At 49.1% G+C, this 527,368-nt stretch overlaps 11 protein-coding genes, 2 long non-coding RNA genes, 1 other non-coding gene and 3 pseudogenes across 35 annotated transcripts; 9 read left to right on the plus strand and 8 right to left on the minus strand.

The window, feature by feature from the left end:
* Positions 1 to 13,886: 13,886 nt before the first annotated feature.
* On the minus strand, positions 13,887 to 15,446 carry LOC100990774 (rho GTPase-activating protein 21-like; annotated as a pseudogene).
* Positions 15,447 to 40,743: 25,297 nt separating this feature from the next.
* On the plus strand, positions 40,744 to 51,518 carry LOC117976363 (MHC class II transactivator-like). The gene is made up of 2 exons (XM_034941059.2): positions 40,744 to 41,090; positions 51,355 to 51,518. The coding sequence occupies exons 1-2, from the start codon at positions 40,745 to 40,747 to the stop codon at positions 51,516 to 51,518; spliced, it is 510 nt and encodes a 169-aa protein (XP_034796950.2). The 5' UTR covers position 40,744.
* Positions 51,519 to 51,678: 160 nt separating this feature from the next.
* On the plus strand, positions 51,679 to 117,184 carry CIITA (class II major histocompatibility complex transactivator). 12 transcript variants are annotated; one of them, XM_057300009.2, is made up of 20 exons: positions 51,679 to 51,882; positions 70,774 to 70,920; positions 71,161 to 71,256; positions 74,162 to 74,224; positions 74,414 to 74,494; positions 77,012 to 77,056; positions 77,536 to 77,682; positions 78,156 to 78,299; positions 79,228 to 79,392; positions 80,241 to 80,309; positions 81,989 to 83,639; positions 84,519 to 84,677; positions 85,678 to 85,749; positions 91,115 to 91,195; positions 91,913 to 92,005; positions 93,987 to 94,073; positions 97,729 to 97,812; positions 97,969 to 98,052; positions 98,795 to 98,892; positions 110,731 to 111,896. In XM_057300009.2, exons 1-19 carry the CDS (start codon positions 51,831 to 51,833, stop codon positions 98,868 to 98,870), a joined length of 3,396 nt encoding a protein of 1,131 aa, XP_057155992.1. In that variant the 5' UTR covers positions 51,679 to 51,830; the 3' UTR covers positions 98,871 to 98,892; positions 110,731 to 111,896. The 12 variants fall into 12 exon arrangements, with proteins under 12 accessions (XP_057155992.1, XP_057155993.1, XP_008958621.2 ...); XM_057300010.2 differs by having other exon boundaries at positions 74,417 to 74,494; XM_008960373.5 differs by lacking the exon at positions 110,731 to 111,896 and adding an exon at positions 99,445 to 100,435.
* DEXI (Dexi homolog) lies at positions 104,480 to 118,104 on the minus strand. 4 transcript variants are annotated; one of them, XM_055099546.2, is made up of 3 exons: positions 117,195 to 118,089; positions 109,459 to 109,619; positions 104,480 to 105,140 (listed from the first exon to the last, which is right to left on the minus strand). In XM_055099546.2, exon 1 carries the CDS (start codon positions 117,629 to 117,631, stop codon positions 117,344 to 117,346), a length of 288 nt encoding a protein of 95 aa, XP_054955521.1. In that variant the 5' UTR covers positions 117,632 to 118,089; the 3' UTR covers positions 104,480 to 105,140; positions 109,459 to 109,619; positions 117,195 to 117,343. The 4 variants fall into 4 exon arrangements, with proteins under 4 accessions (XP_054955521.1, XP_034795680.1, XP_008958620.2 ...); XM_034939789.3 differs by having other exon boundaries at positions 117,195 to 117,347; XM_008960372.6 differs by lacking the exon at positions 109,459 to 109,619 and having other exon boundaries at positions 117,195 to 118,104.
* A 1,967-nt stretch (positions 118,105 to 120,071) lies between these two features.
* CLEC16A (C-type lectin domain containing 16A) lies at positions 120,072 to 356,711 on the plus strand. Of its 7 annotated transcripts, XM_055099550.2 has the most exons (24): positions 120,128 to 120,397; positions 133,413 to 133,541; positions 138,082 to 138,215; positions 144,791 to 144,939; positions 146,751 to 146,856; positions 148,563 to 148,686; positions 152,839 to 153,013; positions 154,943 to 154,996; positions 158,495 to 158,608; positions 177,753 to 177,984; positions 194,913 to 195,045; positions 199,415 to 199,515; positions 214,319 to 214,441; positions 216,822 to 216,931; positions 218,600 to 218,644; positions 221,857 to 221,907; positions 226,068 to 226,196; positions 235,431 to 235,551; positions 295,170 to 295,321; positions 298,293 to 298,497; positions 300,528 to 300,695; positions 340,950 to 341,114; positions 348,718 to 348,841; positions 352,889 to 352,913. In XM_055099550.2, the coding sequence occupies exons 1-23, from the start codon at positions 120,318 to 120,320 to the stop codon at positions 348,792 to 348,794; spliced, it is 2,877 nt and encodes a 958-aa protein (XP_054955525.1). In that variant the 5' UTR covers positions 120,128 to 120,317; the 3' UTR covers positions 348,795 to 348,841; positions 352,889 to 352,913. The 7 variants fall into 7 exon arrangements, with proteins under 7 accessions (XP_054955522.2, XP_054955527.1, XP_008958614.4 ...); XM_055099547.2 differs by lacking the exon at positions 348,718 to 348,841 and having other exon boundaries at positions 120,072 to 120,397; positions 177,753 to 177,936; positions 352,889 to 356,711; XM_055099552.2 differs by lacking the exons at positions 340,950 to 341,114; positions 348,718 to 348,841; positions 352,889 to 352,913 and adding exons at positions 331,121 to 331,229; positions 331,634 to 335,970 and having other exon boundaries at positions 120,092 to 120,397; positions 177,753 to 177,936.
* Positions 199,787 to 205,509, plus strand: LOC100972891 (ribosomal protein uL30-like). Its single transcript, XM_055099553.2, has one exon. The coding sequence runs from the start codon at positions 201,597 to 201,599 to the stop codon at positions 202,362 to 202,364; it is 768 nt and encodes a 255-aa protein (XP_054955528.1). The 5' UTR covers positions 199,787 to 201,596; the 3' UTR covers positions 202,365 to 205,509.
* A 4,198-nt stretch (positions 356,712 to 360,909) lies between the features above and the next one.
* Positions 360,910 to 372,922, plus strand: LOC129394182 (uncharacterized). The gene is made up of 5 exons (XR_008621349.2): positions 360,910 to 361,745; positions 363,620 to 363,945; positions 368,900 to 368,995; positions 370,682 to 370,786; positions 371,098 to 372,922. It is a non-coding gene; the product is annotated as an uncharacterized LOC129394182 (long non-coding RNA).
* A 115-nt stretch (positions 372,923 to 373,037) lies between these two features.
* On the plus strand, positions 373,038 to 386,687 carry LOC134729402 (uncharacterized). Its single transcript, XR_010110474.1, has 3 exons — positions 373,038 to 380,035; positions 380,446 to 380,657; positions 381,073 to 386,687. It is a non-coding gene; the product is annotated as an uncharacterized LOC134729402 (long non-coding RNA).
* A 30,045-nt stretch (positions 386,688 to 416,732) lies between these two features.
* LOC100972209 (heterogeneous nuclear ribonucleoproteins C1/C2-like) lies at positions 416,733 to 418,086 on the plus strand (annotated as a pseudogene).
* An 8,715-nt stretch (positions 418,087 to 426,801) lies between these two features.
* SOCS1 (suppressor of cytokine signaling 1) lies at positions 426,802 to 431,354 on the minus strand. The gene is made up of 2 exons (XM_034939792.3): positions 430,315 to 431,354; positions 426,802 to 429,764 (listed from the first exon to the last, which is right to left on the minus strand). Exon 2 carries the CDS (start codon positions 429,712 to 429,714, stop codon positions 429,079 to 429,081), a length of 636 nt encoding a protein of 211 aa, XP_034795683.2. The 5' UTR covers positions 429,715 to 429,764; positions 430,315 to 431,354; the 3' UTR covers positions 426,802 to 429,078.
* Positions 431,355 to 442,025: 10,671 nt separating this feature from the next.
* Positions 442,026 to 444,373, minus strand: TNP2 (transition protein 2). The gene is made up of 2 exons (XM_003808282.6): positions 443,082 to 444,373; positions 442,026 to 442,231 (listed from the first exon to the last, which is right to left on the minus strand). The coding sequence occupies exons 1-2, from the start codon at positions 443,479 to 443,481 to the stop codon at positions 442,215 to 442,217; spliced, it is 417 nt and encodes a 138-aa protein (XP_003808330.2). The 5' UTR covers positions 443,482 to 444,373; the 3' UTR covers positions 442,026 to 442,214.
* A 729-nt stretch (positions 444,374 to 445,102) lies between these two features.
* On the minus strand, positions 445,103 to 449,490 carry PRM3 (protamine 3). Its single transcript, XM_055100116.3, has one exon. The coding sequence runs from the start codon at positions 447,798 to 447,800 to the stop codon at positions 447,477 to 447,479; it is 324 nt and encodes a 107-aa protein (XP_054956091.1). The 5' UTR covers positions 447,801 to 449,490; the 3' UTR covers positions 445,103 to 447,476.
* On the minus strand, positions 448,318 to 448,441 carry LOC112437465 (small nucleolar RNA SNORA48; annotated as a pseudogene).
* A 327-nt stretch (positions 449,491 to 449,817) lies between the features above and the next one.
* PRM2 (protamine 2) lies at positions 449,818 to 450,717 on the minus strand. 2 transcript variants are annotated; one of them, XM_008960362.5, is made up of 2 exons: positions 450,286 to 450,717; positions 449,818 to 450,123 (listed from the first exon to the last, which is right to left on the minus strand). In XM_008960362.5, exons 1-2 carry the CDS (start codon positions 450,554 to 450,556, stop codon positions 450,086 to 450,088), a joined length of 309 nt encoding a protein of 102 aa, XP_008958610.1. In that variant the 5' UTR covers positions 450,557 to 450,717; the 3' UTR covers positions 449,818 to 450,085. The 2 variants fall into 2 exon arrangements, with proteins under 2 accessions (XP_008958610.1, XP_034795684.1); XM_034939793.4 differs by having other exon boundaries at positions 450,016 to 450,167.
* A 3,409-nt stretch (positions 450,718 to 454,126) lies between these two features.
* PRM1 (protamine 1) lies at positions 454,127 to 456,315 on the minus strand. The gene is made up of 2 exons (XM_057300031.2): positions 455,304 to 456,315; positions 454,127 to 455,212 (listed from the first exon to the last, which is right to left on the minus strand). Exons 1-2 carry the CDS (start codon positions 455,410 to 455,412, stop codon positions 455,169 to 455,171), a joined length of 153 nt encoding a protein of 50 aa, XP_057156014.1. The 5' UTR covers positions 455,413 to 456,315; the 3' UTR covers positions 454,127 to 455,168.
* An 11,080-nt stretch (positions 456,316 to 467,395) lies between these two features.
* Positions 467,396 to 467,499, plus strand: LOC112437481 (small nucleolar RNA U13). Its single transcript, XR_003026083.1, has one exon. It is a non-coding gene; the product is annotated as a small nucleolar RNA U13 (small nucleolar RNA).
* A 50,827-nt stretch (positions 467,500 to 518,326) lies between these two features.
* On the plus strand, positions 518,327 to 524,585 carry RMI2 (RecQ mediated genome instability 2). The gene is made up of 2 exons (XM_003808323.6): positions 518,327 to 518,655; positions 523,468 to 524,585. The coding sequence occupies exons 1-2, from the start codon at positions 518,361 to 518,363 to the stop codon at positions 523,614 to 523,616; spliced, it is 444 nt and encodes a 147-aa protein (XP_003808371.2). The 5' UTR covers positions 518,327 to 518,360; the 3' UTR covers positions 523,617 to 524,585.
* The last annotated feature ends 2,783 nt before the right edge of the window (positions 524,586 to 527,368 follow it).

Genomic DNA, 527,368 nt, shown 5'->3' on the forward strand with positions numbered 1-527,368 from the left:
CAATGGCTGGCTGCCTGCCCTAGCAGGTCTGCGAGCCAGCAGGCAGGCTGCCACCACTTACGGGAAATGCTCCATTGAGGAGAAAGAGTGGTAGGTTGTTTAGCCCAGCCCTGGCCCCTGTCCAGACTGGGTCAGGAAGCTTTGCCCTGTGCCAGCGTCGCCCACGCAGGCTCAGTTCCTCCCCAGACGGCTTGTCCAGAGACCCACAAGGCAAGCCGGGGAGTCACTGCCCATCTCTCTCCTTCCTGTGTATCCAAAGCAACAACAACAAAAACCAAAACAGCAGTTTGTGGACTCAGACACTTTGCAGTCAGCGTGCTTTGAAGCTCAGCTCTGCCTCTTATCAGCCGGGAAATAAATAGCTTGGACAAGTTACTAAACCTCTCTGAACCTCAGTTTCCTTCAGTGTGAAATGAGAATCATGACCTGTTTTAAGGGCTGTGAAGGGGTGGCCTGCCCCTCCACACCTGTGGGTATTTCTAGTCGGATGGGACAAGAGACTGAGAAAAGAAATAAGACACAGAGACAAAGTATAGAGAAACAACAGTGGGCCCAGGGGACCCGCGCTCAGCATACCAAGGACCTGCACTGGGCACCGGCACCGGTCTCTGAGTTTCCTCAGTTTTTATTGATTATTATCTTCATTATTTCAGCAAAAAGGAATGCAGTAGGAGGGCAGGGTGATAATAAGGAGAAGGTCAGCAATAAACATGTGAGCAATAGAATCTATGTCATAATTAAGTTCAAGGGAAGGTACTAAGACTGGACGTGCACGTAAGCCAGATTTATGTTTCTCTCCACCCAAACATCTCAGTGGAGTAAAGAATAGCAAGGCAGCATTGCTGCAAACATGTCTCGCCTCCCACCATAGGGCGGTATTTCTCTCATCTCAGAATTGAACAAATGTACGATCAGGTTTTATACCGAGACATTCGGTTCCCAGGGGCAGGCAGGAGACAGTGGCCTTCCTCTATCTCAACTGCTAGAGGCTTTCCTCTTTTACTAGTCCACCTCAGCACAGACCCTTTACGGGTGTCGGGCTGGGGGACGGTCAGGTCTTTCTCATCCCACGAGACCATATTTCAGACTATCACATGGGGAGAAACCTTGGACAATACCCAGCTTTCAAGGGCAGAGGTCCCTGTGGCTTTCCATAGTGCATTGTGCCCCTGGTTTATTGAGACTAGAGAATGGCAACAACTTTTACCAAGTATACTGCTTGTAAACATTTTGTTAACAAGGCAGGTCCTGCACAGCCCTAGATCCCTTAAACCTTGATTTCATACAACACATGTTTTTGTGAGCTCCAGGTTGGGTCAAAGTGGCTGGGGCAAAGTGGCTGGGGCAAAGCTACAAATTAACAACATCTCAGCAAAGCAATTGTTTAAAGTACAGGTCTTTTTCAAAATGGAGTCTCTTATGTCTTTCCTTTCTACATAGACACAGTAACAGTCTGATCTCTCTTTCTTTTCCCTACAGGGCTGTTGGATAGAATGCAGGAGCTAATTTGTTTTTTTTCTTTTTTTTTTAAATGGGGGTCTCACTGTCACCCAGGCTGGAGTGCAGTGCTGCAATCATAGGTCTCTACAGCCTCCAATTCCTGGGCTCAGGCAATCCTCCTGCCTTAGCCTCCCTAGTAGCTGGGACTACAGGTGCACACCCCACACCCAGCTAATTTTTTATTTCTCATAGAGACAAAGTCTTGCTATGCAGCCCAGGGTGGTCTGGAATAGACTCAAGTGATCCTCCTGCCTCAGCCTCCCAAAGTGCTAGGAGTACAGGCATGAGCCCCTGTGTCTGGCTAGGAGTTAATGTTTTATCACATACTCAGCACATTGCATGCACATAGTAAGTGTTTGCTAAATAAATTATGTCAAGCCACCTTTAGTTTCACTCCAGGAGGTAAAGTGCATGGCATGATACCCATTTTACAGATCAGGTGGTTGAGGCTCAGAGAGGTTTTGAAGCAGGTGCATACAGCAAACCAGTGGTAGACCCATGAGTAGATATCAGGTCTCCACCTGCTCCCTGCTCATAGCTTTTCCCATCACACAAAACTGGGGTGCACAGTCCCTGCCAAACCTTTAACCCAAGGTTGCAAAGTGCCTGCCCAAGGGTCAACTCTGGGCTCCAGACATGTTTGGGTTGGACCTGCATAGTTTAAAAAAAAAAAATAGGCAGCATTCATGGAGTTAATGGCCAGTATTGGAAAATTGGGGCCAAGTGTGGTAGCTCACGCCAGTAATTCCAGCACTTTGGGAGGCCAAGGCAGGAGGATCTCTTGAAGCCAGTTCAAGACCAGCCTGGGCAACAAAGCGAGACCTCATACCTATTTATAAAAAATAAAAATACTAACCAGGCGGGGCATGGTGGCCTGTGCCTGCAGTCCCTGCTACTTGGGAGGCTGTGGTGGGATCGCTTGAGCCCTGGAGTTCAAGCCTGCAGTGAGCTGTGATCACATCACTGCTCTCCAGCCTGGGTGATAGAGTGAGACCCTGTCTCTTAAAAAAAAAAAGGAAAGAAAAGAAAAGAAAAATCAGATGTCACTTTTTTTTGAAGTCTGTATTTCTGTTTTTTCTTAAGGAAGCTCAGGTGACATGGAGCCTGAATTCCCTGTGGTGGGAGCTGAGTGGTGCTATCCCCCCTTAGATGGGGTTGCAGAGTCGAGCTCACCACCCCCAGACACCAGTGTGCTCACTTCATTCTCTGCTGCTGGCGAGTTTGCCATTGCTCCTGAAAACCTACTGTTGTAACCTGGGCATGGTGGCTCATGCCTGTAATCCCAGCACTTTGGGAGGCCAAGACACACAGATTATCTGAGGTCAGGAGTTTGAGACCAGCCTGGCCAACATGGTAAAACCCTGTCTCTACTAAAAATATAAAAATTAGCTGGTTGTGGCGGCACATGCCTGTAATCCCAGCTACTGGGGAGGCTGAGGCAGCAGAATCACTTGAACTTGGGAGGCAGAGGTTGCAGTGAGCTGAGATTGTGCCATTGCCCTCCAGCTTGGGCGACAAAGCGAGACTCTGTTTCAAAAACAAACAACAACAACAAAAAAAAAAACCCGCTGTCAGGTGGGATTCCCCAGAAGCAGACCATACCCACATGAGGGTTCATGAGCACCTTAGGGATTAGGCAGGGCCCTGGGGAGGGTCGGAGAGATGGGCTGAGAGGCAGGGAGGCCACACAGGGGTGTGACAGCAGACAAAGGCCCTCAAAGGTGTATCAAAAAGTACGAAAAACTGAGTGGCTTAAAAATCAGAAATTCATTGTCTCCCAGTTCTGGAGCCTGGAAGTCTGAGATTAATGTGTCTACAGAGCCCTGCTCCCTCTGCAGGCGCTAGGGAAGGATCTGTCCCCAGCATCTCTCCTAGTTTCTGGTATTTTCTAGGCTGTGGCTGCGTAATCCAATCTTCACATGATGTTCTCTCTGTATGCGTGTCTGTGTCCAAATTTCCCCTTTTTATAAAGACACCGGTCATATTGGATTAGGGATCCAGCCTACTCCAGTGTGACCTCATCTTTCTAATGATGTCTGCAATGACTCTATCCCCAAGTAGGGTCACATTTTAAGGTACAGGAAGTTAGGACTTCAATATAGGAATTTTGAGATGAAGGACATAGTCAACCCTTAACAGAAGGTAACTGTGGCTCACCCCACAGGGGGTTCTCAGAGTCTCCAGTGGGAGGGGGGAGCTGGGGTATTTATACTCTCCTGTCCATCTTGCCCTTGCCCCATTGGCTCTAGGAAAACACACAGGCAAAGCAGGTTCCAACATCATGAGGAGTGTCTCTAGCTAAGAGGTGCAGGGGCTGCTGTTGGAAGTGAAAGCTCACCAGGACCTGGTGGGAATGAAGATGGTGACAGGATCCGAGGGACTGTGGGCTCCTGCCAACCACCATCATGGAGACACAGAGGAAAGAGTCTTTACTCCACCTCTGTCATCCACTACCTTGGTGGGAATTGACCAGTAGGGTGGCCCTAAATGAGTCACTGGCCTCTCTGCCTTACTTTCTCCACATACAGTCCACACCAGCTGGGACCAGAGCTGCTAGGAAAAAGAATGGATGACGCCCACTCACCCCCATCCATGTGCACCCCAACCCAGCTGGCGCTTGGGGAGTGTCAGCAGGTGGAGGTGGTAGAGCCCTCATACCTATCAGCATCAACTCACTTACAGAGGGACTGAGGAGCCCCTGGGAGAAACAGGACCCCCAAATCAGATAGCCCTCCCCATGAGTGAGCTCAGGATATTCAAACACAGGTCTTGAAATGCGGCACCTGGGCCAGGTGCAGTGGCTCATTTCTGTAATCCCAGCACTTTGGGAGGCCAAGGCGAGTGGATCACTTGAGGTCAGGAGTTCAAGATCAGCCTGACCAACATGGTGAAACCCCATCTCTACTAAAATTACAAAAATTAGCTGGACATGGTGGCACACATCTCTAATCCCAGCTACTTGGGAGGCTGAGGCAGGAGAATCGCTTGAACCTGGGAGGTGGAGGTTGCAGTGAGCCGAGATCGTGCCACTGCACTCCAGCCTGGGCAACCGAACGAGACTCTGTCTCACAAAAAAAAAAAAAAAAGGAAAAAAAAAGAAAAGAAAAAAGAAATGTGGCTTCTGTGTGCAGCAATGGGTGCCAGAAATGAGGCCACCTAGGAGGGGAAGAGGGTCCTAGTCTGGTAGGTTATACTCAGCTACGAAGCCTGGGACCAGGAAGGAGTGAGGGCTCCAGGCTCGGCATTTAGCAGTGCTAACACCAGTCCCCGCTCCAGCTGCCTGGCACTTCAGTGCTGTGTGCACTGAACCTGGGGACTCAGGCAGCCCTGCTGGGAGGCCCTGCTAGTAGCATCACACAAACAGGGAGGTGGCAAGGCTGCCCAGGAGAGCACGCAGACTTCTTCCCCAGGAGAGGGAACCGGTGGCCTGGAGGTGATGACAGCCTCATCCTGCAAGAGCTAGAAGTCCCAGCTTGTCCAGCAATAACAGCAGGGACATCTGTGTCCTGTCTAGAGGCATAGATTGTAGCATCAGTGGGATGGCCCGGGCTGCACTCTTTGCAGCAGCAATGGTGGCTCTGAACCCTTCACAATAGAGCCACCAGAAGTTTAGGGAGGCTGAAGCCAGCAGAAGTTGGGGAGTGGGCTGGGCACAGTGGCTCACACCTGTAATCCCAGCACTTTGGGAGGCCAAGGTGAGCGGATCACCTGAGTTCAGGAGTTCGAGACCAGCCTGGCCAACATGGTGAACCTGGCCAACATGGTGAAAACCTGCCTGTAATAAAAATACAAAATTAACTGGGCATGGTGGCACATACCTGTAGTCCAGCTACTCGGGAGGCTGAGGCAGAAGAATCACTTGAATCCCGGAGGTGGAGGTTGCAGTGAGCCAAGATCGTGCCAGTACACTCCAGCCTGGGCGATAGAGCAAGACTCTGTCTCAAAAAAAGAAGAAGTAGGGGAATGGAGGTGCTGGGGGCGTTGGTGCTCGTGGAACAGTAGCCTCAGGCGGCACTCATGCTTCTAGGCCTGCTGCAAGAGAGAACCCCCAGGCCATACACACAGCACCCCAGAGTTGAGACTCCCAGAGCCCAAAAAACTGGGTGTACGTCCTGGCTCTGCCCCAACTCTGGGCATCATGAATTAGCCTAGGCTAGGCCCTGTTGCAAACACACCTTGCCTTTTCAAACATAATGGAAACTTGTTTATTGCAACAGTCCTGGGTTGGCGTTCCAGGTGGCAGGGCGGTTGTTCTCCACTTGGAAAAGCCCGACTTTTTCTAGCTTGGGAATCCACTCTACCCCAGGACCCACTGACCTCCATATCCAGAAGGTAGAATAGAAAAGACCATGGAGGAGGTAGATCACTCGCTTAAAGGACCAGGAGAGGCACAGATGCCACTGGAGAGAACGTAGTCACCTGCCCACACCAAATTCAAGGGGTGCTGGGAAATGTAGTCCACTTATGTGCTTGACTACAATCCTTTTTTTTTTCTTTTTTTCTAGAGACAGGGTTTCTGTCTGTCATCCAAGTTGGAGTACAGTGGCACCATCATAGCTTACTGAAGCCTTGACCTCCCGGGCTCAAGCGATCCTCCCACCTCAGCCTCCCGAGTAGCTGGGACTACAGGTGCACACCACCACACCCAGATAATTAAAAAAAATTTTTTTTGTAGAGACAGGGTCTCAGTTTGTTGCTCAGACTGGTCTCCAACTCCTGGCCTCAAGCAATCCTCCCACCTTGGCCTCCCAAAGTGCTGGGATTACAGGCATGAACCACCATGCCCGGCCCTTATTCTTATTTATTCTTTTTTATTTTTTTTGAGACAGGATCTCACTCTGTCACCCAGGCTGGAGTGCAGTGGCACCATCATAGCTCACTGCAGCCTCAAACTCCTGGACTCAAGCAGTCCTCCCACCTTAGCCTCCTAAGTAGCTGGGATTACAGACAAGCACCACCATGCCCTGAATTCTATTTTTACAGAGGATGGAGAAAATTGATTTCAATGACTACCTACTAGTGGCTCCCATGAGGTGAATTCATGTTGCTGGATTTCCATCGCTTTGACTCTCAAATGGGAATGGTACCAGTCCTTCCTCATATTAAGTGCTTAGCACAGTGCCTGGCAGGCAGTGAACCTGTGATAAATGGATATTCAGTGTTAGTAAATCTCCGTGGCCACCGTTGAGGTTCTAGAATATACATATGGAGGGGAACTGTGAATGGGGCTGAGCTTCTTGGCAGCCAAATAGAAAAGATCTGAATACACTAAGATTTGGGACCTTCACTTAGATGTAATTACTCTTGGATTCTGTCTGGGGAAATCCAAGCGTCTGCAACTCTGCCCTTCTCTCAGAATTCAGTCCAGCTCCCTTCGTGTTCAGCATGAATGTGGAGTTGGTGCTATGCCGCCAGGAATTGTCAGCCACACTTCCTGCGTCCCAGAGTCCAGAGTGAGATGACCAGCCAGCCCCAGGGCTGCTTGGCCAAGGTACCTCGAGGACTGGATTTTCATTTCTCAGCCTCACTTGGCCATTATACCTCCGAGACGCTGCATTCACCATTCATAATTTTAGCTCAGTTCACTTGGAAAAACCCAACCACAAAGCAGAGAACTTGAGAAAGGCCCCAGTCTGCATTTGGTGGGTCCAGGCATGGCCACTTCTACCCAAAGGGTGGTGTCAAGCCCCCTCCCTGTGTTCTGCCACAGCCAGGAGACTTTCATCCAACTGTAGCCAGGGGACTTCCGCTCATGGGAGTCACCAAACACCCTTCTTTTATTTTTTATTTTTTTAGAGACAGAGCCTCACTCTGTTATCCAGGCTGGAGTGCAGTGGCACAATCAAAGCTCACTGCAGCCTCGACCTCCTGGGCTCATGCGATCCTCCTGCCTTAGCCTCTCAAGTAGCTGGGACTACACAGGTGTACGCCACCAAGCCCAGCTAATTAAAAAAAATTTCTTTTTTTAGAAACAGGGTCTTGCTATGCTGCCCAAGCTGGTCTCAAACTCCTGGACTCAAATGATCCTCCCACCTTGGCCTCCCAAAATGCTGAGACTATAGGCATGAGCCACTGTGCACAGCTGAAATGCCCCTCTGAAGCACATGGGGCGGGGCTTCTTGGCCTCGTTTTCCAGATAAGTGGCTGAATCTCAGAGAAGAAAAGGGACTGGCCAAGGCCACCCAGGGGGGTGAGACCATCTCTCCTCTTTCCTCTTGTGCCCTTCCCTACAATCCCGTCTCCAGACCACATGCAAAGTGACCTTGTTGCCCAGCAGTAACTGGATCCCGTAGACGCCTGCTCAAAACTTTCTTGAGGCTTCCCTGCCTACACAGTTGAATCTCAGCGCCACATGGCCTGGCCCTGTTGACTTCTCCCCCACTCTCAGCCCCTGCCACTCTGTCTTCCTCTCCAGCCCGGGCCACACTGCCCACCGTCCTTGGTAGCTGCTCTTGAAATGCACCAAACTTGACTTGGGGACTATGCCCTCGCCGTCTCCCTTGCCTGGCACACCCTCCACACGCCTTGGGGACTATGCCCTTGCCATCTCCCTTACCTGGCACACTCTCCACACGCTTTGGGGACTATGCCCTCGCCATCCCCCTTGCCTGGCATGCCCTCCACATGCCCTGGCATGCTCATCACACGGCCAGCTCTTCCATGTCCTTCAGGTGGCAGCTCAGAGGTCACTTTCTGGAGGAGCCACGGTTGGTGCCACACTAGGACCTTATGACACTCACTCTCTGGCAAACACCTGGGACTCTGCCTGGGGGCTGTCTCTGTCTTCTAGAAGCCTCAGGACCCAACAGTCAAGGCCAAAGATCTGGAGTGGTGAAGCCCCCAGATGCTGCACCCAACCATTGACTTTCAGGAGCTGATGTACCCCCATTCGTCCAACACATCACTCCATCAAGTTCCTTCCCACCTTCATCTGGAAGTATCCAGGTGACTTGTTTGTTGACTATGTGTTTCCCCAACTCGAATGTGAGCTTCTTGAAAACAGGTTCATGATCACCCTCTTCCCCCAGTCCATGTCCCCAGCCCCAGGACAGCTCCTGACTGATAGCAGGTCCCCTGTACATAATTGATGAATGAATGAATGAATGAATGAATGAGTGGGTGATGGAATGAGTCAATGAACCCCAATCCAGTGCTCCTTCTCCACTGTTCCTCAGCTCTCACTGGAGCTAGAAAACAAAAATCTACCTTCAACCATCTCCTGGCTCAGCCCCATCCCCAAGGAGGGGCTCACACCCTGGCTCCACCTTGAATCCCCTGGGAGATTTTTTTGTTTTTGTTTTTGTTTTTACAAGATCTACACCCAGCCTCAACCCTGAACTCTGAATGAATTCGTCTGGCAGGGGGACCCAGGCAGCAGCGTTCTTAAAAAACTGCCCAGGAGGTGCCAATGTGCAGCCAGGGTGGAGAACCACTGGTTTAGAAGGTGGGGAGTAGGGGAGGACCCAGACAGAATGCAAGGTTCTAGGGTGGCCAACTCTCCTAGTTTCCCCAGACCAAGGGGATTCTCAGGAGGCAGGCTCTGCAGTGCTAAAACTGGGATAGTCCAAGCAAACCAGGATGAGTGTTTCCCCATGCCACCTGGATAACAGACCAGCCAGCCACACCCCTGCCGTGGCCACTTCTAGAGGTCCAAGTCTCTTGAGATCCCCGCTGCCTTGAGGAGAGGGCCATGAATCCTGCTCTAGACCTTGAACATCAGAGGAGGGGAAAGGGCCACAGACGGACAGCATGGGGGTGAGATTGGAACCACGGCTCAGGCAACTGATGCTGATGAAGATCAGGCCATCCTTCCTCCTTTCCTCACCCCCACCCCACCCCAGGCAGGTGTGATTCTAACAGAGGGAGCTGGGCTTTCCCAAGTGGCTTGTGGGCAGTGCCTATTCATTGTGAGAGTCTTTTGGGGTCAGGCTGGATTTGTTTCTGCTTCATTATCCCCTAGTCAGGCCTGGCACATATTAGGTGCTCAGTAAACAGAGGCACAATACTAAAGGCATGCAAGAAACTGATCACCATGTCAGCTGGGAACGACCTAGCTTTTTCACCCACTTTCCTCACTGCACACACCCAGTGTCTGCTATAGTGTCAGACACAATGGAGATGCTCAATGCCTGTTTGTTGACTGAACAAAAGAAAACATTGACAGCTTTTCCAAACAGGCTTCTGTCTCACTCCAGCCTCTTGCCCATTACTCTGTTGGGGATTTGGGGGCCTTTTCCTCACACCCCTTGGTCTGAGTATTCATCCAACCACATGAATAAAATTAAACTTTTATCTGTTCTGTTATGTAGGGCAAAACTACCAGCTGACCCTAATATCTTCTTACATCAGATGAGGATTTTTGGCTGGCTCATGGTCCTATCAGCTAAAGATCACCCTTCTTGGCCTCCCCTGCAAGGAGTATGGTCATGTAAAGTAAAGCTAATAAAGTAAGTTGTGCCACTTTGGGATTATATTTTCCCTCTGATAGAATGCAGTTGTGATGGTAGGAGCTGGAGCAGCCATGTTGAATCATGAGGTGGGAGCCATGAATAAAGATTGGGAAACGAAGAAAGAGAGGGAAGCTGAGACCCTGCCCTATAGAGCCTCCTTATCTGTTCTGAATAGCTGATACTTGGACTGTTACCCAAGAAAGAAATACATTTGTCTCTGATTGGCCTTTGTCACAGCAGCCATACCTATATCTTACCTTATTTTGAATCATGCAAAAAATGGGTAGATGGATATTTGTCCACTGTGGTGTCGTGTTTGAGATCTTTTGGCTTAAGACACTGGCTCCATGACTCATGCATGGGGAAGCCCCCTAAAGAGATAAGCACTTACCCAGGGTACAGAGGAGTAGAAACTAAGCATGAAGAGAGGCTCTCAGGACTGCCAGTGGGAAAAGGGTGCTATGGCTTGGATATTTGTTCCCTACAAACCTCATGTTGAAATTTGATCCCCAATGTTGGAGGTGGGGCCAAATGGGAGGTGTTTAGGGCATGGGGCATGGGGATGGATCTCTCCCTCCCATGGGGTGAGTTCTTGTTCTGTTAGTTTCCAAGAGAGCTGGTTGTTAAAAAGAGCCTGGCACCTGCCCCTACTCTTGCTTCTTCTCTGTCCATGTGATCTCTGCACACGTGGACTTGTCTTCACCTCCTACCACAAGTGGAAGCAGTCTGAGGCCCTCACTGGATGCCCAGTCTTGAACTTCCAGCCAGCAGAATCATGAGCCAAATAAACCTCTTTTCTTTGTAAATTACCCAGCATCAGTTATTCCTTTATAGCAACATGAAATGGACCAAGACAAAGGGACTTCAGTATTAAGATACTAAGCATAAAAAATGGCAGTTTCCATAGGTGCCCCAGTGTAAGAGCTACATGGGCAGACACCCCAAAACACAAGTGCTACTTTGCACTGTGCTGCTTCTCCCAGGGCCCAGAGAGGTTAAGCAACTTGACCAAGGTCCCACTGGTAAGTGGCAGAGCTAGGACTTAAGTCCAGCTGTGATATGATTTGGATTTGTGTCCCACCCAAATTTCATGTTGAACTGTAATCCCCAATGTTGGAGGTGGGGCTTGGTGGGAGGTGATTGGATCAGGGGGGCAGTTTCTCATGAATGGGTGCTCATGAACAGCATCCCCTGGGTGCTGTCCTTCTGATAGTGAGTGAGTGAGTTATTGCAAGATCTGTTTGTTTAAAAGTGTGTAGTACCTCCCCCCTTTGGAGCAACAGGAATTCTCATTCATTGTTGGTAGGGATGCAATAATGGTGAAGCCACTCTGGAAGACAGCTTGGCAGTTTTTAACAAAATAAACATACTCCTACCATACAACCCAGGAATCAGGCCCATTGGCATTTACCCAAATGAGCTAGAAACTCATGTCTACACAAAAAACTACACATGGATGTTTATAGCAGCTTTATGCATGATTGTCAGATCTTGGAAGCAACCAAGATGTCCCTCAGCAGGTGAATGGATAAAAACCGAGGTACATCCAGAGAATGGAATATTATTCACTGCTAAAAAGAAATGAGCTATCAAGCCACAAAAATACATGGAGGAAACTTACATGCATGTTAGTAAGTGAAAGAAGCCAATCTGAAAAAGCTATACTCTGTATGATTCCAACTCTATGACATTCTGGAAAATCTATGGAGACAGCAAAAAGATCAGTGGTTGCCAGGGGTTGAGGGGAGACAGGAATAAATGGGTGGAGCACAGGGGATTTTTAGAGCAGTGCAAACTCTGTATGGCACAGTAATGGTGGATTCATGTCATTACCCATTGGCCCAGCCTCACAGAATGTACCTCGAGCACATTCATCCACCCTAATGTAAACCATGGACTTGGGGTGATGATGTGTCAATATAGATTCATCAGTTGTAACAAATGTTCCACTCTGGAGAGGGATGTTGAGAATGGGACAAGCTGTGCATGTTTGGGGGGAGGGCGTACAAGGGAAACCTCTATCTTCTGTTCAATTTTGCTGTGAACCTAAAACTACTCTAAAAAGTAGAATCTATTTTTAAAAATCTGAGGGTTTGGGTTGAGGACTGAGGACTTATAGGGCTGTCTCCAGGCCTTTAGGATGGTCCTGGCTTCTGCTCCCAGAGCTCATGAGGGGTATCCCAGTGTTGTACAGGAGAACCAGGAGAGGCTTACAGCAGATTTGGAGCCAGGGAGCCCAGGCTCGTCTGCTTCCGAGGGGCAGCCTGGGGCCCTCAGTGGTACAGGAGCAGTGGCCCCTGACTGGCATGAGGTTGGCATAAGCCTTCCCTGGGATATACTCAGAGCTTGGCATGTTCAAGTTGAAAATCATTCTTAGAATTTCTCGGCCGGGCGCGGTAGCTCACACCTGTAATCCCAGCACTTTGGGAGGCTGCGGTGGGTGGATCCTAGCCCAGGTTTCTCAGCTGAGGCACTGCTGACATTTTGGGTTGGATAACTCTATGTTGTGAAATTCTGTCCTGTGCACTGTAGGATTCAGCATCTGTGGTCTCCACCCACTAGATACCAGACACACCTTCCCTCCCTGTTGTAACAATGCAGAATGTCTCCAGACATGGCCAAATGCCCCATTGAGAACACTGCTCTCATCACCTTCACTTTCCAGATAGGGAAAACTGAGGCCTGTGGGGGCCAGGACTTACCCAGGGTTTCACAGCACCTGAGAGCTGCTCAGACAAGGTGGATTTGGAGCTGCCCTGCCCAATTCCTTGGCACTCGAAAATCCAGCACATGCCCAATGTCCCAGGCAAGCTGTGGCTCTGCACCTGTGGGCTCCATCCACCGGGGCCAGGGTGAGAAGGAGGCAGTGAATGCCCCAGGAGCAGCCCCCCGTAGTGATGGTCTGGGTGGAGGGTAAATGCCCCATCTCCCTCACCCCAAAGTGGAATTGAGCCTCAGTTGCTCATCACCTATTCTGACTTCGTTTCCTTCCTGGATCCCTCCCCAAATAAACTATTCCCACCCGCATCCTTATCTCAGGTCTGTTTCTAGGGAACCCAAGGATTGCATTGTATCTTGCCTGTACTTCCTGCCTTCAAGATTCTCTGCACCAGGTTATGATCTGGAGTATTCCTGAGCCTGGGAAGCCAACAGACTGTCTATGTTTGTCCGGTGGCTGGAGCCCAGCTGGTAGGCAACGGTGCAGCCCTGTGGGTGGGGCCATCTGTCCAGCATTCATTCGGCTTGGTCTGGTATTCTTTCTAATGCTGATGCCCTGCTGAATTTCTTTCTTTCTTTCTTTTTGTTGTTTTTTTCACCAAAATGATTTTTATTTCCATTGTTTAATTGGGTATGCACACAGGCTTGACACAGGTTTGGATTCATTAGGTCCTTATGCAGAATTATATTCTTCTTGATAAAGAAGCCCGTTCCATCCAGGATCCACTATCTACACACCTATGTTACAACATTTCTATCAAATCTGGTATCTGCAGAAAAGATACACATTTAATATGTTCATTTAAGTTAAGTATTTTGCAGAAAGATTAAAAATTCAAGTCACGCAAAACTCAAAAACTGTATCAAAAGTTTGAATATAAAACTCAGATCCACCTGGAATGACTAAAGAATTGAAGTTCTGTATCCACCTGTGTTAAAACTGGTAAATGTAATGAAATTTGTTACCGATAAAACACATTCAGTTATTCAACGTAAGTTATCTAATTTTAACAATAGGGCACCTTGAAAACCAAACGTATTTTTATGATGAGGCACTTCTGTTTGTGATGAAACCAAAAGAACAAATTTGCTGCACACTAATGCCGGCGATTTTCTTCAGTGACTTGGGGTATATGCTATGTAGTAAGTTGCAACAAATGCCTCGCTCATTTGTATATGACTATCCGATATATTTTTAAATATATATATGTTCTTCTGGCTGTAGCAATGCACTGTAAAGCTATTTTACAGTGCAAAATGATGAAACCAGCCCAAATGAAGGCTGCATAATAACAATTCTGGTACAAGAAAATATTGACAGAGTTGCTGGAATGTGTAACAGTAGCTTTTTACTTGCTAGAGTAGACATACCCCCAGTTTAAAGACAGGGATGAAATTGTGATTGATTGCCTGAGGTTTCAGACAGTTTATGAGGTTGGGCATTTGCTGCAGAACTAGCATTTTTGCTCACGTTCTGGAAGCTTTCTCCGTTTATTTGGTCAGGTGACTGCGGTGGTATGGAAAGAAGGGGACTGTTCGTTGAAGCCAAGGTGCTGGAAGAACTGCCTGTGTCGTACTGACAAGCCAAAGGTGTGTCGGTCGTGGCTATTTCTCGTGTCCTTGGGTTCTCTGCCTGGGGATCTCCGCTTTCTCCGCTGCTAAGGTCAGAGGTACTAGTGTGTAGGCAATTCCTGGCCAGCCAGTCTGAGATGGAAACGTCCTGGGCTGAGCATTTTGGTTTTAACCGGTTTACAGCTGAAAGTTGAGATTCTCTCTCCCAACTCCGCTCATGTGCTTTCCAAAAATTCCAAACGCTGATTTCGGTAGCATCCCTGGCCCTCCTAGCGTATGTCTGCGCCGGGTGCTTTTCCTTTTAGCAGTCGCGGCATTCGCTTTGTGATTCCCTACTCCAAACAAGTCATCCGCAGGGGCTCTGGGTCTCAGTTTTAGCTGATCTGCTTTTTTCGTTTTCCACGTGGGTTCCTGTTTTTCGGATTCACCTCTGGTGGGTGTCAGTAAACTCACAGTTGACTTTCCTTTTTTCATAACATCAAACACTTTAGTTAATGAAGGTGTTTCTTTCTCGTTCTTGGCATCTCCTAGACTTCCACTGTCTGACTTGAATCTCGCTGATTTTTTCCTGGAGAGAATATCACATTCGATGAGTTTATGGGAACTGAAGAGCTGTCTCTGGCTATCTAAACTTGATGTTAAACTTCCCTCGGTGCAACTTACTTCACTTCATTCAGAATTTCTCCGGCTGCTCTTAGTCACTTTTGGCAGTTTTCCTCGGAAAAGCCTCTCTGAAGTCAAAGCTGTGGGGAAAATGGGAAACTCGTTCTCGCTGTCGGTTTCCACAGGCTGCCCTTCAAGGATCAGTTCGCTTTTCTCGTCGTCTGCCTCGTCCCCCTTGCTCTCTGCCACGACTGCACCTCAGGGCTCAGTCTACTGGAGTCCAGGCTAGTCAAGTATGTAGCAGACGATGTGGTGGAATAATCTGAGGTGATGGTGCTGACGTTGGCCAAAAACTCACTATGTTTCGTTTCTATGCCCTGCTGAATTTCTTATAACAGTTTTATTGAGGTATAATTCCCATACCATACAACTCATCCATTAAGAGTGTACAATTCAATGGCTTTTTTTCTTTTCTTTCTTTTTTTGGAGACAGTCTCACTCTATCACCCAGGCTGGAGTGCAGCAGCACGATCTCGGCTCACTGCAACCTCCGCCTCCTGGGTTCAAGCAGTTCTCCCACCTCACCTCCGAGTAGACCACCATGTCTGCTAACTTTTCGAATTTGTTTATAGCAATGAGGTCTCCCTGTGTTGCCCAGACTGGTCTCGAACTCCTGGGCTCAAGTCATCATTTCACCTCAGCCTCCCAAAGTGCTGGGATTACAGGTGTGAGCCACTGTGCACAGCCATTGGCTTTTAGTATACAAACAAAGTTGTCCAAGCTTCACCACAGTCAATTTTAGAACACCTTTCTTTTTTACTTTTTCTTTTTAGAGAGAGAGGGTCTCACTTTGTGGCCCAGGCTAGAGTACAGTGGTGGGATCACAGCTCACTGCAGCCTCCAACTCCTGGGCTCCTGCCTCAGCCTCCTGAGTAGCTGGGACTGCAGGAATGCGCTACCATGCTCAGCTAATTTTATATTTGTAGAGATGGGGGTCTCATTATGTTGCCCAGGCTGATCTCCAACTCCTGGTCTCAAGTGATCCTCCTGCCTCAGCCTCCCAAAGCACTGAGATTACAGGTGTGAGTCACCATGCCCAGCTCCCTTTGTAACTTTTGAGAAACTGGCAGGCTATTTTCCAAAGCTTCACTCTATCAAAAAATATATATTTTTTTTTAAACAATAGCATAACATATATAAAGTGCAAAATCATAAATGTACAACTTAATGCATTTTCAGAAACTGAACACTCCCGGAGATCCAGCATCCAGACCAAGAAACAGGATGTTTGCAGCCCCCAGAAGCCCCTGTGGGGGTCAGTCGCTTCCAGCCACTCCCCTGCCAGAGGAACCATTGTCCTGCCTCCTAATAGCACAGTTTCTGTTTCCTTTCTGGATTTTAAATATTCTCCAGTTTAGGCATGGTGCCTCACACCTGTAATCCCAGCATGTTGGGAGGCCAAATTGGGAAGATTGCTTGAGCCCATGAGTTTGAAACCAGCCTGGGCAACAGAGTGAGACCTCGTCTCTAAAAAAAATTAAAAAATTAGCTGAGCTTGGTGGTACATGTCTATAGTCCCAGCTACTTGGGAGGCTGAGACAGGAGGCTCATTTGAGCCCAGGAGTTCGAGGCTATAGTGAGCTATGATTATGTCACTACACTCCAGCCTGGGTGACAAAGTGAGATGCTGTCTGTAAAAATAAATAATATAATAAATATATAAATATAATAAATAAATAAATATAATATAATAAATGAGTATTCTGCATTCCTGGTGAGGGGTGGAGGCTGGCAGGAGGGCCAGGCTGAGGATGTCAGAAGAGAAACCTTACTCCCAGATCCTAGAAGGAGAGAGGCACCCCAGCGAGGCGTGGGGACTGGGGCCTTTGAGGCTTCCTCCTCACAGCCCCTTGCACCTTCCCACCTGCTGGGAGTTTTAGGGGGTTTCCAGAGGCTGCAGAACCAGGAAAATATTTTCTAGAGTCCTTGAGTTTGGTGTGACCACAGGCAGCCTGAAACCGAAAGCCAGGCCTTGGGACTGGGCGGCTGCTTCCCTTGGCTGGGATTTAAGCACAGGCCAGACACACAAGAGGCCTTCAGAGCCATCCTGCCAGCCATGTGACCCAACAGGCAGGGTCATGCATGTCTTTATCTGACATCAGAACCCACCTGGAGAGCCCCTGTGTCTTAGGTGTGTCCTGAGACCAAAGCTGGAAGTTCAGAGCACATTGCCCAGAAGAAGTGAGACATTTTCAATTTTTTTTTTTAAATTTGGACACAGGGTCTTGCTGTGTCACCCAGGCTGGAGTGCAGTGGCGCAATCTTGGCTCACTGCAGCCTTGACCTCCTGGGCTCAAGCGATCCTTCCACTTCTCAGTCCCGCGAGTAGCTGGGACTACGGTGTACACCACCACATCCAGCTAATTTTTTGTATTTTTTGTAGAGATGGGATTTTGCCAAGTTTCCCAGGGTGGTCTCAAACTCCTGGGCTCAAGTGATCCGCCCACCTCAGCCTCCTAAAGTGCTGGGATTATAGGCATCAGCCATCGCACCTGGCCTTGGAATGTTTTAAGGGACAGTCATGATAAGACTGTTGCTGATGCCACGAGAAGCGCCCAGGAAGCAGGGTGTGCTGGCTAGCTTCTGTTGCCTCCAGAGGGATTCCCCTCCCTTCTCTTCCCTTCCCCACCTGCCGTCTGCACAGGTGCTGACCATAAGAGCCCCAATCAGCAGGCAGCTGTGGTGCCCACCACCCACAGGCTCCCATTGGCCAATGCGGGGCCCAGACAGGAGATTGGAAGGTGGAGGAGAATGAGCACACTGTTTTTATACCTCTGGCTCTGTCCATCAAAGATAAACAGAGCCCACCACTAGCTAATGCACTGAAGAAGATTTCATTCAGTAAAACCATTGCAACAGGGAAGAGGGACCAGCATGAACCAAACCCAATTTCCCCAAAATAAAATGCTGGAGACTTGTTATTTTTTTTGAAACAGGGTCTCTCTGTCACCCATGCTGAAGTGTAGTGGCATGATCATAGCCCACTGCAGCCTCCACCTCTCAGGCTCAAGTGATCCGCAGCCACCAGAGTAGCTGGGACTACAGACGCAGACCACCATGTCTGCTAATTTTTAGAACTTTTTTTGTAGAGACAAGGTCTCTCTGTGTTGCCCAGGCTGGTATGGAACTCCTAGACTCAAGCCATCCTCTCCCCTCGGCCTCCCAAAGTGCTGGGGCTGCAGGTGTGAGCCACCACCCCTGGGCGTCCCTGCTTCCATCTTCACCTGGCCTTCTCCTCTCTCTCCTGTGTCTCAAATCTCCCTCTACTTTCTTTATAGGGACACAAGTCTTTGGATTTTGACCTGTGTCAAACCTATATCAAGGATGATCTCATCTTGAGATTCTTAATGAAATCTGCAAAGATCCTATTTCGAATTAAGTTTGCTCATGTATGAAGAGTTAGGACTTGAACTTTTTTTTTTTTTTTTTAAGGTAGAAATCAGGGCTCTTTATGTTGCCCAGGTGGGTCTTGAACTCCTGGGCTCAAGCCATCCTCCCACCTCCGCCTTTCAAAGTGCTGGGATTACAGGCGTGAGCCACTGTACCTGGCCACGGACATTTTTTTTCTTTTCTTTTCTTTTCTTTTCTTTTCTTTCCTTTCCTTTCCTTTCCTTTCCTTTCTTTTCCTTTCTTTTCTTTTCTTTTCTTCTTTCCTTTTTTGGAGATGGAGTCTCGCTCTGTCTTCCAGGCTGGAGTGCAGTGGTGCCATCTCAGCTTACTGCAACCTCTGCCTCCCAGGTTCAAGTGATTCTTCTGCCTCAGCCTCAGTAGCTGGGATTACAGGCTTGCACTACCGTGTCCAGTTAATTTTTGTACTTTTGTATTTCAGTATTTTTGCATTTTGTAATTTTGTCTTTTAGTAGAGACGGGGTTTCACCATGTTGGCCAGGCTGGTCTGGAACTCCTAACCTCAAGTGATCCGCCCCCTCAGCCTCCCAAAGTGCTGGGATTACAGGCATGAGCCACTGTACCTGGCCACGGACATATATTTTTTAGGGACACAATTTAACTCACTGCATTCTACCTGCCTCCATCTTTTCCCATCATTCTGCTTTCTATACAGGGCAACAGAAGGCTGGGTCGGTACGGAAGACAGGTGAGGCCTCTATGAATGAGTATCCAGACAACTGACTAAAAGAGTTTAGGGATTCTCTAAAAAGAGAAGTGAGAAGACAGAAGGGAAGAAGGCATCAAAGAAATAAAGCCAGAAATTTTCCTGGAACGGAAGAATACGGAGCGGTAGATGAATGGTGGTTCTTTCAATATCTTGTTCCAATGAATGGATGGGAAGGCACCCTGATGATAACAGGTTTAGCAGTCAGGTGGGGTGGAAGATGGAAAGTAGTTCTTAGCCTTTCCACAAGTAGCCTTTTAGTAGGTATAAACTCACACACCGTCAGGAGAATTGAGGCAATGTTGATGAGTAAAGCAGGCATGTGCAAGGCGATAAGGAGGAGTGGAAATTGTGTCCAACAATGGACACAATCCGTGATGTAAAAGGACGTTCCCTTTGCATCAGTCTGCTCAGCCTGCCATATTAAAGAACCATGGACTGGGTGGCTTCGGCAATAAAAAGGTTTATTTTCTGGCTGGGCGCAGCGGCTCATGCCTGTAATCCAAGAGTTTGGAAGGCTGAAGCGGGAGGATCACTTGAGGCCAGGAGTTCAAGACTAGCCTGGGCAACATAGCATGACCTCCATCTTTATTTTACTTCTTTTGAGACAGAGTCTAACTGTGTTGCCCACGCTGAAGTACAGTGGCGTGATCTCACCTCACCGCAACCTCCGCCTCCCCGATTGAAGAGATTCTCCTGCCTCAGCCTCCCGAGTAGCTGGGACTACAGACGCCTGCCACCACACCCGGCTAATTTTTGTATTTTTAGTAGAGACGGGGTTTTACCATGTGGCCAGGATGGACTCTGTCTCTTGACCTCATGATCTGCCTGCGTCGGCCTCCCAAAGTGCTGGGATAACAGGCGTGAGCTACCGCGCCTGGCCCCTAATGACTTCATTTTAACCCGATGTCCTTGTTGAAGAGTTGGTCTCCAATTACAGTCACATTCTGAGGCGCTAGGTTTTAGGACTTCACCATATGAATAGGGGTGGGGGACTCAATTCAGCCCCTAACACCTTCTGTGAAGACATTTCCCTTCACATTAAGAATAATTCATGTTGAGCCTGGGCAACATAGCAAGACCCTATCTCTACGAAAATTTTTTTAAAAATTAGCTGGGTGTGGTGGTACATGCCTGTAGTCCCAGCTACTCAGGAAGCGGCAGGATCGATCGAGCCCAGGAGTTCAAGACTGCAGTGAGCTATAATCATGCCACTGCACTCCAGCCTAGTTGACAGAGTGAGACCCTGTTCCGAATAAATAAATAAATAAAAATACTTCATTTTGCATGCCAACCACTCTTGTCCACCCTCCCACCCCACCACTCACACACACACACACACACACACACACACACACACACACAGAGAATGGCAGTTTGTAGGCTCTTAGCAACACGTTCGTTGATTGAAGAATGGTGGACATTGGTTGAAGTTGGTTCCCGCATGGGCGGAATCTGGCTTTGCAGGAGTTCGGGGAATCTGTCCCCTGCACAGTTCAAATTTGGAGAAGCAGATTAGTGTACTTAATTGGAAAAGAGAACTTACCCCTGTGGTTTCTCTGTCTTGGGAGGAAGTTCCATGAATAAACAACCAACTTGTTTTTGAAATACTTTCTACCCAAGTACTTTGAATACTTAGAATGATCCCCTAGGTGATGCTTGAGCTGGGGACACAATTTCCAGAGCTGGGTCAGCCTAAGGCAGCCGCTCAACCCACTCGCCTTTCTTGGGTCTTCCTTGGGGTCTGCAGATGATCATGGTGCACACTCTTACCCTCTCTGGAGGGGGCAGCTCCCTATAAGCATTCATTGAGTGTCTGCTGAATGCAGAATCTTTTGGTGGTAGGAGAGAGGGGGAAAGAGAAGGCATATGAGTTTGTGGTAGGCTGGAAGGTGAACCCTGGCTTAGCCCTTGAATTGTAACAATGGTTTTTGCCATTTTGTGCTGTGAGATCATGAACAAGTGACTTTGCCACTCTGATTCTCAGTTTTCCTGTCTGCAAAATGAGGATGTGCCTGCCCACATTGTGGGACGTGCCTTCCCCATATTGCAGGATTACTGGGTGATTCAAGTGTGAAATCCTACATGAGCATGCTTGCAAAAGTCACAAAGGCCTGGGAAGCAGAGTATTGTCATTGCTGTTGGGTGAAACCAGAAATCGGAGAATGATTCAAAATTCACATGTAAGATCAATGCCATTGGCTGTAAAGTGGAATATTAGAAAAGGAATCTCTAAAAGATGTGGGGAAGTAAAACAGAAAGGGAGGAAATGTGGCTTGATTTCCTGCTGGCTACTGTGAGCTGCACAAATTGTTCTAGTCTTGTGCACTTTGGGCTCCTCATAGTAAGATGGAGATCAAAACGTCTACCTTGCCAGGTCATTTCCAGATAATAATAGTAATAAATTGGCCAGGTGCAGTGGCTCTCACCTGTAATCCCAGCATTTTGGGAGGCTGAGGCGGGTGAATCCCTTGAGCCCAGGGGCTTAAGACCAGACCAGACAACATAGCAAGACCTCATGTGTACCAAAAATGCAAAAATTATCCAGGTATGGTGGCACGTGCCTGTAGTCCCAGCTACTTGGGAGGCTGAGGTGGTAGGATCACTTGAGCCCAGGAGGCGGAGGCTGCAGTAAGGGGAGATCACACTACTGTACTCCAGCCTGGGTGACACAGTGAGACTCTGCCTCAAAAAATATATATATAGTAATAAATACTAATATGTAGTGGACACTTACTGTGTACTGGGCACTGGTGTTTCATAGACCATGTCTGCTTTGGGTGCCACAGAAACCCTAAGAAGTAGGAGTTTATTTCTACTTCCATTTCACAGATATGGGCTCAGAGAAGTCAACTAACTTGCCCAAGGTAACGCAATTTTTGAGAGGCTCCCCAATATGTGCTATTTGATCTGTGAAAACTCTTGCAAGATGTCAAGCTTCCAGTGAAGCTTCAACGTTGTCAGCAACTGCAAATGCTGGGGACAAGGAGAATACAAAACTGGTGAGCAGTGGGTGGATTAATCTGAGAAGCCTTCCCGGAAGAAGCAGATGTAAAGTTGGGTTGTGAAGTGGATTAGGATTATTGAGTTCCTGGAGGAGGTCTAGAACGGTGACTGGCGTGTGTAAGTCAAGGGCATACAGATGGTATTTAAAGATGTGGGGCTGGATGGATTGCCCAAGAAGTGAATGTGGCTAGAAAAGAGAAGAGAAGCCTGGGTGAAGTGGCTCACGCCTGTAATCCCAGCACTTTGGGAGGCCGAGGTGAGAGGATCGCTTGAGCCCAGGAGTTTGAGACCAGCCTGGCCAACACAGTGAAACCCCGTCTCTACTAAAGATACAAAAATTAGCCAGGTGTGGTGGCACATGCCTGTAAGCCCAGCTACTCGGGAGGCTGACACAGGAGAATCGCTTGAACCCAGGAGACAGTTTGCTCGAAATACTCATTTGCTTGATATTGGGCCACTGCAGACCAGCGTAACCAACATGGAGAAACCCCATCTGTACTAAAAATACAAAATTAGCTGGGCTTGGTGGCACATGCCTGTAATCCCAGCTACTCAGGAGGCTGCGGCAGGAGAATCGCTTGAATCCAGGAGGCGGAGGTTGCAGTGAGCTGAGATCGTGCCATTGTACTCCAGCCTGGGCAACAAGAGCAAAAATCCAGCTCAAAGAAAAAGAGAGAGAAGAGGTTGAGAATAGAGCTTTGGTGTGCTCTAATTTGAGAAGTGGAGGTGATGAGGGGGAAATACAGGAGGAGAAGCAACCCCAAATTGGAAAAACATTTCAAGCAGCGAGTGGTAGACCATGGCAAATGCTGATGGTTTTTCATGTTAGATGTGGCAACAGCAACCTTGACGAGAGCTATTTGGGAGAGAGGCAGGAGTAAAAGCCTGATTGGAGGAGGTTTAACAGAATGGGACTAAGCACAGTGGCTCATGCCTGTAATCCCAGCATTTTGAGAGGCTGAGGCAGAAGGATCACTTCAGCCCAGGAGTTTAAGACCAGCCTGAGCAACATAGGGAGACCTTATCTCTAAAAAATAAAAATAAATTAGCCAGGCAAGACCTTACCTCTAAATAGGGAGACCTAAATAAATAGATGTGTGCCACTGTGCCTGGCTAATTTATTTTTATTTTTTTAGAGATAAGGTCTCCCTATTTATTTAGGTCTCCAGTGAGACCTTATGGCTAAAAAATAAAAATAAATTAGCCAGGCATGGTGGCACATACCTGTGGTCCCAGTTACATGGGAGACTGAAGTGAGACTGCTTGAATGTGGGAGGTCAAGGTTGCAGTGAGCCATAATTGTGCCAGTGTACTCCAGCCTGGGCAACAGAACAAGACACTGTTTCAGGAAAAAAAAAAAAAAAAAAAAAAAAAGGAAGGAAGGAAAGAAAGAAAGAAAGAGAAAAGAGAAGAATCCGAGACAGAGGAGTATAGGTAATGCTTTCAAGGAGTCTGGCTCTAAAGGTAGCAAAAAACTGGAGCTGGGCTGGAGAAGAATGTGCAGGAACCTAATCCCCCAGAGAGGTGCCTTCTCCTGTTGGCCGTCTCTAGCACCCTGGCCTACCCTCTACATGGTATCCTGCATGGGCTTGACACCAAATATTTGCATAATGAGTAGTGATTATAATAGCCATATCACTCATCATTCTCCTCATCCCTGCAAGGTTGCTAGGAGGCTGAAAGTAAAACAAAAAATAGCTAAGAAAGCTCCCTGTAAAGTGAGGTTCATTCTTCCTTTGCACGCTAATCATCATCCTCATTGCTAATGCGATTTCTTTTTGTTTCAAGAGATTTGGCTTCATGGTCACATGCTATAGCTGGGAGTGTGAAAGAAGCTACAACCTTTTGGGTGGATGTGTTAGCCCGTTTTGTGCTACTCTAACAGAATACCCAAGATTGGGAAATTTACAAAGAAAAGAAGTTCATTTAGCTTGTGGTTCTGCAGGCTGGGATGTTCAAGGGCATGACACTAGCTTCTGGCAAGAGTTTTTATGCTGCATCATATCATGGCAGAGAAGGTCAAATGGGAAACAGACACATGCAAAGAGGCAAAACCCAGAGGTGTCCTGGCTTTATAACAACCCACTTTTAAAGGAACTAATCCATTCCCATGAGAATTAAACCCAGAATACCTGATACTGGGTAATTAACAAAGAAAAAAACTTTATTTAGCTTGGGGTTCTGCAGGCTGGGAAGTCCAAGGGCACAACACCAGCTTCTGGCGAGGGCTTTCATTCTGCATCATATCATGGCAGAGAAGGTCAAATGGGAAACAGACCCACACAAAGAGGCAAAACCCAGAGGTGTCCTGGCTTTATAACAACCCACTCTCAAAGGAACTAATTCATTCCCACGAGAATTAATCCAGTCTCGCAGAGCCCACTCATTACTGCATTACTAGCACCAAGCCATTCGTGGGGGATCCATCCCCATGACCCAAACACCTCCCACTAGGCCCCACCTCCCAACAACGCCACATTGGAGGTCAAATTTCAACATGAGTTCTGGTGAAGACAAACACACCATATCCAAACCATAGCAGTGGGCAAGTTGGCAAGCGATGTCAACAGCTAGGAAGTCAAATGTATATGACCATTGCAACATTCTTTGTAACAAAACAGATCAATGTCAACGTCCACCATTAAAAGGACTTGGTTAGATAAGCAATGATATATTCATTCTGTACAATATTGTAGAGCCATTAAAAGGAATGAAGCAAGTAAATACACAAAACAAAAAAAGGAATGAAGCAGATTTGCATGCACTGACATAGAAAGGGGTCCAAAATACATTACACGAAACATTTGAGAGTCAAGTTGCATAACAGCATTATTACAGAATGATATTTAAAGATTTCCATAGATTGCCTCTAGAAAGAGAGACTATGTATGGACAGCTGGATTTATTTCTTATAAGTTTCAGGGAGAAGAAAGGAGGAAAGGACAGTGTAGGGAATAATATTCTCACTTTGAAGATGGAGTTGTTCTTTTCCAGGGGAACAAAGCCAACTCTGAAACCCCCTCCTAGAATCTGAGGCTGAGCAGCATGGGGAAGAGTTTATTCTTTTTTTTTTTCTGAGACAGAGTCTCTCTCTGTTGCCCAGGCTGGAGTGCAAGGGCATGATCTCGGCTCACTGCAACCTCTGCCTCCTGGGTTCAAGCAATTCTCCTACCTCAGCCTCCCAAGTAGCTGGGATTACAGGCATGTGCCACCATGCCCAGCTAACTTTTTGTATTTTTAGTAGAGACAGGGTTTCACCATGTTGGCCAGCCTGGTCTCGAACTCCTGACCTCAGGTGATCTGCCCTGGCCTCCCAAAGGGCTGGGATTACAGGCAGGAGCCACCGCATCCAGCCTCTACAGGAAGAATTGATTCTTATCTACAGGTCACTTTCCAGGTGCCCATGGAGGTGATCTCACCCAAAACTGTGTTTTCCCAAACATACCACTCCTGAAATTCCCCAAGCCCTCCTCGATGATTCAGGGGGTAGGAGAGGTAGGTGGACAAACACCATCTGCTTAGAGAAGGCAGAATCATAGCAGGTAAATCCTTCCAGCGGGGTTTCCATAACCTGTAGCAACTGTTGTTACCATGGAAACCCAAACAATAGCCACCATTACAGGAGAAGCCATAGGCACTGTTTTTCCCAGGGTTTAACTAGGCCAAGACCAAATCAGAGGCTTCGTTCATTCATTCATTCATTACTAGGGGTTTAAATCTAATGCCAGCCCCTATGATGGGCATTGGGAACATGAAGGTCAATAAGACCCATTCCCACCTATTAAGAAGCTCACAGTCCCAAGAGGCGAAGACAGGCAGTCAAATAAGTAATTATAATTCCATGAAAGGACTTAGTGAAAATCCAAGTATTCATTATCTAGCCCCCACCCTTCATCCATAATAAATTTTAATAATGTTCTAATAAAGTATCTGGTCATAGGTAAGTTTAATTTCCAAGTTTAGGTCTTATGCATTTCATTTCCACCTTTCCTTAGGCCCTTCTTGACTGTGAGTTATTGTTATAATATTTTTAACTTTTTGTTTTGAAATAACTATAGACTCACGTGACCTTGCAAAAAGAGTGTCAAGTGATATTGTGTATCTTTCACCCAGCTCTTCCCAACTGGAACATCTCCCATAACTACATTGCATTACTAGCACCAGGAAATTGACATCAGTCCAATAGAATTAACTAGACTCCAGACCAGCAGAACCTTCCTTTTTGAACCCTAGTCTGGCTCTGACCATCGTATCAACACCCTCTTTTAGTCTGTCTGTCTCTGAGTGTATGCAATCATTTGCAAAATGAAGCTGCCATCCTTGCCAAGTTACAGAATTTCCTGAAGTCAATGTAAATGATGCACCCACAAAGATATCAACAAATGAGCATCTGGTAGACTTAGGCTAAGAAACAACTGAGGAAGAGGAAATTGACAAGAAGACTGGACAGGCGCTTAAAACAGATAATTTCATTATGAAAAGACAAAGAAAGACCGTTGGGAAACTAGTGGTACTTTCTAACGTTTTTGCAAAAATGACTTCCTTTCTGTGTGATCATGGCATGAAACATGCAGAAAACGGTCATATCATGTGTTCCAACAAATTTTTTATCAGAAAATTATGCCTAAAAGAAAAAATATACATCACTCCTGGCTTCATACTCTGTTCGTTCTAAAAATTTGTACAGTTTTGCAATTATAATTTCATTAGCTAAAGACAGAATAATGTCTACAAATTTTAGTTTCATTTTTAAGGTAGAGTCTCAATAAAATAATCAAATCCTTTTTCCCCTCAATATTTACTATGAAATTTTAGTCCCATTCTGACTAGATTTGCTTTTACCTGTCTTTCTCTGGCACTAATGATCCTCGAAGATAAAAAAATCCCCTGCCAAGGTATTATAGGGCAAAGGACACAATAACCAGTTCTGCAGGAAGGTGAGCGAAGCCTTCCACTAAGTAACATTTGGGCTGGGTATTGAAAGATGTGTAGGAGTTCACCAAGGGAAAATGAAGGAGAAATCTGTGCAGTTAGAGAATAGTGTGTCAGAGTCTGAGAAGGACAGGAGAACATGGCTTCCTTTCTGATGTCATGTTTGGGCTGTGGTGAGGTTGCAGGCAGAGTGAATGGAATGAAGTAGGAACAATTTCCTGTGATAGGGGATGAGCCTGTGTGGGTGAAAAGAGCCGTCCTGAAGAGCTGACGCTTCATCCAAGGCAGTGGGAAGCGTTGCTGGAGGGTTTTGCGATAAGGAGGGACATGACCAGTGGTGCAGTTTAGAAAGATCCCTGTAGCTGCCACGGAGGATGATGGTGAAGGCAGGAAAACAAATATTATTATTATTATTATTACTATTACTATTATTTGAGACAGAGTCTTGCTCTGTCACCCAGGCTGGAGTGCAGTGGTGTGATCTTGGCTCACTGCAACCTCCACCTCCCAGGTTCAAGCAATTCTTGTACCTCAGCCTTCTGAGTAGCTGGGACTACAGGCACGCCCCACCACACCCAGCTAATTCTTGTATTTTCAGTAGAGACAGGGTTTCGCCATGTTGGCCAGGCTGGTCTGGAACTCTTGACCTCAAGTGATCCGCCCACCTTGGCCTCCCAAAGTGCTGGGATTACAGGTGTGAGCCACCATGCCCAGCCAAACTTTCAAGAGTGGTGGTTATGATAGAGACTCTAGATGAGACCACTGTGTGGAGTCAGGCTCCACCACTGACTAGCCTGGGACCCTCACTTAAGCTTGATGAGCCTCAGCTTCTTCATCTGTAAAATGGGAATGATGATTGTACCTACCACATAGGATTGCTGGGAGGACTAACTGTGAAGTCATGTGCTTAGACCATGTAGGGAGCCAGGTTCAGATGAGAAGTGATGAAGAGAATTTAAATTACAGATGATAGGCCGGGCACCGTGGCTCATGCCTATAATCCCAGCACTTTGGGAGGCCGAAGGGGGCAGATCACCTGAGGTCAGGAGTTCCAGACCAGCCTGGACAACACGATGAAACCCCGTCTCTACTAAAAATACAAAAATTGGCTGGGCGCAGTGGCTCACGCCTGTAATCCCAGCACTTTGGGAGGCCGAGGCGGGCGGATCACGAAATCAGGAGATCGAGACCATCCTGGCTAACACAGTGAAACCCCATCTCTACTAAAAAATACAAAACAATGAGCCGGGCGTGGTGGCGGGCGCCTGTAGTCCCAGCTACTCGGGAGGCTGAGGCAGGAGAATGGCGTGAACCCGGGAGGCGGAGGTTGCAGTGAGCCGAGATCGCACCACTGCACTCCAGCCCAGGTGACAGAGCAAGACTCCGTCTCAAAAAAAAAAAAAAAAAAAAAAATTAGCTGGGTTTGGTGGTGCACACCTGTAATCCCAGCTTCTTGGGAGGCCGAGGCAGGAGAATCTCTTGAATGCAGGAGACAGAGGCTGCAGTGAGCTGAGACAGCACCACTGCACTCCAGCTTGGGCAACAGAGTGAGACTTCGTCTCAAACAAAACAAAACAAAACAAAAATTACAGATGATAATTAAAGCTGGGTGAGGATGAAGGATGGAGGTGAACAAGAGACTCCAGAAATCCCAAGAACACACCACCGAGTGACCTGGGAACAGATTGCATGGTGTGGGAGGTCATGGTAAAGGTGGAAGATGATTCCGGGTCTCCCGCCTGGCTGTCCCGGGAGCGGGCGGGAAGGAATATCATTCACTGACTGAGGGAACAAAGGCAGATGAGCAGGTCTTGAGTTCAGAGCCAGTGGATTTGTTTTGGAGCATGTGTAGAAGGACAGAAGCCACATCGCCACATCATAGTTAATTCGCTTTATCTTTATGTGAGAAGTGTTTCTTTTTTGAGATGAGTTTCACTCTGTTACCCAGGCTACAGTGCAATGGTGCAGTCTCTGCTCACTGCAACCTCCATCTCCCAGGTTAAAGCGATTCTCCTGCCTCAGCCTCCCAAGTAGCTGGGATTACAGGTGCAGGCCACCACACCCAACTAATTTTTCGTATTTTTAGTAGAGACTGGGTTTCACCATGTTGGCCAGGCTGGTCTCGAACTCCTGACCTCAGGCGATCCACCCGCCTCAGTCTCCCAAAGTGCTGGGATTACAAGCATTAGCCACCATGCCGGGCCGAGAAGTCCTTTTATTTAATGCATGTTTATCATAAACAGTTTCAGAAGGACCTATGGCAACTATAGCAGCTATCTCAACTCCTAGAAATTATGCCTTTTAGAGTGTGAGGACAATAGAGGGCTCGAGGAGGAAAAGGACTGAGAAAATAGTGTAGTAAATTTCATGCACCTTGACGTCATTTATATATTAAAGGTAATGGACTTCTAGTTCTGCCACTGTGGAGGATTAGATACTTTCATGACTCTCTCTGCCCACTGAAACAACTAAACTGCTGGATAAAATATTTTAAAACATCCTTTTAGGCCAGGTGCAGGGGCTCATGCCTGTAATCCCACCACTTTGGGAGTCCAAGGTAAGAGGATTGCTTGAGCCCAGGAGTTGGAGGCTGCAGTGAGCTATGATCACATCACTGCACCCAAGCATGGGCAATAGAGCAAGACTCTATCTTAAAACAAAGACAAAAACAAAACCATTTTAAAACACATTGGTGGGCCAGGCATGGTGGTTCATGCCTGTAATCCCAGCACTTTGGGAGGCCAAAGCAGGCAGATCACTTGAGGCCGAAAGTTTGAGACCAGCCAGGCCAACATAGCAAAATCCCACCACTACTAAAAATACAAAAAAATTAGCTGGGTGTGATGGCGCATGCCTGTAGTACCAGCTACTCGGGAGGCTAAGGCAGGAGAATTGCTTGAACCGGGGAGTCAGAGGTTGCAGTGAGCCGAGATTGTGCCACTGCACTCCAGCCTGGGCAACACAGCAAGACTCTGTCTCAAAAAATATATACATAAATATATAAAAATAAAACACATTGCTGGTCTGGCACAAAGATAAGGCTCCTTAGATCCCACAAATGGCATGAAGTTAAGAATGCTGGTGAGCACTCAGTAAAGGTGTTTTTTTTTTTTTTCCTGAAGGTTCCTATCAAACTCCAGAGAACCTGAGCTTCCTCCTTTGAAAGCTGTAGAGCATACTAGGAGAACTCAGGTGAGAATTTTTGTTTTGCTTCTGTTTTTTTGAGACAGGGTCTCACTCTATCACCCAGGCTGGAGTGCAGTGGTGCATTCACATTCACTGCAGCCTCACCCTGCTGGGCTCAAGTGATCCTCCCTCCTCAGCCTCCCAAGTAGCTGGGACTACAGGCACCACCAAGCCTCGCTAACTTTTTTGTATTTTTTGTAGAGACAGGGTTTCGCCATGTTACCCAGGCTGGTCTCCATCTCCTGAGATCAAGCGATCTGCCTGCCTGCCTCGGTGTCCCAAAGTGCTGGGATTATAGTCATGAGCCACCGCACCTGGCCACAGGTAGATTTAATGGTAGATTTCTGCATACAGCAGAACCCTAATGGAGTACACTGTCACTGTAAGAATGAGCAAGAGCTAAACCCTACCAGAGAAACAGCTTTGAAATTTGCCTGTCCCAATCTTAGGGTTGAATGTAGGAAAAGAAAAATATCTTACCTGAGAACTTGTCATTACAAAGGGGTCCTTACTCAGGTTTGTGACCTGAATTCATGCTATCTAGTAATAATAATAATAATAACCTAAAGATGTTATGAACTGGAAGTAGGGTGCTTTAAGATTAGCAGAGGTGGAGTCAACTCCTCTCTAATGGAATTTAACTTTATTCCAGGATTCAAAGGTCACCTACAATAAAGTTCTAAAGAAATGAAGAGCTCACATTAAAAAAAAAAAAAAATTACACACACAGGCAAAGAAGCATAGCATCTTGAGTGGAAGTAAATAGAAACCATAGACAGTAAACACAGAGGCCAGGCCCGGTGGCTCCCTCCCACTTTGGGAGGTCAAGGTGGAAGGATCACTTTAGGCCAGCAGTTCAAGACCAGCCTGGGCAAAATAGTGAGGCCCCATCTTTACAAAAAAGTTTAAAAATTAGCCGAGCATGGTTGCACGCGCCTATAATCCTAGCTACTTTGGAGGCTGAGGCAGGAGGATTACTTGAGCTCAGGAATTCAAGGATTCGAATTGAGGAATTCATTGAGCAGTGGTCACACCAGCCTGAGCAGCAGAGTCTCTAAAAGACAAATAAACAAACCCAGAGACTTCGGATACCCGAATAGAGATACAAATGTGTAAAATCAAAGGTGTGCTTAAGCCAGCTGGCGGAGCTCGGGAGAGCTGATTGTGGGCATCTCTTCCCAACTCCACGTGCAGCAATATCACATTGGTAGCCTGACATTGTCCATGGTGGGAATATTTACACCACGGAGGTTGGCAAACTCTAAATTAGGGCTTCTATTTTTTTTTTTTAAAAGAGACAGTGATACAGTTGTTTAACATTTACTAGAAGACTGCTGAATATATTTATTTTATTTATTTATTTATTTTCAAATACCAACTCAAATCAGATGCTGAATTTATTTGAAGATTAACAGAGAAGCTTTAAAAAAAATCAGGGAACAGGGACTATAAAGAACAACTGGGCAGGACACATTGGTTCACGCCTGTAATTCCAACACTTTGGGAGGCCGCCCAAGAGTTTGAGACCAGCCTGGGCAACATAGGGAGACCCCATGTTTACAGAAAAATTTTAAAAATTAGCCAGACATGGTGGTGCATGCTTGTAGTCCAGCTACTTGGGAGGCTGAGGTGGGAGAATTGCTCGAGCCCAGGAGGTTGAGGCTGCAGTGAGCTATGATTGCGCCACTGCACTCCAGCCTGGGCAACAGCGCAAGACTTTGTCAAAAAATAAAAATTAAATGACTAAATTTTACAAAGAACAAAATAAGACTTCTAGATATGAAAAATATAACTAAAAATGAAAACTTAGTACACAAATTAAATGGTAAATTAGTAGATTTTCTGATTCACTAATTCTGAAGAAGAAAGATGTAAGAGATATGTTAAAAGACATAGAAGACAGGTGGAACAAAAAACAAATTGGAGTTTCAGAAGTAAATAACAGAGAAAATGGGAAAGGTAATACTTAATGATAGGTGTATGTCTTTGTATATATGCATCTCTATTCAAGAGAACATTTATCTTGAATGTGCTCTTGATAAGACTTCAAAGGAAAGAAAAAATGCACTCTGACTTGGAAATTTTGATCTTAGTTTACTAAATGTAATTTGTCTGCATTGACTATTTAGTCTACGTCTTCTAAAACTTCAGAGCAGGCCAGGCGTGGTGGCTCACGCCCATAATCCCAGGACTTTGGAAGGCCGAGGAAGGAGGATCACTGAGATGTTAGGATTACAGGTGTGAGTCACCACACCTGGCCCAGATTTACCTTTAACTAATAAGACTGTAAGCTGCATAAGACTGGCAATTTTCTTTTTTTTTCTTTGATTTTTTGTTCATGATTGTTTTCCCTGTTTCTGTTAGTGCCCCACTGGGGTTGATTCATTTATTCAATAAATGAATGAGTTTGTTAGATGGCTACTACACGCCAGGCCTAGTCTAACATATGACGAACATCATTTCCCAGTTGAGGAAACTAAGACATAGCGCTATAAGGGGGCATGTTCAAGCTTATATGTAATAAAGCAGGGATTCAAATCCACTTATACTAACAACATGGCCAGGCGCGGTGGCCGACACCTGTAATTGCAGCACTTTGGGAGGTCGAGGCGGGTGGATTACATGAGGCCAGGAGTTTGAAACCAGCCTGGCCAACATGGTGAAACCCTGTCTCTACTAAAAATACAAAAATTAGCAGAGTGTGATGGCGCACGCCTGTAATCCCAGCTACTCAGAAGGCTAAGGCAGGAGAATCGCTTGAACCGGGAGGCAGAGGTTGCAGTGAGCTGAGATCATGCCACTGCACTCCAGCCTGGGTGACAGACCAAGACTCTGTCTCAGAAAAATAGAAGAATACTGATGGAGGTGGCAGGAATGGTGGTGGTGATGATGGTGGTGATGACAGTGGTGGTGATGATGATGGTGGTGATGATGGTGGTGGTGGTGGTGGTGGTGATGGTGGTGGTGATGGTGGTGGTGGTGGTGATGGTGGTGGTGGTGATGGTGTTGGTGATGATGATGGTCATGATGGTGGTACTGATGGTGGTGATGGCGGTGATGGTGGTGGTGATAATGATGGTGGTGATGGTGGTGATGATGGTGGTGGTGATGGTAGTGATGTTGGTGGTGATGTTGATGGTGGTGGTGTTGGTGGTGGAGATGGTGGTGGTGGTGATGGTGGTGGTGGTGATGGTGGTGGTGGTGGTGGTGGTAGTGTTGGTGGTGGTGATGATGATGGTGGTGCTGATGGTGGTGGTGATGATGGTGATGATGGTGGTGATGGTGGTGATGATGGTGATGATGATGGTGGTGTTGGTGGTGGTGGTGGTGATGGTGGTGGTGGTGGTGATGGTGGTGATGGTGGTGGTGTTCATGATGGTGATGGTGGTGACGATAGCGGTGGTGATGGTGGTGGTGATGATGATGGTGGTGATGATGGTGGTGGTGGTGATGATGGTGATGGTGGTGGTGGTGGTGATGGTGGTGGTGGTGATGGTGGTGGTGGTGATGGTGGTGGTGGTGGTGGTGGTAGTGTTGGTGGTGGTGATGATGATGGTGGTGCTGATGGTGGTGGTGATGATGGTAATGATGGTGGTGATGGTGGTGATGATGGTGATGATGATGGTGGTGTTGGTGGTGGTGGTGGTGATGGTGGTGGTGGTGGTGATGGTGGTGATGGTGGTGGTGTTCATGATGGTGATGGTGGTGATGATAGCGGTGGTGATGGTGGTGGTGATGATGATGGTGGTGATGATGGTGGTGGTGGTGATGATGGTGATGGTGGTGGTGACGATAGTGGTGGTGATGATGGTGACAGTGATGATGGTGGTGGTGATGATGGAGGTGCTGATGACGGAGGTGGTGATGTCATCCTGTAGACGACACGCCACCCACTCTCCCCACTGCTTTCAGTCATAAGCCAGGAGTGAACTCCATATGTCTTGCAGGGAAACCCAAAAAGCAAAGGTAGCAGTCCACAGCCCTGAGCAGCGGCCAAGGTGACTCAGGCTGAGATGCAACAACCTGGTCTGTGGGCAGACAGGCAGCAGCCACAGGGGCCAGCCTGGACATGCCCATAGATCCAGGGAGCTGATCTCCTCTGCCTCTCAAGGGGAAGTAGCCACTCCAGCAGATGCTGTGTTCTCAGCCCTCTTCTCCTTTTCAAAATCTGCAGCCCAGTGTTCCTCCCAGGAACGCAGGGTCTGGCCCAGGTTCTGTAACTTACACCTTAGCTGCATCCATAGAGTAAGATGATTGATGCTTTCCTTGAATTATTTTTGGTGATGAGAAGACCATATACAGAAAGCATCTAACTCCCCAATATTCTCACTTAAGAAATCATATCTGAATTTTAAAAATTGTTATCATCATTGATTTCCAGCTGGAGGAGCAGGAGCTAGAGAAGCCAGTTGCCCCCCACCCAACAGGTAGGTGACGTCAAGGACCACCTAAGCCCCAAGCCTTGAACTGGGGAAATAGAGCCTGAGCATTTTACATGTAACCAACTTCACTGCCCCTCTCAACAGATCCCTCAGCACCCTCTCTTTTCCCTGCTTTCAGCCTCAGGCCCCAAGCTTCTCATCCCCAGGATGTCTTGAGAATCAAGACCCAGATCTTGATTGGTAACAGAACCATGACACCAAGCACTAAACTGGTGTTTCCCAAAGTGTGGTTTCTGTGTCACCCTTCTGGCAGGCAAATACCTAAGGGAAAAGGGGTTCACCCATAGGTGTTAAATAACAACCAATCACTTAGTAAGAAAGCCCCCTCTCCATCATCATCATCTTCATCCTTATATTAGGTTACACCATATGAAACAGCAATTTTTATGAATCTAAAACAAACAAATATCAGCAGTTTTATATGACTCAATCTAATAGGATACTTTAGACATATAAAAACTTATAAAGAATAAAGGCCAGATGCAGTGGCTCACGCCTGTAATCCCCGTACTTTGGGAGACCGAGGCAGGCGGATCAGGAGTTTGAGATCAGCCTGGCTAAAATGGTGAAACCCTGTCTCTACTAAAAATACAAAATTAGCTAGGCATGGTGGCACGTGCCTGTAATCCCAGCTACTCCAGAGGCTGAGACAGGATAATCACTTGAACCCAGGAGGCGGAGGTTGCAGCGAGCCGAGATCATGCCATTGCACTCCAGCCTGGGCAAAAAGAGCGAAACTCCGTCTCAACAACAACAACAAAAAACTTATAAAGAATAATGGCTAGGCTGAGTGCGGTGGCTCTCACCTGTAATCCCAGTCCTTTGGGAGGCTGAGGCAGGAGAATCGCTTGAAGCCAGGAATTCGAGACCAACCTGGGCAACGTTGTGAGACCCTATTTCTACACAAAATTTAAAAATTACCCAAGCATGGTGGCACACTCCCAGCTACACGGGAAGAGGCTGAGGTGGGAGGATCACTTGAGCTCAGAAGGTTGAGGTTACAATGAACCATGATCGCACCACTGCATTCCAGCCTGGACAACGGAGTGAGATCCTGAATCAGAAAGAAAGAAAAAAAAAGATGAACAGTATTTTCTTTAAAATGACCGGTTTTTTGTGGAAGAGCAGTCACAGAGAGCCCTGATGGCAAATAACTTATGATGATTCTGGAAGGAATTACAGGTTGGTAATCATAGATGACCAGTGCTACCATTGGTATGGAGATTGTACTAGCAGCTGAGCTCATGAGGAGAAGACTCTAGAATACCTATATCTGAATGTTGTACCTTTAGCAACCTGTGTTAAGGGTCTCTTCTTAGAAATGTAGCAGTCCCAGGTCATAGCTTATGGATTCACTTTTACATGTAACACTATACTATGATGAAACAGAAGGAGAGAAGATGATAAAAGATTTGACTATTAAACCTTTAAAACTCACTCACTGTCCCAATGTGTAATTTATTTGAATAACTTTATTTTTAACAAACATCAACTTCCTACACTTTGATTAAGTCTATTAAGTTTAATTGGTTAAAGGCATACGAACTCCAGAATGTTTATAAGACATTTCTATCTATTCTTACGGTGATTTTTATTTCTTTCTCTTTTTTTTCTAGCACAAACAAACCTGCTTTGTGTGTCATAACGCCCATGTGTAAGAATTTTTCTGGCATATATACTGAAGAGTGGAAATCCTGAGTATTATTTAATGATTTTGTAGGCATTACCAAATTACTACCCTAAGCAATTACACCATTCTACATGCTCTCCAACAAAGCAGAATTCCCATTTTTCTATACCCTTAACATTTTTACTTATCTGCCAATGCAAGAGAGCTTTAGCTTGGTGCTACTCTATCTTTAATACCTTTCTAACACTTGCTAACTACCTTTTGTCACAAAAGGAGATAGGTCCCCAGGATCAGAAACTCGAGGAAACTGAAATCTAAACTTTCATATTATCATTTTCCATTCTGCGTGGGTTTTTTTGTTACAGTTGCCTACTATTCTTGCACAAGGGATACTGGCTTTCCAATTGTGATAAAGATAGGAAATTTCCTTTTAAAAGAAATTAAATCAGTAAGACAGAGTAAAACAAAATATTAGGTAAATAATAGTACAGATTGCATGTGATTTGGAGGAGAAAAAAATTATGCAGGGAGCTCTGAATAAGTAAAGATGGGAGAAGTAATACACTGGTGATTAATTGCAGGGGAATATTGTTGAGCTCAAGACCAGTGGGTTCTGCAAGTAGGTAACACCTCCCTGGAAACTGTAGTATTTCAGAAGTGAAAAATCCTGGGGATCATGTAATCCAACCTGTGTGTTTCATGGGTGACGACATTGTGGTCCAGAGAGAGGAAGTTTCTTGCCAGGCACAGTGAGTCAGTGGCCAAGTGGAGGCTGGCACCCAGGTTTTCTTGACTAAGCACATGGCAAGTGGCCACTGGATTGATAGGAACAATCAAAGCAGACTTATTAAGTGATTACGACAGCAGATCCTTATCCCTGGCTCTGTGCACCCACTGTTGGTTGTTTCGTCATCTTGTAATGCAGATCTCCTGCAACCTATCCTTTTAGTTTTCTTTTATCTGAAAATGTCTGTTTCTGTCTGCGTTCTTGAGGGATATTTGCACTGAATGTAGAACTCAGGATGAACATATTTTAAAATCTTATCTCTTCTAAGATATTCTTCCACAGTCTTCCAGCCGCCATGGTTTCAAACAAGAAGTCGGTCATCATTCAGGTGTTCTCCTATATGTACTGTGTTATTTTGAACTGGCTGCTTTCACGAGTATCTTTTTAGCTTTGATTTTCAACAGTTTGGCTATTATGTGCCTAGGTGTGGTTTTCTTGTATTTATCCTACTTAGATTTGCTAAGCTTCTCAAATCTGTATTCCTTGGCTATTTTTCTTTTTTCTTTTCTTTTCTTTTTTTTTTTTTTTTTTTTTTTTTTTTGCTTAAAACAACACTAATTTATTTTCTTACCATTACTGTATAAGTCTTACATGGGTATCAATGGGCTAAAATCAAGGTGAATTTGATTCCCTTCCAAAGGTTGTAGGAGAGAATCTATTTCTGCGGTTTTTCAAGCTTCTAGAAGCTACTCACATACCTTGGCTTGTGACTTCCTTCCTTCATCTCTGAAGCCAGTAACATTGTATCTCTTTGACTAGTCTTCCACAGTCACACCATATCTTTTGTCCCCATTTTCTACTTTTTAAAATTTCAATAGTTTTGGGGGAAACAGGTGGTTTTTAATTACATGGGTAAGTTCTTTAGTGGTGACTTCTGAGATTTTGGTGCACCCACCACCCGAGCAGTGTACACTGTACCCAATGTGTAATCTTTTATCCCTCCCCCACCCCAACCCTTCCCCCAGTCCGCTAAGTCCATTATATCATTCTTATGCCTTTGCATCCTCATAATTTAGCTCCCACTTACAAGTGAGAACATACGATATTTGGTTTTGATGAGCATATTTTCCTTTACATCTTAGATGTCTTTTTCCTCCGTGGTTATAATCACAGCTTTAAAAATCATTGTCTGCTAATTTCAACATCAGCATCATCTTGAGGCCAGTTTTCATTGATTGTCTTTTTCTCTTGAAAATGTTACCTTTTTCCTGTTCCTTTATATGTCAACTAATTTTGTTTTTATTTATTTATTTATTTATTTATTTTTGAGATGGAGTCTTGCTCTGTCACCCAGGCTGGAGTGCAGTGGTGCAATCTCGGCTCACTGCAACTTCTGCCCCCTGGGTTCAAGCAATTCTCTGCCTCAGCCTCCCGAGTAGCTGGGATTACAGGCACCTGCAACCATGCCTGTCTAATTTTTGTATTTTTAGTAGAGATGGGGTTTCACCATGTTGACCAGGCTGGTCCTGAACTCCTGACCTCGTGATCCACCCGCCTTGGCCTCCCAAAGTGCTGGGATTACAGGCATGAGCCACCGCGCCCGGCCTATGTCAAGTAATTTTGTATTGAACACAGGACATTAGGGATAAGTTGTAAACACTCTGGATTCTGTTATAATCTGAACAGCATTAATATTTTTGGGTTTTATTTCAGTAGGGATATAACTTGGCTGGAATCAAAAGCAAAATCTCCTACCCCTACACCCATTGCAGCTCAAATCTTAGTTCAGCTTATTTAGCCTTAGCTGAGCTGCTTGGAGTCTGACCTACAAATATATACATGGTCCAGAAGCCAGCCAGATATTTAGACAATTATATGCAGAATTTGGGCTACTCCTTTCTCCTTCTCTGTCTGGGATTTCTACTTTCCAGTAGGTATTTTTGCCCCCAAATTCTATCCTCTGATTATAAAGGGCAGTAAACCTTTCTCTTTTTTTTTTTTTTTTTTTTTTTTTTTTGAGATAGAGTCTGACTCTGTTGCCCAGGCTAAAGTGCAGTGGCACTATCACAGCCTACTGCAACCTCAACCTCTCCAGGCTCAAGCGCTCCTCCCACCTCACCCTTCCAAGTAGCTGGGACCACAGGCATGTGCCACCACACCCAGTTAACTCTTGTAATAGCAGAGATGGGGTTTCTCCATGTTGCCCAGGCTGGTCACAAATTCCTAGGCTCAAACAATCTTCCCGCCTTGGCCTCCCAAAGTTCTGAGATTATAGGCGTGAGCCACCATGCCCAGCCTTTTTTTTTTTTCTTTATTAAATAAAAGTCTTAACTGCCCTGCACAGCACTGATTGGAACTTGCCTTCAGACTAAACTCATGAACTGGGAAATTCACCTGTGAAGTTCTCATTTTCCATATATTGACTCCCTTCCAGTATCTGCCTGGCCTGTCACTCTCCAGTGCCTTCGGATAGTTGTTTTTTATATTCTCCCCCGGGTTTATAGTTGTTACCTGTGGTAGCGTTGATTGTATGGGAGCTGGTCAGCCACACTGGAAATGGAAATCCTTTGTCTCATTTAAATGAATAATGCAAATGGCCCCATCTGAGAGATGGTAATCCTGAGTCTGGAAGGAAACAAAGTCACGGCATGTTACAGAATGGGCAGGAGAACAGTCGCCTATGGTTCTTTAAAACTGGGTTGGGGATTTTTAGAATCATAAACCAGACTGGCTTCTATGCAAATCCTCTGTTTTGTGCATTAGTAAGTTGGGGATAGTATTAACAAATAGTCAGTGTTCGTTAAGTGCTTACTAGGTCCAGTGTTGAGACCCTCAAATGCATATGAGCTCGGATTGCTTTTAGCGGGAAATTTTGCAGAGGAGGAGACTGAGGATTTGTGAGGTTAAACTCAAGCTGATAGTAGTTTGCATGATTAATCAATAATAATGATGGCTCATATTTATTGTATTATTATCATGTTGTAGATAATGCACTAGGGACTCTATTTATGTTATCTCATTTAATCCTCCCAACAACCCTATAATGTAAGTACTGTTAACAAACAGAGACTAAAAATGCTAAGTAAGGCAGGCGTGGTGGCTCACACTTGTAATCCCAGTACTTTGGGAGACTGAGGCAAGAGGATCACTTGAGCCCAGGAATTCAAGACCAGCCTGGGAAACAGATTGAGACCCTGTCTCTACTAAAAATAAAAAAATAAAAAATTAGCGGGGCATGATGGTGTGAGTCTGTAGTCCCAGCTACTGGGAAACAGAGATGGGAGGTTTGTTTGAGCCTGGGAAGTTGAGGCTGCAGTGAGTTATGATCACGCCACTGCACATCAGCCTGGGCAACAGAGCAAGACCCCGTCAAAAAAAAAAAAAGGCTACGTAACATGCCCAAAGTCACATAATTGGCAAGGAGCAGCAGATCTGGGACTTGAACATAGGCAGATTAACTCCAAGCCTATTTGCTTAACCTCTATACCGCAATGCCTTCTTGCTATGGTAAAACATCTGAAAAGACCTATTACCCTATAGGTCCTCCAAGGAGGCATGTCGCCTTCCTCTTAGTAATACTAGATTGGCTCCAACAGAAGGCTGTGGGCTTCTCTGGCACATGCACCTGGGTAGGACCCAGAGAATATCTGTGGAGTCTGAATCAACCCAAAAGCCAATATCCATCCGTTCATCAGGAACCCCAGCCTACAACGCAAAAGAGGAAATCTTCCTAAGTAGAAATAAACTGTAATAAATTGCAGAGGTTCCCTCGTCCTGGTTTTCACTTCATGTTTTGGATGCTGCATGCTGGGTGAGCGGAGATTCCAGGCACTGGCCAGGGCAGCTGCCCTGACTCCAAGGGCTGCCATGAACAACTTCCAGGCCATCCTGACTCAGGTGAGAATGCTGCTCTCCAGCCATCAGCCCAGCCTGGTGCAGGCCCTCTTGGACAACCTGCTGAAAGAGGAGCTCCTCTCCAGGGAATACCACTGCACTCTGCTCCATGAGCCTGATAGTGAGGCTCTGGCCAGGAAGATCTCTTTGACCCTACTAGAGAAAGGAGACCTGGACTTGGCCCTCCTGGGGTGGGCCCGGAGTGGGCTGCAGCCCCCAGCAGCCGAGAGGGGCCCCGGCCACAGTGACCATGGTGGTAAGTTGGCATCACTTTTAATCAAGGAGAAATGACAGACTGTAGACAGCTCAAGGATTTTCCCTCCTCTCTGAAAGGGAAGTCAATGGGAAGGCAGACTGGTGAGAAATCCAAGTGTCTAGTGAGCTGGCAGGAGCAGTGAAAACTTGGAGCACTGTCTCTGTTGCTGGGTGTGCTGGAGCGAACGGCGTGCTTCCCACTCTGCTGGAAGGAACCATCCCAGGGGCATGCAGCCAAATGCCTGCTTGGGTTCACTCCCTGAGCCCTGATGATACACCAACATTAACGGGGCATGGATGGACAGATCAGCTCCTGCCTTCAAAGGGGTCTGCTCTCTAGTGGGGAAGATGGATGCAGGCACAATCAGTGTGAGTCACAATGAGAAAAATGGGGCCGGGCGCACTGGCTCATGCCTGTAATCCCAGCATTTTGGGAGGCCAAGGCAGGTGGATCACCTGAGATCAGTTCGACACCAGCCTGGCCAACATGGCAAAACCCTGTCTCTACTAAAAAATACAAAAAACAGCCAGACATCCTGGTGGGTGCCTGTAGTCCCAGCTATTCAGGAGGCTGAGGCAGGAGAATTGCTTGAACTCGGAAGGCAGAGGTTGCAATGAGCCGAGATCACGCTACTGCACTCCAGTCTGGGCAACAGAGCAAGACTCCATCTCAAAAAAAAAAATAGAGAAATGGGGTGCAGAGAAAGGAGGAGCCAGAGAAAAAGCTGAAAGCAGAGCCCACTGTATGTGTGTGGGGGGGGGCATGTGTGCGTTTGCATGCATTTGCTTATGTGTGCATGTGTGTGTCTGTGTGACACACAGAGACAGAAACCAAAAGACAGAGGGAGAGCGAGAAAGGAAGGGAGAGAAAGACAGACATAGAGACAGAGAGACAGGCAGAGACAGGGAGAAAAGGGAGGGAGAGGAAGGAAGGGGGAGGCTGATGGAGGAAGAGAAAAAGGGAGAAGGTGGGGGAAAGAAAGAGAGAATAAGAACTCGCTTACGGGAGAGAGAATGAAGGCCTTATTTTTAAGAGCGTTGGTGGCACACAATCATCTCAAACCAGAAAGACAAGCCTGCACTGTACTCTTTCCACACACATCCTTGGCTCCTCCAACTGTTTACGTCTCCTACCCAGTTACAAAGAAGTTCTCCCTTCATTGTAATGTCACAACTTTCTTTCTTTTTTTGAGACGGTGTCTGTTCTCTTGCCCAGGCTGGAGTGTAGTCGCATGATCACAGCTCACTGCAGCCTCCATTTGCGGTGCTTAAATGATCCTCCCACCTCAGCCTCCCAACTAGCTGGGACCACAGGCATGCACCACTATGCCTGGCTAATTTTTTTTTAATTATTTTTTGTAGAGCTGAGGTTTCACTATGTTGACCAGGCTGCTCGCAAACCCCTGAGCTCAAGCGATCCTCCCACCTTGGCCTCCCAAAGTGCTGGGCTTACAGGTATCAGCCACCACACCCAACCTGGTCATAACTTTCTAAAGACGGTGTTTGTTCCATCTCCTTCTGCAATACAAGTCTTGAGAGAATAACAGTGATTGACATTGATTGAGTATTTAGTGTGCCAGAAACAGCCTAAGCACAATCTAGAACCCTCTTACTTCTCCCTTGACCTTGAGCCCTTTGATCCCCATCCTTATTTAACACTTAAAGAAGAAAACAGACTCTGCCCAGGGGTGACGCAACTTGCCCAGGTCCCCCAGGTGGGAAGCGGTGAAGACTGGATTTGAAGACAGACAAGCTTGGATCTTCAACTTAGCCTTCAGGGCATCAAATGCATTTTGGTGGCCTTATCTTGGGCACCAGGGCAGTGTTGTTTACCAGCTTTCCTGCCAAGACATACATTTCTACAGGGCTGGCTCTTCTTGTCGTCAAATTCTCACCCAAGTGGTTTCCATCGTCTATTGGACTCCTCTTTAATTCTCTTCCTCCTAACAGACACCTAGGCAAAGGGGCATCTTTACCCCCCAAACATTCTCCCTTGGCTTCTCAACAGGGGCGCAGAGAACCAGTGTGGTCTTGATGGTGGCACAGATGCCAACTGGGGGAGAAGCCAGAACCTTCCTCTCTCCCTGGCTGCAGCCCCTCCTGCCCCAGCCACATGTGCCTTCACTGCCGGACACTTCAGCCCCTCCCACCCCCTCTTTCCGAGAGTGCTGGTTCCTGTTATTTAACTCTGTTTCCTCCCTCGGGAGGTAATATATTTATTTCTGATCCCACGTGACTCCAGAAAGTGGAACTGCACTCGGGGCCCAGTGTGGTCTTCGGGGAGCTGGGAGGGGTGCAGGGCAAGTTGCTCTTTTCCTGCTTTCTCTTTCTGCCCTCCAGCCAGCTTCCCTCCAGGGCTGCCACGCTTGACCTGCGACAGTGGGCAGGTGTGCTGCTGCTGGGCAGCTCTCAGAGGGGAAGAAAGAGGACAGGGCAAGAGAATTGCATGGTTTGTAAACAAAGGGCACTGACTTTCATTTTGATGGGGGTTTGGAAAAGGAAATCATCCATGTGGGGTTTTTGTGACCCTCCCTCTCAACCACTCTATAATGACCTTGGCCCTCTGCTGTGCTAAACGCTGCACTGGCTCCCACGTTACTCAGAGAAAAAGCTAAATCTGGACAATGGCCCACAAGGCCTTTCCTACCTCATCAGCTCCCTGCTCTCATCCCCTACTCCTGTCTGCCTTGTTCATCTACTCCAGCCATGTTGGCACCCTCGCTGTTCCTAAGACACGCTCAGCACACTGTCTGCCTCAGAACCTTTGCACATGCCGTTCCCTCTGCCTGGAGCACTGTTCTCTAAGCATTCTCTTGGTCAACCTCCTAAATTCCTTCTATTCTTTGCACCTTATCAATGAGGCCTGCCCTGACCAAGCCATTTAGAATTGCAACTCCTCCCTCCACACTCTGAGCCCCCTCCCCAGGTTGATTTTTTCCCCACTTTTTTTTTTTTTTTTTTTTTTTTTTTGATACAGAGTCTTGCTCTATCGCCCAGCCTGGAGTGCAGTGGTGAGATCTCAGCTCACTGCAACTTCCATCTCCCGGGTTCAAGCAGTTCTCATGCCTCAGCTTCCCAAATAGCTGGGATTACAGGTGTGTGCCACTATGCTTGGCTAATTTTTGTATTTTTAGAGACAGGGTTTCTCCAAGTTGGCCAGGCTGGTCTTGAACTCCTGACATCAAGTGATCCGCCCACCCCACAAAGTACTGGGATTACAGGCATGAGCCACTGCGCCTGGCCCCCCACCTTCTGTATATCTTACTTTTGTATTGCGTGTGTGTTGTTTATTGTTTGATCCTCCCACTGGAAAATAAACTCCACATGGACATGGATCTATGTTTTGATCACAATATGTCCCAAATACCTAGCACAGGGCCTGAGCACAGGGTAGGTATGCAATATATATTTGTTGAATGTTCAGTGGATGGATGGGTTGATGAGTGGGTAGATGGATGAATGGATAGTTCATGTAATGCCATTATTCCTACTTTACCAATGAGTAAACTGAGGCACAGAGAAGTTAAGTGATTTGCCTCTGGTCATGACCTGAGGAGGGAGACTATGGGGTCTCATGAGTCCTGGCCAATTGCAGTACTTCCTGCAAAAAAAAAAAAAAGTACTGCTTTAGCTTCCTCTTCTAAACAACCCAAGGGGCTACCGTAAATCTACCCCAAATAGGTTCGCAGTCTTCAAACTGAAACCAGCCTGATGATTCAGAAGTCCCCTTCAGATATTGCAGTGCCTTAGGTGCAATTGTGCAGAAAGCCCAGTTCTGGAGATGGGAGCTTAGGGGTTTCGCTCTGTGCTACACTGAGCAACCTGTGTGCATCCAGCCCCAGGAAAGTTCCAGTGAGTCCCAAGAGTCAAAGTCCTTGCCCTGGAGGAACTCAGGTGCCTCAGTGGGAAGTTAAAGCAAACATTTAGGCAGTCCCTGGTCAACAGTGGGTCATGACATCTGAACAACATCTATCAGAGGCCAAAGAAGGGGGAGCTAGGATGGGTGATGATGGAAAAAGAACCAGGCTGGAGGCTGGACAGCTGGACAGCTCTGGATCTGAAGCCATGTTCTGCTCCTTACGTACCATGTGACCTTGGCCACATGACTAGACCACTCGGAATCTCAGTTTCTTCATCTCTGAAATGGGAGCAATGATACGAATCTCCCAGGGCTCTAGTGAGGGTTAAATGAGATGGTAGGTAGAAACCTTCCAAGGCAGTGCTTGGCATTAGGTCGCACTGTATAAATATCAGACCACTCTGAGTCTAACAGCAAGGAGAATGGAACAGGAAGAAGATAAACCAGGGGTTTGAGGCACCAAGAAAAATAATTACTGCAGTCTGGGGGCCCCAGACAATATCTAGACACCTACCCCATGCAAAATGCAGTGCTGAGTGCTTGGGTACTGTGCATATTTGAGAAACAAATCAATGTGGCCCCTGCCCTCGAGTTGAACTGGCACATGGGCCATGTCCTCAGACAGCCTGAGTGCCTGTCCTGCCTTCCCAATTCCAAGAGGTATGACTTTGAGCACTTCCCGGGCACCCCGCCTCAGTTTCCCCATCTATAAAGTGGAGATGATAATAGCATTCAGAGTCATTGATCTAAGGGCTCAGGGACACCATTCCGTGTAAGCCCCATACACTCCCTGCAAGAGGAAGCTGGTTCTGACTCAGCCCTGAGGCTGGCGTCTGAGGCAACCACAAGCCCAACGTGGATGGTGGAAAGATGACTCTAAGTGGGGGCAACCTCAGCTGGCCTTGGGTTTGACCATGGAATGCGAGGCACAAAGGGGCCCATTTTGCATACTTTCTCAGAGGCTGTAGGGCACCTGCCAGGGTCTTACATTTTATTGATTCCTCTGACTCTACTTTGTTGGTTGTTTTTGTTGTTCTGATTTCATTGTGTGATATTTTTGCCCATGAGGTCTCAGTTCTAGGAATGACAGAACAAAGTCTCCCTCTGGGAAGTCGCCTGATTTATTGGAAAGGGAGGAACACCCCACAGATCGCTAAGCTCCCTTCCTCCAGCTTCCTTCCCCATCTGGCCCTTAGGATGTGAGAAACCAGAGCTGTGACACACCAGAGAGGAGAGAGGCTGTGCCCTCCCACCTTCCGGGCTTACTTTCCTGAGAACCAGCCCCTGTTCTGATCTTGGGAGTCTCCTTTGCCTCAGGGAAAGGGATGTGTTGGCGAGGAAGACTCGTGCCTTTCATCTTGGACTGCTTCTCTGGCCCTCTACCCCAGGAACCACAGAAGGAGACACACCTGCACCCGGAAGCTGGCATTTCCCCATGGGTTTTCCCAGGCCAGCCTGTTCCAAACACAGCTTGCCCCCAAGCCTGGCACTTCTCCAACCAGGCACGGTTTCTGTTCTCTGTTGCTATGACCTTGAGCGGTTCACCTGCATTCCTTACTGTCTACTTTCCCATCCACCTACCTGCCTGCCCTCCAACTTTCCTGATCTGTCTACCTACCTTCCTATATCTACTTCTTTTTATTATTATTATCATTATTCTCACCCTGTCTTTTTTTAATTTAATTTTTTTGGGGGGGGGCACACAGTCTTGCTTTGTAGCCCAGGCTGGAATGCAGTGGCGTGATCTCAGCTCATTATAACCTCTGCCTCCCAGATTCAAGCAATTCTCCTGCCTCAGCCTCCCGAGTAGCTAGGATTACAGGCGCCTGCCACCATGCCGAGCTAATTTTTATATTTTTAGTAGAGACAGGGTTTCATCATGTTGGCCAGGCTGGTCTCAAACTCCTGACCTCAAGCAATCCACCCATCTCAGCTTCCCAAAATGCTGGGATTATAGGCGTGAGCCACCGTGCCCAGCCTCTCGCCCTGTCTTATGGTGGTAATCTACTTCTCAATTTATCTATTTATATCTACTGTCTACATACTTATACACTTATTTACTCATGTCTACTTATCAGTTAATCCATTTCTCTACCTACCTAATCACCCATATATTTCCCATATATTTACATGTCAAAGTATTTCCCTGCGTTCCTACCAGCTAAGCCCCCTATACAACAATCCATCAGCAGGTCCAGGTTCTCATACACCCTCCCATGTCCCTCCCTAATTTGGATACATAGCAGTTGTATTCTGCTCACCTATCTCCCTATTCACCGATCTCTTTCTCTCCCTTTCTTGCCTCCTTTCTTTCCTTCTCCTGAATCATTTATTTAGCACCTGCTAGAAATTATGGTGGACTCCCCACCCAGTGCTCTTTCACCAAAAAAGCATGAGATGAAGAAGCACTTTTAACCTAGTAGGGGAGGAATCTTCATCCATTTGGAACTGCCTTGATCATTCAAATCTAAAACTCCATTCATTCCTTCAAATGGTCTTAGAATAGTGTATCTTTTATTTTATTATTTTATTTTATTTTTTGAGACAGGGTCTTGCTCTGTCACCAAGGCTGGAGTGCAGTGGCACAATCACAGCTCACTACAGCCTCAATCTCCTGGGCTCAAGCCATCCTCCCATCTCAGCCTCCCAAGTAGCTGGGACTACAGGCAGGCACCACTATGCCCGGCTAATTTTTTTATTTGTTGTAGAGATGAGGTCTCGCTGTGTTGCCCATGGCTGGTCTCAAACTTCTGGGCTCAAGCGACATACCTGCCTTAGCCTCCCAAAGTGCAGTGTGCCACTGCACCTCGCCTGATAATGTGTCTTTCAAATGCTCAGTTCTGTGTAGGTATTGGGGTAAGTGTAGAAAATTAAAGACCTGATCGTAGACATTAACAGATGTATGATCTAATCAGAGGTAGCAGGGATGATGCTTATGAACTTGAAAGTTAAAGTTGTATTGCCAAATAATGTTGCAGCAAGTTTTGTAAAACACAGCAAAGCAAGAAAATTATAGTTAGCTGGAAGCGTGATGAAGGTGGGAACTCGAGCTTTGCAGGATGGCTAAAATATAGACCAAAAGGGAGAAGGCAGGAGAGCAGCACCGGGAGGGAGCAAGCTCCCAGCATTCTTCCTTGGCTTGCAGGGAACCAAGGTGCGAAGGTAGGACTGAGCAGAATCTGTTTTGGGAGACTGCAGCAAGGACCGGCAATTTTTCCAGAACAACTGTTCTTTACTTGGAAGACCTAGTTAACTCCCCATCTCTCCCTGGGACTTGCCAGGGGACCCCAGCATGGCAACCTTAATGATGGTTCTGCTGGGTGCTAGTGGTTGCTGGCATGCTAGTTTCTGACTCGAGACAAATAAATTCAGATCCCTAGGGTAAGACCGGCTTCAGCAGCACCTCTCCTGACAGGGTTCCCGTCTCAGGAGAGAACTGACTTTGTCCCAAGCAGACCTGGGCTCGGGGAATCCTCATCACCTCTGCAAGAGTTTTTTGTTGTTGCTGTTGTTGTGTTTTGTTTTGTTTTGTTTTTGTTTTTGATTTTTTGAGATAGAGTCTCACTCTGAAGCCCAGGCTGGAGTGCAGTGGTGTGATTTCGGCTCACTTGCAACCTCCACCTCCCAGGTTCAAGCAATTCTCCTGCCTCAGCCTCCCAAGTAACTGGGATTACAGGCGTGCACCACCACACCTGGATAATTTTTCTATTTTTAGTAGAGACAGGGTTTCACCATGTTGGCCAGGCTGGTTTCGAATTCCTGACCTCAGGTGATCCGCCCGCCTCAGTCTCCTAAAGTGTTGAGATTACAGGCGTGAGCCACCACGCCCGGCCTGCAGGAGTCTTTAAGAGGCAGGAACAAGGATGCAGGTGTTTCAACAGAGAGGAAGCCTGGGGTGGGCTTCATTCCTCCTCGTGCTCTTTGCCCCCATTCACTTAGTGCTAGAGGTTGTCATTCTGCCTCTGAGACATCCGGCCCCCTCCCTCTCCATCCCCACACCCTCACCTGCCACTGCTGAAATCCAGGTGCGCCTCAGCTCCTGGCTGGGTACCACTGCCACTCATCTGTAGACTCTCTACCCTGGTGCCTTCAGGTGCCAAAGTGCATCCTCTGCCATCAGTCAAACACACAGGTTGACGGATGTCACTTGCTCTGCTCAGAGACCTGCACCGACACAGGCATGGTCAGGTTCAGGTCTTGTGGACAAGAACTGGGTCTGGAGGAGTCAGGGAAGATGTAGATGAGGAAGGGGTACTGAAACGAACCTCTGGTACAGGGAAGATGTACCAGGCAGCTGCAGTCACCCAGGTGAGAGATGGTAGTCCTGGCTGGCCCATTCTAAGTTCCAAAGCTGCCTTGGCCATCGGTCTGAGGGTGGGATGGGGGGACATCAGAACCAGCTGTCTCTGAGAACATAAAGGGACCCCCGTATGGGACCTCAAGACAGCTGAGCAGTCAGAGGCGCCTCTCCCATGGCACCAGGTCATAGGATAATGAGACTTCTTAGAATTTCTTTCTTTTTTTTTCTTTTTTTTGAGACTGAGTCTCACTCTGCCACCCAGGCTTGAGTGCAGTGGCACGATCTAAGCTCACTGCAACCTCCACCTCCCGGGTTCATGTGATTCTCATCCCTCAGCCTCCCGAGTAGCACACGCACCATCACGCCCAGGCTAATTTTTGTATTTTTAGTAGAGACAGGATTTTGCCACGTTGGCCAGGCTGGTCTTCAACTCCTGACCTCAAATGATCTGCCCACCTCAGCCTCCCAAAGGACTAGGATTACAGGCATGAGCCACTGTGCCTGGTCCTTCTTAGAATTTCTGACATTCACCATGTCCGTTTGTTAGCCCCACTAAGCAAGGCTGTTTCAAATTGACTCAGCATTTCTTATTTGTCAATTTCTACCCCACTCCTCACCCGGGGACTTCTGAAAACAATGAAGGCTTCAAAGTAATCACCTTACAAAGAAGGGCATCATCCTCATTTCACACATGGGGAAACTGAGGACCACAGAGAGGAAGTAAAGAGGCCAAGGTCACACACCTGCTACTAAGTTCCCCATCCAGTGCTCTTTCAGCAAAAATGCATGAGGCACACAAGTCATGTTTCCAAACCTTCATTTCAGTACCACCTTCATCATTTTTGTGTTTTCTACATAACACTTTACTATTATTTATGACAGGGTTTTTTTTAACCACTCACCTTTTTTACTTATCTTTCTTTTCTTTTTCTTTAGGAGAGGCAGGATCTCACTCTGTTGCCCAGGCTGGAGTGTATGTCATGATCATAGCTCACTGCAGCCTCCAACTCCTGGGCACACTCGATCCTCCCACTTCAGCCTCCAGAGTAGCTGGGACTATAGTTGTGCACCATCATACATGGCTAATTTTTAAAAAATCATTTGTAGAAAAATTAGCTGGATGTAGGAGAATGGCGTGAACCCAAGAGGCGGAGCTTGCAGTGAGCCAAGATAGCGCCACTGCAGTCCAGCCTGGGCGAAAGAGCGCGACTCCGTCTCAAAAAAAGAAAAAAAGAAAAGAAAAGAAAAATTAGCTGGACATAGTGGCAGGTGCCTGTAATCCCAGCTGCTTGGGAGGCTGAGGCAGGAGAATCAGTTGAACCCAGAACCCGGGAGGCGGAGGTTGCAGCGAGCCAAGATCATGCCATTGCACTCTAGCCTGGCAATAAGAGTGAAACTCCCGTCTAAAAAAAAACAAAAACAAACAAAAAAACCCCCAACAATTTGTAGACATAGGGTGTCACTATGTTGCCCAGGCTAGCCTCCAACTCCCGGCTTCAAGCAATCCTCCTGCTTCGGCCTCCCAAAATGTTGGAATTACAGGCACAAGCCACCTGGCCCAGCCATCTACTTTATATTCAAATAAAACTTTACGTCCCATTATAAAGGGGAAAAAATGGCAAAAACAGGAGGTAACCATTTAACAAGAAAGCAGAGTGATGTTAGATTATAGCAAGATACTGTTGACTGTAGAAGGCTCTGAGGCTAGAGAGCTGCTTTCTATAAAACGGAGTGATCATATATTAGAAGAGGTGTTAAAGACATGTTCACACCAAGCTGAGACTTCCTCCTTGATACCACCAGGAGGATGGGCAGAGACTGGAAAAGACACTAACTTTCTCCCTATGGGAGTCAGTATTATTTAGCATCACTTTGGCGGGTCACCCCAAACCATCTGACTACAAGGGTACCATATTTGGGTTAACACTCTTTTAGGTATAATTTATGTTTTAGTCCAATGTCTTGGGATGAAAATGATAGGTGGGCCACTTATGATCTCCAGAGAAATTCAGGGCAATTTGGTGTGGGAGTAGGCATGGTAGAGGAGAGCAGCATCTAAGAAGTCCCCAGCAGAGGCTCTCAGCTTGTCTTGAGGCATCTGGGCAGAGGGCTATGATACTGGCCCCATCCTGCAGAAGGTGGCAGATATTGGCAGCTGGCACCAGTGCGGTTCCATTGCGATCATCATTTCTGAATGTCAGACTGTTGAAGGTTCCCCCAACAGACTTTCTGTGCAACTTTCTGTCTTCACCAAATTCAATCCACAGTAAGGAAGTGAAATTAATTTCAGAGGTGTGGGGAGGGCTTAAGGGAGTGTGGTAAAATTAGAGGGTGTTCAGAAACAGAAATCTGACCGCTTGGGGCCACCTTGCAGGGAGAGTTTTTTTGATGATCCCTCACTTGTTTCTTTGCATGTTGGCTTAGCTTGGCGGGCTCCCAACTGGTGACTGGTTAGTGATGAGGCTAGTGATGAGGCTGTGTGCTTCTGAGCTGGGCATCCGAAGGCATCCTTGGGGAAGCTGAGGGCACGAGGAGGGGCTGCCAGACTCCGGGAGCTGCTGCCTGGCTGGGATTCCTACACAATGCGTTGCCTGGCTCCACGCCCTGCTGGGTCCTACCTGTCAGAGCCCCAAGGTAAAAAGGCCGGGAAAGCATCTTAATTTAGCGTGCAGTCTCAGCTGGTCCTGCCATTCCAGATAAACAGAGAAACCATTCTGAATTGGGGATGGGGGTGAGGATGGGAAGAGGAGTCTGTGTCCTGCTGGGGCAGGCCATTGGAAGATGTGAAAGAGTTGTCTATTTCCTTCCACCGGAGGGAAACTTCAGGTCAGCCAGGTGTCTGGAGTATGAACCATGTATCAGCACCGAAAGGTTCTAGAAGTCAGACTTTCAGGCAGTGTGTCACTAACTCTCAGCATGCTGGCCTGGCTTGGCCCACAGCAAGGTCTTCTCGCCTCCCTTTGGGTAAATACTGAGGGGTGCCTCTGCAGGACGGGACCTCTGCCAGACTCTACTCCATACCCAGAGAAGCAGGGAAACCAAAATTGGAGTCAGCCTTGAGGTGTAGCTGTTGAGCCCTCAGCAGCTGGGGAGAGCTGGCGGATGCCGCCCTCCCCCCAGTTTCCAAATGGTGTTGTTTAAAAAGGGTCAGGGGACGGGGGAACAGATGGTGGGAAGAGCACAGTGCAGACACCTGGCACCGGCTCTGAAGGCAGCATGGCAGCTACACCGTTGGCTGGGAAGGGTGTGCCCCTGAAGAAGTCGTTTACATTCTCGAGTCACTTTTCCTGGAGTGTACAATGGACCTGTGGGAAAGCCTGTATGAAAGGGTAATGATAAGGGACCTAGCACAGTGTCCAGTATTTTATAGGAACTGGAATTGAGCTCATAGGAGCTCAATTTTATTGGCATTGCTGTTGTTGGATGGTTAAAGGGGTGGTATCCCTTTTCTCAGACTCCCCTGAAATGTATGGTTTGCTTTGAACCCAGAGACTGATGACAGGTCTGCCGGTGTGGTTGGGTGCAGCCTTAAGTTGCTACGGGAAAGTGTTGGAGGGGGAGAAGTCAGAGGTAACCTTGCCCCCTCCCTCAATTCCAGATGAGGAAATTCAGGCCTGAAAAGGGAAAGTGACCACCTCAAGGTCTCCTGCCCTGGAGGACCCAGCAGGAATCCAAGACCTCTGAAAAGGACGGGCAGGGCTCTTGCCACGGCTGGGGGTGTGGTCATGGGAACACAGGTTTTCCATCCATGGAAGGTACCTGAGGGATTTTCTCTTCCTCCCTAGGGCCAGCATCAGAGGAGTGAATAGCTCAGTTAGCTCATCTCAGGGGCCATGTGCCCTCAGAGGTGGTTTGCCACTTTCACGGTTGGACTGAGTTGGAGAGAAACAGAGACCCACCCAGGGGTGGGGACAAGCTCCCTGCAAATCAGGACTTGCAGATCACTTGCCCAAGTGGCTCCCTAGCTCCTGGCTCCTGGCCCGGGGCCTGGGACTCTCCCCGAAGTGGGGCTGGCCACTGTGAAGAACCGACTGGAGGCAGGGACCTCTTGGATGGCCCAGGCAGTTGGGATGCCACTTCTGATAAAGCACGTGGTGGCCACAGTAGGTGCTTGGTTGCTCCACAGCCTGGCCCGAGCTCAGCGCTGTAGAAAGAAAGTGAAAGGGAAAAAGAACTGCGGGGAGGCGGGGAGGTAGGATGACCAGCGGACGAGCTGCCACAGACTTGCCGCGGCCCCAGAGCTGGCGGGAGGGAGAGGCCACCAGCAGCGCGCGCGGGAGCCCGGGGAACAGCGGTAGGTGACCAAAGTCTCCTCTGTAACCCCTAAGGTCGGGCTGAGAATCGAGGCTCCGAGACTGTCAGCTACTTGCTCAAGGTCACACAGCAAGTCTGGGAGGATGGGGGGATGGAATATGCAAAATGTAGGGCCGGGAAACACCTCGTTTCCAGCATCCCTGCAACGACTCTGCGCGGGAACCAGGAGCCGGGAACCCGGAGCTTGGCTTGCTGTGCCCAGAGCTCCGGGGCCGTGGGCGGGTGGCAGGAAAGCCTGGCGGCAGCTTCTGCAGAGAAGCCGGAGCGCAGACTGGGAGCGCGGAGCAGACACACTCCCCCGGCCACCCTTGGCCGACTCCGCGCGCCCGGGATCCTGCAGAGGTGCGCGCCCTTCTTGTACGCCAGACTTTGGACCAGGGCCGCCGTTCCCTGAGCTTCACTTTCCCTGTTGGGTCATATTCCATCTCTAACTCTGGAATCTTGGGTATTGGGCTCTCCAGGCGGGGGGCCCTGCGCAGGGAGGCAGTAGGGAGCCAAACCTTTAACCAGAGGATGGGAGAAGTCCTCAACTCTCGTTGAACATCTTGGCGAAGGTGTGTGTTGTTGGGAGGGGTGGGGGAGGGATCCCCCGGACTGAACCGATCTCTTGATCTCTCACTTCTCTACCTCGCTTTGGGGCCCTGAGTCACACCCTCTAAGGAGAGAGGCTAAAGCGCCCCGGAAAGCCAGCGTGCGAATGCCGGGGTGGGAGTGGGAGATTGGATCTCCCTGGGGTCCAGGAAAGCCGGAATCGGAGCCACCATGCTTAGCTTAGTCTGGAACTCTTAAAAGCCGCGGTCCTCCTGAGTCCCACAGCCCCTCTCCACCCTAGGTGGCACAGGAGAGGTGGCAAAAGCCTAGAAGTTCAAGGCATGGCTCCCTCCCCAGCCGCAGCCTGGAGTGTCTAACTTTGGCAGGAAGTCTTCCGTTTCTGCTCCCCATTCCAAAGAAAAAATAAATAAATACTTCTCCGGAGTGAGATTAAGGAAACAGGTACTACTTCCTCTTGGAGAAAGAGGAGCCAAAGGAACTTGACTCCAACAAATGATCACCTTGCAAACCCCCGGCTCCCTTAGGGGATGACCTGGTCTCCAACAATCTCAGAACGTTTGGAGGCAGGGTCTTTGGAGATGACTGAGTGGGGAATCCCAGGCTCCCCACACATGAACATCACCTGGGATGATCAACCTGTTCAGGATGTAGGTTCCCGGGCTCACCCCCAGGCCCGGTTGGCTAGGCCTGGGGTGAGGCTGAGATCCTGCAGGTTAAACCTTCTATCCCAGGTGACTCCAATGTTCGTTTGTGGGGCAAAAGTCCCTCAAGTCAGAGACACTGGGAGGCGCTGATGTGGTCTCATCTCTTTACTCTCCCTGTTACAAAACCTCTATCAGAAAAGGAGTACCAGGAGGTGTTTTGTTTTGTTTTGCTTAACGCCACATAGCAAGCAGTTTGCAGACGCAGGATTTGAACCCTGGTCTACTGAGAGCCCAGCCCAGTGCAGCAAGCAGATGTGAACCTCCACAAATGCAGGGCAGGACCCAGGCAGTCAGAGAGAAACCTGTTGATACCCAGTCTGTCTGATGGCTGGGGCTTGGTTTCATGTCCTAAGACCCAGCCTCAGATACCTTGAGAAGAGCAGAATCAGAAATTAACCCAAGGAAACTCTGGATCAGTTCCAGGCAATCAGGGAAGTGGCTGGAGGGAGGTAGGAAGCTTCTGGACTTAGCCTCAGATTTGCCTTGAGTCACACTGACAAGTGACTTCCCCTCTCTGAGGTTCATCTGTAAAATGGATAAAACATGAGAGCTTGCTTGATGACGTCTGATGTGTACAGAAAAAGCACTTTAGAAAACCACCAAAGAATATTCATGCATTGGGAATAATTATTATAGATCCTAAAGGGATTGTTTAGAAAGATCAGAGAGGGGCCGGGAGCAGTGGTTCACACCTGTAATCCTAGCACTTTGGGAGGCTGAGGCGGGTGGATTGCTTAAGGCCAGGAGTTCAAGACCAGCCTGGGCAACCTGGAGAAACCCCAACTCTACTAAAACACTTTTTTTGTGTTTTAGCCAGGCATGGTGGTGCACACCTGTAATCTCAACTACTTGGGAGGCTGAGGCACGAGAATCACTTGAACCCAAGAGGCGGAGGTTACCCGAGAGGTGGAGGTTACCCGAGAGCTGAGATTGCACCACTGCATGCCAGCCTGGGCAACAGAGCAAGACTGTCTCAGGAAAAAAAAAAGAGAGAGAGAAAAGTCAGAGAGGAAAGCATAGGCAGATGGGAGGTTTCCAAAGACCAAGACACACACAGTCAAAAGACAGTTCAGAAAGGGGCATTAGTTACCATCGATTCTCATAGGAAGGACATAGATAGTTTTCAGATTCCTTCAATCCTTCTGACATCAAGGACAAAGTCTCTGATTTTCCCTGATGTTTGACAGTGCCCTAATGCTTGCTAAGATTTCTTTTTAACAAAGTGGTAAAGAAGCTGAGATTATTTTAGTAACATTGTTTCTTTTTCAACCACAAGTGATACTGTTGGTTTGGTTTTGCTTTTCCGTTTATACATGGAAAAAAAAGTTTTCTTTTTGTAAAATCATGGTAAAATACATATAACATAAAACTTACCATTTTAACCACTTTCAAATGTACATTTCAGTGGCATTAAATATTTCAAACTGTTGTGCAACCTCCGCTACCATCCATCTCCAGAACTTTTTCATCCTCCCAAACTGAAACTCTACCCAATAAGCAATAACTTCCCACTGCCCCTTCCACCCAGCTCGTGGTAACTCCAACTTCCTGTCTCTATGTTTTGGGCTACTCTAGACACCGCCTATAAATAGAATTACGCGATATTTGTCTTTTCGTGCCTGGCTTCTTTCACTTAGCATAATGTCTTCCAGGTTCATCCATGTCGTGCCATGTGTAATTCCTTTCTATGGCGGAATAGTATTCTAATATGTGGATATCCCATATTTTGTTCATCCATTCATTTGTTGATAGACATTTGGGTTGTTCCTACCTCTTGACTATTGTGAATAATCTTGCTAGGTACATGGGTGGACAAATATCTGTCTGACTCCCTGCTTTCAACTCTAGAAAGCTTTCTTTTAAAATCGGTCTATTTAAGTTTCTTTAAAAAGTTAATTTAAGAAAAATACTAAGGTAAATTGTAGAACAGGTGATATGTCAATATGACCCCAAAAATTGTAAAGATGGAAGACGAATGCCTGCAGTTTGGGAAACCGGATGAGAGGAAAGACCTGGAAGCTATTGTAAAATCTATGCTGAGGGTCTGGTAACTACTAGACCAAGGGCATGGCAGCAGAGGGCAGCTGAAAGACTTCAGGAAGGAAAGATATAAGAATTAAGAAAGGGGCCTGGTGCAGTGGCTCATGCCTGTAATTCCATCACCTTGGGAGGTCAAGGCAGGATGATGGCTTGAGACCAGGAGTTCAAGACCAGCCTGGGCAACAGAGCAAGACCTTTTTTTAGGAAAAAAATACATAAATTAATAAAAATAAATTTTTGAAAATACAGATTCCAGGCCGGGCATGGTGGCTCACACCTGTAACCCCAGCACTTTGGGAGGCTGAGGCCGGTGGATCACCTGGGATCAGGAGTTCGAGACCAGCCTGGGCAACATGGTGAAACCCCGTCTCTCCTAAAAATACAAAATTAGCCGGGTGTAGTGGTGCATGCCTGTAATCCCAGCTACTCGGTAGGCTGGTGGAGGAGAATCGCCTGAACCCGGGAGGCGGAGATTGCAGTGAGCCGAGATCACACCATTGCACTCCAGCCTGGACAACAAGAGTGAAACTCCGTCTCAAAAAAAATGAAAGAAAATACAGATTCCTGGGCCCGGCTGCAGACTCCCTGAATAGAATCACCGGGGGTGAGGCCCAGGACGCTGTGTTTTTAACACCCTTCCCAGGTAATTCTCACTCACAGCCAAGCCTGCCAATGGCTGGACTCCGTAGTCAGATCTCAGCAAGCAGGACTGGCTCGTGGTTCATCTTGGGGTCTCCAGCACCCAGCAGAGTGCTGGCGGGGGGACTGTGTTAAGTAGAGCCGGATGGGTCAGGACTGGAGTGTGGGGCCTGGCTTTGCTAACTGCAGTCACAAGATCCTCATCACTCCACCCCCTACCCCAGCACCAGGGTCAGGTTCCCTTCCAGGAAAAACTTGTTGGACTCCTTTCCAGGTCATTGACTGCAGTTAGGAGTGGCATGCAGAAGGGAGGCTATCTGGAGCTGGGACAGACCAGGCAAGCGGGGAAGGGAACTCTTATCCCAACCCTGCATTCTGGACAGGGACTGAAGGTCTCCTGGCTGCAGCTCATACAACTCATCTTCATTCTCATCCTGGGACCACCAGGCCCCTCACCCACAATAAGTTTACCCTTTACTGGCAAATGCACAAGCTGGAGATGATGGCTCGTTTGAGTTTTAAGATTTTCCAACTTGTTATGAGGTCAGTGTCCTCAATCGGGACCCAGAGAAGATAGGTGGCTTGCCTGAACTTTCAGAGGGGGCATCTGTGGTGTCTTTTGTGGGGTCCTGTAGGATTTCCAGGCCCCTCTTGGAGGAAAAATAGAAGTAAGTTGTCTCAGGTCAGATTGTCTGGGAAGCCAAGTAGGAGATGGAGATTTGCATATAGGAGGTTTACTGGGGACATTCACAGGAGGGAACACCCGAAGGAAAAGGGAAGAAAGCAGGGTTGGGAAGCAGCAGGAGTTGAGGTGCAATGCAGTCACAGCAGAGGTCTTAGCCAATCCCATAGGGAGCACTCAAGCTGGGACAGCAAGGAAGCTAGACCTTCACATCCCTCATCTACCTCCGTCCTCCCATACAGGCATAGCCTCCCCCATGATGAACACTCAGCACCAGACTGATACATTTGTTATAATCAATGAACCTACATTGATGCATCATTATTACCCAAGGTCCATGGTTTGTTTACATGAGGGTTTACTCTTGGTGGTGTAGATTCTGTGGGTTTGGACAGATACATGATGTAATGTATATGACATTATAGTATCACACAGACTCATTTCACTCCCCTAAAGATCCCCATGCTCTGTCTATTCATCCCTCCCTCTCTCCCATAACCCTGGGCAACCCCCGACCTTTTTATCTCCATCATTTTGCCTTTTTCAGAGAAATAGCTGGAGACATACGGTATGTAGCCTCTTCAGATTGGCTTCTTTCACTTGGTGGAGTTGTGTTTTTATTTTTTTAAATTATTTTCATGTATTTATTTATTTTTGAGACAGGGTCTCACTCTGTCACCCAGGCTGGAGTGCAGTGGCACAACCACAGCTCACTGCAGCCTTGACGACCTCTCCAGGCTCAAGTGATCCTCCCGCCTCAGCCTTCTGAGTAGCTGGGATTACAGATGCACACCACCATGCCCAGCTAATTTTTGTATTTTTTGTAGAGACGGGGTTTTGCCATTATGACCATGCTGCTCTCGAACTCCTGGGCTCAAGTGATCTGATCCACCCACCTCGGCCTCCCAAAGTCCTAGGATTACAGGCATGAGCCACCACGCCCAGGCTGAGCTGTGCTTTTAAATTGTACTCTGTACAGCTTATTTTAGGCAAGAGAGGTTTCAAGGACAGAAATGAATCCTGCCTCTCCTTGCCCCAATAACCCATCCCTTCCAAGCCATCATCTTTCCAGAAGTCAGAGCTAGAAGGGACCTGAAAAGGGCCTCTAAGCCACAGATGTCAAACCCAAGAACCAAAAAGGCCATAATGGTGAGAAATGTGTCCCAGCAGAAGGCAATAGGAAGTAATGGAGCCTCTGGCAATCCTATTTAACCACAGCGCTCTCTCTTCACCTGTTCAGGAAGTTAGGATCCATGTAAAAGTTCATCTGAAAACCACTGCTCTTGTGTGACCCTCTTATTTAACAGATGAGGGCCCTGGGGACCAGAGAGGGGAACGGGCTTGCACAAAGTCACACAGCCTCTCAGAAGCAGAGCAGTGCCCAGATCTCAGGTCTCATGACTCCTGGGTCAATTCCATCCCACCAGGCTATTGTAAACACCGCCATTTCCATGACTGAGCTTGTCCTTCTTTCTTTAACCTGCCTCCAACTGCTGAGAAGCCCTTTGGCTAGGGATTGCAGCCAGTTTTGCTTTGTTTTTCACTTTCCTGCTCTGAAGTTACTTTGTTTGCCAGAGGCTGGTTAGTTCAAACCCAAAGGGCAGGGAGCTGCAATGGAAATCCATTCAAGGGTACTGGAATTGGGATGGCAAAAAGGAGCAGCAGGCAGGTGTCAGCAGGGAGCAGCTCTTTGCATCCCACAGTTCCCAGGGAGCTTACCATTCTTTCATTCATTCATTCATCCTTTCATTTATGAGACAAGGTCTCACTCTGTTGCCCAGGTTGGAGTGCAGTGGCACAGTCATTGCTCACTGCAGCCTCAAGCTCCTGAGCTCAAGCCATCCTCCTGCCTCAGCCTCCAAAGTAGCCGAGACTACAAGGGCACTCCACCACACCCAGCTAATTTTTGTATCTTTTATTTCTGAAGAGATGGGGTTTCACTATGTTGCCCAGGCTGGTCTCAAACTCCTGGCCTCAAGTCATCCTCCCTCCTCAGCCTCCCAAAGTGCTGGGATTACAGGTGTGATCTCAGACAGCTTACCTCTTAATCACCTTTCCATCTGAGCTGGCAGCAGAGCTGGGAAAGTGCACCCAACACCCCAGATGCTGCAACTTTAGTGCTTCCTGCTCCTTCTCTGTGTGGAACTGGCCTGTTTGGGTACCCAGGGCCAGTCCCCTCCAAGACCCTCTGTAGAAAAAGACCCTACTGTACACCTCAATTCCATTGCAGGACAGGACACAATTGAATCCTGCCTCTCCCTGCCCCAGTCACCCATCCCTCCCAAGCCATTATCTTGGGACCTGCAAGGGCCTCCAAGCCAAGGGTGGCAAATCCAAATACCAAAGGGGCCATAATGATGTAAAATGTGTCCAGGCAGAAGGCAATAGGGAGTAGTGGGGCCTCTGGTAACAATTGTGTGTACTCTATATAGAGACATTGTGATGGTGATTTACACACACACACACACTTATATTGGCTTGGGAAACAAAACAAATAGGCCTATCGACTGGATTCAACTTTTGATTTTGCAGCCAAGCCCCTGTGGCACAGCTGAGGAGCTTGCAGGTCAGAAAGGGGATTTAGAGCCAACCAATAGCAATATTTCCAGACCTCTCCTGACATGAAGCTCATCTGACCTCCTGCCCCCATTACACACATATACATGCACACCCATGCATGTAGGCACATGCGCGCACGTCTTCTAGTCTCCCTGCCTTGAGGACAAATGATCAGATCCTGCAACTGTTTCCAGGCCCATAAGCCCCTGAGCATTGCAGTGTTGCTACATGCCTTAGTTTCCTCTCCATCTCCTGTGACCTCCTCGTGCCACTCCAGGAAGTGAAAGTCTTGAGTGAGACCAGTAGTTTCTCTTAAGTCCTCTCTCTGTCTCATTCTCCTGGGATATCTACACTTGGTTTGCAAACAGCAGGCTGGAGAGTGAGGGGCTTCTTCCTCTACATCCAGCTCCTCCCCCATCCTGCTCCAAGTCCAGCATGTTCCTATCTCTTCCCCAGGATCCTGGGCTCTTGGGCACAAATCAAGCCATCCCCAGACAGCCTATGGGGTGGCAAGAGCAGAGGTTTGTTTCTTTGTGAACATCTATAGGTACCAGGCTCTGTGCAGGCCCTATTGTTGGTGAGCCATAGAGGTACCAACCTCACCCCATGAATCCTCCTTTGTTTCTTTTCTTTTCAACCCTTGGGCCTTTAAACCTTTGATTAACTGCCCAGTGCAGCCCAGGTCATGGTACACTATGATCTTTGGTTCACATGAGGGTTTTCTCTTCATTAATGTCCCTATTTCCCATACTGGGTGCCCATTCTAATGCATTTCAGGTGTATCTTTCTGTTTGTATGTGCTCTTATAAAACATGTTTTGCCTTTTTTTTTTTTTTTTTAGATGGAGTCTCACTCTGTCACCCAGGCTGATTTTTCTATTTTTAGTAGAGATGGGGTTTTACCATCTTGGCCAGGCTGGTCTCAAACTCCTGACCTCAGGTGATCCACCCGCCTCGGCCTCCCAAAGTGCTGGAATTACAGGTGTGAGTCACCATGCCTGGCCACAGTTTCTTACTTTTGCATTCTGTACTATGTTTTAAGGATCTACTTGCCTTGCTTCTGATGCATTTGATCTTTGCTTCTAATCACGGACATTGTTCTCTATGGAGTGCAGTGGTTACTTTTCACCTGTCCATACCCCCAGTGATGGACACCTAGGTGACCTCCAACTCTCTGTCACCACAAATAACACAGCAGTAACCATCCTCAGATGGGTTCTCCTGGGGAGTTGTGGGAACATTTCTTCAGGATATATAGACCCAAGAGCTGAATTGCCAGGTGGTAGGATCTACATATCCTTAGATATTCTACATGATGCCAGGTCGTTCTCCAGAGCGGCCCCATCCATCTACATTCCCACAAACCCGTGTAACCAACACTTGGCATTTCCCAGATGTCTAACTTTTGCCAGTTGTACAGTATCAAGTGTCACCTTACTGTTTTATTTTTGGAGTTTACATCTTAGTACCACTTACTCGCTAAGTCACTTTAGGCAAATCACAACAACCCAGTGAGGTAAGCACTGTGCCAACAAAATGCAGTCGATTCTGTGACTCAGAGAGGTTGAGTAACGTTTGCAAAGTCACACAGCAAGTGTGGAACTGAGATTTGAACCCAGAGCCTGCACCCTTAACCACTATGCTATTATTATGTTTTGTCTCTCTCCTAAAATATCATCTGGGTCTACATTGCAAGCCTCTTTGGCAGGGACTGTGTGGTAAACCTCTTTGGGGCCCGTAAGGAACTGAGCTCGGTGACTTTCTTACGGGGTGCTCAGTAAATCATTGTTTTACAGCTTTAGAGGGGAAAAGTGAGAGATGTTTCTTAAAGTTTATCTGGAGGACTACAGGGTGCATGAGCAAAAGCGGAACTCATTTGAGCTACTACCCCCACAAAGAAGCTGTTTGGGGTCTGGTCGTGGTAGATAGGCATTCCTAGGACCCTGGCTTCCCAACACCATTTGGCCCCCGGAAGCAGCTTGTCATGAGGTTGGGGAGCAGGTTGGTGTTGGGGGGGGGCCTTGGGGGAAAGGAAAAGGAGAAGACTGCCAGGCAACGAGGAATCAGAATCTCAAAAAGACTCAATTGAAGGGGCTCCAACACTCGTTGAAACGGAGGCTCAGAGGGCTAAGGTAATGTACTCAGGATCAAAGGCAGAGCAGAAACTCAAACCATGTCTCTAGGCACACAGTTCAGAGGTCTTCCCATTATTCCTCAGGAGGAGAAGTTCATGGTCAAGAGTAGGGAAGTATTCCTTCTCAAGCTTTTTTTTTTTTTGTCTGAGACAGAGTCTTGCTCTGTCACCAAGGCTGGAGTGCAGTGGCGTGACCTCGGCTCACCGCAACCTCCGCCTCCCAGGTTCAAGCAATTTTCCTGCCTCAGCCTCCCAAGTAGCTGGCATTATAGGCACCCACCACCACGCCCAGCTAATTTTTGTATTTTTGTAGAGACGGGGTTTCACCATGTTGGTCAGGCTGGTCTTGAACTCCTGACCTCAAGTAATCCGCCAGCCTCGGCCTCTCAAAGTGCTAGGATTATAGGCGTGAGGCACCACCCCTGGCCTCCTTCTCATGCTCTTTAATCACAGTTCAGAGCAGTGCTGGAGGCTTTTAGGGGTAGCAAAAGAGCCTCCTTCTCCCTTGCAGTGCCTCCTTAGACCCTCAAAGATAGACTCCTCACCTCTGGGAAGAAAACATCTAATGAACTGGACGTAATCTCAGCGCCTGCGTCTGTAAAATGGCTATAATAACACCAATCTCCCAGAGTTGCCGTTAACAGTTGAAACAGAATAGTAAATGCAAGGCATCTAGCACAGCCCCAGACACAAAGAAATCTCCCCTGGTCACTCTCACAGAGGTAAGAAGCACATTAATAATAAAAATGGTCATCACACATATTGTACTCACCATGCAGAAGTTGTGCTGCCTTAAGCTACTGTTCATTGAGCACTTCCTGGTCGCCAGTCCCCTTTCTAAGGGCTCCATGCAACTTAACTCCCCTAATCCTATGAGTTGCCAATTATTATCTCCCACTTTACAGATAAGGAAACTGAGGCTCCAAGTGGTTTAAAAAACGAACTTACCCAGATTGTAGTGCGTTGGTAGGTAGGGATAACCTGAAAGTTGGGAAATTTCACCCCAAAGCTCACCATCTGAGCTCCCATTCATCTCCCACCAGCTGAGATGGAACGTTATGCTGTGCACAGAAGAGATGCACGCACTGATCTTCAGATAGTTTAAGTCTGAGTTAGAACATTCTGGCAACACCTGATTTCCCTCGGGGGAGAGAGAGGTGAATTGTTATTTCAGACACCTGTTTAGCGTCTACACTTAGCCTTTCAAATCCTGCATGCAGTGTGAAGTGGGGAGAAAATAAACCCCAAAAAGGACTTTTGATGGCAAAAAGATCAGGAATATTTTCTCGAGTTGGATGTGGAAGGTGGTGGCCCAGGGGGAAGCACAGTTTCAAAGAGGACCTTCTAAAAATACTGCCCATTTACCAAAAAGACACAGACCGCGCCTCTGCCCTGCCCCCACATGGCTCCTCAAAAGGAGAAATTGTCTTGCCACCCACGCCTTCCCTCGTCGGGGTGGTGGGGGGCCAAGAGCAATTCAAAAAGGCTATAGAGGGGGCTGAGGCCTTGGAGATGGGTAGTTTGGTTCAAATCTCAGCCCACTAATCTCTCTGAGCCTGTCTCTTCATCTGAAAAACAGGAATACAAATAGCTGATGTGTAAGTTAGACCAAATGGGGTAATGCCTACGAGTCATGTCATTTGGTACCTGGCACTTGCTGGACACTGTGAATTCTAGTTCTATATCATTGCCACGAATGAAGAGAGGCTGCCATACGCAGAAACATGCTGAGAGCTGGGAGAAGGTGAGCTAGAGGGATTCGGTCCCTGCCCTCAGGGAGAGCTGAAGGGCTCTCTCTGCTGCCACAGGATGATCAGGGCCATCTTTTCCCTCCATCCCGCTCTGGCAATGTGGGTTGGAGAAACAGTCCAATGAAGGGACCTTTGAAGCACTTCCTAAGCATCTATAGACATAGGAAACTTGGCTCTGGGGATAGAGGAGGGTCCCATGCCAAGATTCAAGTAGATCTTGGTGTGACTGGGAGGCAGCTGTGGCGTTGTGGGGAAATCTAGAGTCTTGGGCCTGAATTTCAGCTTTGACACCCTCTAATGTAATGGGCTTCCTTTGACTGTAGGCTTCCCACGTAGCTGGCACCCCACACAGACCTCCCCTTGGCCTTCTGATGATCCCGCAGGACAATCTTTTTTGTTTTTTGTTTTTTTGTTTTTTTTTTTTGAGATGGTATCTCACTTTGTCGCCCAGGCTGGAGTGCAGTGGCGCAGTCTTGGTTCACTGCAGCCTCTGCCTCCCAGGTTCAAGCGATTCTCCTGCCTCAGCCTCCCAAGTAGCTGGGATTACAGAAGCACACCACCATGCCCGGCTAATTTTGTATTTTTAGTAGAGACGGGATTTCACCACGTTGCCCGGGCTGGTCTCAAACTCCTGACCTCAAGTGATCTGCCTGCCTCGGCCTCCCAAAGTGGTGGGCTGCAAGGCAATCTTCATTCTCCGGATCTATATTGGGAAAACTGATGTTCAGAGAGGTCAAGTGACTTGGCTAAGGCATCACAGCCAGAATTCAGATGCAAGCTCCTAAACCACGTGACCTTGGACAAGCCATTTCACTGAGGCGTGTGAACCTCCTCTAAGCTCAAATGGGCATAACACTCTACCCTGCCTTTTCCCCAGAGCTTTTTGGGAACTCAGATGGTGTGGAGGATGGAGGCAGAAGTCCACTGTGAGCTGCAAATCCTTGATCACCCAAGAGGAAGTGCTTAAGGTGCAGGCTTCGGTCTTAGGGAAGCAGGAAGTGGGGCGCTGAAATGTGTATTGGGGGCTTCTGGGAGGGGGTTTCTTCTTGTCCAGATTGAGCCAATGACGCAGATCTTAGGCCCTCTGGTGACTTTTTCCCTAGGCAACTTCTCAGTGGTGGTGATGGGGGGCGTGGCCAGACCATCCAAGCTGCCCTGCTGGCTGTGGGGGCCTTTTTTTTTTTTCTGAGACAGTCTGGCTCTATCACCCAGGCTGGAGTGCAGTGGTGCAATGTCAGTTCACTGCAGCCTTGACCTCCCCAGGCTTAAGCGATCCTCCCACCTCAGCCTCCTGAGTAGCTGGTTCTACAGATGCACATCACCACGCCCGGCTAAGTTTTGTGTTATTTGTAGAGATAGGGCTTCGCCATGTCGCCCAGGCTGGTCTCAAACTCCTGGACTGAGGTGATACTCCTGCCTTGGACTCCCAAAGTGCTGGAATTTCTACAGATGTGAGCCACCATGCCCAGCCTATGGGGCCCTTCTTGTTCCTATGAAGTCTGCAGGGTCCCCTTATGTAAAAGAACAGAAAGCTCGGCTTCACAAAGTTTGACCTCGGAAGAAATGGAAGGAAAAGGGTCCCTTTGTCACTCTCACGAACGTAAGAAGCAAACTAATAATGATGGCCATCACACATATTATACTCACCATGTAGAAGCTGTGCTGCCTTAAACTTCTGTTCATTCAGCACTTACTGATTGCCAGTCCCATTGCTAAGGGCTCCGCATGACTTAGCTCCCCTAATCCTTGTGAGTTGCCAATTATTACTCGCATTTTATAGATATGGAAACTGAGACTCCAAGTGGTTTAAAAGATGAACTTGCCCAGGTTACAGTGTGTTGGTAGGTAGGGGTAGTCTCAAAGTTGGTAAATTTTACCCCAAAGCTCACGATACTTGCCTTCTTTCCCTTCTCAATTTATTTCTCTGACTGTGTGCTTAACCACACAGCAGTGTCATCCAGAGTTTGAAGCAGAGCTCATCAATAAGTGGGGGTGGGCTAAATGTCTCCAGGCTCCTCCCTGCGGTCCCTCCCACCATCCCCCATCTGTGATACCACCTGTGTCTCTATGCTTGAGCCCAGAAAGGACAAGGGTGATCATTTCATTGGGAACATTTTGACTGGGGGGAAAGAGCACCAGCCTGGGAGTCTTGGTGGGGGGAGTGGGGGAGAAGGGGCAGGGGCAGCCACCGACAGGCTATGAGGTCTTGTGCAAGTCACGTCCTTCCCGGGGTCTCAGTCTTGTCATCTGCAGAGTGAAGGAAAGAGGTCAAGCTTGAAGGTCCCTGGCAGACCCAATGCCCTGTGAGAAAACTGAGTTTGGGTAACTTATTATTTTATAGATATGGAATTATCTTATAGAAATGTTATAGATATGGAATCATTTTATAGATATGGGCCAAAGTCCAAAGTCACACAACTCATTCATGGAGTTGCTAGGATCAGTCTGGAGCTCTTGTCACGAGATCACACTGCCTCAAAGAGGAGGCAGATTGCTGCAAGGTAGGTTCTTAATAAAGAGCATGGGTGGAATGGGAGGCGGGCATCAGGCAGGAGCTGGGGCAAAGGTGTCTTTTCTCACTGCTCTGAGAGAACAGATTTCGTGCCTGTGTCCCTGACCAAGGGGCTGGGAGAGGTGGAGCATCTCACCCCCAACCATCTCCCAGCTTTGGCCCTGCTCCAGGAAAAGGGCGGTGGCCCCATCTTTCAGTTCTGCTTCCTCTAGTCATGGTTGGCTGGGATCTCGCTGCAAGCCGGTTATGTTTGGGTTCCTGCAGCCCCCGCTCAACCGTCATGAACAAGTGGCCCCAGCCAGTGCCCCAGCTTGGACTGGAAAGATCATTCTCTGTGACATCCGGGGGTCTGTGCTGAGCCTCTACACAGGCAGTGAAAGCTGTGGATGTGTGAAAGAAAATGGGTCTCTGGGCCGGGTGTGGTGGCTCACACCTGTAATCCCAGCACTTTGGGAAGCCAAGGCGAGTGGATCACCTGAGGTCGGGAGTTCTAAACCAGCCTGACCAACATGGTGAAACCCCATCTTTACTAAAAATAAAAAAATTAGCCAGGCATGGTGGCGGGTGCCTGTAATGCCAGCTACTTGGGAGGTTGAAGCAGGAGAATTGCTTGACTCCGGGAGGCAGAGGTTGCAGTGAGCCAAGATTGCGCCACTGCACTCCAGCCTGGGCGACAGAGTGAGACTCTGTCTCAAAAAAAAAAAGAAAAAGAAAAAGAAAATGAGTCTCAGGAATGGGGTGGCAAGTTGAGTGTGTGTTTTCTCATGAGCTTACTCTTCAATGTATTCTCTTCTGGGCCCAGAACAGGGCAGTAGGAGGCTCCCTCTGGTCTTCCAGCTTCAGGGCCAGCTCTCCTCTTACCTCCTCCAGGAAGCTCCCTCTGTTTCTTTCCAGCCTGCATGTCATGTGTGGTGGGTTGAAAGGTGGCCCCCCAAAAGATATGTCCATATCAAATCCCTGGAACCTGTCAGTGTGACTTTATTTGGGAAAAGGGTCTTTGCAGATAGAATTAAGTTAAGGGGCTGGGTGCAGAGGCTCATGCCTGTAATCCCAGCACTTTGGGAAGCTGAGATTGGAGGATCACCTGAGGTCAGGAGTTCAAGGCCAGCGTGGCCAACATGGCAAAACCCCATTTCTACTAAAAATACAAAAATTAGCTGGTCATGGTGGTGAGCACCTGTAATCCCAGCTACTCAGGAGACTGGGGCAGGAGAATCGCTTGAACTGGGAGGTGGAGGTTGCAGTGAGCCGATATAGCGCCTCTGCATTCCAGCCTGGGCAACAGAGCAAGCCTCTGTCTCAAAAGAAGGGAAAAAAAGAATTAAAGATCTTGAAATGACATCATCCTGGATTATCTAGGTGGGTCCTAAATCCAATGACAAGTGTCTTTATAAGAGAAAGAGACTTGCTACATGAGGAGTAGGTGATGTGGCCACTAAAGCTGAGTTTAGAGTGATGCAGCCACAAGACCACAAGTCAAGGATCACCAGTAGTTCCCAGCAGCTAGAGGAGGCAAGGAAGCATTCTCCCCTCGAGCCTCCAGAGGGAGCGTGGCCCTGCTGACACCTTGGCTTCAACTTCTGGCCTCCAGAACCTTGAGAGAATAAACTGCTGTTGTTCTGAGCTACCTGGATGCTGGTACCTTGTTTCAGCAGCCCTGGGAAATGAATATACCATGGAAAGATGGACCTGAACCACAGATCCTGGCAGAGGCCTTAGAGCCACACAGATGAGCCTTCAGCTTGGCTTTCCCCAGCAAGAGCTACATGATCTTGAGGAAGCTGCTTGTCTTCTCTGGGTCTCAAGTTCTTCATCTGCCAATGGAGACAATAATGCTTACTTCCTAGGTTTTAACAGCTTTATTGAGATGTAATTCACATATACAATTTGCCCACTTAAAAAGTACAGTTCATGCCTGTAATCCCAGCACTTTGGGAGGCCGAGGAGACAGGCGGATCACTTGAGGTCAGGAGTTTGAGAACAGCCTGGCCAAAATGGTGAAACACTGTCTCTACTAAAAATGCAAAAATTAGCTGGGTGTGGTGGTGGGCGCCTGTAATCCCAGCTGCTCAGGAGGCTGAGGCAGAAGAATGGCTTGAACCTGGGAGGCAGAGGTTGCAGTGAGCCAAGATTGCACCCTGCACTCCAGCCTGGGTGACAGAGACTCCATCTTAAAAAAAAAAAAAAAAAAAGTACAGTTCAGTGTTCTTTTGGGAATACTCAGAGAGTTGTGTGACCATCTCCCATCCCCACAGTCAATTTTAGCACATTTCATCACCCCCTAAAGAAACTCCAGACCCATCAGCAGTTGTTCCCCATTTCCTTCCAAAATCCCTCTCCGCCAAGCCCTAGGCAACCACTAATATGCTTTCTTTCTTAAAAAAAAATTAATAGAGATAGGCTTTTGCTATGTTGCCCAGGCTGGTCTTGAACACCTGGGCTCAAGCGATTCTCCTGTCTCAGCCTCCCAAAGTGCTGGGATTTCAGGCATGAGCCACCATGCCCCGCCCCTTATACTTTATGTCTCCATGGATTTGCCTGTTTTGGTCATTTCAAATAAATAGAATCATACAATATGTGACCCTTTGTGTCCGGTTTCTTCACTTAGCATTTTTTTTAAGGTTCATCCATGTTCCAGCATGTATCAGTGCTTTCTCCCTTTAATGGTAGAATACTTTATTGTACAGATAAGCAACATTTTGTTTATCCATTTATTTTTTGGTGGATATTTGGGCTGTTTTTATATTTTGGCTATTTTGAATTATCCTTCTGTGAACATTCGTGTATAGGTTTTTGTGTGGATATATCTGGTTTTTCTTGTTTTCTTTTGTTTTATTAATACATAATATGATACATATTTATGGGGTACATGTGAATATTTATTACATGCATAGAAGGTATAATGATCATGTCAGGATATTTGAGGTATCCACATCTGGAATTGTTTAAAGATTAAATGAAATAGTGTTAAAAGTATTTAATATGCCCTTCAACAAATGATGAGGGAATCTTAGAATCTGCTCAGACTCCTTCAGTTTACATATTAGGAAACTGAGGCACAGAAAGGAGCAGAGACTTGCTCAAGTCCACCCAAAGCAGTAGAGCAATGTGGTTAAATGCAGGGCTTCAGTCAGACTGTCTGGGTTCAAATCCTGCTTCCACTTGGACATGGTTTCCTTACATAAATCACTTCACCTCTCTGAGCCTCGGTTTTCTCATATGCAAAGTGAGGATAATAATAATACCTTCCTTACATGGTTGCTGATATGAGTATTAAATGTGCCAGCTCATGTGCCTGGCATATAGGAGGTGCTTTATAAATCTTAGCTGTTACCACTCATGGCATTGCCAAATGTGGGACGGGTCTCCTGACTCTCTGGTGTGAGATTGATGGAATCCACACTTTCCAGTTCCCTTTTCTACCTCCTGGGTATCTTCTCATATGGTTGTAAGTTCCTTGGAGGAAGGGAATGTGGCTTCCTCTCTCCACCACCCTGAGCATATAAGAGGTGCTGAATGAGCGCTTTTATTCACTCCCTCTCATCCCCAGCCCTCACCAGCTGGGAGTTGTTGTAGGTGTCAATTTTCTGCCTCTTTCCAACACCCTGTGAGGTGACTGAGCATTGTCTTCCCTCCCAGGCAGCTCACAGTGTGCCACCATGGAGTTGGGGCCCCTAGAAGGTGGCTACCTGGAGCTTCTTAACAGCGATGCTGACCCCGTGTGCCTCTACCACTTCTATGACCAGATGGACCTCGCTGGAGAAGAAGAGATTGAGCTCTACTCAGGTGGGCCCTCCTCCCTCTGGTCTCTTCCGGTATCCCCCACCACTCAGCTTGCTGTAGAGACGGCAATCAGGGGAAATTCTGGTCCCTGTGCTCCCGTCAGCACCACGGACAGCTCCCACGTCTGTGGGACGCTCTCTGCAGATGGGGATGATCTCCCAGCCCTGCCCCGCCTCTCCCTCGTTCCCCACCAGCCCTCTTTCCAGAAATTTCCTTCTTCATCCAAGGGACTTTTCCTCCCAGAACCCGACACAGACACCATCAACTGTGACCAGTTCAGCAGGCTGTTGTGTGACATGGAAGGTGATGAAGAGACCAGGGAGGCTTATGCCAATATCGGTGAGGAAGCACCTGAGCCCAGAAAAGGACAATCAAGGGCAAGAGTTCTTTGCTGCCACTTGTCAATATCACCCATTCATCATGAGCCACGTCAGGCCCCTCCCACAGAAATCATTGCAAGGGGGATGCGGAGCAATGGCTGGAGGAACGGAGACTCCAGGGAAGAGAGGGGAGATGGAGGCCAGTGGGGGAAATAGGCCCCTTCACTAATGACGACCAAGAAAACAAAATCTCATGTTTACATCCTCCACCTCCATTTCTATATGCATTTCTGCTTCTTGCTCTTCTGTCCATCCTTTCTACAAAGCCCATACCATACACTTCTTTCCCTTTTCCTCCCAGCTCCTTAGCCAAGCTACTCTAGTATTTGTAATAACTAGCATTTACTGGATACTCATAGTATGCTCATTGCTGTCCATACATTATCATCTGGAATCCTTACAACAACAAAGGAAATACATATTATTAGTTTCTGTCTTTTACAAATGAGGAAATTGAGGTTTAGAGAGGTGAAACGACCTACCCAAGTTTGCATTAGAGATAGTAATGTGCAGATCTGAAATTCTAATCTAGGTCTTTCTCATTTCAAAGTCTCCATTTTTAACCACAAAAAAAGAAAGTGTCTGGGGTTGGAAGATTTGCTAAGGCTTAAGCAGAGAAGCTAATTTGTAGCCTTAAGAAGAGCTACAGCTTTCAGACAAGGGCAGGACTCTTGGAGAGAGGTGGTGGTGGTGTTGCTGCTAGTGGTTTGTTTTTTGGGGGAGAGACGTGGGATAGAGAATCCCTTCTCACCAGCATCACCACCACCTCATACAGAGCCTATGTTGAAATAGAAAAAAGTGGCCTTTTTCTGGAGGATGCAGCCCCTACCAGGAAGTAACTGCTTGGCCATCAAAGTACAAGCCGGAGTCCTGCCCCCATTTTCTTTGTTGGCTTGGGCACCTGTGTGCAGTGAACAACCTGCAAAACTCTTCTTAGTGGTCTTTTTCCTGGCAACCCAGGAACAGCAGCATTCAGCAGTTCTGTGCTTGATCCAAATGTGGCCAATTTTTCCCCAGAGCACAGTTTATTGAAAATCATACCAAGGAAGAAAATGGAGGAGACTAGTAATTGTTCATGTTTCAGAAATTACAGAACTGAGGGCTTGACTGCTTCCTTCCCTTCCTGGGGATTTACATGGGGGAAGCAGAAGTGATTGGGGCTGAGGACATTCACATTTCCTCACAACTGGAGGCAGTCATTAAGGATTTGGGCATGTCATAGGATTTGGGTGTTTTTTTCCCCCCTTAGTGGCATCTCCACAGGCAGTGAAAGCTGTCTAAGCAAATAGGTGAGGCAGTGCGTTAGTCCATTTTTTGTTGCTTAAAACAACATACCTGACACTGAGTAATTTATAAAGAAAAAAATTATTTCTTACAATTGTGGAGGCTGAGAAGTCCAAGGTTAGGGGCTGCATCTGGTGAGGGCCTTCTTACTGGTGAGGACTCTCTGCAGAGTCCCAAGGCAGTGTGGGGCATCACGAGGCAAGAGGTTTCGGTGTGATAGTCTCTCTTCCTCTTCTCATAAAACCACTAGTCTTACTCCCATGACAACCCATTAATTTATTAACCTGTTTATCCACTAATCCATGAACGGATTAACCCATTCGTCAAGGAAAAGCCCCAGTCACCTCTTAAAGGCCCCACCTCTCAATACTGCCACATAGGGGATTACATTTATACATGAGTTTTGGAGAAGACAAACATTCACGTCATAACAGGCAGCTTCACCCAAGTCTGCTCCTCAAGTCTGTGGGTTTTCTCTCTGCTTCTGGAAGGTGAAGCCCAGGCCTGGGCAAGTATTCTTTTGCAGCATCCTGAAATATGACCTTAGCTTCTAAATATGTACAATGGAGATAATAATCACACCCACCATCATGGGATGGTTGTAAGACTGAATAAGTTACAATGTGTAAAGCATTTAGAAAAGGAATTTGCACAGAGTAAGCATTCAGTAGATGTTAGGTACTACCCCACAACCACCATTATCATTATTATCACCATCATTATTATCATCTTCATTTTCATCACCTTCATTATGGCCATCATTCCATTCCTCAGCTCAGAAGCCTTCTATGGCTCCCCATTGCTTATAAAATCAAGTCCTAAATTTCCCCAGCATGAAACTTCTACCACCGTCACCTATCTCTCAGGGTTTCCTAAACATACTCTGAACATCTTTCCTCACTCTGCCACTGTGACCCAGAAAGCTATCTGTTCTCCTTCTCCCAGACTCTGCCTCATCTTTCAAGGCCTGGTTCCAGGATCCCTTCCTCCAGGAAGCCTTCCCTGATTGCCCTATTCCACTATAAACTTTTTTTCTCGGACCTCATGTCATGGTGCCTATATTCCAAGGGCTCTGAGCCATGTACCCCTTTATATAGTTACCACTATTTATTGAGTGCCTACTGTATACCAGCTACTGTGTTGGATGCTCTAGATGTAGAACCTCTAATTATCACCATCGATTCCTGGGTAGTAGGCATTATTTATTCATCTTTCACAGATGAGAAAATGGAGGCCCAGAGTGGTTAACTAACTAGCCCAAGATTGCACAGCTAGTAGGGCTAGTGGAAAGTAGAGGTGGAATTTGAACTCAAATCCTGCAGTAACTCTACCATTCTGCCTTGCTCTTCTTTGTAGCAGTAGATAAGTTTTCATGGATACATACCTCACCCTTTTGATTAGATTAAGGGCCCCTGGAGTGTCAGTGTTCATTCATTTGTTTGATCATTCATTCATTCAACAAACATTTCTTGAGTCCCCACTGTGTGCCAGGCCCAGAGGGTCCCCAGCCCAAGGCCTGGCACACAGTAGGCCTTCAGTTAGACCTTGTTGATTGACTGCGCTTTTCCTTGTCTGGGCAGCGGAACTGGACCAGTATGTCTTCCAGGACTCCCAGCTGGAGGGCCTGAGCAAAGACATTTTCAGTAAGTTTGTGGTGGGTGGGGAGGTCTTGGCTCAGCCTGTATTTCCTGCCTTGTTCCCTGGGGGGTGCCCTAATACCTGATGACCATTCATTGATGGGCAGTCAGACCCCTCTCCCCAAGGTGGGGACAATAGAGACTCACCTTGGGCTTTCATTGATTGTGTGAGTTGGTCTCTGGTTTTTCTCAAAGTAGAGCACATAGGACCAGATGAAGTGATCGGTGAGAGTATGGAGATGCCAGCAGAAGTTGGGCAGAAAAGTCAGAAAAGACGTGAGTGAGCCCCTCCCTGAACCAACCTAGCCTTGCTTGAGACCTGGCCTTTCCTTGACTCCAAAGCCTGCTGTGGGTCCAACTTCCTTCCCTAGCTAAGTCCTGTCTGGTTGGGAGGCCCTTTAAAAGCCAACAGGAGCCTTAAAATGTACATCTGATTATTTCATGGCCCTGATAACCCTCCAATGGCTACAAAATACATGCCACAAGGCCTGTATGGCCCTTCCACCCTCTCCAAACCCACTATGAGACACCACACTTCAGCCACCACCAGCTTCTCCACTCCTGTAACCCATGTGCCCTTTCAAGCCTCGGGGCCTTTGCAGTTGCTGTAGTCTCTATCTGGAATGCCCTTCCCCCAGTTCTTCCCATGGCTGACTCCTTTGAATCTTTCTGGTCTTGGCTAAACTGTCACCTCTTCCTGGAACCCTTCTCTGACCATCCTTCCATGTAGATTAGCCCAGTTATTCTCACCTTGTGTGTCTTTTTCCTTGCAGTTTAGCACTCATTACCATCTGGACATATTTTACGCCTTGCTCTCCCACTGTGAGGACAGGGACCTTGTCTTTCTTGCTCATGACTGTTTCCCCAGCATCTAGTGCAGTGCCTGGTATGCAGTAGCACCTCAATAGATATCTGTTGAATGAAAACATCTGTAAAATGGGTGTAACAGTTAACTGCGTACTTATTATGGGTCTGACCATGTGTAAGCCCTGTATCTATTTATTCAGTTCTTAAACAGGTGAATCGCACACAGGGTATGAGATTTTAAAAGTGCAAAGAATATTCAGTGAAGGCTGGGCACAGTGGCTCACACCTGTAATCCCAGCAGTTTGGGAGGCCAAGGGGAACGGATCACTTGAGGTCAGGAGTTTGATACCTGCCTGGCCAACATGGTGAAACCGCATCTCTACCAAAAAATACAAAAATTAGCCGGGTGTGGTGGTGCACACCTGTAATCCCAGCTACTCGGGAGGCTGAGGCAGGAGAATCGCTTGAACCCAGGAGGTGGAGATTGCAGTGAGCTAAGATCACGCCACTGCACTCCAGCCTGGGTGGCAGAGTAAGAGTCTGTCTCAAACAACAACAACCAAAAGAATATTCAGTGAAAAAAAAAATCTCCCTCCCACTCCTGTTCTGTAGTCCCTCAGTTTTGCTCCTGTCTTAGTCAACCTATGTGACCAGCTTCCTTTTTGCCTTGTCAGAAATAAAGCGAGCTCCTGTATTTGCTTTAATTTTCCATGCAAATGACCACATTTTATTTACACTATTCTGCACTTTGCTTTCTTCATTTACTTCATTACTCCCTGTCTGGGAGGTCATATTCCATATTATTGAGGGAGAGGACATGGTCCTATCTTCAGCAGCTTCTTTATTTTCTTTCTTTTCTTGTTTTTCTTCTTTATGTTTTCATTTGATAAATATTTCCCCCCAAGATTTTATTGTGAAAGTTTTCGGCCAGGCGTGGTGGCTCACATCTGTAATCCCAGCACTTTGGGAGGCCAAGGCTGGCAGATCACCTGAGGTCAAGAGTTTGAGACCAGCCTGGTCAACATGGTGAAACCCCATCTCTACTAAAAATACAAAAATTAGCCGGGCATGGTGGCGAACACCTGTAATCCCAGCTACCAGGGAGGCTAGGGCGGGAGAATCGCTTGAACCTAAGAAGCAGAGGTTGCAGTGAGCCAAGATTGTGCCAGTGCACTCCAGCCTGGGCAACAGAGCTAGACTCTGTTTCAAAAAAAAAAAAATGTTTTCAAGATACAATAAAGGTGAAAGAATGGTACTATGAAGGTCCATATACCCACCATGTACCATTTTGATTCTACAATTAATGTTGGGTTTTATTCATCTTACCACATCTCTATTCATCTGTCCATCCCTCTATCCATCCACACACCCATTCATTATATTTTTGGTACATTTCAATGTACATTTCAAATGTAAATTGCAGTTTTACACTTCCCCTCGTGTACTTCAGCATCCTTTCTTTTAAGGCCATGCGGTGTTTCGTTGGGTAGATGAACTATAATTTGTTTAAGCAGTCCCTTGCTAAGGGACACGTGGGTTTTTAATCTGTTGCTGTGAGTGCGTGATACTCACTCACTGATTTCTGGCATACTCCTGCAATGTAGGAACCACCACCCCCATTTCATAGATGTGAGATCAAAGGTTCAGAGAAGCTGCATTGCAAAGGCACACAGCTAGCAAGCGGTTCAAAAGCAGGTTCCTTTGTTTTGTTTTGTTTTGTTTTGTTTTTTGGCTCAAACCCATGTTGTGTCCGTATTTGTGACTCGGCCTCTTCTGCTGCTACACTGCCTGGTATGGTTTGAGATGGGGTTTGGGTTCAAGCCAAGGATCTGGGGTTGGAATGGTTAGAGGAAGCGGAGGAAAATGGACCCCCAAGACCACTTCCCAGCCTTGAAGTTAAGGCCATATAGCCTCCTAGAGTCCTGAGCCCCTTCTGGCTTGGGACATCCTCTCCCTGGGGCAGCTGATCACATGTTTTCTCTGCAGCCTTCCCAGAGGAGCTTCCGGCAGACCTGAAGCACTGGAAGCCAGGTGTGCGGGGCAGGTGGGCTGGGGTTGGGAAGGGTGGATGCCTTGGGGAGGGGATGGAAGAGATTGAACTCCTGGCCCAAGTCTGATGGGGACGGTGCATGGTGCAGCCCCTGCCCTTCTTTGGGTAGAGCCTGAGAGCTTGGGGCCCCTTAGAGTCCTCTAAGGGGCTCACGACTGTTTGTGGAAGGTGGTAGGGGCTTGGAGCTAACAGATTGTTCATAGGTTCTATTCTGCCCCAGCTCTCCGTGTGGAGGCCCTAGTGTCCTTCTCAGCATAGCTCTCAGAGCCAAGTCACAAGGAGAGGACTGGGGGACTGCCTGGCACAGAGCAGTTGCTGATCAACACAGCTGCAGCCAGGGCTGAGAAGATGACAAGCATTTCCTCTGTCAGGAGAGACATCCATGCCACTCCAGGGCCCTCCCCATCCCAGGAAGGCCCCTCCAAGCACCCAGCCTCTAACACAGCCCACTTCCTCACAGCTGAACCCCCCACTGTGGTGACTGGCAGTCTCCTAGTGGGACCAGTGAGCGACTGCTCCACCCTGCCCTGCCTGCCACTGCCTGCGCTGTTCAACCAGGAGCCAGCCTCCGGCCAGATGCGCCTGGAGAAAACCGACCAGATTCCCAGTATGTTAGGGGGCTTGGAGAGGGTGGGCTTTGTCCCTCTTGGGAGGTGGATAAGGAGTTGACACTAAGGCAAGGACTGTCAGGAACTGGACCTCACCTCTCCCCAACCCTATCAGTGTCACTCACCTCTGCCCCAGCCAGTTTTATCCTTGGGGCCCCCGTCAGCTCAATCCCTGGCAGAGAACATGCCTCAGAAGGAAACACATCCGTGCGAGCATCAGGAGGGAATCTCCACCAATTAGAGCATTCATCTGCCAGCCTTATTCATTCATCAGCTCTTCATGGAGCCCCTTCTCTGTGCCAACTGCTCTGCTAGGTGCTAAGAATTCCATCAGGGCAGGACAGAAACAGCTACTGCTCTTAGGGAAATTAGGGCCTTTTAGGGGGGTCAGACATTAATCAAATAAGCAAAAGCAGAATCGCAAACACAGGTGCTATGCAAGATCCCACCTCACTGCCTTTGTCTCTTGCAGTGCCTTCCTCCAGTTCCTCGTTGAGCTGCCTGAATCTCCCTGAGGGACCCATCCAGTTTGTCCCCACCATCTCCACTCTGCCCCATGGGCTCTGGCAAATCTCTGAGGCTGGAACAGGGGTCTCCAGTATATTCATCTACCATGGTGAGTGCAGGGCCTGGCTCCCCGACCACCTCTCCCTCCTACCTGACTACTCCCTGACCTCATCCTCCCCATACTCCATGCACTTGGCAGTGGTGCCCTAGCACCTTCTCATGATCCTCCCTCCCCAGCACAACTTTCTCTGTCCCTATTTCCCAAAAATCAAAGCAGAGGAGCAGAGATTCCTGAGGTGGTCTGGATGCATGACCAAGAGTGGTTGTGTGGCCTTCCATATGTTGCTTTCCCCTTCTGACCCTTAGTTTTTCCTTATTTTTTTAAATGTTTTTGTTTTTAAATTGCAACATCAATACATGCTCATTAATAAGCTAATGATAAGTGATGTTTACAAGAATTCACTGTCTCTCTCACTCTTTTAGTATACTGATGTGAATAGTTTGGTGTGCATCCTTGCATAGCTTTCTCTGATTTGTCTTGTTTCCTAATCAGTAAAATGGTCCCTACTGACCCACCACACTGAGGGGTTGTGACTTGTCTCAGGGAAGGTGTGTTTGGGCTGTCAGGGATGAGACCAGGAGGATGCTTCCACTCAAGTCCAGAGCATCCATTCATGGTTGCATGACAGTTTCAGTATAACGCACTGGTATCTCAGAAGCAGAGAAGCAGTTCCTGATATCTAGGAAAATGAGCATTGACCACACAGCAGGAAGAGTGCAATAGTAGTACCTGCCCTAAGCTCCTTATGAGCTAATTGCACCCATTTCACAGATTGGAAAAGCAAGGTTCCAGGAGTTAGACGTAACTCCAGAGCTCTTTCTTCAGCTCTGTCCTGAAATATCTTCCTTTGGAAGTTCTACTCTCTTCTCTCCAGACTTCCTGAGCTCCACAGCCCAGTTTGGAGTAGGGGTGACCCAAGTGCATTTCTGGAATCAATACCTGGTTATTCTCACACCCCTCTCCACCCCCAATGTAGGTGAGGTGCCCCAGGCCAGCCAAGTACCCCCTCCCAGTGGATTCACTGTCCATGGCCTCCCAACATCTCCAGACCGGCCAGGCTCCACCAGCCCCTTCGCTCCATCAGCCACTGACCTGCCCAGCATGCCTGAACCTGCCCTGACTTCCCGAGCAAACATGACAGGTAAGGACCCTTAGGGCTTGTGAGAGATACTAGAAGCAGGATCGAGGCCCTGGGGAAGGAATTGTCTCAAATAAGATCCACAAGCAAAGCTGCCTGTAGGGACAACAGGTCATGTTTAGGGGTCAGTCAGGACAGGGAGGGTCTCCAGGGAGTGGAGGCATGGTTGTGGGGGAATGGACAGCTAGAGAATCCACATCCCATCCAAATACAGCCATCAGCCTTCAGCTGCTTGTTACCCAGCAGAAAAGCCAGACAATGTGGTCAGATCTTCTGAAGTTGAAAACCCTGATTTTTACATAGATATTGTGATTTTTTAATTTTTATTTTATTATTTATTTATTGTTGAGATGGAGTCTCACTCTGTTGCCCAGGCTAGAGTGCAGTGGTGCGATCTCAGCTCACTGCAACCTCCACCCTACAGGTTCAAGTGATTCTCCTGCCTCAGCCTCCGGAGCAGCTGGAATTACAGGTGTGTACCATCACACCCAGCCAATTTTTGTAATTTCAGTAGAGACAAGTTTAACCATGTTGGCCAGGCTGGTCTCGAACTCCTGATCTCAAGTGATCCACCTGCCTCGACCTCCCAAAGTGCTGGGATTACAGGCGTGAGCCACTGCACCCAGCCTGATATTGTGATTTTCTTTTTTAAACCTGAGTGAAATTTTTAAAAGTACAGTTGGCCAAAGAAAGACATATTTGAGTTAGATACAGCCTCAGGATGCTATCTTATAACCTCCGTCTTGGGAAACTCAGCCCATGAAGGCTGTAAGGACTAAGTGGCCCAGAGGGAGGGGGGTCCCCAGGGGTAACCCTCACCCTAAATCTGGCACCTGCTTCTCCATCTCCAGAGCACAAGACGTCCCCCACCCAATGCCAGGCAGCTGGAGAGGTCTCCAACAAGCTTCCAAAATGGCCTGGTGAGTGGTGCGGGATCTCTCTGCCCTGGGTGCTGGAGATGGAAGACCATATCTGGCTTCACATTGCTCATTCACTTGACGCTTATTCAATCCCTTCTTTGTTGGCTCACACACTCATTTATTTATTTATTCATTCATTCATTCACTTATTTGATTATGCCATCATTTCACCATTCACTCCACCACTCCCTCAAATAATATTTATTGCCCTTCAATAAGCCTGCACTGGGTGTTAACATTTCATTTTCAGGCTGAGAGAATGAATGAGGGGCAAGCGAATGATGAAGTGAGTGAGTGGATGAAGTGAGAAGTTGATGAGGATGGGAGCAATGGAAAGTGGGAATAAACCAGTGAATAAGAGAATTACTAAATTACTAAATGCTTACTCTCACATACTGGTCTAAGCATGTTAGGTATGTTAAATCATTAACGTCTCACACAATCCCAATATTATCCCCAATTTTCAGATGACGTTACTGAGGCATGGTGGGATGTATAGCATGCTCAGAATTGCTCCAGCAAGTGGTAGAACCGGGATTTGAACCCAGACACGTGGGCTCCACTGTCTTAACTCTTAACACTCCCTCCCATGACCTCCCCATGGTGAGTGAGTAGTGATCAAGCGAAGAAAAAGCTTAGTGAGTAAATGAAGGAATGAGAAAAGATGGCCATGCATGGTGCCTTATGCCTGTAATCCCAGCACTTTGGGAGGCCAAGGCAGGTGGATCACCTGAGGTCAGGAGTTCGAGACCAGCCTGGCCAACATAGTGAAACCCCGTCTCCATTAAAAATAGAAAAATTAGCCGGACGTGGTAGTGGGTGCCTGTAATCCCAGATACTTGGCAGGCCGAGGCAGGAGAATCGCCTAAACCCAGGAGGTGGAGGTTGCCGTGAGCTGAGATTGTGCCAGTGCACTCCAGCCTGGGGCACAGGGCAGGATCCATCTCAAAAAAAAAAAAGAGAGAAAAGGTCTAAAAGGAGTGGACACTTAAACAAGAGAGAGGATGAGTGAAGGAATGGGTGTGGAAATGAGTGAACTAATGAATGAGTGGGTGACTGAATGAAGCAGTTGATGAAGACGGTATGGGGGCCAGATGTGGTGGCTCACACCTGTAATCCCAGCACTTTGGGAGGCCAAGGCAGAACGACTGCTTGAGCCCAGGAGCTCAAGACCAGCCTGCGCAAAATAGTGAGAACTTATCTCCAAAAAAAAAACAAAAAAGAAAAATTAGCCAGGCATGGCAGTGGGCGCCTGTAGTCCCAGCTACTCAGGAGGCTGAGGTGGGAGGATTGCTTGAGCCTGTGAGGTTGAAGCTGTGGTGGGCCATGATTGTGCCATTACACGCCAGCCTGGGCGACATAGTGAGACCCCATCTCTACAAAAAAATCGAAAAATTATCTGGGCTTGGTGTCACATGTCTGTGGTCCCAGCTTCTTGGGAGGTGGAGTCAGGAGGATCGCATGAGCCCAGGAGGTTGAGGTTGCAGCGAGCTGTGATCACACCACTGCATTCCAGCCTGGGCAAAAAAGCCAGACCCTGTCTCAAAACAAAACAAAACAAACAAAAAAACTGTGTGGGGAACAGATGTAAATGATGGTGGCAGTGCTGGCCTTGTGGTGGCTGGCCCTGGCCCTGCCTCTCGCATACCCCCACCCTGACACGCCCCTGGCCTTTGCAGAGCCGGTGGAGCAGTTCTACCGCTCACTGCAGGACACGTATTGTGCCGAGCCCGCAGGCCCCGATGGCATCCTAGTGGAGGTGGATCTGGTGCAGGCCAGGCTGGAGAGGAGCAGCAGCAAGAGCCTGGAGCGGGAACTGGCCACCCCGGACTGGGCAGAACGGCAGCTGGCCCAAGGAGGCCTGGCTGAGGTGCTGTTGGCTGCCAAGGAGCACCGGCGGCCGCGTGAGACACGAGTGATTGCTGTGCTGGGCAAAGCTGGTCAGGGCAAGAGCTATTGGGCTGGGGCAGTGAGCCGGGCCTGGGCTTGTGGCCGGCTTCCCCAGTACGACTTTGTCTTCTCTGTCCCCTGCCATTGCTTGAACCGTCCGGGGGATGCCTATGGCCTGCAGGATCTGCTCTTCTCCCTGGGCCCACAGCCACTCGTGGCGGCCGATGAGGTTTTCAGCCACATCTTGAAGAGACCTGACCGCGTTCTGCTCATCCTAGACGCCTTCGAGGAGCTGGAAGCGCAAGATGGCTTCCTGCACAGCACGTGCGGACCGGCACCGGCGGAGCCCTGCTCCCTCCGGGGGCTGCTGGCCGGCCTTTTCCAGAAGAAGCTGCTCCGAGGTTGCACCCTCCTCCTCACAGCCCGGCCCCGGGGCCGCCTGGTCCAGAGCCTGAGCAAGGCTGACGCCCTATTTGAGCTGTCCGGCTTCTCCATGGAGCAGGCCCAGGCCTACGTGATGCGCTACTTTGAGAGCTCAGGGATGACAGAGCACCAAGACAGAGCCCTGACGCTCCTCCGGGACCGGCCACTTCTTCTCAGTCACAGCCACAGCCCTACTTTGTGCCGGGCAGTGTGCCAGCTCTCAGAGGCCCTGCTGGAGCTTGGGGAGGACGCCAAGCTTCCCTCCACGCTCACGGGACTCTATGTCGGCCTGCTGGGCCGTGCAGCCCTCGACAGCCCCCCCGGGGCCCTGGCAGAGCTGGCCAAGCTGGCCTGGGAGCTGGGCCGCAGACATCAAAGTACCCTACAGCAGGACCAGTTCCCATCCGCAGACGTGAGGACCTGGGCGATGGCCAAAGGCTTAGTCCAACACCCACCGGGGGCCGCAGAGTCCGAGCTGGCCTTCCCCAGCTTCCTCCTGCAATGCTTCCTGGGGGCCCTGTGGCTGGCTCTGAGTGGCGAAATCAAGGACAAGGAGCTCCCGCAGTACCTAGCATTGACCCCAAGGAAGAAGAGGCCCTATGACAACTGGCTGGAGGGCGTGCCACGCTTTCTGGCTGGGCTGATCTTCCAGCCTCGCGCCCGCTGCCTGGGAGCCCTAGTCGGGCCATCGGCGGCTGCCTTGGCGGACAGGAAGCAGAAGGTGCTTGCCAGGTACCTGAAGCGGCTGCAGCCGGGGACACTGCGGGCGCGGCAGCTGCTGGAGCTGCTGCACTGCGCCCACGAGGCCGAGGAGGCTGGAATTTGGCAGCACGTGGTACAGGAGCTCCCCGGCCGCCTCTCTTTTCTGGGCACCCGTCTCACGCCTCCTGATGCACATGTACTGGGCAAGGCCTTGGAGGCGGCGGGCCAAGACTTCTCCCTGGACCTCCGCAGCACTGGCATTTGCCCCTCTGGATTGGGGAGCCTCGTGGGACTCAGCTGTGTCACCCGTTTCAGGTGGGGCGAGGGCCTTGGGGAAGAGGCATCCTTGTGTTGGGCATTAACTGCGGTCTTGGTGCCAAGCCCAGTGCTCTGTGGGGTCTCTTTTAGTATGCAGAGCAGCCGGGTGGGGCAGAATGGATTCTCTCCATTTTTAAGATGAGGATGTTGAGGCTCAGAGAGGGGCAGCCACTTGCCACACAGCAAGTGAGAGGCAATGGCATTCTCCCAATCAATATTTGAAGGCCCGCCATGTGCCAGTCACTGGGGTATGTCTAGAATCTGAGACTGACCTGGGCTCAAATTTGTTTTATTCTTTCCACCCCCTGAGCAAGCCACCGTTTTCTTATGCTAAGAGTAAAGCCATGGTCTCCCCTTGGACTCTCTGCCTCCATTCTCTCCTCTTCCACTCCATTTTGTATTCAGCAACCAGACCAATCTTCTCAGAACTTGAATCTGATTGTATCCCATTCCTGCTTACAGTCCTTCAGGGACACTCCACCACCGTCAGGATGAAGGCTAAATTCCTTAATTTGGTTTCATTAAGTCGGTCTGCAATCTGCTTGAGCATTTCAGCTTAATCTCCAGAGGATTGCTTCCATATTTCCCCCTAAACATACTTTACCCAAGCTGTAAGGTCCTACATAATTGTGCCAATAATTTAGCAGTGAGCTTCCTGGTAGCCGAAGCAAAAAGGGAAAGAAAACCACTGTGTGAGTTGTGAGAAAGTAGGAATCAATAAAGGCTGGAGTGGTCATGGAAGGCTTTCTGGGAAAGGTAGAGGTTGAGCTAAGGAAAGAAAGTATTTTAATAGGTAGGAGGACCCTTCATGGAGCTGCCCTTCCATTAAGGTATAGCCTGGTCACCGTGCCTGGGTCTGAGGCCCTCCCTCCACAGGGCTGCCTTGAGTGACACAGTGGCGCTGTGGGAGTCCCTGCGGCAGCATGGGGAGACCAAGCTACTTCAGGCAGCAGAGGAGAAGTTCACCATCGAGCCTTTCAAAGCCAAGTCCCTGAAGGATGTGGAAGACCTGGGAAAGCTTGTGCAGACTCAGAGGTGAGGGGAGAGGCGGATGGGAGGTGGTTCACGCCATGCAGGTTGAGGACATGTAGGACCCATTCTCAAGTTTGTCATGGGCATTTCCAGTGCCCCCTGTCCTCTGGGACACCCCATGCCCTCTTTCTGGGCAATGGCTAACCAGAGTCTCTCACTGCACTCGCTGCCCAGGCAGAGCCTCCAGAATTGAAAACTTTGCTGCATTCAAAACCTGCCATCATGTGCGCAAGTCTTAGCTAAAGCCATGGAGAACCTCTCCCCTTCTAGGAGTTAACAAGGATGTCTTGTGCACCTAGTAACAGAAGTGACACCTACTGCCACCCTTTGAGGCATTTAGGACAACTGTTGTCCCACATTTATAGATGGCAGAGCTAAGGTCCAGAAGGCAGACAAAACTTGATTACAGAACAAGTTAACCGTCTTTCATTCATTCCTTCATCACACATTGTTTGAGCACCTCTTAGGTGCTGTCTGGGATAGGTACTGGTAAGTGCCTAATCTGAGACTCATTTCCATGAAAGATACAGTCCTGAGACCTTTTATTTTTATTTTTATTATTTCTTAAAGACAGGGTCTCGCTGTGTCTACCAGGCTAGAATACAGTAGTGCGATCATAGCTTACTGTAGCTTCGGAACTCCTGAGCTCAAGCGATCCTCCTGCCTCAGCCTCCCAAGTAGCTGGGATTATAGGTGCACGTCATCACACCAGATGATTTTTTAAGTTTTTGTAGACACAGGGATCTTGCTATGTTGCCCAGGCTGGTCTTGAACTCCTGGCCTCAAGCAATCCTCCTGCCTCAGCCTCCCAAAGTGCTGGGACTACAGTCACGAGGCACCACACCCAGACAGATCTTTTTTTTTAAGAGGGGGACAACAATTGCCCTAAGGAAAGCAATCCCCCTGGGGAATTTGGGGCACTGGGGCAGCCACCATGGAACCCATGGGTAAGGGCTCAGTGACAGCAGTGCCTGCTCCCCCTAACATTGCCTGTTCTTTCCAGGACGAGAAGTTCCTCGGAAGACACAGCTGGGGAGCTCCCTGCTGTTCGGGACCTAAAGAAACTGGAGTTTGCGTAAGCAAAGGGGTGGATTGTTTTGTGGGTCAGCGCAAGGTTTCCCCTGCAACATTAGCTGGGCTTGTACCACCTGAATGGAGATGGATCTCCAGAATCATTCTTACCCTCTTGCCCACCACTTTGGAAATAGCTTCCAGCAGCTGGAAAGTGACCAGTGTGGGCAAATGCTGGAGGTTCTCAGATTTGAAGCTAATGGACCCGTTTGCTGGTTAACATGGTCATTCCCATCACTCATTCAACAGACGTATTGAGCACTTGAATGACTGAGGCTGCTGTCCTCATGAGCTGACAGTCTAATCAACTCCCCTCTGGAGGAGGTCAGGGGGCTTCCTGGAGGAGGTGATATATGCATTGAAGCTTCAGTGAGGATAAGGAATGAGCTGAGTGGGGAGAGGGGAGTAAGAAAGGCTTTCCAGAAATTGTAATTTGGCCAGGGATCAGAAAAGGCCCAATGTGTCCCCAACCTTCCATAGGAGGATGCCACTATGACTATGGAGTCCTTTTCCCTCCTGTGGCCAGGAACTGCACAACGTCCCTTGTGCCTGAGCTTGTTTACTTCCACAGCCAAGGGATGGCCTCCCCGGGGAGAATCTTTCCCCCATTTTGAAGGATTCCCAGGAGCTTTTGACGTGCAGCTAGGATGAAAAAGCAACCCTACTTGCCTGGGACTATCCTGGTTTGAAAACTGAAAGTCTTGCATCCCAAGAAGCCCCTCAGTCCCAGGCAAACTGGGACAGTTGGTCGCTCTATGTGTGGCCAGGGCTGGGGGCCAACACCCTAGGCAGTGCTGCTGGGGTGACAGAAATGGAGACCTAGGCAAGGCTCTAGGGAGTCCAGTTGTGTCTGGGTCACTGAGGAGGGGCAGCCCACCATACATGGGCCCCAAGAAAGCACAATAATTATTATATTTAGATCTGTCAGAATATAGCTTTTCTTTCTTTCTTTCCTTTCTTTCTCTCTTTCTTTCTTTCTTTTTCTTTCTTTCTTCTTTCTTTCTTTCTTTCTTTCTTTCCTTTCCCTTCCTTTTCTTTCCTTCCCTCCCTCCCTCCTTCCTTCCTTCCCTCCCTCCCTTCTTCCCCCCCTTTTTCTTCTTTTTCTTTCTTTCTCTGTTTCTTTCTCTCTCTCTCTCTTCCTTCCTCCCTCCCTATCTCTTTCTTTCTTTCCTTCTTTCCTTCTTTTCTTTCTTTCCTTTCTCTCCTTTCTCTTTCTTTCCATTCTCTTTCTTTCTCTTTCCTTCCTTCCCTTCCTTCCCTTCCTCCCTTCTTTTTCTTTTCCTTTCCTTTCCTTTTCTTTTCTCTTTTCTTTTCTTTTCTTTTCTTTTCTTTTCTTTTCTTTTCTTTTCTTTCTTGAGGCAGAGTCTTACTCTGTCCCTCAGGCTGGAGTTCAGTGGCACAATCACAGCTCACCACAGCCTCAACCTCCCTAGGCTCAAGTGATCCTCCCACCTCAGCCTCCCTAGTAGCTGGGACTACAGGCATGCCCCACCTGACTAATTTTTGTATTTTTTGTAGAGACAGGATTTCACCATGTTGCCCAGTCTGGTCTCGAGCTCCTGGGCTCAAGCAATCCTTCCACCTCAGCCTCCCAAAGTGCTAGGATTACAGGTGTGAGCTCCCGCACCTGGCCAGAACAGGCTTTTAAATTTGCAACTCACCTTCCATCTCAATTATCTCAGGCCACCCTCCTCTACAGGCATTGTCATCATCTCCCCATTGTACAAATGGCAATGCTGAGAACAAGAGACTTTAAATTGTTTATCCAAAGTCATAAAAGTCAGGTCAGCCTGGCCCTAAGCTCCTTCCACAGAAAAAGCTAAATGAATGTTTGTTCCTTGGTAGGGATCTAGATCATCTAATGATTAGGAAGGAGTTGTTATGCCTATGGTATATTCGGTGCTGGTTTTTTTTTTTTTTTTTTTTTTTTTTTTTTGGAGATGGGGTCTTGCTCTGTCGCCCAGGCTAGAATGCAGTGGTACGATCTTGGCTCACTGCAATCTCCACCTCCCGGTTCAAGCAATTTTCCTGCCTCAGCCTCCCGAGTAGCTGGGATTACAGGTGTACACCACTACACCTGGCTAATTTTTGTATTTTTAGTAGAGACGGGCTTTCCCCATGTTGGCCAGGCTGGTCTTGAACTCCTGGCCTCAGATGTTCCTCCCACCTCAGCCTCCCAAAGTGCTGGGATTACAGGCATAAGCCACCACGCCCAGCCTATAATTCAGTGCATTTTATATATAATCTCATTAATCTCAAGAGCTACTGTGGAAGACAGACAGTCATCATCTTCCCCATTTTACAGATGAGGAGACTGAGGCCTGGTGAGGTTAAGTGACTTGCCCGTGGTCCCCCAGCTGGTCACCCACAAGCTATCAGCTCTCCCTGATCACTGATCCCCTGTGCCCCAGAAAAAAGCCAGTGTCTCTTGTTTTGAACAGAGACAAGGTGCTAAATTTGTCCAGAGGTAAAAATGATGCTGAAAAGGGGAAATGTCTGAAAACAATAACTGAGGGCCCTTTCTGGCCTTAAATTATTTTCAGCTGAAAAAGCCCCTAGTTTAAGATCGGAACTGCGCTCTGGGGAACAGCGGCCACGGGGTGGAACAGCCTAGAGCCGGGTGATCAGCCACCTGGAGACCGGAAGCCCCCGAGGAGGTTCTGAGGAAGGAAGGAAGGAAGGAAAAGACTATTTCTGGCATTTTCTCAGGCTTCTACTGTGCCAGGCACCCTGTAGACCTCATCTGTCTGTCAAATCAGGGTTCTTAGCCACTCACAACCCTACAGGGACTTCGTTTGTACACAGAGTCCTTCCCCAGTTCAGTCCCCACTCACCTGTTCACCCTTATCTCCTACACTCGCTGGGTGCTCTCTCCATTCCAGCCACAGGGCCTCCTTGCTGGCTTTCAACCTCCTAGGCATGCTTCTGCCTCCAGGCCTTTGCACCGGCTGTGCCCTCTGCCTGGAATACTTCTCCCCAGATATATGCATGGCTCATGCCTTCACCTCCTCTGGTCTTTACTCAGTGAGGCCTTTTCTTTTCTTTCTTTCCCTGTTTCTTTCTTTCTTTCTTTCCCTTTCTTTCTTTCTTTTTCCTTTTTTCTTTTTTCTTTTTCTTTTTTTGAGATGGAGTCTCGCTCTGTCACCCAGGCTGGAGTGCAGTGGCACAATCTCGACTCACTGCAACCTCCTCCTCCCAAGTCCAAGTGATTCTCTTGCCTCAGCCTCCCGAGTAGCTGGGACTACAGGCACATGTCACCACACCTGGCTAATTTTTTGTATTTTTAGTAGAGACGGGGTTTCACCGTGTTAGCCAGGATGGTCTCAATCTTCTGACCTCGTGATCCCCCCACCTCGGCCTCCCAAAGTGCTGGGATTACAGGCGTGAGCCACCACACCTGGCCTCAGTGAGGTCTTTTCTGACCCTCACAGTTAAAAATAAAACTCTGGCCAGGCGCAATGGCTTATGCCTGTAATCCCAGCACTTTGGGAGGCCGAGGTGGGTGGATCACAAGGCCAGGATTTTGAGACCAGCCTGGCCAACATAGTGAAACCCCATCTCTACTAAATATACAAAACAAATTAGCTGGGCATGGTGGCAGGTGCCTGTAGTCACAGCTACTTGGGAGGCTGAGGCAGGAGAATAATTTGAAACCGGGAGGCGGAGGTTGCAGTGAGCTGAGATCGCGCCACTGCAGTCCAGCTTGGATGACAGAGTGAGACCCCATCTCAAAAATAAATAAATAAATAAATAAATAAATAAATAAATAAAACTCCATTCCCCTCATGGTTAAAAAAAAAAACTCCATCCCCCTCACCACTGTATATTTCCATATGATTCATTGTCTCAGACATCAGCTTGCTTTCCGATTTCTTTGATTATCTGTCTATCTTCCCCCCTGGAATGTCAGCACCCAGAAGGCAGGGATTTTCGTCTGTTTGGCCCACAACTTTCCTCCCTGGGCCTGGCACATAGTAGGCAAGCGGTCAATATTTAACAACGAATGCCTTAATCCAAGAACCCCCATAAGATTGGGGTGAAATATTTGAGGAGATCAAGACTTAAGGGTGAAGGGATTTGCCAAGGCCTTTAGCAGGGAGCCAAATGCCAGATCCTGGAGTCAAACTCTGATCCTGTGGCCTTTTGCTGAGGCCAGTGTTCTCAGACTTCAGGATTTCAGAGGCCGAGAACATTTCAGAATGAATTCGAGTGACCGTGCGCGGTTACTGTTTTTTAATGTTTATCAAGGATGCTCATTCAAACAAACGAATAACAACAAAATACCCACTGCTGGCACCATAATTTTACCAAAGAATGATCATTCTAATATTGAAAAAGTTCAAAGGACATAATTGCAGAATAAAAGACAGCTCTTTATATGGAATGCATTTAACCATATTTTTAAACTAAACGGCCCTTCGTTGTCCTTATTTTTCTCATCCCCTTGAAGTCTGGTCTAAATGTTGATCCAGGCTGTGTGACCCTGTGTGAGCTATTTGATCGCCTAGTGCCTCAGTTTCCCTATATGTAAAATGGAGATAAGAGCCCATAGCTCAGAGTCTTGAGGAGTAAATGAGATCTAGGCTGAGGGAAGGGCCTAGCATGCCCCTGGCTTATAATAAATGCTCAACAAATGGTTCCTTTTGTTATTAACATGCAAAGGCATATTAGTCAACCACCTGGTTTACCACTGGCAGTGGTCGTCAGCTGGCATTTCAGGACCCCTTCCCCAGGCTGCGGCGGGAGAAGGGTATCTGTGGATGTTGGGAAGAGTAAGAACTGGCTCCCTACTTAGAGACAAAAGCTGGGGAGCCCCAAGCTGGGAGCCCAACTTACCTCTTTTTCTTTTCTTTTTTTGTTTGTTTTGTTTTTTGAGACAGGGTCTCGCTCTTACCCAGGCTGGAGTGCAGTGGTGTGATCATGGCTCACTGCATCCTCCACCTCCTGGGCTCAAGCGATGCTTCCACCTCAGCCTCCTAAGAAGCTGAGACCACAGGACACACCACACTCGGCTAATTATTGTGTTTTTTGTAGAGACTGAGTCTCACTATGTTGCCCAAGCTGGTCTTGAACTCCTGGGCTCAAGCAGTCCTCTTACCTTGGCCTCCCAAAATGCTGGAATTACAGACATGAGCCACTGTTCCCAGCCTCAACTGGCCTCTTATGGGGGGCTATGAAATCTACCCCAAGCAGAAAAGATTGGGGTCCTACGTGGAAGGGTTGCAGGGACCTAAGAGGCTGGGGTGGAAGGGAAGAGGAGGGGCCTCAGACAGGACCTGACTTCTGTGCCTTGTCTCTGCCCCACCCTGGGGCTGAATGAGGGGCTGTGACTGTGACTGGAGGTCTTACCCTTGCTCTTTGCCTCCTAGGCTGGGCCCTGTCTCAGGCCCCCAGGCTTTCCCCAAACTGGTGCGGATCCTCACGGCCTTTTCCTCCCTGCAGCATCTGGAGTGAGTATAGACTCTGGGACCCCTTCCTCTCAACATCTGGGTGCAGTGCTATGATCATAGCTCACTGCAGCCTCGAATTCCTGGCCTCAAGTGGTCCTCCTGCCTCAGCCTCCTGAGTAGCTGGGACCACGGGTGCATGCTACAGTGCCCAGCAACCTCTGGGTTTTGACAACCCCAAATCCTGCCCCCAAGGCCCATGCAGAAAGAAAAGCCCTCACTTTGTCCCTTTTTTTCTCCCTTCCGCCTACTGCATCCTCAATGTGGCTGGCACATGAGTGATGAGATGACGCCACATCAGATGGGAATCCCCAATGACAAAAAAAAGTTGTAGATCCTTTCGTGACCTTTGAAACTCCTTTCCTCACAACCTCATTTGCTGCTCTCAGCAATTCAGCTGGGGAGGGATTGGGGAGCATAGTCCTACTTTACAGTGGAGGTTAAGGAAGTTGCCAAGCCTCAGGGGCTTAGTTCCTAAGAAGCTAAACAGGGATTCAAGTCCATCATGAGTTAGACTTTGCCCTCTGGCTGCCTGGTTGGAGCCCCCAGGTGATGAAGTCCTCGTCTGAAAAGCTTAGGAATGTGCCGGCTGCCTATGGTGTATTAGAGCTGGGGGGTGGGAAGGGCAGGTGCCAGGGCTGAGGAGGCCCTCACTGGGATGGGAAGGGTCAGATGGCCCCAGGACGCTAGCTGATGGCCCCCATCTGATTCCACCTGCAGCCTGGATGCGCTGAGTGAGAACAAGATCGGGGACGAGGGTGTCTCGCAGCTCTCAGCCACCTTCCCCCAGCTGAAGTCCTTGGAAACCCTCAAGTGAGTGAGCTGGGCCTGCCCTTCCTGCTGAATCGGGCCCCCAAAGTCCAGCTGACTTTTTCAAAATTAATTTAAATTTGTTTTTTTAGACAAGGGCTCGCTGTGTCACCCAGGCTAGAATATAGTGCTATGATCATATCTCTGCAGCCTTGAACTCCTGGCCTCAAGGAATCTCCTCACCTCCGCTTCCCAAAGTGCTGGGATTATACCATGCCCAGCCCCAGTGGATTCATCCATTCACTCATTCACCTATTCAATCAGCCATTCATCCTTCCATTCAATGATTCATCCATTCACTCATGCAGTCATTTCTTTACTCCCTCATCCAACCACTCACTCAATCATTTCTTTATTTAATTATCCAACCATTTATTAATTTAATCAACAAATATTTAAGGAGGACCTACTATGTGCAGGCACCTTTCTAGGCCCTGGAGACCCAGCTTTAAACAAAACAAATAAATCCCCTGACCTCAGGAATCTTAAATTCTAATGAGGAGACACAATGAACAAGTAAACAAGTCGGTAATTATAAAGTATACAGTAATGAAAATAATGTTTGGTGACAGAAAATTATACTGGGGGGTGAAATAGGAGAGATAGATTAGGATTTATCAATAAAGCATTATTATCAAAATAGTAAAACTTTTTAAAAACTGTTCTGGTCTCTGGGAAGTTGGAGATGGATAAGATACAGGAGGATCAATGTGATTTTTTTTCTTTTTTTCAGACAAGGTCTCGCTCTGTCACCCAGGGTGGAGTGTGGTGGTGTAATCATGGCTCACTGCAGCCTCAATCTCCTAGGCTCAAGCAATCCTCCCATCTCAACCTTCTGAGTAGCTGGGACAGGTGCATGCCACCACGTCCCGCTAATTTTTGTATTTTTTTGTAGAGACGTGGTTTCACCACGTTGCCCAGGCTGGTCTTGAACTTCTGAGCTCAAGCCATCCTCCTGCCTCTGCCTCCCAAAGTACTGGGATTACAGGCATGAGTCACTGTGCCTGGTTCAATGGGATTTTTTTTTTTTTTTTTTTTTTTTTTTGACACGGAGTCTCGCTCTGTAGCCCAGGCTGGAGTGCAGTGGTACGATCTATTTATTGCAAACTTCACCTCCTGGGTTCAAGCAATTCTCACACCTCAGCCTCCCAAGTAGCTGGAATTACAGGCATGCACCACCACACCCAACTAATTTTTGTATTTTTAGTAGAGACGGGGTTTCACCAGGTTGGCCAGGCTGGTCTTGAACTCCTGACCTCAAGTGATCCGCCCACCTCAGCCTCCCAAAGTGCTGGGATTACCGGCATGAGCCACCACGCCCAGTTCAACATGATTTTTTACTGAACCTACAGGATATCAAAATCTTCCCACACTCCCCCTCACAACCAAGGTCTTAGGATGGCCAAATAATTTACCGGAATTTACTTAGCAATTTCCTTAATTGTAGGACCGTGGGACTTCTCCAGTAATTTCTAGTGTCCTAGGTAACACTATAAGCTAGATTTCTTCTCTTAGTCCTTCCCTCCCCCTCTTTCTTACCCGCCACCCCACTTAAGTATTTATTGAGCACCTACTATGTGCCTGGCAGTGCTCTAGGCACAGGGATACAGTAATGAGCAAAACAGACACAGCCCTGCTCCATGTGAAGCCCACAACCCGGCAGAAAGGATTACACAGCCATTAAACAAATAATGCCAACACTTATTTCATTATAGTGCTGAAAAGTGGCGCAGAGGGAAAAGAGGGGATGTTGTAAAATCATGGGACAGGTGGGGGCAGGAGGGTGCACTCTCCCTCCCATCCACCTCCTCATCCCTGCCCTCCCACTTGGCCACAGGACCTAACAGTATCCTCCTATTTACCGAGAGGTAGCTTAAGTCTGTCGACAGCGCCATTCACAGCCTATGACCCAGAACTCTCCTTGAGGTCAAAGTGAGGCATGCAAGTTTGGTTCTGAGCCCTCCCCCTCACTGTGTCCCCGCAGTCTGTCCCAGAACAACATCACTGACCTGGGTGCCTACAAACTCGCCGAGGCCCTGCCTTCACTCGCTGCATCCCTGCTCAGGCTAAGGTGAGTGGGGCCCCGGATACTGGTCAGGTGCTGAGCTGGGGGGCTGCAGAGCGCAGGGAACCCACATCGTGCTGGCTGCAGGGGACACTGAGACCCTAGAAGCAATCACCACAGCCCTGAACAAAAGGATTAGCGGGACGTGGTGGAAGAAACTGAGCAAGTCACTTATTCATTCCTAGCCCCTGTTTTCTTACCTGGAAAATGGGAACCATCCTAATGGTCTATGTAAGCACTTCTCACAATGCCAGGTTCTGTTATGCAATAAATATTGGTCCTTTTCCCCCAGGGATGGTGGGACCAGGCTTTTTCTGGAACCTAGGGGTGGTGGCTTCTGGAAGGCTAACCACGCACGTCAGCTTTTGCTGGCCTAGTCACTTACATGCCGGTCAGTGTTTCACTGCCACCTTCTGGTAGGCCTTGGCATAGCACCTCTTGCTTTTGAGTGACTTCCATCCAGGCCCTGGTGTGGTCCCAGAGGTAATGAGAGGACTGAGCTTGGACCAGAGCCCCAGTCATCCAACTCAGCATTACCAGCTCTTCTCACTCACCAGACTGAGAGAAACTGCTCTCCTCTTCGCCAGAGCTCTTCACTTACTGAGGACAACCAGAGTCAGATTCCCAGGAAAGATGGCATTTGGTCCCTTATTATTTATTTTTAATTTTTTTCATTTCTGTTTTTGAGATGGAGTCTCGCTCTGTCACCCAGGCTGGAGTGAAGTGGTGTGATCTCAGCTCACTGCAACTTCTGCCCCCCAGGTTCAAGCGATTCGCCTGCCTCAGTGTTCCTAGTAGCTGGGATTATAGGCGCCCACCAACACGTCCAGCTAGTTTTTATATTTTTAGTAGAGACAGGGTTTCGCCATGTTGGCCAGGCTGGTCTCAAACTCCTGATCTCAGGTGATCCACCTGCCTCGGCCTCCCAAAGTGAGTACTAGGATTACAGGCGTGAGCCGCCATGCCCAGCCAACTTATTTATTTATTTATTTATTTATTTATTTATTTATTTATTTATTTGGATATGGGGTCTCACCCAGGTTGTAGAGCAGGGGTGCAATGATGGCTCACTACAGCCTCGACTACCTGGACTGAAGCGAACCTCCCACCTCAGCCTTCCAAGTAGCTGGGTCCTATACCCTCCTGAGCCTTGTTAATTTCTTCCCAGCATGATCACTGTTTTACAATATTTTATTTATGTAGGTGCTTACTTCTTGCTATGCAAAGAAACTCAGAAGCAAAAATAGAATCTATCTGGTTCATAATTGTGCTAAAAACTAGAGATACAAGTATGAACTAGAGAGATGTCGTTCTTGCTTTTGAGTTTCTTTGCGTAGTAGGAATTAGGCACATACATAAATAAAATATTGTAAAACAGTGATTCATGCTGGGAAGGAAACTAACAAGCCCCAGCAGGGTACAGGACCTCTGGGGAGATGATTCTTCCGTGGGAAGCTCTAGGGGAAAAGGACTCTAGGAAGAAAGAACAGCAGGTGCAAAGGCCCTAAGTGGGAAAAGGGGCTGTGTTTTGAGGGTCAGAAGGGCCACTGTGGCTGTGTGTAGTGAATGAGGGACAGAGGCTGGGCAATGGTGGAAGTAGGGGAGGTCAGGGGAATCCAGATCACACAGGGAGGCCCTTGTGGGTCACAAGAGGTATTTGCAGTTTTTCAGTGTGAATGGAAAAGTAGGTGGGCCTGGGAAGGCGACACTTGATCTGATTTACACTTTTCTTTTTTCTTTTCTTTTCTTTTTGAGACCAAGTCTCGCTTTATTGCCCAGGCTAAGGTGCAGTGGCATGATCTCAGCTCACTGCAAGCACTGCCTCCTGGGTTCAAGTGATTCTCATGCCTCAGTCTCCCAAGTAGCTGGGATTACAGATGCCCGCCACCACACCAGGCTATTTTTGTGTTTTCAGTAGAGACAGGGCTTCGCCATGTGGCCCAGACTGGTCTTGAAATCCTGGGCCCAAGCGATCCACCCACCTCAGCCTTCCAAAGTGCTGGGATTACGGGTGTGAGCCACCATGCCCAGCCTGATTTACCCTTTAAGAAACATCATATTTCATGGAATCTAAGATGCCATCCATTGTAAGACCCCAATACGAGGCCAAAATGCAAACTGTGACACGCTATTGGTTATAAGACACATCCTGATCTCAATGATATTCAAATGGTGACATATATGTCTTGGCATCGATGAAATATGGTCAGATTACTCTCCCTGTGGGGTGGAGGAAGGGTCTCCAGGGTTCAGAGATTGCAAAACCCCCATCTAGTTTCTGCACTGGTACCGGCCGACCCGTGATGTGAGTTGATTTAGCCTGAATCCACTTGGCAGCAGTGTAAACCTGCTGCTTTTATTTTTTTTTTTTTTTCTTTTTTTTCGAGATAGAGTTTCGCTCTTGTTGCCAAGGCTGGAGTGCATGCAGTCTCAGTTCACTGCAACTCCACCTCCTGAGTTCAAGCAATTCTCCTGCCTCAGCCTCCCAAGTAGCTGGGAGTATAGGCATGTGCCATCACACCCGGCTAATTTTGTATTTTTAGTAGAGACAGGGTTTCTCCATGTTGGTCAGGCTGGTCTCAAACTCCCGACCTTAGGTGATCCACCCGCCTCGGCCTCCCAAAGTGTTAGGATTACAGGCGTGAGCCACTGCACCTGCTGCTTTTATATGCAGCCCTGCAAGGGAGTTCTGAGGCTGAATCATGGCAAAGTCATGGCCCTGAAATCATACCCGCAGCAGCACCTGACCTGTTAAAAGGCTGCTTGGTGTCGAGTAAACAGCTGAAGTTGGCATCAGTGACACTCATCATGCTATTTTCACTGCTACTGATGCTGGTTGTGAATACGCTGCAGAAACTGGAGCTGGTCCAGTGACTGGCTTTTTCTCTTCCTGCCCCCAGTGCTGGTCACACCCTCTATGTTAACTCATGCGACCCTCACCAATGTTCCTGTGAGGTAGTCAGAACCATAGCTAACGTTTAGTTCATTCTAGGCACCAAGGCATATTCTAAATGTTATACCAGCATTGATTCATTTACTCCTCCCCACAATGACTCTATCATGCCCATTTTACAGATGGGTAAACTGAGTCTCAGAAGAGTTGAGTAGCTTGCCCAAGGTCACATAGGCAGTAAGAGGCATAGCTGGGATTTGAACTTGGGAAGTTGTTCTGACAGTTTCCACACAGTAAGGCAAGAAATGACTTCCTTTTAGTCCTGCTGTTTTCCTGGGCTCACTGTTTGACCACAGAGAAGTGGTCTCAACTCTCTGGGTCTTGGTTTGCCTGTCTTTAAAATGGGGCAGTAATCCCAGTAGGTGGTGACTCCCACGGGGCTGACCACCAGGCTGCAGGGGACACTGAGACCCTAGAAGCAATCACCACAGCCCTGAACAAGAGAACTAGTGGGACCTGGGGAAAGAAACTCTGAGCAAGTCACTTATTCATTCCTAGCCTCTATTTTCATATCTAGAAAATGGGAACAATCCCAATGGCCTATGTAAGTACTTGGCACAATGCCAGGCTCTGTTGTGCAATAAATATTGGTTCCTTCCCCCAGGGATAGTGGGACCAGGCTTTTTCTGGAATCTAGGGATGGTGGCTTCTGGAAGGCTGACCATGCACGGGCCTCCAATCCCTCCCCCTGGCCTCTGTTTCCGACAGCTTGTACAATAACTGCATCTGCGACGTGGGAGCCGAGAGCTTGGCTCGTGTGCTTCCAGACATGGTGTCCCTCCGGGTGATGGAGTGAGTGTGGGAGTCTGGGCGGTGGGTGGCTCAGCCCGGGGTGGGAGACACTGAAGTCTCTCCCTGGTGTCCTGGAAGAGCTGGATGTGGGGGTGGCCTTGGTCTGGAGCTGGAGAGTCCCAAGGGCCAGGCCCCAAGGTGAGTTTCTCTTGCCAGCGTCCAGTACAACAAGTTCACGGCTGCCGGAGCCCAGCAGCTCGCTGCCAGCCTTCGGAGGTGTCCTCATGTGGAGACGCTGGCGTAAGTCCAGGCAACCCTGGTGGGTGGAGAACAACTCACTCCCCAGGCGTGTGGCCCAGTGTGACCCCAGAGCTCAAATCATGCTCTTCCCTTCACCAACCTGCAACCCTGGGTGAGCAGACACTTCCCCCTCTGGCTTCAGCTTCTTCATCTGTAAAGTGGGGATGGTAATAATATCCACCCAAGAGGTTTTGTGAGGCTTAAACTAATCAAGCCCTACAAAGCTCTTATAACAACAGTAGCTGGCACACAAAAATGCCAATAAATGCTATATTAGGCTGAACCATATGAAATTGCTGACATCCACCCATTTTTGACCTGTAAAATTGGCAATTTCATATGGTTCAGGTTTATCTTTTATTAAGTCACCATGATGTCCAATACTGGTTACTTTATATTCTTTCAAAGCGCTTTTATCTCCACAATCACTCACCTCTTCTCTTCTAAGATGCACAGGGTGGGTCTTACAAGACCCATTTTACAGATGAGGAAAATAAAGCACAGAGCAGTTAACTAACCTTTCTGGGGTCACACAGCAAGTCAGCTGCAGAACCATAAAGGAATCTCGGGCCTCCTAGGCTTCTCCTTTTCCCCATGACCCACACCGGTCGGTATCTTGCCAGGGGAAAAGTCCCCAACGTTCTAGGCTGGGTGGAAGGAGGGATTTGGGGGCAGCTGTCACTGGGGCCCCAGGCCGCCCTCTCTCCTCTAACCTGGCTCTGAGTCCCATCCCCCCTTGCAGGATGTGGACGCCCACCATCCCATTCAGTGTCCAGGAACACCTGCAACAACAGGATTCACGGATCAGCCTGAGATGATCCCAGCTGTGCTCTGGACAGGGTAACCAGGGTGGGCTTGGGAGGGGAGAGCCGCAGTGGGTTGGGGGCAGTGTCCTTGTGAAGGTGGCATTCATAAAATGTGGGCGGGACACAGGTGGGGCTAGGCCACCACCCTTGGACGCATGCGTCATCAGAGACATCCCCTCATCTCCACCCTGGGCTCGGTGGAGCTGTCCTCCAGGCTTTGCGAGCTTGGTCCCTGTGGTCAGGCTTAGAGATCAGGGGACAGGAAAGTTGGCCATCCACATCCCACAGCCTCAGTGCTTGGAAGAGCTTCCTTTGGGGACTCCAAGCCTTCCCAGCTGCTGTTTCGGCTTGGTGGCTGCCCTGATGCTCCGGGTTTGTCTCAGATGAACTTGCTTGACAAGTCTCCTGCCCCTCATTATGAAGATCACTGTCCCCCAGCCCTGTGCTCCCCTCCCTGTGCTGCATGTCCACCTCCATTCCACTGCCCCTCCCATCCCCTCATCTTGATAGCACCCTTCCCAGGTGTCAAGCTGCCCCTCCTACAGTGTCCTGCCTAAACCCCCTCTCCTGGCTCCTCCCCCTACAGCATGTTCTCTGAGGACACTAACCACGCTGGACCTTGAACTGGGTACTTGTGGACACAGCTCTTCTCCAGGCTGTATCCCATGAGCCTCAGCATCCTGGCACCTGGCCCCTGCTGGTTCAGGGTTGGCCCCTGCCCGGCTGCGGAATGAACCACATCTTGCTCTGCTGACAGACACAGGCCCGGCTCCAGGCTCCTTTAGCGCCCAGTTGGGTGGATGCCTGGTGGCAGCTGCGGTCCACCCAGGAGCCCTGAGGCCTTCTCTGAAGGACATTGCGGACAGCCACGGCCAGGCCAGAGGGAGTGACAGAGGCAGCCCCATTCTGCCTGCCCAGGCCCCTGCCACCCTGGGGAGAAAGTACTTCTTTTTTTTTATTTTTAGACAGAGTCTCACTGTTGCCCAGGCTGGCGTGCAGTGGTGCGATCTGGGTTCACTGCAACCTCCGCCTCTTGGGTTCAAGAGATTCTTCTGCTTCAGCCTCCCGAGTAGCTGGGACTACAGGCACCCACCATCATGTCTGGCTAATTTTTTATTTTTAGTAGAGACAGAGTTTTGCCATGTTGGCCAGGCTGGTCTCAAACTCTTGACCTCAGGTGATCCACCCACCTCAGCCTCCCAAAGTGGTGGGATTACAAGCGTGAGCCACTGCACCGGGCCACAGAGAAAGTACTTCTCCACCCTGCTCTCCGACCAGACACCTTGACAGGGCACACCGGGCACTCAGAAGACACTGATGGGCAACCCCCAGCCTGCTAATTCCCCAGATTGCAACAGGCTGGGCTTCAGTGGCAGCTGCTTTTGTCTATGGGACTCAATGCACTGACTTTGTTGGCCAAAGCCAAAGCTAGGCCTGGCCAGATGCACCAGCCCTTAGCAGGGAAACAGCTAATGGGACACTAATGGGGCGGTGAGAGGGGAATAGACTGGAAGCACAGCTTCATTTCCTGTGTCTTTTTTCACTACATTATAAATGTCTCTTTTATGTCACAGGCAGGACCAGGGTTTGAGTTCATACCCTGTTACCATTTTGGGGTACCCACTGCTCTGGTTATCTAATACGTAACAACCCACCCCAAATCATAGTGGCTTAAAACAACACTCACATTTATTCTGCTCACATATCTGTCATTTGAGCAGGGCTCAGCGGGGACGGCTCCTTCTGTCCTACTCTGTGTCAGGTGGGGCAGCTTGAGGGTTGGGCTGGGGTCACCTGAAGACTCATTCTTCTGTACGTCTGACAGGAAATGCTGGCTGTTGGCTGGGGGCCTCAGTGCCACTACGGAATAGTTGGCTAGGACCCCTCCATGTGGGCTAGTTGGGCTTCCTCATAGTATGGTGGCTGGGTTGGAGGGTGTCCCAAAAAGAGAGGAGGGGATAGAGAGAGACCGCTTTTCATAACCTAGCCTTAGAAGTCACACAGTATTACTTCTGCTACATATATATGTTTTAAGAGGCAGGGTCTCGCTCTGTCGCCCAGTCTGGAATGCAGTGGTATGATCACGGCTCACTGCAGCCTCAACCTCCTGGGCTAAGTGATCCTCCCACCTCAGCCTCCCGAATAGCTGGGACTACAGGTGTGAGTCACCAAGCCCAGTTAATCTTTAGTTTCATTTTTGTAGAGCCAGGGTCTCACTATGTTGCCCAGGCAGGTCTTGAACTCCTGGCCTCAAGTGATTCTCCTGCCTCAGCCTCCCAAAGTGCTGGGATTACAGGTGTGAACCACCACACCCAGCCCACTTCTGCCATATTCTGTTGGCCAGTGTGACAAGGATTGCTACTGTCCTACCCACCCTCCTTTCACCACATGTGCACATGCACGTGTGTTCACGTACACACACATACACACACACGCGTGCACACACCAGAGCCCACCTTGGCTCAAGTCCTCTTTTCTGAGAGGACTTTTCTTTGTGGCTTCCTAAAATTCAGTGGAAAATTCATTGTTTGGGGGATGAGAAAGGTTGAAGCACCAAAAGCTTACCAAGGAGAATGTTTGCCTCTGCCTCTGACACACAGCTCTGTCCTGGGAGTGAGCTGGTTTTTAGCGGAGATGGAGTCCCACCTTGGCTGCAGTGAGTCCAAAAGGGACTTGGCAGCTCCGCTTTCTACCCAGCGAGCTGCCGGCACGACTGTTGCTTTTCACTCGGGCATAGTCTGCTCAGAAGCCCCAATTCAAGACATCTTAGCTTACTCCTGGTGGCAGTGGGAGCTGACTGTTCAGCTCCAGCTCACCAGCCCCAGTGCCCACAGGATCAGCCTGATTCCCAAGCTCTGCTCCTCTCCCCAGCAAGTGAGAGCTGGGTGTCAAGAGGGTCTGAGGAATCCAGACCCGGCTGCGTGGTTGATGATCTTTGCAGACAGGCAAGCACCTCCTGCCTCGAACTGGCTGCAAAGGGTATCAGGTGCTGCCATCCAGGTTCAGCTTGTAAATAGCTCAGGTGTCACCCTGCAAGGACTCCCTGCACTTGCAGACTGTACAGGGGCCATGGGCCTCCTGTGTGTGCAGCTACAGGAGTGAGCACTGAGGTGTGCTCTGATCATCCACTGTGCCATGTGCCAGGTTTTTGGTCTGACCCACGCTTTTGGTCTGTGTGATGATGAAATGAGGTCAGAGCCTGCAGTGATTCACACTAACGATTTGTTAATGATAGCTACTGTTTATTATTTTATTTAATTTTTTTGAGACAGAGTTTTCACTCTTATTGCCCACGCTGGAGTGCAGTGGCATGATCTCGGCTCACTGCAACCTCTGCCTCCAGGGTTCAAGCAATTCTCCCACCTCAGCCTCCCAAGTAGCTGGGATTACAGGCATGCACCACCACGCCTGGCTAATTTTTGTATTTTTAGTAGAGATGGAGTTTCACCATGTTGGCCAGGCTGGTAATCTGCCTGCCTTGGCCTCCCAAAGTGCTGGGATTACAGGGGTGAGCCACCGCACCCGGCCACTACTGTTTATTTAATGAGCAGATACATGCAAAGCCCTTATCTCAGTGCAAGGGAAATTCAAAGCGCTCAGAAAGTATTAGCTCAATAAGTGATGACTGTGTGCCAGACACTGTGCTAAACTCCTACTCAAGAGGGATAAGAGTCTAGGGGCGAGTGGCAGAGACTCTAGAATGAGATTGCCTGGGCTCAACGCCCACCTCACCACTTACTTATGCAAGCTAGTTCTCTGTGCCTCAGTCTCCTCATTTGTAAAATGGGCATAACCACAGCACCTTCTTTATAGGATTATGTGAAGGTGTGGTGAGCTAATACGTTAAGAATTGGAGCTCAATAACATGTTGGCTGTCATTATTACATATATCTGTGTTTCATTCTTGCCTCTGGCTGGAAGGTTCTTCCCAGCTCTCCATATGGCTGATTTCTCATCCTTCAGGACTTGCCCCATTCTCCAACTCCATCACTAGTTTTATCTTTTTCACTTATTTATGCAGTCTGCTCTTGTCCTAGGACATGAGCTCCAGGAGGGCGGGAAACATCTTGCTTCGTACACTGCTGTGCCCTCTGTACCCAGCAAGGCGCCTGTGTATAATAGGTGCTCAATAACATAAAATGAACAAATAATCCTCACCTAACGGTTTCATTCATTCTACAAATACATACTGACAGCACAGTCATGAATAAGATGTTCCTGCCCTGGTGAGTCTTATATTTTAGCAAATTAAAAAAACTCTTTGGACAGGGCTGCCAGGTGAGGATGGCCAGTCTGTACACTGCACAAAGGCACCTGGGACAAGGGGGAACATGGGGGCTGCAAACCAGTCTGGGTTCTGCTTGCCAAACTGGGAGTCCTGGTGTGGAGCCTTTTAACCCAGAGGGGCATCTTTTCGTAGTTAACGCACAGTCATCGTAAGATGTGGATAAATTACTGTCCCCGTGTCACAGATCTAAGTGATACTTATAGTCACGCTCCTATAAAGGAATGGACTTCTGACTTCTTTGGAGGACCTCTCTGCAGGGACAGGCACAGTGTGCCGGAAGTGCCCCTGAACCCCATTTGTCAGGTGGTAAAGCGCTGCTCGGAGGAATCAGGGCATGATGGTGCAATTCCATGTCCAGTGGATTGTAAGTCCACGCACCTTCCAAATGGTCACTCTTCCTCGCAGGCCTCTCTCTGCATGCAAATGTCTCCCTCCTGACGCTCACCTTTTTCCCTGGGGCTCTCAAATGTCTTCTTTTCAGATTTCGTAGCTTTTCTTTCTTTAGCATCACATGAGGGCAAGTGGTGCTCCAACTGTCTCCCCCCAGAGTTCTGCCGCCTGTACTCTCCCACACCTCAGTCTCCTCGCCTGTAGAAAGGGGTCAATCGTTTGAACCCTGCTTCACTTGGTGTGTATGTGAAGGTGCTTTGAAATCAAGTGCTCTGCAAACTGGAGAGAATTACTGCTAGTATTCCGTGAAACTACAAGCTGCCAATTCCACTCATTTAATCCCTCTCTTGCTCTGTTGCCCAGGCTGGAATGCAGTGGCATGATCTCAACTCACTGCAACCTCTGCCTCCCTGGTTTCAAGCAATTCTCCTGCCTCAGCCTCCCGAGTAGCTGGGACTATAAGTGTGTGCCACTACGCCTGGCTAATTTTTTTGTATTTTTAGTAGAGATGGGGTTTCACCATGGTGGCCAGGCTGGTCTCGAACTCCTAACCTCAAGTGATCTGCCCGCCTCGGCCTTCCAAAGTGCTGGGATTACAGGCATGAGCCACCATGCCAAGCCCTTCCCCCCTATCTTTAATGAAGGTCTACCATGTGCCTGACACAGGGGATACCCACCCCCACTTCTATGGGATTCAGGCCTGGTTTCCAGCTTGGCCTTCAGGCTTTTCCCACCACACCCCAAATGCTGTCCCTGGCTTGTGGAGTGGGGCAGGGGGCCAGCCTGGGACTTTCACGCCAGCCCGACTGGGGCAGACTCTCTGAACCCCACTGGATCTCCAACTTGGGAGGCCCTGATCTTCTGCTGTTTGTCAGCCACAAGGTTCTGCCTAGAACTCCTTTCCCGAATCTCAAAGTTAAAAAAAAAGGCAGGGCCCCAGGGGTTGGAGTTGCATACATATTTTAATCCAAAGAAGTAAGCCTCCTAAGTATTGCTTAGACAGGTTTATCAGAATTAAGTAGGCACAACACTCATACTTTCAGAAAAGCATTTCCAGCCAGGGGAGTAACGCGGCACTCACCAGCATGATTTTGCCAACTTGCTGAAGAACGAGTAACCTGAAATGAAGAAGGGAAAATCCCACCCTCAGCCCCCCAACAGCTTCCTCAGCTTCTTTTTCTTCTGAGTCACTCCCTGAAACAGTCGCTGCATCTAAGACCAGCCTCGGGCTAAACCCAGCTGGGCTGAAGGCTCAACTCACAACAAACGGAGCTGGGAGTCGCTTTTGCGTGTGTCCGCAGTTTGAAGTGTCCTCTCCGAAGGTGAAGTGGGGGAAGCAGGTGTGCTCCGGGATGAAGTGCAGGGAGGCAAACTCTGGCTGGGTTCCTGTAAACATCCATCGCAGCTGCAAATAATCAGAAGCCAAGGCCAGGCCATCGATTTGACACTGCAGGCAGATGAGGTCTTGGGATGCCCCTTGCGTTCCCCCTTCCGTGGGACCAGGTGCCTTCCCAACCTCAGCACTCAGTCCCAATCTCTCTTCCACTCTCCTGGGTTCAAACAGGAACCTCTCTGTTGGCACGAAGCTTTTGAGGGCAGCAGGTCTAACAAGAAGGAAAAAGGGGGGTTATTAGCATGGAAGCCCCACCCTGCCACCAGGTTGGCTGGGGACAGGGACCAATCCACCAGGCTCGGGAGGCTTGGGGTGGGGCAGGGAAGTCTTCCTCCATCCCTCAAATTTAGGGAACCACTGGGAGCCCCAGACTCAGGCTGAAAATGTCTTTCTGCAAATATAAAACTCTTTTTAATGAATTTGCCTAATTTCTCAGAGACCCTGGGCTGGAGAACCAGTGCAATGTCACACGGGACAGGAAGGACTGTCCTGTTTATTGGGAGGGAGGAGGGGGATGCTGGTGCAGCCTGCTCAGGAGTCACCCAGGGTCTGAAGGCTGACTTGCAGCTCTGGGCCAGCTGAGCCAGCGCTGGGTAGTGGGCAGGGCTTGGCAACACCTCCCACCTTGCCCGGAAAAATGCTTTGCAACCTACAGGAAGGCACTAGCCACAGCCAAGTTACTCAGCAGCCCCACTTGGCTCTTTCTCCCAGGATGCAGCATCATCTCCATGGCCTGGCCCCCTGGCACGTCCCCGTTTCCCACTGCCTTCTCTGTGTGCCTAGCTGGGTGCCAGTGTCTCTGTAGCACATCGTGTTCCCATGCCCAACCCCTCTACAGCCCCCTCAAGCCCTGCTCTGATTCCAAGCCTCATCTCCCAGCTCACTATCCTTTCCGCAAACTTCACTGAACATCTCGCAGAACTTGTATGTTAAACATGTGACGTGTATTGTTGTTTGACAGGGTGCTATTGACATTTGGGGTAGGACAATTCTTGGAGGTGGGGTGGCTGTTCTGGGCACTGAGTATTTAGCAGCATCCCTGGCTCCAGGCCACTAAATGCCAGTAGCACCCCTGGCCACTGGAACAACTAAAAATGCCCTCCTACCCTATTTCCAAGGTCGACCTAAGGGGGCGGAACTGTTTCCATTGAGACCATGCATCGTATAGGATAAGAAACTGAGGTTCTTATCATTTAATAGGATAAGAAATTGAGGTTCAGAGAAGCCAAGTAACCTGCCTAAAGATGCACAGCTATGAGAGGCAACGCTGGCACTGGCTTGGTAATAACGATGGAAACGGTCTGAATGAGAGCAGGTACCATTTCCTGAGCTCTTAGCAGACGCTGAGGACCCTGCTAAGTGCCATGAGACCTTAGCAGAGGCTGTGGGTGCCCCGCCCCATTCCCTCCACTCACTCTTCCTTGCAGGTCGACCTGCCCTTCTTTGCTGAGGCCTTTCTCTGCCTCCAGAGCCTGCTTGGTCCTCAGGCTGTAAGTGCAGGCAGAGCTAATGTCTCTCCATAGCTGCCCTCCACCAGCCTGCTCCTGAGACACCTGCTGGCCAGCAGCCTGAAGCAGAATCCTTTACTCAGATTCAGCCGCACAGATGCTCGCTGCAGAGATCTCCAAGGCCTGTGGTCATCCTTGAGCCCATCTCAGATTTGTGTGGATAGGGTGTTAGAGAACATGGAATCAGCTGGATAGAGTGGTTCATGCTTGTAATCCCAGCACTTTGGGAGGCTGGGGTGGGAGGATCACTTGAGGCCAGGAGTTTGAGACCAGCCTGGGCAACACAGTGAGACTCTGTCTCTATAAAAAATTTAAAAATTAGCCAGGCATAGTGTAGTCTCAGCTACTTGGAAGGCTGAGGCAGGAGGATTGCGTGAGCCCAGCAGTTCAAGGCTGCAGTGAACTATGACTGTGCCCCTGCACCCAGCCTGGGTGACAGAGACCCTGTCTCAAAAAAAAGAGAAGATGGAATCACTCGGTGAGGACCTCACTCCTCTCCCAGTCCTGTGACCACAAACCGCATCCCCGACAGTCCCAGCCAGGCGCTAGTCTGGCTGTAGCTGCCCTCTTGTGTGCAGATCTCCAGTCTGAATGGGCTACACGTGGAATTTACTAACACTCCGGTTTTCATTGTGTTTATCTGTAGGGTTACCTTCTATTTATAGCAAGTGATGCCAAGTTTCCATTTCTGGTAGTAATATAGTTTTTCTTTTCAAAGTCACTCACACCTGTAATCCCAACACTTTGGGAGGCTAAGGTGGGTGGATCAGTTGAGGTCAGGAGTTTGAGGCCAGCCTGGCCAACATGGCGAATTGAGATCAGGAGTTTGAGACCAGCCTGGCCAACATGGCGAAATGAGGTTGAGACTAGCCTGGCCAACATGGCGAAACCGCGTCTCTACTAAAAACAAACAAACAAAAATACAAAATTCGCTGGGCATGGTGGCAGGTGCCTGAGGTCCCAGCTACTCGGGACGCTGAGGCAGGAGAATCGCTTGAGCTAGGGAGGCAGAGGCTGCAGTGAGCTGAGATCACGCCACTGCACTATAGCCTAGGTGACAGAGTGAGACTCTGTCTCAAAAAAACACAAAAGTTTCTCTTTTCAAAACATTTTACTTTAAAAGGAGCCAATTTAAAGAAAACTGTTAATAGTTCAGGTAACAGGCAGATACAGGAAAAGCTGCTGACAGTGTTGTATGAGGTTTGAGGATTTTGATCCAAGCTGGTCCCACTCAGTCCATAGCAGAGAATGAAAGGGCCCAGAGAGGGTGGTGACCTCTGCCTGAAGTCACACAGTGAGTCGAGGACAGGGAGGTAACCCCAGGCTTCTATGTGTAGGGCTGGAGGATGTTCTGGGACACAGTTCAATTCTCATTTGTCACCCACTTTGGCTATTAGAGATCAACCCCTTCGCTCCTGTGTCTTGCAATGGCAGCCTTGGCAAACGCTAAATGAAAATCGTGACAACACTTGTGTTATGAAGCATTTACTTTGTGTTCACCTTGTACTACTCGAACTCATGTCTTAACTCACTTATCCCTCAAAAACAACTCTAGGAGGTAGGGCCAAGTAGGACCATCATCCCTGCATTTCACATGGAGCTCAGAGAGGTTAAGCAAGCCGTGCAAGGCCACACAGCTCATAAATGGCAGAGCCAGGATTTGAACCCCCGTGGCCTGACCCCAAAGCCGAAACCACTCGGCACTGCAGGTTCGTCCCTTTTCTCTGAGACGGGGTATCCAATCTTTTGGCTTCCCTGGGCCACAATGGAAGAACTGTCTGGGGCCACATATAAAATACACTAATGATAGCTCATGAGCTAAAAAATAAAACAAAATCACACACACACACAAAAAAACACAAACCAAAAAAAAATTCTTTTTTTTTTTTTTGAGACAGGGTCTTGCTTTGTCACCCACGCTGGAGGGCAGTGGCATGATCTTGGCTCACTGCAGTTCCAGGTTCAAGCAATTCTCGTGCCTCAGCCTCCTGAGTAGCTGGGACTACAGGCGCATGTCACCATGCCTGGCTAATTGATGTATTTTTTAGTAGAGATGGGGTTTCACCATGTTGGCCAGGCTAAAATCTCATAACGTTTTAAGAAAGTTTATGAATCTGTGTTGGGCCACAGTCAAAGCCGTCCTGAGCTGTATGCAGCCTACAGGCCGCACCACGGATTGAACAAGTTTCCTCTAAGGCATCAAGAGCCCCAGGCTGAAAAGCACTCCAGAGCTGCAGCTTATAGAACCCAGGGCAGCAGGTTCTCCAACCTTCTGACATCATTAGAGCACAGCAGACAAGTTATCAACCACTAGATTTTTTTCCCCCTTTCTGAAACTGTAACCTTTCATTCCAGCCATTCCCCAGAGCTGGACAGAGGACGTGGCTGGCTGGCTGGTTTCTGTAGTCAGAATGACAGTTGGGTGCTAGATCCCCTTCGTGAAGCAATGTCTTAGCTCAGTAACTCTGCAGAGAAGCTGCCTGGTTCAGGATGTGGCTTAAGTAAGAAGATGGCCCTGGCATTTTACGGGCACTGGTGGGTGAGGCTCTGAAAGTGGTAGAAGGGAATTCTTTCCTAGAGTTCAGCTGCCTGCTGTCCTGCTCCTCAGGGCAAATGCTGTGAGATCTGCATTTAGCCTGTCTGTGCTGATTGTGGTTCTGCCCCTTCCTGGCTGTGTGACCTCAGACAAGTCACCCACCCTCTCTGGGCCAGTTTCCTCATCTGGAAAACGGGACAGTGCCCACCACATTGGGCTGTTTGTGTCCATGGAGTGCCTGACAATACCCAGCACACATGAGGCATCAGTACGTGGTGGTTCCTTCCCTCCTTAGCCCCACCTGTTCCCAGGTAGAAACCAATACCGGCAGGGAACCTTCTCAAGGCTAGGGGCCTTCTGAAAGCAGCAGCACTTTTCCTCCTTCAAAGACCTTGCCTTCTAGAAACCCATTGCTCATTCCTTTCTCCATGTACCAAACAATCAATTAAAGTGGCTAAAGACAGATGTCACCCTCCCCTACTCACGCAGCCATTCTGATCCTCCACGCTGGTGACAGGCTATGTGGCAGGAGGGTCTCTACCTTATCTCAGAATGAAGGCATGGCTGGGGTCTGGCTGTCTCCTGGTGGCCGGAAGGAGACAGATGGCAAAGGAGAAGCTGCCTGTCTCTGCACAGGTCCATGTCCCTGAGGAAAGCCAACGTCACAGAGAAATGATGACCACTTTCTCAAACCTGGCTTCGGATTTGCACGTTGGCTGCCAAAGCTGATCAGCAGCGGGCTTTGTGAAGATGCCTGGTCTACCACCTGCCTCCAGCTGGTCACGCCCAAGACTCCCTGAGGCCTCTGGAAGGGCAGCACTTGCCCAGTGCCTCCCTCCAGGTCCTGCCACATCCAAGAACCACCTGGACTATTATTTACTTAGTATTTTAAACCAATGTACTTTTTAAATTCCAATTTTTTAATAAGATCATTTATGTCACCATATAACACCCAAAGCAGTAGAATTTGTCATACACAGAAGGCAATGCTAAAAATACAATGAAAATGGAACCAGGAAGTCTAGCTTGATACCCTTGGCCTGTATAACTGAGCCTTGTGCCAGTTAAAAGGGCAAAGCAGTAGGTGCTCAGGGGGTGTCGGGGCCCTGAAAGCCGATCTGATCCGCTGCTGCGTATTCACTGCCGCCCTGGGACGCCTCCAGCAGACCACCTCACTGGGGGAAGCATCAGGACAGTGTGGCCAGGAGCCCAATGCTGCCACCTCATAGATGGGTATCTGAGATGAGTCATCGAACTTCTGCAAGCCTCAGTTTCCTCCCTTGTCTAATGGAACCCTCCTTGGCGGCTTCACAGGGTGATGCTTGGGGCAAGTGATGGAGATGTGGGAGAGGCAGTTATTTTTAACCACCCAGCCGAGCCCCTTGCCAGGAGGGACTCCCAGGAATGAAGCCTTACCCTTGAGGGAGTTCCCCGCCACTCCAAGCTTGGGGCCTGGGATGGCAGCTGTGAGGGCACCAGCACCATCTGGGGACTCGCTGGGTACCAATTATCACCGCCCTTGGGCTACTTCAAAGGCTGCCCACACAGACACACCCTCCTTGGTAACCAGTCCTCAGGAGGAAGGGCACCCAAGGAAAGGGGGAAGGCTTCCTGGGCTAGAGCCCCTTCAGGGTCTGACACGCCATTGACACTGACCACGTCATTCATTAAGCAAGCACCAACTATACATCATTCACTATCCCAATCTAATTTGCACAAGCCCTTAGGCAGGTGCTACTATTATCCCTGTTTTACAGAGAAGGAAACCGAGGCTTAGGAGATGAAGTCTGAGGTGTTGGTGGAGCTGGGATTTAAACCAAAATATGTCCAACTGCAAAGCATGTAAGTAACAATTTTAGAGGGTATATGGAGGTGACCCTAAGTAACAAGGAATCACATATAGTGAGCAAGCAATTTGCTTTTCAGTTTTTGGTCAATCCTTATGATTATTTAGAGGAGAAAGTTCAGTTTGGTGCTGGTATATCTTATGTTTATCACCTGACAGTTGTTATTCTCTTTTTAACAAAGAATACAGGCCAAGGCCCTGTGTCTTTAGCTGGCTTTGGTATTTGGCCAAAAGTTAATGACTTCGGCAGTTAGTGTTTTTATCCAATGCCAAGTGATGATGATTTTCTCTTTAGTGACAGACATTTTTAAAAAAATAAATTCACATAAAAAAGTAGTTTTACAGATGAAGCACTAAAACTAGTGCATTTCATCTTAAACTGCAAATTATAAAGGGAATAATAGTAACTTGACAGCGGAGAGACCTGGCAGACACCACGTTCACCAACTGATCAAAGTTAACATCGCCAGAAAGGGGACAGACGGCATGTGCCTCTCGATAAGATGCACTGAAGACACACACTCACTTCTGCAATATTCCTTCCAAGAATGCCTCATCTGAATCTAATCTGGAGTATAACCATCAGACAAACCCAAATTGAGAGACAGTTTACAAAACACCAGCCTTGTACTCTGCTAATATGTCAATGTCACGAGAGAGAAAGACAGACTGAGGAGCTGATCCAGACTGAAGAAGGCTCGAGATTAATGCAAAAGCTGATCTGGGATTGCATCTTGGACCTCAACTCTCCCCTTTTTATTGTTAAGGGACACTATTGGGACAATTTTTTTTTTTTTTCTTTTTGAGACAGGGTCTCGCTCAGTCACCCAGGCTGGAGTGCAGTGGTGCAATAATAACTCACTGCAGCCTTGAACTCCCGGACTCAAGCGATCCTCCTGCCTGAGCCTTCCGAGTAACGGGGACTATGGGCGTGTACCACAACACCTCGCTATTTTTTTTTTTTCCTACTTTTTTAGAGACGGGGTCTCACTATGTTGCCCAGGCTGGTTTCAAACTCAAGTGATCCTTCCACCTCAGCCTCCATAAAATTTGAATAAAGTTGTAGATGAGATTGGTCATGGGATTGTATAATGTATCAATATTAGATTTGCTGATTTTGACAACCCTACTGTGGTTATGCAAATTTGTCCTTGTTCTAAGGAAATAAATACGGAATTATTTAGGAGTAAAGGTGCATAATGAACCCATTTTCAAATGCTTATGAAAATTACATATATACACGTGTGCATATACACAGGCATGCATATACAAACAGAGGTAAGAGCATGTACGTGTACATGAGCAAAGTGCTAACTGGTGCAACTGGTGAGTTTGGGTGGGCATTCTTTGTGCTCTTGCAACTTTTCTGTAAGTGTGAAATTACTTCATAACAGAGGTTTTTGTTTGTTTGTTTGTTTGTTTTTAATTCAGGAAAAAGTTGGAAGAGTGCGTATGAAACAGGCCTGGCAGAAAATATGAGCTGGTGTTCCAAGGTCGGGGATGGGGAGCCCTCACTGGAGGCACCCCTCAAGCCCTCGGTGCTGTGGCCAGGGAACCGGGCTGGCAGTCTTAGTTGGCTTTGTTCCCTCGGCCTCCACTTCCCCATTCTGTGCCTCCATTTATTTGTGAGACAGGGATAAAGAGGTCTGCCACTTTTATTGTGATCTTAGGTTTCCCAAAAGCAGAGTATGCTTTCAGAAGTTCTGGGAGGAAAGCTAGCAGATAAACCAGAAATATGAATATCCAAATTGAGAGAAGCCCTCACTTTCTTAGTTCGGCAAAACAGACACATGAGCTGTAAGTGGGGCAGACCCTGCCTGTTTCTTGGCTGAAATCTCCCGTTTGTGTAATTCAGGGCTAAGAGAGCAGGACTCTTGACATCTCACTGTCTTGAGACACATACTGGGGTTTTCTCCTGTCTGAAGACACAGCTGGCACCAATGTACCCTGTGGCCAAGGACCTTCTGGGTGAGCCTCATGTCAGGAGCAGAGCTGGAGAGGTGGCCAGGCCTGGGGGTATACTTGCCTCCCTGTGTCACCATTGTCTGTCTCTTGCTTAGATGACAGCCACAGCTTCCTGGCCTGGTTTCCTGCATCCGCCCTGACCCCTGGCTGTGGGATCTCCCATAACTCGAATCTGACTGTGTCCCTGCGGAAGGTTTGGGTTTCTGACCTGGGCAGCTCTATGTCCGGCACAGGGGTTCTGCTGATAGCACAGGCCACAGATTGGCAAGGAGGGACCAGGTTAGGAAGGAGCAGCTGTGGTTCCTAGTTGGGAGATAACCAAAGCCTAGGAAATCCTGGAATAAGATAGACCAATGCGTCGATAACCCTCAGCTCCAAATCTGAGCTGTACCAGGACAAGCTGACTCTGGTGGCAACGTTCTCCAGTCTCTGCATTTTCAGCTCGCTGTGTGCCAAGAGAGGGCTGGCAGGTACCAGCAGCTTTCACTTTCATTAGGAACCGGGACGAATAATCCAACTGAGCTGCCTCTGCACCAGAACTGCTGGGACGTGAGGACTCTCCCTGGCTCCCAGGCCAGCCACTGCGGCCCTTTCTCCTGGGAAGGAGGGAGCTCCCGATTCCCCATTCCCTGCTCCTGGGCAACAATTAACACTCTAGGAAAACCACAGAGCTGGCTCTCCAGGGTTCTGGTGCCCTGGGGACCACAGGGCAGCAAGAAAGTTCTCCTAAGGGTCCTGGGGCTGGGAAGGCAGAGTGGGAAGTCTCCCCCAGCTAGGCTAGACCTGGACCTCCCTGGCACTCAGGCAGCCTATCCTCTTCTGCTCACAGGATATAAATATTCATGCATGAGTATAGGTGCAGGTTTGTACATTTGCAAGGGCATGGGTATAACACACTTTCCATTGTATCCGACTATGACTATGAGTGGTTAATATTAATACATCTCTTACTATATACAAGGAGGTCTAAGTGCTTTATGTATATCTCACCTAATCCTCACAACAAGGGAGATTTTCATTATTTCCATCTTCTAGAAGAGGAAACCAAAGTACAGGGAGGTTAAGCAGCATGCCCAAGGTCACAGCTACCCTGGGATGTGAACCCAGGGCCCTGGCTCTTAACCATGACCCTAATACTGCCTCCTCAAGTAGGTGCTCAGCAAATGTTTGAGGAACTGAATTATGTGGGTCCACACATAAGAGAAAAAAAAAAAGAGGGAGCAAAAGTAGGTGCACCTGTTCATCTTGAGATTCATCCTGGGCCCCACTGTGTGACATGCTCCACACCCTTAGTCACTGTTTCCTGGATTGGCGTGTGGGGAACACATGTGACCACATGAGAATGGCTGAGAAAGAGCAGGACTGACTACCGGCGTTCCCCTGCTTATGGAAAGGGGCCTGGAGATGAGGCTCGGTCAGATCATCTTGAGGTCTTTCCTGGCGGCTTCCCTGCTGCTAGCCACCCCTCTCATACCCTGGGGTTCTGAGCTTCCTTGGCACTTGGGGGCAAGGCCTCCTTGGCTTGGATTTGAGGGTGGGGAGGAGGGAAGGCTGTGCATGGCTTCCACCACTTCTCCAGGCCTCCCCACTTCCCAGGGTCAGGCCCTGACACCCCGAGAGCTTTGCAAGGGTGTCCCTGAGAGATATTTCCTGGTGTTTCTGCTTAAACAGCGTTTGCTGCAAAATATGTCGAAGCATTTGGGATTCAGTTTTTAGTTCAGAATATGCCAATGTTTTCACTTGGAAGGGGAAGTGTTTCTGTTGATGTGGTAAAGAGATAAAATAAGACGTTCCTCACCAAGTTACACTGCTTCAAAGTCAAAAGCTTGGCTTGGAGACAGGGATTTATCTTGGGATCGCAGGCCCTTAGCACATGGCCTGGCAGAAGAGCAGGCAGGGTCAAAGTCTGTTGAATGAGTGAGTGCATATGCAAAGGGCCTAGACCCAGGAGTGCGATACAATCAATGCTCAGTACAGATTTTGAATGGATTCCATAGGTTCTACTTTTGAGAGTTGTTCTCAGTCTGTTCATGTTTCTCTATCTTCACTAAACTCCCCTCATCCAAGCCTCTGTCACCTCTGGCCTGGACAACTAACAGCATCCGAGGTGGTGGCCCTGCTTCCCCTCTTACCCCTCAGCTCATTCTGTCCACAATTGCCAGAGTCATTTTTGCAAAATAGGAATGGGATTGTGTCATCTCCTGCCTAGAACCTTCCAATGGCTTTCCACTGCTCTTGGCTATGGCCTTCCAGGTCCTCCATGGTATGGCTCCCACCCACCTCACTGACCTTTCCTGGGGCTGTTCTCCAGCCACATGGGCCTCCTTTTGGTTGCGGAAAAACCAACTCTCTCTCACCTGAAGGCCTTGGCACCACTGGTTCCCTCAGCCTGGACTGCTTTTCTCCAGATCCTTCTATCAAATTAAGGCTCAGCTCAAAAGCATCATCTCCTTAGAGAGGCTTTCTCTGACCCCTCAGCTAAAGCAGCCCACCATCTCTATTCTACCGTTTCACTTCTGTTTCACTCCATGTCTACACCTACAGAGACCATCTACTAGATGCCAGGCACAGTTTTAAGTGTTGAGGACATGGCAGTGAACACAACAGGGAAGCTCATGTCCTTCTTGCCTGCCTTCATAGTTCCGAAAAAATCTGATTCTCTTATTTGTGTTCCTACTAGTCTTCCTCACCAAGCGCCAAAGGGCCAAGGCTTGGTCTGTCTTGTTCACTGTGTTCAATCACCAGGCACTGTACTGAACCAACAAGCATTCATTCTGTAAAAGAACGGACGGATGGATGGCTGGCAGGCAGGCAGGCAGGCAGGCAGGCTGGGGAGGTGTGCAGAGCACCTGGCACACACTCCCCCTGGCACTTGGTTCTTGCTAAGATCTTACTGAGCTCAACTGAAGCTTTCTTCAAAGAAAACTCACTGTGAACCCATTAGGAGAGCTCTCTGCCCCCAGCTATGCTGTCAGTAGGTCCTACCCCACCCTGTACCACCATCTGCAACAGACTCAATGTTTGTGTCTCCTCAAACTTCATATGTTGAAACTCTGATCCCAAATGATGGTATTGCGGGGTGAGGCCTTAGGGAGGTGATTAGGTCATGAAGGCAGAGCCTTCATGGATGGGATTAATGCCCTTATAAGAACAGTAAGAGATAAATGTTTAAGTCCCCCAGCCTATGGTGTTCTGTTATAGCAGACTGAACTAAGACACCCTCTGCCTGTGGTTGTCTTGGCAAAGCCAGGTAATGCAGGAGAGGGGTGGACTCAGCCTGCTTGCGGTGAATGGCATTAGTGTCCATTTTCCTAAAGGAGCCCTTGCCGACCATATCTCAGCATCCCCTCTTCATTGCCACTTAGACCCTGTGCCCAGTGACACTCCAGTACTGTCCAGTCTCAGGGGCTGAGCCAAGGCGTTCCTGCCTGCCCTGTGACCCTCACCAGACCTGGCAGCTGCCTGACAGCTTGTCTGGCTCATGTGTTCTCTCTAATTGAGTCTAGCTGCCTCTCTTCCTTGTGACTATGACCAAGTCTTACTCCTTCCTGGACCTTCATTTCCCTACCTCTCACATACACAGTGGGCTGGATGCTGGATGCAAAGCTCCCTCGTCGCAGCCCCAAAGACAGGACTTGACCATCTCAGTGCAATGACCCTGTGGTGCCTTCTCCCGAGGACCTAAGAGCCCCCTGAGCGCTTGCAAACACTGCAGACAAAGCGAGCCCTAGCACCAGCTCCCTGCCTGCCTGTTCTGTGAAGGGAGCCTACAAAACTGGCAGCCCCTGCAGTTCTGAGCTGCAGAACTGATGAGCTGGGGCACCCTGAAACCTGACTCCAAAATAGCAGCAAACCCAAGGCCAAAAGGAAGTACGGGCTTCTTTGCTTGCGATTTCTCCTCTCACAGCCTTGGCCTGGAGCCCCTGCACTTAATCCGCACCCAGCTACCCCAAGGGCCACAGTACAAAGGTGATTCGTGCCTGGCTCCCTGTGTCTTCTGACACCCCTAAATCTTTATCCTTCTAGGACGAGCGAGAATCCCCCAAAAGCCAAGGTCATCATCAAGCCAGGATGAGGACTGGGGGAGGAGCTGACAGCTCTGCCTCAAATGGATTTGGGAGCGAAGGCTTTTTCCATAAGCTTTGGGGGGTAAGTCACAGAGCTACCCCACATGTAACTTAGTCTCGGGGTCTCCTTCCTTTTCACCAGCTGTCCCCTTTGCTGGAGGAAGCTTTCCAGCCCAAACGAAGGGCTTAAGAGGAGTCTGGCCATTCCTGGCATCCAGTTAGACCTGGAGGAGGTGAACGGAGGAGAAGCCTGAGGGAGGGGTGTGTATCCGGCCTGGGAATTCCTCCCTCTCCCTTGCTAGCGCCCCAACCCGCCCTCATCCTGTTCAGAGAGGGCACTTACAGGCCTCGGAGGCAGGGGAGGGTCTCCTCGTGGGGAACCATCCCCGTCCAGATGGTGCCCCCAACCAGCTGCGGCGGCATGATCTGGGAGGCTGGTCCAGGGCGTGGGTTGCGGATCGTGGAGGGAAGAGGGGAACAGCAGTCGAGACCCTACTCCAAGTACGCATCAAAGACGTCGAGCTCCGAGTCAGCATCGTAAAGGCCCGAGCCGGGGTCGGAGAGCACGCCGAGGTCCACGAGCGCCTGGTCCATGTCCTCGGGCAGGAAGACGAGGCCCACGTTGAGGACGATGTACTCCATAAGGAAGGCGTAGTACAGGATCAGCACATTGACGAAGAACAGGCCCACGTAGAACATAGAGGGCAGCAGCGGCGGCGGCACGTAGGGGACCAGGGGGCCCAGTGCGTCCAGGTGGGCCGCGACCCGGGCGCCGAGCATGCAGCGGGTGGCAAGGGCGGCGGCCCGGCGATCCCGGCGAACTCAGCCGCTGCGGCGCCCGGGCGGCCGGCGAGGGCACAGCGCAGCCATCCAGGGGTACCCTGGAGCCCGACAGAAGCAGGGCCGGGCTCCAGATGTCCCCTGGCAAATGCGCCCCGACCCCCGAAATGCGCCGGGCGGGTCACCGCACCCCGAGATGTGCCCCCAAGGCTCTCTCCACCGCCCGGGCGGCGAGGCGGGCCCCCCTGAAGTGGCCGGCGGCTGCCCGGCTCCCTCGAGGCGCCTCCCTGGCGCTCGCAGGGCCTCGCAGAGCCGGTGGGGATCCCACCGCGGCTCAGTGTCTAGGGCCGGTCCCGGCAGCCTTCTCTCCCGCCCCGCCCCGCAGGTCCTCGCGCACCCCCCGCACCCCCGCAGGCCCAGCACCCATGGCTGCGGCCGCCGCGTAGCCCTCCCGGTCGCTCTCGGAGCTCCGCCTCCCGAGCGGCCCAGAGCTCATTGGCAGGCCGCCCCCTGCACCCGCTAATTGGCCGGCTCAACGCCCGCGCTGATTGGCTTCGGCCGCCAGGGGGCGGGTACCGCTTCGCTCCGCCCCTCGGGGCGCTCGCGTCTGAGTTGTTTCCCTGGTTCGGGTCTGCCCTCAGATCTCAAATCGAATTCGCTCTGCGTATGGAATAGGGGAAGGGAAAAGAGATTGAACACAGTTCAAACCTAGACATAATGCTAAGGCCGCAAAAGCCGAAAGAAACCCGGGCTTCCGCTGCACCTTGCTGCATGCCTCTTTGGGACTCCGTTTCTCCTTTAAAAGGAGGCGGGGTCGGGGAGGGGCGACGGACGGTTGCCCTGGAAATTTTGGACATTCCCAAAGCGCCAATTTTCATGGTGGAAATCCACCAGTGTCCCCTTCGCTCCTCCAAACTCTGGTTGCTGGAAGGTCCGCCCACTACGGAACCTGCATCCTAGAGTTAAGGAACACCTGAATAAAGAGATTCCGAGATAGTTCAGATCTTCAACCATAAGGATGCTTTTCGTTTCTTTTTACTTTGTGAATCATGTTTAAAAGCAATAATACACATGGCTAAACATTCAAACAACCGTGAAGTACACAGAAAAGTGAGTCTCTCCCACCCACTGGTTCCCCTTCTCTTGGGTAACCATTGCATGTCTTTCAGGAGAACATGATCTCGCCCAAAGAGCCTTCCAAAGCAGTTCAAGAAACCTTTAAATCTCAGGCCACACTGAGCTGAGTATTTTACATGCATCGCTTAATCGGAGGTATACAAGGCAGTGTAGTATGTATGTGCGTACTTTTTACAGATGAAAAATACGAGCCCAGGGATCCTACATTTCTGAGCCTGGGTGTGTTTCTTTGGAGGCCAGATCCTGTTCTTTTTTGCTCCATGACTTTGTCTTGCCCCACTCTATATGAATTACAGGACAAACCATTAAGCATCCACTCTTATCCATTTCTCCAACTGCTGAAGGTGAAGCAAACCTTTACTCATTCATGCACTCTACCAATATTTGTTAAACACCTGCTATGTGCCAAACCTTGTGCTAGGCACTGGGGAGAACATTGGCCTCTGGCCCAGTTCTTTCTTGAGCAGAGTTAATGGGACACGGTGGACCTTTAATAAGGTTGATATATAGAAGTGACTGAATGAATGAATGGATGGTAAACTTGAGAAGTCTTGCCCACACTGAACTTACCACTTCTAATCCAGGGTAGAAGTTAGATATATTCTGGCTCATGCAGAAAGTTGGGTGTTTCCTTTCTCATTTTAACGTGGTACTTTGGGAAATAGCATGGATTCTGGGTGAAGACCAGAGGAATCCTCTGGAAGTACAAAATGTTCAGTTTGGTGCATTGTTGCTTCCAGCCTTTTCCAACACACACACACACACACACACACACACACTTAATTGAAGTGGAAAAAGAAAAAGGCTGTCAGGACAAATAAGGTTGTTATCTAGTGCCGTTTTGGTTTATAAAGGGAATGAAAAATAAGGGTGCGTGCGTGGTTATGAACCCTGGTTTTGCCACTTATTAACTGCATGATCTTGGGTAAGTCAACCTCTCAGTGACTCCGTTTCCGTGATGATAAAATAGGTTTGATAATAGTACCCAATTCATAGGATGGTTGTGAAAATTAAATACCTTAATATGTAAAGCCCTTAGGATAGTGGCTTTGCATAGTATACACCATCCAATACTATTCTTATTCTTATTATAAATCTAGTAATTGTTACTACAGTGGTGACTTTCCTTGACCCATCTACGCCGATTCCCTCTCCGGGACTGCGCCCAAAGCTTCCAATTCCCGCCCACCCGGACGATTCTGCGGTCGCTCCTCCTCTCGCCCCGCCTTTTCTGGATGGCCGTAGGCCCGCGGTTGCGCGATGCATGCCGGGCCTTGTAGTCCGTTCGCGGAGTCCTGCCGCCGAAGGCCTCGCGGGTGAACTGCATTTCCCAGCGCCCCACGCGGCGGCGGCCGTAAAGCGCGGCGGTCGAACGGCCGGTTCCGGCTGAATGTCAGTGCTGGGCTGTGGGCCGGGGAGGAAGGCGGCTCGCGGTTCGTCCACCGCCTCCGCCGCCGCATCCTCCGCTTGTGCAACCGCCGCGGGCGCTGGGCCGCTCTGCTGGTCCGGCATGAGACCGTGAGACGAGAGACGGGTCGGGGCCGCCGACATGTTTGGCCGCTCGCGGAGCTGGGTGGGCGGGGGCCATGGCAAGTCTTCCCGCAACATCCACTCCTTGGACCACCTCAAGTGAGTGTGGGGGGCGTAGCGGGAGGCCGCGGGGCTGGACAGGGGGACGGGGCGCCGAGCTCCGGGTCGGGGCTCTAGGAGGCGTGAGAGCGGCGGCGAAGGGCGCCCGGGGAAGCCCGTGTGGTGGATAAGAGCGAGGGCTCGAGAGTCAGGGCGCCTGGGTTCGAACCCTGACCCCGTCGCTCTTGGCTGTGTGACCTTGGACAAGTCGCTTAATTTCTCAGAGTCTCCGTATCCCCACCTGTAAAGCGAGAGGATGCGATTTCAGTTTATGGACACAGACTTTGTTCTTGACGGTGTACACCAAGTTACCTGGCGGAGTACTTCTTAAACTGAACAGCTTAGGGGGTCAAAGGCCTGGGTCCTGGAGTCGGGCAGATCTGGGTCCGAATCTATCTGTGTGAATGTAGGCCTCAGGTTCCCCACTTGTAAAAAGAGTAGAGTGACAGCACCTGCTTCCTGCCATTGTGTTGAGGGTTGGTTGGATAAGAGAATGAACGTTAAGCTCAGAACACGTACAATTGCTCATTAAACGGCATTAATTATTATAAAAGAACAGATTATTTTCCGAGGGGAGTCTAAGCTGGGGGCATGCACGCTGAGACCCAGGATTTTGGGGCGATTGGGGAGGATGATGAAAAATAGAGACCTCTGAGGAGGGAATGACTCTACAGCTCTGGGGGAGGACAGGTGGCAGATAGGGTCTTGGGACCAGGAGGGCAGAAATTAAGTGGCTGGCTTTGCAGCCACACCTGCGTTCAAATCCTGAAACCACCATTAACTGGCTGTGTGACCTTGGGCAAATTACTTCACCTCTCTGAGTCTCCAGATTCCCATTTGCAAATGGGGATCGTGAACATTGTAATGGAAATGGAAGGTGACTGACCCAGTAGGTACATAGTAGGTGGCCAGTAGTGGTAGCTGTGTTTATTATCAGCTCAGCGAGGCCTTCCCAGACCACCCTACCTAACGTGCTCCCCCCATCCCAGTTCCTATCCATCACATCTTTCTCTTGCTTTCATTGAGTGCTTCTCCACTCTCTGCAATTATTCTTTATTTTTTATTTATACTTATTTTCTGTCTCCTGTTAAACTGGCACTTCACGAGGGCACAGACTGCTTGGTTTGTTCACAGTTGTATTCCCAGCATCTAGTACTGCTCTCTGCTTACTTAAAGAGTGGAAAAATGAATGATTGAATTGGGGAGAGGTGAAGAGCATGCAGGCCAGGACCCAGGATTTGGGGGCAGGTGTGGAGGATGATGAAAAATAGAGATCTGTATGAAGGGAAAGGCTTTAGGGAGGGAAATGGCGGGGATGCTGAAGAGGGGAGTAGACAAACCTTCAGTGTCAAGAAATAGGCAGGTTTCCAGAAGGAGATCCTGAGACTACTAATGGGAAAGGAGGAGGATAGGGTTAGGGATATGGTGGGAAGCAGTGGAAGGGAGACGGGGCTGTGGAAAGGATTGGTGGGAGGGAACTAGATAGGGACTTCTCATGTGTCCCCGGGAGTGGGGTAGGGGTAGTGGCAGGGCCGCAGTTCTCAGCTGTGACCTTTCTAGCATGGAGCAGCATTTAGTAAACGTTTGTGAGTCTTGAAGAGTAGGGAGCAGGAGGGTTCACTATGTGGTAAGGGGCACTTTTAGAGCAGGAGGTGGTGAGAGAAGACAAGGGGAGGAAAGAGGCCCAGGACAAGTCTGGGGTGGGTAGGGAGGCGGGGATCTTAGATGGGAGGGCAGCTGGCCGGGAAAGGGAGTGGTTGAAGGATTTCAGGAATTTATCGAGTGGGTGGAGGTGGCTGAGGAGGGGAGGGGAGTTATCCAGAGGAGGTTGGGCCTCCTGCCGGCACCCAGTACCTCCAGGTTCTCACCTAACTCTGCTTAACTCTAGCCCTTTTAAATTACCTTAATTTATTAATTTATCGAATGCATTATTCTGTACCAGGTATTTGCTAAGGACTGCCTGTGTGTTATTTCGCTTAGTCCTCACAAGTCTGAGTTACAGGAACCATTATTGTTTCCATTTTACGGAAGTGGAAACTAAGGTTCAAGGGGCTTCAGTGACTTGCCCCAAGGTGTCAGCAGCTGAAGGGTACCAGAGGCAGGATTTGACTCCTGAGCTTGTGTTCATTATACTGTCTTTCTGAATAAAACTTCCCAATAAGTCTGTTTGAGAACACTTGACTTGGCTGAGTCTCATCGCCAATGGGGCATCTTTGCCAGCCAGCAGGGAATGGTAAACGGTCTCTGGTTCCTTTGCAGTATCCTGGGAACTGCCTGGGTTCATTGTTTAGATCACATGTCTATCGGATGCTTCTTTGGAAACCCGAGTTGCCTGCCCTGAATCAGGCAGATCAGCTTAATCCATATTACAGCCCCAAGAACCTGAGATTTGTGTATTGGTGGGGGGGTTAGAAGATCCCCCAGTGACTTGGAAAAGAGTTTTGTAAACAGCCGGTGCCCACCCTGGGGCTTGTGCCACTCTGCATTTGGCTCTGTTAGTAAACATCTTGGGTCTTGGGTACAGAACAGCTCGTTCCCTGAGGGAGTTTGCAGGCTGGTGGGGGAGACAGCTGTAGAGCCAGTGACTGTACAGTGTGACAAGTGCTGAGATCGCCATGGACCCAGGGTTCTGTGGGAACCCTTATTGGGAGCTTTCTGGAGGAGACAACACCAGCACGGGTTCTCCAAGAACGAACAGAAGCCACCATGGGGGGGGCAGCAGGGGCGGGAGGCGGAGCACTGTGACCAGGACCCTGGGGGTTTTGTGGCATGTCCAGGTGGGGGCTGATAGCTGTGGGAAACAAGGCTGGAAGTAGGAAGGGGCTTGGGATTTATCTGACACTTCGGGTGACCAACCGTCCTGGTTTGCCTGGGCTGAGGGGTTTCCCAGGATATGGGACTTTCAGTGCTAAAACTGGGAAAGTCCTGGACAAACTAGTATAAACTGGTCACCCTACCAGTGACAAGTGACAGTTCTTAATACACTCTTGCCTTGATCTAGAGCAGTATGGATGGAGAGGGAAAGTTTAAGATAGTTAAAAGAATTATTTATTTATTATTATTATTTTTTAAATACACAAGGCATCTGGAAACCCTCTTCTTTTTTTTTTTTTTGAGATAGAGTCTCGCTCTGTTGCCCAGGCTGGAGTGCAGTGGCACGATCTTGGCTCACTGCAAGCTCCGCCTCCTGGGTTCACGCCATTCTCCTGCCTCAGCCTCCAGAGTAGCTGGGACTACAGGTGCCCGCCACCACGCCCGGCTAATTTTTTGTATTTTTAGTAGAGATGGGGTTTCACCGTGTTAGCCAGGATGGTCTCGATCTCCTGACCTTGTGATCTGCCCTCCTTGACCTCCCAAAGTGCTGGGATTACAGGCATGAGCCACTGCACCCGGCCTAGACTTTACTTTTTTAGAACAGTTTGAGATTTACAGAAAGATTGAGAAGATAGCACAGAGAGCTGGAAACTGTTTTTAGCTTCATTATTCTTTGTAACACTCCCAGCTTGCAAACTGGTAAGGAATTTTCCTGTTAGGGTTTTACTTTTGCTAAATGGTAGAAAACTTCATACCTGTGGTCTCTGTCTACTGAACTGAGTTAGTGATTTAGCTCAGGCAGATTGAAGTAGTCAAGAGGTTATTTGCTACACACCATGGGTGGTTTATTGCCCAGATTAGTGGCAAGGCTGTGACATTGACTGACAAATGTCCACCACCAAGCGGAAGCCTGAGTGATGGAATCGTATGATTGCTACTGAAACATCATCTTTACCAGGGACTGCAAGTCTGCGGCTGGTAGAAATTGGTCGTTTTTGTATTGTGGCCTTCATTCTGGTCCACTTTGTGTGGGGGTCAAGATTTTTGGTTCCAGTGACAGAAACCCAGCTAGAATTGCCTTAAGCCTCAAATGGATTGAATAGCTCCTGTCACTGAATGGTCTGTCCCCGCTAAACCATGGCTGAATCCAGGTGTTTGGAGCCATCAGAAATCGGCCTTTTTCCACCTTTCAGTTCTACCTTTTTCCTGTTGGTGTCATTTTCAGGCAGGCTGCAGGCTTACATCATATCAGCTTAGCATTCCTGAGGAAAAAGAGAGCTTCTTTTCTCAATATTGCCAGCAGAAGTGCAGAATTGAGATTGAGTATCCCTGGACCAGCAAGGTCTCATGCCACCCCTGAACTGTCACTCTGGCCAAAGGTATAGGGGGATCTGATTGGCCATTCCTCACTCATATTCCCTTCCCTGGAGCAAGAGTGGGATTAGCTCCACTCAAGCTAGTGGAAAAGAATGAGAGAAAAGGGTGGTTCCCCATGGGAGAATCAGGGGTTATTGCCCAAAGAAGGCGGGGAATGGATCCATGGCAGGTAGACAGACGCACACCTACTCTTGGTGCTTTCAAGTTTTGGCTAAGGTGGCACTGACAGTGTTAGAGCTTGGGGTACAATATTGCCATGTTGATTTTCTTAAAATATCGTCTTCACCATGCCACACATTATGGGTCCTAGGCTCCCACTATGTCACGTCTAAGTTCTTCCAGGCCTTCCCACCATCTAGTTTGGGAGCACAGGGAGTTAGGAACATCCTTGGTAGGCAGACGCTGTTTAAATGGAGACCAACGGGGTGAGTAGTTGTTACCAGGCAGCGGGGTGTCAGGTGGAAGGAAGGATGTTTCAGGCAGAGGAAAAGGCATTTGAGAAAGCCTAGTGGGGCAAGGGGAGCAGTGCACATTGGCAGAACTCACGTGGTTCAGCAGGGGAGTGTTCACTGGGTGAAGAGGAAGTGAGGACCCAAGCTCAGAGCCATGCTTGGGAGAGTCTCCAGAGGCCAGGTCCCCTGGGGCCCTGTAAATCACTTTAAGGAATTCAGACTATGAGTGAGAACAGTAGGGAGCCACTGAAGGTTTTTTAACTACAGAAAGGCTGTGGTCTGGCTGAAGCTGGCAGAATGGATTGGACCGGGCAGACTGGAGGTGGGCCTCCACATGTGTTGGTGGGGCGGGGAGCAGGGGCGCTGCTGCCGTCCCCTGGTGAGTTACGGTAGCAGCTGCTGTCATCCAGGTGTATCTCCTGTGGGTGGTCCACTCACACACATACCTCGCCTGCCCACTTGAGCTCCCCTGCTCTTTTCCTCCTGCCCATCCAAATCCCTAGCTCTATCCCGAAAATGCCACTTCTTCCCTAAAAATTGCCCTGATGACTTCAGCCAACAAGAGTTTTGCTGTCTTCTCTAACTTCTCCTGTGCCTGTTCACACTGTCCCACACAGTTAACACATTATTATGTACTTCTCATCGCCAAAGAGTGGGTCGGCTGTTAGCTCCTCTGCGTTCTTAAAGTTTCATCTCGGCCTTGAGTTAGACCCTCAGGAAGCTGGCCGGGGTTCCTGTACTTTGGCTATCAGACATTGTCTTCCTTTGTTACATATCTTTTTGTTGTTTTCTCCCAATTTGAACATAAGAATCATGAAAGCCTGTATGGCTTGTTCAGCTGGGTACTGGTATGCCAGCACAGGACGTGGCAGATAGTAAGCAATCAACAAATATTTGTCACAGGATGAATGAGAGGCAGACCTCTGTTTTCAGAAAAGGCCAGTCTTTTCCCAACAACTGCTTGTTCTCCCCAGTTTAGTCACAGCACCTATGCCAGAGCCATGACTTTCTCTAGGGCTAAAGCCCTAAAGAAAGGTAGGGTATAGCCCTGCCTATACCCTACACATCCCCGGCCCAGCCTCACTTGCCGGCCCTGTTTGACATCTTTGGGGGATGATTCACCAGGGGAAGCACAGCCTGTGAACACCTTCTCTAATCCTCTAGCCTGATTCCACCCTCCGTGAAGCTTCTCCTCATCCTGCTGGCCAGAAGGCTGAACACTGACCAGATGGTGGTTTTCAGGGCACAGAGTGGGACACACTGGGGAATGTCTGCAGGGCCTCTGCCCAAGTGCTGAACAGGCCAGACAGATACAGGCTCTGTGTCTCCCATCCCTCTACCACACCTGAGACATTGTTATTTGAAGCTGTGTGGATATTGGGGGGTAAATTTCTAACCCCCAGACCTCCTATCATTCTGCTTATCCTTTCTCATGCCCCACCTTGCAAATGTACATTTCAAAATCTTGAAGGAGGAGCATCCTAATAAGCTCATTATGGTGCAAGGCATAGCACATGCAGAAAATGCTGTCACTGAAATGAACTTGGACCTAGTATTCCTGTCTCTGAAATGGACTGAATTGCTAATTTTTGAAGGATATGGGGCTTTATTAACTGTAGTGGTTTAACCTGTGAAATTAGTGACTCTTGAGAAAGCAGAGGCTATTGAGGCCAGATTTGTTTACGTCTGTCATCCTTGGTGATGCACCTCGAGTGTGTTGGTTACAGTTTCTCTTCTCCAGGCATTTCAAACTCTGAAGCTCATCTGTCGGTGGAGAGTTAGCTAACAGGCAAAGCTCGGATATTGAGACTGCATCTGCAGAGCTCCTGCTGGGGATATGAGAATACTGGCTCTTTTCCAGACAAATGGGAGTTAGAGCCTTTTATAAGGACTTTCCATAAGATCTGATAGTATTTTCATGCCTTTTTGGTTTATCTATTTGGTGTTTTTAAAATTTATTTTATTTTTTGTGTGTTAGGCATTCATAACCTCATGTAAATTCTTGGCCAATAAAATTGTTGCTTACTTCATTGTTTGCATTTCTGTAGTCCTAGAAGGGTTATAATCACGGGGTCTGGAGTTCAGTCTGCCTGGTTCTAACCTAGGCACCTCCTGTGCTGCACCAGGGCCCTGGGCAGATGCCTTAGCTCCCAGAGCATCATCCCCAAAGGGTCGATTGTTTCTGGGATTAAACGAAGCACTCAGACAGAGACTGGCAGTAATAGGAAGCTTCATCTGTTTTACTGAGGTACATACATAGTTTGAGAAAACACGTTGTCATTCTAACAGTGGTTATCATTGTAAGAGAAACATTTTAATTTGCTGCCAGTAAGTAGCAAGGTAATTATTCTGTCCTTTGAAACTTTTCTGAGATAACGACACAGCTTTGCATACAAAGATGGTCATAGCAACATTGTTATCACTCACACAATTAGGAATCTTAATGCCCTTCAAAAGAGTTGCTACTGTGCTTGTCCTTTCAATGTCATACTGTGTAGCCATTACAGATATTTGCAAACAGTTGTTAATAACCAAAAAAAGTATTTTTGTTTTAGCTGAGGTGGGAAATAAGATTGGCACTGAAATGGATAATGCAACATGACCTCAACTATGTAAATATCCATAGCAAAGAAAAAGACCCGAGGAAATAGATTGCAACTCCAGCAGCAGTCATCTCTAGGCACCACGGTTGCCGTTTCTCTTTCATTGTTGTCAAAGTTTCCTACTTCTCTAAAGTGAATGTTACATTTATAATCAGAAGGTTTTATTAAAATGGGCCGGGTGAGTTGGCTCACACCTGTAATCCCAGCACTTTGGGAAGCCGAGGCAGGCAGATCACTTGAGGTCTGGAGTTCAAGACCAGCCTGGCCAACATGGCTAAACCCCGTCTCTACTAAAAGTACAAAAATTAGCTGGGCATGGTGGCCTGCGCCTATAAACTCAGCTACCTGGGAAGCTGAGGTAGGAGAATCGCTTGAACCTAAGAGGCGGAGGCCGCGGTGAGCCAAGATCATGCCACTGCACTCCAGCCTGATGACAGAGCAAGACTCCATCTCAGAAAATGACAGCAACAACAAAAAGTTATTAAAATGTTTATATCTCTGAGGTGGTTGAATTACCTAATCTTCCAAAGCCCTGGAATTAGATACACCATTAAAACATTAAATCTTAATCCATTCAGCCTTTCCCCCCATTACATTCAAGCAAATGTATATTGAGCATCTCTTCCTAAAACACTGTGTAAAACGGTGTGCTAGGGCATTGTGGGACAGAAAGACGAGCAAGGTAAAGGTGTAACCCCCATTGAGCTTTGGAGCTTGCAGTCTACTGAGTATTTCTGTATATCAGCAAAAGACATTTAGAAAATGAATATTTGAAACAATATCATTTACAATAGCATAAAAAAAAATCGACTACCTAGCAGCAACTCTAACAATAGATCTGCAAGACTCCTGTCAAGTGAGCGTGGAAACAAATGCTGTAAATATCAGAATGTTACACTATTGTAAATATGTCAGTTCTCTCCAAATTTAGCCGTAGATGTAGGGCAAGTCTAAGAAAATTTTAGCACGTATTTTTGTGGAAATGAAGAAGGTGATTTTAAAATGTATATGGAGATTAAAAGGGCCAAGAATAGGCAATATTGAAAAACAGAAGGAAAGAAGTTGGAAGACTTAATTACCATATGGCAAGATTTACTGTAAAACTGCAGTAATCAGACAGTATGGTCTTGATACAAGGATAGACAAATAGATCAATGAAACTGGAGTATCCAGAATGAGACCCACATGGGTAGTCACCTGATTAATGACAATGGTGGCGCTGGAGTGCAGTAGAGAAGTGAGGGCCTTTTCTGTAAATGGTGCTGGGTCAAGTAGATTTCCATATAGAAAAACTTAATTTTGGCCAGTACCTCATATCATACACAGAAATCAGTTCCAGATGTACTCAAAGTCAGAATGCGAAGAGTAAAACAGTAACTTTGTTAGAAGTAAAAAGCATTTCCTTATAACCTTGGGGTAGGTAAGAACCTCTTAAGCTTGATACAAGAAACACCATCCAAGGGAAAGATTAATAAATTGAACTACATTAAAATTAAGAACCTCTACTCATCTAAAGACCCAGTATAAAGGGAACGAAAAGGTAAGCCACCATCAGAGAAAGTATTTGCAATATTTATCTCCAGTAAAGGGTTTGTGGTCAGAGTATATAAAGAACTCTACCAAACAAGCAAGAAAAAGCCACACAGCCTAATTTTAAAAATGGGCAGGCTAGGCGCGGTGGCTCACGCCTGTAATCCCAACACTTTGGGAGGCTGAGGTACGTGGATCACGAGGTCAGGAGATCGAGACCATCCTGGCTAATACGGTGAAACCCCATGTCTACTAAAAATACAAAACAATTAGCCGAGCGTGCTGGCGGGCACCTGTAGTCCCAGCTATTCGGAAGGCTGAGGCAGGGAAATGGCGTGAACCCAGGAGGCAGAGCTTGCAGTGAGTGGAGATCGCACCACTGCACTCCAGCCTGGGCGACAGAGCAAGACTCCGTCTCAAAAAAAAAAAAAATGGGCAAAAGACTTGCACAGGCACCTCACAAAAGAAGATATTCAAACAGTCCATAAACATATATGAACAGGCACCCAGTTTCACTACTGCAAGAAAGCCCCCACGCAATATCACTGCATACCCAGCAGATGGCGCCACCGACCAGGGCAAAGAACACCAAGTATTGAGAGGCCAAGAAACAAATGGAGTTCTCAGACCTTTCTTCCTGGCCACAGGTCTGTGGGCGAGCTACCGAAGGTCGCCAAACCTCACTTGCTGTCTTATCCTGTGCAGTGGCAACAGTGTGCACATCTTCAGGTTACTGTGAGTCTGTAGGTCACATGAAGCCCTCGCAGAGAACCAGGCACATGGGGGCTCCTAGAATCTTTTTTTCAGGACTTACCGCCCTGCCCTCTCTGCCTATAAGGGCCTTCTGGTAGTTACTAGGACTTTTCCCCCCAGAAATTATTTAATAAGGGCAACAATAACAATAGCTAGCACTTGTATCATACATAGTAACTGCCGAGTTAGTTATCTGTTATCTCCCAACCCCACCAAAATAGGTAGATACTAAAGTATTCAGGTACCATTGCTGTTTACATTTTACAGGTGAGACAACTGAGGTGCACAGAGGGAAAGTAACCTGCTCAGGATCACCCAGCTAATAAGTGATGGAGGTGTGCTCAGATCCAGGCATTCCAGTGTCTGTGATTAACCCTATGTTCTAATTATACCAGTGTTTGTAATTAACCATATACTCTAGTGCCTCTCAGGAAATACCAGACTTTCTCTACTTCCTGCTCTGGTTTCGCTGAACCTTCCCATCACGACTCCTGCCCTGAAGCCCTCTTTCCCTGTTTGAATCTAGCCTGATCTCTTTTCTACCTTCCTGGAATATTCCTTAGATAATGTAGTAATAATGTGAATAACGGCCCCCACCACAATGACCATAATCTAATCACCATGGCAGCCAAGCCTGCTTCTGTTGAGCCCTTGCTCTGTGCCAGGCGCTGTGCTTGGCTCTTTCTGTGCATGGTCACGTTGCCTCTCTGGAACAACCCAGTGAGGAAGCCTTGACTGTTCCCACCACTGTGTAGAATCTGAGCTGCAGAGAGGTGAAGCGCCTTGTCCAAGGCCACAGTTAGGAGGTGGCAGGGCCAAAGGTCAAGCCCAAGTCTGTCTGCCAGACTCCGAAGCCTGGCCTCTTCACCAGAGCTCTGCGCTGTCACTTGCCGTGTCTGGCGTTTGGATCCCTGGCTATGTTCAGTCGTGTATGCTTTGATCTAAGTTATGTTTACAAAGATCATCCCCTGCCCCATTCAGCATTTATTGAACACCTGCTGTGTATCAGACATTTGGAGTGTATTGGGGTCACCAAGATCAATAAGGTAATGGTGCTGACCTTGAGGAGCTCAGGTCTAGTATGGGAGGCAGATCTTTGCAAATGAGGGTGGGCTGTGCAGTAGCAAATATGTGTGGGTACAGAGGTGCCAATGAGGAGGGAACAATTAAATCCACCTGGGAGGGGGGCATGGGGAACGCTTTACCAAGAGATGCCCGAGCTGGGTTTTGAAATGTAAGTAAGAGTTTGCTGGTTGACAAGGACAGCAAGGGCATTCTAAGCAGAAAGCCCCATCAATTGAAGTCATGTGGTCCTAAAGAATTTAAAATTTCCTCTTCTTGTTGGGGATCTTCAGAGCAGACCCACCCACCTAAGCCACCGTCTCCCATTGACCAGGAGTATGATGTGTGATGCTAATAGATGTACACAGAAGAGAGGAGGGAGAATCTGCCCTTCTTCCATATTGCCAACAATGTCTTGTCACTGGCAGGGTGTCAGGCACATGGGGGCCTGCGTGGAGAGTGTCACTGATGGCCACAGCTGGAGTGGTGCGGTGACTGTCAGACTTCAGTGGGATTGGGGCCCTGCACCAAAAGTCCAATTCAATGGGTCTGGGACAACTTACAAAGGTGATTCTGATGCAGGATGCCTGGGAACTGCAGTTTGGAAAACTCTGCCGTTTGAAACTCTTGGGGAAGATGCACTTGAGGCAAGATGAAGATGTAGATTTGGGAGTGGGTCCTCCAATGATTCATCCCAGGGTGGTTCAAGTGCTGTTTGAGTTACCTAATTATAGAGGGAAACTGGGCCCATGCCCCCTCCCACAGCCTTTTGGTAGATTTGGGTACAAGTGGTTGAGGATTTGTGTTTTTTGAGGGCTCTTCTAATTACTGCATGTTAAAAATTACATGCAATTTCTAATAAATTAATTAAATGCTTGATTATACTAGGTCTTTAAAGCATAACAAACAGTAACAGTATTCATAAATAAACCCTAGCCCCTTTAAATAGCAGATTGTTCTTTATTGTTTCATCTTCAAGCTGCTTCCTCTTTATGTCTTACCCATTTTTAGAGATTGTAGATGGGACAATCCTATCTAGACCTTTCCTTCCTTGCTCTCACCAGACCCCCAGCCCTGAAAACTGAAGTTAGCCATAAAAGAAATCAGGAGAGGAGGGCACTTTTCCTGAGTCACTTCCTCTTGGTGTCTGCTTTTCCTTCTCAAGCCTGAGCTCCCTTGACAGGTGAAGTTACCTGGGGCTGTGGGCCCTGGAGAAGCCATCTGAAAAGCCGTACCCGGTGGCACTCCCAGGGCATCCAGCTAGGCTTCTGGTCCCCACGCTGTTCAGGACTGGCCTCGGTGATTCTTTTGGTCTCCCCCACCAGCAAAGAGGCCTTGAGGACTGGAAGGTGTCTACCTGTCTCTGCTCCAGCACCTGGCATTCAGGCCTGTTTGGGTAGATGAAGTACAGCACCATAGCCTCTCCAGCCCTTATTTATTTATTTATTTATTTATTTATTTAGAGTCTCGCTCTGTCACCCAGGCTGGAGTGCAATGGTGTGATCTCGGCTCACTGCAACCTCCACCTCCCAGGTTCAAGCAATTCTCCCTGCCTCAGCTTCCAGAGTAGCTGGGATTACAGACTTCCGCCACCACACCCAGCTAATGTTTGTATTTTTAGTAGAGACAGGGTTTCGCCATGTTGACCAGGCTGGTCTTGAGCTCCTGACCTCAGGTGATCCACCCACCTTGGCCTCCCAAAGTGCTGGGATTACAGGCATGAGCCACCGCTCCCAGCCAGCCCATTTAACTCAGTGAATTTAACAATCTGTTCTCAGCAAATAAGACCATTGCCCTTGGGCTGCAAACCACCCAGATCATTTGAGCCATAAGTTCTGATGGGCTCACTGCACTTGAGAGGGATTGTGGGCATTCCAAGGGGAATTGCATGTGATTTTTCTCCCAGCAACTGCTGTGGGACCCAGCCTTCCTAAGCTGTGGCTCCATCTCTCTAAACCTCAACATTAGCCTGGCTGCAGGTCCCGTGTTAGGCATCCAGCCTGAGCTGTATGTCCCCACTTGCTCTGAAGGCATCAACATCATGGGAAGCATATGAAGCAGGTGGCTACTTGCTCTTCTGTCAGTCCTGCTGAATCTGAATTTCCGAGGGGGCTCCAGGAGCCCCCACTTGATTCAGTTCTCCGGGTGATTCTCTTGCACACTGCAGTTTGAGAGTAGTTAACTTCAAGGGTTTGACGATTTTCTTGTCTCCGTCTGGGTTGGTGTGTCCTTGGTTTAACCCTTCAAAGCATTGTCTGCTATTTTTCTTGGGTTGTGAGTTACATCTAATCTGAATGGGAAATTGCATTACCCAAACCTGAAAAAGCATTGCTGTATTGTCTCCAAAATATTGCTAATGGTCATGGAACTTGGCTTGCATTTCAGTTGGTAACCTTTAATTTCCTTTTCTCTCATTTCTCTCAGGTATCTGTACCACGTTTTGACCAAAAACACCACAGTCACAGAACAGAACCGGAACCTGCTAGTGGAGACCATCCGTTCCATCACTGAGATCCTGATCTGGGGAGATCAAAATGACAGCTCTGTATTTGAGTAAGGGTTTCTAATGATTGCTGTTCTTTGATTATTCTTCTTTGAATGTTTTTCTAAATGTATACTATGAGTCATTCTGGATGATTTCAGGATTTGACGCTAATTTGATCTTGCCTAGATATCTATCTCTGTCTAGCTGTAAAAAAAAAAAAAAAAAAAAAAATGCCCTTGAAGCACTATAGAAATGCAAGCCAAAAATGGGGAAGTTATGGAAATGAGTGTCTCTAGAAAACCTGAAAATGTCATGGGTAATTTTCCTCCAGGTTGTGTCTGATTATTTTCCCAAAGGAAGGAGAACATGTCTGGTGGTTAGATTTGACATGAACAGAAGGCCTGTGCCCTGGGGGAGTCCCTGAGGGCTCCCAGTTACCATGTTTACTGATGACCAGGCACAGGGCTGAGCTCCTGATGAGACGGTCCACCTAAGTTTCCCACCCACCCCGTGGTAGAGGCCCTGTTGGTGTCCCCTTTTTTGCTCAAGGTCACATAGCTGGTAAGCGGTGGAAAAGTGACACACCCAGAATCAGTGAGGGGTCTCGCAACTCACCACTTCCTAGGTGAGCAGTCCTCAGCCAGGCTCTTCATCTCCCTAAGCCTCAGTTTCTTTACCTTTAAAAGAGAGAGAAAAAGTTCTCTTTGTCTAGTGCCTGGTACAGGAATAAATGATAGCAAATGATAAAGACAGACGTGCCTCACTGGACAGTTAAAAAGCAAGGGCCGCCAGGCGCGGTGGCTCACACCTGTAATCCCAGCGCTTTGGGAGGCTGAGGCAGGAGGATCGCTTGAGCCCAGGAGTTTGAGACCAGCCTGGGCAACATACAGAGACCTTGTCTCTACGTATAATTAAAAAATTAGTCATGCATGGTTGTGTGTGCCTGTGCTCCCAGCTACTCAGAAGGTTGAGGTGGGAGGATTGCCTGAGCCCAGCAGGTCCAGGCTGCAGTGAGCCACGATCTTGCCACTGCACTCCAGCCTGGGTGACAGAGTGAGACCATGTCTCAAAAAAAAAAAGCAAGGGCTGTTAACTGTGAACTACCTCCCTAATAGATGTGCCTTGATGTCTTAGTGCAGAAGGATTTGGGGCTGGGTTATGACAACCACCAAACACGGGTGTGTGTGTGTGTGCGTGTGTGTGTGTGTGTCTGTATTATAAATATTGAGGCCACTTTTAAAACTCATTTTTGAAAAGTAAAGGTGTTCTATTTTTAACCTGGTTTCTTATTAGATATCCAAATAAGAAGGATATTACCTTTTCATGGATTCAGACAGAATTAGGCAGCACTGAGCAAGTTCCTGAATATAGGTTCAGGGTAGCTTTATATTTTCATCAGCAAGGTTATCCAATAAAGCTACTTGTGGAAATGCAGACTCTTTAAAATGCAAACCTGTAAACACTGGCTATGATCTCCAAAGCAGAACATGTGAGTCATGAATTTGTGTTTATATACAGACCTAGTTCCTTTAAGGATCCATGGGGAGTTTTGTTTTTTTTGTTTTGTGAGATGGAGTCTTGCTGTGTCATCCAGGCTGGAGTGCATTGGCGGGATCCCGGCTCACCGCAACCTCTGCCTCCCAGGTTCAAGCAATTCTCCTACCTCAGCCTCTGGAGTAGTTGGGATTACAGGCATGCACCACCACGTGGGGCTAATTTTTGTATTTTTAGTAGAGACGGTGTTTCGCCATATTGGCCAGGCTGGTCTCAAACTCCTGACCTCAGGTGATCCACCAGCCTCAGGTTCCCTAAGTGCTGGGATTACAGGCATGAGCCACCGTGCCCAGCTGGAATTTTTTTTTTTTAATATCTTTTTGGAAATCAAAAAGACCCTTGGGTTAAAGATTAGAAACTGTGTCCCCCTTGACTAGAATGGACTTATTTTTTTTTTTAGAGACAGGGTCTTGCTGTGTTGCCAGGGCTGGTCTCAAACTCCTGAGCTCAAACGATTCTTCCTCCTCAGCCTCCCAACATGGTGGGATTACAGGCATGAGCTACTGCACCCTGCCTAGAACGGACCTGTCATTCTAGGTCCCAAGATGACACCCTGTCCATCTGTCATCTTAGAAAAGCTGCTGAGCTCTTAGGGTCTCCATGATTCTTAAACAGTTATCCAACAAAGTCCCTAAGAAAATTTTGTTTTTACTACATTTTAAAATTTTGGAATAATTTTAGATTTATAAAATAGTTTCGAAGATAGTATAGAACGTTCCCATTGTAAGTGTCTTACATTACTGGGGTGAACTGGGCAAAACTAAGAAACTGACATTGGTACAGTATTATTGAGTCAACTTCAGTCCCCATTTGGATTTTGCCAGTTTTTCATTAATATCTCCTTTCTGTCCTAGGATCCCATCCATGTTCCCATAGTACATTTGGTTGTCGTATATCCCCAGCCTCTGATCTGTGACTCTTTTTTAGTCTTCCGTTGTTTTTGCCACCCTGAAAGTTTTGAGAAATGCTAGCCAGGTCTCCTGTGGAATGTCCCCCAATCTGGGTTTGTCTCATGTTTTTCTCATGATTAAACTGGCAGTTAAGGGGAAGAAAGCTATAGGAGTAAAGTTCCCCTCTCTTGCCATCATCACAGGGCATTCACGATATCCACATGACATCCTGGTGATGTTACCTTTATCACCTGGTTAAGGTGTTGTCTGCCAGGTTTCTCTACTATAAAGCTACTGTCTTCTCCTTTCCCCACACTGTTCTTTAGAAGAGAGTCACCAAGTCTACCCCACCTTTTCATGATGAGGGGGTGGGGGTTAAGGTCTACCTTCTAGAAGGGGGCAGTATCTACATGTATTATTTGAAATTCTTCTGCATGGAAGATTTATCTCTTCTCTCTCATTTATTTATGCAGTCATTTGCTTATATTAATATGGACTCATGGATATTTATTTATACTTTGGGCTATAATTCAGTATGTTGTTATTTTATTGCTCAAGTTGTTTCAGCTTTGGCTATTGGGAGCTCTTTCAGTCTGGTTCTTGTATCCCCTTGATATGCTCTCTTCCTTTTGTTTTTTGAGCACTTCTTACTTCCTGGTACTGTAAAATGCTCCAGTCCTACAATCACCCTTTTTTCCCAACGAATTGCCCACTCCCCTATGGAGTTTTAAAAAATCTAGGTTCATGGATTTTATGCTAGACCTACCCTGTCAATCCCTGGGGCAAGATCTAGGTACAGGCATTTTAACAAGTTCCCAAGTTGGTCACAGTGTGGCAGTGAGTTTGCTGGTGGCCCTTAGGAGTCACTGATTTATGCAACTTGAACTGAAGGTAGACAAAAATAGGCCAAATGACAGAAATACTCTGGAGGTCAACATGAATGGCATTTACAGGCAGATGGGCCTCCGAGTTGGAGAAGATTGTAAGGGTCTTTTTTAGGCCATTTAAATTTTTTCATTTATCCGTTCATGGATTCAGACAGAATCAGGCAGCACTGAGTAAGTTCCAGGCCCATGACCTCACCACTGTGGAGATGCCAGACGAGGACAGAGAGGCACCCACAACTGAGTCAGCCCGCAGGCACACCTCATTTCTTCCAAGTGTCCCAGATGCAAGATTATCTGGTGTTAGCTTGAGTACAGAGAACACATAACTAGAAACGTCATTCTCTTCCTTTAGAGAAAGGCACTGGATGGTCTGTTTGCTTTTCAAGACTGAAAGAGCCAACGTGTACCCCCAGAAGCCAGTGCCGCTAGGCTGTGTACAGACAAGTATCCTATCCACAAGGAGAAAGGCAGAAACAGACCTGGGGATGGGTTAGTAGGGTTTCTCCACCACATCAGTACCTGTGTATTTCTTTCTAGTTATTTTCCCCTAGAACTTGACAATTTGGGAGCCACAGTACATTTGGTTGTCATATCTCCCCAGCCTCCTCTGTTCCGTGACTCTTTTTTAGTCTTCTGTTGTTTTTACGACCCTGAAAGTTTTGAGAAATGCTGGCCAGGTCTTCTGTGGAATGTCCCCCAAAATGGGTTTGTCTCACTTTTCTCATGATTAAACTGGCAGTTAAGGGAAAGAAAACTGTAGGGGTAAAGCTTTTTGGGAACTTTTTTTTCTTTTTTCTTTTTTTTTTTTGGCTCTGTCACCCAGGCTGGAGTGCAGTGGCCTGATCATATCTCACTGCAGCCTTGAACTCCTGGGCTCAAGTGGTCCTCCCACCTTAGCCTCCTGAGTAGCTGGCACTTCAGGCATGCACCACCGCCTAATTTTTTTTTCTTCTCTGTAGAGGTAGGGGTCTTGTTATTTTGCCCAGGCTGGGTCTTGAACTGGCCTCAAGCGATCATCCTGCCTCAGCCTCCCAAAGTACTGGGATTGCAGGCATGAGCCACTGTGCCCAGCTCTAAAACTCATTTAATACTCATAATTATCTTATTCCTTTGCTGGGAATTCCAGTTGTGGCAGGTGACAATGGGTGGCATGACCTGTGCAGATGCCTTGGGGGAGAGGGGTGAATCTAATACTTGTGTTGTGAATGAAACCAGATAATAATTTCTGTTTCCACATGTGGAAGCAAGCCACTGATGCTTTTCCATTCTCTCCCCAGCTTCTTCCTGGAGAAGAATATGTTTGTTTTCTTCTTGAACATCTTGCGGCAAAAGTCGGGCCGTTACGTGTGCGTTCAGCTGCTGCAGACCTTGAACATCCTCTTTGAGAACATCAGTCACGAGACCTCACTTTGTAAGGACATTCCTTGGTATTTGCCTCTGTGCTGCTGTGCATGTAGCAGGGTGAAGTTGAGCGTGGTTTTCTGTGTCTGCGCTTACTATTCGTCGGCTCAGGCTATCCTAACAAAATACCATAGACTGAGTGGGTTAAACAATAGAGATTTGTTTTCTCACTGTTCTGGAGCGTTGAAGTCCAAGATTGGCCAGGCATGGTATCTCATCCCTGTAACCCCAGCACTTAGGAGGCCAAGGTGGGCAGATCACTTGAGCTCAGGAGTTTGAGAACAGCCTGGACAACAAGGTGAAACCCCGTCTCTACAAAAAACCACAAAAATTAGCTGGGTGTGGTGGTGTGCACATGTAGTCCCAGCTACTCAGGAGGCTGAGGCAGGAAGATTGCTTGTCAAGGAAGTCGAGGTTGCAGTGAGCCGTGATTGTGCCACTGCACTCCAGCCTGGGTGACAGAGCAAGACCTTGTCTCCAACAAAAAGAAAAAGTTCAAGATCAGGTTGCCAGCAGGGTTGGTTTCTAGTGAGGGCTCTCTTCCTGGCTTGCAGACGGCCACCCTCTTGCTGTGCATGGCCTTTCATCTGTGTGTGAGTGGAGAGAAATTGAGAGAGTGCTAGCTGGTGTCTCTTCCTCCTTCTATGGGGACGCCAGTCCTATTGGATGAGAGCCCCCACCCTTATGACCTCATTAACCTTAATTACCTCGCCAAAGGCCCTGTCTTCAAATACAGCCACAATGGGGGTTAGAGCTTCAATGTAGGAACCTGAGGGGGACATAGTTCAGTCCCTAAGCCTGTGTTTGTTTCTGTGTGGTGGGTACTATGAGAGGGTTCCCCTCTGCTGATGATGCTGGGGGTGTTTGCAGTTCTTCTTTATGACTTGCTATTAAAGAGTTGGGGTCGCTGAATCATCAGCCAATGGAATAAGCACTGGAAGAAGTAAGACAAGGAAGACCTCTGCCAGAGGGCAGGCAAGGGTGTGTGCATTGGTGCCAACCCTCCTGCTTCAGTCCCTCCACCCAGCTAGTGAGTGTGTGACTCCGAACTTCTTACCTGCCCTCACTAAGCCTCAGTTTCGTCATCCGTAATAACCACCCCTGAGAGGCAGGTGCCGTCAGTGCTTTCATTTTAACACCCAGGCGCCAGCTCTAGCAAAGCCAGAATAGAGAAGGGGTTTCATCCCAGGCGATTAGCTCAGTGGCCTTCAGTGAGGGGACATTTGGCATCATCTAAAAACATTCTTGGGGGTGCTGCTGACATCTAGTGGGTAGAGGGTAGGGGTGCTGCTAAGGACAGGCCCCCCACAACAGGGAATTACCCGGCCCAAATTGTCCCCAGTGCTGAGGCTGAGAAACCCTGGTTTGGTTCCTAATCCTCCACGCTAGACTGCTAGCTTTGTTATTCGAAGGTGACTTCACCAAGCCCTGGCCCTGCCCGCCAGAAGTGGGGGACAAGTGGCCAAATGTCTATATCAGAGACAGGCTCTAAGTCCCCAGGACAGGTCTGAAAAAAGTCTGCAGTGGGCAGAAAGAGGTAGAGATGGTGGCATTCCTCTGGCCAAGAGGGAGAGGTGAAAGGGCTGCTGAGTGATGGCTCTCGCAGCCACCGCTAGGTGGTGCTGCTGCCTCAGAGATGCCTTATGCTTCCCAGTGACCGCAAGTTGACAAATGTGGGCCGACTCCTGTCTCCCTAAATGGTTTCCCTTGTTACCAGCGCCTGTTTCACTGGATGTGAAATGACTGCGGTTTCTAAAAGCTCTGAGGGGAAGATCCAGCTCAGTGGCACAGGCCCTTGACTCAGACTGAACCAAGTCCCAGGCCCAGTTCTGCCCCACACTCCCTCCCTGCACGTGCCTGGACAGTGAAGGCTCCGAGCTGCTGTTTATGCATCTGTCAAGAGGAGAGCACAGTGGCTGCAGCATAGAGTGGCTGGGCGTGAGCGTGAGAGCAGGTGTTCAGAGCGAGGCACAGGGTCTGGCAGATAGGACATGGCCATGGTGTCGGTTTTGTCCTTTAAGGCAACATCACCCTCAGTGTCCCTGCCCTGGGAAGCCTCTCAAAGTCCAGCTAGGCACGGGGTGACTGGATTGAGATGGGGGTGGGGCAATCACAACTTACGGCTTTTAGAGTGTTTCTCTGAATTATATGGCTTTTAAAAATTGTATATATTTAATGTGTACAACTTGATTTAATATATACATATACACAAAAAATGTGTACATTGTAAAATAATCACGGCAATCAAGTGAATTAACATATCCATCACCTCACTTTTGTGTGTGTGGGTGGGGGTTGTGTGTGCACATTGTGTGATGAAAATATGCAGTAGATCTGTTAGCAGATTTCAAGTCTATAACACAGTAGGATGACCTGTAGTCACTGTGCTGTACATGAGAGCTCCGGAACTTACTCATCGTGCATGGTACCCTTTGATCAGCGTCTCCCCATTTCCCTCCTCCCCAGTCCCTGGTAACCACCCTTTGACTCTCTGCTTCTATGAATTTGACTGTCTTAGATTCTCCCTGTAAGTGAGATCATGCAGTATGCGTGGCTTTTCTTGTCCTGGCACCGAAAAGGGTGCCCTGCTGTGGGAAACCCAGGCAGATGCCCCTGGCTTTATAGCCCCTTCACCACAGTGCTTTTATAAGCCCTGCAAAAGGGGTAGAAATCATTGCACGTTTACAGAACTTGGATTTGTAAGGGGTGAGGAGGTTAGAAGACCTTTGCTTTTATTTTTATTTTCTAATCACAGAAGAAAAAATGTCCTCATTGTTAAATAACGAAAAGCCAAATGTTAGAAAAATGTAAAGTCAAGTTTCTGCAGAATTTAACCCTAACAATCCATTGTGCACCAGCCATTCTGCTGTTTGCTTTTCTTTTTCCCACCTTCCCAGTGTATCTTAGATCTCATTGTCCCGTTCTGTAACCCTGCCTGGTTTGGTTTAGGAGTGGCAGCTTGTTGTGCTATTATCTGTTTAACCTGACCACGGGCATTTAGGTGGTTTCCAGCTTTTCACTATTACAAGCTACCATTTCACAAATGCACCTGTTGCCTGTTGGGGTTAGTGACCTAAGTGACAGAGTCCCGAGAGACTGAGATTACGTACAGGCTCCCGGGTTTATTAGAAAAGGATACCACAGAAAGTCAGCCACATAGTGAGGGGGTAGTAGAAAAATCCCAGCCTGATAATAGAGGCACCTCCAACTGTCCTTTGGTGGCCCCCAACCACCCACAGAGTCATCTCTTGGAGGCCCTGGAAAAGTCCCTGCTGGGGAGTGGAGGGAGCCTGTCGCTGTTCCAGCTCCAGGGTACAGCTGAGAGACTCACAGTTGCACATCTGAAGCTCCCAGTATGGTGTCTGTGCTGCTGGTGGTCTGGAAGCCACTAACCAGTCACAGCAGGGCTCAGTAAGACACCCCAACACTCCTTATCCTGCCAGCCCATTACCCCTCCCTACTTCTCCCCCAGCAAGAGCCAGAATGACACAGAAAGAAAAAGAAGTGCTCTGGGTATCAGAATCACCTGGGTGACACGATACCCATGTTAGACTCCAGGTGGATAAATAAACTGTGGACTATTCAGAGAATGTACTACTATATAGCAAAAAAGAAAAGAAAATGGAAAAGGAAAGAAGGAATGAACTACTACCATTGCATACACAGCAACCTGGAAAGCCCTCAGATGTGGTAATAAGCGAAAGGGGCCAGACATAGGAAGTGTGCGTACTGTCTGCTTCCATTAGATAAGGCTCATGGACAGGCAAAACGAGTCTGATGTGCTAGAAGCAGAATAAGGGTTGCATTGGGGTAGCGGGTACTGACTGGGCAGGGGCATGAGGAAGCCTTCTGGAGAGCTGGGAACGTCAGATTTGGGATCTGGATGGTGCTTACACCGTGTGTATATGTAAAAATTCATCATGCTGGGCACTTAGGGTTATGTATCTATGTGTTTTATACATAGATATACCCGAGGTTGGGTACTTTATAAGGGAAAGAGGTTTAATTGACTTACAGCTCAGCACTGCTGGGGACGCCTCAGGAAACTTACAATCATGGCAGAAGGGGAAGCAAACACATCCTTCTTCACATGGCAGCAGCAAGGAGAAGAATGAGTGCTCAGCAAAGGGGGAAGCCCCTTACAAAACCATCACATCTCGTGAGAACTCACTATCACGAGAACAGGATGGGGGAAAGTACCCCCATGATTCAATTATCTCCACCTGATCCCTCCCACAACACGTGGGGATTATGGGAACTACAATTCAAGATGAGACTTAGTTGGGGACATAACCATACCATATCATACATGTATGTGTGTGTATATTTCCACATATGTCAAGCTGTCCACTTAGGATTTGTGATATACATAACCCCATCTCTAAAAACATTAAGATTCCTAAGATTCTGCCTTAGACCCATTGACTCCTTGCTTGGAGGGATCCCCAAGCACTGCCTCAGTAGTGTGATGAGCAGGCGATTTTGAAAACTGCTCTTCTAAGACTACAGACCGCACAGCCTGTCTGCCATGCCCGCTCAGAGTGCATAGTGGCTTTTCTGAATGCAGTGGCTTTCCCGGAGAACTGACTTCCAAGGAGGACCACGCCACAGGCCCACACTGTGGCTTCCGTCACAATCCCGGGCTCCCAGATTCCTCTTTGTGGTGTGGTGTTTTTGATGATTCCCAACAGACTGTTGAGTTTGACTTTGATCGACCTCAGTTAGGTACCTCGACGGCTCCAAATAACTTAATGGTTTATTTCCTCTTCACCCAAGAGGAACTGTTTTCATTCCTGGAATATGGTAGAGATTTTCTTTGTTTGTTTTGTTTTTAGAGACAGGTCTCACCCTGTCGCCTAGGCTAGTCTCCAGTGATACGATCATGGCTCACTGCAGCCTTGAACTCCTGGCCTCAAGCTGGGACCACAGGTGCACACCATCACACCTGGCTAAAGCTGAGATTTTGAATCTCCGAATAATAGTAATAATAAGAAGAAGAATGGCAGTTAACATTATCAAGTGCTTGCATTGCGGCCCATGCTGTCCATTCACACAGCCAGTGAATCAGTGACTACTACTACTGTCCTGAGTGCTTTCTGTGCATTTTCTCCATTAACCCTTACCACTACTTCAAGAGGAAGTTTTGGCTTCATGAAACTGGGGCGTGGGGAGGGTCAGCAGTTTGCCCAAGGTCACAGCACAGCTAGGAAGTGGCAGGGGCGAGATGTGGACACAAGCAGGCCAGTCCAAGTCCACGATTGAACCCAGAGCTTCCCAAACACGAGCACGCATGGGGAGCCCTGCACACTTCTCACATGCAGAGTGCTGGGCCCACCCCTGGAGATTCTGACTCCGTGGCGCAGGGCCGGGGCCCAAGATCCTACAGGTCTGACAAGCTCCAGGGTTGCTGTGCTCCCCATCTGAGGACAAGACTCTGAGTAGCGAGGCTCCAAACCATGCCCCCAGCAGGTGTCAATCATGTTCTGCCTTTAGCTGTCCTGGGGGCCGGGCAGGTGAGCTGGTGCAGCGCTCACACAACATTCCAAAGGACAGGCGATGGGACAGCAGTGCCTGCCTTGCAGGGTGGCTGGTAAGAACACAGAGGGAAATATGCCTGGCAAGGGCCCAACACTGAGATATCAAACTGCAGGCCATAGGCTGCAGCTGGCTGGTAGACATGTTTTTGCCGGCCAGCACAGCTTTAAAAGCTAGTTGATTTCAGTGGCAAACATGTCAGGATCAGGAGATGCAGTGTTGGAATCTGGTTTTGCCTCTCTTCACTGTTGAAAGCCCTCACCATACTGGCCTGCATTTCTGCAGGGCCAGGCGCTGGGAGCTGGGGAATGGGGTTGCTCTTCAGTTGACCCCAGTGCCCTTGGGCCCTCATCACCCAGTTTTCATAGTTGGGCCCGCATAATGCATGACAAACTCTGACATCAGACCTAAGTTTGAATCCCTTCTCTGTGACTGTCTCTGTGCACGGGTAAGTTAACATCTCCGAGATGTTTTTGCTCATCTGCAAAATGGGAAGAATGAGCAGGATCATGTGATGGTTAATGGTCATGTAAAGCACTCAGCCTAGTGGCCGGCATGTAGTAGGGATTCAGCAGAAAGGGACCTTTATGAAATCATGTTGCTATATAAGGAGGAAAAAAACCCTAGTGTGGCCTGTTGTGGCCTTCAGAGTTGATGATGTGATTTGTGATGGCAGAAGGGGGCAGCTTTTTACCCTCATTCATGGGTGGTTTGTGAAAATGCCCACACACCAGCTAATTTCCCCCTACTCCCAGCTCTTTGTTACACTTTGCCATCAATGAAAAGAAAATGTTGGAGTGTCTTTTTTTTATTTGGTGTGGGAGGGCGGGGAAGGGCTGTTCTCTGGTGATGCATTTGAACTTCCTGGTGACTGTACATCGAAGATGATCTCTTTGCTGGTTAAAAGTTAAGCTCTTCCCAGTTAGTGTGTTTAATCCCAGCAACCCAGAGGCTTACCTGATTCAAGTACATTAACGTGGTCATCTGCTTGTTACCTGGCTTATCTTTCCTCCAGCATGAGTTAACCTCTTTTGTTTTTTCTCCCTCTAGATTATTTGCTCTCAAATAACTACGTAAATTCTATCATCGTTCATAAATTTGACTTTTCTGATGAGGAGATTATGGCCTATTATATATCGTTCCTGAAAACACTTTCGTTAAAACTCAACAACCACACTGTCCATTTCTTTTATAATGAGGTAAGTAATTGCCAGAGGGGCACATGTGGGTGTAAAGCCACACGTGGCTTTTTTTTTTTTTTTTAACGGCAGCGCCTTATATCTGGATGGTCTTGTGTCTGTTTACAAAGCTCTTATATGCTTGTTATGATTTTCATGGCAACACTTTTGACTTTGGCATGTTTAAAAAATTTTTGTAATTAAATAAGTTACCTTTCTATTTAAAAAATGTAATTTTTTGTAGAGACAGGGTCTTACTATGTTTCCCAGGTTGGCCTTGAACTTCCGGGGCACAAGCAATCCTCCTACCTTGGCCTCCCAAAGTGTTAGGATTACAGGCGTGAGCCACAGCACCTGGCCAGCCTTTCCATTGTTAATGTAAAATTCAGTTTGTTCTGAGAGCTTTATACTTGGTAGAGAGGAGACATGCCCAGATGTTGTCTTGGGGAAGTGTTGCCCTGTGGGAAAAACAGGAACTCCAGTCAGGGCTGGTTTTGTCACTTCCCTGCTGTGTCACCTTAAGGAAGTCCCAGTCCCTTTCTGAACCTCAGTTTCCTTATCTGAGAAATGGGGTTAAGAATATACATCTTGTAGGGTTATTAGGGGTTGAATTAAATGAGATGATGTCTTCAAAGTGCCAGTATGTACATAGCTCCCTAAAATCATAGACGTTGCTATTGTTGATAAGATAATGTCCCTGACATTCTTTGGGAGAATTATTAAAATGAACAACTTAAATAAATAAATTGCTCCTGTCCTCACACCTAAAAGGGGTTTGAACAATAGGGTCAATGTATCACCCATACCAAAAGGTCCAGGCACTGGTCGTGCTGGGGCTGGTTCATCCTGTGGTTCAACAATATCAGCGAGGACCCAGGCTTTCCCATCTTGCTGCTCTGCTGACTGTACAGCTGGCATCCATCCTCAGGTTCAACCCCTCATGGTCACAGGGTGGCTGCCACTGCCAAAATGCCTGATGAGATCACTTCCCTTCTTGTGTCCCTTTTTAACTTCCAAAGAAAACTTTCTCGGAAGGTTCCCACCAGCCTTCCCCTCATGTTTCCCTGCATCCCACTGAGTACTTCTTAGGTGTCAGGTGCTGGGATAAGCACAAGACCAGAAATGATCTCATTTAATCTGGAAACCATAAAGTAGATGTTATTATCCCCATGTTATAGATGTAGAAACAGAGGTTTAGAAATACTGCATTGCACAGGTTAGAAGTGGTAGAATGGGTAATGAACCCAGGTCTGACATTATCTGGACTCATTTTCTTTTTAATTATAATTTTCGAAGTAGAGATGAGGTCTCGTCACATTGCCCAGGCTGGTCTCAAAACTCCTGACCTCAAGCAATCCTCCTTCCTTGGCCTCCCAAAGTGCTGGGATTCTGGGCATGAGCCACCACTCCCAGCCAATCAATCAGTGATTACTACTACTACCACTACTACTGCTCTTTTTTCTTTTTTCTTTTTTTGAGACAGGGTCTTGCTCTGTTGCCCAGCCTGGCGTGCAGTGGCACGATCACATCTCACTGCAGCCTCCAACTCCTGGGCTCAAGCCAACCTCCCACCTCAGCCTCTCCCAAGTAGCTGGTACTATGGGTGTGCACCACCACACGGACTTGGACTCTTCTGTTTCTTCCATGGCTTTGCCTTCCTGTCCCTTTCTACATGCCCCATTGGGAATGAACCACTGACTTACGGTTCACATTGGCAACTTTTTTTTTTTTTTGTCTTTTTCTGAAGTCTCTGATGGAATTCAGAGAGTTGGGGTGGGGCCAGGCCTGGCTTATGGGCTTATAATTTGTTTTCGTTATTTCTTTTGTTTTAGCACACCAATGACTTTGCCCTGTACACAGAAGCCATCAAGTTTTTCAACCACCCTGAAAGCATGGTTAGAATTGCTGTAAGAACCATAACTTTGAATGTCTATAAAGGTAAGTGTCCTCATGGGCTTGCGTCTCGGCTGATTTCTGACTTGGCAGCAAGTGCTCACTCCCGTGTGTGTGCGTACAGTTCTCCGATTGTCACGAGGGAGCACATTGATGATGAGCCGTGGCAGCTTCTCTCATGAAAAACTTGGAATCCCCTAGCATTTAGCTGGCCGCTCATGGAAATCCTTGCCTTCTCCAGTCATGTCGAAGTCTTGCTCATGCTGCTACATAGAAGTAGGATGTCCTGAGAGGCACGTGTGGGATTCAGAGTGGCTATGTTTTAGAATTTGAGAAAGCAAAGTTGTCTTTTTAATGTGTCATTTAAATTTTTGTGTCTTGGCTTGTGAAATGTACTTTAATACAGCTAAGGGGTAATTTGACTTTTAAGTAATATATAAAAGCATGTCACATTGTGAACAGCAGGGGGCAATGTTGTATTCCCAACAGGCTGCAAAGCCCAGCACTAACAATTCCTCCTTTCCCTCAAGATGTTCTTAATGCCCAAAACATTGCCCCAGGGAAAAAGCCATTCCCCCACTCTCCGCTGCACTGACACAAAGGCTGCCTGGCCACAAGTTTCCTGAACTGGAATTGCCCTTCCAAGGCGATGCTTGGAAGTTCTCTGCCCAATTCCTGGGTTATTTTCCCCGGAGTCACCACAGTGGAGATGGGACTATTTTCTCAGGGATGAAAGGGCTTTGACTTTCATGAGCCAAAATGTTATTACTCCCTAATGAGGGTGGGGGCTTCTCAGGGACTCACTCCAGCCTAGCACTGGGCTTACATTAAATTTAAGAACCTTTCTAAGAGCCCAACTGGACCCACCCAGGGTTCGCAAACTGAGGACCTGTGGGCCATATCCAGCCATCAGACATGTTTTAACTGGCTTAGTTTTTGAAAAAATGTGTAGTTGCCAGTATTTAAAAATTGGGAGATCTTCCATGATAATCTGGATTTGCACCTTGAAGATGTAGATTTGGCTAGTCAAGGCCCACAGTCCTGCAGTTGGGGGGGTCAGCTGGCACAGAAGCAGCTGCCCCTTTGGGGTCAAGGCCCGTGCTCCCAGGTCACACACTGGACCTCTGGCAACTAGCCAACGTGGCAGGCTTGTAAGATTGTGACCCTGGTCCAGGCCACAGTTGGTTCTGCTGCCTCCTGCTCTGTTTTCTCCTGTCTCCTTCTAACCTTATCTCTCTGTGCAGATGCCTCCCGCCCTAGTCTCTCTCCCTCTGAGCAGCTCTCTCACCTTCCCAGGTCCTAACCCTGTTAACTGTTGTCTGTTTTTTGCTTTTCCTTCAATGACGATTCCTGTGTTCCTTATTCCAGTGTCATGTAAGTTATTAACCTCTGGTTTTCTGCTTTCTTAATCTACCCTTATATGTAAATACCTTGCTTGAGAATGGTGTAATTCTCAGTGTAACTAGCTCAGTCTGCTACTGATAAGTAGGCTCTCCCATGCACCATTAATGTTTAGCCCAACTGATTTATTTTTAAGTATAAAATATCATAAGAACTGCCTTGATGACTATAGTTTTATGAATAAGATAAACATTTTTAAGTATTTCCAGGAAAGACAGACAATTTCAGATTATAGCAGAGGGCTTTTTCATTGTGGTTTTTGGGTTTTGCTTTGTTTTTGTTTCTTTTTTAATCTTCCCCAAGTTATTTTTGGTAGCTTGACTTTTTTTTTCTTCTGTGAATTTTCTCAGTGGATAACCAGGCCATGCTGCACTACATCCGAGATAAAACTGCTGTTCCTTACTTCTCCAATTTGGTCTGGTTCATTGGGAGCCATGTGATCGAACTCGATGACTGCGTGCAGACTGATGAGGAGTAAGTGACACCCCCAGGGCCACTCAGTAGATAGACAGGGTGGTTAGGGGAGAATTCTGTTTTCATCAAGGAAAAATAAACACAAGAACCGCACTTCCCTACCTCTGTGTAGGGAGAGCATGGACTTCCGTACTGTAAAAGGTCCTGCTCACCTATTTGTAATAATGAAATGCTGGAAACAACTCAGACGCCTCCCAGAGCAGGCGGGGTAAATCAATTCAGTACAGCCATAGATGGGGATGCTACGCAGCTGGTGAGAAGGTCAAGGGGCTCTGTCAGCTGATGAATGCATTAACAAAATGTAGTCTGTCTATACGATGGAATAGTGTTTGGCGATAAAAAGGAATGAAGTGCTGACACTTGGTGTGGCGTAGATGAACCTCAAAAGCATTATGCCTAGTGAAATGCCCAGAATAGGTGAATCTATAGGGGCAGAAAGTAGATTCGTGGTTTCCTAGGGCTAGGATGTTGTGTGGGGACATAGGAAGCAACTGCTAATGAGTATAGGGCTTTTTTTTCTTTTTTGAGACAGAGTATTGCTCTGTCACCCAGGCTGGAGAGCAGTGGGGTGATCATGGCTCACTGCAGCCTTGACCTCCTAGGTTTAAGCATTCCTCCTGCCTCAGCCTCCCAGGTAGCTAAGACCACCAGGCCTGTGCCACCATGCCCAGCTAATTTTTTTGATTTTTAGTAGAGATGGGGTTTCGTCATGTTGCCCAGGCCAATCTTGCGTTCCTGGGCTCAAGCAATCCTCCTGTCTCGGCCTCCCAAAGTGCTAGGATTACAGGTATGAGCCACACATCCGGCCAAGTAGGGGCTGCTTCCTTTTTTTTTTTTTTTTTGAGACAGAGTCTTGCTCTGTCTCCCAGGCTGGAGTGCAGTGGTGCAATCTTGGCTCACTGCACCTCTGCCTCCTGAATTCAAGTGATTCTTCTGCCTCAGCCTCTGGAGTAGCTGGGATTACAGGCATGCACCACCACGCCTGGCTAATTTTTGTATTTTTAGTAGAGACAGGGTTTCACCGTGTTGGCTAGGGTAGTCTTGAACTCCTGACCTCATGATCCACCCACCTGGGCCTCCCAGAAGTGCTAGGATTACAGGTGTGAGCCACTGTACCCAGCCATAAGGTGCTTTTTTTTGCAGGGGGGATAACAGTGTTCTAAAATTGACTGTGATCATGGTCAGGCAACTCTGTGACTCTACCAAAAACCATTACATTGTGTACTTTAAATAATTGAATGTTATGGAATGTGAATTATACTTCAATAAATCTCTTTTAAAAAAGAGATTAGGATGGTGGTTTTGTCCTCAAAGGGATGATTAGAAGTTCCAGAGCAGGATTTCTTTCCCTTGGCTCTATTGACCTCTTGAACTGGGTACCATTGTTGGGGGGGCTGTCCTGTGCGTTGTAGGATTTTTAGCAACATCGCCAGCCTCTCTACCTGCTACATGCCAGTAGCACCCCTCCCCAGTCGTACCAACCAAAAATGTCCCCAGACATTGCCAAATGTCCCCTTTAAGGCAAATTCACCCTCACTTGAGAACCACTGCTCCAGGGTGACAGCTTTGCCCAGGCCTAGTGAGAGGTGCACCTAGATGGGGTCAGGATGCTAAAGGGACCAGGGCAGACCCATTGGAGCAATTGGGAAAGCTAGAAGCCTTATGGATTTAAACAGTCATGGATGCGAGACATAATGAGACACTTAACTATAGAAAGAACAAAGTTATACAAGCAAGGAAATGAAATCATAGTCCTCTATTTGGCTCCACAGCGAATGTTATGACATCAACCCCAATTACTGATAACTACTTGTGGGGAAGGGGCAGAGAGAATGGAAGAGTTCTGTCATAACAGGAGGTCAATAGATAATACCTAAAATGGCTCAATTGCAAAATAGGAGTCCATGCAGATTTTCTAGAAATATGGGAGGAACTATCTGCAGAAACAAGTAACTGCCTCTGGACAGTGAGGAGAAGTAGAGGAGGGCTGGGTGCGGTGGCTCACACCTGTAATCCCAGCACTTTGGGAGGCTGAGGCGGGCAGATCACTTGAGGCCAGGAGTTGAAGACCAGCCTGGCCCCATCTCTACTAAAAATACAAAAATTAGCCAGACATGGTAGTGCACCCCTGTAATCCCAGCTACTAGGGAGGTCAAGGCAAGAGAATTGCTTGAACCTAGGAGGTGGAGGTTGCAGTGAGCTGAGATCGCACCACTGCACTCCAGCCTGGGTGACAGAGCAAGACACTGTCTCAAAGAAAAGAAAAAAACAGTGGAGGAGGCGAGCCTGGGCCAGGAGCTGCTCTTTTTCATTATCAGCTTATCAATGCTATTTGAGTTTTAAACCTAGCTGCATATATTACTTTGATATTTTTTAAACCAAAGTATTAAAAAGTGAGGCACTTTAAATATACCATTAGAGAAAATGTTCCAAAGTATCTTATTAAGTGGGAGAAAAGTGCAAAACATTGTGCATAAATGTTCTAGGTCTCAGGCGCACGGTGGGTTCATAGACATTCATTATACTGTTAGGCTTTACAACATGTATTTGCTATAAATACTTACCAAATATCTTTTTTCTTTTCTTTTTTGAGATGGAGTCTTGCTCTGTCGCCCAGGCTGGAGTGCAATAGTGCAATCTTGGCTCACTGCAACCCATCTCCCAGATTCAAGTGATTCTCGTGCCTCGGCCTCCTGAATAGCTGGGACTACAGGTGCATGCCACCACCCCTGGCTAATTTTTTTTTTAAATATTTTTAGTAGAGACGGGTTTCACCATGTTGGCCAGGCTGGTCTCGAACTCCTGACCTAAAGCAATCTGCCTGCCTTGGCCTCCCAAAGTGCTGGGATTACAGACATGAGCCACTGCACCCAGCTGAAATATCTTGTTGAAGTATAAGAAATAATTGGCTGGGCATAGTGGTTCATGCCTGTAATCCTACCACTTTGGGAGGCCGAGGCAGAAGGATCACTTGAGTCCAGGAGTTTGAGACCAGCGTGGGCAACATGATGAGACCCCTCCACCCTCTATGAAAAATTTTTAAAAATAGTTGGGCATGGTAGCAGGTGCCTGTAATCTGAGATGCTTTGGAGGCTGAGGTGGGAGGATCCCTTGAACCTGGGAGGTTGAGGCTGTAATGAGCTGTGCTCATGCCACAGCACTCCAGCCTAGGTAACAAAACAAGACCCTATCTCAAAAAATAATAATAAATAAATAAAAGGAATAATTATCCAGAATTATGTAAAAGAAGCAGAATTGATCTTGTTTTTACTTTTTTTTTTTTTTGAAGTATATACAGTTAGACAGATAGAAATGTGACATCTATATTTTAGATGTGACTACTACTAGGAGAGGTAAAAATGTAGAAAAAACAGACATTAGGGTTATAAGTCCCAAAATGTTAATAGTGGATATTTGTTAGTGGTGGGTTTGAGACTTTGAATTCTATTTGCTTTTATATTTTAATTTGCTGTTGTCAAAAATGATCATCTATCAGTTGGGTAATAACAACAATACAAACAAAATGCCTAGCTAGCATTTGCTGCATACTCCTTGGGGGTGGTGAAAGCATCCTCACCAGCTGTTTCTGGTGTGTGAGACTGACTCCACCCAAGAGACATTACCCCCTGGCCCCCCATCCCCAGCATGCTGTTGCTAACTGCTGGGAGACGGAGACCTCCAGGGCAGGGGCCTGGGGGAGGGGTGTCATGTCTTTGCTCTATGTCTGCATGTCGTCAGGGCCACTGGGGTGGCCACGGCTGTGGAGGCCTGCTTTTCTCTTTAGAACTCCTCTGGAGCATTTTAATTACAGTGGATTTATTGCTCCATTAGTGCTGCTTATCTGGGGAGCCAGGGGATCTTGCCACAGTGGCTAGTAGCTGTGCTTACGCAGTGGCTTGCTGGAAGAGTTTAGCAGCATTTTGCTTTGTTTACCTCATTCTGGGAGACCCCAGCAGTCCCCTGAAATTGATTGCAGTAAACCTGCCCATTTTCCCTTGTATATCTCCCCAGTAGGGGCCAGGATAAGTGTCTCTTGAGACTAACTCAAATATGTGGATGAACTCACAGTGACCTAAGTCTCAGGCCATTGATGTTAGGCTCAAAGGCTCCTAGTGTTGGCCTCCAGGCTGAGGTGGTCATTTCTCCTGGCAGGCATCGGAATCGGGGTAAACTGAGTGATCTGGTGGCAGAGCACCTAGACCACCTGCACTATCTCAATGACATCCTGATCATCAACTGTGAGTTCCTCAACGATGTGCTCACTGACCACCTGCTCAACAGGCTCTTCCTGCCCCTCTACGTGTACTCACTGGAGAACCAGGACAAGGTGGGTCCAGCCCCGTGGCTCCTGCTGGCTGAAGGCCATCAGAAGTGGGGAAGAACAGTCCCCAGTCCCCTGGAATGGGGCTGAGCATTGCAAATCAGGACTGAGGTTTTTTGTTTGTTTGTTTATTTTTAAAAGACGGAGTTTTGCTCTTTTACCCAGGCTGGAGTGCAGTGGTGCGATCTTGGCTCACTGCAACCTCCGCCTCCTGAATTCAAGTAATTCTCCTGCCTCAGCCTCCCGAGTAGCTGGGATTACAGGTGCATACCACCACGCCTGACTAATTTTTGTACTTTTTGGAAGAGACGGCGGCATTTCACCATGTTGGTCAGGCTGGTCTCAAACTCCTGACCTCAGGTGATACACCTGCCTGGGCCTTCCAAAGTGCTGGGATTATGGCCAGAACTGAGGTTTTGAGCCCAAGGGAGATTCCTTTCAAAGCACACTGGCTTTTCTTTCCTTTCCTTTCCTCTTATTTCCTGAGACAGAGACAGAGTGTGTGTGTGAGAAGACTATAAAAGTGAATGAGAAAAGATTACCGACATCAGGAGGAAACAGGAAACATCTACAAATGTAGGGTTTTGGTTTCTGTGCATCCTTCCCTGAAGTGTTCTCCTCCCCAGTAACTTTTCCTGGTAGTTGCCAGAACCCACTGATTTGGAGAAGATACAGACAGCGACAGAACTTGCGCAGCATGGAGGGAAGGGATGGAGCACACTCAGGGAACGGTCCCAGGGTGGTGACTGTCCACTGTTAGCAGGCCCCAGAGGCCTGTGGGGGTGACGGCTGGTAACATGCAGGGCCTCAGGACCAGGAATCTGCATGTCTCACCTATCCCTCAGGTGATTCTGATTCTGTGCTGCTGGTTCTCAGGGCCCCCCTGTGAGGAATGCTGCTTCTGGAGGGGAGGCCTCTGTGCAGTTCCTCCGGAGGTAAAAGGGCCTCAGCAGGAGGCAGGACAGAGCCAGCTGGTCACCATGCAGAGGTGCTCCAAGGGGATGGAGTTTTCAGGATTCTCACTACAGATGAGTAAATAAAAGAAAGTGTATTTTTAGTAGAAACGGGGTTTCACCATGTTGGCCGGGCTGGTCTCAAACTCCTGATCTCAGGTGATACGCCTGCCTCGGCCTCCCAAAGTGCTGGGATTACAGGCATGAGCCACCGTGCCCGGCCAGGACTGAGGCTTTGAGCCGGAGGGAGATTCCTTTCAAAGCACGCTGCTTTTCCTTTCCTTTCCTCTTATTTCCTGAGAGAGACAGAGACAGAGTGTGTGTGTGAGAAGACTATAAAAGTGAATAAGCGCCTTAGCTTTACCAGAGGCAGCTCTGGGAGGCAGAGACAAAGTATGAGAATTGGAGTTTTCAGACCTGCATTCAAATTCTGCCTCTTCCCTTTCCTAACTCTGTGACCTAAAGCAGTTAACCTGAGCCCGTTTCTTCGGCTGCAAAATGAGGGCCTAACGATTCTTCTCTAACAGGGTGGGTGTGAAATGGAGCATCTTGAAATTCAGTATAAACGAGGGGCTTTTCCAAGGCCAGAGTGCCCTAAACCTCCTCCCCCATGCTTTGAAAATAACTTCCCAAGAACAGGCCTCCTGGAGGCCTCTCCTGCCGGGGCGTCCAGTGCCCCAGCTGGTACAAATGAACGTGCTTGGTAACTTAAGGAGCAAGTTCTCGTGGGTCAGCCTCTCATCCGTGAGTAACGGTGAAAGGTTTCTCAGATGGAAAAATAGTGTCCTTGCAAACAGTATTGAGTGGGATTTTGCGGAGTGGACTTTTGAGTAGCACCAAGAAAGGACAGCCCTAGGGCCGTGGAGGAAGTCAGTGGGACAGGACGCCTTTGTTCACACAGAAGGCTTTTGGCTTTGTGTATTTTGTGCTGCTCGCTTGTGTGACCTGATCTCTCTCTCTCTCTCCTGCCACCCCGCACTAGGGAGGAGAACGGCCGAAAATTAGCCTGCCGGTGTCTCTTTATCTTCTGTCACAGGTATGCTTGATCATTCACCAATGTCCCCACTACATTTGGGGTCCCTTGGCATGCCACTGCCTTGAAGAAAATCCCCAGGCCTTATCACCCCATCTTCTCTGTCCCCCCCATGCTGGAGTAAAATAACAGCAAAACAGAAGGGGCTTTCTGTTTTCCAGGTACTAAATAGAGGTAGTGTGTATCTTTTTCATGGTAGGAGATGGAAATCCAAAGAGAAATGAAAAATAAACCAAACCTAACTTGTATAGTTGATTTTTACCATGAAGACTGAGGTTTCCAAAACAACTGAGGAGTGCTTGAAATGCCCTGGAAATGTGGGCTGCATCGCTTTTACTCTTGCAGCTTTGAATGAAGCCCCACACTGCAGAACCCACAGCGTGCATACACACAGCAACCTTGGTGTAACAAACTTCCTGAAATGAGTCTATTGTTAAAGGGCTTTATGGCGGTTCTAGTTCCCAGATTACCGTGTGGAAGGAATCTTGTAGCAACCTTAGCTCTCAGATTTGTGTCTTGAGCCAATTTTTCTCCCTCCCCTCCTTCAACAAGTGTGTTTCCTTCATGTAATTATGTAATATTTACAAGAAGGGAAAAACTCCATGGCGACCCAGTTACATAACTTTAAAAATATTTTTATTACAAGCAGTCCAGACTCTCAGGGCATCTCATTAGACTATTAAGTAGTCCAGCATTTACCCAGAACTCTGTTTCCGCTTTTGCAATGGCACAGGTATTTATTTGCTTTGATGAGGAACTGTCCTTCTGACTTGATCCCCAGCTGTTTTGAATTTGGGGCGGGGCTTTGTCTTTTTGGCCCAAGAGGAGAGGTTCAGAGGCCACCTCCTCCCTGGCAGGTAGGCCAATCCGGACATGTCCTGACCATCACTCACAGCCCAGAGTCCTATTCTGGGGCTGTTTGCTCAGAGCTCTGCACGGGGCCAAGTTTGTCTGAATGCCGCTCTGTACGACGGCGCTGAGCACAAACCCCAGCCTCTCCTGGCAGCTTTTTTCTGCTGCCTCTTTCCAAGTCTGCCGGCATCTCCTGCTTGGGATTCTGAGAGTCCAACAGGACCCAAGCAAGCCAGTTCTCAGCCCCAGGAATCATATGGAAAGCATCCTCAGGACCCTTCAGCTGTTGGAGCATTGCCCGGGCAGGGTCTCCTCCAGAGAGCATGGCCGCCAACTGCCCACAGCGGGAACGTCAGTGGAGAGAGTTAGGCCTTTTCTCTGAGACTCCTCCCTCACCGGTTTGCTTTGTAAAGGACCAGTAGCCCATGCACCCAATTACTTGTTTCAGTATCTCACAGAAAACATAGCTTGTAATTCATTGTTCCTCAAACTTGAGTAATACATCCCTTTTAAAGATAAACAACCTGAAGCCCTGTTTCCCCCCTGCATTTTCATTTAGCTTAATGAAAATGTGACCTAAATGTGTGAAAAACCTAAAATCAGGTATAAATCCTGTGTCCTGAAAGCCCCTACCTCAATATAAAATCATTGCATACTTGCAAATTATTTTACAAGCATAGCTAGAAAACCATGAAAATTTTTATGGATGACGTTAATTTGGTGTGACAGGTGATGCTGTCCTCCTAAAACCAAACTGCTAACAGAGTGTGGTGTAGGCAGCTGGGCCCAGCTTTTTGAGTCTGGCCTGCACGTGCTTCCACGTACCTTACAGTTACTCACCCTCCCTCTTTTTTGGGTTCAGAGCCAGGGAAATGAGCACTGTGTGTGTCCACAGGCAGGAATTGGTTGCTTTGTTCAGGGGGGCCTTTGTAGGTGCTCACTGAATGCTTGTGGACTGAAAAGAAGGAATAAATGATCAGTTAAGGCCGCATTCATTCAAGGTACGTAACAGATATTTGAGAATGAATGACCACAGTGATTGGTGTTTTGTGTTGTTGGTAGAGTGATGTGTGGCAGTAATTCGGCCATAAGGAAGGTGAGAAAAATCATCATTGCTAACATTTAAGGGCCTGCCAAGCCTTGGACATGGGTTAACTCATTGAATCATACTATGTGTTCTCTGTGATAGAAAAGGTTCCCAGTATTTTTTTAAAAGATGCAATTTTTTATAGGGAGGTGCCACATGGCCATTCTGCCTGTACCTTTTATCTAATTTGAATTCTATGTATTTGTTAGAATAATATATTCCCCTTGTTCAAACAGTACAAAACATGGCATGTGAAAAATCTCTCTCTCACTCTATACCCTGAGCACCCAACTGCACTCCCCAGAGGCAGCCTGTGTTGATTTTTGCCTTCACTTTTTAAAAAATAATTTTTTTTAAACAACGTTTTTTAAAGTTAAAAAGTTCAAACATGTAAAAACCGGGTTTCTGTTCTAGTTTTGTTCAGGCTCCTGACTTCTATCCCCAGAGACAATTAGGGTTACAGGGTTCTCGTATGTCCTAACAGAGACATCTGTCAGGGGTTCTCAACTAGGGGCGATTTTGCCCCTCAGGGGATACCTGGCAATGTCTGGGGAGATGCGTTCAGTTGTCATGACTGAGGCTGGGGTGCTACTGACATCTAGTGGGTAGAGGTCAGGGATGCTGCTAACCAGCCTGCAGTGTCTGGGACAGCCTCCCTCCATACTCAGTTACAGCCCAAAGTGTCAGCAGTGCCAAGATTGAGAAACCCTGGCCTATGCATGTGTAAATAAGCAAATACAAACATGCACACGCTTTTATATGCAAATGGTAGATAAGCCACACCCTGTGCTACACCCTCTTGCCTTTACATTTTAAAACAAAGTAGCAGGCATGTCTAGGCCAGCTTTGCAAGACAGTTTTGAATACCCTGATTCTTAAAGCTGGTCCTCTGAACATTGGGCAACAGGTGTGGGAGCAGGGCCAGCTTAGCCCAGAGCCACCCCTCTGATTTTGCATCCTGGCCCACCTGGGTTTGCCTCTGTCTCGTGTGATTTTCAGCCCCGTAGTTCACATACCTCCTGACGATGCTGTGGAATCCCCGTGTGCTAAAACCCACCACAGGGTCAGAGCTCCTTCCCGTGATGGAATCTCTGTGTAGCCAACCCTCTGCCAAGTCCTTGATTGGAACAAAACTCTCCGGCCCCTTCTTCTTGTATCACTGAAGTATTGGGACAGTGCCTTCTAGTCTTCTCATAATCAAATTTGACACTAAAATGCCCATGGAAAGGAAGGAGTGTGCTGGTTTGGCTGTTCTTTCCCGCATTGCTCCACTTCAGCCGGATTTGGCTTCACCCAGCCATGAGGGACAGTCTCGCATTAATGCACTTCCTTCCGAGGAAGAGCAGCCAGCCAAATAGGCAACAGTCTGAAGGAGAGACTGACCTTACAAGAGTGGAACCGAGTCCTGCTTCCTGTGGCTCATTCTTTGAATTTTGCATCGTAGGAATTGCTGCTTAATACAGGACTTAGGTAGCCCAGCCTGGTCGCTTCTGATCCAGGAAGCAAGAGGTTGAAAATACCGCACACTTTCATGCAAATCCCGTTTCTTTTTTTTCCGCCAGGTCTTCTTAATTATACATCATGCACCGCTGGTGAACTCGTTAGCTGAAGTCATTCTGAATGGTGATCTGTCTGAGATGTACGCTAAGACTGAACAGGATATTCAGAGAAGTTCTGTAAGTCATTAGCTTCGGGACTGACCTAAATAGGAAACCATTGCTCATTTTGCTAATCTGTGTGTTTCTCTAAAATCAGAAACTAACATTCTGAATATATAGCAGTGATGATGCATAAGCTGGTCCGGGATTCAGTGAACCTAATCAGAGTCTTGATTGCATACCCAAGAGAAGCTGGGATCAGGTACCACCTGGATTTGATTGATTGTGTGTTCTTAAACGTGGAATTGTACCACTCCGGGCCTTAGGTTGCATATCTGTGAGACACTGTTATCGGGACACAGTGAGAAAATGCCTTATCAGAGGAACTAATGTCTACAGAAGTTGGGCGATGAACATCCATGAATGACTCAGGCCCCAGGTGAGGGCAGTAGAGAGTGGCGAGGGGTGTGGCAAATTGGAGAGTGTATGCCACCTTGGCGAGCAGCTCCTGTTCTACCCCAGGCTGCTGCTGTTCTGCAGGAATATGGATGTAGGATTACTAGGTTTTTTCATGTTTCTAGAGAAGCGGGAAAAACGCATTGTTACGTGTAATCTCTAGTTTTAAATGATCATCAAGCTTTGGACTAAGTAGCATGTTTGTGGTCTGCAGGAAGGAGCCTTGGCGTTCCATTTGGTACACTGCTGAGGGAAAACACCTGATGGCCAGTGTTGTGACTTCTCTTGAAGCTTTCCCATCTTGTCCTCTGTATATCTCTGCTGTCATCTCTCAGATCCTGCTCACATGTCCTCAGCTCCAGCTGCCTTAATCCTGGTCTGACTTGCTTTTCCCCCAGCACGTCCAGCATTTGTGCCTTTGAACCTGCGCCTTTACCGTACCTACAGCCTGGTTCCTGATGCACCTGGTTCCCTCTTTTCAAAGGTCTTACCCACTCTAAGCTCCTTATGGCAGGGATCTCACCTGTCACTGAATCACCTGCAGTCTGGGCTGCACAAATGCTCATCTCACTTATGCGGAGCCCAGGCTGCAGCTGATTCAGTGACAGGTGAGATCCCTGCCATAAGGAGCTTAGAGTGGGTAAGTGAGATGAGCATAGTGCGTTTTATACAAGGGCTGTTTGGTAAAGGTTTCCTCTCTGCAGCCAGGTGCTCAGGCAGTGGCCTGGCTGGTAAAAGGGCCAGCTCGCCCTGGGGTAGTAGATTTGCTGCCCCACCTACATGAATGGGTGGAATGTGACCCTGTGGATGAAAGGCCACCACTGCATGGAGTACAATTACAAGAGGCCCCTGCCCTTCCACTGGTTTTGGTGTATGATGGTCTGGCCAGGTCATTTTGTTATTCAGGGGAGCATTAGCGCCTCTGAAAAGCTTCCCAGAAACTCTGTCCTTGTTAGTGGTGGTGGCATTAGTGAATTGATTGGGGCCTTTTCATGGCCCCTGTCTGGCCTATCCCTTTCTTGATTCATTCAGCAGTGTTGATGGAGCTCTTTCTTTGGGCCAAGTATCATGCTAGTTCTGGGGATACACAATGTCATAAAGAGTCTGTGCCATATTCGAGCTTTACAGTACAGTAGAGAGGTGGACATGGATCAGATATGCAAATAACTCACTGTCTTAACTCTTATAAGTGCTCTAAAGGGAAGAAGTGTTTGGTGAGAGGCTTTGGCCTAGAGGTGACAGGGGTGATGTGTTAAAGATTTTCCTAGTGGTCCATCTCATGACAACACACGGTCTGGCAAATGTACAGCTGACTCAGAGTTTATGGGGCCCTAGATATTTCTCTGCAACTTTCTTAAACTAGCGTTTGCTAAATGAATGTAAGTCACGGAAGGCTGAGTCAGCAGAATCAGCAGGGCCTCCAGTTAGAGGTGCCGAGTGCCCCGCCAGCCTAATGGGTTGTTTCACTCCATTTAGAAAACAGGCAGCGCAAGCCCTGCTCTAGAGAGCTGATGGAGATGGGGGCAAAATATAAAGTGCCCGCTGGGCACGGTGGCTCACCCCTGTAACCCCAGCACTTTGGGAGGCCGAGGCGGGTGGATCACCAGGTCAGGAGATCGAGACCATCCTGGCTAACACGGTGAAACCCCGTCTCTACTAAAAATACAAAAAAAATTGGCCGGGCATGGTGGCAGGCGCCTGCAGTCTCAGCTACTCGGGAGGCTGAGGCAGGAGAATGGCGTGAACCCAGGAGGCGGAGCTTGCAGTGAGCCGAGATTGCGCCACTGCAGTCCAGCCTGGGCGACAGAGCAAGACTCCATCTCAAAAAAAAAAAAAAAAAAAAAAAAAAAAAAAAAATATATATATATATATATATATATATATATATATATATATATATATATATATAAAGTGCCCATCAACTGCCTGCTGGGTTGCAAACTGGCCACCAGACTCATTTGGTTTGGTCTTTGCAGTGTTTAAAAGAAAATTTTCTGAATTGCCAACATTAAAATTTAGGAAGAAAAGTCCAGATTTTTGGAATCTTCTCCAACAGTCAGAAGATCTGGTCCCCATCAATGCACGTTTCTACGGGAAGCTTCGCAGAGCCTGCCCCCCATCAGATGAGGCGTGTTTACCGTGAAACCTGCCCACTGCTAACTGGGACTACATTGATGTTAATATGTTAATAGCAACTGGAGATGTACTGGGTCCCTCGGGAATTTTTTTTTTTTTTTTTAGTTGCATGATTTCCAAGCCTGAAGATAGCTGCCGTGGCTTCATCTCAGATTGTCTTACTGTAAGATACCCTCTGCAGTGCTGAAGGCTAGACTTGTCGTTCTAAGAGATGAAACCAGAGATTGCTGGGCTCTGGGGTTTGCAGCATTGTTTATTTATTTTTATTTATTTATTTATTTTGAGATGGAGTCTCTGTCGCCCAGGCTGGAGTGCAGTGGCGTGATCTCGGCTCACTGCAGCCTCTGCCTCTGGGTTCAAGCGTCAGCCTCCCAAGTAGCTGGGATTACAGGCATGTGCCACCACGCCCAGCTAATTTTTGTATTTTTAGTAGAGATGGGGTTTCACCATGTTGGCCAGGCTGCTCTTGAACTCCTGAGCTCAACTGATTTGCCTGCCTTGGCCTCCCAAAGTGTTGGGATTACAAGTGTGAGACACTGCACCTGGCCTGCAGAATTTTTTTTTTTTTTTTTTTTGAGACTGAGTCTCGCTCTGTCGCCCAGGCTGGAGTACAGCGGCACGATCTCAGCTCACTGCAAGCTCCGCCTCCCGGGTTCACGCCATTCTCCTGCCTCAGCCTCCCAAGTAGCTGGGACTACAGGCGCCTGCCCCCACACCTGGCTCATTTTTTGTATTTTTAGTAGAGACGGGGTTTCACTGTGTTAGCCAGGATGGTCTCAATCTCCTGACCTCATGATCCACCCGCCTCAGCCTCCCAAAGTGCTGAGATTACAGGCATCAGCCGGCCTGCTGCATTTTTAGAGTTGTGATAAGAACACAACATGAGATCTACCCTTTTAACACATTTTTATTTGTATAGTTAACATTATTGTTGAGTGTAGGCACAGCATCATTCAGCAGATTTCTAGATCTCATTTATCTTGCATACTGAAACTTCAGAAGTACAGTATGCTATCCATTGCTCTGTGGAGTCACCTGCATGACTGATACTTCATACCCACTGGACAACAACTCTCCATCCCCCCAGCCCCAGCAATCACCATTCTCCTCTCTGCATGAGTTTGACAATTTTAGATACCTCATATAAGTAGAATCGTGCAGCATTTGTCTTTGTCACTGGCTCATTTCACTTAATGTAATGTCCTCGAGATTCATCCATGTTGTCGCATATATCAGAATTTATTTCTTTAAGGCTGAATGTGTGTGTGTGTGTGTGTGTGTGTGTGTGTGTGTACCAAGAAATATACCACATTTTCTTTTTCTTTCTTTATCCATTTATCCATCATTATGCAGTTTTAGTTTTTTTGATTTTTTTTGGTGTGTTTTGTTTTGTTTTGTTTTTGACAGAGTCTGGCTCTGTCGCCCAGGCTGGAGTACAGTAGCGTGATCTCGGCTCACTGCAACCTCTGTCTCCAGGGTTCAAGTGATTCTCGTGCCTCAGCCTCCGAATAGCTGGGACTACAGGCATGCACCACCACACCCAGCTAATTTTGTTTGTATTTTTAGTAGAGATGGGATTTTACCATGTTGGCCAGGCTGGTCTTGAACTTCTGGCCTCAAGTGATCTGCCCGTCTTAGCCTCCCAATGTGCTGGGATTACAGGTGTGAGCCACTGCACCCGGCTTTTATGCAGTTTTTTTTTTTAATTGAAATTTTTTACTGAGATAATTATAGATTTGCGTGCAGTTGTAACAAATAATACAGAGAGATCTTCCTCAGTTTCCCCCAGTGGTAACATCTTGCAAAACTCTAGTACACCCTCACAAGCAGGATATTGACAGTGATACATAGGATTTATGTTTGAGCAAAAGCAAATTGCAGGTTACTGGCAACCTCTCAGTTTAGGACACTGGCTGTAGCTGAACCATTTAGTCAGGGGAAGTGTTTAGGAGATCTGTCCTCTCTCCTGATATGGCCTCTTCTTAGGATGAAGGTCTCACCTCCCTTGTGAGAGACACACAAACTGCCTTTGGGATGTAAGAGCCAGTTGTGGTGGACACCTGAACTGAAAATGAGACTCTGTAGCGTGGAGGGAATTGCCAGCCCACATGTGTCGGCTTTCTGCTTCCAGTTACTACCTTTCTCTCAGTGTGAAGTTGAAGTTGGTTGTAATCTGATGACTATCGTTCAGGTTTGGGAAGAGCACAGGCTGAATTCCTTCTGTGACTTGTTTGATAATAGTCCTGGTACGATTTACCTTCCTTCCCTATGAGCGAGAACAGACTCCTATTGTTTCCTGCCCAACTCGGATGTGGTTTGATTATACTTGTTTTAAGTTTCTTGGTCTTTTTTAACCTACTTTCTCCTTCCCGTAATTTGTAGATAAGTTACTGGTATTGCCTCATTTTTACCAGCAGACCTTTCACAAAACCAAACCAAAATTGAAGAGAGAGAAGCAGAGGGGAGATCACAGTTATTTGAAAGGACTGTAATTTAGGGTTAAATGGAAAACACATCAGCATGGTTAGATGAATGTCTAATTGAAATTCATCTGTGCGTTAAAATCATATGGTTCCTGCTAAAGGCTAATTCTTGCTATAATTCGAATGCAGAGCAGATAGTGTTTCTTGTGTGGGGAAATCGAGTAGGACAACACTAATTCTGAAACTGCTAACATCTCGTTGTTTTTGCAGAATGAACATATAGATTAGAATTTGGGATATGCATCATTACTTGTAGGTACTTTTTTTAAAGGACTTTTTTTCCTCTTGGGTTTCTGTGGAATGGTGTCCTTCATTTTTGCATTCATTCATTTATTCATCTATTCATCCATTCCTTCAGCAGCCATCTGTTGTGTACTTGTGCTGAGAGATGAGGGATGTGGTGGTGCACTGGAACGACCTGACCCCTGCCCTCCCTGGGCTTCCGTCCTCCCATGAGGACAGGGACCATGTCTCGGAGATGCCTGTGCCACCTGTGCCATCATGGGGCTTGCCAGAGATGCCCAGGAGGTGTTCGGTGCAGGAATGAATGACTCAGTGGGTGAAGTGGTAGCAGAGTCACAAGGGCTCTCGTGACATTCTTGTAATGACTCTCAGAGCAGAAGTCACTTCCTAGCCTGCCCCTTGAATGCCGCCTTCTCTTTGCCTCAGTGGCTGGGTTTGCAGTGGGCTGCTTTTGGTGCTGTTCCATGTTCCACCTCCAGAGGCAGCCTTGTGGAGTGGGTGCTGAAACCATTTTCCCTGGGCTCCTCAAATCGTGGTCCCTGATTTTACTAGGTGTTCCCGGGCCTCAGTTTCTTACCTCTCCAGTGAGAATAGCAAACATGGGTTTATGATGAGAATTAAGTGCCGTGTAAAGTGCTTACTCCAAAGCCTTTTTATGTACACAGCAAGTGCATAAATATTAGATGTTATCATTATAATGACCTTAGTTCCTAAGGCTGCACAGTGACCTTCCACCTCCTACCTGGGACCTTCTTCCCTGAGCTTACGAGCTGTCTCTGGACTGATGAATGTGGAAACAGACACCATGCGCCCTTCAAGGGGGTGGCTTTTGAGCAGACACCAAGGCACAGAGGGAGAAGTGTTAGTAATAACAGTGATGATGAAACACCAATGTTAGCCATTGCCATTGAGTGATGGTAGGTGAAGCCCTCTGTGTGTATACTGTGTGTATACTGTGCTCTCCATTCAGCCAGACCCAGATTTAATTTCTGGAAAGTGCAAATACTGTTGTCGTTGTTGTTTTTTTTTTTTTTGAGACAGGATCTCACGTTGTTGCCCAGTCTGGAGAGCAGTGGTGTGATCCTAGCTCACTGCAGCCTCAGCCTCCCCAGGTCAAACGAGCCTCCCACCTCAGCCTCCTGAGTAGCTGGGACTAAAAGCACATGCCACCATGCCCAGATAACTTTTGTTTTTTTTTGTTTTTTCGTTTTGTGGAGATGGGGTTTCGCCGTGTTACCCAAGCTGGTCTCGAACTCCTGGGCTCAAACAATTCACCCACCTTGGCCTGGCAAAGTGCTGGGATTACAGGCATGAGCCATCACACCCAGCTGGAAAGTATAAATACTTAACTGCTAATGTGGGTTCATATGGTTGGCTGGTTGTGAAGTCAGGGTCTGAGGATTCTGGGGCAGAATAGGCTTGCTTATCTCCACATAAGGACATTGACAGTCTGTCTGTAGATACCAGTTTAGCAGTTAGGATGGTTTCCAGATGAATCTCTGGACACCTGTCACTTCCAGTAGCAGGACTCTCTGCCCAGCCGGATACTCCCCCAGGATATGGTGTGTGGAGCCAGTGGCTAGGAAAGTAGCAGCCTTGCTTCTCTGGGTTGTGTGTTTGCAGATTCAGAGCATTAATCATTGACTTAGCTCCCCTGGTCGCTGCTGCAGGGCTTTCTTTACAACTCAAACTTGTATCCGATGTCAGCCGAGTCTCCCGTGTGCTGAATGCATCAGGCAGGATAGCACCCCTTCCGGCCAGGATTAGAGTTCCTGAGTCTTTTAGTGACCCTGACTGTACTCATGATCCCCCAGCTAATCAGTGCTGGTTCCAAGGCGCACACATTCTTCTTCCTGAAAATGCTAATAGGCTTCTGGGAGAAGGTTGATTGTGAATATCAAAGGGTAAAGATAGACTTCTATAAATTAAGGGCCTTAATTGACCCATCGTAGACATTCCCACAAGGGAATTAGAGCTTGGTGTATATTCTCCCTTTTGGCTTTGCCATTGAGGTCTATCCCCTAATCCCTCACTGCAGTTACGGCTCTGAGGTGCCATTCTTGCCCACCGAAGTATTGAATGTGGCAGCTCTGGTCTATGTTTAAGAGGATTTGATATAATCAAAATCCAGAGTGCAACATGAGGTCCAGTACTAAGGAGCATATCGTTGTCTGAGAAACAGTTGCGTCTCCCTGTTTCCTGGGGCAGAAGGTGGGCTGGACAACTGAGGAGGGTCTCAATGTCCCTTAGTACTTGAGAAGGGAGCAGGCTTTAGCCAGGGCCGCGGGCGACTGTGACCAAAGGCCCGGGGTTTTCGCCTTGGGCCAGCTAGCCAGAGAAGGGGCAGGTGCCTTCACTGCTACATCCTGGAGAAGCCAACTGGTAACAATGGAGTGGGCACAGTGGGCAGGGATGGGAGCAGGAGGCAGATGGGGAAGAAGCCTTGTGACTTAGACCCTAGCTGGCTTTTCTATATCTGTCCTGCAGTGTGTGACACAGAATGGGCTTGGGGCAGCCACAAGGCTGGAGGCAGCTCCATGTAGAATGGGGACCTTTTCTGATTGCATTGGGCCATTGGTGACTTCTTCTGGGTTTTAATTAAAATCAGAAAATTGAGGGTGAGGACAGACAAATGAGGTACGTGCCACCTCTGGCCTCTGTCCCCTGTGGCATTGTTAGTTTTCATGAGTGGGCTAGCCTCTTCGGATATTTGTGATTTTTAACCTGATTTTGAGTTACCTGAAGCCAGGTCAGTATTATTTATTCAGATATTCAGCAGATAATTATTGGGTATCTGCCGTATGCCAGGCACTGTTCTAGGCCCTGGAGATATATACCCAGTGAGCAAAACAAAAACCTTGACCTCCAGGAACTTGGGTCTCATGCAGAGAGACAGAGGAACAATAAAGCAAATAGTAACATCAGGGCACGTTAGATGTGAGAAGCCCTGGGAAAACAGTAGTGAAGCAGAGGATGGACATGGGCAATGCTCGGAGGCTGGAGTGTTACAGTTCTCAGTAAGGTGGCTGGGGTTGGCCTTGTTGGGAAGGTGAGGTGGAAGCACAGACTCAAAGGAAGCAAGAGAGTGAGTCATGTTGGTATCTGGAGGAAGAGCATTTTGGTCATAAAGAACATCGTGAACCAGGGAGGCGGAGCTTGCAGTGAGCCGAGATCATGCCACTACACTCCAGCCTGGGCGACAGAGCAAGACTCCGTCTCAAAAAAAAAAAAAAAAAAAAAAGAACAGCCAGTGCAAAGGCCCTGCGGTGGGATGGTGCCTAGTGTGTTGGAGGAACAGCAAAGGGCAATGTGGCAAGGGGATGGGAAGTAGGAGATGAGGTTGGAGAGAACAAGTGTCCAAGGCACATGGCACCTATGTGCCATTGGAGGACTCAGGAGTTGCTGTGGAAGGAGACTGGAACCTCTTCGTCTTTGTGTCCCCATGTCTAGCATGGTTCCTGTAGTCAACGTTGATTGTCTTGATGTGACAAGTCTCGGTACGGGAATCAAACACATATCTCTAATGAGCGGTGGACATCCAGTCTTGGGCAGTGTCAGAGTCCGCAGGCAGGTGCTGTGAATGAACAAGACATCTGTCCCTTCCCTGATGATCTATTTGTTGGGGGATAGACAGTAAGCCAGCTCATCCTCACAAATTTAAGATTTGGATATGGGAAGGAAATAGAAGCAACTTTGGGAGGTATGATGAGGGAAGCCCTGTAAGGAGGGAGCCTAATATTGAGAACTGAGGTCAGGGAGCTAGGCCTGCTGAGAGTTGAGGGGTTGGGTCGGGGGGCGTGGCCAAAACATGAGAAATGGTGAGTCAGAGGCCTCTGTGGGAAGGAGTTGGGTGTATATGGGATCAGAAGAGAGGCCAGTATTCAAGAAATATCCTGGGTTGGTGGAAGAGAGGGACGATTTTCGTTTTATAGAAGATGAACCTGGCTGGGCTTGGTGGTTCATGCCTGTAATCCCAGCACTTTGGGAGGCCGGTGTGGGCAGATCACTTGAGGCCAGCCTAGACAACATGGTAAGACCCTGTCTCTTCAAAAAAATACAAAAATTAACCGGGTGTGGTGATGCGTACCTGTGATCCCAGCTACTCAGGAGGCTGAGGTGGGACCATCTCTTGAGCCTGGGAGGCGGAGGTTGCAGTGAGCCATGATCACACCACTGCACTCCAGCCTGGGCAATAGAGTGAGACTGTCTAAAAAAGAAAGAAAAGAAGTCAAGCTTACTTGTTTGTCTCATTGAACATCTCATTTCACGCCCATAATGAAAGAGAGCGAGGTGGTGTTATTGTCACACGCTCCCCAGAAGGAAGCCAAGGTTCCGTGATTGTTCCTTTGGGATTGCAGGTGACTAGCCCCAAATCGCACACTGTTTCTATTCCAAGTCTTTTTATCACCACTTGCAATTATGTTTTCCAGTTTGGCATGAGATGTCAGGGCAGTGTAGCATTTTGGGCTGTTTCGAGTAACAGAATAACCAGTGTTTCACAGTTCATCTTTTTCAAAGTATAGTAAAATACTCTTTCCAAAGAAATACCAAGTAAGTGCTTGGTTCGTCATTGTTTAGTAAGGGAGTGTGAGATGGCTCATTTTGTGTGATTGAAGAGGCCTGTTCAGTGCTCGTGATGATCTTGCAATTAATTCATCCCGCAAGCATTCCCTCTTGATTGAATGCCAGAGACAGTGCCAGACATGCTGCTTGGCATTGAGAGGGACAGAGAAGGTGACCTGGGATGGGGAAGGCAAGGGAGAGGAGGCTGGCCCCCTACAGACTTAGTGACACGCCAGAGGTCACTTTCCAAGAAGAAATTGCAGCACCATCTTGACGTTAGCTGCTCCTCATCTCAGCGTCGAGTGCTGAGCACGCGGCTGCAAGAGGCCTGTTAGTGCTGTGAGTCTGTTCCAATTCCTGAGAGATGGACATTTCCTTGCTTTATGCCTCTGCAGCTGCAACACTTGATAACTGGTAATTCATGGAGAAGAATGCCGTGTTCTCCTTGTTAATGAAAGCGGCCTGCTACCTTTGCATGTTCCCCACTCCGTAGCATTCATTTTCTCCTTTACATTTCGGCAGTGCCATCAAATCGCCTCACTGATGTTGCAGCTGTGCATTCTTCATGCATGTTGGGCTTTGGTTCCACAGCTCCACGCGGCTCCTGGATTGGCGAGTAAGGCATATGTCTATACATCACCCTGGGGTACATCACCCATCTGGTGCTTGCTTGCCAATCACCTCCTTCTGGATGAGAACAGGTTCACTCTGCTGCACTCATCACCTGGCTTCCTTTTTCAGCCAATGGCCAAGCCATGTGCTACAGTGCTGTTGGTTACAGTGGGTGTGACCTCCTGTGACTTTTTGTCTCTGTGTTTATCAGATAAAAATGTGAAAAGATGTGTATGTCTGTGGTCCCAGCTACATGGGAGGCTGAGGCTGGAGTATCACTTGAACCCGGGAGACGGAGGTTGCAGTGAGCTAAGATCACACCACTGCACTCCAGCCTGGGTGACAAAGTAAGACCCTGTCTCAAAAAAAAAAGTGAAAAGAGTCACATTATAGACAACCATATAATTGTCAGGCTAGAGGACCACCTGTTGAGTGATGCATAAACTGTCACTGCATTTTTGTTGCAAAGAGCTACTGTTTCTCTGATTAGTGTGACGTCGGCATGGCCTAGTCTTTACATCAGTGCTCCCGGGAGGCTGGCCCAGCGTTGGGAGGTGCAGCAAATGCATACGGAAGGGAATCGTGTTTGAGCCATGTGGCAGGAAGGTTATGCACCTGGGCACTGGAGCTAGATTCTTCCTGGGTTCAAATCCTGCCTCTGCCTCTCACTAGTGGGTGACCTTGGGCAAGATCCTCACCTGTGTAGTTCCTTGCCCCATTTGGTTATTTGTAGGATAAAGCAAGACAATGTATATAAAGTGTTCAGAGCCATGCTGGGCACATTTTAAGTGTTCACTGAGTATTCAGGATGGCTGTTATTACCTGGAAAGAGTAACAAGAGTGTGCCATCTCTTGGCACCTCTCAGCAGCACTGTTGGGGAGATGCTAATATGATGCCCATTGATGGCTGTGGCAACTGAGACCTATAGAGGAGAAGGTAGGAAGCAGTGGAGCCAGGACTGAAACCACGGTGGATGGGACTCTGGGCCTCTGAATCCCACCCTGGCTTTGTACCTTGCTGTGTACCTTGCCAGTCCTGGCGCCTGAGGCCGGAGATGGGGAAGGTTAGCCAGGGGCCCAGGAGCGTGTTGGGGAGGCTGAGTCTAGCCCACTAACAAAGCAGAAGGCCAGCGAGCAGTAAGTTGCTGGGAGCTTGGGAGTCAAGTTTAAAGCATAGAACCTGACTGTTCCTTAAAAGCCCCTCCCCTGCCCTCTCTTCCATCCTCGTGATCTATTTGCCAGGGGGTTGAAGGGCAATGAAAATTTCTCTGGTGCCCCCTTGTACCAGGCATGTTGCCTGTTGGATCCCACACTACCCCCATGGTGGCGTGTGATGATATGGAACTACTCTTGTCTCTGTTTTACAGATGAGGAACTGAGGCTCCTGTGGTCAGGGTCGCTTGGCTAGTAGAAAGTGGGTCTCAGACTTGGGGCCAGGTCTGCCTGGGCATGTTTTTTGTTAGTGACCATGGCCTGTCTCCTTTCTTAAGGGGAAAAACCTTTCTCCTACTTCTCAAATCGCTTAGCAGAGCTGTTTGAGGAAGCATCCTCAGAGGGTGAGTAGGCTCGGCCTGGGAGAGCCTGGAAGGGTCTTCTTAGCTTGATTATCACAACAGCTTTGATAGATTCAGACAGAATCTCAGGCCCTGGGATCTCTCCTTCCTTTACCTGATGCCTCTGGCCACCGGTCTCTCTTTCCTTCGTGCTCAACCAAGATTCTTCCCTGGGCAGGCTGCCTGGTGCCCTTACATCCCCTTTCCTGGTCACTCGCAAACAACTGCTTTCTCCCCTCCCTGCTGCACCACTGAATAGATGCTGAGAAACCCACTCAACTCGTTGCATCTATAGGGCATTGAGTCAAGGTATTTGATATCTCTTCTGAGGCTATGAGCGTGAAGAACCCCTTTGTGAGCAGCACGGGCTAGTGCCTGACTGAGAGGCTACTGGCTGGCCCGGGACCACTGCCCTGACTTCCTGCAAAGTCCAGCGGCTGTGCATCTGCCCCTACCTGGGGAGCTGGCCGAGCACCTTGGGTCCAAGGGTACCACCACTGTCACCAAGCACCAGCCCCAGGTGACCTAGGCCTTAGCAGAAATAAAAGGTGAGTGGCTTCTGGGCACACCTAGCGAGCTGGCTCCTCCTGGGCTCTGAGCTGGCTTTCCTACTATTCTTTCCTTCCTGAGCATGCTGCTGAAGTCCTGTTGACATCCAAGACTTGTATCAGTCATTTCCTCCTCTATCAAGCCGTCCTAAGCTCCCCCTATGCCTCCCAGCCCTGGCGCATTTTCCCTCCCTTCCTCTGCGGCCCCATCACTCTTGTGTGAACCTCTTCTCTTCCAGCGTCTGCATGGGCCATGTGGCAATAAATGCAGGATTCACCAGGATTCACCTGTCTGGGGTGGACTATGGGCTCTGAGAGGGGTGGACTGTGGGCTCTGAGAGGCGTGGACTGTGGGCTCTGAGAGGCGTGGCCTGTGGCTTCCTGCGCTTGCCTGAGTCCCCCTCGTTTCATCAGTGATCAGTGAATCCAGCTCTCCCGCCTGTTCGCTTTGTCCTACCTTGTATTTAGGGCATTACAGCAATCCGACTTCATTGAAAATCCTCTTGGTAAACTTTTTGGTGTTTTTTGTTTCTTTGTTTTTGAGACAGGGTCTTGCTGTGTCACCCAGGCTGGAGTGCAGTGGCACGACCACAGCTCACTGCAGCCTCAACCTTCTGGGCTCAAGTGATCTTCCTGCCTCAGCCTCCCAAGTAGCTGGGACTGCAGGCATGCACCACCATACCCAGCTAAATTTTGTATTTTTTGTAAAGACAAGGTCTCACCATGCTTCCTGTGCTCATCTTGAACTTCTGGGCTCAAGTGATCCTCCTGCCTTAGCCTCCCCAGATCTTGGGATTACAGGCATGAGCCACTGCGCCCAGCCTGGGAAACTTTTTAAATTGAGGAATCACATAAATACAATAAAGTACATAAAAGTTTAGTAATCTTAGATGTACTGCTTGATGATTTTGTACACATGATTATATTCATGTATAATTCGAGTGAAGATGGAAAACATTTCTGGTATTCCCATAAAGCCCCTCCTCAGTTTGTAACCCATACCTCCACCCCACCCAAGAGAATCACCATCCTAACTTCTAAACTTGCCTTTTCAAAGTTTTTTTAATTGTGATAAAATAAACATAAAATTCACTCTCAACTATTCTTAAGTGTTTAGTTCAGTGGCATTAATGCGTTTTGTAAAGATGTTCTTTACGTTTAAATAGTGCTGGTAATAAAAGTTTCTAGTGCTGGTAATATCTAAATAGTGCTGGTAATAAAACAATTGAGTGATGTAGACGCAGGTAGAGCAGAAAGTGAAAGTTCCTCCAACCTCTGTATCTTCCTCAGAGGGAACCACTGTTCTCAGTTTGTATATTCTTCCAGACCTTTCGCTGTGTATTTTCATGTAAGTATCAACCCAGGAATACATGATATACACGTATGTTTCAGCCCTATAGTTTTGGTTTTATTTTAACCATAAACTGAATCATTAATTGTTGATTGATTGCAACTTGCTTTTTCCTGTGCAGCCTGTGTCCAGGTCTTTGTAAGCTGCTGTACCCACACCTGGTGGAACATGTTTGTTTGACATCTGTCTTCTCAGCCATGTGTCTCCTCTCGTTCACTCAGGCACCCAGTCTTTGGTTGTTTCCATCCTCCCTCCCATCCCGTTGCTGCCCTTTGCAGTTTCTGCACACAGATTCCTCCATTCCATGAAAGATTGATCCCTGGGGATTCACCTTTCCCAAAGTTTGACTTTTGAAAAAGCAAGGAGCAAAGCCTCAGGTGAAGGGGTTCAAGACTGATGGAAGACATCATTAACCAGCAGGCAGGTGCAGACGCTTAGGGAGTAGTTAGGCCCCGGGGCACCTCTAAAATGTCGTTGCTGACTGTTAGCTGGCCCTCACCCCAGAAGCCAGCCCAAATATTCAGCTGCAGAGCTCAGGGCTCCCTTGTGTTTCACTGCAGTCAGCAAAGAGGCTCCTTCCCTTCATGCTCCTCCTGCAGCCCAGCCTCAGGCACCTGGGAGATGAGCGCGTGGTGAAACCTAAACCTGTGGCATTTGGGACATGTAGACCTTCTTTGCAGAATACTTTTCCCTGGGGCATGTGTTGTGTACTTTCTTTATGAGAAAATCAACCCAAACGCCTTGTGATTTCTTACTCTGAAGTGGGCTTTTCCACTTCTGGTTAGTTTGGGTGAGCTTGCTCTTTCATTGTGCTACGTTTAGCTCCTGAGAATGTTTGGCTTTTTTTCCCCTTCTTTCCCTCCCTTCTCCTTCTTCTCCTTTTTTCATCATTCTGTCTTGCCCTTTGGGTACAGCCTGGTACAAACGTTCATTCCTACAGCCATGAGCTCACTCAGCAGCAGCCTGTCCGCCCCTGCTCTGGTCCAGGCACCGTGGGGTAGAGATGAGAGCACAGTGGCAAGAGGAGGAACAGGAGCCCTTCTCCTAGGGGCTTCAGACTGGAGCATCCTTGGAGGCTGGCAGCCAGAAGGAGGGTGACCGGAGCAACAGAAATGGTCACAAATCTCTGCCCACATTTCCCAGCCAAATTCTACCAGCCTCTGCATGCTAACTGTGATGTTTTGGTGTTAGCTTTAAGAAAAAACAAACAAACAAAAAACAGGTTTTTAAAATATAGAATAAAAGGGAGCAAAAATAGTCCTTAGTCCCAATGTCCAAATGACCCCTGCTGAATTTGTATTATGTATCTATTTATATGTATATGTTTAGAGACAGGGTCTCACTGTGTAGCCCCGGCTGGTCTTGAACTACTGGGCTCAAGGAATCCTCCCATCTCAGCCTCCCAAAGTGCTGGGATTACAGACATGAGCTCCACACCCAGCTGAATGTTTAAAATAAAGTTAATATATGTTCATGATTAGAAATCTCAAACCAAAAGGTATAAAATTAAAAAAGTGTGCTTGTGTGGGTGTGTACACAGTGCCACTGCTTTTTTTAATTCCCCCAAGATGCCAATACATTCTTAGGCATCTTTCCAGGAAAAGTCGCGTTTACACCATCACGTATAGCCTTTGAAAAGCTTTACTTGAAAGGGACCCTACTGCGTACTTGGTTCCTGCATTTTCATCCTGGTGCTGAGTCTGCATCAGTTTGTTTAGGAATAAAAAGGCCCCAGTCTTCTTAGATTCCCACCCTTTGGACAAACAGATCATAATTACCTAACAACTCCCCTCTCGATGGACATTTAGGTTATTTCCAGTTGTTTACTGGAAGGTCGTGTTATAAAGGTTTGAAATTTCCCCAGTAAGCATGCCCTCCCACACCAGACACCTGATCACTGAGAAAAGTAGATCCCTTTGGAAAGTTTTAAAATTCATTCTTGCAGCTGATTTTTTTTTCTTTTTTTAGATGTAAGCAGGAAAAGAAGGTAATGTTTTGTGTTGGATGTTCACCGTTTCGGCACTCTCTGAAGGAACTTTATTACTTATTTATTTATTTTGAGACGGAGTGTCACTCTGTTGTGCCCAGGCTGGAGTGCAGTGCTTTAATCTTGCTTTACTTCAACCTCCCCCTCCCAGGTTCGATCGATCCTCTTGCCTCAGCCTCCCGAGTAGTTGGGACTACAAGCGCCCGCCACCACACCTGGCTAATTTTTTGTATGTTTAGTAGAAGCGGAGTTTCACTATATTGGCCAGGCTGGTCTTGAATACCTGACCTCAGGTGATCCACCTGCCTGGGCCTCCCAAAGTGCTGGGATTACAGGCGTGAGCCACCACACCCGGCCTCTGAATGAACTTTATATCCATGGGTTCCTTTGGTTCTAGGGGGCCAGAATTACTCTCCGTGTTTTAGAACAGGAACCTGAGGCCTAGGACAGGCCAGCTGGGTTGGGTTTCAGACCACTCTGGCCAGCCCCAGGCGCTGAGCACTTTATTTCACTTCGTCAGTTCTGCCAGTTTGTTCTGTATGTCTGAGTCCACACAGAGCTTAGGGAGGGGTTCTATGTCTGTGTGAATTTCTGCTCTTAATTTCAAACTAGGGGACATTTTGCCCTGCGCTTGGTCTCTATTTTCTGTTTCTGAAAGCTTTGATTGCTGTGTGGCCGGCTCTGAAATTCACTAGGAGTTGGCAGTGATGGGAGGAAGCTAACTTCCTGGGTTTGGATGCTTCAGGAGAAGATGAGAGGGCGACTAGGCTGCATTCGATCACCCGGCATCCTAAGTGGGCTCTGATGGATGCTGTCTGTTAAGCAGTGCATTCTCAGAACGCTCCCATCTGGGGGCCCTCGGTTATTGGTGTCTGTAATACGCTATCTGGGTTTCCTGGACAGTAGAATCATGCAGCAATTTATGTGTCATTTTTTTGTGGTTGAATAATCCACAGTGGGCAAATAAAAATTAATGTTTGTATTTGGATGCTAATTCACCTTTCAATTAGGTTTTGTTTTGAGCGTTATTGAAATTAATCTGTGTTCCTTGAGCACATTTCCATTTATTGGCAAGGTACGGTGTCTCCCAGCATATAATTGGTGGTCGTTTGGGGTAAATTCAGATGGATAATCTATATCAAGATAATGGAAAAGTTTATTTTGAAACTTTTTTTAAATGACAAAATGACATCTGAACATTATTCAGACTCTGGTAAGAGAAAAACACTTAAATCAAAATCCCGCCCTAAACAAATCAATTTTCTTCTGTCTTTTGTGCCTTTCTAGTCTGTTTGCATGTCTATACCCTTTTTTTTTTTTCTTTTCTTTTTTGAGACATCTCACTCTGTCTCCCGGGCTAGAGTGCAGTGGCGCCATGTTGGCGCTCTGCCTCCTGGACTCGAGCGATCCTTCTACCTCAGCCTCTGAAGTAGCTGGGACTACATGGGCATGCCACCATGCCCAGCTAATTTTTCTATTTTTTGTAGAGATGGGGTTTTGCCATGTTGCCCAGGCTGGTCTTGAAATCCTTGGCTCAAGTGATCCTCCCAGCTTGGTCTCCCAAATTGCTGGGATTACAGGTGTGAGCCATGTGCCTGGCCTTCCTCTTTAAAGAGCATTAAATGTAGAATTAAGTTTTAGCTCCTGGTGAAACACTGTTCTTTTAGGAAGAGTGTGAGCTTTGGAATTGGCAAGCCCCAATAAGCCCCAATTCAAATTCTGACTCCAACTCAGTAGCTGTGTGACATTGGGCAAGTTATTTAACCTTTCTGCTCCTCTATTTTCTCAACGATAAAAATGGGACTGATAATTCCTATATATTATGGTTGTTATAAAGACTGAGATATACTAATATGAAGCATGAACCACAGTTGACACTAGCCTCATTCTGTCGCCCAGGCTGGATGGAGTGTAGTGGCACGATCTTGCTCACTGAAGCCTTGACCTCCCAGCCTCAAGCAATCCCTCCCACCTCAGCCCCGCAAAGTGCTGGGATTAGAGAGGTGAGCCACCACACCCGGCCATCTCTGACTTTTTAAAGGAAGAACTTCGTCCTTTGGGGCAAGCTGATCTTTGACTTATTGCTGATACTTACTAGGCTTCCTTTCTAATGAGAGCCAGAATTTGACAACACCCACTACACTTGGCTTTTTCTTTCTGGTTATTTATCTTTAATATAATAGCAAGGCACGCTAGTGTTCCATTGCCTGTAGTGATAGTTTTGTTTAAAATGAACTTATTTGGGTTAAAATTAATAATAATATCAGTGGGCTGTAGCTAAGACACAGCTTGTGTGGCTGGTACGTGGTTTTGAATCCCGGCTCTGCCACCTCCTGGCTGTGTGACCTCGGGCAGATCCTTTTCTGTCTCTGTGCTTCAGTTTCTTCACCTGTAAAATGAGGATGACACAGTAATATCTCATGCAGTTGCTATAAAGTTCAAGTGAGATCATATAGTCAGAGCCTGAGAACAGCATCTGACACATAAGAAAGTACCACAGAAGTGTTCATCAGAATTTCTCCTTACACAAACAGCTAATATTTGGGGAGTGTAGAGCTGCTGCTGGTAAAGTGCACCATTTCTGACTTAGGGCAGTAGACAGTAAATGGTAGCTGGCACTGTTGTTTTGATTATTTGATGATGATGTTAATAATGGGCATAATAATAGATCTGGAGGTGGCATTTGTTTTGGAGATTAATTTCTCTTTATTAAAATATGTTTTTATTGTCTGTGTTCATGGGGTAAAATGGCAGTGTTGCCACATTGATGTATTGCATTGTGGTGAAGTCAGGACCTTCATTGCATCCATCACTGGAGTAATGCGCACTGGACCCACCAAACACCCTCCCATCATCCACCCCCTCCAAGTCCACCACCCCTCCCAGTCTCATTGTCCATCATCCCACACTCTGCTGCCATGTGCACATGTTATTTAGCTCCTGCTTATGAGAATATGCAGTAAGTGTCTGAGTTATTTCACTTAAGATAATCGTCCCCATGTTGCTGCAAAAGACATGATTTCCTTCTTTTTTAGAGCTGAATACTATTCCATCGTGTGTATACATGTCATTTTCTTTATCTAGTCCTCTGTTGGTGGACACTTAGGCTGATTCCATGTCTTTGCTATTATGAATAGTCCCGCAGTAAGCATGCGAGTGCAGCTATCTTATGATATAATGGTTTCTTTTGGAGATGAGTTTCTTAGGACAGAAACTTCTGGGCAACTTGATAGCATCCAGCGGGATTCTAGTGTTCGAATTCACCTGTTGCCTTCGTTGGACTTTCCTAGGCCAAGCCCAGCATTCGGTGCTTCATTAAACCCACCGAGACACTCGAGCGGTCCCTTGAGATGAACAAGCACAAGGGCAAGAGGCGGGTGCAAAAGAGACCCAACTACAAAAACGTTGGGGAAGAAGAAGATGAGGAGAAAGGGCCCACCGAGGATGCCCAAGAAGACGCCGAGAAGGCTAAAGGTACAGAGGGTGGTTCAAAAGGCATCAAGACGAGTGGGGAGAGTGAAGGTGAGTGTCCCCATGAACGCCGCCCTGCGCCTGCGCCGCCAGCCAGCCCACCAGCGAGGCTGCCACCTGTGCCCTCTCCACCCCGACTTCTGCTCCCCACAGTGTCCAGCCAGTGATTCGATTCCTTCCTCACACTGGCGTACCTCATTCTATACAGCCCTGCCACTCGGAGGCTGCTGTAGGTGTATGTCATATGCAGGTCCAGGGCAAGTCCCGCCCTCATGGGATGGGTGACCTGGGGCCAGTTTTCCTCACCTATTAAAGGAGGGTAACAAATAGTACCTACTTTGTAGTGTTCATACAAGAATTAAATGAGTGAATATATGCAATGTGCTCCAAACAGTGCCTGGCCCATTCTAAATGCTACAAAGGCTTCGATGCTGCAGAAGTGTTTGTCATTATTATGACAGTAGGAGCAGCATGGAATTATTATTATCTTTATCCTTATTACTGATATAATTATTCCCAATAACCTGGGGTTATGATTTGCATCCTGTGCACTGCGGGAAGAAAGAGGATTTGTGTTTAATGAAATGATATGCTTGTAGGCCGAGTGCAGTGGCTCACACCTTAATCCCAGCACTTTGGGAAGCCAAGGTGGGAGGATCGCATGAGCCCAGGAGCTTGAGACCAGCCTCACCAACATGACGAGACCCTGTCTCTACAAAAAAAAAAAAAAAAATATTTAGTATTTTTAAAATACTGAAAAATCAAATATAACTCTCTCAATTCTTACGTTAAGGTTTTTTAAGTCCTGTCTGTTTAGAATGAGGTGCACTCGTGTGTAGTACGTATGTGCTCTGTAAGCAAAATCATTCATTCCTCGTTTTGCCCTTTTTGGGAATTCTGGTCGATTTTTCACCTCCCTCTCGTTGAGATGCTAAAACCTTCTTGAATTGGAGATCATTTACTCTGGGATTAAGCAGAATGGAACTGCCCTATTGCTTGTGTCATGGGCCAGGCTCACAGCCACACAGCTGGGGTCTCTGCCCGTGGTCCTGGGCACTGGGGCTGGGGACAGCGGGAAGTGATGGGGAGCTTGATACTTGGTAGAAGTGGAGCTGGGGCTCTTCTCAGGAAGGTCTGGCCACACTTTCTGGAATGAACTTGGCATCTCCTCAGCAGTCTGGTTGCAGTCTCTGTGGGTGTGGGGAACACTTCCTGTGAGCCGTCCTCCTGGGCCTTGGGCTCACAGTGGCTGCTCTGAAACCAGCTCTGCAGAGCCCTGTCAGCAAGGACTGCGTGAGCTTCCCAGTCCAGGGCATCTGAAGCTGTAACACAGAGCCACTCGTTCAGTGACTGGGAGCTCATTTGCTTTTGGGAGTTGCCTGAGATTCTGCAGCCAAAGAATGCCTCCGCCACCACCTTGCTTGCTCCATCATGACTTTCTTGGCAGTTGTCAGTGAATACCATGATCACATATCAACAAGTGTAATCAAAATGTCTCTCTGGTGCCACCGAGACCTCTTTTTATGGTTGAGATCTCCAGCCTCCTCTTATTTCTGTTTAAAGTGTGCAGTAGGTGTTTTGGTTTAGGAATTCATTTTTGGCCTGGGAAGCCTTTGCCAATAAATATCACTGTGGTGGGGAGGGGAGGGCCAAACACAAGGTAAGCCATGCTAATTTGCTTATTGGGGTCATTCTGATTATTTTGTTGTTAATGCAGAAGAAAAATGTCTGCCTAATCCCTAGGTTTAGTTGTTCTGTTGCCACACTGGGGGAGAAATGGACATCTTCACCTCATTTTGTGCATTGTGTTCTCATCGATTTTGTTTTGGAAAGATGCTACCTCTTTCATTCCAGTCCTTTTAAGGATGCTCTCTAACCAGGCCTCAGCTGTGACTAACAGTGGTGTGGATCAGACAGGCTTAGCCCCAAAATCACAATCAAATTAGTCAGCCAGCCAGCCCAGTCCTGGCACACAGGGGCTTCAGGCCAGTTCTGCAGGCTGCTGTTTCAGCTTGAACTGCTTGAATTAGAGTAGGGGCTCCTGGAAGCTGTGCCCGGCTGCCCTGGGCAGGGTTCAAGGGAACGAATTTCTGCCACCTCCAAAAGCCTGTTTTCCAGGTGGTTACTTAGCCAGATCGTGCCACACAGGACCCAGGAATCTCCCCAGAGGCTTTGCTTGAACAGTTGGTGCTTCAGGGCTCAGTCACACATGGCTCTCAATGACCTGTGCAATTTTGATGCCCTCCTAATTTCTTGAGCACATTAGTCATTTCAAAATATGATGGATCTGTCATTTTGTCACTCAGCTCACCATAAATACATACAACTTTCATAGACCGGTCCTGCCAGGCAACAGCACTTGTATTCTGGAGCTTTCTGAATTATATATTTGCTCTCTTGATTATTTGTAAATGTGAAGGTGCAGTTGGTGGGTGTTCTCTCCTTAGACGGTATCTGTGTTTGGATGAAACTGCACAGCTGTTAATTCCTGTGAGTCGGAAGGGTGTCAGGCACATTTCTTCATTCACATTGCATACCAGAGAACAGTGTAGATGCTGGGCAGTGCCTAGAAGATGCGAGATCTGACTCGCGGTCATGTCTCAGCATCTAGGTTTATTGTGTGTCTTGGATGGCCTCTTGAAGCTCTGGACCTCATTGTTCCTGTCTGGAAATTTCTGAATATAGAAAATATAATTCACATGATGACTTTTTTTTTTTAAGTGAAGATACATTGATATTTGTGATTGCAAGATTTAGAAATCCAACTCAGACTGGCTTAAGCAAAGAGGGTGTTTATTGTTCATGTTCCTGGGAAGCTTGGACAGGGCTGGGCCCAGGTGCGCTCACATCCTCCCAGCTTGGCCAGCAAGTGGAGAGGGGGCTTCTCCTTCCCAGTGGCTGCCACTGAAGTCCTGGGGCCAATGCTTGTGGGTACTGTGGGCCTGACTTGGGTCCACTTCCCACCCCCAGAGATATTCTGGACCGATTGGCCTGGCCCACATGACAAATCTATGCTACAGTGGCTCCCTCAGTAAAAAATGAGATGCGTTTATCAGAAGCAAGGGGCATGGATGCTGGGCCAGCAGAAATAGCAGATTTCCCCCTAGAAAGTCACACTGTATTTCTGGGTACTCCCCTTCTCTCTCAAGGCCATCTTCTGCCATCCTATTTTGAGATAGACATGCGGCTCTTTTCTCTTCCACATTATTTCTTCTCTAGAAGCTCCTTTCATTGTCCCTAGATCCACGGACTTGTCGACAGATGGACATGGTGACTCTTAAGGAAAGAGATGCTGACACTCTGCCTCTGCATACCCTGCCAATCCCATTTTAGTAGTGAAATTTTGACTTTAAAAGACAGGGGGAAAATACAGGAGTAAAAAAGGCATGTGGTCACGAGGCACAGTTTTGCCATGACCCGATTTGGATATGGCATTAGTGTGTGTTGTTTTGTTGTTGTTGTTTTTATTTTTTATAAATGCAGCACCCAGAATTCACACCTCCTCCAGATTTAAGCTCAAACAAGGAAGTTGTGTGAAATGAATGTGCACCCCTAACCCATCCACTCCCTTCCCCAGTCTACAGAGGAATTTGCTCTGCCTCAGGTCCCAAGTAATGGGTGACTCATTCTGCAACCAAGAAATCACAGGGCCCCTAAATTTGCAGAAATTAAATACTAAAAAAGGAAGGATATCATCGTCCCTGTAGGCAAAGAAGCATTCACTCTGCCCAGGAAGGCAGACTTCCTAGGGTACGTGCTTGTTTTTTAGCTTGCCCTTGAGTCTGAAAGGACAGTTATCTCTTTTGGAATTTACTTAGAGCAGTAACTTAATAAGCATATCCTAGGGACTGAATCCTTCAAACTCCTCATGTAAAAATAGGGCTGGACTACTGTTTTTTTGCCTATGGAAAAAGTAATTGCCCGGCCTGACCTTCAAAGCCTACTCATTTGTTGAAATTCCAGCAAGGGCATGGAGTACAGATGATAGGCCTTTGAACCTGCCAGGTTAGCTGGGTTTGAGAGGGTACCTGGGAGTTTAGAGACCCATCTTTGCCTTTTTCTTTTTCTTTTGGAAGTCTCTACTGAAATGGGATGAAACCTGGCCTCATTTCCAGCTCCTCTTTCAAAATTAGAGCCAGCCCCAGGCCTGGCAGTGTCTTGGTTGGGGCAAGCCAGGGACTGACTATCGGAGAGTTGAGATCTGAATCCCAGCTCTGCCCCTGAACAGCTGTGTGGCTCTGGGCAAGTAATTGCCCTCTCTGCACTTCTCCACCTATAGAGGGGACTTCCTAATGCCTGGGCCTCAGATTGTCATAAGTGAGAACATCAACACTCTAGCGTTCAGCATGTGACACAGGAGCTTTCTACGAACCCTGGCCAAGGTGGAGGGCAGAGTGAGGCGCTCAAACAGCAATTTGAGTGTGGTTGCATGACCTCCGCTTGGGCACCAAGCACGTTTCTGTGGGACCCGTTTCTCTGTTAATTTCTACAGCTAGTAAGTGAGCTTAGTGAGTGTGCAGGTGAGTATGTGTGTGAGAGTGAGTGTGTTTGTGTGTATGTGTGTGTGTAATGGTGGGAAGAGAGGGAGAAGAAGGATCAGCAGGCCCAGGCGCTGCAGTAGAGAGATGTTGTGGGGCTGTCAGGTTTTCAGATGGGCTTAACTGGGATAAGGAGGAGAATTAGAGGTGAATTAGGACAAAGCCTCTGAAGAGCAACTTCCCGAAAACAGTTCTCAACTCAATCTCCTGCTGGGCAGTAGAAGATAATAAAAAAACAAAGGAAGGGCTGCCCCCAGTACTTAGAGCACTTAGAGCACACACTCTCGGTCATTGTCAGGGGCTGTTTGCTTCTTGAAATTCTGCTAAAAAGCCAGCCAATTACATGCAGGCTGTCCCTTATATCCTAGGTAACCAGCCAGGCATCTTTCCCCTTAGCCTTCCTTTGAAGGTCTTATTCCCCTCTTGCCATCTTTTTTCAGTCTGTCCTTGCTGTGATCGCTGGAATATGGAACACAGAGGGCAACTGAGAAAATCCTTGAATTTGTGAAGTCAAAGACTATTGGGAGGCCATGCCTGCCATTTCCCTGAAAAGCACTTCATTTACCAAATACTAATCAGATTCGAATGGACATCACCCCGGGCGAGTTGTTAAATTATTGCTGTAATTTGAAAAATGAGTGTGTCAGAGTATCGGGGAAGCTCAAGAATCTGGCCAGAGCTGTCATTTGGAGAGGCAGAAGTGGACGTCCTTGGGTGCTGAGGTCCCTCAGGACTCTCCTGGCCCACACCAGTGCCTCCCCACATAGGCACTAGTTGGACAACAAGTGGAAAGATGTGGCCTTCCCTGCTCCCTTTTTTTTTCCTTTTTTTAAACTTATGGTAAAATACGTATAACATAAAATTTACCATCTGAATCATTTCTAAGTGCACATTTCAGTAGTGTTAAGTACATTCAGCTGGGTGTGGTGGTTCACGCCTGTAATCCCAGTACTTTGGGAGGCCGAGGTGGGCAGATCACAAGGTCAGGAGATCGAGACCCTCCTGGCCGACACAGTGAAACCCCGTCTCTACTAAAAAAAAAAAAAAAAAAAAAAACTAGCCAGGCGCGGTGGCGGGCGCCTGTAGTCCCAGCTACTCGGGAGGCTGAGGCAGGAGAATGGCGTGAACCCAGGAGGCGGAGCTTGCAGTGAGCCGAGATCGCGCCACTGCACTCCAGCCTGGGCAGCAGCGCGAGACTCTGTCTCAAAAAAAATAAAACAGTACATTCACGTTGTATAACCATCGCCACCATCTGTCTTCAGAACGCTTTTCATTTTTCATCTTGTAAAACCAAAACTGTGCCCATTTAATAACTCCCCACCCCACCCTTTGATGTTCTGTCTTTATGGGTTTGACTGCTCTAGGTCGTTTATTCAAATGGAATCATACAGTATTGTCTTTTGTGCCTGGCTTGCATCACTTAGCGTAAAGTCTTCAAGGTTCATTCATGTTGTAGCATGTGCTGGGGATTTCCTTCTCTTTCTTTTTTTTAGGCTGAATAATAATTCCATTATATGGCTGGACTACATTTCTTTATCCACTCCTCTGTTGATGGACACTTGGATTGCTTCCACTTTTGGCTATTGGGAATAATGCCGCTATAAACATGGGTATACAAATCCATTCCTGCCTTTGAGGCTTTTGTAGAATTGATAGAGGCTGCAGAGGGTCTGGGTGGTACTGGCCAAAGCAAAATGAGTTGGAGATTTGAGTTCCTGCTCCCAGCTTTGCAGCCTCATGAGCTGTGGGATGGTAATCACATTACTCAGCTCCTAGAGGCTGGAAACTTCAGTTGTGTGATGGGGCCGTACCACCTACAAGGCTAGGCGCTGGAGTGTTGGACATGATGGGCCATGCTGCCTGGCATGGGAACTGATACTGTGCAGGCACTCATTTCCACAACTCAAGGGGGCAGTGCAAAGGAAAGAGCCCACAGTAGCCTGGGGCAGAGACTAATGCCTTGGTACTTCAGTTTCCCCTGCCTTAACATGCAGAGTTGAGGGTACATAAGTATTTCTACCACTGCAGAATATAGAGATGGTTTTAGATGGTACAGGGAGAGCCTTAAAGAATATGGTGGCCAGGCGCAGTGGCTCACACCTGTAATCCCAGCACTTCGGGAGGCCAACACAAGAGGATCACCTGAGCCCAGAAGTTCAAGACCAGCCAGGCAACATAGGGAGACCCCTGTCTGTACAAAAAATAAAAAACTAGCCAGTCACAGTGGTGTGTGCCTGTAGTCCCAGCTACGCTGGAGGCTGAGGTGGAAGGATCCCTTGAGCCCAGGAGGTTGAAGCTACAGTGAACTGTGATCGTGCCACAACTCCAGCCGGGGTGACAGAGTGAGACCTTGTTTCTTAAAAAAAAGAAGATGGTGCAAGAGCTCTAATTCTAAATGATTATCTCCATGGCAGGGGATAGGGTGGGTGGGGGGAGTCTGCATATTTGCTGTGACAGGTATTTAGTACTTGAATACCTCATTCATAAACATGAATCTCCCTTTCATCTCCCTTTCTCAATGCACACAACAGGCCCTAGCACCTTTTTGTTTATTCATCATGTATATTTTTGTAGTTGCTTTCTATTTATACTGGTTTTATGCTTATGGTAATTTTCCCAAACTTTTTATTTGAAAATAATTTCAAATTTACAAAAGGTGCAAAGCCAAAAATAGTATAAAGAACACCTGTTTACCCTTTACCCAGTTTACCCCTGTAACATTTCATACCATTTACTTTCCTATTGTATTTTCTCTGTCTGCACACCCGCCCCACACACCCCACGCACATTCATCGTGCCCCTTTCCTCCTGAAGCATCATGAGCATTTGCTAAGATTAAGGTGTTCTCATTCATGAGCACAGCACAGCTGTCAAATTCATAGTATTCTCCTGCTGTGTTCTTGTTGTATTGGCCTAATAATGTCTTTCTAGCATATTCTCTCCTCCAGTGCAAGGTCCAATCCAGAGGCGGGTGGTGCCTTCCGTTGTCACGCCTCCAGCCTCCTTTACTCCGGAACATTTCCACGATCTCTTTCTCTTTTGCGACATTGACTTTTTTTTGAGGAATACAGAACCTCCTCCTTTTTTTGTTCTAATAAAACGTCCTTCATTTTGTCTTTGTGTGATGTGTCCTTGTGATTAGACTGAGATTATGCGTTCTTGGCTGGAACACGGCATGGGTGATGTCATGCACTTCTCAGGGTGTCACATCTGGAGGCACATGATGTCCTTCTGTCCCTCTTGGGTGATGTTCGTTTTGGTCACATGACTAAGGTGTTGCCCAGTTTCTGTATTGTGTAATGACCTTCCTTTTCTTCCCAACTAATAAGCAGTCCACAGGGAGACACTTTGGGATCATACAGATATTCAGCCCCTTGTTAAAATTCCCCCTTAGATTTGGCATTTGTTGATGATTCTTGCCTGGTTCAGTCACTGTCGTAATGGGCAGGAAAAGATGATTTTCCACGTTCAACATTCTCTCTGTGTTTAAAAGTCAGCCCTTGGCATTCTGTTGTAAGTAAGACCTTTCCCTTCTTCTCATTTATTTATTTATCTCTTATTGGTGTGGACTCATGGATTCCAATTTTCTAATGGTTTATAGTGCATTACTGTATTTAATTATTTTGGTGCTTAAATTGTCCCAGAGTTGGCCTGCAGGAACCCTTTCAAGCTGGCTGTCATGTGCTTGCCTGGTGATTTTTTGAGCAGTCCCTTACACTTTCTGGCATAACATGGTGTTCTGTGTTCATCTAGTACCTCCTCTGCCTGTCCTTGGAATTAACCATTTCTCTGGCTCCTGTCCATGGGCAGGGGTATTAGAGGCCAAGATTTGGGCACTGGATGTGCTCATCGCTACTGAGGTATCTTTGCAGTTTGGCCCTTTCAGTGGAGAAAGCTAGGAAATCTATGTATGTACATATACAAAGTGTACATTTATATGTGCCTACATATACATACATATAAGCATGCGTACACACACGTATTTTAGAAATCATATGTTCATACCAGTACCCCCAATTCCAGTGCATTTACAGGTTTTTTTTTTTCTTGTCCTCTCCCATCTTAGATTTGTATGTTTCTTCTTGTACACTGAGAGCCCTGACTCCTAACAACATCTACTCACTGATTCGCCCAATCTTATAATGCATCTAAAAGCTTCAGAATTGCTTCACTTAGAGTTGTTTATTGCTTAAAAAACAGTTCAGGATGTTTTTGCAATTTTCCCTCCCCCATGCCCACCCCAATACTTTACTTATCCCCATATAGAGGATATATAGCTGAGCACATTAAGTCCTCACTTAACGTCAAGGATAGGTTCTTAGAAACTGTGACCTTAAGGGAAATGATGTATAAAGAAACCAATTTTACCATAGGTGAGTTGATATCAACAGGAGTTAAGTTCATGTGGCATACTTCTGGTCACGAAAACATATCTAACTTCTAAATAAAGGCCCAAAATACTTCTAGCATTAAACATTGAAATAAATGTGAGCTGTACATACCCTTAAGAAAGATTTATGGGCCGGGCACGGTGGCTTACGCCTGTAATCCCAGCGCTTTGGGAGGCCGAGGCGGGCGGATCATGAGGTCAGGAGATCGAGAGGATCCTGGCTAATACGGTGAAACCCTGTCTCTACTAAAACTACAAAAAATTAACCAGGCGGAATGGCACGTGCCTGTAGTCCCAGCTACTCGGGAGGCTGAGGCAGGAGAATGGCGTGAACCCAGGAGGCGGAGCTTGTGGTGAGCCGAGATCACGCCACTGCACTCCAGCCTGGGCGATAGAGTGAGACTCCATCTCAAAAAAAAAAAAAAAGAAAGAAAGAAAGATTTATGAAAACATGTAAGATAATTACCCGATTTTTGGTGAATTAATGAATGAACAGCAGTCATGGTGGTGGTGGGTTAAATCAAGGAATAAATGTTTGCAAAGTGAAAAATCATAAGGAGCACCTCCTTCCTGCACGAGGTTCAAAAACCATCACAAATCTGGTAGGCTTGTTGAATGCTTTCATACCACATCATTTATTGTCGTGCATTTGTATTATTGTCTACTTTATGAATTGTTATTTGACAATCATTTGTATTCATTTATTTTCCAACTCGCATATTTCCAGTTTAAGATCTTTTATGACCGGTGCCTGGGTACTTCAGGACGCCAGGTGGGAGCCAACTCTGGACAGGGCACCATCCTGTCACAGGGCAAACTCACACGCCCCCACACTCACTCAGACTGCGCCTGTGTGGACATGCCAGGGAACCTAACATGTACATCTCTGGGATGAGGGAGGAAACCAGAATATGTGGCAAAAACCCATGCAGACATGGCGAGAACATGCAGACTCCACATAGACGGTGGCCGGGACTGGGAATCAGTTTTTTTCTTTTTATCCTCATCCATGTTATAATGCAACAATGTTGAATGAAATGATGTTATTCAAAGATCTGCTGTATTGTGTTTATAAGCTACTTGGGTTAATCTGAGCATCCTTCCTTTCCCCATTCAGAGTGGATTTGGTATTCATTTAAAATAAATTTGGATTCAGGCTAGGCATGGTGGCTCACACCTGTAATCCCACCACTTTGGGAGGCTGAGATGGGCGGATCATTTGAAATCAGGAGTTTGAGACCAGCCTGGCCAACATGGTGAAACCCCATCTCTGCTAAAAATACAAAAATGAGGCCAGGTGTGCTGGCTCACACCTGTAATCCCAGAACTTTGGAAGGCCAAGGCAGGCAGATCATTTGAGGTCAGGAGTTGGAGACCAACCTGACCAACGTGGTGGAGCCCTGTCTGTACTAAAAATACAAAAAAATTAGCCAGGCATGGTGATGTGTACCTGTAGTCCCAGCTATTCGGGGAGGCTGAGGCTGGAGAATCCCGTTAGACTGGGAGGCGGAGGTTGCAGTGAGCCAAGAGCACGTCACCGCACTCCAGCCTAGGCGATGGAGTGAGACTCTGTCTCAAAAATAAATAAATAAATAAAAATACAAAAATGAGCCGGGCATGGTGGTGCACACCTGTAATCGTAGCTACTCGGGAGGCTGAGGCAGGAGAATTGCTTGAACTTGGGAGGCAGAAGTTGTAGTGAGCTGAGATCATGCCACTGCACTCCAGCCTGGGCAACAGAGTGAGACTCTGTCTCAAAAAAAAAAAAAAAGAAGAAGAAGAATAAGAAATTTGGATTCTTTTTTAAAATTTCCAGTTTAGGCTTCTTCTTTCTCATTCTCATTGATTTAATTTTCATTTTAAAAATTCATGGAATATTAGCAAACTGAAGTATCCTTCCTCCCTTCCACATCCCTTTCATTTAATTCCTGTCATCTCTTATAGATAACCAACTTGATTGTGTACTGAAGAAGTCTCCTTCCTGTGTTTCTTTCTGTAAAAATAAGCAGATTTGTGTATGTTTTCTTCTTTTCCTTTCTTACATACAGGGTAGCATATGTGTTCCTTCCACTTAGCAATGTCTCCGGAAATTACTCCATATCATTTCTCAGATCTTCTTCATTCCTTTTCACAGCTGTGCTGTGTGTATGTACCATAGTTGATTCCATTGGTCTGTTATGCCTGGGCATTTAGGTAGTTTCCAGTATTTTGCAATTACAAAGAATACTACAGTAAATATCCTTGTGCATGTGCAGTTGCATACTTCCAGAGGTGTGTCTTGCGGAGAAAGACCTACAAGTGGGCTGCTAGGTTGTAGAGTATAACGGTGATTTAAACTTTCCTTTTAAGCTGTATTTAAGTGAAAAAAAAAGTAATAGTTCAAATAAAATGAAAAATAGTACAGGTAACACAGAGACGTGACAGAAATCATAAAAGCAAGCAAATAACTGAAGTTTGAGCAAAATGGGCTAAACTATTGCTTCAGTCCCTTCAAACTCCAAATAGTATCATAACTGAGGTTCAGTCAGAGCCCCCTGGGAATCCAGCCTCAGTGCCTCAGTCCCGGCCTTGGGGACCATAGGTGGAACTCTGTATTCACATAGCCTATTGAGCTGCTTTCCTTGGTGGCAGCAGTGTGGCGCCCGCACCTTGGGAGGGAGGCTGGCCAGTGACAACAGGGACGATTGGAGTTGGGGTCCGGAGTGGCACAGAACCATGCCAACTTCAGGTGTAGCACTATGAGGAGGTTCCCTGTGACCCTGATCATCAGGGGAGGTCAGGTCCTCTTTGATATCCTCTTCTAAAGATGATACTCACTTTAGAGCAGTGAGAATCTGGGGAGCCCTTTCCCCCAAAAACCTGCTACCAACTGGTCCCATGCCCACACAGCACTTTGCATAGAGCTTCAGGGAATTGGCAGACCTATAAGGGTTGTTTCAGTACCTATAAGGGTTGTTTGGATAAAACTATCAAAAAGAAGAGCAAGAGACCTTTCCTTGACATTTGAAGATCTGATCCGCATTCATCTAGAAAATTAAGTGGAGCCACTCACTCTACAGCTGTGCTAGCTGGATGAGGACTGTGAGGTGCAGCTGTGCGCACAGGTGTCACAGCCAGGGTGTGGAAATCCCATTTTGTGTGGAGAGGCCCATGTGGGTCTGGTTCTGCGTCAAGATGTGACACGGGGGTTGGGGGTGAGGAAGGGGGAGCGGTCCTGGCTTTGCTGCTGCATTTCCAGCTGTGTTAAGAATCACTGCACTTGTGGGTTTCTGTGCACTCATACTCAATATCCAGGGTTGGACCAGACGGTGGTTTTCAAGCAGTTTTGTGTGAAGCCGTAGAATTCCAGAAAGGGGCCTCATGGAGTGCACGAGGGAGCCCACGGCAGTCAGAGGCATTTGATGCCCACCACCCTTTCCTGGAGCAGCTCTGCGCTCATCTGCTGACTGTGGTGGGATGCCCTGGAAAATTGTCCTGCAAATTAGTATTCAGCTGCTTAAAAAAAAAGTTGGATGAGCTTGGTGCTGAATTGTCTTCACCCTCTTCTCTGCTCCGGAATTCTGCTGGTGTCCAACGAGATTAAGCCAGAAAGGGGACAACTACGTCACAAAGCTTGGCCTCCAGGCCAGGGTGCTAGGGCTTGGCCCTGTAACCTTAGGAAGTACTTGGAGCTGAGTTCCCACTGTGTCAACCAAGCAGGGCAGAGCTGAGCCTGGGGAAGGAGAACTTGCAGCTGGAGGGGAGGTGGGCCTATGCCACGTCCTCTGCCTCATGGGGCAGAGGCCAGAGGCTGGGAGACGAGGAGGAGGCTAGCCTCACAGGCTTGCTTGGGAGTCTTCAGATGTGTGATGGCAAGCCTTGTTAGTAAACACAAGCAAACATATACATATGACATTTAAGCATACATCTCCCAAATATGTGTAAAAATTTATGTATTATCAATTATATATAATATGATCATGCTAGTATTATGGACAGTATAAAACAAAATAGATTTTAAAAGATGAGAAGCGTTAAAAGACCTACTGCCTAGGGAATCATCTTGCATGCCCACTGAGGTCCATACCCACTTTGGAGATGACCAGGGTAGTTGGTGGGCACTAGGTGCCTGAAGGAGGCTGGTGAAGGTGAAAATGGCAGAAAGGAAAGAGTAATGTTTCCCCGACAGCAGTCTGCACCACGTTCGAACTCTTTTTTTTTCTTTTTTTCTTTTTTTTTTTTTTTGAAACAGAGTCTCACTCTGTCACCCAGGCTGGAGTGCAGTGGCCCAATCTTGGCTCACTGCAACCCCCACCCCCTGGGTTCAAGCGATTCTCATGCCTCAGCCTCCCCAGTAGTTGGGATTACAGGCGCCCGCCACCACACCCAGCTAATGTTTGTGACAGGTTTCACCATGTTGGCCAGGCTGATCTCAAACTCCTGACCTCAAGGGATCCTCTTGCCTCAGCCTCCCAAAATGCTAGGATTACAGGCATGAGCCTCCACGCCCAGCCCACATTCCAGCTCTTGGCCATATCTGTGTACTGTTTGCTCTGCTGTTTACGGGATAGCTTTCTTTGAATTGACTCACTTGTTTTTTTCCCAAAATTTAGCCTTATTCTAAGCACTAATATCCACAGAAGGCTTTCTGTGCAGCTAGAATTTTCTTCCAATGCACAATGAAATAAGTACAAAACTATGCAAACAAAGCATTTGTCCACACACCACTTAGAAAGCACTGTTGGCTCCCACCTGTGTGATGGGACCCGCCCTGTGGGAGACTCTGATCTTTGACATCTGACTTCAGATCAGATGGGAGGGAAGGGGGATGGTGAGAGTGAACCTCACATAGGGCCGGGGCCCATGTGAATATCGGGGCGGGGGGGGTGCTCCTCCATGCCAAGGGGTGCCTGCAGGTACAGTCATGCCTAACAGTCTGGGGAGAGTCTCGTGGGGTATGAGATATCTCCCCACGAGAACACTTTGTGACCACATTGATCACAGACTTTGTCGGGGAGTGGCCCACCCCGCCTCAGATCACAGCTACCATGAATCATTGCCACCCGTGCCCGCTGCCAAAACATCTCGTGTTGGGCTAGACCAGTCATTCATTTATCACTTCAAGAGATACTTATTGTGTGCCTACTCTGTGCCAGACACTGGATTAGACAGTGGAGAACAAGACACATAAGACAGCTACAAAACCCCTGTTCTAGTGGAGGAAGGCAGACAGTAAAGAAGCAGAACAATAGAGAATGTAAGAGCCAAGTCACAATAAATGCTATTATTATTAAGTAAAATCAAGATAAGGGGGAGGAAGGACAAATCTCCTCTACAGAAGAATGCCAAATAATTTATGGAGATATGCGAAGACGTTTCAGAACCTAATGTCCCATTCTCTTAAGTGTGGCCTGTGTTTACTGACTTTCTTCCACAGAGTATGGTATGGAAGGAGGAGGAAAAGTGACTTCACAGTGGCGAAAGCTGATGAACATTAGCTTGGCCAAGTATTGGAGATTAACATCAACAGTCATAAGTCATACTGATAGTATGTGCCCTGATAGGATGTGATGAGCAGGGTACTTCCCCTCTGTGGTCCTCCTCCTCAAAACCTGTAACCCCAGTCTAAATAGCAGAAAGACATTGCACAAACCCAGAGTGAGGGACTCTCAAGAATGCCTGACCAGTACTCCTCAAAATGTCCAGGTCATCACAAGCAAGGACAGTCTGAGAAACGTCACATCCAGAGGAACCTAAGAATGAGGACTCAATGTAAAAGGGATCCTGGAACAGAAAAAAGACATTGGGAAAAACTAATGAAATCTGCCCAAAGTGTAGAGTTTAGTTTAGTTAATAACAATTTTTAAAGAGGTATTAAAAAAAAAAAAAAGGCAGGTGAAGGCCGGTGTGGTGGCTCACGCCTATAATCCCAGCACTTTGGGAGGCCAAGGTGGGAGGATCATTTGAGCTCAGAAGTTTGAAACCAGCCTGGGCAACATAGTGAGACCCCACCTCTACAAATACTAAAAAATTAGCTGGGTGTGCTGGCATGTACCTGTGTTCCTAGCTACTCGGGAGCCCAGGTGGTCAAGGCTACAGTGAGCCATGATCACACCACTGCACTCTAGCCTAGGTGTCAGAGCAAGACCCTGTCTCAAAAAAGAAAAAAAAAAAAAAACAGGTGAAGAGGGGGTCCAGGAAGATGTCTCCGTGGAGGCGACATGTGAACTGAGCCTTGAATGATGCACCCCAGTCACACCTGGCTAGGAGAGACCTGGTGTGAGAGCCTTCCAGGCAGAGGAAATTACTGTGTAAAGATCCTTGGATAGAAACAAGCTTGGGCCAGGCGCGGTAGCTCACGCCTGTAATCCCAGCACTTTGGGAGGCCGAGACAGGCAGATCATGAGGTCAGGAGATGGAGACCATCCTGGCCAACACGGTGAAACCCTGTCTGTAATAAAAATACAAAAGATTAGCTGGGCGTGGTGGCGGGTGCCTGTAGTCCCAGCTACTCAGGAGGCTGAGGCAGGAGAATGGCTTGAACCTGGGAGGCGGAGCTTGCAGTGAGCCGAGATCATGCTACTGCACTCCAGCCTGGGCGACAGAGCGAGACTCCATCTCAAAAAAAAAAAAAAAAAAAAAAAATGGAGACAAGCTTGGGATGTTCAAGAGATAGTGAGAAGCCCAGCACAGCTGGAGCAGCATGAGCCAGCCAGGCAGGGATGGCCGGGAGGTAAGGTCAGAGGTGGACTGGGGCCAGGCCGTGTGTTTGGATTTCATCTTGAGAGTGATGAGTAGGCACTGGGAGTTTTGAACAGAGGAGTGACATGAGCTAATTTCATTAAAATCACTTGGGTTTGTGTGGAGAATACATTAGGGTGGCAGAAGAGGTGGCAGACGTCCCTGCATGAGCCAGGGGGAGGGAGACCATGGCAGAGGCGGTGTCTGAGCCCAAGGTATGTGTTCACATCCCTCTGGAAACAGAATTGCAGGTTCACATTTTATCATCTCTTTTAACCCCCTGTATGTCTCCCGAAGGTGGGGAAAAAGATGTGAACTCTGAGTGCCAAGGGCTGACTGTTTGAAAGTCCACACCCGCACAGCCAAGAACTCTGATGGGGACACCATAAAGCCCAACCCTCATCCATCTTTAATTCAAGATGTTTTCTTTGGTGGTTCATAACTTTTTCTGAAAAATAAAAATGCACACCATGCTTAAGCTGATTGCTGCAGGTTACCCTTGTTTAATGGGGAGAAAAAATGAGGTTCCTAATCTCTCTCTGCCTTCTGGAAGTTGTAAGTAAAAAAGGAAAACAAAAGGCTTCAGTCACATCAGAGCTTTCTATTAAAAATGTAAGCAGCTTTAGGCCAGACATGGTGGCTGACGCCTGTAATCCCAACACTTTGGGAGGCCGAGGTGGGTGGATCACCTGAGGTCAGGAATTCGAGAGCAGCCTGGCCAACATGGCGAAACTCTGTCTCTACTAAAAATACAAAAATTAGCTGGGTGTGGTGGCAAGCGCCTGTAATCCCAGCTACTCAGGAGGCTGAGACAGGAGAATCACTTGAACCCTGGAGGCGGAGGTAGCAGTGAGCTGAGATTGCGCCACTGCCCTCCAGCCTGGGTGACAAGAGCAAGACTCCGTCTCAAAAAAAAAAAAAAAAAAAATGTAAGGAGCTTTAGAATATTGTCAGTGAGGTTGATTATGTTTATCAACCACATGTCATATCTTCTCAGCTGCCTGAAATCCTTTGGGAAGGAAATGTGGTATCAATAAAGTAAAAAAGACGATTTTAAACTCTCGAAATAGAATAAATGATTGCAATTTGTGTTTTGTTGTCAAAGACAGGAACACGTTTCTTGGTGTTGCCGTGATGAATGGAAAGAGAGGCTTCGGCCTCTGTCTTATTTCCACCCCAGTGTGTCTCTGGTGTTCAGGTCACTGCTGTCGGACATGTGCTTGATGTGTTTGGAGTCATTTATGCATATTTATTCTCCAACATGAGCATGTGTATAAATCTAGGGCTGAAAAGCTGTCTGGACTCATCCCAGTCTCCATTTTGGCTTCCAGAGATCGAGATGGTGATCATGGAGCGTAGCAAGCTCTCAGAGCTGGCCGCCAGCACCTCCGTGCAGGAGCAGAACACCACGGACGAGGAGAAAAGCGCTGCCGCCACCTGCTCTGAGAGCGCGCAATGGAGCAGGTAGCTGCCCGAGAGGTCGATGCTGAGTGCTCTCTCAGGGAAGAGGAGAGGGCTCAGTGGGGCGGTTGAGCCCTAGGGCCAGAGCCTCTTCTGTCCCTCAGCCCGACCATGCTGCCTCCCTTTCTTTCCCTGCTTCTCCAGCTCTGGCCACCCAGAGGCATGGAGACGGAGCCATCACTCAACACTGTAATGCTCACTCCTTTGCAAAGAGATTCGCCAGGATAGCGTAACTCTCCCTGCCCTGCTCCTGGCACTTTGGAGCTTGGCTCTGTCTAAAGGACATGGGTTGCTTCACATTGGCTGCTCCTAGAAATGCTCTGCTGCTCCGAGGAAGGATCCCCTCAGTAGCTGGGCTTGGATCTCCCTGCCTGGTTCATTCCCTGCCCTGCACACACAAACACATACCCCATCTATAGGGCCTGCCCTCTTGACTTGGCCGCATGAGTTGGTGCTGCCATCCACCTTTGACTTTTTGCCTGATTGTTCATTTCATCGATGGCCATCTGTAGCTACATCTTCTTAAACCTGGGTGACCCCAGATTTCCTGGAACCTTGCCATAGCACCAGCCCCTCCACAATGAGATTGGAGGGAAGGCTACTCCCAGCGTATGCTGGTAGCTGGTAGCAGGGCTTCATTTCAGAGTTATTTCCTTATCTCGCAGCCCCACTGCACAGACCCCTGCAACAGCCTCCTGATTAGCACTACCTTCCTGTTCATAAATGCACCACACCAGGATTTCTCTGTCAGCCTGCGAGGCATTCACTTCCTCAGCCCCTAGGGAGGGGTGGTGGAAATACACACGGCCCCCCATCCTCTTTAGTAATCCAACTTCAAGTGAAGATGTGAAGTCCACTAATTTTTTTCCTCCACATCTTATTTGTCTCTTTGCTTGGCAAATGTTTCATTGACTTAACAGATGGGATTAATTTTTATCAGATGTGCAAGGGAGCCATTTTTAGTTTTTGCTAAATAAAAAAATAGTGGAGTACAAAGACCTTTTAGATTTTGCTTCACAGCAAAAAATGTAACTCCCAAAGCTCTGAAAAATAAGTAATTCTAAACACAGACGGTTGGGGACAACCCTGACACAGCATTCTTTAGACTATAAATAATTAGAAGAGCCCCAAATAACCAGTAGTGGGGTGTTGCTTAAGCAAAGGAAGAGGTATCTGCTTAATGGAGGATTAGGCCAGGCATGGTTGTTCACACCTGAAATCCTAGCGCTTTGGGAGGCCAAGGCGGGAGGATCACTTGAACCCAGGAGTTTGTGACTGGCCTAGTCACATAGTGAGACCCCATCTTTACGAAAAAATTAAAAAATTAGCCGGGCATGGTGGCAGGTGCCTGTAGTCCTGGCTACTTGAGAGGCTGAGGTGGGAGATTGCTTGAGGCAGAGAGGTCAAGGCTGCAATGCACTATGATTGCACCACTGCACTCCAGCCTGGGCAACAGAATGAGACTCTCGCTCAAAGAATATCTGCGGCTGCTTTTAGGTGAATACTGCCATGATGTGTTCAGTTCCTTAGGATTTGATAAATGGAAACAGAGAACATACTTTTTGTAGTATGGTAATACTGTGGCTTTGCTAATGGAAGAGAAACACCCATGTATTTCTCCCGCCACCAAAAAAAGGGTTAAAAAAACAGACCAAAATGTTATGTTTGAATATTGGGGTTGATGACTTCTTTTTTTCTGAATTTTGGTGGAGAGAAGGGTTTTCTTAGAGTTGATTGAGATTGTTTCTTAACTTTGGGCATCTTGAAGCACATGGCTTCTAATGGAAGCTGATTCAGTTGCCTTGAGTTAGGCCGCATGCAGTCCTGGGAACCTCCAGGCCAGATTTCTGCTAGACTGTGAGACTGAATGCCGGGTTAGAGACTGGCCCAGGTGGAGAGCAGCTTTCTCCTTTGTCAAGGTATCGAGTTGCAGCTTGTAAGAAACTGCCACTGCCCTCTGTCCCCCCACTTCTTGGCAGGGAGGCGGGAAGGCAGGGAGTGGGAAGGAAGGTGGCTGTTTGTTCTCTAGGCTGTGAATTGGATCTTGGCGTTGGTCCACTTGCCCCAAGAAACAGCGTGGTAAAAAACAGACTGTTTTTATATTCCCCATATATTATGGGCTCTATCTGCACTGGGGGTTAAATATAGGCCTAAGAGGCCAGGTGCAGTGGCTCACGCCTGTAATCACAGCACTTTGGGAGGCCAAGGTGGGCAGATCATGAGGTCAGGAGATCGAGACCATCCTGGCTAACACTGTGAAACCCCGTCTCTACTAAAAATACAAAAAATTAGCTGGGCGTGGTGGCGAGCGCTTGTGGTCCCAGGTACTCAGGAGGCTGAGGCAGGAGAATAGCGTGAACCCAGGAGGCAGAGCTTGCAGTGAGCCGAGATCACACCACTGCACTCCAGCCTGGGCAACAGAGCGAGATTCCATCTCAAAAAAAAAAAAATATATATATATATATATATGTATACATAGGCCTAAGAAACTTAAAGCTTTCAAAACATTGTTTCTTTTCTTAAAAAAAAAAGTTTAAAATTATGAAAGTATGCAAAATGTTAAAAAGCATAAAGGGGGAAAAAAGTCTTCATTGCTAACATTCAGAATCAGGGGGACTACCATTTTGGTTATTTTTTTTTACCAGTTTTTTTTTTTTTTTTTTTTTTTTCCTATGTGAACTTTCTGGGAATTTCACCCTCCCTTCTCCCAGAAGCTTGGACCGTATTGTGTCTATAATTTTGTATTCTTTTTTTCCATCTAATATCAACTCCCAAGCAAACTTTTCACCTTATTCTACCCTGTGTAAACAAAACGCTTAATGGTTTTATGATACTTCATCTCATAAAAGATGGTACCCACCCAGCTATTGGCATTTCGTTATTCATATTATTCCCAAATGAAAATATAATCCAAATTTCAAGCAGCTGATTTACAAGAAAATGTTATCCTACTCCTAAGTCTGGAAGTGTTATTGCTGGAGGCTTTCAAAACCCAAATCTACACATGGCAAAACTATTAACACATCTGAAAGGTGGTGCCCCATCTGGGGCTGTGGAGAAATGGGGATGGAACATAAATGTCCCCTTTAAGATTTTCATTTTTTTTTTAGTTTTTGTGTGTCACGTGTGTGTTTGAAATGTTATGACAAGTACATTTTTCCTACTTTTTTTTTTTGCATTTTTCAATGAAATATTTTGTATCAGAGATACATGTATAGAGTCAAAAATTCAAAACTGTGTCAAAGGTTATATAGTGAACACTCCCTGTTTCTCCCCAGTCCCCTTTCACTCCCCGTAGGCATCCAATGTTCATTGGAGCTTGGGTGTCCTTCCAGAAATTAAATGTGCCCTTGGTCACTCATGAAGGTGCTCTGTTCTCTTGGCCTCAGCCTGGCATTCAGAGGGGGCAGCCACAGACAGTGGGAGGATCAGAGCCTCTGGCCTGTGGGCCAGACGTGTGCATATTCTATTCTCCTGGTGTTGAAGAGTATTTTTCTGTGAGGCCCTTCACCTGGAAAGGCAGCATTTGGGATGTGCCATTTCCGATTCTTGCAGCCTCTCTACAGATCTCACCCACAAAGCATCAGAGGTGAGAGACCTCACTATCGACTCTTCGCAGTCAGAGAAAGTCAGCCTGAGAAATTGCTGGGTCAGGACCCTGCCAAAGTGAAATCATGAAGTAGTGCCCTTGGTATATTAAAAATAGAAATCAAATAGCAGCTCCCATGCATTGGCACCGTCCACAGTGCCTGACCCTGTGCTAAATGCTTTTCAGTCTTCATTGCGCTTGAATCCTCACAATAATCCTGCAGGGTTGGACTCCACCTCATACAGATGGGGAAATAGGTTTTATGTGACTTGCCCAAGGGTTTGCTGAATAAAAAGCTAAGAAGAGGCAGAATCAGAATTTGAACCCAGACAGTCTGGCACTAGGGCTCATGTTCTTGAACTTGTTTGGATTGTTGTTTGTGCCTTGTGTGACATCACACTGTCCTGTTTTCTTCATTGGCTTGTGACACACATCGCTTTGCATTGATGTCTGTTTGTTCTGTGTCTACCAGCTGACACGGGAGCTTTGGTGTGGGGAGTTTGTATAATTGATTCCCTGTGTCTGGAATACCTGGTGAATGATTGTTGTGTGACTAAGCAAGCAGTCTGTTCCTTGGTCAGGTTCCCCTCTGGATAGCATCTTCCCCAGGCAGAGCCTGTCTCTCATTTGTCTGTGTCCTCAGTGCGTGGTGCTGGACCAGGCACACAGTTGTGGCCTAAAGAGCTGTGTCAAAGGCAGCTAGCACCCCATGTGCAGGTTAGAGAGGGGAGGTGTTCACCCTTGTGCACCATGAGGCTCATACATGCCCCTCCTCTTTTCCAGACCCTTCCTGGATATGGTGTACCACGCGCTGGACAGCCCGGATGATGATTACCATGCCCTGTTCGTGCTCTGCCTCCTCTATGCCATGTCTCATAATAAAGGTAAGAACCCTTGCCTTGCCTGACTTCCTTGCTGGGCCCTGCATACCCATAGCATCCTTCCCCTCTGCTGCATGGAGGACAAAGAAAGGTGCTTTCTGTACAGAATTTCCTTTCTGGTTTTGGTGGTCCTTTTTGGTTTTGACTCCCGTTCCTCTTTAGCTTCTTTAGAATTTCTCAGGTGTTTTTCTACCAACTGAAGCCACAGGAATTGGTTACTCAGGCAATATGGAGGAAGGTGACTTGAGTGCCTAACCCAGGATGACTATATTCACCCTGTGGTTTTCTTTTGACCCCTTGATTTACAACTTACTTAGCATCTGACCTCTTTCCTAACATCAGAACTGAAATCAGTCAAATTGTAATCTTGGTTTTGCTATTTATAACACTTGGTGTTCTTATGCTGGGTTCAGAGCTGAAATAGACCCTGGGTGGACTTGGTGGAAGCGTAGGTTTCCTTTCTGAAGAAAGGTGTGGTTCTCTGGCTTCCCCTATTAAGGCTACTTGGCCAGGATCCCACTCCCATGGGGTTGACAGGTTTTGTTGGGATTCATTCATTCACCGCCTTGCTGCCGACCCCTGGGAATAGTTACTGTTGTTTGCCCCACCTGGCTTGACATGGGCACGTTCTGAAACCTCCACATCAGAATCTCTTCAAAGAAGAATTCAGGAATATTCCTTCTAACCCCTGCCAAGAGCTAGGCTTGGCATAGTAAAAAAAATCAAGTGATATTTTAGTAGGTTTTTTATAAGCTTATTGGGGAGTAGATAGAGTTGGGTTTTACTAAGACAGCCTATGGCTAGAGGCATTAGAACATACATGATATAACTAAGTTTATGTGTTCTTAAATCATTAATCATGATAAATAAGTTGATTGGTGGCAGAAGGGTATATAGGGAAAAAGTTTCCCACCTTTGACCCCAGCTCTCCTCTTCAAAGGCAGTTCCTGCTACCGGTTTCTCTTGTGTCTTTTTAAAGATAGCCAAACAAACCCAAGTAGGAGTATATATGGTTTTATTTGTATGACTGCCCACTTAGCTGTAAATGGAGATACCCATATTGTGCTTTCTACCTTGCTCTGCTCACATCATCATATTTCAGCACATGGGTTCACATCCATAGAGAACTGCCATTCTTTTTTATCAATGTGTGAGCAAATCATAGATATTAAGGATTTTTGCATCTATGTTCATGACTGATACTGGTCTGTAGTCTTCTTGTAATTCTCTTGTCTGGTTTTGCTATCAGGGTTATGCTCACCTTATAGAATGAATTGAGAAATATTCTCTTCTCCTTGATTTTCTGGAGGAATTTTTGTAGTATTATTTCTTCCATAAATATTCCTTTAACCAGTGAAGCCATCTGAATATGGAGTTGTCTTTGGTGGAAGGTTTTTAACCACTCAATTTCTTCAGTAGGCATAGGGCTTTTTAAGGTTACATATTTCTTCTTGAGTGAGCTTTGGTAACCTGTGTCTTTTAAGGAATTTGTCATTTCATCTGAACTGTCAAATTTATTGGCATAAACTTTATGATTTTCCTTTATTAGCTTTTTAATGTCTGTAGGATCTGTAGTGATGTTCCCTCTCTGATTGATGGTATTGATAATTTAGGTCTTCATTTTTTTTCCTAATCATTTTGGCTAGAGGATTATTAATTTTATTGCTACCCTCTATTGTTCTGCTGTTTTTGATTTTGTTGATTTCTGTTCTTATGTTTGTTTGGGTTTTTTTTTTTTTTTTTTTTTTTTTGCCTTCTGCTGCTTCCAATTTAATTTACTTTTTGTTTTATAACTTCTTATAAAGACGCTTTAGGCATTGTGGGAAGCACTTTATTGTCCACAGCCAAGCTGCTTGTGATGAAACTGTAACTTACAAGAAAAGGGCTGGGTTTTAAAAATGACACAGGCTCTAAAAACCCTGGAAGCGGTGCAACTTTTGGCAGGAATCGGGGTTAGCAGGACCTCAACGGCTCACTGTGGCTAAGTGAACGCTGACTGGGTCCTCCAGCGTGAGCTAGAACAGACGTCTCTATGGTCAAGTAAACAGCACGCGTGCTGTCTTCCCCATGTGGTGGGGTTGCGCATGATCAGTAGCTGCACCACTAGAAAGATGGCGGAGGAAGAGCAAAGAAAAATCCCTTTGGTTCCAGAAAATCTCCTGAAAAAGAGGAAGGCTTATCAAGCACTCAAAGCCACCCAGGCAAAGCAGGAACTTTTGGCAAAGAAGGAGCAGAAGAAAGGAAAAGGGCTCAGGTTTAAGCGACTGGAATCATTCCTACATGATTCCTGGCGGCAGAAACGTGACAAGGTGCATCTCAGACGACTACAAGTGAAACCTCATGCCGTGGAATTGCCAGATAAACATTCCTTGGCCTTTGTTGTACGCATCGAAAGGATTGATGGCATGAGTTTACTGGTGCAGAGAACCATTGCAAGACTTCGCCTAAAGAAAATTTTTAGTGGTGTCTTTGTAAAAGTCACCCCCCAGAATCTAAAAATGCTGCGTATAGTGGAACCTTATGTGACCTGGGGATTTCCAAATCTGAAGTTTGTCCGAGAACTCATTTTGAAACGTGGACAAGCCAAAGTCAAGAGTAAGACCATCCCTCTGACAGACAACACAGTGATTGAGGAGCACCTGGGGAAGTTTGGCATCATTTGCTTGGAAGACCTCATTCATGAAATTGCATTCCCAGGGAAGCATTTCCAGGAGATCTCATGGTTCTTGCGCCCTTTCCACCTCTCAGTGGCCCATCATGCTACCAAAAATAGAGTGGGCTTCCTCAAGGAGATGGGCACACTTGGCTATCGGGGTGAACGCATCAATCATCTCACCCGCCAGCTGAACTAGACCCAGGTGCCAAACTGCAGTATATTTTTGATCAATGAAGTGGAAGCATGTGTTTTGTTGTTTTGGGAATTTTTATCAAGTGTCTTCAGAGAAGATTATTTCCTGCTCTATCTTCAAAAACTGGAAAGGAAGGGTCAAAGAAAAGACAGTAGCTGGCTGGGCGTTGTGGCTCATGCCCGTAATCCCAACACTTTGGGAGGCTGAGGTGGGCAGATCACTTGAGGTTGGGAGTTCGAGACCAGCCTGACCAACATGGAGAAATGCCATCTCTACTAAAAATACAAAAATTAGCCGGGCATGGTGGCGCATGCCTGTAATCCCAGCTACTCAGGAGGCTGAGGCAGGAGAATCGCTCAAACGTGGGAGGCGGAAGTTGCAGTGAGCCGAGATCACGCCATTGCACTCCAGCCTGGGCAACGAGCGAAACTCCGTCTCAACAAAAAGAAAAGACAGTAGCTTATGTTCATGTCAAGCACCTCTCATCAGAGTCTAGTTCCAAGGAAAAATTCCAGCGTTTTCTACATTGGGTGCTGCGTCGTCTGAAATCGGCACATTCCATGGAGGAAGGAGTCCTGCTTTGTTGCATCTATCCTAGGGTTTAATGTTGGTAAATGAGTCACTCTAGCATTTGTACAAGGCTCCCTAAGACTCCTGCAGCAGTCGACCAAGCCCAAGGACATAATTGAATCTGGAGAGTCCTGGAGCCTTGTTTTGAAAAAGACTTGAAATACACATAGGAAGAAAGGCATAAAAATAAAGGTTCACTTGTCTCTGCTGTGAAAAAAAAAAAAAAAGAAGCTCTAATTATTGATTTTAATAGTAGGAAGGTTTGATCATTGATTTTTTAAGCAAATCAGCTTATTTTTTTAAATTAACATACCATAAAATTAACTCATTTTTGTATTCTGTGAATTTTGGGACATGTGTGGATAGGTGTGAACACCACATAATCAGGAGATAGTACAGTTTCATTATCAGAAAAATATCCCTCAGGCTATTCCCTTTCCAGTCGTTGATTTTTAAACCTTTCTTCTCTATGACTTTAATGCTATTAATTTCCCTGTAAGCACTGCTTTACCTGCATCCAGTAAATTTTAACATATGAGGTTCATTCAGCTTAAAATTTTATACAATTTCCCTTTTGATTTCTTGTGTTTTGTCATGTGTATAATTTCTAGCTGTGTTTCTCTTATTGATTTTTCTCCTGCTTTTGGATTCCTTCCCCCATTTTTTGCATGCCTGGTCATTTTTGATTGGTTGACAGTTACTGTGGTTTTTACACAGTTGGATGCTGGATTCTTCCTGTAAATATTTTTGGGCTGATGGTTCAGTTAATTGGAGTTGGTTTGATCCTTTTTTGAGGCTTGCTTTTAAGCTCTGGGAGAGCTGGTCCAGACAGCCTTCAGTTTAGGGCTCACTTCGCCCTATTACTGAGACATTACCCTTCTGAGACTCTACTGTGTCCCATGGTGAGGTGGTCTCTCCACACTGGCCCCCCCAGTGTGAGCTCCAGGAATTGTTCCACAGGCTTCATTCTGGCAGGTCTTTCCCTTTCTTCATGTGCATGCACAGACCAGAACACAGCAAGGTTCTAAAGGAACCCTCTGCACATGTCTGAGCTCTCTCTCTGCAGCTCTCTCTTCATTTCTCTTGTCCACGAATTTTAACCCCTTGATCTCCCTGAACTCCAGACTCTGCCTTCTCTGAGAGAACCACAGTCTTTGGGTTTTCTATCCCTTTGCTGAGGCCCGGATACTCTCACTGGACAGCAAGCTGGAGCAATCACTGGGCCACCGCCTTTGTGCTTCTCCCTCTCAGGGATCTCTCTCTTATGCTGCCTGTTCATCCAGAGTCTATAACCATTGTTTTGTATATATTGTCTTGCTTTCTAAGTTGCCTGAATTAGTAGAATAAATTCAGTCCATCTTGGCCAGAAGCATAGCACCTTTAAAGAAAAAGTTTGATTGAAGTCTAATTGATATGCAATAAACTGAACATATTTAAGGTGCACAATTTAATATTTTGACATATGTAAATACCCATGAAATCATCACCATGATCAAGACGGTGTATAATCCAGCATCCCAAACATTTCCTCATTCCCCTCCCTTGCTTCCCACACCCCTCTCCCCAAGTAACACCAATCTGCTTCCTGTCATTCTAGATTAGTTTTGCACTTTCTAAAATTTTGTATAAACAGAGTCATGCAACATGTACTCCTCTTCATGTGACTTCTTTCAATCCACATAATTATTTTGAGATCCATCATGATGTTGTGTGTATCTGTAGTTCATTTCTTCTTGCTGAGTAACATTCCATTATATGAACATACCACAGTTTATTCATTCATCTGTTAATGGAAATTTGGGTTGTTTCCAGTTTTGGACTATTACCAACAAAGCTGCTGTGAGCATTTGTGTGGCCCCATACAATGTATGCCCATACAGAGAGTTGTATGAGCATATACATTCTTTTCTCTTGGATAAATACCTAGGAATGGAATGGCTGAATCATATTTCCCATATAATTATGGGAGATATGTGTATGTTTGCTTTTATTTTAAGATACTGCCAAACTGTTTTCCAAGATGCCTATATAATTTTATATCCCATCACCAGTGTACAAGAGTTCTAGTTCCTTTACCTCCTTTCCAACATTTGGTGTGGTCACCTTTTTAGTTTTCACCATTCTAATAGGTTTGCAGTGGTATCTTATGATCTTAATTTGCATATCCCTAATGACATTGAACATCTTTTCATGTGTTTCTTTTGCCATACATGTCTTTGTTAGTGAAGAGTCTTTTCGAATCCTTAGCCCATTTTTTAAATTGAATTGAGTAAAAAAAATATTGTGTTTCAAGACTTTTGGGTTTTTTTGTTTTGTTTCTTTTAAGACGGAGTCTCACTCTGTTGCCCAGGCCAGAATGCAATGGTGCAATCTTGGCTCGCTGCAACTCCGCCTCCCAGGTTCAAGCAATTCTCCTGCCTCAGCCTCCAGAGTAGCTGGGACTACAGGTGTGCGCCACCACGCCCGGCTGATTTTTGTATTTTTAGTAGTGACAGGGTTTCGCCATGTTGGCCAGGCTGGTCTCGAACTCCTGACCTCAAGTGATACACCCGCCTCAGCCTCGAGAGTTCTTTATGTATTTTGAATGCAAGTCCTTTATCAGAGGCATTTAGCAATGATTTCCCCCAAGTCTGTGGCATGTCTTTTCATTTTCATAACAACATCTTGGGAAGACCAGATGTTTTTTAATCTCCATGAGGTTCCTGTGGCACTTTTTAATACCGCCTTTTCTCTGTATTTTTTCTCTCCCATTCTGGACTGCTAGGCCTTGGAAGGCAGAAACCATGTGCTCCCTGCAGTACCTAGCCTACCGCCTGGCACTCAGTCAGTGCTCAGCCAGAGTTTGCTGATTGGTTGCTGCTCAGCTATGTGGCACGTCCCCAAGGCCATCTCTTCTTGGCAGCTTGTAGCTCAGGGCTTCAGCAAAGAAGGTGCTGTCTGTGTGGTGTAGATGCCAGGCTCCATGGGACAGTGGGCAAGCTCCTCATCTTGGTGACTGGTGTTCTCCATGGGCTTCCTTCCTGCAGCCCTGACCTGTACGGGGAGCAGAGACATCATGGCTTACTGGGTGTGCTGCTGTGCACCTTCATCCATCTTATGCGCTGGAGAGACCACTCACCTGTGTTCCCGCCTGGGCATCCTACCTCTTTTTCTTGGGAATTTCTTCTTGGAAGAGTAGAACTGTATATTCAAGGAAATTGAATTCCTTCTCCCATTTTCTGCTAATGCTATGCATGTATTGATTCATTCATTCTTCCAACAAATATTTTGGAAGCCCCTGTTAGATGCCAGGCACTGGGATCAGTACTGGGGATGCAGTGGTGAACCAAACAAATGCTTTCATGGAATCTGGATTCTCTTAGAGGAGACAGACAGTAAACTAGTAACCAAGTAAAATAATCCCATGTAGCGAGAAGTGCAACAGTGAAAGTAAAACTAGGTAATGTGGTGGGGCAGGCTGAGGGTAGAGGGTACTACATCCGCCTGAGCAATCAGGAGAGGCCTCTTGGAGGCTTAAGTGATCAGGAGGAATAGCCTTGCAGTTTCTGATGAATTTCCTCATGTAATTAGTTATTCAGCAAATGCATGTGGAGCACCGGCCGTGTGCCAGGCAGTGTGCTCAACATGGGGACTACAAACTCCAGGCAGACCAACCCAGGCCCTTGCCCAAGAAAGCATCAGTCATTCTTCGACAGAAAAGTCCTACGAGGAGGCTGTCAGCACAATAGTGGGTCACTTGCCTGGTGGTGAGCATGGACTCTGCCCGCAGGAGTGAGGACCCGTTTCCTGAGGACACCCGGGCTATGGTAGAGGGCAGAGCAAGAAGGGGCATGAGAGCCTGTGGCATATCCGTCAGATCACTGCCCGTTCCCTAGGGTGAGCGGCAGCATGTCCGAGGCAGCGGGTGCCCCAAGAGGCAGGCATCTGGAGCCAGTCTGCAGGGGGTGGCACAGGCAGTGACTGAACTGTGTTCCTATGAGCCATGTGGGGCTGCTGGGGGGCAGTTGGTCAGTTAGTGAGCTGACCCACTCTGCACCTCTCAGAATGGGTTTGCAGTAATTCAGCCAGCGGGTGGGAGGGATGAGAGGTGAAACTGAGAGGCTTTCTTATCATTCAGCAGATACTTGCTGAGCGCTTGCCAGGGCAAGGCCCCGTCATAGGCACTCAAACAAGCCCAGATGAGTCTCACTGAAGTGAACAAGAAGATTAATTGTGACTGTGACAAATGGTAGAAGGAAATGAACAGGGTGGAGTGATGAGGAAGCCTAGTGGTTGTGCTGCAGGGGTTACTAGGTGCTAGTCAGGGTGGTCAGGGAGGGCTCCTCTGAGGAAGGACCAGCAGAGCCACAGCCCAGAGAGTGAGAAGGAGCCAGCTCTGCAAAGACCTGGGGCAAGAGTCCTCCAGGTGAAGGGAGCAGCATGTACAGAGGCCCCAGGGTGGGAAGGAGCAGAAAGTGGGCCAAGGTGAGGCTAGCCAGGCGGGCAGGGGCCAGGTCATGAAGGGCCTTGAAGGCCCTGAAGAGGAATTGCCATTTTTTTTCCAAGTGCAATGGGAAACCCCTACCGAATTTTTAAGTAGGACAGTGATGTGGTCAGATGGAAGTTTTTAAAAGAAACGTTGGCTACCAGACGGAAAGTAGATGACTAGGGGTGGGGATGAGTTGCAGGAGGGAACACCGAGAGACTTGCTAAGAAGCTGTTGCAGTCGTCCAGGCGAGATAATGTGGATTGGATTAGGCTGCTGGCTGGGGAGTGGAGGAAACTGGAAGGACTTGTGATTATTTCAGCACTAGAGCCAGGACGTGCTGATGGATTGGATGTAGGGGTCGAGTGAAAGGGACGAGTCAGATGACTCCTGCGATTTGGCTTGAGCAACAGTGGGGGTGCATTTACTAGGATGAGGAGACAAGGAGAGTCACTAGGCTAGGGGTGAGGGGTTCTGGTTGATTTGAAAGGAGGGGGCATGAAGGGAGGAGCCTGGGTAAGGCTCAGGTTCCTGACTCCTTTCCCTGTGTCACCAACAGTGCCATTTCCAGAACTAACAAGCATGGGCCTTGGAGTAGGTTTGGAGAAGAAACGGAAAAGTTCAAGTCCGGTGCCCTGAGGCCCAGGTGCCTGGGGAAGCTGCCTCGTGGGGGAGCTGCCACCTGGTTTATGCTCAGTCCTGGCCTGTGAGCACAGAGTCTGCATTTGGTGGGGCTTTGCTGGTGGAGGTTGGTTGAGTGATTGGTTTTTGGTTATGCAGCAGCTGATCAGGCTGCACTTGACCTTCAGCCTCACTTTTCCAGATCCTTAACCCCCAAATCAGGTCCCAAGTGACCTGGTCGCTTTCTCATAGATTTTTTCCTCATAGACAATTTTAACATAAAAGCCACTTTAATAAAAACCAAATGTGAGCTCAGGCCTTCCAGTAATCATAATAGATTAGATGCTGCACCGAAATGAATATCCCACAGTGGAAAGGGTTGACCGGTTGGCGGAAGGCGCTTGTTGTGATTCAGTTGGGCCACATAATGAATTCTGGTTTGTTTCTGTAATAGAAAATGCAGCCTTCGCTCTTCTATCAAGTCCGCTGAGTCCTGGGCCAGAGGTGGAGGGATGGGGGTGAGTTTTACAGCTTTTGTATCTTGAAGGTTCCCCAGTTCAGTGACCAACCTTCTACTCCTGCCACTCCATTTGTCATTGTTTACCCAGGAAGAAGGAGTCTTGGGCTCTTTGTGTTTTGTGTTTTGTTTTGCTGAGAAGTTAATGGAACATGGATGAGCGATATGGAAAAGGTTGAAAGGTAATAGGCTAAAGGGAAGCTTTTGCCATGCGGAGAACTTGCACAACGTCAGTTTGGATCTTGGCTGACACATAACCAGAATTGGAAGTACATTGGAAATCGGCCCAACATCTGGTTAGCTTTCGAAATCTTTGGTCTATAGTCTTCCAAAGCTGGTAATACTTGTGTGACTGCAGCCAAGGAGACTTTGCGTGGTCAACAGACGTTTTTAAAAAGTTTGAGCATGGTTTACCTGGTGTTCTCGTGATCTCTTTATCCAGATCTGTCTAATTATTCTTATGCATCTTTGGTCTGGGTCTTTTACCTCTCTACCCTAAATGGGGGCTACTACTAAGGGGGAAGAATCCAGATATCAGAACTGAGAGGGAAGCTTAGTAAGAGTTACTGACACTGTGGGGCCACACCCTTCCCTTCTGTTTTGGATTCTTTGAATGAGTTAGTTGAGAGTTCCGCCCTCCACCCCTGTGGACAGGGGACACCCGTTCTGACTCGGTGGGCAGCTCAGGCTCTGACCCCTAAGGCAGGGCTGTGGGCGGGGCAGGGAACATGTGGTCTGCTGGAAGCCAGAATGAGCTAGTGCTCCCGTGAAGTGCAGCAGGGTTTCTTTGGAATTTGTCTGTCACAAAGCACTTAAGAGTTGAAGCAAATAGGATAATATATTATCCACAGTGTTTATTTCTGTCAGAGGGAAATGACTGGCAAAGAAGCTATTGGGTTTGCAGCAAAACCTGCCTTTCTGTGACCAAAAACCACGCGGTATGCATGCGTGTGTGAATGAGTGTCTGTGTGTGTATGAGTGTGTGTGTGTTTGTGTGTATGTCCTTGCACACAGGAGCCGTCTTACCTTTCACATGCATGCCCCTGTTACAGGGTGACATTGACCTTAGCCACTCAGAACCATCAGCCACCAGGTTGTTTCAGGCAGGAGGCTTAAACCTAAATCTAATGTTCGCCACAAATTAAATGCCATCCTAAGTACAGTGATGGTCATGCAATGATTGTTATAGAAAACAAAAATGAGAATAAGTTGCTTTTATAGTACCACCTTAAAATAACCAACTGCTGACAGTGTCGTATTTCTTTCTAGCATGTTTTCTGTGTGGGTGATGGTTGGGCTTTTTTGCACAGCTGTCGTATGGTGGCTTCTATTTTACGTATGTTTCCCCTTCATTTTGAGATTTGTCTAATCTTCTGCCCGAAATTTGATCAAAACTACTTAACTTTTTAAAAAATTAATTCAGCAAAAATGTATGGACTGTTGTGTTTGTGCCAAGAACACCGCTAGATCACATGACATACATAGCTTGGGAAGGTGGAGGGAAAGAGCGTTAACCAGCAGGGATCATGGTACACGGCAGAGAGGAGGGAGGTAAGAGCCACATGGCTGCATTCAGGGCTGGGCTTTCCACTCTCCACATGACCCCAGGCAAGCTTCATGTCTTTTTTGAGCCTCAGCTTCCTCGTCTATAAAATGCAAATATTATTAGCCACTTCATGGAATGTCATGAGGATGAAATGAAGCATTCTACGTCATATGCCTGGCTGATGGTCACCATTTCTTCAGGGCTTACCATGCGAAGGCAATCTTGTCATCTTAGCAGAATCCTCTCCTCCTTCCTTCCAAAGACGCTCTGTCCTTCCCCAGAGAGACTGGTGATTTTGTTGTTGTTTGTTTGTTTTGACTGAGTATTTTGGTAAATGATAAGGCCTCCTTGAAAACACTTGATAGTTCGGAGTCAAAGAGAGGATTTTAAAGGCCATGGTGGGAAAAAGAGCTGGGAGAGAGAATGGGGCCCCTGGCCCAGAAGGAGCTTTGGGGAAAGAAGGGAGATGTTCAGAGGGGTTTCTGTTATATAGTTTTGCCGTGTGCTGTGTGGAATCACCTCTGCTCTCTGCCTCCCAGGGCTGGTGGTAAAATCTACCTCACATGGACTGCATGGCACTAGCAGGTCAGTTTGGGGGAAAGGGCCAGAAGCATGGAGACCACTTGGAACAGTCAGGGGAATGGAACCACCCCAGTCAGCCAGGGCACAACCAGATTATGTTATGGCCCGCTAGCTGCCTCTCCTGGGCCCCTCCACTGCATCACCCTCCAGGGTCCTGGCACGAAGCCTTGCCTGTCCCTTCCCCCATCCTCCACCTCATCACCCCCTCCCCGGCTCTCTCCCACCCAGACCTCTCTGGGTCTGCTCCACTCCCTGCAGTCCCACCTTGGTTTGGCAAGTCCTGGCCCTCCCTGTCCAGTTCAAGGCAAACTCCTGTTCATCCTTTAGGATCCAACCTGAGCAGCTCGCCCCCTGAGAGGGGCCCCCAGCAGCTCAGCATGCCTCTTTTGGCTGTCTGTAACTTGATTTAGCTCTTGTTAGCTTTTATCCTTTTGTTCTTTTGTTCTAATTTTCCTTTTTTTTTTTTTTTTTTTTTTTTTTTGAGACAAAAGTCTCGCTCTGTCACCCAGGCTGGACTGCAGTGGTGCAGTCTCAGCCCACTGCAACCTCCGCCTCCTGGGTTCAAGCAATTCTCATTTCTGAGCCTCTCGAGTAGCTGGTACTACAGGCATGTGCACTACACCCAGCTAATTTTTGTATTTTTAGTAGAGACGGGGTTTCACCACATTGGCCAGGCTGATCTCAAACTCCTGACCTCAGGCGATCTGCCCACCTCGGCCTCCCAAAGTGCTGGGATTAAAAACGTGAGCCACCGTGCCCGGCCTAACTTTCCTTTTATAACACGAATGATAAGGGAACACATCAAGTCATGCTCAAACTAAAAATTCTCATCCATGCATTAAGCAGTGCTCAAACTAAAAATTCCCATTTGTGCATAATAATGAGAGATAAAGTTGTTGGCCTGTGACAGTGCTTTTTCTCTTTTGATCCTGACAGCAGTCGTGGGGCGGGTAGTTACCATAATTATTCCCACTTCACAGGTGAGGAAACTGAGGTTCAAAGAGGTAAAGTATCAAAACAAAGTTCCTCCCTCACCCCACCGCTAGGCTTCTCATTCCTGCTGTACCCAGCTGTCCCCCTAAGAGAGGGTGAGCCCAGGGACACAGAGGGGTGGCTTTTGTCAGCCCAAGAGGACGGGCCCCCTGTGTGCTCCTGGTGGGCTGGCTGTGTGGGTGCTGCCACCCTTTCCCATTTGGACCCCACCCACCTTCGGGATCACCTGAAAGTGGTTTGAGCTGTGTCTCTGACTTGCTCTGTGACCTTGGGGAAACAACATAACAACTCTGGGCCTTAACTTCCTCATGAAAGGAAAAGGCTGGACTTGGAACCTGGTACAGAGAGAAGTGTTTCTATCCTCTGGGACCTTCCCTTCATGGAGAGTTGAGAAAAGTCGAGATCATCTTGGGACGTTTTTCTTCCTGTCAAGAAAAGAGCTTGCCCCAGATTTCCTCACTGTCCACAAATTCTAAGGAGACGGAGGGGCAATGATAGGAAAGAAACAAAATGGACCTCTCTCTGGAAATTCAAGGCCTGGTCCTAGTTTGCCTCTTTCCATGGTTCTGTGGCCACTGCCCCATTCTAGAAGGAGCGAGCAGCCAGGCCCTTTCTGCTGTCCTCTCGGAAGTGGAGTGACTGCTGATGGGTTATAAAGTTGGGCAATGCACCTGGGACACAGAGGAGCTTTTATTCCCCACCCCCACCCCCAGAACCACTGACTGGCAGTTCTCAAAGGGCCAGAAATTAACGAGTAGAGAGATGTTAGGACAGTGTTAACATCTCTGGAAAAAACAAATGCCAGAAAGATTCAGTTGACATTCTTCTTGCCATTCAATAAGCCAGAATCCTTCAGAGTTACACATTTAGCATTAACATGGGATACAGAAGCCACAAATTAAATTTTCACTGCAATCAAATTTTTTGAGGAAACCCACATTTGTGGGGCGTTTTGGGGCATGAGAGAGACTACTGCCCTACTCAAGTCTTGAGGCCGTCCCTCACCCAGGTCATCTCCTTGGTATGACTTAGCCTCTTTCTGGGAGCTGGAAGGAATTCAGAAAAGCAAGATATATTGTTACTTCTTATTACATCAATGTGCATGTGCAGGAGTTACTTAGAATCCAGACAATCAGCTCTTCAATGCTATCTTCCACTATTTTGTCAAGGTTCTAAATGAAGCGTCATCTGGTACTCAAGGGACCGTATTTTAAGAGTTCCGAGAAGTGCCACCTTTCCCCCTTTTGTAGAGTAACAGGAAAAGACGTGGTACAAGCGCAAATAATCCATTCAGTTCTCCAAGCTTGGATCAAGCAAAATATTTGTTTCTGTAAGTGTATTTCTCAAGAGCCACGTCAGTTGAGCAGATAGGGAGTTTGAAGACCTCTTACTCCAGGCAGGAACTGTTCTAGTAGCCCTAACAGGTCTTCTGTCACTGCAGGTCCTGTGTGCTTCTTTAGGAGAAATGACAACAGGGCTCAAAGTCACACACTTGCCTGTTCTTCTTTCCTTTCCCACTTACCTTCCCCACCCCCATCTAATATTTTATCTTTCAAATGCTGTTAGTTTTGGCAGGAAGAATTGTTGAATTTTCACTGGAGGAAAAATGATTCCCTTGCCTCTTAATGATAGATCTCTGCTGTATTGGTGTCATTGTATTAGGTTGGCACAAAAGTAATTGCGGTTTTCCAATTGCTTTTAATGGCAAAAACTGCAATTACTTTTGTGCCAACCTAATATGTGCACCTTTCTGTAAGAAAGGCTTAGCTTAGTGTCTTTCTGCTAATGTCACCCTCAGGGGCAGGCGTGGCCTCTGCCTCACCTGGCTCAGAACTTGATTCCTCCTACATGTGTTGAGGGTGGGGCTCAGCTTTTGAGTTTGTCATTAAAAGCTTGAGGGCACAATTGTTGGGGATGACTGTATTTCCTTCGTGTCTAGTCTCTCTTTCTCTAGGCCTGGGTTTCCCCAAGCGTAGAAGGTGCGTAATACGGGAGTGGCCTCAGGTGGCCCTCAGACCTGGCACACAGTGGCAGTGAATTGTGCTATGGGATGGTGTCCCCTTTTTCTACTCCCTTCCCTGTGTCTAGGACAATGCCACCATTTGGGGCTAGCTTCTCTCCAACACTATTAAGTACCTGCCAACCTCCCTTTTTAACAAAGATCAGGTCTTGGGCCACCATGAGTAGGCAGTCAAAAGTCATTGGCTAGCATGCAAAAACATTTTTTGATTTTTAAAATATTATTACTGGCAATTATTGCATCAATCCTGATTTCCTAGTTATAAGAAATAGAAAATGTATGTTTTAATACATTTATGTAAGTTCAGTTTATGGAGAGCTCTGCGATAAGTTATGGCACCAACAGCAACCAGTCATGACAGCAGTTGCCAAGAGGGGACAGGCGCAGTGGCTCACAACAGTAATCCCAGCAATTTGGGAGGCCCAGCACTTGGGGAAGCCCAGGAGTTCAAGTCCAGCCTGGGAAACATGACAAAATCCTGTCTCTATTAAAAACTAAAAAAAAGAAAAGAAAAAGGAAAAGAAATCACCAAGAGGGAACATATGTGGCTGAAGTTGAGGAAACCCCACTCTACAGGACCTTTCGGTATGAGGAGGTCAGGTAGTCAGGAGGCCTCCACTTACATCCTTCTCCTCTGTTCCAGGCATGGATCCTGAAAAATTAGAGCGAATCCAGCTCCCCGTGCCAAATGCGGCCGAGAAGACCACCTACAACCACCCGCTGGCTGAAAGACTCATCAGGATCATGAACAACGCTGCCCAGCCAGGTGCCCACTTGGGGTGTTGTCTGTCCACAGGGCCGCGCAGTTGTAGGAAGCAGACCCCACTGGGAGCCTGAGCCCTGGGTGCTAGGCCTGAGCCTTCTGAGAATCTGGGCCCATCCCAACCTCTCCCTCTGCCTCTCAACCCCTGCATCCTGGGCCAGCCCTCCTGCCTGCTGGGACTGTGTCTTTAGCTCTGGGTCTCCTTTTGCCATCCCATCCCCTGCCACTTGGTAACCATCTTTCTTCTTCCACACCCCGCACTTCTTTTGCTGAGATTGTCAATGTTTGTCGCCCCCATCCCGCTATGTCTGGGTGGCCCAAGGTAATATTATGAGAAAGAACTAGGCTGACAGTGGAGTGAGGGGAGAACATTCGAAGGTTTAACGGGCCAGTAGACATAGGAGACAGAGTTTTGTTACCAGCAACAGTTGTGGGTAGGTATGGAAACAGGTAGGAGTGAGAATGCGCTTGGAGAAAAACTCACTTGGACTAGGCAGCTGAAGAGAGGTTACGCTAGTGCTGGGGCTGAGTGGGGTGGGGCCAGGAGAGCCGATGGAGCCGAGACCACCCAGTCCCTGGTCATCCCTGGGGCTTGTATTATGTTTGGGAAGACCTATTTTTTGTGATAGCGCTTTTTCTTTTCTTTTTCTTTTTCTTTTTTTTTGAGATGGAGTCTTGCACTGTCACCTGGGCTGGAGTGTAATGGAGTGATCTCTGCTCACGGCAACCTCCGCCTCCCAGGTTCACGCGATTCTCCTGCCTCAGCCTTCTGAGTAGCTGGGATTACAGGTGCACACTACCACACCCAGCTATTTTTTTGTATTTTTAGTTGAGACAGGGTTTCACTATGTTGGCCAGACTGGTCTCGAACTCCTGACCTCATGATCCACCCCGGCCTCCCAAAGTGCTGGGATTACAAGCTTGGGCCACTGCGCCCAGCCTGCTGTTTCATTTTTTAGGCAGATCCCCTTTTCTCACTTATTTTCACCTGACTTACAATACATTAACAAAGGGACAGGCAGGGAGGTGGGCAGAGGGGTGTATCTGCCTTTAGTTTTTTCCCAGTGACCTATCGTGGTCTCTGATGTTTCCAAGGCCTTAGAGGCATAGCCTGAAGGCCTCCTCCTCTCCACAGTGGGACCTTTCACCAGAAATAAACTTGAAAGACCCACAGAGGAGTTTGCATAAGAGCAGTTGTCCTTCAGTCAGTCAGTCACAGATGCTTCTAGGAGAGATGCCAGATGCGGGTTTTGGCTTTCTGAGCACCTGCAGTCTACCACTACCCAGCTATGAGACCTTGGACAAGTCACTTCACTTTTCTAAGCCTCAATCTTTCGAGCACTCATTTCAATAGGTTTTTATAGAGATTCCTTCAGGAGCTATATAAAGTGTTTGGCACTGTGCCTCGTTCACAGTAGTAAGTAAGTAATAGCATAGTAAGTAAGCTGTGTTAGAGCTCTCTTGGTCTTGACAGAAACCCGACTCACTCTGGCTTAAACAATACAAGCAGACAAAGTTGTGCTAGCTTATAAAGACTGCTGAGGCCTAGCTTCAGGCAAAGCTGGATCCAGGGGCTCAAACAATATTTTTCTACCTTTGGCCTCTGCCACCTTCTGGGTTGACGAGATAAATGCCAGCCCCTCCAGCTAGCCCTTTCTCCACTGAGACTCTAGACTTACTCTACGGGAGACACTTAGATTTGAACAGTCTAGTTGGAAGAGAGATCTTGAAGTGATATTTGTAGAATACTTTACAAAGATTAAAAATGCTGGCAAGGGTGAGGAGGTGGCCGATATAGATTATAATGCTTGTGCCCCTCAGGGCGTCACCACGGTCCTCTGCTCAGCCCGGCACAAGGAGAATTTCTCTTAACCCAGCAGTTCCAGCAGATTGTGAGGTTGAGCCTTACTGGCTCTGACTGGCTCCCTTGCCTGGTTCTTACCTAGTCACTGGGACCAAGGGAATATGGAGCACCCCAACTGGCCAGGTGATGTGCCCAACCCTGGAAGGGGGAAGGAGGATCAGCTCCACCCAAATCACATGACCCAGAGTGGGACTGGCGGCTCTCTAAAGGAAGTGGGGGTGCAGGGCCACTTTCCAGGCCTCAACAGTGTTTAGTCACCCTCTTTTTCCTGCACCCTGTCAGTAAAGGGACTTCAGGGAAGTATTTGGTATAGGTAGTTTTGATGGAGAACATTGAATTCTAACTGATGGGGAATGGTTTGGGCATGGGGGGTTCTCACTGTGTCCCCACTGGATGTTGGGAGCCATGAGCAGTTGGTCTATCATCTGACCTGCTAGCCTCAACGTGGATAGGCAGGAGTCTTGGGTTTAAGGGCGCCCCACCCTGGGTGTGCAAGGCTTACCCTGGTGTGCTCTGCAGATGGGAAGATCCGGCTGGCGACGCTGGAGCTGAGCTGCCTGCTTCTGAAGCAGCAAGTCCTGATGAGTGCTGGCTGCATCATGAAGGACGTGCACCTGGCCTGCCTGGAGGTAACGCCCTCTCCCCTCCTCCTTCCTGTGGGCCAAGGGAGAGGGACAGGAGGGCAGGAGGGAAGCTGCTGGCATCCAGATAGGAGCCCTGGCCCGTGGTGTCATCGGTCACCAGCTAGAAGCAGCAGGGGAAAAAAACTCTTGAGACCCCACTCCAACCTACTTATTCAGCAGGGACTTCCTTTCGGCCGAGACTCGCTGAAGAGTCCACTTAATTGAGTTTTAGTAGTTTCTGTTGCAATTATTTGGTTCTGTGTTTGTCCTCAGGATTTCTGAATTTTTTCTTTGGTATTACAAAAGTTTTTTTGCACATACAAACACATCAACACACATACACACATTGATTATGGTTTTTGTGTTTAAAATATACGTTAAATTTTCAGTGGCTTTTATGGTACCTCTTATTTTCTATGTTTATTTTAGAAAATTTAGGAAGTAGAAAGGTAAAAGTAACAACTATAGTTGACATTTTGGCTGTGTCTATGCACACACACACACATATTATATATGTAAATAATATATTTAAGTATTATATGAGCAAATAATTATATATATAAAGAAGTATATTTACATATACAATATGTAAATATTATACACTACGTATATTTACATATGTAATATGTAAATATGTACACGGGAATATATGTAAATGAAACATCTATTTACATATGTAAATGAAAATTCATTTATAAGTGTGTATATATGTTTGTGTATATATATAGACACACACACACACATGCTTACAAATGAATTTTTTGTCTTATACAAATGTAGTTGGGCCAAGTGCAGTGGCTCATGCATGTAATTCCAACATTTTGGGAAGCTGAGGTGAGAGGATCACTTGAGGCCAAGAAGTTGAGACTAGTCTGGACAACATAGTGAGACCCTATCTCTAAAAAAACAAAAAAGATTAGCCAGGACATGCCTGTAACCCCAGCTACTCAGAAGGCTGAGGCTGGAAGATTGCCTGAACCCAGGAGTTTGAGAATGCAGTGAGCTATGATTGTACCACCGCACTCCAGTCTGGGCCACAGATTGAGACTGTCTTGGAAAAGTAAAATAAAAAAGGAGTCATGATGGCCATATTTTATAACCCATTTTCCCCCAATTAACTGTATATTAACAGCTTCTCATGCCATTACAATTGAATTACCTATCCTTTCCCCATTTTCATTTTGAGCTCTGTCTCCTTTCCTCTCTCTCTCATTAAGAACTATTTTATAGGCCAGGCATGGTGGCTCATGCCTGTAATCCCAGCACTTTGGGAGGCCGAGGCGGGCAGATCACCTGAGGTCAGGAGTTCGAGACCAGCCTGGCCAACATGGTGAAACCCCATCTCTACTAAAAATACAAAAATTATCCAGGCATGGTGATGGGTGCCTGTAATACCAGCTACTCGGGAGGTTGAGACAGGAGAATCACTTGAACCTGGGAGGCAGAGGTTGCACTGAGCCAAGATCACACCACTGCACTCCATGCACTCCAGCCTGGGTGACAGAACAAGACTCCATCTCAAGAAAAGGGGAAAAAAAAACACACCATTTTATACATTAAGGATATTAGTCCAGATCTGTTTTATACACACTCATGTTTTAGAATTCGTAGTTTGTCCGACTTGCTCACCTATATGAGACCTGCCTCCTTCACACCTTCCTTCTCTTTTAACAGGGTGCAAGAGAAGAAAGTGTTCACCTTGTACGACATTTTTATAAGGTAATTGGCAGAGCACAGATGGACAGCAGCATGGTGTGTATTGTAGAAGCAGGAGTGTGGTGTCTGGTTCTATGCAGATAAATGTTATATGTCTTCATTTATTTTTTATGCCTATAATTACTGAATAAAAATGCTCAATTTCATAGTCCCTAGAGTAGCAATATCTAAACTTTTCTGTCCATGCTGTCTTGTCAGTAAAATTTTTGAGGACTCAGCCCCAGTATATGATCATTTGTTTCTCAGTAATACATGGATTTGGTTATTTGGGAATAATTATATGTAAATTATGAACTACGTACGTATAAACACATATAAATAAATTATATATGATGCACTTATGTTCATAAGTTATATATGCTTACACATATAAAATTACTTATGAATTACATATGAATTTATGAACCATATACATGTATATTATTTATATTCATATGTGCTAAGAAACCTTATACAGGCTTCTAAACCTTTATTACGTTTATTGAGATTTTGTAAAGTGCCACCATGACTTTCAGTATCTGAAGAATTTGCAGAGCTTTGTCTTCAGGTTCCAGATGGTTTTATAAATATCTAATTGCCGCCAGGCATGGTGGCTCATGCCTGTAATCCCAGCACTTTGGGAGGCCGAGGCAGGTGGATCACCTGAGGTCGGGAGTTTAAGACCAGCCTGACCAACATGGAGAAACCCCGTCTCTACTAAAAATACAAAATTAGGCATGGTGGCGCATGCGTGTAATTGCAGCTACTCGGGAGGCTGAGGCAAGAGAATCGCTTGAACCCAGGAGGCAGAGATTGCGGTGAGCCAAGATAGCGCCGTTGCCCTCCATCCTAGGCAACAAGAGCGAAAACTCCATCTCAAAAAAAAAAAAAAAAAATCTAGTTGCCATGGTTTTGTTTTAGCTTTTAAGGCATATGTTTTAGTCCATTTGGGATGCTAAAACAAAACACCATAAACTGGGTAGCTTATAAACAATAGACATTTACTTCTGGGCCGGGCATGGTGGCTCATGCCTATAATCAATCCCAGCACTTTGGGAGGCTGCGGCGGTCGGATCACAAGGGTCAGGAGATCAAGACCATTCTGGCTAACATGGTGAAACCCTGTCTTTACTAAAAAATACAAAAAAAATTAGCCTGGCATGGTGGCAGGCGCCTGTAGTCCCAGCTCCTCGGGAGGCTGAGGTGGGAGGATGGCATGAACTGGGGAGGCAAAGCTTGCAGTGAGCTGAGATCGCGCCACTGCACTCCAGCCTGGGTGATAGGTGAGACTCCATCTCAAAAAAAGAAGAAAAAGAAATTTACTTCTGTCAGTTTTGGAGGCTGGGAAGTCTAAGATCAAGGCAGATTTGATATCTTGTGAAGGCTCACTTTCTCATAGATGGCACCATCTTACTGGATGACCTCATTACCTCCCAAAGGCCCTACCTACTAATCCCATCACCTTGGGAATTAGGATTTCAACATATGAATTTGGGTGGTGGGGGGTGGTGCAAGCAGAAACACTCAGGCCTTGCCAGCCTCGTGTGTCTTTCAGGGAAGGCTCATCACTCGTCAGCCATGGTGGATTAATCCATAGGTCAAATAGTCATTTTCTAGTTTGCTGGCCTCCGGATCAGGTCTCTGCAGATCCTGCGAGTGATGGTTTCCCCTCTTATCGTGGCTGATGAAGATCCTCCTACAGGGGGAAGGTGGCAACACTGCCATTTCCTTGTCCCCTGTACTTTCATTATTCAAGCCCTCTTTAAGCTGCTGTTTCTTTGCAGGAATCGTTTTAAGCGACTGCATTATTGTCAGTGTTTGTTGAGATAAAATGAAGTTATATGATTTGGAGATCGACCTTGCCAGGCTCAGATGACCCCATCCAGCTGCAGCAGTGGACATACCCAGACAAGGGTGGCACCGTGGTGGGCCCCTACACACTGAGGCGGAAATCCCACTTTCCCCTTAGAACATCCCAAACCGCACTTGGCCTCCAAGTGAGGATACACCCCCACTAGCAAAGCCCACGAGAAAGCAGAAACCTCAGGGTTGCATTAGTCATCTTTGAACCTCTTTCCAGTATAACTGCCCTAAGTTTATGTCCTCTAGAAAGCTTTTGGATTGCAAAAACAGAAAGACATATAGGTAGGCATTTTCCCAGAGGGTTATTCTTTATTATTAACAAAAGGAGAGCTTTATTTAAATTCTGGATCCCTTCTCCCAACCCAGATTTTTCTTACTTTTATCCCATAACATTTATTATACCCTAAGTATAATTTCTCAGCAGCTTTTAGATGTTTTCAGGAATTGTCTTTCCTGGTGGTGGTAGTTATGTCACACAAGAATATTCAAATTTAGTTGTAGTTCTGACAACTGAAAAAACCTAAAAAGGATCTATTCCCTTTCCCACCCCAAGTGTGGGGGGGGGGTGTGTGTGTGTGTGTGTCTCACTCAGAACTTGTGAGAGAGATGCAGCAGTTCTAAGGGTCATTGTCCAGTAGAGATTATCATGACAGTGAGTGTTCACACTGACCCAACCCTGAATGAGTGCCTCCTCGCATTTCATGTGCATTAACTCATTTCATCTTCACAATACCCTAGACAGACATGCCATTCATGCAGTGGAACAAGGAGGCGAGAGGTGTAAAGCTGGATTTGGTTATGTGTATCAGAACCAAGATTATGCCCACCGTGCTGTTCTGAAGGGGCCCTCCCAGGCAGTCATGACCCTGAGGAACAACATAACCCCGAAAGCACTCCTCAAAAGCAAATAGAACAAGCCATGTAATTGTAATGTTAAACTTATTTAATTATACTCTTCCTTCCAGAGGTGTGGAGCCTTGTATCTTTAATGTGGTAACTTAAACAGGATTGTCCATTTCTCCAGCCGTTCTCGACAAAATAGATAATGTTAAACACTTGAAATATTAGCCTTTTCTATATTTTAATCCTACATAGTAGTTTTTTTTTTAATTAACTGCTTTGACAGAAGAATTCTAACTCCATATACTTAAAAAGGAAGGAGAAAATTTTGAATAGTGCAATTTGATATTTGGTCTGTCATTTGAGCATGTGTGTTTGTGTTCACGTGTGCATTTTACTTCCTGGTGATTTACGAGAACTCACTAATGAGAAACAGATGGCCTCTAAAGCCACAAACTAGAGTTTATAATACTCTGTTGTTTATGGAAAAAAATATGAATAATCTCCTCTTCCCTCCCTTCCTTTCTTTTTAGGGAGAAGACATTTTTTTGGACATGTTTGAAGATGAGTATAGGAGCATGACAGTAAGTGAGGGGCTGGGACACACTTGGGCTGGCGTGCGCCTGTGTCCCTGCCAAGCTGCCCCCTGCCCATCCCAGAGGGAGTTTTTTGACTTAGGGCTTTGTGACCAAATAGCACAGATTGATGGGGAAGCAGATTTAGAATGGTGTCTTGTGATCCCCACCACTGTTAAAATTTCAGACTATATTCTCTCCCTCTAACATGGGAGGTGTCCGATGAATCAGGATGATTCTCTGCTATGAATAGTAATTTTGGGGACAGTATCATTTTATTGGGGACTTACTCTGTGCTGGATGTATATAGCATGCTGTACAGATTATATCTCTTCATCCTCACACCAACCAACGGTAATAGCTACTGCCATTGTCCCTTTCTTGCTGAATTAGTCTCTTCTCATACTGCTATGCAGAAATACCCAAGACTGGGTAATTTATAAAGAAAAGAGGTTCAATTGACTCACAGTTCCACATTGCTGGAGAGGCCTCAGGAAACTTACGATCATGGTGGAAGGCACCTCTTCACAGGGTGACAGGAGAGAGAATTAGTGCAAGGAGAAAAGATGCCAGATGCTTAGAAAACCATCAGATTTCATGAGAACTTACTCACTATCATGAGAACAGTATAAGGGAAACTGCCCCCATGATTCAGTTACCGCCACATGGTTCTGCCCTTGACACGTGGGGATTCTCATGTGTCTCACCATTCAAGGTGCGATTTGGGTGGGGACACAGAGCCAAACCATATCACTTGCTAATGAGGAAACTGAGTCAGAGAGGTCTAGTGATGTACCCAAGTCTGCCTGGCCGGTGAGTGGCAGAGCCACGCTTCTAGAGGAGGACAGCCCAGCCCCCCATCCCCCGTGCTTCTCCATGTATTATGTCCCTGCCTCCCTGTTTGCTGCTCCACTGGAATGTTTCACCATGCAGCTCTCCCTCCAGTCTGTAGTGCCAGCACATGGGCTTCCTTCCTCCTCCCGCAGGCAGAATCGCGGGAAGCCATAGGTTCAGAAGATCCCAGCTTTCTCTGCTTTGCGCGTTTGTCTCTGTTATCCCAGCACCTGCCCTTGGCTAGGTACTCCATAAGTACGTGATAAGTGATCCTTCTTGTGGATATTACCCACCAAAGCATGTGTGATTTGGGAAGTTTATAATAAACCTAAGTGTTTTAAGTGTCAAAAAGAAAAAGGCAGCGTGCACTAATGGGCTCCTTGGCTTCGCAGCCCATTCCCTAGGAATCGGGACAGCCGGGCCCTCACCACGTCCTTTGTCACTGCATGTCTGAGGCTGCCGTGGAGCCTTTTCAGGGGAAAGGTGTAAATTGGCATAAGTCATCTCCAGAAACACCCCAGCAGCACCCTGTGCCAGGCCCCCGTGGGCTGCGCATCCACAGCCCCTCATCATTCCTCCAGCCCCTTCGAGAGAGGCTCAGTCTTCCACCCTTCAGACCATTCATTAGAGTGGAAGGGATTCAGTTGTCATTTGTCATTTCCTCTTACCCCCGAGACATCCCCCTGCAATGTCATTCCCTACAGTTTGGTTTCCTGTTTGGAAATGTCAGGCTTCTATGGCACTTGACCATGTGGGAAAGCTTGAGCTCTTAAACCCTTGCTCAGTGTCTGCTTTTGACAATGCAACCTTGAGTGCATTGCTGAAATTCTGAGCCTTGATTTTTTTCTTTTTTTTTTCGAACAGAGTGTTGCTCTGTCGCCCAGGCTGGAGTGCAGTAGTGCGTTCTCGGCTCACTGCAACCTCTGCCTCTTGGGTTCAAGCAATTCTCCTGCCTCAGCCTCCCGAGTAGCTGGGATTACAGGCGCCCACTACTACGCCCAGCTAATTTTTGTATTTGTAGTAGAGACGGGGTTTCACCATGCTGGCCAGGCTGGTCTCAAACCCCTGACCTCGTGATCCGCCCGCCTCGGCCTCCCAAAGTGCTGGAATTACAGGCGTGAGCTACCGCACCTGGCAATTTTTTTTTTTTTTTAAATCCGTAAGGTGGGGGATCCCTACCTCAGAGCCACCCGGCTGTGTATGAAATAGCCAACAAGAGGCCTCATGGGTCCATACACAACAACAAATACTCATGGGTCTATACACAACAAATACTTCCTCCCCCTCCCACCATGGGGAGCTTCCCAGGTTTTTTTGTTTGTTTGTTTTAATCAAACATGTATTGTGTGTCCTATACAATGCCTGGCATTCCAGAGAAATACAAAGGTGCCACGCCCTTGCTCTGTATCTGAAAATCAGTCCTCAGCCTTCAGGAATGCAGCTTCTGAGTGGAAGGGGGTGGGGACAGGCCCTCCAAGGCCAGCTGCTGTACCAAAGTCAGACCATGACTTGTGACCTTTCCTTCATTTCCCTTATTGCCTCTGGTTTAATGCAAAAGGTTCAGTGAGGTGATGGCCTAGCTCTGCCCCCAGCAGGCCTGAGGGGTTCACTGGGAAGGTTGTAGGGGGCAGCAGGAGTAGAGGGGAAGGGAGCTGCAAGTGAATGAGTGAGGCAGGAACTGCCACCCCTGCGGGGTTAGAGGATTTGAAGTGGGGGACCTCAGGCTTCTGGAGGAAAGTACTTAAAGTGTCCAAAAGAAGAAGGCAAGCAGCATGCACCAAGTGGCTCCTTGGCCCCCTGGCCCGTTCACCGGGTGTCTCAGTATGTTTTCTGCAGCTATAACAGAATACCACAGACTTAATTTATTAAAAAAAGAAATTTCTTACAGTTCTAGAGGCTGGGAAGTCCAATATCAGGTGCCAGCATTTGGTGACGGCCTTCTTGCCACATCATCCCATGGTGGAATGCAAAAGGGCAAGACAGAGCAAGAGGGAACAGAACTCACTCTTATAACAAAGTCACTCTCACCATCATTGAGCCACACCTGCGATAACAACATTACTCCATTCATGAGACCTAATCCCGTCTTGTTAGGCCCTACCTCTCAGCACTGTCACACTGGGGTTTAAGTTTCCAACACATGAACTATGGGGGACACGTTCAAACCATAGCACCAGGTATCTGGGCCACTGGGCCCTCCCTACATCCCTGCCCTATGTAGTCAGCTTTACCTAGCAGGAGGGGGAAAGTGGTATGTTTGAAGCCCACTTTCTGAAAAGAGAAGACACAAGGAAAGCTTGTGATGTTTGAAAGAGTAAAATGAATTCTGCAGAAAGCTTACCCTTCCTCTGTGAAGCCAGGGAAATGAAGTGTTAGTGTTCAACAACACGTGTGCATTGATTACTACTACTGATGCAGCAGAGATCTGGGAGAGGTGGCAGGGAGGGGATGTCACCCTGTGTCTTAGTCATCAAAGAAGGCTTCACAGAGGTGGTGTGGAAAGAGGCTGTCAGCTCTGGCCCAGTGGCCGTGGGCATGCGCCTTTCCTCCTCTGAGCTCAGTGTCCCTTTTATGATGGGCCCACCAGCACCTGCCGTCCAGCAGGAGGTGATCCCAGCACGTGCCTCGCACTTAGTAGATGCTCCAATAATGATTGTGTTATATTATCCCAGGTAAGATGTGAAGGGGACAAGGAAGGAAGGGGAAACATTGGTCCTAGGGTGGGAATCACAGAGGCCCTGGAGCAAGACAGGCCTGGGCTCATGTCTCGGCTCTGCCACCCACCAGCTGAGCGACCTTGGATCCATTTTTCTGCTTCTCTGAGACTGTGTTCCCTCATCAGCAAAGTGGGAAGCAGCTCCTCAAAAGCCCTTAGGTCACAGCTTGCAGCGGAATCAGCTCTCGTTAAATGGAAGCTGCCATCGCCATAGCTGTTATCATCACTGGAAGGACAGAGAGGAGGAAGCAGGTGGCAGACGGGCTTGCACCCACAGGGATAAAGCATACCTGGCCTCCTGCTGAGAATCCCTGTCCCTGCTGAGGTGGAGAGAGAATGTGAAGAGGAGCAAGCTTTTCACAGCAAGGATGCAACTTCTCAAGAGTCTGAGCTGCTGCTTCAATTAAAGGAAAAATCTGCAATTTAGAAAACCAAAAGGCATATTGCTCCCTTATCTGGCTGCCTCTGTGCTTTACTTCAATCTAAATCCAGGGTTTAGATCACTCATTTACATTTACTAAATGCGGGTGAAGGCGAGGGGCCTGTGTAACCTCCCCCGGCACCTTCCTCCTTCCAAGTAAGGAATCTGCTTTGAGGTTTCCTGTAATGTCTCTTCTAGATGAAGCCCATGAACGTGGAATATCTCATGATGGACGCCTCCATCCTGCTGCCCCCAACCGGCACGCCACTGACGGGCATTGACTTCGTGAAGCGGCTGCCGTGTGGCGATGTGGAGAAGACCCGGCGGGTGAGTGAGCACAGGACCTGTCATCTCCTGGGCCACTGTTCTCCAGAACCACTCCCAGACCAGGGAGGAAAGGGCTTCTTTGTCAAAGTCAAGAGCCTGCCCTCAACACAGCTTAGACAGTGGATAGAGAGTACCCACTTGCCCCCAGGCATGACTTTCCAAGGCATGTTTTTACCCTTTGGGAAATAGGGTTTGGCATTCCGTTGCATCTGGCACCCAGTGTTGGCTGCAGAGAGGTAGCCTTCACCAGTGCAGACAGACAAGCCCTGAGCTCAGGAGTGGAAGGCAATGGGGCCAGTTTTCTGTGAACCGTCGGGGGTGAGCACGGTACATCCAGTGCAGGTGAGGTTGGTGTGAAATCGTAGCCCAGCGGTCTCAGGACCCCCAGAGATAGTGCGATGTTAAGGCATCTACCCGCTCTTGGGACACAGTCAAATTAAATGTGAATCTCACCAGCCTGCAGGACAGATATGTGTGAAAAGATTAGTTCTCAGAACCAGCTGCAGTGTGTGCTTCCGTTATCAGCCCTTTTTTTCCAAAGCAGGTACTCTAGGAAGCAGTGTCCTCAGGGGTGTTCATGGTATTTTATCTCCCGGGTAAGATCAGAGTTTCTTAGAAAGCACCATCACCCTTTCCTAGAAAATCATTCCCTGGAGACATGAGTATTTGTGTATAGTTTAGAGGAATTCATTGCACAGAGCTCCCCTTGTCAGTCTTTATCATCTGAGTTAATTCGTGTGTGACAGAGGTGTTTCACTTTTGGATTTTGCAAAACAGGAATGACCTGTCATTTGCACCTCAGACACGAGGAGTCTGAACCTTCCTCCCTGCAGCTGGTGGTTCTACCTCGGAAGCCTGGGGGTGCAGAGGAAGTGGGACCCATGTGTCTTGAGTCAATCCACATTTCCAACTGTCTGACCAAACCCACAAGCCTCACCGCAGGACCCACCCTGTCCGGGCCACTGACGCCTTCCTTCCATGTCCTCCCTGCCAGGCACACGATTCTGTTTGTGGGTGGCAGTGTTTGCACTGGACGTCCTGGCATCAGCTTTCACTGGAGGACTGGTTCTGACAGATGTGTATGTGTTGCTTCATGATGCTGACGTGCTCACCCCCAGCCAGGGCTACAGCATCCTGTGCCAAGAAGGCCCCACCTGGGAGATCCCCCCGCACCCCTGAGCCAGAAGGTCCAGAGGACTGAACGCTGAGCACTGCTGCTCTGGATTCCACTTTGCCTTTTTGTTGTTGTTGTTGTTGTTTTGGAGCCTGCAGTGAGCTGTGATCCATCCTGGAGTGCAGTGGTGCGATCATAGCTCACTGCAGCCTCAAACTCCTGGGCTCCAGCCATCCTCCCACCTCAGCGTCGGTAGCTGGAACTACAGGCACAAGCTACCACACCTAGCTAATTTTTAAATGTTTTATAGAGATGAAGTCTTGCTAAGTTACCCAAGTTAGCCTTGAACTCCTGGCCTCAAGCCATCCTCCTGCCTTGGCCTCCCAAAGTGCTGAAATTACAGACATGTACCACCACACCCAGCCCACACTCTACCTTCTTTTGGTTCACAGTTCATCAGGGTTTTTCTTACCACTTCTATGAACACATAGCCTCTGTTATGAAGTAGATCAATTCAAATCAGTTCTTTATTTGGATTTCCTCATTAAATTCTATAACCATCCTAGGAGATTGGCACTATTATTATCCCCATTTTACAGAGGAAGAATTTTTTTTTTTTTTAGACAGGGTCCTGCTCTGTCACCCAGGTTGGAGTGCAGTGGTGCCATCTTGGCTCACTGCAACACACTCTGCCCCCTGGGGTCAAGCGATCCTCCCACCTCAGCCTCCTGGGTAGCTGGGATTACAGGTGTGTGCCACCACACTCGGCTAATTTTTGTATTTTTTGTAGAAATGGGGTTTTGCCATGTTACCCAGGCTGGTCTTGAACTCCTGGACTCAAGCGATCCGCCCACCTCGGCCTCTCAAAGTGCTGGGATTACAGATGTGAACCACCACGCCCTGTCCACAGGGGAAGAAATTGATGCATGGAGAGGTCTGGTGATTTGCTCAAGGTCACCCAGCTAGTGAGTAGCTGAGCCACAAGTCAGCCCAGGCAATGTGGCCCCCAGAACCTAGACTCTTAGGCATTCTGATCCACTGCTTCCCACACTGCCTTCTTGAGATCTGCTGGCTCTGCTCAGGACACTGGGACAGCAAAAACACAGCCCCAGTCCTGAAGAAATCAGAGCCTTAGTGGTCAAAGTGGGAAGAGACAGTGGCAGGTCATGTGGCTAAGGCCATTATTCAAGCAGCATTAGGTCACTAATCCCACCTGGAGCAGGAAGTGGGACAGGCATCAGATAGGGAGGCATAGGCCCAGAGACAGGTGGCACATTCTGGCACCAACACGGCAGTGATTGCAGCTGGAGCCCACAGGAGGATGTGATGAGGCTGGGGGTGCTGGCAGGAGCCAGATCACGGGAGCCTTGGAGCCCCTTGAGAACCTTGGCTGTCACCTCTTAACACAGTTTCATGACCTCATGCCCTGCTGGGCTGGGGCAGATGGTCCTGATCCACAGGCGAGAGATGGGAGAAATGCGGGGGCCAGTTTGTCAGGCATGTGGCAGAAGGGAGGTTGCTTCTTGTCTACTCTGAGCTGCTGTCTCCATCTGTCAAGTAAAATGTGCCTGCCTTTCCAGAGTTATTGTGAGGACTCAGCAGCAAGCCAATGGCAGGTCTCGATGATAGTCTTTTTGCCCCTCACATGTCACAGAGTTGCAGGTTCCCAGGGCTGTGCTGCCCACCTCCCTTGTCCTGGATAGGATGCACAGCCCGAGTGGCTGGCTGAAGCACAGATAGAGAATATCTCAGCTTCTCTAGAGTCTCTTTGCCTGTCTGACAAGTTTCCAAAAGCAACTCTCAAGTCCTCCCAGGGTCCCTGGGTAACAGAATGATATAAAAGAGGCCAGGCTACCTCAAAGCCAAGGCATCCACTTTAGAAAAGCTTCCTTTGTGACTTTAATAATTTCTTTCTGAAGGGTAGCTTTGGCCACTCATCTCACTACGGTTCCTGTTGCAAGGGAGCCATCTAGAATCATCCAGAAGCTTAGCTCCTCAAGCCCACTTCAGAAATCAGAACACACCAATGTGCTTTGAATCTGAGCTAAAGGAAGTTACATGGTTTAGCAAGCAATTGAGGGCTTATGTGGTTCGTTTCAAGTTTTTTGCTTGTATCCAGAGAACATTCCAAGCTACCCCTTTGGATTCAAAGGTTTTCTTTCTTTCTTTTTTTTTTTTTTCCACCAAGTAGACTTTTTAAAGGAGGCTGATCCTTTTTAGAAACTCCATCCTTTATTTTCCTTAAGGACTTGTCAAAGAGGTTCAAACAATTCTCCTGGCAAATCATTCCTAAATATTCATAGATTCATCAAAGAGCTGCTAGATTCTTGCTATGTGCCAAATACTGTATTAGCCTTGGGGGTGAAGAAATGAGTGAGCACACATCCCTGCCTTCTGGACCGCTCTTTTTACCTAGTGAGGTAAAGTTTATTAACAAGTAAGAGAATAGCAGGTTTGGTATCAACTCACAGTCAGAGCTCTGGAGGAAAGAAACAGCATGCCATAGCCAGGGGCTGAGGAGCGCTCCTCCTGCAGATAGAGTGATCGGAAGAGCTGCTCTGCAGAGTTGACATCTGAGCTGAAACCTGGAGCACGAGGAGGAGCCGGGAAGGTTAAAGTGATAAAGGAGGCACTTTCCAAACAGGGAACAGCACACATCCAGTCCCTGAGATGCCACCAAGTGTGGCATGTTCAAGGAGCATAGTTAAGTGAGGGAGGGGCAGGAGCGCAGCTACGGGAGAGGATGGTGGCAGCGCTTTGCAGGCCGTGGGGAGGCATCTCACGATAACGCCGTTTTCCCTCTTGCTTTTTTTTTTTTTTTTTTTGAGACGAGTCTCAGTCTGTCACCCATGCTGGAGTGCAGTGGCATGATCTCAGCTCACTGCAACCGGCTCCTCCTAGGTTCAAGTGATTCTCCTGCCTCAGCCTCTACAGTAGCATGAGCCACCACGTCCAGCTGATTTTTTAATTTTTTTTGTATTTTTAGTAGAGACTGGGTTTCCCCAGTCTGTTGGCCAGGCTGCTCCCAAACTCCTGAACTCAGGTGATCCACCTGCCTCAGCCTCCCATAGTGCTGGGATTACAGGCGTGAGCCACCATGCCCAGCCCCCTCTTGCATTTTAAAAACCACATCACTTATTCTTTCTTTCAACATAGTTGTTGAACATATTCTAGGTGTCAGGCTCTGAGTAAGATGCAAGACAAGAATGGTGAGCAAATAATATAAAATAAGACCAAAACAGCAAGGGGTCCACTGAGCCATGCCAGCTGAGAAGGGAAATTCATGTTGAAATGAAGGTCATTGGAGCTGTTGGGGTCCAGTGAGAACATTGGAGCAGAACTTTGGGCTTAGGCTGGATCCATCCCACATGTAGGGGGACCTGAGAGAAGCAGTGAAGAAGGAAAACAGTGGTGTCAGTCAGACCAACCACGGGTCAAATCCCAACTCCAGCTGCATGACCTTGAGCGAGCCACTCACCCTCCCGGAACCTCAGGTCCCTCGTGGGTCTTGCCTCTCAGCTGTTGCCCAGAGTAAACGAGTGTGGCTGTGAAGTGACAAGCCCAGGGCCTGGCAGACAGTAAGTGCTCAGGAAGCATTGTCTGAACAGAAATGGAGCAGTCTAGTATGTAAGGTGGGAAAGAAATAGGGTCTTTCATGATCTAAATCTACCGAAGCTTAATGCCAGAGAAAAGAGAGTTAGGAATAGGATTTTTTGGTGAATATCAAAATCCAAGTTTAAGCCACTAGCCATCTGTATATAGTCATCTTGGAAGCGGTTATGAAACACCCATATTTGCACGAGGTTTTATTTGTCCCCACATTGTTTCCCTGTTCCTTTGTAAAACCACAAGCAGTTTTTGTGTTTATCACTATTGGCCTTGAGGAAATAGAATATTTTGCTTTATTTTTTCGATGTGTATTATACATTAAAGAAAATACAATAACATCTCATACAATTTCAAAAGTAAAGGGAACAGTGTTTCCCATGATTTCATCACCCTAAACAAACAATACTTAGACATCTTTTGTGCTCCTCCTATCTTTGTCTGTAAAAAGAGTGTACCGTGGTCTTGCTTTCATCCCTTCTTTTTCTTTCTTTTCGTCGTAGCACAAGAAGTTTTTCATGTTGTCATAGTTTAAATAAGTCTCATTTCTTATGGCCTCATAAAGGTTCATCTGGCATTTTCTTGCAAGTAGACATTTTGGTTGCTTCCAGTATTACATTATTTTCAACTAAACTATAATGAGCAGCTTCATGAAAACAGTGTTTTTCTTTCTTTTGAATTATTTCTTTAGGATAAGTTCCCAGAAGCGGAATTTCTGGTTCAAAGGGTATGAATGTGTTTTTTTCATGATCCTCTGCATATTGCCAAATTGCTTTCCCGATGGGTTGTGCCCACATTAAACTGCTTCAGCCCTCTTTTAAGAATGACTGACTTTCACAGCTACATGGCCTCAGTGGGCTTCTAACTTGAGTGACTGTCGCCTAAACTAGGCAGCTTGCACATGCAGCAAGGAAGGAGGAGGGTGAAAACCGAGCCTTTGTTCCAGGCCAGCTCCTGGGCTCAGCACATCACCGGTGCCATCCCGTTGTACCTGCATGGTGGGTGCCCCATTTCCAGAACACAAGCCTGGGCTTGGGCACGTCACGTGATTACCAAGCCCCAGCTTGAGCCACAGTGTGTCTGACTACAGAGCCACCCACCTTCCCCTGCTCATTGGACTGATTCCCCAGTGACATTGAGTTTGCCAGAATTTGCTTCCAGACTCATTGAAGCAAAGAAACTGGAGAAATCTCTTTATATTTGAGCTTGGTCAGCTGTCATCCTTTTCAAAATCTAACCTGTTCTTCCTGGGTCAGTCCTTCTTGATATTCTATGGAAGAATCTGAAAGAATAATAATTTATTTTTCCTTTTTAATAATACTTTTAAATTTGCGTCTTTATTTAGCAAAGAAAAGCGCTCAATAAAACCCTGGGTCCCAAGCCTTAAATCTTTTGGAGGTCAAGGAGTGTGGTTGGAAGAACACAGAGCTTGGAATCTAGTTATTCACTAACTGACCTTGGGCAGGCTGCCTGTCATTGCTCAGCTTTGATTTCCCCATCTGTAAAATAGGAACCATGCAGAGTCATTAAAAGCTTAGATGAGACAACCCCGTACAGCTGGCATAGTATGCGGCAGGCCATGGGGAATCAGAGAGTGCTTATTGTTTTGGGTGTGGTGGGTTGAATTTTATGGCTCTTATGCTCATATTTTAGCTTTCTTTTGTGAATTTACAGAGTTGTGGGGCTGCCCAATGTGCCTACCAGGCCCTTATAACCCCCCTACCCCCATGGGAGCCCAGGTTTTGCCTCGAGTGGAGCTCCCCGCCCTGTGGGAATCGGCCCTCCTCACATTCATGGACATGGCTTCTCATGTGTCCTTCCTTCTCTTAGGAGTTGGGGCAGGAACCAGGAAAAACATTGAGGGATTTTATTGTACAGTCATCCCTCGGTATCCATGGGGAATTGGTTCTAGGACTCCTCCAAGGATACCAAAATCCACAGATGCTCAAGTCCCTTATATAAACGGCGTAGTGTTTGCATATAACCTATGCACATCCTCCTGTAGACTTTAAATCGTCTCTAGATTACTTATGATACTGAGTACAATGTAAATGCTATGTAAATAGTTTGTTATACTGTATTGATTAGGGAATAATAAGGGGAAAAGTCTGTACAAGTTGAGTACAGATGCAACCCTTTTTTTTTTTTTAATATTTTTGATCTACAGTTGGTTGAATCCACAGATATGGAACCCATGGATACAGAGAGCTGACTGCATGTGTATTATATTCTATTTTATATTTATGATGATGATTGTTATTATCCATGTGTTGTTTGCAAGGCAAAAGCAGATATTGGCCTATATTGGGAGCCAAATTCTGAACTTTTAAAGTATTTATTGAAAGGTTACAGTTTTTCAGAGTGGTGAGCTGCAGAAAGCCACACGTTTCTGTTTTCTCACCCACCTGCTCTGGTCCTGCATGAGTTATTTGCCTTCAAAACCCCGAGAGGAACAGGCATTTGGGCACAGAAATGAGCGTCTCCTTGACTTGGACCTGGCTGTGATGGGCCGTTTCCTTTCTTTCTCATCCTCATGGTCATGACTCCTTATTTGAGAGCTCAAGCTGCCAAATATTTCAAGTGACCACCCACGTCTTGGGCTTTCTGTACTTGGACTGCCATGGATGTTTAAGTTTCCTGGTGCACTTGGTTAAGTGACACACATGTCATACATTCCTGAGTTCACACCCAGCTCAGCCACTTAGCAGGTGTGTGAGCTGAAATAACTCTGCCCCTCTCAGCTCTGTTTCTTCCTCCATAAAATCTTCAAGTTACAATAAGGTGCCCACAGTTCCTGCCACCCCGTAAGTGCTTAAAAAATAGAAGTTCTTTCGAATTTTTTAATGGAACTACACTTCTTTTTCTCCCAATTGTTAGAGATGTCTTTATGAAGACTGTACTTTTAAAAACTGTTGACAATCAGATACGAATGCTACCACCACCATCATCATCATTATAACTTAAGAGCTGATCTTTCTCCAGTGCTTTCTGGTTTACAGAGGACTGCACTACCTTAGCATAGGGCCAGGAGATAGGATTGCTCTTCCAGTTCCAACATTAGGAAGTTGCTCCAAGGTCTCCCGCTGGTTAGGGCGCAAGGCAGCACTGGGTGTAAGCAGGCTGACCAGCTCCTCATTGCCTGGGGTATGAGGAGGCAGTGTGAGTGCACCTCTTTGCAGACAGTAATTTGGCCCCTTTCTAGTTTTGGGAGGCACACTGCTGTATAGAGGGCACCTCCCCTCACCTAGGTCCAGACTGCAGCCTTCAGAGCCATAAACAAGAAGACCCAAAGGCGCACTGGGATTCGCCTTTGCAGCTCCCTAGTGGTGACAGTGGTTTGTCCCCCCAACCCCACTGTGCTGGCTGCTTTCCCTCCTGCGTTATCTCAGAACCTCCTAGCAGGCATGCGAGCTATCATGCCCATTTTACAGATGAGGAAAAGGAAGCTCACAGAAGTCAGGGGACTTGCCCAGCCTAGTGGAACTGGGAATCTGATGTAGACCTCATGTGTCTGACTCTGGAGCTGTCCCCATCGGGCACTGCACCCTCAGTCAGGCCCAGCAGCTGTGCCTCAGGGAGAGAGGCCTGCAGGTGGCCTTTTCTGTGGACTGCCCCTCTGCTTCCTTGCTCTGGTTGGTGGGCAAGCCTGTCCTGGGGCTGGAGGCTGCTTTCTGCACACACGGCTCCGACTGCTGGGACTCTGCTTTGTTTCTGCTCTCTGAAAGTACCTGGTGGCCACACAATTCTGACCAGACACCACTTCTATGGGCCAGGAATCCCTGTGCTGGTGGATCCGCCTGTGCCCCTGGTCTGCTGGCAGGGAAAGCCTGAGGGGCATTCAGGGAACCAAGGTCACTGCCCACCTGCTAGTTGCGAGGTCTCTGCCCCGTCAGCAGCACGTGCCCTGTCGTAAGACCAAGGGATCGGGAGTTGAAGAGACTCACCCAGGGGTAGGATTTTCCTCAGGTCTCAGGCCCTGCAGCCCACAGGCATTTCATTTCACCCTCTTCTGTCTGCCCCACCCCCGTATTCAGTAGGTAGTACCTTGAAATGCTTTTGGAGTGATTGGGTTTTCCAGAGCCCATGCTGGTTTGGTTGGGACAGACTCAGGGTCTAGCCTTTGCTAGAAGCATGGCCTGGGCAGGTCACTTCACCTTCTTAGGTCTCAGCTGCCCGGTCTGTGAAATGGGGCTGACTGCTGGGCAGGGATTATTATGAAGGTCACCTGATACTTGGGGACAAGGTCCTGGCAGATGACAGGTGCTCAGTTCAGGTAAAGTAACCCAAACCTGAACCTGTGAATTACTGAAAACAGGCTACTCCCCCTTTGATTTTTTTTTTTTTCTGTCTTGTTGTAAAAGCACGTACCAGAATCACAACACCCGAAGAGGTGGGCTTTATTGCGTTTCTTTCTTTTTTAATAGAGAGTCATTGTGTCATTTTTGGGTGTGGGGCATCTCACTGAAATGACTCTGCAATCTCACTCTTCTCTGCTCTCTGAACTGTTGGTCCAGGCCATCCGGGTATTCTTCATGCTGCGTTCCCTGTCACTGCAATTGCGAGGAGAGCCTGAGACACAGTTGCCACTGACTCGGGAGGAGGACCTGATCAAGACTGATGATGTCCTGGATCTGAGTGAGTTGGCTGCTCTGAGTCACAGCAGGGGGCTGGGGGACATGGGACATGGGACACCACTCTGCTGATTCACACGCCACTGGGAGGGTCAGTGTGCAACCTACGTTTTGTACTATTATTGAGCTGTGACCTTGAGCCAGCGGTGTGCATGTCCCATGCAGGTTTTGAAGAAAAGGCCCCTGGGTTCTCTGAGATCAGTTTGAGGGTTCTGCTTTCACACAGCTGGTTCTCTAAAAAGTCTCTGCAGAGCAACTGGAGGCTCAAGCAAGGGTGAACAAACTCCAGGGTTCCTGTCCTCCCTATAAACATAGTGGCATCGGTTTGGTTGGTTTTATATATTAAGCATTTTCTATATGATTCCAATGATAAAAGGGTTCTGCTGCTAAAGAAAGAAACTTGTAAAAAGCAAAACACCAGTGTTTAGGTAAGGATGAAGGCTTTGGAGGCTGGAGAACCACGTGCTCAGCCCATAACCTTGAGCTACTTGTTCCGCTGTGTAGTGCCTCATTGTTCTTATCTGCAGCATGAGGCTTAGCTTTAGAGAAGACAATGGGCATAAAGCCTGACCATGTTCCTGGAACCCCTCTCGTATTTGTATAGCTTTCTCTTTCCTCCATTTGCTACAGGGCACAGGCACACTAATGAGCAGCATGGTTTTCTGTTTCTTAACGGCATTGTGGTATATTAGGAGTCTTTGGTTATAAGAGACAGAAAACTCACCTTAGACCAGCTTAAGGAAAAGAAAGGGAAATTGGCTGATGTCACTGGGAAGTCCAGGAGTAGGCTACCTTCAGGCATGGCTGGATCTGGGTGCTCAGACACTGTCATCAGGAAGCTGCCTTCCTCCATCTCCCAACTCTGCTTTCCTCTGTTCATCCTCAGGAGGGCTCTCACCAGGTAGTGGCAAGATGGCCTTTAGCAGCCCCAAGATTTGTTGAGCCAGCTACACAGCCCTGATGGAAAGAGAAGCTTCTCTTTCCCTTTAATTCTCTAAAGTCTGGGGTAGAGGTGTTATTGGCCTAGCTTGGGGCACATGACCATCCCTGAACCAGCCAGTGGTCAGAGGAATGTGACTCACTGATTGTCTAAGCTGGGGTCGTATGTCCAGCCTTGGAGCTGGGAGGGAGGGCCAGTTCCTTTTGAACCCCATCACCTGAGAGAGGGAAGAGGCGACCCTCAAAGGAAAGCCACCAAAGAAGGGATGGTGGCTGGATGGGCAGAAACAGCACAGGGCCACTCTCTGTAGTACTGTTGTTGCTGTTTTAAATCAGCTTTATTAAGATATAATTTATATACAAAAAAACTCCCCAAGGGTTAGTGTATAATTCAATGAGTTTTGACAAAACTATAGAGTTGTGATCTAGACCCTGCTTTGTATTCCCTTGAACAAATGACAGGACCCCCACAGCCTCCGTTTCGTCTCCTGTAAAACGAGATGGTCTTTCTTAAAGTACAGAGTTGTTTTCAGGATTGAATGAAATAGAATATGAAATATCACGTGACCAAGCATAGTGCCTACCGTGTAACTGTACTCAGCAAACTGTAGTCAGTATTACAGGAGGTCATGCGTGTGAAGAGCATAGCATGCCGCCTGACACGTAGAGGTTCTCAGTGAATGAGTATTGTGTGTTACCTGGTTGTCTGGTTTCTTTTTCTGGCCTTATTTATGTTTTATCTTTCCCTTTCTTGGAAGAATAAAGCAGCTGTGACGCCTCTCTGCCTGCTGCCCAACTCCTTTGGCCCTTTTGCCCTTGAGAAATGGCCACAGGAATTTCTCTAAGGGTTTAAATTGATCAAGTTGGCTGCAAAGAATCATAAACCAGTCTTTCTCTGATTTGATTCAAGGAGAGAAAGAGCTTGCTTTGGGGGGGTGGGAGAGGGCAGTGGGGAGGGGGCACTTCATCAGGGCAGCAAGAATGTTTGCATCCGTGAAATGGAATTAAATTTTATGCTGGGAATTCACATTCCTTCTCTCCTCCCCCTAGGAATGGCCTGCTGGAATAAAGGTTCAAAGTTTTTCACTTATCAATTTTAATTGATTAGATTGCTAGTTGAGATCACTTAACTGAGCCTTTTTGGGTAGTTGGCCATTAAGAAAGTAATGGCTGTTTGTCTTTGCCCAGCCTGATTGCAAATTATGTCTTTTGCTAAGGAGGGCAACTTTCAGAAAATAGGGATTATGGAAGCACGTGGTACTAGGATAAGATATGCCTGTATTGTTGGTTTATTTGGTTTTTTTCTTCTTTCCTTTTTTTTTTTTTTTTTTTTTTGAGGGAGGGATTGTAAATGCTGGAGCTTCTCCTCACCTTCCATTGCGGGGGAAAATCACCCTACTGTGAAATCTGACCAAACGCCTTCTGTATACAAAATACAGGTGAAGGATAGGTGAAGCCATTCTTGCTTGCTGCATGACTGGAAGCTGGGCATGTTTTTGTCTCCCTGATGAACTTGAGAAAGCTGACTCGGGGAGAAATGTTAGGGACTGCTCACCATTTTCCTGACTCCATGTGGTCTGCTAGGCTTAAAGGAGTGCTGTCTCCAAACAGCAGGAAGAGGTGGCATAAAGTGTATTCACTGCCCCTTGTCACACTTCAGTAAGAAACAACAGCGTAAAGGATATTCCCCAGAAGCCACCCCAAGTGCTTGCTGACCAGCAGCAGGTCTCTCGGCCGGGTGTGACAGCAGAGCTCCGGCTGTCATAAAAGGTGGCTTCTCATGGGGAGCATTAAAGATGTGGTCACCACTCAGCAAAGAGGCAAACTGGTCATGCTTAAAGTGAAGCCTGTTTTGTTTTTCACTAGAGAGGAGAGTGGCAGAGGGCAGAGGTCAGGAACTGGCAGCCATGTGTGCCACATCTGCTGCAGTGATGGGGGGCTGGGGTGGGAAGGAAGAGAGAGAGGAAGGGAGGGAGGGAAGTGGAAGGAAGTTGAAGGGAAGGAGGGATTGGAGGAAGAAAGGGGAAGGGAGGGAAGGGAAGAGGGGAGGAACTAGATAAAACAGTGGATTTCTAGAGAAAATAGCATCATGAATCTCCATATACCCAGCCCTCAGCTTCAACAGTTTTTACCATTTAGCTAAGTTTTATTTTATCTGCCCTTTCATCTGTCTATTTAAAATACGCCACCCACCCACACAGTGTATTAAAGCAAATGGAAGACATCATATTATTACATCTAGAAATACCTCTCTCTAACAGAGAAGGACTTTGTATTGTTCCTTTTAATGGAATTGATTGCCACCATTTGCAAACCGAGTGCCTCCCCAGCCCCAGCTGCTGCTTTGGAATGGAGGCCAGGGTGCAGGGGCCTGTAGACAGGGCCTGTGCTCACCCGTGTGCTGCCGCCCGGGTCTTGTTGACATTTGATTTTGCAGCCACTGGCATCATTGGAGTAATCATCTTTGTAATCTTCCCCAGAGTCTTCATGCCTGTGAGGCTCAGTAGCCTTACCTTTGAAATGGTTCTAGGGCTGGATGTGGTGACTCACACCTGTAATCTCAGCACTTTGGGAGTCTGAAGTGGGAAGATCACTTGAGCTCAAGAGTTCAAGACCAGCCTGAGCAACATAGTGAGACCTTGTCTCTACTAAAATCCAAAAAAATAGCCAGTTGTGGTGGCAGATACCTGTAGTCCCAGATACTTGAGGGGCTGAGGTGGGAGGATCTCTTGAACCCGGGAAGTCGAGGCTGCAGTGAACCCTGATCATGCCACTGCACTCCAGCCTGGGGGACAGAGTGAGACCCTCTTTCAAAAAAATAAAAACAAAACCAAAACAGGGTTCTAAAAGACTTTCCAAGGAGCTCAAATGAGATCACATGTAAAGCTCACAGCACCATGCTTGGCACTTAGTAGGTGCCCAGTGAGTGGGAGTTGGCTGCTTCCCTGCTGCAGCTGCTGAATACGCAAGCTGAAACTCATCCTGCTGGGCTCCATGGGGCTGGCATTTTCTGCTTAAGCAACACTCTGAGAACAGTATCCTGAGACATTCAGGTCATTGCTCAGATGACGGCACTGTTTTGAGGGGTAAGAAAGATATAGCTCTGGCTGCTTTGGCCAGAGGAAGGGAGCTGTATCCCGTCTAGGCTGTGAGACTCACTCACTCCAGTGTGCCTCCTGAACAAGGACAAGCAGGCTTTGAGGAGAAACCACAGATTCCTTGGAATTGACCTCAGAGCCTCCTTAAAGGATTCTTGCCTGTTTCCAAATATCATGAGCAACCACAATAGGGGAGAAATCTGTCCATTATCCATACACCCCAAAGAGACACCTGGCAACCAGGTGTGTTCAGTGTCCAGTTTCCTTGCAGCCTGTTCATGTGGGCACCTAACATTCACATAGTTGCAGCCATAGCATGTGCTACATGTATCTAACTTGTATTCTGATTTCTAAAATCAGTTCGTGAAGCCCATTCAATGAAGACCCATTCATGCATTCAGCTATTTATTGAGCACCTGCTGTATGCCAGGCACAGTGCTAGGAGCTGAGATGTGAGAGTGAGCAAAAGCCAGACTTCACTTCGGTTCTTGAGGTGTTTCCAGTTGTGGAGGGAGCAACCACTAACAGGTAGGTTAAGCAAATGCATGATCACAGACTGATTGGGATGGCTCCGTAGAGGTGATGAGCAGGGTCCATGCTAGAGAATAACCAGGAGGAAAATCCTCATGGGCTGGTTAGGGAAGGCCTCTCTGAAGAGGTGCTGTGCCAGGAGGGACCAGAAGCTTCTACGAGAAAGCACAGAAATGAGGACTGCCTTTTAAGGATGGCAGAGGTGAGGCTGAGGTGGGAGAGAGGGTGCTGTGTTCCAGGGTCCTCACAGAAACTGGGGTGGCTGGCACACAAGTAGCAAGAGTGGGTCAGTGGCTGGGAAGAGCCAGATCTCAACTACAGGGCTTTCTCACAGGGACATCTGTCCCAAACGGACACTTCTAGAGCTGGCACTGCCTGGTCAGATGGTCCCAGAAGGGGCCTTCGAGCTGCACTGGGGGCTAGAAAGGCCTGCAGCAGGGCGGCGAGGAGCATGGACTCAGGGGCCAGACTGTGCCTGGATGGAAGTCCCAGCTTTGCTGCTTTCTGCTTGCCAGCTGTATTACCTTAAGGGAACTGAGTCTCCCGGCACTTCAGTTTCCACAGCTGTGAAATAGGACTTGCTGGGAGGAGTAGATGAGCATTATCTGTGCTGTGCCTAGAACAGTGCCTGACAGAATTGCAGAGAGGCCATTTAGGAGGCTGTGGCAGGGACCAGGGTTCAGTGCTAGTGGGCAAAGAGGGACAGGACAGTCTGGGTACAGCATTTTGTGACAGTTTGCAGTGGCGATGCCAGAGAGCTCGGTTAACTCTGGGGTTCTGAGCTTGGGGCAGTCCAGGGGGCAGGGGCTGGGAGGATGGTGATTCTGTCATCAGCAGGGCTGATCCTGGAGGAGGAGCTGGTTCCAAGCAGAAGGTGGTGAAGTTGGTCGGGCGGCCAGGTGAGACGTGCCATGAGGGAGCTCGGCCAGGATGTCCGGGGGGTGGGGGAGCAGTCTGGAAGCCTCCTCGCTACTTCATAGATGCAGAACTCTTGTGTTTAGTAGCCTGCATGATATTCTGTTGTCTGAGACTTCTGACGTAACCATGGTGCAATTTTGGGTCACTTTTACTCTTGCCTGGCATAACCTAGCTGGCTGTTCCTCAAAAGATCCTCGCGACAGTGTGTTAGATCATGTGGTGTGTAAGGGAAGTCCTGAAACCTGCAGAGAAACGTCTGTGAATAAGCAGACCGCTGTACACTGGGTGTGAGTGCTCTCCCAGGCTTGAACATACTTCCCAGGGTCTGGGGGCCTGGAAAATACTCATCAAGTACAGAACAGTAGGTCCCAGCCCTTAGGATTTCATAGCCCAGAAAAGCATCAAAACAAAAATAAAAAACAAAGCTTTTGGGGATGGATCGCCAACTTTTGTTTGTTTACCGAGTAGTCATTTTTAAAAAAAGCATTTATGAACAATCATTCCATAAAAGAAAAGACATTGTTAATATTGAGTAGGTAACACGTTATTTCAGAACGAGGGTAGTCTTTCCAAGAAACAGTAGTGGCAACTGTATACCCACATACTGTGCTTTAATGGGGAGTGGGTTTGTTGTTGTTGTGGGGTTTTTTTTTTGTTTTTTTTTTGTTTGTTTTTGTTTTTGTTTTTTTTTTAAAAAAGCAAGTGCAGACCAATTACTCTAGCAAAAGCCAGTGTCTCTGTCTTTCCAGGCTTATGGGGAAGGCAAACCCCAATCACGGCAGCACAGATCAAACTCAGATGGCCACCGTGTTTCCTGTTCTAAGAGCAGGTGACGGGGTTAACCTGGCTGGAGGTCAGGGAGGCTTCTGAAGGAGGGGCCCATTTGAGGGCTGCAGGGGGGGTGTGGGTGCCGAGAAGTGGTGCAGAAGAAGCAAAGGCCCTGGGGCCGATGGGGATTTGGGGAAGATGAGAGACAGCAGTGTGGCCACAGAGTCGGGGAGTGGGAGGGTGAAGGTGGTTGGCAAGATGAGGCTGGGTAGGAAGCCATGCAGGCCCTGTGGGCATATCAAGTGTTCAGGGTTCTATCTTAAAAACAGTGAGAAAAGTTTTTACCTGGCTGATGTGATCAGATTTGTATCTCAAAAGGCCCTCTCTGGCCTCAGTGGAAGAGATTTATGGGTCAGGGCAGCATTACAGCAGGGAGCCCCATGGGGAGGCCAGGCCTACAAGGCATGAATTAAGAGGTGGTGTCCACAAGCTGGCATCCACACCAGGCTCGGACAGTCTGGTTTGCCCCAGAGACTTGTCTTGAATGCTGCTCTGTCCACTCTGTGGCCTAGGTACAGGGGCTTTTATTGCACAGAGGTCCATCCAGTTGGATCCGGCGTGTTCTCCAAACCGTCGTACCTTTGAAGCTAATTATTAACAACAACCCAACTATTTGGGTTGTATTCACCTCCTGGCAAGGCAGGCTGCTGTGGACCTTCCCTTTGCTCTCCTTCTGGCTGTTTCCAGGCCAGGACTTGCCTGTTTAAAAGTCAGGCTGCAGTTATGGAGGAAGCCTTGGGTCCTAGACAAATGCAGACTGAATCTCAGCCATGCTTCTTCCTAGCCATGTGACTTTGGACAAATCTATTCCCCTCTCTGTGCTTTAGTTCCCTCATTGATCAAATGAGAACAGCGATGCCCAACTTTGCAGGGTTATTGTAAGGCAGAACAATAAGGTGGATATAGAGGTTGCAAACAGCTGGTCCTCAGGAAGGTGGGCCCACAGATGTAGCTTCATGGCTAGTAAAGCATTTGCAAGCGAATTTTATGTTGCTAACGTTTTAAAATCAGGATATTTTATCGTAAAAACCTAGCTATCACCTTGAATATGAGACAGTGACAGTCTGTCCACGCAGAGCCTGCATCCCCACAGGCAGCAGTCAGTTGCTCCTCTTCATGGGAGTGAACCCTTCTCCCAGCTGCTAGAGTCTCTGCTGAACTCCAGACCTGTGTACTCAGCTACCTGCCCAACATTTCTTGGTTACCACAAACACAAGATGTGAGCTTTCCCACAAAACCTGTCTCCCTGCAGGCTTCCAGACAGTTGATGGCAGTTCCATGCTGGTGGCAAAAACCACAGGCTCATCCCTGACTCCACTTTCTCTCAAGCTCAACTTCCAGTTGGTCAGCAGACCTATTCAGCCTCTGCCGCAAAATACAGTCAGCCCTATGTGTCCTCAGGTTCTGCATCTGAAGATTCAACCAACCACAGATTGAAAACATTTCTATTTTTCTTTAATTTTTAAAATTTATTTATTTTTTGAGACAGAGTCTCGCTCTTTCATCTAGGCTGGAGTGCAGAGGCACAATCTCGGCTCACTGCAAGCTCCACCTCCCAGATTCAAGCAATTCTCATGTGTCAGCCTCCCGAGTAGCTGGGATTACAGGTGCATGCCACCAAGCCCGGCTAATTTTTTTTTTTTTTTTTTTTTTGTATTTTTAGTAGACATGGGGTTACACCATGTTGGCCATGCTGGTCTCAAACTCCTGGCCTCAAGTAGTCCGCCTGCCTTGGTATCCCAAAGTGCTGGGATTACAGGCATGAGCCATTGTGCCTGGCCATTTATTTATTTTGAGACAGGGTTTCACTCTGTTGCCCAGGATGAAGTACAGTGGTATAATCACGGCTCAGTGCAGCCACAACTTCCCAGGCTAGGGTGATTCTCCCACCTCAGCTTCCCAAGTAACTGGGACTACAGGCATGCACCACCACACCCGGCTGAGATTTTGTATATTTTGTAGAGACAGGGTTTCACTATGTTGCCCAGGCTGGTCTCAAACTCCTCGGCTCAAGCAGTCCACCCACCTTGGCCTCCCAAAGTATTGGGATTATAGGCATGAGTCACTGTGTCTGGCCTATTATTATTACTATTTTTTTTTTTTATACAAGGTCTCGCTCTGTCGTCCAAGCTGGAATACAATGGTGCAATCATAGCTCATTGCCACCTCCAATTCCCAGGCTCAAGCAATCCTACTCAGGAGGCCTCAGCCTCCTGAGTAACTGAGATCACAGTTTCGTGCCACCATGTCCAGCTGATTTTTTTTTTAATCTTTTGTAGAGACAGGGTCTCACTATGTTGCCCAGGCTGGTCTCAAATTCCTGAGCTTAAGCGATCCTCCCGCCTCAGCTTCCCAAAGTGCCAGGATTATAGGCATGAGCCACCATACCCAGACTGAAAATATTTTTAAAAAACAACAACAAAAAAATACAACCATGCAAAATGAGCAGATTTTAAAAACAGTACAGCATAACAACTATTTACATAGCCATCTCATTGTATGAGTTATTATAAGTAATCTAGAGATGGTTTAAAGTGTGTGGTAGGATGTGCATAGGTTATATGCAAATACGACACCATTTTATATCAAGGACTTGAGCATCTGTGGATTCTGGTGTCCTCTGAGGGGTTCTGGAACCAGTCCCCATGGATATGGAGGGACGACTGTATTGTCAGGATGTTACCTTCTCTCCCAGCTTCTACCAGCACCTTGTTTGAACTGCCACCTTTTTTTTTTTTTTGAGACGGAATCTCACCCTGTTGCCCAGGCTGGAGTGCAGTGGCGCAATCTCCACTCACTGCAAGCTCCGCCTCCCGGGTTCACACCATTTTCCTGCCTCAGCCTCCCGAGTAGCTGGGACTACAGGTGCGTGCCACCACGCCCAGCTAATTTTTTTGTATTTTTAGTAGAGACAGGGTTTCACTGTGTAGCCAGGATGGTCACGATCTCCTGACCTCGTGATCTGCCCGCCTCGGCCTCCCAAAGTGTTGAGATTACAGGCGTGAGCCACTGCACCCGGCCTTTTTTTTTTTTTTTTAAGCTAGAGATGGGATCTCACTATGTTGCCCAGGCTGGTCTCAAACTCCTGTGCTCAAGCATTCCTCTTATCTTGGCCTCCCAAGGTGCTGGGATTACATTCATGAGCCATTGCACCCAGCTGTGCCATTATCTTTTACCTGAATTATTGCAGTAGTCTCTTGCCCAGTCACTTGCTTCTGTTTTGTCCCCTAGAGTTTATTCTCAGCAGCATGAACTGTCTTCCTTTTAAACGAGAAGCCAGATCGTGTTCTTCATTTGTTCAAAGTGGGCTCCCATGCCAGTCTGAATAAAAAACAGAGACCTTTACCCCTGAGGCTTATTATCTGACACCACCTCCCTGTCTCTGCTTCCTTGCTCTTCTTCAAACACACCTGGCATGTACCCACCTCAGAGTCTTTCCTCTGACTGTGCCTTCTTACCAACCCCAACCTGTAAACCATTTGTTCCCTAGCACAAGTACACTGGAGGGCACCACGAGGCCCATGAAAGCTCACACACAAAAACCGTACCCCAAATTCTTGCTCCATGTTTGAAATCCTGACCACATCGCCCTGTTTGTTTATTCTTCATTTGCGGATGAATGTGAATATCATAAAGATTCTGCAGGATCCAACTTCCTAGCATTCTGCGTGCTTCGCCCCAGCTTCTTTGCAGACAAGAGCTTTTAGGCAGAGTGGAAGTCCCTGGCTATTTTCATCGGATTGCCTGGAGATTCGTTTCCAGCAAAAGTATTATGAAGCTCCCCAAGCAAGTATGTGGTTTGACTGTCAGTCCGTGAAAATGTGAGCTCATTGATTTCTTTCTCTTGTAAAACCAGTACTAGTTTTGTGGTCCTGTCAGTTCTGGAAAATTCTCTGTGTTGGCTTATTTTGCTGATGACCCAGGCATTGTCATGTGCCTCTCATCCTAGTGAAAATGAGTGGCATAAATGAGAAAGACAATGAAAAACAAATCCAGAATACAGAACATTCTAGAAGACAGCCGACCTGAGTTTTTCAAGAATGTAAATGTTGTGGAAGACCAAAAAACAGGGGGACGAAGGTAGAGGGGTACTGTTTCTAGATAATTGAAACAAAGTGACATGACAGTTGTCAGCCTGGATTGATCTTGGATTGAGGGGGAAAAGTAGCCTTAAAGGACATTTTTCTGCAAACTGAAGACATTTGCATATGGATTGTGATTGAGTAATATAATTGAGGTCAATATTACGTTTCTTTTTTTTTTTTTTTTTTTTAAGAGATGGGATCTTGCTGTGTTACCCAGGCTGGAGTGCAGTATTGCAACCTGAAACTCCTGGGCTCAAGTGATCATCCCACCTTAGCCTCTTGAGTAGCTGGGACTACAGATGTGCACCACCACACCTGGCTGATTTTTTTTTTTTTTAAGATGAGGTTTCGCTGTGTTGCCCAGGCTGGTCTTGAACCCCTGGGCTCAAGCAGTCCTACTTCAGCCTCCTAAGTAGCTGGGACTACAGGCAGAACCCCTGGCCTGGCTAATATTATCTTTCTTGAGTGTGATAATGCCATTGTGGTTCTGTGGGAGTATGTTCTTGTTCTTAGGAAGTATGGGCTGAAGTGTGTAGGGGTAAAGTGTCTGATGCCTATAATGTTGGACTGATTCAGAAGATAAAACTGTGTGTGTGTGCGGGTATAATGAGAGAGCAGACAAATGCAGCCCACTGTCAACAAGTGATGAATCAAGGTGAAGGGTACATGTTTGTCTGTTACACTGTTGTTTCTTTTTGAGACAGGATCTCGTTCTGTCCCCTAGGCTGGAGTGCAGTGGCACAGTCTTGGCTCACTGCAGCCTCGAACTCCTGGCCTCAAGTGATCCTCCCACCTCAGCCTGTAGTATCTGGGACTACTGGCATGTGCCACCATGCCTGCCTGTTTTTTTTTATTTTTTGTGGAGATGGGGTCTCTCTATGTTGCCCAGGCTGGTCTCCAACTCCTGGCCTCAAGTGATCCTCCTGCTTCGGCTTCCCAATGTGCTGGGATTACAGGTGTGAGCTACCACAGCTGGCCTATTCTATTCTTTAAACTTTTATGAGAATTTGAAAATCTTCAAAATAAAAAAGAAGGGACGAGAGAGAGAGAGATAATCCAGTCCTTGAAAATCCAACATTTAATAGATGGGGAGTATAATGTTTAGGAACTGGAGCCCCAGATTTAGAAAAGCCTGGGTTTTAACTCCTGCTATGTAACCTTGGACAAATTAGTTAACCTCTCTGAGCCTTTCTTCCTCATCTGTAAAGTGGGTCTAATAGTGCCTACCTCAGGACTGTTCTGTTGATTAAAAGAGAAAAGTCCATCAGAAATACTCAGCATCACACTAAGTGTACACAAGTGTTTGTGATAGAAACAGTCATTACAGTTCTTCCTCTTGACTGCATATTGGGCACTGAAATATGTCTGTTCTCTTTGGAGGGTTCTTTGTAGGAATCCTAACAAAGCACAGCCTCGTGACTGCTTCTGTCCAGGGGACACATTGAAAAGCAGAGGAGGTAACACAGGCTTGTTAACTAGATAATAAGGTTCTTGGAAAGATGACTTTCAGGAAAGTGGGTGCCGTCTGATTGAAGAGCTGAAACCACAGGATGGGGTGGGAACTTGAATCAGACCCAGATGGCTCCTTGGGGGCAATTTAGTTCAAGCATCCAGGCATGGGCCCTGGAGAAGCGGTTTGCTTAGTGCTGACTCTGAAGTGGACTAATGTTAACATGAAACCCAAGAGGCAAGTATGTACATGGCATTCAAAGAGTTGGATTGCAAGGCGAGTGTGGTTTTGTGGCACTTTGGCCTGTTCTCTGCCCCCACCCCCGGGGTCCCGTGTTTTGTCTTTAAAGGAAGCACAGTCCTCAGTCCTCATGGGGTCGCTCCACAGGTAGACATTTAATGGAGCAGCTGCTCATCACCCGACCTGCTGACTTGGAATCACTCCCAACCCTCCTCCAACCTCACGATCGGGGGATCATCAGCTCCCTGGACTCCACAGCTCTGCCCCATCCCTGGTCTGGCCTCTCCACACCTCTCCCCTGCCCAGTATCTCCCCCATTCTACCCCAGCCGATGGCCTTGCGCCACGCTGCTTCATCCATCCTGATGCCCAGTATGTAAAAGGCGCCTAACCCGCCATCATGTCCCTGCTTGTAAACTCTCAGATCCTCGCAGTGCAGCGGCCCAAGCTACCCACGACACTCCTCTTCTGCCATATGTCTTGCTGCATCTGCCCACACAGTGCCCAGGCTGCTCACAGGCTCCTGGACACAGCCTGCCTGCCCTTGTCGCCCCTGCCTGGATGGCCCTCCCAGCCTCCTTCCTCCTGCTCCACGTGCCTTGTGCACATTTCAGACGTGCACTTACCGCTCTGTATATCCCTAGGGCCTGGCACAGGGCCTGGCACATAGTAGACACTCAAGGCTTCTTGGATTGAACTGATTAAAGCTTTAGCAGTCACTGTAATTATTCATAAACACTGAAGGACTTTCATTAACATAGAAATAGCATTTCCAAATCTCATCTTGAGTAATTTCAGGCAGTTGGATTGTGAGTTAGAAAAATGATGTTTGTTCATCATTAACATACATTTGAATAGTCAGGTTCCCACTGCAGACTTTTGTCCCCCTCTAATGACATATACCAAGTATCTTAAACCCATCTTGGCATTTTCTAAAAATGTAGATTGTTTTGATTTCAACGTTTGAGCTACCCCAAATTATTTAACCTCTCTAAGGGCTAAAATGCTTCCTCTTTTCTTCTCTTTTTTCTTTTTTCTTTTTCCTTACCCCACTTTGAGGCAGGCACCCTGAACTTGACAGATTGGGAAAAAAATCAAGTTTCAGTTAAACCACCAATGCTCTAAGGAAATGGAAAACATGGAATTCACAATGTTTCCCCTCTCTATGAATTAAACTTCTTCCCTGTGTACTTGATGAATAATGTTGCTGGCCACTTTTCAGAAATGAAGTAGAAATATGGAGAAATGAAATGTGTGTCCTATAAACTGACTGGAAATGTGATTATAATAGAGCTGTCAGTTTTGTTCAAGTGGAAAATTTTTAAGTAAATCCAATTGCAGTATTATTTGGTTCTTTTAAAGGAGAGGGTGATGTAGCTGTTTCCTGTGTATTGATTATTTGATTGGTACCTGTCTGCTGGACCTATTTTTTTTTTCTCAGTAGCATTCATTGATGTGGTTTAATGTATATTCCTGTAATCTTTCCCTGTTTCATAAACTTACAATCATAATTGAGCCACATTAGAGAGACATGTTCTGCTGAGATCACAAGGTCACCTAATGACTGTGCCCTCTTTTGTTGTTGATGTATTGAAGTGGCTCTAGGACAGTTCTTCTGAAAAACACACACACACAAATTATTCTTTTTTCCTTTACAAAGCAGGATTTCTAGATTCAATTCTATGCATTAGAGAAATGAGGCATTTGAGTAGTAGAGACTGTTTGAGCTTTTTTTGCCTATTAACATTATTGTTTTTAAGCCAGGCACAGTGGATCATGCCTATAATCCCAGCACTTTGGGAGGCTGAGGTGGGAGGATTGCTTGAGCCCAGGAGTTGGAGACCAGCCTGGGCAGCATAGTGAGACCCTGTCTCTACAAAAATTTTTTTAAAAATTAGCAGTGAGTAATGATTGCACCACTGCACTCCAGCCTGGGCAATCGAGCAAGACCCTATCTCAAGAAAAAATATCTATATTGTTTCTGCTGAAGGCACTCTACAGTTGAAATACTTTTTCAAAATACCAGTCCTTCCCACACATTTGGAAATGGGACCATGGTTTTGATTTCTCACAAAGGAAGGGACTTAGTGGCTTAGATTTGCTCAAAAAGCAGTAACTTCCGAGGCACATCAACCCTTGGGATGTGGACAGCTTCTGGGTGCAGCTGCACCAGAGGGCTTCCAGGGAGGGGCAGGGGTCCTGCTGGCGGTTGAGTCCCAGCCCAGCACTGTGACCTTGGATATGTCTCTGTGTGTGTGTGTGTGTGTGTGTGTGTGTGTGTATGTATGTATGTGTATGTGTGTGCGTGTGTGTTTTGAGACATGGTGTCACTTTGTTGCTTTGGCTGGAGTGCGTGGCATAATCATAGCTCTCTGCAACCTTGAAGCCGGGGGCTCAAGGGCTCCTCCCACCTTAGCCTCTAGAGTAGCTGGGACCACAGGCATGTGCTACCATGTCCAGCTAATTTTTAAATGTTTTATAGAGATGGAGTCTTGCTATGTTGCCCTGGCTGGTCTCAAACTCCTGGGCTCAAGCGGTCCTCTTGCCTCAGCCTCCCGAAGTGCTGGGATTACAGGTGTGAGCCCCTGCGCCTGGCCTTGGCATGTTTTTTGACCAAGGGGAGGATGAGGTGCTTGGGAGGATGAGATGTCAGGAGCATGAGACGCTGCCTATCAGTGTTTAGCACGGTGCCTGGCGTCTTGATAGAGCCCAGTTGACGAGGGCTGGCAAAGAAGCTGGTTTTTGGGTTTCTCATCCAAACCCCACTACTCCTCTGTCAAGAAATGATCACTCTAGTTATTCAGCCAAACCTTGGAATATCCTTGTTTCTTCTCATCCCTGTGACCAAGTTCTTAGCAAATCCTGCCAGCTTAAGCATCACATAGATAGAGAACCCAGCTCCGTCTCACTGCCTTTAGCTCCCCCGCAGCTGGTGGGGACTCTAGAAACTGGGACTAGGGGGTCAGCTTCCTCCTCTGCCCTTTCCACACCAACAGCCAGTAGAATCCTTTTAAATAGACGTCAGACCCTTCAGTGGTCCTGGCTTCCCATTGTGGTGTCAGCTCACTGTGCCATGTGTGCCCCCCATCTGCTCCTCACTGTGCTAGCCCAGTCATACGGAGCTCAAGAGATTTCCCCCTTGGGCCACCGGCTTCAGGGTGCCCCAAAACCCCCACTCTGCCCCACAGGGCTGCCAAAGCCAGCCTCCTTGACAACATCTGGCTGACGGGGAGGGGAGGGCAGTAAGAGCCGCCACAGAAAACAGGAATTCGTAGGGGGAGTGGGGTTGAGGATTAACGTTGAGTTTCAAGACATCCCTCGCTCCAGCCCACTCTGTGAGCTGTCTGGGGCTCCGCCTACACACAGCTCCTCACCCTGAAGCTGCTGGGTTCCCCTGCATCACACGCCCACCTTCCCCAGTGAACCCAGCCACCAGATTTGACACAGGATCCGGTGACTGCTCAGGCCTCAGGAGGGGAGGGTTGCCTTCTGGCCCTGATATCTGATCAACCACAGAACACCCAAAACAAATCTCTGAACCAGTGACAGACAGCGCGACCTTTAAGGAAGGTGTAAGTCAGGAGAAGGCCATCTCTCCTATACATCACCTCTCCCAGCCCAGGAAGCTGGCCTGCCAATTGCCCCAGAGTCTGGCCCAGCCACTGACCAGGTCCACCCTGCCCTCAGCCAATGCACACTCTGCAGCCCACCCCAGGGCCTGCTGGGGAGATCAGGAATCGAAGAATGGAGCAGCACTTCCTCCTACCCTCTTGTAGGAGGGAGATGGGTTCTATTCAGATTAGGCAGAAACGCTGAAAAGTATTGTCACCTTGAATCCTAAATCCCCGTTAAAGTTGAGGCTTAGGAAGCACCTGAAATCACAAGGACTGATCATTAGAATCTCTTTATTTAAAAACAAAGAGCAGGGCCGGGCACAGTGGCTTAGGCCTGTAATCCCAGGACTTTGGGAGGCTGAGGCGGGAGGATCACTTGAGCCTAGGAGTTCAAGACCAGCCGAGGCAACATGGAGAGACCTTTTCTCTACTAAAAAGGTCAGGCGTGGTGGCTCATTCCTGTAATCCCAGCACTTTGGGAGGCTGAGGCAAGCGGATTGCCTGAAGTCAGGAGTTGGAGACCAATCTGACCGACATGGTGAAACCCTGTCTCTCCTAAAAATACAAAAAAATTAGCCGGATGTGGTGGCGTGTGCCTGTAATCCCAGTTACTCCGGAGACTGAGGCAGGGGAATTGCTTGAACCAGGGAGGTGGAGGTTACAGTGAGCCAAGATTGTGCCACTGCACTCCAGCCTGAGTGACAGAGTGAGACTCTGTCTCAAAAAAAAAAAAAAAGAAAGAAAGAAAAAACATTAGCCAGGCGTAGTGGCGTGTGCCTGTAGTTTCAGCTACTTGGGAGGTTGAGGCGGGAGGATCACTTGAAACCTGGGGAGATTGAGGCTGTAGTGAGCTGTGATCGAGCCACTGCACTTCAGCCTAGGGGACAACGTGAGACCCTGTCAAAAACAAAAAGAGCAAAATCCTGATTTAAGACTTAAGAACTCTGGTGGAGGATGTGAGGGGTCTCTGTATTGCTGGTGACCAGCACAATGCGTGGTGCTGCAGGCGGCCTGGACAGATTTTTCAAATGAATGTCAAATGTTGTTCATACTTCTAAACTTTTAAGAAATGTACAGAATATGGCTAGGCGCGGTGGCTCATGCCGGTAATCCCAGCACTTTGGGAGGCCGAGGCAGGCGGATCACTTGAGGCTAGGAGTTAAGACTAGCCTGGCCAACATGGTGAAACTCCATCTCTACAAAAAAAAATGTGTGTGTGTGTGTGTGTGTGTGTGTGTTTAGAGAAATGTACAGAATACTGAGCTTGGGACATGTAAAAGCATAAATTTTCATTTTTACTTTGACCTGCCTGAAAATAGAAGTGAAAATGTGTTTGCCACAGGGGAACCGCTCTAGGGGCATCTGATTTGCTCCTAGGCCAGGCCAGGACAGAGCTGTGACCAAGCGTGAGGGTGGGTGGTGCGAAGGCCTGTGGTTTCTGGCCCAGCAGGACTTTGAAAACAATCTGTACCCAGACCCCACTCCAGAAGGTTCTGAGTCACTGGCTCCGGGGTGGGGCCCTGGTATCTATATTTTCAAATGCTCCCTAAAGGATTCCATTGCATAGCCAGTGTTGAGAACCATGGGGTTAGACAGAGTGACGAATGTTCTGGAACTCAGCACTCAGTGTCTGCTTTGCTGCTTTCCATGAATTCTAGTTCCCTCTAGGAACTCTCCTTGCCCACCTGCTAATCAGCCAGAGGCCATCAGGAATGCTGGCTTTGGTAGCATGGTACAGCAGTCACATCTCTCTAAGTTCCAAAGTCAGTTTCTCAGGTGGAAACCACCTGCCGTCCCAGTCACCCTCACAGATCCCTCATGGGAGAATGACATTTCTCAATGAGGAGTGGGTCTGGCACAGCCAGTCTGAACTGCAGGGCTGCAGTAGACCCTGTCGTTGAGCAGGTTTTAGAGGAAGAGGTTGGCCATGTCAGATGAAATCCTGGTTTCTTTACCAGGGAGAATCATGCTGGGCACTTTGAGGGGCGCTCAAGGGATAGGCAGGAAGAGCCAAGCCCATGAGGGAGGCAGATTCCCATCTGCCCCTAGGGTTCCCTCATGGGTCTGGCAGCCCGAGAGGCCTGTGGTATTTAAGCTGTTTACGCTTCTCTCCCTCTCCTCTCCACTTTCCTGAATCCGTGTAGTTGAGTTTGTGGAAGTTAAGCTTGCATACGGTGTGCCTCTACCTGACTTGAAGACAAATCACTTGCCCTCTCGAGCCTTGGGCACCTGTCTTGAGAGGAAGGGCCTGCGTAATAGGTTGGGCCTCCTAGATGGTCCCCAGCCCTGCAGCCCTGCAGCCCCACACACAGCTACATGTGTGCTCAGAAGGTAGCTGAACCCATTCTGTGCTTGGCCTTGTGTATAATCACTTGCATGGGCTAGGCAGGAGATTCCCTTGCAGAACTTGAAACTCCCTGCAGCACCGAAACTCCAGCCATCCCTATCTCTTGTGGTTGTTCTGAACCAGTGCCAGTCTTGGAAATGGCCTGTTTTGTTTCAGGCAGTCATAAAAATGCCTTAGGAGTAGAGACTGTCCAGGCCAGAGTCAGCCAGCCAGACCATGGAGGCTCAGAAGTTGTTGGGGCTGAGCTGGCCTCCCCTAGTCCTCACAACTTTTTAGTCATTTGCTAATAATTAAGAGCTAAAAGTTCTCATCCCATCTTCCCTCCAGCCTTTGGACTGACTGGGATGCCACCATTTTTTATACAAGGTTCAAGGTGAGATAGACTTTCTTTCCTTTTCCTTCCAAATTCTCATGTAGAAAAGCCACATGCAACTTCCTGGTTTTTCAACTTGGCACATCCACATTATCTTTTTGCATTTATCTTTTTTTTACTACCTATACCCTGGCCTTTGAATTTTATAATACACTTTGCATTTTTCTAAATGCAGTTGGGGTTTTCCAGAGCTGTGCAAAGCCAGGAAATATGCATGTCATTTAAATGACTCCGGTTAACCTTTAGCCTTTAACTGGTTTCTCATAAAACTCGACTCTCTCCCAGCTATGGTTTGCATTCTCCAGAGCAGCAAAACTGATGAACATCTACAGCTTTCACTGTTCTCTGCTGGGCCCCCTTCCCTTTGCTGCCTCCAGTCTGATGAGCCATGCTGGCAGACTCTGGGAAATGTGAGTCCCAAGCAGTGTCTAGCAGAAGGTTCCAGACTAGATTGATGCAGCCCCTGTTGCCACTTCCGGAGGTCTCCCAGGGCCCCTGGCTTCAGCGGCTTCCCTTCCTATCATGGCATCTTGTTCCTATCATAGCACAGTAACCATAATAGATCCCATCTATTTCCCACCAGAAACACAAGATCCAGACTGCAGATTGCACACTTGACTGTAGACAGGGACTCTTGAGTGTTTCCTCACCCACTCCCGTGCACGTCCATCCATCATTTGCTGAATGGTAGGCACTGTGCTAGCCACCAGAAACACAAGGACAGGACAGAGCCCTCCTCCCTTCAGGCATCTAGCACAGTGATGCACTTCAGCAGGTGGGTGCAGGTGCTCTGCTGGAAACTGCAGGATCAAGAAGAATACAGAGTAGTTGGGCCCTTGCTGGGGGTGGGTGGGTAAACAGGGACAAGAATTGCTTCTGGGCGTCCGAGCCTTTGAGCCAAGGGTTGTTCTGAGCCAGTGTGAAGCAGCAGACAACCTGGGGAAGGGCCTTCCAGGCAGAGGGGGCATCTGCAGTGAAGACACACAGGTATGTTTGGCTACCAGGTCAGTAGCCCGTGTCTGGAACATTGGGCGGTCCATTCGTTTCCTATGGCTCCTGCTACACGTTTCTACAACACCCAGTTATTCTCTTACAGCTCTGGAGGTTAGAAGTCTGCCACGGGTCTCACTGGGCTAAAGTCTAGGTGTTGGTCCTTCGTGAAAGCTCTGGGGAGAATCTGTTTTCTTGCCTTTTCTGGATTCTAAAGGTCACCTGTGCTTTGGCTTATGGCCCCTCCCTGCATTCTCAAAGCCAGCAGTGGCAGGATGAGTCCTTCTCACACTGCATCACTCTCACCTCCTCATCTGCCTCACTCTTTCACTTTTAGAACCCCTTCTGATTAGATTGGGCCTGTCCAGGTAATCCAAGATAAGCTCCCCCAGCTCAGGCTCTTTGATTCAGTCACACCCATGAAATCCCTTTTGTAAGGTAGCATGTTCACAGGTTCCAGGGATTAGGTCATGGGCATCTTTGGGGGCTATTACAGCCCACCCCAGGTGGGATGCAGAAACTGGCAGCAGATGGGGCTGGAAGGGTAGGCAGAGGCTCTGCGGGACACGCTGCAATTGAGGAGGCCTGGAGAACTAAGCAGATGAACAGGCAGGCAGGAGACAGCTACCCCTCAAATGCTCTTCAGTTGTATGGCCTGGGCCCCACCTCCTGCCCTGTCCTTGGCAGATCCCTCTGACCTTGCAGCCCCAGTGCAGGGTGGAGGCATGCCCAGTGGGCCCCTGGGTCTCAGAAACAGCAACCTTTTGTCCTTTCGTCTGGACAAAAGAGCCCCACTTTGTTGGTACAAGTTAAAATTCTTCCCTCAGCCCCCTCTCCACTCTAGTCCCATCTCTAGGATGCCCCTGGTCTGAGCCCGCTGATGTTCCCAGGTTGCCTCCTCTGTCCTGGGCACCCAGCCACATCCTGCCCTGCTTGCCCGTCTTCTCCATTCGCCCATGTCCTTGTTGCTGTGGCGCCTCCAGGTAGGGCTCCTCCAGGTAGCCCTGGCTCACGTCTCCCCAAGCTCTCCTTTCCTTTTTGCCCTAAAAGGCTCAAAAATCCTCCTCCATGGCCATCTGACCCTTCCACTCCCCTCCCCACCTAGTCACAAGGTACCCACTCCCTGGATTCCTCAAGCCATAGGGCCCTATCATTTCTTACAGGACAGCAGTTCCAAGCCAGGAGAGCATAGGGGTTCTCTCCAGCCAATTTGAGCCAGGAGGAATTTTAACCAAAAGCCCAAGTTGGCTTTTGAAAGAGGCCTTTCTCCAGGAAAGGATTAGAGAGTTCCAGTCATTAAATGGTCCGCTGCAGAACGCTAGTTCTTGACTAAAGTGGTTGGTTTTTAAATGAAATGAAATAAATGTGCCTTTTTGTTTTTTCAATAAATGAGAACAAAAGTAGCCAGGTGTGGTGGCATGCACCTGTAGTCCCAGCTACTTGGGAGGTTGAGGTGGGAGGATCACTTGAGCTTGGGAGGCAGAGGTTGCAGTGAGCCAAGATGGCACTACTGCACTCCAGCCTGGGCGACAGAGTGAGAATCCGTCTAAAAAAAATAATAATATTGTCGACTGTGATGGGAAAACATTCTGATTCAGGCCTCAAGTATATGGATGAGAATTGAAGTTCTGTGAAGGTTCGTGCGTGTCTCCCTTGATTTTGATGGCTCTTGTTAAAAAACAAACCCAAAATAACCTTAGAAACTGTGTGCACACGTGAGTGTGTGCATGTGTGTATGTACACCAGTACACGTGGGAAATCGCGACGGCGTGCTCTGTACAAGTGCAGATCTGCTCGTGGACAGTTTCTCACCCCTGCAGGGCCAGGGCCCTAGGGCTCCCAGGTGGCTGCCACTTCCCCATTGAGGCTGTTCCTTGCCAGAAGACCTAGGGTCCGGTCTTTCAATTCTCTTCCTGCTGTGAGGAAAGTGTTTCTCTTGAAAACAGGAGCCAGCCCACCCCAAATCTTGATGTTGGGTGACACCAAAGACAGCAACTCTTTTGGGTTAAAATTTGGGGCTACAGGTAAGACTTGATGAGGCTTATATCCCAGTGGGTTTACTGGTGAATTGGGAATGAGTGGTGTGTAAAGGCAGCCGGAGCGGCTGTGCATTCGTTCAGCAGCTGTTTATGGAGGCCCTGCTGCATCCTGGGCCAGCTCAGCCCTGGCGATCAAGCTAAGCTGGTGCTCCCTCTCCTCCACCTCTCTCTTCTGGAAGGAAAGGAACGCTTTCTTCCTTTAAGGCCTAAGACTCACAGCTGGCTTGAGGTAGAAGTCCTGCCTGCCCTGAATATAAAATTTTAAAACTTCCATATTTGGCAAATCTGTACCCTAGTTTTGTTTAGTTGTGTGTGGGCGTGGGGTTATATTCAGCACTGGAAATTGTGGGAGCCCAGCTGTGCATCAACAGCTTCTCCATCCAGTTAGGGAGAGTGGGAGCTCCCCATCTAAGTTTAAGGTTGCAGCTCTTCCTCCCATAGATCTGTGGTTTACCCTCAGCCCCAGCCCCTGCAACAACACTGACCCCTGGAGAGCCCAGACAAAGGCTCTGAGAAGTCCTGCAGACCCACAGCCAGCCAAGGAGGTTTGCTTAGTAAGAGCTGCCCCTCATCAGCAGCTCACCATGTAGGGGGATTGAGGTTTTGTTTGTTTTGTTGTTGTTGTTGTTTGTTTGTTTGTTTGTTTGTTGTTGTTTGAGACAGGGTCTTGCTCTGTTGCCCAGGCTGGAGTGCAGTGTCACAAACGTGGCTCACTACAGCATCAAACTCCTGGGCTCAAGCAATCCTCCCACCTCACCTTGCCAAGTAGCTGGGCCTATAGGTGGCCACCACCACGCCTGGATAATTTTTTTGATTTTTTGTAGAGACACTATTTTGCCATTTTGCCCAGGCTAGTCTTAAACTCCTGGGCTCAAGCTATCCTTCCACCTGGCCTCCCAAAGTGCTAGGATTACTGGAGGGAGCCACTGTGCCTGGCCAAGGCAGCTCATCATGTGCCAGGCACTAAGGATTTATGTGTGGAGGCCCCATGTGGGAGGGGCCCAGGTAGCACCTGACCCCAGGGCCACTCAGCTCCAGAGCCCTCGGTCTCCTCCGAAGCTTCACCTCCTCTCACTCCATCCTAGCATCACCCAACCATTTTTCTTTCCTTCCTAAGCCCATGTAATAATATCTGCCAGTTTCCTCCAACACTGATTTGGGCTAAAGGAGCCCAGAATAAACAGGTGGCCCTGGCCCTAATTCCCAGTCCTCTCCTGAACTGGGGCAAGCCCTCCACTTCCAGCCTCCTGCTGCCTGTGGCGCTCCCCTGTCCGCTGGGAGGCAGGGAGGCTGGCCCAGGGGGACCTGACATGAAGAGTCTGTCTTACAGGGCTCAAGGGGATGGCTGTGGTCTCCCCTTGCCTGTGTGTGTTCTACCCGGAATGGAAACCAGCTTTTCACCTTGTCCAGGAGGTTGGGGACCTGAGGGAACACAGCACTGCCTCTGTCCCAGCCCCCCATTGCTGGTTTTCTCTCCACCAGCAGAATCCAAGCCCAAGCCGTATGGGCCCCAGCAGGACCACACTGAGCCCTCTCTCCAGCCCCGCGGCCTGGCTCTGGGATGTACCCATACCACCCCTTTTAGTCCCCTGCTTGCTGAGTGTGTCCCCTTCAGCTCTGGGCCTTCATACAGGCCCATCCCTCTGCTTGGGATGCTTATTCCTGCCACCATGGTCCCCTGTGTTTGGCCAACTCCCTGACACCTTCAACTCTGCAGACAGCTTACTTCCTAGCAAAATCTTCCCTGACCACCAGATCTCTCTCTGTTCATGGCATTTCCCACTGTGTGTGATTTTCTATTTTTATGTGGTTCTTTGGTTCATGTGGGTACCAAGCTGCTTGGGGGCAGAAACCCCAATTCTTGTTCAAAGTTGGATCCCAGGGCCCACAGTGTAGCAGGTACTCAGTGAAGACAGGCCAGATATGAATGAATGGAAATGCGAGTGGGTTAGGGTCCGAGCCCACAAATGAGGACATTGGCCTTGTTTTCCAAAAATAGACCATGACTCCAGGGCCCTAGAGGAAGCCTGTAAACCTCCTGGTCTGACAGACATCTGACACACTTTGCGTGGGTCTCTTTCTCCACAGAGAAGTTGGAATAAGATCAAGACTTAATTCGCAGGCCCAGCATTAGTCTTCTGAACTCGCCGGCTATATGAGTCATCTCCACTGTGGAGGGAGGCAATTTTAAACTGGAAAGGTCAATCGATATGTCAGAATATCTAGTAAATCATTCGCGTTCCACCTGGTGCCCCTTCCATTCCCCTGAAAAAGCCTGCCCTTGTTCAGCGCCTCTCGAAGACACTGTGGAGAAAGAGGTAGCCGGGGCTGGGTGGTGATTTACCTCGAGGAAAATTAATATGGTGCCATCAATTCTGAAGGCAGAAAGGGCCCATGGCCAGAAAGGGCCCATGGGCCAGTTATTCCAGGCTGGAATAACTCACGGCCCATGAGGGCCCTGAGTTTGGGGAGGCCTCTCCTTGGCCCTGGATATAAATCAGCAGCCCTTTTGCAGAGAGAGAGTCGGAGTTTTGTCAGGCCTGGGGGAAGGGAGCCAGCACCAGAAGCCCCTCTTCCCCAGGAGCCTGTCGTTGTCTGAAGGGTTGAAAGGCACCTCTGTGCCACCCTTCTCGGCCAGCACCAAGCACTGGACTCATTTACAGACGAGGCCATGAAGCCCCCACCCTGGGTTCCAGGAGGATCACGGGAAGGGGGCTTTCAGCCTGGCTGTCAGAGAAGAATGTGACAGGCCAATTTTCACTCCACAGGCCTTAATTGGATGGTCAGAGGGCACATCTGTGGCTTATAAGAAACAGATGGCGGGATGGGTTAGTGAAGGAGAAAGCACGCTTGCTTCAGGTTGAGTGCCCGTGGAGGTGCTGGGGCAGCACGCTGGCAAGCAGGCAGACTCGGCCAAGACCCAGCTTTGTCACGTGCGTGAGGCCTTGGCTGTCCTCTTCATCTTTCTGAGTGTCTGTTTCTTCAGCTGTAAAATGGAGATGGTAAGGCCCAACAACATAACATAGGAGGATTTGGTGAGAAAATGCATTTGAAATGGCTGAAGACAGTGCCGTGTGTTATAAGTGCTTGGCAGTTGTTATTGTCCTGTGGTAGCCTTGGGTCTCTAGAGCCAAGAACAGCCTCCTGTCTGGATCTGAGTGGCTTCATCCCACTGTGTGGGACTCTGGTGCCAAGTGTTGTATGTGAGTAGCTGGGACCACAGGTGTGCGCCACCACACCCAGCTCATTTTTGTATTTTTTGTAGAGAAAGGGTTTCATCTTGTTGCCCAGGCTAGTCTCAAACCCCTGGGCTTAAGTGACCCTCCCACCTCAGCCTCCCAGAGAGCTGGGATTACAGGCGTGAGCCACTGTGCCTGGCCGGGAATCCCATTTCAACCTGAGATTGGGCGGGGACAAACATCCAAACCATATCAGTACCTGTGGGAAGTGACTTGGAGGCCTCTTGGGTCTTCAGCTAGTCCTCTGGGAAGTAGGGAGAATCCTAAGTAATAGCCGCTTCACAGGGAGTCAGTGAGGATGAAGTGTGTGGAGCGCAGAGCCACTGTTTGTTGAAAGTGCATTGTTACTGTTATTGCCTTTGTTTTGGTAGTTAGGCTTGTTTTGATTATTCTTTCCAGGGAACTTTGGCTTCCTTGGCTTCTGGGGTGTGCACACAAACACTGGACCAAGGATGAGGCTCAAGGAGGGCCCTGGGCTCATGCCCTGGGCTGACAGTGGAGGCCATGGGGCTGGTGGGGAGGAGCACAGGCCTGAGGCCACCCCACCTGGCTCAAGATCCCCACTCGCTACCTCTGTGACCTGGACAAATTCCTCCACCTCATCTGTAAAATGGGGCTAGGAACTGTTTCCCCCTTACTGTGGGATTATTATGAGGATTCAGTGATGCGATCCATGTTGTTTTAACAGTGCTTTGCTATATGGTAAGGCTTCGGATAGTACCTCACTGGTGGGTAATTTCCTGTTAAGGACAGCCAAAGTGGAATTCAGATGGGGATGGTGAGAGCCGAGACATTATTTTGTTTGTTTGTTTGTTTGTTTGTTTGTTTGTTTTGAGACGGAGTTTTGCTCTTGTTGCCCAGGCTGGAGTGCAGTGTCGCTATCTCTGCTCACTGCAACCTCCGCCTCCCAGGTTCAAGCGATTCTCCTGCCTCAGCCTCCCAAGTGGCTGGGATTACAGGCGCCTGCCACCACGCCTGGCTAATTTTTATATTTTTAGTAGAGATGGTGTTTCACCAGGTTGTCCAGGCTGGTCTCAAACTCCTGACCCCAGGTGACTGAGAGCTGAGACATTTATGCCCAGTTCCTGCCTTTCCAGAGCCTGGTGTCATCTTTTAAGTCAGCGCTACCCCATCTCCTTCAATTCAGTTCATGTCACTTCAGCTCGACAGAGGCAGTTCTGTGTCTGGGCACCAGGAATCCTCAGGGGGAGGCCCTCCAGCACCACCTGAGATGTTTGCCGTGTCAGAGAACCAACCTTGTGATCACTTACTTAGTAATTTTCTTTGAATCTACTCACAGTTTATCCCTGTCAGGGCAAGATGGAGTAAGTTAAGCTAGTCCAAACCTAAACCCGTGAAATCAGGAGATCCATAAACTAAATATGTATTTTCTCACAACATCTGAAGCTAAATAGAGGATGAGATAAAATTAGAAACCATTCACGTAGGTGCCATCTAAAACCATCTTAGGTCCCTGTCCCCACCCCCATCCCCTACCTGCTGCCCCCTATAGTCTGCACACAAGGTGGACTTGTCAAGGCTCCCCTGGGACCCCTGCCTGCCCACAGAGCCTCACCTGGACCCGGTCCCAAGAGCCAGGCCCACTCTCACGTCCAGGAGGAAGCCCTGCCTCCCCAGGTGTTAGACTGGACTTTTCGTCATACAGCACAGGGAGAGTGAAGCAGTTAACAAACACATTTAATATGCAGTATTGTAATTTTAAATTTGTGGAACAAACCTAAACTACTACTTTTTTTTTATGCTACCTATAGATATTAAATGTGGACAGATTTTGCTTGGCAGACCATTGGTTTAGAAGGCTGGGTTAAGCCCTGTGTTTGAGTAAAAGTAGTATTCAAGTAAAAGTGGGATTCAACCCCAGGTTCTTTTTGGCCCCAGGCAAGGAAGTTCTATATCTGCCTCACCAACACTTCTTCTAGGAGGGTGGAGAATCAGATATGAATTATTTCTCACAGTCACCAGGAATGGCTGCAGCTCTGCTGGACAGATTCTGCATCTGTTCCCAAGCTCATCGGTCAGCTTTTACACGGGTACACCGAGGCCCAGAGAGGCGGACGGGGCTTGCCCAGGTCGCTGGCCAGGTCACTGTGCTGATTCCACACAAGGTGGCTGGGAGGGGAGGCGTAGCCAGTTTGAGGCAGGAAGTGTCCGAGAAGCTGGTCAGAGCTCCCCCGCTGTGCAGCCGCCGTGGGCTCCTCCACCTGGGAGCTCTTGGGACAAGTCTGAGAGCCTTTGAAGCCTCTGCAGCCTGAGAGTTTCAGAGCTCTTGCTACCTTCAGATCCTCTTTCCATACAGAACACCCTGTTAGAGCTTTCTCTCAGCGGGGGGCTCTCTGTCTCGAAAGGGGCCTCTGTGCTGACAGCCCCAGTCCCTCAGTGCGGATCACACATGTGGCCTTGCCCTGTGCCGGGTGCTTGACTGGGCCCTTGCTGAATCAGATGAAAGAAATCCTCTGGAATCCTCCTGCACTTCTGCAGCAGCTAACAACTTTGTTTCATGCTTTTGAGGCCAGAGGCTCTGAGAGGTCACATGACCAGCCCAAGCATCCACAGCTAGGACTCTGCAGAACCAGCTCATCCTTGCCAGGTGGGAGGCAGTCTGTCCCCCACCAGGGTATCTGAAATGTTTCTGCTTCAGGTGCTGTGGCTGATGCTTCCGGGCCATTATCCGTGTACCATCTTCAGCTGGGTGTGGGTGAAAGCCTCGTTGGGGATGGGCCCAGAAAGACCTTGGTGTATTTCTCACACCCAAAGAAGGCCGCCAAGGAAGGCCCATGGCGACCCCTGGGTAGGAAGCTTGGTGCTCTCAGGGAGTAGGATTTGTGCCATCTGGTGCACAGCCTCGGGCGGGAAGTGCACCAGGCCCCCAGCCATGCGCGGAGAGCTTCTCCAGAGAGGGCTGTGATGTGCAGCTAGAGGCAGTGCTTGGCACCCCTGCTCCTTTCACAGGACCCAGAAGTTTGCCAGATCAAAACCTTAGCATTGGCTGGAAAATTGGCTTACTTATTGCCATCTGTACCCATCACTTACCCATGGAGTGGGCGCCATCCTGGGCTGAGTCGGGTGGGGGTCCTGCCGTTGAGTTAGTAATTTCGGGTTTTCCTTTTGTTGTTTAAAGGCATACTTGTTAGGCTACCAAGTAATATAGAAACATATTCACATTGTAAAAGGCTCAAACAATGCAGTTTGTAGAGTAAAAAGTGAAAGTGCCCTGCCATTTCCCCAGCCACCCACAGTACCCCCTTCCCCCCAGGCCACCTGCTTCTCCAGCAGGAACTCCCAGCCTCCGTTCAGGGGAGGGGGGGGGTGTCCTTCTGGACCAAGCTCTTCCCACCTGCACACACACGTATTCCTCTGGGTGGATAGCCTCAGGCTGTCTTGTTCACCACGGTCACTCCAGCCCAGCCACAGGCCTGGCACTTAGTAGACACCCACTAAATTTTTACTAAATGAATGACAGTAGCAGTAGTTTTTACATGAATGGGACCGTGGACATCTTGTTCTGCACTTGGTTTTGGCACTTTAAAGTGGGGTTTTCCTGCGTCGGGGCATCAGGGTATGAGGGTGGGCTTATCTGCCGTCATTGCATTAAATGGAAGCACCCGAGGGACCATCCCTTGTGCATCACCCTTGTTGATATGCATTGGCTGTGTCCAATTGTCCATGTTACAGAACGCTGAGGGGTCAGCCTTTTAGCAACTCAGTTCACAAACACAGCACTTTGTCAGGAGGGAGTCCTAGCTGTGAAACTGCTCAAATTGCCCTCCATAAAAGAAGCTGCCCATCAAACCTCCTGCCAACAGCGCAGGGAAATGCCTGTTCCTCCCCTCTGTCCCACACTGGCCCCTGTTGGTCTTTGTCATCTGTGCCAGCATGACGAGCAGAAGCTTACCCATCTGCTGAGCATGTCCACCTGGTCGCCTGGTCACCTGGTCAGAAGTGGCTATGGGAATTCCTCCCACATATCCTAGGTGGCCAGGGAAGGGCCCGACTCAGGAAATGGCATCTGTAAGAATGACAGGGCAGCCTACTGAGGGGTGCTGGGCATGACTCGCAGCATGGGCTGGCCCACCCAGCCACCGCCAGGCACCGGTCCAAACCAATCAACCCTGTGCTCTGCTCCGTTTTTTCCATCCCTGCCTTTGCTCATCAAAGAGGTGCCAGAAAAGGCTTCCAGCGGTTGGAATTCCTGCCTCCTTCATGTGTGTTTGGAGGCCACACAGCTGTGTTCTCTCAAACCTCCACCATCCTTTACACTCAGAATATCTGTTTAGACATTCCTAACTCTGCTTGGTCGTTGTTTATTTTAAAATAGTCCCAGAAATACGCTTGCTTATTTAGTTCTCCACCAAACACTCCATTGCGGAGAATCATGCATCCCCTGCATTCTGGTTCCCTGGAAGAACCGCAGAAGGGGGACCTGCCTCATACGACCAGGCTGCGTCAGTCATGGGAGTGAGCTGTCAGACATTCACTTTTTTAAAAAATAGAAACAGGGACTCGCTATGTTGCCCAGTCTGGTCTCGAACTCTGGACCTCAAGTGTGGTCAGAATTTCACTTTGAAATTCTTGGGTTGAAGAAGAGCTTAAGAATGGGCTGTTACTTTCCTGTGTTTGTGGATTCATGGAATGATTCTTAGGGGCCATTGTCAGGAAAGGGACCACGGACAACCCAGCTGGAGTTCTTCCATACCAGATGTCCTCAGGCAGCGGAGTGATGTTAATGGCTGTCTGCAGCATTGCCGGGGAGCCTGTGTGTGAAGCCTTCACGGTGGACCACTTTCCTATTACATTTCTCCGCAACTCCCCGCTTACCTAACATCCTGCCTGGAGGTCCAGAGAATCTACAGTCCAGTGTTTTAGGAGGCTCTCTGGATTTTTGTTTCTATTTTATTTTATTTAGTTTTTGAGAGAGAGTCTCGCTCTGTTGTTCAGGCTGGAGTGCAGTGGTGTGATCTTGGCTCACTGCAACCTCTCCCTCCCTGGTTCAAGTGATTCTCCTGCCTCAGCCTCCCAAGTAGCTGGGATTACAGGCATGCACTACCATACCCAGCTAATTTTTTTTTTTTTTTTTTTTTTTGGTATTTTTAGTAGAGAGAGGGTTTCTTGCCTTGTTGGCCAGGCTCGTCTTGAACTCCTGACCTCAAGTAACCCACCCGCCTCAGCCTCCCAAAGTGCTGGGATTACAGGCATGAGCCACGGTGCCCAGCCTATTTTAATTTTTTGAGATGAGGTCTCACTACGTTGCCCAGGCTAGTCTTAAACTTCTGGGCTCAAGCACCCCGCCCACCTTGGCCTCCCAAGGTGTTGGGATTACAGGCGTGAGCCACGAAGCCTAGCCAGGATTTTGCCTTTAAAGCGCCTAATCTCCTTTCTCCATAAAGACGTGAGGTAAGCAATTTTCCCTCCTGTGTTTATATCTACCCCAACTCACACCATGAGCTGCTTTTATTAAAAGACACAGGAGATGGATAACTGGTGTTGAAAATGATATCACTTATTTCAAAGGGTAAAAGGGAAGTTGTGTGTGGCTTTCAGTAAAAGCTCACAGGCCTATTCAGTATCGGCCACTTGATGAAGAAGCCTTACTTTGTGGTGGATGCCCCCGGGTCTGGCCCCATTGGCGCCTGAGAGGCAGCAGGTAGAGGCAAGAGCATGCTCTGAAGGCTGTGATTCACCTCTTAGGGTGGGTGGGGCTGTGTGCCCTGGCAGCCTTCTGTACCTACTGAGTCTCAGGCCTCCCCCACCTCTGCAGGGCTGTCCTGAGGGGCTGGCACTGCACAGGGAAGGGCGCTGGCTCGGAGATGGGTAGAGTTAGCGGGTAAATGGGTACTCCCCAGAGTCTGACCGCCAGCATTCAAGCTACCTCTGCTGCTTGCCAACCAGGTGACCTCAGCACATGGCTTAACCTGAGCCTCAGGTTTCCTTCATCTGAAAAATGAGGAAAATTGTCAGGAAAGCTTTGAGCACGATGCCTGAAACACAGCAGGCTTCTGATAGGTGTAAGCTCAAGTTCCATGACTCAGGCTGCAGATGATCTGCTAGGCTTTCTGGTAACCCACGGGTAGCTGAACTTGATGCCTGAGCTCCCCCTCGTAAGTTACCCCACTTTCCTTTGCAGGAAAGGTGTGCTTAAGTAACAGGTACTCAGCAGGGGTGTTCTGACACCCTGGGACTGCCATGGGTTTGCTTCCTCAGAAGGCTTCCCCGTCGGTTGCCCTCTCTCACTGTAGGGTCTGCTTGGACTCAGTGTGCAGGAGCCCTCCATTATCGACAGAAAACAAGCTCCTTAAAAACACACTTAGGCCAAGCACAGTGGCTCACGCCTGTAATTTATCCAGCACTTTGGGAGGCAGGTGGACAGATCACTTGAGGTCAGGAGTTCGAGACCAGCCTGGGCAACATGGCAAAACTCCATCTCTACAAAAACGAAAAACTAGCCACGTGTGGTGGTATGCACCTGTAGTCCAAGCTGCTTGGGAAGCTGAGGTGGGAGGATCGCTTGAGCCCAGCAGGTCAAGACTGAAGTGAGCCAAGATCACACCACTGCACTCCAGTCTGGGCGATAGAGTAAGACCTGTCTCAAAAAACAAACAAAAACAAACACACACACACACACACACAAAAACATGCCAGGTGTGGTGGTGGGAGCCTGTAGTCCCAGCTACTCGGGACTACTTGGGAGGCTGAGGCGGGAGGATCACAGCCTCCCGGGAGGTTCCCGTGAGCCAAGATCATACCACTGCACTCCAGCCTGGCTCTGTCTCAAAAACAAAAACACACACACACACACACACAAAAGCCCATGCTTAAACCAATCCCTGGCTTGCAGGCATTTCCAGCATTTCCTTGAATGTTTTTGCAAATACAGATTTGAACATAACTGATTTCAGTTCCTGTCCCCAAAACTTTTGGTTCCTTCCTTCCTTTTGTTCGTGGCACAATGGTGAGAGTAGGTGCTCTGGAGTCAGAATCTATCAGGGTTTGAGGACTGGGTCTGTTGTCTATGAGCTGTATGACTTCGGCCGAGCTTCTGCAACTCTGTGGGCCTCGGTTTCCTCTTCTATAAAACACGGTGGTCGTGACAATTAAATATACTAACAAGCGTTTGATCCATAATAGAATCCCCAATGCATGGTGACTGTCATTATCCTCATCATCATGACTGTCCCCAGTCTACTGGGAGACAGGCCAGGAGGCAGGAAGCTCCCCCTACCCCAGTGTCAAGGCCCCATGGAGCAGGGAGGAGCTGGGATGAGGAGCATCTTTACCTGGGCAATCTGTCCAGACCCATCTCAGGGATCTCCTCCTCCTGTACCCCCCACCCCCTCCACTTCCCTGCTGGCTCCTACAGCCTTTGCACCCCCTTCTCATGGTGCTTTTGGGGCATCACATGGTATGCACCCTCATCTCTTATGAATTCAGCTAGACCTGCTCAGCACAGCAGAGCGAGAGAGAGAAGGGCACTAGGCTTCACTGGAGTGGCCCATCCCTGCCATCCCTCACAGTGAGCCTGGGCCCTGGAGTTGGGACATTTGGAGAACAAAGCCACTTTTCCTCAGCCAGTGCGGTTACCATGGCCATACTCGTCCCAGTGAGTATGAGTCTAGGACTCAAAAAGTGCTTCAAGGCCTCCTAAACCCTAGCTGACACTTCCTGTGGCACTCAGGCAAAGGAACAAACAGGCTTCCAGTGTACAGGCCGGGAGCATGCCCTGCTGGACACTTCAGTGATTCTGCCCGGACTCAAGGGTTGGAAGGTGGGCAGTGACTGGTCACCTTTCTCTTCATATCTATACTGCCTGGCACTGAGGAGTCACCAAATGAATCTGTCTTAAAGCAAAGTGGGCGTATTTTTGAAGAAGTAAATATCAGCCAGGCGCCGAGGGTGGGCAGATGCACCCTGGGCACAGCACAGGTGGAAGAGGGCAGGGCGTGTACAAGACTGAGCAAGAGGAGGTAGAAGGCGAGCCAGGATGTGAGGGTGTGGCAGTGCAGAGAAGGGGCTCTGCTGAAGGACAGGAAAGTGGGCTGGGAGCAGCTCCAGGAAGCCCACTTCCATGGCACAGTTAGCAGGGATGAGGTAGCAAGAATGGAGGCGGCAGCTGGTGAAACATGCCTCTCTCATTCACCCCAGGTGAGAGGACAGTGACCCAAGCCACGGTGCGTTCAGGGATGGGGCAGGCTTGGTTAGAAGGGAGGACCCACAGGCTTCCTAGCCTGTTGGGGTGGAGGGGTGACGAGGGCCTTTGGACGACAGGCAGGTCCTATCATGTGCTTGTAGAAGCCATGGTGGTTAATTTCTGCCTTCTTTTTTAACTGTGGCATTAGGAAGCAGGACTGACCCCATTCCTCTAAATCATGCCCTGGTCTCAACCTTTCCTCCAGAGTACTTCCTCTTTTGTACAGGGCCCCTTCCCAGCCTGTGGCTGTCCTAATGAACCACCTTGCTGTGTCACCTTCAGGTGACCAAAGATGAAGGCTCCAGGGGCTCAAAGGGGAAACTGAAGGGTAACATGAGTCAGGGGTTCCAGAGGCTTGACTCAGAAGCTCTGCGCCTGTCCTGGGCAGGCCGAGCCTGATAAGTTTCCAGCCCTAAGGTGTGATTGCAGTAAACCTTCTGGAAGCCAGAGCCGGCTTCATCTACAGACGTGAGGTTTGTGGGAGGAGGCAGAAGTGCTCTTGTGGCTTAACGGGCCCTCTTGGCTCCAGCTGCTCAGAGGAGGGGCAGCTGAGAGCCACACAAGGCCTTGCCTCTGAAGTTTGAAGCATTTACAGGCACCACCTCCCCCCTACAACTTTTTCCAGGCCACATCAGGCAAGCTCCTTTCTTAAGAACTGACCTTGTGTGTCTCTTTTTGCATCTGAATTCTTTAGAAAAATCTCTCCCTTTTTTCCTGTGGGGCCCTGCATGCCTGCCTTGGCCCCACTGCCCAAATATGCCTTCTCTCATTTCCCTCCTGCCTCTGCCGTGTAGTTTCTAATGTAGCTCAAATGTGAAAAATTAGGTTTGCATGGTTGCCATGAATTTTACATGGATCACATTTAAATCAATAAAGCCTGTAGAATGAATCAAGTTATTGTTATTATGAAGTAGTAGGGGGCTATTTAAAGGGGCTGTGGGCCTTTAAGCACATAATGGAAAAAGTTTCCTACTGCTGGATGATCCCCGATAAAGCACTTAACCTTTTGCAGCTCTGGGCTCCCTCAGTACCCGAGATGCGTTTGAAGTTTCTACTTTCTTCTTAGCAGGTGTGATCAAGCAGAACTAGAATGAAAGTCACATTTTCCATGACTTGTTTCTTATTTGAACAGTTGCTAATCTTTTTTTTTTTTCTTTTTTTTTTTTTTTAAGTGGGTAGTCTTTTAAATGACATTCTGTTTCAAATGTGTGAGCTTGGGATCTTTGATGTAAATAGCAGGAAAAAGTGGGCGGTAATGTTATGGAACGTGGAAAGCCTGCCTTTTCTAGGTCGTGCTTTTAGAGCAAGAACCAGAGAGAAGAAAGAAAGGAAAGAGAAGATGAAAAAGAAAAAAGCCTGTGCAGGGGTCACGGCTGGAAAGGTCCTCATAGCAGCCTGGCACATCATGTTCTGACTCTGGGTGCAGGGCTCCCCCCACCTCCCCATTTTCACCTTGATCAGTCCTGACATTCTCTCCACGGGCCAGCTCTGGTCTGTGTGTTGGGAATGACCACTCCAGGAACAGAGTCCAGGCAGTCAGCATAGCTGAGGGTTTGCCACAGTGCTCTGGACAGTTGAGTAAGACAGGAGCTACAGCCGGGCACGATGGCTCACGCCTGTAATCCCAACACTTTGGGAGGCCGAGGCAGGCAGATCACCTGAGATCAGGAGTTCGAAACCAGCCTGGCCAACATGGTAAAACCCCATCTCTACTAAAAATACAAAAATTAGCCGGGCGTGGTGGCAGGCTCCTGTAATCCCAGCTACCTGGGAGCCTGAGGCAAGAGAATCACTTGAACCCAGGAGGCAGAGGTTGCTATGAGCCGAGATCGTACCACTGCACTCCACCCTGGGTGACATAGCGAAACTCTGTCTCAAAAAGAAAAAAAAAAAGGGAGCTAGAAGCATAGCTGTAGCGTAAGATTGGCACCAAATGAGACCTTCACTTTGGAAGTTAATGGACTCAAACTCCTGGGTTCAAGCAGTTTTCCCACTTCAGCCTCCCAAGTAGCTAGGACTGCAGGTGCACACCATCACACCCAGCCATTACCTTTTAATTACACAAATACTGTGCAAATACCTTGTCCTTGTAAGAAAACAAAACTAAGGCCAGATACCATGGCTCACGCATGTAATCCCAGTTACTTTGGGAGGCTGAGGCGAGGGTTGTGGGGGATCACTTGAGCCCAGGAGTTGGAGACCAGACTGGGCAACATAGCAAGACCCCATCTCTAAAAAAAAAAAATTTTTATGTAGCTGGGTGTTGTGGTATTCATCTATAGTCCCAGCTGCTCAGGAGGCTGAGGTGGGAGGATCATTTGAGTCCGGGAAGTCAAGCCTATAGTGAGCCGTGATGGCATCACCACACTCCATCCTGGGTGACAGAGTGAGACCCTGTCTCAGAAAGTAAAATAAAATAAAAACTAAGTAATTTCCACCCCCCTCATCCCACTTCCCTGGATAACCACAGTCACAGTGGGTATGTTTTCTTCCAGACCTGTGTCCCAAGAAGCACACAGAGACCCACGGGAGGAATACAGACCATTGAAAGTTTTCTAAATTTATTTCCTGATTATAAAAGTATTATCTATTCACTGTAGAAAATTAAGAGAAACAAGCATTTAAAAAACACTTGTAACCATACCATACCCCAAAGATAACCACATGAGTTCATTTTACAAAAATGAGGTCACCCTGTGCACGCTGTTCGATAACCTTAATTTTTCACTCCAGGCCTTGGGGGGGTGCCTTGTCCCTGCATCACCAAGCAGTGTGTCTCATCAAGACTTTTCCAGAGGTGGTGCCTGAGGCAATTCTTGGTTGGCAAATGTAGGAATATTTTGTCCATGTACGTAATTATGTCTTCTATGAAAGACGATGCTGATTTTGCGTTGATGTAAATGAAATTTTCCTTATAAATTTCAATACAAAGGGAGGGACATAATCTAAAGAAAACATCACATAAACGGTACAGGTGGTACAACTAGGAAAAAATCCTTAGGATGGTCAGGAAATGACTAAAGTTTAGGAACCACCATTTTAACAGCATTTTTAAAAAACTGACTGTATAACATGCCACCATGAGGGCCTGCCAAGATTTAGTTTCCCTGTATCTGTGAATTTTTCCCTTTTTAAGTCCTCCCCACCCCAAGTTTGAACTTCCCTGTAGCTGAATCTCTACATCCAACCATGAGAACGGCCGTAACCTAAAATTCTAGAACAGGTTAAAGGACATGCCCAGCTGAAAGACTTCTTTGCCAATTGCCAAGTTGCCCTCCAGGAAGGCTGTCCCAGTGTGAGCAGCTGGGTGAGTAACCAGGGGCTGTTTTCCTGATGAAAATTCACAACTGTGAGTAAATGCCTCACATCCCTTACCAATTTTCTTATCTGAAAGATTTAATCAGCTCCCTCGCCCTTGACAGGTTTCTTTCTCTGTGTTTTGGGCGCCTCTGTAAGTGCCTTTTAATATTTCCATTGTGTGTGTTAATCTTTCATTAGAATTTGATGCATCAGAAATATTTTTAAAAAGCTTAGTTCAATTAATTTCCTTCCCTGCCCTATTATTTTACTTCCTTCTTTACCTGAATCATTAATGGCAAAGAGCACCGACACAGAACTGAGTTCAGGGCTGTTCTAATTAACTCCCGGGGGTGTTATGAGCAATCCATCAGTCCTGGGGTTGCATTACAGCCTCCGTATTTACTGGTGTTTTTTCAGTGAGCTTTCCCTGTGTGTGAAAAATCCAGCAGCTTTTTGGCCCCATTGGTTTACATCTGTTTTATGAATGGCCTGAAACGTCTTGCCCCAGTGTCTGAGAGTGTGATGAGGAAAAGGATTTTGTGCTTTGCTTTGTTTTTCAATTATCCATGGGCTGTGAGTTCCTTGCATTATAATAGCAGGAGCACAAACCTATGATCAGACTCCACCAACTTCAGTGTTGGCTCAGGGTATGACCTTGGGCAGGTTTGTCTCCTCAGCTGGCCCACGGGCGACGGGTGTAGGGAGGTCTGCCTCCCACAAGTGATGCCACAAGGCCAAGTGGTATGTAGACTTGGCTGTGTGGTAGAATCACTTGGAGAGCTTTAAGGCGCCCGGTGCCCAGGTCACACCCCACACCAATTAAATCAGACTGTCTGGGGGCAGGAGCCAGCATCTGTTTTCAGTGATCCCAGGTGATCCTACATGCAGTAGAGTTTGGGAGCCAGCGCTCTAGGGATTAACCGAGGCCTCTGCAGCAGGCACTAGCATGGTGGCAAACAATGAGTTCTCAGTGCCCACCCCTCAACAGAAAAGCCAGAAGATGGAGACACAGAAGTCAGATCCTGCTCAGCCCCATCTCCAAGGAATGGCCATGTGAGCCTGTGTACTGAGAATGCGTGCCTGTGCACGCCGAGGATGCAGAAAGGGACAGGGGACCAAGTGGCAGGTAGCCTTTTCTTCTAAACTGCTACCAGGTATTTGCATCCCAGCCTGTTTAGTGTTGCTGCTGAGTCCCCTCCACCTTCAAGAACTGTCAGCCTCTTCAGTAAGGAGACGTGGGGTCCCAGCTGTGGCTTCCTAAGAGCTGAGCGTGAGGGCCTTAGTGTGGCCATCCATAATGGTATTTGGGATCTGACAAGTCTCCAAACCACTTGTCCATAGACCCTCCAGGGCCAGGGCCCTGCACCCTGAGAACCAGCCTGGTGGGGCTGGAGTCCTAAAATCTGCACTTTGTCCCAGAACCGGGTGCCCCAGGCTGCCAATGGGCCTCCCTTCGAGGAACCCTGGATCTCTCCCAAGATGCTGTGTGTGAGCTTCAGCCTTTCCAGTTGCCTGCACATTCTCGCCCAAGTGCTGTGTGTGGGAGTAACTTTTCAACTCCTTCGTTCAAGAGCCTTTCCCGCCCCTCCACTGGGCCCAGTCCTATGTGGGGGCCAGGACAGAGAGATCCCCAGGCAGTGAGCAGGTCAGACCCTGCTCATCCTCAGAGGCCAGGGTGGAGGGAGGCAGGTGGCCCATGAGGAATCCCTTCCAGCAGTGAGACCTGTGGCACCCCATGCCCATTGATCATACCTACTTGCTCTGTGACACGGAGAGACAGCTGTGTGGGAATGGGCTTTCTGTGTGCTCTGCAGAGAGCGTGGCGGCTAAGGTGAGGCATGGGAGTCATAACCCCCAGGCTGAGTGAGCCAAGAGCCAAGAGTGCATGTGGCCAGAGCGCCCCGTTCCTTCCAGGTCAGGGAGCTCCAAGGCCCTGGGCCAGGCTGCTTCATGCCACCCGGGTTTGCCAGGACAGGTCATTCTCATGCACGGCTCATCGGCAGACGTGGAGCAGAGCTGTTTCCCACGGTCCCACACAGTGGGCAGGGTCTGGTTTTCTTCCCTCTAACCCTTCGCTGTCCAACACAGTAGCCACTTGTGGCTGTCTAAATCTACATTAATGAAAATTAAGGTTAAATAAAATTAAACATTTCTGTTCCACTGTTACACCACATTTCAAGTGCTCAGTCGTGGATAGCAAGACAACGGAAAAAGGATATTTAATTATATTTAATTTTAATTGAAATGCAAATAGCCACATGTGTGGTGGCTCTGTACTAGACAGCATGGTCGTAGGACATTTCCATCAATGCAGAAAGTCCTTTTGGGCAGCAGCGCTGTCTAGCAGGTGGGGTAAAATCAGGAAACAAGAAAGGCATGGGTTTGGAGTCTTTCAGGATCCCAGCTCCGTCACTTTCTAGTGTGTGGCTGCATGCTGTCAACTCTGCTGGGGCCCAGGCGTCCTCGTCTGGGACTGAAAGCCCAGATTTGTGTGGCTACCTCCTCACCCAGGTGCGAGGACGGGGCAAAGCGAGGATGGTAACAGTAACAGAGGTGTGGACTGGGCACTTGCTCTCTGCTTTCATTCTTCCCTGCCTGGGACCCACGTGCTGTTTTCACCCCTGTTTACAGATGGGAAAGTAGAGGCCCAGAGCCTGTGCTGTGTTTAAGTGTCCAGCATGTGGCAGGAAGCAGAGACAGTGGGGATTGTGATTCTTACCTATCTAGCCAGAGTTGCACCTGGGGTTTGGAGGCACAGCTGACTGGGTACACAGGCTCTGCACCCCTGCCAAGTGTCTGACCACGGTGGCTCTGCCTATGACACACTTATTTACTATTGGACAGCCTGACTAGCTCTTTTGTTAGCTTTGGCCTAAAAAAAATTCAATCCATGGCTTCCTAGCTCTGAACTTGCCTCTGTGCATCAAGCTCAAGAAGGTGCAGGAGTTTCAGAGCCAGTCATTCCTTAACAGGGAGGTAAGACTGCGGGGGATTCAGCAATTTGGAGCCTGGGCTTTCTCACCACCTATCATGCCCTCCTACGGTCCTGCCAAAATCTCCTGTCTCTCTTTCACCTTTCCCTTTCTCCGCCTGCTGGTGGATTTCCTCTGCCAAGAAATTAGCAAGAGCAGCTGAAGGCGGTGATGCACACCGCCCGGCCAAAGTGAAGTCACCCCTGCTCCTGCTGTGAAAGCTGCTGATCTCTTTCTTAGCACAGGCAGCCAAATGTGGTTTACCCTTCTGGTCCAGATTTCACTAACTTAGTGTGGCCCAGAGAATCTTTTTACAAGACTGGGGTTTGGTTTCAAGCACATGGAGGGACTTGGACCTGACTCACTTGGGCATTTCCTGCTTGGGGTCCTGGGAATTGACCTCCCGGAAGATAACAGTAGCAGCACAACCTCAAGTCAGTTACTGACCCTCTCAGGGTCTCAGCTTTCTCATGTGTAATGTGCAGATAATGGGACTGCCTGGGCTGGGTGGTTTTGAGTGCTTAGTTCAGTGTCAGATGCTTATTAAATATTACACTGTAACTGTTAGTATCTGAAATTAGCATGGGTATATGTTTGCAAGTGGCTGGAACTTTTGAAGAGTTTATTTGCAGGGTTTGCAGATGAACTTTTAAACAAAGTCTGTAACGGGTTGAATATACCTTCCCATTGTGCTGGTACAGTTTATACTCATAGATTTCTTTCAGTTACTGCTTTATGGTCTGTCTGTTCAGACTGTGGCTGCATGAGGGCCAGACCTTCATTTTCACCCCTGCAGCCCTAGTACCTGGGACTGTGCTTGGCCCATAGTAGATACACAGTAACTGTTCGATGAATTAATAAATAAAGGAACAAATGTCATGTTATTTTTTCTTAATATGCTTAGTAAACTCTTTGTTCGTGTTATATTTTAAGTTCCAGTCCAGGTCTTCATTATAAGCTTCCAATTAAGGGCCTGAGTTACATTTCACTGAATAATGATAGGCAAAAACCTTCAGTTCTTGCAGTGATCTTCCTAGTGTCCCCAGTTCCTGGGCAACTATTTATAGTCCTAGGTGTGGCTTTAATAAGCCACCCTTGTTGATGGGTCCCCACCCTCCGCAGCCTCACCCCCAACAGTCCTCACTGCCCTCTTCCTCATATCCCAGCCCCAACAAAGGACAGGAGTTTCCCAAACTCACCATGTTCCCTCCTGCCTCTGGCCCATGGTACATGCCCCTTCCCTGCATGTCCTTGACTGTCGCACTCTGCGTGTCACACTCTGCGTGTCTTGTTCATTCTGTTTTCTCCCTACTGGGCTGTGAGGTCCTACAGAGCAGGGACTGAGCCTTTTATCTTGTCTCTCCAACACCTTGGATGTCCAAGGTAGGCATCCCTCCTCTCCACAGACGTCTAGTGAGCACATACCGTGTGCCTGGCCATGAGCAGTGAACAAAAATGACAAAAATCCTTGCCCTCATAGAACTAATGTTCTAGAAGGTACTCCATAAAAGTTTCTTGAATGAATGGAGCTCCCTTTTTTATTTTGCCCTTCATGAATTTCATAAGTAGTTCATGTACAAGTTCATTTTTTTCTTTTCTTTTCTTTTTTTTTTGAAACAGGGTATGCTTCTGTTGCCCAAGTTGGAGTGCGGTGATGCAATTATGGTCACTGTAGCTTTGACCTCCCTGGGCTCAAGTGATCCTCCCACCTCAGCCCCCCGAGTAGCTGGGACCACAGGTGCACACCACCACATCCAGATAATTTTTGCTTTTTTTTTTTTTTTGTAGGGACACGGTCTTGCCATGTTGCCTAGGCTGGTCTCAAACTCTTGGGCTTGAGCAATCTGCCTACCTCAGCCTCCCAAAGTGTTGGGATTATAGGTGTGAGCCACCGCACCTAGTTCATTTTTAAAAGAATTAAAAACTCAGAGGGAAAAATAGTTTGAGATTCTCCATTTTTACCATGGCTGAAACATAGTTTAAATAAGGCCATCTGATTGGGGGTGTGGTATTGTATTACACACAGCTGTGCTGATAAGATTGCGTTTCACTTAAATCACATGCTTCCAGAATGTTGCTCTGCTGCCCAAAGTTTATTAGTAATCAGTTTGAACACAAAAGATTAAAAACGTAAAGCAGGGAATTTGGTTTGTGAGGTATACGCTTTTGTTTAAGTCCAAAGGTACAGCTTGTCTCCACCAGAGGTCTCCTATATTTTACTGTTAATGTTTGAAGTATATTGAATTCCCACAAGCTAATTAAAAATCAGACTGCTATGCCGGTAAGCATTCACTCTGTGAACTAATTTCTGCCAAACGGCTATAAATGTGTCCCCTGGTATGAAATTTAGACATTCTTTCCCATCAGAAAAGAGGCATGTGGTTTAGTCCCAACCGCTTCATTTGAGTGACAAGGAAGCTGAGGTCCACCTGGAAAGGTCGGTTGCCCTGACTGAGGCCACACAGCCTAGTAAGTGGCCCCACTGGGCATCAGACCCAGGCCCCTTCTCCATCTCAGCTCAGTGTTCTCCCCACCAAACCCTGCTGGTTCTTGCTGGGTGGAACTCAAAGAGCTGCTGTTACTCCTAAGTGCCAGGCACTATCCTAGCACCTTACAAACATCATTGAGTTTTCATAGTAACACTACAGGGACAGTATTGTTAATATCACCTCTATTTGCTGATGAGGTACCTGAGGGCCAGAGGGGAGACGGCAACAAGCCGAGGTCCCACACTGGTAAGGGGCAGAGCTCAGTCTAAAGCAGCAGGCGGCCTGGTCCTCACTGTGCCTTCACCACAAGGCTGCCTTCACCACAAGGCTGAACTGTCCCTGGAGGCTGAAACTCAGGGACAGACACAGAGGGAGGGCCTGAGAGATGGGCAAGCGAACGCTCCCCAGACCTTCTGGCGGAAATGATGAGGCGAAGAGCCTCAAACCCCAGAGGTTTGGTGGAAAATGGGAGGCTAGTGCTGGGCCCACAAGGGTCAGATCCAAGAATATGCTGGGGAGGAGCCAGCAGTCCCCCCAGAGAGGCCCAGTGGCGCTGCTCTCCACCTCTGCTTGGCCCATTGCTGGGCTTCTTTCAAGATCAATTTAAAACATTACCTTCTGACTGGGCACAGGGCTCACTCCTGTAATCCCAGCACTTTGGGAGGCTGAGGTGGGCGGATCACCTGAGATCAGGGGTTTGAGACCAGCCTGGCCAACATGGTGAAACCCTGTCTCTACTGAAAATACAAAAATTAGCCAGGCGTGGTGGCGCATGCCTGTTGTCCTAGCTACTCAGGTGGCTGACACAGGGGAATCACTTGAACCTGGCAGGTGGAGGTTGCAATAAGCCAGGATTGCGCCATTGCACTCCAGCCTGGGCAACACAACAAAACTCCGTCTCAAAAAAATAAAAATAAATCACCTCCTGCAAGAAGCCTTCTCTGACCCTTGGGCTGTGTCATGGCCTCTCTTCCAGCAGTCTACATCCTCCTGGTCTTCCCCTGCTGTGGCTCTTGTCCCATGGTATGTAATTGTCACTTCTTTGGGCTCCCATGCTAGACAGGAACCCCTGAGGGACAAGTCTTACCCATCTCTGTGGTCCTCTTTGCCAAGCAGAGTCCAGCACCCCCAGAAATGTTTGAATGAAAAGTCTGAGGCAGTGATGAATGGGTGTACCAGTTCCATCTATGAAGCCTTTTCTTCCCCACAACTGGCCTATGTCGGAGGAGAATCTGGGTTGGATGTTAGCAGGAGAGAGTGCCTCCTTGCTTAGAAGAGCCTTGAATGCCAGGCTCAGATCCATTTGACCAGAAGAGCTCCTTGAGGTCTGGCCAGCATCTGTGGGTACCAGGATCCCCCACAGATGTGTGTGGCACCCACAGATGCCTTCTCTAGCAGTGTTAGTAATATAGATCCCAGAGGTGAGTTTTGTTTTGGGGGGTTTTTTTGAGACAAGGTCTCACTCTGTCGCCCAGGCTGGAGTACAGTGGTACAATCTCAGCTTACTGCAACCTCTGCCTCCTGGGCTCAAGCAGTCCTCCTGCCTCAGCCTTCCAAGTACCTGGGACTACAGCCATGTGCCACCATGCCCAGCTAATTTTTTTTTTTTTATTAAAACTATCTCCCTAGGAGTCATAGAGATGGGGTCTCACTATATTGCCCAGGCTGTTTTCAAACTCTGAGCTCAAGCAATCCTCCCACCTCAGCCTCCCAAAGGATGGGATTACAGGTATATGCCACCACACCCAGCATATCCCAGAGGTTTTAACATATTCTCTAGACTATGTCCTCTGCCTGGGGACCTCACCCCCTAAGGAAGGAGAATACCCTGGGCCAGGATCTGCTCTCTGGAATACCCTTGTGTACTTTTCTGATGAGGTGCCTTATAGAGGAAATCCAAGGGAAAGAGAAGATGTAGCCCCATCTTCAAGAACTTCTCTCCAGAGGGAGGAAGGAGAGGTGGGCCCACACCACAAAGGTGGAGAAAAATCACAAGCCCTCTCTGCACCCCAGCTTACTTGTTCCCAACAGCATTCCTACAAAGTAGGGGTGTCCTCATTTTTCAGATAAGGAAACAGCTTCTGAAGGGTCACCCAGTGTAAGGATGCATCTGCCTTCTTCATCCCTGTAGCCCAGTACCCGACACACAGTAGCCCCAGGCACAAATGGGGTAGAGAGACCCTGACCACATCCTGTGGAAGGTCCAGAGCAGAGCCATCACAGAGGGCTTCCGAAGACCAGGATACCCTTGTTCCCGGGCTGCCGGGCTGCTGAACAGCGGGGAAGAGGAGCTGCGTGAACCTAGATTCCGTGTGACTTTATCTGGCTGCATAATGAGCTTAAGTATTCAGATCTTTTCTTGGAAATCTCAAGTATTCCATTCGGCTGCCTCACAGAGTTAGGCAACTTTATTTACTCATGCTAAACAGGGCCATTTTCAGAGAGGAAATTATGCAATGTACTATGCAAATATGGCATTCCGAGAGCAGAGATAAGTGTGGTCACCGATGCATTGTAAGATGAGATCGTGTCTCTGGCAGCTGGGTGTCACTTGATAAGGGGATATGCCAGACTGTACTTGGAACTGCTGCTCCCTTGGACTCGGTTTCTGGTAATTGTGTTTTCACCAAGTTGTCAAGCTGTGAACTGCACGTATTGAAGAAGGGGAACAAGGAGTGAAGCTTTTGCAAGTTGCTCATCCTTAAGTAGACTTCAGCAGTCAGAGAGGCTGCCCCCATACATGTTCTGGACACATGGGAACAAGGAGGGTAAAATTCTCATCCTCCATTCTCCCAAGAAGAGTCTTAAAATTTGACACGAGGGAGAGATGAAGACACACAACTGGTTTTGGCCACTGTGAAAACCAGTCACCTCATTTTACTAGACATGGCTTGTGCCTTTCACACTGAGAGAAAGGAAGTAGCTGTGGAAAACCCCACCTTTGGAAGCAGACAGAGCTGAGCCCAAAGCTAGCACTTCCCCCAGCCTGTGGGTACCTGAGATTGAGGCACCCAGCCTCCCCAAGCCTTCAGCTCCCTGCCTGAAAATGGCACTTTCAGTTAGTTATTGCTCCTGGGCCGTGTACCAGTCACAAAGACAGCCAACCCTTCACACAGTCACTGCTCAGATAGTTGCTGAGTGAGCCAGTGACAGATTTATCCACCTCTATCTGTAAAGTGAGCATTGATAGAGTGTCCTCAGTGGCCCTGAGTGTGCTGGGAGACATGAAGATTCTGCAGAGTTAAGAGATTCTAGAAAGAGTCCTACAGAGGGCTCCATCCAAACCCTTTCCATTCAAATCCTTGCTATTCAACTTGGGAACAAAATGGATCTTCACAATGATAGGCTCCTGTAGTCATCACACAAAAGTGATATAAAGGAGGCCAGAAAACTAATAATTTGAGTGCAGATTCTGCATACTGACCAGTCACCTTGTGTCAAATCTGTTGTAATTTGCCTGAACTTCACAACAATGCTAGGAAGTCCATTTTTCCCCAAAAAATTTTATTTTGAAACCTTCCAAGCATACAACCAAGTTGAAAGAATTGTATAGTGAACACCCTCATACTTGTCTACTTGTCTTATCACGTGTCTACTTTATCCACCAAACTTTTTTGTGGGGGAGAGTTAGAGTCTCTGTCACCCAGGCTGGAGTGCAGTGTTTTGATCATAGCTCACTGCAGCCTCGAACTCCTGGGCCCGAGTGAGCTTCCCACTTCGGCCTCCGAAGCAGCTAGGATTACAGGTGTGAGCCACCACACCCAGCCCAATTTTTTTTTTTTTTTTTTTTTTTTTTTTTTTAGATGGGGTATTGCTATGTTTCCCAGGCGAGAATAGCTCTGGCTATGTTAACCAAGCTGGAGTTTACAGGCTTAGTCTTAGTGCTGTAGCCTCAAACTCCTGGCCTCAAGCAATCCTCCTGCCTCAGCCTCCTGAGTTGTGGGACTATAGTTGCATGCCACCACACCTGGCTTCTCTTCTCTTTTTTTTTTTTTTAAGATACTTTTCCTTAGAGGTGAGGAAGTGAATCTTTTTAAAAATTTATTTCAAAGTAAATTGCAGGCCTCAGTACCCTTCTCCCCAAATACTCCAGCTTGCATATCATGAAGTAGAGCTATAAAATTATTTTATTACCCCCCGCCTATAGATGAGACGACTGAAGCAAAGTCACATGCCCAGGGTCACCACAGCTGGAAGGTGGCAGAGTTACCACTCAACTCCAGGCACTTGGCCCAGGCCCGGCTTGGGACTGTTCCCCTGCACAGCTTCCCCTGCATTCAGACCTGTGCTTCTTGGTGGGGAAGTGGAGCTGGAATGTGTTAGGAGAACACAAGAGTTTTCTTAACAGTGCTCTGCCGGTTACTCTTGGTGGTGTGGGCAGAGGGGTGTGGAGAGGCGGCAGAGGCTCGGACGTGAGTGTGGCACCTGTAGCGGGACGCCCACTGAACAGCTCAAACCTTAAAACCAAGCAGTAGGTCCCAGTTTCCCCGGGTAACTGAATTTCAACAAATACCCCATTATCTACATACCTCATTGCTGGTTTCCTTTACAAATCCCAGAAATGCCACCAGTACATTTTTTTTTCCTCTTCATGTTAGAGGGTGCGGCTTATAGGCCTGGCAGTAGAAAGGTGCCAAGACCCACTCTCTGTCCAGGAAATATCACACTTCACAACTGCCCCCTTTTCATGCTGGGAAGGAATGCTTTAGGGAGCCACAAAGAAGAAAAAGTAATTGATTGCTACTTGCAGCAAATAACCCATAAGCTGTTGCTGGGTTGATGGAGAAATGGTTACTTAATTTTCTTCAAAGGATTGATTTGACTGTCAGGAGAAGCAGCCAACGTAATTGAGTGTGCTAGTTCACACCCTCGGTGGGAACAGTCTCAGCCCTTCTTTCGTCTTGAAAGTGTCCTGGATTATGAAGTCCCCCACTGGAGTTAGTCGAGGCTCAGGAAGGTCCAGGTGTCCTACCATGCTGTTCTGCCTCTTTCAGGTGATCTGTAGAATTTACCAGGGCCCAGTTCCTTGTCACTCCAGCTCTGCTGGGCTTACACTGGAATCAGCACTGGCTTCCTTTTCAAAGCACTCAAGTTAGCTCCCAAGGAAACGTGATTTGTTTATGCCCCAGAATGGCTGCTGTTTTCAGTTTTCAGTGGATTCTGACAGGGTGGTGACCTGGGAGAGATGCATTGCACTGTCCTCCTGGGCTGTTGATTGACCCCTCGGACCACTTAGGCTTCCTCTCCCCTCCACCCCGCACTGAGCCGTGACTCACCAGGTACTCCCCAGCAGTGCAGTATGGTGGCCAAGGCCCCTCCTGCAGCTGCATTCTGTCATCAGGGAGGCATGCGAGGCTGATTTTCCCTCAAGTCACCAATGTAATTCTGTGCCACAAAGAACCGTCTCCATCCCACAGAGGCTGATGCCCCAAGTGTCCAGCAGCTTGGAAGGGCAGCCATCCTTCTGCTGGTCTGAAGCACCATGAGGGCAGGCTGCTGACTGGTCTTGCTAACTGATGGATTCTAGCATCTGAAAAGAGCCCAAGGGGCGGACACCCAGCTTCAGTCTCTCCTGCATGCCAGGAAGAGAAACTCTCAAGGGTAGAAGAGAGACAGCATTTCCTAAGCCAAAGAAGGAACTAGGTCTCCTGCTCGAAGGGGCCACCGAGTGCCCTGTGAAAGGGGGACCTTGCCAAGGCAGTCCAGGAGCATGGAGGTGGCTTCAGATCCTTGGCCACCAGGGAGTTAAACCCTCAGGGCTTGCCTGTTGAGAGCTCACATCATTTGACTGTCCCCTTGCCAGAACCAGCCAACATCTCCCACCCTCTGCAGCTAGCCCAGGTAGAGGGGGCACCAGGCTGTGAGGCAGATGAGTGCTCTCTCTGGCCTCACCCAGGGGACTGGAATGCCAGGTTTTGATCAGCTTGTTCAGGAGAGTGTGAAGTTCACATGGCCATCTGGCTGCATCCCTCAGCCACATATGTCACTCATCAGTTTGTGTCATTGGGGAAGTCACTTGGCCTGCTGCAGTTTGTGGCCACCTCATAGGATCTGGGACCATGTCAAGTGGAAAGTTGGGGCTTGGCATATAAAAGCACTTTATAAAGGTTGGTCTTGGTGCCAGCAGCCATTGTCATTGATAAAACTACTGGGAGCAAGCTGGGCGCAGTGGCTCACATCTGTAATCCCAGCACTTTGGGAGGCTGAGACAGGCAGATCACGAGGTCAGGAGATCGAGACCATCCTGGCTAACATGGTGAAACCTCATCTCTACTAAAAATACAAACAAATTAGCCAGGCGTGGTGGCGGGCGCCTGTAGTCCCAGTTACTCGGGAGGCTAAGGCAGGAGAATGGCATGAACCCGGGAGGCGGAGCTTGCAGTGAGCTGAGATCGCGCCACTGCACTCCAGCCTGAGTGACAGAGTGATACTGTCTCAAAAAAAAAAAAAAAAAAAAAACTGGGAGCAGGGGCCTTGATTCAAAACAGCCCTGACTTTTTTTTTTTTATTAGATGGAGTCTCACTCTGTCACCCAGGCAGTGGTGCAGTGGTGCGATCATGACCCAGTGCAACCTGGAACTCCAGGCTCAAGCTATCCTCCCACCTCAGCCTGGGACCACAGGTGTGCACCACCACGCCCAGCTAATTTTTTTATTATTTGTAAAGACGAGGTCTTGCTATGTTGCCCAGTCTGGTCTTGAGCTCCTGGGCTCAAGTAATCCTCCCGCCTTGGCCTCCCAAAGTAATGGGATTACAGGTATGAGCCACCTCACTCAGCCCTGATAATCTTTCAGTACATGGCTTTAGAGAACCAAAGCCTGGAATGGTGCTGCATCCCCAACTCCGGTGAAAGCCAGCAATGCTCAGTGTTTTTTGCCCTCCCTGCACCACCCACAGGCCACTGCAGTTCCCCCTCACTAATCCCTGGTACCAGCGCAGACTCTGGAATAGAAACAAGTCAGGCTGGATGGGTGTATGGAGGGGCCAAGACCACAGCCCCTCCCTCACACGTGCAGCCACGGGCCCTCCAGGTCTCCTATCAGCTGTGGGCCCTGCTCTTGGAATTCCAGGGTGAGCCTGCCTTTCCCTCAAGGGATCAGTGTTCCCTGTTCCTCAGTCCCTCCTGACCTCTGATAAACCACACGTGCTTGAAAGATTTGCTAATGTTTACTGAACTGCTAATTTAAACTCCAGCCGTGGCCTAAAACAGGCTATTGGATTTCAAAGCCTTGGAATTCTGCTGGCCTGGATATCCCCCTGTAAGGAAAAAGACTTCCATTCTAAATGCAGCTGGAGCCACCAATGCCAAGAATTAAATTATGGATTGGCATTCATATTTTATTGTGAAGGGATTATTAAAATACAGCAAAAGTCAGCCCCATTTATCGCTCAGTAATGGGCTACAGCCTGTCAGAGGGGGCTGTAGGGGAAGGCTTCAGCCCAGGAGCTAGAAGAACAGTTGATTGAGAAGTCCCTGGCCTCCAAATGGGAGCACCAAAAGACATTAGCTTCCTTCCTTCCCATCCACAAATACTTCTTCAGCACCAGCCGTTGCCCAGACCCCCTCCAGAGGGTACAGCAGCTAGTGATACCGGTCAGGACCCCTTGTTTTGGGAGCTTACAGTCTGGACAGGGATGCTTCAACACAGTCAAGAATGACAGGCACTGGGCTGGGGCTGGGGATTGGGGAAATGTAGAGAGGGACTGGGGTAGCAGCCAGGGATGAGGGGTCAGGGGAGGCCTCACTGCAGAGCCCGGGGGGCCTGTGTATCTTGCATATTCCATGACCTTACAGGAATTCTGAAAAACAACCGAAAACCATGATTCATTTTCTCCCTCTGAAGAGACTCATTTAGTCAAGAGTTTGCATTCAGAAAACATGAGTACCTTAGGCAGAAGGGTTCCAACGAGAGAGTCATGGCTCCAGAAATGTCATGGCACTTCCGAGCAATTTGACTTGTGCTGGGAGAACACTAGGACCACTTCTAACAATGACCACCATAGCTTGCCTCTGTGATGCATGCTGGGCACAGCCCCATGCCCCTCCCAGATACCCTGGGCAGTCCTGCAGGTGGTTAAGTGTTCTTCTTATAAGGCAGAAACCTGAGACTCAGAAAAGGGAGGTGATCTGCCCAGGGTCACACAGTTTAATAACTGGCAGAGCTGAGCTTTAAACCCAGTCTGCACAGTGCTAAAGCTCAAGTTGCCGTGATACTGCTCTTCATGGTAACAGCATGCTTTTTCTTTCATGCTTTTTCCTTTTCTCCTCTTCCTTCCCAGCATCTTAAAGTTGTGTTGGGAAATGGTTGTACTAGTTTCCCTTCATTCTGCTAAATACTTGCAGGATCTTCCAAGGTCCCCAAAACAGCCAATCCTGAGTTGTTTCTCTAGGCCAGTCTTCTGAGATGCAGCATGTAGCTTCTTGGTGGTACTGAAAGAATTTTAGAATTTTAGATGTGCCTGGATGTAGCACTAAATTAAATTACCATCACAATTATCTATTGCTGAGTAACCAACCACATATATTAACTTCATGGCTTAAAACAACTATGGGAATTCATTTTGCTAGCAAATGTATAATTTGCCCAGGGCTCAACGGGACTAACTCTGCTCCACATGGCATCAGCTGGCGTGTATAGACTGGGAGCTGGCTGTGGGCCTGGACCTTGGTTTCTCTCTGTGGGTGTCTCCATGGCTACTTGGGCTTCCTCACAACATGGTGGATAGGTTCCAAGAGCATTTTTATGACTTTGCCTCAGAAATCACAAAGCATCACTTCCATTGGTACTCTTTTGGTCTAGACAATCACTGAGGCCCACTCAGGTTCAAGGAGAAGGGTAGACCCCACCACCTGATGGGAGGAGAGTCAAAGTCACACTATAAGAAGAACATGTAGGTAAGAAATATTGCTGTGGCCATCTTTGGAAAGTATAGTCCGTAAGAAAATCCATTTCAGTGCCTCTCTAGTCTGTGCTGTTACACCAAGGAGAAGGTCTCAGATTCAGACTAGTTTGTCGTAGAGCCTCTGTAACTCAGATTTCCTCTTTTTATCAAAAGAGCAGGCATTAGGCTGTAATTTAATAAAAGGTCTTTTCTCCTCTAATCAGTTTTCATGTTTACCTTAATGATTGTAAGTAATTCTGTTTTTCCATTCATGGTAATGATATGAAGTTTCCTTCTGAAATTTATTTTAATAGAATACAAATGTTTTAGAAAAATTAAGCATAAGCTCTCCTTTGCTGCTATAAATTTACTCTCGCATGTGCGTATGAATAAGAATGTTCCTTTGAATGTTGTAGCAAAAGCTTCTAAACACTCCGAATGTCTGCCAGTTGGAGAGCTGTTAAATGGTGTAGAGTTCTCCCTACCGTGGGAGAGAATGCAGCTATGAAAAATCACAAGGAGTGTCTCAGTGCTGATGTGCCATCAGGAAGTGTCAAAAGCACAATGTAGGCAGTGTGGGTGGCATGCCACCATTTAAGAAAGGAAATGGAGAGGAGAACATAGCCCCATGAGTGCTTGAAAATGCACAGTGGACAGGCAACAAGAGCCCGTGCAGTGGTTGCCTCTGCAGAGGGGCACAGGAGACACTTACTATCCACTGTAAAAAGGTTTTATACCTGTTAAAATGGGAACCTAGGAATTTGTTATCTAGTGAAAGTGGTTGATAAGTTTAATATTTTCAAATAAAATAGAATGGGTCAGGTGTGGTGGCTCACGCCTATAATCCCAGCACTTTGGGAGGCCAAGGCAGGAGGACCACTTGATCCAGGAGTTTGAGACCAGGCTGGACAACATAGCAAGATCCTATCTCTACAAAAAAAAAAAAAAAAGATTACCCAGGAATGATGGCACACCTGTAGTCCTAGCTACTTAGAAGGCTGAGGCAGGAGGATCGCTTGGGTGCAAGAGTTTGAGGCTGCAGTAAGCAATGATTGCACCATTGCAGTCCAGCCTGGGTGACAGACCTATCTCAGTCAATACATACATACGTACATACACACACACATACATACGACATGCAGCAAATTTTCTCCCCTCCCCAAAGAAAAATAAAAGGTAGTGCCTGGGAGTAGGAGGGCTATGTCACCTTTCCTTGGAACAAGGTTCCGCTAGGAGGCATGCCATACCTTCAGGGTCCTGGGGAAGATGGAGACATCTGCCATCCTACCTTTTGCCTGTGGGGCCTGGTTCCTCCCCACAATGGAGGCTTGGTCTGCACAGCCTTTCATGGTCCTTAGCCTTCCACCTGGGCCCTGAACTCCTCTTGGTGGGGGCCAAGCCTCATTCTCAGTATAGGTACTTAGTGCCTAGTACAGAGCCTGGCCCCAGTAGGCACCAGACTGTGCACGTGCACATGTGAGCTGAACTGGACACCAGAGCTCTTGAACTCACAGGTCTGACTGTGAGAAGAACTCACACTTGGAAACATCCACAGCTATGTCCCAAGGGTGCTGTCAGAGAGCTCTTGGCTTCACGCCATCACCTGGTTCTCAGTGATTGTCTATCATCTGCATGATCAGGCAGAGCCCGGCTGGCCAGCAGCTTGGCCTAGTGCTGCTCCCCAACCCTGGCTGGGCCTCATAAAGACCTGAGTCCCTTTGTGTAAAGCTGTGGAAAGAGACTCACTTATTTCTTTATTCAATTTTAAGTGTGCAAATAACATAACTATTTTCCCTTTAGAAAATCAGAGCAGTGTGTAGAAACTAAAATCGGCCTGTAATTCCAGCACTTTGGGAATTCCATCACAATTATCTATTGCTGAGTAACCAACCCTTGAGGATCCCTTGAGCCAGGAGTTCGAGTCCAGCCTGGGCAACATGGCACAACCCCATCTCTACAAAAAATAAAGAATTAGCTGGGCATGGATGGTGCATGCCTTTAGTCCCAGTAACTTGGGAGCCTGAGGTGAGAGGATCACTCGAGCCTGTGAGGCCGAGGCTGCAGTAAGCCATGATCGCTCCCCTGTACTCCAGCCTGGGTGACAGAGTGAGACCCTGTCTCAAAGAAAAAAAACAGAAAAAGAAACTAAAATCACCTTGGAGCTTCTTTTTCTACTCATCGTATGTTCTTCAGACTTGGCTCTCTTGAACTCTCTGGAGGGCGAATTCATTCCATGTCATTGCTCCTTGGTGTTACACAGAAGGAATAAACACATTTTAGTTAGGCTTTCCCTTCTTGCTGGAAAATTGACTCTTCACAGTCTCTTAGCCCACGCGTGTGAGTGTTTTTCTTGGGAACATACCAATTGCTAGGTCATAGAATGTGAAACTTTCGGTTTTAATAAATAATGCTAATTTGTCCTTCAAAACGGCTATGCTAATTTATTCTCCCACTAGCAGCTTTTGAGAAATGCCAGTTTCTCTGCATCCTCATTACACCTGATGTTATCAGACATGTTTATTCTTGCCAATCCTATGGGCAGAAGATGGTATTTTGAGTTGTTTCCTGATTTCCCATGAGGATGGCCGTGTGTGTGTGTGTGTGTGTGTGTGTGTGTGTGTGTGTGTGTGTGTGTGTGTTTATTGGCAATCCCCATTCCTGGCTGCCCCCTTCCCCTCATCTGTGAATGGCCTATGCAAATCCTTCACGTTTACTACTGTATCTTTGGCCTCTTAAATCATAGGGATAATTGATCTGATCATTGTCTTCTGATAATTTTCTTAATAGAATCCTAAGCCCCACCCCTGTAGAATTGGAGATTCGATGGGCAGTGAGATCTGGGGATGGTGGATGGATGACCAGGCAGTCTCATGTCACCTATCAGCTGCACTGGCCTCTCCTTGCCATGGCCACTCCTGAGTGTCAGGCAGGGAGGCTGCCACATACCACGACAGAGCCGTCTGCCACCAAGTCCTTCCCATGGTACCTTAGCACTCAGCATACTCCTGCTGGCTCCCAAATGCACGCATGAAGCCTGCAGGCAGAGGCTTTAGAGGGTGGGCTGAGTTGGATTCCATTCAGCATTTCTCCTGGATTTCTCCTCGACCCAAGACCCCATGGCAGTCCCAAGGTGACTAGCCTGTGTCCCCCAGGGCTCCACAGCCAGGGTGTGGAGCAGCTGAGGACTGGGGCAGGGTACAGGAGTTCCCTAAAATGATACTGGCAGGACCCACAAAGGAGTCACCCAAAACCCGCAATTCCTTGATCTCCCTTGCGGATGGCATTTGCTTGTAATCTGTAGAAGCTGCTTCATTTCTCCTTAACTGCCCCACAGCCTCTGAAAAGCGAGAGCTCCCTCCCTGGGATCCTTCCTGTCTCACTGGTGTGGCCGCATTTTAGTTTTCTTATGAAATCTCTCACTGTGTTCTCACAGGGCTTTGATGTCTCAATTACATTTCTGAAAGCTGTTCCGTTCTGGGGTTTTATCCTTCCTTTTTTGTTCTTTGTGGTGGAGGTGGCAGGTCTTTCTTCCGCTGAAGCCCCTCAGGCAGCCAGGCTCTATGAGGGAGTCGCACTGCCTGGGACAAACCCCATTGACACTGACGTGTATGACTGTGTCCGTTTTCCCAGATCAAACTCTCAGATGAACTTCTTTTGTGAATGTGAAAACAGAAGGTAGTCAAGTTGTCCTGTGTAGAGTGAGGAAAGGGAAAGGAGAGGAGGGGGAAGGAGGGCAGAAAGAGAAAGAAAGGAAAGAACATGTTTATTGTTTTTGTTCTATTTTTAAAGAGTATTTTTAAAAAGATTCCCACTGAGAAAATGCTTTAAGTTTTGTTTGTTTGTTTTGAGACAGGGCTCATCACTCTGTCACCCAGACCAGAGTGCAGTGGTGTGATCACGGCTCTCTATAGCCTCAACCTCCCTGGGCTCAAGTGATCCTCCTGCCTCAGCCTCCTGAGTAGCTGGGACTACAGGCACATGCCACTACAGCCAGTTGATTTTTCTACTTTTAGTAGAGGTGAGGTTTTGCCATGTTGCACAGGCCGGTGTGGAACTCCTGGGCTCAAGCGATCCACCCATCTCAGTCTTCAAAAGTGTTGGGATTATAGGCATGAGCCACCACGCCCGGGCTGTTTTAAGTATGGAGTAAAGAAAACAAAGCCTACCTACCACAAAGAAAATGTTTCTAAGAATGAATATGATGACTTCCTTTTTTAATAATGTAGAAGACTAGTCATCTAGAGAATCATCCAGTATGGAACTAAAAATTCATCATAAGATATACATACTATTGTACATTTTATGTTAATATAATATATTTCATAATATATTAAAATATACATATTATAAATTTTTTTAAAGACAGGGTCTCACTATGTTGCCCAGGATGAACTCTTGGGCTCAAGCAGTCCTCCCACCTTGGCCTCCCATAGTGCTGAGATTACAGGCATGAGCCACCGTGCCCAGCCCTAAAATATGTTTTTTAAAAAATATTTTCAAATACCCGGCTGGACTGTTGGGAAAGGAAAGAAGGTTCTTGCTGTAGATAATAAGAAAGCACAACTGGGCCAGATGTGGTAGCTCATGCCTCTAATCCCAGCACTTTGGGAGGTCAAGGCAGGCGGATCACTTGAGGCCAGGAGTTTGAGACCAGCCTGGCCAACATGGTGAAACCCTGTCTCTACCAAAAAAAAAAAAAAAAAAAAAAAAAAAAATAGCCAGGCGTGGTGGTGTTTGCCTATAATCCTAGCTATTAGGGAGGCTGAGGCAGGAGAATCACTTGAACCCAGGAGGCAGAGGTTGCAGTGAGCTGAGATTGTGCCACTGTACTCCAGCCTGTGCAACAGAGCAAGACTGTCTAAAAAAAAAAAGAAAAGAAAAAAAAAGGTACAAATTCAGTAAAGCCTATCTGGAGCTGGGATTTGCTATGGGGGTACCTGGCTGACTTCGGGGGTCATGTGCTGGAGAGCATAGAGGGAAACACAAGGCCTGTAAAGACCGAGAGGACCAACTGTGCGACATCCACACGAAACCAGAATCTCAGACAGGTTGCATTGTCAGAGGATTGAACTGAGGCGTATGTTGCTGGGGGTTACCCGAGAAAGGAAAGAGAAATTTACCTGTGCTTTTAGATCAGGATGAAAACTGAAAAAGGAGAGGGGGGAAGTCCTTGGAGAATGCATGAGCCCAGTTTGTTATCGTGTGTTTTGGCCAAAATTGATACCACCCATGTTACCCTTCTCCTCCCCTAATAAAGTTGAGCCAAATATCTGGTTAATGTGCTCCCAACAGAACCTATTGGGGTGATGGAAGTATTCCACAACTGGGATGTAGTAATACATAGCCGTAAATATACTAAAACTCAGCACTATCCAAAATAGCAGACTCATGGAGTCAACCCAGGTGCCCATCAATGGTGGACTGAATGAAGAAAATGTAGTACATATACACTATGGAATACTGTGTACAGCCATAAAAAAGAACAAAGTCATGTCCTTTGAAGCAACATGGATGCAGCTGGCAGCCTAAGTGAATTAATGTGGGAACAGAAAACCAAATACCGCATGTTCTCACTTATAAGTGGGAGCTCAACATTGGATACTCATGGACATAAAGATGGCAGCGATAGACACTGTGTACTGCCAAAGGCAGGGGGGTGACGGGGGTTGAAAAACTGTTGGGTACTATGCTCAAAAAAAGAAAAAAATTACTAAAACTCAAACCATATACTTAAAATAGGTAAACTGTATACTTAAAATAGGTGAACTTTATGGCGTGTAAATTAAACTTTAATAAAACTATGAAGAAACAACAAAACATCTCACCTACCCTCTTCTAATCAGAGGCTTCTGTTAATGTTTTGGCACATTTTCTCTGTACTAGTATTTCTTTGTAGGGATAGTTTTTTTTAAAACATACAAAACTCTTGGTAATAACATTTTTATCATCTTTCATTTAAAATTATAATGTTTTCCACAGTCATTGCAATTATTTGTAAAACATGATTTTTAACTTGGGCTTATTATATGTGTTCGAAAGTATGTCTTGAATACTTTTCTCATTTTAAAATAATGTCCCAGTAGAGTGGGACATAGAATAAAAATGAAAGTTCTCCCCTTAATACTTCTCCCACACACACACACTCCTACCCCCAATTCTCACTTCGCTCCTCATGGGTAACCACTGTCCACAGTTTGGTTAAACAATTTTTAAATGGGTATATAATTTTGCATCTGGTGGGAAAAAATTGGACTCAAATAGTTCTCCTGTTTGGGGACATTTAGGTTGTTTCTGGACTGAGCTCTCTTGTTTAAAACATAAGTGGCAGAGGATTGCATACAGCGGTAGACCATAGATCTAATGGTCCTATGTTACCCTGGTGATTTCCAAGTCAAGGGTAGGCATTAAATTAGACATTGAATTTGGGGATAACTTTCTTTTTCTTTTCTTTTCTTTTCTTTTTTTTTTAGACAGGGTCTTGCTTTTGTCACCTAGGCTACAGGGCAGTGGTACACTCATGGCTCACTGCAGCCTCTACCTCCTGGGCTCAAGCAATCCTCCCGCATCAGCGTCCTAAGTAGCTGTGAGGCTAATTTTTTTTCTGCTTTTTGTAGAGACAGGGTCTCACTATGTTGCTCAGGCTGGTCTTGAACTCCTGGGCTCAAGCATTCCTCCCACCTCGGCCTTCCAAACTGTTGGGATTACAGGCACAAACACTGCACCCAGCTGGGGACAACTTTCAAGTAAGAGAAGGAACCTAGCATATGCAGAGGACTCCTATGCACAAGACCCCATGCTTTTCCCGCCTTTTCTCATTTAACGCACCAAACAATTCAAGATAAGGGACGTAATTCTCATTTTACAAATGGGAAAACTGGTTCTGAAGGGCCAAGTGCTGTACACATCCAATGCCCATCCATGTACAACATCCAGTGCAGGGCTTGGCTTTAAATTGTCATACCCTGAGTTGAGGGCTTGGTGATTCTGTCATGGCTCAGGGGACTCTTGCTTTACTGTCTTTACTTAATTAGGTGAACTCAGTTTAACCATCACAACTGTAAACTGCCATTAGTCTTTAAAGAAGCACTGAAATGTTACTGAGGTTCTTGGTTTAAGTAAGTTCCGTTTGTCTATTTTTGGCTTTGTTGCCTGTGCTTTTGAGGTCTTAGTCATACATTCTTTGCATAGACCAATGTCCAGAGAGTTTTCCCCAGATTTTCTTCTAGGATTTTTATAGTTCTGGGTCTTACATTTAAGTCTTTAATCTATCTTGAGTTGGTTTTTGTATACAGTGAGAAAGAGGGGTCCAGTTTTATTCTTCTGCGTATGGCTGTCCGGTTTTCCCAGCACCATTTATTGAAGATGGTGTTCTTTCCCCAGCGTATGTTCTTATCAGTTTCATTGAAGATCACTTGACTGTAAATATGTGGCTTTATTTCTGGGCTCTCTATTCTGTTCTTTTGGTCCATGTGTTTTTCTTTTTGTTATTTTTTGAGACAAGGTCTTATTCTGTCACCCAGGCTGAAGTGCTGTGGTGCGATCTTGGCTCACTGCAACTTCACCTCTCAGGTTCAAGCGATTCTCCACCTCAGCCTCCCGAGTAGCTGGGACTACAGGCACACACCACCACGCTCAGCTAATTTTTTTTATTTTTTGGTAGAGACAGTGTTTCACCATGTTGGCCAAGTTGGCCTTGTAAGTCGTGACGTCAAGTGATTTGCCCACCTCGGCCTCCCAGAGTGCTGGAATTACAGGCATGAGCCACAGCACCCAGCCTATATGTCTATTTTTATACCAGTACCATGCTGTGTTGGTTATTACAGCCTTGTAATTTGAAGTCAGGTAGTGTGATGCTTCCAGCTTTGCTCTTTTTTTGTTTGTTTTGAGACCAGGTCTCTGTCATCCAGGCTGGAGTGCAGTGGCATGATCATGGCTCATTGCAGCCTTGAACCACCCTGGGCTCAAGCCATCCTCCCACCTGAGCCTCCTGAGTGGCTGAGACTACAGGTGTGGGCCACCACACTCAACTAATTTTTTGCATTTTTTGTAGAGATGGGGTTTTGCTGTGTTGCCCAGGCTAGTCTCCACCTCCTGAGCTGAAGCGATCCTCCCTCCTCGGACTCCCAAAGTGCTGGAATTACAGGTGTGAGCCATCACACCTGGCCTAGCTTTGCTCTTTTTGCTCAGGTTTGCTTTGGCTCTTTGGGCTCTTTTTTGGTGCCATATGAATTTTAGGATTTTTTTTCTAATACTGTGAAAAATGATGTTGGTATTTTGATAGGAATTGCATTGAATGTGTAGATTGCCTTGGGTAGCATGGTCACTTTAACGATATCATTTCTTCTGATCCATGAGCGTTGGATGTTTCTCCATTTGTTTGTGTCATCTTCAGTTTCTTTCTTGGATTGCTGATTGTTTTGTTTTGTTTTGTGTTGTGTTGTGTTGTTTTGTTTTGTTTGAGACGGAGTTTTGCTCTTATTGCCCAGGCTGGAGTGCAGAGCGCGATCTTGGCTCACTGCAACCTCCACCTCCCAGGTACAAGCAATTCTCCTGCCTCAGCCTCCCAAGTAGCTGGGATTACAGGTGCCCACCACCACACCCAGCTAATCTTTTGTAGTTTTAATAGAGACAGGATTTCACCATGTTGGCCAGTCTGGTCTCGAACTCCTCACCTCAGGTGATCCACCTGCCTTGGCCTCCCAAAGTGCTGGGATTGCAGGCGTGAGCCACGGCACCCAGCCATGCTGGTTGTTTTTAAGCTACGGTTTAAGCACCTAACATGCAGTAAACATTGGACAGATGCTTTATGTACTTTATATACTTTATATCAGTCCTAACTAGTAGCAGTTTGAGGGAGTGTGCATTCTCTTTATTATCCAGATGAGGGATCTGAGGTCCAGAGAGGAAAAGAAACTTTCCCGGCATAACTGTCAGAGAAGGGACTCAGACCTAGGTCTGTGTGACTCTAGGCCTGGGCTCTAACCACTGAGCTCTGCTCCTGATAGAATGAGAGTCAGCTTTGGTGTCTCCATCACCCTGGGCAGCCAGACTGTGCCTCATTCTCTTCTCACCTTCCTCCTCCCAGATAACAGCGACTTGATTGCATGTACAGTGATCACCAAGGATGGCGGCATGGTCCAGCGATTCCTGGCTGTGGATATTTACCAGATGAGTTTGGTGGAGCCTGATGTGTCCAGGCTTGGCTGGGGAGTGGTCAAGTTTGCAGGCCTATTGCAGGTAAGATGGCCAGGAGCTCTGGGATCTGTTCTCAGTTGGCTACAAACACACACACACACACACACACACACACACACCACACACAATTGTCATCTTTATCATTAATTTCTAGTGATATTATACAAGGTGTATGTGAACAAATTGTCACCCAAAAAAAAGCTAAAATACCACATAAATGCACAGATAAGAGCAAAGTCCTCTTTGACCAAAACCCTCAATTCTTACACCTCCCCTCCACCAGAGATAATCTTCATTATCAGTGTGACCTTTCCAGATCTGTTTTTCTGCCAAAGGCATATATAAATGTAACTACATGTACTATTTTTAAAAATTATATACATATACTTGAGAGTGTATGTGTGTGTTTTTTATGATATCACATTGAATATGTTCTAAACTTTGCTTTTTTCATTCAATATCAATAGTGTGTCTTGGAGAGCCAGCCACATTAGTACACGCAGACTTCCTAGTATTCTTTTTCACTGCTGTGTGACTGTAGCAAGGCATATTTAACCCATGCCATGTCGGCTATTTCCAGTTTTCTGCTATTTCAGCAGACGGTGCTGCCATGAACAGAATCACTCTTACTTCTTTATGCACTTGGGCAAGGTTTCCCTAGGCAGATACCAAGAAGCTGGGGTGTACTAATTTTAAGTGTTAGTCGACACTGCCAAATAGCACTCTAAAATGATTGTTGCCACTGGCATTTTTGAGAATTCCCTTCCGCTCAACGTCACCCCAGCAGAGCTAGGCTCTAACTTGCCAAGTACCAAGCTGGGGCTTGGGTTTTGGGGATTTTTTGTTTGTTTTTTGTTTTTAATGTTTGCCAGCATGGGCCAGACGTGGTGGCTCGTGTCTGTAATCCCAGCACTTTGAGGGGCCAAGTCAGGTGGATCACTTGAGGTCAGGAGTTCGAGACCAGCCTGGCCAACATGGTGAAACCCCGTCTCTACTAAAAATACAAAAATTAGCCGGGCATGATAGCAGGCATCTGTAATCCCAGCTACCCAGGAGGCTGAGGCACGAGAATCGCTTGAACCCAGGAGGCAGAGGATGCAGTGAGCTGAGATCGTGCCACTGCACTCCAGCCTGGGCGGCAGAGTGAGACCCTGTCTCAAAAAAAAAAAAAAAAAAAAAAAGTCTGTCAACGTGATAGATAACTAGTACCAGCTCTTTGAGTGGATAAAGCAAAGAATCAGAAGGGTTGAAAGCAGCCTCCCAGGTCGCCCCTCTGCCATACCCCTTGTCCCTGGATGTCCAGCTGACACTTCAGGCCTGAGCTTTGCCCTACTTCAAGGCAGTTCATTTCTTTGCCAGCCAGCCCTGGTTTCTGGAAGGGCCTTGCTCAGGCCGCCCCACCTCTGCCTTGCCGCAGCCTGACCTGCTGTCTTTGTCCTGCTCTCTGCGAGAACCACCCACATACTTGAAGCTACTGTTACAGCCTCTTCCCCAGCCTCCTCTTCTTCAGGATCTTTCTATTGTAAAAGTGTCTTTTACAAAGTGTGGTGTGAGAAACAACTATAGAAGAATCTTTCATTTAAAAAAACACTCCATGTAAGACATTGTCCATTAAGTGACTTATGCTTATCTATCTAGGCTTTATCTAGGCTTATGATTAATTTCTTTTAGAATTTAGTGTCAGGCAAGTATTTTTCTCCCCTGAAGAATTAATATGTGTCTTCCATCAGACAATGAAAGCCACATAAACCTTTTTTTTTGGCCGTCTTCCAATGGGTGCTATTTGTCAGGTCTTTACTATACCAGACTCCCTGCTTTAAATGCAGAATGCCTCATCTGATCTTACTGCCGCGTTTTGATGGGGGTGTTATCTCCAAAGAGCCTGTGCCAAATGTAGTGCCTGAGAACCACAACCGTCTTCCTCTGTGAGCCTTTTCCAATGTTGTCCCCACCTCCTTTAACATTTCTGACTTTTGTGTTCATTCCCTCTCAGGCTTTTATATCAGATCACCTCAAACCTTCATGGGAGTAGATTCTCTATGCAGAGTCCGTTCTGAGGTTTTAGACTGGTTTGTCTTTATTATATTTTGCTACATGTTCATTTCTTCTCCACCTTTGAAACACAGTTTCCTTCAAATCTCTCCTCAATGACCTTCCCTATCCCTTTCTTTTTTTTTTTTTTTTTTTTTTTTTGAGATGGAGTCTCATTCTGTTGCCCGGGCTGGAGTGCAGTGGTTCGATCTCGGCTCACTGCAACCTCTGCCTTCCGGGTTCAAGCAATTCTCCTGCCTTAGCCTCCTGAGTAGCTGGAACTACAAGCGCACGCCACCATGCTTGGCTAATTTTTGTGTTTTTAGTACAGACTAGGTTTCACCCTCTTGGCCAGGCTGGTCTCGAACTCCTGACCTCATGTTCCACCCACTTCGGCCTCCCAAAGTGCTGGAATTATAGGCGTGAGCCACCGTGCCCAGCCCCTGTCCCTTTCTCAGGATTAGCTTTTCCCTTTGGGGACCAGAAGTTTCTCAAAGACATACAAATGGTTGCCAACGATGTCCCCTTCTTAGAAGAAATAAGGAAGAAATTGATGAGTAGATGAGTAACTATATCTAAGATCATGCCAGATGGTAATAGTAATTTTGGTTCATTATCTCTGGCTTCTCAGAAGTAAGAGTTTGCCTGTCGTGTTACCTGTGGCCCCTTGAAGAGGCTTGTGGGGGTAGGCTGTTATTCATGAGCCGACCCCAGTCCTCATGGAAAACAGGCACCAGCCACCACCACCAGCATCCGCTCCTTTGGGGTACTCTGTGCCTCCTCCCACACTGTCTTCTCCCACTGGGCCTGGTCTGCCTTGTGCCCATCCATGACTCTGTTGGACTTGGGAGGCTGTCGATCTTAGATCAAAAGCAGAGTTGAATTTGGAGACCTCTTTCTAGATGCCTCATGATGCCACAGCTCCCAGCCACCCTCCTCCCAAACCCAACGAATGCCTTTTCCTTTGCTTCTCACTGTGCAGGACATGCAGGTGACTGGCGTGGAGGATGACAGCCGTGCCCTGAACATCACCATCCACAAGCCTGCGTCCAGCCCCCATTCCAAGCCCTTCCCCATCCTCCAGGCCACCTTCATCTTCTCAGACCACATCCGCTGCATCATCGCCAAGCAGCGCCTGGCCAAAGGCCGCATCCAGGCAAGGCGCATGAAGATGCAGAGAATAGCTGGTGAGTGGCCGGACCCTGGCAGGGCATCCTCTGAGCACTTGGTGGGGCAGGGCTGTTTGTAGTTCTCAAACTGACCTTGAGAACCCCCATAGCATAGAAGAAGACACGTATGATTCAGGAATTGTTTTATACGAATACGAGGAAGTTCCATTTCCTGGGTGTTTGGTTTCTGGTGAGTTTGTAGGGCTGCATGGAAGAGAAGAGGAGCTCTCCCTAGCAGGCAGGAGGCCAGCAATAAGTAGACGTCAGTGTGGGAGCACTCTTCTCAGCCCTTCACACTGAAATTCTCAAGCATATGTTAACAAAGTGCTTTGACGTTACTCTACCACCTCCAATCCTTAAAACAACTCTGGAGTTCTGTAGGGCCTGCTCTGCCCATTTTACAGAGAAGGAAACAGGCTCAGGGACTTGCCCAAAGTCACACAGGCAGAACCCACAGGCAGAACTTCCTACTGTAAACTTACCCCTTCCTCCTTCCCCTTCCCAGTTCTTAGAAGAGGCAGCCCTGCTTGGTGAAAGGCTGGAACCCTTGGAAGGAAGTCATTTTACATTTCACGGGGATTGCGGTGAATTTCTGAGGAAGCCCAACACTGCCCAGTATTAGGAAGGCCAGGATTTCTTACAAGGAAAGTCACAGAAATGAGGGAGATGCGTTCATTGGGCAGGAAGGCAAGGCCTTCTCCTCGGCATGGGGGGAAGGCATGCTGTCAACTCCTAAAATGACAGTCTTTCTCAAGATACCCAGTGCCATTCAGTTCAGGCACCAGTGCTCATCCTGGTGGCTGCTGAGAGGATTTTAAGCCTACCTGGGGATGTGGGGGTGCTTTCTCAAGGGATAACTTTAAAATAAGCCCTTGACCAGGCACGGTGGTTCATGTCTGTAATGTCAGCACTTCGGGAGGCCAAGGCGGGTAACTCACTTGCGCCCAGGAATTCGAGGCCAGCCTGGGAAACATGGCAAGACCCTGTCTCTACAAAAAAATTACAAAAATGAGCCAGGCGTGGTGGCATACGCCTGTAGTCCCAGCTATTCGGGAGGCTGAGGCGGGAGGATCACTTGAGCCTGGGAGGTGGAGGTTACAGTGAGCCATGATTGGACCACTGCACTCCATCTTAGGAGACAGAGTGAGACCCTGTCTCAAAATAAACCCTCAGAGGGCCAGTTTCTGGGCGTTACCGATGCGATGATTTACTGTGCTGATTTGCACAGGCCCGCATCCCACGTTGTCGTCCCCGTCTCATTTCTCACTTAGCTGAAACTTGGCCTACAAAATCATTACTGAAGCATTTTGTAATGTGCAAAGTGACTTAAATCATTCAGCCCTTTCTTTTAAGATTTATTTTCAGAGAGTTTTTTTTTTTTCTTCATGTAAAGCAATTTCTCACAGCTGGCATGAAGGCCAAATACTTCATTTGAAAATTGAGAATTATGCTGTAAAGTGTCTGTTAGAACTAACGCCTTGGGTATTTCTTAAATTGATTTTAAAAAGCCCCTCCGTATGGATATATTGGGAGATTTATTTATGGAAGGGAGGTTAGTGGCTGAGACAGATAAACACCCACTCAGAGTTACACATGTACATGCACATCCATATTTTCGCATGCTCCTGCACATGTGCGGATATACATGCACACGTATACGTGTGAACTCTCTGGGCAGACTCGGCCCCACTCGCTTGGGGTCTGAAACAGCCTTTGTCAGGGTCCTTTACACATGGAAGCTGAGAATCCAAAGTGGAAATTGACCCAGCTTCCATTCCACTCGAGGAGCCCAGGCTCAAACCCCTTTCTCCTTGGTCTCAACCTTGGCCCGAAGCCCTCACTTGGCATCCGCTTGTGCCTTGAGCCTCAGTGGGATCTTTGATGTTCCACTGGTCTCTGCAGCTTGAGGCTGCCTGCCGCCCACTTGGCGTCTCCCAAGTGATGTGCCTGGCAGGGCCACAGCCACTACAATGTCCCCCCCCCCAAATTCTCACCACCCCCCTCTATCCCACATGCTCAGAGTGAACCATGCTATTGTTTGACCGTAGCCCTCCTGGACCTCCCAATCCAGCCCACCACTGAAGTCCTGGGGTTTGGACTCGGCTCCTCCACCTCCACTCAGCACCTGCCTTTCCGCTTCTACGATCAGGGGCGCCGGGGCAGCAGCGACCCCACAGTGCAGCGCTCCGTGTTTGCATCGGTGGACAAGGTGCCAGGTGAGCCAGCCCCCCGCTCTGCGCCACAGCTCGTTCATCATGGTGGGCGTTCAAGGTCTTTCTCTCTGTGGAGCCTGTGTGAGCTGCCCTTCCTCTCTCAGAAGCCCCGTCGGCTGGCAGCACCAGCTTCTTAGAATTTGTCAAAGCACAGCGCAAGATTAAACACAGCCCCCAAAATAAATTTTGGCTTTCCCTTTAGTGTTTGGTTTGGTTTTCCAGAGATTTGTTGGGTATGTGGAAGAACTTCTCAGAATTGACTAAGAATTTTCTTGGAAATTTCTTGGAAACATTTAAATGATTAGTGCTGAAGTTGTGGGAGAGTAATTTCCTTCTCCATGTAAGATGACTAGAAAGAGAGAGTGTGTTTGGTTCCGGTTACAACCCCCTGAAGAAGTGAGACTTCAAAAGAAGGCCGTGCTGCCCACAGGTCAGCTGTCCGCTCCTTCCATATGAGGGCGTCTCCTCCCACTTTTGCCACAGCTCATCTCTAACCCTGCTCCTCCGCTCCTCCCAAAACAGAAACTTGAATGGAAAGTTCATTGCTGATTTGTCAGAGTGGAAAGGACCACTTCTCCAGAAGACCGAGTTCTCCCCTTCCTGTTCTGACATGTCTGCTTTAAGTAAATCTGTATGCACCCCGATCCCTCGAAAGAGAGCCTTTCTTTTGGTTGCGAAAGTTTAGAGCGCTGGCCAAGCTCTCCCTCACAACTTAACCCCTCCCCATATAGGGCTTCAAACTTAAGTTGCAAGTGTTGTGAAATGTTTTCAAAAGCAGTTATTGATTTAAGAACAAAACGCAGCCATATGAACCTGCTCAAAACCCGAGTCCTGGTTCCCCCATGTGATTTATTTTAGTTTCATTGTTTGATTTGATGAATTCATTATTTATATGTATATACCGTAGGCATATGATTTTTTAAAATCCAGACAGGAGATGATCAAATGAAAAATAAGTCTACTTTGCTTCAGAAGTAACTATTGTTAACAGTTTCTTGCCTGTCTTTCCAGAAATATTTCTTTGTATGTCATGCATATGTTTGTTTTTTACACATGGGGTATACCGTATGTCTGATGCTGCACCTTGCTACTTCTTCCTTAATAGAAAGTGTCACACATTAACACGTATAAATCAACCTAATTCTCCTTAACTGTTACATGGTATTTTGTCATATGGATGGGCAAAAAAATCTTTTTTGCTGTTTCGTATTTGGGTCATTTCCAGTGTTTTGCTCTTACAGTGTCACAGTGAGCATCCTTAGGGTGTCTTTGTGTAATTGTGCAAATTTCGCATGTCTGTGTGATAAATTCCTAGCAGTGAATTTGCCAAAGGGGAAGTTTTTTAATCTTGATATATGTAGTCCCAACGTGAACTCTAGAAAACAGTACACCAATTCACTCTGCCACCCACAGCTTGTGATTGGTTTCTTTCTTAAATCCAGTCTCAGGGCTGGGCATGGCGGCTCATGCCAGTAATCCTAGCACTTTGGGAGGCTAAGACAGGCGGATTGCTTGAGCCCAGGAGTTCGAGACCAGCCTGGGCAACACAGTGAGACATCGTGTCTAGTATAAATGAAAAATTAGCCAGACATGGTGGTGCGCACCTGTGGTCTCAGCTACACTCAGGAGGCTGAGGTGGGAGGGTCACTTGAGCCCAGGAGGTTGACGCTGCAGTGAGCTATGATTGTACCGTTGCCCTCCAGCCTGGGCAACAGAGTGAGACCCTGTCTCAAAAAGAAAAGAAAAAAATAATCTTAGGCTGAGAGACTGATTGTGGCACCGCCTGTTTTCAGTGATGAAATGTGAGATGATTCTGCCTGTTTCAGGGTCAGGAGGATTCTTTGCTTAAAAAATTCTGCAGGTTGCTTCGTGTTCTGTAGCTATGATTGCTAAGTAAATATAAAGCGTGACTGAGTCTAAGTTAACTAAGTACAAATTGACCTGGTAAGAAATGACTTCTTTAGGGTCATTGAGGCGTCTTTCAGTTTCGGAACTTACTGGTTAAAGAGAAAAGCCCAGGCCTTATTTCTGCTCTGATCCCTTTTGGAACAAGGTAGAATGTAAATAAATAAATAGAGCCAAGCGGCCCATTCTTCAGCATCTACATGATCATTTCTCTGTTTGCAGAATGCTTTAGGATGTCTTATTGCTTACCTCTTCTACCCTGCCTGGCCTTCCACCGGTAGGTGAGAACATCAAATGCCAGGAGTGTGGCCCGGCTCCAGAACCTGGTGGGCCTGCCTGCTGGGGTGGTTGGCACAGCTGGGATGCCCCATGTCCTGTTGCTGGCCCCAGGGTCAGCAAGTGTGAGGCTGTGCCACCTGGGACAACAGCAAGTCAGAGGTGGCTGCTGAAGGCAGCATCCACCCCTTGGCTGTGTTTCCCCTGACTGCCCCTGGAAGTGCCACTCAGCTATGAGGAGTGAGATGGAGACATTCTTATTTATCACACCACCCCCGCAAAGAGGGAGGCCTCGCTGTCCTCCCACCTTGGCTTGGCATCAGAGCTGTGTCCTGAAGAGCAAGTTGAAATCCCTGAGCCTTGGCATGGTGGGAGCATAGGCTGCCCCCACCCCCATCTCAGTAGTCAGGGTCCCCCACAGCAGCAGCCACTCAGCACTTTGGAATCATTCTTAAAACTTTTCACCCTGCTTCCACACCCACCAGCCTGCTTGGCCTCCAGAAAATACTGAGATCCGAGATCTCCTCTCCCAGATCTCCCAAGATTGCAACAGAAGCCTTCTCAGGATCCCTAGCTTCCATTCAGCCAGTGGGATCATTCTAGTACTTAAATCAGATTACGTCATACCCCTGCCTCCAGCTTTTTGGTAGTTTCCTGTTGCACTTAGAACAAAATCCACATCTCTCCTTCTGATCTTGGGTGGTGGCTGTGAGATCCGGCCCCAACTGGCCTCTCAGATGAAGTTCCCCCAACCCCAAGCTCACTCTAGCCCCAACCCTAGCCTTGCCAGCCCCTGCTGCTCCTCTAAGCTAGCATTTCTCAGAGTTTTAGCCTCAGCACCCACGTGTTTGTTTATCTGCTTAAAAAGTATTACAGAACTTAAAGAGCTTTCATTTAGATAGATTATATTTATAGATATTTATGACATTAGAAATTAAAACTAAGAAATGCTTTTAATATATACTTCTTGAATAAACCCATTGCATATATGCATAACTAACATAGTTTTCTATGAACAATAACTCTGTTTTCCAAAACATAGAAAAAAATGGATCTTGCACATTTCTGCAAGTCTCTTTAATGCCTGGCTTAATAGAAGACATCTGGATTCTCCTCTTTGCTTCTGTTTTCTGTCTGTTGTGATAGCATGCATTCTGTGGCCTCTGGAAAACTCCTCAGTACACCCCTGGGAATATGAACATAAAAATGTCTTACTATTTTTATGAAAACAAGGATTTCCAGACCACACTTTGAGACCCACTCCTGTAAATCACTGCGGCCTTCCCTGCCCCAGGGCCTTGCACTGGATGTCTGTACCCAGATGTTGGTGTAGCTGCCTCCCGCTAACGGCTCAAGCTTAGTCTGTGTGCCGCCTCTTCAGTGGCCTTTTCAGATCAGCTCCTGGCTAGGGTTGTCCCCTCCCTCCACTGCATTGGCCTGGTTCCTTTTTTTTTTTTTTTTGAGATGGAGTCTCTCTCTGTCGCCCAGGCTGGGGTGCGGTGGCGCAGTCTTGGCTCACTGCAAGCTCCACCTCCCGGGTTCACACCATTCTCCTGCCTCAGCCTCCCTAGTAGCTGGTACTACAGGCGCCCACCACCACGCCCAGTTAATTTTTTGTATTTTTAGTAGAGATGGGGTTTCACCGTGTTAGCCAGGATGGTCTCGATCTCCTGACATTGTGATCCGCCTGTCTTGGCCTCCCAAAGTGCTGGGATTACAGGCGCGAGCCACCGCACCCAGCCTAGCCTGGTTCCGTTTATCCACAGCACTGAGGTTCCTTACCTGGCTGATGCCTTTGTGTGCCTGGTCATAGTCTTTCTCCCCTGCAGAGAGGGTTGCCTGCGTGGGAACCTTCTGTGCTGTTTACCCTGCATCTCAGCGCCTAGCTCTGTGCCCCCACTTAGTATCGTTGAGTGAAGAATGAGCCTGCATTTGTTATCTGCTCAGCCTTGGAACAGAGCCCATCAAAGGCCTTCTCCCTTCTCTGAACACGGGAAGACAAGGAAAGTCCCTCTGGGGCCCTAGATACTTGGTGGTTTAGTCCATGGAACTTTGACAAGGGAACACAAAGGAACTGAGAACCGAGAAGACCTTAAGCAGCATCCCTCGGCTAAATTTCTGTCACCAAGTGAGCAAGATGTGTGTCCAAGGACCATGTACCCAGGTGACAGATTTAGGTTGGTTGCATATCAACTGAATTTCACCACCCTCCTCCTAGTCAGAGTTTTACAGAAGCCACAGAGTAGTGACAGGGGGAGCCGGGCAGCGGAGGGAGATTCGGTCATCAGAAACCTGGCCCGGGTTGGCCTCTGATACTGTGACATCTCACCATTGCCATCAAGGGCCCGTGGGTGCTGGGGCGTGACCACTTCCCACCCTCCACAATGGTGCCCCTCCCCATAGGCCGCACAGCGCATGGAGTCCTTGCTTCTGCCTGGATAATAATTCACAAGGAAGAAAACAACTCTGGCTGCTGCCTCGGGGTGGCTGCCAGACAAGGGTGTTTTATTAGGACACATCTTCCGATTTTATCTGCGGGCCCAGGTAATTGTCATAGAGCAGTTTGTCTCCCCTTTAGAAGCTATAAACGATTGTATTTGATGAAAATATGCCTTTCATTTCCTTGGAGGAGATATTAAAGTAGTGTATAAATCAGGGCTAATAGGTGACTAGCCACTTTGGTGTATTTTTCTTCTTCCATTTGGCTCAGAAAAAAAAAATCACAAGTTCTATTTATTGGCTGGTTTTATGTTGATGGCTCTCACCCTCACAGAATGTTCAGCTTCACGAGGGATTGTGCGTGCGCCTGGCCAAGGAGGGGGGTCAGTAGCGGCCAGTATGTGGGGGTGGGCAGGCATGGCCAGGCCTAGACTCTAGCCTGAGCACTCTGTGGCTTTGAGGTGCCATGTTGCTGTGGTTAGTGCCTCATGGACCTGGCCCATGGCAACAGCTGCTTCTAGAGATAGAATCTGTCATGATGGGCAGGGTGTCCAAAACTCGCCTGCAAGGCCACCCTTTCCATAAACTCCAAGTGGACCAGCAGACCCCAGAGCAGAAGCTGTTCCCCAGAAATGACCCAGGGGTGTCAGGGGCTACGGCCTCCCAGAACAGCCTTGCTCCTCACTCTGGGCTCCTACTGGCCCAGAGGCTGCTTCAGGAGGCCGCAGGGAAACGGAGCTGCTTACAGGTGTTACCCTGGTGGGTTGGCGGGTGTGGGAAGGGCTGGCAGAGCACACAGCTCAGAGGAGCAGCCAGGCAGGTTGACATCTCTTGGCCCTTGCAGATGAGGGCTTAGTGACATGACAAAAAAGTGACCTGTTACCACCTGGTTTACCATCAGCCGCTCCCCACCAGCCTGTTAACTCCGGGACAGGGACTTCTCTGCCTCTTCTGCTGCTCTCTCCTTAAAACCCACCAGCCCCTCCTGTCACCAGCCCCTCTCTGTGGCCCATGGTCCCATGCAGTCTGGCCCCTGCCCTCTTCTGGGATCAGCTCCCAGCCCTCTCTCCCCTCGGCTCTCTGCAGATGACACAATCCAGCCCTTCAGCCACACTGGCTGGCTGGCTGTGCCTCACCAGGGCCAAGTGCGTCCCATTTCAGGGCCTCTGTTTTCGTGCTTCCCTCCGCCTGGAGCCCTCTGCATGGCTGGTTCCTTCTCAGCACTCAGGGCTCTGCTCCGATACCTCAAAAAGGGGCCTTCCCTGAGTGCCCAGGTCACCCTAGTTCTCTGCACAGCAGCTTGTTTTTAATTGAGGTGAAATTTAACACAACATAAAACTAACCACTTGAAAGTGAACAATTCAGTGGCATTTAGTACCTTCACAATATTGTGCCATCATCCTCTCCTCTGGTTCCAAAACATTTCCATCCCCTCAAAAGAAAACCCCATAGCCATTAAGTAGTCATCGCCCACCCACCCCCCCTCCCCCACCCCCATCCAGCCCCTGGCATCCACTAATCTGCTTTCTGTCTCTATAGATTTATGTAGTCTGGGTATTTCATATCAATCATACAATCCATGGCCTTTCATGCCTGGCTTCTTTCAGTTTGCATCATCTATCCTTCTTTTAGCTGAATAATATGCATTATATGGATAGACGTTGTTTTGCTTCCACCTTCATCCATCAATGCATATTTGGGCTGTGTCTGCCTTTTGGCTATTGTTGAATGGGTTGCTGTGAACATTCATGCACAAGCTTTTGTTTGAACGCCTGTTTTGTTTTCAGTTATTTCTGGTATATACCTAGGAGTAGAAAGTAGGTCATGTGACAATCTAACTTTCTGAGGAATTGCCAGACCGTTTTCCCAAGGTCTTCATAGTCCTTAGCTTTAGCTGAAATTGCCTCTTGTATTCCTTGTTCTCTGACACTATCCTGCACTAGAATGGAAGGCACTTGGCCAGGGGGTGGGTACAGGGTTGTGGGGAACCTCGTTTGTCTTGTCCTTGACAGTGCTCATGGATGCCTATGAAGTAGTTGCTCAGTGAATACCGATGTGTGGGCGGATGGATGCATTGGTGGATGGGAGGCTGGGGGACAGAGGATGGGGCTGGAGGAATTGTTCAGTCTTGTTTTCCCAACAGACTGTAAACCCCTAAGGCCAGGGTATTTCTGTCTTACTCAGGTCTGGTACCCTGTGCCAGTTGGTGGTGGTTTGGGTGTGAGCTGGCAAGTTGGACTTCATCCCTTAAGGGCTAAGCTGGACTTTTTCACTTCCTGTCCCAGCTTCCTACTGGGTTTGGGGCTCCAGCTGTCTTGTGGTAGATATTTAACTCCCCTGTATCACCTGAGGTCAGGAGTTCGAGACCAGCCTGGCCGACATGGCGAAACCTCGTCTCTACTAAAAGTACAAAAATTAGCCCAGTGTGGTGGTGGGCACCTGTAGTCCCAGCTACTCGGGAGGCTGAGGCAGGAGAATCACTTGAACCCGGGAGGTGGAGGTTGCAGTGAGCTGAGATCTTGCCATTGCACTCTAGCCTGGGTGACAGAGTGAGACTCTGTCTCAAAAAAAAAAAAAAAAAAAAAAAAATTTTGACTCTCCTGAGTATCTGGGCCATGCCTTGCTTTTCACCAGTGTTATCTTTATCAAAGGCGCCTAAACCGGCAGGGTCGGTCATGTGACCCAGAGCACTTAATAGTTCCGTGGAAAAGCCTCACCGGTTCCAGAGGCAGCCCTTGGCAGCTGAGTAACTTAGGAAGAATGCAGAAATGACAGTGTGCTATGAGCCAACTGAGCTGACCGCAAAGCCTCCGACCGCCATCCAAAAAGGCAAAAAGAAAATCGATGTTTCATTCATAGACATCAGTTCAGACCTCCCCTGAGGATAACGTCCTAGGTGCTAATGTCATCTCATGGTGGCATTTTCCAGGAACTAATTTTTTAGTCCTCTTATTTTTCTTGTTTCTGATTATAAAACTGGAGCCAGTTCTCTCCTTGTAGCTCCCCAAGGCAAAAAATACCCTTTCTGGAGTCACACAGGAAGAAGGACCTGGGGCTTCCTCCAGCTTCTCCAGCCTGGTCTTAACCCTTTCCCAGCCTTCAGCTCACTGCTTAGAGACTTGGGCCAGCAGGTTAGTGAGGCGGGTCCGTGAGTTATGGAAATTTGATTCCTACCCTCAGGCCTTTTATAAAGCAAAATGTATTGAGCTGCTAAGCACTTTATGCATTATTCTTATTCGAGCTTCCCAACAGCCCTCAGGAGGAAGAGGTTACCATTTTCCCTTTCGGCAGGTCAGAAAGTGGCCTACCCAAGGTCACACCAGATACCCTCCCTCCAGCGTCAGACCCTGAGTCCCACCACCATGCTGAACCAACTTTTAATTCATAGCTAATGTGAATTCCCCTTTTCTAATTTTTTTTTTTTTTTTGAAAGAAGGGCCTAACAGCAGCCACCTAAGGCCTCACTGGTACCAGGCAAAACTACGTTGTCGGCTCCAACTCTAAGCATATTTTAGACAGAAAAATTTATATCTATTTCTGGAAGTGTGAGCTATAATTTGGAAGAATTAACCATGTTGGGCACTTTATATGCACGAATTCTATCCTCCCGACCACCCTGGAAGCTGGTATCACTTGCTCTGCCTCACAGATTGGAAACTGAGGCTCAAAGCAAGACTGCAGAGCTCACATGAGATAGGCTGAGATCTGTACCTCCCCTTCCTGCCTCTAAATCCCATTTGCTTCAAGGCTGGCATTGGTGCAGGTTGAATATTCCTTATCCAAGATGCTTGGGACCATGAGTGTTTTGAATTTTGGATTTGGGGGAATTTTGGAATATTTGCATTATACTTACTTACCGGTTTAGCTTCACTAATGTAAAAATCCGAAATCTGAAATGCTCCGATGCGTGTTTCCTTTGAGTGTCATGTCGACACTCAAAAAGTTTTGGATTTTGGATTTTCGGATTTGGATTGCTCAACCTGCAATGACTGAGCTACTTCACATGGCAGCTCTGCCTGTCTCAGAATGTCAGAGATCAGTAGGATAGGCCCTCTCCTTAGAGAGGGGCCTCAAGGGATGCCCCTGGTCTAGACAGAATGTTCCCTACTCCCCTCTTCCGTCATCCACCCTGGCATAGGCCCACATCCTCGTGCCCCAAGACCCACTTCCAGTGTATCAAGGACAAACCTGCAAAGCAGCAATCCAGAAAGATGCTCCGTCCTGAGACCACCACTTCCAAACCAGGCTAGCGGTGCAGGGCTCGTTCCTGCACAGGTTTGTCCCTGGTGTGCATGAACAAAAAGCAGAAGGATGACTTCAAAATCCTACCTGAACAAAAGCAGCAGGATTTGAGCCCCTTTCAAAGCTTTCCGGCAATTGCCTCTAAGAGATCAGCCTTCAAGTGGTGGGGCAGGGGTGTGGGGAACAGATCCTACTCAAAAATCAGCCCTGAGCTGAGTCCAAGGGGTCTCCTGTTTGCCAAGCCTCTTTTCAGGGCTCCAGAGCAGCTGTGGAGAGAGAGAGCCTCAGGGAATCTGGAGCTGGGCTCACACAGCCAGAGAAGGAACCGCGTTCTCGGATCCGGGCCTGCAAGGTTTCCCCACTCACAACATGCCCCCCAAAGACACTTTCCCAATAGACACAGTAGCACTTGCCATGGGGAGCCCTCTCTTGCTAAATATGGACACAGTAGGCAGGGCCAGCCATCTTGCCCAGATGCTTTTCTGGGAGGTGGAGGGAGGGGAAGAAGAGAGTTCCAAAGAACTGAGTGTTGCTTCACTCTTTGGGGTCATTACCTAACTCAGACTGCCAAAGCGACTGTATGCCCGGGAGCCTTCTGGTCATAAGAGTGTGTCAGATGGCAGGGAACACTCCCTGGTTGCTAATAGAGAAGCCCGTGCAGTAGGTGGGGGGAGAGAACAAACCCCATATGCAATCTGCCATTTGACCTGGGCCACGCCTTAGAATGTTCTGTAGGCTCGGGTGGGCCCACAGCAGGGCAGCCATGCCGGCAGCACAGCACAGGCCAGTGTCAGTGGCAGAGCGGGTGGCTTGGCCGCACACCCTGTGTGCTCACCAGCACGGGCCTGGCCCCACACGTAGGATAGAGCTCTCCAGCCTCATCCTCCAGCCTCCTAGTCAAGCACATTTAGTGCATAACAGAAAAGACTGGAAGGCACCAAGAAAAGATCGAACTTACCAAATCTTCCCACCCCAGGGTGTCCATGATCAATCCCACCATCCTTTTTTTCATTGTTTTTCCTGTTCATTCACAATGGGGTTTCTTTTCCCAGCAGCAGAGTATTTGCCCAGGTGAGAAGCAGCAGAATGAAAGCACCCAGCACAAGCCAAAGAGTATGGGCCCAAGTCCCAGCCTTCCACCTCCACGGGAAAATTGTTAGGTGGCCTTGACCCATTTGGTTCACCTTGTTGGATCTCAGTTTATTCATATAAGAAACAGGGATGATGCTCAACAATGTGAGTGGACTTAAGAACTGAACTGTACTCTTACTAATGGCTCAGATGGTAGATTTTGTTATGTGTGCCACAAACGAAAAACAAAAAATGGGATACAAGTGTCAGCTCATTAGGCTCTTGTGACATAGAATGAGTTCATTCACCTAAGTGCCCAGAACAATGCCTAACACATATAAAACGTGCAGCAAAGGTTAACTGCTCTTGCCATTTTGTTGTTGTTGTTGTTGTTGTTAGTTAAGGGCTGAGGCTTGGGACCCCAGAAAATAGGTTCCTTTTCTACACATTAATCAATTAGCACGAACAAAATTACGAATGCAGTAGTCCTTCTGCTGTCAATAACAGAGACATGCTGCAATGGCACAGAGTTGCTCTTTCACAAAGACTTTCCCTGGGTGTTGGTAAAACACCGGGGTGTAATAGAGCAGGCAGAATTTTCCTCCTCACACAGAAGAGATCCTGTAATCTGCCTGAGGCCCCACAGTTCTCAGAGGCTGAGCCAGGGCTGGAGAAGAGCACAAATTGGGCCTCCAGCCCAGCACATATCCTGTCCCCTGGGGTGCTGACTGCCATCATTGGCACTGCGCCCACCTGAGCCAGGCAGTCCCCCGGAGCCTCACAACAGCTCTGGGAAGCTAGTGTCATTCCTCAGTGTCCAGTGTTACCAGCTCACAAGTGGCCAGCCAGGGCTCCCTGGTTTCCACTCCGTGAACCGCCATGCCCTCCGTTCTGAAGCATATTCAGAGGCAGAACACCTGGAAATCAGGTGTGCTTTGGGAACCCCACATATTCTTGCTGTATTCTACTCCATCGTGTGAACCAAGAGCACAGAAGTCATCAGAGAGCATGACTTGCATCTGTGTCTCAAGTCTGTATCTAAAGGAAAAGTCCATAAAATCACCCAAGGAAACATCCTAAGCCTTTTCTGTTGGTGTTTTTTTTCTTTGCTTCTGAATCATTTGTTTTATCAACCGCAAGTTCTCATTAACAGACAAGTGATAGCAGATGCCAAGGTGTGAAGGCCCCTTTATGGCAGAAAACCGAGAAACGAAAAATTCCTAGCCCTTAATTCTGTATGTAAGTTGGTAAAAGTCCATGTTGATTTGATTTTTGCCTTAAAATCTCTCTGACTAGCTCAAAGATAACCCCCTGGAACAAGGTTTGGGAACCACTTCCCAAGAATTAGAGTGCCTTTGGGATCCAAGAAAATGAAATGCCAGCTGGGCGTGGTGGCTCACACCTTTAATCCCAGCACTTTGGGAGGCCGAGGCGAGTGGATCACCTGAGGTCAGGAGTTCCAGAGTAGCTGGGTGACAGAGCGAGACTCCATCTAAAAAAAAAAAAAAAAAGTGAAATGCCAACATGGTGAAATCCCATCTCTACTAAAAATACAAAAAGTAGCCGGGCGTGATGGTGTGTGCCTGTAGTCCCAGCTACTCAGGAGGCTGAGGCAGGAGAATTGCTTGAACCTGGCAGGTGGAGGTTGCAGTGAACCAAGGTCGCACCACTGCACTCCAGCCTGGGTAACAGAGCGAGACTCCCTCTCAAAAAAAAGGGAAATGCAAATAAGCAGTATTGCCGAGTGCACAGTTGGTGGGAAGGAGAGTTAGTTCGTGAGGACCCACTAAGGATGGGAAAAACCAACTGAATCAAAAGGCAGAGATGCAGCAATAATGGTGCCTCAGAGACAGGCAGAAGCCATTTGATTTTCCACGTGGCCCTTTCCTTCATGCTGCTGATGGCCTCTTCAAAGCACGGCAGCTCCTGGGGGCCAGGGTACGGGACCGCCTGGTGGAGAAGAATTGGGGTAGGGAAAGAATTGGCATTTTTTAAAGGAACTTTTACAATTCCAAGGAAGTGACAGGACAAACATGTTGACGAGGGTCAGGAAAAGGAAGGTTGGCTGAGCAAGCGTTTACTAAGGCCCTTGATGAATCAAATAAACACTGCACAGGGCTTACAGAGAAGCCTGGGGTCAGGGGGAGGGACTGTGAGCAAGTCTTGCCGGCTAGTGAGGCTCTGTGGTGCTTCTGGCTTGGCACATGCAAAGGTGTGGCTGCAGGGTAGGGATGAACAGAGAGCTGGGAAGCTCAGCAGGGCCCGATAGCAAAGCGCTTTGTGAGCTTGCCCCATGGTTCAAATTTTATCCTAGAAGCAGCAGGAAGCCATTGAAGGTTCTAAGACAGATCAGGGGACATGGGTGGCAAAATGGACTTGGGTTTTAATTGACTGGAGTTGGGAAGGACAGAGGAGAAGGGTGGAGTGGGAAGGCCACAAGACACACTCTGGCCCCTTCACTGCATGCTCACAGCTGTGCGTCAGGTGATGCCCGTGGGCGGATGAGAAAAGTCCCACAGGCTGGGGTGCGGCCTTCCTTACCTTTCTCTGGCCATTTGCCACTTACTTGTACTATAGGATTATATTGCTTTTTTCAAAAAACCTAAATGACCACTGTTTTCACTCAACAGCGTATCCTGGAGTGTTTTTCATTTTAGTTCGCAGGTGCACCCTCATTCGATTTTGACTGCTGCGATCATCTGGTCAAACCACTGTTCATTGAGCCAGTCCCCTACTGATGGATGTTTAGGTGGTGGCCAATTTTTTGTCCTTTAACAAATAATAGGCATCTCCAAGTGCCCTTGCGCAAGGGTTTCCTCAGGGTAAATAACCATGAAGTGAAAACAGAAATAGCTAGGCTGAGAAACTAACAGGATTTGGTGACCAATTTGACTGAGGGAGTGGGAAGCCACAGAGCTAGCTTAAGGCAAAATCTTAAGAAGGCTTGGTTTCCCTCCCTGAATGTTCTCTGTGCATTTAGCTAGCAAGGGCATCTCGATGATCCCAACTTCTGACCCAACAGTCCTTGTGTGTCTTGTGGGTCTTGTTCTGTCCAGAAGGCCTTCGGGAGTTGTGGTGACTAGAAAGGTCCCCAGGAACTGGTGGGGGTCTCCGGGGTGGCCCACTCATAGCTTGGCTTGTCATCTCAGACAGAACCTCCAAGCTTGGCATGACGGAGACACCAGTGGGTTCTGTTCCCACCTCCTGGCACCTCTGCTGAGGTTACAGCTTTCTACACTTCTTTTCTCTCTATAACCAGAATCCCATGACTAAAATACAGTTTTCTTTATTTGCAGCCGTCCAGCCATGGCATTTAGTATAAATGTGCTTTTCTCCAAAAACACACACAGTATTATTTTTTTTTAACATCTCAAATTCCCAAAGGGCCAAAAGTCAATATTATCCCAGTGTGATAGGAATGGCTGTTTTGCAACATCTCTTCACACTTAAACAGCCTGCTTCCTGAAGCCTCAGAGTAATCACAAAAACACATTCCAAAACCCATCAGCCTGGCTGCTGGATTGTTTTACTGTCTCTGTCACTCCCTGCTGTGAGCTCAGTCCTTGAAAGTCGCCTCCTCAGTTTCCATGTTGAGGGTGAGAAATTCACAGCGTGATTTGGGGAGCAGATGCTTCAACTGTATGAACTGCAAAGTTTGGACTGTGAAGTGCAGTGACTCCTCTGAAAATATTTGCTAGCTGGTAAAATTCAGGCTCATGGCATATGTGGTCTACTTCTAGCCTTACAGACTTATTTAAGGTCCCAGGATAAAAATCCTATTTATTGAATGCCAACTATGTGCTAGGCACTGGGCTAGGTGCTTTACACAAAATAAGGAGATAAGTATGTAAATACTGTATAAAGTTATTAGTCCTACTTTTATAGCTGGGGCAAGCAAGAGTCAGAAAGCAAGGTCCCCTGCCCGGAGTCTCAAAGTTCATCCCTGGAGAGGGTGCCTGCTTCTTCTACCTCTTCTACCGGCTTCCTGAGAACAAAAGTTATCTCTTGTCCTTTGTTCTTTCTTTTCCTGCTAAGTTGATTTGAAGGCTCTGCAGAGCTTCTGGGGTCACCTACGTGCCCCTTTGTTGTGGCTTTCTGAGCGCGATGACCTCACCGGCCCACAGCTGAGTCTCCGGTGCTGGGTTCCAGGCACACTCCAGCCTCCTGGCTCACGGATGTCCTGTTGAACCTCACGGATGGCTGGGTGGCAGGAAGAGTCAGTGTGGATGGAATGAGCCTTCCTCAAAAACCCCCACCACCGCTCTTAGTAACCCGGAAAATGCTCTGAAATAGTTGACATTTACAAAGTCTTGGGCATTTGGGGAGAAAAACGTTCTTTTTTTGGCCAGATTTCCAGCATGAAGCCCAAGGGAAATGTCCATGGGCTCAGCACAGTGGTCTAGCATCTCAAAGCAGTGCTTGGCCTGGTGGAGGCCATGGCTTTCCCGTCCTGCCCTCTCTCCACATCCAGCAAAGAACAAATGCAGAATCTGGCCTGTCCTCCTGTCCCCATCATGTCCCACAGAGTGGCCCTTTGTGCTGACCCAACACGAAGCACCTGAAAGGCTTGCTCAAGCTGCCGGACTTGAGCAGCTTGAAAGCCACCATCATCAGTGCACCTGCTGTGCCCAGGTGTAAGCCATTGTGTTGTTTAAACTGTGCCACAGCCCTGCCGAGGAAGCCAATGCAATCAAGAGGCTAGGGCCACACACCCTGGAGCCAGACCCCCAGGTTCAAATCCACACTTACCCCTAGACAACTATGTGATGTCAGGAAGTTCTGTGAAGCTCCTGAGCCTCTGTGTCCCCTTCTTTCAAATGGGGCTGATGATAGGACCTGCCTCACACAGCAGGAGCTTAGCTGGGCCAGCATTTTACATGTGAGTGCTTCACATTATCGTAGTGTCATAATGGCCACAGCTGTTGAGGAGGGAGCCAGGGCTCAGAGGGATAGAGCTGCCTGCCCAAGGTCGCAAGCTCAGGGGTGGCAAGTCAGCACTCCCAGCTTCATGGCCCTGGCTGGAGTCACTTGCAGAGCAGTTGGCCTGGCTCCTCCAGGGTTTTCCATAGGGTCCTCCCAAGTATTCTAGCTAGTGCTTTTGGGCTCTGCCAGCCATATGGACAGCACCAGGCCGGTAGAGTTCTGAGCACCTGCCCTGTTGGAGCCACCATGGAAGGCACCATCTCTGGCATGGTTCCTTCTTCCAGCCAGTGCACACCAAGTGCCTCCTGCAACCCGTCCTAGGCCCCCGTGCAGAGGACAGCTCACTCACAGGAGGCAGACATGGAAAAGGATGACCATGGGGCCAGGGGGATACCTGAAGTGGTGGGGGCCTCAACAGGGCAAGTCACCCAGAGGGTTCATGCCGCCAGAGCACAGGGTGTGGGGGGCACTGGGTTGTCGGGGACCATGGGGGATCTGGAGGGGTGCAAGGAGACGTGTGAGTTTCATTCTGCGTGCTCTGGGTGGCCTCGGGGCCCCGAAGCAGGGAAGTGGCTAGACCTGACGCATGTCTGTCCAAGCTCCTTGCACGTACCGTGTGGGAAGTGGATTGGAGACAGCAGTGCGGGGCCACTGGGGTCCCACCAGAAACCAGGGCAGCTGGGTGAGGGACGGTATGGGATGTGGGAGGTGCCCTTGGCTAGCATGGTCAGTGATGGCGGTGGGGACAGCGTGCCTGGTTATGACAGATCTGCTCCTGAGAACGGCGCTGCCTCTGCACATCGTGTAGCATCTTGGGACAGGCAAAGCATTTCCCATTTGTGATCTCAGTAACCGCAGAGCATAGTGAGATGGGAGAGGCTTGAGAGGTGAGCTGACCAGCGCAGGTCACACAACAGGAAGCAGTAGTGTGCTTTGCACTTGGCCCCCGCACTGTCCTGAGGTTGAAAGGTTTAAATGACTCGGGCACTGGGGATGTCTGACAGAGCATTCTGTGAGACTCATCGAGCTGCCAGCACTGGGCTAAGTATCTCCACAGCCCAGGTTCACAGCAAGCAGGGAGGAAGGTGTGGTTACTCTCCCTACTTACCGGGAGAGGAGGCTGAGGCCCAGAGAGGTGAGGTAACTTGCCCGAAGTCACTCAGTGGTAGGTGGTGTTGCTGAAACCCACTGCTAGGCCATCGGACCCCCACAGTCTGCTCAGTCCAGTGTCCAGGGATCCTCCTTAGGGCCCGGGAACCTGACAAAATTCTTGGCCTTGCCCTGGGGGAGCTGTAGTTGGAAGCTGGGGGCACTGTGATCATACCTGCAGCCTCACATGCGTGGCTCCTGGGCACGCCTGTCAGAGCGCTGTGATCAAGCAGGCCTGGAGATGCCTCTGCTTGGCCTTTGGCACTAAGCAGCTGTCTAGGCTTCATGAGCCAAGTGGCATTTGCCCGATAGGTGTGATGTGTCAACAGCTTTTTCTCCTGCTTTTCACAGCCCCGGCTGGCTCTGAGCTAGAACTCTTTTAAAAATCATAATAAGGCACTGACCTGCAGTGGTACACACTGGTGCAGCCCAGGCACAGGAGCCTCTGCAGTGGAGATTTAAGGTCTGCTGGTCAGGAGCAAATTTAGAATCTTTCTGGAAGGTTCTGGGTCTGGCCAAGAGTGTAGTTAAGCCCTTCAGTGATGTGAGTTTGGGACTTCTTTAGCTTATTGTCTTCATGGATCTACAGAGGAAGGCTTCTGAGGAAAGCAGTGGCTTGTCTTTTTATTCATTCCTTTTTCCAGTAAACTTTTTTATTTTGTTGGAGACAGAGTCTTGCTCTATCACCCAGGCTGGAGTGCAGTGGCACAATCTCAGCTCACTGCAACCTCCGCCCCCCTGGTTCAAGTGATTCTCCTGCCTCAGCCTTCCAAGTAGCTGAGATTACAGGCGCCTGCCACCACGCCTAGCTAATTTTTGTATTTGTAGTAGAAATGGAGTTTCACCACGTTGGCCAGGCTGGTCTCGAACTTCTGACTTCAGGTGATCCACCCGGCCTTGGCCTCCCAAAGTGCAGGGATTACAGGCATGACCCACTGTGCCCGGCCTATCCAGTAAACATTTATTGAGCACCTATTGTGTGCCACGCCCTGTGCTTGGGGTTGGTGACCTGGTGAGCTTGCAGTCTTGTGAGAGTGACAGACAGCATTCAACTGATCACACCCATTACTAATGCATTTATAATTCAGAGCCTGGCTGGTCTAGTAGGGATGGGGAAGACATCTTTGAGCAGGTGAGTGGGCAGATATCATGCCAGTCCTCGATTGACCTCAGTAGGGATGGCACCAGGTTCCAGAGGCTGAAGAAGAGACCTGGTGCCAGCAAATGAAACATAGGGTTCATCAAGGACTTAATGTACAGGGTCAGTCCAGTGGCAGCAGGCTGGATGGGAAAACCACAGCCGCTTGTAAAAACCATGCCACTTATATAGCAGTTTCCCTTAGCACCCTCCCCCTAGCAACCTCTACCTGGCAACCTTCATTTAACCTAAAACAAAGGGCTTAAGTGAAGCTACTGCTGTCAGCTGCATCTGCCGTCCAGCAGATCGTGGGAGTGTTCCTCAGAGCAGACAGGATAGGGAATAGCATGTGCAGGGGCGCCCAGGGTGAGAGCAGAGTAGGCTCCCCTGGGTCCCCATCGATGTGACACCTTCTGCACTTGAAGCTGTTAAAGGCATCTTCCATTCATTCATTAGCTCATCGTCAGAACCTCCCTGGGGAAAGGTAGGCATATGTTCATTTTGCAGTTGAGGTTTTCTGAGGCTCAGGGTGGTTAAGTAACTTACCTGGAGTTGCACAGCTAGTGCACAGCAAAGCCAGTGTCCTATCCTGGCTTGGCCTGACCCTGGCCTCCTGCTCTGTGTTCTCATTTTTTATTCTTATTCCCTATCCTGTGTTGTTACTGATACGGCTCAGAGGCCTGCCAGAAGGATCAGAACCCCATAATTATCAAGCCCATTGGAGGATAATTCTAAGTCATTGACCTTAAATCTGCAAACTCAGAACCTTGCCTTGAGAGTGCCTCCTAGCCCTGTCGCTCGGCACTTTCTCAGAATACTACTAGGCTGGTCATCTCCCAAGCTACCTTATCCACCTTAGAGTGAATACATCTCTGAAACTTGGTAGGGAACTGCACCCAAATGAGCAAATCATGCTATCCCAGGAGAGCAAGGAGCTGAGTGAACATCCATCCTCCTGGGGCGTCCCTGCAGCTGGACAGCGGCCTCAGTCTCCTGTTGCCAGGGGTGACGAGGCCTGCTCAGCTCAGCATAGCCCTTGGGTCAGCTCTTTGCTCCTCCAGGCAGACAGCTGTGTTCATTCTCCGTCCTGTACCTCCACAACTTCTGTGGGACAGCCAACTAGATGATCAGGAAGCCACTCAACTGGAACCTCACAGTGGCAAAGAAAAGCCACCCTCCCCTCAGCTGAGAGGGACCTACAGGCAGCCCTAACAGTGCCTAGGTGCCCAGAGGCATGGTTCTTTTGGAAGTACGGAGCCCTCGTGCCTGTAGGATCTTCCCCAGCTTGAGGCCCACGCCTGAGCCAGCCCAGCCCTGTGGTCCCCGGCCCTAGCTGTGCATTTTTAAAATCACCTTGAAAGCTTTTAGAAAAGCCCAACATCCAGGCCTAACCCAGTTAAGTCACAGTGAAGAGAGGGCCGTTGGTGACATTCTCTTCTGTAGGAGCAGTGGCTCTAGCGTGCTTGGGGTAGGAGGGATTCTGGGTATAGGAGTGGGATGTTTTGTGCGCTGGGCCCAGTTTCAGGAGAGGCCAATTCCACAAAGCTTGTCATGCCTTGGGGGACGGCTGTGCTAAGAACTGGGAAATGGGTTCTGGATGGCCCTGCCCTCATGGAGTTCATGGTGTCCTGGGGCTAACTCACTTTTGTACCAGACCTAGAGTAGGGAAGGCTCTGGAAGGAAGTCTTAAAGGATGAGCTAGGTTTCACGTGGTGCATCCCGGCAGGGGGAATGAGCGGGCTGTGAAAACCACCATGTGCACATGGGTCCTGCAGGCAGCCTGAGGATAGGGGTCAGCAGGAGATAAAGCCACGTGGGAATGGCCCCTGCTCCCGATTACCTGTCCTGGACTTGGTTGGAGGGCCCAGGGAATAGCTGATGGGCTTCAAGCAGAGGGCGAAGGTCCCACTCTACTCCGACCACACACAGCCCTTGGAGCGGGAAAACAGTCACTGATGGGGCCGGCCTTAGGGCGGGCTACCCGTGGGGCCCGATGACCCACACTTAGCTGGAAGGAAGAGGCAGCCAACAACACTTCCTTGAGTCACACAGCTGGAGCCCAAATCCACCCATTAGTCCAGGACCAAAGCCAATGTCATCCGCGGCCTCTCCCACTCCTGCATCCAGTCCCTCCCCAAGCCTGTCAGCTCTACCTGGGAGATGCAGTCATGACAAGGACCTCTCACCACCACACCTGTCTCCTGGGCAAAGGGCTGGGTAACTTCTTTAAGCAGCAGAGAGTCAGGCTTTTAGGGCCATATGGTCTCTGTCGCAACAAGCCTCTCCCATTGCAGCCAAAGCAGCTGTAGAGCATACGTTACCGAGTGGGTGGGGCTGTGCCCCCATCAGTCTTCACTGGCAGGACAGCAGGTGGCTGGATTTGGCCTGCAGGGCATTGTGTGCTGACTCCTGACCTTGGCCAAGCCTGGGCCAGTGGCTTTAAAGTCAGCCCCACTGTTTCTCTCCTTGCCCTCTATGGTCTATTCTTAGCACCAAAGGTCCTTTCAGGGTGTGAGTCGGGTCAAGTGTCTCCTCTACTTAGATTCTTCGCTGGCTCCCATCACTCAGATGAAAGCCAAAGTCCTCACAGTAGCCCCAGGTTTTACACAGTTTGGTCCCTCTGCACTTCCTGACACTAACCTCACCCCCGCCATGGTCCCCTTGGCCCACTTCAAGGCAACTTAAGGGGCCTCTCCTCAGCCTTGACCTTGCTAGGTATGCTCCTATTTGGAGGGCCCTGACCTGGGTGGCCTCTGTTTGGAGAAGTCGCCCTGGGTACCTATGTGGCTCTGTCCTTGCTTCCTTCAGATCATTCTTCAGACCTCACCATCTCAGAAGGTCTTCCCAGATATTCTATATAGTGGCAACCCTGTCCCCACTCCCAGCACTCCAGGGGTCTCTACCCTGCTCATTCCTTCAGAGCACTCAACCTCTCCTGACATTTTCTGCTCCTTCACTGGCCCTGCCCTGTCCCATCCCATTATCAAACTGTAAGCTCCAGGAAAACAGGCACTGTGTTTTGTTTACAGCTGAATTTCCAAGTCCTGGGCTATACCAGACATATAGGTAGTGCTTGGTAAGTACTGGATAAATGGATCGATGGATGGATATTTGGATATAGAGGGATGAATGAATAAATAGATGAATATAGAGGATGGATAAATGGGTAAAGGGATAGATGGATGAATGGATGTAGAGGGAGGGAGGGAGGGATGGGTGTAGAAGGGTGGATGGGTATAGAAGGATGGAGGTGGAGGGAGAGGGGATGGATGGATGTAGAGGGATTGATGGATGGGTAGAGAGGGATGGATGGGTAGATGGATTGATTGGTGTACAGGGACAGATAGAAGCCTGGATAGATAGATGGATTGGCAGATGGGTAAATGGGTAGGTGGCTGCTGGGTGGATAGATGGATAGATGTACAGGAATGGATGGGTGGATGGACGGATGGGAGGGAGGGAGGGAGAGAGGGATGGATGGATGGTGGAGCCAACAGATCTTTAATCCCCCCTTCTGTGTGCTAAACGTTGTTCACTGGGGACTCAGAGGTTAGTCAAACAAAACACATCAGCCCCTTTGGAGCTCATGGGCACTGTGGACACCTTAGATAGTCTAGAACTTCCCACCATGTTTGGTGCCCTCAGGGAACTGGCAGATGCTGAGTTAATGTCCAGTAAGGGGATCTGACCCAGACCAGGTGTCTGGGAAGGCTTCTCTGAGGAAAGGATGTTGACCTGGGAGGAGGAGGTAGAGGAAGAGCGCCGAGAACCTTGTGTCCCAGACAGGGGCTGCCATAGACAGGAGAGCATTGATGTCTCAGCCCACAGGCTGCCCAATCCCCAAGGAATGAATATGTTGCTGCCCGTGTGACACCTGGCAACAGTTTGGCTAGGCACAGAATTCCCCTTTGTCATCAGTTTCCGCCCTGGCCAGATAAGGGGAGCTGAGACCCCAGTCCTGTATCCCAGGTAGATATTCAGCCCAGCATGCCCTGCAGTGGCCCTGACTACTCGCATCATTAGCACAAAAGGAGGAATTTGACCTGGGATATTTTCCTGTAATGAATTCTTTGGAAAGGGAAAGTTCTTGGACTTGGGCCTGATTTGAAGATGAAATGTTTTGAGCCACGTGCAAGAGAATGGCCGACAGAACCTGAAGGGCAAGGTTCTCTGAAGGCGAGGTTCCAGGTTGTTCTGCAGAGCAGGGTTAGGAGTAAAGTATTTGTAATCCCCTGCTGCAAGCTCTACTCAGAACTTCTTAGGTAGGGGATGAAAATGTTCTAAATTGATTGTGGAGGTGGTTGCACAACTCTATGAATACACTTAAAGTCCATGAATTGTACACTTTAAATGGATTCATTGTACAGTATGTGAATTCTATCTCAATGAAACTGTTGTATTAAAAAATACAGCTCTCAACTGGTCAGACTGTCACAAAGCTGTCATCCGACAGCACATAAAGACCAGATTATCTCATTTGTGTCCCATTTTGATCATAAAATAGTTCAATTTATGTAACATTTTCCTTAAAGCAGTCCAAATGTAAAAAAAGAAATTGGAACCTGCAACACATTCCGGAATAATTTGAAAACCCTGATGCAATCCAGGCTCACCTGGCACCCTTTCTCTTCCCTAAAACGTGCCTTTTTTCCATTTCTTTTTGACTTTGAGAAAAAAACTCTGTTCTTACTGGTAAAATAGCCTCCTGTTCCCTTTTCTTTCCTGTAAATTATGAGATAAGTTTGCATTTCATACCTTTCCAGAAATCTCTGTTGATTGTGGTCTGACCTCAGATTCATGATTTCTGGGAAAGAAAGAATTAGAATCACTGCTGTGAACATTAGAAGTGCGGTGAGTAGTTCGTGTTGTGGATTTGAGATGGAAAACAGGTGACCAGTACCTGTTTGTTGCTCCGGAACTTATTTCCTGGTGCTGCTAGATGGTATGCCGGCAACTACATCCAACTCATGCCAATGACTTTTAAAAATGTCATCTCAAATGCCACACGTTATGTCTTGGACGTAGTTAGGGCTAGCTGTGGCCTTTTTGTATGGTAGAAACCTCCACCTCCTGGTGGAGGAGGTCTGGAGGCACTAGAACTTGACAATACAGGTACTGTTTATTGAGCAATTACTGCATATCAGACACTGTGCCAAGCAAGGTTGTGTGTACTCTTCTCACTTAATCCTCACAATGATGTATGACATAGGGATTATTTCCCCCATATTATGCCAGGGAAATGGAGGCTCAAGGCTACAATTTCCATTACACAGCCAGTCAGCATCAGGGCTGTGGCTTGAACCCATGTCTGTCTGCCCCCAAAGCCCACCCTCTTAGCTTATATTATGCGCCTCCATTTCCCTGTCCATACCCCAGCCTTTAGACTCCCAGGCCAGTGCTCCATCCCCTGTATGGCCAGGAAAGCACAGCCATCTTGTAGGACCAGGAGCAGCTCAAATAATGAGCCAACGGCTGGCACCCTTTCTCCGAGCACAGCGATGCACCAGAGTGCTCTCCCTCCTGTGACAGGTGATGTGCGCTTCAGCTCAGGCCCAGAAGAGCCACAAAAGAGAAGCTCCAGCAGTTCTGTGTAGGAGGCAGGATGTACTTCTGTCCATAGAAGGGCTCTCATGATTATTTATTAATTGTGAAAGGGAAGAAAAAACTAATAGAGTTTCCCGGAAAGGGATAAAAGTTCAATATGATAAACTCCCAAAAAGCAATCAAAGGCCAAAGAGGGCAGAAAAATAAAGGACAGGGAGAAAGAGAGATGGTGAATCAAAGTGGCCAGTATGTTAGCAGAGGCCAGGGGAGGGGCCAGGCTTCACAGCCAGGGAGGTGTGGGGCCATCGGAGCACAAGTCACCAGTGGTGGTGAGTCAGGCAGGCAGCGGGACTTGACCCCATGGGGTCACTGAGGCCCTGGGGATGAGCTGATAACAGGAATGGATGGAACCAGTCAGCTGTTTTGCTATTACTGCAGACCCGTTGTATTAATTTTTGTGCATTAATACATGAACGTAGAATATTATAAATGAAAACCGAGAAGCTACAGGAAGAAGAAATCACAATCCTATCAACCCAGAAGAAAGCATTGTTAATGTTTCTGTTTACTTTCCACTTCTGTCTTCCCTGTTTTGTCTCTTTCTCTCATTTAAAAAAAAAAATAATACATGAGTTAATTGTTGATTTTTGAAAAAATCAGGCTGGGCACAGTGGCTCACGCCTGTAATCTCAACACTTTGGGAGGCTGAGGCAGGCAGATTGCCTGAGCTCAAGAGTTCAAGACCAGCCTGAGCAACATGGCAAAACCCCATCTCCACTAAAAATATAAATAGCCGGGCATGATGGTGCCCACCGGTAATCCCAGCTACTTGGGAGGCTGAGACATGAGAATGGCTTGAACCTGGGAGGCAGAGGTTGCAGTGAGCCAAGATCGCACCAGTTCACTCCAGCCTGGGTGACAAAGTGAGACTATGTCTTAAAAAAAAAAAAAAAAAAAAAATTGCAACATTGCAGGTGCGACTTAAGACCCCATCAGTTACCACCCTTCCTCAGTCATCATTTGCCTTATTTTTATTTTTCCAGACCCTTCTCTGTGCAGTTGCATTTCATACGTGTGCCCAGAGCTGATGAACAGAGCAGAGCCACCACCCCTTCTCTGCAATTCTGAAACCCAGACAGCTCTGAAAATCAAAATATTTTTCCTAACTCGTATGATGGCAAAACCAAAACCTCCCTTCAGGTATTTATGGGCGGGTTTATTAGAGTCATTGATGCCAGTAATTGTGAGTTTATGTTTTCGTTTATGCAAAAATTCAGTGTTTGGTTTTAGCTGTTCACGACCCAGCTGACAGTGTAACATAATACCTATGTGTGCCCTGCATGGCCTTTTACCTCCTAAAGATTCTAAATTCCAAGACATATCTGGCCACAGAGGTTTAGGATAAGGAGTTATGTATGGATCTGTAATTGTGTTAAGGTTTGGGCTTCCCTTAAATAAAATCATAATTCTGTATACCCTGCTGCACCTTGCTCTTTTCAGACACCACTGTAAATCAGGAATCTGTGTTAGCACTTACAGATTTCACACATTCCTTTTCATGGCTGCATAGTATTCCAAAGCTTGGCTACTTGCGTTTCTTTGGCTGAGTGATTCAGTCATCCTAGTCTTTTTCTATCCCAGGCAGCGTTGCAGTGGGCATCCTTGGGCACACTTCTCTCTGTGTGCACGTGCAGTACAAGAAGCAGAACTGCCGAGTCACAAGGTTTTGTTTTCACAACATTGCCATCATGTCAGAAGCACTTCCCTGTACTGTAAAATGCCTCTTCTAAACTTCATTGTTGATGACTGCATAATAGTCCATTGTCTGAGTGTTAGTTTCCTGAGGTGGCCATAACAAAGTCCCACAAACTGTGTGGCATAAACAGCAGAAATTGATTGTCTCACAGGTCTGGAGGGTAGAAGTGCAAAATCAAGGTATTGGCAGGGCTGGTTTCCTCTGAGGGGTGTGAGGAGGACTCTGGTCCAGGCCTCCCTCCTTGGCTTCTGGTGTTTTGCTGGCAATCTTTTCTACTTTTTGGCTCATAGAAGTATCACCCCAGTCTTGCCTTCATCTTCACGTGATGTTCTACCCGTGTGAAAATCTGCGTCCAAATTTTCATTTTTTAGGAGACACAGACAGATTGGATTAGGACCAAACCTAATGACCTCATCTTAACTAATTGCATCTGTAAAATGACCCCATTTCCAAACGAGGTCACATTCTGAGTCTGAGGTACTAGAGGTTAGGACTTCAACCTAAGAATTTGAAGGGGACACAGTGAAACACAAAACAGTCTGAATTTGCCAGATTTTACTTAATCCGCTTATACTGGCCACTTATGTTGTTTCTACTACCTTATGAAGCACCCTATGACAAACATCCTTATTCAGAAATCTTGGTCTACATTTCCAATTATTCCTCCAGAAACCATTCCTTAGAGTCAGGGGTCTGTCCATTTGTCAGGCTCTGGGTGGCACCTTGCCAAATTGCCTTCCAGAAAGCAGAGTAGGGGGATGCCCACTTGGTCACACCTGGGCCCTTGTCTTCATTCACCTGGGCTCTCAGATGACTCCTGCCCAGTGCTCCAGGCTGAAGTCCTCTGCACGTATGTGTGCGCCTCTGCCAGCATGTGCACAGGCATTGTTTCTATCAAGTCACTTTTTTATTTCTCATTCCTGCCAAAAAGAGAGAGAGTCTACGGGTTAATAGCAGAGTAGAAACCGTAGCTCAAAATGTCTGTTTAGGGCATGTACTCTTGCATCTGTATAGATGAATAGAGATTTCAGAAATACTGGGCCCTCTGGGCCTCAGGCATTAAATCAATCAGTGCAATTTCACTCACAGGGCAGCTTGCCAAGGGAGCCCAGGAGAGAGTAGCGAGTTCTCTGATTTAGTTCAGTCCGTTAAGCTCATGGCAGCCTGCACCAGCTCACTGTTGCAAAAGGCAATCAAATAATGAGTACTCAGCCACTTTCGGGGGGCGGGGGCCGGCTGGGGAAGGGGCTCTCTGGAGCCGTTCAAATGGAGCCAACTTTTGATAGCTTTTTAGGGTAGTTCTGAGAGCTGGAGACGGGTGAGGAACCCGGGAAATGAAAGCTTAATTAACGGAACTACAGAGAATGAGGCAGCAAAGGAATCTCTCAGAGAACCAGGGGGTTTTGTGTGTGTGATGAGCAAAAGGATAGAACTAGGTGCTTGAGTACTGTCGGCTAGGAACCAGCATTGAACAGCAGATGCCTAACTCAGCACAGCAAGGGCCAGCTTAGCACGGAGACCAGAGAGCAGGATGCGCGGAAGGATAAATTTAGCCTGCATTTCAGGGGAAAACATCGATCTCAAATGTAGTGCTGTCTTTTAAAAGAAAGTGGAAGCCTTAGGCCGGTCATCTGGGACAATTTCACTTGAACAGCTAAAAGCCCAGGAAAAACGAGTGCTCATAACCAGCTCATGCTGCTAGCACACCCACAAGATCTTCCCTCTGCAGGAGGGCGGCTGGTGTCTGCATGGGTCTGACAGATGGTCCTCCCTGCTACCCTTATCTGTTCCCAAGAAAAGGTGCTGCCTTGTTTTCTGGAGAGATTTGGGGTTTCTATTTCTGATCCCAAATGTTCATCTTCGTGAGGAATGACGGGGGGCCCAAGCTCTGTGTTTGCTCAGCTGCTGGTCCAGGACATTGACATCTGGTGGTTTGCACCTGTCAGAGCAGGGCCAGTGCCAATCCCCTCTGTTGTCTAGAAGCTGAGCAAAAGACATCAGTTACTGGTGTCTGTAGATAGGGTTGTTTTGTTTGTTTTTAACCAGGTCCCCTGTAGCATTCAGACAGCATCCTGAGCATTGTTTCTACCTGGTCAAAGCTAAGGGCACCACTGTGGTCCCAAATAATAGAGCACCTGTCCTAATGACGTTCCCACAATCTCGCCAGTCAGGTGGTGACGGCATCTTTCCTCCAGCCTCCCTCTGACACTGCTCCCCTGTGTCAAAGGGGAAGAAAGTCCAGTCTGTCAATATTTGGGGCACTAATCATCTGCGTTCGGGCGCCAGGGGTCATTGAAAGGCTGAGACGCTTCCAGGAATTCATGGCTCTAAAACCGTGGGGCTGACTGGAAAGGATCTCCAGCGAGGGTATGAAGAAAGAAACCCAAATCTCCAGTCCACCCCCACCCCGCAGCCTCTGAGCATTGTCCATTGTGTCTTGGGTTCTTGGGAAGAAATGAAGTCAATGCACATAGTGATGTGGGCCCAAGTTAATAATAAATGTAGAGGAAGGAGAAAGGATGTTCAATATTTAAACATTTCAGAGCGCTGTGTTTGTTTGCCAGTTACTGCCCTCCGCCTGCTTCCTGGATGGGTTCTGTAAAACGGAGCCTTCCTTCCCCAACTCTGCAATTGGCATCTGACACCAGCGATTTACATAGAAAGGGAAATGGTGCCTTTTCTAGGTAGTCCCCGCGCCAGCAGGACTCCTTCTCGTTTTCTGTTGCCTTTCTTGAAGGAAGAGGATGACAACATAGAAACTAAGGTTTTTATGACCCCTGGAGCACTTGTGAGGAGTTGACAGCTTTAGGGTCATGTCCAGAGTTGTCTTAATTTTCCCAGATTTGCTTCTTTGAAACTGTCTCATATTTTAACATAAATGTTGTGCTTTGGTTCTTACCTCTAACAGATTAAAAAGGCTAAACAATGAAACATACAGTTGTGTTTAAGAAACGTCGCTCTAAGTATACATACTAGATACGTTCCTTAAAAGTTGCCTGTAATGCAGAATTCTGTGAATCAATTCCTCTTTTCTTCTTGACGCACATTATAGAAAAGGAAAAGCATTCCTTCTGGGGGAGGGAAAAACATCTGACCCCAAGACATAATAAAATCATGCTTAAGAATACAGTAAACTTTAAAGTCTCTTAGTTAAAGGAAATCAATACTTTTATGATGAAATATTAATAATACTAAAAAAAAAAGTCAAAACTACAAATGCAGAATAGCCAGGGTGATTTTTAATGTTGGACACATTAGCTTAGCATTTGTAAGGAGGAACAAAGGGAAAAGAGAGCAACCTAGCCCATTTGAGAAGCCCTTCCGGTTCCTAATAAGTCCCCTTTTTGTGGGTTTTCTGTCAAGAAGACACACACCTCCCCATAAGTGCCAACCTTATTTCTAAGCATTTTGTTGAAGCTACCGATTTTGGAAATGAAAGGATGAATGTAGCTGGAGAGAGGAACACACACAGGTGTGTACACACGCACACTCCTGCACACACATGCGCAGACAGGGCAAAGAGAAATGGAGAATTGGGGAAAGCCATTTATTTGTTTGCATACACTGCTGGCTGTTCCCTCCGTCCCCATCCTCCATGAATTATTCTGGTAGGGATCTTTAAGAGGGATGGACTTAGAGTAGATTGAACCATATGAAATGGCTGTTTCTGTAGGTCAAGTTAGTTGAATATTGGCAATTGCATATGGTTCAAGCTCATCCATTCAACTCTCTATCAAAGAAATGCAAATAGAATAGTCATGTGTCTCGAATGCAATGTAACATGAGGTTTTTAAGAATCTAGATGAAAATAACTTTATTTTTCTCATAAACGATTTTCATATAAATCCCTTAAACCTAGACATTTAAAGTTCCTTTAGAAAGGCTCTCTCGTATCTCACTTTGTTAACTCCTAAAACCTTCAGTCGTAACAGCTAATGTGAGGAAGACTTTTGTTTTGTGTCGCGTTCTTTTCTCCAAAGAGCTGGGCCATTTCTTTTGCTACATACCCCTTTGTCTAAAGACACTTACGAAAATGAAAATCCCAGGACAGGCGTGGGGGCTCACATCTGTAATCCCAGCACTTTGGGAGGCTGAGGTGGGCGGATCACCTGAGGTCAGGAGTTCGAGACCAGCCTGGCCAACATGGTGAAACCCCGTTTCTACTAAAAATACAAAAAAATTAGCCAGGTGTGGTGGCAGTTGCCTATAATCCCAGCTACTTGGGAGGCTGAGGTAAGAGAATCACTTGAACCTGGGAGTCGGAGGTTGTAGTGAGCTGAGATCGTGCCATTGCACTCCAGTCTGGGTAACAGAGCGGGACTCCATCTCAAAAATAAATAAATAAATAAATAAAACCCACCACTACAAAAAATAGAAAAATTACCCAGGCGTGGTGGTGTGCACCTGTAGTCCCAGCTACACGGGAGGCTGAGGTGGGAGGATCACCTGAGCCTGGCGAGGTCAAGAGGCTGCAGTGAGCCGGGATCATGCCACTGCACTCCAGGCTTGGTGACAGAGTGAGACCCTGTCTCCAAAAAAAGAGAAGAAAATCCCAGTTATTGCCTCATTGGGCCCAAGTTCCAGGCACCATAAATTCCAGCCGAGGAATCAAAACAGCGAGTGCTACCTAAACATTTAGATTGCGTTAATGCTTTCATCCTCACGAACCCTGTAAGGTGTGATGGTGTCACTCTGCTTTAGAGTGACAACAGTGCTTTAGAGGACACAGGCTCATGGGGTAAACAGGTCCCCTGCTGTCACATGCCCAGAGCCGCGGCACTCTCCTCACCACCGTATCCTGTAGCCAGAGTAAAAGTGACAGGCCTAAAGCCAAGGAGCTGCTCTTCAGGTTTCTCCCTTGCAGATAGCAGAAGGCTCGTGTCCAGCCATCCGGTTAGCCATGTCCCACAGGTCTGCCAGGGCAGACGTCAGCAGAGCCCTGTCCACTTAACAACCTCAGCTGTGGGTTTTTGAAGCTTGTTCTGTGCTGATATCCATCACGGCCTTGCTGTGGCTCCGCACATACTCCCTGATTCTATCTGACTCACATAGTTCCAGATAGTATCTTCAGTTCTTGTTGTAGATGATGTGTCATAGAACGTCATCAGCCATCGGTCTGGCCTAGCCCCAGTCTGTTAAAACACACGGTAGGAGAGACTTTGGTGAGGTGGCCCAGCTGCAGAAGTTAACCACCCCACCCTGCAAAATCGGAGTCCTGGCGAACACAAGCAAATGGAATGGGTCCACAGGCATGCTGCTCTCTACCTTGGGTGCATACTAAGTATGTGTCAACTGCACATGCCTTTTGCAGAGAATCAAGACTAATTCCCTGGCCCCTTTGTACAGTGCCACCTCCTAGAACACACGGAGCAGGCCAAACATGTCAGTGTAGGATACACACTGTACGGCCTCCCTGCTTCTGGCCAAAAAGGTCAAAATGGGGCTGATGGGATAAGAGACTTGCTGGGGAAGAATCTGGCGCTCCTGGCCGGGCATGGTGGCTCATGCCTGTAATCCCAGCACTTTGGGAGGCCAAGACGGCTGGATCACCTGAGGTCAGGAGTTTGAGACCAGCCTGGCCAACATGGTGAAACCCATCTCTACTAAAAATACAAAAACAAAAAAAATTAGTGGAGCATGGTGGCGCACACCTGCAGTCCCAGCTACTTGGGAGGCTGAGGCAGGAGAATCACTTGAATGTGGGAGGCAGAGGTTGCTCTGAGCCAGGATTGTGCCACTGCACTCCAGCCTGGGTGACAGAGTGAGACTCCATCTCAAAAAAAAAACAAAAAACAAAAACACAACTAATCTGCCACTCCTTGGCCAGCCAGAACCTTGGGGGGCCATCCTTTGCAAGCAGGGCCATAGTGACCCTCCCTGCTCCTGGTGCATTCCTGATTCTGCTCCAGCTGGGGTCAGTGAGCGCCTGTGCCTGGGAGTCTCCTGGGCGCTGTCTAACCCGCCTTCCTCCTGCTGCCGTTTCAGCCCTGCTGACTGCCGCAGTAGAGAGGCAGCCCAGATGGCCGCTCCCAAGCTTGCTAGTGCCTTGGCTGACAGACTGTTGTGGAGGTCTTTGCTTGCTAATTTACAGACGGTAATACCAGTGGAAGAGGGCAGGGGCTGGGCGAGGCAGGGACTGGGTCCTTGGGAATCAAGCCCAGCCCTGGCAACCTTCAGTTCTAGAAATCCAAAGCAAGGTTGCACCACTGCGAGAGATTCCAAGATCTGGTCCACCTGTGTCCCCCATGTGCCAGCCAACCCTCTGTGGCCTGGATAGGTGCTCATGTAAGATGCATGCATTCCTCATATTCACACAGCCCAAATGCCTGCCCCGCCCCCCCACCCACCCCCTGCCGGTAGCAAAAGGGGCATTAGACTTGGCAGCCCTCACAGGCAGACCTTCACCCGACAGCAAAAACATTTCTAAGGGCACAATTAGGACAGAAATGACACAGAGAGAAAGCAAGATACTGAAAGACCATTTTTTCTTTTCTGCAGGTTTTCAAGGATAGTGTTTAAAATCTGAGAGGATTTATCCATGGATAAAGAGCTATAGGCTAAAAGACTGTGCAAGTTCCCAGCTATTTTTGTATGTTGGACATGTTATCCCTTGAAAAGCAATCAGAAATAAAAAGTCTTTAAGCGTTGTGAGGTGCAGCCTAGTCAGTGATCAGTGATGTGGGGGTCGCCCATGGTGGCAGCTCAGGCTTGGCCCAGGGAGGCCATACAAACGTCCCTTCCCCAGGTGCCTGATGTGTAGACCTGTGCCCTGGGCTGGACAGGAAGTGGCTTCTTCAGCACCAGTGCACAGGAAGAAAACCAGATATCACCATTTGGGGGCAAGTCCTTCATTGCCCCGAAAGCACAGAGTTTTGTGCACTGAAACAGTAAATCATCTGAGACTTATTAAAGGGATACTGAAAAGGGGTCTCTGTGCATATACCTGAAGCTTTCCCAAACTTCAGGATTCTAGCAGTGAGGGAGGAAACTTCTGGGGCCCCCCAAGGCTCCTGCAGGCCCTTGGAGTCACTGCCATCTGAACCCTGCCCACATGTCAGTGAATGCTTTTGTTTCTCTTTGGTTTTTGTGTAGATTCCTAAGAGGAGTCCCGGGCAAGGACCCAGGCCTCACCTGGCCCATGTGGGTGCGCTGTTGCTAGACTTGAATCTGAACCCTGCCTCCTCAGCCCCCAACACGTGCTCTTTGAGCAGCCGTGGGTAGTTTGGGCCCTGTGCCCTGTCTTCCTAAGGTGGCTTTCCTAGGGTAGCCCCCCACTGAGTAGCTCCTAGCCCCCACCTGCCCTCGGGTATTGGGGTCATCTTGCCAGGGTGTAGGATCCAGAGCTGCTTCTTGAGTCAGAAGCACGAACAAGAAGGTTCTATGTCACCTGCAGATCTTTCTAGTAAGCCGCAATCTGTCCAGAGCCACCAGCAGCTGAAGTCCCAGACTTAGTCACCTCCCAGCCCCCCATCTCTCGCCCCAGGGACCTGGCAGGCTGCACTGGGAGGTGAAAGGGCAGATCCAAGGAAGGAGCCGACAAGGGGAGAAATAAGGCCATGCACACTTGCTGTCTTCAGTTTGTGTGCGAGGTCACAGGGCCGATTGATTTTTTCTACTGTTTCCCAGCATCGTGATGGGTGGTGAGAAAATATGAACACTGCATCGTCAGAAACCTGAGCCACAGCCTCGGAATGAATTTGCTAATGAAAGGCAAGCTCAGGGCACCCACGCCTCATGGTCCTCATTCACGGCAGAGACTGTGGAAAATGCACGGGTTGCTTCTCCCGAATCAGCCCTCAGCGGGTTTTATATTATGCTTTGCAATCTGCAACAACCATAAATAAGTGTAGGTTTTTCTTAGGGCAGGCAGCTCTCCTGTCCAAATCTTAGAGCTTTTTCCTAAAAGAGGGCTATTGAAAACTGGACTTCTTTGACACACCTCTAACTGAGATTTAAATGTCTTAGTCTCATACCTCAGACTCAAAAGCCCCCCACCTCCAGAGTTTGGTCAAGGAGGCCCCAAGGTATGACAGACGCCCTGGGGTTAAAAACAGAGGCTGGAGACCGGGAGCAGTGGCTCACACCTATAATCCCAGGACTTTGGGAGGCCGAGGGAAGAGGATCACTTTAGGTCAGGAGTTCAAGGCCAGCCTGCCCAACATGGTGACCCATCTCTACTAAAAATACAAAAGTTAGCTGGGCATGGTGGTGCATGCCTGTAGTCCCAGCTACTTGGGAGACTGAGGCAGGAGAATTGCTTGAACCTGGGAGGCGGAGGTTACAGGGAGCCAAGATCGTGCCACTGCACTCTAGCCTGGGTGACAGAGCGAGACTCCAGCTCAGGGAAAAAAAAAAAAAAAAAAAAACAGAGGCTGGAGACCCCTCTGGTTGCATACAAACGGCTCACAAGATAGATGGCCTGGCTTCGCTGGCTTGGGGTTACGCACTTCTTAATTTTCAAAAGGAGTATGAATGAAGCTGTCAACATTTTCAAAATCAGGAGGTGTTATGTCAAAATCCAGATATCCAGCTTCTCTTGACGAACTGGAGACTGTGGCCATACTGAGGTCCATGTTCTCCTGCAGCAGCAGTTAGAAGAAGCTGGAATCTGTGCTTTCTGATTTGCCCCAGTCTCTACCAGGCCCTGCCATCTCCCTGGCACAAAAGCTGAATGTCCCATGGACTGCATGTATTAGCATGCCTGCACTGTTGTTTTAATAGAAGAGAATGGTTTCTCAGTGTGCATGTGTCTATTAAATAAAGGGAAACAGATGACAGATAGAGAGGACCATCAGTGTTTTATCTCCAGCCCCTCCTCATTACATTACCGGGCTGGCCAGCCTTGCCCTGTCTGATTTTCAAAAGTAGGATCCACAGAAGTGTCTAGAAAGGGGAGGGGAAGGCCCTCCTTGGTAAGGCACCATGCCAGCCCGAGCAGTTCCATTTTCATCTCATGTATAAATTGGAGTTTCACCATTTAGAAAAAATGTTTGAAAAGGGCTGTCATAGGGTGTTATCTTTGAGGAATGAGGTTCCATCTGCAGTCAGGCAGTTGTATCTCCCATTAAGCTGCTTTCAAAGACATGCCCCAGGAGGGTTTCATGGGACAGAAACCTTGTGGGTGAATTGGTGTGTCGTGTAGATCGCCTGTTTTTTTCCCTGTGGTCTTAGCTCCTAGGAAGCTCAGAGTTAAATGGTGACATTAGCTTCCCATAGCTTGAAGTCTTTCTGATATAACTTTTCACCTTTTATTGTCGGGTTCTTATTTACTTTTTGTTTTAGAAGCTTTCAGTGTTTAGTATCTATGGCATTTAGGCTTGGGTTTTAAAATATAACATAAGCCATCTCAAACCCTTCCTGGAAACAGGTAGTATGTAAGGGCATCTGTAGGGAATGAGGCTGCAGGGCGAGGTTAGTGCTTTTGAGTTGAGTGGAGAATCCCCAAATTGAATTCAGAGCCAACTGGGTTCCTTCCCTTTCAGCTCCCTAAAAGGTTCCTGTGGAATCCCCTATAATCTCAGGTAGTTTTCACATCTTCCAAGGGGAGATTTTTTTTTAAGCCTGAAATACTTGCACTTTAGTCACATGGCCAGTATCCTCAGAGTAATTACCAAGTGCAAAGCGGCACCAACTCCAGGCAGGCCACAGAGGTCGGGGGGCGTCCCTGCTCATTTGGAGATTCAGAAAACTTTTGGTGCAAGCCCACTAGTTTTTGTGCCTACACACATCCAAGCCCTTCCCACCCTTTAGTCTCTCTCGGGCCTCACTCTTTCTGGGTCTTAACAACTGTGTGTAATCTCTGTGACCAGGTGTGAACCCAGACAAAAACTCGGTCCCATCTCTGGTTTCAACCCAAAAAGTCCACTTGCACCACATGGGAAAGAGTTGACCAAGTGTTTCGTAAACCCTAGGTGGCGGGTCACCTCCCCACCTCACTTGCCCCTTTCCCTCTTTCCCTTCAGCCCACCACACCTAGATTCCACCCAGCAGGTACAGGGCAGCTTTTTCTGCACCAAAAACTCTGGGAGCCAGCCCGTCCCTTGTCCCTAGGGGACTTAACTCACATCCCCGCATTAACAAAGTTTTTTCCCTAACTGTATCAGTTAAGATTAAGTTCAACTACATAGTAAAGATAAACTCAAAGGGGAAGTTAATTTCCCTCTCGGGTAAAAGAAGCCTTGTAGTCAAGAGATACACAAAGACGTCAGGGACCCAAGCTCCTTCCTTTTCAGTGCTCTGCTGTCCCTAATGTGTGATTCATCCTCATAGCTCAGGGCAGCTGCTGGAGTTCCAGCCATTGCATCCATTTTCCAGGAAGCAGAATGGAGGAGGATATACCCCCTTTCCTTTTAAAGAGCTTTCCAGGAAATCCCACATGCCACATTCATTTCTATCTCACTGGTCACAACTTAGTCACTTGGCCACGACTAGCTTCTGGGTTCTGTAACTGCAACCGAAAGGGAGAATGGTTATTGAGAGACAGCTTACAATATCAAGAACACTGTCCAAAACCCTCTTCTTTTTGCTTTTTTGTTTTAAGCCTTCCCAATAAAGTGAACAAAACCCTCTTAACCTAGAGGATTCCAGGTGCTAGCTATTAATGTAATGATAATCATCACACTAAATACCTAAACATCTTTGCAGTCAAATTTCTTATGCCCTGCTTAGGTAGGCCGACTCCTACACAGCCATCAAGGCCCCAAGGTTGGACAGAGCTGCTGCAGAAGCACAGGGGAGAGAATAGTTAACCCCATCTTATGCAAAGACTCCTCCCAGGCTAATGCTGAGCTGTGTGAGCCATGAAGAATGGGGCAGGGGTTTGTAAAGACAGAAAAGAAGCAAAAGAGAACTCCAGACCGAGGGAACGGCCTAGCAAAGGTTGAGAGCAAGTGGTTCTTGGTAGGAGGTCTGAGGACTGACCTAGGCTGCTGGAGGCAGATCGCCATATTTCCACATCCCCACTCCTCCTACGCACACCCAGTGATTCTGGGGTTGTAGGAGGGCCTTGACTCGAAAGGTCTCTGGGGGTTCCAGCTTCCCTGAGTCCTGTGGATTTGACCAACAATCTAGGCATAAAGAGCAGAGATTATCAACTCAAACGCCCACACGGCCAGGCAAGTTGCAAGAGCAGGGACCCAGCTCTGCTCATCTCTCTCCCGTTGCTGTCCTGCAGGAATGGGGCCCCATAAAGCCAGATCTTTTCATTTTTTAAGAAAGCAGAAATCCAGGTCTGTGTGTAAAAGCTCCCAACGTGTCCATGGTGGTACCTCCAACAAACACACATATAACGTAAATAAGCAAAGCGAAACTCGTGTGCAAGCCCCTAGGCGGCTGCTGGCCGGCTCTGAATCTTGAATCACATGGTTAAGTGATTATTGGTGGGGAAGGCTTAAAGACCTGTAGAAGAGGAGGAGGGGGGCATGTCCAACGTCTCGAAGTCAGTTTGGGCAGAGCTTGGACTCAAACCTGGGGTTCTGACTCCAAGCCCAGCTTTCCTTCTGTCAGTGGGCCTAAAAATAGAAGACTGACCTTTTCTTGGTATTTTTGTGCTTCACAAATGCCAGAGCGTTATTCATTAGTTCATCTTCCCGAAATAACTGGCAGAACACGGCCAGAGGGCAACAGGAAGACTCTGGGCTGCGCCCCCCACCATGAAACTGGGGGCTCCTGGGAAGTGGGGGATGTGTCTCACCATGGGCGTGGTTCCCCCCACTGTTGGAGTGGCCTGCCTGGCCCTGCTCTTGGTGAGTCCAGGGGAGAGAGCTTCAGAGGGCAGAACAGATCTCAGGAGGATGTTAGGATCGGGAGCTTGAGTCTATCCAGTTCCCAGGCAGTTTGTGTTCCCTCCATCATGCTCCCTTTTTTTTCTCTTTCTGGTTTAAAATAAGGTTTACAATAGGAGTCTTGGAAAATTCAGACAAGCACAAAAAATAACAAAACTCACTGCAATACAACTACCTGCTTCTCTCACTGCATCAGCTTCAAATCTCCGGCTGCCTTCTCTGCTCTGGACAAAGGGGAAAGAGAGCACGAATTTTTTGCAGGAGCGGAAACATATGGGACTTGCTTTTTCTAACCTTTTTTCATTGACTCCATCTTGAGCATTTCCCCCAACACTTAATCTTCTCTTACCAGCGTGTTGGTTGGCAGCAGGGAATTTCATCATCTAGAGGGATTAGAATTCACTTAGCCTTTCCCCAGTTCTTGGACATATCAGCTGTCTTCTGTTCTCTGTTCTACACACCAATATGCTGAATATCCTTGTAGTTCGGTATGTGGATCCACCCACAGTGTCGTCTGCAGCATGGGATGCTGCAGGTGTGGAATTGGTCAGATGGTGTGAAAGTCCATGCAGCCTCTGATACACATTTTGCAGGCTGTCCTTGAAGCATACCCAGGGAGAGCCAAGACTGTTATCACTGGAGAGGATCTCAGGCAGGCCCGTTTGCCTGCACTCCTGTCGCACGATCTCTGGCTTGTCTGTGTGTTTGCACGTACTTCGCAGCCCAAGTGTGTTTGATTCATACACAAAAGCCTCTGGCACCTCTGCCAAAGCTAGTTCATCAGGGACTGCCTGGCTGGGATGAAGCAGGAACCAGAGGACAGGGCGCTCTGGCCATAGACATTCATCCTGAATTCTCCCCAGCACCCTCCTGATTCTCTGATGTGTTGCCACTTTGATTTGGGGAAAAGCCCCTTGAAATTGCAGGTGGGGGGCCTTGGCCATCCAGCAAAATAAAGGGAAAAAAAAAGCCAAAAGTCACTGTGGCTTTCTGGTCTCAGTGCCACTGGCAAAGGGAGAGAGAGTGGAAAGGAGGGAAGTGGGAGTTTTAGTAGAAGCGGGTGACGGAGAGATGTGTTCAGTAACCTCTGCTCAGCTAGACCCTGCAAATGGATGGGATCGGTAGTTGGTGATTTTTTTGTTTGTTTGTTTGTTTAACTCAGTACATGCAGATTTTACTGCCAATCTATGACTTGATCCCAACCCATTCCCAAAATAAAAGAATTTAAGCATCCTGACTGCAGTGCCAGCTTCTCATCTGCTACCCTACATGTCCCACTGCAGATGTCTTTTGATAATAAACCAGGTTTATGATGCTGTAATAAACCATGGCTTTAAAGAGGGCAAGAGAAAAGACGTGTCTTCTTCAATGGGCCTGTGACCACCTTGGCAACGGCTATGTCGTTGATCCCTTCCAGCCGGGGTCATTGTCGGGAGCATACAAGGTGTAATCCCAACTCTGTTACTACACTGGCTGGCCCTCGGTTCATGGCCCTGATAAATAGGCAGCTCGGGAAAAGCCATCTTGACATTTTGATTTGTTAAGGGGTAATTCATTTTCGAGGCAAGTAAACAGCTTGTAAACTGGGGAGTTTACCGCTCTAAGTGATTAAGAAGTGAGCAGCTATAAAACTGGTTCCATGTGGCTGCGGCTGAGTGTCCCCAAGGAATCTTCCTGCCCAGTGTTTGGATTTGCCGGATGTTTGCCTTAGTTCATCTGAGTGGGCCCCCGACACACACACACAATATATCACATTGTGCCTCTTCCTGATAACTCCAGCTACATTCATCCTGCCTTTCTCTCCGCAAGCAGACCTCTGCGGTAGGTGCGGGCAGGAAATACCCTCCACGCAAGAGGAGCTGGTGCTCAGGATGACCGCCTCACTCGGAGACTCACCCTGCTTTCACTGGGCCCCATGCACTTGCCATTATAGTCAGCGCTTGTTAAGTCACCCCCAAAACCCAACTGGGGGTATAAATAGGGCCCCTGCCTTTTAAGGAGCTGATCTTTAGACGAAAACAGCTTCACATGAACCTGAGTGGAAATAGCCCCTCCTTGATGGCCAGGAGAAGAGTCCTGCTAAGCCCTAAGCTGAGCCGCAGGTCCCATCTGTAGGTGAAAGGAAGGAGGCTGAGGGACATCAGGGACTTGCCCAAGGTCCCTCAGCTGGGAAGTGAGCAGAGGAGGGTTAAATCCCAGGCTTCCCTGTGCCATAACCTGGGTGTCATCCCCTGCACCAGATGGGCACACTGCTTCTGTCCAGAGCCAGGTAACCTGGCAAAAAAGCCTTTTAGGCTTTGCAGGCCATGTGGTCGCTATGGCAACTGCTCAACTCTGCCGCTGATCGAGAAAGCAGCCATAGTCTCTGTAAACAAAGGACCGTGGCTTGTTCCTGTAAAACTTTACTTACCAAGCAGGCAGCAGGTTGCAGGATGCCAACCCCTGCTAACACCCTGCAGCCTTCCTGAGTTTCAAGAAAGGTGAGGTCAGGGCCTAGAGGGCCTTCTGGAAGTAGTGTCAGCAGAGAGCTGGACCGTGTGAAGTTCAGGCAGGGCGGGTGGCGTGAATGGGGTCCGGGGCTGGCTGTGGTGAATGCATTCGCTTGAGGAGTGGCAAGGCTTGGGGGAATGACCAAGAGGGTTGAGATCCCCTCTCTCAGCTGGAAGGAGGACTCGCCCCCCATATCTCCACCGCAATTTGGGGCTGCTTCTGTGCCACGAAGCGCCATCACCATGGGTCCTGCTCGGCTCCTAGGGGCTGAAGTCGTGGCCTGCAGAAAAGCACATGTCCACCAGAAGAGGGGCTCCTGGGCCGGATAAAAGGGGCTTTGATTTATCGTAAAGAACACGTATCGCCCAGGTGTGGTGACTCACACCTCTAATCCCAGAACTTTGGGAGGCTGAAGCAGGAGGATCACTTGAGTCCAGGAGTTCAAGACCAGCCTGGGCAATACAGTGGGACCCCCATCTCTACCAAAAAAAAAAAAAAAATTAGTTGGGTATGGTGGCATATCCCTGTAGTCCCAGCTGCTCGAGAGGCTGAGGCAGGAAGATCACTTGAGCCTGGGAGCTCAAGGCTGTAGTGAGCTGAGATCACACCGCTGCACTCCAGGCTGGGCAACAGAGTGAAACCCTATCGCAAAAAAACATAAAGAACAAACATGTATACTGAGCTCTCACCATGTGCCACACCCTGTTCTGGGGTGTGATAATAGTTCTTTCATTTTATTCCCACAACAGTGGGAGTATGTAGTGACACTCCAGGTTGTGGCTGGGAAAGACTCAAGAGAAACACGATAGCTGTTCATGTGTCTGGTGCTTCTGTGCGGAAAACGGGTGCATCCAGGTCTGAGTGTCTCCAAGATGAGGGGCTCGTTCATCCCCGCTGGGTCAGTTTACCAAAGAAACGTGTGGGCAGACTCCACCTCCAGGTCCTGGAGATGCTGAGGGCCATTTGAGACCATCATCACTAGCTCTTTGCCAGGGCTTTCGTTGTTCCTGAACCTGACTTCCCTAGAACCTCAAGGGCAGAGCAAATTCTCTGGAAGGAGCGTCCAGGGCACTGTCCTCCTGCCCGGGTGTGACTTCAGAGCGTGGGTCCCCCAGGTATGACTTCAGAGCATGGGTCCGGTGCCCTTCCTTGGGCACCATCAGCAGAAGCCTGAGACTCTACCATGAGGGCATCTAGCATCCCTGGGTGAACTTGCCACGAGGCTGCATGTCCCTCTTCAAGGGCACAGCTGGCACGCTGCTGAGCCAGTATCAGGCACTCGGATTTACGACTCATGGCCCCACCTCAGCTCTGTGGCTGTTGTACTCTGTTCCTTGAAATAAACCTGTAGTAAACCTTTTCCTTGAAATAGCTTCAAAATGTGGCTGGGTCACGGCCACGACCAGTGAGGTCAGCCTGTTCCAGGGAACAGAGCAGGACTTTCAAGGAACTGAGGTTGGGTTGTTCAGTGGAACCATGACATTGAGGCCCTCAGGCCTGCTCTTTGCTTCCACTTGGTCACCTGGTACTTTGTCTTGCAGGCTTCGCCGTGGCCCAGTGCATAAACCAGCACAGCTCCCCGTCCCTGTCCTCACAGTCGCCACCCTCCGCCAGCGGGAGCCCCAGCGGCAGCGGGAGCACCAGCCACTGCGACTCGGGAGGCACCAGCTCGTCCTCCACCCCCTCCACAGCCCAGAGTCCAGCAGGTATTGGCCACGTGACTCAGTGATATGGGGACATTTGGAGAACCCCGTGATCCCTCGCCATTACCAAAACCCCTGACCTCCAGGTCCTTCTTGTCACAGCACTTGAAGGATGCTGCCACTCAGGGGATCTGCACATGAAGCCTCTAGAGATTCCTCTAACTTGATGTTCCCTCCCAGGCTGGGTCAGCTCCCAGATGGGGAAGAATTGCTCTTTTTTCAGGCTGGTCCCCACCGAAGCTGTCACTGACTGCAGAGCTGATGGGCAGCAGGCGGGCTGCACCTAAACCCACCCTATCATCACCTCCACAGTCTTAGGTGTCACAAGGAAGGGTCTCCCAAGGGGATTGTTTGCAGTCTGGGAAAAGAATCGCATTCCTGCTAATTTTTTTTTTTCCTCTGTAACATACCAGTTTTGTCCTTAAATGTGGTGCGGTCCAGTTGTTCGAGTAGGCACGCACTTTGCCACTCTTTGGTAGGATGTGATGAAGTCGTATCTTGTCATCCTTCAACTTACTCCACTTCAGACATGGCACAGAGGGAACCCGGGAGTGAATGGGAGCCCCTGGAGTCAGCCTGGAATGGGACATGCCCCAGCTCCTCGTTCTCGGCTGCCGTGAGCTATTCGCTGTGTGAGATGTGGGGAAGTACAGACACCAGGCCTCTGGCACAACATGGCCCCAAATTGTAGCCAGAGGAGCAGGGACGAGCATCCATGGCCTTGAGCCAGCAGGATGTTCTGTGCCCCAGCAGCATCCCCCCGCCATGGGTCGGGGAGTCACGCCAACTGCCTGCACCTCTGACTGGAGATCCTTAGTATCCTTCACTGTTCCTGCAAGTTCCCCTCCAGAGCCCTCACTCATCATATTTCAGGGGCACCTGGCCCACCTCTCATTGAGTTCTGGATTGATTGATCATGGCAGGAGGACACAGGCTACTGCAGAGCCAGGGAGGTCGAGGGCCCTTGGTCACCATCCTCTCAGCACCAGGAGCCAAGATCTCCCGGGGCACCTACACCTCTCTCTTGGGCACTTCCAGCTTTTGCATTTCCAGTTCATGCCTGTGGCTCAGAGCACCCCAACCCACCTGTGTCTCTCCCATCCACACACAATGTTACCTGCACTTCATGTTGACTTCACGAGGCCCAGGCAGGAAAGTCACCCCACAGCCACCTCACTGAGAGATCCTCTTCCACTCGGCACCTGCTCCAGGGCATGACCACCCCTTCTGAGCTATTTCTGAGCCCAGTTTAAGGTTGGCTGCACATCCAAGCAGATGCCACCCCTGTTGCCAGGCTTGTAGCTGGGAAACTCCAGCAGAGCTTCTTTCAGAAACTAAGACGCACCCTCAGTAGCCCTCTTAATCCCGTTTCATGCTTGCTCAGGGGTGGGCTTGCAGGGTTGTGTGTTCATGCACCCCAACGCACATATTTACGATTGCACTGGGGATGAAAGCTTCCTTGCCCTTGTAGCTGTGGTCACCTTTCTGTCATTTTTAAGGATGTACAGCCAACAGCTAAGTGAACAAACAGCCATATACTTCTTTGCCTAAAGTTAACACCAGCAAAGACCCACAGTATCAAAAATGATCAAAAATGGGCTTCTGTATATGGATGCCTACCTGAATGTGACCCCTGAGGCTTCAACTCTGCACTTTCCCAGGGCCTGGTGTCTGCAGTGTGTGCTAGTTTCTTTTTTCTTGGCCTCCCTCAGCCCCTCTGTCCCTACCCCCACCATCCCCTGCATGGTACCAGTGTAATGTCTTTTCATCTCAGAAATCCAGTGGCTATTAACTTGGCTGTCAGGTGGCCAGGCAGTTCCAGTCGATAAGTGAGAGTCAGGACCTCCGAGGTGTCTGCTCCCATTTGGTGCGTCCCCAGCAGGCCTGCGGAGACAAGTGTGTAGGTCCCCATTCTTTATGCAGCATGACAGTAAAAGCCTGAGGCCCAGCCTGCCTGTCCGGCTCTGCAGACACTGAGACAACTCACCTGATGAAGGGCCGTGCCCGGTGGGCAGCCTGGGCTTTACTCTTACAGATGCCTCAGGATGCAGCTATTGATCCATGGCAGGAGAGCTCATCAGAGCCCACAAGCTCCTCCCTGTCTTGAGGCCAGACTTCTAGGCCAGCCTGCAATCTCCCTTCCAGTCCACCCAGACCAAAGCATATGGGCTTCCCATGTTCCTTGTAGGGATGGGCCTAACCAGATGGCTCCAACATCTGCCTGCTGTTCCACCAAGCCGCAGAGGAGAGAAAGCCAAGGACAGGAGAAGGGAGACAGCTTTGTTGGGATAGGAGCCCTTCTGCCAGTTGCTGGATTTGACATTGGCTCAGAGTGCGACTCAGCATTCAGGCTTCTGATGAGGGAAGGTCACCCTGCGTGGCTCGCTCACCCAACTTTCCACCCACCGGGGACCTGGCCCTGATCCACCCGAGATGATATCCTTGGAGGGCCAGCCAGGCAGCGGGGTGGACCAGGGCCTCTCCTCCAAGCTCATTCATCCTAACCGCCCACTGCCTTCAGCCTGGACAGCAGAAGACAGCTGCAGCCCCCTACAAGGGGCAGCTTGTCCTCAAAGTGGTTTTTGAGGGTACAGTGCTAAGTCAGAGGCGATCCCGTCTCTGTGATTATGGAGGCTCCCAGAGTCCGGGAAGCTCCCTCTTGTAGAGAGCGGCTGCCAGACCCTCCGAAGTCAGAACTAGGAAACCCCAGTGGCTTCTTTGCCATTGATTTGTTTTTTGTTTTGTTTTGTTTTTTTGAGACAGAGTCTTGCTCAGTTGCCCAGGCTGAAGTGCAGTGTCGCAATCTCGGCTCACTGCAACCTCCACCTCCCAGATTCAAGCAATTCTCTCACCTCAGCCTCCTGAGTAGCTGGGATTACAGGTGCGCACCACCATGCCCAACTAATTTTTGTATTTTTAGTAGAGATGGGGTTTCACCATGTTGGCCAGGCTGGTCTTGAACTGCTGACCTCCAGTGATCCACCCACCTCAGCCTCCCAAAGTGCTGGCATTACAGGCATGAGCCATCACGCCTGGCCCTCCTTTGCCATTGAAAGCACACTTTGCATGGCCAGGTGTTTGGCTGGGCAAGTACACAAGATATGCCATCCCCCAAGTGATGAGACAGGCCCAGTTTTCCATAGCTCTAGCCCACGGTTTTGAACACTTGAATTGTTCAAGGATGTTGTTAAAAGCTGGGAGTGACCTTCATGCTGTTTTGACAGTTGGTGTGGCCCAGGCACCCACCAATCAGCGTAGGCTCCTGCTGTAGCCATGGCAGGGCCTTCTCAGTGTGCACCTGCTGTGTGGCGTCCCAGTAGACACTCCTCCTGAAATTGAGCCCACCTGTGCCAGACACCATGCTTATAGGCACTTCACAGATGTCCCCTTGTTGAATCCTGCCACACTCCGCCTCACACTGCACAGTAGAAAACACAGGGGCCCAGAAAGGCTGTGCAACTTGGCCCAGAGGATGCAGCTAGCCAGCAGAGGAGCCAGGATCTGAAGCCTAGCCTTGGCAGCCCTAAAGCCCATGCCAGCAGAATATCCGATGCGGTTTCCAAGACTGTCTCAGGCACCTCCAGGGTGTCGCAGAGACCTGGGCCCCGATCTGGATCCTGGTTGGAGGCAGCCCATGAAGTATGTTTCTCCTTCCAACGTGCATGGCTGCTCTAGGGCCCAAGTGAAAAGTCACGGCCCCACTCGTGAAGGCCTGCTAACATGTACAACCCCAGCCAGCAGAAGGCTGGGTGGTGTGAACCCCTGGGGGAGGAAGGCCTGGTGCTTTCCTAAAATCAGCAGCAAAGTGGACCCCAGGGAGTCCACGTGGGTTCATCCCACATGAGGCAGTGAAACCAGCTGATGCTCAATTGGGTTTTCCGCCTCCACCCTGCGTCCAGCTCAGGGGACCTTAGATTTCCTGCCTGAGTTTGAAAACTCTCCACATTTATCCCAAACACGTCCTCACCTTCCCGTGGGGACCTCAGCCTGGCTCCCAGGATTTAGGCTCAGGCTGTCCTCTTGGTTTTGTGGACTTGAGACCTGATCCAAGAGATCTCTCCACCCGCCCAGCCCACACGTGGCCTTCCAACCTCTTAGTGGCTCATCTCCCTGCATCTTATCTTCCCTGGGTTTGGGCACCCCACTCCCTGTCTCAGTGAATTATTGTTTTCTAAGCAAGCAGGATTAGGATAAGTCCCTACTGTGCACAGCATTCGGGTACAATGTGGCAAAAAGCATGATCTTGCAGGCAGGCGGGGTGGCTGAGGCCTATCAGGTGGCCATCCAGAGGCATGTGCAGTTACAAACTGTGACAAAGGAAAGGTGCAGCAGGTTCTGACAGCCGATGCAGAACAGTGCGGGAGGCTCCCAGAGGTGGCATCGCTGGAGATGACAGCCGGGGGATGAGGGGTTGGCGAGGCCCTGGTCCATGAGGAAGGTGGCCTTTGGGTCTCACATGAGGCCACCAGGGTCCCAAACCACATCTCCTAGAGACCAGTGGATTCCTTTTGCCCATCTCCCTGGGGTCTGCCTGTACATTCTGTCTTCCCAAATGCAGACGGGCCGTGGGCGGTGGGAGGACACTTTTGAGGAACATTCCCCATGCCCATCAGGGCCGCGGCCTATAGCCCAGCGGTAGCTTCAGGCCCAGTACAGGTGAGGGCCTCTCAGCCGGAAGGGGGAAGGGGACAGCCCCGAGGGGTCACTGACTCCCTGGTCACCCGGAGGCTCCCTCCGTGTGCAGCACCTGCCTCTGAGCCTCCTTCACACGCCAGAGGCAGAGCTATGGGTGCCCTGGAGTGGCTCTTTCAGTGCTGGCCCCAGACCAAAGGGAGAGTCAACACTGAACTCCCTGATGACCCGAGCAACTGTGCCCCAGGGCACTTTAATGGCCAGTCCTTTTGAGAAGTGTGGTGAGATCCTCCAGTGCTCTGCGGGGAGAGCCCGACACCCTCCCCACGAAGTGTCCAGGAGCCAGGCATCTTGTCACCCACACATCCAGCAGAGCTATCCTGGCAGGCCTCAGCCAGCCCCTAGTGAGAAAATTGCAGGGTTGGAATCAGCATTTTTTCCCCTTAAACATTTTATGGTTTTGAGAAGCTGAACTTGCAAAGAATATACAGCGGGAAAGTGAAAAAAGACCCAATTTTAGAACCACATGTGGGGCCACAGGAAAACGTTAGAAATATCTTCTGGTATACCACTGTGCACCCACACAGTGACTCTTCTGCACACACACAGTCACACATGCCAATGTGCTTATGCAGCCACACATACAAATGTGCATGCATAGTCCCACTCCCACACATACAGTCACACACATGCCAGGGCACATACGCACTCACACATACAAATGTGCATACATAGTCACACACACCAGTACACACATACAAGTGTGCATGCATAGTCACACTCCCACACATACACAATCACACACATACCAGGGCATATACACACTCACACTTACAAATGTGCATGCATAGTCACACTCCCACACACACATACATGCACAGTCACACACATGCCACTGCACATGCTCACATATACAAATGTGCATACATAGTCACACACACATACACAGTCACACATGCCACTGCACATGCTCACACAGTCACACATATACAAATGGACTTAGTCACACTCACATAAATACACAGCTACATTCACATACATGCACACACTCATATAGTCACACACATACAAATGTATGTACGTGGTCACACACACATACCTACACCTACACATACACACTCACACATAGATGCACACAGTCACATACACACACTCACACTCTCTGAGTGAGATGCCGATAGGAAAACCATCTCCTCAGATAAGAACTCTGACCTACAGTGAGTTCCTTAAATAGCCCACTCACACCTCTGAGCTCCAGATTAGTTGGAGTTCACATACATTCCAAGTGAACTACCTTGGGGAAGACAGAAAACTGTTTGTTCAAAAATGAGGACAGCGTGAATGTCAGCCTGCTTATTTATTTATTTTTAATTTGGGGGAGCACATAGTAGGTGTAATTAAACATTCATTTTTAAAAAACAAAAACGGCCGAGTGCAGTGGCTCATGCCTGTAATTCCAGCACTTTGGGAGGCTGAGGCGGGTGGATCATGTGAGGTCAGGAGTTCGAGACCAGCCTGGCCAACATGGTGAACCCCCATCTCTACTAAAAATACAAAAATTAGCCAGGCGTGGTGGTAGGCGTCTGTAATCCCAGCTACTCGGGAGGCTGAGGCAGAAGAATTACTTGAACCCGGGAGGCAGAGGTTGCAGTGAGCCGAGATCATGCCACTGTACTCCAGCCTGGGCAACAGAGCGGGACTCTGTCTCAAAACAAACAAACAAACAAAACCACATTGGGTTATGAGTCATGGCCACCTCGATTGTCCCCTGAGGTTTTATAGAAAGACAGACGGGTCTGGCTGCTGTTGACGGCCCAGTGCAGGGAGCTTCCCCGGCTTCCCTCCCATCTGGACCCACCCCTGTGCCTGTGTCCAAGAGAACCCCCTTCACCCCACCACACCTCCCATTTGGGCCAACTGAGAGTCAGATGACCTGAAACGCACCCACATGCCACTCAACTCGGTCACCACTGTCCCGCTGGAGTTTTAAGGACAGAAACCCCAAGTAAGATATCGTCCCTTTTCTCAGTTTTCTCTGTGGCATCATCCTTTTTTATTGTGGTAACATACGGGTAACATAAACTTTACCATTTTCGCCGTTTTTCAGTGTATAGTCCAGTGGCATCTAAGGACCTTCACACTGTAGTGCTCTATGGCGTCACATTCAAGCTGTGTGCTCACCCGCCTTCATCTCCGAGAGTGTGGTTTCTCCCTCCGCAGTGAGATGCTCCCGACGTTTTTATTTCAGCCAATTAGAAGCCCCACTCGGCCACCTGGCACCTGGTCTCCGCTCTCCTGCTGTGGTTCAGTCTTGATTTTCAAAGGCGTGGGTCACCAAGTCGCTGCCCAGTTAGGTGGCTGAGGGAGAGGCTCGTGGAGAGGCTCATGGAGCGCCTCGAGCATCTGAGCTTTCTCAGGACTCGGAGCTGTGCTGTTGGCGTCAGCGTGTGACACCAAGAACCTCCTCACTTGGGGTCAGAAATCTGCTTGATTCACTTAGCTGGTTTGATGCCAGTCCTCCAGCCACACACCCTGCCCTCCTCACACTGTCCTGAGGATGCCGGGTTTTCGTATCCTGACTCCTGGGCCACGTCTGAAACTGACAGGTGATTCTGTTCTTCCGTCCCCTGAGGCTTCCGACCAAGACCAGATGTTGCGGATGAACCCATCTTTCCTTTCCAACAGGACTCCACCTTCTCTGCCCCTAACCTGTTTAAGTTGCACGAGTGAACAATTTGGTTCTGAGCGATCCCGACCCTGCCTCATCCTGGGGGTTGCATGGGGGGTGTCTTCTCTGCATGGGGGGCCAGCGCCCCATGCACCGGTGGCCACAAGCCCATGCTGGGCACTGCCCCACGACCCTCGCCCCTCGTCAGTGCTCAGCGTCCGCTGCTGCTCTGTGTCCCCTCCATGTCGCCTCTGCCGTCCCATTGTTAAAGGCTTTCTATGATCTGTCGCTGTGTTTTCCCTCTAGTCAGGAGTGGCAGGAAAGGACGCCGGCGAGTGTTCAGCCTGTCGGAGGCCGACAGTCATGGCGGCCACTGGGTTTAGTGCTCCGAACGGCAGCTGCCACGGCACCTCACGCACAGTCAATTCAGGCAGGTCTCCCCTGTGAGCCGCTCGGGCCGCGACGTCCACTCGCCACGCTGCGTTTCCACAGTCGGCAGGGTCCGCGCTGGCAAGGTGGGCCAAGCTGGGCCTGAGCACAGAGCCATTTGCCAAGGCGGCACTTCCCCATTTTCCCCCAAAGCTGGTTCTCCCTGCTCCCTGTCTGGCCTCACCTCATGTGAAGACCAGATCCTCGGCCCTTGACCTTCGCGACGGTCCTTCACCTTCGCGACGGTCCTTCTGAGCCAGACCTGTACAGCCTGGAAACGCTGTCCTTCTCTGTGACGTGTGCACCAGTGTCAGGCTCGGCCCGGGCCAGAAGCAGATGCTCCTGCCAAGTCCCCCAGGGGTCCCCCCAGTTTAGGCCATGGGGGTTGGGCGGCAGTTGGCTGGCAAAGTGAGAATTTGTAGAAAGCAACCAAGAAGTCTCCTCATTTCTTTTTTCCTTTCTTCCCCTAGTCTTGCTCTAAGATAAGTGGCAAATTCAGTCCTGTTTTGACCGGAAGCCAAGAGCCATTTCCCTCATAGACACATGGATGGATGTGGCCCCACCATCTCCCTTTCTGAGTGGCACCCACACAGCGGTGAGGCTGGTCCATGGGCCACCACCCAGCAGCCTGGCTCGCTGTCGGGGCCATCCCTGCTGCCTCCCCTATGACGCTTCTTCTCTGGTTTCTGATGCGCTTTTCTCCATTGGCCATTGCACTTGTCTGCTGGGAGCGTTTGCCTTCATTTGTGTTGAAATCCTATTTTCTCTGAGCTTTGCCCTCCACTTGCTCTACAGGTACCATCCTTTTCTTCCCCACAACACTCAGCCCCACCTTTTCCCAGCCCAGCACAACAAATCCAAGTTTTTGCTGGAAGTCACCATTTGCTTGACAAGGATGTGTTAAGGCCCCACCCTAGGCCTGCAGATCAGTTTCTGAGGTGCTGGCCAGGCACATGGGGGACCTGCTGCCTTGGTGTCCTCACTGGCCACAGCCACGGGATGTCTGTCCGCTGCTTATGGAAACGTGGCCTTCCTGAATGTCCCATTACCCCCTCGGCTCTGTCTCCCCAGCCCGTGGCCAGGAAGTCAGACTTTTCTCCAAATCCCTCATTTCCTGAGCCTGGCCTCAACTTGTGGCCCTAGAGTTCAAAAACACCAGCAGGCATGAAGCCAAGGCTTCACCAGTAACTTTTGCAGCTCAGCACTTGACTAGAAAAAAGTGTCCTCACTGGGTAATTTTCCCCTCAGTGAAAACCTGGCAGAGTTCTCCTTTTTCACCTGCCTTGGTTGGATACCCTTGTAGATCAAGTTCAGGAAGCAGTTCTTAAACAACAACAAGGCCATGTCATAGGTGATGGGTAAGAAGAGGTTATTTTTTCCCTATTTAAAAAGAGGCTACTTTTAGCGGGGCAACCAACCCTTTTAATAAAAATTGTTGGTCCTTTTCCTGAAGAAGAAATCAGTTCTGTGCGCATGCTATTGTTAGTTGGTTTGCTCTTTTTGATATATTTGCCTACAAGGTTTCCACATCCCTGATTATTCTCATAACCAAACACCCCATTAAGGAGCAGGGAACGAAGTTGGCCAGCTTCTTTGAATATCTGCATGCAAATGCAGACTTGAGCAAAGAGAGAAAACACTTACATCGAAATTTTAAGAAAACGTGAAGGAAACGCTTGGCTACTTTGTCTCCAGATGGTAGGACAGTGCCATTTGGGGAATTAGTCATTTCTAAACTGCCTCCTCAGCAGCAAAATTTATGTGTGGATCCACATGTGTGTGAGTTTGTCACAGGTCTGCTCATGCCCATTCGAAGCAAGGGCAGAGGCCACCAGAGCAGGTGAGCACTGCTCAGGGAACCACAGGTTCTGAGGAACAGCATGCAGATCGTGCTAGGTCAGGGTGCACGCCTGAGCTGAAACCAGCCCAGCACCACAAGCCATCCTTACTGAATGGAGCAAATCAGTTGAAATTCAAAGAAACCAGAATTCGCATGTAGTGTTTACTCAGCATTTCTGGGCTCAGATCACACCTCAAATCACTTTTTCCACTAGTGTTCACCGATGCCCATTGCCACCCTCCCAGAGCGAGGACCAAAGCCTCATGCAATGGTTTCCTCTAGATCTCTCTCTCTCTCTCTCTTTTAAAAAAGGCATTAGGAAGAAATTAATTGGGCTGGGCACGGTGGTTCACACCTGTGCACATCCCAGCACTTTAAGAGGCCAAAGCAGAAGGATTGCTTGAGCCCAGGAGTTCCATACCAGCCCGGGCAACGTAATGAGACCCCATCTCTACAAAAAACTTTAAAAATTAGCCAGGTGTGGTGACACGGGCCTGTAGTCCCAGCTACTCAGGAGGCCGAAGCAGGAGGATCACTTGAGTCCAGAAGGTTGAGGCTGCAGTGAGCTATGATCATGCCACTGCACTCCAGCCTGGGTGACAGAGTGAGACCCTGTCTCAAAAAAACAAATGAAATGAATTGTGACCTTTTAGAGTTCATCTTGCCCAGAGTCTTGTGGGAAGAAATGCCGGTGTGTGCTTTGAAATCCAGTCTGTCTCTCGTGCTTTCGCTCTGTGATGGGAGCTCTCTTCCTCTCCCTCTTCCCTTTCTATATGCTGCCTGCTTTTATTTCGTTCTTTGTTTTTCCATTATTTTGCTTTACGTTCCATTTGCTCTTCTGTTTTATTTTGGCCTGACTTAAAAGAGAAAATAAAAAACTAAACTGGAATCACGTTGAACAAAAAAAAATTCTACCATGCTTCCTGGGTCCCAGGCTGCTGTCAGACTCTTAGCTCGATATAGCATCGTCAGCACCTCCCGCCATGGCTTGGGGACCCCCAGCTCTGTGCAAATGAGAATTTGCCTCCAAGCAGGTTGCCCACTGTCTTCTTCTCAATGTTTTTAAACACCCAGCATCTGAAGTGCTGGAAGATGTTTTCCACAATGAATTCCAGCTGCATCTGGTGTTTCTGTTCAGGCAGGCTCATCACTGGAAGGCAAATGGGCCAGCATGTGTCTGTAGGATTTTGAAAAGGGCCGGGCACGGTGGCTCATGCCTGTAATCCCAGCACTTTGGGAGGCCGAGGCGGGCGGATCACTTGAGGTCAGGAGTTTGAAACCAGCCTGGCCAACATGGTGAAACCTCATCTCTACAAAAATACAAAAATTAGCCGGATGTGGTGGCAGATGCCTGTAATCACAGCTACTCGGGAGGCTGAGGCACGAGAATCACTTGACCCCAGGAGGTGGAAGTTGCAGTGAGCCAAGATCATGCCACTGCACTCCAGCCTGGGCAGCAGAGTGAGACTCCGCCAAAAGAAAAAAAAAAAAAAGCACCAAGGAAAGAAATTGCTGCTCCAAGAATAACTGCGTTGGGTGGAACCTCACCTGCCTTCGTCCTGGCGTGGTTTCTCAGTGGCCCCTGCCGGGAAGCTCGGGACAGTAATGGCCTGAGTAACCACAGCAGCCCCTTGGTGGGTGCTGGCTCAGCACTTTGAGGAGGAGGAGGAGACAGGCCAAGGTTTTGTTTTGGTTTTGCAAGCTGAAAAGTTCTACAGAATTTCCTTTTTTTTTTTTTTTTAATATTGCAGTGGGTTCCCTCTTGGGTAAATGTCATCAAATGTATACTCTGGAAATGGCCTGATATTACGAGCACACCCAAGCCCATTTACTTCCTAAACAAGTATTTATCATCAGGCAGGCCTGAGATTTGCCCACACATAAAGCCTGTCAGCTGGGTCTCTGCACCCAGGAACTGTGCTTTCATAAGCCACATGCTGATTTTGCACAGGCCCTGAATTTTCCCCTCATATCACAAGTCAGGGTAATCCTAGGCCCTGCTGCATTTTCCCCAGGCCAAAGTCAGACTGGATTTTGCAGGTTCTGTGTCCCCAAAAGGAGTGAGTGGAGCCACGCTGAGCCCTCACGCCAGCCAGCCACCTCCCACCTAGCTCACCAGGGCCGCGGTTCAGGATGGGAGCACAGGGCGCAGTGCGACGGGGTGTCTCAAGGGCTCAGTGTGTTTCTGGTTTTTCTCCCCCAATCCAGATGCCCCCATGACTCCAGAACTGCCTAAGCCTCACCTTCCTGACCAGTTGGTAATCGTCAACGAAACGGAAGCAGACTCCAAGCCCAGCAAGAACGTGGCCAGGAGCGCAGCCGTGGAGACAGCCAGCCTGTCCCCCAGCCTCGTCCCTGCCCGGCAGCCCACCATTTCCCTGCTCTGCGAGGACACGGCTGACACGCTGAGCGTCGAATCGCTGACCCTTGTCCCCCCAGTTGACCCCCACAGCCTCCGCAGCCTCACCGGCATGCCCCCGCTGTCCACGCCGGCTGCCGCCTGCACAGAGCCCGTGGGCGAAGAGGCTGCATGTGATGAGCCTGTGGGCACCGCTGAGGACTGAGTCAGTGCCGGGGCCTCCCTTTGTGTGTGTGGCCCCGCTGGTAGGGACCCCAGTGCCGCTGACTGGCAAGACACATTGGGAGCACCCACCATTCTCTGCGGCCCCCAGCAGCCATCTCAACCACCTATCCCTGCGCTCCCTTGAATGGGAAGAAGCCCCATGTTGTCCTTGAATTCCTTTTTCACTTTGCATCTCTTCACGTGCAGGCTGGGACCAGCGGAGACACCGCGGCGAATGCAGATGACTGCACCGGCCACTCAGGGAGCTGCCTGGGCTCCGTGTCTCTGAGCCCCGGGTGGCAGGACCCACCGGCACCTCTTTCTTCCTCTGTCATATGGCTCCTCTGTCACCAGCCCCAGTGTGCACAGAAGAATTGGACCAGGTCACTGTACGTAGAAATTTGTAGAAAAGCAGACTTAGATAAACATCTCCTTTGGATATTTATTTCCGCTTTTGGCAGCAGGTGAACATTTATTTTTAAAACTTCTATTTAAAAGAAGTCCAAAAACATCAACACTAAGGTTTGATGTCATGTGAAAAGTGTAATAATACAGTTAAGATTTCATGATCATTTTCACTGGACCTGTCCTGATATTTTGTTTTAGAGTTCTTAGTGTGGCTTTTTCCATTTATTTAAGTGATTCTTTGTTACTCACTAACTCTGCAAGCCTGTGGAATAATGAAGTACCTTCCTGGAAAGTTTAGATTATTTTTTAAACAAAAACAAGGGAGATACATGTATTCTCAGGTACACACAGAGCTGAGAGGGCTGAATGGTTTTCTGCCATAGCAGCCGAGAGGCCTCCCATCATGGAAAGATTTCTCCAGGAAAAGGAGGAATGTAGCCAGCTCCCCACTCAGGACGCTTCCTCATTTCTCTTCACCAAAACCAAACAGAGACAGCTTCCAGCACCTTCTTCAGTGTTACCATCTCTAAGAAGGAACCACTTGGGACCGTGAAGACTCCCGACCCTGTGGCCATGATGGAAATCAAAGGAAGACACCCTCTACGTCACCTGCCCTCGACTGTGTGTGCCCATATGTGCCGAGAGATGGCCCAGAGCCAGTTCCCCTCCAGCTGCAAGGGCATGGTGTCCCCAGAGCTCTGAGTCTGTCACTCTCCCTCTGCTACTGCTGCTGGTCTGAAAATGGAAACCCCATGGTTCCCTTCCCCATTCGGGCTGGGTGTGTACAAGCAAGGACCCAGATGCATCAGACACTGCCCCCAAGATGTTCCTTTCTACTCGGCCAGCTCGTGAGCCGGACACAGCACTCACAGCCCAGGCCGTGATCCACCCTCCCCAAGTCCACCAGGGCCAGCGGCCCCTCACCTCTCTGGTCACTGGTGAGACCTTCCACAACTTTCCTCCAGACCTGCCAGCAGATGTGCCCACCAGGGGCGTTAGGTATCCGCCGGAGCCTGGCCATAGGGTAGTCTTGGGAGCCGCGCTGAGATCTTTTGCCACCTGCATTTTAGAAGAACATAGTCTCTGTCTCCTCGGCCAAGCCAGCTGTCCCCGCAAGGCCTGCCGAGGGCAGTTTTCAACCTCATGAAGGAAACACAGTCCTGCCTAGGAGGGGGAGTGGCGCCCATGGCGACAGGCCTCAGTCCTTAGAAGCCCTCTGGGTAGCTGTGCCCACCCAGCCTTCATGGCTACAGGTACAAGGACCTTTGCTTCCATAGAGAAAAGGCACAGCTCAGAAAGGGGGCCACATGGGCAGAAACCCAAAGGAAGGACAAACCATGACCACCATGGCCATCTGCAGAATCCCTGGAAGAGAAGGAAGGCAGGGTAGGGCTGGGGGAAGACCATCATGGAGAGAAGGACCACAGCATCAGGAGACGGGACACGCCACACCCAGCAGGCAGCCTGTGTGTTGCTTAATTTTTTAAGAGCAAGAGGGGTAGAGAGGATCAAGCTGGCCCTGGCTGGAGCTGGCTAGCCCCTGAGACATGCACTTCTGGTTTTGAAATGACTCTGTCTGTGGGGCAGCAGAAACTAGAGAAGGCAAGTGGCTGCCCCACCCCAAGGCGTGACCAGGAGGAACAGCCTGCAGCTCACTCCATGCCACACGGGTGGGCCACCAGCCTGCTGTCAGAAGTCTCTGGGCTCCAACTGGCCTTGTAACCACTGAGCACTGAAGGAGAGAGGTCTTGGTCAGGGCTGGACAGCATGCCCGGGAGGACCAGCAGAGGATAAAAGGTGACCGGGAGGACCAGCGGAGGATAAACGACACTGCTCAGGGCAGGGCTTCTACCCTGCATCCCTGGCCAAGAAAAGGGCAGTCCCCATGTGGGCTTGCAGGGTCACTCTCAGGGGCCTCTTTCAGCTGGGGCTGGCGACTTGCCTCTGGGGGACACCTCAAGGTGTGTGGGGTGAGGATTTCCTATAACCAGGGCTCCCAGAGGCTTTGCTTATGTAAGGAGGTCTGGGAGCCCATTGGAGGCCACCAGCCATTTTGGCTTCAAAGGACCCCACCTCACCCAGGTCTCAGCAGCAGTGGGCACAGCTATGTCTTCAGGAGCTCCCAGACAGGCCAGTCCAGACAGGACACGCTGGGTCCCGGGCATCCAGAGGAAGAGCCAGGAGTGTGGGAAGGCCCACAGTGGGGGCTGTGGCTTCTGACACTCAGGTCATAGCCTCAGAGGTCTGAGGTCAGCCCCCACAGACCCATCCGGCCCGCCCCCCAAGTCCCTGCAGAGAGCACTTAGAGTTATGGCCCAGGCCCTGGTCCACCCTTCCCCTGTGCACCTCCGGCTGGGTTTGCCAAGTCAGGGAGCAGGGCTGGCCACAGGAACTCCCAAACCTTGGCTTTGAATGTTGTTGTGGAGGTGTGCTCGTCCCTTTCTGGACGTGCAAGGTACCTGTCCCAGCAGGTCAGATGGGGCCAGCTGAGGCGCTCCCCCAGGCAGGAAGGGCCAGCCTTCACCATTGCGTGGGATTGGGAGGAGGGGCCTCCGTGAGCAGCCCCTCCTCTGCCGCTGTCCCAGCCCAGTCCCTCTCCCAGAGCCTTGGCAGCCTCCCACAACCCAGACACTTGCGTTCACAAGCAACCTAAGGGGCAGGTGAAGAAGCGCAGCCCTGCCAGACGCGCTAGATTCCTCTAAGGTCTCTGAGATGCACTGTTTTTAAAAAAGGCATGGGGTGAACTGATTTTGATCTTCTTGTCTAGATGCAATAAATAAATCTGAAGCATTTAATGTAGTCATCTTGATATTGGGCCTACACTGTACGAGTTCCTTATGTTTCCTTGAGCTAAAAATATGTAAATAATTTTTGTCCCAGTGAGAACCGAGGGTTAGAAAACCTCGATGCCTCTGAGCCTCGGGACCGCTCTAGGGAAGTACCTGCTTTCGCCAGCATGACTCATGCTTCGTGAGTACTGAACACGAGGGTGGAAATGAAAACTGGAACTTCCTTGTAAATTTAAACTTGGCAATAAAAGAGAAAAAAAGTTACCAAGAATGTAGCGTGCTGCTCCTGGGGGCTGTGGCAGGAGGCCGTGGCCTGGCACAGGGGAAGGTTCCCAGCCAATGACCCCTCATCCCGGTGCAGCTGCTTGGCAGGGGTGTGGTGGCTGGAGCCCCTCCCTCTCCCTCCTCCCCACACCAGGTTCCCTCCCATCCCCAGGTTCCTAAGAGGTTGTCGGGGCTCATACAACCCGGGAATAACTGCTAAGGGGCAGTTGGCACCATCAGGAAGTGTCCCCGCCCTACCCCTGCCGGGTACAGGGAGCGTGGTCCTCATTCTGCATCTTTTCCCTGTTGGGCAGGTGGCTGCCCATCCAAGCCTCAGGCTCTGCATCTGTGGAGTGGGACAGCCAAGCCCTACCTCGCAGGACAAGCATAGCAAGCAGCCTCATTGTTGCCAGGCCGGGCCGAGGGAAGCAGGAAGGCTCCCCACCGAGGACAGAGGTGAAGTGCGGGGGTGGACATGACTTGGAAACACCAATGTCCACCAGCGTGAAACCCTGAAATCCCTGGAAACGGGATCACAGGTCCTCAAAATCTCACCATCCAGCTTAAACCCTACCCAGAAACGGCAGGAAACTTCTGGGTCTTGAGAGGATAACCAAGTTGAGTGGAGAAAGAATGAACAAGGAACCCCCTTCCCCCACCACATGCCAAGGGTTGGGGTTACGCCAACAGAAGGAGGAAGCCACTGCCCAGGGCAGAGCTGCCCTCCCATGCCCCCGCCTCACCCGGGTCTCAGGCCTCGTGGGCATTTACATGTCTGAGACCCGCTGGGTGACAGCTCCTCCCTCCTTCCATTCCCAGCCCAGGTTCAAACCCAGGGGTCGCCTGGGGCTGGTTGAGAGGCTGGGGCCACGTCTGTGGTGCCCCCAGAGCATGTCTGTATATCCCCTGCTCTGCGGTTGGCAGTGACCTGCATATACCAGCTGCTGTCAGTGTTTTCCCCAGGGCCTCGGGAGGGTTCCACTCGGTAGCCATGAAGCGAAGCCTCGCAGGGTCCAGTGATTATGCCCAACAGGCCCAGAGCGTCCTGACTCTAGCCGGAGGGCAGGGCCAGCAAGGGCAGGTGGTAGTGTCCTGCCTGCGGGTGACCTCTAGGGGAAGACCGATTGCCGGCCAGCCAGCTGCTGGAAACCCCCTTCCCCCACGTCCTGCTGCTCTGTGGCACTTCATGGCGTTGGGAAAAAACCCTTAACGTCTAAAGAGCTGTTCTCCAAAGGAAAGTTGGTTCTGAATCACCCATGGGGTGAAGGGGCTTCCTGGGGATTCACTTAAGGCTGCCCGATGGGCAGTGTGAAGCTTCCCTTCCCTCCACAGGCCCCAGGGCTGCTGGCCCTGCTCCAGCCCTGGGTCTACCTGCCCCACTTAGAGACCAGCCACCTGGGCTCCCCGGCCGTGCGCTTGCCTTGGGGCCCAGACTGCTCTGCAGGTCCCTGCAGTCCTGACACTGCCTGGCTGTCTGACTTCCTCCCAGAGGGCAGCAAGTGCCCCTTGAACACACGCCTGCCGCCTGCCTGTCACCTCCACTGTCGCTTCCTTGCCTTTTTTTTTTTTTTTTTTTTTTGAGACGGGGTCTTGCTATGTTGCTCAGGCCGGAGTGCACTGGTGCGGTCCCAGCTCGCTGCAGCCTAGATCTCCCAGACTCAAGCAATCCTCCCAACTCCGTCTCCTGAGTAGCTGGGCCTACAGGCAAGTGCCACCACACCTGGCTTTGCTTCCTTGACTCTTGGTTTGCCCTTTAAATTCAATTTTTTTTTAAGAGGAAGACTTTTCGCTGGAAACAGAAAACCAGCACCACTGCGGCATTCATTTCCTGGGGCCGCCATGACAAATGATCACAAGCAGGGCAGCTTAAAACAATAGATATTTACTCTCCCACAGTTCTGCAGGCCAGTCTAAAATCAAGCTGCCAGCAGGGCTGCTCCTCATGGAGGCTTAGAGGGAGAAGCGGCCTCCTGCCTGTCTCCCGGCTCCGGTGGCTCCGGCACTTGGCGTTCCTCGCCCCATGAGTGAATCACTCCAGTCCCTGCCTCTCCCCACAGCACCTTCTTCCCCGTGTCTGTGTCAAATCCCCCTCTCCTTTCTCTTGAAAGGACAGCAGTCATTGGATTTAGGGCCCGCCCTGATTGACGGTGGTCTTAATCAAGATCCTTCGTTTCCTCTGCAAAAACCCTATTTTCAAATAACGTCACATTCACAGGGACCAGGTTCAGGACATGGATACCTTTTTAGAAGGGCTCACCATTCAACCCATTACCCTTGCCAGAAATTAAAGATATAAAAACAAATGCAGCACAAGCAAATCCATATCATTAAATTTTTAGCCAGGTCCTAGCACCTGCCACAGGCTCTGGGCCCAGCCTTGCCTGTGCCGTTAATAGGGGAGGCCTATTGGCGCCTAACCAAGATTTCCTCAGTGATAGGATCAGAAGAGCTAAAAGGCCGGGCATGGTGGCTCATGCCTATAACCCCAGCACTTTGGGAGGCTAAGGTGGGCAGATCACTTGAGGTCAGGAGTTCGACACCAGCCTGGCCAACACGGTGAAACCCCGTCTCTACTAAAAATACAAAAATTAACCAGGCCTGTGGTCCCAGCTGCTCAGGAGGCTGAAACAGGAAAATCGCTTGAACCCAGGAGGTGGAGGTTGCAGTGAGCTGAGATCGCACCATTGCACACCAGCTTGGGCAACAGAGTGAGACCCTGTCTCAAAAAAAAAAAAAAATGCTGACAGAAGAAAAGAACCAGCTCACTCTGGGACTAGAGTATTTAAGTCTGAGTCCTTGTACCCCTAAATGTTATCCCAGATCAGAGATGCCACTATGACACACACATATCACAGTGTGTTGCGAACTGTGGAATTCTTTTTTTTTTTTTTTTTTTGGGAGACAGGGTCAAGCTCTGTCACCAAGGCTGGAGAGCAGTGGGGCGATCATAGTTTACTGCAGCCTCCACCTCCTGGACTCAGACGATCCTCCTTCCTCAGCCTCCCAGAGAGCTGGGACCACAGGCACATGCTGCCGCTCCCGGTTAATTTATTAATTTTTTCATAGAGACAAGGTCTCACTTGCGCAGGCTGATCTCAAACTTCTAGGCTCAAGCAATCCTCCTGCCTCAGCCTCCCAAAGCACTAAGACAAGAGGCGTGAGTCACAGCGCCCAGCCTTGCAATTCTTATTTCAGTTCTCCCTCTCCAATAGACTCACCCACAGGCAACGACTGTGTTTTATTTTCACCTGTTCTGTGGGAGCTGGGTGCAGGCTCTGGCCCATGAGCTCTCTGTGCCTGTATGTTGGATGGATGGATGGACTGATGGATGAAGTCATTCTTGGATACAGTTCCAGATTCTTAAAGCCTGAATTCCATTCAGTTCTCCATGCCCATGGCCCTAACTTTCAGCCTCTCCCTATGTGTGCTCACTCTGGTGTCTTCCAGGCCTTACCAGGGCCAGCCAAAGATCTTCAGGAGAATTTGCCCGGGCCAGGTTGCCAAGGGTAGGAGTGTTTGAGGGATTTCCTCTGCCACCATCAGAAATTCTGTGTCCCCCAACCCTCCACAGGTATCTGAGCTGAGACCGAGCTGCTGCTGGTATCTCAGTGACGAGCGAGACCTCAAGCAGGGTGGAGTAGGTGGCAGTGCAGGCTTTGGAGTTGCTGACAAGGTTCAAGTCCCTGCACCAATGCTCCCCATCCCTGTGGCCTTGAGTACATGGTGACACCGCATGAGGCTCAATTTCCTCATCTGTAAAATGGGAACCTTTCTGGCAGTGTCCTTGCTTGTGTAGATGAAGTGGGGGCAGGTAAATCAAGCACCAGTACCCAGCCTGGCACATGCAATTTCAGCCAGGGGGTCTCACCAACGGCCCAGCCAGAAAAACAGGCTTCAGCCCAGGCCCAGGCCCCCTCAGGTACATGTACCCCCTCAGGTACAAAGCCAGCACCTGTGGGGTACAGCTGAGCCCTGGAATTGTTTAAGGTCCCCAGCTGATCCTCAGGGGCAGCTGTGATGATTCAGTTTATGTGTCAGCCTGACTGGGCTAAGGGGTGCCCAGATAGCGGCATGACATGATTTCCAAGTGTGACTGGGAGGGTGTTTCTGCAAGAAAGTAGAATTTGCGGTAGGGCGCGGTGGCTCATGCCTGTAATCCCAGCACTTCGGGAGGCTGTGGTGGGTGGATCACTTGAGGTCGGGAGTTCGAGACCAACCTGACCAACACGGTGAAATCCTGTCTCTACCGAAAATACAAAAATTAGCTGGGCGTGGTGGTGGGCACCTATAGTCTCAGCTACTCAGGAGGCTGAGGCATGAGAATCGCTTGAACCCAGGAGGCAGAGGTCTGCAGTGAGCCGAGATTGGCCACTGCACTCCAGCCTGGGTGACAGAGTGAGACCCTATCTCAAAAAAAAAAAGTGGGGGCTGGGGGAGAGAGTAGCATTTGAACAAGTAGACTGAGTGAAGAAGATCGCCCTCACTACTGTGGGCGGCCACCATTCAATCCATTGAGGGCCCAAATAAAACAAGGAGGAAAAAGGTAAAATTTGCTTTCTGCTCGATCCCGTATGTCCATCTTCGCCTGCCCTTGGACATCAGAGGCCTTGGCTCTCGGGCCTTCCAGCTTGGACTGGAACGACACTGGCTTTCCTGGGCCTCCCAGCTTGCAGACAGCAGATTCTAGGACCCCTTGGCCTCCAGAATTGCATGAGCCAATTCCCATAATACAGATGGCCCCCAACTTATAAGGGTTCAACTGACAATTTTTCAACCTTATGACAGGTTTATCGAGGTACTAAAGTTGTTTTCAACTTAGGATGTGTTTATTGGGATGTAGCCTCATTGTAAATTGAGGGGCATCTGTAAATCTCATTTTTAATTTCATTTTATTTTAGAAACAGGGTCTCACTCTGTCACCCAGGCCGGAGTGCAGTGTTGCCATCAAAGCTCACTGCAGCCTCGAACTCCCAGGCTCAAGCGATCCTACCGCCTCCGCCTCCCGAGCATCTGGGACTACGGGCATGCGCCAGCACACTTGGTAATTTATTTTTTTTTTTTGTCTCACTATGTTGCCCAGGCTGATCTTGAACTCCTGGCCTCAAGTGATCATCCTGCCTCAGGCTCCCAAAGTGCTGGGATTACAGGCATGAACCACAGTGCCCAGCCTGTAAATCTATATATCTATACCTGCCTACCTATCTACCTACCTATCTGTATCTCCTGTTGGTTCTGTTTCTCTGAAGAATCCTGACTGATACAGCACCCAAAATAAGAAGCCAGCCTGGCCCACCTCTGCAGCCCACCTTGGCCACACCCCACCACTTGGAGCACACAAGCCCTCTGCCCTGTCCTGGAAGACCCCTCAACTTATTCCCCTCCCAGGACCTTGGCACCTGCCTTTCCTCCCTCCAGCCCCCTCCCCAACCTCTGCACCTGCACCCATCCTCTGTCGTTATCCTTTGTCCACAGAATCAGTGTTACTTCCAGGGACTATTCTGACGTCAGACCCCTGCTTTCCTCCATCAGCAGCTGCCACCCATTTCTTTCCTGGCGTTTGTCACACCTCAAAGGATTTTTGTTTCTTTGCCATGAGCAAAATCTCATGGCTTTCGTTTGGGGAACCCCTGACATCAGAGGCCTGAAAGGAGGACACAGTGCAGCTGGTTTATTTGGGTAGTGGCCCCAGGAAGCTGGAGTGGGAGCTGGGAGAGAAGGGCAGGAGGCCAGTAGACAGGGCACAGCTGGCCTGGTCACCGCCAGACACTGCTGGGGGCACTTGATACTCAGCCTCTCTGGAGCCCCTCTGCAGAGCTGCATAGATGAGCCTTGGGACTGGTCCTGGGAGGGGCAGGAGGTCAGGCATTTATCCCCCAACTCTCATGCCCTGTTGGCTGAGGACTGTCCCATGCCATGAAGGTCCTGCTTCCTCCCAGCTGCCTCGCCTGGAGCTGAGATGGCTCCTGAGTGAGCTCCTCATTTGGACAGAAAATTGGAGACTCAACAGGCACATGGGCTGGAAGACTGGTGGGGGCCTGGGGACCTGGAGTGGATGCAGGGAGGCGCTACCAGACCCCAAACACAGTAGCCACAGCCCCCAAACCAGAGGTTATAAATGGGCAGCCCCTGGGTCCAGTGCAGCCCCTCTGTGTGTTCCGTTTAGCCATCAAAGGCTTTTAAAAGAACCATTGAGCCAAGCTTTTAAACGTCGGGGATCTGGTACAAATACCTGGATTCCTGGCTTCTCTTTAAAAATCACATGTGAGGATCTTGGGCCCTTGTCCACCTGGATAGAAGTACAGACTAGTGTTTGGCAGGTGTGGGCTCCCCACCCTGTCAGCTCCCCCAACACCTGGGTCTAGGGGCAGACTGGTGATCGGTGGCTGGTACAGTATTTTCTCCTTACCCTGACCCCTTCACCTCCAGTAGCCCTTCCGAACCCCTGGGTCAGGTGCAGGGAGCTCAATATTTGATTAGCCCAGCCCCTGTGGGTAAACTGAGGCCACCCTCCTGAGCACTCTCCACTGCTACCCGCATGTCCCCTCCCCAAGAAGGCAGCTAAAAATATTCAAGTTGCTGCCCTATGGGCCGAGACCCAGGGCCTCCTCACTCTCTCATTCCACCTCTGCCTGTGTGCCTGCTTGGGCTGCATCCTGGGGACACAGAGGTGACCTGAACACAGCCATTGCCCTCACAAAGGACAGGATCTAACAACAGACAGGCAGACCATGACTTCCCAGCTGTGGCATCTGCACACAGGGCACAGAAACTAACTTCTTAGGCCTCCATTTCCTCATCTGGAAAATGGGTCGCTCCCTGGGTTCCCTCTCCCCATTTGCATGCCCCAGCGGATGGTAGGAACCACTCCGCTTGTTCATTCAATCCCCGTGTTTGTTCTTTGGCTCCACTCTGCAGCACTAGCTCCTGGGCCAGGCTGGGCATGGCGTAGATGGAAGATGGTAAAGAAGCCAGCTAGAAAGGCAGGAATGCAGCGTGACGGTGCCATACCCAGAGGGCCTGCCTGGGCAGCCCCCAGAGGCCTTCAAAGCTACACTGGAGAGCTTGGCCGAGGGACCAATGGCAATGGCACACACTGAAGTGTTTTAGACAAAAAAAACCGCATGGCTGGATGTGGCTGGCAAGAAGATGGCCGGAGCTGCAGGTGACGAGTGATCAAGAGGAGCCCATGTCAGTGGGGACAGGTCACAGCTGAAGTGGGTGACCTGCAACATGTTCAGCAGGTAAAATTGACAGGTTTGGTCGGACTGGCCACAAGGGAGAGGACGGGTAAAGGACAGCTTTTGGTCTCTGGCCAGGCCGGCGGCTCAACAAGTGTCCAAACAAACCATCCGTGTGCCCGGTGTCTACCTGAGCTGCCGTCACCTCTTCCTTTGCCGGGTTTCATTTTTCTCTTTTGCTGTGTTGCTGCAACTGGTTGCCAAAAGGACTGCACAGCTCTCCTGGCAATTTGGCAAAGTCTAGAACAACAGTATTTCCCATAATCTCACCATTAAAGGACAACTCTTGTGGACATCCTGGCAGATTTCTTTCTGGTCTTTTTTCTATGCATTTTAGAATTGAAATAACACAGTGGGTGTCTTTTCATGTCATGCTTTTGACCCAGCGCGACATGATATGGTTCATCATTTCTCCACGATCCTGGAAACTCCATTTTTTTTTTTTTTTTTTTTTTTTTTGAGATGGAGTCTCATGCTGTTGCCTAGGCAGGAGTGCAGTGGTGCCATCTCAGCTCACCGCAACCTCTGCCTCCCGGGTTCAGGCAATTCTCCTGCCTCAGTGTGCTGAGTAGCTGGGACTACAGGCATGCACCAACATGCCCGGCTGATTTTTGTATTTTTAGTAGAGATGGGTTTTCCTCATGTTGCCCTGACTCATCTCAAACTCCTGGGCTCAAGCAATTTGCCCATCTCAGCCTCCCAAAGTGCTGGGATTACAGGTGCAAGCCACTGAGCCTGGCCATGGAAACTCCATTTCTAAAGTGTGTAACAAGTTCTGCTGCAGGGAATGTATCCCTGTGGCTAGCTATGCACCCTCTTGGTCTATCCACATTTTATATTACCTCCCTAGAAGAGGTCCTGAGCATGGGAATTACTAGATCATAGAAAGGTAAACCATCTTAAGACTCTGGCTACAAATTGCCAGATTGCTTTCCAAAAATATTGGACCACTGACACTCTCACCAGCGATGTACACAAGTGCCCATCTCCAAATGGGCCTCCCCACCGCCAAATGTTGTACATTTTAAATCTTTCCCGATTTACAGCCCAGCTCAGAGTTCACCTTCTCTGAGAAGCCTCCTCAGATTTCCCCTCTCCATCCTCGACATTCCCACAGCCAGCGGCCCCACTCCCTCCACTTGTCCCTAGTCCATCCCAGCTGGAGGTCTGACGTTCCAGGGCTGGAGTCTCCTCTGTTCCAGGTGAGGCCCCCAGCAGCTTCCCAGCCTCAATCAGCCTGCCTATTTTGAGTCTCTTGTAGATGGTGGGAAGCCTTCTAGTAGTATCATCTTCTTTTACAGAACAGCAACTGAGACCCAGACCAGGGAGGCTGAGTGACTGATCCTGGGTCACACAGCTATGAGGCAGTGTTGCTGCAGCTAAAATAGCAGCAAAAACTCCCACTTAATGGGCACTTCCTCCAGGCCAGGCTTAGCTAAGCAGTTTCTACGCCTAATCGGAGTTCATACTCCCAGTAACCTTGCTGTGCTGGGACTATTATTATCCCCATTTTACAGATGGCGAACCCTTGAACCAGGGCCACTTGGCTCAGAAGCGAAGTCCCCCCTGGGACTTGGACCTAAAATCTGAAGTCGGCAGTGCCTTGAGCAGGAGTCCACGAGCCTGGTCCAGTGCCCTGGGCCTGGCATCCTTTGCCTCTCACAGAGCAGATACAGGCAGCCAAAGACAGAAGGAGCCCCCACCCCACACCATGACCAGGGCCAGAGCAGGCCTTGTGCCAGCTCCAGGTGCCACAGCAGGGCACCTGCCCCACCCCGCCCCCACCTTGGGTTGCCCTGCAGATTCACAGGAACAGCCTGGAGCCCACCCAATCTCAGTGGCTTCTTTCGAACATGCTTATCTCCCACCCCTTATTGACTTGGGGCTTTTCCTGCCAATCTGCCCAAGCGGGAACAGCCCTTTTCAGGGTAACTGCTGCCAAAATCCATTGGCGCAGCGCACCATCTGCCTGGGCCTTGATGGCATCTGTCACGAGAGGTGGGAACTAGAAAGCCCCATCCTCGGGCCCCTCCCCAGGAGGCTTCAGCAGGTGGAGAGGGAAGGCTTGGCTTCTCCCAGGACTTGAACATTTATCCAGCAAAACTTAGCTGGGCACAGTGGCTCACATCTGTAATCCCAGCACTTTTGGGAGTCTGAGGTGGGAGAATCACTTGAGCCCAGGAGTTTGAGACCAGCCTGACCAACATGGCGAAACCCCGTCTCTACTAAAAATACAAAAAATAGCTGGGTGTATTGGCATGCGCCTGTAGTCCCAACTACTCAGGTGGCTGAGGCATGAGAATCGCCTGAACACAGGAGACGGAGGTTGCAGTGAGCTGAGATCATGTCACTGCACTCCAGCTTGGGTGATAGAGTGGCACTTTGTCTAAAAAAACAAAAAACAAAGAAACAAAAAACGTTGACTGAGCACATACTGTGTACCAGACACTGTACAGGTCACTAGGGAGGCAGCAGTAAATGACTCAGACAAGGGAGGGAAGGACCTCCCAGCAGGGGACATAGGCAACAAAGAAAATTAAAAATAGGTAAATTCTATAAAAATACAGCCAAGGAAGGGGGATCAGCAGGCCAGTAAGGGGAAGAAAGGAGCTACCATTTTAAACCAGGAGGTCAGGGAAGGTTGTTCTGAGAAAGGACTTTGAGCAGAGATTGAAGGGGGTGAGTTAGAGAACCTCATGAATGTCTGGGGTGGCAGCACCCCAGGCAGAGGGAACAGCCAGTGCAAAGGCCCTGGAGCACCCTGGAGGAGCTGCGAGCACTGGCATGGCTGGAGAGGAGCCAGGGAGAGTAAGGGTAGAGGTGTCAGAGCAATGATGGGGAAGACCGGGGAGGCCACAGAGGATACCTTGGCCTCTCCTCTGAGAAGGATGGGGAGCCCTGGAGGACTGGGAGGAGAGGGCTGTGGCACAACCCAGGTTTTAACAGGACCACTCAGACCTCTGCTTGGAGAACACCCTGGGGCAGGGTGAGGGTGGAGGCCAGGAGGTCAGCTAGGAGGTGACTGCCAAAAGTCCAGCTTACCAGTCTCACAGGGGAGGGCTCCCAGAGACATGTACACACACACACACACACATACACAGGTGTGCAATGCATGTGTGTACACATATGTACACACATGTACAGAGAGACCCTGGGGCTAGACAAGCATGGTTTTAACTCCTGATTCTACAACCAACTTTCTGTGTGACCAAGAGCAAGTGACTGGACATCTCTGAACTTCAGTTTCCCCTCCTGCAAGATGGAAGTTCAGACACCTTCCTTCCAGAGTGCCTGTGTGCAAAGTCTACACACCAGCTTCACCAAGAGGGGTCATGAGTGGCTGGCCCCCAGCAGGCACTCATACAGTGACCCTTTTCTCCTTGACGTGCCACAAGATTGGTGAATAAACCAGTTGCCCTTGTCTCTGGCTTCAGGGAGTGGCTACTGAGAGGTGCCTTGCAGTCCCATGACCCTCTGGGCAGGATTGTCCCAGGCTGGGCAGGGGGCTGAAGAAGCTACCACTGCCTTTAGGGAGCTGCAGTCCCTGGACAGGCAGCCCCATAAGCAGCCCCAGTGCAGGGTCCAGCCACCCACCTAGGACACTCCAGGCTCAGTGGCTACTCACAGAGCTTCCTCTCATGCTTTTCAGCTGTGAGAAGGTGATTGTGAGAAACGCTTTCTAAAAGCCAAGCCTATCCTTTGTTATTCTACTTGCCTTTGTTATTCCACAAACAAAAATCACCATCATCATTTTGTCTTCCCTGGCATCATCTTCATCATCTTTTTTTTTTTTTTTTTTTTTTTTTTTTTTAGACGGAGTCTGGCTCTGTCGGCTAGGCTGGAGTGTAGTGGCATGATTTCGGCTCACTGCCACCTCCACCTCCCAGGTTCAAGCGATTCTCCTGCCTCAGCCTCCTGAGTAGCTGGGATTACAGGCAAGTACCACCACCACCAGCTAGTTTTTTGTATTTTTAGTAGAGTTAGGGGTTCATCATGTTGGCCAGGCTGGTCTTGAACTCTTGACCTCAGGTGATCCACCTGCCTCAGTCTCTCAAAGTGCTGGGATTACAGGTGTGAGCCATGGTGCCTGGCCCATCTGCATCATAACTTTTCTTCTTTCTCCTCTTCCTCTCTTCCCCTTCCTCTTCATCCTCTTCCTCTTCTTCTTTCTCTTCATCATCAGTCATTATCATAATGATCATCTTTTCCTCCTCCTCCTCCTCCTCATCTTTTCCTTCTTTGCCTCCCTCTTCCTCCTCCTCCTGCTCTTCTTCTTCTTCCTCCTCTTCCTCCTCTTCTCCTCCTCCTCCTTCCTTCTTCCTTCTCCTTCCTCCTCTTCTTTTTGGAGATGGGATCTCACTCTGTCACCAAGGCTGGAGTACAGTGGTGCAATCTCAGCTCACTGTAACTGCTGTCTCCCAGGCTCAAGGGATTCTTCCACCTCAGCCTCCCAAGTAGCTGGGAGGTGCACACCATCACATCTGGCTAACTTTTGTGTTTTTTTGTACAGACAGGGTCTCACCATGTTGCCCAGGCAGGTCTCAAACTCCTGGCCTGAAGCAATCCTCCCACCTTGGCCTTCCAAAGTACTGGGATTATAGGTGTGAGTCACCACACTGGCCTTGTTTTATTTTCATTGCATTTATTTAGTTACCTGCTATTTGTGGCAAGCTGGGCTGGTGTTCTGCTCGTAGAGTATTGTGGGGTGTCCTTTTAAGTTGAAATTACCTTTTAAAAGTGTTGCGTTTTAAATAAATTGTTAAATAATGGTGCTCAGCCATGGTTAAACCACAGAAGTGGTACTTTAAAGACTTGAATTAGAAGAAGGATGGCCTACAAGTTAGACCTGAGCCCCTTAGCCTGGCAGTCTAATCGCTGGACTGTTGATTTACTTTTCAACTATCTTAGCCTCCGAGAGGCTCTTCATTACCTTGACATTTGCTATTTTGTGTTTCAGAGCCTTTGCAGGCGATTTCTTGGGCCTGGTGAACTCATGCATCCTTCAAAGCCCTGCTCAAGCCTCAGCTCCCTGGGGAAGCAGGTCCAGGCTTCTGTGAGTTGTTGGGAGCCCCTCAGCTCTGCCCCCTGTAGCCCTTTGTTCATGGTTTTTGGGGTCAGTCACCCTCAGTGCCTGCCCAGCAGCCACATGCATGTCTCTGCCCATAGAGCCCCATTGTGTACACCAGGCACTGAGCCCAGCACCAAGGGAGAAATCATCGCCATCCTCTTTTCCTTCCAGTGATTGGTCCAGGGGGTAAGCATGTGACCTTCTTTTACCCAGTGAGATATAAGGAGTAGGGGAATTTTGGATGGAGAGGGGAGAGCTTCCTGAAAAGATATTCCTCCCTGACAAATTAAAGATCCTGGAAGAGAAAGATATTTTCCCCCCTCAGGATCTGTTCTCCTAAGGAGGTGATGTATGGGGCTGGGGCAGCCTTGTTAGAACCATGAGGCACAGAAGCCACAGCAAGAACAGGGGCTGTCTCGTGCCAAAGCAAGCTCAAGGGGGCAGATGGAGGGCAGAGGTTCAGAGGGTTGGGAGCCTGGGGGTCAGGCTGGGATAGGGTGATGGGTAGGCAGACCCCAGGCCAAGGGAGGGAAAGGAGCTGAAGCCTCAAACACAGAAGGCACAACCCACAGCCCCTCCTCCCCCTCACACCATTTCCTCCCTTCTGCCTCCTCTCCTTCCTCTTCTAGCTCATGTTTTTCACTCCCACATCCATTCATGCACTCATACTTCCTGTGTCTTTTTATTCTTTCCTTTTTTTTTTATCCTCCAGACAGAGTTTCGCTCTATCGCCCAGGCTGGGGTGCATGATCTCGGCTCACTGTAGCCTCCACTTCCCGAGTTTAAGTGATTCTCATGCCTCAGAAGTCAGGGAGTGGTTTCTCCAGCTGGTTCTGGCTCAGCCTCTCCCATGAGGCTGCAGTTAGGATATGGGCAGGGGTATTCTCCTGAATAGCTGGGATTACAAGTATGCACCACCATGCCTAGCTAATTTCTGTATTTTTCAGTAGAGATAGGGTTTCACCATGTTTCCCAGGCTGATCTCGAACTCCTGACCTCAAGTGATCCACTCGCCTCAGCCTCCCAAAGTGTTCGGATTACAGGCGTGAGCCACCATGCCCAGTCCACTCATACTTTCAATAAGCATTCATTATGTACTTACTGTGCTCAGGCCCCTTGGAAGGAGCAAGAGGATTGGCAGTAATAACAGCAACCCATGTGGATTCAGCAGCTTGGTGGTTTTATTTCTATTTTTATTTGGAGACAGGATCCCACTCTGTCACCCAGACTGGAGTGCTGGGGCACGATCATGGCTCTCTGCAGCCTTGACTTCCTGGGCTCAAGTGATCCTCCCACCTTAGCCTCCCGGGTAGCTAAGACTACAGGCATGCACCAACACACCTGGCTAATATTTTCTATTTTAAGTAGAGAAGAGGTCTCGCTATGTTGCCCAGGCTGGTCTCGAACTCCTGAGCTCAAGCAATCCTCCCACCTCCATCTCCCAAAGTGCTGGTCCTATAGGCATGAGCCACCGCACCTGGACAACTTGGTGGCTTTCAAATATGTCCGCAAATTCTTTGACACCCCTGCCTTCAAAAGATAGAGCTTAACTGTCCTTCCTCTACGTGTAGACTGCACCCACTTCTAATGAATAGATGTGGAAGCAATGATGTGTAACATCCAAGATTAGGATATAAAAGGCATTGCAGCCTCCTCTTTCCTCTCTCTCAGGTCACTTTCCCTGGGGGTAGTCAGCTGTCGTGTCACGAGGACATTCAAACAGCCCTGTGGGAAGACCCATGTGACAAGGAGCTGAGGCCTCCAGCAAACAGCCAGGTGAGTGAGCCATCTCTGAAGCAGAGCCTCCAGCCCCGGCCAAACCTTCAGATGATGCAGCCCCTGCCCATATCCTAACTGCAGCCTCATGGGAGAGGCTGAGCCAGAACCAGCTGGAGAAACCACTCCCTGACTTCTGACCCTCAGAAGCAGTGCCAAATCATGAATGTTTATTATTTTAAGCTGTTAAACTTTGGGGATAATTTGTTATGTGGCAGTAGATAAGCAACACAAGTAAAAGGCATTGCTTTACTAAGTGCCTTATGTGTATTAATGTATTCAATTCTCCCAACAATGTTATGTCTTTCCAGATGAAGACCATGAGGCACAGAGAGGTTTGTTAACTTGCCCAAGGTCACACAGCTGGTAAGTGGGACAATCCTGGAGGAACATTGAGTCCAGAAAGGAGATCAGACTTGCAGATTTTTTTTTTTTTTTTTTTGAGATGGAGTCTCTCTCTGCCACCCAGGCTGGAGTGCAGTGGCACAATCTTTGCTCACTGCAGCCTCCGCCTCCTGGGTCCAAGAGATTCTCCTACCTTAGCCTCTCGAGTAGCTAGGACTACAGTGCCCGCCACCATGCCCTGCTAATTTTTGTATTTTTAATACAGAAGGGGTTTCGCCATGTTGGCCAGGCCGGTCTCGAACTCCTGACCGCGGGTGATCCACCCATCTCAGCCTCCCAAATTGCTGATATTACAGGTGGGAGCCACCGTGCTTGGCCAAAGATCATTTTAATACCAGGTAGGGAGTGTGGGAATTGCTCGTTCTGGGGAGGTGAAGAAAGGAAGACAGCAGCCCTGGCTGGACCCTGAGTGTGTGGGCTGTGAAAGCCCACAGAGGATGGGAGTGGGCAGGTGCAGTGGAAATCAGAGGAGCCTGTGAGCTGCTTCTTGGTGGGACTGGGAGCGACCCATGAACACACAGGCTGAGAGTGGGCCTGAGACTGTGCCCACCCAGTACCCACGGCCTATGAGAGGCGTGTAGAAAAGGCCGGAAGTCCCCCTGCACCCAGGTCCTGGGAATCCCAGAACCAGCGAGAGGCCTGGGTGTCTGTGTGTCTTGGTTAGGGCAGCCTAGGTTGTGCTGCAGAGTCAAGCCTCAACTCACAGTGGCTCAGCACAGCCGGGCTGTGGTTCTGGACCCACCACGTGTCCCGCATGGGGTGGCAGGGACCGAGCCCATTATAGTCACTCAGGTTCCTAGGCTGATGGAGGCCTCACGCTCTTACAGTGCTGCCGCCTCAACATGAGGTTTCAGGGCTTCCCACAGTGGAAGGAGACTGGAGAGAGCCACCAGCTCTGAAACGACAGCCCAGGAAGACACAGGTTGCTTCTGCTCACATTTCACTCCGTGAAGCAAGGCCCAGGACCACACTGACCTGCAAGGGGGTACACGCCCAGGAGGAGAGAACTGAACACCTTGGGGGATCTAGCAATGTCTCCCACACTCCAGAAGGCCGCAAACCCGAGAACCATGCTGCCCAGAATGAATGCCACAGTGGGACCAGCCACAGCCAGACAGATTCCACTCCAGGACACCCAAGGCCAGGCACAGCCCCAGAGCCAACTAGAGGCTCAGAAGACCCCTCTCCCATTAGGACGCCACCCCTAGGGAAAGGGATGGGGTGGGAAGAAAACAAAAACAGGAGTCCTGAATCGAAAGAGTGAACCCAGAAAGAGACTGTGCGAAAGCATAGAGACCTTTAAGTGACAAGAGCAGGGTCCCGGCCATCAGCAGGAATGGGCGTCGGGAGAGAAGAGAAACAAGCTGCCCTGCACAGCCCCACGCCAGTGGGCCCTGCTCCATGCATTTCCCACCCATCAGCTCCTTCTGCCCTCCGACCCTAGGAGCAGGCTCTGTTGTTCCCCCATTTCACAAAGAACCCAAGACCCAGGCAGGTTAGCGTAAGAATACGCCAAGGCAGGCAGATCGCTTGAGCCCAGAAGTTTGAGACCAGCCTGGGCAAAACCCCCATCTCCACAAAAAGTACCAAAATTCGCCAGGCAGGGTGGCATGTGCCTGTATTCTCAGCTACTGAACAGGCTGAGGTGGGAGGATTGCTTAAGCCCAGGAGTTAGAGGCCGCAGTGAGTCGTGATCGCACTGCTACACTCCAGCCTGGGCAACAGAGCACGACCCTGTCTTTTTTTAAAAAAGGAAAGAAGGAAGGAAAGAAGGAAGGGAGGAAGGGAAGGGAGGGAAGGGAGGGAAGGAAGGGAAGGAACCAAGGAGGGAGGGAAGGAAAAAGGAAAGGGGAGGGGAGGGGAGGGAAGGGCAGGGGAAAAAGGAGAGGAGAGGGACCAAGTGCTTTTCCTACAGTTTCTGTCTCTCCCACTATGCCCCATGAAGTGGGTGCTATCATTGGCTTAATTGTACAGATGGTGAAACCGAGGGTCAGAGAGAGAAAGCAAACTGCCCGAGATCCCAGAGATGCTTAGGACTCAGTCCCCCTGACCTCAGAGCTCAAGCTCTCAATCGCTGACCCTCCATCCTCACTGCCAAAACCTGGATGACTGCACAGCCTGGGCATACAGAGGAGCTCCACGACAGGGTCCCCTGTGGGCTTAGGGAATGCTGAGACCAGGCATGGAGCCCTTTGTCTGGCCGGGGGACAGACTGTGACGAGCAGGACCCTGCCCACTTCTGTGAAGGAAAGCTCTAGGGAGCTTATTCCTAGAAGGAAGGGCCACACCCAGTATTGACTTGCCAGTCACAGGTGCCAGTGACCGGGTGTGTCTCACCACGTGTCTGCTTCTGGGGAAGGGAGAGAGTGGTTAGGCAGACTCAGGCAGTGGCTCCTGTGTGTCCCAACCCCCTCGGTTACAGCAGACAGCTTGGGGACTGGCACCCAGGGGGATGGACTGAGCAGGAGGCCTGGATTCTGAGTCTCCTTTCCCCCCGTGCCACCCTGCATCAGACAGGGCTCCTCTGCCCCTCCTCGACATCACCACCTTCTCCATGCCTCAGTTTCCTCATCCACACCTCGGACACAGTAATGCTTCCTTCCTGGCATTAAGCAAGTTAAATGATGAAGTCATGTGTGGGGCCTCTAGGGCTCCAGGAGCCTGAGGGCAGTGGGAAGCCATGGTGAGGTTTCCAGGGAGCTAGTTAATACAGGATCAATGAAACTGATTTAAAAATATCTATTGATAAGCCCCCACTGGGTCTGGTGCCTCATGCCTGTAATCCCAGCACTTTGGGAGACCAAGTTGGGAGGGTGGCTCAATTCCAGGAGTTTAAGAAGAGCCTGGGCAACATAACGAGACCCCATCTCTATCCAAAAAACAAAAAAATTAGCCAGGCATGGTGGCACGCACCTGTGGTCCCAGCTACTCAGGAGGCTGAAGCAGAAGGGTCACTTGAGCCCAGGAGGTTGAGGCTGCAGTGAGCTGTGATTGTGCCACTGTACTCCAGCCTGGACAACAGAGCAAGACCCTGTCTCTAAAAATTAAATAAATAATTGCAATTTATTTATTTATTTATTTTATTTTATTTTATTTTTGAGATGGAGTCTCACTTTGTCACCAATCTTGGTTCACCACAACCTCCGCCTCCCAGGTTTAAGCAATTCTCTGCCTGAGCCTCCCGAGTAGCTGGGATTACAGGTACGTGCCACCACACCCGGCAAATTTGTGTATTTTTAATAGAGACAGGGTTTCACCATCTTGGCCAGGCTGGTCTTGAACTCCTGACCTCATGATCCACCTGCCTTGGCCTCCCAAAGTGCCGAGATTACAGGCGTGAGCCACCATTCCCGGCCACAAATGTTTTTAAAAAGCTCAAAAGAGGCCAGGCACAGTGGCTCACGCCTGTAATCCCGGCACTTGGGGAGGCTGAGGCAGGCGGATCACCTGAGGTCAGGAGTTCAAAACCAGCCTGGCCAACATGGCGAAACCCCATCTCTACTAAAAAAACAAAAAATTAGCCAGGCACAGTGGTGCGCATCTGTAATCCCAGCTACTCGAGAGGCGGAAGTACAAGAATCCCTTGAGCCTAGGAGGCGGAGATTGCAGTGAGCCGAGATCACGCCACTGCACTCCAACCTGGGTGACAGAGCGAGACTCTGTCTCAAAAATAAAAAAAGTGAAAAATAAAAAGCTCAAAGAAAAGCAAATTCAGGGGTCAATAATAAAAATGGAACTCAAGGTGGAAGGGTGGGGTGGGGAAGGGGAAAGGGACTCAGATTGGCCTTGATCCCTGGTCGTGACTTTCGTGGGAGCAGGAACAGAAACCCCAGTATGAAGGCAGGACCCTGAAGGGCTTCCCCCATCCCATGGGAAGGTACATCACCCTCTGCCCAGCCTAGGAACAGCCCGAGATTGGATAGCGGGAAGTCTAAGAAATTGAAAGTCTGAGCCTGGGAGTGTGGGGGTGGGGCAGGGCAGGGGAGACTGAGGTCTGGGTTGATTCTACTCTGGGTTGCTGGAATCTCATGCCGGGAATTCAGTGTGAATGCAGGTCCCCAGCTGGTGAAATCCCTGGAGTATTACTCAAACTCAACGCATCCCTTTTGGGAAACGTCTCGTCCTGAGGGGTGTGGGAGCCCGAACGTGCACAGGCACACGCAGCAAATCTCCCCGCTGAAGATGAGCTCACAATAAAGCTTAGAAACCACCAGAAAAATCCACCACACGGGAGAATCCACAGACAGAGCATCAGGCACAGCAGGTCCATCTGGGTGGTCTGTGCTGGAGTGGCTTATAGATCTGATGTCAATATGAAATCGCAGCTCTGTGGCTGCAAAACCCCCTTCCCGTTTACACCCCCAAATCCTCAGTCACCACTGCTTCTCACAAATGCCTCATGGGAGCATGAGTTTTGTTTTGAGGGATACAGGGAAGAACTGACATTTCTGCTGGGGTCCACGGGATTAAGGAGCAGAGGGAGCCCATGTACAGAGGTGGGACTATAGGAAAACCGGTCCAGTTCCGTGCATTTGGGAGACTGGGGCTGGAGAGGCTGTGAGGACGTGAGTCCTTGGAAATTAGAGATCTGCAGGGGAAGGCTTGGCTTTCCATAGGGGATGGAACTCAGGTTTGGGGGCTCTTACTTAGCCTAAAGAGACACTCGACTCTCCCAGGGTCAAGGGGAGGAAGCCTGTGCTGGACCCAGGTGGTGAGCTGAGGTCCCTGCTCTCGTGGGGTGAGGCTGGCCTGGGTAACTTTTACCTGGCCACGAGGCTACAGGAACACAGAAGGGGAGGCACAGCTTTGGGGGACGGTGACTTTTTTTTCTAGAGACAGCAGCAGGTCTGGATTTGAATCCGGACTCCACAGGGCGTTAGTGAGTTTTCCCATGCCTCAGTTTTCCTCTCCATGTAATGGGGGTAATAATAGCTCTTCCTCCAGGGCACTGAGAGGACTGAATGAGAAAACCCACTTGACAAGTCAGCTGGCCCAGAGGACAGGCTGGGCGAATGGTCATGGAGTTTATTACTAATGAATGAAGGGCCAGACCCACAGATGAGTCACACAAGTGAGCCACTGATCGATCTGATAACAATGAATGGACAAATGAAAGAAATGAATCAATGAATGAAATGCTCAGGGCCTGCCTCCCAGCACCACAGAGAGGGGACCTGGCCCGGGGGAGGGGAAGGAGGGCAGGAGAGGCCCACCCCCTGAGTCAGCTTCCAGCAGCTCCAGCTCAGAAAAAGTTCAGCGGCCAGGTGACGGACACATGGCGCACACCTGTGACGCCCCCCTTAATCACTCCCCCACATCGTGCCAAGGGGATCGAAGGATTCCCCTGAGTCATCTTCCTGCAGGCCGGCCTGCAGCTCCTGCAGCTCCCAGTTCCTCCCCGTGGCCCTGCAGAGGGTGATTAAGGGCTTTTCGGGGGAAATGACAGTTAAAAGACTCAGCAAGGAGTGTCCAGCCTGGCAAGTCAGGGGCTGTGGGCAGGACTCGGGAAGGGCCCCCTGGCCCCTTCCTGGCCTCAGAGGGAGCCTCGTCCGAGTGGCAGGGCTTGGTGATCCTTGAAGTGGGAGAGGGATAGCCCCATCCACCACAATAAGTAATAGGAATCACAATGAAAAGTTTGTTGGGCCAAATTCTGTGCCCAGGGCTGCTCGTTTGTTTCTTCATTTAGTCCTCAGCTCCCTACCGAAGGCAGCCGTCTGCTGAAACCATAGGAAATTGCTGATTGCCTGTCTGATCTTGACCCACAAAAATGGCAATCTCATGTGTCATTCGATCTAATAGTCCCATTATTCCTATTTTGCAGAAAATCACGGCTCAGAGAGGCTGAGCAGCCTGCAAAGGAGAGCCAGGGACGCTGCCACCCAAGCCTGGGAGAGCCTTGGGGTGCCCAGGCTTGGGGCCGAGGGAGGCTCCTGGTCTGGGAACAGAAGTGCCCAGGGGACACTAGAGCAGAGCTAGGCTGCACCTGCCCCCTGGGGGAAGGGAGGTGGGGCCAACACTGGGGACGCAGGGCTCCCTCCTGGCGATCCCCAGGCTGGGGGAATTTGGTGCTGGGGATTTTGAGCAGTTGGAGGCTGGGTAGGGGCTTTCTTGCCTTCTGGTTGGGGCCCCGTGGGAGTGGGGGAGTTGGGGCTGCATCCATCTGTCCATCCATCCAGGGAGTCTCTCTCTCCAGTGGTGGCCGTCACTGGGGCCGTCTGCAGAGCCTCTCTGGGGCATTAATTTAACATGCAAAGGGGAACCCAGGGAGAGGGCAGTGCTGAACCCAGAGGGAGGGGGTGGGTGATGGTGGCATTTTGGGCAGACTTCAGTATGGTTTTCTCCCCAGAGAGTGTCTTTCTAGAACGTCTTTCTAGACTCCTGGGACACTGGTGTAATTGGCCTGTGAGGCCAACCAGTCCCAGATGTTTCTGGGAATTTGGAGACCTGCCCCCTGCAAGGGACTCAGATGCTTTCCGTGGAAGGGGCCAGGGAGGGGAAGAAGCACCAAGGTCTCACTGAACCCTCGTAGTCACTCTGAACATTCCTGCCACTTGGCATCAGCCCTTCACTCTCCAGACTGTAAAATCAACACCTGGCCCAAATAGCAACAACAAACAGCAACAATACCCCTTACCCCATCCACGTGGCACCTCCTGTCTGTCTCCAGGGCGCTGCGCTTCATTAAGCACCACACACCCAAGAGCTCAAGGGAGTCTCACGACTAGGCATCTGCAGGGGCTCCTCTGTTTCTCATCTTTCAGGAAACCAAGGAAAAACAGAGGGGTTGAGTAACTTGTCCACAGTCACACAGCTCTAAGAAGTAGAGTCACCTACTCCAGAGGCCAAGGCAGGAGGATCAGTTGAGCCCAGGAGTTCGAGGTCAGCCTGGGCAACATAGTGAGACCCCATCTCTTTAAACACAAAAAAGTGGAGTCAGAAACAAAACCGAAGGACTCTGGACCCTTGTAGTCTTGGCTGCACACATCTTACCCTCCTGAAGAAATGTTTGCTGAGATTACAGACTTGGTTAAATTCATGACAGTCCATCTATGCCATGGGGCCATTAAAATAGTGATTTGGAGGCCAGGCGAGGTGGCTCACACCTATAATCCCAGCACTTTGGGAGGCTAAGGCGGGCAGATCATCTGAGGTCAGGAGTTCAAGACCAGCATGGCCAACATGGTGAAACCCTGTCTCTGCTAAACACACAAAAATTAGCCGGGCGTAGGCCGGGCGCGGTGGCTCACGCCTGTAATCCCAGAACTTTGGGAGGCTGAGGCGGGCAGACCACAAGTTCAGGAGATCAAGACCATCCTGGCTAACACGGCAAAACCCCATCTCTACTAAAAATACAAAAAATTAGCCCAGCGTGGTGGCAGGCACCTGTGGTCCCAGCTACTGGGGAGGCTGAGGCAGGAGAATGGCGTGAACTCGGGAGGTAGAGCTTGCAGTGAGCTGAGACTGCACCACTGCACTCCAGCCTGGGCGACAGAGCGAGACCCCATCTCAAAAAAAAAAAAAAAAAAAAACCAGGCGTGGTGGCACATGCCTGTAATCCCAGCTACTGAGGAGGCTGAGGCAGGAGGATCGCTTGAACCCGGGAGACAGAGGTTGCAGTGAGCCACCACTGCACTCCAGCCTGGGTGACAGAATGAGACTCCATCTCAAAATAAAATAAATAAAATAAAATGGTGATTTGGAGTATTGCTTCCCTGGGAAAATGCTCATGGCATGTGTATCCTTAGAGGAAAAAGCAAGTTGTAAGAGTTTGGAAACCATAACCCCATTTTGTTCGTTCAAAAATTATTTGCATAGAAAAATGACCAGAAAATAGTTACAAATTACAGTGTTGGCAACGATGATGCTGAGGAGGAACAGCAGGGGCCCATGGAGAAGGACAGGGTCCATACCACCAGGTATGTGCCACCACTTTTGCCTGTGATGCCAGGAAAGGGGGCATCCCCATTGCTAGGGGTCTGAAGACCTGGAGTGAGAGAGAGAATGGCTGTGCCCATGACTGGAGGCTCAGGGCTCTGAGAGGTGGAGTCAGGGGTCTGTGGGGGAGGCAGTGGGTGATCTCTCAACCACGTGGCTTGTCCTTCCGACGCCTGCAGAGAAACACTGGTCACCCTGCCTTTGCCCCAGCTGGCTGCTCTCCTGGGATGTGACCTTTCACGTTGGTGGCCAAACCTGTCCATCCTTGACACTAGCTCAGACATCCCCTCCTCCAGGAAGCCTCCTCAGATGTCCCTGGCCAGGCATTTGCCTTCCTTAGTCCTCTGGATCCCTAGTCTAGGACCGAGTGCTTCCTGCCTCCTCACTGCCTCTGACTTCTCTGGGGGGTTGATTTAACACAGCCACGGGGGCTCATTTCCATAACCCCAGCCTCTGCCACAGGAACCGATATAGGGTTGAGCTTTACATCCTCTCGGTGGGCTCGTGACACCCTCAACCACACCTTCCCTTTTCTCGGGTCTCTTTCATGTAGTGTCTCATCAACTCCTCACCATAGCCCTAACTGATGGGCATCACTATTCATTCCCATTCTACAGATGCAGAAACTGAGCTTCAGGGAAGCTGAGGAGCTCACCCTGGGTCATATGGCCAGCAAGTGGCACAGTCAAGATCCGAACCCAGGTCAGGCTGTGTCCACAGGGTGTCTTGGTCAGGGCTAACCTTCCACCACGTTGTCTCTTCATATAATGTTGAAATCTGGCTTCTCTTTCAATAGCTGCCCCAACACGGCCGGAGCATTGGGACTAAGGCAGACGTGAGCGCTAGGATCGCAGTCACCAGCACTGCTACAGCGCCTTCCCTTTTAGTGCCTCCTGTCAACGCTGAGAGGTAGTCACAAGTATCCCCATGGCAGATGTGGGAGGACTGAGGCCCATGAGGTCCAGGGATCCAGGGGCACCTGGCTCTGATGAGGCTAAACTCAGGCTTGCCCCTTCTCTGCACCCCAAACTCCTGGTTTCTGGATCCAGCTCAGCATGTGGAGCCTTGGGTCACACCCAGCACCCAGTGAACAGCATCCGAGAAACACTCTTCCTGCTGAAAGCCTGGCTTTCTGGAAGGGAGCTGGGGGAAACTGGGAGAGGATGGAGGGGGGCCAGGTAGCAGATAGGCACACTCCTTGCGGCAGGAAGTTCTACACATCATTTCTGGGAACCAGGATAGCTTGGCAGTAACTCGGCGCACTTTGACCCCAATAGAGCACCCAGCTGTCACTGTTGACAGCCCCCCTTCCTTCCCAGGGGATGTAGCTGAGTTGCTTGGAGCCTTCATGTCGGACATCCAGGTGGGCCTGGGGACAGCCTTGGAGCTCCCGGGCCACCTATCTGGCCACCACCGGATGGAGTGCCCAGATGGGGCTTCTGCCAGCTGTCCAGGAGGCAGCCCAGGCTGGGACATCCAAGCTGAGCCCTGAGCTGGCCTGGCCTGGCCCAGCCCGCACTGATGAGGCAATGTGAGTCCTGTTTCCTGTTACTGTGGCTATGCAAATGGGGGGAAATCAGGGCCTCTCCTGGGGTAGGCTTCCCGGAATGATGGCATCGATTGTCCCAAGAAACCTGGCCCCAGTGGGGCTGCTATGGGAGGGCAGTTGTCAACGGCTAAGATCCCTTTCCTGGTGCATCTCTCCTGCGTGCTGGGCTATATACTGCTGGGAAAAGCTTCTTCAGCCCAGACCTAGGTCATCACTGCATGTCTACTCCCGGACCCACTGCCCATGAGAGCTGGGCTGTGGCTTCCACTTCTTGTCACTGCATCCCCTGCTCCTGGTACATCGTGGGAGTGGGGCGGACAGGACCAGGAAGTAGGTGGCCTCAATGGCTCTCAGCCCCTGGCCTGGAGATCACCACACCCTTCTCTTTACACATAAGGAAACTGAGGACACCAGACTGGGCCAGGGACTTGCCCACGTCTCTCTGCCTCGCCCAGACATGCCGCAGCAGCAGTGGCAAACTTCTGCTTGCCACCAGAAGCCAGCTGAGTCTTCCAGGTCAAGTCCCTCTCCTGGTCCCCACAGTCCTGCCACACCCCTGGCTGCTCCCCAGGTCAGGCTCTCCTAGGGGTCGTTCTCAGCTCACATCTGACCATGCCACTCCCCTGCCCTGGCACCTAGCCCTCACTCAAAGCCAGGCCCCATAAGCCAGCAGTGATTGGGTACCTTCCACCCTGAGTGGTCTCATCTCTTGACAACTCTGCCTCACACATTACCCCTGGTGATGCCAGAACTCCTTGGAATTCCCCCTTGCACCTCTGTGGCTTTGTAAAGCTGTTGCCTCAGCCTGAGAGGATGCCTCCAACACCTTTCTTTCTCTCTCTCTTTTTTTTTTTTTTTTTTTTTCTGAGACCGAGTCTCACTCTGTCACCCAGGCTGGAGTGCAGTGGCACGATCTCAGCTCACTGCAGCCTCTGCCTCCTGGGTTCAAGCAATTCTTGTGCCTCAGCCTCCCAAGTAGCTGGGATTACAGGCATGTACACCACACCCAGCTAATTTTTGTATTTTTAGTAGAGATGGGGTCTCGCCATGTTGGCCAGGTTGGTCTCGAACTCCTGACCTCGTGATCCGCCCGCCTTGGCCTCCCAGACTGCTAGGATTACAGGTGTGAGCCACTGCACAAGGCCTAACACCTTTGTTTCTATAATTCCTATTTTTTCTCCAACACTCAGCAGTGTCACCTCCAGGAAGACTTCCCAGATGCCCCCAGCTGGACCAGGTGCCTCCTCTAGGCTCCCTGCATGTCCCCATCACAGCATGTATCACACTGGGCTGTCCTCATCATTTTAGTGACTGTCTCCTCCACTGCATGGGAGACTCATCACGGAAGCTTGCACAGAGAAGGAGGCAGAGATGTGGAAATGCCCATGGGTGCAAGACACACACAGGAAGTCGAACCTGTGGACTTGGGGTGCAGCAGAGGGCTGTGTCAAGGACTGAGTGACCAGATATTTGACTGTGCCTCTCTTGAGATGGGGAATGCTGAGGTTTGGGGAGGCACAGAGCCTTAGTCTATGAGCCCTAACTCCCTGAACTCCCACCCCAGAGTTAGGAAACTCCTCCCACATAGGACAATGGGCAAGCAGAGCCCGCCTTCCATGGGAGGAGCCCAAATAGTCCACACCCACTTTCCCTGCCTCCCTTGCAGCTAGGGCATGGCATGTGACTGGACTCTGCCAATCAGAGGCACCTGCTCTGGAGTTTGAATTGGAGGCTTGTCCTGTCCAGGACTCTTTCTGGAGGGAGCCTGGGCCACATGGAGTTCCTGGCAGCTGTGAAGAAGAAGGACTTCACCAGGCTGGCTCTGTGGTAGGAATAGGGGTGACGTCTTGGCTCCCCTTTTCCATGGGATCCTCCTGCCTTCCTGGGAGTTTTGCATACCCCAATATCTGTTTAATACCTTTTCTTCTGCTTGAGTGAGCCACATTTGGATTCTGTCACTTGTCACTAAGAATCCTGGAGGCCCCTCTTGGGGACAACCACTGGGACCAACCTTGAAGGAGGAGCCCATGTTGATGGGAAGGACAGCAAGTGCATTCGGGTTGTGGGAAACAGCTGACCAGGGTCAAGGTCAGGCTTCCGGGACACGACAGGGAGTGTTGGGGATGATGGCTCATCTGGGTCAGAGTGTGGGGTTCGGTGGGGAGCTGTTGGCAGGGGGTAGATCCAAGGCAGCTGATCCTGAATGCCAGGGTGAGAGCAAGCTTGGATGCCAGCCTGCGGGCAGTGGGACCCAGTGACATACTCTAAGTGGAGGTGGGACGTGGTCAGATTTGGGTTCCAGAAAGCTCAGTCTGCTGCTAGGAGGAAAAGCTAGACCAGATGGGGCAAGACTGGGAGAGTAGGAGACCAGGCAAAAGACTACTGCAATGGTCCCAGCAGACAGTCCTGGAGGCCAGAAAGAAGATCAAGGCAGCGGCAATGAGCAAGGGCAGACCTGGGATTCAGTGTGACTGGCCCTGGGGAGCCATTGAAGGCTTGGGTGACCTACCATGATCATAAGAAAGTGGGGTTGAGCTGAGCATGGTGGCTTATGCCTGTAATCCTGGTATGTCGGGAGGCTGAGGTGGAAGGATCGCTTGAGCCCAGGAGTTTGAGACCAGCCTGGGCAACATAATGAGACCCTGTCTCTACAAAAGCTAAAATATTAGCTGGGTGTGGTGGTGTATACACCTGTAGTCCCAGCTACTCAGGAGGCTGAGGCAGGTGAATCCCGTGAGCCCAGGAGTTCGAGGCTGCAGTGAGCCAAGGCTGTGCTGCTGTGCTCTAGCCTGGGCAACAGAGTGAAAGCCTGTCTCTCAAAAAAAAAAAAAAAAAAAAAAGAGGAAGTGAGGTTGGAATTTCATGACTGCCTGGACATGTCACTTGCCTCACACTTGGACAGCCCTGATTCGTTCTCAGGGTTTCCCCACCAGGGCCGACTTTTGCCCTTGCCTCCCAGCTAAGCTGACACAGACTTGCAGATGTGATTCAGAAATGGAAAACAGGGCTGGGCTGAGTGGCTCACGCTTGCAATCCCAACAATTTGGGACGCCAAGGCAGGGAGATCTCCTGAGGTCAGGAGTTTGAGACCAGCCTGGCCAACATGGTGAAACCCCCATCTCTACTAAAAATACAATAATTAGCTTGGCATGGTGGTGGGTGCCTATAGTCCCAGCTACTTAGGCTGAGGCAAGAAGATTGCTTGAGCCCGGGAGACATAGGTTGCAGTGAGCCGAGATCACTGCTGCATTCCAGCCTGGGCAACAGAGCAAGGCTCATCTCAAAAAAAAAAAAAAATGGAATAGAAAGCAGGTCTGTCAACTCCATACCACTGCCAAGCATGCCCCTCGGGCCATGGGTTCCAAAGGAGAGGCACAGCCAGGGCCACCTCTGTCTAGACAGAAAGAAGGACTCAGATGGGACAGCTGGGGTCTGGAGGAAAAGTCAACAGGACTGGGAAAATGGGGAGAGGAGACACAGGGCACCCGGCCACCTCCTGCCAGCCCAGGAGTTCCCTGGGCAAGGAGCTTGGCCACAGGAAGCAGTGGATGGATGCTGCTTCAGGGGCTCACCCCTGCACCCCAAACAGCACCAGCCTCATCCCCCAGAGTCCCCTGAGCCTCATCTCTTGGGCGCAGAAGAATATCCTGAAACCATCCTGTGGGGTCATTTTAGGGATGAAAACTTGGGACACAGAGTTGCATAAGGTACTTGATTTTCTTCTTCCTCCAAATCACACAATTTAAAAACTGAGTGAGGGGCCCAGGGCTCCAATGGGCTCTGTCTGTGTCTGCTTCCTCGCCTCACCGCGTTTCATTTCCTCCTCCGTAAATGGGGAACACAGGCTGGGTGCAGTGGCTCATGCCTGTAATCCCAGCACTTTGGGAGGCCGAGGTGGGTAGATCACTTTAGGTAAGGAGTTCAAGACCAGCCTGGCCAATATGGTGAAACCCCATCTCTACTAAAAATACAAAACTTAGCCAGGTGTAGTGGTGGGCACCTGTAATCCCAACTACTCAGGAGGCTGAGGCAGGAGTATCGCTTGAACCCAGGAGGCAGAGGTTGCAGTGAGCAGAAATCGCGCCACTGCACTCCAGCCTGGGTGACAGAGGGAGACTCCGTTTCAAAAAAAAAAAAAAAAAAATGGGGAATACGCACGGCCTTCAGCAGAGAGCCTGGAAGATGGTAAGCAGCTCTTTGGTACACCCCCTGTGTATTCCTTCCTGCCCTAGTGCCCACAACAGCTCCGCTGGGAACCCGCCATCCTCCTAGAAGACATTTTAGCAACAGAGGAGGCCATTTTGCTTTGAGAATCAGAACCAAACCCTGCAAGGCCAGGACAGGGAAAGTCTCAGGCAAGTCACGACTGTGACCAGGGCTTGCTGAAGACAGAAGGGCAGGGGGCTGGTGACGGGGGCAGGCGGCCTCTGAATGGCTTTAAGAGGAAGCAGAGATGGGGGCTTCATGGCTGCACTGGGGATGACACCCTCTCCCTCTAGCTGGGTGGCCTTGGGCAGGGCCTTTCCGTCTCCAAGCTTTTGAGTCCTCAGCCTGCAATGGCGGACTCCAGCCCCCCTCACACCACCTTGCAGGTGAGTGAGGAAACCCAGCACCAGCACCTGGGTGTGCAGCGTGGGAGATGTTTTAGGGATTCCACCCCTTCTTGGAGCTTTTCTATTTAAAACAATTTTTTTTAACTTTTTGTAGAGATGGGGGTCTCACTGTGTTGCCCAGGCTGTTCTTGAACTCCTTGAACACTTCAGTTCAAGTGATCCTCCCACCATAGCCTCTCAAAGTTTTAGGATTACAGGCGGGAGCCACCGTGCCCAGCCCCTTCTTGGATCATGTAGTGCTTCCTGGGTCCTTTTCCTCTTTATTCTCCCTCCCCCTGCACCCCAGAACTGATGTGGGGCTGATCTGACCTTACTGACAGGGTGGGAGCCCGGGTGCCCTTCCTACCCTCCCCAAGGGGCTCTACGACCCTCCAGGACAGTCTTTGCCCAGGTGCCCTGAGGGCTCCTGGAAGCAGCAGTGAGATGCACTCTGGAGTAGATGGCTTCCAGCCTTCGAGTCCACTGACATGCAGCCACAGCCATTCCCGGCTCCACACTTGGCCCTTCAGCAAGGCCTCCTCACCACACCCTGAGCCCGTTCATCCCCTCCTCCCTGAGGCCACCGCCCGGGTCCGCACCTCCTCATCTCCCACCTGGACCATCCATGGCAGAAACCTCCCATCTGGTCTCCTGGCCCCTCCTCGATGATCCCAACTCTGCCCACACCACAGGTGATCTCCTGATCTCCTCTGGCGTGAATCACACTGCTCTGCCCCCCAGCCCACCTGGCTTGCTGTCAGTGCAGGGTCTAGGCCCCTCACCCCTCCTTTACCCCCACCTCCCAGCCCCTCCCCAGTGTTCCAGCCCCACTGGCCTTCCTTTGCATCTCCCGTGGTTGTGCCCCGCTCCTGCCCCAGGACCTTCGCACATGCTGTCCCTCAGCCCTGCAAGAACCATCTGCTGGAGGCGAGCAGAGGCTGCCTCCTTTGAACGGGACCTGTACCCTCCACTCCCCTACAGCTGCACCACACCAGTCCATCATCACACTTATGATGTCATCTTCTCAGAGGTGAGGCGCATTTCTCAACTGCTGTGTCCATCAAACAGGTATCTGGGGAGGGCTATGGGCTTGCAGTGGCCACCCTGGTTTCATTCATTCATGGCACCTCCCTGTGCCTGGGGGCGGCTGAGTCTGTGACCTCTAAGGGCTGGGGGAGCCCACCGGAGGGCTGGCGGTTAGAGTGGCTAGATTGGCATTTGGAAAATCGGCTTGATCTAGAAAATTGGCTCAGATAGGCATTAGAAAGTCCCTCTGCTCCTGGGTAGGTAGCAGTTAATGGAGCTGCAGGGAGTTTAGTTAGGAAACTCCTGGGTGTCCTGGTGACAGATAAGGGCGGCTGTGGGAAGGGAGAGAAGCAAATGTTTTCCAGAAATAGAGGTCAAATGGAGAGCATTCGGCTGCTGTCGCAGGCGCTGCCCAAGCTCCTCCCAGATTCCTCCCCTAGCCCCCATCCCTTTACCCCTCCCCCCAGGGAACTTTCTCTGCCAGCAGCAGCTACCTACATTTTCTAGTCAGGCACCATCTTTTGCTGCTGGAACCAGCTTTGCCTGCAACCCCTGGAGAGGCAGAAGCTCCCAGGAATTCATGCGCTGCCCAGAGGGCAGAAGGGGGGGATCCCTTAACCAATCACATGCGGTGGGCATAAAATTCCAGCTCCCTTGCCCCTGATCAGGACTCCTACGGGGTGACCCAGCACCATGTCATGGTCACCAAACCCCTGTCTAGGGTCAGCTTCTAGGGAACATGCACTAAGGACGGTGACTTCAGATTTGGGGGCTGAGAGAAGAAGAAGGAAAGGCGTTTGCACAAGCTTTTGACTTGTGCAAGGGTGGCCAGTCCCGAGACGGGACGCATCAGACAGGGATCCCTGACTCAGATCGAGGGAGGGCTTCAGGGTGCAGTTTCCTTGAGGACAAGTTGTTATATCAGTTTCGTGTTGCCAAAAATCATCAGGGCAGCGACCAAGCTGAGCACAGATGCAGTTCACTGTCCAGAAGAAAGGCCCCCAACATCTCAGCGCCGTCCCCCTCCCTGCCGTGGGGCGGAGCTGGCCAGCATTTTCCTGGCCTGGGCCAGGCGCAGCTAAGGCTGAGACATCTGCACAGGGCAGAAAGGGCCAGATCAGGCCCTTCCTGGCAAGCGCCTCCCAGGGGACAATGTCAGTCCCAGAAAGTGTGAGTCATGGGCAGAGGGCCCCCACATCCCTGGCCAGGCCAGGAGGTGCCTCCGCAGGGACTTGCCCCAAAGGGGCACCATCTCCAGTCATCCTCAGAGTCAGGCAGCCTTGCCAACCTGTCCTTTCATCTCTGTCTTGCTCCCAGGCAACCCGTAAACCCCTCGGGGCCCAGAGGCCACGCCTCACTCGACAGCTCAGGAGAGCCGGGCACAGGGGGAGAAGCGACTTGCCGAGGTCGTGCAGTGACATGGAGCCACAGCCTGGCTTCCTGACACCCCTTCTGCCTTACCAGGCTGATGCACAGGTTTGCCATGTGGGAATTCCCCAGGCCCACCCTGCTGCCATGCCCTGGTACCCTGTAATCTGGAGGCATGTGGGTGCCTGTCACCCAAGCACCCTTTCTGGCACAGCAGGAGGAGAGAGCCAAGCACCCAGGGCAGCCCCCAACCTCAGGGATCCCCAGCTCCTCCTGTACCCCTTGACCCTCCCACTCCTCCAGGGGCTGCCTCATGGTTGGTGGGTCCCTGTCCTGCCCTGTCCTAGTGTGGGTCCTTCAGGGAGGGCTGGAACGCAGGGCTGTGTGGCACCCAGCACACACCCGGGGCCCTGGGAGAGGGTGCGCCTCTTCCTTCTGAGTGTGAGCTGCCTCCTGCTCTGCACTTGCCCATCAGGCCAGGTGGTGGGGGAAGGGGCGCAGGCGTGGATTTCCCTGCGGTCAGGGCTGCCCTCCCACCATACTGCATGGGGAGAGATGAGGGGTAGGGGTGCTGGGTGCACAGGTGGAGTCTCCCTTTCTCTCTTTGGTGCCTTCATAACCCCTTGCCCACCTTCTATCCTGGGAAGCTTTGTTCCCCCGTGGGCCACCTACTCCAGCCCACCTCCTCGGGTGGCGACAATGGGCTCAGTGTGTTCCTCCCTTCTCCTTGCCCAAGACAGGATCTTTGGCCCTTATTAATAAAAACAACCAAATCTGGCTGGTGCAGTGGCTCACACCTGTAATCCCAGCACTTTGGGAGGTCAAGGTAGGAGGATCACTTGAGGCCAGGAATTCGAGACCAGCCTGGACAACATAGCAGGACTCTGTCTCTACAAAAAAATTAAAAATTAGCCAAGCATGGTGGTGTGCTTCTAGCTACTTGGGAGGGTGAAGCAGGAGGGGATGCTTGAGCCCAGGAGTTTGAGGCAGAAGTGAGCTACGATTGTGCCACTGCACTCCAGATGAGGGAGACCCTATCTCAAAAAAAAAAAAAAAAAGTACAATAATAACAGTCAAATCTATTAAGTGTTTACCTCATGCCTGGCGTATAGCTGTACACGTGGCCCATATGACTTTATCCATGATCCCTGTTTTTCAGGTAGGAAATGGAAGCTCAGAGAGGTTAAGTGGCCCAGCCCTAGCGCACAGCTAGTATATGATGGGGCTTCTATGTACCTCTCAGCCCCGGGCCTACCTTATTCTTCATAAACCCATGAAGGTTGCAGGTCTATCCAACATATACACACAGGAAGCTTCTGGCAGCTTGAGAAATACTTGTGACATGAATAATCACAGCTGCTACTTACTAGGGGCTGCCTAAAAACAGCACTTTGGGCTGGGCGCAGTGGCTCACGGCTGTAATCCCAGCACTTTGGGAGGCCGAGGTGGGCGGATCACGAGGTCAGGAGATCGAGACCATTCTGGCTAACACGGTGAAATCCCGTCACTACTAAAAAATACCAAAAAATTAGCCGGGCGTGGTGGCGGGTGCCTGTAGTCCCAGCTACGCAGAATGCTGAAGCAGGAGAATCACTTGAACCCAGGAGGCGGAGCTTGCAGTGAGCCAAGATCACGCCATTGCACTCCAGCCTGGGCGACAGAGCGAGACTCCTTCTCAAAAAAAAAACAAAAAACAAAACAAAACAAAAAACCAGCACTTCGTTTTTATTTATTGATTTGACATTTAGTTCATTTTTTAAAAAAGATGGTTCAAAATGCAAAAGAGATAAGAGGGTCTCTTTCCCTGCTGGCCCCTGTCGTCCCCAAGCCACCCCAGTTCCCTTTCTGATACCAGTTTCCTCAATTCCTTCCAGAAATACTTTTTATTTTTGAGATGGAGTCTCGCTCTGTCGCCAGGCTGGAGTGCAGTGGCACGATCTCGGCTCACTGCAACCTCCGCCTCCCGGGTTCAAGCGATTCTCCTGCCTCAGCCTCCTGAGTAACTGGGACTACAGGCATGTGCCACCACACCCAGCTAATTTAGTAGAGATGGGGTTTCACCATGTTGGCCAGGATGGTCTCGAACCCCTGACCTCGTGATCTGCCCGCCTTGGCCTCCCAAAGTGCCGAGATTACAGGCATGAGCCCCCACGCCGAGCCGTTTTTTGTTTGTTTGTTTGTTTGTTTTGTTTGTTTTGTTTTGTTTTGAGATGGAGTTTTGCTCTTGTCGCCCAGGCTGGAATGTAGTGGTGTGGTCTTGGCTCACTGCAACCTCTACCCCTCCAGCTCACATGATTCTCCTGCCTCAGCCTCCCAAGTAGCTGGGATTACAGGCGCCTGCCACCATGCCCAGCTAATTTTGTATTTTCAATAGAGATGGAGTTTCCCCATGTTGGACAAGCTGGTGTCAATCTCCTGACCTCAGGTGATCTGCCCACCTCGGCCTCCCAAAGTGCTGGGATTACAGGCATGAGCCACCAGGCCCGGCCTCCTTCCAGAAATACTTAATACATTTACTCAAATGTTAGACTACTATACTGATATGATTTGGATCTATGTCCTCACCCAAATCTCATGTTGAATTGTAACCCCCGATGTTGGAGGTGGGGCCTGGTGGGAGGTGATTGTATCAAGGGAGTGGATTTCTCCTGAATGGTTTAGCACCATCCCTCTTGGTACTATCCCTGTGATAGTGAGTGAGTTCTCATGAGATCTGGTCATTTACCAGTGTATAGCACCTCCCCCATCTCTTCTTGCTCCTGCTCCCGCCATGTGACATGCCTGCCCCCTCTTTGCCTTCTGCCATGATTGGGAGTTTCCTGAGGCCTCTCCAGAAGCTGAGCAGAGGCCAGCACCATGCTCCCTGTACAGCCTGCAGAACTGTGAGCCAACTAAACCTCTTTTCTTTATGAATTACTCAGTCTTTAGTATTTCTTTATAGCAATGTGAGAATGGACGAATCCATGTACATACTGTATTCATTATCTATTGCTATTGCTGCATAGCAAGTTAGCCCAAAATTTGGCAGCTTGAAATATGAATAAACCTTTTTTATCTCACAGTTTCTGAGGGGCAGGAATTTGGGAGCAACTCAGCTGGGTGATTCTGGCTCAGTGTCACTTGAGGCTGTGGTCAAGAAGTTGGCCAGGGCTGCTGTCATCTGAAGGCTCAACTGGGGCTGGAGGCTCTACTTTCTGGATGGTTCATTATGTGGCTTTTGGCAGGAGGTCTCAGCTCCTCACCACATAGATGTCTCAATAGGGCTGCTTGAGTGTCCTCACAACATGGCAGCTGGCTTCTGTCAGGGCAAGTGGTCCAAGACAGGACAGAGTGGAAGCTGCAATATTATTTATGACCTAGCCTTGGAAGACATGTTTCCACTGTATCCTCCTAATTACACAGGTCAGTCTTAGTTAATGTGGGAGAGGACAACATTAGGCCCCAAGAGGTGAGAATCATTGTGGGTCATCTGGAGGCTGCCTAGCACACACAGTGTCCTGCACTTTGCCTTTTTTCACTGCACAATAGCATTCAGAATGGTTCTATATCAATATACACAGAATAACCTTGTTTGTTTTTTATTTATTTATTTATTTATTTATTTATATGAGCTAGGGTCTCACTCTGTCACCCAGGCTGGAGTACAGTGGCACGATCACAACTCACTGCAGCCTCAACCTCCCAGACTCAAGCGATCCTCCCACCTCAGCCTCCCAAGTAGCTGGGACTACAGGTGCATACCACCATGCCTGGCTAATTATTTTTAAAAAATGTTTTGTAGAGATGGGGCCCCACTATATTGCCCAGGCTGGTCTCGAACTCCTGAGCCCAAGTGTTCCTTCTGTCTCAGCCTCCCAAAAGATATTGGGATTCCAGGCATGAGCCACTGCACCCAGCCTATTTTTTAAACTGCATAGTATTCCACTGTGTGGGAACATCATGATGTATTTACCCAGCCCACTATTGATGGACCTTTGGGTTTTTCCTGATCATTTGCTGTTACCATCAGGGCTGCAGTGACCATCTGATTTGCAGAGGCATTATTTCCCATATCTGATGGGGTGATACTCTGGGATGGACTGGCCTAGTCGAAAGGGGTGGTGCTTTGAAAACACAGCTGTGAAGTCTTTGCCACTTCTTGGATTAAGAAGTGGGGTCTAGGCCAGGTGTTACACCAACACTTTGGGAGGTCGAGGCAGGTGGGTTGCTTGAGCTTAGGAGTTTGAGACTAGCCTGGGCCACATGGTGAAGCCCCATCTCTACCAAAAATACAAAAATTAGCTGGCCGTGGTGGCACATACCTGCAGTCCTAGCTACTCAGGAGGCTGAGGTGGGAGGATCATTTAAACCCAGGAGGCAGAAGTTGCAGTGAGCTAAGATCATGTCACTGCACTCCAGCCTGGGTGAGCCAGACCCTGTCAAAAAAAAAGAAAAAAGAAAGAAAGAAAAAGAAAAAAGGAAATGGAATCTGTATCTCCTCCCCTTGAAACTGAGTGGGCTTTTGATGAATTCAACCAGGAGAGTATTACAGAAGTAATGCCGTGGGATGTCTGAGACTTGGTCATAAAAGGTCATACAGTTCCATCTTGTTTGCTGGAAGACTTGTTCTTGGAGCCTTTACCTGCAACTTAAGAAGTCTGACTCCTTCAGGCTGCCATGCTGAAAGGAAGACCAAGACACTTGAAGAGGCCACATGTCAGCACATCAGTCACTGTCCCCAGTGATGGTGACACCCACCCTTCAAGTCATGCCAACAAAGACACCAGACATGTGAGTGAAGTAGTCTGCAGACATTTTGAGTGACCCCCTCCCCAGCTGAGGCCTTAGTCTTCATGGAACAGAAATAAACCATAAAAAACTAGAATAAAGGATATGAGCATTTTTTTTAATGTATAGCAAGCATTTATACACTTTAGCTCATTTAATTCTCCCAAGAATCTTGCAGGGCAAGTATTATCAACCCCATTTTACAGAGAAGAAGAACAGAGCTCAGAGAGGTTCAGCAACTTGCCCAAGGCATCACAGCAGGTGACTGAAAGACCTGGATGCTAACTTGGGTCTTTCTGGCTCCAGACCCACCCTCCTACATGGGTTGCTTGCTGAAAGAGGGAAACAACTCATTGTGTCGAACTTTCAAGCTCAGCCATAAGAAATTTCTAGACCCAAAGAATACACTGAAATAGATCAGAAGTTCCATGCCTGGGTCCTCTGGGAGCTATTTTTGGCAAAAACCGCTGGAAAACTGTGCATCCATTCTTCCTGCCAATGGTGTGTAGGCAGGGAGGAATGTGTAAACTCTCCACTGTTGCTGAGAATTCTGTTCATTGAGGATCTCAACTGGCCAGATGGTCTTACAGTTAACTACCCTGCTGGTTAACAAACAAATGAAGCTATTACTCCCTTTAGTAGGAGGAGACCTTTCTTTTAAATTTAAATTTACTTTTGCTTTCTGATCCAACTGAGGAACAGGTTAGGAGGAAAGCTTTCTAAACATGAAATTCTGCCAGAGCACTTGCCACCGAATGGGTTTCTCCCTACTGGTGATAAGTGGTATTGCAACTCAGCTCTATTAGACAAAAGGGAGGTGAGAGACACATGTACGTGGGGCAATCTCTGGAGCTGGAGACAATTTCAAGGGAAGGCTCAACTAAGAGACAGTGTCACAGAATGATTACACTTGAGTCTCAGGAGTCACAGGATCTGGGTTCAAATCCCTGCCTTGCTGCATGTCCATTAGGGTCCACTCAGGGAAACAGAAACCACATCAGGTATTTCAAACAGAGGGAAATGGATACATGAATGATGAGACTACCAGAGATGAGCATCAGCAGGAAGCCAGTACCACCCGGAGTGCAAGAGGGAAAACCGGAGGACCCCGTATTACCAGAGCCCAGGAGCTGGGGCCATCTGAAATGCAGGAATGGCAACTGAACCGTTCCAAAGGCTAGACTTTGCCAGGGATGCTGGAGCCACAAAGAAGTCCCTGCTGCTGCAAAGATGCCACTTGAAGCAGAGAGAGGGAGAAATACCATGTTTATCCCTTCCTCTCACTCTTCAGCCTCCCGCCAGGCTTCCCATTTGTTTAACTCAGTAGAGAGTCAATTGGCAAGGAGGCCTAGGATATGTTGGTTCTCACCATACAGAGTTGAGCAAGAGGACAGATATGAAAGCAAAGAGGCAAATGCAGCCTCTCTCTGTAAATGCAACATTGAGCAAGAGCCTTAGGCCGAGTGACTTCCTGCTCTGGGCCTCAACTTCCTCCTCTGCAAAATGGGGATAACATCCTATCTCGGACCGGACCCATCATGATGACAGTCAAGAGAGATAATCCAGAGAAGGCTGCCAGTACCCAGGCTGACACGGGGTAACAAGCACTGCAGACTTGGTGGGGATGTTGGTGGAACATCCCCAGCCCCCCAGAAGTCACCAGTGCTGCCCACTGGGGGTATTTTCCACAGGACCCTCCTTAGATTTTAATACAGGAGGGAGCAGGAATGGGGGAATTAGCTTTGAAGTAATGTCCCCTTACCTGTCACTGCCTTTTTTTTTTTTTCTTTTTTTTGAGACGGAGTCTCACTCTGTCACCCTGGCTGGAGTGCAGTGGCATGATCTCAGCTCACTGCAACCTCCGCCTCTGAAGTTCAAGCGATTCTCCTGCCTCAGCCTCCTGAATAGCTAGGATAACAGGGGTGCACCACCACGCCTGGCTAATTTTTGTATTTTTAATAGAGATGGGGTTTCGCCATGTTGGCCAGGCTGGTCTTGAACTCCTGACCTCAAGTGATCCTCCTAACTCAACCTCCCAAAGTGCTGGGATTACAGGCATGAGCCACTGCACCCAGCCTGCCACTGCCTTTTGTATAGAAGTGTTCCAGACTAGTTTGTGCTTTCTAAAGGCTGAGTGTAAGGGAATGTGTGGTGTATGTTCATAGTAGGTGTGTGATATGTGAATATATGCATGCGGGGTATTTGTGCGAGTGTGGAAGTGTGTAAGCGTGTGTGTGAGAATGCATGGCATATGTATATTGTATAAGAGTGTGTAGTGTATGAGATGTATGGTGTGTGTTTGCGAGGGTGTAATGTGTTTGGGCGTAGCATGTGTGTGAATGCATTTGTGTGAGTGTGTGTATGCTTGAGTGTGTATGGGTGTGTGGTGAGTGTGAGAGGGGCTGCAGGATGAGAGTCGGATTCTCCATCTATGCTTCTCATACAGAGCTCCAGAAGGTCCTTTTGAGAAATCCCCAAACCACAGCCTGCTGGGCCCTGTGTCAGGGCAGAGTCGGGGCCGGGGTCCAGGTGGGCTGAGGTTTTTCAACTCGAGACTAAGCTCCTTCTGCTGGGTGTGTGACCTCGGCAGCCCATGTGACTTCTTCTTCTGTGCTTCAGTTTCTCTTCGGTGTTTTGTTTTGTGTTGTTTTGTTTTGTTTTTTGTTTTGAGATAGGATCTCATTCTGTTGCCCAGGCTGGAGTGCAGTGGCACAATCATAACTCACTGCAGCCTTGACCTCCTGGGCTCAAGCCATCCTTTTGCCTCAGCCTCCTGAGTAGCTGGGACGAAGGGTGCACAACAGCTAATTTTAAAAATTATTTTTAGTAGAGATGGAGTCTCACTATGTTGCCCAGGCTGGTCTCCAACTCCTGGGCTCAGGTGATCCTCCCACCTCAGACTGACAAAGTGCTGGGATTACAGGCATAAGCCACCGTGCCCTGCCTGTGCCTTGGTAAATGGGGGTAAAATGGGGGTAATCACTGGACTTCCTAGGATGGTTGTGATGTGAGTGCTTGGCCCAGGGCTTGGGGTGGTGGAAGGCATTAGCCACCTATTATTATCAACTCTGGCTATTTATGTTGCTATTTTCTCTCATCATTATATTTATTTCATCTAAAGAAGTGACAGTGGCCCTCAAGAGGAGGATGAAAATCAGCAGGGCTGGCCATACGGAGTGTTGTTCAGGATGGGGAAGCCCAGCGACTCTCAGGTGCCACTATGGGCAATGGAAGTCATTCAACCCATCTGAAATATGAACGGTGTCCACAAAAGCTAACCATACACATACCCTATACCCAGCAATCCCAGTCCTGGGCAAAAACCTGGAGAAACGAGGCACCTGCCCACCACAGGCCTGCACATGCAGCATGGCTCAGGATAGCCCCCAAGGGGAGACAAATCCAGTGTCCACCAACAGGGTCATGGAGAAATAAAGTGTGAAAGAGGAGCCGGGCGCAGTGGCTCACACCTGCAATCCCAGCACTTTGGGAGGGTAAGACGGGCGGATCACTTGAGGCCAGGAGTTCGAGACCAGCCTGGCCAACATGGGGAAACCCTGTCTCTACTAAAAATACAAAAATTAGCCAGGTGTGGTGGCGGGTGCCTGTAATCCCAGCTACTCAGGTGGCTGAGGCATGAGAATCACTCGAACCCGGGAGGTGGAGGCTGCAGTGAGCTGAGATTGCACCACTGCACTCCAGCCTGGGTGACAGAGTGAGACTCCTTCTCAATAAAAAAGTAAAATACAATAAAAATAAAGTGTGAAACAGCCATGCAGTGGAATACCACTCAGCAATGCAAAAGAACAAACTCCTGCCGTACACGATGTGAATGAAACTCAGAGACATGGCGTTGAGGGAATGAGATGAGCTAGAAAACATCCCCACTGTCCGCTTTCACTCATCTGAAGCAACAGGCTAAACTCATCAATAGTGACAAAAGTCAGAGCAGGGGCTGCCTCTGGCCAGGAGGTGGGGAGGGTCTGAGGGACCGTGCTAGAGAAGCCCTGGACCTCAGTCTGGGTGGTGCCTCTGTGGGCATACAACTATGTCAGAACTCACCAAGTTGGACACTCAGATGCGTGCATGTAAGTGATTGTGTTTTCCCTTGATAAACACTTTTTTATGACACAGAGTCTCCCTCTGTCACCCAGACTGGAATGCAGTGGCACCATCGTAGCCCACTGCAGCCTCAAACTCCTGTGCTCAAACGATCCTCCAACCTCAGCCTCCCTGGTAGCTGGGACTACAGGCATGCACCACCATACCTGGTTAATTTTTGTATTTTTAGTAGAAACAGGTTCTTGCTATATTACCCAGGTTGGTCTGAAACTCCTAGACTCAAGCGACCCTCCTGCCTTGGCCTCCCAAAGTGCTGGGATTACAGGCATGAGCCACTGTACCCAGCCGATAAACACTTTTTGAAGTCCTTTTTTTTTTTTTAAGTAATGAATGGATTGTAGGAATCATGGTAATAAAAGACTGATTCATGCTACATAAAGTGGATGAACTTGAAAATATGTTGAGTGAAAGAAGTCAGACACAAAAGGCCACTTACTGTATGATTCCATTTATATGAAATGTCCAGAATAGGCAAATCCACAGAAGAAGAAAGTGGATTAGGGTTGGCCGGGCATGGTGGCTCACACCTGTAATCCCAGCACTTTGGGAGGCCAAGGCGGGTGGATCACAAGGTCAGGAGATCGAGACCATCCTGGCTAACACGGTGAAACCCCATCTCTACTAAAAAATACAAAAAATTAGCCGGGCGTGGTGATGGGCCCGTTTAGTCCCAGCTACTCTGGAGGCTGAGGCAGGAGAATGGCGTGAACCCGGGAGGCGGAGCTTGCAGTGAGCTGAGACGGCGCCACTGCACTCCAGCCTGGGCTACAAAGCGAGAATCTGTCTCAAAAAAAGAAAGAGAGAGAGAGAGAAGGAAGGAAGGAAGGAATTAAGGAAGGAAGGAAAGAAGGAAGGAAGGAAGAAAAAGAAAGAAAGAAAGGAAGGAAGGAAGAAAGAAAGAAAGAAAAGAAAGAAAGAAAAGAAAAAGGAAGTGGATTAGGGTTTACCAGGGGCTGGGACAAGGGCGGTTGGAGGGGTGACTGCTATGAATATGGGGTTGTATTTTAGGGTGGTGAAAACATTCTGGAACTATACTGATGGTTATATAACACTGTGAACGTACTAAATGCTACCTAACTGTACTTTAAATTGGTGATTTTTACGTGATGTGTATTTTACCACCTTTTTCTTTCTTTCTTTCTTTTTTGGAGACAGATTCTCACTCTGTCACCCAGACTTAAGTGCAGTGGCATGATCTCAGCTCACTGCAACCTCCGCCTCCCAGGTTCAAGCTATTTTCATGCCTCAGCCTCCCGAGTAGCTGGAATTACAGGTGTGTGCCACCACACCCAGCTAATTATTGTATTTTTAGTAGAGATGGGGTTTCACCACGTTGACTAGGCTGGTCTCAAACTCCTGACCTGAAGCAATTCTTCCACCTCAGCCTTGCGAAATTCTAGGATTACAGGCATGAGCCACTGTGCCTAGATGCCACCATTTGTTTTAAAGTAATTAATGGGGCTGGGTGCAGTGGCTCATGCCTGTAATCCCAGCACTTTGGGAGGCCGAAGCGGGCAGATCACCTGAGGTCAGGAGTTCGAGACCAGCCTGGCCAACATGGTGAAACCCCATCTCTACTAAAAATACAAAAATTAGCCAGGCGTGGTGGCATGCACCTGTAATTTCAGCTACTCGGGAGGCTGAGGCAGGAGAATGGTTTGAACCCTGGAGGCGGAGGTTGCAGTGAGCCGAGATGACGCCACTGCACTCCAGCCTGGGGGACAGGTGAGACTCCATCTCAGGAAAATAAATAAATAAAAATAAATAAATAAAGTAATTAATGGTAAAACAAAAAAAGTTGAACTTTGCTCTGAATCTTCACAGTATGCCTACATGTGGTGCCCTATTTTCTCTGTTTTGCAGGTGGGGAAGCTGAGGCCCAGAGAGGTGAGTGGCATGTCCGAAGCAGCCCAGCGCAGGGTGCGAGGTAGGCAGGGCTGGGCCCCCCGGCCTTCCCTGTGAACCATCTGCCCGCCGGTTGCAGGAGGCAGTTCCTGGAAAGCAAGCGGGCCGAGTTCCTCACAGAGATCAGAAGAGCAACAAGATCTCCAGGCCAGGGCAGAGGTCCCCGCCCTGGATGCTGATGACACTTCCCCTGGGCGGGAGGGGCTGGGAGCATGCAGATCTCAGCCCTGAACAGCCTGTCCTCTCGCCTCGAGGTTCTTGGTAGGCTGGGAACAGCCTGTCCTGCTGAGCTTCCTGTCACCTCTCTAGCTGCCCACACGCCGCACAGCTGCCACCGCCGGCCCTGGCCCGGGAGAGGGGGGTCTCTGGGGATCTTAGCAGGCCATGGTGGGGGTGTCTTGGGGCCAGCCTGAACTGAAAGACCATCACAGCTTGCAAGCCACCTCCCTGCTCTGTTGCTGGCTCTCCTTGAAGACAAGTGTTTTTCAATTAACCAAAGCGGTGCATGGCAATGGGATAAGGGAATCAAACACAGAGCAACAGAATCAATGCCCCACACTGGGAAATAGCCGACTTTCTGTTCCCTCCCATCCCTTCCTTCCCTCCCCGCCTCCTTCCCCTACTCCTTCCATTCCACAAACATTTATTGAGCACCTGCTGTGTGCCAGCCACTGTTCTAGGCCCTGAAGACACAGAAGTGAACAAAAAAAGGAGTCCCTATGCACATCCTGGAGGGACTTTCCCCGTGTGTGTGTCTATACAGTGTATGGAGACAGTGGATAATAAAAGCTGTTTATCAGGCACTTTCTCTGAGCTGTTCCATGTGCTTCACTTATACTCATTCAGCTAATCCTCAGGACACCCCCGTGAAGTCAGTGATATTAGTCACAGAGGCCCAGAGAAGTGAAGTGACTTGCCCAAGGTCACACAGCCAGCAAGAGGCCAAGCCCGGATTGAACCCCAGCCGCCTGGCTCTGGAGCCTGCAGCATAACCACAGCAGGGAACTGCCACCGGAGACAGACATCAACAGCCACTAGGAGATGTTAACCAACAGGCTTGTCTTCACGGCACGGCCCCCGCTTCACCAGCTGCGCTGTTTGATGAGTTTTGCAGGTCCCAGATCTTATAAGCTCACGGTGATTGATCCAAATGATGCAGAGGTCGGCCTAAAGTTACAAGTGGACCCCTCTCTGCCCCAAGACAGCCCTTCACCCCAATTCCATTCCCACAGTTTGGGCATCCACCCAGGCTGCCAAGCCAAGCGGGGGCTGCCCGGGTTAGCAGGGACCTGGCCATGGGCCTCCTCAGCCCCCGGAGCCGCCTCTCTGAGGAGTGGGTGCCCCGCCCCTCCGTGGGCCGCCTGGTTTCTCTTATTGGCAGCATCTGTAGTCCCCTGGCTCTGTCACCCGCAGCTATTCTAGGCCTCTGGTTCCTTTCACTTTCTGCTCTGCGTCTTCCTGCCTCGGTGGTTCCCCACCATCCAGCCTGAGACCTCCCCGTTGCCTGCCCTGGGTTTCTGTCTGCTCCTCTCCGTGGTGGCTGGCCCTGGCTCTGCCCCAAAGCCATGGAGAAGGCCAAATGCAGGCTGTAGAAAGGTCTGGGATCAGATCCCCCCATCCCTCCATGGCCACGTGACCGGGCCCGCCTCTTCCCTCTGAGCCTCACGTCCTCATCTGAAGAGGGAATGCTGCTCATGCCCACCTTGCGGGGATGTGGGGAGGGGGTGCTGCCAGTGGAGACTCCCAGGGGACCCTCCAGGAGTCTCATCCTGACTCGAGACTGGGCACCTGGTGGGGGCACAGGCCCCCTCTCCCGCCATGGGACCGCCACATCCAGGCTCTCGTGGGTTGAGATGCTGAGGAAAGGAAAGAACAAAACCTGCTGGGGGAGCAGCCAACACGGCCCTCAGCTGGGTGACCTTGGGCCAGTCACTTCCCCTCTCTGGGCCTCAGTTTCCATATCTGTGAATGAGGCAGCTGGACTGAAGAATAGAGAGTCACAAAGCAGAGTGACACAAACAGGGCTACAGGAAACCCTGGAGGCCCTCGACCCAGGCTGGGGCCGGGGATGGTTCTGCAAAGCCTCTTGGGAGAGGGTTGCCTGAGCTGAGTCTCCAAACAGAACAGTGGCCTTAAGTCACGGGAGATGAGCCAGAGCAGTCCAGAGGGCACGGTCAGCACATGCTAAGGTCCTGGGGCACAGAGTACAGGGCTTGAGAAGGGTTCCTCTTGCTCCATGTGACTTTCATCATCCAACAGCCTGTGGTGGCACTTGCCTGTATCCCAGCTATCTGGGAGGCTGAGGTGGGAGGATTGCTTGAGTCTGAGAGGTCGGGCTTGTTCTCCTGGTGTTGGCAGAGTCCAGAGGGAGCAAGTGGAAGCCACAGGTGTCTTGAGGCCTAGGCTGAGATCTAGCACATCACCGCGTCACTTCATCCCTTCATTTCATCCTATTGGCCAAAGCAGCCCAATTCTAGGGATGGGGATCTAGACTCAACTTCTTGATGGGAGAAGTAGCAAAGTCACACTGCCAAGGGCAGGGACACAGGGAGGGATGAAGAGTTAGGAATGGTTTTTCTTTTTCTTTTCTTTCTTTCTTTCTTTCTTTCTTTCTTTTTTTTTTTTTTTTTTTGAGACAGTCTTGCTTTGTCACCCAGGCTGGAGTGCATTGTCGTAAGCTCATTGCAACCTCCACCTCCCGGGTTCAATCTATTCTCCTTCCTCAGCCTCCCAAGTAGCTGGGACTAGGGGTGCCTGCCACCACGCCTGGCTAATTTTTATATTTTTAGTAGGGGCAGGGTTTCACCATGTTGGCCAGGCTGGTCTCGAACTTCTGTCTTCAAATGAATTGCTCACCACAGCCTTCCAAAGTGTTGAGATTACAGGTGTGAGCCACTGCGCCTGGCAGGGCTGGTTTTTCAATCACTCTGATGAACTCCCCAACACTCATCCCTTGTCAATTAAGTTCCAGGCCAGTCAAGGTGGCTCACACCTGTAATCCCAACACTTTGGGAGGCTGAGACGGGAGGACGTCTTGAGCCCAGGAGTTTGAGACCAGCCTGGACATCATGGTGAGACCCTGTCTCTACAAAAAATAAAAAGTTAACCGGGTGTGGTGGTGCTTCCCTGTATCCCAGCTATCTGGGAGGCTGAGGTGGGAGGATTGCTTGAGTCTGAGAGGTCGAGGCTGCAGTGAACTGTGATCACTCTACTGTACTCCAGCCTGGGAGACAGAGTGAGACCCTGTCTCCAAAAAAACTTCCAGTTCCTGGTCACTGACTTTCTTTTTTTTTTTTTTTTTTTTTTGAGATGGAGTTTTGCTCTTGTTGCCCAGGCTGGAGTGCAATGGCGCAATCTCGGCTCACCACAACCTCCGCCTCCCAGGTTCAAGTAATTCTCCCGCCTCAGCCTCCTGAGTAGCTCGGATTACAGGCAGGCACCACCATGCCTGGCTAATTTTTTTTGTATTTTTAGTAGAGACGGGATTTCTCCATGTTGGTCAGGCTGGTCTTGAACTCCTGACCTCAGGTGATCCGCCCACCTCGGCCTCCCAAAGTGCTGGGATTACAGGTGTGAGCCACCGCGCCCGGCTAGGTCACTGACTTTCAACAATGGGCAGGTAACTCAATTCTGGCCAATGAGACATAAAGAAAGCTTTCCTTGCTCCTAAGGGAAGCCCCAGGGAGAGACATGGTTTCTGTTCTTCCTGATGTGGTGCCTGAAACTTCACTGGCCCTCTTAGGACTGACCTCAGATAAAACCAACAGCGAGATATCAGCTGAAAGATGGAAGGAAAATGAACTTGGATTTCCTATTGAACAAGATATTGTATGTCCAGATTCTTCCTTTTTTTTTTTTTTTTTTTAAGAGATGGGGTCTTGTTCTATCACCCAGGCTGGAGTGCAGTGGTGTGATCATAGCTCACTATAGCCTCGATCTCCTGTCCTCAAGTAATCCTCCCACTCTGGCCTCCCAAAGCACTAGGATTACAGATGTGAGCCACCACACCTGGCCCATTTCCAGATCCTTTTTAAAAAAATATTTTTTAAAATAGAGACACGGTCTCACTATGTTGCCTAGGCTGGTCTTGAACTCCTGGCCTCAACGATCCTCCTGCCTAAACCTCCCAAAGTGCTGGGATTACAGGTGTGAGCCGCACATGCTTGGCCCATTTCCAGATTCTTTAAGCCGGTTTACATCAGGATTCCTTTTACTTGACCCCGAAGACATCCTTAATGATGCCTCTGGTTATTTTGGTCTTTGTGAGCCGTGTCTGCCTGACTGTGCCAGGTCAGAGCTTGAGAGCTCCAGGCTTTTCTCCCAATGATGTTGGAGGGTCCCAAGTGCAGCCCCAAGCTTCTGCCCTTCATATACAGGGACCTCCCGTCTGCCCACTGTACCAAGGCCTCTCAGCCCCCACGGCCAAACCAGCAGTCACGATCCTGGATTCAGGGGACAGACCTGGGTTCTGGTGAATTGGACTCCACCCTTTGTCACTGTGCAACATCAGGTAAGTCTTCTAACCTCTCTTAGCCGTAGGTGGCTCTTCCACAAAACGAAGTAGTCAAACCTACATTTGCATGGTTCATACTTCATGACAGCACATTGAAAATGTTGAAAAATCTCTCTCTGGCAATTAAAATTTGCATCTCTGTGGGTTTCCATGGTTTCCAATGTGCTTCTTAGTCTCTCAATAATAACAACAGCAACAACAGTAATAGTAACAACTAGCAATTAGGGAGCACCTGCTCCGCGCCAGGCACACTGCAGATGGTCGTGCATGCACCATCTCATTTAAAATCTTCTGTGCTCAGGACACTCCCGTCTTACTCTGCATCAAAGCCTCGCTCCTTTCCAGGACCCATGGTCTGTGCGTGATCTGATTCTACTCCTCACCTCTCCATCCTCACCTCTGACCTCTCACCCCTCACGCATGCTGCAGCAGCCACACTGACCTTTCTTTGAACACACTGGGAACAGTCCTACCTCAGGCCCTTGGCACCTGCTCTTCCACCTGCCTGAAAGGCTCTACGTCCAGATGGGCAGCTTGCTCATCCCTTCCAGCTCCCAGCTTCTTGGAGAAGCCTTCCCTAGCCATCATAATAAAATACCAACCCACACCTGGCACCTCCTAGCCACACCCCACCCGCCACTGCCTGCTTTACTTTACTTCCCTCTGACATACTGATTTTTTGTTTGTTAGTTTTTGCTTTTGTTTGTTTTGTTTTTGAGACAGGTTCTTGCTCCATCACCCAGGCTGGAGTGCAGTGGCATGATCTTGGCTCACTGCAGCCTCAGCCTCTCCAACTCAAGCAATCCTCCCACCTCAGCTTCCAGAGTAGTTGGGACCACAGGCGCACACCACCACACCCAGCTAATTTTTTAAATAATTTTTGTACAAACGGAGCCTTGCTGTGTTACCCAGGTTGGTCTCAAACTCCTGGGCTCAAGCAATCCTCCCACCTCCACCTCCCAAGTGCTGGGATGATGGGGGTGAGCCTCCGTGCCCAGCCCACGTACTGTTTAACAGGTTTGTTGGCTAGAGTTTGCCTCTCTCCCTGCTAGACCATACGTTCCTCAAGGGCAGAGGATTTGGTCTGTTTTATTCACTGCCAACAGCCCAGAGCCAGGAAGAATGCCCGTCCTATAATAAATGTTCAGTGAATGTTTGTTGAATAAATGAACAACGTATATGCCCCTATAGGATAAATGCCAGTGTTATTCCCATTTTTCAGCTGCGACGCAAGAGCTCAAGAAGTGAACTGGCTCCCATTTGCACAGCAGAAGGAGCCGTGGTGGGACTCTGATGTGGAGCCGCCTTGAGCTGCAGGGCCTTGAGCTGCAGGGCCTCGAGCTGCAGAGCCAGGACTCTGCACAGCACCTGCCTTGGCCCTTTTAAGGTCTCTGCTTCTGGATCTGCCAGGTAAGGCCTGATGCTGGGCCAGATGCCAGAGGGCCCTTCCTGTTGGCATCTCTGCAAAGCCTCATGTGTTGTCTGATGGCAACATAGTACTGGGAGAGCCCTGGAGGCCTGGAGCAGGACCAAGGGACAGTCAAGTGGACAAAGGCCTTTCTGAGGAGGAAGCAGGTGACAGGAGGGAGTCCTGAGTGGCAGGACCAGCCCTGGGAAGGACAGTGTCCTTCACAGCTCAGAGGTCAGAGTTGAATCAGGCCCACAAACCCTCCCTGAGCCTCTGCTCTGGGCTCCTCATGGATAGGCCTAAGAGCCAGGGGTGATTCAGACTTAGGTATTAAAGTGGGGGACAGACGCAGGAGGGTCCTTCAAAGGGGGCTATTTTAACTTTTATTTATTTATTTACTTACTTGCTTACTTACTTATTTGAGGCAGAGTCTCGCTCTGTTGCCCAGGCTGGAGTGCAATGGTGCAATCTTAGCTCACTGCAACCTCCGCCTTCCAGGTTCAAGCGATTCTCCTGCCTCAGCCTCCCGAGTAGCTGGGATTACAGGCACCTGCCACCATGCCCGGCTAATTTTTGTATTTTTAGTAGAGAAGGGGTTTCGCCATGTTAGCCAGGCTGGTCTCGAACTCCTGACCTCAAGTGATCCATCTGCCTGGGCCTCCCAAAGGGCTGGGATTACAGGCGTGAGCCACCGCACCCAGCTGCTATTTTTATTTCATTTCAGCCCTATTCTGATCCTTCTTGGGGATAATGTCTCCCCATTTCATAGATGCGGAAATACAAACTCAAATTGGTGAAGGAATTGTCCCAAGGTCATTTGGCTAGAAAGAAGCATATCGAGGTGGATGACAATGATAATAATAATGTGACTCCCGAGTAGCTGGGACTACAGGCACCCACCATCACGCCCGGCCAATTTTTTGTATTTTTAGTACAGGTGGGGTTTCACCGTGTTAGCCAAGATGGTCTCAATCTCCTGACCTCGTGATCCACCTGCCTCGGCCTCCCAAAGTGCTGGGATTACAGGTGTGAACCATTGTGCCCAGCCTCTAGTTCTTTCTTATTCTCTTATTCTGAGTGTTCCTTTTCACAGCATCTTATTCTTCTTATATGAATGCAATATATTTTATTTCTCTGAAGCTTCCTTATTTTCTCGAAGACTTTTGTTTTTCCCTACCTGGCTCTGTTTTTTTGGAGTTTTTTTCCTCTCTTGGTTTCGGTCTTTGACTTTCATTTTACAAGCTACCCTCAAGGGTTCAGTGACCCTCCATTGCACGTTCATATTGAAGAGCAGGGAACTGAAAAAGATACTGGGAAATGAAGACCCTTGGAAGCTCCATGTCTGTGGCAGGACGTGTGGACAGGGGAGGCTTGTTGGGATCTGGCTGTCCTTGTAAGATCCCAAAGCCAGCATCGGAAGTGTCGTCTGAGAGGACCCCTGTGGCCTCCTGACTGCAGAGAAAGCAGGCTACCAGCTTCCAGGAACCAAGCAGGGGGATGGGGCCAGGGGCGTCTCCCTGACAGGCATGTGGCCTTTCCCTTCACTCCTTGTTTCAGGACTGACCCACCCCAATTCACTTTGCTGTCCTCAAACTCTAAGCCTCCAGCACAGGTTTTATTTAGATAGTATATTTATGATGGGTGTTGATAAAGATTGGAGGGTAAATGGCCTCCCAACTTACCCCTTGGCACCCGTCGGATGCCAGGTGGTAGGGTATGAAAATGAACCAGACCTGCTGGTTGAAGACCTGCTAATTATTGAGCAACTACTATGTGCCAGGCGCTGAATCTAAATCAGGGTTTTGCCATGCAAGGAATATCTGGGCATGTCTGGAGACATTTTCAGTGTTACAAATCGCCGTAGGGGTGGGTACTACTGGCATCTAGTGGGTAGAGGCCAGAGATGCCGCTAAACGTCCTAAAGTGCACAGTGCAGCCTCCCATACCAGGCTCTGAATGTCAGTAGAGCCAAGGTCGAGAAACCCTGCTCTAGAAAGATGAAAGACACATTCCCTGACATCACAGGACAGGAATAAAGAATTTCTGGTTCCAGCCGGGCACACTGGCTCACGCCCATAATCCCAGCACTTTGGGAGGCTGAGGTGGGCAGATCGTTTGAGGTCAGGAGTTCAAGACCAGCCTGGTCAACATAAATGAAACCCCATCTCTACTAAAAATGCCCCCCAAAAAACAAAAATATTAGCTGGGTGTGGCGGCACATGCCTGTAATCCCAACTACTTGGGAGGCTGAGGCAGGAGAATCACTTGAACCTGGGAGATGGAGGTGGAAGTGAGCCGAGATCATGCCATGAACTCCAGCCTGGGTGACAGAGTGAGACTCTGCTGAGAGAGAGAGAGAGAGAGAGAAGGAAGAAGAAGAAGTAGAAGAAGGAGGAGGAGGAGGAGGAGGAGGGGGAGGGGGGAGGAGGAGGGGGGAGGGCTGAGGGGGAGGGAGAGAAGAAGAAGAAGAGTAAAGAAGGAAGGAAGAAAAGAGAAAGGAAAGAAAAGAAAGAAAAGAAAAAGAAAGAAAGAAAAAAAGAAAGACCCTGCTCTAGCAAGATGAAAGACACATTCCCTGGCTTCATAGGAAAGGGGCAAATAATTTCTAGTTCTCGCCAGGCACAGTGGCTCACACCTGTAATCCCAGCACTTTGGGAGGATGAGGTGGGAGGATGCCTTGAACCCAGGAGTCTGAGACCAGCCTGGGCAACATATCAAGACCTTGTCTCTACCAAAAAAAGAAGAGAAAAGAAAAGAGAAAAAAAATAACTTCTAGATCCTCAGCATCTGCTATGTTCCAGGGGCAGGAGGAAGCTCTGTCTTCACTTTGACAGCAAGCCTGTAGCCTAGGCATTCTCAGCCCGTTTTGCTGGAGGGGGCATTTGAGGCCTGGCCAGCTTAGCCAGCCTACAAGGAGTGTTACTGGGGTGAAAACAGCCAGCGGGGACCAGTCTGCTTGTGGCCCGCCAGGTGCCTGGGATGGGGAAGCAGCAAATGCCCACCTTCCTGCCCAACCCCCTCCTCCCTCTTCATGGGGGGAACTGGGGGTGGCAGCGGCTGCCGGGTGCGAGCGGGCTCAGGCCTGTGGCCCTGCCTGACGTTGGTCCCCATCAAGCCATGTGACGAGACCAGGCCACAAGAAAGAGGTTTCAACAAGCGTTATCGTTTCCTGGAACTCCAACTCGGCGACTTCCCCGAAGACCGGCTGTGCCTGGCGGGCGGGCTGCGCACAGCGGGGACAAGGCTGCCCCCTTCCTCCTCCGCTGCCTCCGCGGCCGCGTCTATCTCAGTCTGACTACCTGGAAGCAGCACTCCACCCTCCAGCCCAGCGGCCCTCGGCTCGGCTGCCAGGTCACCGGCAACCCCGCGAGCGGTGGGGCAGGGGCTGCTCCGCCAGCCTCTGTGATGTTCAGGCCGGGCTGCACCAGCCCAGGACCCCTAGGTGCCCAGAAACCCACTTCCTCTTGTTTCTACCCCTGAACAAGCTTCTCAGGGCAGCTGACAATCAGACTTAGCACAGATGTGCCTCAATGTTGCTCTCAGAGAAATGGACACAAGGCTAGATGCGGTAGCTCACACCTGTAATCCTAGCACTTTGGGAGGCCGAGGTGGGCGGATCATTTGAGGTCAGGAGTTCGAGACCAGCCTGGCCAACATGGTGAAATCCCGTCTCTACTAAAAACACAAAAATTAGCCAGGCGTGGTGGTGGGCGCCTGTAATCACAGCTACTCAGGAGGTTGAGGCACAAGAATCACTTGAACCCAGGAGGCAGAGGTTGCAGTGAGCTGAGAGTGCACCACTGCACTCCAGCCTGGACAATAGAGTGAGATTCCATCTAAAAAAAAAAAGAAAAGAAAGAAAAGAAATGGAAACAAATCTCCCACCCCATTCTTCCTGCCCACCAGACAGGGGCCTCTCTGGATCCAGGCAGATAGTTTCTGTTTCTGGCTGCCTGGGCCCTAGAAATCCAGAGAAGGGGCTAAAACCTCACTTTGGTGGAGGTAGGGTGGCTCAGAATTCAGATTCTTGGGTACCACCATCTCGGTGATGACTCTGGGATAAGTCACTTCCTCAGTTCCCCAGTTCACAGAAACCCCAGTTGTAAATATAGACCTGGCCACAATGGGGCGGGGTGGTGGGCCCGGGGGCAGAGTGAGATGGGGAGTGAGGAGGAAGAACCAAGGACAAAATCTGATTCCTCTGAAAAGGCAGACGCCTCCAGGCCAATGGGGTTTTCTTAACCTGCTTTTGGGAAGGAAAGACTGTCAGGCTTTTGGTCCCTCTGGGCCTCAGTTTCCTCCTCTATAAAATGAAAATGATGTTAGCTTGAGCCATATGAAATTGCCAACACTCTTGTGGTTTCGACCTCCAAAACCAGCAATTTCATATGATGCTCTAACATGACTTATCTGGAAAACTGCAGACTGAAATGAGATCCTGCAAAGTGCTTAGCAGAGTGATTGCCTATAATAGGTGCTCAATAAACAATAGGCCTTATGTTATAATACTTTTACAAATAAAAATATTATTTTTTTGTAGAGACGGGGGTCTCACTAGGTTGCCTAGGCTGATCTTGAACTCCCGGGCTCAAGCGATCCTCCTGCCTTGGCCTCCCAAAGTGGGATTACAGGTGTGAGCCACTGCACCCGGCCATAATATATATCTTATATCTCTTATATCTCCTATCTAATGATATGTCACCAGTAATAATAACGGCAGTGCTCCTAATTCTTTCACCCATCCTCTCCTTGTCAAACCCACAGCCACTTCCACTTACTGAGCACACCGTGCACCCAGGACAGATATAAATATTCTCCATTCAGTTTTCACCACTTACTGTCACCCACAAGCGTGAGCCTGTGCAGGCATGGTGTCAGAGCTCAGGATTCATGTGTACACAGCATATAAGCCAGCGCAATCTCATTCTGTGTCCCTTCTCATTCTGGCCATCTCACTCCAGAGTGAGACCCAGTCTCTCCTCATTTGGCGCATGCTTGCTGAGGATGGCCCTATTGCTACATTAACTTGTGCAAGCCACACCACGCTCATGGTTAATCTTGAGTTTATATCCTCCTATAGTGTTAAGATCAAAAGTCATCCTTGGCCAGGCGTGGTGACTCAAGCCTGTAATCCTAGCACTTTGGGAGGCCGAGGCGGGCAGGTCACTTGTGGTCAGGAGTTCAAGACCAGCCTGACCAACATGGCGAAACCCTGTCTCTACTAAAAACACAAAAAATTAGCTGGGCGTGGTGTAATCCCAGTTACACATTGAGGCACGAGAATCACTTGAACCTGGGAGGCAGAGGTTGCAGTGAGCCGAGATGGCGCCACTGTACTCCAGCCTGGGCAACAGAGCAAGACTCTGTCTCAAAAAAAAAGTCACCTTCTATTGGAGCAATTGATATTTTTAAGCCAAATGTAGGATATTTATGTCTTCAATTTCATCTTTGTACCCACTCAGTGTCCCAGTCCAGGGTTTGTTTGGGATCTGGCTCTGTTGCCCAGTGAATTCATTGTCCTTGCAATAAGCAGGTTGTCTGGCTTCTAATGAAGGAATCCAGGAAGAAGGAAGGAAGAGCATTAGCTGAGGCCGGAGCCCTGTGGCATACCACATAAGACCGCTCAGCCAGCTGTCACATGTGTGTGCAAGCATGTGGTGTGTGTGTGTGTAGTTAATAATTTACAGAGTTGGCCGCCAGGTGCAGTGGCTCATGCCTATAATCCCAACACTTTGGGAGGCTGATGCAGGATTACTTGGGGCCAGGAGTTTGAGACCAGCCTAGACAACATAGACTCCGTCTCTACAAAAACAAAACAAAACAAAACAAAATTAGCCAGGTGTGGTAACACAGTCTATATAATCCCAGCTACTTGGGAGGCTGAGGCTGGAGGATTGCTTGAGTCCAGGAGTTTAAGGCTGCAGTGAGCTAGGATCATGCCACTGCACTCCAGTCCTGGCAACAGGGCAAGACCCCGTCTTAAAAAAAAAAAAAAAGTAAAACACATTTATAAAGTTTCCAACCTGGATATTAATGCTTCTGTCTGGCTTTAAACCTCACTGAAGGGCCGGGCGCAGTAGCTCATGCCTGTAAGCTCAGCACTTTGGGAGGCCAAGGCAGGCGGATCACGAGGTCAGGAGTTCGAGACCAGCCTGACCAATATGGTGAAAACCCGTCTCTACTAAAAATACAAAAATTAGCTGGACATGATGGCACATGCCTGTAATCCCAGCTACTCAGGAGGCTGAGGCACGAGAATCACTTGAACCCAGGAGGCGGAGGTTGCAGCAGTGAGCCGAGATCACACCACTGCACTCCAGCTTGGGGACAAGACTGAAACTCTGTCTCAAATAAATAAATAAATAAATAAAAACACAACTCATTGAAGGCTAATTTTGGCCTTGCCACATGTTAGCTGTGTGACCTTGAGCAAGTTGTTTCACCTCTCCGGGCCTCAGTTTTCTCATCTGAGAAATGGAGATTGTAACAGTTTTCCCCCTATGGGGTGGTAGAAAGGATGACTGAGATGGTGTACATGGCGCTTCCAGCAGTGCCTGGCGTGCCATCGCAGTTTGAGCCAGAGCCATGGAGCGTCTCTGCACCAGATGGATCCTGAAAAGTTGAACAACAGCACGTCTCCAGGGCCAGCAATTTGGCAGAGGCAGGAGGGAGGCAAGGCTGTCCCTTAGGGACTGGAGTGCCAGGCCTCCATGCAGGCTCCCTAGGAGGCCAGTCTCCCTCCTCTCACAATGCAGCCTCAAAGCCTTGGTTGTGTCTAGTTTGACAGGGACTGACCAGCAGCCCCTTCCCACTTGGCCCAGGGCTTTGGGGCTCCCAGCCAGAGTGACTTCCCCAGTCTAAGCCTCAGTTTTCCCATCCATGAAAAGGGAACAAACCCGCAGTGGACGGTTAGGAGCACTTGGTGAAGTAAACCACATCCCAAGGTCAACACTGGGTCCGTTCCCCATTCTGGCTGGGCCTGGGCTTCCTTACTGCCCTGATGGGGATGACAGCTCCTCCCTAGCTAGTCAATGACCTAGAAGGATGCTCATGAAATGCTAAGTGGAAAAAAAGTGTGTTGCAATATGGGTCATAAGAAATGATGTCTTTTCTTTTCTAAAGAGAGAATAGGCTGGGTGCAGTGGCTCACTCCTGTAATCCCTACAATTTGGGAGGCCAAAGCAGGAAGATCACTTGAGGCCAGGAGTTCGAGACCAACCTGGGCAACATAGTGAGACCTCTGTATCCATAAAAAATTTTTTAAAATTAGCCAGATGTGGTGGCACGTGCCTGTAGTCACAGCTACTCTGAGACTGAGGTGGAAGGATCACTTGAACCCAAGGAATTTGAGGCTGCAGTGAACCGTGATCACACCACTGCACTTCAACCTGGGTGACAGAGCAAGACCCTGTCTCAAAAAAAGATAAAGAAAAAACTATATATGTGTGTGTATCTGCAGAAATCAGGTTAGAAATACACACATTACACACACACATACATATGTGTATATATATAATTTATTTAATACTAACATTATTGATAGATTCTTTAAACATTTTTTGAAACAAATGTGGAAATTAAAAAATAACATGGGCTGGTGGGGAATGTTAATGAGGGGGAGGCTTGCACGTGGGGGCAGGGAGAACATGGGAACACTATGTACTTTCCACTCCATTTTGATGTAAACCTAAAACTGCTCTAATAAATACTAAGTTATTAAAAGCAACCATGAGGCCAGGCGCAGTGGCTGATGCCTGTAATCCCAGCACTTTGGGAGGCCAAGGCAGGTGCATCACTTGAGGTCAGGAGTTCCAGACCATCCTGGCCAACATAGTGAAACCCCATCTCTACAAAAAATACAAGAATTAGCTGGACGTGGTGGTACACGCCTGTAATCCCAGCTCCTCGGGAGGCTGAGGCAGGAGAATCGCTTGAACCCGGAAGGCACAGGTTGCAGTGAGCCGAGATCGCGCCACAGCACTCCAGCCTGGGTGACAGAGAGACTCCATTTCAAAACTAACTAGCTAAATAAAGCAACCACAAATCAGGGGGTGTGAAAGTGTAGAAGCCCTGCGTTCCACTTGCTCTCCCTCTAGCTTTCCTTGACCACAGACATCAGCAAGTGACGGGGGCCACTGTCGGCCCCAGCTCCTGGCAAAACTGGTCTTGCTCTTTCACTCTGGAAGATCATTGTGTCTCTTCTTAAGACATGTGGCTCCATTTCACTTCATTCCAGCCAAACCTGACCTCTGACCCATGCTGTTCTCCAGACTCCAGTTACCCAGGACTCTGGGTTGTAAGTGACAGAAACAAAACTCAGGCAGCATAAGTGAAAATGGAAATGTGGCGCATGGAACAAGGACATCAAGGTGGACTTCAGGCGTGGCTGGATGCAGGCGATCACACAATGCATCAGGGCTCTGTCTCGTGTCTTTCTCATCAACTCTCTTGATACAGTGGGCACATTGGCTAAATTAGGGCCAATGTGCTAAATTGGCTAAATTAGGGCCAATTCTGTTAGTTTCAGCTGAAAAGGGAGGTGTCTGATTGGTCCAGCTTAGGTCATGTCCCTACCCTGAATTGGGGCATGGGGAACTCTGATTGGCCAGGTCTGGTCCACACCCATCTCTGGCCAGGGCGCTGTGATTGACAGCTCCTTCAGGACCATAGAGCATGCGGGCCAGACAGTTCCCTGAGAGCAAAGCTCTGGCTCACAGTACGCTACACGTGATTTCTGCTTTCCAGCCCTCCAGCTCCTTAGAATGTGGGACAGAGACCATCGGCTCAGGTCTGTGTTCCTAGGGCTGGGACGCCTCATACAGCGGAAGGAGGAGGGACTTTGGGCTCCAACAGACCTGGGTGTGAATCCAAGCGCCGCAGGTCACTTTACCTCTCTAAGCCTTATTTTCGCTCCCAAACATGTCTCCCTACAGGATGGTGCCAAGGATTTAAGTTAGTCCCTAAGGGTAGAGTGGGAACCTAGGCCCTGGTCCGGACCTGACAGCCATGATGGGGATCGGGGCACTGCCTGTATCTCACGTGAGAAAAATTTGGATCTCCACTCAGGCTGTGCAGTCTTGGGCAGATAACACTTCTCTAAACCTCAGTTTCTTCCCTTGCAAAAAATAGAGAAACATGCTATCTTAGTCTGTTTTCTTTCTTTCTTTCTTTCTTTCTTTTGTTTTTTGTTTTTTGTTTTTCTGAGATGGAGTCTCCCTCTGTCGCCCAGGCTGGAGTGCAGTGGCACGATCTTGGCTCATAGCGACCTCTGCCTCCTGGGTTCAAGCAACTTTTCGCCTCAGCCTCTTGAGTAGCTGGGATTACAGGTGCCTGCCACCATGCCCTGCTAATTTTCATTTTTTTGTAGAGATGAGGTTTCGCCATGTTGGCCAGGCTGGTCTCGAACTCCTGACCTCAGGTGGTCTGCCTGCCTCAGCCTCCCAAAGTGCTGGGATTACAGGCGTGAGCCACTGTGCCTGGCCCTTAGTTCATTTTCTGTTGCATATCACACAATACCTGAAACTGGGTAATTTATAAAGAAAGGTTATGGAGGCTGAGAAGTCCAAGGTCAAGGACTGCATTTGGTGAGGGCCTTCTTGCTGGTGGGGACTCAGTGCAGAGTCCCAAGGTGGCACAGGGCATCCCATGGTGAGTGGGCTGAGTGTGTTTGTTCACATCTCTCTCCCTCTTCTCATAAAGCCACCAGGGCCACACCCATGATAACCCATTCATCTATTACTCATTCATCCGTTAATCCATGGGTCTCTCTTGACCCAGTCACCTCTTAAAGGCCCCACCTGTCAATACTGCCACACTGGGCATTCAGTTTCAACATGAGTTTTGGAGGGGACAAATATTCAAACCATAGCACATGGCTACTACAGGGACAGTTATTCCAATGATGGCAGGTAACACGGGCCCATTGCTAGAGATCACACCTCCAGGCCTTTGCTGATGCTGTTCCTGCTGCCTGAGATGTCTTTCCTGAAGCTTCTGGGGGAAACTCCTTGCCACCCATGTTTGAAGACTCAGACAGCAACTCCTCCAGGGAGCCTCCCCTGATTTCACATCTCCTATCATCCTCCTCACAATTCCTAGGCCTGATTAGCCATGCTCCTGCTGAGGCCTGGGTCGGGTAGTATTGAAGCCATGTCTGAGTCCGTTTTTTTGTTTGTTTGGTTGGTTGTTTGGTTGGTTTTTTGTTTGTCTGTTTGTTTGTTTTGAGACAGTGTCTCGCTCTGTCACCCAGGCTGGAGTGCAGTGGCGCAATCTCGGCTCACTGCAACCTCTGCCTCCTGGGTTCAAGTGGTTCTTCTGCCTCAGCCTCCCGAGTAGCTGGGATTACAGGCTCCCGCCACCATACCTGGCTAATTTTTGCATTTTTAGTAGAGATGGGGTTTCACTATGTTGGCCAGTCTGGTCTCTGACCTCAAATGATCTGCCCACCTCGGCCTCCCAAAGTGCTGGGATTACGGGTATGAGCCAGCACCTATATCCTTTTTATCCTAACTGTGAATGGCTCAGATTCCTCTGCCTGCTCTGTGCCTGGCATGCAGAAGGCACTGAATCAACGTTTGCAGGATCAGCAGATGCCCTCTAAGCTTTCTGGGGGTCACCCAACTCCAGCACAGGCCTCTGATGTTGGCTTTGCTGGCAACATGACACCTTCCCGGAGGAGGGGGCCTTTGGGCAGGAGAGGAAGTCCAGGCTGCATCTGGAAGCCCAGGTGGCTGATTTCTAAGAAACCAGTTGAGGGACAGGAAGGCTGGGGCAAAGGATGATTGGGACGGCTTTTACTTTCAGTTTTCTGGAGATGGAGCAAAGCAGGTGCCCAGGGTTCTCGGTGGGAAGGGGAGGGTGGCGCAGTCACAGCCTCTTAGAGTCAAAAATAGCCACCACTTCGGGACATAGACCAGGCCTGGAGCCCAGAGTGGCTCCGCTTGGCCCCAGCAACACAGACATGAGGGTGGGTGCAGTGAGCAGCTGTCACTGGGGGCTCCCAGGCAGGATACAGCATCTGAAAGCCTGCGTCCTCGCTCCTGGTCCCTGGCTCATCCATTTGTCCTTTATTTATTTATTTGCTTATTTACTGAGACATGATCTTGCTCTGTTGCCCAGGCTGGAGTGCAGTGGCACAATCAGCTCACTGCAGCCTCAACCTCCCAGGTCAGTCAATCCTCCTGCCTCAGCCTCCCAAGTAGCTGGGACCACAGACATGCACCACCACGCCTGGTTAATTTTTGTATTTTTTGTACAAATCAGAGACTCACTATGTTGCCCAGGCTGGTCTCAAACTCCTGGGCTCAAGCCATCCTCCTGCCTCAGCCTCCCAAATTGTTGGGATGACAGGTGTGAGCCACTGCAACCGGCCTCACCATTTATTTTATACATGCCTTAGATTATTCATTCCTTCACTCGCTCATTCATTCATCCATGTCTCCTTTCTGTTGTCCTTAGGTTCTCTCCCTGTTTTCTCTTGTCTTGTTTCCCTTCTCATTTTTCCCTCGTCTCCCCTTCTCTCCTCTCCCTCTCTGTCCCTCCATCTGTGTGTGTTGCTCCTTCTCTCTCCATCCTTTCTGGGTGGCTCCATCCCTTTCTCCCTCATCTCCCCAACTCTCTCTATCTCTCTGCCTCCTTTCCCCCAATATGCCTCTCTTACTTTCTTTTCTTTGTTCAGCATTCCTCAAACTGCCTCGTTCACTTAAGACAATGTTTTTGTTATTGTTGTATTTTTGTTATTTGTTATTTTGTTATTGTTGTCTCACTCTGTCACCCTAGGCTGGAGTGCAGTGGTGTGATCACAGCTCACTGGAGCCTTGACCTCCTAGGCTCAAGTGATCCTCCCACCTCAGCCTCCTGGGTATTGGGACTACAGATATGCACCACCAGGCCCAGCTAATTTTTGTATTTTTTGTAGAGATGGGGTTTTGCCATGTTGCCTAGGCTGGTCTTGAACTTCTGGGTTCAAGCAATCCACCTGTCTTGGCCTCCCAAACTGCTGGGATTACAGGTGTCAGCTACCGTGCCCAAAAACAATTTTTCACCGTATTGTTCTAAACAGATGTTCCCCTGAACATTAAAGCAATCTAAATGTCTACTGTAGTGTTGTCTCAGGGAATAATAACCATCACATCTAAGGTTTTATGAGATACATTTTTCCCTAATACACACTGAAATCAACACAACCATTAAGAGAATGTTTGCAGCCAGGTGTGGTGGCTCACCACTGTAATCCTGGCACTTTGGAAGGCTGAGGCAGGTACATTGCTTGAGCCCAGGAGTTCGAGACCAGCCTGGGCAACATAGGAAGATTCTGTCTCTATTTTTTTTTAAAGGGGGTGGGGGATGAAGAGATGAAGACTGAGCGGTTGTGGCCGCGTTGCCGACCTCAAGCAGCAGTTGGCTTCTCCACGTAGAACCCGGGAGTAGGAGACTCAGAATTGAATCTCTTCTCCCTGCCCGCTCCTGTGAGACTTTTTTGATCTTCAGTTACATTTTCAGCTTTGTGAGAAATCTTATCATCAAACACAATGGCCAGCAATGTTACCAACAAGAGAGATCCTCGCTCCATGAACGCGTGTTCGTTGGGAATCTCAACACTCTTGTGGTCAAGAAATCTGATGTGGAGGAAATCTTTTAAAAGTATGGCAAAATTGTGGGCTGCGCTGTTCTTAAGGGCTTTGTTTTCATTCAGTATGTTAATGAGAGAAATGCCCGGGCCGCTGTAGCAGCAGCAGATGGCAGAATAATCGCTGGCCAGGTTTTAGATAGTAACCTGGCTGCAGAGCCAAAAGTGAACCGAGGAAAAGCAGGTATGAAATGATCAGCAGTGGAGATGTACGGGTCAGAAACAGAACACCCTTCTCCATTCCTCTACTCAGCTCCTCTTTTGACTTGGACTATGACTTTCAACGGGATTATGATAGGATGTACAGTTACCCAGCACGTGTACCTCCTCCTCCTCCTATTGCTCGGGCTGTAGTGGCCTTGAAACATCAGCGTGTATCAGGAAACACCTCACAAAGGGGCAAAAGTGGCTTCAATTCTAAGAGTGGACAGCGGGCATCTTCCAAGTCTGGAAAGTTGAAAGGAGATGACCTTCAGGCCATTAAGCAGGAGTTGACCCAGATAAAACAAAAAGTGGATTCTCTCCTGGAAGACCCGGAAAAAATGGAAAAGAAACAGAGCAAACAAGCAGTAGAGATGAAGAATGGTAAGTCAGAAGAGAAGCAGAGCAGCAGCTCACGTGAGACTCATGTGAAGATAGAGTCTGAAGGTGGTGCAGATGACTCTGCTGAGGAGAGGGGCCTACTGAATGCTGAGGATAATGAAGATTGGGGGATGACCAGCTGGAGTTGATCAAGGATGATGAAAAAGAGGCTGAGGAAGGAGAGGATGACAGAGACAGCGCCAATGGTGAAGATGACTCTTAAGCACATGGTGGGCTTAGAAATCTTCTTCCATTCTTTCTTTCCCTAGGTGCTTGTCTAAGATCAAATGTTTCACCAGACCCTCTCCTCTAGTGTCTTCAGCACATGCTCACTGTCCTCCTCACCCTTGTCCTTCCCGTATTCATTAATTCATATTACCCTGCGCCTAGTCCCATTTTCACTTCCTTTGACACTCCTAGTAGTTTTGTTAAGTCTTACCCTGTAATTTTTGCTTTTCATTTTGATATCTCTTTATGACTTTAACAGTAAAAAGGATGTATGGTGTTATCAACTGCTTCCAAAATAATATCTTGTCATGCAGGGAGTACAGTTCTTTTCATTCATACGTAAGTTCAGTAATTGCTTTCCTAACTGCAAAGGCAATCTCATTGAGTTGAGCAGCTCCTGAAAGCAGCTTTGAGTTCGAAGTATGTGTGTTACACCCCTACATTAGTGTGCTGTGTAACAATGCACAATGTAACAAATGTACAAATGTAACAATGTATTTTTGTGAATGAGAGTTGGCATGCATAACAATGAACAATGTACAAATGCAAATGTAACAATGTATTTTTGTGAATGAGAGTTGGCATGTCAAATGTAGCCTCTAGAAAAATAATTAGTGTTATAGTCTCAAGATTTGTTTTCTAGGCCAGGCGCCGTGGCTCACGTCTGTAATCCCAGCACTTTGAGAGGCTGAGGCGGGCGGATCACGAGGTCAGGAGATCGAGACCATCCTGGCTAACACAGTGAAACCCGTCTCTACTAAAAAATACAAAAAAAAAAAAAAAAAAAAAAATTAGCCGGGCATGGTGGCGGGCGCTTGTAGTCCCAGCTACTTGGGAGGCTGAGGCAGGAGAATGGCGTGAACCCAGGAGGCGGAGCTCGCAGTGAGCTGAGATCGTGTCACTGCACTCCAGCCTGGGCAATAGAGGGAGACTCCGTCTCAAAAAAAAAAAAAAAAAGATTTGTTTTCTAAAGTTGATACTGTGGGTTATTTTTGTGAACAGCCTGATATTTGGGACCTTTTTTCCTCAAAACAAACAAGTCTTTATTAAACCAGGAATTTGGAGGAAAAAAAGAAAGAAAATGTTCACCAGTTTTATGCCTGACACATGATGGGGCAGGACACCATACCTGTACTTAGGGAGGGGCTGGGTTAGTGTCTCCTTCACCCCCGTGCCCTGGTTCCTCCTTTCCTCCATTGCATTTTTTTTTTTTTTCTCTTTTTGAGATGGAGTCTTGCTCTGACACCCAGGCTGGAGTGCAGTGGTGCAATCTTAACTCACTGCAAACTCCGCCTCCTGGGTTCAAGTGATTCTCGTGCCTCAGCCTCCAGAGTAGATGGGATTACTGGCACACACCACCACACCTGGCTAATTTTTGTATTTTTAGTAGAGACGGGGTTTCGCCATGTTGCCCAGGCTGGTCTCAAACTCCAGACCTAAAGTGATCCACCCGCCTCAGCCTCCCAAAGTGCTGGGATTACAGGTGTGAGCCATCGTGCCCCACCCCATTTACATCCTTGTCTCCATTGCTCCTTGGTTACTTAGCCCATTATCTGCACTCGATGTGGGACTGGTATCTGACCTCTAGATATATTTCTGTTTTGTTTTTTGTTTGTTTGTTTGTTTTTTGTTTTCCTAGAGAACTTTCTTTGTACCAGGCATGCTTCTAAGCACTTTATGATGTTCATGCATTTACACCCCCTTAACAGTCCTGGGAGATAGTGACAGTGATAATTCATGCTTAACAAATGGGGAAACTGAGGCACCAAGTGGTTTAATCAGTGATTAAGTAAACTTGCTTATGTTACAGAGGTTAAACTCTCTCAAAGAGAGGTCCCTGCCCTCTTGGCACTCAATCTGTAAGACAGAGCAAACCTCTTGGCAGTCCCTCACGTGGACTTTAGCAGAGGCAGCGGGACCCAGCAGAAAAAGTTAAGGAGAGCTTCCTAGGGGAGATGTTTGCTGAGTTGGGTTTTGAAGGTTGAGTAGGAGTTTGTCAAGTGAAAAGAAAGCAAGGGAAACAGCAAAGGCTTTCCCTGGGGAGCTAGGAAGGCCTAGGGAACCATGAGAAATTGGGGTAAATGGGAGCAGATGAGGAATGTGACAGGAATGAGGTGTGGTTGGAAATGTACATTGAAGCCAGATGGCGGGGGGCCTCAAGTTTCACGGGAAAGGGGTCATATTTGAATATCTAGCAGTTGAGAGCTGCTGGAACACTGTGGAGTCACCTTGTTTGGTTCAAATACTGCTTCTACTACTTTGACTACCTTGAAATCATGGACAAGAAACATAACCTCTCCTGGCCTCAGTTTCCCTGTCTGTAAAATTAGACAATAATAATACCTAACTGGAATGTGCTAGATAAGGGTGAGCTGATAGTAATTTTTATTTCCAGTGGGAGCTAAGTGTATAACTGGGGGTGTAAGGTGATCAAATTTGCAATTTGGGTAATCATACCCAATTCCCTCCTAATGCCTGCAAAGGGAGCTGGGGCCCACATCTCTGGTCCTCAGTTTCCCCATTGTGAATCCAGTGAAGGGGAGCCTGCTTTAAGGCTTGAGTGTGCCTTCCTCCCCTGCCCCCACACCCCTGCCCAGGCTAGACCTGAGATAGTTTCACTTTGACCCAACTTCTGGCAACTGTGGCCTTTCCTGTCAGAAGGCTGGCTACGAGAGGACTTGGCAAAGGTGAGACAAATGGCAGAAATATGCCCAGGGCTGGGCATGCTGGGGGTTTCATTTTCAACAGTACAAGCTGGGGTCAGAGGCAGGGTCCCCTGACTTAGGATCCAGCCTGCCCTGGGAATATCATCCCTTTAGTTGAGCATGTATGCTGGGCTCCACAGTTTATTATCACTTTTTTATTTTTATTTTTTTTTGAGACAGGGTCTCACTCTGTCACTCAGGCTGGAGTGCAGTGGCATGACCTTGGCTCACCACAACCTCCACCTTTCACGTTCAAGTGATTCTTGTGCCTCAGCCTCTGGAATAGCTAGGACTACAGGTGAATGCCACCACACCCAGCTAATTTTTTTTGGGGGGGGGGGGGTGGTGGGTAGAGATGGGTTTTCAACCATGTTGCCCAAGCTGGTCTCAAAGTCCTGAGCTCAAGCAATCCGCCTGCCTTGGCCTCCCAAAGTGCTGGGATTACAGGCATAAGCCACCTCGCCGGGCCTATTATCACTTTCTTTTAATCCTTCACACGCTGTGAGCTCTGGGTGTCTATGCCATTTCACAAGTGAGGAAACTGAGGCTCAGCATCAGTGAAGGGGCTACTTGTCAATAACACACAGCTGGCAGTGTTTCTCCAGGCGTGGGACGAGTGCCCTGGAGGGTCTCTGGGTGGGGGTTTTAGGTGAAACATGGACATTTTTATAAAACATCGAGGCCCCTCCTCCTCTGTGAAACTGTGATTTCATATTTTCATCCTCTTGTAGTCTTTCTGCTTAAGTCAAAAAGAAAGTCTCATATTGGTGCTGTTGTGTCATAAACACCTCTCCAATGCTTGCTAATACTCCCCCTTCTCCTTCTCCTTTTTTTTTTTTTTTTTTTTCCCGACAGAGTCTCACTCTGTCACCCAGGCTGGAGTGCAATGGCACGATCGTGGCTCACTGCAACCTCTCCCTCCCAGGTTCAAGCAATTCTCCCGCCTCAACCTCCCGAATAGCTGGGATTACAGGTACCTGCCATCATGCCGGGCTAATTTTTGTATTTTTGTAGAAATGGGGTTTCACGATGTTGGCCAGGGTGGTCTTGAACTCCTGACCTCACATGATCCACCCACCTCAGCCTCCCAAAGTGCTGGGATTACAGGAGTGAACCATTGCGCCCGGCCTCTCCTTCTTCTTTTTTTCTTTTCTTTTTCTTTCTTTCTTTCTTTCTTTTTTCTTTTTCTTTTTTTTTTTTTTTTTTTTTTTTTTTGAGACAGAGTCTCGCTCTGTCTCCCATGCTGGAGTGCAGTGGCAATGATCTCGGCTCACTGCAACCTCCACCTCCAAGGTTCAAGTGATTATTCTCCAGCCTCAGCCTCCCAAGTAACTGGGATTACAGGTGTGCGCCACCATGCCCAGCTAATTTTTGTATTTTTAGTAGAGACAGAGTTTCACCATGTTGGCCAGGCTCGTCTCAAACTCCTGACCTCAGGTGACCCACCCACCTCAGCCTCCCAAAGTGCTGGGATTACAGGCGCAAGCCACTGTGCCCGGCCTCCTTCTTTCTTTTTCTCAACCAAACATGGAGCAGACCTTTTGCTCAGCACACAGCAGTATCTAGCTAGAACTTACAATTTTTGGATTTCATTTCATTGCTTAAGGGTTACCTCTTTTTTGCGGGTGATTCTACCTTCCATCTATGGTAATAAAACATTTCCCTTGAAATAAAATTTACTTAAGGAAATCATGTAACTTAATTTGCAGGAAATATTAATTAAATAACAGAACAGCTGGGGACTTGGACAGATCTGGCAAAAAAAAAAAAATACAAGTGAAGCTCCAGTGACTGGTGTGACAGCCTCAGCTTGGAGATGAAAATGAAGGCATGGCTATAAAATTAGGCTGCCCGAGATTCGAATCCATGCCCCCCACCAAGGCTCTGCTACCTACCTGCAGTGTGACCCAAGCCCGTTATTTAACCCTGTGCCCCAGTTTCCTCATCTGCAAAATGAAGGTAGTAATAGTCATACCTGATTCATACAGTTCTTGTGAGGATTAATTGGGATACTACGCATGAATTACTTAGAATCATGCCTAGCGTCTAGCGACATGGGTGAGCTGGCAGTCACCGCTGTTATTAGCAAGAAGCAACCTGAGAATGGGGCCAGGTGGGTCTGACTTCATGGCTATGCTGATTCAAATCCTCTGCACAGCTGGTGTGATGCAAAATAATAATAATTATTATAGTTCTGTCTGGGTGCGGTGGCTCATGCCTGTAACCTCAGCACTTTGGAAGGACAAGGTGGGAGAATCACTGAGGCTGGGATTTCGAGACCAGCCTGGGCAACATAGCAGGACCACCGTCTGCAGTAAAAAATAAAAAATAGCCAGGTGTGGTGTTGCACGCCTGTAGTCCCAGCTACTTGGGACGCTGAGGTAGGAGGATTGCTTGAGCCCAGGATTTTGAGGCTGCAGTGAGCTGTGATTGTGTCCTTGCATTCAGCCTGGGCGACAGTGAGACTGTTTTTCGTTTGTTTTTTTGTTTTGAGGCGGAGTCTTGCTCTGTCACCCAGGCTGGAGTGCAGCGGTGCGATCTCGGCTCACTGCAACCTCCGTCTCCCAGGTTTAAGCGAGTCTCCTGCCTCAGCATCCCTAGTCGCTGGGACTACAGGTCCATGCCACCACGCCCGGCTAATTTTTGTATTTTTAGTAGAGACGGGGTTTCACCATGTTGGCCAGGCTGGTGACGAACTCCTGGTCTCAAGTGATCTGCCCATCTCGGCCTCCCAAAGTGCTGGGATTACAGGCGTGAGCCACCGCGCCTAGTCAATGAGACGGTGTTTCAAACAACAACAACAAACAAACAAACAGCAGCAATGAATCAAGCAGAGAGGGCTGATTCCAATGACTGGGCACACATCACGTATTAAGCACTTTTCAGGCATCCTTTGATTGAACTTCACCCATGAGGTGGGTAGTTCTTAACCTCATTTCCAGGTAGGAAAAGAGGTTCAAGACCTAAGGCCTATGTGAGGTTGGGTAGGCAGGGGTTGCTGTGGACCGGAATGGGGTGGGAGAACACGTTGGTCTCCGACGACTACAGGGCGTGGGAGAGGGCTCGCTATTGTGGCCTTGACCTGGCATGCCCTTGGGACATGCCCTCCCCGGGCCTGGGGTCTTCCAAGAGCCCTGAGATCCCGGCAGGCAGGACGTACCACGAGAACTGGGAACCACGTGAAGGCCAGAAGGGCTGCGGAGCCCGCAGTGCTTCCGAGAGGCCGAGAGGAAGCCGAGGGAAGCCGAGTGTGGCCGAGCCGAGCCAAGTCAAGCCGAGCGCAGCCGAGCCACGCCGAGTGGGCCTGGGGCAGCGGTTGGTGGGGAGAGCGGCGCAATGACGTCACTGGCGCGGCGCGTGGTGGCCTCTCGAGAGTGCAGGCGCCGTGGGGCGTCAGCTGGACAAAAGCTGACCCGACTTCATTTATCTGCCTCGACCCCGACCCCGGCTGGTAGACAGCACTCCTGATGCACGGGACGAGGGAGCAGCACGAGCAAAGGCCCTGAAACAGGAGGGAGCGCGGTGAGTGCCTTGCCCAGATCCCTGAGCCGTCGTGGGACTTGGGCCTTCTGTGCGCTGCGGGGAGCCATGCAGGGCTGCGGCGTGGGATGCCGGACTCGCCCTGGGTGTCGGGGGAAGGAGATGGGGGAGGTTATACTGGGGCCATACAGTCATTGTAGAACCTGTTCCCCCCGAGGGCCGTCTGTCGGGTCCCAGAGCCAGGACCACGGTTGGGACAATTTGAGCGCCCACCTGAGCACCGTTGTCCCTGTGCGAATGTGCTTTGGTGAAAACTGTGCCTCCTTCTCTAGAGGAAACTAGATACCCCCTACCCCCAAATCAGGCCAAGCCCACCATGTTATTCCTGGTAAGCTCCCAGCCCTGGGGAGGCTCTGAGTGATGGCAGTGGGAGGCCAGGTGAGAGGTACAAAGCTGGCATCCAGGTGGAACTGGCCACACCCACCATGGCCCAGCATCCACCAGGCAGGTCCTGTGGCCTTCCCTTGCCGTTGGTCTGATTGGCTGGAGCCAAAGGGCCTGGCCGAGAATGAACCGCTCCCTTGTAAATATACACCATGAGGCAGGAAGCCGAAGCCCATTTCACCAGGCCCTCTGCTTAGGTCATCTCCACCCAGCAGCCAGGCCAGATCAGGTTACCTCCACGTTCCCCATCAATCTTGAAATCCACACTTTCCACCAAGGTCTACAGGACCCCACGTGCCCGGGCCCCTGCCCATCCCTCCCGCTTCTTCACCCCTCCCACTCTGCCAGCCTTCTTGAACGGGCCGAACTCCTTCCTGACTGAGCGCCTTTGCACTCGCTCTTCCCTCTGCCTGGACTGCTCATCTCATCTCCTGGCTTTGCCGGGCTGGTGCCTTTCTGTCATTCCAGGCACAATAATTTCAGTGTCACCTCCTGACCTTTCTAAAAGAGCCCCATCCACTGTCCAACCACCCTGTCGAGTTTTCATCTGACCACTGTCACTATGTACTTGGAATGTTCCTTTTCCTTTATTTCATGTTTAGTTATTTACTGTCCAAGGCCCTGAATGTAAACTCTGTAAGCAGGGTTCAGACCCCTCTATTTTGTTCATTCCTGTATCCTTTCGGCTTAGATTAATGCCTGGCTGGGCGCAGTGGCTCACACCTATAGTCCCAGCATCTTGGGAGGCTGAGGTGAGAGGATCACTTGAGCCCAGGAGTTGGAGACTGGCCTAGACAACATAGGGAGACCCCATCTTGGCAAAAATAAATTAGCCAGACATGGTGGTGCATGCCTGTAGTCCCAGCTACTCAGGAGGCTCAGGTGGGAGGATCGCTTGAGTCCAGGAGGTCAAGGCTACAGGAGCTGTGATCACACCACTCCACTCCAGCCTGGGTAACAGAGTGAGACCCCATCTCTTAAAAAAAAAAAAAAAAAAAGAAAGAAAAAGAGGAGGAAAAGGATAATGCCTGTAACGTAGGAGGTGCTCAGTGTTTGCTATATTAACCTCAACTATCATTATTGGCACCGCATCATTCAGAGATGTATTTAGCACCTACTGCATGCTAAGTTGTGCGCTAAGCACTTTCTACCTGTTATGTCATAGAAGAGGCTCAGTTCGCCACTTCCTGGGATAATGACAGTACCTACTCATAAGGTTGGGAGGATCAAGTAGGCTGAGGCCTAGGAATATGCATTTTCACCAGATTCCTCCCTTATCCCATCCCCTCTCCCACTATTTAAGAAACCCATCCTGCACTGGGCACAGTGATTCCTGCCTGTAATCCCAACACTGTGGGAGGCTGAGGTGGGAGGATCGCTTGAACCCAGGAGTTTGAGACCAGCCTGGGCAATATAGCGAGGCCACATCTCTACCAAAAACAAGAAAATTAGATGGGTGTGGTGGCTCACACCTGTAGTCCCAGCTACTCAGTCCCTGCGCTGAGGCGGGAGGATTGCTTGAACCCAGGAGTTTGATTCTGCAGTGACCTGTGATCTCGCCACTGCATTCCAGCCTAGGTGACAGAGCAAGACTCTGTCTTAAAAAAAAAAAAAAAAAAAGAAGAAGAAGAAGAAACCTGTCTTGTTGTTTAGAGTGGGATGGATTTGTTCCAAGTCCTGGCCATCACTTACGAGCTGTGTGACCTTGAGTAGGTGGCTGCACTTGTCTGAACCTCCATTTCCTCATCTGGAAAACGGGGGCCAGAGTTTTCGCTCAAGGGTGGCTTGGAGGCTGGTCACAGGCTGTCCCCACACCCACACACAGTCCTTGTCATTCCAAAGAGTGCCTCCTTTCCCATGGTGCCCGCCCCACACTGCCCTGGCTCACCCGCTCAGTGGGGAGGACACCTCCACTGCACCTGGGCCCCCAACTCAGTCTCTTGCGCACACAAACCCTCCTCTCACTTTTCATTCTTGTAAATTGACGTCAGCGCTGCTGAATCATGAAGCTGAGGTTTGAGAGAGAGACAGAATCTGCACCACCCGGGAAGCCACATGGCGCTGGTGCGCGTACACACACACACACACACACACAGCCTTTTCCCCCTTCAGTGGTGCCTGCACACACTTTGTCACACGGGACGTGGGGTGCAGCTCCCAGGGCTTTAGGTCACTGTACCTATGTTAGTATGGATTTATTTTAAGTAACTCATAAAGGGAGGACGGGGCCAGCTCTGGGAAGTGTGATCAGAGGGGGCCTTTACTCTTAGCTGTTCTGCTTCAAGTTCTGCAAGGGGAATGGGTTTGGATACCCAACACTTGCGTAAGGAAAATATGATTTTCATACTTTTTTCAAAGGAGGAAAAAAAACTAACATATTGCAAGCTACCTGCTAGCTGACCCCTCTTTCGAGGAGGACCTGTTTTCCCATCTGTAAAACAGGGATGTTCACAGTCCCTACATCGGAAGGCTGGGTGAGTTCAATGTTTTACACAGGTGATGCGGGACCTGGGAGCAGTTCCTGCACAGACAATGCTACATAGAAATATGAGCAGCTGCTATTATTACTGCAGCGGTTAGGTCCTCCGGTTGCCTAGTGGTACCCAGCCTCTGAAAAAGTCCTGAGTGGGTTTGCAAAACCTGGCTCCACCCCTTGTTGTGGTCCTGCTTTGCCTCTCGGAGCCCGTTTTCCCATCTGTAAAATGGGGCCAGCACAGCCAGTGAGTGGTCACTAAGGGTCTGTGAGTATACTAGTATTACAACCAGATCCCCAAGCATTGCCATCTTGGATTTCTGTTTCTCCAGACACTGCCCACAGCAGGCAACAGACAGGGAAGAACAAGGACAGGACTTAATTAATCCACAGCAGAGAAGAAAGGGCAGGGGTGTGGCAAAAGAAAAGAAAAGAAAACAAAAAGCAAGATTTTTGGAGACAGAGACAAGACATCACCTCCTTCCCTCCCACTTCACCTTACTAAGGGATGAAATTGCCAAAGCTCTCTGAGATCCTAAATCTCTTCTGGCCATCCTTAAAGTCCTGGAGCCTACTTAATCCCCAAGACAGGCCTGGGCTACTCTGACTCTCTGACCATCAAGTTAATTTTATGTTGTACTTTCAAGTCTGAAAGGTATTATTAAGCATTAGAACACTATTATGTGTGTCTCCAAGGCTGAAGAGGGCCACTCTATCTTCTAAAGATGAAGTATGACATGTCCACCAGGCTGCTTAACCCTAAACCTGAAAATGACTCAGTTCACCATGTGTTGAGTACAACCCTCAAGTTACCACCATGGCCCATGTGTCAGGCTGGCCAAAGACACAGAAGTTGCCAGAAACCCAGGTCCTGGACACTTTCTGGTGCTGTGGGCCAGCCCCACAAACGTCCTGGAGCCACTCTTCCCTTCCCTGGCTCCTGAAAACATCAACCTCCTCTATGATGCGCAGAAAGTTGCCCTTAGAAAGGTGGAGGCCCAGGGAGGCAAGGGGAATTGCCCTAGCCGCCAGCAGCACCCTCCCGCCACCACAGACCACACAGTCTCCTTCTGGCTCCAAGTTGTGTGTTCACCAAAAAGTACACAAGACAGAGCAGGGTGAGAAGAAGGAAGCTAGACCCAGCCCTGTATCCCCCATCTCATCTCAACTGAGTATCCCTTGATGCTGGTTCAGAATGTGCCACTCCTCTGTCCAAAAACTCACTAAGCCCCCACCCCCACCCCTTCCTGGAAGCTGTTGTGGTCATAGAACCAAAGAAGTTTCCTCTCTGTTATCCATTTCAAGCAGATGCTTAGTGGACAGCCAAAAAAAGGCCCAAGTGTTGTCTTTGACAGGAATGGCCACAGGCAGATTTACTCAGTTTTCCCTTCTGTAGAATGGAAATAAGAGCCCGTGCCTCACAGGGTTGTGCCTCTCTTTATAGGATTAAGTAAATTTAAGTATGCAAAGCACAGAATTAGGGCTGGCACGCACAAAGTGCTCAAACGCGAGCTGCTGTCTTACCGGACACACGCCAAAACTAGACCAACCGTTTCTCTCCCTGGAGAGTTGTGGGTGGAACCGTGAGGGATGCCCAGCCACAGAGCAGGCCCCGTACACCACCTGCAGCCCAGCAGGTCAGCCTTAGGACCCTCTCCCCTGGGCCTGTTCAGAACCAAGTTAAACTTTTGGCCAAAGCACACTCGCTAGAAAACTTATTTTTTTTTTTAAAAAAAAAAACTTTCATAATAAAGTTTATTACCTAAACTGACTTTAAAAATATAAAATAGGATTCTGCACAGCAGAAAAATAAAGCCAGAGACCCTCCCCCAACCCCTGGTTTGTGCAAAGATACTGGGTATATGTAAACATGAAGAGGTAGGAGGTGCGAGTTCAGGTCCTGGCTCCAGATACAGTTAAGTTAAGCTGCTACAACAACCAGGGGGGCCCAGAGGGAGCACCAGGAGGGGGAGGACCCCCTCAAGAGGTGAGAAGGGGTCTGCGGCATCGTCTCCAGCCGAGGGCGGGAGGCGCCTCGCCCCTACACCCATCCGCTCCCTCCAACCCAGGCCGGGGAGGGTACCCACATGGTTCCAGGCAAGTAATAACAGAAAATAACACGGCATCCCAGTTAATGCTGCGTGCACGGCGGGCGCTGCCGGTCAAATCTGGAAGGGGAAGGAGCTCAGGTAGTCGCGGAGGACGGGGTTGAGGGGGATGCGAGCCAGGTTCTCGCGGCCCACGGTAGCCACGATGCGCTGGCGGCACAGCTCCTGCAGCGGCCGCACGCGGCGCTGGCGCAGCGGGGCCCCCAGCATGCGGCGCGGCGCCGCCACGTAGTGCTCCAGCAGCTCGAAGAGGCAGTCGAAGCTCTCGCGGCTGCCATCCAGGTGAAAGCGGCCGGCCTGAAAGTGCACGCGGATGCTCGTGGGTCCCGAGGCCATCTTCACGCTAAGGGCGAAGAAGCAGTTCCGCTGGCGGCTGTCGCGCACCAGGAAGGTGCCCACAGGCTCGGCGCGCAGCCGCTCGTGCGCCCCGTGCACGCTCAGGGGCCCCCAGTAGAATCCGCAGGCGTCCAGGAGCGCGCTGGCGCGCGTGATGCGCCGGTAATCGGCGTGCGAACGGAATGTGCGGAAGTGCGTGTCGCCGGGGGCCGGGGCCGGGACCGCGGGGCACGGCCGCGGGCGCGCGGGGGCCGCGGACGAGGAGGAGGAAGAGGAGGAAGGTTCTGGCCGCCGTCGGGGCTCTGCTGCTGTGGAGACTGCATTGTCGGCTGCCACCTGGTTGTGTGCTACCATCCTACAGAAGGGGCCAGCCGGAGGGGTGGGCCATAGCGTCCGGGGGTGCGCTGCGGGAGAGACAAAGCGGTGAGCTGGGGCGCTGCGGTGCCGGGCAGGTGTGCGCCGGCCGGACAACTCCGGAGGGCGGCGCTCCCGGCGGACCCGGCCCTAGGGGGCGAGCACGGAGCACCAAGTCCGCGCGGATCCGTTCAGCCTCAGTGGACACAGCTGGAAAATGGGCTCTGTATTCCGCGGAGCTCTTCCCGGCGGGTGGGGGCTCGGTGGAGGCGGAGTCCGGCCTCCGGGCAGCACCGAGAGGGGGGCGTGGAGAGCAGCCGGCTCTGGCTCCAGCCGTCCGGCCCCGGCTCGCCGCCCCGCGCCCGCCGCCTGCTGGCCAGGCTGGGATCCGCGCCTGGTCTGGGCGATTTGGGCTAGGGCCGGAGAAAGGCTGTGCTGCGGGAGCCCCGCGCGCGGGGGGCGGCCTGGGTGGGGCCGGCGAGGGTCAGGGGCATCGCGGCCGCGACCCCATCCTGCAGCCCCCGAGGCCCGCCCGACTCCTGGCTGCCCTGGACTCCCCTCCCTCCTCCCTCCCGCCTCCTTGCCCAGGGCCCGGCTCACCTGGCGGCGGGGCGCGGGACGCCGCGGGCGGGACGGCGGGGGGCTCCGGGGCGCTCCGGGGCGGCTCTCGCGCATGCTCCGGGGCCAGGAGCCGCGCAGCTGCCACGGCCGCAGCTCGCTCTGCTCGGCGCCCGCCCCTGCGCCAGTCTTTTAAACCGGCTTGGAGGCGGGGCTAGCGACGGCGGGAGGCCCCGCCCCTGTCGGCCCCGCCCCCAGCTCCACTTTTGGTTTCTCTTTCCGCGGTGGCGTCCGGCGAGGACCGCTTCGGCCCTGTTTCCCTCTCTTGTGGACCCTCCCGCGGGGCCCTCTGCCCGCCTGTTCGCACCTGCCCCAGCACCCGCCTCTCGAGGGGCTCTGGCCCCGACCCTGCGCCTTCCGGCCACTTCTCGGACCTCTCCTTCGGACTTGGCGACCCCGATTTTGCCCCGCTACCTCCGGTTCCACTTTCTGCCGCCAGGCCCTCTTGGGACGCGCCCTGACACACCCTCCTCCGCCCCAGCTGTCTCCACACCCGCCGGGGGCAGAGCCCTGTCCTCTCCTCCCCTGCAGCCAGATCCCCCTAGGAGGCCACAGAAGGTGTCCCCAACCCTGAGCCTGACCCCACCCGTAGACCCCCTCCTAGCCCCTGCTCCACCCGCCGTCGACGCCCTCAGTCGCCCGCCCTGCTGTCCCGAAGCCCCGGCCGGCCGCGGTCTCTGGTCTTGGCTCGGGCTTCCCAGGAAGCGGCGGCCTGACCACAGGCTTCAGAGGAACCCCTGGCGGCGCGGTCGCCTCCACCCCGGCCCAGTTCCTCGGAAACTGGGCGGGGCCGGGCAAGGTCCCTGGTGGCCTCGACTGCCCTCCCTGCGCTCCCACTACCCGGCTGCGGAAGAAACTGAGGCTGGGGAGGGGCTGGGATTTGCAATGGCTTGCAGATTGGGAGCTCTGGACCTGGATCTCGCCTTCCCCGTCTTCATTTTGGGGAGAGGTGCAGCTGGACGACATCAAATTGGAGCCCAGTGAAAAAATGGTGCATTCTCAGACGTGATGAATCCCCAAACCTGGTTTCCTAGCCCTCCTCTCCCCCGACCCCTTCCTCATAGATTTCCCCCTCCTACTGCTCCGTCAGGCATCTGCCCTTCAAAGACTGCCTTCCCACCACACACACGGCCGGGGCTTGGGATGGTGAGCGGTCGGTGGTCAGGGCTGTAATTTGCACACGTGTTTGTGATTTAGTGATTCCGATTGTCATGCAAGGCCATGGAGTAGGTGCCTGGCTGCTCCGTGTATTTTTGAATGAAGGCATGTGAGGAGCCCCAGCATCACAAGGGGCCACATAAAAACCTGGCTAGGTTGGGCACTTGGTTACTGGCCTCACACTGGGACACACTGCCCTCTACAGACAGCTCTCAGACGGCTTCTCTCCTGGAAGCCCTGGTGCCCAGTCCCTTCCCGCCTCCCTGGCCCCACGATGCCTCCTTCCCCAGGCAGAGCCTAGGTCCTTATTAACCTCCTGAACACAGGGAGTGGCCCAGAATCAGCCCGGCTTAGCACCCCATCAATGCCCTGAATCTGCATGTGGCCAGGGCTGGTGGTGGTCATTGATGTAGCCTCCTAGGTTGTGCGTGTGTGTGCGTGCGCGTGCGTGAGGGGGTGAGAGAAGATGCAGAACCTTGCCTGCACCAGAGGTCAGGTGTGTGGTCATTCGAGAGATGTCCACTGAACATCTGCTGGAGGCCACACTCTGTGGAGGGTGATGGAATACAAGGAGACCCAGTTCCAAATCTGCACCTTTCTATTCTTGTGACCTTGAGCATGTAATTAACCTCTCTGCCATGGTTTCTTTATCTGTGAAATGGGGATAATAATAGTACCTCTAGCAGGGCGCAGTAGCTCATGCCTATAATCCCAGCACTTGGAAGGCCAAGACAGGAGGATTGCTTGAGCCCAGGAGTTTGAGAACAGCCTGGGCAACAAAGTGAGACCCCCTCTCTACAAAAAAAAAAAAAAAAAAAATAGTACAAAAATCAGCCAGGCGTAGTGGTTTGCACCTGCAGTCCCAGCTACTTGGGAGGCTGAAGCAGGAGGATTGCTTGAGTCCAGGAGGTCAAGGCTGCAGTGAGCCACGATTTTGTCAGTGCACTCCAGCCTGGGCAACAGAGTAAGACCCTGTCTCAAAAAGAAAAATAAATAGTACCTCCATCCCGGGGTTGTGTGGGAATTAAATGAGTGATTATGGGTCAGGTGCTTAAAACAGCCCGTAGTGTCTAATAAGCAGTCGGTAGATGTTTGTTGTTCATCTGAGGGTGCCTGTGGGTGTGGCAGTGTGTTGGAGCCCACAGACGCATGGCTTCAACCCCTGTGTCCATTTTTTTAAAGAGATGGAGTGTTGCTCTGTTGCTCAGGCTGGAGTGTAGTGATAGGATCGAGGAGGCACTATAGCCTCGACCTCCTGGGCTCAAGAGATTCTCCCATCTCAGCCTCCTGAGTAGCTGAGACTGCAGGCACATGCCACCACACCCGGCTAATTTTTTAAATTTTTTGTAGAGATGGGGTCTCACTACGTTGCCCAGGCTGGTCTCGAACTCCTGTCCTTTAGTGACCCTCCTGCCCTGGCTTCCCAAAGCACTGCCTTATATCTATGTTTGAAGCCCTAGTCCAGGGACCACAGGCCAGGGAAGGCACAGCAAGGGAGCAGGAAAGCTTCTAAAGGTACACTCAGCACACGTGGGTTCTCCTCACTGCCACCAGTGACAGACAGCTTTGGTTTCATTTTCTGAAGTCCTGTGTTCAAAATGAAACCAAATCCAGATGCCGAAAGAGAAAAGGAAATCTGCTGGTTGACAAGCATCCACCTTGTGGGCTGTTCTCCTGGAGGGCTGGGCACCAGGCTCACAGGAAGCCAGGCAGTGCGAAACCCTGAGGGGCTCAGAGTGCTCGGTAGGATGGGACCAGGCTCTGACCCCAGACCTGCTGCATGACCTTGGGCAAGTGACCTGTCCTCTTGGGACCTCATTCGCCCCAACTGCAAAGTGATCTCTGGACATCTCGTACCTCGCAGAGCAGCCAGACATGCAGAGCCAAGGGCAAAATGCCAGGCGTGGAGTCGGTGCTTGGCACAATGACCTCTTGTCACAGGGCGGATGGACCAGCCCTATATCCACAGCTTACTAAACCACAGCCACAGCCAGATGTGTGGAAACATTCTCCTCCCTATCTTGGCAGATCCTCGTACCCCAAATGTGAGGGGCCCAGCCAGCATCTGGGGGAAGTCAAGATCCTGGTGGCTTATGGCACTTAGCTTTTCAGTTTCTCTTTCCGGCTTTGGTGGCGCCTTGCTGGGAAAAGTAGCTCCTGGCCAGGGTGTGTAATCGTGAAACTGGCCTCTGCCCCGGAATTCCTCAGCCCTGCTTTTCCTCTAACCCATGTGTCAGGGAGGTTCCCATGGGAGTCTGTGCCCCTGGGAACCCCGAGAAGTGGGGCTCACAGTGTGGATTCTGCTGAGCGCTGGTCTGAATTTAAATGGGTCATTTCATAAGCATGTGGCCTGGGGCCAGCTTCTTAGCTTTTCTGTGCCTCAGTTTCCATATTTGCAAGATGGGATAGTAACATATCTATTTCACTTCTTCAGTATTTATTCAGCAGATATTTACTGAGTTCTTACTGTGTGCCAGGCGCAGGGGACTCAGAGGTCTTCAGGCAGACCTAGGGGAGTCAGTGAATTCACACCATCAGTGCAGACAATACTGGGTGCTATGTGGGAGAGAAACAGAGAGAAAGGGGTGACTGGGTGTTTGTAGGGTGAGATAAGGAAGTTAGGGAAAGCCTCTTGGAGGTGGTGACATTAGCACTGACGTCTTTCTAAAAGTGGGATGAAGACCCCAGGTGGCGAGAACAGCCAGTGCAAAGGCCCTGTGGTGGGGGTGCTTGAAGATAGGAAAGGAGAGTTGGTATAGCGAGCCAGGGGGTGGTGTAGGGGTGAGGCATAGGGGTTGGCAGGGTCTGATCCATCAGGCAGGGCCTTGCTGGGCTGTGGCAGGGCTTTGGATTTTGCCCTGAGTGCATGGACCAGCCATCCAGGCCCAAGCGACAGCATAGGACTGAGTGTGGAAAGAACCTTCTAGCTGCTGACCTTCCCAGCTGCTGGGCTTTAGCCACAATGAGCTGTAGTAGTGGCCTTGGGACACTTTCCCATGGTCCTGTGAATTGGAAATTATGTGTTTCCCTTGATCAGATGAGGAGAGCACAACTCAGGGAACTGGTGGAACTTGGTGAAGGTGTTTTGGGGAGCCCTGGGGCTTGGCAGAACCTGGCCTGAAGTCCTCTGTCGGGAGAGGTTGCTTTGATGTTTGGAGTAGATCCTTTCTGCTCCCACCACAGGAACGATTGTGTGTCTCAGTGGCGGGTAGAGGGGTGTGAGCTCAGAGGACCCGAGTCCAAGGAGAAGGTGTGAGAGGCCAGGGAACGAGGGCATGAGCCAGTGGCTGACTCCAAAGTGGCGCCAGTCCTGGAGACTTGATGAGACTCTTCTAGCAGGCACAGGTGAAGAAAGGAGAGGTGAAGTCAGCTGTTACTTGAAGTAGTCAGTAGTCACTGGCTTTCAGAAAGCAGTCAAGATTGTTTCGTTAACAGCTGCAAAATAGGAGGGGCAGGAAAGTAGAATTCTAGGAATGCTGGTGGAGGGGTCCAGACACACCTGCTTCCAGTCCCAGCTCCCCTCCCCATCAGCTGTGTGGCTTCAGGCAAGTTGACTGAATCCAGTGGCCCAGAGAACTCTCACAAAGCCCGAGCCTGGGAAGCACAGTGCCTGTTCCTCAGTAAATCCCTTGGGATCTTTGTCGTGGCCTATTCACTCCATTTTTGCACAGTATTCCAACAAGCCTAACCAGTTTCTACCCACCCCACCCCATCCCATAAGTGACAAATTAGGTGTCAGCAGCTGACAGCAAGGACCAGCAGCGGTGACATAGGGGGCAGCAGAAACTATGAAACTAGGCACAAGAGCTAGCACGCAGCAGACTGGGGACGTTAGAGTGTGGGGCAGGAAGATTCCTCATGTCCATGGGCCCTCACTGTGGTGATGCTGTTGAGAATGTCGGGTATCGCAATGAGAGGTAGAATTGGGCCCAGTTCTCTCTGAGGAGGCGTCTGGTCTCAGGGCACACAGAGCAGCAGCAGTCTCCTCACATGCCACGATGTGGGAAGCCCAGCGTCTACTGGCCCAATTGGCAGTGCCCTGAACAGGCTCAGGGAGGGGTAACCCTCAACCGAGTTGTAAAGAGTGAGCATCACGGCTGGGCGCAGTGGCTCACGCCTGTAATCCCAGCACTTTGGCAGGCGGAGGCAGGCAGATCACGAGGTCAGGAGATGGAGACCATCCTGGCTAACACGGTGAAACCCCGTCTCTACTAAAAATACAAAAAATTAGCCGGGCGTGGTGGTAGGCACCTGTAGTCCCAGCTACTTGGGAGGCTGAGGCCGGAGAATGGTGTGAACCCAGGAGGCGGAGCTTGCAGTGAGCAGAGATGGCGCCACTGCACTGCAGCCTGGGCGACAGAGCAAGACTCCATCTCAAAAAAAAAAAGAGTGAGCATCACTTGAGTTCAAGGAGTTCAAGACCAGCCTGGGCAGCATGACAAAACCCCATCTCTACAAAAGTATGAAAAAATTAGTTGGGCATGGTGACACATACCTGTGGTCCCTGCTACTTGGGAGCCTGAGGTGGGAGGATCACTTGAGCTCGGAAGACAGAGATGGCAGTGAGCTGAGATCACACCACTGCACTCCAGCCCAGGCGACTTAGGGAGACCCTGTCTCAAAAAAAAAAAAAAAAAAAAAAAAAAAAAAAAAAGAGCTCTCACCAAGGGAACGGAGTGAGATCATATTCCGGGCAGAGCATGACAAGAATGTGAGGCCCTGGGCAGTGCATGAGGCCAAAGGTAAGCCGGACACCCCAAGGCAGCCCTAGTGGCTTCTAGGAGGAGACTCGTCTGGAGGAAGGGAGAGGGCTGGACTGGACCTCTGCCTGCCCTGGAGTGATGAGTCCCTCTGTGGGAGAGCGTTCTGGGTCACCTTGCCCAGACCAGCAAGCCCAGAGCAGGGGCTGATGTTATATCCACATGCCTTTACTGCCTCTCCAGATTCAACAGAGCTTCGCTGAGCACCCATTAGACACATTCACTGATGCTCATTCCTTTTTTATCCTCTTTTTCCTTCAATTTTCCTCCCTCTAGGTAACCCAGGCACCAGCTTGGTCTGTTCTTTGGGATCTTTTTTATTTTTATTTTTATTTTTTGATACTGGGTCTCCCTCTGTCGCTCAGGCTGGGGTGCAGTGGCGTGAACACAGCTCACTGCAGCCTTGACACCCCCGCCCCACCCCCACTGTGCTCAAGCAATCCTCCTGACTCAGCTTCCCATGTAGGTGGCACGTATTGCCATGCCCAGCTAATTTTTTCATTTTTAGGGAGACAGAGTCTCACTTTGTTTCCTAGGCTGGTCTCAAACTCCTGGCTTCAAGTGATCCTCCCTCGTGGGCCTCGCAAAGCGCTGAGATTATAGGCATAAGCCACTGCTCCCACCCTGGGGTCTTTTTCTATGCATCTACATGCTTGTATTTTGACCCATAAAAATGATGTTCCTTGGCCAGGTGTGGTGGCTCATGCCTGTAATCCTAGCGCTTTGGGAGGTCGAGCTGGGAGGATCACTTGTGGTCAGTTCGAGGCTGTGGTGAGCTATGATTGTGCCACTGCACTCCAGCCTAGGTGACAGAGCAAGACCCCAATTATTTAAAAAAAAAAATAGTATTCCTTTGTGTAGGACTTTTCCCTCTATCAATGTCATGTCTTTCTCCATCTTGCACTTTCCACCCAACAGATACTCTGGCAATCTGGCTAGATCACATATAGATCGACCCCATGCTCCTTAAGAACTGCATGATACTCCTCAGCGTATGTTCATTTAGCCGTCCCCGGTGGGTGGACACATAGGTTGTATTTTTGCTCTTGCAAACAGCGTGGCCTGCACCTCCCTGTACAGCCTCTTGGCACACATGTGATAAACCGTTCTTACCGTTTGAATGTTCACAGGTGCCACCCAGTCACCTGCCAGCGTGCTGTGCACATTTACCTTCTGGGCAAAAGCATTCAACAATGTTTCCCCATGCCTTCACCATTATCATACTTTTTCCATTTTTGCCTATTTGATGATTTGGTAAGTGGTGGCTTCTCATTGTTGCTTTAATACCTGCTTCTTCTTTTATTTATTCAACAAATACTTACTGCACTCTTAATATGTGCCAGGCACTGTGCTAAGTCCTGGAGATGCAGCAGTGAACAGCATGGCCTCCTCGGTTCTCTTTACAAAGTGTGAGACGCACCTGAGACTCAGAGAGATTAAGGAATAGTCCTGGGGTCACCCAGCGAGGGAATGGGGGAGCTGGGATTTGAAGCTGGGTCTGTGTGGCTGCAGGGTTTGAGATGTTTTTCCTTCCGAATCATAGCTCACATGAGCATCTCCACCAGAGTCTGCCCTCTCATCTGACCCACTCCATTCCCGACTCCTGCCCCAACCCAGGACCACTGCATTTCCCCTTGGTGATCCCTCAGGCCCACAGGAGTGACAGCCCTGCAGGTAACCCCACCACAGGACAGGCTGCACCTCATTGTTCCCCAAACCTAACCTCACCCCCCAGTAGCCCACTGAAATTAAATCTCTGAGTATCAAGACAGCTCATCTTCAGAACCCACATACTCTCTTGCTGGCTGGATTTATTGTCTGTCTCTCTCCATTTCCTGAATTTGGGTCTCCAGCAGGCCTGTCCCCAACCTGCTGCCACCCACCCCAAGCCGAGTAAGTGAAAGCATGAATCTGTGGTTGGATTATTTTTTCCTGTCATCATTGTACGTCTGACTGTACAAGGGTGGCGTGTATTGTGAGTGCTTGCCTACATGTGTGTTTCCTGTGGGAAGGGTCAGGGGAGGTGACTGAGAGCCTTCATGCACATGTAGGGGTGTGTATGTGTATTTGGGGTCCACATGTGAATGTGGGTCTCTGTGTCTGAGTGGGTTTGAACAGCTGCTTCTTCATACATGTGGCCAGGAGTTCGAGGCTGTGGTGAGCTATGATTGTATATGTGACTATCCGTGTTTGTGCCACTTTTGTGTTGGTTGTGTTGGTGTTGGTTTCAGGGAAATGTGGAGTTAAAGGTAGGTCCATAAGCCACACGTGTGACCCAGTCCATTGGCTTATAATAAAAGATTTACCTTCAGTAATCATATCATAAAAGGACACTGCCCAGGAAGTAGGGAGGTCCTTTGGTGAGTGGGGCTCAAAGTCCCTGACTTTATGTCTAACCCTGTCTCCACTTCCTCTTTCAAAATATGTTCCCCAGAAGGGCCTCCCTAAGTCTTTTGCACCGATGTGTCAGTGACTATCATGGCTTAATGTGGCCTTACATTTGGGAACCAGTAAGTTTTGGGCAAAACATGAATCTCTTATCTCAGACCTGCCTGCCAGGAGTCCTTGACCAAGTTGTTTCACCTCTGAGTCTCAGCTTCTTCATCTGTACAGTGGGACCAATAATGTCTCTTGTTGAGGAGTATGGATTCCGTGGAAATATTTATGTCAAAACATCTGGCATCTAGTAGGTGCTCGATAAATGGAATTCCCGAGTATGCTTGGGTGCTTCCCCACACCCTCTCCTAATAGAAACAACCTGGAACATTTCCCTGCTGTGAGAGGAGGATAAAGGGACCCAAGGAAAGGAGACTGATGGTGACATTGAGTGACATTGATCGGATGGACCAGGCCCTCTCTTGGATGCTTGCAGGTGCATTATCTCAATGAACCTCCACTGGGACCCCTCCAGGCAGGCACCATTAGCCTCCCGTTTTACAGAAAAGACCAGGATGCAGACAGGGGACATGACTTGCTCAAGGCCACACAGCTGAGATCTGAAAGAGGACCTTCCATGTCATGCCACTGCCTGGGACGGGCTCAGCAAAGCTTGGAGTCCTGCAAGGCCTTCCCCAAGACACCTGGGTCCATTTCCCTTCCCTGCAGACAGCCCATCACCACTCATTTCTACTCCTGCCCCACCTCCCTTCACCTGTTCACCCTGTTCCTTCAGCCCAAATGTCAAATGCAGCACAAAAGAAAACAAAGTGACCCTGTGTCTGGCGCTATGCTGGGCACCTTATCACACACCAGGCTGCTGGGTACCCCGCCCCCCAGTATGTCAGAATGATGAGCCCATTAGACAGAGGAGGAGAGTGAGGCTCAGAGTGGTCTAGTCCCAGCCGCCGCAGCTAGGATAGTGAGAACTAGGGCAGACTTGAGTCTGACCCTAAAACCAAGGCTGGTGGGTATGAAGGTCAGAAGCCAATTTACCCAAGACCCTGACCATTCCCCAGTCCTTTTGTCTGGCAGCCGGCATTCCTTCACGAAAATCTGCCTGGTACTTTTTATGCCATGTTAACAGCAGAGGTTTACTGAGTGCCAAGCACTGAGCCCAGACACCATGTCACATGCATGACACACTGACCTCTCCCAACCTCCCAGCAAGGGTGCCCATTTTACAAATGAGAGCAGGTTTCCTACTTGGAAGCAGGGTTCTGTCTGGTTCACCCTTATCTTCCCTCCTTGGCCTTAGCCCAAAGCCCACACAAGTGGGTGCTCAGTAAATGTTTGCGAAAGAGGAATGAGGAAGGCAGGACTCTGGGCATTATCTTGGGAGGAACCTCCAGCCCATCTGTTGTGGAAAATCACCCCGCTAGACCGGGCTGCCATTCTGCCAATTGCTGTACCCTGTCCCATCCCCTGCAATCCAGTCTCCACACAGCAGCCAGCACCACTTTGAAAACACACACCAGGTGGCCGGGCGCAGTAGCTCATGCCTGTAATCCCAGCACTTTGGGAGGCCAAGGCAGGCGGACCACGAGGTCAGGAGATCGAGACCATCCTGGCTAACATGGTGAAACCCTGTCTCTACTAAAAATACAAAAAAGTTAGCCGGGCGTGGTGGTGTGCACCTGTAGTCCCAGCTACTCGGGAGGCTGAGGCAGGAGAATGGTGTGAAGCTGGGAGGCGGAGCTTGCAGTGAGACGAGATGGCGCCACTGCACTCCAGCCTGGGCGACAGAGCAAGAGTCCATCTCAGAAAAAAAAAAAGAAAAAAGAAAACACACACCAGGCTTGATGCAGTGGCTCACGCCTGTAATCCTAACACTCTGGGAGGCCGGAGTGGGAGGATTGCTTGAGCTCAGGAGTTTTTAAGACCAGCCTGGGCAACATAGTGAGACCCCATCTCTACAAAAAGTAAAAAAATAAGCCGGGCACAGTGGCTCACGCCTGTAATTCCAGCACTTTGGGAGGCCAAGGCGGGTGGATCACTTGAGGTCAGGAGTTTGAGACCAGCCTGACCAACATGGTGAAACCTCTTGTCTACTAAAAAAATACAAAAATTGGGGTGTGGTGGGAAAGGAGAGGGAGATCATTAGGACAAATACCTAATTCATTCAGGGCGTAAAACCTAGATGACGGGTTGATAGGTGCAGCAAACCACCATGGCACATATATACCTGTGTAACAAACCTGCATGTTTGGCACATGTATCCCAGAACTTAAAGTAAAATGAAATAAAAATAAAAAGCAGGGACAAAATGCCTGCACAGTGGGAGAAAAAAATACAAAAATTAGCCAGGTGTGGCAGGCACCTGTAATCCCGGCTACTCGGGAGGCTGAGGCAGGAGAATTGGTTGAACCCAGGAGGCAGAGGTTGCAGTGAGCTGAGATGGCGCCACTGCCCTCCAGCCTGGGCGACAGAGCGAGAAGTCAAAAATAGCTAAGCATGGTGATGCATGTCATGCTACTCGGGAACCTGAGGCGGGAGGATGGCTTGAGCCTGGGAGATCAAGGCTACAGTGAGCCATGATTGCATCACTAAACGCCAGCCTGGGTGACAGAGTGAGATGGTCTCAGAGAAAAAAGCACGCACCAGACTCTATCAACTCACCCAGTTGAGACCCTCCCCTGACTTCTCACACCAAGAATAATGTCCAAGCTCCTTCCTGCGGAGATTGGTACAACCCCGGCATGGTCTGGCCCCCACCTGGTGCCCCCAGCTCATGTCCCAGCACCTTCAGATTCTATGCCAGCTCCTCTGGAACACAGGTTCTAACCCAGGCTCATTCCCTCACGGGGACATGACATCACCCTGCTCCCTTGATACAGCTCATTCTGACAAGTCTTGTGTGTTTGGACTGTAAGTTCCATGAGGGCAGGGCCTTGTGTGTTCTCTAGTTCTGTTCCCAGAGCCCAGCACAGTCCCTGAACAGACTTTGGTCCCTTAGTAAAAGTTTGTTGAAATGGCTGCTTTGAGGAACGTTGAGGTTGGTACTATGTTACAGAATCAACAAGTGAGACTCAGAGGTTGGTCACAGTCCAGGGTCACACAGCGAGTACGAAAGATGAGCCAGGATTCAAACTCAGGATGCTCTGGATTGCAAAAGGCACATTCTGAACCCCTCTTCCTGTCTCCTGTCGTGTTCTTGGGCTACATACATGTGGATCACGTGAATAGGTTGTGGACATGTGTGCATCTTGTGTGTCCACACGTGTACACACCCATGTGGGAACGTACAGGGCAAAAGATTGTTATCCAAGCAGAGTGGACTCTGCAGGCTTCTTGGCATCTTACCCCCATTCATTTCTGCCCCTGTGCAGGCCCCCAAAACACATAACACCTTTATTAGTGAAATCAAAATGACTATGACTACTCAGGGATAGTCTTCCAGGTACAAGCTTTAATTAGTGTTGCATAGAAATCACCATAGTAACATGTTCCTGCAAGAAGATTGACTTCATCCTAGCATTTTCTCCTTTGGGTGAAACACACAGGAACAAGCCAAGGAGTGCGGTCTCATTAGTTGGATTTCCGTCCTAAGGGATAAGAGTGGGAAAGGAACCTTTAATAGCTGAGCACTTCATGAAGTCAGTGACCTCCTTGACCTCCTGTAAGGTCTTACAACTACTCATTTGTGATTGAATGTGGGACATAGATAGAGTTTAGACTACCGTCAGTGTCCTTTTGACCTATGTGAATCCAGGTATCCATCCATTTATCCCTTCCGTTTGTCATCCATCCATTCATTAGTTCACTCATTCCATTCTTTTATTCAACATTTCGTTCCCATTCTATCCCATTAGTCTAGATATCTATTCTTCTATCTGTTTATTCAATTACTCTATATTACTCTATTAAGATAATATTTAACCAATCAAACCAACCCATCAAAACTTCTACAACTATTTAACTCTATTTCTAACCAATTCATCCACCAACCACAATCTTCAAACTAATTATCTACCTAACCAACCAAATAACTAGCCAGCCAGTGCATTCATCCATTTATCCATCCATCCAGCTAATCGTATCCAAACTTCCTATCATTCAGCCAATGCATTCTTCCAACTATCCTTTCTATTACCTATTTATTGTTTACCCACCCAGTCATCCACCCAACCTCTCAACTCCATTCATGCTTTCATCTAGCTTATCTGCTATCTGTCCATCTTTCCATCCTCCTAATCAACCCATCCAATTTCAAAGATACTGTCCGTCAATGTATCATACATTCAGCTAGCCAACTGCCATTGTTTCTCTTCTCCCTCTTCCTTCTTGCCTGTGGTTCCTCTGTGACCTGGCTGCAGCCTTCCTCTCACTGCCCCCAAGGTCTGCTCCCCATCATCTGTGGGCTCGGTGGCCCTTCCCCACCTCCTTAAAGGGTACCTGAGCTCCGCGTCTTGGTTTTGTACACCTGCTGGATCCTCTTGGCCATTTTTTTCGTTTTCAGCTTGCCTTCCAAGTTCTTTCTGTTCTTGGGGCAGCTGCAGTGCAGGATGGTGGGCCGCATGGGAGAGTGGTGGGAGTTCATAGTCTTTTTGTGGCGCTTTGGTGGTGGACTAGTGTTGGGACTCTGGCTCTGGTGGCCGGATGAGCTGTGGGCTCCAGTTGGGTTGCGGTGGCTGGCCGGTCTCTGGCTGGAGCTCCGACTCCGGCTGCCACGATGGCTCTGTCTGCAACTCTGGCTGAAGGTTTGGCAGTGGTGGGTGCAGGTGCAGCTTTGGGGCTGAGAGTTGCTATGGAGCTGAGTGTGGGTGATAGGAAGGCTGTGAGTCTTGGTGTCCATAGGAGGCCACGTTTGGAGGGGCAGGGCCTCCTCCTCGTCCTCTCCCAGCAGGCCTAGCTTTACAGAGGCCCTGGCAGCCCACCTGGTTACATAGTTGGGGCTGATTATGATGGCACAGGCCACAGGGGTGTGAGAGATGTGGCTCAGCCAAGACAAAGCCCCCTACCCCTTACCCTCACCCCCAGGCTGGGGCAGCTCTCAGGGGTACCCTGGGGATAGTCCCAGCTACTGGTTCAGGGTAGGAGCCCTTGGGTCAGATTAAGCTGAGTCTGCATCCCAGATCTGCTTTTTCCACATGGTCAGCCCTGGGGATTCGCCTGAACAAGTCCCAGTTTCCCCATCTCTGCAGAATAGGGATAATAATTGTACTGACCTCATTCGGACATTAGAAGAATTATTAATAAAGGAGAGAATTTATATCAAGCAGTTAGCTCAGGCCCAGCCCACAATAAGAGCTCAGTAAACATCACTGACCAGCATTGTCAGGTGTTTTTCTTAATGCCCTGGGCAACTTGGGTGCCAGGAGTGCAGCCCTGACCCTGGTGATGGCAGCTGAATGGTGGGCAGTTGTTAAGACAGATGATTAGTGCCCAGATGATGGGGAGGTGATGAATTGGTCAGATGGCTTGGTGGATGGATGAAAGATGAGTAACCACATGGACCAAGGGGTGGTCCTGGGGCTCGCTTGGCAAGCCTACCTCCCCAGCCAGATCTAAAGTTGGGAAATTCAGAGCCGGGTTCAAATCCCAGTTTGCACTGATGTCCAGTCTTGGGTAGGCCATTGTGGTTTCTGAGGCTTAATTGCCTTATGTGACAAAGGGGTGTCTTTCCTTCTTTCCTGGTATTCTTGTGAGCCTGAGATGCCTGTCAAGTCAGGAGGCCCTTGGAAACCCGTCTCTCTCCTTCAGTTTCTGCCTCTTGATTCTCCTCCCCTCCCTGCTAACGAAGCCTCGCCATACCGTTTGAATCACGCCGTCCCTGCTCAGATACCCCAGTACCTCTAGAAGAAAGCCCAGACTTATGTTTGAACACTAAGCCATTTGATCTTCTAGTCTTTGGGTTTCCATCCAGAGCCCTCCACCCCTCCCTGTCTTGGCCGATGCCTTTGGGCTTAGCCCTTGGCCCTGTACTTTCCCACTTCTCTCTGCATGGAACTTCCTCTGTCTCTGTCTGTCCTCCCCGAGCAGGCCTCCGGCCCAAGCCAACCTCTCACTCTGCCCATGTGCAACTTTGCCTCTTGCTATGAGGATTTGCAATCGTCTGCTTTTATGGAAGTTTTTTTCTTTTTCTTTTTCTTTTGAGAAAGGGTTTTGCTGTGTTGCCTAGGCTAGAGTGCAGTGGCACGATTACAGCTCACTGCAGCTTCCACCTCCTGGACTCAAACGATCCTCCCACCTCAGCCTCCCAAGTAGCTGTGACTACAGGTGCATGCCACCACACCTGTCTAATTTTTTTATTTTTATTTTTGTAGAGATGGGGTCTCACTTTGTTGCTTAGGTGGGTCTTGAACTCATGAGCTCAAGGTTTTCTCCTGCTTTGGCCTCCCAAAGTGCTGGTACTACAGGCGTGAGCCAATATGCCCAGCCTTTGCAGTTTATTTCTTAATAAACATGTCAAATTTCTTACAGTGAGAACTGCTTTCATTTACTGAATGCTTTCTACGTGGCTGGGCTCTGGACCTTACCCTCTCCAGGCAGCTTTGCCCTCAAACCTCACAGTGACCCTTTGTAGTGGAATGTATGTCCACGTTATAACTCCTAGAACTTGTCGATGTGATATTTGGAAAAGGGGTCTTTGCAGATGTAATTAAGCTAAGAATCTTGAGATAAGCATGTTGGCTTAGCTGGCGGGCCCTAAATCCAATGATAAATGTCCTTATGAGAGACAGAAGAGGTGTCACCCAGGGAGAAGAGGAAACCATGGGAAGATGGAGACGAGCTTGGAGTTGTATGAGCTAGAGGAGGCAAGGAGGGATTCTCTGCTAAGGCCTCCGGAGGGAGATCAGCCCAGCTGGCACCTCGACTTCACACTTCTGGCCTCCAGAACTGCAGAGAATACATTTCTGTTGTTTTAGCCACCAAGTTTGTGGTCATTTGGTATGCCAGCCCCAAGAAACTTATGCACCCCGTGAGGCAGATACTATGATTACATTTAGCAAAGAGGGAACAGGCTCAGAGAGGTGGAGTAAGCAGCCCAGAGTCCCTTAGCCGATCAGGGGCAGAGCCAGTCATATTCAGGTCTGGCCTCCTCTCGAGGTCACTAAGGGATTCTCGGTGATTAGAGGGACACCTGCAGCAGGGTTCTCAGGGCCCTGCCTTGGGTGGCCTCAGCAGGTCCGGTTGTGGGGTGTATGCTAGACCAAGCCGTGAAGACTCTCTGGGTCTCTGGACCCCCCTTCCCATGGTCTCCTGCTCCTCCACTGCCAACGCCCCACTTTCCCACCCTCAAGCACATAGCCTGGAATGGGGATCGTGGCCTGCCATCAACCAGCCTCTCCTCCACACACCTTTCCAGTCCTCCTAGGGAGGGCTGACCTCTCCCAGCAGCGGGTGTGCGGCACGTCACATACCTGCCCCCGCACCCATGACAGTGAACTCTCTCCCAGGACAATGGGGACTATGTTTTATTACCAGGGCCCCTTGTGACTAGCACCATGTGGGGCATACAACAGGGACTCAGCTCATGTTTCCTGGGCAAATGAATGGGTGGGTGGACCTTTGGGCCTTGGACAAAAGGACAAAGCTGACCAACCGAGTCATTTGTGGGTCTGGGAGTAGTGGGATAACAGGGCCTCCCTTGCCCTAGGCCATTGCAGGGCAGAGCCGTGGCCTCCCCTCAGGGTAGCCCAAGGCCCCTTCCTACCTCAAACATGGCCCCCAGAGAAACCGAGGCTTCCCTGAAAATTCCCCAGCCCCACTGCCACGGTACCAACTAGGATCCCCTCGGGGACAGGCGATCAGCTGATCCAGAGAATTAGCTCAAGGTGGCTGGTGCTTGGAGGACTGTGAGGGAGTGTGGTGGAGATCACATTTGTGGCTTCTTTGGGATGGAAGGAGTGAGGGAGGAGCCGGCAGGAGGGTGTGCAGCAGACGCACTCCGAAGCTCCTTGCGGAAGGCGCACCGAGCCCAGAGCGAGAGGATGGGGCCTAGGTTCTGTGTCTGTACCCAGTCGCCTCCCTGGGCCTCTTTTGCCTACTGCTCTCATGGGGCACTGTCTCTGCCCCCAGGGCTAGACCCCTTGAAGAAGGCAGGAGTGAGCTTCCAGGTAGGGGTGCAGATGGTTGCCAGCAGCATAGACTGGCAATGGAAGAGTCTGCAGCCAAGAAGGACCCAGAGGAACCACCATGACCCCAGCAACAATCCCTGTCCTAGCTCAGCACTGACTGGTGCCAGGCCTGGTCCCACCCATCACTTGAGGTAATTTTTCTGATCAGCTGACCCATGAGTAGCTATTAGCTTCCCCTGAACGCCGGGAGGGGCAGCCTGAGGCTCAAAGACACGCAGTGACTTGCTCAAGGACACGCAGCTACCAGAAAAGAAGTTTGAACCCAGGTCTGCTGAACTCCCAAGCCAGTGTTCTTAAAAGACTGTCCATAGTTGGGGCAGCACAGTGGAGACTGCGATGAAGGCAGTTACCCTGTCCCGCTGGGTGCTCTCGGCTGGGGTGTGCTGGGACTCGCAGAGGAATTTCCCCTGTCCCAGAGATGGGAAGATTTGGCGGAGATGATTTCCCCCTCTCAAAGCCCCTCAACCTCTGGCTGGGGCTTGGGAACAAGGTCACCGAGCCTTGCTGTTCAGCCTTCCTTGGCAGCTGGCCTCCCTCCATGTGCACCCACACACACATGCCTTCACACATGTGCACACGTGGGACCACAAGGGATAGGGTGAGGGGAACCAGAGACAGGGAGGATTCCTCAGAGACTTTTTATTGAGTCTTCTCTGAACACTGTCGCCGGAGCAGCAGTGGGCGTCCCTTCCTGGGCCTTCGTTGCGGGTCAGGAGGGTGTCTGCTTGGGCTCGGGGCTCTGCTGGGCCTCGGCGTTGTCCTTCTGGCCCTCCTCCTGCCGCTCAGGCTCCAGCAGCAGCAGCTTGCCCTGCACTGGCAGCTCTTCTTTCTCCTCCTCTTCCCCCTCCTCCTCCTCTTCCTCCTCTTCCTCGCCCGCTGATGACAAGGAGAAGTTATCCTTACTCACACAGGCCACGAGCTTTTTCATGGAGGATTCGTGGCCCCGGCCGTGGCCCGTGCTGTGGCCCGTGCTGTGGCCTGTGCTGTGGCCTGGGCTGTGGCCTGTGTTGAGCTTGGCACAGCGGGAACCCATGGTCTACGTTGACTGTCTCTCTGGACAAGGAGGTGAGGCAGTGGGTGAAGGGGCTGCGAGTGGGGGCAGGATGCTGACATCACAAAGGGAGCCCATCCCCACTTGGGAACCTGGGTCTGAGCCAACAGTTAACTCAGACCTCAGCCACTGGCAGCTCCCAGCCCCTACAGGGGAGGTCTGCAAGGCTGAGCACTGGGGCCAGTTCAGATGCCACACAATAGTCCTCATTTGCCCTGGAAAAAGTTTCCCTTGTAGCTGGGATGGGAGTTAGGGATTGAATTTCTAGAAGCAGGAAGGGCACACACAGACTCCTCCCCACATCCCAGAAATCGCCAGCCAGAGAGAGCTGTCTCTGTTGAGTTTCTTGACTGCTAACCCTTGGAAATAAATCATCAAGCTGTGTGTTTAAAATGTATGCACTCTGTAAGCTCATAAAACTCAGGAACCCTTGGAACTCTTCCTTCGGGGGCCTGAAAGTGTGAAATCTTCTTGAAAGGCAATGGCTCCTAAGCATTGTTTGTTTGTCCAAGGCATGGGAACAGGCCAGAAACCAAGCTGGGATGAACAAGGGGTTGCTTTGTCCCTGACTGATGCAAGATGGACACCACCAACCAGAGGCCACTCTACCCAGGTCAGGGTGGAGTGACATCCTCTTAAGTGTTTTGGGGCCACAGAGAAGACATCATGGAGCTGCCCCTTGGCAAGGTTCCACATCTGTGCAGCACAATTTCAGCATGGGGGGAGGGGGTTTAGGACTTTATCTTTTATACATTGAAATGAGTCGTTTGTACACTGCAATGGTATTTTTTAAATATAAATTTTTTGAGGCCAGGCGTGGTGGCTCACACCTGTAATCCCAGCACTTTGGGAGGCGAGGCAGGCAGATCATCTGAGGTCAGAAGTTCCAGACCAGCCTGGCCAACATCGTGAAACCCTGTCTTTACTAAAAATACCAAAAAAAAAAAAATTTGTTTAGCTCCTCCAGCTACTCAGGAGGTTAGGCAGGAGAATCACTTGAACATAGGAGGTGCAGGTTGCAGTGAGCCAAGATCGCACCACTGCACACCGCCCCAGCGACAAGAGTGAAACTCCGTCTCTTTTTTTTTTTTTTTTTTTTTTTTAGAAACTCGTTGCTTCCTAAAGATTGGTCATTTCTGAGCACCAGGAATCCATATTCCAACATATGGATTGGATCTTGCCAGTCTTATCCCCCCAGTCCTCAGTGGCTATGGTTGGCTAAATACCTCTCCGAAATGCCCCCTTCCTGATCCTGGAATCTATGATGTAAGGATTGTGAGATGGGGAGGTTATCCTGGGTTGTCCAGAAAGTCCCTCAGTGCAATCACAAGGGTCCTTTATTTCAGACAGGAGGTAGGAGTGATGCAGCCACAGGCCGAGGAGAGCAGGCAACAAGGATCGTATTCTGCCTGGGTCTCCAGAGGCTTCAGCCAGCACAGGCCTCACACAGCGCAGCCCATTACTCTGCATTCATCTACTCCTTGCCTTTTGCCCTCTCTGTGCTGACCAAGTTGTTGCTGGAGCATGCCAGACCTGTTTCCCACCTCGAAGCTGTGGCCTGCACTGAGCAGTGCCCCCACCTCTGCCCCCACCGTTTACACTTCCAACCACCCAACACTCAAGATGGGTTGTGTTTTTAAACTGTGGCACACAGTAGGCCTTTAAATATGGCCACAAGGTGCCTTGACATCTTTGTGACTTCATTAGGACTCGATCTGTTCTAACCATTTTCTCCTTTCGTGAGGTAGGATCAGGTTCTTCACTGGAGGGGGATCCAGACAGACTAATGTGGCCTTTGACACCATGGAAGGATGCACAATAGACAGGACAGCATCATAGGGTGGCCTCCCAGGCACAGTAACCCTCTCCTAGGTGTCCTGAGAGCATCAGAGCTCCCGCCCTACCTGCCTCTGAGGAAGGGCTGCAGAGAAGCCTCTACCCGCCCTGGGCATGAGGGAAGCCAGGTTTGTGTGATCCGTGCAAAGAAAACCCGACAGGCCAGCGAGTGTCTTGTCAAGCTTTATTGGGCAGGTGACTTTTGCTCATTTCACTCAGATCTTGTGGGCTTCTCGGCGGCAACTCAGGGCTTGAGCATTTGATGTAGGGGAGTTGCTATGGCCTCACTCGGTGTTTCTTGGGCAGGTGACTTTCTCTTAACTTCCAGCTGGGGGCTTGAGCATTCGATGTAGGGGAATTGCTATGGCCTCACTTGGTGTTTCGGGCGACTTTTTCTTAATTTCCAGCTGGGGGTGAGGGGCCCAGGAAGCTTAGTGCTTTCTGCATGTTCTCCTCCTGGTTCTGCAGCCTTTTGGGAAAGAAAGTTCTGGTTGAGGGGGGCACCTAGGGACTCTGGGTGGGGACGGGGGTTAGGGGGCTGGAGCTTTTGTCAGGTGGGGTGGGTCCCCGCCTCCCTCCTGTGCCTGGGGTGGTCAGGGACACGCAGGGCAAGGCGGGGGCGCAGGCAGACCTCTGCGATGCCTCCTCCGGTGCCTGCAGGAGCGTCTTTTGCGCCTTCTGCAGGAGCGATGCTGCTGTCTGTGGATCCGGCGCAGCCTCCTTCGAGAGCAGTGTCTGCGCCTATAGTGAGAATGGCCGTGGGTCCTCTCGTAGACCTCGACGTGCTCCGGGCTCAGCCCTTGCTCCTCTTGGCCGTGGTGTCCTTGCTCTTGCCCATGCAACTGCTGCCTGTACACCTCGTGCGAGGGTTCGCTCGGGCTCCTCACGCGGTATCGGACCATGGTGCTGGGAGATCTGGTGGCTCCTGGGCTGAGGCTGCAGTGGGCGCTGGGGTAGGGGAGGAGGGCGGAGGCCTGCCCACCTGCCCTTGGTGTTACTGTTGGTCTGGTCTGCAAGGCTCCCCGGGAGCTTGTATATAAAGGGGGCGCCCACTATGACTCTGCGGCCCCGCCCCGTCCCCACCCTGCCAGCCTCCTCTGTGAGGGCAGCACAGGGCCAGGGGTCACAACTATCAGGGCCCTGGCACCCAAGCTGCAGGGCTGGAAGGGCGAGAGACCCCCTTGCCTTGCCTGTAAAGCATGTCCTCTGTCTCTTGCAGTAGGTGAACCATACAGATGGCAGGTGTTTTATTGCCTAATCCAAGCCCTCATCTCCCCAAGCCAGTGGGCACGCACATTGTCATTTGGAAGCTTCTTTGCCAACTCACTGCTATACCTCAGCCACCATGTGGAAGGGACTTCTGTGCTTGGATGTCTGTGCACACAGCTTACTGTTAAGATGGCAACAGCAGCAAACAGTTCCCTAATAGCTCCTATGTGCCAAGCATTGATTCATTTATTTCTCATACATTCACTCATTTTCTCTCTCTCTCTCTCTCTCTCTCTCTGTTTTGAGGCACTGTCTGTCGCCCAGGCTGGAGTGCAGTTGTGTAGTCATGGATCATAGCAGCCTCTACCCCTCCAGCTCAGATGATCCTCCCACCTCAGCCTCCCAAGTAGCTGGGACTATAGGCGTGTGCTGCCACTCCCAGCTAATTTTTTGTATTTTTTGTGGAGATAGATAGGGTTTCACCATGTTGCCCTGGCTGGTCTCACACTCCTGACCTCAGTGAGCCTCCCATGTCGGCCTCCCAGAGTGCTGGGATTACAGGTGTGAGCCACCACCCTTGCATTCCTCACTCTTAAAATCCCCATTTTCTGTGGGGCAAACAGGCATGAAGAAGTTGAGTCGCTCAAGGCCACTCTGCTGAGAAGGCCAGGCCGGGCCAGCATTCAGACGGAGACAGCCTGGTTTTAGTCATACCCTTGGCTCTCCATCTACTCCCTAGCCCAGGGAATGCTCCCCTCTCCGCCTCTAAAATATTCATCTTCTCCCCTCCCGCTCGGCCTTGCTGGGGCTTCTCATTGAACTTTGATGATCCCATTAAAGTCCAGGATCAGAATCACAGAAACTGCAAAACCAGTTTCCCTTTCATGGAGGGCAGGGAGAATGTGGGAATGTGGCAGATACACAAATTTAAGGACTTGAAGATGCAGAGATCATCCCAGATGATCTGGGTTGGCCCAGTGCGGTCACGAGGGCCCTTAGAAGAGAGAATAGGGAGGCAGGAGGCTCACAGGAAGAGAAATTGGGAGACACCACACTGCTGGCTTTGAAGATGAAGGGAGAGGCTATAAGCCAAGGCATGTAGGCGGCCTCTAGAAGCTGGGATGGACAAAGAAATGGGTTATCCTCCCCTCGTGCATCCAGGAGGAACACAGCCCTGCTGAACCCTTGATTTTAGCCCCATGAGACTTCTTTCAGAATTCTGACCTGCAGACCTGTAAGATAATACATTTATGTTGTTTAAAGCTACAAAATTTGTGACGATCTGTCACAGTGGCAATAGGAAACAAATTCAGGAGGCTTAATCTTCAGATCCTTACAGGAGGTGATGGGTGATATTGCCATGCCCTTGGTGTTTCTATGCTGCCTCTCTTTAGGGATAAGAAGGTCCTTTATGATGGCCCTCAAGCTCTTCGAGGGCGTGTGTTAAAAATATGAATGCTGAGGCCTTACCCTACGTCCCGCTAAGTCAAATCTCCGTGGCCAAAGCTTGCAGATGAAAATAAGAAGGGGCGGGGCAGGGCTCGGTGGCTCACACCTGTAATCCCAGCACTTTGGGAGGCTGAGGCGGGTGGATCACCTGAGGTCAGAAGTTCAAGACCAGCCTAGTCAACATGGTGAAACCCTGTCTCTACTAAATATACAAAAATTAGCCGGGAGTGGTGGCGGGCGCCTGTAATCCCAGCTACTCAGGAGGCTGAGGCAGGAGAATTGCTTGAACCCAGGAGGCAGAGGTTGCAGTGAACTGAGATGGCACCACTGCGCTCCAGCCTCGGCAACAAGGGCGAAACTTCGTCTAAAAAAATAAAATAAAATAAAATAAAAATAGGAAGGGGCTGGGTGTGGTGGCTCACACCTGTAATCCCAGCACTTTGAGAGGCCGAGGTGGGAAGATCACTTGAGCCCAGGAGTTTGAGACCACCCTGGGCAACATAGTGAGGGCTCTGTCTACAAAAAATAAAAAAAATAGCCTGGGTCCATGGTGGCATGTGCCTGTAGTTCCTGCTACTCAGGAGGCTGAGATGGGAGGATTGCTTGAGCACAGGAGATCAAGGCTGCAGTGAGCCACATTCACACCACTGCACTCCAGCCTGGGTGACAGAGCAAGACCCTTATCTCAAAAAAAAGAAAAAAAAAAAGGGCACACCCAGGGGTCTGCCTGTCCAGCCAAGCTGCTGTCATGATCCAAGTGTGTTATGGGGAGTCATTGCTAAAGTGATCAGGGTCATGGTAGTGCCAGGGCTAGCACTGAACTCTCATGTGCTCACTTGAAAGAACATGGTTGTTGATACCCACCGTAGGTGAGTGCAGTGGCTCATGCCTGTAATCACAGCACTCTGGGAGGCCAAGGCGGGAGAATCGCTTGAGCCCAGGAGTTTGAGACCAGCCTGGGCAACATAGTGAGACCTCGTCTCTACAAAAAAATTAGAAAAATTAGCCAGGCATGGTGGTGCATGTCTGTGGTCCCAGCTACTCAGGAGGCCAGGAGGCTGAGGTAAGGAAATCACTTGAGCTCAGGAGATTGAGGCTGCAGTGAACTGTGTTTGCGCTACTGCACTCTATTCTAGCCTGGATGACAGAAAGAGACCTTGTCTCAAAAAAAAAAGGAAGTGATATATGCAGAATACCAGGCACACAGTTGGTGTCCCATAAACAGAAGTCATACTGTGACATTTCTGAGGTGCTTGGTGGGCCCTGTCACTTCAGGGAACTGGGTCTCAGAGCCTCTGGTCTCTGCCAAAATGCTCTGGGTTTGCTCTACCATCATGAAATCACTGCGACCCAGGGCCTGTGTCAAGGAATCGGAGAGGTGGGCTTTCTTAGACTGTGAGTGAGCCAAGTAGACCAGTGCCCAGTAGGACTTCTTGTGTCCTTCCCCAAATCTCACTGGGGTCTTAAACTCTTGCCTTAGAAATTTTAGTATAGGTGGTATATCAAGCAGCTTGAGTGTGGACTTAGATCCGACCAGATGGACAAGTTAACCTTTGTTTCTTCGGTGGACATAACATTGTGAAACCCTGCCCCAAAGAGTAAAGAAACCGGTGGTTAACAAAAATGTTTGAGTTTACCGGATGGCAGATAAGAGACTTCCTTAATGGTGCTTGATTAAATGTGAAAAGTTCAGCTCCACTGCTACCTGGACAAGTTATCTCTGTACCCAAATGGGGATGAAGACTTCTGGCACAGAGTGAGGAATAAGCAGTTTTGAATTTAATTTTCCTGACGGTGACTGGCTTAATCTATTTAAGTTATAACCTAAGAGTTCCTTTGTTGAAGAGTGGAAATTTCAGCTTTGGGCTGAAATAAACCCGGGTGGGCAGCTAGGGGACAGGTCAGATGGGATGAGCTGGTTCAGTCTTGAGCTCCAGCTGGTAAATGTTTAACTGGCTTTGGGGTTCCTGGGATGGAGGGAACCCAGATTTGTAGCATTTGCTGAGTTCTGTAAATACTCCATGGTCCATTTCAAGCTGCCAAGATGAGGTCACCAAGCAGAGGGGGGAAATGTACACAGTGGGTCCTCAAACTCGAGAGACCTGGCTACAGCACCCCACTGGGTAGGGATCTGTTAAGAGGGTTTGGGAGGCAGGTTCTGGTTGTGACTTGGGGAGATTGGTTCTGGTTGTATCTTAGGGAGGCAGGTTTGGGTTGTGACTTGTTGGTACTACTAAGAGTTTGGAACAATGGCCAGGCGCAGTGGCTCATGCCTGTAATCCCAGAACTTTGGGAGGCCGAGGCAGGTGGATCATGAGGTCAGGAGATCGAGACCATCCTGGCTAACACAGTGAAACCCCGTCTCTACTAAAAATACAAAAAATTAGCCAGGTGTGGTGGCGGGCACCTGTAGTCCCAGCTACTCGGGAGGCTGAGGCAGGAGAATGGAGTGAACCTGGGAGGCGGAGCTTGCAGTGAGCCGAGATTGCGCCACTGCACTCCAACCTGGGCAACGGAGCGAGACTCCGTCTCAAAAAAAAAAAAAAAAAAAAGAGTTTGGAACAAAACCCAGCGTGACAACTGTCTTTCATGTCCCCCCCACCGACATCTTTCTCCCGTTGCATGCCCAGGCCCTCTCCCCCTCTGCTCATCCCCGAGCCCTCCCCACTGAGCCTCCCCTCTCAAGAACAAGGAGACAAGAGTGGGATGACTTTTCAACATTTATTGACAGGAGGCATTGTTCCTTAGCAGGCTCCTGATTTTTATTGGATGGTGGCATTTTCAAGATGTGGCAAGAGGATCTTGAAGTCTGGTAACATTCTCAGGCAGGAGTTTGGTGGATGCTATTCTGTGCAATTAGTGTCTTCTACGTCTCAGTCTGGACCTGCGGCGGCAGCACCCTGGTGAGACCAAAAAAAGTGGTGAGAGGAAGGCTGGGCCCTGAGAGCTCCCAGCCCCAGCCCCAGCCCACCCTCAGCTGGGCCCACTTACTCATGGCTCTCCTCTGTGTCTGGCAGCTCTGCCTCTTTCGTCTGCGACTTCGTCTCTGGCGGTAACATCTGCTCCGGCTCTGGCTGCGACAGCATCTGTACCTGGCCATGGTGTAGGATGGGCTTGGCCTGAATGCTCAGAGCAGGGCACCACCTTGGCTGAGCCAGCCAACCTGTGAGCAGGTGGAACTCGGTGGGCTGTGAGTCAGGGGCCAGCTCTGCGGCCTCTTATAGATGCCAGGGGGCCGTTGGTCATTGTGAGGGCAAAGGGGCTGGGACCTCACAAACCATGGCCAGGTGGCCTGCATCATGTCCATATATGGGCATGTGAGGGGTGGGCAGGCCCCCGAGTGTAGGGGCTGCCTATGTCACAGCTGGAGCGATACAAGATGACTCCTCCGTGGGAGCAATCATCTAGTTATTCAATTAACAAAATATTACTGTTAATACTTTGGCCTGTTCCATGCCGGATTTTGGCCTAGGCCCTGGTATATGGTGATAAACAAGACAGACATGCCCTTGTTAAGAAGTATTATTATTTTTTTTTTTATTTTTTTAATTACTTATGTATTTTGTTTATTTTTTTGAGACAGAGTCTCATTCTGTCACCCAGGCTGGAGTGCGGTAGCACAATCTTGGCTGACTGCAACCTCTGCCTCCTGGGTTCAAGCAAACCTCTGGCCGCAGCCTCCCGAGTAGTTGGGACTACAGACATGCACCACCACACTCAACTAATTTTTGTATTTTTAGTAGAGATGGGGTTTCGCCATGTTGGCCAGGCTTGGTCTCGAACTCCTGACCTCAAGTGATCTGCCCATCTCAGCCTCCCAAAGTGCTGGGATTACAGGCATGAGCCACCGTGCCTGGCCATTATTATTATTTGTAGAGATGGGCTTTCCCTATGTTGCCCAGGCTGGTCTCAAACTCCTGACCTCGAGCAAACCTCCTGCCTCTGCCTCCCAAAGCACTGGGATTACAGATATGAGCCACCACACCCTGCCCCTAATAGACTTTATAATCTAACTACAGAAAGCATGAATGAAATAGCCCTGAAGAATAATTGTAATAGTGACAAATGCTGATAATGGAAACCTCGGGTTTCTGAGGATATGTGCTGGGAGAACTTGACCTCAGGTGAGGCTCTAGGGAGAGCCCCAAAGGGGTGCTGGCGAAGTGAACCCTAAAGGATGCTATAGTAAGAGGAGGGAGGAGCACCTGGGAAGAAAGAGCTTTTCCTGCAACTGTTCTGAGGCGGTGCAGGATGTGCAGTTCTGTTTCTATGCAGGGCCAGGCAGCAGGGGATCCGTGGAGACAGAAAGTGATCGGGGTGACCAGGGCGGGTGGAGCAGGGAGCAGCTGTGCCATGGGTGGGGTGCTTCCTTGTGGGCTGATGCTTTGGAACTTGATAGAGGCGGTGGTTACACAACATTGTAACTGTACTAAATGCCACTGAATTACACACTTTATTTATTTAATTTTGAATGAACCAATGACAGGGTGTCGCTCTGTCGCTCAGGCTGGAGTGCAGCGGCGCAATCTTGGCTCACTGCAAACTCCGCCTCCTGCTTCAAGCGATTCTCCTGCCTCAGCCTCCCAAGTAGCTGGGATTACAGACGCCTGCCACCACACCCGGCCAATTTTTGTATTTTTAGTAGAGATGGGATTTCACCATGTTGGTCAGGCTGGTCTCGAACTCCTGACCTCAAGTGATCTGCCCGCCTCAGCCTCCCAAAGTGCTGGGATTACAGGCGTGAGCTACCACACCTGGCCTTGAATTACATACACACTTTAAGATGATGAATTTTATGTTACCTGACTTTCAGCTCAATTGCAAACACGAAAAGCTGTGAGGCCAAAAGGTGCTAACAGGTGTGAGGGATTGGAGCAGAGCATGGTGCGGGGCACTGGGCATGGTGTGGTCTTTTCCACAGCCCCATGGATTTTAAGGGTAAAGAGGGGAGCAGTTAGAATTGGTTTGGCTACTTAAACAGAAAACCGAAATGAGTGAGTTGGGTGGAAGTTTTATGTTTTTCTTAAGGAGTCAGAGGTGATTTCGGGGGTCATTAGATTGTCCCTGTTTGGGGGATACACATGCTGGAGGATTTAGGGGTGATGACATATGTTTGCCAACTACTCTCAAGGATTTACCCATACAGAAAGAGGGAGAAGAAGGGAGAGAGAAGAGACAGAGATGGAGGGGGGGGAGCTGAACAGATGTGACAGAACATTCACAACTGGCCATGCCAGGCGTGGTGGCTCACACCTGTAATCCAGCTCTTTGGAAAGATCGGCTGAGCCCAGGAGTTCGAGACCAGCCTCGGCAACATAGAGCCCATCTCTACAAAAATAAAAAAAAAATAAAAAAGATTTTTTTAAAAAAACAATTGGCCAATCTGTGTAAAGGGGAGGTGTTTGTCAGGGGTTCTTGCAAGTTTTCTGAAATTTTGAAATTATTTCAAAATAGATTATTAAATTTTTTTAAAAAGAACAAAAGAAAACCCAGGGAGGTCAGCCAGGGCTGGTGTGAGGCTCCATCCTTTTCAAGGGTCCAGGATTTTGTCTTTTAGCTCTGCCTTCAGCAAGTGCTTTCCATCCTCAAAGTTGCCTCATAGTCCAAGATCAGGGCTGCCAGGGATGGTTGTGCAGTTTGTGTCCTGCTCCAAGCTCCCTGCCAAAGGGATTGAGTAGGGACTGAAATCCAGCCTGTGGTCTACTTGCCACTCCAGGCCCTGTACCCACAGGGAATGTTTCAGCCCATCGGAGCTGTCTTTTTCCTAATTTGCCTGCTCACAGCAGAAGTCTTTTCCAAATTTGAACAAAGGCACACTAAGGGCTAAACTTGGCCCTGCTGGAGTCCCACCCATATCCACCGTGCAAGCAGGAAGGAGAAAGAGGAGGGGTGGCAAAGGGAGTTCTTGTCTCTTTTTTAGAGACAAGGTCTAGCTCTTTTGCCCAGGCCGGAGTGCAGTGGCGCAATCATAGCTCACAGCAGCCTCAGTGGAATCCTCATGGTATAAAGAGCTTTCCCAGATGCCCTGTCCAGCAACTTCCCCTTCTGATCACTGGCCTCCCTGCAAAAGCACACTGCCCCCTGGGGTAAAGCAGGGCTCCTAGAAAGGAGAAGGGGCTGATGGATACCAGGTAGACAGTTAGTACTCTCTTCCCCAAAGGGATGGAGCCCACCCCTGACCCCAGCAAGGTGGGGAAACCATGAATTTGAAGCTGAAGTCTACTGTCACTAAGAGGGATACAGTAGCACATAGTAGGTTAGCAGTAACTTTTCATTAATTGATTCAGATCTAGATTGAGGTAAAATTGTTACCCCCAATCCTCTAACACTTAATACTTTGTTTGTTTGTTTGGTTTTTTTGTTTGTTTGTTTGGTTTTTAGATGGAGTTTTGCTATTGTTGCCCAGGCTGGAGTGCAATGACACCATCTTGGCTCACTGCAACCTCTGCCTCCCAGGTTCAAGCGATTCTCCTGCCTCAGCCTCCTGAGTAGCTGGGATTATAGGCATATGTCACCACACCCAGCTAATTTTTGTATTTTTAGTAGCGACGGGGTTTCACCATACTGGCCAGGCTGGTCTCAAACTCTTGACCTCAAGTGATCCACCCACCTCAGCCTACCAAAGTGCTAGGATTACAGGCGTGAGCCACCACACCCAGTCCAGGGTGACTATCAATCTTCGACATCTCATCAGGTTCCTCTGAGACCATGTGAGCTACCCTGTCTCTACTAAAAAGACAAAAATTAGCTGGGATGGTGGCACTCGCCTGTAATCCCATCTACTCAGGAGGCTGAGGCAGGAGAATCACTTGCTGGGATTACAGACATGAGCCACTTTGCCCAGCCACAGAGATTAGTTCTAAGTTCTGGGAAGAGGATGCCCTGGAGCTAGGCGATGGGGACATTTGGCCTCGTCTGGGGTCTTGAAGCCTTCAGTGGTCATCTGAAATTTTGGGTTTGTCACAGCAGCTGGCTGTTATTCTAATACAGTACTTGCCACTCACTGATACTGTGTTTATAATTTGTCTCCCCAAGTGGGATGGAAGTTCAGTGAGACTTTCTTTGGTTCAGTGTGACAATCCTAATACTGAGAATAACCTGAACTAAAAGGAACTGAAATATTTGTTGAATGAATAAGTGAATGGCAAATGGATGCTTTGTATGATAGGATTCTTTTCTTGGCTTTTTCCAAATCTAAAATCATGTTATCATGATTTTTAAAATGACGTTTAGCCTCTCCCTGCCAGCCACCCCACTTCTGTTGGGTATGGTCCTTGGCGCTGGCGATTAGAAATCACCAAGACTCCTGCCAGTTAAACACACGCTGAGTCTCATAAGGGGACATCCAATACTGTTCCCTGAGGTCCTAATTGGGCAGCCACATGGCTTGTCCCTCTGCCGACCCCCACATCTGTGTTGTCACAGTGGCCTCTCACCCCCACCCTGTTGAAGGAGAGACATCACCAAAGGAGGAAGGCAGGGGTAGGGGATGGGTGCCCTGCTGTGCCACTGGGAGGGGTGAATGCAGGCAGTTCATTCCCAGAATAATGATAGGATAATTTAGCAGTAAGATGACAGTGTTTTAAATGTGCCATCATAGCCACAATTCCATAGTCAGGGATTTATCCCAAAGAAATTATCCTGCGTGTTCATACAGGTGTGAGATGGAGGGTGTTCATTAAAGCATTATTTGTGGGGGAAAATTAGAAATCGCTTAATGTTCATCTTAAGGAAATGGTAAATCAGTTGTTTCACCCATGTTGTGGAATAGCTCACAGGCATTCAGAACCCTGGAGAGTGATGTGATGTGGACTGATATGGAAGGAGGTCTATGCTATATCGAAACTGAGTGAGTTGCTAAAATGTAGGGTGTCATCCCATGTTTGTAAAAAGATTAGAAATTAACACTCACATACACAGAGGAAAAAGTCTAGAATGTGATACATTGACCTGACAGTGGGAGGTGGAATAATGGAAGGCTTCACTTTCTACCTTATTCATTTCTGTATTTTGGGGGGATTTTTCACTGTAAGGGTATGTTGAATGAGTTATTTCCATGAACAGAAAGAAAAGAATGTCTGTAATCCTAGCACTTTAGGAGGCCAAGGTGGGTGGGTCGCTTGAGCCCAGGAGTTCAAGACCAGCTCGGGCAACATGGTGAAATTCCCTCTCTACAAATTGTACAAAAATTAGCTGGATATGGTGATATGCACCTGTAGTTCCAGCTATGCCGGTGGGAGGACCACCTGAGCCCAAGGAGGCTGAGGCTGCAGTGAGCCGTCATCCCGTCACTGCATTCCAGCCTGGGCAACAGAGTAAGACCCTGTCTCAAAAAAAGAAAAGAAAAGAGGCCGGGCGTGGTGGCTCACACTTGTAATCCCAGCGCTTTGGGAGGCCGAGGCAGGCGGATCACGAGATCAGGAGATCGAGACCACGGTTAAACCCCGTCTCTACTAAAAATACAAAAAATTAGCCAGGCGCGGTGGCAGGCGCCTGTAGTCCCAGCTACTCGGGAGGCTGAGGCAGGAGAATGGCGTGAACCCGGGAGGCGGAGCTTGCAGTGAGCCGAGATCGCGCCACTGCACTCCAGCCTGGGCGACAGAGCGAGACTCTGTCTCAAAAGGAAAAAAAAAAAAAAGTTACAGAGTTAGTAAGGGGATTTCCATATACCTCTCACCCAGTCTTCCAGTCTCCCCCAATGTTAACATTTTACATCACTGGGGCATATTTGTCACAATTAAAACACCAACTTTGGCACATTAGTACTTACCAAGCAAGCTATAGATTTTATTTGAATTTCACCAGCTTTTCTACTAATGCTCATTTTCTGTTCCAAGATCCAGTTCAGGGTGCCATACCCACTTTCTGCTACTATTAACATCTTATGTGAGGATAGTGCATTTCACAATTCTTTAACCAGCAGCGGTGCATTATTATTAATCAAAGTCTATACTTTCCTCAGATTGCCTTAGTTTTTCCTCAGTGTTTTTCTGTTCCAGGATCCCGTCTCCCTTTACGCTCCTCTGGGCTGTGACGTTCCTGTCTTTGATCATGTTGACAGTTGTTTTGTTTTGTTTTGCTTGAGACAGAGTTTTGTTCTTGTTGCCCAGGCTGGAGTGCAGTGGCACAATCTTGGCTCACTGCAACCTCCGCCTCCCAGGTTCAAGCGATTCTCCTACGTCAGCCTCCCCAGTAGCTGGGATTACAGGCATGCGCCACCACGCCCAGCTAATTTTGTATTTTTAGTAGAGTTGGGGTTTCTCCATGTTGGCCAGGCTGGTTTCGAACTCCTGACCTCAGGCGATCCACTCGCCTCGGCCTCCCAAAGTGCTGGGATTACAGGCATGAGCCACTGCACCCAGCCGGTCACGCTGACAATTTTAAGGAGTACTCGTCAGATATTTTGTGAATATTCCCTCTTCCTCTATTTTTGGAATAGTTTGATTGAGTAGGATTGGTAGGGTTTTTTTAGATGTTTGGTAGAATTCAGCAGTAAAGCCAGCAGGTTCTGGGCTTTTCTTTCCTGGGAGACTTTTTATTAAGGCTTCGATCTCATTACTTGTTATTGGTCTGTTCACATTTTGGATTTCTTCATGATTCAGTTTTAGTAGGTTGTCTGTGTCCATGAATTGATCCATTTCTCCAGATTTTCCAGTTTATTGGCATACGGTTACTCATACTAGCCACACTAATGGTGCTTTGAATTTCTGCAGTATCTGTTGTAATGCCTTCTTTTTCTTTTCCTTTTTTTTTTTTTTTTTGAGACGGAGTCTCGCTTTGTAGCCCAGGCTGGAGTGCAGTGGCGTGATCTCAGCTCACTGCAAGCTCCGCCTCCCGGGTTCATGCCATTCTCCTGCCTCAGCCTCCCGAGTAGCTGGGACTACAGGCACCCGCCACCACGCCCGGCTAATTTTTTATATTTTTAGTAGAGACGGGGTTTCACCGTGTTAGCCAGGACGATCTCGATCTCCTGACCTCGTGATCTGCCCACCTCGGCCTCCCAAAGCGCTGGGATTACAGGCGTGAGCCACCGCGCCCGGCCTTTTTCATCTCTGATTTTATATCTTTAGGTCTTCTCTCTTTTTTTCTCAGTTAGTCTGGCTAAAGGTTTGTCAGTCTTATCTTTTCAAAAAACCAACTTTTTCTTTCGTTGATCTTTTGTATTATTTTGTTTCAATTTCATTAATTTCTGCTTTGATCTTTATTTCTTTTTTTCTACTAATTTTGGATTTGCATTGCCCTTTTCTAGTTCTTTAGGATGCATCATTAGGTTGTTGATTTGGTCAGGTATTTTGTAGAGTGTCACTCAATTGAATTTTTTTCTTTTTTTTGAAATGGAGTCCCGCTCTGTTGCCCAGGCTAGAATGCAATGGCATGATCTCAGCTCACTGCAACCTCTCCCTCCCAGGTTCAGGTGATTCTCCTGCCTCAGCCTCCTGAGTAGCTTAGATTACAGGCAAGCACCACCATGCCTGGCTAATTTTTGTATTTTCAGTAGAGATGGGGTTTCACCATGTTGGCCAGGCTGGTCTCAGACTCCTGACTTTGTGATCTGCCTACCTCGGCCTCCAAAGTGTTGGGATTACAGGCATGAGCCGCTGTCCTTGGCTCCCATTGGGATTTGACTGATACTTTTCTCATGATTAGACTGGGGTTATGTGCTCTGGGAGGAAGAGCCAGGAGGTGAGTGCCCTTCTCCTCACGTCCTACAAAGGGGACGTGCTCTCAGGAGGACTAACTGCCTGGCTGAGGCAGTGCCTGTCAGGTTTCTTTACAGCAGAGCTACTGTTTTCCCCTGCATTTGATACTGTGCTCTTTGGAAGGGGGTCACTCTGTGCAGCCCATGCCTAAGGAATGGGGAGTTAAGCTCCACCTCCTTCAGGGCAGGGCATCTTCATCACTTATTGGAATTTTCTACCCTGGAGATTTGTCTCTTCTCCATTTATTTATTCATTCATTCATATCAGTATGGATCCATGGATCCTGTATACTTTGGGTGTAATCCAATTCTACTTTATTTTGTTGCTCAAATTGTTCCAGCATTGGCCACTGGATGCCTTTCAGTTGTCTGCCAAGTCCCTGTGACACACTCCATCATTGTGAGATTTTGAGCACTTCCTTAACTTTCTGGCACCACAAGATGCTCCAGGCTCATCTTATCTGTTTCCTGCCTTAGACCTAGAATCAGCTGTTTCTGCAAGGAGCCCTGGTTCCTTTCATTGGTGAATGGTATTAGAAACCAAGATCAGGTTGCAAGATGTGCTCAGGGCTGTAGGGTGCTGTTGCTTCTTGGCCGTCTTAGCGGACAGAGCAAGGAAATCTGTGTGTATCCTAACCTGTATGTACACAAATCTATATTTCTATAGGTAACCATCTATGGTACTGTTTTAGCTAAACCTGTTCATACTAACATCTCCAACTCTAATCCATGGTCATCACATGGATCATTCTAAATACCTCTCCTTGCTCATCTGTAACAGTGGGAAGCCTGGCTCCTACCATCCTCCATCCATTTACTTAGTTGTTCCCGTTCACTCTGCATGTGTGGTGGCTTTAGAATTGTTAACCTTTCTAAAGGCTGGGTATGGTGCCTCACACCTGTAGTCCCAGCACTTTGAGAGGCTCAAGCAGGAGGATCACTTGAGCCCAGGAGTTCGAGACCAGCCTGGGCAACATGGTGAAACCCTATCTCTACAAAAAATACAAAAATTAGGTGGGCGTGGTGGCGCAGGCTTGTAGTCCCAGCTACTCGGGACTGAGGCAAGAGGATTGCTTAATATGAGAAGTTGAGGCTGCAGTGAGCCATGATCATGCCACTGCACTCCAGCCTGGGTGACAGAGCTAGACCCTGTCCCCCCAACCAAAACAAAAAACAACAACAGAAAACCCCACCTCACCCCTGATACCTTTCCAGTCATTCATTTATTTATTGAATGCCCTCTATGCTGGGCACTGTTTTCAACACCATGAACAAAACAAAGATCCCCACCCTCGTGGAGTTATGTTCTAGTGCAGGAGATGAGCAAAACAATAAGAATGATAGATGGATAAATGATACTGTATATTGAAAGGAACACAGAAAAAGTAGGGCACAGTGAGAACCCTTGGGCCTGATGGAGGTAACTGGGACAAGTGGTAATTCAGGGTGCTCAGGGCAGGCCTTGTTGAGAAGGTGACATTTAAGCAGATTTTGAAGGCAGTGAGGGAGTTAGTCATGAGGACATCAGGGAAGAGTGCTCCAGGCAAGGGGAACATCATGTGCAAAGACCCTGGGGTGGGGATGCACAGCCCTTTTGCTGTGCCCAGGGAACAGCAAGGCCAGCATGGCTGGAGCAGAGAGAGGTGGGGGTTGGTAGGAGATGAAGTCACAGAGGTGGGAGGGGGGCACCACATTATAGGTGGCCTTGTCAGCCTCCCTAAGGATTCGACTTTTACACCAAATGAAATGGGGATCGTAAGAGTGACACTCTTTGTCTTAAGGACCCCTGTGCTCCTGTGCTGAGAAGAATGTAGGGGCAGATGTGGAGGTAGGGAGGCTGTTGCTGTCACACAGGCCCAAGGCTGTGGAGGCTCACACCAGGGTGGTAGAGGAGGATGGTGAGGAGTGGTCGGAATCTGGTTGTGTGTTAAAGATGGGGCCAGCAGGACTCACCAGCAGCCTGGATGAGGGGAGCGATAGGGACAGAAGAGTTAAGGCTGGTTTCGAGACTTTGGGCTCAAGCACCTCAAAGGATAGCATTGCCACCAACTCTAATGTATGGAGAAGGCTTGGGAGGAGGGTCCAGAATTCAGACATCTCAGTAGAGGTGTCCAGTAAGTAGGCAGCTGAGTATCTGAGTGTGACATTTAGCCTGGAAGTGATATATTTGGGCATTGTCAGTGTTTACAATCAGGAGACTGGCCAGGATCACTGATTTAGTTTTTGCTGCTGCTGTAACAAAGTACCATAAACTTTGTTACTTAAAACAGCACGAGTTCATTATGGTTTTTCGCCCCCAACTCTGTCACCCAGGCTGGAATGCAGTGGCATGATCACGGCTCATTGCACCCTTTACTTCCTAGGCTCAAGTGATCCTACCTCCTCAGCCTCCTTGAGTAGCTGGAATGGAAGCCTGGCTCCGTGTCCAGCTACTTTTTTTCTTACTTTTTGTAGAGAGAGGTCTCCCTGTGTTGCCTAGGCTGGTCTCAAATTCCTAGCCTCAAGCGATCCTCCTGCCTCGGCCTCTCCAAGTGCTAGGATTACTGGTATGAGCTGCTATGCCTGTCCTATTATCTCACAGTTCTGCATGTCAGAATTTCAAAATGGTCTTAAGGCGCTAAAATCAAAGTACCAGCAGGATGACATTCCTTTCCTGAGCCTCTGGGGGAGAATCTGTTCTCCGCCTTTTGTTTTTCCTCATGTTTCTAGAGGCCTCCTCCTTGGCTCATGGCCCCTTCCCTTGTCTTCAAAGCCAGCAGTATAGCCTCTTCCAATCTCTCTCTGACTCTGGCTCTCCTGCCTCTGTCTTTCCCTTATGAGGTTTCTTGTGATTACACTGGACCTACCCGGGTAATTCAGGACAATCTCCCCATCTCAAGGTCCTTCATTTAATCATATCTGGATAGTCCCTTTTGCTACGTAAGGCAGCTTATTGACAGGTTCCAGGGATTCACACATGAGCATCTTTGGGGCCATTATTTTGCCTACCTCAAGCACGAAGGGGATGATGGAGAGAAGAGAGTGCCCAGGACCAAGCATTAAGAAGTCAGGAGCTGGCTGGGTGCAGTGGCTCATGCCTGTAATCCCAGCACTTTGGGAAGCTCATTTGGGTGGATCACTTGAGGTCAGGAGTTCAAGACCAGCCTGGCCAACATGGTGAAACCCCGTCTCTATTAAAAATACAGAAATTAGCCAGGCATGGTGGTGCATACCTGTAGTCCCAGCTACTCAGGAGGCTGAGGCATGAGAATCGCTTGAACCCAGGAGGCAGAAGTTGCAGTGAGCTGAAATCACGCACTGAACTCCAGCCTGGATGACAGAGTGAAACTCCATCTCAAAAAAAAAAAAAAAAAATTCAAGAACTCAAGAGTTTGAGACCAGCCTGGCCAACACGGCAAGACCCCATCTCTACAGAAAATACAGAAATTAGCCAGGTGTGGTGGTGCACACTGTAGTCCCAGCTACTCAGGAGGCTGAGTCAGGGAATCACTTGAGCCCAGGAGATTGAGGCTGCAGTGAGCTGAGGTTGTGCCACTGCACTCCATCCTGGGTGACAGAGCAAGACCCTGTATCCAAAAACAAAAAAAAAAAAAAAAAAAATCAGGAGCTGAGGAGGAGCAGCTAGGAAGGTAGGAGGAACCAAGAGACCTGGGTCCAGGAAGCCCAGTGGACAAAGGGCACTGGGGAGGGGGTAAGCAGCAGCTGTGTCAATCACATCAGAGGTCGACTCAGAGGTCACCCATGGACATGGCAATGTGGCAGTCACTGGCGACCTTCAGAAGAACAGTTTGTGTGTAGCAGTGGGGGCCAGGCAAACCTGGTGGGAGTGGGATTTATTTATTTAATTTTAATTATTATTATTATTATTTTTTTTTTGAGATGGAGTCTCGCTCTTCGCCCAGGCTGGAGTGCAGTGGCGCAATCTTGGCTGACTGCAACCTCCGCCTCCCGGGTTCAAGTGATTCACCTGCCTCAGCCTCCAGAGTAGCTGCAACTACAGGCGCCTGCCACCATGCCTGGCTAATTTTTATATTTTTAGTAGAGACAGGGTTTCACCATGTTGGCCAGGCTGGTCTCCAACTCCTGACCTCAGTGATCCACCTTCTTTGGCCTCCCAAAGTGCTGGGATTACAGGCGTGAGCCACCGTGCCAAGCCTGGGGGTGGGATTTAGAAGGAACACAAAGGGACGAGTTGGAGAGAGCCAGGACTGGCCACTCTTTCAAGGACTTTCACTGCCAAAGAGAACAGAAAAACGGGAATGTGGCTGGCAGCGTAACTGGGCCAGGAGAATATTTGGTTTAGTTGGGGTTTGGTTTCCAGCGGGACAGCAGAGCAGGATTGTTTGCTGGTGGGAATGTGCAACAACAGAGAATGACAGATGAGGTGGTTTTGTGGCTCCCAAGCACAATGGTCTGGTGTTCACGAGGGTGTGTGAGATGCACCTCCCTCAAACTTTGTTACAAGGTTGGCATGTTACCCGCCTGATGTGAAAAAAAAAAAAAAGAAAAATAGATGAGACTGAGGAGGGAGTTGTTTGATGAATAAATGGATCACACCACACTTCTGCAACTTTTGTTCACTTAACCACATATCTTAGCAACATCTCCATGGGTAGTATTGCTCCGAGCAGTTCTGCTTGATTCTGCTTGCATAAATCTATCCTGTTGATCAGGGTCAGTAAATAGAAAGATAATGCAAGCCAACCAGGTAAGGTGGCTCATGCCTGTAATCCCAGTGCTGTGGAAGGCCAGGGCAGGAGGATTGCTTGAGGCTAGGAATTTGAGACCAGCCTGGGCAAAATAGTGAGACCCCATCTCTACCCTCCTCCCCCCACCAAAAAAAGCCAGGTGTGGTGTGATGCTCCTGCAGTCCCAGCTACTTGGGAGGCTGAGATGGGAGGATCACTTCAGCCCAGGAGTTCAAGGATGCAATGAGTTATAATTGCACCACTGCACTCCAGCCTGGGCAAGAGAGTGAGACTATATCTCAAGAAAGAAAGAGAAAGAGTAGAGAAAGAAAGAAATATAATGCAAGAAACAAATGTGAGCTCTATGTCATTTAAATGGTGTTTTAATGTTTTATTTAACTCAGTATATCCAAAATATCATCACTTCAAGTTGTCAATATAGAATGGTTGGGCTACTTTACATACTTCTCTTCATACCTAGTCTTCGAAATCCAGGGTGCATTTCATCCTTACGGTGCATCTCAGTTCAAACAAGCCACGTTTTAAGTCAGTGGCCACATGTGACTCGAGGCTCTATTGTGGTCAGCACAGCCCAAAAAAACTCACATAGCTTTGGGAGGCCGAGGCGGGTGGATCACAAGGTCAGGCGTTCAAGACCAACCTGGCCAATATGGTGAAACCCTGTCTCTACTAAAAATACAAAAATGAGCTGGGCGTGCTGGTGGGCGCCTGTAGTTCCAGCAACTCAGGAGGCTGAGGCAGGAGAATCACTTGAACCCAGGAGGTGGAGGTTGCATTGAGCTGAAATTGTGCCACTGCACTCCAGCCTGAGTGATAGAGCAGGACTCTGTCTCAAAAAAAAAAAGAAAAGAAAAAGAAAAGGATCTCACATAGATGAGCAGAGGCTACATACGAAACAGATGATCGCAGTGCTGCTGGTATAACCACAAAGCTAGAGCCAGCCTCACTGTACCCTGGCATGGGGCTGACAATGTATATATTGTGGCTTTTTGCTTTTAAAAGCATTAAAAGGAAACATTCATTTGGGTTTAATTCGTTTATTTTAATTTTTTTTTTTTTTTTGAGACAGGGTCTCACTCTGCTGCCCAGGCTGGAGTGCAGTGGTGCTATCTCAGCTGCAACCTCTGCCTCCGAGTTCAAGCAGTCCTCCCGCTGGGACCACAGGTGTGCAACACCACACCCAGCTAATTTTGTTTATTTTTTGTAGAGATAGGGTTTCATCATGTTGCCCAGGCTGGTCTCAAACTCTTGGGCTCCAACGATCCACCCACCTCAGCCTCCCAAAGTGCTAGGATGACAAGTGTGAGTCACTGCACCCAGCCTGAATCATTTTTTAAAGAGCATGTGTCCATTAAAAATTATTTTAATGAAGCTTGTCAGGCATTCAAAGTATCTCATCTCCAATCCCTGGCTTAAATTAGAAAACAATCTCGGCAGATTTGAAGCCCTCATTTACCCCTTCCTTCTGTCATTCCCATCCCTCCTCTCCCTGGACACTGGTGTTTATCGATTCGAAGTCCATCTTTATATGTGTAAGTATGTGTCCCCAAATGATCAGAATACCGTTTTGAGGTGTTGAAAGCTTTGTGTCCCCGAACAGTGAGAACAGTTTTGGGGTGTTGAAATCTTGGTCTGGCTTCACACTCTCTGTCTCACATAATAACTTGCTTTGTCGCTGAGGGGTACCTGAGTGAGATTCATCGTAGATGCCTGGATGAAAAGAGGGGCCTTGCGCTTCTATTTGCCTTGTTACATAGTGGTAAGTTACATATTATGTTACATAGTAATCCTTATGTGCCTACCTTGTAACTGTCTTAATTGCCTCTTGTTTTTTGTGGGGGTTTTTTTGAGACAGAGTCTCACTCTGTTGCCCAGGCTGGAGTGCAGTGGCACAATCTCGGCTCACTGAAACCTCCGCTTCCCAGGATCAAGTGGTTCTCATGCCTCAGCCTCCTAAATTGCTGGGACTACAGACATGCACCACTACGCCCAGCTAATTTTTGTGTTTTTAGTAGAGATGGAGTTTGGCCATTTTGGCCAGGCTGGTCTCGAACTCCTGACCTCAAGTGATCCACCCACATCAGCTTCTCGAAGTGCTGGGATTAGAGATGTGAGCCACCGTGCCTGGCCTTCATTCCCTCTTGATGGACACTTGGGCTGTTTCCAATTTTCTGCCATTATAAACAGTGCTGCTGTGGCTAGAATTTCTCTGGAATATATTCAGTGGACTAGCAGTTCTCAAATTTTAGCATGCACCGGAATCACCTAGAGGGCTGGTAAAGACACAAGGTTCAATCTAGAATCCCACGTTGCATTTATGCTACTACTTTTTCTGTTTTTTCCTCTTAAAAATTAAAAAACAAAAAATAGAAACGGGTTCTCACCATGTTTCCCAGGCTGGTCTCAAACTCCTGGGCTCAAGCAATCCTTCCACCTCAGCCTCCCAAAGTGCTGGGATTATAGGCGTGGACCACCATGACCAGCCCTATTCCTTTTTAAATTAATAGTAATAATAAGCAAACCTGGAAAAGACCCCACACGTCCAGAGGTGTTCAGGTGAGGAGTCGGGGGAAGGATCATGAGACAGGATCAGCATCTTGACCCAGACTTGCTTGGGCCCTGCAAGGACCTGTGGGACCTCTGGGCCCCTCTCACCTCCAGACAGGGCGGCTCCTCCCCACACCCAGCTGGGTGGAGTGGGTGACCTATCTATACTGCTGGCCCTGTGGGCCCTGTAATTAGAGAGATCTACTGGAGTTCAGCATCTCTATGACTTAGGAGAGTCCCTACAAAGAATCTCAGGCTTCCCCTCTGTGGAGGAGTCCAGGGTGGGGGTGAGAGGCTCTGAGGGGCTGCACTCAGAACCTGAGTCTTTCATTTATTTGGCAAATCTTAAATGTCCCAAGTATTCACCAAGCCTTGTGCTGGTGCTGGGGGGACAGCAGAGAGCCTGACACTCCCAGGGGGCTCCTCATCAAAGGGGAGGCCTACAGTAAACAAATAATTACACAAATAAATATAGAAAATGAACTGTCACTTGGGGAGGCGTGGGCCTTGGGGTGGGGTTTTGAGGTGTGAATAGGAGTTCACAAAGCCTCAGAGGAAGGGGAAGGACTACGTTATTCATAAAAATCTCACTGGAAATGAAAAACACTTTGAGGGTTCCGCTGTCTGTTGTCAGACTACCCAAATATCATTGCCAGGAAATTCCAGCAGGCCCACACAGCAGAGCGGTCCAGGGCCAAATAACTTCAAAAAGTAAAATTAGAAAAGCCTCTCTGAAAAGTAGTTGTACACCTAAAGTCTATGTTTAATGTGGCCCATAGATGTGTTTTGTAGGTTTGCTCTGATGTGGATTGGGGCCCCCCAGCAGTTGTACCAGTCACACCTCTGAGCTCCTAAAACAGCTCTGGCAGCCAGGCAGGAAAACCATGGGCAGTTTCTTATAAAGTTAAACATTCACCTACGCTGAGACCCAGCAGTCCCACTCAGGTATTTACCCAAGAGCAAAGAAAGCATGTGCCCATCAAGATCTGTGCACAGATATGCATAGGAGCTCTGCTCCTAATAATCCCAAACTGGGAAACGTCCCAAATATCCATCAACAGTGAGAATGGATAAACAAATTGAGGTACCTCCATACAATGGGACACTGCTCCCCAATAAAACATTGCAAACCATTGCACACACCACGTCATGCACAGCTCTCGCACGTGTTGTGTTGTGTGAAACAAACCAGACAAGAAGGGACGCATCCCAAGTGACTGATTGGTTTATGTACAGTTTAAGAACAGGCAAATCTCACTGCTATTTATAGATGGCACAGCAGTGGTTACCTCTGCTAGTGGGGCGGGGGGTCGCTTGTGTACTGGGAAGGGGCTCCAGGGAACCTTCTGGAGGCTGAGGGTGCCCTTGATCCTGATTTGAGTGGTGACTATATAGGTATAAAAAATGATCAAGCTGGACACTTAAAGTCAACATAGTTTATGCACTTTCACGTGTAAACATTATTCCTCAAGAAAATAAAAACAGCACCAGTGGCTTCCCCCTTCCCCGCAGACTCCCCCGACACCACCACCTCCTTCTTTGCCTTGCATCGGTAAGATAAGGCACTTGCTTGACGGGAAAGAGAAACTCAGCTGCCAGCTGGGGTTCATTTGCACTTTCCCCGCCTGGTCTGCGGTCTGGCTGTGCAGCTAGCCGCTCTGATGGGGAGGAGGGGCCCAAAGCCACTGCCTGCTGCCTGGGCAGGGGAGAGGGGCATGTGAGGCTCATGGCAGAGGCACAGCCAGCTTCTTGCATGTGCCCTCCCCGGGGAATGGCTGCAGAGCCCAAGACTGCCACGCCGTGGGCACAGCCCTGGCAACAGACGGCCACTTGCCCAGTCACCATGCTCTACTTCTCAGCTGCAGCCCCACTGCCTGGACTCGCTTGCCCAGGCCCCCCAGCCACAAATCCTGGGCCCCTCCCTGAAACCTCCAAACACAAACTCACTTCAGGCTGGGGCCTTGGTTTCCCCATCTGGAAAAGGGGTGAAAAGCCCCATCTTTCCAGTGTAGCAGTCGAGGCATTTGCAGCACGTGTTTGTGCTCAGTGTATCGACGTAGGAGGCTCTCAAAAAGGATGTAGAAAACATGAATAGTTATGAGTCCTGTTTTAATAAAATTAGTATAAAAAATAAAAGCCAGGCAAGGTGTTGTGCGCCTATAATCCCAGCTACTCATGAGGCTGAGGCGGGAGGATCACTTGAGCCCAGTTCGAGCCCAGTTCAAGCCCAGCCTGGGCAGCATGATGAAACCCAATCTCTACACAAAATACAAAACATAGCTGAGCGTACTCCCTAGCTACTAGGGAAGCTGAGGTGGGAAGATCGCTTGAGCCCATGAGTTTGAGGCTGCAGTAAGCTTTGATCACACAAGTGCACTCTAGCCTGGGTTACAAAAAATAAAATAGGCCAGGCACAGCAGCTCACAGCTATAATCCCAGCTCTTTGTGAGGCTGAGGTGGGAGGATCACTTAAGCTCAGGAGTTTGAGACCAGTCTGGGCAACACAGCAAGACCCCATCTCTACAAAAAATTTAAAAAAAAATTAGCTAGGCATGGTGGCGTGTGCCTGTAGTCCCAGATACTCAGGAGCTTGAGGTGGAAGGATCACTGGAGCCCAGGAGTTCAAGGCTGCAGTGAGCTATGATTGCACCACTGCACTCCAGCCTGGGTGACAGAAAGACCCTGTCTTTAAAAAACAAACAAACAAACAAAAAGAGTGAAAGATAAACAAATAATTAAATTTAAAAATAAATAAAACTAGAAGGGGAAGCCCAAACTATTTCTGAATGTGTTCATCTGAGAAGAGGGCAAAATGTAAAATACACACCAATTGTTTCACCATTATTTTTCCCCGAAGGTCGGATTAAAGAAAGGGAGGGGATTAGCGCTTGAACACACCTCCCTTTGTCCTGGGTGTCGTGCTTCAGCATGTGTGGATGGTAGCTTTGTGGTTAAAAAAAAAAAAAAAAGAAGAAATGAGAGCAAAAAGTACTTTGAGAACTCTTTGTAGCTGTCACGTCCCCATACCCTGTGGTGAGAACCTCCAGGGACACCTGTGAACATGCATGTTCCCAGGCCCAGCCTCAGGGGTCTGCACGTTTAAGAAATGGATGCACTTGTCTAATGATGAGGGCAATGGTGCCGGACACTGCCCACATGTCTGCTCTCTAGGACAAGCCCTTGAGACAAGCATCATTATCCCCAGTTTAAAGACGAGAAAACTGGCAGGGTGCGGTGGCTCACTCCTGTAATCCCAGCACTTTGGGAGGCTGAGGTGGGTGGATCACCTGAGATCAGGAGTTCAAGACCAGACTGGCCAACATGGTGAAACCTTGTCTCTACTAAAAATACAAAGATTAGCCAGGCGTGGTGGCGCACACCTGTAATTCCAGCTACTCAGGAGGCTGAGGCGGGAGAATCGCTTGAACCCAGGAGGCAGAAGTTGCAGTGAGCTGAGATCATGCCACTGCACTCCAGCCTGGGCCACAGCATGACTCCGTCTCAAAAAATAATAATAATAAATAACACAAAATAATAAAGATGAGGAGACTGAGGCCAGCATGGCTTTGATTCTGGCGTGAGAGTCCACAGTCAGGAAGTATCCGATTTGGCACTCCTATCCCTGAAGGCCCCACTTTACAGGTGGACCAACTGAAGCTGAGGGAGATGACCAGACTTATCCAAGGTCAGGGCCAATGAGGGGCACTCAGGTCTGAGGTTCCCTTCATTTCCCCCAGGGGAACCTGGTGAAAGTAAGCCATGGATTCACCCCCAGACTCTTCTCTTGTGCCCTGAAACCTGATTTCTCTAAGACCCACAGCCTAGGAAGGCTGGGCCAGGGTGAGCCTGGATAGCTGCTTCCCCCACCATTCCCCCACCCACCCCAGGCCAGCAGGCAGTCATTTCTTGTTTTCTGCCACCGCTGGGTGTTCTGCTCTGACGAGGAGGCCCCAGGTAAACACTAAGGCTGCCTGAGCATGCACTGCTGGCTCGACCTTCCCCAGGCCCCCCAGCCACAAATCCTGGGCCCCTCCCTGAAACCTCCAAACACAAGCCCCAGTTTTGCATCAAATGAGTCTGCAGAGGGAGGGAAAGGAAGCTGCCTGTGGAGTCAGGTGGAGCCTGGTCAGGTGTGTTTGTGTCTCTGAGCCTCAGTTTCCTCATTTGGACACAGAGCTGGTAAGATCAGCCTTGTAGATTCTGTGTAAGGATTAGAAACATCACCAGGGTAGGGCCTGGCACATGTGCTGAGAGGCCGGAGGGTGGTGGTTCTAGCAGGGGGTCTGGAGCCCAGTGCTTGGTTTAAGTCCCAGCATAGTACTTAACTTCCCTGTATCCACCCAGGTCACACTCAGAGGATATCTGCTGAGCACCTATGGTATACCAGGCACTGTGCAGGGGTGCTCTTGGCCTCAGTTTCCCCATCTGTCCAATGACAACTCTCACGGCCATTGCCTAATAGGGCTGTTGGGAGGATTAAATACGTTAGCAGTGCCTGTCACAGCAAGCAACTGAGTTTGCTGCTTCAGGGTCAATGCCCCTCACGGGATGATGGTGACTCGATGACAAGTAGGGCAGAGAGTGCAGGCTGGGCCAGGACTGCTTTCCAAATTGGGCCTCTCTGTTCCCTTGCTGGCCTGGATTTTGAAACGCCTTGCTCAGGCTGGCCAAGCGTTCTTGGTCCTCAGCATCTGTCTCTCTCCTGGTGGCCTGTCCAGGGATGCATGGTGGTTTCCATGGACACCTTCTTCCATAAAAAAGAGAAAATGAAATTATACTTACGACCACATTGGTATAACGACAAACGTAATGCAGGATGGATTTGTTATTACATTGTCATCATGATCCCGTGTGTTCTCCTCCTTTCTTTTAAAAGAACTTTAAATGAAAACATTTCCGTGGGCGCCTGAAGTGTCATAGCCCCAGGAGCTGTGCCTGCTGAGCCCACAAGGGGTCCACCCTGGGTGGGCTTTTTCAGATTGTAAATCCCCCCCATTACCTCTTCTTAGAAGGTCACCCTTGCCCGGGCGCAGTGGCTTATGCCTTTAATGCCAGCACTTTGAGAGGCTGAGATGGAAGGATCACTTGAGCCCAGGAGTTCAAGACCAGCCTAGGCAACATAGTGAGACCCCATCTCTAATTTTAAAAACAAACAAAAAAACAAGCTAAGGTCATGTGCAGGTGTGTTTAAAAAATAACAAAAAATTGGCCAGGCACGGTGGCTTACGCCTGTAATCCCAGCACTTTGGGAGGCCGAGGCAGGCGGATCACGAGGTCAAGAGTTCGAGACCAGCCTGGTCAATATGGTGAAACCCTGTCTCTACTAAAAAAATACAAAAAATTAGCCAGGCATGGTAGGGTGCGCCTGTAGTCCCAGCTACTCGGGAGGCTGAGGAAGGAGAATTGCTTGAACCCAGGAGGCAGAAGTTGCAGTGAGCCAAGAGCAGGCCACTGCACTCCAGCCTGGGTGACAGAGTGAGACTCCATCTCAAAATAAATAAATAAATAAATAAATAAATAAATAACAAAAAATAAGCAAAAAAAAAAAAAAACAAAAAACAAAACCACCCTTGTTGTGTTAGAAACTTGGAACTTCCCAAGGAACAACATTCCCCATCTAGACCTCACTGTTCTGAAACCTACTCCTCCTGCCCCTTTCCTTTCCTACTTTCCCATTTAAAGTAGGGTGCAGAGGACCCTGCTTGCCAAAGCCATTTGACTGACTGTGAGACTGTAGCCATGACCATGGAAATCACAGCTGCTAGCAGTGGTGGAGTATTTCACATATTTCACGTAAACCACTGGTCTCCCCAGTAGACAGAAGCCCAGGGAAGCCACAGAACGTGCCCAGAGTTATGCAGTAAGTGATAGAATCAAGATCAGCCAGAGATCCCCTGAAGTGTCTGATCTTCTTCCCCACAATATCATATAAAATATCAGCAAGACCCTCAGTGGTGGATGTGAACTTATTAATTATATACATTATATTCATTTCCCAACATTGTGGTAACAAATTCCCACAGACTGGGTGGCTTAAAACAATAGAAATGTATTCTCTCATGGTTCTGGAGGCCAGAAGTTCAAAGTCAAGGTGTTGGCAGGCAGGGCTGGTTCCTCCTAGAGGCTCTAGGGGAGAATCTGTTCCATGCCTCTCCCTAGCTTCTGGGAGCTGCTGGCGACCCCCAGTGCTCCTGGGTGTGGAGATGCATTAGTCACTCCAGTCTATGCCTCCCTCTTCACAAGGCCTCCTTTCCATTGTCTTCTACCCTTCTAAGTACACTTGTTGTTGGATTCAGGGCCCACCCTAATCCAGAATGATCTCATCTCTAGATCCTTCACTTAATCATGTTTGCAAAGATCCTATTTCCAAACAAAGTCACCTTCATAAGGCTTTGAAAGGGATTAAGATGTGAACTTATCTTTTTGGGGCCAGTACACATGGGACACAGATAAGTGCCAAAAGGAATCCCAGGAAGCTGTCAAAAGCAACAATAAGGATGTGAATAAAAGTAATATCTTAGGCTGGGTATGGTGGCTCACACCTGTAATCCCAGTGCTTTAGGAGGCCAAGGCAGGAGGATCACTTGGGCCCAGGAATTTGAGACCAGCCTGGGCAACATAGTGAGACCCCACCTGTACAAAAAAGTTTAAAAATTAGCCAGAGGTGGTGGCACAAGCCTGTAATCCCAGCTATTTGGGAGGCTGAGGCAGGAGGATCATTTGAGGCCAGAAGTTCGAGACCTGCCTGGGCAACATAGCAAGACCCCATCTCTACAAAAAATAAAACAAAAATTAAATAGTAATATATTGGCATATGGCCCAGCACCTGGCATATGACAAGTACATATATATGTATATATGTATGTGTATATTATATATATACACACACACATACATACTTTTCTTATATCTATAAAGTTTTCAATCTCAGAGAAAATGTTTGAATGCACTGGTTTTGCCCAGTTTCAATGTTTTCCCAAACACTAGCAGGTCTCCTCCATCTCTCTTGACTTTGTTGAAACACCTTTAGTCTCGTTTTCTGTTTGGCAGATGGCCAGTGTTCCTGCAGCTGCTTCAGGTCTGTACAAGCCCCACTTGTGACACTTTATCTGCAAAGGGGTCCCCTGATTTTTCCAGCCTGGGGCCTTTCCTCCTGCCTCCCTTGGCCCAAGATGCCTCCACCCTCCCCCTTTCACCTGTTGAGACGCATTTTGTAAAATAAGTTTGCCCTCTGTCTGCCCTTGTTACAGTAGGCAGTCAGACATAAGCAGGGCAGGAGAGGGTGCCCCCCAACCAGGACTGTCAGGCCACCATCAGGTGATGGTCAGGTGATTAACTGTCTCTCCAAAATAATAATTGGTTGTAGCCAGCACTGAGGAAAGGCAGGCTCCCAATAGATTAAAAAACACCAGAAATATGATCAGCAGCTTTGCGATAAGATCTCAGAGTTGGCTCAAGCATGCATACTAAGAGGCAGAATGGCAGAGTCTGGTCTGTGACCTGCTTCTAGGAACGCTGGACTGGTAAGGGAAAAACACCTCAAGTGAGCATGCACACAACTTCAGTAAACACACTGCGCATGCTCCCCTCCCAAGGACAGGCAGGCCACGGCTAAGGGGACAGCCCACCCCAAGGGAAGGATCGGGAGAAGTAGTGCAACCCTGGAAGCGTGCCAGCATATAAGACCTCAAGTCAAATGGCAAAGTGGGCAGTTGACTCGTTCAAGTCGCCCGCCTGGCACTCTTCCAAGTGAACTTGACTTCCTTTCATTCCTGCCCTAAAACTTTTTAACAAATGTTCACTCCTGCTCTAGAACTTGCCTCTCTTTGCCTTATGCCCCCTTCGTCGAATTCTTTCTTCGGAGGAGGCAAGAATTGAGGTTGCTGCAGACTCGTATGGACTCACTGCCGCTAACACACACTGGTGCCCTGTGACTCAGATATGTTCCCTAGTGCTAACATTCCCAGCTCCAAAAGAACTGGGTCAAGTCTGTCCTGTTTACATTGCTGGGTCCTTGTGCTGGAAAAGGAGCCCCCACCCGCCCCCACTCCACAAAACCATTTCCAATAGTCTTGAGATTTCTCACCCTGCCCCGACCCACCTTTCTGACTCCATCTCCCCCACCCCTCCACATGCGTTATGTTTCAGTTCCCGGAATTGAAATCACGTTGCCGTTCCCTCTGCCTGGAATGCTTTTCTGCATTAGGGCACGGCTGATGCCTTCCTAGCTTCCAGATCTCAGCAAAGTGTCCTGGGGCTGCTGTGCCTGGAAGGGACACATTTTGGGTGCCTCCTTACATTATCCGCCCATACCACTGGACAATCGGGTGCTCTGTCTTGCCTCTCTGTGTGCTAGCTGCTTCTCTCCACCAAATCACAATATCCTTAAGAACAAGGACGTTGTTTTGTTCATGGCTTCAGTCCCAGCACCTAGCAAGTCGTAAGTGCTTAGAAAATAATGTGTTCAGAGGCCAGGCGCGGTGGCTCACACCTGTAATCCCAGCACTTTGGGAGGCCGAGGCGGTCGGATCACAAGGTCAGGAGATCGAAACCATCCTGGCTAACACGGTGAAACCCTGTCTCTACTAAAAATACAAAAAATTAGCCGGGCGTGGTGGCGGGCGCCTGTAGTCCCAGCTACTAGGGAGGCTGAGGCAGGAGAATGGCATGAATCCGGGAGGCGGAGCTTGCAGTGAGCCAAGATTGCTCCACTGCACTCCAGCCTGGGTGGCAGAGACAGACCTTGTCTCAAAATAATAACAATAATAATAATAGTGTTCAATGTGTGAATTACATCATTCTCTCTCTCTGAAACAAGGGATTCAACTTACGGGTCATGGGTAGATTTCATGGTAGAGAATCTCCTAAAGTTGTAGGCAAAATATGGTCCCTGTGGAAGCATTTTTCTCACTGTGTCCATTTTAGGGGTCAGCATTCCCCAAAGACAGAACCTTCGCTTTACTTAAGTAATACTGCCTACCCCTGCAGTCGTCCTCTCCTTCCATTCTTGTTTCATTCTACTTGTTATTAAACATACACCAGGCCTCCTGTGCCAGTAGTTAAGGACACCAAACCATATGAGGGAAAGTCTCCGTCATGGTCATTTGGGTCTCACAGTGCCATGCATGCAGTCAGCATCTCATTCGTGCTGCCAAATGGAGGAAGGAAGTCAGATTCCACTTCAGCTGCAGAACCCCGGGCTGAAATGTTGCCTGTAATATCTACCCTGGAATCCCCAAGCAGAGAAAGCAGCATGAGTCTCAGCACTGGAAGCAGATGGAACCACCTGGAGGTTTCTACAGATCGTGGTGCCCCACCTCAGGCTACTTGGATCAGTGTGTCTCAGTTGGGGCACCAGCATCAGTATGTTTTAAAAGCTCCCGGGCCTGGCTGGGCGTGGTGGCTCACACCTGTAATCCCAGCACTTTGGGAGGCCGAGGCGGGCGGATCACAAGGTCAGGAGATCGAGACCATCCTGGCTAACACAGTGCAACCCTGTCTCTACTAAAAATGCAAAAAATTAGCCAGGTGTGGTGGCGGATGCCTGTAATCCCAGCTACTTGGGAGGCTGAGGCAGGACAATGGCATGAACCCAGGAGGCGGAGCTTACAGTGAGCTGAGATGGCACCACTGCACTCTAACCTGGGCGACAGAACGAGACTCCGTCTCAAAAAAATTAAAAATAAAAATAAAAAGTTCCCGAGGCATGCGATGGAATATTATTCAACAACAACAACAAAAAGGAATGAAGTTCTGAGAACTGATTTTAAACCACGATACTACATTCAAACTACACCATGAGTGAACGTGGAAAACACGCTGTGTGGAAGAAGGCAGGCACAGAAGACCACTTATTATATGGTTCCATCTATGGGAAATGTCCAGAATAGGCAAATTTGTGGAGACAAAATTACATTAAGCCTGGGCAGCGTAGCAAAACCCCATCTCTATAAAAAACAAAAAAATCTGGCCAGGCGCAGTGGCTCACACCTGTAATCCCAGCGATTTGGGAGGCCGAGGCGGGCAGATCACTTGAGGTCAGGAGTTCAAAACCAGCCTGGTCAACATGGCAAATGCTGTCTTTACTAAAAACAAAAATTAGCTGGGCATGTTGGCACATGCCTGTTTTCCCAGCTACCCAGGAGGCTGAAGCAGGAGAATCGTTTGAACCCAGGAGGTGGAGGCTGCAGTGAGCTGAGATCACGCCACTACACTCCAGCCTGGGTGACAGAGTGAGACTATCTCAAAAAACAACAACAACAACAACAAAAAAAAAACCTTTTGTACACCCATGTTCATAGCAGCACTATTCACAATAGCCAAAATGTGGAAGCAACCCAAATGCCCATTAATGGGTGAATGGATGAACATGATGTGGTTTATATTAGGTTGGTGCAAAAGTAATTGTGGTGTTTGCCATTGAAAGTAATGGCAAAAACCGCGATTACTTTTGCACCAACCTAATACACATTGCTATGGTCTGAACGCTTGGGCCCTCCGGCAATGCATATGATGAAATTCTAACCCCCACTGTGATGGTGCATTAGGAGGCGGGGCCTTTGGAAGGTGATTAGTTCATGAGGGCACAGCCCTCATGAATGGGATTAGCACCCTTATAAAACAATCCCATGAGAATGGGTTCACACCTTTCGCCATTAAAGATCCAACAAGAATCCTTCTTTCCGGTCTGTGAACCAATAAACAGGCCCCCAGCAGACATTGGATCTGCCAGCACCTTCATCTTGGACTTCTCAGCCTCCAGAACTGTAAGAAATAAACGTTTGGCCGGGTGCAGTGGCTCATGCCTCTAATCCCAGCACTTTGGGAGATCCGAGGCAGACAGATCACCTGAGGGAAGGAGTTCAAGACCAGCCTGGCCAACATGATGAAACTCCGTCTCTCCTAAAAGTACAAACATTGCCCAGGTGTGGTGGTGGGCGCCTGTAATCCCAGCCACTCGGGAGGCTGAGGCAGGAGAATCACTTGAACCTGGAGGCGGAGGTTGTAGTAAGCTGAGATTGCACTACTGTACTCCAGCCTGGGCAATAGGGTGAGACTCTCTCTTAAAAAAAAAAAAGAAGAAGAAGAAGAAGAAAGAAATTTCTGTTGTTAATAAACTCCCTAGTTTATGGTAGTTTGTTATAGTAGCCCAGATGGACTAAGATAACATGTAGTGGAATATAATTCAGCCCTAAACAGGAAGAGAACTCTGACACATGCAACAGCATGGATGTGCCTCCAGGACATTATGCAAAGTGAAAGAAGCCAGTCATAAAAGAACACAGGTCATTTGATTCCACTCACAGGAGGTACCCGGAGAAGTCAGATTCAGAGAAACAGAAAGTGGAATAGTGGTTGCTGGGGCAGGAGGGAGGGGAAATGGGAGTTGCTTAACAGGTGGAAAGGTTCAGTTTTGTAACATGAAAAGAGTTCTGGAGCTGCATGGCGGTTATGGTTGCACAACAATGTAAAAATGTACTTAACATTTCTGAACTGTGCCCTTCAAATGGTTCAGGTGGTAAGTCATATGTGTATTTTATTACAATTAAAAATTTTCTTAGGCTGGGCGTGGTGGCTCACGCCTGTAATCTTGTTGCATGATCCTTGGGGTGCTGCTTTTATGGCCAGAAACCTCTGTGGCTGGTGGCATCTTTTGGCCAAGTTTTGCTTGGGCCCACTGGGCTAGTTCTGCCCACTCAGCCTGGCAGGCTGTGCTCGGCTCACACTACCAGCCTGGATCCCACCCTTGCTTGGGCAAGCCAGGTGTGGCACAGTGAGGGGTGTGTGAGCAAGTGCGCATGGGGTCTGGCCACTGTGCATAGTCAGGCACACTGGCTGCTACAATGGGGCAGGGACCAGGTGCCCGAACAGGCGCCAGCTCTCTGTGAGGCTGCGGCAGGACCAGGTGTACCACAGGCAGCCTCCACAGCTGCCACTGGGGAATGCAGTGGTGCCTGGAAGCTTGGAGGCTCCAGGAACCACAGGGCCCCAAAGAGGGAGTCCCAGTCCTGACTTGGGCTCCCAGGTCTGGGCTCCCTGAAGGGCCAAAGCTCTTCTCTCCTTCTCTTCACCCACAATATGGCAAGCAACGGGCGTGTTTCTGCCCTGTTTGTGTTACAGTTCCTTCAGCCCTGCCATTCGGCAGTTCCCGAGTTCTTGTCTTGCTTCCAAGAAGAATGAGGTACGCAGACAAGCGTAGGGCGAACAAGGTGAAGAGGAGCTTTACTGAGTGACAGAATAGCTCAGAGGAGGCCTTGGAGTGGGTAGCTGCTCTCTGCAGCTGGTTGACCTGACGTCTGCTCAGCTCTGGCTGAGTCTGGTGCTTTTATGGGTCTCAGAGAAGAGGAAATGCATGCCAAACGGTCCATGGGTGGCCGTGAGTGGGCCCAGAAAAGGCACCACAAGTTCCCACTCTGGTCCTGTGGGACTGGCAGCCTGGCCCACAGCCTTCAGACCCTCCCTGGGTGAAGGTGGGGCCTCATCGGGGACCCAGCGCCTGCACCAAGGAACCTGTCTGCCTCTTGCTGCCGTTCATGGACCCAGGCTGTAGGTGCCAAGGGGTGCCTGCAGGTCAGCACCAAGCTGCCCTCAGCTCCCCCTCAACTTCCCTTCTATGCTTGTCAGTGCTCAAAGTCCAGAGGGGGCTGAGGCAGCAGGGGAATGGCATGTCAGCACTGCCCCGGGTGTTCACACCTGGCCGGGCTTTGCTTTGCTCCAAGATCAGAGTGGGCACCAACAGCAGGGAGAAGCCAGGCAGTGGGAGCAGGCACTTCTGAGCCTGTGAGGGGAGGGGGGTCTTCCTGGGCCACCAAGAGTGCAGGGATGCCTGGGTCCACAGCTGCAATTTGGGCAGCTGCAGGTGTGCTGGAGACAGGGAGTCCAAGGCTTCTGCCTGCTCTGTGGGGTGGGAGGCCTGAATCTGCAGCTGTGGTTTGGGTGGCTGCAGCTGTACCCAGGAGGGGGCAGGGCTCCTGCCTGCTCCATGGACCGGGATGCCCAGGTCTGCAGGCACGACTTGGGCAGTTGTGGCTGCGTCCGGGAAGCTCCCACCCCACTAACTCAAAAGGGGTGGGGCTCCCACTTGTCCCCAGCTCCTGCCACCTCCAGAGAATGTGCAGCCCCAGCCATGCCTCCTTGCTGCAGCTGGAGTGACGGCAGAGGCTGCTCCACATGGGCCACCGCTGCCATCAATCCTAGCACTTTGGGAGGCTGAGGCAGGAGAATTGCTTGAGCCCAGGAGTTCAAGACCAGCCTGGGCAACAGAGCAAGACCCTATCTCTACAAAAAATAAAAAACTAGCCAGGCATGGTGGCACACACCTGTGGTCCCATCTATTCAGGAGGCTGAGGTGGGAGGATCCCTTGAACCCAGGAGTTTGAGGCTACAGTGAGCGACTCCACTCCAGCCTCTGCTCTCCAGCCTGGGCAACAGAGCCAGACCCTGTCTCTAAAAAATGCAAAAATAAAATAAAGATACAAAAAGTTTTTAAAATTATTGGCAGAACGCGGCGGCTTACACCTGTAATCCCAGCACTTTGAGAGACCGAGGCAGGCGGATCACTTGAGGTCAGGTGTTCGAGACCAGCCTGGCTAACATGGTGAAACCCTGTCTCTACTAAAAATACAAAAATTAGCTGGGCGTGGTGGCAGGCGCCTGTAATCCCAGCAACTCGGGAGGCTGAGGCAGGAGAAGCACTTGAACCCGGGGGGTGGAGATTGCAGTGAGCCGAGTTTGTGCTACTGCACTCCAGCCTAGGCAACAGAGTGACACCCTGTCTTAGAAAAAAAAATTATTATGGTATGCAGTAAGGTCCACAAATCTTCAAAGGAATTGTACATGAGTATACACTCCTGTGGTGACCACCCAGACTGAGATAGAGAACAGTGCCAGCTTCCTGCCTATTCAGTCCCTCTCTTCCCTCCCCCCAGCTCCCTGGGGATCAGACTCTATCACCAGAGTCTGTTTCTGTGACCAAACGTCCTATAAACAGAATCACGTGGTGTATGCTTCTCTGTGCCTGGCTTCCTCCTCTGAACATGATGTCCATGTGCTTCACCTTGTTGATGTGTGCAGTTGTTTCTTTGTTTTGTTTTCTGAGACTGGTTTTCATTCTGTTGCCCAGGCTGGAGTACGGTGGTGTGATCATAGCGCACTACAGCCTTGACCTCCTGGGCTCAAGTGATCCTGCACGTCAGCCTTTCCATTTGCTGGGACTACAGACACAGGCCACCACACTGGCTGATTTTTGTATCTTTTTCTAGAGATGTGGTTTCACCATGTTGCCCAGGTTGGTCTTGAACTCCTGGGCTCAAGTGATCCACCCACCTTGGCCTCCCAAAGTGCTGGGATTACAAGTTTGAGCCACTGAACTCAGCCTGTTATGTGCAGTTGTATCCATTCCTTCTCACTGCTGTGTAATATTCCACTGTCTGAATAGACCATAGGTTTATCTGACCTGATGTCAACAAGCTCTGCTGTTCCCAGTTTGGAGCTGTCATGAATAGCGCTGATATGTGTGTGCTTGAACGTGTCTTTTGGAGAAGGTACCACCACATTTCTGTTGGACATATCCTTGGAAGTGGGATTGTGGGGTCATAGGCTGTGTATGTGCCCAGCCTCAGGAAATCTGTGGCAAGCAGATTTCTGAAACATTGCACCAACTTACGTTCATAGCAGCAGTGAGTGGGGGTTCCAGTTGCTCCCCATCCTCACCACTCTTGGTTTTGCCGTTTTCACTTTGCACCTTCTGGTGGGTGTGTTGTGTGTGGGCAGCTCCTTATTTCAAAGTGATCAAGGTTAGGGCTCACTGGTGAGCCCAGGCCACAGGCTCTGGGATGTGTGTGGGCATCATGAGACCTTCCGTGAAGAATCTCTGGTTGGAGGGCCTTGAAGACCAGCTCTTGTCCAGTAAAGGCTCCTATGGAACGTATAGAATTACCCGGCGCTTGTTAGGAATGCAGACTCTTGGCTGGGCACGGTGACCCATGCCTGTAATCCCAGCATTTTGGGAGGACAAGGCAGGAGGATCCCTGGAGCCCAGAAGTTCAAGACTAGCCTGGGCAACATGGCGAAACTGAAACTGACCCAATAGTCCCATAGATAGTTTTTTGGATAAACAAAGAAATTGACCCTTCTTGTCTTAAAACTTGAAGCTTTTATTTGTTTACCTGAGTTCTTTATCAGGAAAGGACCTTCAGGCCTCTCAAAAAAGTATCAAAGAACTGAAACTAACCACCACATCCAGACAATGAGATGTGGAGGGGCAGGGAGGGGCCCTCATTCATCACGATTGTTTCCTTGCCCCTCCTAGTTCCTGTTTTCTTGCACATCGTTACATTTCTTTCCTGCTGTATAAACCCCTAGTTTTAGTTGGTCAGGGAGATGGGTTTGTGGCTGACCTCCCATCTCCTTGGCTGCCAGCACCGGATTAAAGCCTTCATCCTTTCCTTGGTAATACTCGTCATCTCAGTCATTGGCTTTCTGTGTGGCGAGCAGCAGGACCTAGTCTGAACCCCTGGTGTCTTGGTAACAAAACCCATCTCTACAAAAAAATATATATATATATGTGTATATATATATATGTATATATATATATATATATATATATAAAATACCCAGGAGGCGGAGGTTACAGTGAACTGAGATTGCACCATTGCACTCCATATATATATATATATATATGCATGCCTGTAGTCCCAGCTACTCTGGAGGCTGAGGTGGGAGGATGGATTGAGCCCAGGAGTTCAAGGCTGCAGTGAGTCATGATTGCGCCACTGCCCTCCAGCCTGGGCAACAGAGCAAGACCGTGTGTCAAAACAAAAACAAAAACCAAAAACCAGACTCTGTGGCTCACCTCCCACTCACAGGGTCAGGAACTCAAGAGGGGCCCAGCACGAGGTATTTTCACAGACCTGCCTGTGAGAGCCTCTGCCCAGAGCTCAGTGGTGAGGACAAGCGCTCTGCCTTTCCATAGCTCCATGGCCTTGGACTCAGTGCTTACCCTGTCTGGCCTCAGTTTTCTCGTTTGTAAAATGAGCATAATAACAGCACCCACTTCACAGGATGTTTTGGGGATTAAAGGGACTCATGTTTGTACTATGCTTGAAACAGTCCTTGGCACCTAGCTAGCGCTCAATAAATGGCCGTAAAATTTAAAGTTAAGGCCCTGGCCAGGCACGGTGGCTCACGCCTGTAATCCCAGCACTTTGGGAGGCCGTGGTGGGTGGATCACCTGAGTTCAGGAGTTTGAGACCAGCTTGTCCAACATGGCAAAACCCTGTCTCTACTAAAAATACAAAAATTAGCCAGCTGTGGTGGTGCATGCCTGTAATCCCAGCTACTTGAGAGGCTGAGGCAAGAGAATCACTTGAACCCAGGAGGCGGAGGTTACACGAGCTGAGATTGCACCATTGCACTCCAGCCTGTGCACCAGGAGCAAAACTCCATCTCAAAAAAAAAATAAATAAAGTTTAGGCCCTGTCTCGCCCAAGGGAGGTTGGCACTAGCATGACTTGACAAATCAGTGCCATATAACTGTTGTTCCAGTTGGGACACAGGAAACTTGCCACCTGCAAGCCCTGGCCCAGTGTAAAGCTCAAGTCCAGAGGGCTGGGGTTTGTGGGAGACAGAACTGTCACCCCAGGACTATCAGAGAGAGAGGGGCTCCTGGCTCTTATTTCTGCAGAAGCAGCTACATGGACAGGTCCCTCACTCCAAGGAGCCTCCAGCACGTGCCCACACCTTTCTCTGGTTTCACTTTCAGTTTCTTGGAAAGGCTGTCCTTCCCTACTCCAAGCCCCTCCCCTCACTCCCCACCCAGGATCTGGGCACTGGAGGCGCCAGACATCTTATGCCCTGTCCAAGGCTAGCAGATAAGAAATGCCCCTTGTATCTGCCAAGATCAAAATCATACACACCCAGGTGGGGCAGTCCCACCTCTGGGAGGTGTCTTGCAGAAGCACTCCCAGGAGTGTGAGGTGATTTGGCTCCACAGTGCTTATGGTCAGAAACAACTGGAAAGAAGTTGTGTGCTCAGCAGCATGGTGGGGTGAGGGGGTTGCAGGGCATCCCACGCCATAACCCACGAGGCAGCCTCTATGGGCTGATGGGGGATCAGTGCAGGGTGGTAAGGGCCAGGGCCAGGTCTGAAGGGAGAGTGGGCTCCCATTCATGTGAGTGGGAAAAGCAATGTATGTGTCCAGGTGCGCCAGGTCGTGCAGAACATATCTTGAAAAGGCACACAAGGGATTGATCAAAGAGGTCGCCTCAGGCAGGATAACTGAGATCTGGAAATGGTGTGGGAGGGGAACCAGTTTTTTTTTCTGTGAAGTCCTTGGATGCTTTGAATTTTTGTTTAAATCATGCACATGCATGATTATTGTTTATTCCCCGCCCCCACCCCACCTCAAGTACAGAAGAAAAGAAAGTTTCTTTCTTAAACTAGTTTGCTGGAGGGCTGGACATCCTTTGTTGCTCATTTTCTGGGAGATGTAGGTTAAAATTAACCTACATCTTTGGAGGGCTTTGGAGTCAGACTGTCTGTGTTCAAGTCCTGGCTGCCCCACTTTGTAGCTTCTCGAGCAAGTCGCTTAACTTCTCTGAGCTTTTATTTTCTCTCCTGTAAAATGGCACAATATTATTGATATAATGTTGACATTATTATGGATACATTGAATTTTTTTTTTTTTTTTTTTTGAGACAGGGCCTCCATCTCTCACCCAGGTTGGAGTGCAGTGGCATGATCAAAGCTCACTGCAGCCTTGACCTTCTGGACTCAAGTGATCTTCCCACCTCAGCCTCTTGAATAGCTGAGACTACAGGCATGCACCATCATGCCCAGCTAATTTTTTGTAGAGACAGGAGTCTTGCTTTGTTGGCCAGGCTGGTCTCGAACTTCTGGGCTCAAGCAGTCTTCCTGCCTGGGCCCCTCAAAGTGTGGGGATTACCAGCATGAGCCAACCCGCCCGGACTGATGTTAATATGTTGATATTAATGTGATACTAACAGTTTCTGCCTTATAGGCTTGTTGCGTGGCTTCAATGAGACAGTGCAGGGACATGCCTGAGAAAGTGCCAGGCACCCCCCACCACATGACAGCAAGACTCAGTGTCTACAGTACACTTCCACTGCTATGGGCGGCGGGTTGGGTGGAGATCTTCATGCCTATTTGCAGATGGGTAGGTTGAGGTACAAAGTAGCAAAGTCCCAGGGTAAGAGGCCTGGTCGGGGCCGCTTGTGCCCTGGATCTATTAGTGACCTGCTATGGGACCTTGGGATGGTCCCTTCCCCTTGTCAGTGAATTGATGGGGTTGGAAAGGCTCTCCTGGGAATCGTGAAATGCAGGGTCTCCAAGCACTAGTGACAAGTGAGGTGGCAGCACCTCAGATCCTGTTCCAGGCCCTGGGGCTAGGCATCTGCCCTCAGGCTTAGGAGCCTCCGTCTGTGTCCTCTGCCAGCACACCCGCTTTAGCAAGCACACGACTTTCCCGGGGTCTTGTACAGTAGAATGCAGATCCTGACCCAGAAGGTGCTGGCGGGGCCTGCAGTTGTGCATTTCCAGCAAGGTTCCTAGAGAGGTCAGTGCTGCTGGTCTGAGGACCGCACTTTGAGTAGCCAAAGTCTGAATTTGATGTGGGTCATGGTATACACCTGTGTAAAAAGCTATCCAGGCCAGGCGCGGTGACTCATGCCTGTAATCCCAACACTTTAGGAGGCCCAGGTGGGAGGATCACCTGAGGTCAGGAGTTTGAGACCAGCCTGGCCAACATGGCAAAACCCTGTTTCTACTAAAAATACAAAAACTAGCCCAGCATGGTGGCACATAGTCTGTAGTCCCAGCCCTTTGGGAGGCTGAGACGGGAGAATTGCTTAATCCCAGGAGGTCGAGGCTGCAGTGAGCCACGATCGTGCCACTGCACTCCAGCCTGAGTGACAGAGTGAGACCCTGGCTCTTAAAAAAAAAAGGAAAAAAAAGCCATCAAGCTGCACATTTAAGATGAGTGCACTTGGCTGGTCTGAAGGTAGTAAGTTATCTCAGCCAATTGTTCACAGGCAGTTACAGATCCAACTCCTCATTCTACTCTTTCCCCTTTCTCATGACTGCACTTGACTAGTCTAAAAGCCAAAAAGGGCTGGTTGTGGTGGCTCACGCCTGTAATCTCAACACTTTGGGAGGCCGAGGTGGGTGGATCATTTGAGGTTAGGCGTTCGAGACCAGCCTGGCCAACACAGCGAAACCCCATCTCTACTAAAAATAAAAAGTAATTAGCCGGGTCTGGTGGCACGCGCCTGTAACCTCAGCTACTGGGGAGGCTGAGGGAGGAGAATTGCTTGAACCCGGTGGCAGAGACTGACTGAGCCAAGATTGTGCCACTGCACTCCAGCCTGGGCGACAGAGCAGGACTCCACCTCAAAAAATAAAAATAAAAAAATATCCAGCCCAAGAAGGGCCGCAGGATGAACTCAGAATGGTTAATGAACCATGAGCCAAGTGGTGAGTACTGGCCACCCACGGTGCCCCTTAGCCCTCCCCTCCCCGTCCCCATCTCCTCCGTACACTCATCCCCCAACACACCCTCCTGGTCCAGGTGCTAGGGCGGGATGCAGGCGCCTCACATTCCAGCAGGGCAGCCGTGTCTGTCTCAGGAAATGCGTGTGGTCTCCAGCTCTGGCCGCCAGGAGACAAAGCCACCCGCTTTGTTCCTTGGCCCCCAGCAGGAGGGGGAAGGGGAGAATTTCCTTAGGAGAGGTTCCAAGAAGAGGAATTACTGCTTCAAAGGGAGTGCACCATTTCAGGCGGCTGAGAGCTGCTGCGCCGCCTTCCAGAAGGGGCCCGGCACCCCTTATTGTTCCCAGCATGTGGGTCCCGGCTGGGTCTGCCTTAGGGCCCACTCTCCTGTCACCTGCTCCCTCTCTTGCAGTTGGTGACCCCTGGGGTCTCCTCTGAGTGGCCTCTGCCCTCAGTTGCCCACCCACCCTGCCCCCTGTCCTTGCTGTCCTCTTGGTGGGGATGGATAGCCCCTTCTTTTCCCCTCCCCTACTGCCCCACTGCCTCACTCTCGTCATTTATTTCCTCACTTAGGTCCTTGTCCCTGAAGGGCCATGGAGCTAAGTGACCAGCGTGCCTCTCTGGGTCCCGTGTGTGTGGTCCCAGTGTGAAGGAATCTTCACACTGCCTTGCTGTGACCGTGGGCCATCGCATCACCTCCCTGTGCCTTGGTTTCCTGGCCTCTAAAGACTGACCTTATGGGGTTGTTTGTAAGGATGAAGGCACAAATGCAAGCCAAGTCCTTAGAATTCTCAGCACATAGCAAGTGCTCAATGAACCGCCTGGCTGCTGTTTGCTGGGGACACAGTCTTTTGCTCTCTGGATGTCTGACCGTGCCCTGTCCCTGCCTCACAGGGCCATCCATCAATGCTGGTGAGCTGAGCTTAGCTGACAAGCCAGCCTGGCACGGAGCGCTGCCCCTCCTGCTGGTCCCAGATCCGTTCTGTCCGGAGGAGAATTTCTTATTCCCAGGAGATGCCTGGCCTCGTTAGGAGCCTCCTCACCCGCCCGCCCGCACCAACCCTCTGACTCCCTCCACCTCACCGCCTGGGGACAACAGGAAGAGAGCAGGACAGCAGCAGAAAGGAGTGCTGCTTATGTGGCTCTTCTCAGAATCAGGAGGCTCCCAGGCCAGGAATGTGAAACCATTTTGCAGATGAAGAAGATGAAGCCCGAGAGGTTATGAAACAGACCCAAGTGGGCTCGCTCTTCAGTCTCGGCATCAGGAATCCGGAACCTGGGCCCGTGTCCGGAACTGCTGTGCCCAGGCAGCCTGCCTGGAAATCAGGTAGCGTGGGGGGACCCCAAAATCCCCCTGTGACAGACCGCGAATCTGCCGTGTTTGTGCACCTCTGTTTTGCTTCCCAGAAACGAAACTTTGGCAACTGGAGAGGGATGGAGTGGGGCGGGTGGGGTACAGCAAGATCAGGAAACAGAACTGTCATCAAATGCCTGCAGAAGGTGAGAGAGCCAGCAAGTGTGATGAAGCACCTGTGTGCTTCGCAGCCATTACCGTGTCTAAATCTCGCAACCACACAGTGAGGAAGGGTTTCTGTTTCCATTTTATAGATAAGCAAACTGAAGCTCAGAGAAAGTAAAGTCACTTGCCCAGGAGACACAGCTGGAAGGAGGCAGGGCGGGAATTCATAATTGTTTTTTGGTTTTTTTTTTTTTTTTGGAGATGGAGTCTTGCTCTGTCTCCCAGGCTGGAGTGCAGTGGCGCGATCTCATCTCACTGCAAGCTCCGCCTCCCGGGTTCACGCCATTCTCCTGCCTCAGCCTGCCAAGTAGCTGGGACTACAGGCGCCCGCCACCGCACCTGGCTAATTTTTTTTGTATTTTTTAGTAGAGACGGGGTTTCACCGTGTTAGCCAGGATGGTCTCGATCTCCTGACCTCGTGATCCGCCCGCCTCGGCCTCCCAATCATAATTGTTTTTGAGTGTTCAAAAGATACTTTTTATTTGCCTGTTTTCAAAAAATATTTCTCCCTTACTTTAGACAATTAGTAAAAGTTACAGGAGCCAACAAAAGGTGAAGGAGAGAGCTATCATTCAATGCCTTTTCAAAAAACATATCAATCTGAAGAATGATAAAAAGAATGTGGAATTCAAAAATTTAAAAAACTCCTTGCATTAAAAATAAGTCAGTATTTGTAATAAAATCTTGTTTCTGGCTGGGCGTGGTGGCTCATGCCTGTAATCCCAGCACTTTGGGAGGCCAAGGTGGGCAGATCACTTGAGGTCAGGAGTTCGAGACCAGCCTGGCCAACATGGTGAAACCCCGTTTCTACTAAAAATACAAAAATTTGCTGAGTGTGGTGGCACATGCCTATAATGCCAGCTACTCAGGAGGCTGAGGCAGGAGAATCACTTGAACCCGGGAGGCTGAGGTTTCAGTGAGCTGAGATTGTGTCACTGCACTCCAGCCTGGGTGACACAGCAAGACTCTGTCTAAAGAATAAAAAAAAAATTTAAAAAAAAATCTTGTTTTAACCAATTATTTAGTTTTGTATTAGTGTATTTTTTAATATTAAAGATGCATCTCTAGAAAGATTATTATAATTTTTAATTATAGCCAGCTGAATTATACAACTCCTTTAAAAATTCCTTTTACTGGGGAGGGATAGCATTAGGAGATGTACCTAATGTAAATGATGAGTTAATGGGTGCAGCACACCAACATGGCACATGTATACATGTGTAACAAACCTGCACGTTGTGCACATGTACCCTAGAACTTAAAGTATAATAAAAAAGATTCCTTTTACTAACCTTATTATGACTTACATAGACCATTCACAATGTATTTTTTTTTTTTTTTTTTTTTGAGACAGGGTCTCACGCTCTCACTCAGGCTGGAGCCCAGCGGCATGATCATAGCTCACTACAGCCTCAACCTCCCTGACTCAAGCAATTCTCCCTCCTCAGCCTCCTGAGTAGCTGAGGCTACAGGCACGCACCACCACACCTGGCTAATTTTTTATTTTTTGTAGAGTCAGGGCTCACTATGTTTCTGAGACTGGTATGTAACTCCTGGACTCAAGTGATCCTCCTGCATCAGCCTCTCAAAGTGCTAGGATTACAGGTGTGAGCCACCATGGCTGGCCCAGGGCTGGAATTCTGACCCAAGCCCTCATCTCACAGGCTGCAGAACTGAGCTCACATTCCATTGCGGGGGAGACAAGTGATGAACAAATAAATAAGATGAATTTAGGCAGAATGATGTTTTGGAGGAAGTTAAATGATTAGATGATATAACAGAGGATGATAGCAAAGGGGTGGAATCTAGACCAGCCAGATGGTTGGGGGTAGTGGGGGCTCTCGGCAGAAGCCGTGTTTGAACTAAGATGGGGAGGAAGAGGAGGAAGAGCCAGATGTGTGAATGTCAGAGGGAACAGTGTCCTGGGAGCAGTGACGGCACGTGCAAAGGCCCTGGGGTGAACTTAGCCTGGCGTGCGGAGGAACAGAAAGGCCTGCATGGCCGGAGCTCTGTGAGTGATGAGGATGGAGGAGCTGGGGCTGGAAAAGTAGGCAGGGGCCTGGCAGGTCACGTGGGGAGGAGTTTGGGTTTATTCTGAAGGTGGGAGGAAGCCACCAGGAAGGACTGAAGCAGGAGGTTAACCAGATTTTTGGGAGCCACAGCCTTACCTTTCCTCAGCCCTGGTCAGGTTGGGGTGGGTGCCTTGGAGAATGGTTATGGGACTGTCCTGAGGCCCCGAAGCCTGGAACTGTCCCAGACTTTGAGGTTCCCCATACCTGGGATCGCATTCTTGCTCTGCCACTTAATGGCTTGGTGATCTTGGGCCCATAGCTTCAGTTCTCTGAGGCTTAGTTTCCTCTGCTGTAAAAATGGGGATGTCAGCCAGGGGCAGTGGCTCATGCCTGTCATTCCAATGCTTTGGGAGACTGAGGTGGGAGGAATGCTTGAGCCCAGGAGTTCGAGACCAGCCTGGGAAACACAGAGAGCCCCGACTCTACAATATATGTATATATTTTTAATTAGGCAGGAGTGGTGGCACACGCCTGTAGTCCCAGCTACTCTGGAGGCTGAGGTGGGAGGACTGCCTGAGCCTGGGAGGTCGAGGCTGCAGTGAGCTGTGGTGGTGCCATCCTCCCTTTGCAGAGCAGGCCTTGAATAAATACCAAGCCCTTGGCACAGAGCCAACAACCATGAATGGCGCCTGGTATTTCTGCAGTTGTTGCTGTGAGCCTCCCTGCAGCACCTTCTCAGACCCAAGGTCGGTCGTGTTCTGGCTCCCTGGGGGTCCCCACTGCCCAGGGGAGGCTCTGAGGAATTGCAGGAGCCTGGGGATGGCCCAGCTCCCAGAGCACCCCATTCCTGTTTCCTTGCCAGGGCCAGCTCAGCAAGATTTCCTTGGACATCAAGTGTTCTTTCCTGTGGGGGCAGTGCAAGGAGGGTCCAAAGAGCAAGCTCCTGTGCCTCCGGGGGTGGGGGTGGGTCAGGGAGCCTCAGTTTACCCACTTGTGAAAGGGCCATAGTAACCTCAGACCTCTTCAGCACTGGTTCCCTGATTTGAGGATTTCAAAGATCAGCAGACTTAAAAATATAAACATAGAGGCAGGGGTTCCCAAACCCCTGGCCACAGACCAGTACTCATCTGTGGCCTGTTAGGAACCGGGCTGCACAGCACGAGGTGAGCGGCAGGTGAGTGAGCGAAGCTTCATCTGTGTTACAGCCACTCCCCGTTGCTCGCATTACTGCCTGAGCTCCGCCTCCTGTCAGATCGGCAGCAGCATTAGAGTCTCATACAAATGCAAACCTCATTGTGAACTGCGCGTGCGAGGGATCTAGGTTGCGTGCCCCTTATGAGAATCTAATGCCTGCTGATCTGTCACTGTCTGCCATCGTCCCCAGAAGGGACCATCTAGTTGCAGGAAAACAAGCTCAGGGCTCCCACTGATTCTACATTATGGTGAATTGTATAATTATTTCATTATATATTATAATGTCATAACAGAAATAAAGTGCACAATAAGTGTAAGGTGCTTGAATCATCCTGAAACCATCCCCTACCCACTAGTCCATGGAAAAATTGTCTTCTACAAAACTGGTCCCTGGGCCAGGTGCGGTGGCTCACGCCTGTAATCCCAGCACTTTGGGAGGCCAAGGTGGGTGGATCACCTGAGGTCAGGAGTTTGAGACCAGCCTGTCCAACATGGTGAAGCCCCATCTCTACTAAAAATACAAAAATTAGCTGGGCGTGATGGCGGGCACCTGTAATCCCAGCTACTCCAGAGGCTGAGGCAGGAGAATCACTTGAACCTGGGAGGTGGAGGTTGCAGTGAGCCAAGATCGTGCCACTGCACTCTAGCCTGGATGACAGAGGGAGACTCCATCTCAAAAAAAAAAATGAAAAAAAAAAAGAAAAGAAACTGGTCCCTGGTGCCAAAAAGGTTGGGGACTGCGGTATGGAGGGATTGGTAGAGTTAACTACCAATTTTAAAAATTCGCCAAACATGGAGTTGCAAAGAAACCAAATACTATCTATGGTTTTCATCCCTTCCTAAAAGAAAAGAGAATTAGCTGGTGCACGTGTGTCAGCTCCTATCGTCAGATGGAAGCTGGTCCCTGAAATGCCAAGTGCTGCTCTGGATGCTTAAGAACTCATTGAGAGATGCATGCCCGGGGACAGGAAGTAGCCATGCAACTGTGAGGTGGCAGATCTGGGATTGAAGTCCTCAGGGGCCGGCTCCCCCATCTGTACTTTGCATCCCTAAGGCCAGTGGTCCTCAAACATCAGTAGGCACCAGTGCCACCTGCAGCACCCACCTGGAGCTCCAGTAGCCGGGGTGGGCCTGAGAATGGTCATTCCTCACCTGTCCCCAGGTGGTACCAGTGCTGCTGGCCCCAGGCCACCCTTCAAGAACTGCTCCTCATGGGGGCTGAGCAGGGTGGATCTGCTTGTAATCCCAGCACCTTGGGAGGCCGAGGCTGGAGGATCTCTTGAGGCTAGGAGTTCAAGACCATCCTGGACAACACAGCGAGCCCTCATCTCTAAAAGAAAAAAATACACACATGCAAACATACATATGTGCATACACATGTGCATACACACACACCTAATGCACATACACATACATGCATATATACATGCATACATACACATACATATACACATGCATACACATGCATACACTTACATGCATATACACATGCATGCATACACACAGACATATGCGTATACACATACATGCATACACATACACATGCATATGCATATACATGCATAAACATACACATGCATATACTCATACATGTATACACACATGCATGCACACATACATGTATACACAAATGCATGCACATATACATGCACATGCATGTACACATACTTGTACACACATGCATACACACATGCATACACATACATACACATACATACACATGCACATGTATATACACATGTACACATGCATACATACACACGCACATGTATATGCACATGTACACGTGCATACATACATGCTTATACGCGTACATGTATACACATACATACGCACATGCATACACACTTACATGCACACGTACATGCATTCCACCACTCTCTGCTCTCCTATGCCCCAGATGGGCTTCTGCTTTATGAAAAACCTATTCACTTGTTCTGGTTTCTCTTTTTCCTTTGAAGATGTCAGGGAGCAAACCCATTCTGGGACCCATCACATGGGACCTGCGATTGGGGCTAGGACACCAGCTCTGGGGCTCCCCCACTTCCAGGGCTGTGTTCTCATCTGACAAGATGGTAACCTCCACTGTCTCCCTCCAGGAGGCCAAAAATGTGAGGAGGGGAATACAGAGAGATGCTTGGTGAGGAATTTTCCGGAAGATGGCCAGTTCCCTCAGGCAGTGTTAGCACTTACTGAGGGTCCGGGGTGTCCAGACATGATTTTCCCTTTGTTTTTTGTTTTTTGTTTTTTTTTTTTGAGATGGAGTTTCGTTCTTGTTGCCTAGGATGGAGTAAATGGTGTGACTTGGCTCGCTGCAGCCTCCGCTTCCCAGGTTCAAGCAATTCTCCTGCCTCAGCCTCTGGAGTAGCTGGGATTCCAGGTGCCCGCCACCATGCCCGGATAATTTTTTGTATTTTTAGTAGAGATGGGGTTTCACCATGTTGGCCAGGCTGGTCTTGAACTCCTGACCTCAGATTATCCACTTGCCTTGGCCTCCCTAAGTGCTAGGATTACAGGCGTGAGCCACCACGCCCAGCCCCGACACCATTTTCTGTATTGATCTATCACGTTTTTGTTGAGAGCTTTCTAGGTTCCAGGCAGCCACTGTTCTGATGCTTTACATCAACTCATTTAATTTCCCTCATGAGGTAAGAACTGTCATCCCCATTTTACAGGTGAAGAGACAGGCACAGAGAGGCTGAGTTACTTGCCTGAGGTCCCACAGCAAGTAACAGGCAAGGCCAGGATTCCAGGCCAGGCCAGGAGGCTCCCGGCTCTCTGTTGGCCCAGCCCTGGTCTTCTTAATGAGATCCCAGATCAAGGCTGGGATGAGGGGAGAGCTGTGCCTGGCACTGCTGCTTGCTTTCCAGGTGTAGTGGGTTAAAAGTGTCCCCAAAGAGATAAATCCACGTTCTAACCCCCCAGAACCTGTGACAGTGACCTTATTTAGAAGAAGGGTCTTTGCAGATGTCATTAAATTTAGGATCTGAGGATCTGGAAACGAGAACATGGGTGGACCCCAAATCCAACGTGAGGTGTCCCTGGAAGAGAGAGGCAGAGAGAGATTTGGGACACAGACACGGAGGGGAGGAGGCCCTGTGCAGATGGAGGTAGAGGCTGGAATCACACAGTTCCAAGCCAAGGAATGCCTGGAGCCACCAGAAGCTGGAAGAAGCAAGGAAGGGGCCTCCCTTCAATCTTCTGGAGGAAGCAGGGCTCTGCTGAAACCTTGACTTCAGACTTCTGGCCTCCAGAACTGTAAGAGAATCAAGTTCTATTGTTTTAAGCCACTGAGTTCATGACTTGTTGCTTGTGGCCTCGGGAAACTGACATCCTGGGTAAAACTCCTCCCCTCTCTAGGCCTGTGTCTCTTCACTTCTGTGCCCACCATGCAGCTCCTGGGTCCCCTGCTCACTGGTCCCTGACACCAGCTGGCCAGGGACCCCTCAGTACCTGTGGGGAGTGCGGTGGGCCGGCGGCCTTCCAGAACTGCATTGGGTAGGCCCCGCCAGGTTTATGCCTGGAGCGGCCTCCCTCGACTGATGCACTGGGCTGGGATCAAGAGGCATGAGCTCTGCTGCAGACCCCAATGACCTTGGAGAAGACATTGTTGCCCTCTGGGCCTGTTTCTTCTGGGAGATGGGAGCCCTGTCACCTGCTAGGTTTGCTGGGAGGGTTCACAGGGTTCTTTAAACATGGCAGGGTCTCATTCTGTTGTGGACGTCATTGTCATTGGTTTATTACCTGTCTGTCTGTCTGTCTGTCTGTCTGTCTATCTGTCTATCTTATCTATCTATCTATCTATCTATCTATCTATCTATCTATCTAATCTATGGAGATGGGGTCTTGCTGTGTTGCCCAGGCTGGAATGCAGTGACGCAATCATGGTTCACTGCAGCCTTGACTGCCCAGGCTCAAGCAATTCTCCCACCCAGCCTCCCAAGTAGCTGGAACCACAGGCTCATGCCACCACACCCAACTAAGTTTATTATTATTATTTGCATAGATGAGGTCTTGCTATGTTGTTAAAGCTGGTCTCAACTCCTGGGCTCAAGCAGTACCCCCACTTCGGCCTCCCAGAGTGCTGGGATTACAAACATGGTATGTTGAGCATTTAAAATTTCAAATTATTTTATTTTATTATTATTTTTTGAGCCAGAGTCTCGCTCTGTCACCCACGCTGGAGTGCAATGGCATGATCTCGGCTCACTGCAACCTCCCTGTTGTGGGTTTGAGAAATTTTCGCGCCTCAGCCTCCCAAGTAGCACCCACCACCATGCCCAGCTATTTTTTGTGTTTTCGGTAGAGATAGAGTTTTACCATGTTGGCCAGCCTGGTCTCAGACTCATGACCTCAAGGGATCCACCTGCCTTGGCCTCCGAAAGGGCTGGGATTACAGGTGTGAGCCGCTGTGCCCGGCCTATTTTATTTTACTTCATTGTATTTACAGAGACAGAGTCTCACTATGTTGCCCAGGCTGATCTTGAACTCCTGGGCTCAAGCAGTCCTCCCTCCTTGGTCTTCCAAAATGCTGGGATTACAGGTGTGAGCCACCATGCCAGGCCCATTGTTATTCTTTTAATGAGCTTTTTCCCTGAGCCCCTACTATGTGCTTGGCTGGACATGAAACCCTTCTCAAGGAAATAAGGTTTGTCTGATGCTAATAATGAACTTCATTTTAGTAATGAGGATTCTGAGGTCCAGAGAGGTTAAGACTTTTATGGAGGAGCACAAGCTGGCCCAGGACCCCCACACTTTAGTGCCCTGTAACTGCTGGGAGCTTCCTGGTTGGATGGGCAGGGGAGAGCTGGCGATTTGGCATGTTGGGACAGGGGGAAGAGCAGGCAGAAGGGTGTTCAAGGCCGAGGGCACACTCCAGTGAAATCCAGGAGTGTAGACTTTGATGCCGGGTAAGGCTGGGGCAGCAAGGGGCCCGGAAAGTGCCACTGGCCGCAGTCAAAGTGGGCTGAGCAAGGTGTTCTCTGTGTTTCTGAGGCTGACCTCTGTGAACTCAGAGAGAGAAAGAGAGAGAAGGGATATTGGTGTGCGCTTGTGTGCATGTGTGCACAACCATGCGGTCTGGCAGGCTTGTGGGACAGTGCCCGTGTACAAGCAGCTCTCTTGTGTGTGCAGGGCTGCTTGGAGGCCATGGGCCTGGGCTCTTGGGTGTGTGTGAGTGTGTGTGTTTCCACTGGTGGAAAATGGGTGTATCTCTTGGCAGGAGCTGGGAATGTGAGTGGGTCTGAGGTCCAGGGAGAGGAAGCCTACGGTTGCAAGTGGGCAGACTACGTGAGAGGGGTCTGGGAGCCTTTGCGTCTGTGTGCATGCGTATGTGTGCCTGCGCCTCAGAGTGTATGCATGAGTGGATGAGTGTATGCACACCTGTGTATGCAGTCATGCACACACATGCATGTGTGTGTATGTGCGTGTATATATGCTTATGTGTATGGGAGTGAATGTGCCGCCATGTGTCTGCTTGTGTCTGCAATAGCCTGAGTGTGCATGCGTGTGAGTTTTGCTTTCACATTCAGTGCTAGTCAGAGGCTCCAATTCCTGTAAACCTCATGGTCTCATTTTCCAGCAGACATCCCACAGCAGTGGCGGTGGGCACCACAGCCTAGGCTTGATCTGACTTATGGCTTCCCCTTTTCAAGCCTCTGGTTGCAGGGTGTAGAGGGGATGTAGGTGAAGGCAGGACACCCGGCCCCAAGCTGGCCGCAGGCCCCACCATCCCTGGCATCTGCGGCATGAAGCCACCCATGGGAGTCTGAGGGAAGTCACATTACTGGGACTGGCCAGGGTAGAGCTGCCCTGGGAAATGTGGGTTCACTTTCATTCTACTGAAGGTGAAAATCAGATCACGCCTCTCCTCTGTCTCTCTGAAAACCCTCCAAAGAGTCCCTGTTGCATTTCAAGCAAAACATGAGTCTCTACCCAGTATCTCAGATGTCACCAGGGCCCTGCTGGCCAGAAAGACTTGGGAAGGAACCACCCATGGTGTATCCACTGTGTCACTCTGGGCTTCGAGTCCCTTCCTGTAAAAGCTGAGTAGGAAGTCCTTGCAGGGGGCAGGGATGGTTGCGTGCTTGTGGCCGTTCCTCTGTCCAGTGGGTAGACACTGGGAGGCTCTGGAGACTTGGCCATGAAGGAGACAGCCCTCCCGGTGGGCCAGAGCCTTTTCCCTTTCCATATAGCCATATGCGATAGTAAAGAGCGGTTGCTTCTCCATGCTTTAAAAAATTTTTTTTTTATATTTTATTTTTTGAGACAGGGTCTTGCTGTGTTGCCCAGGTGGAGTGCAGTGGTGCAATCACCACTTACTGCAGCTTCAACCTCTCAGGCTCAAGTGATCCTCCCACCTCAGCCTCCAGAGTAGCTGGGACCACAGGTGTGCACCACCACACCTGGCTAATTTTTAAATTTTTTCTAGAAACAGGGTTTCCCTGTGTTGCCCAGGCTGGTCTCGAATTCCTGAGCTCAAGTAATCCTCCCACCTCAGCCTCCCAAAGTGCTGGGATTACAGGCGTGGGCCCCCGTGCCCAGTCCCTCATGCCATTTCTGTGCCACTAGGAAGTAACACTGGCTAACCAGGTTGACATTTCTCTTGTTCCCAGAGTGAAACGAATGAGTGCTTCTTCTTTAATCCTGCAACTACCCCCACATGGTCAGCACTTATATTTTCCCTCTTACTTGGCAGATGAAGAAATTGAGTCCTGTTAAGGAACGTGCTTAGGATCACATGCTAGGAGGTGGTCGTGCTGGAATTCAAATCCAGGCAGGTGCTAGCTTGAGAGCCACTGCTCTATAAAGCCCTTCTCAGGCCTCCACTCAGGCCAAGGGAGGAGGAAGGGCCCTCAGGCAGGAGCAGCGTGAGCAAAGGTCTGGAGCTGGGACTGAGCATGGCATGTCAGGAGAGAGAGACAAGAGCTCTGTGGCCATGGGGAGCAGCGTGAGGTCAAAATGGAGAGGCAAGAGGAGGGAGGGGTGTGGAGGTCCCTGAATGCCGGCATGAACGCTCCGGGCCGTCTGTGGGGTGGGCGGCACGGGAGAAAGGGAGTCTAGCCAGCTCCGGCTGGGTGCCCTGGCTCAAACCATCCTTGCCTCAGGCAAGGACACCTGCATGGACCCAGTCGCTCAAGTCCCAAACCAAGTCCATCCTTGACTTCTGTCTTTGTCTCCCCTCATCGGGCCGTGGGGAGTAGAGTGAAACCGCAGCTGCAGCCTCCTGGCTAGTCTCTCCACTCGTCTGCCCCCACAGCCCAGTCTCCACGCGGCGGCCAGGGGCGTCTACTGAAAACGAAAATCAGGTCACGTCTCTCTTTCTCTTTCTCTCTCTCTTTTTTTTTTTTGAGATGGAATCTCCCTCTGTTGCGCAGGCTGGAGTGCAACCACCTCCCGGGCTCAAGTGATTCTCGTGCTCCAGCCTCTCAAGTAGATGGGTTTATAGGCCACCCACCACCACGCCCGGCTAATTTTTGTATTTTTGGTAGAGACGGGGTTTTGACATGTTGGCCAGGCTGGTTTCCTGACCTCAAGTGATCCTCCCACTTTGGCATCCTAAAGTGCTGAGATTACAGATGTGAGCCACTGTGCCCAGCCTCCTCTCTCTGTCTCTCCCCGCCCCTCCCCTCAAAAATGCGCATTCCTGGTGCATTTAAAACAAAATCCAAATTCCTTTAAGTGGCCTGTGAGTCTCTACCTGATCTTGCCTCACCGACCTCTTGACTGCATCACTGACTGCTCCCCCATCACTGTGCACCCATACTGGCCTTTCTGTTCCTCATACACACAGGGTCGCTCCCGCTGCAGGGCCTTAGCATTCGCCATTCCCTCTGGTGGGAGTGCCCTTCCCCAGCCCACCAGCCCCTTCTGTCATTCAGGTCTCAGCTGAGGGAGCCTGTGCAGATAAGCCCCTCTCCCCACCCCTCCTGGTTTATTTTCTTCATCTGCATGTGCTTAGCACCCGAAATTGTCTCTTGCTCTCTCCCCATCCTTCACCAGATTATAAACTCCATAAAAGCAGGGTCTTTTGTTGGTTTTGTTCACCTCTGCATCCCAGGCATTCAGTGAGCACTCGTTGAGTGAAGAAATCAGACTCAGTCTTCCCCTCTGTAAAATGGGACCACATCAAACCTCCTGGCAGCGTAGTGGTGTGGCTTAGAGGTAACGTTTGTACACAGTTGGACTTCTTCCCTACTGGCCCAAGGACTTACCTGGCCACCCCTCCTGGAACCCAGCCTCCTCCAGCTCCCCCAAGCCCTCTGCCTTGGGAGCGGACACCTTAGCAGAAGGGCCGTCCTCCAGACCCTTTGCAGCCAGGCCTCTCTGCTCACAGATCCCTGAGGACATCCGGAGGTTGGTGCCCAGAGCCTAGCCCCAGGCTCATGCAAATTCTGTCTTCCAGTTCAGCAGCTGTGGCCTCCTTCACTCGGCCTTTTAAAAGAAATTCTTGGGCTGACTCACACTTCCTTTGTCTCCAGCTGGGTTCACTCAAGTGTCGCTGTTTTGCAAGGCTGAGGTTTGAGTCCCTCAGAAGCAATCTCTGATGCGGGGGCGCTGTGTGCTTCATTGAACTTCGAATGAGGGTCAGGCCCCCCAGAAAACCTCATACCAGGACAGTTGGGAAACTACCCCTCACTGGTGGTCAGGGCATTCTGGGTTGGAGAAACTGCTTTGGGGCTTTGGCAGGTGTTCATTTTGTCCATCCCCCTGCCTCCCACCCAACCCCATCCCAAACTCACTAAAAAAAATGCCCCTACTGCCCTGGGGGGTGCATTTCAACGTCTCATGTCCCCCGCTTTTCCTTCCTTCCCTGTGAAATCAGGCGTTTGGATTCAGCGCACTGCTCAGAAGGTTTGTTTCTTTCTGTGCAAACACGTGGAGTGATGCTCTGTCTCGATTTTCTAGAACACTTCCACTTTCACAGAATTGCTGTTATTTTGAGAAAAAGGGTCTGTTACAGGTACAACAATATACTGGTACTGGTCTGCATTTCTTGTTTATGTCCCTGGAAGAGTTTTTATGTAAATAAAGTCACACTGCTCCAGGGGAAAGGAATTCCTGAGGAATTCCCTGGAGAGAAAGGCATGAGTGATATTTAACCCATTTTCTCCCGTCTCCAGTAGAAAGAACTGGAGCTTTGGAGGCAGGCTGATTTCAGGGTCAACCTCTTCCTGGCTGTGAGGCATTGAGTAAGTTACTTAACCTCTCGAAGGGCCTGAATTTCTTGGGGGTAGATTTAGGGCACAGTTATCCCTGGATACTATTTTTGAGGGGGGAGTCGAACCTTTTTTATTTACTTATTTTTTTTTGAGACAGGGTCTTGCTCTGTCATCCAAGCTGCAGTGCAGTGGCATGATCACAGCTCACTGCAGCCTCGACTTCCTAGGCTCAAGTGATCCTACCACCTCAGCCTCCCAAGTAGCTGGGACTACAGGCACACAACACCATGCCCAGCTAATTTTTTAATTTTTTGTAGAGACGGGGGTCTCCCTGTTACCCAGCCTGGTCTTGAACTCCTGGGCTCAAGCGATCCTCCCGCTTTGGCCTCCCAAAATGTTGGGATTATAGGCGTGAGCCTGGCCTGGAACCTATTTTTAATAAATGGAAGTGAAATTCACATAACATAAAATTAACTAATTTGAAATGAACAATTCAGTGGTGTTTAGTACATTTACAGCGTTGTGCAACTACCACCTCTCTTTAGTTGGAAAACATTTTCATCATTCCCAAAGGAAACTCTGTATCCATTAAGCAGTCATTCTCTACTCCGTCTTCTCCTTGGTAGTTAACTTAGGTACTACTGGGCTTTCTTGACTGAAGTCCCTGAAGAGGAAACAAATATTTTCCAGCTGGGCCACCACCTGTGACAAGTTGTCATTTGCACGGAGCTGGGATTCTGTTCTGGGTATGTATGTGCCATTCTATATATGTGTGTGTGTGTGTGTGTGTATATATATATATATATATATATTTTTTTTTTTTTTTTTTTTTTTTTTATGCAGAGACTCGCTCTGTTGACCAGGCTGGAGTGTAGTGGCACGATCTCAGCTCATTGCTACCTCCGCCTCCCAGGTTCAAGCGATTCTCCCACCTTAGCCTCCTAAGTAGCTGGGACTACATGTGTCCACCACCATGCCTGGCTAAGTTTTGTATTTTTTGGAAGAGACAGGGTTTTGCCATGTTGGCCAGGCTAATCTCGAACTCTTGACCTCAAGTGATCCACCCACCTCAGCCTCCCAAAGTGCTGGGATTACAGGTGTGAGCCACTGCGCCCAGCCCCGCATTCTCTAAATTTTGACACAGCTGAGAGTCATCTAACCACCACCACAACCAGTACACAAAATAATTTCATCCCTCCAAAAAATTCCCACTTCCTACCCTTTTGTCATCATCCCCTCCCCTGCTCCCAGCCCCTGACAATCACTGGTCTGTTTTCTGTCCCTAGAGTTTTAGCTATGCCCAAATGTCAGATGAATGGAATCCTGTAGATGTGTACTTTTGGGTCTGGCTTCTTTTGCCCAACACCAAGTATTTGAGATTCATCCAAGTTGCTGGTTGTATCGATAGTCCACACCTTTTCACTGCTGAGTAGTAGTTTATGGTGTGGATGTACCACAGCTTGTTAAATTCCTCTGTTAAATTGGGTTGTCTCCAGTTTGGGATGATGATGAATAGACTGCCCTCAACATCTATGTATAGGTTTTTGTGTGAATGTAAGTTTTCTTTTCTTTTTGACATAAGGTCTTGCTGTGTTGCCCAGGCTGGAGTGCAGTAGTGTGATCATAGCTTACTGCCCCCTTGACCTCAGGGGTTAAGTGATCCTCCCACCTCGACCTCCCAAAGTTCTAGGACTACAGGCGTGAGATGCCACACTCAGCCTTGAATCTAAGTTTTTATTTCTCTAGGTTAGACACCCAGAAGTGGAAACGCTGGGTTGTATGGTGAGCGGATGTGATTCTGCTCTGTTTGACCTGGGTAAGTTAAATCTCTGTAGACCTCAATCTCCCACTTCTGTAAAATGGGTATAAGAACAGTGCCAACTCCATTGGGTTATTGTGAGGATGAATGAGACACATAAGGCACAGAGTAAGTGCTCAATAAATGTTGCCTTTTGTTTTTGGGTTGGAATTTTTTTTTCTTTTTTTTTTTTTGAGACGGAGTCTCGCTCTGTCGCCCAGGCTGGAGTACAGTGGCGCAATCTCGGCTCACTGCAAACTCCGCCTCCCAGGTTCACACTGTTCTCCTGCCTCAGCCTCCCGAGTAGCTGGGACTCCAGGCGCCCGCCACCATGCCTGGCTATTTTTTTTGTATTTTTAGTAGGGACGGGGTTTCACCGTGTTAGCCAGGATGGTCTCGATCTCCTGACTTCGTGATCCGCCCGTCTCGGCCTCCCAAAGTGCTGGGATTACAGGCGTGAGCCACCGCGCCTGGCTGGATTGGATTTTGTTTCATCCATATCTTTGGCCATGTTTTTACCTGCAGCATGGGGGCCATTGGCCAGTGCTGTTGAAAGAGGTGGTGTATGAGGATTTCCTTGAACCCCCTTTTTAGGGCCAGAGGTTGGACTCCTGGGGAATTCACTATCAAGTCTGGCTGTAGACAGAGGTCCTCTCTGTAGAAAAAACATGAGTTAGGATGGTCCAGTCCCTTTATTCCACAGAAGGGGAAAGTGAGGCTCAGAGAGGGACAGTGTCTTGCCCAAGGCCACTCAACCAGGCAGTGGCAGAGAAACAGTTGGCTCCAGAGCTCCTGACTTGCCAGCCCCATGTACCTCCACCTTGATTCCAGTAGCCAGTGTTTGTTGAATGACTGAGTGTGAATGAGTGAGAACACATTCCTAACACATCAGGAACACAAGCTCTGGAGCCAGCCTGCCAGGGTTTCATATGAGGTTCTTCCCTGCACAAGCTGTGTGATTTTGAGCACATTCTTTGACTTCTCTGAACCTCAGTTTCTTCATCTGTAAAATGGGTACAATCATTGTATCTGCTGTACAGAGTGATCAGGAGGCTTAAATGAGGTTACGTGTCCAGGCATGGTGGTTCACGCCTATAATCCCAGCACTTTGGGAGGCCGAGAGTTCCAGACCAGCCTGGCCAACATGGTGAAACCCCATCTCTACTAAAAATACAAAAAAATTAGCTGGGCGTGGTGGCAGATGCCTGTAATCCCAGCTACTTGGGAGGCTGAGGCAGGAGAATTGCTTGAACCCGGAACGAGGAGGTTGCAGTGAGCCAAGATTGCGCCATTGCACTCCAGCCTGGGCGACAAGAGCGATACTCCGTCCCCCCCCCCCCAAAAAAAAAAAAGATAATTTATGCAAAGACTTAAAACAGTGTCAGGCACACAGTAAGTGCTGAATTAAAGCTAACTTTCGCCAGGCGCAGTGGCTGAAACCTGTAATCTCAGCACTTTGGGAGAGTAGGGAAGGAGAATCGCTTGAGCCCCAGAGTTTGAGACGAGTCTGGGCAGCTAGTGATGACCCCATGTTTACAAATAATTTAAAAATTAGCCAGGTGTGGTGGCATGCACCTGTGGTCCCTGCTACTCAGTAGGCTGAGGCAGGAGGACTACCTGGGCCCAGGAAGTCGAGGCTGCAGTGAGCTATGATCATGCCACTGCACTCCAGCTTGGGCCACAGAGCAAGACTCTATTTTAAGATAATTTTTAAATGAAATTAATGACAAGGACATGGTGGGGGGCTGCAAACAGATGTTTCCACAGGGAGTGCACAGTCCTGCCAGTGACGGAGCAGGTCTCCTTCTTGGTTTATTGAAAAGTCGAGGAAAATGTGGATAATTCATGTCCAGGGACCTGTAGCCAACAGAAAAAAGCCCCTGCCTTCCCCGACTCAGAGCTGCTCTAATACAGAAGCCACAAGCCACATGGGGTGACTGAGCACTTGAATGGTGGCTTAATATGAGTTGAGATGAGCTGTCAGTGTCAGTTATACAATGGATATCAAAGATGCTGTATGAGCAAAGGTCCTGAGGCAGTTTACCTGGCATGTCTAGGAACAGCAAAGCAGTGAGTAGGAGATGAAAGCAGTGATGTGATCTTGTGGTGTCTGTTTCTGTGTCTGTCGCCCCACTTGACTATTGCTTCCTTTGGCAGTGGCTGCATCTGCTGTGTACGTCTCCATAGCCACAGGGGCTGGCATGGCATCTGGCATATAGTAGGTGCTTACCACATGTTTGTTGAATGAATGAATGGATGTTGGTGCTAACTACATGCAGCTGAGTTAAACTGAGCCCAAGGAGAGAGAGGACCAAATGCCTGCTGTAGTGGACACTGGTGTGTGCCCGGCTCCCCCTTCTAGACAGAGGCAGTCACTCCCCAGCTGCTGGGAGAGCTGGTGGCTGATGGTTCGTGCCCAGCTGAGTCCCTCTCTGGGCATGGCCCCCTAGACCCCCTACCCCACGGGACAGCACACCTCCAAAGACTGGTGAATATGGAGTACAAAAGCCCGGCCCCCTTTTCCCCAGGCAGGACAGCTCTACTGTGCTACTTCAGCTCCAGAACTTTCCCCAGGGATGACTGAGGCCTTTGTTGCGACTGCACCTGCATCGCAGCTCAACTCCTCTGCCTGGTCCTGCTGACCTCACTCCCACGCAGGTGCTGCCTCCAAGAGCACTCCCCAATAAACCTGCTCACTCGTCCGTGGGCTTCCCTGGGAACCTGACTTGTTACTCTTCTCAAGCCATAACCGTGTCATTCATCCATTCATTCAGTAAATATGTACTGAACAGCTATGCCCCAGGCATTGTTTTGGGATCCAGCAGCAACCCCAGACAGACCAGGACTGTTTGTGTAGGGATACTGGCCATCGAGTTTTTAGATTTCACCAAGACTGAACCTCATCATCTCCAGCCCCACCATGGCCATGCCACTCCTGGGAGGCCTGGCTGCTTCAGCTCCCTAGAGTGGCCCTTAGAAGGTGTGGACAGGTGTGGGGACAGGAAGGGAGCAGACCCAGGAGCCCAGGTCTGTGGAGTCAGGCAGACCCAGGTTCGAATTCAACTTAGTGCTTTTTTGCATTTCCCTAGTGACTAATGATATTGAGCATCTTTTCATGTGTTCACTGGCTTTTGTATATGGTGTTAGTCCACTTTTGTTGCTATAAAGGAATACCTGAGGCTAAGTAACTCATAAAGAAAAGAGGTTCGGGCACAGTGGCTCACACGTATAATCCCAGCACTTTGGGAGGCCGAGGTGGGTAGATCACTTGAGGTCAGGAGTTCAAGACCAACCTGGCCAACATGGTGAAACCTCGTCTCTACTAAAAATACAAAAATTAGCTGGGTATGGTGGTGCGTGCCTGTAGTCCCAGCAACTCGGGAGGCTGAGGCAGTCAAGACAGTGCACTACAGCCTGGGTGACAGAGCGAGACTCCCTCTCAAAAAAAAAGAAAGAAAAGAAAAGAGGGCTGGGCGTGGTGGCTCATGCCTGTAATCCCAGCACTTCGGGAGGCTAAGGTGGGAAGATTACTTGAGCTTAGGAATTCGAGACCAGCCTGGGCAACATAGCGAGACCTTGTCTCTATTATAAATAAAAACAAAAAGTTAGCTACCAAAAATTAGGTGGCGTGCACCTGTAGTCCCACTTACTTGGGCAGCTAAGGTGGGAGGATCGCTTGAGTCTGGGAGACTGAGGCTGCAGTGAGCTATGATCACACCATTGCACTCTAGCATGGGTGACAGAGTGAGACCCTGTCTCAAAAAATAAAAAAAAAAAGAAGAGGTTTATTTGGCTCACAGTTCTGCAGGCTGTACAAGCATGGCACCAGTATCTGTTCGGATTCTGGTGAGGCCTCAGGAAGCTTTTACTCTTGGTAGAAGGCAGAGCGGGAGCAGGCATGTCATGTGGTGAGAGAGAAGGGAGGAGGTGCTGGGTTCTTTTAAACAACTAGACCTCAGATGAACTCATAGAGTGAGACCTCATTGCTGCAAGGACAGCACCAAGCTGTTCATGAGAGATCCGCCCCCATAACCCAGACACCTCCCACTAGGCCCAACCTCCAACACTGGAATGATGTCACATTTCAACATGAGATTTGGAAGGGAAAAAAACATCCGAACCATACCATATACCTTCTTTGGAGAAATGTCTGTTTAGGTCCTTTGCTCATTATTAAATTGGGTTTTTTTGTTGTTGTTGAGTTGCAAGTGTTCTTTATATATTCTAGATACTAGACCCTCATCAGATATATGACTAGCAAATGTTTTTTCCCATTCTGTGAATTGTCTTCACTTTTTGGATAATGTCCTTTGATGCACAAAAGTTTTTACTTTTTATAAAGTCCAATTTATTTTTTTCTTTCATTGCTTGTGCTTTTGCTGTCATCTCTAAAGATCCGTCGCCAAACCCAAGGTTGTGAACATTTACCCTTCTGTTTTCTTTTACGAGTTTTACAGTTTTAGCTCTTATATTTCGGCCTTTGGTCCATTCTATACATAGACAGAGAGGTTGAACTTTCTTCTTTTTCTGATTGTTCTGGCATTATTTATGAAATGATTATTTTCCCATGGAATGACCTTGTTGGCCCTTGTTGAAAAGCCACTGGGGGCCGGGTGCAATGGCTCATGCCTGTAATCCCAGCACTTTGGGAGGCCAAGGTGGGCAGATCACCTGAGGTCCGAAGTTCGAGACCAGCCTAGCCAACACAGTGAAACCCCATCTCTACTAAAAGTACAAAGATGGCTGGGCGTGGTGGCTCACGCCTGTACTCCCAGCACTTTGGGAGGCCGAGGCGGGAGGATCACCTGAGGTCGGGAGTTCGAGACCAGCCTGACCAACATGGAGAAACCCCGTCTCTACCAAAAATACAAAATTAGCCAGGCGTGGTGGCACATGCCTGTAATCCCAGCTACTAGGGAGGCTGAGGCAGGAGAATCGCTTGAACCTGGGAGGCGGAGTTTGCAGTGAGCCGAGATCACGCCATTGCACTCCAGCCTGGGCAACAAGAGCAAAACTCCATCTCAAAAAACAAAACAAAAAACAAAACAAAACAAAAAAACAAAGATTAGCTGGGCATGGTGGTGCGTGCCTGTAGTCCCAGCTAATCAGGAAGCTGAGGCGGGAAAATCACTTGAACCTGGGAGGCGGAGGTTGCAGTGAGCCGAGGTCACGCCACTGCACTCCAGCCTGGGTGACAGAACAAGACTTTGTCTTGGAAAAAAAGAAAAGGAATAGATGTATGGGTTTATTTTTGGACACTCATTCTGTCCTCTGGATCTATATATGTCTGTTCTCATGTCAGTACCACACAGATTTCATTATAGTAGGCTTAGTGCCTTTTTGAGCCTCAGTTTTTTTTCTCCTATAAAGGGAGGGAGGGCAGAAGTAGGTCTCTGGTAGGGGTTTGTGGATGAAATGAGCTGGAATACATCATAGCAGCTAGCAGCATGCTTGGCCTGTAGTTGTAGTGGAAGCATTAATGTTATTATCATATCCAAGATGTAGATTGTGCTTAAAGACTCCTCAAGAGAGCTGGAAATGTGTATCAGTCAGTTTAGGCTTTAAAACAAAATACCATAGACTAGGAAACCTACAACAGAAATGTATTGCTCATAATTTCTTTTTCAGATGGGGTCTTGCTCTGTTGCCTAGGCTGGAGTGCAGTGGTGCAGTCACTGCTCACTGCAGCCTCCACCTCCTGGGCTCATGTGATGCTCCCACCTCAGCCTCCCAAAGTGCTGGGATTACAGGTGTGAGCCACTGTGCCCAGGCTGCTCATAGTTCTGGAGGTGGGAAGTCCAAGATCAAGGCACTGGGAGATTCAGTGTCTGGTGAGGACTCATATTGTAGCTTACTGTGTCTTCACAAGGTGGAAGGGGCAAAAGAGCTCTCTGGGGACCCTTCTTAAAAGGACACTAATCCCATTCATGAGGGCTCCATCCTTATTCATGAGACCTAACCACCTCCCAAAAGACCTACCTCCTAACACTTTCACGTTGGGAATTAAGTTTCTTTTTCTTTCCTTTTTTAAATTTTCTTTTTACATTTTTTCCCTTTTTTTTTTGAGACAGAGTCTTGCTCTCGTCGCCCAGGCTGGAGTGCAGTGGCACATTCTTGGCTCGCTGCAACCTCCGCCTCCCGAGTTCAAGTGATTCACCTGCCCCAGCCTCCTGAGTAGCTGGGATTACAGGCACCCACCACCACGCCCAGCTAATTTTTGTATTTTTAGTAGAGATGGGGTTTCACCACGTTGGCCAGGCTGGTCTCAAACTCCTGAGGTCAAGCAACCTGCCCACCTCGGCCTCCCAAAGTGCTGGGATTACAGGCGTAAACCACCACATCCAGACTCTTCTAGTTTTTTGAGACTATACAATAAATTATAGTTAACCACATACAGTGGAACATATGAATTTGGGAGGAGAGGGCACAAACATTCTGTTCACGCCATGGCAGTGTGCCGTGGACAGCAGAAATCACTACTGGTGCAGAGGGCCCGAGAGTGTCAGTCATCAGGCACTGAGGTGTGACTTTACCCTGTTCTACCCATGCTCCCTTGAGCCCAGCCCTGGGCCTGTGTGAAGTGGAGAAAAAGGGGCACCAGAGGCCAAGATGCATCGACTTTCACATGACCTGGTGATACTCTGTGAGTGAGAGAGCAGAAGTTTGCTTGTCACTGAGTAGGGGAGGGCTGGGCCCCAGAATCATTCTAGGGTCCCACCCCCAGACATTCCAATGCAGGAAGGCTGTGCTGCAGCCCTGGAACCTACAGTTGTCCCCAGATGTTGTGTTCTTGAAAGAACTGTGCAGTGAACATCAATCACCCACCATGCGGATTCCACAATGAACAGTTGACTCTAGTTGCCTTATCTCAGCTCTAGCCACCTGTCCTTCCCTCTATCCACCCATCCATCCACCTTATTTCTTATCTTTTTTTTTTTTTTTTGAGATGGAGTCTTACTCTGTCACCCAGGCTGGAGTGCAGTGGCGCCGTCTCAGCTCACTGCAAGCTCCGCCTTCCGGGTTCACGCCATTCTCCTGCCTCAGCCTCCAGAGTAGCTGGGACTACAGGCGCTCGTCACCACGCCTGGCTAATTTTTTGTATTTTTTAGTAGAGACAGGGTTTCACCGTGTTAGCCAGGATGGTCTCAATCTCCTGACCTTGTAATCCACCTGCCTTGGCCTCCCAAAGTGCTGGGATTACAGGCGTGAGCCACCACGCCCAGCCATCCACCTTATTTCTTGTTGCATTTCAAAGTAAGTTGCATCCAAAGTAAGTAAGAGACATGCATCCACTGCCCCTTTGCATACTTTGGCAGGCATTTCATTAAATACAGTTCAAAATTTGTGTGCGTGTATGTGTGTGTTTTCATAAAACCTGTATTTCAAAAAAAAAAAAAATTCCCCAGAGTATTCTTCCACGGTGCCAATCCAGGATAGTGGGTAAGACGTTATGTTAAGAACCACCATCCTGATTACTGAGACACCTAAGAGGAACCCTTTATAAGGGTTCCCAGGGTGGGGATGGGTTCCTGGCTCTACCTTCTCCTAGCTGTGTGGTCTGGGGTAGGTCACATCACCTGTCCAAGCCTCAATGTCCTCATCTCTAAATTGGGCTTAAGAAAAGTATCTACTTCTTAGGGTTGTCATGAGGAATAACTGAGTCTCTGCACATGAAGTGCCTGGCATGGTGCTTGGCACATAGTAAGGGCTCAGCTAATAACAGCTTTTGCTATTTTGAAGATGTCACTGTATGGGATACCCTTCCAGAACAACCCATTTTATTTTATTTTATTTTATTTTTTCCTTCAAGACCGAGTTTCATTCTTGTCGCCCAGGCTGGAGTGCAGTGGCATGATCTCAGCTCACTGCAACCTCTGCCTCTTGGGTTCAAGTGATTCTCCTGCCTCAGCCTCCCAAGTAGCTGGAATTACAGGCACGTGCCATCATGCCCAGCTAATCTTTATATTTTTACCGGGGACAGGGTTTCACCATGTTGGCCAGCCTGGTCTCGAACTTCTGACCTCAGATGATCCACCCACCTTGGCCTCCTAAAGTGCTGGGATTACAGGCGTGAGCCACCACGCCCCACCCAGAACAACCCCTTTTCTTAGTGTAGTAGGGTTGTTTCTGGAAACCAGAAGCATTTTTGGCCTGATTGGCCTGGGAACTGGTGAACGAGCAGATTGAGGATAAAGCCAAGGCCTACAATTCCTCTCACCTTACCTTTGTCCTCACTGGTGCAGGTGGCAGGAAACCGCCTTCCAAGGATCTTTGATCTCACTGGGAAGCTGGAGCTCGGGGAGGCTGGCACAGGGGGTTGCTTCAGGCCTGAGTGTGAGGGTGATGGATTGTGGTGTGGGGGAGGGGGGATAATCCTCCCTAGAGGGGAGGCTTACCCAACATGTGTCAACAGACCCCAGTTGTCTGCTCACGACTGTAATTTAAAATGCCGATTTTGCAACTCTTGGAGCTGGTGGAACACTACAGCCCCTCGGCTATTTTGCAGGAGATTTAAGGAGCTGCACGTTAGTGAACATGCAGGTTGCCTTGGTGCCTGAAGCAGAGGTCACGTTCTAGAGAGAGTTTGCAGATTGGAAGCCCACGGGCCAGAGTCAGTCCATGGATGACTTTCTGGGGCACATGGTTTGTTTTTGTTCCTTTGTTTCAGAATTGAATTGGTTGCCAGCATTTTTTTTTTAAACATGGAAATTATACATGAAAATGTCTTGAGCTGGGCGCGGTGGCTCACGCCCGTAATCCCAGCACTTTAGGAGGCCAAGGCAGGTGGATCATCTGAGGTAGGGAGTTCGAGACTAGCCTGGCCAACATGGTGAAACCCCATCTCTACTAAAAATACACAAAATTGGCCGGGCGTGGTGGCGGGCACCTGTAATCCCAGCTACTTGTAAGGCTGAGGCAGGAGAATCACTTAAACCTGGGAGGTGGAAGTTGTAGTGAGTTGAGATCGTGCCATTGCACTACAGCCTGGGCAACAGAGTGAGACTCCATCTAAAACAAAACAAAAACAAACGAAAAAAAGAAAATGTCTTGAAAAATCAGATCTAGCAACAATGGGCCCACAGTCCTGCATGACAACCACCGGCTGAGTGTGATGGACCCCTGTTGCTGGGACATCAGAAGGCCAGTTTGCCCCTGCTACACCAGGGTTACCTGTCTGTCTGCTGCTGACAACTTAGTTTGAGAACCCAGGCTTTACTGGTAAGATAGACACAGACACAACTATTTATGGCTCAAAACAGAGGGCAGTGAGTATTGTAGCTTAGGACAGTGGTTCTCCATAGAGGTGATTTAGTACCCTAGGGGACAGTGGCAATGTCTGAAGACATATTTTGGTTGTTGCAACTTGAGGAGGGTGCCATGGCATCTCGTGGGTGGAAAGCAGGGGTACTGCTCCATATCCTGCAGTGCACACGACAGCCCCCACGACAAAGATTATCCAGCCCCAGTGTCAGTAGGGCTGAGGTTGGGAAACTGTGGATTAGGGGCACCAGCAAACTGGTCTGGAAGGAAGAGGTTAATTCCAGTGGTGGAGCTCAACAAAGGCTCCCTGAAGAGAAGAGGTCTTGCTGCTGAGCAGGCACTTGATGACTAAGCCAGGTTTCAACTGAGAGCGACTGAGTGGGAGGCATGTCAGGCAGAGAACAAACAACCCAAGCAAAGGTCTAGAGGCACCTTTGACGGGTGGAGGTGGGTGAGAGTGTGAACAGTGAGATGGAGCCTGTAGTTCAAGATACATGAAGTTTGGGGTCAGGTGGATTTGGGTTTGAGTTCTGACTCTGCCACTCACTAGCCATGTGGCTTCAGGCTTGTCATTGGCTTGAACCTCAGTTTCATCATCTGTAAAATGGGGATAAGACATGAGGTTATGTAGGGCCAGACTCATCTATCCCCAGTCCTCCATTTCTACTCTGTGTCCCAGCCATCCTTAACTACTGGCAGTTTGCTACATGCTTCTTGCTTTGTCTCCCCTGTCTGGCCCCTCCATGTGCAGTTCCCTCTGCCTGGAATGCTCACATGCCAGATGTGTGGATTACACCATCAAGGTGTTATAAACCCGGTGCTGACATGCTAAGACTTGTGTTTTGAAAAGATCACTCTGCCAGCAACATGGTGTTGGGCTTGTGGGAGCAGGTGCAGGGAATCTGGAGGCCAAGGGAATGATGGGGGATTCCCAGGCTCATACAAGAAGCCTGGGGGCTTCTCCCTTCACGCTAACTCCCTTCTCTGTCACTTCTCTGTCCTTAAGGTACCTTGGGGGAAGGTCAGTGAGGACCCACCAGGCATGAACGGGTTGGATTCTCTCTTGGTTAATGTTCCTGCTCCTTTCTCAGCCTAGGAGCCTGGTTACTTCATAGGTCAGGGTTGAGGTGTTGTATTAGTCTGTTCTCACACTGCTATAAAGAACTGTCCAAGACTGGGTAATTTATAAAGGAAAGAGGTTTAATTAACTCCAGTTCCGCAGGGCTGGGAGGCCTCAGGAAACTTACAATCATGGCAGAAAGGGAAGCAAACGTCCTTCTTTATGTGGCAGCAGGAAGAAGTAGTGCCGAGCAAAGGGGGAAAAGCACCTTATAAAACCATCAGATCTTGTGAGAACTCACTCACTATCACGAGAACAGCATGGGAGTATCCGCCCCCATGATTCAATTACCTCCCACGGGGTCCTTCCCACGATATGTGGGGATTATGGGAAGTACAATTCAACATGAGATTTGGGTGGCGACACAGCCAAACCATATTAGGTGTAGAGGCCAAAACCTCATAGAGGCTACTGAGAGTCTATGGGCCAGCCCTCTAGCTTCCTTAAGCCTCAGTTTCCTCACCTGTGTGGAACAGTCTTTTCAGGGTCTGTGGGGGTACATGGGATACTTCCTACAAAGTTCTTACAATAGGACCTGGCTCAATTTTATAAAAATGAAGCTCTTGGCCGGGTGCAGTGGCTCACGCCTGTAATCCCAGCACTTTGGGAGGCTGAGGCGGGCAGATCACGAGGTCAGGAGTTTGAGACTAGCCTGGCCAGTATGACGAAACCCCGTCTCTACTAAAAAATGCAAAAATTAGCCAGGTGGGTGGCGCGCACCTGTAGTCCCAGCTACTCAGGAGGCTGAGGCAGGAGAATCACTTGAACCTGGGAGGCGGAGGTTGCAGTGAGCTGAGATGGCGCCACTGCACTCCTGCCTGGGTGACACAGCGAGACTCCGTCTCAAAAAAAAAAAAAAAAAATCAAGCTCTTGCTGAATACTCTCTGAATGCCTGGTACTGCAGGAGGCCCTGGGAACTCAAAGTTTCTCTTAAGAACTGACCTTGACTTTAAGGATTGCCTGATTTAGGATTTGTGGACTTTGCTGACTGGGGACATCCAATTTTTAGGGAGAGATTTCTGGGAATTTTATTTGAAAGATGCACACAAAGATTTAGCTTTTACGGGTGGATCACGAGGTCAGGAGATCGAGACCATCCTGGCTAACACGGTGAAACCTCGTCTCTACTAAAACAAAGTACAAAAAATTAGCTGGGCGTGGTGGCAGGCACCTGTAGTCTCAGCTACTCGGGAGGCTGAGGCAGGAGAATGGCGTGAACCTGGGAGGCGGAGCTTGTAGTGAGCCCAGATGGCGCCACTGCACTCCAGCCTGGGTGACAGAGTGAGACTCCGTCTCAAAAAAAATAAATAAATAAATAAAAAAGATTTATCTTTTAAGTAGGTCCACAGTGGATATATTTATAAAGTGAAAAATTGGAAATAGCCTTAATGTCCAACTGTAGGATATTGGTTTAATATGTGATAAGACAAATCGAGTATTATGCAGTCATTCAAGAGGAAGCAGATGGATATTTGCTGATACAGAAAGATGTTCATTATTAAGTGAAAACAATATACAAAACACTATTTGTATATCAGTAATAGGCCAGGCATGGTGGCTCACGCCTGTAATCCCAGCACTTTGGGAGGCCAAGGAGGCAGGATTGCATGATCCCAGGAGTTCCAGACCACCTTGGGCAACATGGTAAGACCCTGTCTCTACAAAAAACACAAAAATTAGCTGGACGTGGTGGTGCACGCCTGTAGTCCGAGATACTTGGGAGGCTGAGGTAGGAGAATCACCTATGCCCGGGAGGTGAACGTTGTAGTGAGCCGTTACTGTGCCACTGCACTCCATCCTGGGCAACAGAGTGAGACCCTGTCTCAAAAAAAATACACACACATATTTTAAAGCCTAAAGGCTAATATACCCCAAAATTAACAGTGGGTATCTATAAGCGGCTTTTACAATTATTTTCTTATTCTACATTTTTTCCCTATTTTTTTTACAATAAATGTGCATTTCTTGTCTGAAAAATAGCAATATATTTTATTAACCTTAAAATTATTTGATGCTATTAAAATATAACTGAAAATAATAATAAAAGAAAAGGCAAGTTTGCCAGCTCTCCCCGTCTCCCTCCCCAGCCTTATCTCCTGACTGGATTCTTGCTCACTCCCAATAAACACGGACTCTTAATTCGTTTCAGTATTTACTAACCTCAAAACAAGGCAATGTAAAGATGAATAATCATACTCTGTAGGTGATCTGCATCCACGCCAAATTTTGAGATGCGTTGAAAGAGGAAGTTCTTTACCTCTCTGCCTTCAATTATTTATTCTCGTTTAACCCATTTCCTCCGTTCATTACTAACTTGAGGGCGTTTATTTACTTTTATCTACGCATGCGCACTCCTGGCTGCTAGAGAGGGCCGCTTCGCCCGGCGGTCCCGCCTTCTGACGTCGACCATTGGCCGGCTCTGCCAGCGCGCTCCTCATTGGTGGCTGCGGGCCGGGCCCCGCTGCTTCTCAAAGTTGGCGGGAAAGCGGAGGCGGGGCGGAATGGCTGCGGCGAGGCGGAATGGCGGCGGCTGCGGACTCGTTCTCAGGCGGCCCCGCGGGGGTGCGGCTTCCGAGGTCGCCGCCACTCAAGGTGCTGGCGGAGCAGCTGCGGCGCGACGCGGAGGGCGGCCCGGGCGCGTGGCGGCTGTCACGGGCGGCGGCGGGCCGCGGGCCGCTGGACCTGGCGGCCGTGTGGATGCAGGGCAGGGTAGTGATGGCGGACCGCGGCGAGGCTCGGCTGAGGGACCCGAGCGGGGACTTCTCGGTCCGCGGCCTGGAGCGGGTGCCGCGCGGGCGGCCCTGTCTAGTCCCAGGTAATGCCCGGGCCTCACCGGGCGCCCTCTTCCCTGCTGCCCGCCGAGAAGTTGCCGAGGCCAGATTCGATCTTGTTTTTGACACTCGAACGGGGGCGGGGCGGGTCTGTCCCTCCTCCGGGCCTCTGCCCCTGCGGGTCCCCGCTTGGGTACCCTTGCTCCGGTCCCTCCTTGGTGAAGTTGATCTGATGATAAGCATCACCTGCCGTCCCTTTTACAAATACAGATTCCTGGGACTTTCCCACCCCTAGTGGGAATCTTCTGGGGAGGGACTCCGGCACCTTCGATTGTCACAAGCCCCCTCTCCCAATTGATATCCTTGTTTTGGGAAATACTGTCCTGGGAAACTTCTGCTCATCCTTAACGTCTCGGCTCAAATGTACCTTTCTCAGGGAAGTCCTCCCTAGCCCCTAGGAACGGGAGACCCTCCTGTACTTCTCCTTAATTGAACTGTCTTGGGCTGTAGCTCACTCATGTTTGCCTCCTCTCTTTTTTTTTTTTGAGACGGAGTCTCACTCTGTCGCCCAGGATGGGGTGCAGTGGCGCGACCTCAGCTTACTGCAGCCTCCACCTCCCGAATTCAAGCGATTCTCATGCTTCAGCCTCCCAAGTAGCTGGGATTACAGGCATGTGCCACCACACCCGGCTAATTTTTGTATTTTTTAGCAGAGACTGGGTTTTGCCATGTTGGCCAGGCTGGTCTCGAACTCCTGGCCTCAAGTGATCTGCTCATCTCGGCCTCCCAAAGTGCTGGGATTACAGACATGAGCCGCTGCGCCCTGCCTGCTTCCTCTCTTAAACCACTGATGCTCAAACTTGAGCCAGCATCAGTCTCTCCTGGAGGGCTTGCTAAAGCTGGGATGGCTGGGGCTCCACCCTCAGGGTTTCTGAGTCAGGAGGTCCAGGTGGGGCTGGAAATTTGCATTTCTAACCCCCTCCCAGGTGATGCTGATGCTGCTGGTCTGGGGACCATACTTTCGACTTTTTAAATGTTTTATTTATTTGAGTTAGGGGACTCACTGTGTTGCCCAGGCTGGCCCTGAGCTCAAGCAATCCTCCTGCGTCAGCCTCCTTGGGTAGCTGGGACTACAGGCCTGTACCACCACGCCTGGTGTTTGGGGGCCACACTTTGAGAACCACTGGGCCAGCCCAAGCTACTGGAGGGCCAGAGCTGTGTGGTCCTGACAACTGTATCCTCAGCATCTGGCCCAGTGCCTGACACATAAGTGCTCCAAGAACCAATAGTCTTGAGTGATAGGCAATGGGCATCCATCTCACTTGTTCCCTGGGATGTCAGTTGAGCACGTGTTGTACATCAGCCCCTCGTGTGCAGTGTTGGGCTGCAGCCCAGACCTAGATAAAGTCTCCTGGGAGACAGGCAGTGAGCAAGTGTCCCAGAGGATCGCTGATCTTTGGGGAGCCATGAGGATGTGCAAGGTGCTGAGTGGCCCGGGGAGGCTTCTAGAGGATGTGAGGTCTAAGCTGAGGAGGTCTGAGGCTCCATGGGCCTTCCCTCACCTCAGCTCCCTCCCCTGGGAAATCAGGCCAAGATCACTTCATTCCTAAGGGCCCTTCCTGCTCAGTCTTGGAGTCTAACTAGAGGCAGATAGGGCTGTGGTCTGGCCTGAGCTGCTCTGGACTTGGACAGGCTTAGGTCGAATTTCTGGTTCCACCCCTTCCCAACTGAGCTGCCTGGAGCACTCTTGTTAACTTTTCTGGACTTGTACTATTTTGTAAAAAGGAGCTAATCATTCCTGTGTGTTGTGTGGATTCAATAAGTAAACAACTGCCTTAGTACTGCACCTGGCTCACAGTGAGGATGCAAAATATCAGGACTCGTTTACTGCCACATGCTCCTGTTCCGTCCTCCCACTGCCTTACCCATCAGCCTTCCCTCTGTCTGCCTGCCCTCAGCCGCAGCGTTGGTCTAGGACAGGGTCAGCAAACTACAGGCCTCCTCTTTTCATGTGTCCTGCGAACTAAAAATGCTTTTAAAATTTTTATGTATTACTATTATTATTTTTGAGACAGAATCTCGCTCTGTCTCTCAGGCTGGAGTACAGTGATGCAATCATGGCTCACTGCAACCTCCACCTCCTGGGTTCAAGCGATTCTCGTGCCTCAGCCTCCCGAGTAGCTGAGATTACAGGTGTGCACCACCACACCCGGCTAATTTTTGTAGTTCTAGTAGAGATGGGGTTTCAACATGTTGGCTAGACTGGTTGGTCTCGAGCTCCTGGCCACCTTGGCCTCCCAAAGTGCTGGGACTGCAGGTGTGAGTCATTGCACCTGGCAGGATTTCACATTTTTAAATGGTTGAAAAGAAAATCGTGATATGTGAAAAGTATATGAAATTCAAGCATCAGTGTTCATAAGTTAAGTTTTATTGGAATACATTGGTAATTTACAGAATGTCTCGGGCCGATGTCCTACCCCAGCTAGAATTTTATTTGGGACAGAGACCCTATGGCGGGAAAAGCCCAAAATATTTGTCTCGCCCTTTACAGAAAAAGTTTGCCAACCCTTGGCCTTAGCCTTGGCCCAGCAAGTAACCCATGCTGCTTGGTGTGTTGGTTTGCAGGCAAAGCACCTTGCAGGCAGGCTGGGGCAGTCTCCTATCTGGTCTCAGCCCTGGCATAAGCCTGGCATCTAGTAAATACTTAAGTGTTTGAACCCATGGGCATTGGTGAACCTGTCTGACATACCCACTGGCCTGAATGCCAGCTGGCAGAGGCCATGTCATTTCTTCTTGTTAATTAATACTGAGTCCAGCTTGACAAAATTGACTCACTGCCATCAGGGAGGCAGGGAGGTAAGCGGGCCACTAAAACACAAAGTAACATTGCAGGCAAGAGTGAGGTGGCGCAGAGGAGGGACAGCTGATCTAGGTTTGAGGGCTCAGGGAAGGCCTCCTGGGTTGCCTGGGACTGAGAGGGTCCTGGGACGTGGGACTTTCAGTGTTAAAACTGGGACACTTGGGCACCCTCTGTCTGTGTGCAGTGGCAGGAGATTGTGCAGCTCCATGGAACAGCCTGTGCAAAGGCTTGAAGGGGATAGAGCCGCGTGCTTTTGGGGAGCCTGGGGCAGTGGTGGAAGGTAGGAGGGCTCTATCCTGATGAGCCTCAGTGGCTGTCTGGAAGGACCTGCCTGCTTCAAGATGGCCTTGAACTCTCCTCACTGCACTGCTGCTCTAGTGTTGTTCCTCCACCGCCTCTTCCTCTGGAACATCCAGGAGTTTGTTTCCATAAACCTAAGGTGCTGAAGAGGCAGAGTTGAAGGAGAAGCTCTTCCTGCCCTCAAGCTGCTCTCTGTCTGCAGGAGAATCAGAGAAACCATGCTTACCTAGATCGCGCTTGGATCAACTGAGTTCTGGAGGCAGGAGGTGGATTTGACAATGTTGACTGCAGCAGTGGGGTGGGGATGGTTTCGAAGAGGAGGAAGCTGGCAGGAGATGGGCTGGAGCCATTGGAATGGTCATGGCAACCACGGGGTGGGGATGCGGGAAGGAGAGGGAGAGACAACGGAGAGCTGCTTTGGAGTGGGAGAGGGTGTGGGTAGAACCTACAAGGCCAATTTGTCCCATCGCGTGCCTTCGAGTTCATCCGGCTGGCTGTGTGTGCCTTCTCAGTAGAGCTCCTGTTCCCCTCTCCCGGTTGGAATGCCCTTGGGCTTGTTCTTCTCTTCGTGGGCCTTCAGTCATTCTACTTCTGTGTGTTCCAACCCTACCAGCACTTTAGGCCCATTCAGAGGGGATGGCAAGTGCATTTTCAGAACTAGCCTCTGTCACGGAGGGACCCAGGTGGAATGTGGTGTGGGGAGTTCTGAGATACTTGAGCGCATCCTGCCTGGGGTTGAACAGCAGGATCAGAGGTCAGCTTGCCTGGGGCTTCAGTCAAAGCCCCAGTCCCCACGTGCAGTGCAATGAAAGCCTCACGGGGCAGGCAGCGGGGCTGGCACCGGGCCTGTCCTTCCTGCAGCGTTTGGAGTTTTCTTTTACACAATCGGGTTTTATGTGGTTGAGACTGGCCAAGTTTTGCTTTCAAGGAGAGTCAGTTCCCCAAGGGAATGGGAAGAGAGTCACAGTTAATACGTCATTAGATCATCCCGGTGGCAGCCGGCCCTTGTGTGGATTTGCTTGTATGTGCTGGAGGAGGTGGCAGGGATAGGTTCCAGCAGTTGGAACAGTGGGGCGGGGGGCTGCCTGCCCAGCCTTTTCAGCAATGTGGAGGGAAAATTGGATTGCTTAGTAACTGTCAGAGGGTGTCTGCAGAAAGAGGATGTGTCCTGTTCACAGAAACCAGTCACATACTCTGTAGCATTGAGCAAGGAACAGGATTAGAGGAAAGCTGAGGTTTTCTGCCCCTACCTCAGAGCCGCCTAATTATAACTCGCTCTGATGGGAGCGTCTCCTCCATTCCTTGGGCGTGGTTACATTTTACATGACAGTTTTGTTTGGCCTAGTAAAATCAGAAACCAAAGAAGATGGCTGGGTACAGTGGCTCACGCCTATAATCCCAGCACTTTGGGAGACCAAGGTGGGTGGATCACCTGAGGTCAGGAGTTCAAGACCAGCCTGGCCAACATGTGAAACCCTATCTCTACTAAAAATACAAAAATTAGCCAGGCATAGTGGCAGGCACCTGTAATCCCAGCTACTCAGAAGGCTGAGGCACAAGAATCACTTAAACTCAGGAGGTGGAGGCTGCAATGAGCCGAGATTGCGCCACTGCACTCCAGCCTGGGCGACAGAGCAAGACTGTCTCAAAAGAAAAAAAAAAAGAACTTTACTATGGGCTTTTCTTCTTTTTCTAGGAAAGTATGTGATGGTGATGGGAGTGGTTCAGGCCTGCAGCCCTGAGCCCTGCCTGCAGGCTGTGAAGATGACAGACCTTTCTGATAATCCCATCCATGAAAGTATGTGGGAACTGGAGGTAGAAGATTTACACAGGAATATTCCTTAGAGTATGTTGAAACTGTCGTTAAAAACAACCAAAATCCCGAAACTATTTAGAAGCTTATAATGATGTGGATTTCATGGACACTTTTCAATGCGTATTTTTCAAATGCATCTCAGAGAGCCTTGCTTTGGTTGACCTACCGGATGTAGGAATGTTTAAATCCTCGGATACTTCAGTGACACAGCCTCTGCTGCCCCTTGCTTTGCCTGTGTTTGCTGATGAAAAGCAGATGCTTGTGTTTCTTTTTCCTTCCTGGTTTGTGTGTGTTAATTCTCTCTCTCTCTCTCAGACACAGAAGTCTCATGTTGCATTTTCCAAATTTTATGAGTGATGATACTTTTTCCATTACTGCTGTGTCCCTGTTTTACAATGCAAAATTTAAGTACGGTCACTGCCCATGGTGATTAAAGTGTGGTTATGGTCAGGAAGACAGACTGTGTAAAAAAGGAATGACATCCTGGCTCCTCATCTTCTTCATCAGCAACTACCATAACCAGTTTGCAAGTCAAATGGCATTTCCTAACGGCAGGCATGGCGGCCCCTGAAAGACAACAGCTCCCTCTCTGCTTCGGACACCACTCAAACATTTAGACGCAGCTCTATCCCTTTTCCTAGCTAGAGAAGGTGATGCCTTCTTCCATTACTCAGAGATGTTGAAACGTTTTCAGAATTTCTTGTTGAAATGAAAAACATCAAGATAAAGGACGCCTTTCAGGCATTAGCTAAACTTCCACTTCATAACTTTGGGCGAGACATGGTGAGCCTCCTGGTGTAGAGTTCTTTTGTCTTTGTATGGAATGACTTTTTGCTGTGATGGTTTTGGATGTTGGGTTTCTGCTGTCTGCTTAGTACCCATGCCTGAATTTTTTGAGATTGTAAATATCAAAGGAGTTAGATTGTGTTCTGACATGGTTGTAGACTTTCACCTGGATTATTGATATTCTACCTCTAATAAATTTTTAATAGGCTGTATAGGTTTTTTTTTTTTAATAGACTTTTAAGAAAACAGTTTTAGGTGTTCAGGAAAATAGAGGAGAAACTACAGCGTTCCCATATACTCCACACACCCCACTCCCAGTTTTTCCAGCTATGAACATCTTTTATTAGGATGGTACATTTGATAAACCAACATTACATTCTTATTAACTAAAGTTTAGTTTACATTAGGCTTCATTCCTTCTCTTATACATTCTGTGGATTTTGCCAAATGCATAATAACATGTATCCACCACTACAGTATCATCCAGAATAGCTTCACTGCCCTAAAAATCCTCTGGGTTCCCCTTATTCACCCCTCCCCACCAACCCTGACAGTCACTGATCTTTCTTTTCAGTTTTGCCTTTTCCAGAATATCACATAGTTGGATCATACAGTAAGTAATTTTTTCAGACTGGCTTCTTTCATTTACTATGCATATAAGATTCCTCCATATCTTTTTTTTTTTTTTTTTCTTTTTTAACACAATCTCAGTCTTGCCCAGGCTGGAGTGCAAGGGCACAATCACAGCTCACCACAGCCTCAACCTCTCAGGCTCAGGTGATCCTCCCATCTCAGCCTCTCAGATAGCAGGACTACAGGTGTGCATCACCATGCCTGGTTAATTTTTTTGTATTTTTTGTAGAGACAAGGTTTTGCCATGTTGCCCAGGCTGGTCTCAAACTCCTGGGCTCAAGCAATCTTCCCATCTCGGCCTCCCAAAGTGCTGGGATTACAGGTGTGAGCCATTGTGTCTGGACTCCTCCAGGTCTTTTTGCAGCTTGTTAGCCTTTTTTTTTTTTTTTTCCAATAAATGCCCGTGCTTATTACAAGATAGAAACATGAAGAATTCCTTAGGGACTGTTTTTTGTTTTTTTTTTTTTTTCTGAGACAGAGTCTAACCCTGTCACCCAGGCTGGAGTGCAGTGGTGTGATCTCTGCTAACTGCAACCTCCGCCTCCCGGGTTCAAGCGATTCTCCCGCCTCAGCCTCCTGAGTAGCTGGGATTACAGATGTGTGCCACCATGCCCAGCTAATTTATTTATTTATTTATTTTGAGTTTTTTATTTTTGTTTGTTTGTTTAAGATGGGGCCTTGCCCTGTCACCCAGGCTGGCGTACAGTGGCGTGAACGTGGCTTACTGCAGCGTCAACCTCCCAAACTCAAGCAATCCTCCCATGTCATCCTCCTGAGTAGCTGGTACTACAGGCACAAATTCCTCGGCTCAAGCAATCCTCCCACCTTGGCCTCCCAAAGTGCTGGGATTACAGGTATGAGCCACCACGCCCAGCCAGCTCATTTCTTTTTATCACTGAATAATGTTCCATTGTATGGATGTACCATAGTTTTATCTAATCCACCTATTGAAGGACATCTTGACTCCAGTCTTTGATAACTATGAATAGAGCTGCTGTAAACATTCATGCCCAGGTTTTGTGTGGGTGTAAGTTTTCAGCTCATTGGGGTAAATGCCTAGGAGTGCAATTGCTGGGCCATATGGTAGACCTATGGTTAGCCTTGTAGAAACTGCCAGTCTGCTTTTGCATTCTCACCAGCAATGAAGGGGAGTCCCTGTTCCACATCGTCTCCAGCGCTGAGTGTTGTCAGTGTCTCGGGTGTGCTGTGCTTTTAAACTATTTTCTTTTTAAAGCCGGGCAGATTGGAAAGTATGCATCATTTTTGTTGCCCACAAGAAGCTTGTTTTGAACTGTTTTATGTTCACAGTTTGGGATTTTTCAGGCAATATTGCTGAGCTTTAACAGGAACTTTGCAGTCCTGCCAACCTGAATTTGAGCCCTTCATCTGCAACTAACCTTGCCGTGTGACTATGAGCAAGGTACCTAACCTCTCCATTGTTCAGTTTCTTTATCTGTAAAATGCAGATTATGCCCAGCTCATAGCACTGGTGTGAGGAATAAATGAAGATGTAGATCACTTTTACATGGTATGTGACACTTGGTAGGCACCAAATCATTATTGCTGGGAGGATCAGTATGTTCTTGCTTGTCTACACACACACACACACACACGAGAGAGAGAGAGAGAAATTGCAAAGATAGTACAAAGAGTTCCCATATACCTGTACCCAGCTTCCCCTATTATTAACATGTTAGTACAGTGCATTTGTTAAAATTCATGAACCAATATTGAGATGTTATTAACCCAAGTCTGTACTTCATTCAGATTTCTCTGGGTTTTTCCTAATGTTCTTTCCTGTTCCAGGGTCCCATCCGGGACACCACATTCCATTTCGTCATCATGTCTCCCTAGGTGCTCTCCCTGGCTGGGTCGTTCAATCAGTTGCTTTTAATTGCATTTAAATTTAATTTTGGTGCAGACAGTGAGATCTGTTACAGAATTCTTAGGTTAAAACTTAGTCACAATGGCTGGGTGCAGTGGCTCACGCCTGTAATTGAAACACTTTGAGAGGTCGAGGCAGGCTGATCACTGGAGGCCAGGTGTTCAAGACCAGCTTGGGCAACATAGTCCCCCGTCTCTACTAAAAACACAAAAAAATTAGGCAGGCATGGTGGCACGCACCTGTAATCCCAGCTACTCTGGAGGCTGAAGCATGAGAATCTCTTGAACCTGGGAGGCGGAGGTTTCAGTGAGCCAAGATCATGCCACTGCACTCCAGCCTGGACGACAGAGCCAGACTCTGTCTCAAAAACAAAAAAAGCAAACCTTGTTCACAAAATTATTATGGGGCACCCAGTAGTAGCCCCTGAGCTGGATGTGTGGTAGACTCCCAAGGTGTTAACCTGAAGTCTGCCCTACT

This window comes from Pan paniscus, chromosome 18, assembly GCF_029289425.2.
Source record: "Pan paniscus chromosome 18, NHGRI_mPanPan1-v2.0_pri, whole genome shotgun sequence".
Lineage (NCBI taxonomy): Eukaryota > Metazoa > Chordata > Mammalia > Primates > Hominidae > Pan > Pan paniscus.

Bases quoted from the DNA above. Each gene is read 5' to 3' on its own strand.
- LOC117976363 (XM_034941059.2), top strand. From the start codon at position 40,745: ATGCTGGGTGAGCGGAGATTCCAGGCACTGGCCAGGGCAGCTGCCCTG. The intron at 41,091-51,354 runs GTAAGTTGGCAT...GCATCTGGGCAG, and splicing joins CGGCCACAGTGACCATGGTG to AGGGCTATGATACTGGCCCC.
- CIITA (XM_034939779.3), top strand. From the start codon at position 53,446: ATGACCAGCGGACGAGCTGCCACAGACTTGCCGCGGCCCCAGAGCTGG. The intron at 53,543-70,773 runs GTAGGTGACCAA...CTTCCCTCCCAG, and splicing joins CGGGAGCCCGGGGAACAGCG to GCAGCTCACAGTGTGCCACC. The intron at 92,006-93,986 runs GTGAGTGAGCTG...GTGTCCCCGCAG, and splicing joins AAGTCCTTGGAAACCCTCAA to TCTGTCCCAGAACAACATCA.
- DEXI (XM_034939788.3), bottom strand. From the start codon at position 117,274: ATGCCGCCGCAGCTGGTTGGGGGCACCATCTGGACGGGGATGGTTCCC. The intron at 105,141-117,194 runs GTAAGTGCCCTC...CCTTCTTGTTAG, and splicing joins CTCCCCTGCCTCCGAGGCCT to ACCTGCTGCCCTCAAAAGCT.
- CLEC16A (XM_008960366.5), top strand. From the start codon at position 120,318: ATGTTTGGCCGCTCGCGGAGCTGGGTGGGCGGGGGCCATGGCAAGTCT. The intron at 133,542-138,081 runs GTAAGGGTTTCT...TTCTCTCCCCAG, and splicing joins AATGACAGCTCTGTATTTGA to CTTCTTCCTGGAGAAGAATA. The intron at 218,645-221,856 runs GTAATTGGCAGA...CTTTCTTTTTAG, and splicing joins TTGTACGACATTTTTATAAG to GGAGAAGACATTTTTTTGGA.
- LOC100972891 (XM_055099553.2), top strand. From the start codon at position 201,597: ATGATCAGTAGCTGCACCACTAGAAAGATGGCGGAGGAAGAGCAAAGA.
- SOCS1 (XM_034939792.3), bottom strand. From the start codon at position 429,714: ATGGTAGCACACAACCAGGTGGCAGCCGACAATGCAGTCTCCACAGCA.
- TNP2 (XM_003808282.6), bottom strand. From the start codon at position 443,481: ATGGACACCAAGACTCACAGCCTTCCTATCACCCACACTCAGCTCCAT.
- PRM3 (XM_055100116.3), bottom strand. From the start codon at position 447,800: ATGGGTTCCCGCTGTGCCAAGCTCAACACAGGCCACAGCCCAGGCCAC.
- PRM2 (XM_034939793.4), bottom strand. From the start codon at position 450,556: ATGGTCCGATACCGCGTGAGGAGCCCGAGCGAACCCTCGCACGAGGTG. The intron at 450,168-450,285 runs GTCTGCCTGCGC...GTCCCCACCCAG, and splicing joins CCGGAGGAGGCATCGCAGAG to AGTCCCTAGGTGCCCCCCTC.
- PRM1 (XM_057300031.2), bottom strand. From the start codon at position 455,412: ATGGCCAGGTACAGATGCTGTCGCAGCCAGAGCCGGAGCAGATGTTAC. The intron at 455,213-455,303 runs GTAAGTGGGCCC...TGGTCTCACCAG, and splicing joins GACACAGAGGAGAGCCATGA to GGTGCTGCCGCCGCAGGTCC.
- RMI2 (XM_003808323.6), top strand. From the start codon at position 518,361: ATGGCGGCGGCTGCGGACTCGTTCTCAGGCGGCCCCGCGGGGGTGCGG. The intron at 518,656-523,467 runs GTAATGCCCGGG...TTCTTTTTCTAG, and splicing joins GCGGCCCTGTCTAGTCCCAG to GAAAGTATGTGATGGTGATG.